The sequence below is a fragment of the Manacus candei genome, unplaced genomic scaffold (genome assembly GCF_025592945.1).
Source record: "Manacus candei isolate 608988 ecotype Guabito, Panama unplaced genomic scaffold, ASM2559294v1 h1tg000020l, whole genome shotgun sequence".
Classification (NCBI taxonomy): Eukaryota; Metazoa; Chordata; class Aves; order Passeriformes; family Pipridae; genus Manacus; species Manacus candei.
In genome coordinates this window covers 4,472,715-4,940,769 of record NW_026138068.1, presented here as the reverse complement: position 1 = coordinate 4,940,769, position 468,055 = coordinate 4,472,715, and the positions used below count along the sequence as shown (strand labels likewise).

The 468,055-nt window shown below is 43.7% G+C and overlaps 6 protein-coding genes, 3 long non-coding RNA genes and 5 other non-coding genes across 24 annotated transcripts; 10 read left to right on the top strand and 4 right to left on the bottom strand.

The window, feature by feature from the left end:
- Positions 1-76,091: 76,091 nt before the first annotated feature.
- Positions 76,092-400,038, bottom strand: TMEM132B (transmembrane protein 132B). 7 transcript variants are annotated; one of them, XM_051785676.1, is made up of 9 exons: positions 304,671-304,883; positions 240,906-241,785; positions 203,981-204,121; positions 143,335-143,521; positions 111,537-111,680; positions 88,571-88,776; positions 82,251-82,524; positions 80,771-80,962; positions 76,092-79,560 (listed from the first exon to the last, which is right to left on the bottom strand). In XM_051785676.1, exons 1-9 carry the CDS (start codon positions 304,753-304,755, stop codon positions 78,406-78,408), a joined length of 3,264 nt encoding a protein of 1,087 aa, XP_051641636.1. In that variant the 5' UTR covers positions 304,756-304,883; the 3' UTR covers positions 76,092-78,405. The 7 variants fall into 7 exon arrangements, with proteins under 7 accessions (XP_051641636.1, XP_051641638.1, XP_051641637.1 ...); XM_051785678.1 differs by lacking the exon at positions 304,671-304,883 and adding an exon at positions 299,617-299,690; XM_051785677.1 differs by lacking the exon at positions 304,671-304,883 and adding an exon at positions 299,610-299,682.
- LOC127470316 (uncharacterized) lies at positions 111,648-113,117 on the top strand. Its single transcript, XR_007904263.1, has 3 exons — positions 111,648-111,772; positions 111,912-111,996; positions 112,746-113,117. It is a non-coding gene; the product is annotated as an uncharacterized LOC127470316 (long non-coding RNA).
- Positions 321,686-361,765, bottom strand: AACS (acetoacetyl-CoA synthetase). The gene is made up of 18 exons (XM_051785684.1): positions 361,523-361,765; positions 358,311-358,414; positions 354,605-354,725; positions 351,514-351,627; positions 344,834-344,931; positions 341,028-341,142; positions 340,435-340,516; positions 339,607-339,754; positions 335,419-335,499; positions 334,180-334,304; positions 331,367-331,431; positions 331,066-331,188; positions 329,668-329,781; positions 329,037-329,162; positions 327,389-327,458; positions 326,650-326,708; positions 325,603-325,805; positions 321,686-322,990 (listed from the first exon to the last, which is right to left on the bottom strand). Exons 1-18 carry the CDS (start codon positions 361,638-361,640, stop codon positions 322,853-322,855), a joined length of 2,004 nt encoding a protein of 667 aa, XP_051641644.1. The 5' UTR covers positions 361,641-361,765; the 3' UTR covers positions 321,686-322,852.
- LOC127470315 (uncharacterized) lies at positions 361,833-362,663 on the top strand. The gene is made up of 2 exons (XR_007904262.1): positions 361,833-362,043; positions 362,149-362,663. It is a non-coding gene; the product is annotated as an uncharacterized LOC127470315 (long non-coding RNA).
- Positions 368,050-374,248, top strand: BRI3BP (BRI3 binding protein). Its single transcript, XM_051785692.1, has 3 exons — positions 368,050-368,259; positions 369,122-369,224; positions 369,791-374,248. The coding sequence occupies exons 1-3, from the start codon at positions 368,065-368,067 to the stop codon at positions 370,207-370,209; spliced, it is 717 nt and encodes a 238-aa protein (XP_051641652.1). The 5' UTR covers positions 368,050-368,064; the 3' UTR covers positions 370,210-374,248.
- DHX37 (DEAH-box helicase 37) lies at positions 374,393-390,822 on the top strand. Its single transcript, XM_051785675.1, has 27 exons — positions 374,393-374,637; positions 375,567-375,736; positions 376,670-376,782; positions 377,398-377,725; positions 378,434-378,582; positions 379,309-379,401; positions 379,523-379,619; positions 380,000-380,113; positions 380,490-380,591; positions 381,085-381,199; positions 381,585-381,680; positions 382,255-382,331; positions 383,005-383,143; positions 383,397-383,473; positions 384,048-384,280; positions 384,718-384,829; positions 385,419-385,525; positions 385,909-386,097; positions 386,222-386,346; positions 386,615-386,731; positions 386,851-387,023; positions 387,421-387,535; positions 387,975-388,112; positions 388,449-388,543; positions 388,986-389,059; positions 389,907-390,004; positions 390,442-390,822. The coding sequence occupies exons 1-27, from the start codon at positions 374,535-374,537 to the stop codon at positions 390,516-390,518; spliced, it is 3,426 nt and encodes a 1,141-aa protein (XP_051641635.1). The 5' UTR covers positions 374,393-374,534; the 3' UTR covers positions 390,519-390,822.
- On the bottom strand, positions 388,449-389,075 carry LOC127470317 (uncharacterized). Its single transcript, XR_007904264.1, has 2 exons — positions 388,964-389,075; positions 388,449-388,701 (listed from the first exon to the last, which is right to left on the bottom strand). It is a non-coding gene; the product is annotated as an uncharacterized LOC127470317 (long non-coding RNA).
- On the bottom strand, positions 391,778-391,849 carry TRNAA-UGC (transfer RNA alanine (anticodon UGC)). The gene has a single exon. It is a non-coding gene; the product is annotated as a tRNA-Ala (tRNA).
- Positions 392,085-392,156, top strand: TRNAD-GUC (transfer RNA aspartic acid (anticodon GUC)). Its single transcript has one exon. It is a non-coding gene; the product is annotated as a tRNA-Asp (tRNA).
- On the top strand, positions 392,498-392,570 carry TRNAF-GAA (transfer RNA phenylalanine (anticodon GAA)). Its single transcript has one exon. It is a non-coding gene; the product is annotated as a tRNA-Phe (tRNA).
- Positions 392,808-392,879, top strand: TRNAD-GUC (transfer RNA aspartic acid (anticodon GUC)). The gene has a single exon. It is a non-coding gene; the product is annotated as a tRNA-Asp (tRNA).
- TRNAA-UGC (transfer RNA alanine (anticodon UGC)) lies at positions 393,178-393,249 on the top strand. Its single transcript has one exon. It is a non-coding gene; the product is annotated as a tRNA-Ala (tRNA).
- On the top strand, positions 395,950-397,523 carry LOC127470312 (polyubiquitin-B). Of its 4 annotated transcripts, none has more exons than XM_051785691.1 (3): positions 395,950-396,097; positions 396,523-396,804; positions 397,261-397,523. In XM_051785691.1, exons 2-3 carry the CDS (start codon positions 396,529-396,531, stop codon positions 397,444-397,446), a joined length of 462 nt encoding a protein of 153 aa, XP_051641651.1. In that variant the 5' UTR covers positions 395,950-396,097; positions 396,523-396,528; the 3' UTR covers positions 397,447-397,523. The 4 variants fall into 4 exon arrangements, with proteins under 4 accessions (XP_051641651.1, XP_051641650.1, XP_051641648.1 ...); XM_051785690.1 differs by having other exon boundaries at positions 396,523-397,032; XM_051785688.1 differs by having other exon boundaries at positions 396,523-397,523.
- Positions 400,039-401,070: 1,032 nt separating the features above from the next.
- On the top strand, positions 401,071-422,245 carry SCARB1 (scavenger receptor class B member 1). 2 transcript variants are annotated; one of them, XM_051785685.1, is made up of 13 exons: positions 401,071-401,285; positions 405,446-405,603; positions 407,239-407,380; positions 407,835-408,038; positions 408,224-408,319; positions 408,928-409,040; positions 410,951-411,117; positions 411,729-411,847; positions 412,888-412,961; positions 413,847-413,898; positions 414,359-414,505; positions 416,827-416,952; positions 420,183-422,245. In XM_051785685.1, exons 1-12 carry the CDS (start codon positions 401,166-401,168, stop codon positions 416,950-416,952), a joined length of 1,518 nt encoding a protein of 505 aa, XP_051641645.1. In that variant the 5' UTR covers positions 401,071-401,165; the 3' UTR covers positions 420,183-422,245. The 2 variants fall into 2 exon arrangements, with proteins under 2 accessions (XP_051641645.1, XP_051641646.1); XM_051785686.1 differs by lacking the exon at positions 416,827-416,952.
- Positions 422,246-468,055: the final 45,810 nt, after the last annotated feature.

The following is a 468,055-nucleotide window of genomic DNA, read 5'->3' as shown; positions in this document are numbered from 1 at the left end:
ACCTTTAGTATCCCTTAAATGAAATGGTGTGCTCTGGTACACTGCAGATACAAAGACCATCATGCTGGTAGTAGAATGCAGTACGCTGGGAACCACAGGAGAGCAAATTTTAACTCCTGCCCTCTGCCTCACACACAGGCTGTCCTATTCTAGGCTTTGGACACAGTGAGGTAGAATCATTCTGGGTTCAAAAGCAGTCACTGCAATGTCTCCAAAACATGATCTCATGTCAGAAATAGTCAAGGAGTTAATTCTGTGCTGTAAAAATGTTATTTGGAAACTGCTGCTTTTAAATAATTGCCATCTTTGGATATATTGGGTATGTTTTACCAACCCAGAACTCACTTTTATACTTGAAACAAAGCTGAGAACAAAGGCTGCCTGTGTGAAACAGAACTGCTTTAAACACAGCTGCAGGTGCCTGCACAGTGTGCATGTCTGAAAGGAGAGCACTAAAGTCAGAGAAATAAAATGGCCACTGAACTATTATGTACAATGAAAATTCCTGGTTAAACATATTCCTGGCTAATCATTCCATTTCACAGTGCAGCCTGTGTGTCCCTGGGGAGAAAGTCACAGTTGGTTACGAGGACATTGGAATGAACTGCCTGAGAACTGTGGTGTGCATCCCACAGCCCTCTGCTGGAAGAAATTTGGAGCTCCCAAGTGTGGATCTGACAGAAACAAGCAGAAACTGATTGTTCTATTACTAAAAAAACATTTTCATCTTGAACAAAAATGTATACCCTTTTCATAAAGGAGAGCTGAAGACCTTTACATTTCCTTAGAGTTCAAAACTTCCTCAAGTACTTCAAGACCAAATGGAACAGGAAACTTCCAGCATGGTGGAAAGTAAGACATGAATTCTTATACACCATAGTTCTTTTTATTTGGCTCCCTTTTCCAACCCTTTTCTTTGGCAAAAGTTGGTCACTAATAAATATGTCCCTGTGGAAAAATAATTAACGAGAAAAATCTCAGCTAACCTACAGTATATAGCATACAGCATGCAAGTTATGGATGGGTAGGGGATTTTCCAGTGGCCAAGTTATTCCATGACTTTGGAAGTGCATGTAAGTGGACTTTATTCTTACCACTGCACTGCACTGAGGGCTTATGATACCACTTACTACATCTGGTCTGAGGGAGGTGACATGAGATCTGTTGTTTTGGGTTTCTATTCCCTGACCATTTCATTAGTGCCAAGTGGAGAAATAGCTCTGAATGGAAGGGAGGAAAACAGCAATAGGAGGATTGAAAACTGCCTTGGGCTGTAACCCAACCATTTGTCCTGCCCATATATCCTTACTGGAATACTCAGATAATGTGAAGGGAAAGAAAGTGCAATTGTGACAGAATTTCTTTCTTTAGGTGCCAAGTGTCCTTGAGGGTGAACCAGGTCTCTGTGGATGCAGAAAACTGAGCTATCTCTGAAATCCAAGAAGGAAAACATTCTCAGTGGAACCAGAGTTGGCATTTACTCTCCTGGTACGTTGCCAGAGCTTAGTAAGGCTGAAATTTGATGCAGGTTCCATTTCTGAATTAAAGAAAATTGCTTTCTAATAATTTGGTGAAAACCAATGCTGTAGTTTAGATGTGTTGACATTAAATAGCTTTTGATTTCTGATTTGTTCCATAGTGTTAAGATGGTGCTGGAGGCAATTAGCTGCAGTTGGAAGTAGGGGAATGATTGATTGTTCTGCTCCCTCTCAGCTGCTTTGTGAGTTTAACTTTTATCTACAGCTTAAAATCAAAGGGTTCTTTTCTTTTTTTTCAAATTGGTTTACAATCTGTTGACAAAAAGGCCTTCCATCTGAATAGATGGTATACTCTGCGTAGCTGGATTAAAAATGACAATTATATTTGAAGGAAGATAATATTTTCCTGATTATTTCTTTCGGGGGGAAAAAAAAAGCTTTATGTTGTAATTTCTGTTTTCACTTGATGACTTAAGAGCCTTTTTTCATTTAGAAATTTCTTCACTCCAGCTCTGCTAAACAGTAATAGATCAGTATTTGTTTGGTTTGGGTTTTAAGTCACTATAGGCTCTAAATTTGCAGCTGGAAGTCAATGAGGCTCTGTGCTGACTTAGGTTAGAATGAACAAACAGGGATAGATTCCTTTTGGATATATTTAAGCATATTTTCAAGAACAATCATACAGCCATTAAGTGAGTGAAGGGCAGTTTTTAGTACCAAACCCACACCCCTCCCATCATCTGAAAAGCATTATTCCCTGATCTTAATTAGGAAGTGAGAGGTGTTGAGGGACCTTGGTACCAGGCACTACAGTGTGACTGTTGCAGCTCTTGCTGACCTGCAGTGAAAACATTTCCTTCCTGTCAGCTCTTCCCTGGATTTCACAGTTCACCCAGAAAAGAAGGGACAGGATGCCAGAACTGTTTCCACGTTGCTGGTAGCACAGTTAGCTGTCTCTGGAGATGACCATCTGCCAGAAGCCTGGATCTCAGCACCTCTTTGGGGATAAGATTTTTATTATTTTTTTTTAAACAATCTCTGGATGAAAAATGCCCACAGTGTGCAGGGGCTGATCTTCACCACAGGCTCTGCCTGCAGCCAAAACCCAACAGGGATAAAAAGGGGAGCTTCAAAAGCAGCTAGATTTACAAACCTGTGAGCAGGAAATACTGTGGTAAACATTATTGTCCCAGGCTTATTTAGGGACCTTGAGGAGAGTGCAGACACACTCCATGTCTCTGTCGTGTCTCGTTCAGTGGTTACGGCTCCTGAGCAGAGAACAGAGAGTGCTAAGCTGCTCTGGGTAGGCAAGCAGGAGAGATGGATGGGATCAGAGCCTTGCTTCCCAGTCTGTGCTGCAGTCTGCTCAAGAAGCTGCATGCAGGAGGAGGGGTCAGCTTCTCTACAGAAAAAAACAGTGGAACAAGAGGTTCAACAAGGTGTTGCTGAATCTCTGATGTGCCTTTCAGGGCAGCAGTAAACTGCTCCTTCCTCAAGGTACATGTTAAAATTGCCATCTGCCCTACCTAGATCACACCTGGTAAGAGTAAGAGAAGTTTGAGTGGCAGCTGGGTTCTGGAGTTCATTGGCATTCACAGTGTCCAGCTATTAGTTCTTATGTTCCATCCTCAAGCTTAAGCTTATAAAAATGATACGCCCATAAATTATCCAGAGAAGAGGGCGAGACGTGCAGACAGGCAAGATGAAGAGGGAGGAGGATCAGAGATTTTAAGACCACGACAGAATTCTCTGTCTCGTTTTGTAGCCAGTGTGCATATTTATGATGCATAGATGGGAAAGGCCCACAGAGAAAATACAGCTCACAAATCATCTCTCTCAGCGTGCTACAGAGTTTGTTAAAGTTCACTCGTGTCTCCTATGCTTGTACTCCATTAATCATTCTTGCATCTGAAAACAGGGTAAACTTGTATCCCAAATCTGCATTGAGATCATGTCCATTCCCTCTCATAGCTGTAGCTCTTTCAAGTCTGCCTCAACCTTCCTTCTCACAGGAATGAATAGGAAGATCACAGCTTTTTTAATGGTATGTGTGTCATCTCCTATAGACAGTGACATACAAACCTCAGTCTCTGGGTGTAAAGGTTCTCCTTAGAGACCTGTTCTCTGTCTCCAAAACAATCTTACAGAGTGTTGAAGGGCAGAGAGTTCTTTTCTTTGATCTTAAAATCCTACAGTAAGAAACACTTGATCTGGGATTAGGTGATTGTAGTATTTTGTACATCTGCATTTTTACTTACTGTGCGAGTGGAATAAAAGTTGAAAGTGGATATTTTATAATACTTCTATAATTGAATTTTTTTTAAAGAAACCTTGACCTTCAAATAAGACTTTTCCCCTTCTGAATGTTCATACTGGAGAGCCACAAATAGCACATCTGATGCTGGATTTAATAAATCCTAATTTTATACTGATGTACATTTGCAGGCTTTTGTGATGCTATTCCTGACTATAAAACTACCAGTGAGATCAGACCCATACTCATGAAATTGACTCAAGTTTATGTAAAAATTAGAATAAAGCAGATATCCACTATGTGCTCTTGCAGTTGGGTGCTCCCAAAATCCCTCTGCACTCTGTTCTTATGCAGCACATGTGTTACAACTGAAAGGCAAAATAGCATGAATTAAAAATTAGTCATTTGTTTTTCTCCAACACCTTCTATCCACAAAAACTGAGATTTCTAAACACAATCTAATTAAACCAAATTCTATCCCTGACTCAAACAGATTATATGTGTGGATGTAGAAGTATTGTAGCTCTGCCCACCACTGTAATAAAGCTGTCTCTGAGCTCCACAATCTGTGTTAACCCCCTGAAAGGGGTTTTCTTGCATTAGCACAGGGATTTTTTTGGCATGTTTTATCAGTCCTCTATCAGGGCATTCACAATCAGTCCTGACCTTTCCAGTGGAACAGGTTTCTTGGGGTTACAGACAGTATTCCCTGCTGTTGGCACACAAAAGGATTAGGTTCTTCTCTATCTGGCAGTGGAATTAGTATCTTCAGTAATAAATATTTTGACTATAATATTTGGGTGCTCCAGGTTCAAGAGTCGCTGAGAACCAAATGGAGGCTTAGTCATCATGAAGATAATTAAAGAAAAATGGAGCATATTCATTTCTATACTAGCTGGGATTTTCCCTTTCTAAATGCTGTGTGATTCTCAACATGGTTTTCTTTCTTTTACTCTGTGTCCTTTTTCTTTCTGTCTTCTTCATTGTACTGGTATTTATAGTTATGAGAGATTATGGTCAAGTCTTTTCCCATTTAACAGCTAAATATGAAAGCCCTGAGAGAATAGAGATGGAACACGAGGATATAATGCCTCCTGATGGAGCTATAGCTATTGCTATAGCATAACATCTTTAAGACAGAAAGCAAATATCTCATAATCCAGTCAAATGTTTTTATTCCTTTAACACATACACATATCTGATGTGTGCTGGATTCCAACGTGAACAGGAAAACACCCTTGCTTTTAATATTCCTTCTTCATTCTGCTGTATTGATTTCATGGTAAGTTGCATAGCATTACCTGCAATTATTTGTCATTTTGCTCTTTAAAAAATCATCTAAAGTCATGGCCAAGGCTGCAAATGAGATGATCACTGGAGTGGAACAACAGTATCCAAGTTACACTGGCTTGTGCTTAAGGGAATTCAACTTGCATATTTACAGCATAGCCCTCAAAATTTCTGCCTGCTTTTGTAGGAGCTGGAAATGCTAAAGATTTTATATAAAGGGGAAAATCACAACTTAAGGGACTGCTTGAGAAATCAGAAACAATTCAGTAAAATTCATGTTAAGATTTGATCCCAGCACTGTGAAAATTTGAAAAAAAAAATGGGAGAAATGGTCCCAAAATTGTTTGTAAAAATATTTGGAGGAAGAGCAATAAGAGGGATGTGTGAGCTCATAACTCTAAATGGGGATAATTTTCTTCCAAAAAAAAAAGGTTTTAGCTTTAAGATAACAGTCTTATTTTGATTGAAAGGTACATCCAGACATCATCATAAATCCCACTGCTGAGCCAGCCATTAGCAAGGCCACTACTAATTTCAGTCTGTGCATCACTGATTCCAAAAGAAATTCCCTCTAATCCAAGTCCTTAACTTAGATTTCTTACTCACTTCTTAGGCAGAACTAGAGAGGTTCCCATAACCCAATTTCTGTTAGACAGTGCAGCACAAAATCTGAGTCTATGCAGCTAAATAACATATATTAACATTAGTTAATAAATCAGATTAGTCAGCCACAAACAACAAATATGCAATATAAATGAGAATATTGAAGAGTATACAGGTCAGAATGTAAAGTGCCACTTATCAGATACTAAAATGCATTTTTCAGTGTTTTCATGAGGCCACACAGGGTGATATGTGGGCAGAATCACACTGAACTCCACAGGACTGAAGGACTGAACCCCATCTGCAGAAGGGAGGACTGTGACCTCAGGTACTCATTCACTGGTAAATCATGACAAAAAGTATTTAATTTGAATTTGTGTTGATAATTTTTATTTAAATTATGCTAATCTTAGCAAATAGCTTTTTAATTTTTAGCAATCAGGTTTAATTAAAATGCAAACGAAAGGTTAGAGGCGCTGCCTTCAAGAGACATTCAAAAAAAAATATTAAAAGTGGAATTGATCACCTGTCATTGATCAAACAGCAGAATTTTGAGTGAAATGGGCCGACAAGAGCAGGCAGCAGCTCTCATCTCCCACACGTTCTACCATCTGCAAAAGTTCTATTGAACAAAGGGAAAAAAATACCTTACGTTCTAAAATATCTCTGATAACTGGAATTCCTGCTTTTTCATCCTGATGTGGGCTGTAATATTATGGGGTGGGTAAAGCCAAACTGAGGGAGAGGATCTGAGAGGTACTTCCAGCCAGGGAATGGTCATTGTTTAATGGGTGTAAAGATTTCTGTGCATCTGGACCCGGGGGTTACTTCTAGATGTCTTAAAGCTGATATCTGTAGCAGGCATTCATGCATCAAATTCAGAGAGGGACATGTTTTCCTTAATGCTTTCTTTAACTATTCCAATACTGATAACACATATTAGAGCTCAGAGGGAAATAACCATGTTCATCCTGCCAATTCTGCCACAAGCGTGTTTTAAATTGTAAAAGCTCTTGGCAACAATTCACTTTTTGCATACTTTTAAGGGATAAAATATCTAAACAGTAAAGAAATCTGAGTCATGAGCAGCAGCCATGGAGAATATCAATTGACATAAAGTAACAGTGGCTCGTAAATCCAACCCTTTCCCTCCCTTGCTCTTCCCTTACAATGAATTATGATTGGAAGTGACAGAAAGATGTCCAAATTTGTCAGCCCTAGTCCAGCGTCCTTCAGTTCATAAATATATCCTACTACAACCAGTCCCTCCAAGACAGCACATTAAAAGTATTTTTTAGGAAATAATTTAAAAGTACTTTATAAAGACTTTTTAAAAGTCAGCAGTGTTCGTTTTCCCTACGTGTCTCTGGCATTACATGAGGGATGAATTTGGCCCAGTAATTAAGTACCAAATGTTCTAGTGACCTGCAAACAGTTCAAGAACAAAGAAAAACTTGCTTGCTTGAGGCAATAGATGACCCACTGGAGGAAAAAAAATATTTGTCTGGTTCTTTGGGCAGCACTTTGGACCATGTCAGTCCCTTGTGGCTGGATTTAGAAAACCAGCTCCCAATGGAGAAGCCTATTCCTACACAGCACAGCAAAGCAAGGCCCCATTTAAGTGGTTTTATGAACTAGCAACATTGAGCTATTCTTTATATTATTTCCACTAACTTCTATATCTTTGAAATGACACTCACTGATTTTCTGCTGGTGCCAATCAACTGGAAACCCACCTTGTGGAAATGCTTTAGTGCCAAATGAGAGATCATAAAAGGCTGCAGGTACAGCTCCTCGGGCTCTGTGTCACAATTTCATTCCACAGGCATTAATACAGTTCCCTACATTAACAATCGATATTTTATTAGAGCAGTGAGATTCCCCTGCCTTTATACTTTTTTTTTTAATGGGTTTTTGCATTTAATGTGTGTATGAATCTGGCTGTCTAGAGACAGGTAGTGGTCGCTTGGGCGAAGGCAATCACTTCCTAATTTACTAATAACACATAAAGTTTAAGGGGAGAGGTTGGTAACCTCAGATGGAAGATTAAATGAGTGAGACTCCCAGAGATTCCTTTAGCTAGAGAAGTTGATTTATAGCATGCAGGAAAATCTTTCTTTTGGAAATGGAATGAGCAGGTGGCTACAATTTATATACATTAAACCTTGGACTTGTTACTTTGGCTTAATGTGGGGGGTTTTTTCCTTTCTTTTTAACAAAGCTACTGGTGCATAAATAATGTTTGGTTCTTTTTCTAAATGTTGGCTCTGTACAGTTGTTTTTAACCATTGAACCTTTTGGAATCAATTGTAGGATTAATCTAATTGCAGGTTCACTCTTTGCTCCTTATTCTGTGGAGCGTCGTGCAAAAGGAAAACTGTGGCCAGGGAGAGAAATCACAGCTTTGCATTCTTGTCTCGTGTCACTTTTCTCAGCCAGTCTCTGCTCTATCATTACAATCAAAATTCTTTATCCTGAAAATTGCGACATGAAATTTGAAAGCTTAAAATAGCACTTCTGTAAGGCAGAGATTAGATTATGCAAAGTGTTAATGCAGCATTAACTGAAGAGTCCCAATTAAATAATTATAAATAGTTACAAGTCTAGCCTTTTCATTTCCAGAGCGCAGTAGTTTAAAAGTTTTGCTCTTTCCTTCTTTTCCCCTGACAATGTTCCTGCCAGTTAAAAAGGACCGAGACCTCTGCAACATTTGCTTTTTCTTCTTTTTTTTTTTTTTTTTTTTTTAAAAATAGAAGACATAAAATTTAGGTTATAAAACTAACAAGTATTATTTTGAAAGAAAGTGATATCTCTGCCGGAGACATTCAGTGGTTTAGACTTATTTTCAGGGCTGGAAAAGGTGCCTGCTGACACTGTATGGTAAAAGTCTAAGTACAATGGAAATCCTGTGTAGTGAATAGACATGTACAAGGTCGAGACCAGAGTTCTGCAATTTAGGCACCCAAATAAAATATTTTCAAGACCATGCAATGATCTGGATTTTGAACACTTCTTTAAAACTCTCTGGACATTGCTATTGTGGTCATGAACATGCTTATGTACCTAAGTATGCAGGTGTAGGTGTATTCACTGCAGGCATCATTCATAAATCTAAGTTGCATCTCCATGCTCATGCTTCTTTAGGAATTATTGAGGAAATCACAGGAAACAGGACTTTTTTGACAGTCTTTGGAATGGGATCGGAGCAGGCAACCTCTGCATTTTTTCCTGTCCTTTGACTGTTGTTTTTCCATGGTCACATTTACCTCTGACTGTTTCTTTTCACCCTGTTCCTCACTCCACTCTACATCAACAGAGTATATGTCCTTTCATTCCAGAACATGTGGGGTTTTTTTTCTTTATCTTGTTTTATGTACTGAAAACACCGGGGTTTTTGACTCTTAGGGAGTGACTGTTGTTGCAGTTCATGGTTAAAATGTGTTTGGGGCAGATTCATAAGTTAAACCCAACTGCTCATATATGACCTTTTTCCAGCTTGTTTCCTTTTTTAATCTATGCAGTAAAATCAGAAAGAAACGGTGAGATTATTTTGTTGATTCATTATACTAATAACCTAATCACAAAAGAGTATTACATGTCAGGTACAGGAATCTACAGCATTTTCACAGACTAGAAAACTAGTTCAACTGAACAGATAATTCCTTTTTTAAATTCAATGCAAACCAAGTGAGCCTTGAAAGCCTGTTTTATCTTCCTTTGCTCATGGAATTTACCTTTAAGTAACAATGTTCTGAACAATTATAGCACAATCACTTAAAAATATCACCACTGATGGAAAAATATAACCCCCCTAATCTTCTAGTTCTCCCTACTGCTTTTTGGCTGCAGTAGCCTTCCTGTTGTCCCATGGGGAGGCAAAGGGTAGCAGTTGGATACTTTTGGAAATGCACAGCCCACCCTGGGATTCCCCACCTACTAAGGATGATGGTCGTGTCAAGACCATCTTCTGCAGAAGCATCAATACTTCAGAAATACCAGTTACAGTGCTTGGAACCCATTGCACCCTGCCCAGCCCTGCTCTGTGTGGGTAGGCAGGGTCTGCACGTCCACACACAACATGGTCAGTGGCCAATGTGTTTGTAAAGGTGCAGTGCCAGCTGCCACTGCTGGAGGATGAGGCTCCAGAGAGCTCTGGTCTTCAAGGGATGGTCAATTCTTCAACACTCTCATTTCTCCCTTCTCCTACAAGTGTCTTCATTCACCTTTGACGTGCAGTAGGAAAACCTGTTATATCCTTGCCTAATCTGTGGTGAAGTTAATGTTTCTCAGTGATATGCTCTCCCTACTCTGAAGGAAAAGCAATTTCCCCTCTACACCAGCCAGTTCTGTCTTGAATAGATACAATTAATTCTTTCACTAATCTCGCTAAGCGTTAGGCCAACACTCTCTGCACGAGATCACTTCCCAATTATTTGGCTGGTAACATCATCATCAGAACACCACCCTGCCTGGGGAGTGGGAGGCAATCAACCATTGCACAGCCATTTGAACCCCGACACCGGGTACATGCTCAGCTCCCTGAAGAGGGAAATGCAGTGACTCAGGTTGCTGAAATGGCAGCTTTTGCACAAGCAGGCCTTTTTATTTTTTTTCCAGTGGTGGCAGATACTGGCTCAACTGATAAACTTGTTACAACCCATTGCATTCCATCAGAAATTCTAGTCAGCTGTAATATCATATTTTCTTTTCTGCAGAGCCAGGAGAATAAAAAATAAACAACAGAATGGGCTGTAATCTGTTTCTTCCCCATAGACATCTAAAGTTATGCTTGAACACTTTTTGGGGCTGTAGCATGACAAGTTACCTCTGATTCATACCTTGTCATAGCATAAGGTAAGACACTAATTATTTACCTAAGCTGTTCCTTGTCTCATAATAATATACTTCACAATTTATTATACTTCTTCCTCTCTAAAATACCATCTTCCCAAGGCCAGCTTTTAAAGTGATGTATAAAGATGTGGTTAATCATGAGTCATTATCACAGCCTTAGTACAGCAGGGACAAAAGGGGAGCAATCTGATATCAAAGTGAAGATGGGACAAACCTGAAAACACAATTTGCATTTAGCATTAAGAAATAGGGATATAATTCCAGATTGGTAGATCAAAGCAGTGGGATAAAGAGCATTTGAACTCTATTAAGGCAATCATACAAGCTGCTGAAACAGTAGCTTGCTGGTGAGACATCTTGCTTAATTGCTGAAATGAAAACTATTTATAAAATGGCCCTATTCCTGGAGGCACAGGTAAAGGAGAACAGCTGTTCTGCATGAGAAAACCTCCCATATTTTGTGGTTTATATGGGTTTCACCTCAGAGATCCTAATGTATATCTTGGTGAAGGCATCTTGTCCCAAATAACGTAATTGGAGCACACAAAATTAAATTTTAGGACTCGCCTCCCAGTGTTCTAGGTCTGGTAACTTGGCACCTGGGGAGCCAGAGAATACCACTGAGGTATTTATTCACTTGATCTTGGTTGATATTTCAGTGAAGATGGATGAGTGAGTGTGCAACTGCAGTTGTTATTCCTGTGAAACTGTCACAGTTGAACAGTGTAGTTCACCTGTTGCCTTCCCTTCTACTGCCTCTGGAAGTGCCTTTGGGGAACACTACAGAGCACAGTTCAACTTTCCAGATAAAGGCATTTAAAATGGCAAAAAGGCCTCCCTCAAGTCTTTACAGTGGCAAAATTGATTAAGCAAATTAAAAGGAGGGAGTGGGAGAAAGGAGGAGACCTTGCTTTAAAAAGCAATGCTGTATTTACTAGTGAGCTAAAATTTGATTGTTATCAAAGTATTAAATTTGGTGCGTTTTTCGGGTTGAATTTGTTTTGTTGGCATTTCTTCCCAAATAGAAAATATTTCTCACGTCCTCTTATTAGGAATTGCCTCATTCTTTCCCAAAGCCACTATCCCCAGGGTGACCCCTTTCCCTCATTCTTAAAGATGGATCTCCAAAGGGAAAGCATCTCCTCCCTCAACACATCTCCCCTTGACAGGGAGCAGTTATGACAAGATAAGAAAGCTCAGACCTGTCACTTGTCCCTGCTGCAAACCAGTGAGTGCTCATCAACCAGTTAACCTACAGCTGGTGTTTATTTCTGATGACAGTGTTATCTAAGAGATAAGGCTCTGGATTCTCGTTCTGATTCTGGTAGCAAGCCCTGTGTGACATGGGCCTTATCACTTCCCTTCTCTGCCTGGTTTGGCTTTAACTCTTTTTGGCCACTGAGAAATAAACTGTGGTGGAATGAGGTGGGATTGAGGTCGTTTTGGCTTGTGGTTGTCACTATAACACTATGTGAAAATAAAGCCTAGAAGAAATAAGATGCAGAAAAAATAAGATACATGATCTTGTTAAATGCTGTAAAAGACTGTGAGGTTTATTATTAAACTAACCCAGTGTAACTTTGTACTTTTGGGGAATATTGTCTACAGACAGTGAAAATATTGGTATTTATTTCACCAAAACTTAGATGCTGCATCATCTTTCCCATTCCCCCCTTGGCAGTACAAGATAAATGGTCATAATGTTCTTTCTGTAGTGAAATTTTAAGATATGGCGAAATATGTGTGAGGGCTGTGAACTGACTGCCCTCTGAAATACTGTTTTTCTGGACGACCTTCTTCTTTTAAAAAAGAAAAAAAAAATCAATTCAGTTGTGTCTAAACATCTCAAGTTTGAAGATCAGCACTAGATTGTCATAATCTTTATTTAGTACACTGTTATTTGTTTAAAGCTGACGCTTCCTGACAGTATTAGGTTACATCTTAGGGAGATACTGTGGGTTGTGTTTGAAGCTGCATCTTGGATTTACTGCAGCTGCTGTAAATATCAGCTAAGGAACCTTCATAAATTATGCTAAAGGTATCTCTCAGTTATATAAGAATTATTCTGGAATGGAAATTATTATCTGCCATCAGATATTTGTAAACTACTATAAAGCTAGTGAATTTATGGCATTTAAAGTTATATATTCAAGAGTCATTCCAGTTTACAGTACATGAACACGTATATGTTGTATATACATATATGAACACATACATATATATATTTTTATATATATATATATTCTGTACAGCACACAGTCAGAATTGATCTTGCCATTAGTGTAGCTGTTACAGTTCTCCTGTATCCTGGCACAAATTGCAACTGTATAAGAAATTGGGAAGTTTTATAACTCAAATATTGTGCAGTTGGAGAAAGAGGCTTCCTAAATATATTATAAACATGCTTTACTCTGAGCACTGAGTGCACAGACCTCACAAGGCAGCAACAAGCTCAATATTGCAACAAGCAAGCACGGATGCTTTTGAACTCCAGAGAACTTCTGTGCTCGCTGGTGAAGCCCTGAGACAGAACCCATCACTGCAGGGAAATTACTTGTACAGCTTCCCTTTGATTTTGGGGTAGCCTAGCCTGAGTTGTGGAAGTACATTTTACAAGGTAAGACCAAAAAAAGGTAGACAACCTATTTAGCTTGAGCAGGAATTGTTAACCAGAGTCCAGGCTTGAGACCAGTGGTCAGTCATTCCCCGTGGATAATCCTTAGCTCCATCCCTGTGGGGCTGGAATGAGAGCTTTATTTCTGTGTGCCATCTCTTTAAAATTCATAGCACTCAGCTGCAGTCCTTTACAGCTGGGAGCTCAGGTACACAACACAAACTGTGCACTTCGTTGCTCCCTTGCACTGATTTTACTTTTCATCTTTCACTCTCCATGACTCATTTCTGATGAAGGGAAATGACAAGAAAGAAAGAGCCTCAGGTCAGCTTTTGTGTCTGAAGACACGACTGATCAGCTGGCAACAGACATCCCCAAAATAAAATCCCATGTGCTCTGTGCCAGAGAAACAAGACAGTTTTTTATGGCTGTCCTGAGGCTTGCAGTGGCAGGAGCTCTTCTGCACAAGTCTGGGAAAGATTCCTGATGCGATGAATTGTCCAGTTCTGGATGTTACATAAGACACTCAGCAAATACAGGCACCAGGTAACTAAACTTAATACATTTTGGGTCACCTGGGCATGTGTAGAGAAATTATTTACAAGGCCAAAGACACCTGGTAGTGTCTGACATTGTAGGGACTCCGTGACAGTCAAAGTCTCGGTGTAATGAATCCTGCCCAGCCCTTGATTATCACAAAGAGCAGAGTGAAAATGAGTAAGAGATTGGAGCAATAATAGACTCTCCAGTGACACAGTAATGATGGCAGCTTAAAGGCTACTGCTGACTGGATTGCCAGGAAAAGCAAATGTACCATAAATCATCTGGCTGCAGGTTTGGGCTCGGGTCATGGTGCTCAGCTCAGGCACTCACATCACTGTTTCACTGTTTGCTTTCACTCACAGGAAAGGTCTAGTGGAGCACTGATTGCATAAGGAATGCATAATCCTCTCTTTTAAATACTGTGTACCTTTGGGCCATTCCCTACCCTCAGTCTTTGTCCATCCTTTTCCACTGGCAGTGGAAAACTCTTCTGCCAAACTCTTCCACTTCCTCTCTACCATAAAAATTAAGGCCAAACCTCAGTACTTCCCCCCTCCCCTGCAGTGTGACAGAGCAGTGTGACAGCAGCATGGAGCTTTGAGTTACCAGCCCTTCATGCCACCAAACCATTTCACTTTACTCTAAGTAGAGCTCTGTGGAGATCCTGAACTGCCTGTGCTGCCTCTGCCAAGGCAAATCTCCACTAAGGGATAACTGAGATGTGTGGATTACCTCAGTGATGCATTTCATAGCTGCCCTTGCACTGAGGGGATCACAAATCCCAACCCAATATAGGGATAAGAGTTCAGTAATTAACTGCAGAGACATCAAATTAAAAGTTTAGAGTCATTATAAAGAACCAGCTGCCCATTTAGCACCTCCTCTACTGCAGCGTGGGGCTGCTCCAGTGAGGGCTGAACACACGGTGTGCAAACGTGCCTGGACGTGTAAGATCCTGCAGTGTAAAATGTCAAGAGGCACAGAGATAAATGGGAGGAAAGCATGACAGTCAATTATATTTATAAAGGCCCAAGGCCCAAGGCCATTACAGAATCTTTCTATTAACTTCAACACCAGCTTTGGACTAAGGCCAGGTATATTTGCAGTGGCAGTGAATCCATGATTATATCTGCCTGCAAAAGCAAGCTGTAGGAAAAGGGGAATTCTTGCAGTGCAGAATGTACTGAGCTATCACCTGCTTTTGGCAAAACCCTGTAATGTAGTTTTCCTACAATAAAAACAATAATAATTCTTCAGTCATAGCTTTATGATTAAACCACACTGAGGCAGTGCTTTTTTCCTTTTTTTAATTTGCATAATTCCCAGTCTGCAGTGCAGAGAAACCTTTCGAGATATTAACTAGATTATAAAAATGTCATGTCAGATTTGAGAACTGTCACTAACACGAGACTTTTAATTATGAATAAATTAAAAAAGAGAAACTGCTTTTCCTGTGGCAGTGCAATTTTACATTATGCACAAACACTAAAGCTTAGAAATGTTCAAAGACTGAAAAGTAAAAGGAAGATAAGAGAATGGATTATTCTGGAAAATAGGCGAAAGTAAAACTGATAAAACATTACTATTCAAATGATATCTTTACAGGAGTCATTACAACAGAATTAATGTTGTTGAAACACAGAAAGAAGCAAGGTTATAAACCATTCAAGCCCGTACACCAGAGATTTATTTCAGGAAATGAATCCTAGCACTTGTAGCAGCAGATTAGTAACCAGAGATCCAGCCAAGGGTGTGCAGGAGATGCACAGGATCTTACACCACACAGCTCTCACACAACTCAGCAGTGAGGAACATCTTTCTGTTTGGCAGCAACAGATACCCTGAGTGCTGTGAAGGATACTCTGATTTCACTGAGGTTACATACTTCAGTTCATTCCCAGGCTCTGTGCCTGGCTCTGTCCCTGAATGTTTATCTTCCTTTAAAGTTAACAGATGTCACCAGTTTTCCCAAATATTTATCTGCTGAGTGGGACCAGTGGCTGCCTTCAGCCTCCTTTCCCTCCAGAACGTACCCAGAGCCAAGGTCTGTGCAACATGGGCAAGAAAAGTTACATCTGCTCCTGCTGCAATGTGGATTGATTTATCCAGAAACAAAATGCACTGGAATACTCAACAGCCTCAGGGACGTGCTGTGGAAACACGAACTGTGTCAGGAAAATGTTTTGCGTGGTGGGGGAGCCAATAAACCCTTCAACAGAGGTAACCACACATCAGGTGGGATCTAGAGGCAGTTTAGCTCCATTGAGGTAACTTGGCAGCCCAGTGCCAGCACTGCCCGGGCACCACAACCTCTCCTGGGCACAACCTGTCACCTGCCTGACAGCCACCACATGGTCCTCCTGGCTCGGGCCATCACCAGCCTGGGGAAGGGCTGACTCATGTCCTGCTGCTCCTGAAGCATCTCCTGTGCTGCCACTCCCACTCCCACTCCAGTATGGGACATGCAAGGCTCTTTGGAAGCTGAACTCCATCATCCTGCTTCCCTGATAACCAGGGCACAACACTTGTGCATCGAAATCAGATGAAATCTGTATTCTTTGGGGAGGCAGAGAAGATTTGCTTTGTTGAAATATCCTAAAGATGATTAATTTAAAGCCCCCAGATAAATAAAATCATTACTGCCATCTCTTCTCCTGACAAAGATTTTTCAACATAGGAAACTAAGCATTAGCAACCCCACATATAGGTAGGAGCTGGAGTATCTGCTAAAGTGATATTTCATGTTTAAATGGACTTAAATTTACCAGATCTAATGGATAACAATATTTCAAAAAGAGACTTAATCTATTTCATTACATTTTATATTACTTTGTTTAATAAATCATCTTCCACTAGAAACCCAGCCTAAGATGAATTTAACAGACCTTATAAATGATGGGTCAATATCAGCTTTGTCATAAATTCATTTTTACTTTGCATACAGGCCTGGTGGGTACTTTTGTATTGCTTTATTTCAAATGATCCATAATTCATAATTAACTTTGACTTTAAAATGTGGAAATTTTTTGGGTTTGGTTTTGTTTTTTTTTGTCAAGCATGGGATTTTTCCCTTTAATTTTTCAGTGAAGAAAAATTAATACTACTTTAATTAGAGGTTTAGGTAATGCTAATTTCAATTTACTTTTCAAACCATAGCATGGTTTGAAATCCATCTAGCAGCAAGAAGAACAGGATTAATAATACACACTGGTAAAAACAATGCATGAAGGAACAAGTATAATGATTGCCAGTGGTTCAGGGAGCTGCAGGGGGAATTCAAGTTTCTTAATGCAGAAAAATATTTGTTTCAGCTGTCTTATTACTTGAATATTGGCTTTTTCAGATATTTACAGCTAACTTCAACATTTTTGTATTGGCAAGGAGATGAGCTTGAGGCACGAGGTTTGTTGTACAGATAAGACCATTAACTGGAAACATTCCATCTACGTGGGGGACCTGAGGGTGCCACTTTCCAAGAAAGCCAAAAAAGCAGAAGGCCTCTGAAAACACCCTGATTGTTGCAAAACATGGTCTCTTGAAACAATCCTGAAGGTTCAGTGTGAGCACAGAGGATGTCTCAAGGTTACAGTTGGGATGGGAACAACCTCCAACTTGGCTGTAAATGGGTGGTGGGTACAACATGGAAAGCAAGTCACCTAAACAGATGGAATATAGTCTTCAGCTGTGTGTTGTACAGGCGTGTGGAATGGAAAGAGAAACAGAATGTATAAGCAACACATAGAGACCTGTTTTAGCCTCAGAAAATGATTTAACATCTGCTGACTTGGACCTTCTTTTCCGGAGTTAATAATTTACAGCGTCCAGCCTAGAAGATGGGGCAGTGGATCCTGCTGCTTATGGAAACTCCCTCTGACATGAGTGTCACCCACAAGAGCTGCCCTAATGAACTTGAGTGTCACTTGGTGCCATTCTGAAATGCCAGATTGCAGCCCTGCCTTCAGCTGAAATCAAGCTCTCTCGGTCCATCCGTAGTTACACATTGTCAAGCCAAGCTACAAGCTCCATAGTTCTGAGTGGTGCAGAGAATTCCAAAGCAGTCTGTCTGATAAATTCCTTTAATTGTGCTAGGTGCAGACGAGTCTGTAGAAAATTGCTACATATGTCTCCACTAGCTCAGGGAAGATTAAATAAAGGGAGCAAACAGCAGTCCTGTGTAAAGAAGCTGTTTACCAAAAGACAAAGTCACATAAGTTGACAGAAATCTAAATGTCCACTTCTAGGCTTATCACAAAACTTGAGCAAAGGCTGAGTTCTCTGCTTATCAAGAATGTTCAGTTACTTCACAGAAAATTAATTACCACATTTGAGCTGCTATACAACAGAGAGCAGAATTTGGTCTAGGAAGCAAGGCAGGTCTCCCCACAAGTTAAAGAACATGATGGAGTAGTTGCTCCGTGGGAGACCCCACAGTCAAACTGGTGGTGTTTTTAATGAGTTCAAAACTGAAATAAAAACAATGAAAAGAAATCAAAGAAAAGCAGAAATGCAGCAGGTGTAAAAAGAAAGCCAAACTAGGAGCCATAATTGCCCTGCTCCATATTACTGCCTTGTTCTGTTTCACAGACAGTTTCTCATCTATCAGGTTGGGAACAAAAAAAATAAGAATGATCTCATTCCCATCCAGAGACAGGTACTTGCTGAGAAATATCAAATATGGAGTTCAGATCACCTGTGTTTCTGGTTCCCCTTACCTTCAATGATCAGCATTCCTTCTTCTAGCTTGTTCTGCTCTACTGTTCAACACCTACAAAGGTAGTTTTGAACCAACCCACCTGTGACTTGATTGCACATTGTCCCAGGCATGGAAAAGCCTTTCATGGGGAATGGTTCTAAGAGCTCTTTGATTATTTTATGAGGTGGCAGCCAGTAGCACCCATCAGCACAGAGATCCATGTTACATTCTCTCCCTTTTTTCTGGTCTCTTTTTCTTTTCAAAGCAAAATGTATCTGTTTTCCTCTCTGCGGCTACTCCACCTGAAATGGGAGTGTGGTGAGGTTTCCTTGCCTCGTTATCCTATTTGGCTTCGCTTATCAGATCACAGCCTGGAAAAGACTCTCCGTGGAGGTCTTTTGGAAGGGGTGATGGATGAATTGCAGAGGAAATAAGAAGGTAGCTTAGAGGGGATGGACCTCTTGTGTGCTCTCTTGGCTTGGGCATTGATGTGTTTTCTCACAGTTTTCCCCTACCTGATCACTAATGCTGTTTGGAAAGAGCTCTCTTTTCTTTCCCATAAATCATCTCTGGCACATCACTGCATTTTTCTTTTTTTTTCCTGTGTTCAAGGTCAGCCTAAACCCGTGACAGAAAAGCATGCACTGTGTCTTTCAATCCTAGTTCTGAAACTGTATGGAGGATATACAGCTTTATGTTACCCCAAAAATGCAGGACTTTAAAGCCCTGCTGCCAGGTATGAAAATGCCTTACCTTGGCCAAGGATCATTCCAGTCCTGTGATGATATGATGCTATATATTTCTAATGTAGTCAAACATAATGAAAAACAGTGTCTTTCTAATTAAACAAATAAATACAGAACCATTATAATGTAATAAATTATATTTATAAGTATTGTTTATATTATATTAAATATTAAATATTATCATTATATGTTATAAATAATATTTGTATAAATACAGAAGCTTTAGAAATAGTCAAAATGGGTGCCTACTTCACTTAGCAGGAAGTCAAGGATAGAGAAAGAAAGGTGCAACATCACTTGTTTGTAAGCCATATTTGTTTCCTGATCAAGTTGGTGACAGTGATGAATTTATTTCTCCTAGTAATTTCCAGGAATTTTGGAAGTAAGTAGGGACAGGACCCTACTAAAGACTGGTTAAATTAGCAAAAATATTTGGCTGTGCTGTTTTGTTTAAAGTCCTATGATTGAGTTAGAATTCACTGTTAGGCTAAGAATGATAGCCAGGTCTATGTCCATCAGGAGTTGCAGAGAAATTCCAGTTTAACTGGCCAAATTTTGGGTTAAGCTTCTATTGCCCACATGTTGCTGGCCTCTTGCAGCAAGATTTCTCATGGAGAGTCTTCTACACACATGGACAAGCCATTTCACTTGTTGATCTTCACAACCCTCCAAGCCAGCACAGGGTATATTCAGAAGCAGGCATTTCAAAATTCCCCAGGGAGATTCAGGGAATGTGCTTCTTCTTATTCCAACCTTTGAACAGAGCTTCAAAACTGAATTGCCAAACCCGTTTCAATTTCAGACAAATGTTTAGTTCAGTGTCTTGGACTAAACCTCTTGTTTTGAGGCCTTGTTTTGTATACCTGTCACATTTCAGACTCGCTTTGAGTGTCATATTTAAACAGGAGCCTCATGTAGGTTTGGGCTGGCTGCCATTCTCCAGGCAGAACTCACAAGGATTTGAGAGGGAGGCCCAGTAGGGAGACACCAGACGGAGGCTCTGTAGTTTTAATAAGTGACAGAAAAGGGGTTTTTTTTTAGCTTTTTGGAAAAGTCAGATATCATTCTACAGATAAAAAGTGAAAATGTTCTGCATGATAACATAAACAATTGATTTTGCCAACTTTTCTGCAGTTGTAATGGTGAGAAACACTTTATCGACAAGTGCCGTAATCTTCTTTTGAGAACTTTGCCTTTTAATAACTTCTGAGTCAGAAAAGTTGAGGGAAGGTAGGGAAGAGATGTGATAGGCAGACACAAGTGCTGACTCCATGCTAAGGCAATCCTAATGCAGTGAAGCTTTAGAGCCTTTCTCTTTCATTAATATAAATCAAAATCTACTGAATGAATTCATCTGTGCTTCTGGATTTGATTATTCCTTGGCTGAATGAGCAGAGAACAAGTGATTAAATTCATTGCTGATTTTTAGGTACACAGCTTTCCTTGTGTGTTGTCCTTCACTAGCCAAACTTACTCTGTGGTATTGGGCAAATCAAAAGGAATTGAAAACCAAAGAACTTAAAAATAGGAATAAGGGCTGACAAGTTGCTGGATGGAGCTGGCAGTTGCACCTATGCTATTGCTCACTTGGGGTTTTGCATCCCTTTCCTGCAACCATCTGAGTTTTTTTTACTATTTCAAGCTCCCTCCCTGGATTCCAGTGTCTTTAATGGAAGCAATAACGAGCCTTGAGATATTTGTATCATAACAGCCTGTTTTTTTCAAGTCTCTCAGATATCTTGAGAAAACAATCCTGGAAGGGAAAATGTGTTGTGTTCCTAAACTACAGGAATGGGTGCTTTGGACAAGGTGCTACCCTCAGCTGCCATCTGAAAAACTGGATATTAGTTCCTTTTCTCCTGTTTCTGGATGTTTAGATAGAAAACTCATGAGTGTCTTTTTCCTGGTGGACAGTGGGACTTAGATCTTGGTTAGAGCCTCAAAATGCTGTGACTGCATAAAGAAAACCCTATCTCACCATGGTTGTGTCAGTGGTGACCATCAGCTTGGCAAGGGACCCTCAACAGTGCTTTCAACTGGAGTCTGTTCAAACCTAAGGAATGAATTCCACCAGTGACTTTAATGGGATACAAATTACTTTAATGGGAGGCAAATTAGGCCAGCTTGAAACACATTTAGAATCCCAGTAACGAGGAACCACATAAGCCTTTTTCTGAGGTACCAAACTGGACTCTACTGGTTTTGTTTGCACAGACAAACACTGTGCCCAGAGGGGAATTTCGCTGTGCTCTGGTGTTGCAAATCCTTTATGGATACTGCATGATTATAGACAGCAGTGTGTGAAGAATACAGCCTGTGGTATTAGTGGATTAGGTTCTGTTGGAGCTGATGGGCATCATATTTGAGTAACACCTGTAGGACTTGGCTGCAGTGTTTGTACTGTTATTAATTTGCTGTTATGTACAGTAAGCAATTTTTCATCTTCAGGTTTTGTGACATCTTGCCATGTCAGCAGAGACAGGATTGATTCAGGAAAGGACATTTCAGTTATTTTCCCTCTGACTGTACAGCTCAGGAATCTGGCATTTCTGACATGAGTGAAGGATAACTAAAAATGAGAAAGTCTACAATTTTTTTATTCAGAATATGCTACAAACAGCAAACAGCAGGTAAATTGACATATATTAGATTTCACAGTTAATCATATTTCTGACCCTGTGCTCAGTTGTGAAGAAAAAACTGAGGATAAGGGTGACACATATATCAAATGAAATGCTGTATTGTCCATACTGGGATATGGACAAGTAATTAATAACTGCCCTCTACCTCCACTAAAAAGTTTGGAATATTGCTGTGTAGCTCTGTTTTTGGTCAAGGAGATTAATGGTCAAGTACTGAGGAGATGGGAGAGGAATGGTTTCATCGTGGTTCAATCCAGTGTCATAATAATTATATGGGCATTTAGGCATTGGCATTAAATTCACTAGAATCTAATTTTTTCCTCTGGTATTGAGAATGGAAGGCATTTTGACTAAAACCTTAAAGCAGAATTATCTGCTGTCGTGGTCCTGGGTATCAAAGTGAACAACAGTGCAAGTTTCATCTCTGATATATTAATGGGCTCCTTGATTTTCTATCTTCAATGTATGCCTTAACTATTATGGAGTGATATGATCTATTCAAAGATTGGCTTCAAATCTGGAACAACAACAGTGTTTTCTAATCAAGGAAACAATACCCAGGCACTGTAAGCACAGTAGTTCATATTGAGACTGGGGGCACAAAAGTATACAAAAAGCAAAACAGGACGTGGGCCATAAATGCATCTGAAGGCAGGTCATGTGAGGGGCATCTTTCCCAAATGTTAGGGCACATGATAAGAAAGTGGTAAGATACAGTCTGTATCCTGACTCTAATGTTGGGATAAGGCTGTATTCCAGGACTGTCTTGGCAGACAGAGGTTATCTGATCCTAACTGGATAATTTTTACCAGGGTGGAGCATGAATGGCTCAGCACCTGCACAGACACAGGGGTGAGTGTTTTCAGGAGAGAACTCAGGAAAGCCCAGTGTCAAAGGCTGCTCTGAAAACTCCAGCCTGAGTAGCATGAGCTCATAACCCATGTAACAGATGACTGTCTGGGAGCTGCAAAGAACAGGCTGATGTTTCAGAGGGGATTTCTTATCAGTGTTATCATCTCCCGACATTTGAGGAAACCGGATCCTTTGCTAAGCAGGTCATGTATTTAAGAGATGGTTTCCTCTGTATCCACAAAACATCTGGCTAAGCACATATGTCGCTCAGCCAGAGGCTAGAGGAGGGTTTACAATTCCAGTTGTGAGCACAAATATAGCTCTAAATAGCATCTGGACCATGAAACCAAATGTAAAATACTGAATTTCCGGCATTTAGGGGGAAGGCAGCTTGACTAATGCTCAATAATCACCAATTTCAAATGAAACTCATAAGGAAGAACAAGACAAGAGAGATTACAGAGTGATTTTGAATTTCAGAATAATTGTCATGATCACAAACTCTGGCAAGTGAATTCTGTCAGTGACTGAAATCGAAGCAGAATTAAGATTTGGTTATAAAATGTGAATTCCCATAGCTAGCTCCATCCTCTTCCCACATCAATGTAACTTTCTGTCCTCAAGCTAATCTTCCAAGTGAAGCACAGAGCAATGAAATAAAACTTGAGAAAAAGGCTTATTTCTTTTTTCCAAAATCACAAACCCTGGTTTTCATAAAAATGAGACAAAAGTGATAGCTTCAGGACAAAGGTAGTTGAGATCAAATGAAGCTGATTTGAGATGTGATTAAAATTAAAAAAAAAAAAGAGAAAGAGAAGTCATAATGAGAACATTTGCCTTCTTTCCCAGAAGAAGGGTCAGTGGATTAAATGGAAAATGTTTTCCTTTCAGATCTCTGTACATGGATGTAAGTATTACAGATGAGCAACAGCACCCATATATCATGGTGATGGCAGCATCTGGGTAGATAAATGTAAGAAAACTCCCTGTATGTGAAAGTTTGTCCCCTGAAGTATCAGAGGAAAAAACCTCCAATTAACTGCAAAGGAAGGGAGGGAAAAGATTTCACCTGAACCAATTTTTTAAGGACAAAAATATGAATAGTGCCATTAAAAGAAAGGTTCTCTACTGCTTATCCACAGCTTAAGCATCTTCTTACATAAAGAAGGACTTTTAAAAAAACCTTAACTGGAAATGTAAGATATCCTCAAGGAACTCACTAATGCTGAGATGCTTATGTTTAAGCATTAGTAATTTACTGAAATTGTTGGTACTAATCATCTGCTTTTGCCTAACATGTGCTGCAGTTCTGTGCACACTGGTGTCATAAATTGTGGTGCTGAGAGGCACAAGCACAGCAATTCCTCCCCAAGTTTAAGGAAGACCCTCCCCTGTGAGCCCATTATTACTTTGCTGTTGATGAATGTGAAGCTCAGTAGAAAATCTCATACTAGACAAAGTCAACTGGATAAACCTCTAGGGTCTTTCATTGCAGAGCTTTATACTTAAAATATTGTGTAATAAAGCTTAATTTAAACTAGGTGAGAGGCAGTGAAATATCAGAGATTTTACATGAGGTTAAACAACTTAGAACTCTTTGCTCTGAAGGACCATGAACAAGATTGCCTTTGAGCAGCTTTCCCTAAATTGTGGGTTATATTGTCTAGCTACAAGTTTCTCTGCTGAAAGTGAAGTAAATAAAATGTTTATTAACATACCAATGTGCCACTCTGGTATTTTCTCAGAACATTTGGGAAACCTGTAGAGGACTTTCTAAGATCTCATTATATTAAAGAAAAAGTGATTTTAGTTGCAAGATGTGAATTATATGGATGAGTGAGCATCAGTAAACAAGCTTAGTTTAAACTGGTACCTTGAAAAACCTATTTCTAAAAACAATTAGTGATTAATTACTCTTAGCACTTGGGAAGGTCATTAAACTGTGTTCCCTACATTAGCAAGTACAAAGAAAATTCTCAGCTTAAAGGCGGGGATGGAAATCTATGAAGTTTTTTCCAACCAAGGAGACAAACTGAGCAACACAAATTGTCAGCTGGAGTTCAGGAAACAAAGAGCATTCCTGCATTTGGTACATATAGCACAGAAGTTCAAAGGGGCCAGAAGGTACATAAAACAGCAAAGCTTTTCAAATCCTCCCACAGCTCTCAAGCATCACATTCATCTTAAAAATATTTCAGGATTCCAAATTGACCGAAAATTGAGGTCAATATTTTTGTGCCACTCTAGCAGTTCAAAGGCTCACCCATTTGCACTCTTTCCACATGCTGCTCTATGAAACCATTTCGTCACCATCTCGCCACTGTTAAGCCAGAGAGGAGAAAAATGAGGAGCCCAAGTGTAAGAAATAAGTACAATAAATCTGTTGTTGAAATTGTGTTTGAGGTAATCAATTTGTAAAATGACCTGGGGGGGGTTCCTAGGGAACCTCAGCATCTTGTATCTGCTGGGTTTGGATACTAATATACAGCTGACAGAATACAAAATAGAAGCAAAGAGCTAGTTAGACTTGTTTGTTTGTTTGTTTGTTTGTTTGAATCATGTTCAAATTGGGCTGTGCCCTGGGATCCACTGAATGAAGCAACGGTCTCTGGACACAAGATCTGCCAGATGCAGAGCCAACAAGTTCTCTAAGGTGGGCTGTGAATTAGCAATGTGGACTAAAATATTAAGATACTATCCGAGTAAAGAGGACAGGTGTTGTTAAAGCAGGGGTGGAGAACACGGCTTGAGTTCTGGACCCATTTGAGTTTTGTCTTCCCTCAGGCTCCACCTGTGACTTCGCTGTCAATATGAAGAGGTTCAGGAACTTCATTTCTCAAGGATCACACCAAGGCAATTATAGCTTTTAGCACTTTTTGTGTCTTTAGATTGACAGTATAAACCATGTCCCCAGTGAAAGTAGCTCATCATGTAATCTTCCATTAAGTGCTACCAAATAATTCAGGCTGCCCTGGGAGCACCCTCTCACCTTGGTGATGTAGAGGAAGGTAGAAAAATTGTACTTGAAGAACCCAGTGCTTTGGAGTCTTTGTACCAGATTGGTTTTCTTAAAAAATAAACAATACTGATATTCTCATTATAATCTTGATGTTCAATTTAAAAAAATGGTGGAAAACATCCTCTATTTTTTCTGCTTTGTGACAGGCAAATGCCACTGTCTGTAAAATCCAGAAGACTTCACATCTCATTTCAATGGAATTTGGTTCCAGTAATGACTGTGTTCAGTTTAAAAGTAATCAGCTATTTGAAAGAAATGTAGTTGAAGAGGAAAGGCAAAACCAGAAGATAAGGAGTTAGTTACAGGGCCAGATATCCCTGTAAAGTTATGTTTCCTTCTAGTCAAATAGATTATAATGTCAAAGGATTTTATTATCTGACCATACATCAGAGCAGTGTGTGCTAAAAAAGTTCTCATTACTTTAAATGTTTGACTTAAATTGGCAAAAAGAGAAGTGAGATTTTTTTTTCAAAGGTATGTAAACAACTTGATGTCTAATTCTGTTTGTACCTTTGACACCTGCTCTTAAAAGAGCCAAATTGGACAGTTTTTCCTTAGGTAAAACACCCACATAAATCAGTGCATGGGAGGCACAGGGACAGGGGAAGGAATGAAACTGAGATCCTTTGGGCTACAGAATATATGAATTCCTTTTAATGAGATTTTGATTACCAGCAGTAGTGCCTTGGAGCAAAAACTACAGCAATAATCTCTAATGTATTATTTTGCAGGAGAAATTTAAACATTATAATGTTAATCCAATGAATGTCCATTTAGGCTGGCTAATGATGAAACACTGTATATTACATAGCACTCACCAACTAATATGAGGAGAGATATCTTTTATGGGATTATATAAAAAGAAATCAGTTTCATCAAGAATGCAGTTACTCACTTGGAAACCTTCCCATTTACTGAGTCTCAAGAATCATGGGGGATCAAAAACTGATATAATGAGATCATTTCCCCCAAGTAAAAATGCAATATGTGATTAGCCATTATTGACTATTATACAAAATGAAAGGGAGTTCAATCCCACATCCTTATCTTCTCACATGGTGAAGTCTGGGTAGAAAGAGGCCTATAAACATAATGTTTTTGATTGGAGGATCCAAGTTCTTTCATTATGGAGGCATATTTTAAAGGGGAAATGGTGGCATTATGCATTACTGATAGCTTTTTTCTGAGAGGAATGCAAAAATTCCAAAAACAAACCACAAAATGGGTGAATTCACAAGAAGTTTATCAAACCATTTGCATAAGTTGGAGTATAAAAAAGCCTGAGCTGCTTTTCACTGCTTGCATTGCATTTTCTATTTGGCTCCACTTGAAAGCTGGTGATTTGGAATGTTCTGGTCTGAATGTGTTTGTGTGAGCTGAATCAAAACCAACACCACAGTCCTGGGCTGTGAGTTGTGTGATGAAAAATGGTGCAGAGACAGGAGGAGTGTTCACCTCAGGTACAGAACTCTCTGTGGTTTGTGCCTGACCTGAAGCTTCAAACTCAAATCCTCTTCTAAGAGATCCTGATACAAATCTCAAAGCTGTAAAATCAAAATATGCAAGGTTAGCAGCATCCTCAAATGTGGAAAGCCTCAGCACTCCTGAAGTCTAATTCCTTTATTTTGTTCGTTGTCTTCTTCCTGTTTCCCCACAGCAGCAGGATGAGGAGCAAGTGCTGTTTCATCCCACACATCCCAGCAGAGTATGAGACTGTTTGTCTCATACCTCTGCCATTCAGAAAAGTGGATCAATGATCCAAGGATCTGGACTGGGTCTTGCAAGGAAAGAACCTGCAGTAAGGAAGACAGGTTAGCTTCTCTTTTTTTACAACCCTCTCGAGCTGAATGAAGGGAATAGAGGAGAAAACTGCACATCTGCCACAAACCAGTGGAATGAATTGCCATCCAACGTGCCTGCAGCAATCCCCAAACAAAAGCTGGAACAGGCCAGGGGGTGTCTGGGAATCCTGGGTGTGTGTATGATAACCTGATCTCTCCTTTTTTGTGTGTATGGTTTCCCCTGACACAGGAAAAGGAATGGCTTCCCCATGGGGGCTAAAGCAGTTGCTCCACAGGCCAGTGATGCTTTTCTGATTTCTTCTAATAGGGTTTAACTGTTGGGAATGAGGGAAGATAACATGTGCCTGTCAGAATACTCAGTGGAATGCTGGTGAGCTCTTGGTGGAAGCCCAGCAGTGTAGAAACTGTTGGTGCTGCAGACCTGCTGTTTGAAGCTCACTGCTCTGCTTATTTAGTGGATCACTTAAGGCACTGCCGAGGCTCAGATACAGAGCCTGATCTTCATACAGAACTCTATCTGCATTCTACAGCCCCAAATCTACAGGAAACATATTCTGATACAGCTGAATGGAAATGAATATCACTTCTGTATTAAGATGCACTCAGAGATGTAGTAAAAAACACCCCTGTGCCTCTGGATTAAAAAAAAAAGGGGGGGGGAAACTTTTATTGTGTAGACAGTGGATGCAGAAGGAATGAGACGAGCACTGTGCCAAGCAGAAGATGCTGCAGGACATCAGAGGAGCCAGCACAGCCTGACTGTGTCACAGTCACCTTCACGCAGCTCTCCCAGACACACGGAGCCTCCATCAGGAAAACAAGGCTTCAGCTCTGCAGCAGAGCCAGGGGGACACCCTGGGCGTGGGCTGGGCCCCCTCAGACACCGGCGGGTTCGGTGCATGAGGAGAACACAGAGAATCTGCAAACTGAGGTTTACTGAGGGGCAGCACAACACACAGGAGCCTTTGTATGAAACAGAAATCCAGTGGGTCTCTGTTACCCCCCCAGGGCTGAACAGCAGGTGCAGCAGGAGGGGCCCAGTAGCTCCTGGGGGTGTCTGGGCTGTGGTGCCCTGAGCAGCTCATCGAGCAGGTTGCGTTACACAGAATCCCAGGATGTGCTGAGCTGGAAGGGACCCACAAGGTTCACTGAGTCCAACCCTCAGCCCTGCACAGGACCATCCCCAAGAGTCACCCCCTGTGCCTGAGAGTATCATCCAAATGCTCCCTGAGCTCTGGCAGCCTTGGTGCTGTGCCCACTGCCCTGGGGAGCCTGGTCAGTGCCCAACCACCCTCTGGGGGAAGAACCTTTTTCTAATATCTGACCTAAACCCTGCCCTGCCACAACTCCAGACCATTCCCTGGGGTCCTGTCCCTGGTCCCCATAGAGCAGGGATCAGTCTCTGCCCCTCATGAGGAAGTTGAAACTACAATGAAGTCTCCCCTCAATCTCCTTTTCTCCAGCTGAACACACCAAGTACCCTCAGTGTTCTCACACAGCTTCAAATCAAGGCCCTTCATGGAAATAGTGTGAAAAAATGCCAGGACAGTGTCCACTACATTTGTCAAGGTCCCTGCTTCCCCCTAACAGGTGAGTTTTGCTGTGGATGTTGGGTTTTGGTGGGATATCTTCATAGCTCATCCTCTGGATTTTGCTTTAATTCCATAGGGAGCATTTTACATCATGTTGTGAGCTTTCAGTCTATTTTCTGCTGTCCTTTTAACATCTGCAGTCGGTTTATGCTGGAGCACCCTTAAATGTTTGGGGTAACACCTGCCAAAAATCAAAGGAAAGCCAGGAATGAGGCAGGTGCAGAGATGGGGAGGGCTGCAGAAATTAGGGGTATAATGGAAGTCAGGTGGTTTCCTGCTAATGCTCAAGAGCCTGAGTGAGCCCACAGACTGGAAATGTCTGGACATGAGGTAGGGTGATAAATAATGTGTGGTTTGGGATTTTGGGCTCTGGGGGGTGAGAATCCTGAACTGGACTCCTCTCTTTGTGGTCCAGGCTTCTGTGAGCTCCAGAGGTGCCCCCGTTGGAAATTGTAGGTGGGATGGCACGTTTGCTGGCAGTGTCAGCTGATGTCTTCATGATATAATTAAATAGCAATTACTTTCCTTCCTTCCTTCCTTCCTCTTCTGTATTCCTACAGAGAGTTGTGAATAGAGCACGTTGAGATCTATTCTGGGTGAAACTGTGCAGTTGCGCTTCTTTTTTTAATTATTATTTTAGCAGACACTTTCTTTGCATAATTCCAAAATAAGCAACTTGACAGCATATATTTGAGGCTTCCAAAATTTGACGTTAGCTTTCCTGGGACAGAAAGAGTGTGTTAGTAGCGACTGAAATAGATATTTTTTGGATTTTTTTTTTTAAATATTCTGTATCCTTTTACAAAAATAACAGCTAATTCATTGGATATAAATAGACTACTGCCTTTGGAATTTTGCTCTAGCTGTAAAATTAGTTTATTTGGGTTAACTTCATGCCCAGTCGTGCTTGTCTTCAAAGTTCACGGATATTTTGTGTCGTTAGATGACGAAGTTAAGGTAATTTGTGATGCTCAGACTGATTTCCTCATCTCTTACTTTCTTCACACAAATATTTCCACAGATGCATTTGTGTGTGCATGACCTTACGTGTATAACTTCACTCTTACTGCATTTTATTCCTCTAAGTTTTTTGTATCGTTATTAGAAACAAGGAAACTTCAGATTTCGTACCTGTCACAGTGCTGAGACAAATAGTCCTCTGTGTTGGTTGTGGCTGAATCTCTGAAATAAAATATAAAGCCAGATTTTGTAATATATGAAGAGAAAAGAATCTTATTTAATATTGAGTCACTGAAAACAAATACAACTGTCTTATTTTTCCAAGGGTGAAATTCAAATGTTAGTCTTAACAGCTATTATCTCCCCTGGAGGCAAGGCAGTTTATGCCAGCTGTTGGTGTGTGGTGTCAAGGTTTACCTTTTCATGCAGAATTCCCTCATCTTTCATTTACATTATGCAGTTCTTTAACTGAATAACCCTTGTCTACAAAAAAAAAAAAAAAAAAAGGTACTTACATAGTTACCCTCAAGGAAAAAGTTGTTTTGAAATGTAATGCTTGACCAAGCTGTGGCTCAGCAGTCTTTTTGTTTCTCCTGTGCTGCAAAGTAACATCAGTTTGAAGTGCAAGGCATCAGCCCATAAAAATTTAGCCAGAATGGGCTCCATGTAAAATGTTTGAGACCAATTCACTCTTACTAGTTTGTCAAATATAGCATTTCTTTCTGCTGCATCCTGCTTACAGATTGTGGCACTGTTTCTATTTAGTACTTGATGTTTCCACTGTCCCTTGAAAGAGGTGTAAAATGAAAGAAAGCGACAAAAAGACATCTTCAGTGCCCTTTAAAACTGAGTAAAGCCACATTTTTGGAAAGGGTCATCTCCCACACCTAACTGAAGCAAAGACACATTTGTTTCGTGGTTACACAGCTGGAAGGTCTCACTGGGAGCAAAGGGGTGAAGAAAACTTGAGCCCTCGAAAATCTGGTTGTCATTTTATTCATCTCTAGCACACCTTTCCTAAGACTAAAAATTCCCAAAATCTAATGGCTTCTCTGGAGGGAAAAGGTTTTGTTTTTCTTTCCGTTCATTCATGAGAGTTAAATGAACTTTTATTTTCTAAACTGGATCTCACTGGAATTTGGGCACAAAGGAAGAAATACATTTCAGGTTCAGTCTCTGAAGGAAAAATGTCTGTGCCATGACTCAAATACATGATTCTGTCCCAGACAGGTTTAGTGAGTAGGAGAATAAATTTCTCTTTTTGGTTGTTTACATTCTTGTTTTATGTCTGGAAGGTTTTTTGTGGTGTTTGTCTGTCGCTGTATTCAAGCATTTTGTTCTCTGGTGGTTTTTTTTTTTCAGCTTAACATTATTTAAAAGAAACCTTACAAAGTGTTGGCTATAATTATATCTGTCATTAAATATCTTTGATTTTTCAGCCCTACTGAAATTACTGCCATTGTGTATCAGCAGAGTCTAAGTGCTTTAGTGCATCAGCTAATTTATTGACTGCACAGGTTAGTGGGAGCGTCAGTAGAACGACAAGCAGAATAATTCTCATAGCTCTCATTATACTTTCAATCAGAGTTAGCAGAAATAAATATAATGTAGATTGTTCAATCAGACAAGAGAAGTGTTAATCCAGCATTAGAATTTCTCATTCTCTAATAACAATCAAACAATGTAGGTACCATGGATACATCTTATTATAGCTGTGACAAATACATTTGTTTGCTCTGTTATAATTTACCAAATTGGCAGATGCTAGTGGAGGAAAAAAATTATAGGTTAGGCATACATGCTGTTTATGGCATTGTCCACAGAGATTCTACGTGAAGCAGAATGAAAATGGGATTTTTTTTTTTTTTAAGGGTGAAAATGGCTGATTTAAACTTTTCTCTAAAGCTGCATTGAGGAAATGTAAACTTCTTCTGAGTTGAGGCTTTGTTTTAAAAAATTTTATTTTGATGTTTTCTTGCTTAAAAAGAAAAATATAAAAAAAAGGAGTAAATGAAAGCTAGAGCCAAAATATTTTCAAAGAAAAATGTAAAAATTTCACTAGAAGATTTTTGGAAGAAGCGTTTTGGAGTTTTCAAAAATAACTTCAATGTGAAATTTGGCAGAACAGACTGTTCTTGAAATTTCACATCACTGTGATGATGTGAAATCAGCATGTTAACCTTCTGGACACATCTTATTAAAAATTATGACTGACCAGATGTGATTCTATGGGAATATGAAGAGATGTCTTGACAAAATCATGACATCCCTAGAGCTGGGAAAAAAAGGGAATTAGACATTGGGACCAAATTTATTTGCAATGGTGCAAATAAAATAAACTGTTCGTTGACTTCAGGACCAGAGGGGTGTGTTTGAGATGCACTGGCACAGATCAGAATTGCACCTACTCCTGTGTTGTCCACCCAGTCCCATTCCCCTCTGAGACTTCCATGCCTCTCTAACCCATCTAGACCAGATATTTAAAGTAACTCCATATCACTGCTTCCCTCTCACCCACAGCTGTGGTTTGGCACCAAAAAAGACGTATGGGAGATAAAACTTTCAGAGTACGTTCGTAGAAATGGTTTAAATCTCAAGAAAAACTCAGTACAGAATGTTCTTGACTGCAGGAGACAGAATCCAACTCGAGCATTGTCAGATTTCTGGAATTCAGAAAGAGGTATTGGATGCTGGAGGTAGTTCAGGGGGAAGAGTGAGCTGTGGGGACTCGTATAAAAGGGAACATTAAAGGAACAAAGTACATCGAGTTTGGCTGAGCAGTGGCTACAGAGAAACATAACAGCACACAAATGTTTGAAGGATCAAAGCACCAAAGAGGCAGTGGAATTTGGAATGCTAAAAAAGGGGTTTTTCCAGGAGTAATGGGTGGAGCTTCAAGCAGCACTTGAGGAAAATCTGGAGGGAGCCCTCAGCTCTGGAATACTGTGGTATGAGCAGCTCTGGAGTACCAGACAAGAGGCGGCACCAGAGGAACTTTCCACTTTTGTTTTCTGACAAGTTGAATTGTCTGGATGTCACTCATTGCTTAGTTTTGAAAAAAGTGGGGCTGGCACCTCAGTCAGCTTTTTTATTTTTTTTTTAATTTTATTTTAATTTAATTGTGGAGTCTGTACCACCATTAGTTCCAAAGAAAGCTATTTTGGTGGTAAAGAACCAAAAGCCTCTTACATAATCCTTTATCCTGTCATAGTTCAGAGCACCACTGAACCCCACAATAGAGGAGGAGCATTAGATATGCAAAAGAGCACCTGCATTAAAGGAGTTGCCTTGAAGATGGAGATGAAAGCAACAACCTGAAGTACCTTCTTAGAAAGGAGACCAGACCAGTAGCTTTTGAGCTGCAGGGATCTTTCCAAGCCTCAGGGAGTTGACCTTAAACCGAGATCAGCATAATTTGCACTTTTTCCAGTTTCTAAGGAGGGTTTAGTCCCCTTGACATGGTGCTTCTCTTTATTGAGTCATCCATTAGCCAGACACAGAACCAGAGAAAGCCCTGAATGTCCTGCTGGATGTGTTTTTGTTATCAAAACTGTTCATGTGATTTGTGTATGATGGTTTTGTGTGTGTATATGATGGACAGGCCATTCCTTTCAAGAATAGCTCTTTTTAGCAGGTCATTTTCACACACTGTATAAGATAAAAAGTTGCATTATTCAATGGTTGAATTAGTAACAATTTGGCAACTGAAGGAGAACAGCAGTTTATTGTCAAAATGCTTCTGTAACCACTAGCAACTCTGATTTGGTGTCAGGCTTAGCTGTTCCTTAAGCCTGAAATTACTTGCCCTTGGAGATGCTGAATAATAGCAGGTGTCTCTGAGAGTAAACCATGCCTGTCTATCTTGATATTGTGTTTCTTTTAAAGGTAGAGGCATTCTTTGACATGGTAAATAGTATGCACACAGAAAATGTGCAGCAGGAGAGACAATCTTAGATAAAAATATAAACAGTTTTTGCTTTGAACTTTCAGTCAGTTTTCCAAGATATTGACAGAACAATGGATTAATTAGTGAGGAAGGTTTTATTAAGTATATGCAAACTGCCTGAAGTCTCACAGGGAGTCTCATGTGAGAGAGATTAGTGAGAATAGGTGGAATGGGGATTTAAGACAAAAGGCAAATATCCAGTGACACACAGAAGAAAAGTGACTCTGCTGACAGGCGAATTGTGCAAAGTTAAATGTAAAAGGGTTGATTTCTTGCAAAGGAAGCCAGTAAAGTTTTGCCAATAAATTAAATGGTAGCAGAATTTTTTTGCCTTTATAATACAGGGCAATGCTTCTACCCAGAAGACAAACCATCAAATGTAATACCTGGGGGAAGCAGGACTTCGGAAAAATGGGAGTCTCCTCTGTGTGGAATGAAACCCTGATGGGAGAGTGCCTGGAAAAAACTTGGGCAGGTCAAGGAGTTTTGGCACTGCAGAGTTCTTGAGTTGCCTCTTTTACTTTTATATAGCAAAAAAAACTTGTAAGAAGCAATTGGGCAAGGAGACCAACTTAATGAACTTAATAAAAAATTCTTTGCCACCACAGATCACATAAGATCTCAGGTCTCAATAGTGTCTATTGCTATATCTGTTCTTTCTTAATAGAGGTCTCTCACCTCTTTAACTTCTACTGGGAAATACTTTTTTTATAAGAATTGGCTTTTCAAATCAGATCTTATGATGAAGATTTCTGCTTTTTTTTTTTTGAAATACCCAACTTCCTCGCTGAAAAGTTGAGAATATAATTTGTTAGATAAAAGCTAGATTTTTCTCATTGAAAATTGAATATTTGGCATCATTTGGTTTTGTCTTTTCATCCACAAATGAAAAGACTTTCATTGGAATATTTAGGGACAAAGCCAAAAGCATTTACAAGCTCTCATGGAAAATGGTATATGTTACTTGGCCAGAAGTCTTATAATGCAATTAAGATAACTTGTTCAGGGAGAGAATTATAAATGCTGATATCTTCATAGTTTTGTTGAATAGCTGTAATATTTTCCTGAGGTTAGTTGTTAAGTTTCAGTGAAATGTTTACCTTTTTTTTTTTTTTTAAATGAAGCTTTCCCAAAATAGGGAGAGATGTCTTAAATGTGTTATCTTTAAAATTCTATTTATAACATGCATAGAAGTATATTTATAGTCTTATAAATGCATCTGGAAATAAATATTGTACTGAAAATAGCCAGATTTTGATTTATTTGGGGTACCTAATAATGAAGCAGATGTATCCACACCCTGTTGTGAAAGTATCAGGAATTTATCATCTGCCCTTGCAAAGTAGAGACAAGGGCAAGTTGTGCTGGAGTAAAAATAGGTGTGGACCTTGAACCCATTTGCCCTGAGTTATGTAGGTCAGGACACAATCCAGAGGGAGAAACACCTTCCCTGGCAGGTTTGGTGTTTGTGTTGCTGCAGGAGTCGATCAGAAATTCCCACCGTGCCCGATCAATAACTGTGGCCATTGAAGCAAAAATAGAACAATTAGTAATACTGGTGAGCAACGTGGGAAGCTGAAAGGAGCGGGCTAGTGAGGAATGACACAGATAGATGCCAGCAGTAAAGAGTGGGAAAATAAAGTAGAACATCTGCCCAATTTACCTAATTGTGCAATAAAAGTAAAAGAAATCTTATTTCTCGAAGTAGTGCACCAAAAGTTCATGCACAAAGTGTTCAAAGCATGGCACAGTTTGAGAAAAGGAAAGGTGCTGCTGGAAACTTGGCTGGTGGGTGTTCTTTTGGTGAAGGTCATGACTGAGGGTTTGGATTGGTAGGCTGAACACTGAAACAAAGTCAGAGAGACTTGGTTTCTCTTCCCAGGTCTGCTTCTCTTTTTCCCAATGTGTGATGTTCTTTCACTTTTTGCCTTTTGTCTGCTTTGTGTAAATCTCAAGATCTTTAGGGGAGGGTTTGATTCAGGTGACTGTGACTTCAGTCTTGGCTGGGGCTGGCAAAGGTTCTTGTAATACAAACAGTATCTCGTAATTAAAAAATCCAAGATAATGATATGGTAAAACTTACCCTGAAAAATCTGTCCAAATATGAAAATAATATTGGACAAAAAAAAATAAAGATATGTGACAGATTTTTGAGAAGGAAATGAAAGGTCTTGCTAAAGTACTAAGGGAATGTCCTGTTTGACATTCTTTAACTCCATAATTGGCAGAAGTTTAGATATCTGTCTCATGAGATGATGTAAAAGTACTAGATATGGCCAACTGCAACATGTACCATGAAATTCATAAGAAAACATTAGATTACAAAATTTCCAACACAGACTTTTTTTTTTTTCCCCTTAGATGTCTCTTGCATGGGAACCCTAAAGGAGAAAAGTATTCTGGTTCAAATAAGAAGCAAGTTTTGAAATACCAACGTGTTCTGCAAGCTTAAAATTCTGGAGTGTGACTCAAGTCAGTGGTGATCCAGAACAGCAGGGGTAAGTACTGCATGTTCTGAGGCCAGAATATGTTGCATTCTTTACCATCTGAGCCATTAACAAAATATGAATTAAAAAAAGAAGTTTAAGTTATGCAAGAAAATGGGCTTTGGATTCCTATTAAAGATAAAATTAATTTCATATCCAAAACATTGGACAGTGGCCCCCTGGAGAACAATGAAGAGAGTGAAAATCCCAAAGACAACGGACGTTGAAAGCTGCATAATAGTCTTATCATTTCTGTACAGCCTTGGTTGAGACAGCTGTAATTAATTATAAGAAAATGACAAATGGTCAAGGCTATGCTGAAGGCAGTGGCCCTGGTACTTGACATTGTAATGTAACTGGGGAAAAGCTTGTCAAATCAAGGGTGTGTTAATTTATTAGGCAGCCGTTCGTGCCAAGTTGAATAAAAGGAAGAAAAAAAAGTAGAAGGTGAAAAGTTACTGCAAGTATTAAGTATTTGAGGGGGTTTTCATAATCTGCATACTTTAAGACTTCAGTAATTTTATTCATCTGACTTCTGCCCCAGGTGCTTGTTCACTTGTCACTCACACCTCACACAGTGGGCCACGGCTGCAAATCCATCCATCATTATTAGTTGGTTATATCCTGTAGTGTCAGTGGAGTAAAATCTTAGTTTGGCCAAATGTGGGTTCTACTTCAGCAAAATGCAAGTCTTTCACACTCTGCCTAGTTTAGTTCTTGTCAAAATATATGTTTCAGAATACTTCCTTCGGCTCCTCTGATTTTTCATACCTGTGATTTGCAAAACATGGGCAGAGTCCCGTGGTTGAACTGTTGGGTCAGCACTGGGGGAAGGTGGATTTCAGCCTGGGCTGGGTTCTTGACTTCTTGTGTGTGCTTATGTTCTCTTCTTCCTTTCTTGTTTCAACCATAATTCTTAAAAACAGAACTTTCTCTTAGCCCTTCAAGTCCCAACAAAGCTTTCAATGGGAGTAAACTTATGCCAAAGGTCAGTATTTGCATGTAAACTGAAGTGAGCTGTTGCTTGCAGCACACCCTGACGTGCCTTATAGGAGGGAGTTGGGGTTTTTTGTAGATACTAACAAACATGGCAAGAGCCAATGACTGCAGCCAAGTGAATAACATGTGACAAGCATTGTCCAAGAATCCTGGATCCCTCTCTCCTTCCAACATTGATATGCAGCCCTTAGAAAATGTCACTGTGTTGTCAGTCCTTAGAGAGCATCATGATACTGTCCAAATGGTTTTGTGTGGGAAATGGGCCTTTAAAGGCCAGGAAACATTCTAGTCATTCTCCCTGAATATCAACATATGGGCATTGAGCACAGATGCTGCTCTAATTACAAGACATTGGGAACTTTGTGTCAACAGTCTAAAACTCCAGTTGTACATAGGTATCATCTGTTATAAAACATAAAGATTCTTAAGAGACCTCTAATCTTCATTAATCTATCCATCTTCGGTGTTTCTTGAAATTAAAAAAAGAAATCCAGTAGGGATAGAACAGACCCTCTATACATGAGATAACATTTCAAATTGTCTTTATTTTTCTCTGAGTGTTGGCTATCTGGCTGTTTAAGTAGTGAACTCACACAGTAATGGTATTGCTTTTGCAGCTCTCCAGGTGGTTGTCACCAGCTCATCACTCCTGTTTTCACTACTCATTAAATTATACCAGGAAGAGGTGACTGATATCACTGTAATATAACCCCTCCTCAAAAGATTAGTAATTTTTTGCTTGATCAGTTGATTGCTGAGACTTATGTCATTTTGCAGCATGTATCTGATTAGAGACACCTTTGGCTGAATGTTAAGCATTTATCTACTGTGATGCAATTCCAAACAGTGCAGTAAATCTCTCTATATAGATGTCTAATGTATGGTTGGCATTAGAAAACAGTTTGAAGTGTTGAATTGCCAATTAATATATTAGTTTGCTCTGTAGGCCAGAGCTCCAGTGGTCTACTGATGTGCAATTTCTTTCCTCTGCCAGACTTTGTATTCAGTGGATTCATTCTGTTCCACTTAAACATGGCCTGATGTGACCCTTGTCCTCTGGACTGTGCTGGGGGGGTTTATATTCTATATATATGTGTGTGTGTGTGTGTGTGTGCTATGGGGCTTGTCTATTAAAGCTGTATGTGGACTGCTCTGGACAAACCTTCTGGCACTGGAATATACTGATGATGACATTCCAAAGACTGGTGCCACAAGACTGCAGTGGCAGATCCCCAGCTTGCCAGGAGTTGAGAGATGGGCTGGCTGCTGTGCCCCAGCTGATACTGGTCACCCTCTAAATACTGAGCAACACACAGTGCCCGATCTGTGATGAGAGCAGGCCATTCAGTCACGGGGACACAGTCAAAACAAGGGCATTCTGGACAGGGAGAACAACCCTGGTGGGGGGCAACAGCACTTCCACATCAGTAGTGCAATTAAAGTTGGCCCTGAAGCAACTGGCAAGCTGGGATGAGGCTTATTTTCTTAGTGCGAGTTTCTGACTGAAGATGATGAGTCTGTGTTTTTATTTTTTTGTTGCTGAAACTCAAGACATGAAAATGTGTCTGAAGTCTTTCATTTCCACCTATTGAAAATGTTTTAAAAAGGAAAGAAATAAGCAGATGGCTCTCATTAGCACAAGAGTGCTTTAATCTTTTGCACATTTTAAATTTTATTTTCCTTTCAGTGTTTGTAAGTAAATTGGTATAAAATTAAGACTTCACCAGAGCAATTGAATTTCACACATTTCAGCCCATGAAAGGAGAGGTGGACTCCATCCAAATTGCGACAACTGATGTAATCCTGGCATCACAATTATCTATTATGATCAACAAATGCATTCTAAGTGAATGAAATGCAGCGAGACTGGCCCTTACACATCTCACTCGAGCAAAACTCATTTGAAAGCCCTGTGTACAACTGGGTATCTTGCCTCTGCAATTCAACCAAATAATTTTTATTTTAAGCTGGAAAAATGCAGAACTCATCATTTTGAGGAACAAGTGCAAGAAATTGTGGCTAAAATATGCTGTTGGCATAAATTGCCAAAGTTGCAGGACATCAGTGGAGCTGAATCATTTTCTCCACAAAATAATCTCCCAGTAGCATCCCAGGGGAGTCACCTGACAAAGATGGTAAAATACCTGCATTCTTCTCACCACTCAGGACCTGAATGGTGTTAAACTGGTAGGACCCCAATGCTCCATCCTGAAGAAGCAGAGGTTGCTACAACCTCCAGCTCCAGAACTTTGTGTCTTCAGCTTGTTCTTCTGCAGTTCCTGCTTATTAAATTCTATTTCAAGCCAGGCTGCATGACCAGAGCTTGCTGCTGCCACAGCTTTTGACCCTACATCAGTGGAAGATGTTTAAGTCAAAATACAATTCTTGATTGAAGTAATGAGGGATGGGAACCACTTCTGAGGTATTAGAAGGTCATGACTTCTCTGGAAGTGTTAGGAGTTGTAATTCTTGTCAGAGTGATCAGTAAGGCTTGTCCAGAGGAGATTCCTCGTAGCACTGAGGCAACAGCCCAGAGTTCTGTTATGAGCAATGTATTCCATCACATTGTTTGTGAAAATGGTGCTACTGGTACAGAATTACAAATGCAAACAGAAGGTTTCTGATACCTACCCTGCAAATAGTATTGCATTCTCTAAGGCTTGTTTTGTATGATAGAAATCGAGGTCTGATCCTCTCCTATTTATTTTAGAAAAAAAAAAAAGATGAAAACTGGAGAACTGCTAGATTTGCAACATCCTCAAATAGAAGTTGAAGACTCTTGGGGAAAATAAGATTTTAATTCTGTCCCTTTTAAAGCAGAATTGTATATAAAGTGGCTTTTCTACTTCCTAGGAGCTTTCTTAGTTTCTGAAAAAAAAACCAGTTTATTTTTGATGCCACTGTACAGCATTCTGATTAAAAAAAAAAAGCTTAACATTTCAGTTATATTGAGGAATTTTGTTTTGAGCCTAACCTTTTCAAATAGTAGATGTTTTAATAGAAAATGGAATACATCTCATTCTGGAAAGTTATTTTTAAGTGGAAAAAAAAGAAAGAGCATTCTCACTTGACTAATATACAATTTTTCATGTTTTCCTATCCAATTGCATTGTTTTGGATGAGGGAAAGTGTTTCAAAAAATAGCGTGTCAAAATCTGAATAAGTTAAAAGGACTTGTTTCTTCCTTGCAAGCTTTGTTTTCCTTGATATTTAAACAGAAATGTTCTGTGTCTGAGTACTTTGAACGTACTTCTCTGGACAAACTCAGCTGCTTTCCATGGGGTGCTGGGGAGGCCAGAGAGAATTAGATTTTTTTATTTTATTTTTCGCTTTTCTGTATTTCCTAGAGCTGTCAAGGTTTCAATTCAGAATCACTCAGTCATAATTCACACCAGGAGAAATTATCTTGGCCTCCTTTTTGTTACTTTCAGCTTTTAAAGTCAGGTGTAAATGGCACTACTGCTGACATTGGTTTTCATGGAGGAGGTTCAAATGTCATCTTTGACCACATTCTGGGCCTGAAAGCTTTATAGATGTCAAGAGGTCTCTTTTAGACAATGCTGATGGCAGAATAAATTACCCTGCACCCATTGAGAGAAGTGTTTTTCTTTCCTGTTCTTAAGGCTCTGCAAAGGTGAAGAGTCCACACACTCTCCAGCCAATTTGTTATAGTGCTGAAATAACCTCACATTTGAAAGTTCTTCCAGTTCTCTACCCTGGAGCTTCTTTGCTACGTTTTTTTAGCCTTATTGCTTCTGTTTCATCTTTCATAGTGAACACACTGTTGCCCTGTTCTTAATAGCATTTCAACACTGCTTGCAGATTTATTTAACAGGCTCAGAAGAGCAAAGAGAGGAGGAGGAAGACAAATGAAGACTTTAAAAATATGAATTTCAATTGAAATAGTTGATTTTTCCTTTTATTTGAAAAATGTGGATTTTTTTTTAAATGGTCTTCCTTTCCTCTTTCTCTGCTCCTGTTAGCAAATAGAAAGGAAAGACTTTTATTTCCTTGGGGGTGTCTATAAGCTCATGAGTTCATAAAAAGGTAACTGATATGGTGACATCTCAACCTTTAAGTGTAACAATTTATGAAGACCTTCCCACAAAGGTCTGACAGTACCAGTGTATTTGTAGTAGATATTCATAAAGGGATTTCTTTGGTGGATTTTTAAAGGAACACAGTAAGCCATAGGTCCATATGAGTTTCAGACATGTATAACTGAGGGCAAAATGTGCCCCAAAATTTGATAATGTTGCCACAATATTTTCTACATGTTGTCCAGGTAAATTTCTTCTGTGAAGGGAATTTTGATCCTTGAACCTGTAGAATGCTGTATTTGAATATCAACCATCCTCTGAAGTACAAAACAGCTGCTGTCATTGCACTGGATAGAACTGTGTATTTTTATAAGACCATGTGAAACTTTTTCTTTTTTTAAATGAAATTGGAAAGGACTCTATAACCAGAACAATCCTTTTCAACCTATTTTAAGCAGAAGTAAAATTCTTCTTCATTATTAAGGATTTGGTGCCAGGATTTGGAATCTATATCTATATAAAACCAAGCTGTAACTGTTCTTTCTTCTAGCAGCTCATAGTCTTTATAGGGTGAGAAAGGGTAGGAATAGTAATGCTTATTTCTGAAAAACTTTTTAAAACTGATTTCATTTGTTTAGGTCTTTTTTTTCTAGCTGTCCTGCTTTAAAAAAAAAAAAAAAAAAGTGAATATAATTCATGACATTAGGCAACTTAAGTTGAAATTCGGCTTGTATTCAAGTTCAGTCCAACTGGCATTTAGGTTTTAGGTCTATTACAAAAATAGTATTTCAACCATTATTTGTTGCAAAACTGGGTCCCTGTGAATAGGGATGGAGGGATGGGAGCCCAACGGAGGAAATGAGTAATGTGTACCAGTGCCTCTCTAACAAAACACTAATCCCACCTCTTCTTCAAGAGTTGTGACTTTCAGAAATACACAGTTCAAATCATGTGTAGAGTTTGGCCCCTTTTTTTCCCAACCTAACAGCTAACCAGTGTATTGAAGTAATGTAATTCGATGGGTCCACCTTCCTGTTGTCTTCTTTCCCAGCTCACACATAACATCTGTTATGGTTTGTGCTGGAGGGTATGATTATCCTCTATAGATAGAAATGTTCTATTGCCTGAGTCAAAGGCATTTAGCTCGTCCAGAGAAGTTATTGTTTGGAGGCCAAAATGTCTCCAGTTCATATCCTAGTTCTTGTTTCCATTATTATATGTGCGTGATATTAATTTCTGTCTTCGAGGGGAAAAAGAAATATATCTGGTGCTATGAGAAGAGGGAAGAAAGGAGAGTGAATGTCTCTGGACATCTCCCCTGGCATAACTTTTCATCTTGGCAATAGCATATATTAAGGGGTTCAATTTAAATTCATAAATAACTTTAAAAAAGAATGTTGGAAGGTGTCCCAATTTTTATCTGAGGTAACTTAGTTTTCTTTTTATTCACTAGGACAGGTCTTATATTCTTGTGTTAAATAATAAAAAAATAAAAAATATCAAGGAATTAACTCACTCTGGTGAGGCCTCCTATATAGGTTTAATCCAAGTAGAAACACAGAACTTTGCTTCAGGAGTTAGCAAATAGAAGTTGGAAAACAGTTAAGCCAAACACCAAAACAGCTGCTATGATTTATATTTACTTAGAGAAATGCATTATAGTCATCATTGCCTTTTATCTCAGCCATACTGTAGAAAATTACCTTCCACGGCCACAATTTATAAAATACTCTTTGAATGTTTATCACTGATGCACAACCATAACAAGAGCAGCAAATGGCCAGATTCTCTTTAGCAGCTCTTCAAGATATTCAAGGAATCTATACTAGAGGCAGCCAACAATTGGCAGAGATGGGGAAAAAATTGTAATAAAGTTGTTGAAGTTACTTTGCACTAATAAAAACTCCATTACTTAAGAAACTCAAAACTTCCTGCAAAGGGTAACGCTTGTCAAGTAGGTGTGAACACTTAGAGAGAAGTGTGAGACAGAGGTCCAGTAATGTGCTCAGGATTGCCAGACTGATCAGCTGCAGATCCTCAGAAATCCAGTTCCCAGTTCTTTCCTCAAGCAGTGTTTTCTTGCCTTCTCCCAGTGTTACTGGAAAAAAGATCTTCCTTTTTTTCCAGTAATGTTTGCAGTTACAAGCTTACAAATTTGGCCTTAAAAGTTCCACCTCTGAAATACAAATCTAATTCCTTGGCATCCTTCATCCATACCCATATCCATTTAGCTGTGTTATTGTACAGCTGTCATCGAGCCAGAGTGACTGAAGTCTCATGGAACAGCCATCCAAAACTGAACACACACACAGAAAAAGATTGAGGGCAGAGAGCATTCGAGTGGCCACCCTCCCCTGCCTCTGTGGAAGGCAGCCAGTTAATTTATTTAAAATAAAAGTATTTCAGCCAGCTGGATAGTGGCACTTGGCTGCCCTTGCAGGGCCTCCTTGGCATTTACCGTAGCCAGGGGGCAACTTAAGCATTCAGAATGTGTGGAGGTAGCTGTCGATACCTAAGGCTGGACATGGAATGAAGATATGCAATACCTTGGCAACAAGTAGTTCAGCGTGGGAAACTAAAACCCCCAAACCTGACCCTTCTTGTTCAGCCAGTGTGTTTGTGCTGCTGCCGAAATTAAGGGCACAAGTGTCTGACCACTCCCCAGCTCTCAGCCTAGTGTGGGAATAGGTGCCTGATTATTCTCAGTTCTTTTGGAGGCACCTGCCAGTGCCTGTATGGATATACAGGCCATAGCAGGAAAAATGAGGAGATAGAAGTTGGCAACTGATTTCAACAAGGTGGGGGTTTTTTTGAATACCTCAACAGACAGATAAACTGGGTGGAAAATCATGGTATCTCTTTCATGTTGAGTACAAAAACCTGTGTCCCTAAGCTGAAACAACTAAGAAAACAAGGCATTACTTGTTTATATTTTCTCTGATACATCATTCCTGGCTTTGAGCTATCTCTGCCTTTCGGAGGCATTTTGGTGAGTGAGACTGGTGTGTTTTCCAAGGTGTGTTGGTGGAGTGGGGCTCCCTCCTCATTGCTTACCCTTTATGCTCCATGGCTGCAGTGATCAGCAGAGCAGAGTCCCAGGCTGCAGTGTACACAGGGGTCTGTTTTGCGTGTAGTTAAGTCCAGATCAAGAAAAGATGCCTGTTCTTTAATTACGGGATTCAGCACAAGAGCCCCTGGCTTTAAAAGTGCACCACAGCATTGGAATTATTTAAGCAAGTATTACCACAATTTCTCCTGTTCCTTATAAGAGATTGATGTATTCAAGGTCATGACTCATGCTGCATTGATTTCTTGCCAAGGGATTTAGATCTTAAGTGATGGATTGTGTTGTGAACTGATACATTTTTTAAAAATTAGTAAAACTTCACAGTGTACCTTTAATTGTTAATATTTACTGAGGAGTGAATGCATCACACTCTATGTTCTGTTACTGCTTCCTTCTGGAAAGAGCATTTGGAACACCAAAGCCCTGTTCAGTGGCCTGCCATACTGTTTGATAGCTCTTGTAAATGCTTTCAAAAATTATGAACATGATGAGCCAGGTCTTTAGATGATATAAATCATTCTCACCCCACTGGATTACACCAGCTGTCACTCTCCAAAGTGTTGTCCAAAAGAGCTTTTCACTGGCTGCCTGGCAGGGTTCAGTTCTGTCAGTCTGTGAGCTCTCACTGGCTCTGCATGGGAACTGCCCCACGTGGATGGAGCATTGAACCATCCATCCTCCAGTCTGGACAGAAAGCCAAACAGCCTCAGTGCTGCTGGACCCAACTGCAGACACAGCATCCATCATCACTTCCTTCCTGCTCCGCTGCAAGTTGGTTTATCATCTGAACCACAGCAAAGCAACTTGGCTAATACTTATTTGAACCTTTAGACCAGTTTTTTTCAGTTGTATTTCTCCCTTAGATTTGCTTTTCTATTATTCTTCTGAGTCTTTGACTGCAATGACAGGAACGCTTTCTGAATTTCCTTTTTCCTTTTTTTCTAATAGAAAATGGTAGAGGAAGTAAACAACATATATACAAATATAATATACCTACAAATACAGTATAAATTTGAGCCTATGCATAGATTTTTGACCCTAAGTCAGGAAGAGCACTTCATAATAGACCAAATAGGTCTTGGCTCTTAGAATTGGTAAGTAAATTGCTGTTTATAAATAGCTCCATGTCCCAGGCTTAAGAATGACATAAATCAGTAACTATATCATGAGATAGGTAGTAGTTTGCCTTGATTCCTGTGGTTAAACTTGTGTTGAGTATTTGCCATCAACAGCATTTATCTGTCTGTCCAGTGGAATTCTGTGCTGGCCATGACTGCACAGGACAAAGGTCTGTGTTCACAGTGCAGTGGCTGTGGGTACATGGAAGAAAAGGTGACCAAAAGCAGAGGTTTCCAACTGAGCTAAAGGACTCAAGCATGTTAATCCACTGAACTTTGGTTTTCTGTGTATTTGGAAATACCCTGCATAATTTCCCAATTTGTCAAACACTGTTTGTGTTTTCAGTGATTAACTCCTCATCACAAACATTTATTAGTTATCTCTCAGACCATCAAATGATAGGCACAGTCCTGAGAACAAGAACCACACTTGTGAATTTCTGGTTAGAGCATGATGAGAGGAGAGGAAGAAAGAGGTTTTACCCTCTGCCATGATCCCTAGATGCTGTCACCACCCAGAGCAGTATCTCATCATGAACCTTAAAACAGTCCATCCTAAGTCAGCATTGCAAGGTTAAAATACAATATCAGCAAAGAAAAGGAAATTCTATCTCCCTTCACCACTCCTCAAGGTTGCTTTCTCCACTCCAATACTAAACAGAAAAGAGAATGCTGGCTCAGGGGTCCTCTGCCTTTATTTTATGAGCCTGTATAGGAGGTTACAGAAGGACATCAGGCTCTCTGCACCATTTGACACTATGCCAGTGTGGTTTGCTTCACACAGCCAGGAGCTGGGTCCTTCCAGCTTGTACTGAAAGAAAAACTCCTGCAGTTTCTTCCAGTGACTGCGTTCTCACAGGGAAATAAAACAGGAGTGTGGCCCCTGAAAAGCAAAATCCCATTCTCCTCCTCACCTATTCGCTGTTTAGCATTCACCACCATGTGTTGCAGTGCTAAGACTCCAATAAGACTTCATCAGTCATGGTTTTGCAGTGCTGCTAAAAAAAGTACAGATTTCATTAAACAATGCTGTGCGATGAATGGATAGGGGGAAATTTAGTGAGATTAACTGGGCTGTATTTTAGATGCCAGTCATCTTTAAAGCAATGAGCAATGTCAAGATAGATGAAAAACGATGTACCAGAGAAGTGTCACCATTGGGAATGAGACAGTGACTCCCATGTAGAGAGAGGGATGTATATATTTGCTTTAATAATGTCTGAATGAGAATCTCAGATTTAATTTTTCATAAAATCATTTGGCAGATTTTGAAGGCTGATGTTATTTTTCAGAAGAGGCTCATATCTCTTCTTCTAGAGGTGAGCACAAAAGAAATCCTTCACCAGCCTGTTCCTGTTGATTGTAATATTATTCACATTCTCTTGTAATTATTTCAGGATCTGTTCCAAATATTTTTTAGCTGGATCCTGATGATAATGAACTTTCAAGGCCTGTTTTCCTACAGCTTGCAGTGTCATGCTAAACGGACTGCAACAAGAAAATGTTGCTGTGCCTGAGCTGTACTGGAGCCAGACCATAATTTGCAAATGTGTTTTTTGGGAGCTGCTGATATTTCTCACCACCTCCTTACAGAGTGAGCAGAACACTTCCCACTGCTGCAATCCGAGAGTGAGAACTTTTCAGGCTGATCTTCTTGACAGTGACCAGTAAAGCACAAACCAAGGCTTTAAAAAGGGCTGAGGAGTCTGGGGGAAAGCAGTTCCCTTTTGTTCTCTGACAGCCACTTGCAAAGGCACCTGGTATTTTGGAAGGACAGAATATCTGCCTTCTGACAGATAAGCTCCACCTTTGGTATCTCAATTTACCCTGAGAAAGTGTCTCCAAAGCCAGTAGTCGTGTAATCACTATATTACTGTATTATTTGGTACTTGCCTAGCCAAGTGTGTGTGTATGTATATATAATGTATCTTTTCTTCACACCAGTTTCACTCTGTTGGTCAAAATTAATGCAGAAATGGTGAAGAATAGAGTTAGGCAGTTGAAGGATTAGAGCATTGATAGAAGGTGATTAATAATAAAGTAAGATACTTTACCCCATATGGAGTCCAGGAGCCAAATTCTGAGCTACAACTCACCTGTTGAAGTCAGAGAAAGGTTAATGCAGACCACAGGTGCTTGGTGATGCTCCAGCCTCAGTTCCTGTGTGATCAGGACACACTGTGTGCAGGGGGGATGGACAGGCTGTTGGCTCACCATGTGTTTAATTGGCAGTCATTGTAGGAGCTTGGGTTTCTGCAACAATGGGTGGAATCCTAGAAACCATTTGGACAGGAGCATCTCAAATTGATTTGGAGGTCAGTATAATTGTCTGGAATGTCATAATTGTTTGTCCTTATGAAGTGCTTGAAATCTTGCACAATTTCCAGTAGTAGTTTCCAAAAAAAACTGAACCAGCCTCACACAAAAGATAACAACTTGATTTTGTGTGGTGGTGTTTGCAAAGTAATAAAAGGAGCAACATTCTTAGCAATACAATTAACATGGTTTTTTCTGCATAAGGACAGCATGTTTTTTTTCCTGTAATGACTTGGGTCCCTTGATGGCAAAGTTCTGGGAGGAAGGTTTATTCTTGTTCTTCAAGGGCAACAATATGCTATAGTGAAACCGTAGTGTAATTTTTTCTCCCCCTTATCAGACATTTTATTGTTCAAGAAAAAATGTTTCAGAAAAAAACGTAACACGGGATGAATGAACAATGTGCCTGCTGTTTGTGGAGATAAACACAAAACAGACAGAATGGAAATTAAAGACTCTCATCAGAAGTGTCATTTTTTACGACAGTGAAAATGTTTTCTTCAGCACCATAATAGAAACTCCTAATGTCAAATATTAAAACACTTCCTCAGAAATAAATTCCAATCACTTTCCTGCAGTTATATGTGATTTGATGACCCTTAGCATGTGGAACAAAAATGTTCTTTGCCAGCTGAGCTCATTATTGTCACTATTAGCATGTCTTACATTAGTTTTTCCTGTGGATGCTCAGTTCCTGTCACAAGGAGGTGGCCATCCTGGTGGCTGCAATGGAATGGTGCTTTGGGAGCCACCCTTCTGGATTTCAAACTCATACCAGGAATACAGGAGAAGCAAATTGACAGATCTTGTTTTCAGCACTGCTCTATTCTTAGAGAGGAGCTACATTAGGAGGATGAGTCGTTTTGTAAGAGTTTGCCAGCAAATGATAGATCCTCTTCTAGGTCACGAATTCTTGTCACCTTGTGTATTAATAGGATCTGCCAAGGTTTTATCCTAAGTTTCATTGCTTACAGTCAGTCACATGGGTAACAGAACCACGAAGAGTTGAGCATCTGTGACCCACATACTGAAGAAGAGAAGGGAAGAACAGCCGAATAAGGACAGAATGTTTGAGCCAGGAGCTTGATTGGTTTAGCAGAAATGTTTATGCAATGCTCTGAAAACCAATTGGAAAGGGCTGCGGTAGTAAAGCCTTGGAAGTAATGTGGGGATTATCTCAGATACCACGTGCCCCCCTCACACCAAACTGCACGTTTGTGTTGTGGGGAGATTTGGGCAGTGCCACGTTCCAACATTGTCTTCTCCCACTTCAACAAACAGAAATTTATATGAGCTCCCAGCAAACAGCTCTCAGCCTGGCCCTGTGTGTATGGTCACAGTCTAGTCCCACCATGATGCTCCCACATGTTGGTCCAAGTGTTTTGTGCTATTTCTGATAAACAAGAGGAAAGTTCATTTCTTGGTTGTGTTTTCTTGAATTGGGAAGGGTCAGAGGTTAGAAATGGTACAGAACAGTAATACAGCAGACCTAACCCTGAGGGACTTGCAATGCCAGGTCTCGGTGGGATTACCCAACTGTCAACATGCTGTATTTATTTCTAGGCAGAATATTTTGTACCCGCTGAAAGACAAAATTGGGAAAGACTTTACAGCAGGGACACACAGAAGGACAAATTCTGTGACCACAGTGCATGCCTGTGACTTTGAAATTTGAGGTTGTGGTTAAGTCATTTTGCAAATTTGATGGAACCACTATAGTTTGTCCAAGTCAAAGATTTATTCTGTTAGAATGTGAAATTTTCTCTTAGTGATAATGAAACTGCTGCTGTGGAAGGGGACAGATTCTCTGCTGTCCTCCGTTCCATTCTGTCCCTTCAAAACATGGAAGGAACTGAGATTGTCCTCTTCTCACCCCTTAGCATCACAAATATTTTTTCAGCCCTGAGGTGCTTCAGTGTCAGAGGTGGAGTTGCCCTGGTGCAATGAGCTTCCATTTGCTGATTCCACCAGACTGAATCCCATTTGAATCTCCTGCCTGCCCCTTCTCATCTGCAAGAACAAAGAGTCTTCCAGATTTATGGAGTGGTGTCTGGCATACACGGCCTGAAGCATTGTTCCATGGAATAAGGGAACCTCAGTTTGCCCACTGATGGCAGTATATAACAGTTAGCTTCTTAATTAAATGGTAAAGAAACAAATGAATAATTAGCATATAGATAATGTGAATTAGCCCTTATGTTATACATTAAATTCTACTGCAGTTATTGGACTGTAGTGCACTGTTGCACAGAACTAAGCTGAAATCCATGCCCTAATTATTTGCCATGATGTGCGTGTCTCAGCTTTTGTCCTAAATGAATGTAGGTAAAGATAAAAACGTATTACAAAAAGCTGGGATTCTAATGTAAGATAGGCCAGTGCTAATTACTGGCTAATCATTGTGTTAGAGTAATTACATTATGTGCTTTCAAAGCCTTGGTTAGTGCCAAGCTGAACAGTAGCATATAATTTGTCAGAAAGGAGTTAATTTTTCTTGTTATCATAACAAGATAGCTTTTTCCTTTTTTTCCCCCTCAATATTTTTCAGGAATGTGTGATTTTACCACAATTTTAAACACTGTTCCTCTCTTGTTAGTCCTAAGGAACTGTTAAACAAATGCTGTTGGTACCTAATTTAGGGCAGGTTCCATTCTCTGTTGCACTAATGGGAGAGTGCACTAACAGGTCCTGTGGCTGATCAACTAAGTGGATGTGATGATTATATAAGGCTCCATTTTCAACATGATTATTCAGTATTGTCCTCCCTACTGGAGCCAGACAGAGCTTTTCTCAAGCAGATACAATGGCAAGGAGTCTTTTTTTTTTATTTTTTTTTTTTTTTTGCATAGCCAACCTGGAAATCTCCCAGGCCTGATCCTGCCTACCTGCCAACCAGCAGCAGCCTTTTCTTTCTGGACCCAGAGCAGGGCTGTCCTGTGCTTATAATACACTCAACTTCCTTAAGTACCTGAAATAAATATAGCCATGCAAGCTGATAGTAGCGAAAGTCAACACAGTATTTTTAAATAACTATTTACCATCATAGCAATTATGGGAAGATGGATGGTTTGAATCTCCAGAGCAAGTGAATAGTTAGAAATAGCTATATTCTTTACTTAACTTCTCTTCTCATTATTCCACAGACATGTGGAATATATCATTAATTTTAAAGAGGGAAATAAAACCAAATTGAAGGACCTAGATTCAAAGGCAGTACCTAAGCATCACCATTTATGCTCTCTGTAATGGCTTGAAAATCTGTGTTGAGCTTCCTATGACAGAGCTGACAGAGTGCTTCCAATTAAATACAGATTTTTATTGGATCAAAATTAGAAACTTTTACTGGTTGAAGGTGACTGTGAAACTTGGTAGGGACAAATGGCTCTTGGATTCCTGAAAGTTACACTTTATCTACTTTTTATATATTTATACAGCCAATTCTTCCTGTCTGGCTCACCTAATATAAAAACTATTTTTTTCTTCATTTTAGATTTTATTCAAAAATAATGATTTAATTGAATTTATTTCCTGCAAAATCTTTCTATCTTTGACATACTAAATCCACTTCCTGACTTAGACCACTGTGATCCTGGAGGAATGGTTGCATTTTGGTACATTTTTTTATAGTTATAGCTATGTCTGAAAAGAAGTTCTTTTCTGAAGATTTTGGGGCAGGTTTTTTGCATGTTGCTCCTGATCTTTAATTGGAAATAATCTTCTGGCATTCCTTTATGAGAAGCTGGTCACTTATTTTAGCACTTGAAAAGATGAAGAGCTCTTTTGAGAAACCTGACCCCAGCTGTAAGCGCTGAACACATTTCAGAATCTGGTTTGTTGTTTTCCAGCCTGCAGATAGTGAGATAATTACCTGTCTCTGCTATTAATAGTGAGGGAGAACCACACTCCCATCTCTTGCCTGGGAATCCATTTCTGCATCTGCAGGAATAGTTCAAACAGGCATGGGCACAGCTCCCACCTGGTGCTTGACCACCCTGTCCATTCACTGTTGATGCCAGTGTCATCTTGCCCTTCTCCAGACAGGACCTGGCCTGGTTTGGAGTAGTCAAGGACCACTTCCACTGTGGACAAAGCTAGTTCATATTGTGAACCAAAAGAATTAGTTGTAGGAATAAAAGGTTGCACTTTTATTAGGGTGAGGGGAGGAGATGGAGGGGAAAAGACAGGATTTATATGAGCTAGTATCCAAACAGGCTGATGGATCAGCCAAGGAACTGGCAGGTGGTGATGCTCTTACTGTAGAACTCTGAAGCATTACTCAGTTTTATCTACTGGCAGTGATCAATTCTTTTGTATCTACCTCTTTCTGAGTGATTTATTTTTTGTGAGAGGAATATGCTCCTCTAACACTGCCCTGGGTGAAGAGGCTGCTACCTTTCCTGATTTATGGAGAGAACAAATCCAAACTGATGCCCCAAAGGTTGTCTTTAGAGGCCTCTTCCTCTGGGTGGATGCTACCAAGCAATTTGCCTCCATGTTTCAGGGTGACACAGGAAGCTTCAGAGGAATCTCACAGTAATGGGTCTCCCAAAGATGTCACTGGAGTTGGCTCCCGTGACAGGCAGAGTGTTAGAGCTATCTGTTTATATCTAATATTAATGCCTTCAGTTTTGAAGAGACGGGCTAGAATCTGGGCTGTCAGCAAAAATGTCCCCTTTCTTCATGTGATGAATCTAAAGAGCTGCCTAAACCTGACAGTGGAATCTCATTAATAGGGGAGAAAAAATACCCACATGTGAAGGCTTCACGCCAAACAATCCACAGTGGGAGATCTCCTCTCTCTTTTATGTTTGTGTTCTGAGAAAACGTCACAGGAGAGGCACACAAAGTTTCTATAGAGACATCAGAACCACCCTCTGTGTTATGGGAAGTGTGTGATAAACTCAGTAACTGAAGGTTTGATTTTTTTAAGAGCCAAACACTTCCTATTAAGTGTGGAGCCCCATTAACTGGCAGACATTCAGTGTTGACTCTTTCCAGCTCAGTCCTGCTGCTTTCAGAAACAGTAGCAAAATGTGAAGTGACTTTCTGTGAAAACAAAAGCAGGCCCTGAGTCACAGCTAGAACTAAAGCAGTGATTACTGGGTTGCAATGCTGACACACTGTAAATTCTCGGACAATCCTTTCCCACTCCGAGTTTCTATTTTCTGTCTTCCAGCATTTGCCTGCCTGGATTGCCAGGCTCTGCAGGGCAAGGGTTGGTTCTCATAATGTTTGCTGTGCTTTTCATAATAGAGTCTGAATCTCAGGTGGCTGCTATTAATCATGAATTATGTATTAATGGTAATGTTGTAGAGTCAACTCACAAGATCTTATCTGATAACTGACACAGATGAGACTTACAGGCTGTATTTTACAGGTGTGTAAACTGTGCTGGAAGTGGCAGAGCTGAGGGATTCTAGGGCAGAGTTGCCACAGGAGCAGTACAGAGGGAAGGCAGAAAAGGGGGCTTCATGTTTTATGAGGCCTGTTTCTGTGCCTGTCGTTTCTGTTTGCTCTGTGACTTGGAAGTGAGAGGGGAAATCGGTTAATCCACTGTGCAAAGTCATTTTAAATACGATTGAAGGAGTGGGAGGAGGCAACTCTTGAGGTTGTAACTTTGAAGAGTTCCTCCAGAGTCAGCCATTCTGGGTCTGACTATGGAGCTGTTGGCACGAGGAGGCGGAGGGCAGACCTGCTGCACAGAAATGGCTATAGCACATATGGGAAGCTATAGGAGGGAGACAAAATGCAGATTAGTGTCTGTAGTTTGACACAGATTCTGAAAGAGGGGAAGAGAGAGGACACACAACACAGTGAGAAAGAAAAAGAGAAACCTGCACGCTTTTGTAGATCTCCTGACATTTATGGGTAACTGCTTCAGAATTTTGATTTAGATTTGGGTATGACTTTCCTTTACCATGACATTAACAAAACTATGGTAAACAAGGAAATATATGAATGAGCAAAAAGGAAAAGAGCTGATCCAGCATCAAAGCAGAAATAAGGAAACCTGTAAATAACAATATTAACAGCTACATCAATAAAATGAGGCGACCTATTTCATTCTGACATAAGTCCATTGCAGTAGATTTACACCTGGGGTGAATGTGGCCCCAGACTGAGCCTCTAGCCCACAATATTTGCCCAGTGCATTTTCACTGGAAGGAAACTGGGCTGTAATGTCCTGGATGCAGGCATCCCACAGGCTGCTGAAGTGCAGGAGAATGGAACAAAGCAATATCTGTCAGTGAAAATATTTGGAAAACCACTGTCGGACCTGAGACTCTGCCTGTTCTTCTTGGTCAGTTAACAAAATATTGACAAAGCATCCATCAACACACTGAGGCCATTTAAAACCACGGCAACTCTTGCACTCTGCCTCATGCAATGGATTGGTTTGGGGAAACGATCATCACCATACAACTGCAAAAGATATCTCTGATAGCATGAGAATTTAGAACCAAACTTTTAAAGCTGAACTCAGGGAAATGCTATGCTTAAAAATTATTCCAGAATTGGGCCCTGAGTATGACCTGCTGCTTATTCAATAGCTTTTGGTTATATTTGCTTCTTGAATATATTAAGGTAATAATGATAGTGGGCTCATTCAGGAACAGTAGGCAGCCTGCAGCTTATGGCCATCTTTGCAATCAAGGTTTTAGTGTCCTGAACCTAATCCAGGCTCTGGCTGGTTGCTTGACGCTGCTGGCACAAAGCATAGAAGAGGACAAAACACAGTACTGATGTGATTGTGAAGGTGGCTCTTCAAAAATGCAGCTCAGTGCTAGCTGGAGGCAAATAAAATTGTAGGAATTAATAATAAAAACAGAGGAATTGTAGGAATTAATAATAAAAACTTGTGCTGCCCTATAATGTGTGGTGCCCTCATACCTGCCTGGAAGACTGTGGACAGTACTTCCCACCAAACCACACGTGGATAGTGCCAAAAATATGCAAGGCATAGAGATGCTCAAAGGCAGAGCTTGGCTTACAGAGAGGGAGAAACTAGACAGGGCAGAACTTACCATCTGAGCTGGAGTAGGTGAGATGTATAAAGTCATGAAGGAGATGGAGAAGGCACACAGAGAATAGTTATTCTTTACTTTATTGCTTTTTGTAACACAAGACACAGGTTCACAGTGACATTGTCAAACTGCTGGTTCAGAATATATGAGGATTTTTTTATTTTTTTTTTACAATCTGTAATTAAACTGCAGATCTTGGTACCATAGGATGGTCTAGAAGCCAAAAGTATAAATGGTGTCAAGAAAATTCATGAGAGATTAGAGATTGGCCAGGTAAAAGTGGCTTTTAAAGAAAATAGCCTGGTGGTGGTTTCCAACTGAGGAAGGCATCGAACCACTGACTGCCAGAGGAAGCTGAGAGAGCTTAAAAGGGATGGAATCACTTGTCTGATTTCCTACATATTTTGTCTGGGCATCTCTCTTATCCACTGTCACAGGAGGACACTGAGCTTTGAGCTGATGCCATATTTTTGTCCTTGGGCTGTTTGTGTAGATGTGGCTCTCGGGGACATGGGTTAGTGGTGGACTTTACAGTGCTGGGTTAATGTTGGACTCAGTGATCTTAAAGGTCTTCCCCAACATAAATGATTCTATGGTTTTCTCCCAAAATTTAAGGCTTTGGTCAGTAACTGATCAGCAGAGATTAAGATAAAATATCCTATTGATTTTTGGCAACCTTCATGTTCTGTTATGGAGATGGGGACAAGGCAGCAGTCCTCTGGTGAAGTAATGATGATGAAAATGAGCAAGACAGCATCCTCTGCAGTGCTGTGGTTGCTGTAACAAGCTGGTTAACACACTCCTGTTGTCTAGTGGGCTCTGGAAGAGAAGAGCCAGCTCCTCAGTTTTGGTCAGTGGTGATGCAGGACACGACCTGAACGCTTTTATTTCCCAAGAGAAGCAGAGTTGGCACAGGGCGTTGTGTGCAGGACCTGTGACAGCCAGCACTCAGCAGCCAGCGGGTGGCACTGTTGTTGCAAGGAAACTTAAAAAAAAAAAAAAAAAAAAGCGCCATTTAACACTTCGGAACTATTTGGATGGAAGTTTTCCATTGAAAACACCAGTTTTACTGAAATTGAAACGTTTCATGGCACATGTCACTTCTCCATGAATTTTTAATGGAGAAAAATGTAAATTACTCAGTTTGACTTTATAATTGCAATATAGCTTGTTTTCCCTTAGCGAATCAGTTTAATACTTTATATGGATACACAATTTCAATATAATTCTTAATTTTATAGTGGTTTTTTATCCTAGTGAGTTAAACTCTCAAAAATTAAATGGTCTTGCATTGGGGGGAAGACATTTTGATATTTTTTGAAAAACAATAATAACAACCTTAAAAAGCCTTTCAAATGTTGTCCCAAAGAAAAACATCATCTTTGACTCTCAATGTGAGATAAAAATATGTTTCTGAAAGGCTGAATTTCGTATGGGCTGAGTGATCTGTATTTTGATCTGCTCTGAGTGGGTCTCCTTGACAAAGGAATGAGCTTTGAGGTGCTGTTTCGTGGTGCCATGTGAGTGGCAGTGCTGCCCAGCAGAACATGTGCTATAGAGGGACATCTCCATCCTGCTGGGAACAGCTGTTCATCACTCTGGTGTCTCTGTAAGCTGTCCAGGGCAGGAAATGGTGCCAACATGAGGCTGCAATTTCAGGTAGTCATTGCTTTTTAAAAATATCCAGTTGCTGAGGTTCAGCTAGGAACAGCTCAATGTCTCTGTCACTGTCGAGTGATGGGTGTTTACAGAACAACTACAGGCAGTGCAGGAGCTGGGAGGCACAGGGAAAGAGCACTCGGTGAATTGGAGAGGGAACACCTTCCCTTTTCTGCCTTCCAAAATTAAAACCCCCACTAGTTATTCCTGTGTGGCTTGTCTTGTTTGTTGTGGCAAATGTGCAAAACATGGGCTTGCTCTTCATAGACAGGGTAAGTTATTTATAGTGACTTCTCATCCAGTCTTGCTGGAGGAAGCCCAAATTCTCCGTGCATTTGCCATATGCAAAACTTACTGCAGTTATTACAGACTTCTCAGATCCTGCCCACTTCATGTCAAGTTAACATTGCCACAGCTGCACTGTGCAGAGCAGCAGGATTTGGAGTGACATCCACAGGGGCCCTATGGAAATAGACCCGGTGACAGGGATGTTGGCTGGAGGATCTGGAGTCAGGATCCGTAAATATACTTGTTTTCTAATTGGAAGTGAGTAATGGCTCTGTAAGATATTAGGAGCAGCTTGTGTCCCTCTGGACTGCATGGCACAACCACTGCAGCTCCACACAAAGATTGCTTAAATGTATGCAGTCACCTCACTGAAATCAAGATGCCTAATTAGGTCAAGACGAATTCCACAGAGATATTCAAAGTAAGTATGTACATAAATGTTTTTTTAGATCAGGGCATACAGAAGGACCTCTAGATATCCCAGAGGAAACCACAATTCCTAGGTTCCCCCCAGGGATACGTAGCTGGGCTTTTGTTCTTGTAAGTGCTGCAGTGAACTCTTTGAGGAAGCTTAGCAATAAAGACAAGCACATCCTTTTTTGTTTTTGTTTGACACAGTTACTTTGGTGACTGTGTCAACAGTGGAGAAGGAACCAAATTGTGTTACTACCTCTGTCAGTTCTTAAACAGCACTGCAGAGTCCCCTCTCCTCCCTAAATGAGGAAGAGAAAGTCACTCTGTAATATTAATAACTGTGGGGCCCTTTAGCCTTTAATAATTAACACACTGCTAACTGTAGCTGAATGTTCTTTTTTCTGATTCCAATTACAGACCCATTTGGCCCAGGCTCAGCTGAGGGAAGTGGGTGAGCAGCAGTGCTATAATAGAGACCTAGAGCTAAGAGAAATTGTTCTCCTTTGGCCCACACAGTGGATTAAATAAAGCTTTGGGCTCAAAGAGTGGAGAAGCCAAAGCATCAGGTGTTACAGAAGAATAAAGTACTTCTGTACCTCAGCTATTCCAAGCCAGGGACTACTTTAATATCAGAGCCAATTCCTGGAGCCTGCTGACAAATACACTCACCTGGTCTAAGGTAAAATGAAATGTTCCTCTTCATAAGTGACAACTGTTCATATACTTGCCATTTTTCCCCCAGTATTCTGCTGAGTAGGAGTCTCTTGCTAGTATTTTCCATCTGAAATAGAGTCGCTAGTGCAGCTCTAACAAGAAGTTTAGCATTTAGAAAACCTGCTATGATCTTTGCAACGTGATTTACAAGTCTTGAATAAATGTTGTTAGTGTTTTGCTGCAACATCATGATGTTCTGGCAGCATTCCTGCTACCCTAGACACTTCTGCCAGCAGACAGGCCAATTTAGCAGTAACAGCTTAAATACTTCTCAAACTATAGCCCTACTTCAAAAGGTCTGTTATGCAACCAGAAGAAGAAGGGAAGGCAACTAGTAAATTCCAAGTCATGGTTACCTAGCAGCTAAAACTGAGTGATGCCATGAATTCTGTCTTCCTGCCCCTGGTTGTGCAATCCCACACCTTCCCTTGTGGGAGCAGCTGTCAAGTGAGAAGGTGCAAAGAGCTGATCCAGCTGAAAACTAACCTGACAAAAAAATAATCAGTTTTTGTTGGTATGGCTTCCCATCCACATTTAGATTAGCTCAAGCAATCATAGCATTATGCCCAGAATTAGTCAAAAGAGGTAGTGAAGGAGACTTGGAATTGTACTGGATTGTGTCACATAATGGATGCTTTTAGTAGTAACTCTGTCTTAGAGTTATGCTGTCAGTTTTCTCCAATACTTGGTGGAATGCTAATTCTCATTGTGTGGCATGGCCATTGCTATGCTCATTTTCAGCTACCTGACAGCAATTAGTGAAGATCTCGAGAGATTTTCTGATTTTCAGGGTATTTTCTCTCTGCTTAAATCTGAGAAGTTGTGAGGTGGAAACAGAGTAGGGAGATGGGAGTGAGAAATTCTTTTGCTCAGTTATAAACGTGGGTGACAGCAGCTGGGGATTAGAGAAAATTCCACAGGCAACCTAGGACAGCAGGAGAGGGAGGGAAGTTACAGCATGAGATGAGGTCACTCAGGGGCACTTGAACAGCCATGTATGCCTGAGTTAGATGTGCTGAGCCTTGAGGGCAGGGTTCAGAATGTGGGGTCCTCAAAATAAGAGTTTAATTTTCAACAGTTTGAAAGCAGGAAGCAGATTAAGAATGCAAGGCATGAACATGAAGTGGAAATGCATCCAAAACAACCCAAAATCCCCTCGCAGAATTCTAGTCCTGAACTTTCTCCTGAGTTAATGAGGGATTATAAATGGAATCTTTACCTGGATGCAGTGAGGAAGTGGAATTTATCTTCATTTGCAAGCGTGGAATTTTCAGTGAAAGGTTGAAATCATGCATTTTATCTATATTATTTAGATTTTAATTTTATTTTTATATATAGCTTTCTTTATGCCTTTTATTGCAGTGTTGGTTCCCCATAGGTGTTGCCATCCTGTCTTAATTTACTGTTCTCTGTAGTGTTTGTTCCAGGGTCAGGTTGTAAATCCCATGAGGCCTCTCTGCTCATGACCAGAGCTGGGTAATGAATTGTGTCTGCCAAGTGTCTGTGCCATGTCCTGGAAGATGTAGGCCAGGAGAGCTCCAGTCCTAGAGGAGAACAGGAAAAAAGCAAATGAACCACATTTCTCAAAGACATAATTGCAGTATTTCAGAATTAAAATATCCTGCATTTTGATGGTTCAGTGAGAGAACAGCATTTTCTGAAAGAAATGTTGCTTGAAACTGAAATTTCCATTGGAAATCCAGGCCTGAGGGACAAATTTCTGATGGATCTGTGCTTGGTCCTTCTCTGCATTTCTTAAAAGAGAACTTCAGTTCTTACCTGCTTCAGCCACCCACAGTGTGGCTCAATGGCTCAATCTCTAAATATAAATGAGAAGTACAGTTGCAGTCACAAGGAGTTTTATGTTATGGAAATACAAATACCATTGGAATGGATTAGAATTAAGACACTAAAAAGGGTTGAGTTTTGAGGATAATCTGATAATTCTAAGATGACATTTAAAAATTTTTAGCACTTGTACAGAAAGTTAAAAAAACCAGTTTTTCCAATGTTTTAAATTAAAAGAGTTCTAGCAAGCTCTATTTGACGTGAGCTTGCTAGAAAGGGAGTACTTATATTTATATGTAACATCAAAATAAAGACAGGATTGCTTCACACATTTTGGACGTTTTGGTAAAGATAATTTTTTGGTTTCTCCAAGCCTGTTCACCCATCTGTGGTCTCTTCAAATACCATCAATTGAAAATGTTACACTAACGGTGAGACAAAAAAACCCAACTTGTTTTAAGGAAAGAAAAAGCACATTGTTTGACAAAGTAATAAAGCAGAAGAAATCTGACTCTGAAAGAGGGTGCAACAGAGAACAAAACTAGAGATTAGAGATCAGTGGTTCCATCCATAGGGGTGTTTATGGTATGACACTACAGAGCCAGTCAGTGGAAGGCAAATGAATGATGATTTTGTGTGAAAGGCACTGAACAGGGTCCTGAATTCTGGGATCAGTTCTGTGTGGATGAAACTCCCATGTCAGGTGGGCTGCTCTCCACTTACAACCCAAGGATGACAATATTTTGGGGCAGGGGCTGATTTCTGAGTGTGTCTCAGTAGCACTTTGCACGGTCCCACTGCTACTCCCAGCACTTCCTGGGTCTTGTAGGTTTGCACTGGTGTGGAAGTTGTTCTGCTGTGCCAGAGATGATTTTGATATTTCAAAATTTATAGAAATTTATAGAAATTGGAAGTCAGTTTCAGAAGGAACCAAATACATCTGAATATTTTACATGCAGAAATTCCACCAGGAATCCCTGGTATCTCACATGAGTGTCTCTCCTGAGTGTGGGAAAGCAAAGTTCAAGTCCCTGCTTGTGTGTTCCAGTTCCTACAGCTCCAGCTCAGGGATAGTCAGGTGAGGTTTTGCTCTGTGTTTTGACCACAAATTCCATCCCACTCTTAGCCAGTCTTCATATAAAACTCATCAAATCCAGCCTTTTGTTGGAAAATACTCAACCAGATTCATTCTGGATACTACTGTGGTATTACCTGTAAACAATAATTATGAGAAAAGGATTTAAAAAATCTCTGCAGGTTCTGATTAGAATAAAGACCTAGATTACTTCCCTGGAACACTGGAAAACAGTGGTTAAATTCTTCTTTGTTATGTCTGTGTCATGGTCGGGCAGACCCTAGAAAAGCAGGGGATTAGCAGAAAATGCAAACCAGGGGGGAAATGTTGCTCTTTAGGAGAGATTTGAAATTATTATACTGGATTTACTCTCAGTGAGAGCAGAGCTGATCTTTAAGATCTATGTTACAAGATGGTCATGAGATGTTTTGCCTGCATTTTCATAGCTTTTCAAAGGCCACAAGAAGGTGCAAATGTCATCACCATGGAAAGTCAGGATACTCCTCAGGAAAAATGGCCAACACAGACATTTTTTAAGATAATCCATGAACAACTCCCATAACATGGTAGCTGCTTAGGAGGCGGAGATTTCATTTTTAATACTGATCTTTTCTCCCTGCAGAATCTTGCTCCCACCTTATCAATATTTTAGAAAAGAAAGAGAAACCTTGTGCAGCTGCGGAGGCAATTTGGAGGGATTAAAAATTCATCCTGTTTTGAGCAAGGCTTTCAGCAGGTGCTGGAATCACTTAATCACAGGTGGGTAACCTGCAGTGCCTCTCTTTCCCATGGCTAAAACTGGAGTGAAGGTCCTGGAAATTCTTTCATGCAGGGATCTTCTGTCAGGATCTACTTCCAATTCCAGTCAATAGCAGGTCACACACTTTACCTGGAACAGCAAAAACAGTCGAGTCTAGGATATAAAAGTGACAATTTTTCATGTAGTTTCTTTCACTTGGTGAGGGAATAGAGTCCAGCCCACTCTTAGCAGCTCAGTTACCATGGCAGGGTTACACCAGGCTTTGAATTTGGCTCAATAATTGAAAGGGCTAATTAACATTAGCTAAAACTCAGAACTTGGGCTCTGCAGAAAATTCAGGCAATTCCATGTTGATTTTCACTCAGAAGTGGAAAGAGCCATGTGGTTTAGAAATTTCTTTCCAAAATATTCCCCCTGACCAAGAATTTTACTGGAGTGGAGAAGGAGGAGAATAGGTAACCTCCAGCTGACACTCAGAAATCAACCCAAAACCTTAATTTCTAAAAGACTTTTAAGCATAGGTTTTCTTCCTGTAGCTAAAGGAAACCTGATTAAAGCATTTCCTTTCAGGCATTTTTCAGCGAAATTTCATCATGATTATAATGTTAAAGGGAACATTTTGCATAAACAAACCAGAATTTTTCAGGTGTAGAAACATTATCTGGGAATTGTGGAGGCTATTTCCTTTATTTACTTGGTCTATTTGACACTGAGACAGTTGGGTTACTAATCCATATCGATGAGTAAATATACACCATTGCTAAGGAGAGAGTACTTTAAGTTTCCTCTGCTCCCAAGAGAATAAGTTGCAGCTGGCAGTGATAGATTGTGCAGAGTAACCCCACACCATTTGTTTACAGATCTGCATGTGATTTCCACCCATTACAACTAATTGCTTTTATCAGCACCAGTAATTAGAGGCACCAAAGAATCATCAAATTTTCTGACTGGGGATGGTATAAGATGGTGTTGCACAGTGTGCTGGGACAGTTTAGAGGAGGGCAGATAGCAATTTGGGAAAAGAATATAGTGAAAGAGCTTGCTGGTACATAGAAAAGTGCTAATTGGAGCTTCCTGCTGCATTTGTGGAAAAATAGCCTGGACACCATTGCTTCTTGTCTTGGTCATTTTCTTTAGAACTCTCTGTGAACACACGCTGGGAGTCACAGGGATGCACCACTTTTGATCAACCCTTTGTGGTGAAAGTTTTCTCAAGTAGACAGTGGCACAGCAGAGAAGAATCACTGTCTGGTGCAAGTAGAACAGAGCAGTTGGAATGTCAGGAGAATCATGAAGAGGTCAAGAGTTCAGTTCATAAACAGCCCTTGAAGGCAGGTCTTCCACTGCAGACATGAGCGTTTTCATCATCAAAGTGTTCAAATCCTGTCCCATGGGTGTCTATCAGCCTTGATTTTGTCCTGTTATAGAATAAGAACATGTTGGAAAGCTGGAAAGCATGCTCCCAGTTCAGTTTGGGGCTCAGTGAGCCTATGGACAAAGCAATTCCCGCTTCTCATCCCTACCCTTCCCTTCCCCGAACCTGGTAGGACAAACACTCTCCTGGACACAGGGAGTACCAGTGCCAGGACTGCTTTATTCCACCTACCCAAACTGAAAATGGATCCAGACTGGTGAGAAATAGTCCAATGAAGGGGAAAAAAACCATATATTTTTTTCAGGCAGAGGATTTAAACTGCTGGGCAGGTTTCTGCAGCATTTCTTGTAGGTAATACTGGAAATCTGTTTCTGACTGAACTCTAAATAATTGCTGCCAGAATGGCATCGTGGTGCTGATGAATATTTCTCCAACAAAAGAAAAACAGCATGTTGATTCTTGAACCACAGAAAGCCATAGTTGTAATTTAAAATCTGGCTCGATGTTTAAAATACTAAATTCATTATCTTTCAGAGTCTTTATAAATATACATCTAAACTATCACTCTGAATACATTTGGAAGTGTAAAGAAACAGACATTCTTTTTTTCTGGCAAGGGATTAGACTATTGGTTGTTCCATTTTTAAGATATTCCCAAATTTAAATATCAAGTCCTGGGTGAAAAATGAAATTAAAAAATCCTACCTGCACAGAAAGTAGGGCACATTCTGTTTCAGAGGTATTCATTCCTGTTACATTTACCAAAAAAACTTATAATTATGAAATTGCAACACTTATTTGAGATGTCTTTTGCTTACACAATAGCAAATGTTCCTGCTCCTCCTCTCATGAGGACCATATAAAATACTTTTTTTTCATTAAAATAAAGAAGTGCTGGGGAAAAAAACCCATAGAATATAAAACTTCTCAGCTTCAGAGATGCCAAACAGTTATCAAGGACTGTGAGGGGATATTAATTTTCAGAAAAATTGAAGGAAGAGGGAAAAAAAATGAAGCTTTGACATTAACAAGATGATAACAGCCATTGGCTCTTGTTCTCTACCTTATAATCCAAAATTTTAGCAGTGAGATAATCAGGTTTTCACTGACTTGTATGGAAATGGATCTGACGTGGATCAGACTCTGCTCTTTGGCTTGGCTGTTATTATGTGCTGGAAGGGTTTTGACAAAAATAATAACCCCTGAGTGAGGTTTTCAGGAGCAGGGTCTGTGTGTCAGACAGGTAAATCACAGGTCCTCGAATTAGCTCTGCACTCAGGTGATGTCTGAATGTAAGCAGAGCTCTTGAAAATCCAGAACTTTGAAAGCTTGGGGGATTGAAGGGTCTATCTAGTGCTGATCTCAACAGGAAATATTTTGCCAGCAGGGAAAAAAGGAATCAGACCTTGCTCCTACTCCAGAAAGCATGTTGTGGTTTCATCCCTTAAAATAGTATTACAGGCATGGAAGATATTTTCAAAACTTGAGAGTTCATGAAATGATTTTCACATAATTTCTGCCAGTTGCCACTAGGAATCAAAAAGCAGTGGAGAGGAGACCTGCATATCTTCTTTCAGATTTTTTTCCTGATGTGATTTCTGACTACCAGAAACAACAATGTGTAGACAATCCAGTGGCTAAATGATAACAGTCAAAAAGTGTTATTTACCTCTTATTGTTTTACATAATTAAGACATTGGTGCATATTTGCATCTTAAATCAAAAATTCACATTTTTTAAAAGCTTCCTCAATGCAGCAGCACTTTTAGTAATGTTCAGTTAATCAATATTAAGTTGTAATCTCTCTATTCAGTGACTCTTAAGCAAGGAAAGTCAAGGAACTGTTGTTCCATGTGTTCTGGCAAGCAGCCTTCCCACATCAAACAGCTGGGAGGGTTATTCCATACCCTCCCACCTGCAGAGCATCCTTGTCTGTCTGTAGCCTTGGCTGGAGGTGTCAGCTCAGTCAGTCCTTGTGTCCATTCTGCTGCCCTGCCTTCCATTTTATTGCAAGGCCAAATTATTACTTAGAGAATACTCCTGTCCTCCAGAGCAGCAGTGTTTTAGGGTTTAGTTGGCCATCACCCTAAAGATCAACAGGGTTCAGCTTTCTGTAATGGCAGAGCTGCCTTCCATGTCCTGAATGTGTGTTATTTATCAAAAACATCAGCAATTTAAGGGCATGATGTCAAGACTACACAGTGAGCTCTAGTTATAAGAAACACGGTAAGAATGTGGCCAGGTACTCATGGCATGTGTCTGCAAACATCCATATGTGCTGGGCTGGGTGTTGGCATGAATTTCAGTCTCCTCTGTACTAACAAATGCTGCAGCATTTTAGGCACTGACCTACAAAGCAGCCTGTGTGGGTGGACCCCTTGGCAAAGCCCTTAGAATTCCGAGTCTTTGTTTGCCAGCACAGGAGGGAAACGTGCAGCTCCTGGAAAAATTACATTGATGCCCATTTGTAAGAAACCTCAGCCTCACTGCTATTGATCCTGGATTTTGTGATCCCTGCATTTGGGGCTCAGATTCATCCATCACTGACACTTAAACCTAAGAGACAATCTAGCTATATGCCAAGGCATATCTTAAGTGTTGTTTGTGTGTTCCTGGTACAGCCTGTGCATTTTTTGGCAAGCTGGAAGAAGAGAAAATACCATAACACTTCGCTTAAAAAGAAATTCTTTAAAAGTTCTGGTGCATATGATGCAGCTTATAGGAAAGAAATTGAGCTGAAATAGTACCACAGTGACATGCTTGATCACTACGGAGAGGAGATGTAATGACTTTGGACAGCAACTGTCAGGGTTAAGAAAGTTATTTGTTCCATTGGTTTATGGCACAGACTAGTAGTATTTTATTGTCAAACAGAATTAGTTTTATATCAAGAAGAGTGATTACTTGGGTTCACTGTGTTTGAGATTAAACTTGATGATTTCATGTCCATTATTGATTTAGGCTTTACATTCAGAGGAGTAGCGGTTTATATTTTACTTAAGGGGATTTGATCACAGTAGATGTAATCTTCAATGGTTTCTGCAAATAAATTAGTAAAGTTGCTATGCCTTTTACAGTAACTGAAGAAGAAAAGTGAAAGGGGGTTTTATCTCCACAAAAACAGTGCAAAAAGAAGATGGTAAAAAATGCTGCTTAGCTTTTCCAGGATGCAAGGGATGTGCTAACAGCTCAGTGTGGGGTTCAGGGAAGCAGGAACCACACAAAAGACACTGTCAATGGCACATTGCAGCTCCAGACTCAGGCGACGTGGATTTGGCAAAGGGATGCCGAAAATTCACTGTACATCATCTCCTCTGGTTTATCCTGAAATTACCCCAAAGGAGAGAGGGACATCCAAGGTGCTTTCCAACATTAGAACAGGGTCGATGAGAGATAAAATGTGGGTGGGCTCTGTAGGAGGCAAATGTGCCAAGTGTGTGATATGTGTCACTACAAATAACCCCTTCTGAGATGCCTTAAATCAGACAGTGGGTTGGAACATGCCATGAGGAACCAACCAAGCAGCACGGGCTGATCTGGGTCCTGCTCTGCTGCTCTTGGGAAATCTGTAGCCAAGAGAACACTGATGGTTTGTGGCCAGCCAGGGCTCTGCTGCCTTGGGCAGTGGTTCATGTGTACAGAAGGAGGAGAGAAAGCGTTTTGTGGAAGCCACTGTCAGAAGTAGGCCATGTCAACTTGAGAGCTCTGCATGCAGCATTCCCCAGGGGATGGATGGTGTGGGATGCTATTGATTGTACCTTCACCATGAGCAGTGGTGGAAGCAGAAACAAGTCCTGCCAGCTTTATTTAGAGCTGTCATATTCAGACCATCATGATTCCAAGTTCCTCTGGCTTCCAAAATACTGTGCTTTTTTAGAGCTGTCCTCAGACACAGATGTCTCAGTGAGTGATGAACTAGCATTGCACTCCAGAAAATGGTTGGGCTACTTGGCCAGCACTGAGCCATGAGGTCTTTACTGTCTTCCTCTTGCCACCCACTGTAGGCTGTACATTGCCTCTGTGACCCAAGCAGTTTACAAACACACTACAACAGGGACCATCATGCACATCTTTAAAGGCATTTAGACTTACCTGGCACTTGTATGCACAGGATTTTCACCTGAGTGCTTACATAGCCTTGACCTAGCCAGGACCACTGTGCAGCTAACCTAAAAAACCCCTTTGCCTGCAGGCAAGCCTGACCCAGTGTAGGATGCTCAGCACTGCATTTAGTCCCCAGCTCCCATGAGGTTTCCTGTCTCCATACATGTGTGTGCATTGCCTGTTACTACTAGATGGTAATTGAGGAAACAAATCTTGTATTGTGTTATGTTCCTTGCCCAGAATGCAGTGTACAAACACCCTCTGCAGCTAAGCACTTGTTGCACACTTAAACATTAAAAGCTACCAAGATGTATAGCAGCTGATGTTGGCCAAGGCTCATGTAATGATGTTTTCCCTTCTGTAGTTTGGGTTGCTTCTAGTTCTTTGTTCCCTGCAGAGCATTTTGTTCATTAGGGACACAACAAAGCACAGTTCTGCCCCTCTGCAATACCCTCAAGGGTCAGGTGTTTACTACCTCATTTATTTCTGGGCTTCAATTAGTGCCCTTTGTCTTCTGTCCTTTCACTGAGAGACAGAGAGTAACCTGGCTGCATTTTCTTTATTGCCTCCAATCTAATGCTTACAAACATTGTTAAGATTGCTCCTGAGAGACTGCGACTTCTCAAGGCTCAACAGGGGCAGCTCTCAGCTTTACTGAACGTGTCTGGTGCTGCAATCCCTTGATCACCTCAGTGGCCATTCACTGGACCTGTATGTCCTTGTCTGATAGTGGGGCATCCAGAAGTGACAACAGTTCTCCAGGTGTGGTCTCACTAGTGCTAAGTAGCTTTTCCAGGCTTTGGAAAGATGTCTCCATTTCAAAGGAGAAAGAAAAGAGAAGGAGGAAGCAGATGCGTGGTTTTGAAGCTAATTGGATGCATTTTTTGAGATGGGTGTTAAAAATAAAAGGCTGTTGCCCAAGGCATTATTTTTTTATATATTTTTTTTTTTTTTACTAATTTGGGAGTTTATCATTTTAGTTTCTCTGTTCAGTGAACTGGTTCATATTTAATGGATCACTAAGTTATGATTACAGTAGAAATGAAAGAGCATGTGTTTTCTAATTTAGGTGTATGGACAAGTGGCCTTTTTTGCTGGAAAGAGAACAAAGCTTTTATTGCTCAATATCAAAATAGTTGAAACAAATGCTTCTCAGTACAGGTGGCAAAGTATGTGACAGGTATCTGTCCCCGTGGCTCTGATAAGTTTTTTTTGCTGTAATGCTTAAGCAAAAAACCTACAAATGTGACCAAGTTGTGCCTTGTTGAGAAGGTCAAGGTCATAAATCATTTATGATGCTTTGGAGACTGTTACCCAGTGTCACCTGGGAACACAAGCCCTGTTACCTTTCAGGAAGATTTAGCCTTCTCCCCTATTTAAAGGATTTGTTAAAGGTATTTGGATACTGAAGGAGATGTCAAAATGTACAATGATGCCAAAGAATATTTGGAAATCTGAGCAGCTTTTTCCTGGTGTTTGATTCTCAGCCCAGACTGGAGCCAGTTGTTAATGATGCTGAGGGATGCAAGGCTCTGGTATCCTCTGTATTTCTCCCTAACTGTGCACTCTTCTTCCTCCTTCAACAGCAGGAAGGTCCATCACTGATGCCTTTCTCTGGGATGCTGCAGTGCAGGAAGGCAACTGCAACACTTTTTGTTTGCGAGGTTACTCCTTTCATGACTACAAAGCCAAACAATTCTCAACATAAAGACAAGCCAGGTATAGTATATAAAGCCATGTAAAAAAAACCAACTTAAAAAAGCATGAAACCAGGCAGAAATAGATTCAGTAAAAAGCATATAGTTATAAGTAACAAGAAGATCTGGCACACTTCTGACACATTTGATCCATTCCAAAAAAAAACCCCAAACTGTGAATCTATTCTTCTGTTTTCTTTTTTTACAGCATGCAGATAATTGAATGATGTGTCATTTACAGAGTATGATGCTGTTGTTCAGAAAATGCCAACTATTCCCACCTTCTGTACTGATGTGGCTACCTCAGTGTTTCTAACTTCTACTTTTGATTCCTAGGCAGGAAAAAAAATGCTTGTCTAGTGCTACATGTTGTTACCTTTCATGAAAGGAAAAAGAGGGTAGAAATAATTTTTTATTTTTTTAAATCCATGAAAATTGCCAGTCCTTTTACTGCAGATACAAGGCATTTAAATGTGAGTCATACCAGCCTTCTTGTCAACATGACCTGTCCTCTGGATTGAGTTTTTAATATGAGGGATGAAGTTTGCTAGAGGCTAATTCAGGTCCTAGGGAGAGGGAACTTCTGTTATAGAAGATTCCTCGTTATGGAAGTATCCTTGCTAAAACAACAGCCTGTGAACATAAGCAGCAGGTGATTAATTTTAAGAATGAATCCATATTAATGGCCAGTTTAAATGGCTCCAAGGGCTTGTATGAAGCAATTTCAAAATTTTCATATTAAAAAATGGCAGAAAATGAAGGCAGAAAGCAGCCCCATGGAGCTCTAGGTAAGGACACTCTGTCAGCTTCTGGCAAGTAAAAGGAACTAGCTGACTTACAAACCATATTGTACTGACAAAGGCATACTCCCATTTTTTGGATTGCTGGTACATACAGTGCTGACTCAGACCACTTGCATTTCCTTTTCAAATACTCTACATTCTCATGAGTTACAGTTACCAAGAGCATAACAAGGTAAGACACAGTAGAAAAAGGTAGCACAGTCAAATAACAGCTGAACATACAGCAAAAATCCTTGCTTTGATCCTTGTTTGCCTTCAGAAATACTAAGTCAAGTGTCCTTATTTAAATGAAGCTTAGTTTAAAGTGGAAGCAGCGCCTCAGGAATGCCTTGGTGGCTCCTGGGTGTATAATAAACTTGTTCAGAAAAGGGCTGGCTGATTTGTATGTTGTTACTGATGTGCCTCGCCAGCACACGAGGTTTCTGTGTTTATGATAAAGCTTTTTCCTCCTCCTGTGCTGCCACTGCCCAGTTCCTGCTGCACCTCTGGGCAGGTAAGTCCCCCTAAGGATGCCCAAATCTGTGCAGCTCCAGTCAGGGCCCAGGAGGCAAAGGAGCCACATGGCTCTGGGTGTGGTGGCAGCAGCATCTACCTATTAGAAAAGTAATCGGGAATCCCAGAATGGCTCATTACATCCCTACTGAGATCAGGGATCCTGCCAACTTCCCATTTTCAATATACTTTCTGCTGGAGGCATCAATGGAAGGAAGTGCAGCAAGATAAGAGGAACTCTTTTCAAATCAGGGAATGCCCTGAGAAACTTTGGCTTTCAGAAACCTTGTCTAGGGGAAAGCAGCTTCTGTGGGGCAGCAAATTAAATGGCTTTAGTTACGTGCTCAGCTGCTTCTGGCACAAACCCTAAAAGCCTGAAATCTCTTGCTAGTCTACATTTTGGTGATGTGGTGCTTTTAAACCATTTGCTAAGTAAGAATGATGCATTAGAGAGGGCTCAAAGCCAGAAAGGACTTGAGCAACCAACCCTCTTCTGCAAGGGCCAGATCCAACCGAGAGGCACCACACTGGATATGCCAGACAAAGGAGCTCATGTTATGCATTTATTTCCAGTAACCACATACCTAAAGACCTAAAACTGTGTACCTAAACTGAAAAGTGAATATACCTCCATACTTTTACATAATGGAGCAGTTTTAGAAAAGTAACTGCATTTACTGTATTGAACCACAGCATTGGCTAAAAACTGTTTTAGCACGTTGGTCTGACAGAGGTTTCATGGCACACACACCTGTGCTGTAAGTTTTCTTGACAGTTGCTGAATGATCTCATTGTGGTTGTGGACTCCAGCAGGATGTCAGTGTTCAGTGGCCATTGCTGTGAGCCAGTGTAGCAGTTCACAGGTTAGATTTTTTCTCTGAAGTCTGACAATTCTGCACTGCCCATTGACATTTTTGTGTCACACAGAGGTACCTTCAAGACGCTGCAATAACATCAGTTTGGGCCCTTAGGCAAAGACCAAGGAACAAAGAGGCAAAGACCAAGGAACAAAGAGGCACACCATTCAGGTATGTGTGTGTGCGTGCTGTGTTTTGTCTTCTGTGGCACCATCACTTGGGGCACTCAGTAGCATCAGGCTTTGTTCAAAAGGCAGATGATTTTGGGGTTTTAAATCCTACTGATTAAAAAAAAAAATCCTACAGATAATACTATGGCATAAAGAGTGTATTCTCTTTGCCTACCACCGATTTAAATTGGAGGATTAAAGATATCCATTCTTCATTTCCACTAAATCCTAAAATCCTTATTTGTTTTTTATATAATCAGATCCCATTGTTTTTTTTAATAGACTAACCCAAGATTATCAGAAAGAATGATAAAAGCCTTTATCTGCACTGGTTTATAAATCCTTATGTTGATACATATGTTTTTTGAAGCAAGTAACACTATGATACATTTTAAGAGTTTCAGAACAGGTCTCAAAACATCATCCACTTTGCTTTAATTTCTTATACCAGCTGCCTCTTTCAATAAGACAGATCAATTTTATTCCCTCAGTAACCAAAGTTTTGCAGAAATTGGCCACATGGATCACTGTAACAGAAAAAGAAAATAAAAGGAATACAAAGTTATGCTGTAAGGACAGTTTTGGGAGGGCTCAGAATTGCTACTTTTGCACACTGGCTCCATTTTCACTGCCTAGAATCTCTTCAGCCTCATGAATCCTACAGAATGCAATGTGCCACCAGTTACACAAGCTCTGAACACCATCACTGGCTGTTTGGTACCAGCTGGAGGTGCTGCTGATTGGAAGCTGCAGAGTCCAGTTTGCTGTAACACAAAGTCATGTCCAACCTCTCAGGCTGACTGTAATTGTCTGCCTCTGGTCCCGTCTCAGTCCAGTTCCTAACAAGACCAGTGGGAGTTTCAACTGAGACAGCCTTCAGGATTTGGCCTATTTAATTTGTGACAAATGCCACTATGCAGGCCTCTTGCCTGCCAAATTCTGAGGGCTCCCTTTTTTTGGAAGAAAAAACCCGGTTGTATTTATTGGTTGGTTTCTTTCCCAAATGAATGCAGGTAATTATTTCTGGTTTCACAGCACACACACACTGGCAGTTAAAATTTACCCCTGTGGCAGGTGTTTTGAACAGTTCAGTGTGTCTGTGTGTGTGTGAAATATAACCATGAAGACTATTTTTCTGTAAAATCCCGTAGTCTGCTACCTTTAGTTATACTGAGTAGAGCACTGCAGTGTGAATAGAGCCACTGGCATCTCTTTAGTAAGATGCTGCTAAGGGGAAGGATGACATAGTAATGGTCAAACAGGGGCCAACCAGCACAAACCCAAAAAATGTCATTTACAAAAAACATTTCTTATTTTACTCTAAGTGGTGACCAGCTGGAATTTGTGCCTGAAGCACGTTAAAGTTTAGGTTCTCTGAGGAACTTCCTAAATCACATTTTTCAATCCATTCGTCCAATTGACTTTATATAAAAACACATTTCAATGCACTGGAAATTGCAATAGTGATCAGTGAATCATTCAGGTGATGTTGAATTGCTCCCATTAGTACAAAGGCAGCCCCTACCTTTGCAGTGAGTTTCTACAGCCACATCTCAAAGGTGGTCCAGTTGAAAGCAGGAAAAGGATGATGGAGGTACCTCCTGAGTGCTGATCTCCAGTGCTGTACTGGCTGCAGGAGTCCCAATTACCCTGTCAGGTTTTGGGGGGGGGGGGGGGGGGGGGGGTCTGTGTTTCTGGCTCTGCCACCATCTCCAAGACCCTGAGCAAAAGCTAAAAACTGAGGCTCAAATTTCCTTTTTTGGCATTAGCAAGCTACTTTTCTGCTGCTCTTATGATGAGGTCAGTGGTCACTTAATAATTTTGAGTCTCTGATTCTAATGGGAACATGAGAGAATTCAGAAGACTGAATCAAATATCTTAGCTGTGGTGATTCACACTGGAGAGCTAAAGGGACAGAATTAGTTTGTTACCCTTTCCTGTAAATCCAAACGTGTTCTACTGTTCTTTGCAAGACACTGGTCGTTTAGTATCTTCATCTGCTTTTCACATTTGGTGCTGGGAAAGGATCACTCACCTCAGCAACAGGGCTGGAGCACTGTTTGTAGGGAACTTTGGGTCAAACCCTTGGACTGTGTAATCCAGTCATTTGTGTTGCTTTGAGCAAGGAGTCACAGGAGCAATCCATACACTGGTGATTCTGCTGGTTTACTGTTCACCTGGCAGGGCACATCACCCTCAACCCAACCAGCAGATCACCCTGACCAGTATAAGCAGAAAATGGTTTAGTCATTTAAAAAAAAAAAAAAAAACCAACACATAAACATGATGTTTATTTCTCCAGCAAAATCCATTTCTTTCAGTCTTTCATTTGCTTCTTTTCTGAAGACTGAAGTCTTTATTTCAGACATCTGCCTATGGAAAGTAAGTATTTTTTTTAAAGGGCACATTTAAAGATGAAAACTGAAGCTTGAACAACTTAAAGAGCATACAAATTACACAGATATAAAAGTTGTCTTTCATTGTCTTAACTTACTGTTTATTTTGTACAGAATTCATTATGTTATACATCTAAGACTTATTATATTGTATAAATATCTCGGGTGTGATGTATATACATATTCAGTGTTATAGATTCAGCAATTAATGTATGCATTTCACAATACACTATAGTGTATTTCAATGTAGTGCACATGATTTATACTTCATAAAAGAGCATATCCGCTATGAAAAATTGGTATTTCATTCATAGAGGTTTCTACCTTGAAATACAAGGTTTTTTTCCATTGTATAATGGACTCTTTGTACTGTGTCGTATGGCTGTAAGATCTTCTTGTACATTCCCCAGCATGAATTAAGAAACAGCAGCTCGAAACAATAATCTGTGTGTCCTACAGCAAGAGGAGAGCAGGGCAGGGGTTCCTAAGCTCTTACTTCAATGAGAAGGAAGGCGCAGACAAGCCCCAAGGAGCTGGGCTGGGTGTGATGGACAAATGAAAGGAAAAGTTCTGCACAAATGAGAACTGCCAGCTCTTGCTTCTCTGTTCCCTGCATGCCAGGGCTCAGCTGCCACGTGTCACTCAGCTCTGACTGCAGGAGTTGAGGGTCTGGCATCAGCTTTATTTTTAACGTTTGCAGACTCCTCAGATTCCATTAATTCATTGCTTCCAGGACTGTTCCTGGATGTCTCCTGGTATATATATTCATACTACACACTGTCTTTCCTTGAGAGCAGGCAAGGAAAGTCATTCACAGTCTTCTTCATACGTACCATAAGTAAGATAAGATGTTTGTTTGGTATTAAATTACAAGTATTGCTTTCCTAGGCACCTACTGAAGCATAATTCTAGTTTATCTGACAGTATAGTTTCTATTTTTTAGACAATTCTACTTTCCTCCATACATACTTAAATGCATACATTTTTGTGCCTTTTGATCATTTGGCTACCATTGCTTTGTTCTCTCAAAAGCAGAGACTCTTTTATCAATGTGTAAATGCTGTTCATTTAACAGCAAAGTGGAATATTAGATACTTCATGAATAAAATACTTTATTTAACAGTGTAATTGAAAAATATTTAGGTGAGTGGGAAAATTGTGGGGGTTTTAAAATAATTTTAAATTAAATTTGCTAAAAGTATGCCATCATTTTGAAATTAAAATTTGAGATATTTAATTTTAAAAAGAACTGATCGACTCAGAAATATTTTGCATCAAATATATTCATACAAATTCTTTTGCTTTTGATTTCTTGAGATGTAGCATAAGCACTCAAGCCAGGATAAATCCAAAATAACTCCACTTCATTGATGTTATACCAGTTTTACTGAGAATAGAATTCTCTCTTCCCACTTGTTTTCTTTTTTTTAGTATTGCCATTTTTCTGTGGAAGAACTTTCATGTAACAACGTGACAGAAAAAGAAAAAAGAAAAAGAAAAAAAGAAAAAGAAAAAAAGAAAAAGAAAAAGGAAAAGAAAAAGAAAAAGAAAAAGAAAAAGAAAAAGAAAAAGAAAAAGAAAAAGAAAAAGAAAAAGAAAAAGAAAAAGAAAAAGAAAAAGAAAAAAAGAGAAAAAGAAAAAGAAAAAGAAAAAGAAAAAGAAAAAGAAAAAGAAAAAGAAAAAGAAAGAGAAAAAGAAAAAGAAAAAGAAAAAGAAAAAGAAAAAGAAAAAGAAAGAGAAAAAGAAAAAGAAAAAGAAAAAGAAAGAGAAAAAGAAAAAGAAAAAGAAAAAGAAAAAGAAAAAGAAAAAGAAGAAGAAAAAGAAGAAGAAAAAGAAAAAAAAAGAGAAAAAGAAAAAGAAGAAGAAAAAGAAAAAGAAAAAGTAAAAGAAAGGTTTATGAACCTGCAGATTTTTTTTTTAAGATTTGGGGATGAGTCTTTTTCTGGACAGCTGTATCCAATTCCATTGTTTGACTGATCACCAGTAGTGGCTGTACTCCTTTCTGATGGGCTGTAATTGTCATTTAACTCTAGGTTAGTATGATACCTATGTCTGAAAAAGATTTGACTCCAAAAACGCCCTGAATTCAGCCACTGAGCCACCCAAGAACTTCACTGAAGAACTTCACAACCCTGCTGACAGATGCTGTACTGAACTAGGACTCCACCACTCCATGCCAACAGAACACAGACCCGTTACCTGTCACGCTGTGCCCACAGTGTGCATTAGGGACGTGCTCAGTCAGACACCGGGAGCACAAGGGTTTGGGAGCTTGTGGCAAGTAAATGCTGAAAAGGCCTGAGGTGTCCTTTGGTGGCTTCCAGCAACGCCCACACTGCCCATGGGTCTGGCCTTTGTCCTTCTGCCAGCGTGCAGCCTGAATGCAGAGCCACGTGCAGGCACCATGGACCACCAGGGATAAGACTCAGGTACAAGCCCAGGGACACCCCAGTGTGACAGTAGAGAAAACCCAGACTTAGGGACCCTCTGTCTTTCGAGCCATAGCTCTGGAAGGGAAATTTTCTGAACAAGTAAAGTTGTTGACTTTGGTTACCTGTGGCTGAGTCAGAGGAGCAGCCAAGGACACCTGTGAGTCCCTTGGCACTCAGTGAACTTCTGTGGCATCGAGCAGGGACCGAATCCAGCAGCTGCTGGTGCCCTCAGCAGAGCAGGGGCTGCAGAGCAGAAACAGGTCAGGCAGCCCTGTACACTGCTGGGAGATCACTGCTAAACTGAGGGATATGCAGTCAGGAAATAGCTGTGCTGTTTGCCCTCTGCAGCTACTATCAGCAAGCTGGTTCCTCTGATTTTCAGACTAAATTTAGTTGTGGTCAACTTCTACTATATTGTGCAAACAACAGTAAATGATTTTTTCAGTCCTGCCCCATGGTTGGGCCAAATACAAAATTAAAATGTTGGGAAGAGAAGTTAACTTCTGAAAGGGGATTTTTATGTTATTAGTCATAAGGATCATTGTAGGAATTCGTATTTTCTTACGAGGTCTGGAGGATTTAAAGGGAAGAGAACATTTGTTAAACAACCCAAGACTTCATTTGACGCATCCCTTATGAAACAGAAGCATATCTGTGCTCTATTATTTTCTTTCCTTAAAATTAGATTATAACAGATGCTATCCCCTCCCTATGCAGTTCAGTGCCAGCAAACATAAGTCTCTAATCACTTATATAAGCTTGGTGTCCTCACTCTCTAGTCTCAACGTTAAAATTCTTGTATTTTCCAGTAGTTACCTTAAACATGTTTCCAGTTTAAGATCCAAGTGCAGAGTTTCCCATGGTTAAGTTGTCTGGTTTGTTCTAATATCAAGACTGAATTATAAATTCAAATGCTGCTTTGATCTAGAGGTGGGAACTATAGTAGGGAAGGCAGTTGTAATTTGGATCTTGTGTTTATTGCACATGACTCGTCACAAGAACATGTGCTTTATTGTTTTTTTTAATTATTCTGTAGATTATTTTTTTTTCCTAACTGTAACTTCCAACATATTTCAGTCACCCTTTCAGTAAAAAAAAATACATATAATGCGTATGAAATGGCAGCTTTGAATCTCTGGCATGTTTCCCTTGTTAAAATTGCTAAGTCACTTGTGTGACCACAGTCCCAACGTGCCCAGTGTGTCTTTTCTTTCTTTCTTTCTTTCTTTCTTTGCTTTTAATGAAACATGGTGTAAAGTTTTATTCTTTAATGGCTTTATGGCCAGAGATGTTTTAGACAAGGTCTGGGGCATGAGCTGTCGAGCATGAACTTCTCTGTCCTGCTAATCTCTACCACCAGTGTATTAACTAGTACAGAATAACAGTGGATCCAAGCTTTACTTATTTCCTAGGAAGCTTCCTTCCTATTCCATGCATTTCAATACCACATTTGACTTTATCATTCAGGTAATAACGTGTATTGTCAACCAAGCTGCTGTTTCAGCAAAGCATTTCCCTTTGAAGTATGTGCTGTTTTGTTGCAGGTTACTTTTTCATATTAGCAATGACAAAAGTGAACCCAGGGCTACTCCTTGATTTTTATTTTCCAGGGTTTATTATTATATTTACAGTTCCCTGTAAGAAGATACAACCCTTTCCCAGTAAGAGTTCTAATACCTTTCTATATTTCAAATACTAACGACCCATATACCCATATGGAAAGGAGGAAGATAATCAGTGATGAAGGAGGTATCTCTAGGGGCTGATGCAGATGAATAGAAAACTCAAATCATTATAAATATTACTGTACTACACTTTGGTACAACAAAAAAGAAAACAAACCCCTTCAAAGAAAATATTTAATGTTCCCTAAGTCAAATGAAATTCATAAACAACAGAAGATGAAATTAACCACATGGGGGGGTTTATATCTGTAAAAAATAATAAGACTTCTTGGCTGCATTGCACATAGGCAATAAAATTAGATTCATTCCGATCCCTTTTTCTGTAAGCCTCGTTTCAGGCTGTAAGCAAGAAATGTCCACTGTGCTTTACAAAGGACGACGACTAGAAAAATCAATGCCAACAAATATCCCTTCCTTTTCCGATTTACCATTTATCATGAGAGATGACAAACAAATGAAGTCTCCTCTGAGTCTGAGCGTAGTTGTATTAGCGTTTTGCTAGTACCAGGCAGTATACAAAAACAGCCATCGTGTGGGACACCTCCAACACCTACAGGTAGCTGTTTTAGGGGCACATCCTGGTTTGTGGTGAAACAGGATTAACTCAGCCAGCCTCTTGTACCTGCTCACTGATATCAGGTTATCATCTCAGTAACTCCAAGGTTGGACTGTCTTGTTCCTATTGCTGACTGGTCTGACCGCTCCACCATCCATAAACAGAAGGCATAAAGGTGATTACAAACATAAGAAAGTAGTTTTACATATTGTCTTGCAGTCTTTCCATATAGTCCCTAAGTTCCTTGGAATCACCAAGATTCATATCTTGGCATACCCATTTAATATTATCATCACTGTCAAATAGAATTGAGTTGGTGTAGGGGCCTCCATCCTCGGGCAGTATTGTTGTATATGAAGTGAACTTTACTCTCTTCTGCTTTGGCCCAGAAGGATTTATAGGTTCACTTTTAACTTCTTTTTCACAAAGGTACTCAGAAGATCTGAGGATATGATTATGAAGAGTCTTCTGAGAACTCCCATTAAGGAGGAAGTTGCTTTCTTCAAACTGCATTCCTCTGTCAATCATGGTAGTGCACTCCTCCGACGGGAGTGAAATGTCCACCGTGTTTTCCAGCAGTTCAACCTCATTTCCGAGCCAGACCCAGTCATGGGAATGGGGGATGTTGCCTTGCTCACTCACAGCAAACCTTTTATGCCTGTACTTCCAAGCAAATGCCACACAGTTAATCAAAAAGACCAAGATTGCTAAGCAGAAAACACACAGCAGTGCGTACATGCCAATCTCCAAATCTGTTAATCCTCTTGAAGTCAATGAGAGATCACTGGGATTGTTTTCTCCTGGTATTTCTACTTGTGTAGGGAAACCTGTGAAGGCAGTTGGGTTATTTTGGAGCTGTCCATCCTCCAGGGACTCCTGATCAATGGGAGACATGAAAGTTGTGCTTTTGTTTGCATTGTCCTCATGACTGAACATGTCCTCGTGGTTTTTGGACCATTCTTGTGCTGTCCTATCTTGTTCTGCAGCTTTCTCTATAGAATTGCTTGCATGGCTTTTAAAATCCCTCTCCACATCATCAATGTCATTAGTGCCTCCTTTTTGGTCAGAATCTTTTTGACCAAACTTCACTTTGACATTTCCTTTCCCAACAGCCAAAATGCTCTTCCTCTTAGTCTTCTGGCAGGGCTCACTGATGACCATTTCAATTTTAATCAGAGGTCCTTGCCCGTCCCCTTCTGCCACCACGACAGGCCAGCTGGACTGAAGGTTTTGGTGTGAAGACACGACCATCTCATCCAGAGAAGTGATGGTGATGGAGAAGTCCTTGGAGTCATAGATATCCAACGGTGTCACTGACCCATCACTGAACAGAATCCAAGCACTGACTATGGCTTCCTGGGGGGGAAAAGGATGAGGAAAAAAATGTGAGAGAGAGAACATATCAGATGCTCAGTTGTCTAAGTCTGTTTGGCACTGCCAAAATAAACACAGAGTTTAACTTTGGGATTTTTTGTTATTTTTTTTTTTTTAAAAGAAAATGAAAATGTTTGCAGTGCTTCTCATTTTTTTGCAGATTTGTGCTCTCTAGGCCACATTTATCTCATCTTCAAGAACTACCAAAGAAACAGTCATCTAAATTTAATATAAGGTGATGATAAAGAAAATTGACAATTCTTTTTTTCAATCTGAAGTGAGAAGTCTCTTTTGAATGCCAGGACCTCATGATGCAAATAATCATATTTCCAATGTCCCGGTTAATTAATTTCATAAAGGACCTATAATGGGAAATGTCTCTAATGCTGCAGTTCCAGTGCCATGTGGAATACAACATGCAGAGCTGTTATGTGAGACCAGTGATCCCATCCAGCCCATCAAACAAATGAGGTACAATACTTTATACCTTTTGTCATGCTTTCAAATATACAAGATGTGTACTATGCAAAAGTGATTGTAGTCTTTTCTGGGAACAACAGAAACTCACAAAACCACAATTTTCAAGGATGTTTTGATCAAAACAATTTGTCTTCCTGCTACAAATTGCTAGTGCAAAAAATACAGTTACGCTTTTGCTACTGATGTAAAACCTCAGTTCTATAAAAAAAGACATGTGGAATTTATTCTGTGGCTTCATTGAAAGTTGTTTAATCCCTCACAAACTGATCAGATTTCAGCAATGCAGGTCATGAAAACTTCTGTACCTGGAGCCAAAGGTTCTTTGGGGTGAGCTGACTTTGTGAGACTATTAAGGACTGGGATTTTCTCCTCTGTTTGCACAACTAGACTGTATTTTTCCATAGAAAAACTGTCTTGAGTGACACATACATGCTTTCTGTGGCATTTGGCATTCCTGGACACGTCCATCACTTTTTCTGTGCTCTGCAGGTCTCCAAGACCTCCAAGAAGAGTTTAATGGTCATTCTGTACAGGTGTTTGCACCGCAGGAGTTGGTCAGGAAGATAAACAGCCTTTACTATGTGAAGTGACTGCTTTTCACAGCCATACATTGCAGGTGCTCTCTAAAATTTACAGCAAGTAACTTTTCCCTCGCTTCTGACAAAGCACAGTAAACACATTAATTAATTCTATATACTATTTTGGACCATACCTGTTTTGGAGTGTGAAGGATATCATAGGCAGAGGTGGTAGAAACGATTGCTCTCTTATTTCCTTTGCTGATTTGTAAGGAGACAGACAAGCCTGAAACTAGTTGTACTCCTAGATCTGTAATGGTTACCCGGTCATCTAAAACTATCACTGTCTTCTCTGCCAAGATGGAATCCGAAAGAGGGGACAGAACCTTCAAAGAGAAAGCAAACACCTTGCATGAAATAGCAACTAACTGTTGTAGAGTAACATTAGCCTCTAATCAGCACAACATTTCAGATTAATCTTGGGTTTGTCACATCCGTGTGTAAACTAGAACTGATGTTTCCCCCAAGACATTACAGTCATTTGCTGCTAAATTACTTTATCTAAAAAATAATTTAATAAAGCAACAAATCACTTCAAAATTGCAGCTTTGTCTCAACAATGGAGTATAGAATATATTAAATGGACTTGTTTTTCAAAAAAAAGTCATTTTTGTGTGGTCTGAAAAACTCCCTGTGAACGCAGTGCAGCACAGGGCAGAGTGTAAGACACTGATTAACACTGAAACTCAGCAGGGGGATAAATAAGTGTACAAAACCTGGCTGATAGGAACTTGGCCTGTTGCCTTTCTAGGGACAGAGAACCTGAATGAAATGAAAGTGAGATTTGCAAAAGAACTTTGAAAACCCCACTGGGTGTCTGCCTGCATTTTTCAATGCCAAAACACTCCTGCCAGTTCCTCTAAGACTTTCTTTCTAACATGCTCAGAAAGAGACAGATACCTTTATAGTGATGCCAGAATCAGCTGGTTCCAACCCAAAATACTTAAGGGCATAAGTTTCTTGACCTCTTTGTGACATTTGTTTTAGGCTGAAAGGAGCTGAGCCCTAAAAGTACCTGTTTCTTTGTGTTGACTGCAGAGAAAACAGTGGGAACAAAACATTACAGATGTTTGCTGTAACTAGGAGCCCAAATCTTGTATTCCTTTATTCTGATTAAGAAATGTGAGTGAAGTTAGAAAGAGAGACAGGTGGTAAACAGGAACACTCTGAAAGGTGTCTGAAGATTATTTTTGTGTCCACATTTTGTGATCTATTTTGCAAATATATAGGGACTAATTTTTCAAAGTATATAAAGATGCATGTAGATATTTGGCACAATTTCCTAACAGTTACATTTACATGGCCCCACTTAAGTTAAAAGAAACTAGCTGTGTGCATCATATAACCTGTTGCACTGGTCAGAAAATCTCACTGTGTTACCAGTCACACTAATAAAGATAAGTCTCTTCAAAAGCATCACTTAAAGGTATTTTATGGACAAACAGTCACAATGAAAACCCATTCAAACTTCCTTTTATGTTTAGCATGTCCATTTTTTTAAGCTTTTTTCTTTTATTTTTTTCTGAGATAATTGCTTTTCTAAGCTAAACAGCTCTTGTGTGTGAGCACCCAGAACTCTCAATACAGAAGCTGCAGATACACCTCAGGCTGTACCTGGACCGTGGTGATGCCTTGCTCACGACCAACCAGAACTCGACCATCTTGAAGTTTTGCAACCTTGGGCTCTTCCACCTTCATGAAATCAGCCACAAGGTCAGTGATGTCAAACTGCCACTCAGAGCCCAGCATGTAGGTCAGGTGGCCTCCAAACTCCGAGGACTCGGCTACAAACTGGGTAAGAACTTGCACCATGGCATGTTGGTACTGGAGGGTACAACCTTTGCCTTTTTTCTCATCGTCTTCTTCTTCCTCGCTGTCACGGGTGGGCCTGTAAATAGATCCACGGTCATTATCTGCATTGCCATGAGCTCCCTACAGCACTGCAGAGCTTCAGCTGCAGGGTGTTCTCAATTAGATTAATGTTATCCTCTGCTGCTGTGTGGGAAACAGGAAACCAGGTTTTGGATGTCGGTCACTAAATCTTGGTGAGGTGCTCGTAGAGCTTTTTTTGTACTGTTCAATTTAAAAGCTACTGTCACTTCTTCTAGTAAATTCTTTGTTTGAGTGGGACCTCCCAGCATACTTTTGAAAGTATGTCTGCTCATCTCTCCAAATCTATTGTAACAGCTCTAGGGTTCCCTTATGAGGCAATGCCACCCCACCTCTTCCCACGTCTGTCTTATAGGTTCATTAAGCCCTCTGCATTTGAGAAATATATTATAATTTTATCTTAAATCTCATACAGTTCATGCAAATGTCTGGTATGTTTAGCCATGTAATGATCACATGGGGCTTCCAAAAAACCAAACTGGGCACTTAGGTTCCCTCTCAGGACATTGGTTACTCAGGTAACACCGTGCCAGAGTGGTTGAGACCAGCACTCACCCCACAGAAACAACTGCACCATTAGACACACTTCTTTTAACATTTTCTATCTGTCCTCCTTGCAAAATATAACCTGTGACAGTACAACAGCTTTCCATAAAGCTCAGAGAAGGTGTCAGGGTGATTTGTACATGACAGCAGTGCTCTCACACCCCACAGAATTTTGTCTGCTTTAAGACCCAGTTTACCATCAATTTTTTATTATTTTTTTTTTTGCTATTGTTCATTCTTTGGACAAATACATGAATTCTCTCATCTCTTCCAGGTCAGGTATTAAGCAGTAGGTGGTCACACCTTTACTCATTATGCCCCCATGCTGCATATTCATTGCTTAGAAATAATTTTCTTTCCTCCTTTACCTACTGGGCCTGAAGCCTCTATAGCAAGGGTGGGAAATACAGGGTAAGTCTCTTATTTTTCAAAGTATTTTGGGAGGTAGTTTTGTGTTTATTGTGTTCCTTTATCTTCTTCTTTGAAATAACAGCTATGAAAAACTATTATAAAAGAGAATTGCTTGTGTTATAAATTGTTTTAAGACGAAGTTGGCAAACAGTAAACTGAAAATGTATCAAAGAAAAGCCCTTGTGCTCTTCAAAATGACAGAAAGTCCCAGTGTTACAGAATCTAATATGCTGGGAATACATTTTCAATGCATCACTTGTTAGCTGAGTATATAGATTCAGCCTCAAGTAAATGGTCTTTGGTTTTGTGTATGTAAAACAATAGTGTCCAGCAACAGGAATATCTCTCAGAATCCTTCTACTTTGTTTCTTGCTTTTTTGGCTTTTCTGGAGTGAACCAAGGTTGCCAGAATTATATTTAATTTACACTTCACACAGAGAAAGGCTTTGCCAGAGAGCTGAGTTAAACCAGCAGCCCTGTTACAAGGGTGCCTGGTAGCACTGATCTAATCACTGATCTGTCAACTCCACGTTATAGACACTGCCTGTGAGCACTTTAAGTATGTCTCTCTTAATTTACTCCACTCTCAAACCAGGCATCACATTCTCGGGCCAGATGTTAATTTTCTGTTTAAAAAAACCCTAAAGAAATCAGTTTTGCTGGTTTTGAATTTGAAATACTCATTAAAAAGAGTAATGTATTTAAAAAACATTTGGAACACCCCTAAATGAAAAAAAAAAATCTCTTTAGGATACAAAATGCAAACCACTAGAAGTTGATTTAGTGAAAGCTACAGAAATAAGCTGCACATAACTCCACTCACAGTTCAGGGAGAAATGCAATTTGGTGTTTTTACAGATCTTGAAAATACAGTCTACCTATTAACAAAAATCTCTGAGGCCTTATCTCCATAGGACATTAAAGTCAATTAACTAAAGGAGGGAATTTACAGCGTGCTCCAGCTTTGTGCAGATGCTGTTACTCACAAATGGAATGGTTTGGATCCAGTTTCACTTAATTCCCCTTAAAGTATGGCTTTTCTTCTGAGGGGCAGCACTCACACAGGGCTTTAACTAAAGCAGTTTATTTTTTCCTGCTTTTAACTCAGGCAAACTTTTATTGCTTTTGTCTTGAGTACCAGACAGGACCAAAGAAGAGCTGGTCACAGCCCAGTGACCTCTGTGCCTGATAGTGAAGCACATGTGAAGTCACACTGTGTGGTATCAGCCTCCCTGGGACCCTCCTGAAAACAATGTGCTATCCCAGTTGCAAATATGTACTGAAATTAAATTTCCAGCTTGTTCTGGGAGACTTCAGCCCTGCAATTCCTATTAATGCAAGTTGGAGCAGCTCATCCCATGTAAATATGTGTGCACAGAGCTAGTGCAGGAACTTCAAGACGAAGGTAATTATTTTGCAGATGCACGAGGAATCAAAATAAATGTTCTTGTTAGACTAGCAGAGTCTGCCTGGACCTCTTCTACACTCTAATATTTGACTTTAATTTAAATATACACCTATTGTTTGCTGAGGCTGTGGGTTTTTGCAGCCCACTGCAGTAGTTCTGTCAGCCCATGCTGGTTCAAGCACCATGCATTAGTCATGAGATGATCCGTGGAGCCAACTTTCATCTGTCAAGGGAGGCTCTTCATATCTGCAGTAGCACTCACCATAGATCAAGTTCTCCTCTTGATAATAATAAAGATTTGCCACATATTTGCAGACTGATCTGGTAAATTGTATTACAGCTCTTACATAGGGGAGACGAGGGTGTTTTTCTAGTTTCTGGCATTAAAACAGCCTGTTTTTTCCTTTCTGTTCCTCTAGCAAGTTCCTGCTATTACAGCAGTTTAGACCAGCTGAAAACCAACACAATTCAAACTGAACCGTGCATGGGGCATTTGTAAAATTTTTGTGAAGACCCTGTCTTATTCATTGCTTTGTGGAAATTACTCAAGGAGTTAGATAAGCAAACATGTCTTTAATCACAGGTATTTTACAATTACAAACATGACAAGGTTTATAGGGAGAAGCAATACATTTTATTGGATCAACAAACATGACTGGAAAGAACAGATGTGATTTGGGGCATATAAACACTGTCTCAGGTCTGAACCAGGAGCAGCTATATTCAGATGAAGAACAGCCATGCTGAGGCAGGAGTTTCACAAGCGTTTCTTTTGTCAACAGCACCAATAAAAACATTTAAAAGATTATTGTAAACCCAGTTCTATTTTGCCATCTGGCTCAGCCCCTCAGACAACTGAACCAGCACAGCCACACTCTGTGTGTGTGGGAACGAGGCCTCGGGGAGCCAGAGGACATAAAGGGAAGTTTGGAGGTTGCTGAAGTGTCTCTGCACAATCCCTAAAAAAAATGCTCCAAAATTTTACCTCTGTATGTTGATGAATGACTTTATAGCAATGTTTAGCTCTTGCTGAGAAGACAAGCAGTGGTGTGAGGACACCAACCCTGGCAAACAGGAGGAGAACAGAAGATAGTTCTGTCTGTGTGAGGTGAGGAACAAAGAAGCCACCCTGCTGTCCTTCCATGACCAGACCTGAGGACGGTGGTACAGTTTCAGTTGACCTGTGGGCTCTGTGTGACTGAACTTAAGTTTAAAATTGCCTAAGCCTGTTGGCAGGGACTTTTGAAAGAATCCATGGGTTTCCTTCAAGGATAGATATCAAAAACCTCATGCAAATTGCAAATACTGGCTCTTACATGAAAATGAAGTTTGGAGCAATGTGATGCTATGGCTTCCACCTGCTGGGAAATGCTTGGATTTGGGTTTTTTCCAAAGACAAAAGCACTCTGCTTGCTCTCTTTCAAACCTACTCAGGTATCACATAAGGCATCATCTTTACTCTGCAGCACTAACACTGTATTAGGCAGACCAGGCAGGCACTCTGAAGAATTCCAGGCTGCACCATTGCTCAGAATAAGTGAATGTGGTCTTCTGGCTCTGTCCTGGAATGAGGGTTCAGGAAAACAACCTGCAGCTCCTGCCTGCAGTCCAAATGTCTCGTGTGCTTCAGGCCACCACTTAAAAACTCATCAAAAAACTCCCCCATGTTTAGGATACTGGGAAACGTGGAGGAGGTGGTGGAATAAGCAGATTAAAAAATAAAGAGGAAAATAGTAATAATAAAAAAGAACCAACATGAAAAGCCACTAAATCTCAGGTAAAAAGCCATCTAAATCTAAAAATAAAGGAAATGTAAAAACCTTATGTACCAAGTAAATGTCAGACTGAGCACAACTAATGCTAGTCCTAGACTGACTATTGGTTTAGAATACCCTGCAAAGTTAAAGAAATCCACATGAATGGTCAATAAAACAAGAGATAATTAATTTCCAGTTGAAACCTTTCCCGTTCACACGGGTGTGGACTGCTGACATACAATGCCATCACCTATCAGCTGCAGTTCTGGGGAATGACATGGTGTCCATGCTTTCCCTCCATGGAAAATGCCTGCTGAAGATGTGCCAGCAGTTCAGATGCAACCCAAGCAGCAGCAAATGCTTTGCATCAAAACTTTGCAGAGCTTGCCAGGTTGCAAACAGAGCAGACTCTCAGACCATTATCTTTATTTCAGCTGGCCAAATAAATCAGAACCAGGGGGTAAGCTTCCAGCATGGTGTGTAATGGGTTTAACTTCAGAATGTCCACGACTCTCAGCCACAGCTGTATGTCTCACTCACTGAGCTTGCTGCTCAACGTTTACTGCTGTAATAAACACCAACAGCCTAATCCTGCAGCTGTTTACTCAGCAAAATCCCCACTGGTTTTAGCAGGACCTGTGCCTAAGGGAGTGGTGCAGCACCAGGCACAGCAGAAGCAGGTAAGCTCAGTGAAACTTAAAGCAGTTGGCAACCATTCATTCCTCACCTAGCACAGCTCTGCCTGCCACAAAGGGCAACGCTGCCTTTGTCACTGAAGCAAACACACCTATTTCTCTTGTGCCAGATCTTCATCACCTCTTCTGTCATAGCCAAAAAAAAATATCCACCTATCAAGAGGTCAGTCAGTCCCATTCTCTGGAGCTCATTATCGGAATATCCTGCAAATTGTGTCCTATTGCCCTTAGTTTTATGCCCACATAAAGTGTTGGGCAGTTCTGTTCCCCTGCTGTCTGTTTGGTCTCTTTAAGGCTCTTCAATAGCTGAGATGTTCTCCTGGGCAATCGAGTGCTTTAGCTAGAACTGCCACAGTGTTTAGCACTGCAGTTACTGCTGCCAGAAAGGCTTTTTCACTGTAATATAAATCTGAGCTGGTGTCACACCTTGTTCTTCAGTAATATTTTTCAACTTCGCCTGAAATCCAGCAATATAGCAGTGTTCCTGGAAGTTCTTAATCTTGCAAATTGTCCAAATGATGGTTATTCTAGAGTGGGTATTTTCAAGAGGGAATGATGGGCACAGAGCTCAAAATCCCTGCCCCCTTCTCCCTTCTTTTTCCTTATCCACTTTTTCCTGGTAGAATCCATTCATCAGAACGTGGTCCTCAATAGGAGAGTAAGTTGTTTTTTACTTAATTCAGATCTGGTAAATAATGCTTCAGCCAGGTCTGCTGTAGAGTGCATCTGCACAGAGACTGAATAACTACCCAAAGAATGGTTTGGGTTGGAAGAGCCTATTAGTGATCATCTTGTCCAACCCCTGTGACCTCACTCCCTCCTTGGCCCTGTTATTCATCACCATAGACAGAAACTTGAGTGCTGGCATTGCTGAGCATCAAACACACACACAAACACACACACACAAGTGATGTTTACATATCAATGGGAGAGTTCCAGGTCCTTTTCCCCAGCTTTGCACATCGGAGTGTGTGATACGATTCCCTGAGATTGTGTGGAATTGATTAATGCTCCAGGCAAAGCTACAGACTTTTAAACTATATAGATTAGGATAAAATGTAACCTACTGATATCATTGCTGGATGTTTTAATGAAAGCTAAAGGCAGACTGTAAAGCTAGTGGCAAACAGGAGATTTTAGATTCTGAGAAATACTCTAAAAATCGTTGTGTTCTAAAATCAGAGGCCCCGGGCACGTGTCTGGACTGAGTTAATACTGTAAGCATACCTTTTATTGGAGGTGACAGGTATCCTCCAGCCTTTGATCTGGCTAAGCTCTGTATCAGAGATCTCTATCTGCAGCGGGAGCCTTGGAACCCAGACCGTCACTTCTAATTGGGTGGTAAAATGCTGATAAGTGAAGTTAACAATAGTATCCACTTTGCTTTTCATTTCCTTGCCATTAACGAAGATGGAGTCACAGCTGTCAGAAACCTTAAAAAAAAAAAATAAAAAAAATTAGGAAATGAATAAAAGTTCCTGAGGAAGCACAAGGAATGATACATCAGTCCAAAGACAACTCTGAAAATGTAAGTCATGCATATTGCATTTTCAGTTTTCTAATTAGGAGCAAACAGTGATAAATGGACCCCAGGGAAAGAGTTCTGCTTTCCTCAAAGAATACTACTCAAACTACAAAAATAATTTAATGATGTTATATAACCTGTGTGAATCTTTTATACTAGGCAAATTAAACTCTTCATGAATCAAACTCCATGTGCATCAACGTTTATGTTTACAACTTGCTTAAAGAACCAGGAAAAAAATGGGGCCATATGTTAGTAAGAAAAAGACTGACTCAGAACCATAAACCAGAATCCTTTCCCTTTTCCTTGAGCACTGTAATGCTGAAAGACAAAGATCCCCGTATGGCTCATAAGCAGAAGTGCAGCAGAAGCATTAACTTTTAGAACTTCTCAGTAATTGTTTTAACAAAATGTATTCATAGTTGGTTTGTGTCTTTTTATGAAATCACTGCTAAAACAAGCATGTAGGCTCTATACCACAACTCATCTGCCCTCTTGGTTTCAGGGATCCCCTGGCACAAAATGAAGGTCCTGAGCACAGATCTTATACAAAGAACACGAGGTAGCAACACCTTTAACCTGCACCCTGGAAGGATGAGACTCCTTCTCCATGAGGTAGGATTTCCTAATATATTTATGAATGTGTGTATACTTTCAGATTATATACACATACAGACATTTAGATTCATGTACAACGTGCTCATATATATGTATATACATGCACATGTACTGGTATCTATATACAGGTTTACATTCTGCTGGGGGGAGAGAGAGAGAGGGGATGGTTTCTAATGGAGTCCATGTACTGTGGTTTTAATCTTTTAAACCCACAGCTCATGAGATGTAGCTGTGTTACTGAAATGGACTTTGTTCTCTTGTCAGGACTGTTCTGTGTCAGGCTGTACAATGCACTGGGACTCGGATCCGCAGGGATCCTGGCTAAGCCAGTGTTTAAATTCTGGTTTCCTGGAGTTACTGAGATAACTCATGTAGACTTCAGTGGGGAATATGCTGAAACACAGGTTGGCTTTCCTCTGCACACCTACCTCAAATCTTTTCAGATATTAGCAGGAATTGGGGGTTACTGAGCCAAGAAAAATCACAGAAGATCTCTAGCAGCCATTTTGTTTTGCTCAAAAAATATGCAGTACTCATACATAAAAGAAAAGAGCTGCACTTCCACATTTGCCATTTTCAAGTCAGCTTCTCAGATCCTACTCCATGTACTGAAACTACAACCAATTGCTTCCTTAAAAGGGGCTAAGTCAGGTGGTGAGGGAAGGGGCAAAGGAAACTAAGTCATTCTTCTGGAGAGAATACTCCTTCCATGTAAATGCTTAATGAGTACAAGAATATAAAAAAATAATAAATCTAGATAATCTGATATAGAGCTTAAAATGGACTCCAGGCTCAGGAGTACCACAAATGAGATGGAGCATATTCAGAATCTTTCTTCCCCCCTTGTAATGTGTCACAAGTGTCTCTGGAAAGTTTAAGCACATTAAGCAAGCCCATTAATTGAATGAGCAGTTGAGATTCTAAACCATAAAGCCTACATCTAGGGAGTTTGAGAGAATTAATACAAGACAGAAATAATTAAGAAAACTCAAAGAGGGAGGGATAAACATCAAGACCGGATCAGGGGAATAACTAATATCTGACAAGACAACAGCTAATATTTCAGATTCTCTTCTTGCTGCTTCAAATATTCTTGTCTTCTTTACAGCAGGCAAGAAAGGTGCTAAATTAGGGAACTGAAAGATGGGCATTAATTGTAGCTATAAAAATATAAGTCTAGGCTTACAAATTTCACAGATTATATGTCTAGACAGAGACATTTGGTCATTTATATACTGACCAAGAGGTAAGTACAAATCAGTATACATAACTATGCTATAGTTCACCCAGTGGTCTTGTGTAGCATTCAGAGCTCTTGATTCACTTAAGTGTATATTAAGTGTATATTCCAGAAAATAATCCAACCCAGGTTGGAAAACTTGAAGAGAGAGACATTATTGTGTCAGTTCTTTATCTGGAATTTGGGTTTACTCTATTAGGTACAAGCAAACCAGATAATTTAAAGGAAAATTAAGTTTGTACAAGTAAGGATGAAAACAACTGCAGCCAGCTGAATCCACCTGAATCCCATGATAAAGCAGGCTAGACTAAAGCTCAAAGAGGAAGCCTCTATTGCACTTACACATATTTAACTACTGCCATGTTTCATTCTCTAACCTTACAGCCACTGTTACCTGAACGTAAGTTTGGTTCAGCTGAAGGAAATGAGAACCTTGAGCGTGTATAGAAAATGTCCAGTACTCCTATTTCACTTGGGACCTGCTGCACACTGAGGAAAGAACACTGATTTCCTCCAGGTCTCACATGGGAGCTGTGATTTCATGCTAACAGCACTCAGATGCTCCAAAGCAAAGAGGGATTGAGAAACACACACTGAGCTTTGGGGACTCAGTGCCAGCTCTGGCCAATGTCCTATAACAAATGTTGCCCTTCACTTTCTCTCCTTTAAAGTCCCTTCCATACTTTTCTAGCCACACTCTGACTGCCAGAAGTGGCTCATGATGCTGCTGGAAGGGGAACTTGTATGACCTGCTGCTGGGGTTTGGGGAGAGCATCCCTGTTTACATCAGAAAATGCACAGGTTTGCCACGGGGCAAGTTCTGCCACAGCAGGGAAACATGGGCAGAGCTGCATTAGCAGGTGACTTAACACAGAGAATTCTTTTGAGCTGCTGCTTCTGAGGGAAGAAAAAGGAAAATGGCTGTTAAGTCTCTCCTGCAAACATTACACAGTGAGTAGAATCAGAATGCCACCCTCTCATCTAAAATGCACAGAACAAGCCTGTTTAAAACAGTCTGTCACCATCTATTGTCAACTGCCTGACAGAACCAGAAAGTGCTGTTTGAGACAGTCTGCAAGCAGGAGGGCAGGCTGGCCGTGATGTGCTCCAGTATGCAGGTCAAGGCAAAGAGAGCTGCAATTAACCTCTCTGGGCTTTGAAGCAGGTGGTTGGCTCCAATCCCCACGAGTAATTGTAAAAAGCACAATTTGCCCTGTACAGTCTGTCACAGCCTCCTCATTTTAGACTAATCCAGAACAAAAAGCTACCAGTCCAAAAGAGTAAGTGGGAAACTATTGGATGTTCAGGTCAGCAAAAGTTTATATATCCTTTGGGTCAACAGGTAAAACAGAGAACTGACAAGAAAACAACTAAATGCCTGCTTGTGGTTCATCTTTGCATGCAGGTTCAATTCCAAAGCTCATACCTCACCCTCAGCTTTGTAAGGAGGCCAAATGAAAGGGATGTAACAGAAGACAGTCACAGTCCTTGTGTACAAAACACAAACTCTAATTTATACTCAGGTCTGACATGGAATGACGAGAAGTTAGAAGCAAGATTGAAAGGAAACCCCCTTTGTCCAGGAAAGCACAGATTTGGAAAAACAGATAATATATGAGGTGCTGTGTGTTCAAGAGACCAGAAAACCATGAGGGTCTGAGCAGTAGGCTCGTGGAGGGGATTACCAATTACACAGATGCACAGAGCTCCACGTGGACAACATGAGACCATTTCAACAGCAGCTCAGCAGCAATTAACACCACAGAGTTAGTGATACCCTATTGTTTTATTGAAGAAGGCCCTGCTCATTTTCTCTGTAGATTTAACACTACTGATGAAGAGAAGCAGGAAATGGAGGGAGGAGGGAGATGACACTAGGTATAGCTTGTAATGATGTGAATGGATATTTGAAGTTTTAGAGTGTTTTTACCATTTAACCCCCATTGAAATGCAGTGAACTCGAGGGAAGGCCAGCATGGAAGACATTAACATTTTGGTTTAACAATGTAGACAATTGCTGTGGCTTAGAAAAGGTGCAATGATCCATGAATGTACAATGGGAGTTTAAAAACCTGCTGTACAGAATGAAGTGTGCACTATTCAAAAACTGTTGATCTATGCAAAATTATTAAGCAACACATGAGATCTGCCAGGATTTCAGTCCCAGGTGCAGAGCAGCTGCTCTCATTTGCCTTCCCACGTGCCGTGCAGGGGCGTTCCTGCTGGAGATGGCAGGTCTGGTGGATGCACAGGTTGAAAGGGGAGGACCAAAGGAGGTGGGTGTGCTTTCACACTCCAGCCCACTGCTTGGCCTGAGTTCAGGGTCAGTAGTAACTGCTGTGCACCCACAGTGGTGATGCAGCTGCTCACAAGGGCAGCCACTCTGGCATCTCATTCTTATTGATTATGGAGGGAGAATACTGGAAGCAACTGGGGGGCAGCTAATAGCAGTACATGGGGGCTGCCAAAATGTTCTCTGCTCCATCCTTTACCCATCAGCTGTGCTTTTAATTGCACTTTTTCTACAAAAAATGCAAGCTGAGGAATTCTGTCGGAATTAAAAGTTACTGTTTCTGTCAGTAACTTTTCTCCCCATTCATTTATCATTGCCATGTGCAGATTGAGAAAGAGAGATCATCTTCATTAGGTCAAATCCATGGCCATATGGATTCTAGTGTCTTTGGAAGATAAGAGAATGCCTTTGCTCACAGTACTTGGTTCAGTGGTTGTTCCACCAGGAATGCCACCTCCCCTGCACAAGAAGAAATGATGTGTGATACCAATAACTAAATTATAGTGGTGGCTGTGTGGCTGTTGGTCTTAGCACAGACATTTCTACAGCTGGTTGGGAAACCAGATGGTACTCTACTTTGATGTGTGGAAGACAAATGGGATGGAATTGGTAGGGGATAGAGCATGTCTTTTTAGGTTTGATCCAACCCTTATTGAAGTCAGTGAGAGACCTTCTACTGATTTACTGGCCTCAGACCAGGAGCTTTCAAGTATGTGAGGACTTAACTGTCTATTGTAATGCAATGACAGCCAACTGTGACACAAGCTTGGAACTGAGAATTTTAGGCAGTGTTTTTTAAGAGCTATGTCACATTTCAAGTTGTTTGGACAAACTGCAATTATCCCTTGATGGAGCAGAAGTTCCACTGCCAGGATGCAGAAGAGCAGGTGCACGTGAAACTTATTTCATGTGGTTCAAGCTCATTTCAATCAGCACAGTTTGTTTGGGGGGGAAGCTTCAGGAATACTTTGGGTTTTTTTGCATTCAACTACTACTTTTGTTGATAATGAGAAAATGTGGAGAGGAGCTCAGAGCAGGATCTCCTGCTTCCTTGTCCATTTGTGATCAAAATCGTGCCAGTCCCATTCTTGCTCCACGAGTTTGTTTCTTTTAAGCAACCTATTATGCAAGTCAGCATGGCTTCTGTTTGCCTTGTCACCAAGATACAGTGCCTCTCCTGGGCCAACATCCTTCCCAGACAGGCAAGCTTATCTCTAGACAGACATCTTCATACTCTGCGCTGAGATAAAGGATCTCTCGCCAGCACAAATTTTAAGCACATGCTTGTCTGAGGTGGCTTTTGCTTAAGTATTTGATCCTTACACTTCTGCAGATTAGGCACTACCAACACTTTTTAGTTTAAGTAAACATCCACACTCTTCATATTCATCAGCTGGTATCCCAGAAGGGCTTAAGAGTTGTTTATCTGGTGAAACCCCAGCATATGGTACCAGCTCTTTCTTGCACTGACTCTAATTGCAAACACTGAACCTGCTCTGTAAAAACTGTTAATTAGGTGAAAATAACACATATGTTTGAACTATAAGCTAAGGTGGTTTTTTTTCCCCAGCTCTGTTTTTCTCCCCACTGGAATTACTCACACAAATGGGGTTACAGGCTGACAGAATAATTCGTACGTTGGTGAGAAAAGTAAGAAGGGAAAATATTCAGGCAGATGTAACATCAGATGTAACGGTTTTTGTAAAATAATGGGCTTTAAAAGTAATTTGCTATGTACTAAGTAAACTTAGTGTTCATGATTCATGGCTCTAATCCCTGTGACTGAAATTTAAGATCTAAGGCGCCATGAAATTAAAGAAAAAGGAACAATTACATGCATATTCATTCAATTTCATGTATTCCGTATCCTTCAATTTTTTCCAATGAAATTTTAACAGGGGAAATAGAAGTTTCTAAAGACTGTGTACTTGAAAAACTCAGCAGACCAGTTGTAACTGCTGAAGCTATAGTTTTATATATATATATATATATAAACGCTCTTCTGCTCCTGGTGGTTTCTCAACCTTCCTGGAGAATGCAAATCAACTCCACATTTCCTCATCTCCACAAATATTTTATATTTGCTACGACACAGTGTGCAAGAAGCCCCAGGACACTAAGTGTGTACAGAACCCGTGTAGGACACTGGTAACTCAGCCCTTCCCAGCTGCACAGAAATGCTGTGGAGCAAAGAGGAGGATGCTCACAACGGGGCCAGTGCCCGTGAAGTCCTTGTGCTGCTCCTGGGCTACTCCCCAGAGGAAAGGAGCCCTGTGTGCTGCTTCTCCCCCTGAGGGACAGCTGCCCCCCTTCCCTGTGAATGCAATGTGAATATATGGCAACTACAACAGCACTGTAAAGCCCAGAAAAAGACTAGACAGACAAGCAATAAAGCCTGTGAGCTTAACAGTATTAAGAGTAATGTCTTAAGTCATGAATATTTGCCACACTAATCTAGCCTTTAATCTTGTCCCAATAATACAAGGATACACCATCCTTATCCTAAAAGATCAATAGAAAAACAGAAAAAAATCCAAAAAGAGCTCTTAAATGCACAGTAATACACTTTCATTTTTTAAAGAAAACTCTGGTCCTATGCCTAGACATCAACATTCATAAGTCTTCCCAGCTAGTTTTTAGTCTCTGAGCAACAAATAATTCATTAATTAGGAAAAAAAAGGGAAAAAAGGGACATTCAGACAGCCAACACAGCCAACAAAATCAGCCCTCAAACTGCATCCATTCAGCCAAGTGCTTCAATAAAATTATTTGGGGAAGATGTCAAGAGGTTTTACCTAAAAAATTACTTTCCTTCTCCGGTCTCACAAGACTGGACTATACTGGACTGTTTTATTGATCTAATATACAGTGGCACAGATGATCAGCATTAGGAGAGAGCTCCCTATTCAGTAAAGGGTCTGGGAGCTTCCCACTGGACTCTATAACCCACTGTCTCTGATGCTCTACACCTAGAGGTCTTCCTACTCTGAGCTGTGGTTTCTTGCCAGACCAGGGGAGGAGAAATCCAAGGTGAAAACAAGGGAAGCTTAAGGGTGAAGGGAACAACCTCTGTGGGACCAGAGGCAACCAAGCCACATGGTGCCCTGGGGCAAAGCCCCCCTTGTGTCACTCCCACAGGGACCACATCTGCACTGGTTCTGTGTCACAGGGGGGTTACAGTGAGCTCCAGAATGACAAGAATGAAAATCTGATCTGATCAGCTGCCTCTGTGTTCTCCACCTGGAGCAGTAGAGGAGGGAATTTTCCCTCTGATAAAGGAAGGAGTAGTGAGTGGAACATAACAAATCCTACAAGAACAGCCCCATTTGGGGACAATGCTCAGGGTGGCGCTCAGGGTGACCTCAGCTCTATTGCTGTCTTTTCTTTGACTTTTATTGTGTCAGTAAATCCAAACTCCAACAAGGGTGAAGGAAGCACATCCTGGCCTCTGAGGAGCAGAATATTTTAATAATTTCAAATAATTATTTATAATTACATATATTTATAATTATATATGTAATTATATGTACATAATTACAAATGCCTGGTGCAATTGTAACACAAATGTTTGGCTACTGCATTGCTAGCAGTGAATACGCTGCACTGAAGATGGAAATGTTTTCTCACTGACATGCATCGATGTGTTCTCCACCTAAAGGGTCAGCAGGAGTAAGAGGACACTGACATCTGTTAACCCCTCCCACCTTTATTTCCTCTTTCATTAACATGCTGGAGCTTTTGACCTTTAAGTGTCTTCCACCGTGGGCAAAGGACAGTGTTAAGGAAATGGCATTGCCAAGATTACATCTTTCCCTACACACTGCTATCCAAATTCATCAGTTCAGCTCCACGTGACACATGCCTGCCCCAAGTCATGGAACAGTGTTTATGCTTCTCTAGAGGTTCTCTGCTAGTCATCTCCATGTATTTTACAAAGAGAATTAACTGTCATAATCCTTCTTTCACCAAGGACACAGCCCATCAAAGCTCTCAAACAGAAGAGGAGCCCTGAGGACACAACGTGTGTGGCTCAGGAGGTTGTGTGTGGTGGTGCAGGTGGCCCTGCACTAGGAAGCATTGGGTTGGCATGTCCAAAGCTCCCAGACATCACAGCAGAAAGGTTCTGCTGGGGGCTGCAGACCCAAGGGCTACAAGGGTCTGCAAAACACGTAACAGACCACAGAGCTTTCCCTTTTGAGGAGAACTTTTTAGAACCTGCGAGTCACAGTGAGAACAAATGTCAAAGTGCCTACATTTTGGATGACACAAGATTTACCTTTTTTCACAGAGCTCTTCAGAAACCATGACCTATGAAAATCAATACTTTGCTATTGGCTTTCACTTAAAGGCAGAGATTGAATTACCAGAAAAATCAGTGCAGAGCTACCTGACTCCTTCACTGTGCATCATCTTTGCTTCAAAATCCATACAACACGGGTGGACTGGGCTTCTTTCTCACCAAATAAGAGCCTGTTAAAATCCAGCTACAAATGAGTTGTTCTTCCTATCCATCAGTCCTTCTCCCATCTACAGCCCCAGTGCATGGACTTGTATGAACTCTGTCTGAATGCCAAGATAGATCTGTAAAGTTCTTCCGTTTCCCCATCGAATCTGGACAAAAACAACCGTTCCAACTCATGCATGAAAGATAAGTGACAAACTGCAGAGTGCTGCCATAAGTCTTCTGTTGTAATTTGGGATTTTTCTCTTTTAGTTTGTTTTTTGACATCTTCCCTTCGGGCTGTGTAGATACAGAAAAACATGCCAGAGTGAGAGAACATAAAAACCTGGGAGCAGTGGAAAAAGGTTCCTATCTTCAGAGCTGTGGTTCACTTCATCACAAGAGAAGTATATGTAAAAGCTATGTACGAAATAAAAACGTATCCCTGGAATCAGGAAACATACGAATCTGGATCTTTTCCTAGAAGTTATGAGTTCTCTCTCCTAACCACAAAGCCTGCAGGTGCATTATGGCCTTAACAGGAAGTAATTCAACCAGCACTGTAACAAAGGATGAGCAAACCAGGACAGGTTGCTTGTCTGGATCATTACTCCTTTAATGATGCCACATCTGCCTAATCACCCAGATATCTTCCCTAAAAGCCTCTGGTAAGGGCCTCAGGAAATACAGATTTGTTTAAAGCTATGCCATTGGTACAGCATGGAAGGGGCCTGGCAGCTTCCCCAGAGCATATCCTGGTGTCTGTCTGCAGGAGAGAGATGCTGCTACTCCCCATTCAGAGGGTCAAATTATCATTTGATAATTTGTGACACACCACTTGAACGCTGGGCAAACAGCTCCTTAGGCAGTAAATTTGCTGGATTTAATACTGCTGTTACACACACAGAGCTAGTGAGTGCGTGGAGGTGTAGACAGTGGGAAAAAGAAAATACTTCCAGATTGTGTCTGAAAAGGAAATGGTGTCATTAAAAATGTCACTTCATTAAAAATCCCTGAAAAAAATAGGGATAGGAAAAGCCTATGTAAAAAATCACTAGAAGAAGAGCCAGGGAAAACAAAATGGAAATAAAGTAGCCAGGCAACCAGAATATGAAGTAGGTTGACAGCACCTGCATATGTACCTGATTGAGCTGTACATTAGTTAGCCTGGGTTTTGGTAAAAATGTATTACAATTTTACATGTACTGCAGGCCCAAGTCCATTAGCCCGAGATGAATTCTTCACCATGGCTGCATTCCAAAATACTTAAAGTTATCAGAGATTTTATATGAATTCTATATAATATGAACTATAATATATTTAGTCACATTGTCAGTCCCAAGCGAGCTTACTCAGAGGGACATGATCAGAGAACGACCGAGGTGCAATCTACGTGTGAAGTGTTCCATGCACAGATACAGAAAGCACTTTCCCATGAAGTCTTAGGTTCTTCTCTTACTTTCTTCTCCTAGCTTGCCATGGCTACGAAAACCAAGTTAATGTGAAGCACAGATTTCATTTTTTAATTGACGCATGATTTGTCTTTTGTACTGTTGTTCTCTGGAGACACTCCCTCCCTCATTCATACAAATCATACAGAAACAATGTAAACCAATGCTGTGACCATCACATTTCTGCCCAAACACACAGAACACAAGTCCTGTGCAACTCCAACTGCATCCCAGGCATCCCTGCCACAGGGTAGCAGGTGCTGCACTGTGGTTTCATACTCTCTGTGCAATCAGCACTGAAGGCTGAGTAGATTTTGCCTTTATTTTCTTTAAGAAAGTCATGTTTCTTCTCTTCTCCACTGATCTTGGAGTTTTCTTAATACTGGCTTCTTGGCTGACATCACAAGGATTTGTTTTTTTACGATGTTTGTGCTGCAGGTGCACTTTGGAGGCTGTGACAGGACAGCTGTCATCTCCTCCTCTGCAGCTCCATTTCCTAGTTCATCCTGAAATCTTCAAATAGTTTCTTGCCTTGATCTCCCAATTCTGTGGCAGAGGATGGTTTAGTGAACTTTTGTTTGGGATTTTAACCACACTTGCTGCCAATAACCATTGATTTTTTTCTGTCCATTCACCTTATTCTGTGATAGATTTCATATTCTTCCCTTTCGTGTGTTTCTTTCTGCTTCTCCTTTTCAGCTCTTCTTTCATTTTCATCCCTCTAAGCTCTTACAGCTTCTAGCTATATGTCTTCCCCTATCTGTTCTATTCTCCACACAGAAAGACTTTCAAAAGGGGTTTAAGAGAGGGGGATCCCCACATCCCCATGGAACACATTCCTGTGCATGCACCAATCTTTGACAAAGCCAAAAGAGTCTTTCCATCAAAATCACTTCGGTCAGTGTGGCAGGTACCAGGGAGCACCATATGTCCACTTTATTTTCTGTTTTGCTAAAGGATAACAAGAAAAAGGAGACAAGGGTTCTCACCACTGACAGAGTTCTTAACTGTAAATACCTCCAGACTTTCAAGGAGGGAAAAGCTCATGAGTTTTAAGGCAATAATTTCTGCCTGCCAATAATCTCATCTTTATAGCATGACATCCCCTCCCAGCAGGCGTCTCTGAAGTCAGTTTGTAGCTACCAAAGCTATCAGCTTCTGTTCACTGAAAGAACTCTATTAAGTCTCATGTTTTATGCAGGTCATAGATGCAGCCCTATTGATTTAACTTAAGAGAGCACCCTTCTTTGTGGTAGTGAGATGTTTGGTTTTTACCACTTTGCTGCCTCCCTTGTTGCTCAACACGACAGCCCCTGCAGCTGGTGAAGGTCACCAGTTCTCAGGGAACTCATGTTCAGTGCAGGGCATCTGCACTCATTGATTCAACATTAAGGGCCATTCTCATGCAGATGTGTTCTGTTCTGCCAATCCACAGTCCACTTCATCTCTAGCTATGCACTCAGCTTCAAGGGGATTATGCAGCAAATATTTTATTCAAACTAAAATAACCAAAAACTCACTCCTGGCTTCCTGTGCTGCTTAACAGGTTGCTGTCTAGAAAACACACCTGTACTTCGCTGTTGCACCTCGCCTGCTTGCCAGTGGCACTTCCAGAGACTTCAGAAGCCATGGAAAAGGTTTGGTACAAAGGGTTCACTTCTCGTGAGGTAAAAAGGCCACCCCAGTTATGACAGATTGCACTCATGAGCATCTCCTCTGCCTTCCTGGAGAGCAGCACACACACAGTGGCTGTAGCCACAGCCAAGGGTTTAGGAAAGATTGCACCAACATCCTGCACTGAGTTAGGGAATTGGGAAGGGATGAGCTGCTCCAGCCAGATTTCTGCTTTTCAGGATACCTTATGTTTTTTCCCTTAGTTCTATTCTTGCCTGTCAGTCTCATCCTAGCCTTCTTTATTTAGAATCACCTTCATTTTCAGGTACCTGAGGCTTTTCCCTGAGCTTGCTGAACTCCCTGTGACAGACAGAAAAATAATTCAAAAGACAGGCAGCAGCAGCCTCACTAAACAGCATCTTTTCTCACCCTGACCCACGGACTCAGACAAGGTCATCAATCTTCTCTAAGGAGTGATGCTCCTGTACAAAACCATCTGTGTATTCTTCAAATGGACCAAAGCTGGAGCCATCTTTTTACAAGAAATCGAAGTTGGCAGTAATATATTTTTCCTCAGCAAAATTAGTTACACAATATGAAAATATCAATAACAACATAAGGTGATTAAACGAGCCACATTGTCAAGTTTGTAGGAACAGAAGATCTTAGCAAATGGCTGTCTACTAGAATTTAGAAAACCACACTCACCAACAACATCATAAAAAACAAACAAGCTGTAACTTAAATAGTTCTAGTGGCATGGTATCCACAGCAAATGCTGGGAAACATCCATACACCATGGGCATTTGCTTTATTCAATAAACAGCACAAAAGAGAAGCCTCCCAGTATCTCAGCTCTCCTCTGTAACAGCGCTGGCTGGATCTTCCCCATCTCACCATGGTTAAGTGCAATTATTTAGGATCCAGCTGCACCCCTGTGGTTTCCTCCCACTGTTACCTCTCATAAAGAGACAAAAAGCCATCCCTGGTGCTCTGCAGGAGCAGGTTAACTGTGGGGGTGCTGCAGGATGGGTTGCAAGGAAGTATGGAGGAGACACAACTCTGGCAGTTTGCTCTAAGAATGCAGCCCCATATCTGCAGCTGCTGTTTCCCCTCTACCCTTTATTTGCTTCAGTGTTACTTTGCCCTCATTTTTTGTACTCAGCTCCCGAGTTCTTCACTCAGTAATTTGGAAAATGTTTGCTTGGCATTTATAGCACACAAAATGTGCTTAAAAACACAGCAATGAAGCATTTACTCCAAGGAAGGATTTTCTCATTTTCCACTGATAATCTCTCATGCTAAACTCACTGCAGGTTGGGGAAATCTAAAAGTCTCCAGCTCCTGTGTGGCAGGGACTATTTAAGTCTGCAGATTTCCAGTATGGGTGTATTGAAATCTTTTATTTGTGGGGTGGCAATAAAAGATGTGGAGAGAAAGATCTCCCCTGGCAACGTGTACTCTTGAAAGGCCCTTTCAAAGCAAACATTCCAGCAGTAAGAAATACTTCAGCATGTTACGTTCCCATCTTCCCCTTCCTTCCCTCACCGCCTCTCCAGCCTGTGCTCTTAGCATTGGAATAATAAATTTCTTTGTGCCCCATCTTACAAAAGTGTTTCACATCACCTTCATGCACTTGGCTGGGGAGGACCTCGCAATCACGCGTTATATTTTCACACAGAACTAGAAGTATTTTATGTTTCTTTGCAGCCAAGTGTTATCAGCTGGCCATATAACACTCAGTTTTGGGAAAAAAAAAACCTGAAATGATTGTATTCTGAAATACTGATTGCATCAAATGGCAACTAGATTGGAAGACAGTAATCATGCTGAGCTCAAGCGATTAAAAACTCACTTGGAAAATTGGTGCTTGCTGAGCCTTTATGGAAAGAAATGAATTAAGAAGGAAAACAATAAGGAAGGGCATACATTAATTTTGCTCTGCAGTGGATGATTTTGAATGTAAGAGATCTGAGGAAGAACCGTGTGTCTTAAGGATTTTCTCTTATGTTTTCAGAAGAAAAGCTGAGAGCCACTGGAGAGGGACTGCAAATTAAATCCAAACAGCAATCTCAGAAGCAGCAATTGGAAAAGAGCAAATAAATAAAGTATATAAATAGGAGATAGCATTTCCTGCTAGGAACTTATCTTTTCAGACAATGCCTCTCAAACAAAGGACTCCCCTTGCTGGCAGTCCTGCCGGGCAATCTCCATCTCCGCTCCCCGGGTGATGCCGTTCCCCTCCGCCCTGCTGGGCTGCACTGGATGTTTGCACAAGGAACTCAGTAAAGGATTACCTCCCACAATGTCTATATTGTAGCAAGCCCTGTGTAACTCTTGCTCAGCTGTGAGAGCTGCAGGGTGGGCCCTGTGTCCACACCACTCCTGTGCAGGGTTGAGTTCGCTGCCAGCACTCCACAAATAGTCAATGCACACAACTCAAATAAACGCCCAAATCTTTTTCAGTGAGGCATGCAACCATTTTACAGCCTCTTCCTGACCCTTGCAAGAGTTCATGCCTCTCTGCTCCTTATTCCTCTCCTTATTACAATACATCCTTTCCTCTGGCTCACAGATTTTGGATCCAGGCTCATGTTTGAGGGAGGTTTGATCCTCCAGCCCAGGGCAGGACTGTGTTGCTCAGCCTGCAGGACATCACCAGTGCTCCCGAGCAGGAACAGGCTGAAATTCCCCCCGAAGGAGCTGCAGGGTTCATTATCTGCTGATAGAATGCTGCTAAAATGTATTTTACATTGTTAGGAGGCCATACCGTGCAATGTTTCTGACACGAGTGTCTTCACTCTCACCCAGTAAATGGGGTAGAATTATTATGGGAGCAGGAACAGAACAGGAATGAGCATTCCAATGTCTGTCATGAGTATCACATAAGCTTTATACACAGGGACACATACACCTCTCTATAGCATAGTCTGTCTGACTTTGACACAATTCCAAATCCGCCCCACTGAGGAGTAGTAAAATTGGAGGTGATGGAATTAGTTTTCACTTCCTGTTGAACAAATGCAAACTTTAAAGTTTTAATCCCTGTTTGACACTTTTTATATTTTTAAATATGTACCTGGACCATGTTTCAATAGCCTGACTCTACTCACAAAAACAACTCCAGCAATTCAAGGAAGCCTTTGATGTGGGAGTGAATGTCATGGCACAGTGACATTAGTATAAATCAGACCTTAAGAACTGACAACACAAAACAAAATACTAAATCCAGTCATTTATTTAACCCTGAAATCACTGTTCCCACTGAAGTGCACCCTCTCACTAGAGTGCATAATGAATTGGAAGAAGAGAAAAACCACATCCCAGTGTGATTCTTCCATACTTCATGCAAATGGAAAAAGAAATCCATTTATAACTTCACTTTGTTCTTTCATCCTTATTTAATGAGCTGTCTGATTCAATAATCCAGCATTTAGCTACAATTCTTTAAGGCTGGATTTTCCCCATTACCCTCAAAATCCCAGATACACCCCAATCCTGAAGTACAAAGGTACAGATCTGCCAAACTACATGTCATTTCTCCTCTTGTTTCTGTTCCTGTGAAGAACACCAAACTAGTTTTTATTCTGATTTCCTATTCCATATAATGAGAATGCAAAAACATTAATAATTAAAAACATAGCAAGAAAAACCCTGCCTTCTCCCACAGAGGATAAAGAGAGCTGGTTACTGTCAACAGTAGGTGCTTCTGTCAAATAAATTAACTGTGCTTCAAAATGATGATGGCGTGTCAGCCTCACCGTCTCCATCTTCGACTCCAATTATATATCTCAAGGGAATGCATCTCAGAACACATTACTAAAACACAGGTGTGGATAAGTTAGACCACAAAAAACACACACTCAAGCTGCATTCAAAATCCAACCGTGTCCCACGGAGCGAGGGGAACACAAAGCTTTGGTTGCCACGTGTGCCCATCGCTGCCCAGCTGCCTCCAACAAAGTTCTCTGGAACTAAAGCCACCTGTGGCTTGAAATATTTAGTGCTGTATGTACATTTTAACATACATTTTTGGTGCCCAAACCACTATTGCTGGGTTAAAATGTGATGCTCTGCCATCCAGAATGCAGCATGTGCTGCCCACTCCACCTCTCTCAGCCACCAATATCAGAGACGAGGGTGGCAGGTAAAGACTTTTCTCTCATCCTGTAGCTGACAGTTAATGGCTGTTTTAACTTTCACATGGAGCAAATTTTGCCCTCTGTAACACCTCTGTCACTCCAGTGCCTGTCACACACTCTCATGACTTTAGCTGAGAGCACATTTTGCCCCCAGGAGTTTTGATGACAATGGGAACCTGAATTAATTTGCCCAGCCAGAATGATAGTTCAAGAGGTATAAAAGCCTCCGAATCCATGAAGTTCATGCAGCCACAATTAGAATATTTAAATGGCCAGCTGCATTAAAGTTTATAAAGCAGAGTTTATTTCCTACAAAATTTGGAGAAAAAGTCTCCAGAAGTTTGTCATTTTCTCTCAATAACAACTACTTATTGCTGCATTTGCTTTTGTTGAGCCTGGACTGAGTTGTTTACTCTGTGCATTTCTTAGTATAAAATATTCAGAGTTTATCCTGAGCAATACTGCGGTTCAGCTAATGATTGTTTCCCAGGACTGGGATCCATGCCCTTTGCATTTCTGCTCTCAGAGCAGCCAAATGCTAAGCCATAGAATTGTTTTCTTCCTCCGAAGTAGCAGCTGGTGCCTTGGAAGACACCATAAGCATCTCTGCCGAAATCTGTGTAATTGCACATGTCGGCGTGGTCTGTTCTTAGCGGATCCTTCTCCCAGACAAAACACTGTTTTCTCAAGTTGGCTTTGAAGACCGTATGTGTTTAAAAATAGCTTCAGGAAGGCACACACATATATTTTGCTATAAACTGTGTACGATGTGTACTGTATACAGAATATTAATTCTCCAATATGTGATTTTGTGAGACTGCCTCGTTGGCATCATTATTGCTACACACGGAGCTGGTTTGTGTGCAAATATGATTCTAGACCCAAAGTTTTAGCTTGGCACCATCCTAAAACAATATAGATTTCAACCTGTTGCTGAGTAACTAGAGTGCTTTTCAAGATAAATCTTTAATATGCAGTAAGTGGCTATGGTACTTTGTTCTGATCATACTTTGTCAAGCTAGAAAACTAATTAGCAGAATCTGGTGACCCGTATGTCAGAACCTCTGATACGTCAACAAAAAGCAAAATCCTTGATTCAACACTTGACATATTGTAGAGGGATCTGATGTACTCTCCTGCTCACCTCTTATGACTCATAAAGATGAACTTTGTAGGGGGACAGAGAGAGTGGGTTTTTTGGACAAAATAACTAGAAATTGTAAGAAACTCTAATTTATAAGTTTAATAGATTGCAAGCAGCTCAATGATAACTCATTATTGCTCTAACTTAGGCTTATCTGTCTACAGATACAAAAGACAAGATGTTAAGCCAAGAGAACTGTTTCTTGCCAATACATCCTACTGGGACAGAAGTATCCCTGTCATCACTACTGAGACAGAGACAGCAGCTTCTTGGAGGAGGTCTGGAGTAAGGCAGAGAGGTAAACCAGAACTTTTCAGTCCTAAGCAAGCTCCTTACCTCCTAAGTACTCCTTCCATTCAGAGGAATGCTTCCCTGCCACAAACCTCTTGCCTCTGCCAGGCATCAGGGGAGTCATTATTTCAAGGGCTTTGTAATGGACTGCAGAGCCTGTTACCTCCCAGCTCCCAAAGACAGATGGGGATGAAGCTGACAGTGACTTGTGGTTGTTAACTGCTGATTTCATGGAGCTGATGACACTGACTCACTGGCACTAATCAGGTGAGATTAAAAGGACAGCATGAACAGGGAGATGGACTCACCAAATTAAACACTTGCACTTCAAAAGCTTTCCATCTGCACAGCTGCTGCCACAGCCCAAACCTGTCCCCTGCTCTGGGGCAAGATGGAGAGGTGAAGCCTCCAGGGCTGTCAACCTTGAACCATTCACCAGCACTGAAGAAAAAAATCACTTAAAAAATAAGGTCTAGTTCAAAATGAATTGTGCAAGAAACCAAGTGGCACCAAAGTAAATCCATCATATAAAGGATTTGCACTGCTTCCAGAAAGAGTTTGGACTCCTGGTGGGAGCTCATTTCTGTGTGAGTGACCACAAAATAAAGCTCTTAGGTAATACAGTGATAGGTACTCAAAAATATGATAGATGGAGAACAAAGGTTAGCTCTACTTTATGTTTAAGTCCATTACATTCTTGATCACATACTTTAATGGCAAAGCAGCTGCAGAACTTGCAAATTACAAGCTCTAGCTTTGTTTTCAGAGCTGCTGCATAAATAGTTGTTTTTAACAACTCCAGGCAGGCATTTCTTTCCGTAAATTGTCCTAAGAGTGTGCTGTGAGTCTGCAGCAAGGAATTGTTCCCAAAAATCCAGTATCATCTGAACTGGAGAAGTGTATTATCCATCCATTTCCCTATTTGTGTTTTCCCCATGGTTCCTTGTAGCAGTTATTGTGCTGGGGTTGGAGATCACTGTGCCCAGGGCTGTTGAATGAGGTCCTCAGTGCTCATCTGCTTTTTGTCTGGAAGAGGGAAGAGCCCTCTGCAGATTCAATCTATTTCAGCTATTACCTTTCCTGCCTTTGTTGAACTGTTTTTACTGCACATTTAGATAAAGCCTGGCTGGCTATTGCCAGGAAAATTAGGTCTTCTCTTGTTTTACCATGAATTATAGAGTTCAAGATAAGGTTTGTGTTAGAAAAGTAGGGGGCAGGAATGGTCTGAATTTTACTTTCATTATAATTAGACAGGAAATTATGAAAAGGTGAAAAATAATTCACTAAAGAGCTTTCCTCTAGCAAGGTAACAAGTGCATTCTAGCACAGATGGAGTTCATGGGATATTATTGAACACTGTGGCTCTCAGTGTTTGGCTCTGCCTGGGCACAGTGAGCCTGTTTCTGTTGCACTCCATGTGTGGGCAGAAATGGGCAGGACGGGGCCCTGTGACTTCCCTTCTGTTCAACTGAGGGCCCTTTCTGCTACCAAAAAAAAATTAGGCTAAATTAGTCTGCAGTGTAACTCCATGGAAGCCGTATGAATGACTGCAGAGATTAATTGGAATGATCAGTCACTTTTTGAGTGACTTGCAAAGGACATGAAAATATGACTAATCTAAGAATGAATTAATTGGACAGCTGTCTCACTTTCATTTGAACACTACTGAGATAAACATTTGGACTAAAAAGTTGTCCTCATTAGAACTTCTCCACTTGATGTTGATGGTGATGTTTACCACTACCATGGAACTACACAGTTTTCAGAATTTTCCTTCATGTGAAATTACTACAGTTCAGGTTTTTAAAGGCACTTTTACAGGGAGGAAAAAGGAGTGCATCAATCTTGCTTGGAACTTCTAACTAAAGACTGTGCCAGAACCTCTCAGGTTATAATTCCTTCTGTAATAAACCTTTGGTAGTCGACTTCAGTCAAGTTTCCACCACTTCTTTCTTTTCCGCTTTGCAACCCAATTTATTTGTTCATGGTTTGCAGAAAAAGCAGAACACTGGGAGAGAAGTCTTTCCAGTGAGTTTGTGACAGAAGACCACTGAAGTTAATGAGATTCTTAGTGGGGATAAGGTTTTTGTCCATTCAGAGTCAACAGAAGCTTCAGAAGCAGTATAATGCAGGTTAAAGCTGGGAAAAGGATGTATTTCTCTGCCTTGTTAGTGGATAAGGAAGTGAGATTCCAAGGGGAATGAGTGATTTACCCATAGTCACACAGCAAATCAGCAAGAGATATGGAAATTAATGCTGAGAAGCATTTCAGTGCCTTAATCATAAAGCCAATCTTTTCCCTCAAATGCCAACACCATTAAATTTCAATAATGGAATAAGCACAAGAGTTTCATCGACTTACAGTGATGTTTCCATCAAAATATTTTAGAGAGAAGCTGGTTCCAGTGGATTGGTTGGTCAGCAGGGATCAGCAGTTGTAGGGACCAGGGACTGTAGATGAACTTAAGCAAATTCACCTGTGAGATTCCTTTCAGGATCACATCATGCTAAGGCTGGAAAATGCAAGGTCAAAAAGGAACTAGGTGTGTTTTATTATATTCATCACTAATTAGTGGGCCTTGAAAAAACTGGACTGAAATATTGTCTTGTTGGGAAGCCATTAAACTGTTAGGCTGAGGGAATATATGGCTTAGAATAGGAATGATTCACAACTCTTGCCTACAAATAAATCACTTGTACCTCACATATCTATTTGACCATCTCTGAGCAGTATCAATGTGGTACCAAGGTAGCTGCTAAGGAGAAGCACGTGTTGTATAAATTCCTAAGAGCCTGGGCCAAAGTCTGTTTTTATTTAAACCGGCTTCAATTCATTTTGTCTTAATTGAAAATAATGATGTTAGAGCAGTGATCAAAGAATTGTCTCATTAATTGTCTATTAAATCATTAGCTATTAAACAGGAATAAAAGGTTAAGAATGCAACACTCTATTCTGCCCAAAAGAATATGAATATCTCTCCAATTACAAAGAAACAATAAAAGCAGAATTAACAGTGGAAAGAAGCTTAAGATTAGGTAATTAGATCCAAAATGCCTGACAACTCTGATTAGAGGGTTTAGTAGTACAACCTATATAGAAAAGGCAGCACCAATTCAGAAGCAAAGTCAATATTGACTTTACCAAAGGGGCTTGTAAAGGGAATATGCATTTTTCTGAAAAAATATAGGCACATAAGCCCTGTACTAAATTTTAACTCAGCTAATTAATTGTTATGGATTCAATCTTGCAACCAATACATATATTTGCAGTTAAAAAATTATGCCTGAACAGCATTCAGTCTGAGAGCACCTCTCAGTTATTTGTGACTGAAGTTCATTAAAAGTATGCTGCAATTTTCAGAAAAATAACATTACTCCCATTTTATATCACCAGGATGAGGCAATATCTAGTCAATGAAGACCACAATCAGACCTCTTGTTTTTGTTCATTGAGTCAAAATATCAGAGAGACAGGTACCAGGTCTGGGAAAGGGTCCCAGAGCCATTCTCCACTGCCAGGGGTTTGATGCCCAAATAATTTCACAAAGCAGTCAAATAAAGACCTGATTTATACCACCTTAGTCGCTACCAAAAAAACCTGGCTAATTTATTGTGCAAATCTTATGAAACCCGTGCAGAATCTTGGCCTGTGTTTTGGTCTGCTCTATCCAGGAATGGGAAGACACTCACCAGCCTGAGGGTGCTTTGGAGCAGATCTAATTCCACCGAGATGGACAAAGTTTTGAAAAAGAGAAAAGGAAATATGGTCAAAGGGCAAGAGCTTTGCTGTATTGAAGTGCATAAATCCACAACTGCAACTGGAAATCTTGTCTCTGCTCACAGAGGTCATGTCAAGACTTATTTAGTTGCCAGCTGTAGTGGACCTGTTAAATTTGGGAACCAGAACAATTTTATGTCCAGCCTTGACAGGATACCCATAAGGACAACTGCTGATTGACCAAAATGGGCTTTAAAGAGGCAGAGCTCTGAAATGCAGCATCTCTCCACAATCTGCAGATATTAACTCTACTAATCAAAGAGGAATGGGAGTATTTTTCCTGACCTTTTCCTATCTGGTTCAGCCCAGAGAGGTATTCTCTAACTAGAGCAAGTCCTAGAAATACCACATACTCAATCAATAGAAACAAAAGTCTCCATACACCATCTTTTAGATCTGGATCTGTTTTTCTGAAGTGCAAAGAAAAGATAGTCCCAGTAATATCTTGATGATATATAACTTGTTGCTTGAGTTTATAATATGAACAAGTCACTGTTCATATTTATCAACTGATAAATAATAGCCACTAGTCAGATAATAGTTATGTGCCACCCAGCAAAAAAAAAAAAATAACAACATTTATCAAGACAGTTTGTTTATTTGACAACTAATTATGTTAGTCATAAAAAAAGATATTCATCCATGTTCCTCTGGTAAGGATCTTCAAAGAAATTTGGTTTCCAGAAAAAGAAAATGGGATTTTTTCTTTCCCTAGCTGATATAGAAGGAAAAATATAGAACCCATAAATAATACCAAAAAACCCCTCATCCCATAGAGAACTCACTGTAGTCAATTCTTAAGTTCATTTAAAACAAGAACATTCCCATACCACATAATAAAACAAGTTAACCTATTAAAGATATTCAAAAGTACCTCTTTTATGCCTAGAAATAATAATGAGCTAAAAGCTGAAAGCCATGCAATGGTGTCAGAAGTCAGGCAGTCAGTGTCATGATAAAGTCCATTAATGCTATTTTCATCTCAATGTCAGGGAGGCAGAACTAGTTGAAAATAACATTTACAAAACCCCAAAGAAACAAACAAACCACAACATTGTTTAAAAGCTCCCAGCTCTCCTTTTAAGAACTTTTGCAATGTGGTTGTTATTTGCTATTCTCTGTCATGCTTCTCCAGATTTTGGCACTGTTCAGTATCTTTAATTATAAGAAAGTCCTGACTGGAAACAGGTGATACAGCCAGAAGCATGGAGGAAATCACCCTGTATGCTGTTACAAAATACTACATTATTGCTGGGAAACAATGGATGCAGCAAATCCACGCAAGAACAAAGACCCCTTTGGAAAGAGTTGATCTTTCCTAAATGCAATATATCAGCTACACACTATTTCTCATCAGCACTGACTGGCCAGCAAAGAAAGACTAGGACTGCTCTTTTAGTATCCCTGGCCCTTTCTTGCACATGGAACAGACCAGGTCAAAGAACTCTGCATCAGTCTGTTGAAATGTGCTAACTCTGCATGACCTCTGGAGACCCTCCCCAGTGCACAGCAGGTACCACTGCCCACCACAGAAACAGCCATCCCTCTAAAACAACTGCTTGATGGAAAACCCCAAATGTGGGCCAGGTCCCAGTATGGTGGTGGTGGAGGAGAAAAGGGTGAGAACTCCATCCTCCACCTCAGATGGTGCCTTACCTTTATGACATCTTCATCAGCTGATCTGCACTCGATGGAGTCTGAAACGTCCACCACGGACCCGTCCTCCTGCACGGCAACGACCTTGACTGGAACTGACACCATTCTGCCCGTCAGAATGGCTGTGTTCAGGACCTCTGTGTCCTGCATGCACAGACAAAGGGAGGATGGGTGTTAGAGAAGCACAAAACCACGAAAATGAACCAACCCTGCCTCTGATGGGGACAGGCTCAGAGGTGGGACCCTCCCTTGCACACGCCCTTCGATCTCCCTGCAGTCGACAGTTTAGCAACTTTCTAAGCCAAAAGTTGCATGTGGACAGTCGAGTTTTGGTTTTGAGGAACATGGATTTCTTCTTTTTGAGCTCATTTACAGGTTTGGCTGCAGTGGCAATGAAATCTGTGATGCAATGAGGCACAAAGGCCTGTCTGCAGCTCGGGAGAACCACAGCACTACTCGGGTAGGATCTCCAGGATGTCAGTGACTCCTCCCACCCCTTTGCCCCAAATCATACCAGCAATTTGGGAGGTGATAATCAAGCATTACAATAACAGCATTTCTTCCTCACTGTTCCAGCTGACAGTGTTGTGAGTTGACGAATTTCCCTTTTCAAAACATAAAATACATGAGGAGAAAAACTCTACCTCCATACACAGGTTTTTTTTTTAATCTTTCCCCATCAAAATCCCACCTAGAGATGTTTTACCACATTTATCTCTAGTCCTGATGAATTCACAGTGCTGGCACTCTAATGGCTCCATTAACACAGCCTTCCTCTGTGTCTCAGTATGGCTGCAGTTTGATTAATTACTCCAAATGAGTTGCTTCAGAGGTCCCTGCCTTTGGTAAGCAGGTATGCAGACTGGAGGGGAGCAGCTTGTCTCTGCATAAGCAGTGCTTACTGCCAGCCCAAAACTTGACACACATGCTGGGCAAGGAATGATCTGGGATTTCACAGAGATTCATTCCGGCCGTCTCGAAAATCCTGCAATAGGAAATACTGCTTTGAATCAATCCACTTTTCATTTTTCAACTTCCATAAAACTAATTGCTTGCCAGTTGAGGGGGGGGGGGGGAAAAGTTGCTTCAAACTAATCTAACTTTAAATTCCATTATTAGAATTGGTGGAAGAAGAAATGGATTTTAGTGAAAAATTTGATGGCAGCTTGCACAGGGAGATATATTCACTATCATTTGCTCTGCTGCTAGATTGATGGAGAATAATGGGCATTGACCACAAGCTAAGGACAGCTGGAGAAGACCAATAAATACTTGCAACTAAGATGTATTATTAATCAATATTCAGAAACTTCTACAAAAAGCGCCCTGAATTAAATGAGTTGAAGTACTAATAACACTAGTGCCAGCTAACTAATAGAGTCTACCAGAGGTTTATGGGCAGCCATGTTCCAGAAAAGCATTGAAGCACACACTCGAGTCCATTTCTGATCAGAACAGCACTAAGAGGACGTGCTCAACTCGACACTTAGACTTCAATGTGATTTAAGAGTCATCCTGAAAAAAAGATGCTTTTCTGAATAATACCTCATGAAATAAATATACCCTCTTTGTTCTGTTCTCTGCCAGGCACAAACCAGATGTTTCACGCAGTAAATGACTGTCTAGTTTTTGTTTATGCTGAATGGGCTCATTTATAACCAGCTGCCATCCATGAGAGAGGGACACTGGGAAAGAGAGAAGTATGTGACAGAAGTGGAAGTGTGAAAGAAGGACTGTAAAACCTTTGCAAAGACAGATCTGAAAAGGGCTAAGAAGAAAATGCATTGCCAGGTGAAAGAAAACACTTAGATGCACCTCAGGTGGAAAAAGGTTGTATAAGACAGACAAAGAGAAACTGAGGGTAATTCATCCACAAGCATGTCAGAGAAGAGATAGTTACATTTCACCAAACCACCTGCAAATATTCCATATATCCTAGGCCATCAATCCAATATAAACACATACCAGATATTTGATGAAGACCTGGTGGTTCTGTGTGAAAAGGGTCCCAAGGACCAGTTTGCCACTGTGTTATTTCTAAGCCATTCTCCAACAACAGACAGTCTTCTTCAGGGCATCTGGGGAAACACTATTTTGGCCAAGGTCACAAACAATGAACACATGACTAATGCCACTTCCAAACACACTCTGTTAGCACAGCAACTCCTCCAGGTCAGGCAGGCAGCACTTGTATGCAATTACAGTCTGGTCCAAAGCCCTACCAAGTCACTGGACTTCAGTGGACTTGGAACCAGGTTCTCAGCAGGCCTGAACCAACTTCTCCTTTGGTTTTTGTGCTGTTTGCTCCGTCACCCACATGTTGACCAGTATGTGTGACAAAGGATAAAAAACCTCTGCCTCCTTTGAACCCTAAGTGCTGTTTAGGTACCAAAGCTGAAGTCTGACTTTGATGTGCTGAAGGATAATGCAAAGTTTATAAAGACATTTGCATTCCTTTCATAACTCCCTGTGAAGATGAGCCTGAGAGGAGTAAAAGCACAAGAACTGTCCTGAACCTTCTCTGTTTCCCAGTGTGTACAGGAACCCACCGTGCTAATTAGCTGGTGCTGCCTCGCAAAAACTGCACTTCACTGCAAGCAATTCCACTATAGAAATCAATATTTCAGATGCCTGATGCCTGGAGTGAGTGTTACACAAATATAATAGGCTGTAAAGACCTTTTAAAGAGCCAGCTATTTAGAGACTGAAAAAATATATTTCCTCTGAGGAAGAAATATGAACTAATTGACTGTCCATTAGATTTATAAACAGACTTTTTAGTGCATCTTCAACAAGTAACAGCATTTCATCTAAATTCTGTTGGGCTTGGTCTGTATTTCCATAGTAGGGTTTACTGCAGGAAAAAAAGTTACTGAACTTTAGATACCTGTACTGGTCATTACTAACAGCATCTCAAATGCAGGGAGGGATTTACACAGGGAGATTTACACAGGTATGTCCTCCCAAGTTGGCACAGCATAAGTGAAACATCAGGAACTACAACCAGGGACCGCCAGCACAAACCTCCAACTGTGGACACTTCAAGGTCCCAGGTGGAAAACTGGGAATCCTTCCCCATTTCTATTGTTGAAGGTTTCAGCTGCCAGATCTTGACCAAAACCTTCAACTCAGCAGGCTGGGTGGAAGCTACACACTCATATCACAGCTCTATCCATGAATAATAATAATGTGCGTGTTTATCTCCAGCTCTTTCTTGATACCTGAATGCATAAGCACCTCAGCAGAGCTCTTCTTAATTACAACTGTAACCTGCTAATAGCATTTCTTTGTTGTCTGAAGGAATCTACTTCTTATGCAGGCTAGGCTAAATTAAAATTTAATACAACATCAGGTCGCAACAGAACTAGGAAGCAAATGACAGCTGTTTAATTAAAACCTAAAGCTGATTAGATGGCACTACTGAGAGAAATACTCAAGAGGAAGAGCTGAAAACCACTGAAACTCTAGGCCAGGATAATGACTTTATTTAAATATGAATAAAGGGTGCACACAGCCATAGTAAATGTTTGACAACTGGTTGCTTAGGACAAATGGGGGGAAATGTGAACAGCAGATGTGTCAAAAGTCTTGATAGAGCTGTGACTGCAAACACTGCTGTTACCTGTGGATGTGACCAGAAGCAGGGATTACTGAGGAATGACTCCGATAGGTACAAACCAACTGAGGAACTCCAGGCACAAAGTTCCCAATTACACTTTAAACAACACCCTGGTGACCTAAATCCTCCTTAGACAGGTGACTCTAGAGCAGCTCACCCACCTCCCGTAAACCAACACGATGCAGCTTTTACCCCCTCCTTTGGCTGCAAAATAAAGGCACGGAGAAATAGATCACACATCTCACAAGAAAGCATCTCAAGAGCCAGCCCAAAGTTACCTAGACCCCAGCCCAAAGCCAGCAGTGCAGGATTCCTGCCCCTCTGGGAGCAGCCGGCATCCTTCCCACAAAGTCTGGCGAGGCACAGAGGTCCCCCACTGACCCAGTTTGCTGTGACATGTATCATCCTTGTGATTAATGCACGAGCTGGTCGTGTTTTTTTAGAGGTTAACAAAACCTGCTACAGTACAGTAAACCCAATAAACACTCAATTGTAAATCAGAAGGGAAACCTAAAGCCAGCCCTATTCCACTGACAAATGCTACAGCTAAATGCCTTTTGGCATTTAGCTGAAATGACTGTCTTTAGTGAAGAAGGCAGAGAGCTGGAACATTTGTCTGTAGAATTGCATTCCTTCATTATTATGTCTTTCCCTGGAGTGTACCTCACAAAAATACATTTGTAATATTAGAAGGAAACTTTAGGAAGCAGTTCTTCTGCCTGGAAACGGCATCTCTTAAAAAAAAATGTAAATTACAGGGCAGATTGTGGGCTGGGCTAGGGGAGGTTTTTTTATTTGATAAATTATTCACCACCTTTTTCTTCAGATCAAAGAGCAAGGCAATACAAATCCATTAAGCAAGCTTAATATATAAATTAGGTGCTTTGCTGAAATTATTGTAATCCAAAGCAATTCTGTACTTTCCCCACCTCATGGCTGAATATCATTTTAGGTTTTCCATACATATTAATGAAGCATGGTTGTGAGAAAGCTATCTATATTTCCCATTATAGCAGGTAAGATATACCATTTTGTCACCCAATGGTGAGAACAAACAACTGAGATTATGTGTGTATGAAACAATAGAAAACATAAACAATCTTGCAAAGAGTTGATGCTGTTCTTTGACCCTTTTTCCTTCTTCTTTTCCTTTTCTTCCTCTCTCCTAATAAAAGGCTACTTCCTTGCATCATCATTTCAGTGGAGCCACTTGTGGAATCAACTCTTACCAAGTTTTCAGGTCTCCCTGCCCTGACAAGCCAGAAGGTCGTTCCCACTCCCCTACAACATTTTTCTGTCTCTGGCTGCTTCCTCCTTTCAGCCTCTTGCCCAGCATATCACTGTTAGAAGGGATCAGTTATGACAGATGGCAAATCACAAATACTTCAGGCTATTGTGTCAAAGTTAAAGGTCATCCTTTATCTCCTTTGTTTACCTGCATAATAGCTTTATTGCATATGGGCATCCCAAAGGAAGAACAGGCAGGTGCATATATTCTGCAGGAGAAATTAATTAATGCAGATTGAACCATACACAGAGGTTCCCAATCACTGGTTCTTACCCAACAATGTAAGCAGCAACCATGAGCCTAATTGAATATTATTCTAGATGTGTATCGGCGTGTGCTGCAAAACCAATTTGCTGTAGCACAAAAAACCATGATCCAGAGGCTCCAAAGTGGAATCTTATTTCATAACTTGTCTTTTTGCCACAGATACACTGAAGGAAGCTCTTATCTTAACAGAGTATACCTGGCACACACAGTCAGCTGGAGTGGTAACTCTGTCTTGGAGTTCATGGAAACTAAAAGCTGAGATTTATTCCATTTTGTGGTTTTTTTATGAAGGAAATTCAGCTCATTTCGAGATTTATGTAGGATGAATAAGCAAAACCTGCTGCTGAAGGTGAAACCTGATTAGACTCACAGATACTGTCATATCTGTGACCTGAGGCAGTTTTATTTTATTTTTGATAACTCAGAACAGATCTGCCCCCATTAAGCAAAGGTTCAGAACACAGCCTGGTGCACTTGGCAGAAGTAATTGCAACCTGCCAGGCAGTCTCCACTGTCTCAGCTAAGTACCAGTGCATTCTGCATGAGCAAAAGACCTTTCCTGAGACTGGGCTCCTTCTATTTCCCTTCGGCACATTATATCCCAGTGGAGTTTATTCACCAAACCTGCTGCATTAGACATTGTGACACCATTGCTCTGAAGTGCATACCTGAGGTAGAAGGAGCTGGAGAGCGACTATTATGCATCTGATTTTAGTTGTCTGCACAGAGAACAGACACCAAGAGCTCTCGAGTCACGTTTCAGGACTTTTAGTACACCAAGAATTACAGGACCAAAAGTTTGGGGAACTCTGCCAGTGATTCAGGCTGGAGTTTACACTGTATTTAGAAATCTGTGCAGTGTCTCAGCATTCATCTGACAGACTTGAGCCAGTTCTTCTCAACAGTGAATGACTGATAACCATTATAAAACATATTTAAAACTCCACAGTTCATTTAAAGTATTGGTTTTTTCCATTTTTATTCCAGAAAAACCTAATCACATCCTGACTTAGTAAAACTGTGGGTCACCTCCAACTGAAATCAAACAATATCCCCCCATATGCAAGTGAATGCCAGAGCAGTGAGCCTCAGTTCAAACTGATGCACTAATGATTGTTTTCAAATGGCCATGAAATAATTAATATAAACACCCCTCAAAGGCATTTTTTTTCCCACAGAGGAATCTAGGGAGGCCATGCTTTGCCTAGTTTATGGAACATAATTATGAGATCCACTTGAGTACCAACAGTCATCAAAGATATCATTTCCTGGCTCTGTATATTTGCCCCACAGGTTTAATAATATTTAACAACACTGAGGACAACCACTTTGAAAAGTTTCTTTCAGGCACTTCTCTAATTCTTTTACTAGACATGGCAATTTTTTTCAGAGTGAGCTGGAGGGAAGGGAGGGTTCAGTTCCACAAGTGCAAGACTACAGACACCAAAACATAAGATTGCACATCACGTGAATTTACAGCCACAGTCTGTGTGCTCATCTTCTACCATGAGCACTACCTGGGCAGAAATCCATGTCCTTCTGTAATAACAGCTGTTTAATGCTATAGAAGGATGCACAAATTAATTACAGAGTGTCTACACCACTTCCCAACATGCTGCAGGAGCATCAACAAGAGGGGAGTGTGGGTTCGCTCTCTCCTTCAGACACAGTGACTTGCTTTGTTAAGCCATTCAGAGTGGCTATGGCTTAAGAGAACCTATTTGTAAGCAGAAAAAGATGCATGGAAAAGTGACCAAAACATGGTGCAAAGTCCTCTGAGATCCCCTGATAGAGGGCAGTTGCCTGGCATTCACTGTACAGGGGGTTCAGAAGAACTAGATTTTATATCTTCTCCCTCAGCACAGTTCAAACACTGGTGTAAGTCCTGGACAGAGCAAGATGCATATTAATTAAACCTCAGAAGGGCATTATGGAGTTTAAAGTGGAATAGAGATCTATGAGATGCTTACAGTCACTGTTCTGCAAAAGGAGGATTTAATTTTCTGAAGAACATGGATCTGACAGGGAAGACCCAGGTCTTACCCAAAGAATTACTTTTTTTTTTTTTTCTTTCTTGGAGACAGGCTGTCTTATCTGTCAGGACCAGACTGCTGCACTTACTTATTTTACCTATTTAAGTAATTTCACAGGCTTGCACTGGCCTGCTCTGGGATGTAAAGCACACACACATTGCTGCAGGACAGGCTTTTCAGGCAGCTGTGGGAGCAGAATGTTTCCTACCATGTGCTCTCCTCAGACAGGCTCTTGTCTCCCACACCAAAGTGCCTGCAGTGAGTGATTCATTCTCTGCCAGTTCATGTTTTAGGACAGGGCAAGTGACACTGGAAGATTTCTCTCTCTCTCCATTGCCTACTAAAGGGCTCAGATGTCTCTTCATACTTGATTTCTAGAATTGGGGGACAGAATCTCTATCCCCTCCTGCTTTCAGAATTCTAAACAATTAGTACCTATACACTACTGTTGGCTCCTTTACTCCTAGGAGGTAACTACTCCCAAAAATTTTTACACCCCTGCATGTTCCCCACAGTGACACAGACTGACAAAAACACCTGTGCCTTTTATCTACTCCACCTCATAAAATTGCCTACTGCTGTATTTGATGCAGGGAAAATAAAAAGGAGAACACATCTGTAACCAGCCCAGGCATCAGCCTTTACTACCCTTGCACACTCAGAGCTTTCAGAGATTTCTGGTGTCTTATTCACTGATTTTGGGAGCATCCATCAACTGTACATTGCTCATCCTTGCACTGCCACTCCACTGGAATGAAGTGCTGCCTTTCAAGTCTTAAACATTTAGTTTCTACTTAAACAAACACTAGAGAAGATGTCTCCTGTCTGTGTGTAGACCTGCCTGGGAAAAACTTTTTTGACTAGGAGAAAAAAAAGAAAAGTTTCTTGACAAAAATCAAAAAGTATAAAGAAGACACCTTTGAGAATATTTTCTTTTGAAAAAACTAAAATTAAAAACTGGGATGTTTTTCAAATCAGAACATTGATTTATCTGAAGTGAGTTTTTGAGAGTTTTCTGACTGATCTAAGAACTACTGGGGGTTTTTACTTCCTTCCTCTCCTTCTTGGCTTGAATTTTGTTCTTCATTTTAATTTGTCAGTCTGTTCACCTTGTGTGACGTGCTGCCTTGTTCTGACATGCCACTATGTCTGATTATTTCTCTTTCTGCTCAACTGTTATAAAGAACGACCTCTATTTTATTCAAGTTCAGAATGAAATCCCTTTTTTGTTTCCGTGATTGAATTTCTCAGTGAACTCTTGTGCAGTGTATTTATTTCCTGCAGACTAGGACAATATCATCTGTGTTTCAAAAGCTGAGCCACTGCTGTCAGAACATCAATATTTTTCCAGAGTCCATCAGCTTTTAGGAAACACAGTCTCTCAAACTAAAGAATGTTTTAAGAATCTGTGAGAAGGAAAAAAAAAAAAAAAAAAGACCGACTGGAGGTAGTAATTATAATAAAGACCATGTAGTTACACAAATGTAAAAGTCCTGTGAAATCAGCATCAAACTATTTAATTTTTCATCTGTTCCCCTCTCTTTCATCTGTTCTAAAAATTACATATTGAATGATTTATTTAAATTACTCCTTATAGCATCTAGCCTTTACACAATACTTCAAAACCAGTTCTGAGCTCTGCCAAAGACAACAGGACAGTAACCTTCATTATACAGCTAAAATAACCGAGGCAGCAGAAACCCCACCAGGCCAGTGACAGATCAACAAGCCAAATCCATCTTCCCCATGTCCACATGTTCTGTGGTTACACCCAAAACTTGCTGTCTTCAGGCTGTTGGTTTTGTACAGTTTAAATACTAATTTCCAAATCTTTCCTACTAAATGGCCTTTTTGCATAACAAGTAAATGCTGAGCCTGCAACTTCTCAAATGGTGATTTTATTGGCTTGTTCACTGAAATTCAGCTGTGCAGTAAAACAGGTATCAGTGGCTGCAAAGAAATATAGAGGGCTACAAACACAGCAACCAGGAACAGATAAAAGGAAAGGAAGAAATACAGTATTACTTGTCAGCCTTCTTAGGTGGAAAATGATAATGGCATATTAGCATATACTGTAATCCCAGCAACAGCCAACTGCACTCAAGAGAAAAATCACAGAATACCTCTTAACATCAAACTGTTGCAAACTGTTCCACTTGGAGAGGGCTCCCAGTGCCATCTCAGGGGTGGTTGGAAATGGGGCAAGACAATAGCAGGCAAGGGGGATGACATTAATGTTTCTCAGGAACGTAAAGTGACAGTGTTATTGGGTTTTGATAGAAGTATTCTGGAAACAGAAAAAGTGCTCCACTTATTATTCTATGAGCCAAAGTATATATCAAAATCACAGCACACTTCCTTGATAAAGAATTTTAACAGTGGTCCCTTGCTCTTACCCCTCTCCACCAAACTCAGCCCAGGAAGGGTCTCCAAGTTAGTTTTAAAATTTTTTGGTTTAAACTGTTTGTAAACTATATGAGGTAGTGGCTGATTTGGTTTTCCATCTCAACAAAAGACACTGAAGGCAAGGAGGAAAGTGAAAAAAGACTTCTGTCTTTACTTCCAAAGCATTGTCTTCATAATTAGCCTTTAGAAGTCATTAAGACATTATTCAAATTCAAACTTTACAATCTATTTCTTTAGAACCTGTTAAATTATGAGAAATGGGAAAAATACTGATTTTTCAGTATTTCAGCAACAGAGGGAAAAGAGAATTACCCAATTTGTGCTGAAGGACTGATCTACAAGATCTAACTGGAGGAAAACGTCCCCCATTTGCTGCCATTTTACCTAATGTGAGGCACAAAATTACACACCCTGACTCAGCTGCAAAGAGAAATCAGATCACCACAACTGGACTGTTCAAATGGAATGAATATTTGCTATTGAACTCCATGAAGGAAATTTATCTGCCTTAAAACTGGCTGTGTTAACCATTCATTCTTTACCTTTCCTCTAAAAATGGGTAGATTTTCAATTAATAATACACTTATTTCTTCTTTTGCAGTACCAGTTTCAAATTGTTTACTGCTGGAAGGTGGGAGGAAGGCCAGGTCTAGTGCCATATCCTTTCTTGTCCTGCAGCTGATGGGGCCCCCTCAGTGCCCAGTCATTGCTCCTGCTAAATGGACAGATGAATACAAGGGAAGATGCTTTTTACAGAAGAAAAGACACGGTTCTCTGGCATTTTGACACATCATTTTAGCAAGGAATTGACAAAGACAGGAAAAGCATTGCACTTAAAGGCCTTCCTAAACATGACACAAAATTCCAGCTCCAAAGTGCTTTCAGTTGAAAGCACTCCTGCACAATTACCACACAGAAAAGAGCAAGTTCTCCTCACCTTCCATTATATTTTTGGCTTTTTTCCTTCTTTTTTTACACCTTGAAGTATTCGGCCACATTCTCCCCTCCCAGCGACACTTCACCTCCTCGGTGCTGAAGTGGCACAGATGTGGGCCAGTACTTCCTACACTTTGTTTTCAAAGTGTTCCTCCAAAAAGGGAGGGTCTTACCTAAATCAAATTACAATCTCTTTTATTCAAAGACCACTAACACTTCACTCCTACTTGGTAAGAATATGAACAGCAACACAGCAAAGGCAGTTCAGCTCTGCATGTGCTGTGACCTGGCAGTCACAGACCTGGCAGCTGAGGACCCAGAAGTGGATTGTCTCCTCCCAGCACAGCCTCAACAAGCCCTTCCCAGGCTTTTGATGAACAACACTTTTGGAATAAAATCAAAGGTCTTGTCCCAACTGTAGCATGTTTATGTTTAAATCCACGACAGGAAGGTACAAATGCAAAACCCAGGTGAGCATGTTCACCTACAAAAGCTGAGCCTGGGTCTGGGATTAAGAAAATGCACATGAAGAAATTAGTGAGAACATGGTGAGCAAAGTATCTCATTTAAACTACAGCATTTTAAACTCTTTCTAGGCAACAGGAATGATCTGACAGTGCATAAACTGGATCTTGAAATAACAACTGTGTTTCTGTACATCTTTGTTCCTTTGCTATGATGCAAGAATTTTCCAAAAGCTCCAAAATTATTGCCAGAAGGCCACTCTAACAAAAAGCAAAAGAAAAAAAGGTGATCAAAAGCTTTCTCTTGTGTTACTGCAAGTTAGTTTTGAAGGACAGATGTTTGTTTTTTTCATGGCCAATATGATATAAAGTGGTCAACCAGGGCCCAGTTTCTGAAGCCACAAGACCACAGTAACTACATTAAATACACCTTTCTATATATTTTTCTTCTTTTTTTTTTGTTAAATGACACTGATGCTCAGCTCCCTGCCCACCAGTTACACTGTCAAATGTGGAGGTACCTGACATTTTAATGCTGATTTTCTTCCTCTTTGTTAATGAAGGCAATTGTGCGAGTTGTTGTTGATTTAGTTTGGGATTTTTCTCCCAGTAGTGTTGTAATTAACTCTGGTACACATATCCAATGCACCATGACAAGGGCTATGATGGAGAACAACCCGGAATGAAACTGCAACTTTACTTCTTCCTAACGACAGGTCGTGACAGGAGTGGGAGAGGAGATGATGCTTCCTGGCCAGGCCGTGTCAGGCTGTGTCACTGATGAGGTTGAGAAACAACAACAGCCTGAGACAGACTCAACCCCAGACGTGTCAAGCAGGAGCATCTCAGGAGGCAGCCAACCCTTCTCTGCAGCACCATTTATTGTTTTTTCTCCTTTCTTGGACAAGCATATCAAAAACAGAGTTTCAATCTAAAAAGCCTCATCCTAGCATGCACTGCTGTTCAGTCCAGAGGGGAATAAACCTGGAATCTGGGAAGATTCGTGCAGAGGAAAAGACTTCAGATTCCATTAACCATAGCTGTGTGTAGCTGCTGTAGTCTGTACCTCACCAACTTCTGGGATAACTCTTCCCTCTTATTCTGCATAGTCTCTTGGGATAAACAAAACCAGAAACCTTACATTTGACTGGAAAAAAACACTGACGTGAAAGGTGGACTGGGATATGATATATAAAGATTTTGCTATTTTTACATGTGCAGTGATATTTGGAAAGGTTGGAAATTATGGTTAGATTTTTATTTATTTCCAGTCAAATAGATTGCCAGAGGATTTTTTCTGACAGTGGCTGTCTGCAACTTGATGGCAGTGAATATGCAGAAAATGTGCAAGGTTCTGGGATTTCATTCATCAAACACTGCAAAGTTAATTCAGCTGAGGTGGAGAAGTAGCCTTTTCATGTGTGTGTGATTTTCAGAGCACAACACACCTGAGAACACACCTCTCTCCAGGGCAAAGTCTCACTGAAGATTATTTTTGAGTATTACAACAACCACACTGTGTTAATTGTGTGGCATCTTGTCCTTGCCTCTGCAGCACACACAAATTCCAGCTGCTGCAAGGGAAGCACAGGCCACCCTGCACCCCATCCTGAGCATTCCATGTCCAAAGGCACCAGAGCAAGACACTCAGGAAGCTGCACCCTGACAGCCCTCGGCCATTTACCAGAGACCAAAATGGTTGAGCTGCTTTGTACTCCAGGCTGCAGCCTCAGGAGTTTTGGTTGGGCCTCAGGAAACTGTAGCTGGCAGGTTACTCAGGGTGGAAACTCACAGATGACTTGGAACCACCAGCCAAAAAAAGAGTGTTCTTATTCAATTATTTCACAGAACTTCATACAGAAGTCCAGAGGTCTTGTGTCTCACAGACCAATCTTGCCAGTGATTCTACTCTGAAATTTTTGTTTAAAAAACTACCAGAATTTGGCTGCTGAGATCAGCATCTGTATTGACAACACGTTCATCCCTCCAAGACCCAGTGTCACTTTGCAGTTAGAGTTTCTTTTCACACAAGGTGTTCTGACAGGCATTTCACTGATGACTAAAACTTTACATTTAATATTTTGTTCATGTGCCCACAAGGGACGGTACAAACATTATTACAATTTGAAGAAAATACACCATGATTAATTGAGAAGATTAACCTCCAAAACACTTGGACAGCTGTTTCAGCATACTGTCTTTGAGGCCAATATGCTGAAACAGCTGTTCTTATACATAAGGTAAAATTGCCCACTTTGTTTTGCAGTGTGAACACTCTGGGCCTGTTTCATATCTTAGTGACTTTAATGTACACCTGGAGCATCGCCAAGGGTTTGTATAACTTGCACACATTTTTTTTTTGCCACCTTATTAGCAACTTCACCAATGTCAACTCATTTGTTATCAACAATATGTTCAGAACCAAAGTCAAGTGGCTTTCTGTCATCTTTACACAGCATCCACACACTCAGGCTGCATGCTGCTCTCTGTAGCAAGATCCTCACAGAAGGGATGAATGAATTTGATTATTTTTGTATGTGCTTTTACAGTAGCACAAGTGTTCCTTAAATGAAAAGCATGTCCTGGTTCATGGCACTTTCTCTCCTTGTTTCCAAGGCAACTCAATACACAGACACATGCAAACACACACGTGCATGCTATTAATATTCCTTTTGGATGTGAGAAACATCTTCATTTATCAATGAAACACTCCACAGCTTCTGTAGGAGTGAAAGCCTGAGACAAACTTCTCACAGAGTACTTCACAGCAGGAAAACATTCGAGAAATTATTCCCTTATATTGTACACTTTGACTACACATTTTGGAAACTTTTTGCATCAGGTTCTCTGTCTCCTCCAGCCACACAAACAAAGAACCCTAAGTCCACTTTGCAATGTCCTTGTGCTTTCCTTCCACAATGCACTGCCTTCAGCCAAGCTTCCAAAGAGAAGGAAATGACCTGGGAGCTTGGTTTGCACATGCATGTCTCTGTATTCCCTCCCAAGACTAAGAAGCTGATAAAAATGATGGCACTTTGTCTTCAGGAAAGGTCCTACAGCCTTGGCCAGCCTGGCAAGAGCTGATCTGCAGGAACTGCACGGCTGCACCTGATGCTTGGCATTGGACTACAGCTGAATCCATTCTGTCTTCTAAATGAAACTCATTTCAGAACAAGTAGGGTCTAGGCACAGAAATGATTTGTCATGCTCAGCGCTCCGTGCTAAATCACATTTATACCCTCTGATTCTCAATTGTAATCCTCTCTGGAATTCGCTTAATTGTTGGGCTTTTAAGAGGGGGGTGGTCAGGTACAGACACTGAGTGATGAGTGAAAACTGCAAAGTGTGTGTCTGACTAATCCTGCTGTTTATCTGAGAAGTGAGATGTGACAAAGAAGGGAGGCAGCTGGAAATTGCAAGAGATGTTTTGAAAGAAAGCACTTTGAACCATTGTCAGTTTATTGTTGTTTCCATCTATCTGATTTTTCCCTTTGCATACGAAAGGCCTGCTGATTGTCCTTACTGCCAGGGAGCTTGCACTTGTCATTCCCACACTGCTTTGTAGGTTTTCAGAGTACATCAGACTTTGGACCAGAGTTGGTTCTTGCCTGTCTAAATATCCTGTTAATGGCAACAGAATCTGGTCTATCCTTAGGGGTCAAATGTCATTTCCAAAATAAAACCTACTTGTCAAGTACACGTCAGGGGGATTTGCACTAATACTAAGTTACATGGCAATGCAAACTCAGGGCAAGGCAAACTCAGGCAAAGGGTCTTACCAGATCTCACTGTTACCAGGTATGGATTTGAAGGGACATAAATGTGATTTACCTACAAGCTTAACAGCAGGCAATTGTGGTGAAGTGGAACGCTGCTTATAAGGAATTCAGTTCAGTTTAGGGGTTGATTTAGAAGCAGCTGTCTGTGATTTATGGTATAGAGAATACAACAGAATGCCATTAACATCAGCAGAACACCTATGCATTTCACAGCAGCAACACCCAGGAACGTGGACCTCTTTTCCATATGTGAATACATCATCTTCCTCCTCCTTTGCATAACTATTTGGAGCTGCAGTTTGCACAGGCCTACTCTGAAAAAAGAATTGAGCTTACGTGGCAGATGCGAAGTTGCATTATGTCACCTCTTATTTATAAACAGAAAAAAAGTTTAAAACTTTAAAAAGAGGAAATTCTTCAATACATGCTATGGGCAATCCCTGACTTCAATGGGAACTCCACTATCCTGTACTGAGAAAAGAGTTTATGAATCTAATTCCCTTAATTCATGCACTCCCTAACTTTTCAACATTGCTACTATTAACTTGCACACCATGTAGCCTTAATGATTTTAGGTTACATTTATACTACATGCTTCTATTTATAAATGGTTTATAAGGGAGATTAATCAATATTTAATAGACATTTTAGGTGCAGATACGAGCAGCATATATTTGAGACAGTTATAGGCACATCAATAGCAGGGCCATAAACACAAATAAGCCCTTACTTCCAAATAACCCATCGGGTCAATAGGATTCTGTAACAATTTTAATATCAAGTTATCCAATTAGTAACAGTTTTATTAATAACTAAGTCCTTGTAAAGTATTTTAAATGTAATCCAGCTATACAAGGAAGCAATTCTGGGACCTATCCCATTGACAAGTATTAGGGAGAAATCCGTAGGCTAGGTTTCTAAATGCCACTCTCCTCCTGTAAGCTTGAGCTAATGCTGTAACATTTCCAATGCAAACACCATTACAGTGTTATTTTGGGATTTGGGCATTTTATCATACACCCTTAGGGTTAAATTCTGCTCTAAGACACATAAATTCAAGTCTCACAGGAGCCACTAGAGCTGCTTGCTGTGCATATCTGTGCGTGTAGGAGGGCACAACTTAGCCTTTTTATTTACAGAACCATTAATTAAATTACTGCAATTAAATATCAAATCAAAATGCATTAAGATAACATTAAGCACACAGGAAGTCAGAATCAGAGCTTGCATTAGGGTTAATGGAAGCTATACATGGTTAGTTTTTAATGCACCTGTCTATAAGCCATATCCCAAAGGACGTAGCTGACATACACAAAACCAACACTTCATGCAAATATTCTTTTACAATGTCCTAGTTTTTCCATCATTTCCAACTGTTTGTGTGGGTTTCCTGCTATTTGTCTCCCAAGGCAAGTTACCCGAAGTGAGATGGAAGAGCTTCATAAATGACAGATTCCGATCACCTCAGAGCAACTGAGCACCACAAAACTACCAACCTGCAATCAGTCCACAGGGCACACAAGCTTTGATAACACATCCATTTGAGGTTATGATCTTTCTGCTTTGTTTTCAACCTAATTCTTTTCTAATTGACTGTATTAGAGATTTCAGGGTGGGGGGAAGAAAACCTGTTTTTTTCACCGTCAAACCCACAAAAGTGTCCTTTGGTAGCACAGACCTGGGTGACTGCCAAGTGCTGACAGACCTGCAGGACCCTCAGCTGCCCAACACCTGTGGCCACGTACCTTCCTAGGACTGCTCTGAGGTCCTTCTTCAAGCACCAGCTTCACCCAGCAAACCCCAGCAATCACATCCCCCAGAGAGCTGGTGGCTGAGCAGAGCTGAGATCACTCACTGCAGTCTTGCATCACCTGGGAAACAAAGGGAATCCCCCCAAAGTCTTGATTTTTTTGCCATAGAAATAAAAGGGAAGGGCTGAGGTTTGTTCCCTGTGCTGTCAGGAATCTGAATCAGCTCACAGACACAAACCCTCCTTAAGGAGCCATTCAGACTTGTTAGTGGAAAATCATCACTGGAATAGAAAATGTTGTTACTGCATCAGACTCCTTGTAGATTCTTGCTGTATTCTGAATCTAATGGTTTTCTGGAGAATTTTACAGCAGAATTTAAAAAAAAAAATATTTGCTTATGCACTGATCAAATTAGCACAGAACTCTGTGTGCCTATATTTTCAACTGGAGAAAAAACATTGAGAAGATTCAATATTTATGTAATGTTTTATGGAAGTTCAACAGAAAAATCCAATATAATTTCCCAATTAAAATCACCTGCTAGTTGACTTACATCCATTACTATTATCTCAAGCCACTGTATACTGAACCTATTCACACAATAGTGTTATGTGAACATGCATAGGTTAAAAATTAGTAATTACTGTCTAGACAATTCACTGTTAGCTATAGTTGAGTGAATATAATGAATAATTTATTTGATTAATTTTGCATTCCTTTTCCTCTTTGTGAATTGATCATGACCATGGAAAACTTGAAAATGTGCTCATTTATCAGAATTATTTTCTGTGAATAATTCCTAGCCCGAGCATTTTTCCACCAAACAAACCATTCTTACTTGTGGACTGAAATTCATATTATAGGATATTAGCTATGGAGACCACTGGGATTTTCTTGAGCAGATCATGGAACTAGCAACAACGCTTACCAAAAAAAAAAAAAACAAAAACCAAACAGTTTGATGCTCATTTTGTTAAATAAGTTACATAATTAATAAAACTTATGCATCTTATAAGCAATAACTAATTCTAAATTATAAATATCAAATTTACAACTGAAAATAACTGATAAATATGAATCTTTATGAATGCTGTTATTGATCTGTGCACATGTTTCTGGGCCACTGTGCCCCATCCTCTTGTCAGCGTAACTGGACTGACTTAGATACACACAACTCACTGGAAACTCACTGAAAATACCTTTACTTCTCTGTAAGAGATCCTGGTTAATAGAGTTAAACAGCCAGGTCCATCTAAAAATCCCAGGAAATCACTGTCTGGAACTCCTGGTGTCTCAGTAACTTCCAGAAATCCAGCCAGGAGGCTCAAATTCTACAAATGACTCCCAGTACTTCACCATCATGGGACTATCACACTTCAGAGGGCTGGAGTTTTGCTTTTAATGTAAATTGCTGGTCCCTAGAAACCAGATAATATTACATTGCAAACATTTCTTCTGATCTCTATCGGCAGAGTTAGATTTGAGCTGGCAAACCTAGAGGCAAGAAACTAAACAACCATTCCAGCTCCCTATTCTGACACAGAATTTAATAGCACGCTTTTCCCTTTGAAATTTGCTCTTCATTGGTGAGCTTCAAAATGGAGCCTGAAACAATGAGGAGTTTTAACTCTGCAGCAGATCAAATACATTTTGATACCCATGCTCTATAAAGAAGAAATGACACACTAATGAGAGACAGAGATCAAATGCTCTGTTTGTTACTTAAATCTCCAGCAACATGAAGTACATCAGGGCTGTTAACCCATACTTGGCACACCAGGGTGCTGCAATGTCCAAAATGGCCCTGCATTTTCTTATTATCAAACTAAATTCTTGTGGCTCCTCCTCTTTCACAGGGCCAAGCCAACACCACAGGAATTCGCTTGCTCCTGACCACAAGGAAACAATGGGAGGAGAAAGGACGTGTGCAGGAATGGGGATGAATGAAGTGTGATTTTGGGATTATACTCTCTGCCCCTTTTCCTCCTGCTCTTTACAACAACCCTGCGGGGACACTGCACAAGCAGCAGCTGGCTGTGATCGGTGTATAGGTCAGGGCAAGGGACTTTCTCTGCAGGGATTGAGAAGAGCAGGTTTGGGCTCTCTCCCAAGCACCAGCCAGCATTGGTCCCACAACACTGAGGTTTTGGGCAGTGGCATTCCCAGAAGCTCTGAAAAGCAAGCTGGAATGATGAGAGCCATTGCCATTTCAATGCACATACCAAGCCAGAATGTGAAGGTTCCAAAGATTATTCAAAACTTGATTAGTGTCTCCCTGTTCTTGTTCACACACTTCTGCATGACGCCAACATTTCACCCCATGAAATTCACTGGACCCATTTCTTCCCCAGCCACAGCAGGGAATGGATTTATTCCCTCTGAAAAACCAGGAATTTGCAATGCCTGCTCCTCCCTGCCCTCACCAGTGCTGATGCCTCCCCCTGCCACCCCACGAGCTGCTCTCTTCTGCCTCAGACTGATCTTGAAGGAGCTCCCAAAAAAGTGCCAACCAGCACAAAATGCAGCTTGGCCTTCCAGCTCCACAGGAGGCAGACCTGGGAAGCTGCTAGTTCTCAAACTTCAGAATTGAGCACCGCAGAATATTACAGGGCTGTCCCAAAGCACCACGTTAGAGTATTTTGATTATATTAATAAAGCTGCAGCTTAGCATTTTCGGTAAAGCTGAAGCACCTTTGGAAGACATTTATTCCTACACAATAGCTGCTTATATGCTACATTACAACTTCTAAAGCTCTCTGATTGCTGCTCTGCTCCATCTTTATGATACCATTTCAATTTAATTAAAAAAATAGAAATTACATGTAAAATAATTCCTAAGCCTAACTGATATTGGGGCCACATAAATCAGAAGTAACTACATTAAGGTCAGTGACACCTTTAAACATGAGTTGTGTAAAACACAAATGCCTGTTTAAAAAGGAAAGCTTTCACTGCAGCATGTACGTAAGAAATACAGTATATACATACACAATACAAAATTAATTAATGCAGAAAGGACTCAGCTTGCTGTACATCTTATAAATACAGGCTGACTACTAAATACTCCTAATAAGACTTAGTCTCCAGCTAGCAGAACAGCTCAAAAACAAACATAATTTTGTTCATGTGTGCCCATTATATTCATGTGCTGATTTAATTAACAGTAATTTGAGTATCTCGGAGATTTCTTCTCTGTTTTACAAATGATGCCCTTTTGATGAGGGCTTTGGTTCAAATTACTGGCCAATCAGCTGTAGACCAAGACTAGAATGCTAAGTTAATTGGCAATAAAACCAGAATGAGCACGCTGGAAAAAATTACAGATGAGCCAAATTATTGGGTAATTGTTAAGGAACAAGAAGAGTCTCATTTTAGGTAGACAAAGTGAAAGCTTTGTAGCTCCCTCCAGCACAGTGTGTCCTTGGTCTGGGTCCTGCTAGTGGTCTGTACTGCTCACAGAATCACTTCAGGTAGGCTCAGCTTATCCCTCTGGCAGCCACTCTGTCAGGAGGTTCCCTGTGCCTGCAGGAGGTCCCACCACTCTTGATCGATCCTCTGTCAAGGGATCCCTCCATCAGCTTGCACTGAACTCCCATCAGGACATTTTCCATCAGAAGCAGCAAACCTAACGGAGCAGAGGTGTCCCAACAGCCCCCCAGGGGCTGCCCAGCCACACAGCTCAGGGGAAGAGCACCTCTAAGCATTTCCCTCTGCACATTTATTACTGGAACCACTCACTTCTAACAAGAATTTAGTGCCTGTGCATCCTTGGAGAGGGCTTTCTAAGAATAATAACCCTCCACATGGATCAAAGAGACCTGAGCTCACTCTGGCTGCAGGAATACCTGGATGTCCTTCTACCCTTGATATATGGTCAGCATGTTACCTCTTCCAAATACAATTTTATTTATAAACACCTGACCAGAGCTGCTCCAGGAATTCATCAATCAATTCTGAATTACAGTCTCTTTCCAAAAATGGGGCTGTGAGGTGCACAATTCAGGCATCATCAGCCTGATCTTCAGAGAGAACTATCTCCAGAGCACTGCACTTTTAACAAGAAGGCAGGGCAGGAAGAACATGGAAGTGACACTGCACACAGCCTCCGGTCAATGGGATTAATCACAGAGCAGCCTCAGCGTGGAGCAGGAGGAGGGGGCCATGGAGCCTGCCAGGAATGGCCACACAGCACAGGGAGGGGACACGCACTGCTGGAGAGCAAGAGGGGGCAGAGAAGTCCCCTTTATCTCTCCCCAGCAGTTGCTTGCCTGGGTGATCATAAATTAGTTCCAAAACTGCATCTTACAGCGGTGACAAAGAAGAAAAGCAATGCCACACTTAGGACACTCTGGGGCACGTTATCTAAAGGCAGATGCTGGTGTGGGATCAGTGCAGGCACTCCCACAACACAGGAAATCCTGCCCCCTTCCCAGTGCTGGGGAATTTTCTCAAGGAGAAATATGGGATATAAAAAGCCAGCCTGCTATGCTGGAAGGGCCTTCATTCCATGGGGTAATCTCTTGCATTCATCCAAACTGCAACCAACCAGCAATATGTGGTCAAATCACTGCAATTTGGTAAGTTTTGGAGTGACATCCAAGAGGAGGATTGGTGGAAAATGCTGCCTTTAGGACTTGATCTTGACTGGCTTGCAGCAGGATCTCTGAAGCACTTGGCACCAGCACTCCTGCATATTCATTAATATTTTGGACTATGGCTGTAACGAGTATCAGCAAGTGTATCTAATTTCATGAAAGAAAATTACTGGTTCACAGTGGAATAACACGGTGCTTTACTCAAGCAGGCATAAAGCATGAGTATGAAAACCCTCATATAATCTCCAGCTATTGTCATTCAATGTTTATCATCCAACACAGTTGAATACAATTCTTATCTTTGATGGATGTGGCACACAATAGCTGTTTTCTTGAGTGCATCATAAATATTAATAGTATTCACAGAGCTTCTTAAAATTTGTCATGTCACATTGCTTTCATGGAAACATTCAAAATGCCATTATTTTTGTCCCACCAATAGCAAATTTTCCTTTAGTTTCGTTCTTTCTTTTTCACTCTCAAAATTAAATGGTAGAGGATGTTTAACTGAGCAGAGGAAAAAGGGGATAATGGTTCACATTGAGCCATTCCAGAACCTACTTCACATGCCCAGAATTAGACTGAAAGAGAAAAAATGTGATATCCTTTGGAAAACACAGTCCAGTTAAAAATGAAACACTTCATGAAATTGTTTGGGATTTCATTTTTGGAAGAACACTGAGAAAGAATGCTGACATTATCAAAATGATCCTACTCTGCCATATTCAGAATGGGACATTTTCACTCAAAAAAAAAGCCACTTTTTTTTTTCTCAAATTAAATATTTGTACATTATTGTGTATATCCTGGTTGCATGAAAAGCAATGTGGGCAACAGGCCATGGGAGGTAATTCTGCCTCTCTGCTTTGCTTTTGTGAGATCCCACCTGGAACTGCATCCAGCTCTGGGGCCCCCAACATGGTCCTGCTGGAACGAGTCCAGAGGGAGGTCATGAAGATGCTCCAAGGGCTGGAGCCCCTTTGCTCTGGAGCCAGGTTGGGAGAGCTGGGGGGGGTTCACCTGGGGAGACCTTAGAGCCCCTTCCACTGCCTAAAGGGGCCCCAAGAGAGCTGGAGAGGGACTTCAGACAAGGGCCTGGAGTGACAGGACAAGGGGCAATGGCTTCAAACTGTCAGAGGGCAGGATTAGAAATTAGGAAGAAATTTTTCCCTGTGAGGGTGGGGAGGCCCTGGCACAGGTTGCCCAGAGAAGCTGTGGCTGCCCCATCCCTGGAAGTGTCCAAGGCCAGGTTGGAGGGGGCTTGGAGCAACCCGGGATAGTGGGAGGTGTCCCTGCCCATGGCAGGGGGATGGGACGAGATGATCTTTAAGGTCCCTTCCAACCCAAACCATTCCAGGATTCTACCATTTAATCAAGTTTAATCAAACACCTCAATTCTACAAGGAAACATGTTTTTCTGCTGTTAAACTGTTTTGATCACTCCAAAGTCCCTTTTCAGAATGTCTGTTCACAGTGTGTTGAAATCCCTGGGCTTTGTTCAGTCAGACAAAGCCCCTGTGGCCATTCCTCATGACATGAGCTCTCCACACATTTCTCTTCCAGCATGTTTCAGAGTCAGGAATCTTCCCCTGGATCAAACTTAATAAAATCTTCAGTGCTTTGTGTTTTGGCTAATGTGTTTCAAGAAATGCCTTAAAATTTCATCTTTCTCCATAAAATTCACCCTGTGGTTGTCAGAACAGCCTTACAAAACAAAACCATTTAATTGTCTACAACAATTAATTTGAAGATGGTAATAATTGCACAAGATAATATCTCTGCTACAAAGACATAAAACATTCAGTATGGGCATGGGAAATATAGTAATACAACAGAAGAATCTCTTTTTTCTTATTCTGTACTCTCTCCACAGTAGTTAATTTGCTCTGAGTTTAAAATCAATCCTTCCAGTGTGAGGTTTAAGGGAAGCTCAAGGCTTCCATCCTGCTGCCATTAATCAATGTTAAAATTCACACTGAAATCTGTGATTTGGGAGCCATAGATTCCAGTTTTATTTAAAAACAATGTTGATAATCCCTGCTATTTCTGGGATGAAGATCTACACCAGATTGAATTTATATTTAAATATTTTTTCTGTGAAATGGTGAATGACAAAATCACATTTGGGCAGGTCCCTTTGCATGAAAAGTAGAACAGAGAGGCACTGTGTAACCTAAAGGGAACTGGAAGGCCAAAGGTCAAAGTGATTTCAAGTAAGAAATATGCATTAAGTGCAATGGATAAACATGTAGGGGACAATTTTGCATATAAATGCATTTAACCAACTTCTAAACAATATGTAAATCATCTAGGTTTGCTAGAAATGACTGATCCTATTCTTGACATTCTTGACACTTCAGGATTAGGTGTTTCTGTTTGTTTTTTTTAACTGACTCCAGAGAAAGCAAAGAAAAAAGGCTGCTAAAGCTTGATATTTTCTACTTTACTTTAAGGGGAAGATAAGCTGCTTTCTAAGTCTGGGTCAGCTTCCACCTTGGAGTGAATGTGCTCTTTTAATTGCTATCTGAATATAAGCTGTATCTCCATTAGCAAAACACAACTTCTGTAGAAAAAATAGATTCTTTAAAGGTTTGGGGTTTTTTTTCTACTTTTAAACACTCCCTTTTTGATAGCTGAATACAACAATGTTCTATATAGGAACATGGACACTCAAATTCCCAGTGCTTCAGACACCTTTTAACTTGTGCTGAATTAAAATGAATGCACAGAAGAAATCTTTTCCCCAAAGAAGGGCACAAAGATCACCACAAATGAAAGCCACGGCAAAACCTGAATAATGGGATGGGATGGAATCTCAGCAGACTCACAGACAAGAGGCACAAACCACGAGAAGCAGTCCCAGGAAACAGGATTTCTAAACTTCAGAAGGACTGTTTGACCAGGAGGTGACACAGGCATCGCTGAGCCCAGAGAAGCTCTGCAGCCCATGGCTGGACAGGGCTGCACCTGGATCTGTCTGGAGATTGTGCCACAGCACGTGACAACATCCCCAGCACAGTCCAGGCACCCCAGCCCTGGCTCTGCTGTTCAGAGAAGACCAAACCAAACATTTTATAGAGAGGGTTTTTTATGTAGTCCATCGTTTTTGGAAAATCTTCCCACAAGTTTGATGTTTTTAATTTAACTTTTAGGCTAGGAAGCATGGAGCCCACACTGGGAATGATCTATCAGAACATGCCATGGATTCTCCATGAATAAGACACCGTGCCATTTCCTCTGCAAATAGGGATTTGGTGACATTAATCCTGGACTGCATTTACCCTCCTATCCATGGATACTTAGCAGCCAAAGCTAGCAGTACACTAAAAAAAAAGGAAAGAAAACAATAAAAACCCTCACCTTGTGTTCCTGCTTTTTCTAAAACAAATCTGTAAAGTGTGTCACTCAGAAATCCCCTTTCAGCCTGAGTTATAGCAATGGGCACCTTTAAGGACAATTTGTCCATGGGTTCTTGTCTGTACGTTTGCCAGCAGCAACCAGAGATTATTCAGCCTCCCATTTAAAAGAAACCTCATCAGAGTATATACAGCCATCTGTGTAAGTGATTCATGACATTAGTAAACCATTAGTCAACCAACAGCTTACGTTTTTTTGGGGGGAAGAAATAAGATTTCTGAAGACATAGATTAAATACTTGTAGGCTACACAGAAATGTTTCAGGCTGAGGGGCCCGGAGCCCTGGTGAAATATTGATTGTTGCATTTGAAAAACACTTTAGAATAATGACAGTCTGGGAATTACAATTCCATTACTACACAAGAAAGGATTTGCAGCACGTATATCTAAAAGACCAGTGCTGCCAGTCACAGACCAAGCCATCATTTTCCTAGATAAGAAGAGAATGCCAGATATTCGTCTATTATTAAACCTATTGTTCCATGAGCCGTCAGCCTCAGCTGGAGCCTTCTTATAAAAACCAGTTAAAATCCATCTCTTCAATGTCTTGTTCTTTACTTTGACTAAGTTCCTGGTTGCCTAGAAACTCTCTAAAAGACCTGGATTTTTCCTTTTTCTTTTTTTATCTTTTCATGTTTCCCCAACTGTTAGTTAGATAACAGATTAATCAAATCACGTTTATTTGTGACAGAAACCTGGATGACAGGCTCAAAGCTGGTGAAGTGTTTGTTTCCTGCACCCCAGGAGTGTCAGACTCCACTGCCTTTGCTACCAGAAACTTCCTACAACTATGGAAATTGCAGATTATGACTGCTTAGATCAAGACAGATAACTGAGAACTGCATCACCACTGGATAGAACAGCTTTATCTGTGCTATCAGTTTTTGCAATTTGCAGGACATACACTTCTACTTTTCAAGATTATTAAATTAATTATTATATATTGTTAATATTTAACAATATATATAGTTATATATGTAATATATAGTTATATATTTAATAGTTTTAGATAATATATATTATAGGTAATATATAATAATATGTTAATTATTATATATTATTAATTATTATATTAAGACAAATCAAATTGTCTAGTTTAGATCCAACTTTACAATGTTCTGATGGACCTGCTGGATGTCTAAAACACCCCTTCTGATGCATCAGTCTACAACCAGATTCACAACTCGCATCTTATTCCAGTGTCATAAACCTTATTTTAAAATAATCACCCGCAGTGTTTATATTCAGTAATTGTAACAGCAGAAGGCAGATTCTTTTCCTGATATTCAGTAGCACAACAAATAATGGAACCAAAAAGAGCTTCAGGTGTGCTTTCCTCACCTTGATCTGTTATTCTACTCCATTTGATGGAAATGGATCACCTTTCTACTTTGGGGGACATTAGTTCCACGTGTTAGTCCGTGCACCAGCTGTTGGAACAATCAATTATCAGAGACACTTATTGCCAACAAGAAAACAAGATAAGCCCTCCCAGGAGCAAAGCAGCTGACACCTCCTCCTGACAGTGCCTCGTGGAATGTTAAACTGAACAGCCAGGGCCAGATCCCCAAAGGTGCTCAGGGCCACGTTTGTAGCTCACAGGAGGAAGGTGCAGTAAATGCTCAGGGCAGAACCCTGCGTGGATCCCCAGACTGCTCAGCAGCTCATCAGACTCATTCGTTTTCGAGAGCTAAAACTTCTCAACAATTCTTTATCTTTAAAGGTTATGACAAAAACTTGGATATAACTAAGCATGCCTTCCAGCCTCCTCCAAAGAAACCTCCAGGAGTCAAATATTCCAACTTCTGAATAGGCTTCAAACTAAGGGAGTAATCCTCACATCCATGCATTTTTACCTGAATTAAATCGGCTTAAACAGCTATGCACAGCTTAGGTGATAAAACAGCATTTACATTCTTCAAAGCCACTCATCCCTGCTGTCATTAGTTCTTGGTGCTATAAATCCTACCTCTTTTCTAACCAAAATAGTTTTTAGGGATAATAAGCAATAGCACTGCACGATTTTTTAAGTGTTTTAAAATGTACCTTTAGGAGTATGAAAAGTGACTTACAAATCATTCAGAAACGGGTAAAACCAACTAAGATTGACTTAATTTCCATTTAATTTTCCATTCTCATCAAGCTTGGTTTATTCAGGTCTGATTAATTAATTTCCGTAAAGTGTTCTGAAAATATAAAAGATTACATAAATACTAAATAATAATAGAGTACTTAAGGAAAAACTCATTTGTTAATTTGCATGGAGTTTTAGCAATTAGCATTTATTTATTTCACCTATGTAAGCAGGCCCATCCAATCCCTTTCGGCTACCAGAAAATGCTCTAGCAATTACAGGACAACGCATCTTCACAGATTCTGTGTCACAGTTCACAGAAAATGAATTTAGAATGACTTGCAAAGCTGTACTTACAGAGGAATACGCACACAAAGATGGTTTTCATATATTTTCAAAACCACTATCCCTCCTAACACAGCTCCAGCTGCACAGCTTTTGGGATTAAAACAGCAGCGCTCTGAAGGATTTCAGAGGTTTTTACATTTTGAGCTTTGTGTTTTCTCAGCCTGTTGTCCAAAGAACTTAAAATTTCACTGACCACTTTTAAAGCAGTCTGAAAATAAAGAACCATACATTTCCCTATGTACTTATAGGTGGGTATCTTATGACACCTTGTCTCGATACATATATATATATACATATTTTTATACCTGTACAGCTATAGCAAAGGACAATTATGCATATATCCATCTTTCATGTTCAGAAGGCGTGAATTTCCCAGTCTAGGCTTATCTACAGAAAAAAAACCCTTCCAGGCTATTCTGGGAGATCAGCTATAAAACAAGGGCCCGGTAGGACAGGTACATAAGGCACAGAATCTCGTCTGATCATCTCAGCATAAGCCACACTGAACACCAGACAAAACAAACAATCTGTTTCCAAAATGGTGTAAAACGCACACAGCAACACCATCTGGGATCAGATCACACCTGAGGCTGGAAAGGCTGGAAACAGTGCCAGTGAGACAAGAAGTGCTTCCCACTCGGAATTGATTCCGGGCTGGTGCTCTGGTCACCTGCGAGGTGGCAGTGAGACCACACTTGGACTGAACAGAATCTGGGGTTTTTTGTAGGGGGCACGGGCTGAAAGGTACTCTCTCCCCTCTTATGTCCCTTCCCCTCTCAAAACATTCACCAAGCAAAACCAACGTGCTGTCCCACGTGGCTTTGGCTGCAGGCAGGTAGGGTCACTTCCTTCTCCACACTCCCCTCAGCAGCTGGGAATGAGGGAAATGACAGCACACCCTAACGAGAGCATTCCCCACTATCTTCCCCTAGAATAAGTGCTATAGGACTGGCATCTGATTTAGAAGCAGGGCCATAAGCACAACTCCACACAGCCAGCCTGCCCTTCCTGCAGCAGTGGGGGTAGCACAGCTGGCATCCAAACCAGCTCCCGAGAGGTTCAGGCTGAATGCAGTTGTGATTCTACCTTGATATTTTTTTCCTTTTCCAGGTCTCCCAGGGATGGTCTGCATTCCCATGGCATCCTCTCTGTGCACCTCCCCACTTGCAGAGTCTATACTGCTCATCCAGGAGTAGAGATAAGACTTTCAGAAAGCAAATCCTCAATTACTGGAGTGTGCTGTTTCCATCTGGGTGTAGTTTCCTAGGAAATCCCAACTGCCTGGCCCTGTGCAGTTGCTGAAACTGGATGTTTCAATTAGAGGGAGCTCAAGGATTTGAGAGAACTGTGAGATGATGCAGAAAGCAGGTTCTCTTTCAATATGAAATGTTGTTTTATTTTCTCTCATTAGTGCAAATGTTTTATTTATTTACATGTTCTGAATGCACTGAATTTGGCCGTAAAGATTTATTATGCTTGGCCAATGAGATTTATCATATAGAGGATCATTCAAATCAAAATGGACAGTTTGGGAGGAATTCCCAATATTCCCAGATTTTATTCTGGTCCTTCTCCAAAAAATATATAAAATGCTTCAAGAAACCCACAACATACAATTATCAAGAACAGTTGGGTTTGCTACACTGAGTACTTCCACTTTTCTCACATTCTAACAAGATTCCAGATACTTCCTAGTGTCCCTATCAAGGTTTAAAAATCTCTGTTCCTTTTTAGTCACAGCTTACAGGCACTGCAGTTTACCATCATGTTCTTTGACTGAGTTATGTGGGATAGCCCCATCTCAGGAGCAGGCTACGAGCAGGCACAGAGCACTGAAATCCTACCCTGGCCAGGATTTCACCTGTAGACTCTTCCCTGGCCCTGTCTCCTTCTGTCCTTCTTCCCTTTCCTTCAATCTCAAAACTCTGCTTGTTAATGCACTGCCAAACTGATATAACTAATATGCAATATCACTTCACTAAAGCAGGACTGTTGGCTAATACGGAGCAATTTTTTTGCCACAAAATGTGCAAAAATCGGTTTCATCTTCACTTAGAGAAAACAAAAAGCAAAAAAAGCAAAAAAAATGCTTTTCAAGCTTGGTACCAAATGTACATCTTAACAATACTAGTTTTGATGTTAAAAGCTTCTATGAACTCACTAAGGCAAAAAATCAGCCCTTTTCATCAGGTTATTATTCAAAGGTTAATATGCAGTCTCCAATATTTTTATCTACTAAGAAAAAGCAAGATAGAATGAGAAAAATATCCCCATCACTATCTCCAGAGTCACCACAATGCAAAGACACGATAAATTCTCTGAGTGCTCTTTCAAATTTCTCCTCTTTGTTTAAGAAAGTAGCATGAAAAACAAACATAAAGTCATGATCAACAGCAGCAAGAAACCAGTGATATTCCAAAGTACATGGAACAGGATGTCTTTTCATTAAAAAAAACCAAAGTTGCCTACAGAAAGACAAAATTAAACTTTGGTTTTCTTTAGCAGGATTTCACTAAAGCTAATTTTTCCACTAAGTTCTTACTGAATCCACATCTGTCTTCCTACTGGAATTTTTTCTTCCTCATGACACTGTGCTGCACTTCTTCATATAAGTGCTGGTGCCATTACCACTGAGATATCACAAGGGTTTGGTAATCCCATCAAAACATTCACTTCTGAAAAGCAGGCACTAAAGGTTTTGCTCAAACCCTAAACTCTCAAAGGAACTCCATGTTTTCATCCATAAATATTCAGTGTTTACAATGAAAGAGTGGATACACTGACAAGGAACAGCGAGTAATTTATGTTCAGTGCAATGGCAAAGGTATGGAAACACTCGTTCCTGAACCCCTCCGTGGTGCTATTTTGAGGGGTCAAGGTCCAGGAGGTGACCAAACTTTGCTTCACAGCACAAGTGCACTCAGAGGGAGCTGCCTTACCAATGAGCCAGGCAAATCTTCAAGAGGAACGAACATTAAAATACTTTTAGTTCAGTCTGGAAGTCTCAGGAATGTTCTTCTCTGAACAACAAAGGATGATGTGCAGAGTGATTGTTTTTTGCTCCTGATAGGGCAATGCAGTGCCAGAACCTGCAGTTCTGGCAACAGAACAGTTGATGACTTCTAAATGAAGCAGAGCTGCAAACTGGCAAACACAGGGAAAGAAATGCCAATAAAAGTCCCTGCCATTGCTGTGATCAATTCTCCAATGAGTCCTGGGCCAAGTCAGTCAGGGATGCTCACGTGCAACCACAAAGTGACAGCCTACATGAGAGACCCATTCAAGGATTAAGGTCATAAATTCACCAAAAAAACCCACTTTCTCCTTTACTCCACGGTTAGTTTACAATGACAAAATAACAGAGATTAGATCAACTCCTCTCTGAATTCAGGTTCAGCCCCAGATTTTGTCCAAGAACAATCTGAGACAGCTGAAGTGGCCAACAGCTGCCATAACTGCAAAGAGATGAAGTAAAACCCTGGCAAATCCCTGGCAGAGAGAGCAGCAGAGCTCTGATCCAACATTCACAGCGAGCTTCTGGGATGCATTTGCTTTTCTTTTATATCCCCGGTGCTCTGCATGGCACAAACTCCTTGCTATCCACCTGAAACCACAGTGCTAAGTGCAAGATGTTCCTGCACCACATTTTCTCATTAGTACATCTGATTCACTATTACTACTTGATTATATTCTATCCACACAATTAGAGTTTTGTTTCATCTCCTACATGCTTCAAAAAGAGAGGGAGCAGAAGAAAGTTCTCTATTGACTTTTCTGCACATAATTTCTCCTCTATCACCAGGTTGCCAGAAAGTGCAGCCTTTGGCAGTAGGAACTGAAAATTAAAATCATTTGGAGTCTTGTTTCCTTTACAAGCATCTTACCTTTCTTCTGGTCATGCCAGTGGTCATGCAGAGGAAAATGCCAATATTTGTTGTGTGTATGGTGTAATAGAAAGAAAATTAGCGCAGACCAACTCAGAAAGGAAGGGTAAATGTTCAGGAGAAAGTAAGCAAAAAAAACCAGAGTGTTTTTGAGGTAACTGGTATAACATCCTGACTCTCTGGCTGTTTCTCTAGTATTCTACTTAAATATCTCCACTGACATCCCTGTCCATGTGTAAAGTTCTAGTACTAAAAAGTCCACCAGGCCCAAACACAGGTCAAAGGTCCCTCTTAGAAAAGGTGCCTTTGATTTTATCAGGATATATTTGCATTTTTTAAATAAATCATCAGCCTCAAGCTTTCTGCACACGCACACCTTAAACCTGCCTGGAAAACATGTCCAACGGCTACATCTCCAGAAAGCATTTGATCCTTTCTATGTAACTCAAACCAGACCTTTCATTAAATTGACACTTTGCAGTTCACTAGACTATTTGGCTCTTTTGGGGAAAAGCACAGCAGAAAACAGTCCAGTTGTTTGGTTTAGCAATGAAGTTTCCCACACATGCATGCTAATTTATTTCATTGAAAATGTCCCAACTAATTACAACATTTACCCTCAGAGCTCAGGCATGGCAGTCACATTAATACACCAGAAGACAACGGCTCCAGAGGAGCCATTACCATGTACCAGGCCAATAATCCACAAACAGTAAAGGATTTTCACAAAAGACCCAAATGGTTTCCAAGGAGCCATTCTGGCATATCAGGTAAATAAAATATTATTGAAATGCGGTTTTTGCATTTAAATCACTTGCAGCAGGTGCATAGGAAGTGGCTCATAATAAAAAGGCTCACATTCCCTGGAATACTAACGAGGATCAACGGAAACGCTGAGCAAAAAAAAAAAAAAAAAGGAGGAGCAGCAGGTTCTTACCATGGCAAGAGGAACAATTCCCACAAACATTGTCCGGCTGACGAAGATCTCGGAGACCATCAGCTCGCTCACGGAGTCATCCCGGGGGTATTCCACCTGCCAGGTGATCTGCTGGGCCCCTGCCAGGCTGCTGGTGTTGTCAACCTCAAAGTCCATCTGCAGGATCTCGTAGGAGGACATGTTTGCTCTGGGGGAAAAAAAATAAAATAATTCCCCATAAAAAGATTCACCTTTATCTTTTACTCACCAAAGAGTTTACCATTAAATGCAACATAGGGGTTTGAAGACACTGAGAGAAACCTAAATAAAACTACACAATGGGCAACTTCTATACTTTCTAGATAGGGTGACACTGTATCTTTTAGTTTCCTGGAATTGAGGCATTTTTCCCATTAAATTCAGGCATTCATTCTTTATAATCACAATGAACTTATAGAATAAGCCACAAACCCTGGGAAAAGCATTGCACAGATGTTGCTAAATTATTTAATATACCATTATTATAATTTTGATGCTGCGCAACAAGAATGCTCGGCCATACCTCATATTGTGTCAGAAATGAGCTCTTGTGAGGGAGAAAAAGTCTTTCAAACCCAAACTTGTCTTTATCTCAGTGAAAAAAAATGCATTTGCGAAATTATCCATGACAATAAATGAGGCATACACTATCCTTATTTTCAATTCAGGACAACACTGTACTCGTCAGTGGTGCAGACTTGTAATTATATGGCAATCATTATATATTTCTCATCTGGAAATATAAGTTTAAAAGTAAAGAAATGGATGTAAATGCATGGCATTGAGAAATGAATTTAAAAATTACTTCTTCTTTTCTTAACAACACTTAGCACTCTCCTCAGGTCCAACACTATGTAAATATTAATAATTAATCCTCAGGTTAGAAAGAAAGATCTTATCTTCATGTTACAGAGAAGCAAACACCAAGATTTAACCAACAGCACTTGGCATATCCACAGCGGGGATCTGTTTAGAAGACAGATCTCTGCTCATCCAGCACTTTGCTTCCACAAAACTTAAGGTATTTTACAAATCAGCATACAAGCTCCAGCCCCAGTTTTCCAGACAGACACCTGCAGTGTGGAGACCCAATGGAGGTTACAATACATGGGGAGGGGATGAAAAGGCAGCAGCACAGACCCAGATGCTTCATCAGATTATTAGAGAGACAACTGATGTTCCCAATACTGATGAAGTTTTGGGGTATGTGCTCATAAATTGGTGAAAATGTGAATTTGCTCTATGTAAGGCCATTCTGTAACAACTTGAATGTGCTCTCACTGTGAGTAGGAGGATCTTGTTCCCCTCCCAGGGGTGTTCCCTGTGCCTGCAGGAATCCCTCAGTAATCACCCACCTCTGCACCTTCACCCTCCGTCCTGTCCCACGGTGTGCCCTTTCCCTAAAGCAGTGACTCCAAGAGCTGTGTGTCACAGAAAAGTTTTATCCTGCTGCTACAGAGAACAAAGACTTTAAACATCCTTTTCCTCTTCCCAACTGCACAGAGGCAGAATCTGGGTTTGCCATATGTTTTTGATGGCTCATTGTAAAGGAAAAAAAATCTGAACAGGAATTATTGATTTTCATGTTTTCTTTCTGACAACAAACAAAGCAAACATATGCTTCAATGCCTGGAGGATAAATATTTTCCATGCTGACAGAAGATAATATCCACCTCCAGGCAAAACTAAAAGCTATTAAGTCATCTTTTGGGTGGCCAATCAGACAATCAGCAATAACCTTTTAAGATAAATTTTATTACACAATAATAAGGATGTAATTAAGCCATTTCTGTTAAAAAACATAACCACTGTGGGCACCACATTGGAGTACTCAACTTCATAGTTTTTGGCATATCACTTTCAGCAGTTTGTTTTATCTAAATTACATAAAATTAATTCGCTCACAACACAGATATAAAATTCAGATATGAGCTTTACACTAACTATGGATCTAGATATTGGGCCTGCCAAGGTATGTTTAGGTCTGCAATTTAGCTTCAGTCTGTTCAAGTCAATAGTTGCCATTCACAAAAACACCCATGAATGATTTCAAACTCAGAACAAAAACACCAGTGGAGGATTTTGGTTTAGATACACCAATTAAATAATACACCCAGTTAGTCTGCAGTGATAAATGCATTCCACATGAATAAATTCCATTCCAGTCTCAAAGACTGGCACTTCTTTGAGTTCAGCCCATCATACCTTCAATTTACTGCTTTCCTGTTTTCCCTTTTACACATCCAAAAAGAAACCACAGTAGTGGTTTTATGTTTTTAAGACAGACTGGGTCTCAGATCTCCCTAAGAGGAGCATGTGTGGGTCTTGGCTATATAGCAGGCTGAATATATGACAGGGAGTAAAACAGCTCCAGTGCTTGTAAACATGCAGAGACCTTCACTGCAGCCTGAGCACGGCTGTAGAGCTGCACAAGACAGACCTTCCATTTAAAGGCAGACGTGGTTATCACTGCTGGGTTAGCAAGGAGTCTCTCTGCATCTACAAAAGAGCACCAACTCACATATACAAACCTTCCTCAGATCTAACTGTATTAACATATGAACTAAAGCAAAGCTCACTTCCCAGTCCTCATCCTGGTTCCAAAGAGAATCCTTATCATCACCTGGAAAAACAATGTGGCTTGTCAAACATTTTTCTGCTTTATGTCAGAAGCAAATGCTGTAGCATGACATTAATACCGACCAAAGAAGGACCCACTTCCAGTTTGAACTTCTGCTAAAAGAGATGGATTTGCTGTCCCTATCCATTTTTCACCTACAGAGTTTCTCCACTGAGTGTGCAGCCCTAGAAAACCAGCATTCAGCTTTCTGGACTCTTTTATTCACCAGCAGGTTTCCAGTTACCTTTTAAACAGCAGGTGAATTAATTTTCTCTGAAATTATGGTGTCCCTTTTGTCCTCTTTAGGACAGAGATTCAACCTTCAAGCAATGCCAAGTGTTGTAGTATCTGGGACACCAAGTGCCCCACGGACTAATCCACCCTCTATGTTCTAAGTTCCTTCCCAGGTTACAGCTATAGCAAAAACACATGATAAAACCTGAAAAGTGAATTTCTTTCATGCTCAGACCAGTGCCTGCCTACTGGCTGCTGCATCTCTTATCCCACAGAGGCTTCTTTCCTAGTAGAAAGATTGGTATTACATTCATAATTCTTGCAGTTTATTAACCATCCTCTATAATACCGTGTGGGAGACCACTGCCTTTTTCCACTGAAATTGATGGAGGTTGCTAACGTAAAACCAGAGATAAATTAAACCATAATCAAGACCTCAAAGGTTAGCATTTACTTATGCCAGCTCCATTAGCTGATGAATTCACATCCCAACACCTGTATCTAAATTTCTCTCCTGGCTATGCAGCATTACACTATAACCCTTTTTAAAAGCAGTTGTTCCACTCTGCCATGGCAAATCTTCAGCTTTTAGTCTGATCTGTCAATCTGCAACTGCCTGGTGAAGACAAAATGCTACCAGTGGGAAAATCCACAAGCAGAGAAGACAAGGACTGTAACTCATGCTGTTATCAGCCATTAAATCCCGTTAAACCAAACTTTATCCTATCAAGATTTTTCAACTATTTCTGGAGACCTATTTCATTTTTCTCTTAAATAAGTTTGTACTCTTGGGAAGAGTCTGATGGAATCTAAGGACTACAAATCACTTCTCCTTTCCACATCTTTCTTCTCTTTTTAGTTAAGTATTTCCATTGTCCAGTGAAGTTTTTTCCCGGTTCAGGATTTTGCCAAACCCTAGTTTAGAGGAGCAATAAAAAATAAAAAGTCAAAATTACTTTTATAAAAAAAGATTATTTCCTGCAAGCACAAGGAAAAGACCTTATAATTTTAGGCAGCTGGCATGCTTGCTAATAAGTCCATTTCTATGGAAATGAGTTCATAACTATTAATTTTGCCTGCTCCTGATCTATTCTTGATGAGCCTTTCAAATTTAGAAAAGCGCTTCATGATTCTCTCAATTTGGTAATTACTAACTCCCTTTGATGAATCCAGCCCAGTGTTTCAGACATGAGACATTCATTACACATTTTTCTCTCTGGTGAGAAAAGGAAAAAAAAAACCCCATGGGTCTTTTTGGATTTATTTCCTCTCACAAACTCCAGTAAGTAGGTCCTCTTCTTCAAATTGTGATTTATAATCCTATCTGCGTCCTCTCACAATGCTGCCTCTCTCAGGTGGTAGAAGAACCTCCAAAGCCTTGAGATTTCTGCACAATCTCCTGTTGTCTGCCCTCATACCCATCTGATGCATTCAAACCAGGTCTCCAACAGCCCAGTCGAGCTTTGTAACATCCCCAGTTCTCATTCCACACCCTGCAGTCGGTGGGCATGGTTGTGACCCCATCTGGAGGAGAGTTTTAGCACAGAATGGTAAATCCATGCCAAATAAAGCCAACCCTGGTTCCAACCTACACCAGAATAGAGAGTTATCAGGACAGGAACGTGTTGCTAAGCCCCAGAGCTTTCCAATGGACACATCCAGGTGGGCAGCTGGAAAACAGGAGAGGAACTTCTAACAAGGACAGGGGGAAATGGCTTTAAACTGAAAGAGGGTAGGTTAAGATTTGATATAAGGAAGAAAATCTTCCCTGTGAGGGTGGGGAGGCCCTGGCACAGGTTGCCCAGAGAAGCTGTGGCTGCTCCATCCCTGGAAGTGTTCAGGGCCAGGTTAGATGGGGCTTGGAGCAACCTGGGCTAGTGGAAGGTGTCCCTGCCCATGGCAGGGGGTGGGACTGGATGGTTTTTAAGATCCCTTCCAACCCAAACCATTCTATGATTCTACAGTTCATTACCTCATTAAGTATTTCTATTGAAATTCATAGGTTTTTTTTTTTTTCCCACAAAATAATAGATCACTGTGAAGATCCAACATAGCTCTGATGTGAGAGGTTTTAACAAGTACTACAAAATCACCTGACATCGAAATAATAATGAATTTAATTTTATTTTTGTCTAAACCAAACATGGAATTATTGAATTAAGTACTGGAATAATAGTCAGGGATGGATGTCATGACAGCATAACAGTCCAAATGGTCAGTATTTCACTTCAACAAACAAATGCCTATTATTCACTACTACGAAATATTTCCATTGCTAGCCAACCTGATGGGCCTGCCCTATGTATTTGAGAGAGAATGAAAGATGCCACAATGAAGGATGATAAAGCAGGACACTCTGCAGTGCCACAGGCACATGGAGGGGTTTTTGGCTCACACTGCCAGGTCATCAACAATTTAGGTGATAAAAGTCAGACACTTCTATTAGTGCACTTGGCTATTACAGGAAATCATGAGTTTCATTCATTCATAAAGTAATGTTTTCAATAAATGGCAATTTGTTTATGAGGCCCACAGCAGTGTAAACAAAACTCTAAAAAATGGAGCAGACATGAGGTAATTGAAAATAATCAAATGCGTGGTATCATGTTGCTTCAGAATCTTTTCAAGGTTAACAATGGCCAATTCTTTCTCTGACAAATTGTAACCAAATTCGATAAGAATTAAACTGTTACCAAATTCAATGAGAATTTAGTGACCTTACATTACCAAGGTACATTAGTTTATAAAATATTTCAGTAAAAAAGGTCTCACTCCTTCAGTCTCAAGAGGATTAATTTCATAAGTACAGTTTATTGAAAAGCAAACACTTACAGAAGGAGGTTTTTCAACAACTCATTGGAAAATGCTCAAGACCCTAATTTCCTGCTGAAGTCAAATGAAGCAACAGATGGCCAGGACCTCCAGGGGAAAAGATCCAGATTAAAGGTCCTGACCTTTTCCCCCTAAGGAAATTAAGATCCCAGCAACCTAAGATGAAGGAAATGAAAGCAAATGCCTACTAACAGGGCAGCATGCAGCTTCTGAATTATGAAGATTTGCATACTGACAGCCCTTCTGCCTTGCTGAGAGCTGCTTTCCTGCACAGGGCACTGGGTAACAGCAACTGGCAGCAGCTGACACCTTTAAAACCAGGGTATCTTTGAGCACCCACAACATCCTTACACCACCTTACTGAGGTGAAATGGTCTTACATACAAGGTCTGACTCGATAACGGATGTTCAGACCTAAGTCCTGTTCTCCCAGCACCACTTTCATTGGGCTGTAAGGACACAAAGATGTATTTGAGGTTGGAAGAGCCTGCTCACACTGTTCTCCCAGGGTGGTTTGCTGAGGAAGGGTCTCATCCTCAGGAGCACTGGAGCCCTGCAGAAATGAGAGCAGGTATCCCTGTTGAGTGCTGCAGTGTGGATGAACATCCCTAGAAGCCAGGGATGTCCTGAGTACTTCTGCAAGCTTTTGCATCCGTGTGCAAACGTTCAGATGACACAGTGCCACTGCCCCTTGCTGCACTGTCCCCAGAGGTTTTTGTTCTGCTGAGGGAAACCAGACAGCTGGGGCACAAGGCAGGCACAAACACTGGAAAAATGCCCTGCTCACTCCTCTTCCATGGCACAGCACAGAAGGGCAGGGTAGGAGCCACGGACAAAGATAGGATGGATGGCAGGTGGAAATTAAGTCTGCAAGGGTGGAAAAAGTTTGCTTGTTTTCCTCTCATTATGCATTTCAAAGTCACGATTTACCATTTACTCTGCTGTCTAATAGAGAACTTGCTCTGTTGTCCAGTTTACTTTACACCAAATACAGATTTTTTCCAAAACATTTCTTGGTGCCTGATCTTGTTTTTCTTTCACTGCTGTAAATTCGTGTTTTTCACAGATGCATGGGCAAAGAAAATGGCTACAGAGGATAAACCCAAGCTGCTCAATCCGTTAAGAATGTATGGATTGACACAGCACATTTTAATAATCCAGTAAAAGCCATAAAAACAAGAAGAAAATATTTTTGTTCAAAACACACCACCAAGACCAGATATTACTCATGTTATTTTGCTTAGCCAACATTTTCCTACAACTGAAAACAATAAATCCAGATAATGAGCAAACCTTTTAAGCTCTTCAGCTTCCTCCACTGCCAATTCACAACTGTGCTGCTCACTAACAACTTGCAATAACTTCCACTTTATTTGATTTTATCAACATCATCATGACAGCCCTGGAGACAACTGAGACAATTGCTTCAATTATTTTTATTTGCTTGCACCCTTGTGACAGTGTACAAAAATGCTTCTGGTAAAAGAGCCCTTAGATGCTATTTTAGTCAACCTTTAACAAAACAACTTTTAGGACCGAATCCAGTGTGTGTGTAATTGGTGAGTTCCATTGGTAACATCTATTGCTGGCACTGGGACTCCATTTGTACCTTTCTCATGACTCTCCCCTTTTGAAACTGCACGCAGTCTTTTGGGGTTTAAAAAAGCATTTTGATTGCACTGGAATGTTTTTCTGACTACTATTTAGAACTTCTTTATTGCTGTGCTGGGTATTTCTTAAAATAAAGCTTCTCTGCCAGGAGGAAGCATCTTGCTGGGGAACACAACAAACACATCCAGTAGGAAACTGGGGCCAGAGTTTAGCTGATGCTGGATGCAAATATAGAGGGAGTTATTGTTGTTTAAAAAATAAGAATGATTTTATGATGAAAGACATGCTGAAACCTATCCAGTTAATAAGTATCAACAGCCCAAATGGTGCTTATAATTTTTCTTTAACTATTCAGAAATTCTTACATATTTACATACCATAATCACACGGTCTATTTTCAACATTGCTGTGCAAGCAGCTGAAATATATTATAAAGCAGAGATGGATTTTTAAAGGACCAGTGACTGAAAATTCAAGATAATAAATTCGGTGGTACAAGAAGTTCTTTGCAGTGCAGGAACTCACATACAAAGACCCTCATTCCACAGACTCTCAAGAGACCTTTGAAAGAACAAGAGCACAACTCTGGGAGCCTGTGCTGCAGCTGAATAACCCAAGGCACAGGTAACTTCAGCCAATCTGGGTGTGAAGTCAATGCAGCAAACATTTCACTTGACCTCAGAGAAAACAGAGAGGATGGTCAGGGGCATCCAGAGGCTCGATGGTGGAGATAGGAAACATATTCTGAAATCTACTGCTGGAAATCCTTGGTGACTCACTGCAGTGGGACGGGACAGACTCTGGGCTGTCTATAACGTCACCACAGAACAGCCATATATAAGAGCTTCCTGCAGGTAATGAAGCAGAAGAAAAAGGCCACTCTTAATTCAGTTCCTCCACCATCCCCACACTGGGTTACTGGCCACCAGCTCAGCATAGCTGAAGGTGCTTCATTCAGAGTCTTTCTCTTCTCCTGCCAACCATTAAATGGAAGACATGCAACAGTTTAATTTATTTGTATGTCTTCCAAATGTATTGTGTCAGGAAGAGTGACTCTATGTGGCAGCTCCTGAACGTACAAAATTATGTAATTTTTGAATTTTATATTCACAAATAATGCATGCAGCTTCCTCATCTTCCTAGATAAGAGCTTGGGTAAGTGACCTAGAGGAACCCTAATGGCTCAAAACACATTTCCAATAACACGTTTCTTTGGCATTTTAAACACTTCATGATTTTTATATGCCTGACATCAGAATTACATGATCAGACCCTTCCGTGTACAAGTCCATGAGAAAAGAAAAGAAAAACACAACTAGACCTAGGAGAAAGTTCCTTGCAATCCAGTTGCTCTTTTGATCTCAGAATTACAATTGAGGATGACAGTTGGATCTCCCTGGGGAGAAAAATCAACCAGAGGGGATCTAGAAATGCAAATTCCCCATGCACTGAATTTATGAATGAAAGGAAAGGGTAGACAAGTTGCAGACTGTGACATGAATATACCTAATGTACTGGAGGATACATAAAACAGTGACAAATGGTGCTCTCCTCTTGAGGATTTGAAAAGCTAAGTCAACACTTTTTTAACTTAATCCTTTGCTTAATGGGTAGAGAGTGTAAATAAGTAAATAAAAGAACGCCAAGAAGACAGCAAAGACAATGGGACATTTAAAAACAGTCGGGTTTTTTTTATTTCTACAGCTTGCTAAGACTGCAGAGAACTCATAAGTCTGCTGTAGAATCTACTGTAATGCTACCTGCATGAAATAAAGATCAAAATAGAGACATGGTAAGAATTATTTCATTCCTCCTACCTTCTCTTCAGATGTAAACAAGATTAAGCATCTAATGAAGTAGACCTAGCTTTCTTTGAATCGAATGTACTCCGAGATGGAGAGATAATGTGCAGGCTGCCCTGTGGCTAATTCACACTTGTGCTAAGAAATAAATGGCCATGGCAACATCCTCAAAGCAGGGAGTGAGGTAGCCCATTAACATTAACACAAACGGGACCTCCTCTCTCCCCACTTCCCTGAGAGACACATGGTGTGCATAAAATTGTTTTATTTTAAAGGCTGATAATTATGTTTTAAAAAAGAGTTAAGCGTTTCCTCTCACTGGTGATACCCACTGAACAGACAGTAAAAACATGACAGTGAGACTGGCACAGACACATCAGTTTCTCAAGTTTTAATTAATAAACAAGATTAATTCATCCAGTTGAGCAAACACAGGGTGGATCAGGGTCTGCATTCAGTGTATGAACAGAAAGAGCCATCTGCAGTAATTCTATGTACCTCCATTCTTTGCTAGTTGAGATCAGCATGAAGTCCTGATCTTCATATCAAAACTAAAAGCAGGAGAGAAACAACCAGTTCTAATCCAAGTCACCCCATTAAAAGGCTGGTTTTGTTCCAAAAATGAATCCAAATATCCCTGGACACGCGAAGATAACTCCAAATAACCAAATACAGAGGGGTGGATTTAATATTTCTCTTTTTAAAAATCACCCCACAGTTACATTTTAATAGCATGAAAGTAAGGTCAACACAACAGACATCCTGTAACATCTCCAGGTCACCTTTCCAAAGGGCAATCAAGACTTTGTCACACTTGCAAGACAATGATTTCCCAACAGGTGATGAATTCCAAGGCAGTGACAGCTAAAGGGGGGCAGCTGGAATATTGCTCAGAGCCAAGGTCATACCACGAGTAAATGAGTGCAGGCACAAGTGAGTAACAGATGACATTAAGTCATTTAGGCTCTGAAAAGGAATAATTAGAAATGGAGAGGGGAGAAGTGGTGTTCCATCCCACCTGCCCCACTCCTTTGTTTAGATGATAAAAGACAAAACATGATACCAGAACTTCATTTCAATGAGTTTTCTCAGCAACAACCTGTGATGGAGTGGGGCTGAGCATCCAAGCTGAGCTGCTGACCAGTATAAGCCAGTCCAGATACACTGGGAAGGATCCCAAGGACATCTCACTGAGGATATTTTCATCAGTGAGTCTGAGCAATGTATGACCCAAACACAAGAGTAGCAAAAATACTGGTGTGATGGAGAGGATGTTATACTGACTCCCTTATTACCCACTATAGCAGTCACATAATTTGGGGATTGATTTGTTTTTTCATTTTCCTTGCTACAATTAAAAATATTACCTAAGCAAAAATACCAGCTGTCACAAAGAATGAAGAGACAGATAAAAGGATTTCAAGAAAAAGAAGGCAGGTTCCTGCAAGCACTGCAAATCATACTAAAATACATAAAATATCCCTAACATAATGGGTTAACATAAAGCAGAATTAAGAAAAATTATTCTCTTTCTATTCCTATTCCTCTCTTCCCTGAATCTCTCCAGGATTTCATAATCTCTTCCCTTCTCCCACCCCCCTCACAACTCCCTTCCTCCCCATACAAGAATATGCTCGGCCCTGGAAAATTGTTTAGCTGAAATCCTTAGATTTTGTCGAGTCCTGGCATTCTTTGGACAGCTGTATTTACACCCATTGCTGGTGGGTAGTCATGCTGGAAGCAATTAGCTTTCATGCTTTTTCAATATCGCCTTTCAAAAACTTTGAGATCCCTCATCACTATTGATTTAGATGTAGAAAAGCACAGGGAAAAAAAAAAAAAGAAAAAAAGAAAAAAAAAAAGTGTTCATCCATATGCTGAGCTCCTTTAGTCTAATTCAAATGCAGCAACTCCAGCTCCCCACCACCTAACAAATGCCACCACAGACACGCTCCCAGCCCATCAGGGAAAATGCTCAAAGACCTTGAAAACCATCACCACAACACTCAAAGCCAGCAGCTTCCAACACTGCTGGGTCCAGGAAGAATTCAGCAGCCAGCAGCCAACTCTCCTGGAGATGGACAGGTCACTTTTGAGCACGTCTGTGGAGTTTAACAACACTTTCAAGTGCGTCCTTTATATTTTTCTAAGAGAAAAATCTCTCACTGCTGCACTATTTAAAAGGGAAAAAAAAATGGGAAAGAAAAACATGGTATAAGACTGTAGCTAAATGTATACTGATTGCAGTAATTGCATCCATTCCTCTGTTGGAAAGTCTTGTATTGTATTTCTAATACACGCTGATAAGTGCATTCACAACATGATTAACTGCCTCCAGACAAGAATGGCTATTATGTTTAACAGACTGATTAGCAAGTGACATAGCTGCAAACTGTACTCCTAGTAAATTGGCTGCTTTTAAATTACAGCAACTTTTTTATGGTTCCATCTTTAAAATGCAATGGTTTGTTACACATATGCAACATAAATCCCTATCTGACAGTAAGTAATAGAGGATACTGAGCTTTTAACTTTTAATCTTCAGATCTCAATTAGAGCATTGCTCATTTTCTTTTTAATTACACCGAAGTCTGCACCATACACGGCACTCATCAGGCATCATCGTGTCTTCAGTGCTGGTCTCTCAAAACCTATCCTTAAACACAGGGACAGTGATTCCAGTCCACCTCCTTCAGAAGTTCTGCCTTATTTCAGCCACGATTTTTGCTGGTTCTGTAGCACTCATCTAACAATAAGTGTATTCTGCCCAGCATTTGATTAATTCCCTCTTCTTACCACTATAGGCACCTTTCCCATGGATTTTCAGAGGAAGACCCAGTGACCTCAGAGCAAGACAAAAGGAAATGCCAGTCTGTGCCCACAGAAGCCTCTCTCATGCCCTGGAATGGAATCAAAGATCTCAAATCTGACCTCAGTCCAGACTGGCCATGGCATAGGGCACATCCCTGCTATAGCCAGGACTGTTTCTACCTCAAGTGAATTGAGTTCCTCATTAATTCCCTGTATTTTATACCAGCAACGGGTAGGATTTAGGTACACAGTTCCTTGCAGTGCTTCTGGAAATCCTGCCATTGAATGCACAGTTCTGTTTTTTGGATTGCTCTTATTTTTATCGCTGTAATGTATGAGAGCACCAGGCTTGTTTTGGGCCCTCTGTGTATTTCATACAAACACAACTATAAAGACAGTCATGACCCCAGAGATCTTGCAGTCCACAAGACAGAGACAGAAACGAGATTTAACAATCTGGACCAATTCAAATTCATACAGAAGGTGCAAACCCTTTAAGTACAAATTTATCTAGAGACTTTCAAGCTCAATGACATCATGTACTTCAAACCAGTTTATTTATAACATAAAGCTTAGTATAACTTGTAAGGAGATAGAATAAATCAATTTGCTCTATCACAGAACTTCATCAGATACAATACAGATGGTTCTGCTACCATGGTTAAAAATAACCTATACATTTTTAAATCAGCTCAAGGCATTTATCAAACTAGGAAACTGGTGGAGGAGGATGTTGTCTAGCTTGTGTGCAGTAATGGGAATATCCACCCAGCAGTTTGGTGCTTTTATTAATCTTATCTCCTGTGTTTATAATTTTATTCTGGACAGTCAGCTGAACTGGGAGAATTCATATTCCAAAATCATTTATCTTTGCTAAATAGCAGGACAGAGCAACTTGAAGATGTTTATTGAATGTAGATTAGGAGGGAGAAAAAAAATAATCCAAAGGGCAACCTGAGTGTAGAACAGGACATAAAACACTTCAGTAACAAACCCACTGTAAAGCAAAGCTGGAGTCCTGGCTGAGCAGTCCAACACTTTGTGCTGGATGAAAAAGGATGATGGGAATTAAGAGACCCCAAGGGGTAAGCCCTATAGTAAATTAATTGTCAGAGAGATTGCACCACAGAAGTGGCTGTGCAGATCCTGGCATCCTCCTGCGTGGTCCTCAACCAGTCAGCTTGTGTTTCCCAGCTAATCTGCACCAGGCAGGGAGACAGAGTGCAAAATACCCCACAGCCCTGCAAATAATACTGTTTGAAGAAGGAAATTCATTTGTTTCTCAGCTTTCATTGCTCTTGTTCTCACATTCCACCCACAGAGGGAAAATTAGGTGTTGAGGTTCGCTTAGGATTTATTTACTAAAGGATTTACTGCAAGATATTTGAAGGAGCTCTGTTCAGCTCTTCCCACTGGAAGGAAAACCATAATGCCCCAGTGCCTCTGGAGAGAGGGAACATAAAGCCATCATGAAGGAACAGCTCAGGATGCATATGCCCAAAGAGGCAGGATCATTCTCTATGCTGGAAGGAAATTCCAGTTTCTGTGCAACCCCTGCAAAACGAGGAGGGAGAGTTCATACTGTGATCACTTTTTCACTCTTTTTTAAACCAGGTATAATAAGCTCCTGGGTCAGCCAGAGCTTTGACATCCACTGCCTATGATTTTTCTTCATAATGAGCTCCCTAAAGAAGACCAAAAGCCTTCGTAGCTCAAATAAAGCCAGATTTCATCATCATAAACCTCGAATATGTAACTTATTAAACAGGGAAAACTCCAAGCAAATAGATCAAACAGAAGAGAAACAGAAAGGCCTGTACACAGCTCTCCCCCTGGAGCACGGTGTCACTGCAGGCAGGTCCTCCACACTTGTTCCCAGCTAACCTAGAGACCTCCTGAGCTGCAGCAAACCCTGCCCCACACCTCATGGTCCCCAGGCAGATCCCTCCATGCCCCCCCAGCTGGCTGCCTGCTCCCTGTGCATCTCTGCACCAGCCACTGGTGACCAGCTCCAAGCCACGACCCCTCCACTGCCACATCCTTCTTTCCCTGGGAGGTTTCTTGCAGAGCACATTCAAGTCTCATGATCAGATCACTGTTCTGAGCCCCCTTTATTGGATCATAATGTTGGCCTCCCAGTTCAGCACCATTACACAACCTCTTGGTGTCAGAACACTGACCACAGTAAAGATCTACCAGTTACTTGACCAGGATATTCCTCCCTCAAGTAGATGCTCAATGCACAGGTCAGGACCACTCAAGAAGTTTAACTCTCTGAAGTCCATTGAGCTTTATATTTCCTTTCAGTGGGCAGAAGAAGAAGATCTGTTTGCATCTAAAATCTAATCCACTTCTTGAGTAGGACCATAAATTTAAAAAAAAAAATAAATCAAAACATAAAAAATTCTGGTTCAATGTCAAGTTTGAAAATTACTTCTGCCTTTACAAGATAAATTTAAGAAAAACAAGATGCCATTAGAATTCATTAGATACACATTTTAAACTTATTGCATATTAAAATATATATTACCTGTTCCCTACTACTGCAGTTTGTCGGCAGCTCCATGCTCACATTTTGTTTCCAAGAGGATTACAACAGCACATCTAATTATATGAATGCTTCTGAAGGTTATAATTGAGAATGAGATCAGCTGATAAACTGCTTTGATAGGGATTCAAACATGTACTAGAAGGCAGGAACATCCATCTGAGCAATCTGGTCCAGTGGAAGGTGTCCCTGCCCACTGTAGGGGGTTTTGAACTAGATCATCTTTAAAGTCCCAATCCAGGCTATTCCATGATTCTATGATCTAACGTGGCCCCAGAAACACACAGAAACTGCATAAACTGAACAGGGTGAAGGATCAACAGTAATCCAAATTTGTATCAGAACTTAGGGTAATCTTTATGAGTTCACTTTCTTCTTCTTCTTATTATTATTATTATTAGTGCAATTAATGTGGATAATAAGACATATAAACAATCACAGGGTTTTTACCTGCTTTGTGAAGCTGCTCACAGCACCTAAATCTTGTACCATGGGTCAAATTCAGCTTTTGACATAGATTTGGTCTGAAGAGCAGGAGGCATGTTTTTTTTTAAAGTAAGTCCATTTTCAAAAATTACTTCTGAAAGACAAAAAAACCTTGAGGGTATTTTCCTCTGTTCCTAAGCTGAATATTGAAACTGGGTTACAAGAGGAAAGCAACCCCTACCATGTTTCTCACAACACAGTATTAAACAGCACTCTGAGGTTTCCAAGTTATATTTGCTTTTAAATTGCTTTTAACACGGGAACATCAGGTTAATGAGCTTTACCCAGTTCGACTGGAGGCACTGACACCAACATTGCACGTGTGTAAGTCTGCTTCTTTTGAAGAATAAAGTAATTCCATGTTATTTATCTTGGGGTGAAACAATGACATCTTCAGCATAGGAGCGTGGAACAATCGAGGAAGTCTGGAATTCTGATAAACTGAAACTTCAGAGGAGAGTGGGAAGAATTGATGAAAAGAATGTGAGATTTCAAAAATCAAGGGAAAATTTTTTGAAGTGATGAATCAGAGGGAAAAGAGACTAGGCATCTATTTCTTTAAAAAATCTGTACTTTCCAGTATCCCTTTTTATTCAAACCTTTTGCCTTCAGAACCCCAACCCTTAAAAATACTTCTCACCAGGGCACCATATAAACAAAGCAGACTGAGGGAGGTAGGTGTAGATTATCAGCTTTAGCTGCAAGACTTGTACTTCTGCATATCATTTTCAGCAGAGGCAATGCAAAAAAAAGCAGAAAAACCTTTAAAATAAGGAAGCAGGTTCGAAGGCAATCTGTAGAGCATTTTACTAACACCTATTTCCATCAAGTTGACCTAATACTGGGGACTTTTACCACTTGTGAGTGAATGCAGGAGCTGCTACTTTAAATTAATTTAAAATAAAACAATTTTCAATACTAAAGATAAAACACAATTGTTCCAAGGAGACCTACAAAGCAGAACAAACAAGATAAAGGCTCCTTTCCCCTTACACAGTACTTGAAGTGACATTGGTTTTAAACTACCTTCAATACTGGTCTGCACAACTGTCTGCATTTGGCTCATGGGACTGAGAACACAAAGGTCTTTGTAGAACCAGACTGAGGCTGAAGTTTCATTTTCTTGGAGTTCCTTCTCCTCATTATCTTCCTTTGTCTCCCAGACTTTACCTCTCTATCACTTTCCCCTAAACAATTTCCTGTGGGTGGAAAGCAGCACCTTGTGAGCCACAACGTTGAATTTGGTGGCATTGCTCCAAAATGCCCTTTCAGTTCTCAGAGAAAAAATCCCCTCCACTCTCTCCTTTCAGAAGAAAAGAGGGGTCCATGTGCACACAAGTGCCACAGTCTGTATGGGACACAAGAGCTTCACCTCCAGGTCAGCCCCCCAGCATGAAGCAGAGACAGAGAGCCTAAATCCCTGGCCACAGCCCTGCCCAGGTCCTGCCTGGGCAGCTGGAAGCAAGGGTGGCATGGAAAGACAAAGCATCCACTTGGGCAAAGCACCATGTGCTCCTCTCTCTCTGCTTCAAGTCCTATTTACCAAGCACCCAAAGCCCAACTGCAAACCCGCTTCCAGAAATGAAAGAATCACAATAGGAAAAAGCTACAAGAAGATCAATCACACAAATGTCTAGTGAATAACCCAGCAGGCCACAACACTTCTTTGGAGATCTGCAAACAGCCAAGAGATGACAATGTTCTAATTAAAACAGCAAACTGCAAAATGTATCCAAAGGGCTTTCCTCCCCTCCCCATCCAGCCCCTGCACAGATACCAGACAATAAAGTAAACATCAAGTTGCACTGGGAGTTGTTTCCATAAACAAAATACAGATAATGAGGTATCCCTAAAAACTCTTCTCTTTTTTTTTTTTTCTTTTAATTTAAAATTGAGAGGACTACATGAATAAAAGGGAAGGTGTCTGAGGCAAAAGGGACAGATGGTTCTGCTTCCAGAGCGGTGCACAAAGCCGAGCCTTATTGCATGCCTTTTATTTTACCTACAGGTTTTTTTATTTACTCTTCTTTCTTCACTTACCTATTCATCTACACATCAGAGAACTAAAAATTCAAGTTCCCCTTCTTCCAATTCATATTCAAATGGAAACACATACAAGCACACAGCACAGCTTTCAGTGTAAAAGTTTGAAGGGTTTTGTTGCAGATTTTGGGGGCTCTCTTTTTTTTTTTAGCTAAGTATATAACAACCCAATTACAGTGGCTGAATCAGTACCTTTTAGATGAATACAAGGGAAACGAGAGGAACGTGGCAGTGGTGACACATCTTCCAGCCTGAAACCCCTGGAACATGTGGTATGTGCTATTATTTTATGCATAATGAGTAACTGGTACTGTGTTTATCTCATCAAGAAAGCCACTTTTCCCCTCACTTTTGCATTCCCTGGGTGCTTAATGAAGTGGTTTTGCTTTTGATGAAGGTAAATGCATAAATAATCTCTTCAGAACGATTCCCATGCTTTGTTCATGGTCTCTATGGATGCACTCACGTCCCTATCTGCCAAGAAAAACAACCAAGGCCACCTGCTCCAAAGGCCTGCAGGTACAGAGGTTTTCCACAAATCAGGGTAATATGGTAAGGCCTGATGCTACTCCCATTTTTGAAGATCTGCATAATGTTATTTCCTTTCTATTAAGTCCCTGTTCAGTTATACCCTCTGAAATCCCACTCACATGACAAAGCAGGTGGGATCCTGCTCCTGCTGGGCAGCAGCCACACACACTTTTGGTGGCCCTTGTGCTCCTCTCAGTGTCAGGGTCCCAGACCAGAGAGGAAAGGGATGGTTCTGCCCTATGGAGCACATCAGCCTCTCTGCAGAGACCCCTGGCCAGACCCCCAAACCTCTCTCACCCTCCAGCTGATGGACTCACCACAGCTCAGTCTCCCACAGTCTCTGAGGTGACCCAGAGAGCCAATGGGAAAGGTTTTTCCATCTAGAATTATTGACCCAGATGAGAAAACAGAAATCAAAAGGGCAGTGTCCTGCTGGGATCAAGCTTTTTAATGGTTTCCCTGAATGGATTTCAATTGGCACATTCCAGACCAGTCTGATAAAATGAAATACTCCAATTCAGAGCAAATTGACCTGAAATATTAATTGCATTAATATCTTCCTGCTCAACACTTGCAGAAAAGCTAAGATATCCTGTATTTCTTGTTAGTTCTACATAAATTCAGAATGAAGTGGATCATATCCCACAGAGCATACAAAAAAGTTTAGGGAGACAGAGTGTACTCAATCAAATCAGACACAGGAACTAATAGCAGTGTTTCTGTGAAGAATACTAGAGACCTACAGAGATGAGAACCAGTCAGGAGGGCCATCATTTTCTGATTTATGTGGAAGTTGTCCTTGATCCACCTGGATCATTGTTCCAGTTCTGAAGCAGCTGAGCAATTGCTACCAACTGAACCATCAGCACTATGATCAGTAGCATAATGACACTTTTTCTCTCACATATAACATATTTCCTCCCTGTAACTTTACTTCTGGTCTTTAACCTTGGGGGAAAAAAATCATATGCTTTATAATTAAAAAAAAAAAAAAGGAAAAAATAATTTAAAGCTAACAGTCATTGCAATCACCATAATAAATTTATGGGAAATACATTTAACTATTGCCATAGCAATCAGGAAACTGTTTTGTTATAATTAAAACGATAATTTCCTTTCACTAAGTTAACAAACTCATGAATTAAAAATTTAGGACAGCTTTGCCAGAGTAAATTTATCTGCCTGCATTACAAATAACGCATTTTCATGGCATTTTCTCTGGAACTCATCATGTTTTCTATATGTATCTTTATACCATGTCGTAGTATTCAAAGTCAGGTTGTATTCAAAGACAGAGTTCTGAGCAACCTGGTCTAGTGGAGGGTGTCCCTGTCCATGGCAGGGGATTTGGACTAAATGATGTCTTTAAGGTCCCTTTCAACCCAAACCATTCTGTGATTCTATACAGTAAAAAACCTCAAAGTATCTTACTTGCACACAAATCTACAGAACAATTTGTGAAAGTTATTTGGCAGATACTTTCAAATTACGAGTAACATGGTCAAACCCCAAACAGCCTGTGAACAAAACAAGCAGAAGTAAAACAAAGCTTTAGCCACAAATTGTACATCCAGTTCAAGAAATTAGGTTGAATAACTCACTGTTATGTCTTGGTTTGTCACCTCTTATACAGCACAGAGCAAAAATCTTTGCTGAAGAATTGATGTAACTTATTTAGAGTTTCATTCAGCAATGATTTTATGTGGTTTGCAGGTGTAGGTCACAGGTGAGATATAGACCATCATCCCTTTTGTTTGAAATATAGATCTATATAAACAGTCTTATAAAACAGATACAGTCTGGGAAACTGCCACTTCTTTTTGTTTGGTTTGTAATAGAAAAAGGAGACACATGCTTGTTACTCAGTTGAAATAAAAATCCTTCTGAAGTCTGTAAAGAGAAACAAACTGAAATAATGAGAAAACATGAGCTGTTAGGACATTTAGTATGTGATTATTTAAGTAGAAGACCCTTAATAAACTGCATAATCAAGCTCAGTTTACAAACCCAGTATTTAAAAACCTGCTCCATTTCTGGGGAAAAAAAAAAAACCAAAACAAAACACGAAACAGGCCTAGTGTTAGATCAGTAACATATTTTAGCATGGCTCTTTCTTTCCCACTGTAAAAATGTCTAATATTAAATGTACAGTATTAAATTGAAAGGAAAAGCAAACATTAGCCAGGGCAAAGAATCAGAAAAAAGCACCTAGAGAGATAACCTAAATAGGCACTAAATAACCATCTATGTGGAAAAATAAAAATAAAGTGGTACAAATATGCCACAATAAAGTCAAGAGGTCCAGGGAGCAGCAGAACTAATGAAACTGAGCTTCAGACTGGGAACTTACAGAGTCTAAGTGAGCCATTTCCTGGCTTTTCATAACAGTGCTCTCCTTGGTGGGTTCTCTGCTGTCCAACAGGCCCAGAGATGATGTTGTGGCTTTTCTGTCCGAGGGATTACTAATACAGACTCTCTTCTCTATCTAACACCTGTATTTCACGAAATGCACAGGAATTCAGTGTCTTTGAAAACTTTGTCAAATTTCGTTGAAAACAGGACACACACACATCTACACACACATCTCCACCTCATCTCTCTAGGAAAGCAGCCCAAGACCAAATCAACAGATTCAGATAACACCAAGGATGAAACATGATTTTCCAGCAGATTGTGTCTGCAAAAAAAGTTGGTGCCAAGATTGCACCAAAAATAGGAAATGTTTGACCGGGCAGGACTGTAAGAATCTCTTTCCTGACTCAAGCAGGACTATAAGGAGAACGTTTTACTGGGGATATCAGTGGTAAAAGCCAGACAATCTAGAAAAAGAATTTGACTACCGGAGTGACTTACTTGGGAAAAGAATTACAGAATGAAGAGCTAGTAGACAGAGGGGCAGGAAGACTGGCTCTGGCCCAGTCTCTGCCTGCTGAGGATGAGGCACATGGTCCCTGTGGGTTAGTGTTAAGCTTTGACTGCTGCAAGTGCAGTTTCACAGTAAATGGAAAGCCTGAAGCCCACGTCAGGACAGCTGCAGCCTGGCACCACCACGCTTTGTGGTTGCCAGTTTGAGATTTTCATGGACAACAGTGTTCAGCAACACCATCTATTTCTTCCTCCTCCTCTTCCTTCTCCTTCTTCTCTGTCCTTCGCTTCTACTTAACACAGTCTTAAGTGACTAAGATATCCTGGAAGCAAAGGGAGATTTGCAGTGGATGACACAACATCTGCTGATTGAACTCGCAGGGAAAAGAGCAGAGAATTGCACTGAGGCTGTGGAAGAGGGTGTAATGTAGAGGGTTAACGGGGAAAATGGATCAGCTTGAAGTGACAGCCATGGCAGCCACGTGAGCTGACAGATTGTTTTCCCAGGTGGCAGGTGGAAGAGCAAGGCCCCACAGAGGTGTGTCGGAAACAGGAATGATGTGATTGCAGTGTGCTGTAACCAAAAATAAAGGCAAGCCGACCCCTGCTCCTCTCCTCAGCAGCCTGCCATGCAGGGGATGGAGATGAGCAGCTGCTCTCAAGTGCATCATCTCTGCTTCACACACTGAGTGCTTTACAACAAGCCATCGTTTGGATGCTCTGCGTTTCCATGCCTGCAGCCTACACCTTCCCTTAACAATGTACTAGAAAGGTTTAAACTTTCCTTCTAGGAAAGGATGCACACACCATCTCTAGTTCTGCTTCAGAATTAGACAGGAGCTTTGCCTTAGGAAAATTCAAATCCTGTGTCAGCAGTTTATCAGATGGCTTTTAGCTAAGGGACATATTAAAGGACGAGACCTGAATCTGCAGCCAAATGTCCACATGCAGGCCAGGGACCTGCACACTATAAATAACCACTACTCAGCCAGGCAAGGAAGAGGAGGAAACATCCCACACAGAGCAAACTCTCACATTCGCTGAGCTGCTCCTTCCTTCTGGAGGCTCTGAAAACAAGAAACACTGTGGGTTCAGCAGGTCACATCCCTGCCCAGTCCCAGCTCATATCACCATCTCAAAATAAATTAAGAAACAGCTCGTGCTGTGCAGAGGAAAGAAGAGGGACTAACCCTTTTACCTCAGGCTTGTCTTCAACACCGGCTTTGTGCTGGTGCAACTGTTCTGGTTATGAGTTGAGTCAGATCACAGGCACATCTCTGCCCTGCCACGATCCCAAAGATCGCTGGAGGAGGATGTCTAAGGGGGGTGTCAGGTCAGGGAAAGCATGCACACACTCCTCAAGCCCTCGGCCAGCCAGCAGCAGCCAACAGTGCAGGGACTTTGGGGAAAAAAATGAAAAGAAGAAGAAGGAAAAAAAAAGGGAATTTTATTATTACTGAATGGATTTTTCTTTTGTGAAGATGCCCCTTCCCTTTCCAAACCCACATTAACTTTTCTGATCTACAACATCCTCTGGCAAGGCCTTCCCCAGTCCGTGCAGCTGGTGAAGTAGAACCTCCTTTCACTTTGGACCTGCCAGCTGCTGGTTTCCAGTGATGTCACCAATCCTTTCTTGGAAAAGACAGTAATTTCCCTATTCACCTGTCACAATGTTAAAATTTCTCCAGACCTGACTCATTCTCACTGAGATGAGTATCTTCATCCCAGTGGATATTTTCCCTTTTCTGCAGAAGAACACAGATGTTGCCTTCCTAGCTGCTAATTTTTATCTTTTCTCTTAATTGAAATTACCTTCTGCATCCTTAATTTTATAACTAAATATCCCATATGCTGATGGTAGTGCAGCTTACCTAAATTCAGTTGAGGAACTAGGTAAATTTCTTTAAATAATATTAGATATATACCATTAGAAAAAATATCCATTAAGGTAAATTGAAATTATGGTACTTGGAAATTAAATGTTTAAAAATTTTACTTTCTTTCAAATTTGGAAAGAACTCCAATGTCAGTCCTTTCTGTGGCTGCAAAAGACATAGTAACATGTTCTTTTATGACATGGGAGCATTTCAGTCAGTAACCTGACAATTTCAGCTAAATCAACAACTGCCACTGGACCTTGAGTAAGGATGGAGAACTAAATGGCTCTTGCATCTAAGGAAATGGAGTAGCTTTGGCTTTCTTCACCAAGAACCCTCTCTGTGTGGACCTGGGCCCACCAGCCACCCCTCCAAACAGGCAAATCTGAGCTGATCTCAGGGAGGGCCTGTGTCCTGCCACCAGTATCTCCTGCAGAAAAAGATTTTCTACCTGTTCGAAAACTAAAGTCTTTAATTTTTGCAACTGTGCAGATGCAATACCAGCACACACAGCAAGGCTAACACAATGCTGACTTGGCAACAAGCAATGTGTCTTGCAAACGGCTGGAGGATCCAAAAGGGAAGATGCCTGTTGCTAAAATAAGCTGATGTGGTTTAAAAGATACAGGTATCTCCAGTCTCATACTGCAAGAGTAAAAACCTGGAGGAACAATGACTGCCATGTGATGAAACCTGTAACCACACTGTGACTGAATAAGCCTTCAACCTAGTGAAGGAAAGGAATTCCAGTGCTCAGCACAATGTAATTTTGGAGAGAAGTGGATGTTCTGTTGTGATATAACATAAACGAACGTACATGAATGAAACCACTTTAACAGCTTCTTAACAATAATGTGTATTGAATGCTCAGAGAAATTCCTTCAGGCAGCTGTGATTAAATAAATGTAAAATGCTTTCATAATGAAAAGGACATGATCCTGTCTCAGGAAAGAAAAGGTTTGACTCCCTTTTAACTCCAGCTACAAAGCACCTATGTTGAGCACAGTGGCACACACGGGACAGGTCAAACTCAGCATCCAGCCCCAAAGAGGAGTCTGAGGAGCAACCCAGACCTCATCAATAACGAGATCAAAACACAGCCCCTTCAGGGAAGGAGAGACTACTGTCAAGCCAGCACAGCTCCTAAGGTAGACAGGACCTGCCGGGAAGAGGGCACAAGGACACGAGCTCTTAGAAAAAGGCCAAGTTCATTAAATCCCTGTGCTGGTCAGTCACTATTACAGTGTGTCTTTGGTGAAGGGTGATCATATCCTCCCTTCACCCCAGAGCCAGCGGCTGCCTGAGCTCAGCTGCAGCATCAGGTGCAGGGAGAGCCAAGGATGAATCATGCACTCCAATGCCTTAGCTGGGGAGGTCTGTGTGTTAATGAGTGGTTTAACAATCACTTATGCACAAACAATCTCCCAAATTTTCTCTGCAGGAAAAAAACCACAGCAAACTAGCCACAAGCTTTTAATTGACTCATTCCCTACATCCCATATCTGTCTGAAAGTCACACGGTGGCACAGCAAGTCAAGGCAACTGATCCCTGCCTTTGGGCCAGTAAAATACAAAGCAGCTGTTTTTCTGCCGGGATGCAAAACATTCCTCCCAGAACTCATGGAATCATAGAATGGTTTGGTTTAGAGGGTTAAAGGCCATCTAGTTCCTAACTCCCTGCCATGGGCAGGGACACCTTTCACTAGACCAGGTTGCTCCAAGCCCCATCCAACCTGGCTTTGAACACTGTCAGGGATGGGGCATCCCCAGTTTCTCTGGTCAGTCTGTTCCAGTGCCCCACTATTTTCAGAATAAAGAACTTCTTCCATATATCTAACCTAACTTTCCCTTTTTTCAGTTTGGACCCAATTAATATTAATATTCCTTATTTAAACCTTGTCACTGGTTTCACTGAAAGGTGCAATCCAAAGCAAATACAGGGGATGTGAGTCTGGGCAAAGCCAGGAAAATGTCTGCATGTGTTAAAATATTATCTACAAAACTACTGAGTTTTAAATAGATAATCTCAGGAGCTGCTGACAGTAATGAGATGTTCAATGGCTGAAATGCCTGTAACAAAGTAATGAGAACCATACTACCCAATTCAAGCATCTCTCAGGACGCCCTGTCTGTGAGAGAGGATCAGTCAGCATCCTCTGCAGCACAGGAGTGACTGTGACAGAGCCCTGTCAATCCCATAGGCAGAGCCAAGGCAGACGAGTAAAAACAAAACCTCATTACACAACTGCAAATTGGTAGCAGACCATGAGAAGTGGGGATACTCCAAGCAGTCCTCAGGGTACCAGAAGGGTGTCTAACACAGTGTAACTTGTGTTTTCTGCTACACATCACAGCACATAAATGATGCCACCAAGAGACAGCACCAAATTCAGATCTGGAGAACTAGTCCAGCCCCTCGATGCTTCAGTCAGCCTTTAGAGCACCTCCTCCTCTGAACATCAGCACTTCTTTGTTTTGAAGAACAACAAAACACCGTATTTTCTGCAAGGCTTTTGAAATGTTCAAGTTGTGATGACTGCAATTCAGCCCCTGCTGATACTTGTCAGTGGCAAGCTGTAATTTCTGTTTTCCTGGCAACCCTACACCTTTTCTCTTCCCATTTGCCTGCTTCGTCCCCTCCTTGCATTCTGCCTCACACCAAGTTCACAAAAGCCTAGCAGTAGGGATTATATTTTTGTTTCTACAGCACTTGCCATTTATAATTCCTCACCTCTCCAAGGGTTTGGAAGCACTACCTGCTGTAAATACCAATTCCAATGATACGTTTATTTTTTGTTACCACTGTAGTTCTTCTCCTTTTTGACTTTTTTTTCTGTTTTGTTTTTTTAATTTTTCTTTCCAACCTCTTAAATTTCATCTATTTTTTAGCTGTAGGATGTTTTCAAGAAAAAATCTGTGTACTCTTTTAGATTAAACCAGTCTTTTGCATTACAAACAGTAATTATTTTGTGTAATACACACACACATATATATATTTCTTGTCACCAAGTGCCTGACAGGATTTCTAATGCTGGGAGAAGTTTCTTGCCTAATAAATGGAACAAAGTTGCCACAGTTGATTTTATATAACTTATCTTTGTAAGTTAAATAAAATAATCCCATTTCACACCTAGAGCAAAGAAATTCAGCTGAAACATATTTAAATTAAATGCGAAGTGGAGCTTACTAGTTAGGAACCAGTAGAAGAAGATTTACTGAAAGCAGTAGTGGTCAGACAGCCCGAGTTGAAAGTTTTAATTGAGACTTAATATAATTGGAGATTCAGGAAATGGAGACCTGCAGATGATTTAGAAACAATTTTAACTGCAGAGCTCCAAGTTCTGACTGGCACATATCAGAACTTGTCAAGGACTGGTATCACTGCAGTCACTGTCAAACTCCTCCCTGGTAACATCAGCCTGCACACGGTTCACCTTCCCAATCCTCCAAGCAAAACTGATAATTTCAGCATTAAAAATGAGAATCCCCTGAACACCTCTTTGCTGGAGGGAAAGCAAAAACCTCTCCAGATTTTAGGATAGTCAATAAATTAACTTTTCTGTCTCCCTCAGGACAGAGAGAAGCAAACTGGCAGGTCAAAGGCACACGTCTAGCTTTCCCCAATCTCTGCCATCAGGGCTTGCTGAGCCCTAAAACAGGTGGGCAGAGAAATCGATGCCTAAATGTGCTCTGAGAATTGCACCAACTCCCTGCCCAGCCCCAAATGTTGGTGGGCTGCTCTAAATCAACATGATGGAGAGGGCTGGAATGCTACAGGTCTGAAAAAACAGGAGATGGAACAGGCTATACGTTTTTCCTCCCTAACTCTCACACTGTTTCAGCACTGCACAGGGCTGTCTCCCACTGCCTCTGCCTCTCACAGGATTATGGCCTGCACAAACACAAATAGCTTTAAATAGACACAATATTCCTATTTGATTGGAAAGCCCTTCTGCTACTTTCTGCTGAAAAAGAAATGATCTCAGGACTCCTTGCAATGCAACAGCAAAGGGCAAGTAGGGGCCAGAGCCCCAGCACAGCTCACAGCTGGCCCAAGCCAGTGCCACCAGGAGGGCCACAAGTAGCAATTCCCTGCCCTCTATAACGAAAACCAGAAGGCTGTCCCTGTAAGAAAGAATAAATTAGCAGCTAAGCCAAGGTAAAACCACCTTATGACAGCCCTCCCCTCCATGATTGCTCCTCCATCCTCACCACAGGACTAAACAGCTTTCTCTTGCATCTGGTTTCAAATGAAAACCACATTTGAGGTCTCCTCTTAACAAAGCACAGGGACAGATCTGTGCTCTTTAAAGATTCAACTCCACCAACCCTGAGTGCCAGGGAAATAAATATATGATATTTCAGAGGCACAGGACATAAATTCTGGCTTGGTTTAGAACCCTATGGGCAGTAAAGTGCTCTGCCCATTAAAACATAAATTATCATCCGAGTATAGCTGATGAGAGGCTGGGACTAATAGGAAGTGGTACTAAATAAGAATTACAGGAATGCTTTTTCCAGTCTGACTGTGAGAATTTACTCTCCTCCCTAGTGTGCCTCAAGATGGCAGATGAAAATTAAGGCTAGTTTGTATGGGACCTCAGAAGCAAATTGTTACCCTTCCAAATTCATCTTTATCAATAAAGTATCTTCTTAATCCCATCAACTGTGACTGTAGAACAGCTGTCATCCCCACACTTCCAAGTCTTTATGAAAAGAAGAAATTTAATCTCACAATCATCCTCTGAACCAGGTAGCAGCATCATTAATAGTAACAGGAGGTCTACCAGGAAATTGAGCCTGGCACTCATTATCAGAGTTGGGCTTTCAAAAAAAAATCACTCAATGTGGTGCCCATGAATTTCCTTTGAAAAAATCTAAACCTATAACACAATTGTGCTGAGTCCCCTTGGAAAACCTGGCCCTGTGGAGCATAAGGAAACCCCTGTGCTCTCTGAAAGATTCAGTCCCCAAGTTCCCACACAGACAACTCCTTCTCTACAGCTGGGAGGGTGGAGGTCCTTTTCCCCTCCAGAAAAAACCCAGGGTCAGGCAGCAGCAGCAGCTCTGCATCACCACATTTCATCACTCTAAAGCACAGTGGTTACATACACCTAGAAATCATCCTAGAACACAGCAAAGGCTGCCACCCCATCTTCTTGCTTTGTCTCTTCACAAAGTTGAGAACAGAAAATGAGGTCTCCTGCCTCCCAGGCAGCAGGTTCCTCTGAGAAGTTTTAATGTAAAGCAAGTTTTTACCGCTGTTTTTATAGTAAGGGCTATAACACTGACACATCCCAAACTTACAGCACAAATGTCATTGCACTAAGTGGAGGGGACTTCACCACAAACATTTGCTTGAGTTCCTGCCTTTACCTCACCGAGGACAGGGATTATTAAGTCAACTTGTGGGATTTTTCTCAATGTTTACGTCAATTTTCATGTATCAGCCTGGCAAGCACATCTTCAGTTCCTATCATACCAGCCCTTTATCTCAGAGAAGGCCTGTTACCCTCATTGTAAAGATGGAGAATTGAGGCAAAAAGCAATAATTTAGTTATGTACTCAGCATAGCACTCAAGTCCACAACAGATCTAGGAATTTAATCCAGATCACTTCAACTTTTCCCTATAATTTTAACCCAGACCAATTTTTAACTCCTCTTCTGGGAATTAGGAAAAAGCAAGCATAACACATTTAAAGTGCTTCATGAGATCAAAGCTGCCAGCTTATTTGTGTTCTACAGATAAATCAATACATTCAGATGAAGTTTCTGATTGCCACTAATAATTTCTTTGACTCCTGAATTTACCCTTTTCTCCAGATGCCCGTTTCCTGATCAATACTAACTCGCCTCTCTTCTTTATGGTGCATCTCTGCTGTTCTTTGCTCTCTCTCCCACAGCAGGGCAAATAGACAGTGCTGAGACCCAGTTCCTCGGGAACGGCTGTTCCCCAGCTCACATCTATGCAGAGCTGTGAGTGTCACAAAGAAGGATTGCTCACCACTTCCATTTCTGTGGCCTGCAACGCTCGGTTCCGGATCTGTGTCCCTGGGCATTACTGAGAAAACAGCATTCTTGACACAGATATCTATTTTTTAAATGAAGATTGAAAGCCAAAATAAACGGAATGTCAATGTTTAGGAATAGGCAATAGCTATGGGTTCACAGCACACACCAGCTGCTCTGATTGACTGGGGAGGAATCCTTTTAACTCCAGGTTTGGCCTCTTGCACTACTTGCACTACATAACTAAGTTACATAAACTCTGCAGGAGATCTATATAGAGCAGAAGAGCCACAAGCTAAAGCAGATTACAATGGCTTCTCGTTTTTTTTGCTACCAACACAGTGATGTCCTATTGTCCATTACAAATAAAGTGGAAAATCAGTCCTGCATTGAAACAGCAGGGCTCTGAAATGTACAGCACAATTGGACTCTGTTTCCATCCCATCTGAACTAAACAGGAGTGGAATTGTTACACAAGTCCCAAGGTGCCCACTGATGTGAGATGTGGTGTTTATTTATTGGAGAAGACACTTTCATACTCTGTGAAAAAGTTATTTGCTGGCCTTAAATCATCCATGCAGGAACAACCAACTAAAGGGAGCCTGCAAATATGTCAAGAAAGGATTTAGGACTGAATATGGCAAGACAGGACTGAATAAGCCCAAAGAACACGAGTGGAGATAGGTTTAAGAGTCAGGGGTGAAGAAAGCCACATATTTTAGGATTGAAGAGCACTCCTGCCTTCAGTGTTCCCATGGGCACTGCACAAAGTTGCTTTCCACTTTCAGGGCAGGCCTTGCACCAGCCAGAAGGATCACACAGGCCCTATTTGCCCACTGCACTGTGCAGATCCTGCCACCACACCAAAGAATAGGAACGGTACATGGCATTAAATTCCAAAGAGTACAAAGCCTGCCTAGCCCAGATATCATTTCCTTGTCATTAATTTGTCCTCAAAACATCATAAGCTTTTACTGTAAAGAATGCATTGGGAAATGAAAGAAATTCTGAAATTCAGAAATATCCAGTGATCACGCTCAGTGTGTACTCTACATGAGAGAGAAACTGTTGTGTCTGTTTGCTCCTGTGAAGTGGTAACCCATATGTTCCTCACATTAGGAAGATATTTAATGTATGCCCTTGGCAAATAACAGACTACAGAGCATCTGAAATTCTATTTCACCATCACCCAAAGATGAGACATATTTCTATTAAAATTAAAAAAAAAAAAAAAAGGGTTTCTTAAAAAAAAAAAAACCAACCAAATAAGAAGCAGCTATTTACAGCAAATTAAAAAGATATCTATCAAATCTCACTTATGGTAATATAAAACTATTTCTGAACTTTAATTATTATGACAAACTGGTCTCCTGTGGCTTGTTCATTTCACGCAGCTAAAAAAATTGTTAACAGTCTTCTAATTATACCAGTTTTCTGTGTTAAAAAAAACTGGCTCACATTTATTACTCTATCTAGAGAAGCTATGGATCATCTTGCTATTCACTTAATGCTTTTAATTTACATATCAGAAATACTAATAAGTGTGGTGTTATTAGATCATATTCCCTTTTTGCTTCCAACCCAAGAAAATGGTCCATTTTGTTTGGCTGCCACAATTAAATTAATTTATTTTCCTATGGCATGTTTTTTGATAAGGGCCTTTATCAGAAGCTTGACTGTATTAAGCTTAATGGGACATCTCTCATTAAAATAAAATGCAAAAAGAAAATATGTTTCATTAAAATCAAACAATGACTTCACCCCCACCCAACCTCATTTTGGCTTCATTAGCATATTTAATAGAGGGGATAATTGTGCCTTTCACTTGAATGAGAGCCACAATCTGAAGGTCTGGATTTGTTTAAAATGCAACAGATTATTTCAGTTTTCTGTGATAAGTGGTAGTGCTGTGCCCAGAGTTGGCCAAAGCAGAAATCTGACAAGAGAAGCCAGATTTGGCACGTTCTGGATGTGTTAGACATTCATTTTCTGTGGTGCTCAGCACAGTACCCAAGAATTTGCCCCTAACTTCCTAGAATATTTACAATATATCCCAATGATATGAATTAAAAGATATCCTTTAGTCCCCTGTAGCCACTCCTAGAAGACACAGCAGTGTCTGTTTGAAAAGGAACTGACTCACAACCTAGAAAATCAACCTCTAAACATGATGTCCTGGGAGACCTAGTTCCTGTTTCCAGCAGAAACAATGCCTGGTGATCTTTGGGATCATTACTGGTTAGGCCTCCAAAAGGAACAAAAAAACACAAATAACTTCTTAAAAGACCAAAAAAAAAAAAACAAAAAACAACTACCTTAGAAAAACTTCAACATTCAGAATAAGATGAGAGGCTTGTTTGAGAGGGAGGCCAAGGGTTTGACCTCCTGCCATTTCATCTGATTTCAACTCCTGCTGCCAACCTGTTTCATCCAGGTAGGACGCAGCATTCCCTAACATGCCTGGCTGTTCAAGGGCTCCGTGCCTTTGAAGCTCCCTTACCACTTCCAGTGAGCTGGGATCGGAGACCAACCCCAGGCTTCCAAGAGATACTGACACTCGACAAAGGAAAGAATAACACATCCTGATTCTGGCTCAGTGCTCGGTAGGAAAGGAAAAGGAGCTTAACAAAGATCTTGGGGCTGATTCTGAGCCAGACAGAGATCCTTTCACGCTGCCAAATGACTGGGAAAGGGTCTCAGGGTAGGTGAAATTTGTGCCTCTCACAGGTAAGCAGAATCTGCTTAAGAATCCTGTAGAACACCCTCCTGGTAGGGAACAGACAGGCTGGGGAAACACAACGTGCAGCAATCGATGTCGTGTACACTTCCCATCCATCGTCGCCTGAACGGATCCAGAGGGTGATTTTCTCCTAATAACACAATGTCAGTTAGGATCATTCCTTTGTTCTTTTGGCACCTACTCCATTTCTTTTGTTGTTCTGGCACCTGCTCCATTCCTCTTCTTAAAAAGTTTCTCAAGAATTTTCTGGGGTTGGAACTTTTTGTCTAACCAGCTATTTTTCTCTCTCCTATCCTCTTTAGACAGATTTCTGCTCACAGTTGAACAGACATTAGCTGCCGAAACAAAGCAGCAGCCCATATGCAAAGTTTGTTTATTTGCACTGTAGTGTCCTGTGCTTCAACTCAAAGCCAAAATGTCCATATGGCCGCTGGAAAAAAAAAGAAGTGGGAAGAAAAAGGAGACTAAAATATTGAGTTGTTTCTGCTGGAAGGAAAGGAGGATTGTCAATACAGAAAGTGGATTAACACCTCGGCAGTGTAAACATAAGTCTGTCATTCTGCTGTACAATAGAGGAACTGAACAGACAATTTCTCCTTGCTCCTTCTTCTGTCCTTCCCCTCTCTGGGCCCAACCTCCTACAATGAGAGACCTTTGAACCCTCCTGGGATCACAGAGTGCGTGTTGTAGATCTAAGCAGCCCACACACATCTAATAAAGGCAAAATGGCACCCCGAATTCATACACTATTTATATAAGGCAGGATTTTTCATCAGGTTGTTATCAAAGAGCACACTTCATAAACTGCTCATATATCACACACAGAGTTGCTAAATAAAGAGGGTTATCTTCAGCATCAAGAGTAGTTTTAGGGGAGAACTTGGGTTTTAAGCCAAACCAGAGCTAGGTTGAATTTTTAAGTCATACTCTTGAAATTCTAGCCCAAAATAATGAAAAAACCTTTCTGGCTGGGTTTTTCTCTGGGTATTTTTTTAGGGTTGTCCCAGAAATAGTACCTGTGCAGTCCTCTGAGAGTCCCAGCATCAGGAATACTTACAGCAGGACTGGAAATTGCTGTGTTGGTTCCAGCCCTGCGTTTGGGCAGGAGAATAGCAGCCGCAGCAACACAAATGATTGCACAGAGGAAGCAATCTGCCAGCCCCTGTGGAGAGTACCTAGAGCATATGTTCAGTGCAGCATGCAAACATCTTTGATTGTACCAGGCAGATCAACAATGCTCTGGCTACACGTCTCTAACAGTGGGAAGCAGGAGATTGTGGCACGAGGCTTCCCTAACTCTGCTGCTGCTGTCTGAGTTTATTATATTTATGAATTTTCTGGATCACCACTTCTGCAGCTCTGGACGTGCAGCGTGCTGGTCACAGGAACAGGAGATGCGTGGGGAATACAGCGGGGTCCTGGTGACAAACAGGATGGTTCCACTGCTGCTGCTGCAGTTTTCTTTAGGCTCGTCTGAAAGCTATTTGCATTTTCAGTCCTGCTGTTGCTTGTATTTGCTTCCGAGCCAGAGCAAGTTCAGATGTCCTTCCTGCCTGCATAAGGTTTCCTTGTACACAGCCCTTGGCATTTCTTCGGGCAAACCTGACAGAAATACCAGCACTCAATTTACTGTTGTGCCCTTGTTGTCTTACCTAGATGGCTCCTAAGCTCAGTTCTCTGAAGACGGACCCGTAAATGTCCCTAATACAGAGAGCTCTGCAAAGAATTGATTTTTTTTTAATGTGATTGAATCTGAGAAAGAAAGAAGTTGCAGTATTTCTTCAGATCAGACCAAGCGAAATTAAAAATTTTTTATCATTCTTGCAAGGTCAGAGCATACACCTTTTGAAAGCCACAGCAAGAATATTTTAAAAGAAAACAACTCCAAACAAGGATATTAAAGGTGAAAAAAAAGAAAAACAAAGCAAACCAAAACAAACAACAACTCATCTATTTTTCCAAGGTCTAGAAAAAACACAGATCAAATATTTCTCCTTATTTATAGCTTAAATGGTATAAACATATAACAAGTTTTGGTTGGCAGAATAATTCACTTTTTTCAGAAAATAAATAAATTTTTGTTCAGTTCCACAAATAACTACAGATAATTGAGAATGGATGAGACTGTTTTAGAACAAAGCAAACAAACCAAAAAAAGCAAGGAAATGAGACTAGAGAACTTCCTCCCTCTCTCTAGCTCCCACTCTACCAGAGCAGTTCCCAAGAGCCTGCCATGCTCTTTCCATGCCGAATTTCACAAGTAAAATAGCAAAAACATAAAGAAGCTATTTAGTGTCATTCGTTTGCATTTTGAAATGAAAATTAACTTCATAACCTTTAACAACCAATGGCTTCAGATAACTGAAACAGCAAGGGAAATTTTGATCTCCAAAATGTGATTCCCCAAACCACAATTGGGCCACGACCTGGGGACTTACAGCCACATTTCTGAGAATAAAGTGCCGGCTTCCCTTGTACCTTTAAGTATTAGTCTTACTTTTACCTCTGAGAGCAAAAATTAGCACTAAGCCAGTCTTTCATTTCCTTTTCCTCCTGAGAGGAAACACCAAAGCTTTTCCTGGTGTTCACAGCATTCCCCTTTTTCGCACTTCTTCCATTTATTTTCTGAATCTTGGCAAGACGCTACGCTAGTCTGTATAACCACAGGCAACAGTACTTCAACTGCTAGACATTAATACATCTGTTTTAGTCACTCATCCACCCCCAAAATTGACAGTCTGAAGAATAACAGCTTCTAATGCATGAAACTTAGCTAAGCCTGGACAGCTGTATCACTGAACAACCTAAATTTCCATGTCAATACAACCTTGCTCGACACAAAGCACTTCAAGTATTTTATCAGTTTGTCTGTGAAAAGCATCCCATCTCTTCAGAGGTATAAAGCAGGGAAAGGGAAGCATGTTTTGTCTAACTATGAATTTACTATGCATAGCTGAGATGCACAGCTTAGAACAGCATCCATAACTAAAATGAAATGAAGAGCCTGTCAGGTGTGAATTGCAGGCACTGACCATAATCTCTTCTCTCTTCCAAACACTCCTCCAGTCCAGCTCAGTATGACACCTATGAGAAATATATAAACTGTTCCTCTGAGAGCCACTGAAAAGCCTACAAAAAATAAACACAAAAATCTCCAAAAATAAGAACAAGGAATAGTTTTCCCGCATCACTCCCCAGGCCCTACATCTCCCAGGTAGTCAACTCGATCAAGAAATGCAGACATCCTTCACTGCCACATCCTGCCCAGCTGGTAACTGCTCTCAACACACACTGTCCATGCTCCATATTGTCATTGCTTCAAAGTTTGATGAGGGTATGAAAACGAGACAATGGGTCACAACTACACAAACTGAGAAACAGCACCAAGCATATGAACAGAAAAACAGATTCAAAGAATCACAGAATGGTTTGGGCTGGAAGGGACCTTAAGGATCATCTCATTCCAACCCCTCTGCCTTGGGGGCAGGGAACCTTCCACTAGAGAAGGTTCCTTCCTCTCATCACAGAGGAAACCATGGGATATGTAATTGATATTAAAAGCAACAGTATTTTAGACATATTTTTTACCTGTAGTTCAAATTTAATTTATTGTAGAGTTTATTTGAAGAACTGGTTGGCCGAAGATACCATTTACATCCAGAATTTAGAAAAATTTAGGCTTGGAACTGTGGGGAGAAAGATCATCTTAAAGCAGGTGGGACAGACCAGACAGAGAAAAGGCTAGAAAAGAGGAGAGTTTAGTAACAATGGAGGAAGGATCTATTTTCTGGGACTCTACACAGCTATGGCCAACACTATTCTTGTTCAGTTGAAGGAGCTGGGCCATTGACTTCAATAAAAATAAAATTTGGCCTTGAAGTTGTAATGAGCTATTTATTAATTAGTATGCCCTAAATGTTCAGGAAAAGCTATTATTTAATGTGCATTATTCGCTTCTCCAATCTTCTTTAAATGAAAGTTGATTGGATTGATGATAGGATTGAGAAATATAGAGTCTTGCCATCTTGAAGATGCCCAGTTACATCCTTTTTGCTTAAATTTCATCAAAAGCTAGCACAAAAGGGATGTCAATGACAAAAAGAGCAGAGCCAAATGCATCTGGCTTTCCTGAGTATAATTGTAGTATCAAGTGCCTTGTTGGGTTGTGTCTTTTAGAAACAAAAACAATCCATTGTGATACTTTGGAAAGGTTCCTTCTCATCTGCATGGAACTCATTTGAAAAGGATGATTTAAAACAAAAGAAACATTATCCAATATTAGAAGTAACCGATAGCAATGCTCATTAATGCAATGCACTGAAGGCTCAGTCTCTGCAATTGTATTGCATAGCTAAACTACTGTAATTAAACCATAGCTCCTCTGTGTTATTTAGCAAAGTAAATAATTACACCGTGCCCCTGAGCTTTATTGTGAATTTGTAGCATCAGGCAGAAACCCTTCCTGTCGTTCCTAAACCTCCATTTTATGGGACTGTACTCCCATAGTGCTGCCCTGTCACTGTTCTGAACATCAAAGGGACTGCACTGACACTTTACCCTGCTGTGTTCCACGTGGGGAATACCAGTCCCTGCACTGCCTTACACATGTGTGCATCCGTATCCAAGGCAGCCACCAAAACTTCAGACCTTCCAGGCAGGTCTTAAATCCTCTGAATGGGTTTATTTCACAGGGTGGGAAAGGCAGTGTTTCCCCTAGGCACCAAAAAGGGTCTGGATTCATGCACATACTACTGTTTGACTTTTTTTGTCCAGAAGCTTAAATTTTAGCACAGCAGGACTACAGTCACTTGCAGCATCACTCCTCCTTCAATAAGCACTCCTGTTATGGGCAGAGCCTCTACCCTAATCTCTCAGACTGCAGGATGGCAACAGCCAGTTGGAGAACATCCAGTTTCCTACAATCTGCTTATACCTGACCAGCTAATTTAACTAAAGATGGGGAAAAAAAGAGCAACTGGCAATAATATTTTTTAAAATTAATTAATTAATTAATTGTTCTACACCCCCTCTATCCCTGAAGATTTTAGGTCATGCTGAGGGGGCACATATCTGTTCTGGAAGCCCCAGAAGCAAAGCAGGGCTGGCAGGACTACACCTTCATCCCAGCCCAGTAGCTGTAACAGGACTGGGACTGCACAAAGTGGCAACTGGTCCATTTTTAATTGCTCAAACATCCAGCATCCTTATAGGGTTTGTAAGGCTGGGAAGGGGAATCAAAAGTACAGTGCCCCAATAATCTCAGTGTTCAAGTGAAAAAAAATTGTATTCGCTGACATCCCAAAAGATGAGACCACTAACTCCCACATATCAGTAGGAAAATTCATCCAGGTATCAACTTCAGTCCTTCCAGTCTGGGAATTGCAGCGGTCTGCTTCTAAGGACGAAGATGTGGTTTCTCTTGTTTTCATGCTCCTCCCAGTGGCAGAAAGGAAAGGTCTGTCTGCTGGCAACAAAGCACAGACTTTTTTATCCTTCTCATTGGCCATTCCCACAGCCCCTTTCAACCAAGAGCCAGGATGGACTCCTCGTGATGCTCTGCATGCCCAGGATGGAACAGGAAAAAGCTCTCTTACATGACCATGAATTAATATTCCCCTGCCTTGGAAAACCTATGACTATATGTTAAATACAGTAATAGTAAAGGTGATGAATAAAGGCACCAAAGATAGGGAAAACAGACCCAAGAAAGAAAGAAAGAAAATCTTTCCACAGGATATTAGTTTTCGCTGAGAGACTCCTCATATTTGCAAGTAGCCAAATCAGCACTTTGTATCTACTTGCCCAGGACAAGAGATTACATTTCACTCCCTCACAACAGAGATTCATAAGAAAAGCTCTTCGAAGCTGGAGGTTATGCATACATACAGACATATAACAAAGCCCTGCCTTTAAAACTCTGTATTCAGCCCAGTATGGTTTGGAAAGTGTGACACTGGGCCAGGCTCTCAGGCAGCAGTGAGATGTTTTGTTGATTAGCCCAACACGACAACCCAAATGAACACACGTCAACAGCATTCCCGCGGCTTCTGCTGACTCTGCCGAGCTGCATCCGCTGTGTTCCTGGCCTGTTGTCACTCTGCTTCCCAAGGACTTGCAGTGACAACCAGACTACCATGGAGTTTTCTACCCATTATTAAAGACAGGCTGCTTTTCAACACAGCTAAGAGTACATGATGAATGAAAGGACCACACTATCGTCCCTCTGTGCTGTCCTGTTGAAACTGAGATATATTATGTGCTCAAATATCTATATAAAAATACATATTATGTGTTCAAATATCTATATATCAAATATCTATATGTTACGCAGAGGAAGTGAGAGACCCAGCCCATACATACAGCACAGACCTTTCAGTCTTCATGGTAAATCAACCTCAATACATGCTGAGTGCTATAGAGAACACAGTAAAAGGCACTTTGCAGATCAGAGAAGGAAATGTCAATCAGAGTTTGTAAAGCATTTGGAGATCCTTCAAAATAAAAGACACTGAACTGTAAAATATTTCTGTGTAGATATTATGGAGTACCATCATTTCTCTTAGGAAACACATTTTGAAGCTGATACTCCAACATTAGTAAAGAGCTGAAGGATTTATTTTTTGCCCAGAGAAACTATTTTCACCTAAAAGTTCAAATCCTAAAGTAAACAGAAGTAGACTTCCTGCACAAGTAACACTGACAAGAGAAAGACATCATATAAAATCTATAGCTTTCTACAACTGCTATTAATCTTAGTGGATCCCTGCAGCTCTGCAGAGCTAATTAGCAACATATCCAAGATTTGGCATCACTGGTTAAATTTTGAGCTCAGAGTGATTCCTATACACCAAAATATTACCTCTCCAGGTAGTGTGTTGACTTTGAACATCTTTACTTAAGCTGACAAATGCTGTCACTGTCCAATCAATCCAAATTTTCCATGCACAAGCTTTTCCATCATTGCTGTCAGATCTCTGTATTCCTTAACAAAAGAGAAATAACAGAATATGGGATGGCAAAAGATCACATCTAAGCTATTATTTGTTTTACAGTAATAGGTTGTTAGAGTCTCTTTTTCAAGGTTGGCATTTACTTTAATGAATCACCTTTCTCCATAGTTGATTTTTAATGTACTGTGCCATGTTTCTCATGGAGCCTCACTCCCTTTTGCATTCCCTGTTGGCATTTAATTTACTGAAACAAAAGGATTGCCACTGTATCTTACAGTTAGATTGGGATGATTAAATGCCTACCACCATACTATTTTTAAGTAGCAGTTCATTTAACCTCAGTGAATTGTTACATGTACAATCCAACTTCATTGTGTGTTGTCATTTGATAAGTAAAATATTGTCACTTCTAACATAGATTAGGACACTCTAAATTGAGATTTCCTAATACATCAGAAAGTACAAAGTAGGACTGGAGGTGACCTAGGCCATTTACTAACTACCACAGGCTACCAGGCTGCACAATCCTATTTGCAAGTGCTGTTTTAGTAGTGGTTGTTTGACTGTTCCTCAGGCTGCAGTGAGTGTTCCAGAGCCTCATCACCAACAGGCACAACGGCTGTTGGAATGAAGTGGTTGCATCTCCGTTGCTAAAATATAACACAACTCCCCCCAAAACGGTTTTACAGTATAAAAGTGCTTGTGAATCCTAAACACTCTTGGAAAAGGTCGACATTTCAAACTGTAAGTTAGTTCCTTCACTTCGAGTTGCAGAAAGTGCACCTCTCACAAGGTAAATCTACAAATGCCAGCCCCAGGTACCTCTCACCTCAGGCAAAACCAGAGGCTATTAGAGAACCTGTGTGCATGCTGCTGGTACCACATAAAAAAAATAATTGGATTTTGTTCATAAACAGGTATCATGATGCTCCTGATAACTGCAAGTTTGCAGTTAAACATGGGCACAGGCTCTCCTCACAATTCCTTTCCACCTAGTCGTGGCCTGTATCAAAGCGTGATCCCAGATTTCTACCACCAAACGCTTGATCCAAAAAAGAACAAGAAATCAGAGGAAGGTTTCCCACTGTCTTGGTTGGAGGTTGGATTAGGACCTTCAGAAGCGGGACACACATCGAGTTTGGATAAACAAGGCACTTACTCTTAGCAATTCGTATCCATATATATTAGTCCCCAAAACCCACAACATTCCTTTTCCAGACCTCATGATGGACTATCTTTCCCTTTCTCTGGGTCTCCTATCCCTTGCCAACCTTTGTCTCTTTTAGGAGAAAAAGAAAAGGCTACAGAGTAGGCAAACCTGGTCATCTGGAGAGCTCTCCTTCCAGCCTGCAGGTGAACACCCTTTGGCACACATGGGAACACACACTCACCACTGCTCCCTGAGTCCCTGACAGCTCCCACATCACATTCCCACAAAGCATCCACTGCTCCAGACAAGTCTTAAGCTCTATTATTCAAACACTTAATGCATCCTTTGCCTTATTGGTCTTCATAAGTCAGATTATCTCATTAGTGCAGACATTTCACTTTTCCTGTCAGCTTCTGATTTCATTAAAGTTAGTGAAAGAAAGACAAGGAGTTATGTAAGGAAGGATTTGTCTTAAGAAGCTTTACAGACAGCAACCCCTCATCTTGATAATTTTTAACAGGTAGCTACTTTCTCCCTTTTTTTCCCCTCCTCCTCTCAGTTTCTCTTTTCATCAAAGTTCAATTAAGCAGGCTGACTGGATAGCAAAGTTTTTATAAGAGAAATCCCACTTCTCTTGCCTTTTTGGTTGATCTTTTCAAGCTCATCTTTAAACAGTGCTTTAAAATGTTGCTGCTATTATTAAAAAAAAAAAAAAAGGAAAAAAGGCCTTGATAGGTTGCAAATATGGTCCTTAGAGGTTCACTCCTTACCTCAGCCTCTTCAGAACTCAGCCCAACAATTCCTTTACAGCCAAGCTCTTCCCTAAGGAACTAAAATATACATGATATCTCTACTCTCTTCCCTTTTCTCCCCCTTTCTAATTTTCACCTAAGCCCTGTGGACAGAAGCTTCTTAGGCACCAGCAGGAGGAGGCAAGGCAGCAAAAGTTCACAAACCTTGCTACGTATAGGAAAGAACAGCATTCCCATGGTGATGTGCACAACAACAGCAATAGGCCAGGGCATAAAATTCTCACTTCTACAACAAAATTGAGTATTCTCTATCTCAGCCATAAAAAAAAGAAATCCTTAATATGAAGTTTGCTCCTGGAAGGCAGCAGAACATCTCCTTGCCTTTTACACCCTTCCTGTATTTGCCAAGTGCCCAAATCCATTACCTTGACAACACTGTGCATCACTGTAATAGCATGAGTCAGCCTCGTGGTTTTGGGGACCATAACAAAAGCAGACTCCCATCGATTGGCGTGGAGCTCCCTGTTCCAAACTATAATTTCAGAAGGATACTTGCTTTAAATCTTGTAGCTCTCTGCTTTGGGTCTTGACAAACTTGTACATATACCAAAACCCGTGGTTTGTTTTATGGTCTCATTTTAATGGGCTTGTCTGTATTCCAAGATCCAGCAAACAGAACAGATCAAAAACATTCCATAAGGGTTTTCACTCACAGCTTCTTCCTCATCCTTCACGTACCCAATCTTCATAGGCTGAGCCTACTGACTGCACCATCTCCCATTTCCAAGTGATGGTTGTGAAATTCTGTTCCGGACTAAAATCCAAGCATGCAGGAGTTTCCCTTAAAACCCTTTGGCATCTGTGGAACTGGACCAAAGGCTTAGACCAGTGAAGGAAGGAATTAAAGGAATAAACAAAAAAATCCCTGTACAACAGGGTTTCTATCAGAGGAACTACAGCTCCTCCCAGGTATCGATCCAAAGACAGGGTTGACTGCTGACTAGCACATCTTTGGCTGTCAAGCCAAGGAAGTAAACCAGTTACAATAATGACAAAAAATAACTGTCACCACGAGCACACAGCAGTTCATCTTCTTTTACAATATCCAGGAGAAAGGGGGCCAGATTCTTGTGTTCCAGCTTCCTTCCCTTGTCAGCATCCCCTTTTCAGCAGCTGTGCTGTATCTAGCTTAGATTATGGATGGACCTTGCTATGAACTTCTGGCTGAATACTCCTATACTGTCCCAAAGAAGCATGTAGAAAAGCTCAGGACATGCAGTGGTAATTGGATTTCTAATCAATAATGTGGGCTATGCATTGCCATGTAGTGTATCCAATGAGACATGGTTTGCTCCTTTTTGCCTTTCACAGGCTTGTGAATATCTCATATAGCACAAGGCTACAGTCCTGTAAGCCACTGACACTTAGAGCAAGTGCTAAAACAATAAGAGAGATGATTTCTATACTTGGTCTTAGTAGATATTAGGACATTATTAGAAAACAGGAGCACCACTGAGTATCAGTGCACTGTATGTGTTACATGAGAAAGATCTTACGTCACCCACTGAAGCTGTGATGTGCAACTGTAGTTTTGAGAGAAAGGACATGGACATAAACAGTTTCACAAAGCCATGTGGAAAGATGATGTCCACCCTGGTAACAAAGCAGGAGGTTAAATAAGACATGGGATGTGCTCCTGATAAGCCAAAATCCATTATAAAATCAGAAATCCTTGTAGGAAAGAGGCAGCTCACCTTGCCACTTCCATAGGGCTGCTGAGGTGCAGGGGGATGGATGGAGGCAGCAGGAGGGAGGGGAACACTGTAAGGGCAACGTGAGCCTGAAGCACTCCACAGGCAGCAGAGAGGACACCCACACTGCCCTTGCACAGAAAAGCCTCGATGGGGATGACTGGGATTGTGAAGGGGTGGAAGACCTTGGAGGGCTGCTCCTCAGGTGTCTCAGGAGATCCCAAGTATTTCAGAGCCCTGAGCCTCCCATCTGTTCCTGAGAATGGGATGAAGGATCTAATTAAGGGAGATTAACATGATAGGCTCGAGGCAGCAGAGTCTCTGCTGGAGAAAACTCAGTTACCTGCTGGAGCTCTCTGAACAAGTTAATGCAATAGTAGAGAATGGTGAAAGGGAACCTAATTTCCTACAAGTTTTCAATAACTTTCCATGTAATAGAGCAAGGGCCCTGTCCTGTCCTTAGGGGATACAATGCTGTAGTTCAGTGAAGAAATGAAAGAGGAAAAAGATAAATCAAAGTAAGACACAAATTGTCTTTCAGCCCAATATTCTGGGCTACTTGGTGGTACAAGTAAGGATGCACCAAAGAAAGTGCCTGTTCCTGGCAGGACTTCAGTGTCCCAGTCTGCTCAGCACATGTTCCATCTCCAAAGCACAAGGATACCAATGACCAGGCTGTGCTGGGCAAACCAACCACTGCCAGAGGGCACTGAGAGGTTCTTCAGTCAAGCTCCAAGGGTGACTAATGGTGCTGCAACTGAGGCTCACAAGGCAACACTGCAAGGAAATAAATAGCACTTTACTAAAGGGCGAAATGAATGAAATAAGTGATCAGAAAACATAACCACTAAGGGCCTAGTAGAATTTTCTGTCATACTGCTGCAAACTTCAACAAGATTTAGGTACAAATATTACTAAAAATCCCAAGGAAGTTTATCTGCATTTTTAGTGAGAAGGAGAGTGTTTATTTCACAGTGTTCTCTTGATTGCTTCTCTTTCTATGCCTATCAAAGACTTCAGGTTCAGTTAAAGCTTTGCTGGGGAACTGAAAACAACACTGGTGCATTAGTCTCCTTCATCTGAGGACATGGTCCAAGCCAGAGTCAAACACATGGGTGCTGTTGTCTGCTTGCCTGAGGAACATGTACCATTCCTCCCAATGCTCTGTGAGGGTTCAACTCTCTCTGATTACTGTGTTTCTAAGTCCCTTGTGAAAGAAGTAGTTGTCAATATTCCCATTTTATGATTAAAAACTGAGGCATAGAGAGCCTAAGCAACTTGGCCAGGGTCACAGAGGGAGCATCTGGCTTAGCAGAGAGCTGAAGACCAGCTCCCCAGCACCAGGCAAGCAGCCAAACTCCTGGAACAGCTTCTATGAGGAACAATTCCCATATGGAAACACGACACGAACACAAGGGCAGCCTAATTACAATTAAAAAGGAATCTTCCCAGACTCAAATAGGGTAGCAGTGCACAACGTGCATTTAACCCTGTGCAGTAGGACCCTGCGCTGAGCAGGCAGGGCCTTACCATCCAGAAGGGGTTTGGAAAGGAGCGCCCTACCCCGGCACAGTGGAGCCAATCCCGGAGCCTCCTCTCCCCCGCCCCACTCCTGCTGCCATTTTACTGCAAACACACTTGTTCACTGCAGTTAAATCCCCTCTGTGCTTTCCTTTGGAAGGGAGGATTTCAAAATTTGATTTGTTTTAGTCACTAAGTACTCTCTGCTATTCCCAGCAGATCCTTTAGCTGACAAGGTTTATACTTGTCGCCACTTTGTTGTGTTTTATGAATAGGGACCCAGGAAAGCCCAAGACACCATTTAACACAGCTCACATTAGTCTTTTACCCCGCGCCGCTCAGCGCCGGGTATCGCTCTCTCAGCCAGAGTGTTACACACCAAATGGTCCCTCTAGGCAATGTACTCAGTCAGGAAGGATATTAACTCACCCCAGCAGAGCGTGTGACCGAAATGCCGACAACCCCTGTAGTTTAAAGCATAACTGATAAAACATTTGTGCATGTCAGAGAGACGCTGATCTGGTTCACACCACAGTGGCCTTGAGTGAGATGCCCCAGGATGACACAGGGGAGCGTGGCAGTGCCCACCTCAGTGCCCTGCAGGAGCCCCTCTTCACAAACCTCCTCTGTGCTTCCTGGTCCTTCTTCCAAAATCCCTGAGGCAAGAGCCAGGAGCAACTGCTGTCCATGGGAGGCTTTAAGGAGCCTGTATGAGCAGGGTCTCTTGTTCTCTGAATTTTCAGCCTCTTCCCCTCAGTTGCACCCTGCCCTCCTCACCTTGCCCTGATGACGGTTAAAGCACGTGACAAGTAGCAAAAAGTTTACTAAACTCGATTACAACTGTTTTGTCCCCAGCTAAACACAGCTGGGCAGTCCTGAGTTGCCACCGGGGTCAAAAGGTGTTTCACCAGCGTAGAGATGGGGTGAAAAAGCCTGTGACAGCAGATCAGCTCACTGCATCGAGAAAGAGAACAGCCTACAAGGAAGGTGCTCCCCAGGAAAGCATAAAAAGTTCACACCAGAGCATGATTATCCATTGCAGGCAACTGGAGATGTCAAAGAACCGAAGAAACTGGAGCAAAGGAAACACAGAGCTGTGGATGCACAAAGATTTGAGCTGCTGTTCACCCAGCACGGTGTACACTAACTCATCTCCCACAGCAAACATGGAAGAAAAAAGCATGTATCAGGGGATTAGAAGACAGTGGTTATACCAATCTCTACCCTCGCGTTTCCATGTGAGAATATTTGCACGGGTGTAACGTTGCACCTCAGGGCCGACAGCAGAACCATCGGCCCAGTCCTCCCTGCCCAAAGTCCTTAAGAAAGTTTGCTGTCTTTGAAACCGTGTATTTTGGAAATTCTGTTACATCGTGCTCTCTGCTGAGCTTCTGTTCAAAGGGAAAGGCAGGGTGTCTGACAAACTTGCGTAGTTTTGACCTTGCAACCCTCTGAGTGTTATACCCAAGAATCCAGACAAAACCACTCCTGCTGTGGCCTTGCACTGAGAAAATGTAACTGGACGGCAGCACTGCAGCTTACTCGAGTTCCCACTGAAATTAGCAGGAGCTTTTTCACTCACCTCCTCAGGAACAAAACCTCTCTGAATAATTCCAGCCTCCCACCAGTCTGCCGCTCAAAAGTCTTTTAGGCTGGAATTCATCAAAGCGAGCCATAAAATTGAAGTGAATTTCATTTATGCTTAGGGTCAAGTGTACAGCCCCTTAGACCCCACGGAATCTTACTTTATTTTCAATAAAATTAATTTTCAAAGCATGTAATAAGGTGAAAGCCCTTTCCAAGTATCTGTGCTATGGAAACTGGTGATGTCTCATGTTCATTAGCATCTGTCACATTACGCTGTGAGACAGAGTTTACTATGAGTGACAGAATACAGCAAGTCAGTACATGCAGGTGTGTGTGACAAACAAAATCAGTGCAATCACGAGGCTCAGAAAATTGCTTTTAATGCTGTGTTTATATATATAATTCTGTTAAATTGCCTGGGCAGGATATAGAAGGATTTTACTTTATACGAGTGCCTGGAAATCCTAAAATTGCATGTATAAAGGTGGAACTTCACACAAATTTTAGGATGCAAGGACATAATGGAGAAGGTAAAGATGTGTCAAGTAGCAAAGCGAGGTTTCAAATACTGGTAATGAAATGACATTCAATTTTTTCCAGTCGGTGGTGGGAAAAGGTTTAATATACAATTAGGTAAAGAGTTGAGGAGATGACTGAACAGAGCCTTCCAGCCCATCCCTAGACAGTCTAGGACCTACAGCAAACATTTTAAAAACATCGCATTTGTAACTAAAAATAAAATGCCATTTCATTTGGTGGCTGTATAATAGTGATTTTATACAGTGCCATTAAAAGTAAAATTCAAACAGAAGGAACTGCTGAGTGCTGCTAAACTGCAGAATTTTTTAAGTTCTTTGAGGCAAGAACATGTCAATCTTTTATATGTCTGCAAAATGCCACAAACATCTACAGAACTCTATAAATCATAAAGGGAATGATACAAGCAAACAGGAATTATGGGATCTCTTATCTCTCTGGCAGATTTTGCCCTATGGATAAAGTAGCTTACAAAGCAATAATAGAATATTATCAGCAAAATAAAGTTTTAGTGGCTTTTTATTCTTAGCAGCATTTTCCTAGCACCATGTCAATAGAAGTGAAGCTTCATCTGGGACCAAAAAGTTCTGATTTGCATATGTTATCATGCAAAATGAGATTTTGTTCTACCCTTGCCTTCAGAAACACTGAGCCATGCATAAGATCAGATCACAAAATTAAAACAATTTATTGTACTGGAAGTCTCTTCTGTTAGTTTTGGCCTAGTTCCCAGTTCAAGTGATTAGTGAAACCACAGAAATACTAATTAGCAGGGCAGGGTCCTCAGTGTGCATGGGGTATTAACAGGTAGACTGACAGTGCTAATCTTAAAATTACTGTCTGCTCCATCATTAATTAATCACCAAGACAGGAAATCCAATGACCACTTTCAGAAGACAGATAACTTGTGCCTGGAAATGTGGAAGCTCCCCTTCACCAGGGTGTGCAGCCCAGCTGGTCCTGAGGCAGGGGCTCCAAGAGCAGCCATCCTCTGCATCCCCAACACACAAACACCACCTATCAGATCCTGCACATGCAGGAGCTCATCCTAAGGATTCCTGAAGCTCTTACATGTTCTTTCTTTGCTTTCCCATCTTTTGAGTCTCACGAAATTTTCAAGATTTTTCATCGGTCACAACAAGAAGAATCTTACTTTGACATTCAAATGCAAGTGCAATCCTTCTCCAAAGTCTGGGACTTAGAATGTAAATATTTGAAAAGAAATTATAAAAAATGTGACTTTTCAATATGCATCATCATCACTACTTAGTAAAACTCCTCTGCACATCAGAGCACCAGCATTGTCCCAGTATTTTATGGTAAATAGGTAGAACTAAAGCTGAAATCAACTCTGTTTATGTAATACAAAAAGAGCCCATGTATCACAGGGGTCATTCCTCTACAGCATTTTAAAAACCTACACAGAAGTTTAACTGGTTGTCCAGGTGCAGACCAGGGAATAAGTCGATCCTGACCAAGCCCAGAGCCTGGGCTTCTCCACAGCCTTCATTATACAAGGTACTACTTTGCACTCAGAGAGAAGGGTACATGAGTGTTCATCCAGAGACCCAATTAAAGCTCTCTTTAAAAGAAAATAAACAAAATAAAGTACAGTATGTGCAAATGAGTAAATGTAAGCTGCCCTGGCCTTTTGGGACACAATCTGTCCCCAGTGTTATCCACTATTCCAGCACCAGACATGTTATTTGCAAATATTAATGACTGAATAAAGCTTTGAACAGCAAAAAATCAGAGTTGATTAGCTATGAAAGGTAATGGGTCTGTCCTCACATCTCCAGATGAAGAGTTGTTTCCTGGCATTTGTCAAACATCAGCTGCTGGTACATAAATTCAGGGAGTTCACTCCTGATCTCTCAAAATGAAATGGCCACATAAACAGTAAGAAAGCCTTGTAGCCCGAGACCTTCAGAACGGAAACTTTCCACTTGCAAAAACCGCTCAGGAAATAATAATATAATTGGCAGCACTATAGAAAATTTCCAAAAAGCAATTAAAAGGCTCCTCCTGGACTGGGCCCTAACCCTGCCATATCCCAACTGCAACACACACTTCATATTCCAGAAGGCATCTCCCACATAATGGTTCAGCAACCTACACTGCTGCCAGGAATAGAAAAGTACATCAGACTTAAGCAATTAAGTTTTTCTGTGCTACATAACCCAGAGAGGAACCATACAAAGAAAACAGCAGAAAATGAACAGGATGAATTACAGGCATCAGCAGTAAAAGATAAAAGAATAGCTTCTTTCTTTCATTCAATAATATATTTGGAGGAATAAAGCTTGTGCTGACAATGAAAAATGTAACAAGTGGGACTACAAATAAACTTGCAGTTAGCATTCATTTTGTCAGAGTGAGTACAAAATTCAGCTTAAGATTCACATTTTGTAGAAAATTTCTACCTAGGTTAAAGGCTTATCCTACAATTTAGGGCAAATAGGAACCTTTAAATTTAATTTTATTTGGAATGGGAGGACAGATTGGGTTAAGGAAGGTCAGGCATGCCAAAAAACATTTTAGTTTTGTATTTAAGCACGAGTTACTAGTGGGGAAGAAAAAAAGAATAAAATATAAACTGGGGCTTTTGTGTTGTTACTGTGCTTTGTTAAAAAAAAAAAATCCTTACATATAGCATAAAAGGTACTAGAATCTAATCAACTGCTCACAGCAGGAATCCAGAAGTACCACTTACGGTGTGCAGCAGACTGACATATAATCATGGCTGAAACAGAATTACAGCTCACATAACCACATCACTTCTGTTGATCTCTGCTGGAGCTTCGGGGTGGAGGAAGAGGTGGAGGGAAAGAAGTCCAGCAGACATCCCCTCATCAAAAAAGTGAAACCAAAGGACCAACTGACACCAAACCAAAGGCTTTGCCAATTCACAGCATCACAAGAGGCAAACCCACAAATTGCCCCACTGCAGGTGATCAACTTCTTGTTCCATTCAACTGGTTCTATTCTATTCCTTCTCCCACCCATCCAGTTCTCCTGCTCTTCAGAGTATCTGTTGTTATTATATATGAAAGAAAAAAAAAGATCAGAGAATTTGTTCTGTAAAACACAGAGAAAGGAACCATACAGTGGTTTTCAACACTCATGCAAAGAATAAAGATACAAATGCCTGGGCATCTCCAAATCAACAGACATCTGCTCTTATTTTCAGCTTCTAAGAACATATTTGACACTTTTTTCCTTTGCACCACAGTTTTTTCAGAACATGCATATGCTCACCTGGCTCGGAGCAACAATATATGCAAAACATGAGCAACTGGAAAAGTTGAGCTAATTGTGGAGCAGCAAATAGCTTCTCAAAGGCAGCTCAATGCTTCAGACACACTCATTAGAAATGCTTTTGTGGGATGGAGCATATACTGAGACGAGGGTTCGAACTTCTCCTTCCCTGTCTCCATGTAATGAATGAGAAAAATAAATGTTCTGGGGTGTGTAGTGAGAAACAGAGCACTAAATCAGCCTAAATCAGATGCTGGGCTGGGACAGTCAGGTCCTATTTCATGCAAGCAAATAAGTGTCAAGTTTTCAATGTTACTGAACTCCAAACAAGTCTCAGTCTCATATCTTGATTACTGGACACACTGTAGAGGAGCAGAGCCTCCCATTTAAAGAAAAACCTAAATAAAGGCATACAAAACAGAGAGGACAGCTGCTATTTGGCTTTGTGAATGTCAGCTGAGGCTCTGTAATGAGCTCCCTGAAAACCTGTCCCTGAATCAAATACGAGTCTACTGAGACTTGAAGAGAGAGTCCTGCACATGCATTCAGTTCCTAAGGCACATTTCAGAGATGGAAAAAACTTCCTGGATCCCTGTGGTGTAGATTAATAAACAGTTCATAACAATAATAGGATGACAATTGGCAATCAAATAAAAATGTTCAGTATGAAAGAAGTAATTTTCTCCTGCAAGGTGTTGCTGTACAGCAAGTTGCAAGGTGTTGTCGACTGACTAAATAACAGTTTTCATTATTAAGGCGTTCACAGTCAGCAGGTTCCATATTCATCATTGCCAGTTTTGTTTTTTAAAAAAATTATCTACTTTTCCTTTATGGCAAGGTTTGGCAATGACAGATGAACCATCAGCTTATCTGCTGATTTTTAATGACAGCATTTTGCATTCATTATGCCCTACTTAAATCACTCTTTTAAAAGGAGGAATAACTTATTTCTTCCTCTTGTCACTAGAGAAATTAACTGGTACACTATTAAGAAGAAGTGCTTGTCTAACAAAAAGATACACCAGTCACAGATTTAGAAAATCAGCATGGACAAAAACTGTCCAAGAGAGAGTGAAAATAGGAATCCAAATACCTCACTGCCAAGGTCAATAATTCTGGGGTTAAATCTCTGCACTGAAAACTCCCAAGAGAAAAGACAAAATAATTCTTTTTGCTTTTGCAATGCTGATCAGTCCCTTGGCTGATGAGCTAAAACGTGTGAAGCCCGTGGGTGATGTAGGGTAGCACCTTCCTGGCTGTCAGGAGCAGGGATATTTCCTTGGGGGAGCCAAGCCTCTGTCTCATCCCAGCCTAACACAACAAGCAGACATCAGGAGGGTCTGTGTTTGCCCCATCCTCAGCTCAGGGCTGCTCACAATCCAGGCACAGGCTAAGAACCAAAAAATACAGCACCCAGACAACACATGCAGAAGAACAACTCCCAGAAACAAAGCTCTTAATGAGAGCTGTACGTGCCAAGCTTTTGAGCCCAGTGAGTCCAAAAACTCCAGCAGAATCAAACCAGTTCATTAATTATACCAACAACAAAAAAAAAAAAAAAAAAAAAGGCATTTTTGTGAGATCAAGCTATTGGCAGTTGGTTTTAAGGAAAGCTTTTTCGCTAAAGCTTTAGCAATTTGCCTTAATGACTGCAATATTTCACAGCAAACCCCTTAACAAGTGTCCTGGGAAAATCTGCATAGGCCAACTTGTACAGAAAGAACAAACACGTCCAGCTTCCAAGTGCCTGAGTGCAAGTTCCCAAAGACAGTATGTTCAAGTTTATAATAAAATGGTGTCCTGCGTTTTCAGCCAAGTGATGAGGGGACATAACTATTTTCCTGTTACAGACCTCGTGAGACAAGCTGGTAAACAGTCCTGATGCAAACTGTTCCCTCCAACAGTGAAGTTACAGTGGTCCAATGGGCTCTCCAGTATTTTGCCTCTTCCATGGAGCTTTCCCAATTACCAGTGCTTTCTGGAAGGCTTTTTTCTCTCTGGCCTTTCTGTACTGGCCTCTGGAATGGTATAACCTCTACAAGGTTATCCTTTGGACACCCTAAAGCACCAGGATCCTGCAAAAGTGCCCCAAGTCCCAGTTTAAAGATTCATCACACTAATGAATGTGCAAAGGCTCTTAGCTTAACTCCAACTTAATGTTCTTCTCAAATAAACAGTGAGGTTTTTTAAAAAAAAATAAATAAAATAAAAATCACATGCTGACACTGGTAGAAGCATCAGCAAATTTTTACTTCTTTTTTTACAAGAGTTTATAACTTTTTAAGTTAAGTATAAAAATATAAACATAAAAAGTTTACAACTTTTTAAGTTATAAACACAGGTGAGGCATATCAATGGCAAAATGAGTGAAAAATTCCAACTAAAGCAAAAAATAATTTATGCAAAGTTAATGCTGGGATGTTTTGTAATGTATTTGGCAGAGATTATTCAAATAAATCAAAGTAACAAACTTAATATTTGCCTGTCTAGCAACAGCACCTCCTAACAATAAAACGAGTTTAAATTTTGGCTAAACGCCTAATAAACGAGCTGTTAGCTTTTGTACTTTAATGCACTGGCTATTAAGTAAGCAAGTCAACACGTCATGAATGGAATTCAAATGTGTGCAGTAGGTTCTGCTACAAGTCAAGCTCAGAAACTGGTAAAAGAGGGAATTAAATATACCTCAAATTCCAGCTCCCCAATTTCACATTCATTCAATAATCTTTTCCAGTCCTATTATATCAAAGAACAATCCAATTATGGTACTTAAATCTCAGTGTACAGTTGCCAAAAATAAATTCCTTAGCAACACTTTCAACATACCCAGAGAGGTTTCTGCGCTACAGAAAATTCCAGTTTCTGGTTTCCACAGTATTTTCAGGTGTGACACACTAATGCCTGTCATTATATATAACACGGCTCACCATCAAGTCTTATATTTTCCACATATTGGTGTCTCTAATTGCAGACTCTGAGTACCTCCTTTATCATTATACCTGCCATCCACAGAAACAAGGTAGGTACTCAAAACCAAGTACGTACTTAAGTGGCACCCTACATAAAGGTGCTCTTCTGAGTCTAGACTTCAGTTTGCCAAACAAATAGGTTTCTAATCTGGGTCTATATAAAAATAAGTACAATATTTACAGAAGAATCAGGTAATGCTTTTGTAGCATAATAATTTTGATCATGTCTCCTCCCTCCCTCTGTGATCTCCAGAAGGCTCACTGAAGCTTTCCCAGCACTGAGGTGATGTGAGATGCCTAAAGGTGCTGCAAGATACCTAAACAGGTGCAGATCCTGCATTTATAAGATGAACTGCACTAAGAATTGTGTTTCCTGGATACTCAGACCAAAGAAAAGGCTCCTTTGAGTCATCGAGGGAAAAGAAAAAGGTGATTAAATTATAGAAACAAACCCCCAAAATCCAACACAGGATCACTTCTGTTCCTTCAGTCAGGACATCTGTTATGAGAGTGATGAGTTCAGCAGCCATGGTTACTTGGACTTTATCACTCAGACTTAGTTATCAATTAAGCAGGGCTGCAATGTGCACACACAGGTCTGTAAAGCTTTAGAAATCCTCCAGAGCTGTACAGACTTCTGTCATTGACCTCCTGAGGTAACTCATGTGCAACCATCCACATCAAAACACACAGCACAGGAAACAGCAGACAGGAAACCAGCAGAGACTTGGAGAAGCCCATTGACTTCTGAATATGTCATCATTCCCTTTGGCATCCAACGTGGAAAAAGCATGAAAGTTCCAACGGATGAAGAATTTTTTGAACAGTCATTCACTCGTCTGCATGCATTTGAAATTTGCTCCCAGTCTCCCTGCCACGTTCTTGCAGTCCTAATTATGCAGACTAACCTAGCCTGAAATTAAACTTTCCCAACTGTTACATCAATATTAAGATTCACATCTAGGAATGATAATACCCAAAACGAAGGTAATTAGGTCAAATTAAAAAACAAGACTCTTTTCAGAATTATTTGGCTCATCTTTCAAAAGACATGTCACTCAGAATAGGCTTTGGATCAGGTTCTATTGACCACACTTGTGAAGAGTTTATTTAAGCCACTTCTTTGCATGTTCATCACTGCACCACATTATCTACTAAAGCAAAGTCAGGTATTAAATAATACCTTCCATTTTCCTTATACCACCTGAACTGGCAATACAGAAAAAGGAGATCAAAACTTGAAACAGTTTAAATTCTAAACTAAAATATTGCCTGAATAACCACTTCTAGAAGTTAGAAACAGACTTCGGGAAGAAAGTCTTCAGCCACAAACACAGTTGGCAACTGCCTTATCTATCAGCAAGGTGATCAAGAAATCAGAATTTGCTTTTTTGAGGGAAAGATCAAAATTGTGAATGAACATCACCGGGGGTCAGACATGTATGTTACTCTTCTCACAATGAATTTATTTCTTATAGTTTTCTTTCCATTGCTACCAAAAAGGTAGAAGGTGGGATGCAACAAAGGACTTGCTACCTCTCAGCATGTCCTCAAGAATTTTTTCTCAAAGAATTTTTTCTTTCCCTCAGTTTGAGTCTTTAATTCCTCGGGCCCTTACTCACCAAGACATGCTGCACATAACTCAAGTTTGAACATTTTCATGGAATATCACACCTACTCTATACAAAGACAGTTTACCATCAGAGGCCATTCTACCCAGCAGGGTAGGTAGACACATTTTCTGAGGCATAATCAAACCTTCTAAGCAAGATGCAATTTTTATAAAATAAAAAATATTTTTCTAATTCACCGTAAGTCCATTAAGCAAATGCTGCCAGAAGGAATTTTCTGCACATTTCTCCGGATTGACATAAAGCTTTCTGTCTGTTTGGTAAGCTAAAATACCTTTCTCAAGCATTGATTTTCTAAGTAATACTCATGTCTCTGTATTGTATCATCTTCCTCCACTGAATTGAGTTCTTCCAACAAGATGTTCCTCATTCTCCAAATTTTCCAGACAACAGTATACCGACTTTGTTGGGGCTCCCTGCTGCACTGCACAACGGGTTTTTCCATCTACCAAAGATGAATTTGTTCAAAAAGGGACCCTTGTGCCATAACACAGGTACCACACCAGCAAGGATGGAACAAAAGGAGTGAACTGGGGCCAGAAAGCAATTATCTGGTCTACCAGTCAGTACTGCCTCTGACCCATCTCTACTGGAGTTTGTACTTGAGCAGCAGTGAACCCAACTAAGAAAGAGGCAGAAACAGCCATCCAAAAGAGCTGGCTGGCCAGGAGAGAATTAATGGGGTTTCCAGGCTATTAGCCTCCCAACAGGAGATGGACAGACAATTTCATTGTTCTTGGCCCTGACTAGAAAAAAAAAAAAAAAGAAAAAAAGACCCTCCAGAAATGATATTTGATCCTTGCACCACAGCTTTCTACAATAACTTGTCCCTTGTACCACTGCAATTTGTCTATTATTTTTACGTCCTCTGTAAGCTACTGTGAGGTGTCAGCGCTTTTATCTAAGAGGAACATTTCCAAGCAGGCCTGGGTTCTTTTATACAAAAAGGCATGGATGTAAAGAATAAAGGTTAGTTAAAATTCTTCTAACTCAAGTTTTCTTTGTGACTCAATAGAGTCACTTATGTTTGAAAATGTGTGTGGATGCTTCTCACTGGAACACCCTTTATACAAAGCAGAACAGACTCCATCATTCATAGTAGAGGTCACAGCTTGAAAACTGGTACATTAAAGATAAAATCCTCTTCATCAATGGCTCAAGAGAAAGTGCTGTCTTGAGAGCCGGCCAAAGGCCAGGGAATGAACTCCTGCAGGATCTTTAGGCCATAGGCACTCTACATTCAAAGCACATTTCTTTGCCCATGACACCTCCAACCTAAGGAAAGCAGTAAGTGCATAAGAATAGGAAGGAAACACCCAAAACCGCTGCACCACAGAATCTATGGCTTCTTCCTACACCCTAAGCACCTCTGGTTTTAATTCAAAACCTTTCTTTTCAAATTAGCTGCCTTCATAGAAATACAGTTTTAATAGTGGAAAGAGGCCCTAAGGAAGTCTGATCACTTCACCTACATCAGACTGGTCTGGTAGGGGATGACAGCATTGGCTTTCCTTTCCCATCTCCCCAGATTTTTTTCCCTCAGCTGTTCTCTATTCTTTCCTGTGTGCTTTACACATCTTCTTGTGTTTCTTTGCTCCCTCTGCTCCTCTTGCTCATTCACTTTGTAGTACTATGTGAACCTCATGGCATCCAGCCCACAGCCTTTGCATGGCCTAAAATAAGACAGAGCAAGGCTGTCTGTCTTTACCAGTTACTGCTCTTTTGTGTAAAGCAACACATGCAATTGATCTTCTGTCAGACAACTGCTGCTGCTGATGGCACTTTACACACTCAAGTGTCCTGGGGCCAGGCGAGTTCCTTTGGTTATAAACACATCAGTGAGTGTTTCAGTGCATGGCCTGATGCCTTCCCCAGTGTGGTTAACAGCACACTGCTGTGTGCTACAGCCACCCATCTTTATAGGCTTATTTATCTTACAGAAGCAACCAAACTCCTCATTCCAGCACCAGTGTGCCCTGTGCTGAACTGGCACTCTGGATACAACCACACCAGATCCTCCACAGGACCAAATCACTGCAGTAAATAACAGAATCACACAATCTGCTGAGGTGGAAGGGACCAAAAGGATCATCGAGTCCAACCCTCAGCCCTGCACAGGACCATCCCCAAGAGTCACCCCCTGTGCCTGAGAGGATCATCCAAATGCTCCCTGAGCTCTGATAGCCTCGGGGCTGTGCCCACTGCCCTGGGGAGCCTGGTCAGTGCCCAACCACCCTCTGGGGGAAGAACCTTTTTCCAATATCCAAACTAAACCTTCCCTGACAAACTTCAGGCCATTCCCTGGGGTCCTGTCACTGGTCCCCACAGAGCAGAGCTCAGTGCCTGCCCCTCCTCTTCCCCTCCCAAGGAAGTTGTAACTGCAGTGAGGTCTCTCCTGCTCATCAAACCCCCTGGACCACAGCAGGCTCTGCTTTGGAGACAGTGGGAATATGCACCACACTACCACTGCTTGATGGCATGTGAGCTTGGAGGCAACACAGGACTCAAGTGTGTCATTCTGGAGCGGAGTGGTGGGGAATTCAGTGCAGAAACACCTCCAAAAAGCTGTGAGAGAGAGCTCCAATCTGGCAGAGATAGTGCTGAGCACTGCCAAGAAGCCTCAGAGCACCCCAGGCTTCCAGGTGGAGTAAGTGCTTATTGCCCTCGGTAAAATGGGGAGTGGAATATGTAGGGCAAGCACAGAAAAAGAAGTGAATTATTTTAAAACCTACCTATAAATACATAAAATAACTGCTTTTTCTGTCTTAGGCATTACAATTACAGTTTCGTAAAATAATTTAAATAATTTGAACTCTGTAAACACCTCTTAAAATAGTAAAGAAATGGAATGATCATTATAGAATCCTAATTTTTCATTCAAGTTTAAAGATAGATGATGTAAAATGCCAGAGCTGAGCTGGTCTGTATCAATTAAAAAAATATATATATAAATTTTCAGGTGACAGAATAAATACTTCTGAGGGAACTTGAAAAAAAGCTTTCTGAAGATTTCACTCTCCTTACTTCTGCATTCTGAGTGCCCCTCATGCAAGTTTAATTTATGCAGTGATGAATATCCTGAGAGATGGAAGCTGTATTATAGACATGAAGATAAAATAATCCCTAGGTGAGAAGAACCAGTTTGGTCTCAATAACACTGTACTCAACACTGCAGGTAAAATCAATTTTATTAACTTTGCTAGTTAGCATAAATATAACCCTTCTGATTAAAATACTAGTTTGTCAGAGGATCAGACTCTCCTTACCTGATGATAATCCAATACAATTTAATGACAGTGTTCCTGAGTAAGGAAAATTATCTCTTTCTATGCTCTCTTTCAGAGCTGAGCTGCAACTCTCTGACCTAAGTTGTTGTGCTCTTGCCATCTCATCTGTCCTGAACCAAGGGCCAAGTCACATTAAGTTTTTTTTCTTCAGCTTTCCATCAAGGAGACACCAAACACCATGACCATGAAATACGTGGTATTGTGGGGCCTTTCAAATGAGACCACGGAAACTCAGCTCCTGCTCAGCAATGACCTGAAACAACCTAATCCGATAAAATGCTAAATCACTCTGGCAAAGCTCCAGAAATCCCATTCCTCAGGGTATCAGTGCTGAGTTATGGGGTATTGTAGCTTGCCAAGATGGACCAGGCTCTCAGGGTGTCTTTTCGAGCCCTCTTGCCCCAGTCCCACTGCAGGTTAATTTGTGGCATTTCCTGAGATGCTTCCAGAGAACTCTCAGGAGCAAAGGACACAAGAATTGCAAGGCTCTATCCATCTTTTGGCAAATACAGTGAGAAAAGCCTGCACGGTCTTTACAAAAGTAGGATCAATTTTCTGGAAACCACAAAGGATTCCTGTCTGGTAGACTCCCAAATTTTAGCCTTGTGGTTCAAAAGCATTTTTTGCAATAATTCAGTATATAGCCCTACAGCACAGGGTAAGACCCCAGCCCTTCACAAACTCAGCTGTTCTGCACTGAGGGCTGAAAACACCCTAATTGCTGCTTAGCCCACCAGCCCTGACTTCCTCACTCCTTACAAGATGCATTGAACTCAATGCAGAAATCCATAAAGATTCTTTCCTATGGAATGGAAGCGCTGCAGACATAATGCAGGACTGTTTGTGCTTGAAGCAGAAACTTTTTGCAACAAACCATGCTGCTGCTTCAACTAACCCCACCAAAATTCAGAGTTCTGCCCCAAGGAGAGAACATGAGGGAGAAGAGATGTAGATGGCAACAATCAATCTCCTCACTCAACAAGCTACCAAAAAAGTCCTTTGAGATGGCAGCAGTAAGGGCAAAACAAGTCTCCACACAAATCAGAATAGATGTGGGTATATTTGCGTGTGTGTATTTAAAATAAATCTCTTCTTCTTACACTCTTTGTTCAACTACATTATCAAAAAGAGGTTTTAAATACAAGCTTATGGGACTACTAAAGAGGTGAATTTATGAATGTATTCCTAACAAAACACACTCCGGAAAGCTTTAATCTATGAATTGTGACAACCTTGGACAAAATGGATTTTTAATAGAATATAATGTAAACTGCCTGAAACATTGTGATAAGGAATTTTTTTTTCAAGTAATGCACAGAATAGGCATGATGCACTCTGCATGAAAGGAGGAAAGGTCTTAATTTAAAGCATTTTAATGGACACTCAATTTGCGTAGGGAAATGTGAGAAATGGAGATGAAAAACTCAGGATAGCGATAACACTGCAGAGGGGAGAGGGAGAAAGATTAGAAAAGTAAGCAAATTTGAAAATGCTCCAGCTGATAACAGTGGCTAAAAGGAATGCAGACTGGATTAGGAACGTGTCACAGCCCAGAGCCACTGTTCTCCTGGCAGGCAGTGCCTGTTGGTGGCTCTTATCAGAGTTGCACACTGAGGAAGAAAGTACAACCCAAGTGCAAGGCAGGGGAGAACAGCCCTGTCGGGGGGCAGGGCAGTAGGGACAGTCAGGGATTTCACAAACCCAGCTGTGACTTGCTGGAGTTTCTCGGTTTCACCAGAGCTCCTGGAGCTGCCCCTCTTCACAGAGCCCAAGGGAGGCTCAAAGCCACCACAAACGTGGCCAACTCTTACTCAGAAAAAAGCTAAGCCAGGCTCAGTCCTGGCTTACCCACTGCTCAGCAGCACTGAAATGACTTCCAAGAGAGAAAAACCCATCTCCCCCGAGGTAGATACGATTCTGTTTACTAACAGCCTCTGCTCTGCAACCAAAGAGATTGATCCTGTGCTCTCATACATAAACTGCCTTTAATGAAGCTCCTTGAATTACTAAAAGGAGGAACAGATGAATCGGGTTTAGCGACAGTTTTGCCACGTTGACCTTAACAGAAGCAAGCTCAGGTCTCTGCTCATTTAAATGAGACAGCAGAATTTACACATAAACACTTAACATCCTTCAAAAGGAACAGGAGGGCCACCATTATGACCAAAAAGGCAAATTAAAGTAGAGATCAAAGTTAAATATTTACTCTAAGTACTACAATATTTGCAAATCTGGAAATGATCTTTCAGCAGTTTCTATTTGCATACTTTAATTAATCCAAAAATATTAAACTAATCTCACAAAGGAAAGGGTCAAAGTATTAATTAACTTGAGATTCATTGCTTTTGTGCAATTTAACAGTTCAACACAAAGCAAAACTCAGTTTTAATAAAAACTAAGTTACTGTGACAGGTATAATTTCATGGATTAGTGAAACCACATAGAAGGCAATAAGCTTCAGCATTCACACTATTTTTTTGTCCAACTTTAAAAATAGTTGTTTCATTTCGATTTCTGTAACGCCAAGTGATCTGAAGTTATCCTTTAACCTCAGCATTTCACTTTCAAATTGATGGCTCTCCACCTTGCTCCAAACAGAACAGAGGTCACAGCTGTTAGAGAAAAAATCCCCAGTGCAAAGTTCAGCAGAGATCAGACACTGCTCAGCCACCCCGATCATCCCCCAGAGCCAATTCCGGCTGAGCCTTCACTGCTGGAGCCTCTGTGTGTCACTGAGCAGCTCCAGGACAAGCACAAAGATCCCCTCCAGGCCACTGCCCCTTGGGCTGAGCTCTTACCCCACCAAAGGGACTCACTGGCTTCTTCAGCATCTTTTGGAGGAGTCGGGACTTCTTGCCAAAAGGCAGAGGATTTGGAGATAAAGTATACAGTGCCAAATCCAGCTGCCAGAGCTCTGCTTTATCAGTACAGTAGCCTAGGAATCCCCAGGAAAATAAGGATGGAAGGTGGTTAGAATTTCCTGCATCACAACCTCGGAATTACGACTGGCGAATGCACTTAGGAAACAGGAGGGGTCTTCCCCCACCAAACTTTTTCTTTTTTTTTTTTTTTTTTTAATTGAGAAGAAGTGCATGGAAGAGCTGATGAACCGAAAGCCTCGCCTGGAATTCATGCCAGAAGGCTCTGTAGCACTTCACCAGAGTGGGGAATCACCTCCCCTCACTTCACGGGTTTACAAGGCAAATGTCTGCGTCCCACTCAGTCGCCTCCACTCTGCACCGGCACTGGAGAGAAACAGGCACTTTTCCCTGCTATTCATCAGGCCTGTTTTACACATCCAAGAGGACTCTCACCTCAGCAGTGCCTACTGCACTGCCTGTTGCTAAAAAGTAAACTCACATTAAGTAGCTTTTCCCCCAACACTTTTAGGGTAGGTACCCAGGGCTGGGTGGGATTTGTTTCCTCCTCAAATACAGCTGCAGAAACTAAGCAGAGTAGAAACTCTCTTTGCTCTGCAAAACTCTGACAACAATCTTCCTAGATCTAAACAGTTGCTAGCAACCATTTTTCTCCCTCACAGGAATTTTCAGGAAAAAAGGATGGATGCAAAAGACTCCACAAATAAAAATTCTGACATGAAGTTTTGTGATTTCCTAATTATTATACAATTTCTAGCTAAATTTATGCACAGTGTACTTTAACTGCATGATAATGGAGAGAAATTGCTCGTTTTGTAAAATACATAATTCTGACTAACAATGTAAATTTCTCCTTACCTTTGATACAGCTTGTGGGAGCATTAACATAACAAAGTACACAGCATTCAGGAGAGTTCATAGACACTCAGGTGTTTTGCAGCAATAATGAATAAAACTGAATAGCTGTGACTTTCACAGATTTTCAAATAAAGAAGACAGCATTGCCCTATATTGCTTTCAATTGTTCTTCATATTTCTCCATTTGAGTTCATTTTTTCCTGTTGGCCCTTTGGCAGCAGGAATTCTGCTGCCCTGAAGGTTCATGAAAAGCAGATGTGAGCTAAGGATTTGTGGGCTGCCTCCAATTTAATTAGATAATCTACATCCGAAGCTCAGAAGTGAAACAAAAGGAAAAAGCTCTCATCAGGTCACATAGAGCTTTTCCAAGGAGGCTGAGGAGGAAAAAATACTGCTAATAAGGGCAATCCGGCTCATTAAAGAAGCTTTGGCGTGTCTCTCCCAGCACTTTAGCAAGGGTTACTGCAGGAAAGGCCGTGGTGTCTCACCTGTCCTCTGCCCCGGGGTCGTTGTGCACACAGGTGACGGTGGCCGTGCTCCTCGCGCTGTCCGTCTCCTCCTGGACCCCCCACTGGTCAGCATCGCTCACTCTGATGTCCGTGATCTTCACACCTGGGGCTGTCCTGATTCTGTTGGGGGACAACAGGGACTGCTTTAGTCACAGATCTCCTACAAACAAACCCGGAGAGGTAAACGAGGGAGCTGAAGGGAAATGCTCCCTCTCCCGTCAATAACAGGCTGATATGTTGCGACCACAAGTCACTCTGCTTTAAAAAGATAAACACAGGTCCAATCATTTTAAAGAGATGAAGTATGAGTTTCATTATGTGCAAAGCCAGTCAACTTCCAGCTCGAGCAATGTGGAGAGATTAAGAACAATTTCTACTTCAGTGGCACCAGCCTGATACAAATGAAGCAGATGTGACTAAGCATAACTTGATTTAATTTGCTGTGTCTGTCCTGCAATTTAAGATGGAGAATAAGAGGACTGTGATATAAAATACATCCTCCTGCCTGCAAACCTTTGGGAGCAAGGTGTCTTCTAATATTAGGGCGGTCTGCATGAAAAAATGTGTTTCACTGATCAAAAACCATATTGCTGGAAGGAATGGAAAGGAATAAATTATTCCAGATCTAGGACTGAGGGATGAAAATATTCATGCCATTGCATCAGGATCTATCAAACTGGGCATATCAAACTCTTGCTGCTACAAATAATCTGATGCTGACATGGAGAACCTTGATTTCCTGAGCATGGTGAGAGTCTGAAATCAGTTTGGTAGCTGGTAAATGTCACCGGTTTTTGACTTTAAAAAAAAAATTGCCAAAAAAATAAGAAGTCCATGCTCCAGCAGGGCTCAGCACTAGGAACAGATTGTCAAAGAATAGGAAACAAACTGCTTTTAATAGCAGGGACTTCATTTGTGCAGCTTGACTCCTGAAACAAGCCTGGGAGTTTGACAGGAGTGCTGCAAATATGCCTGGAGTACAATTAGGCAGAAAGCAACTGCTGCAGAGCCACGATTGCCACTACTGTGACTTAATTAATTAAAAGCAAAGCCAAGAGGGACCTCTTAGTTGTATGGTGGAATGAAACAGCTCTGCTGAGACCTGAAGCGTTACTTAACAGTGAATTGTGATGGATTTGCCCTGATGCCTCGTGGCCACTTGGTGCTCGTGTTACACTATGAAGAATTTCCTTTAAGTTCTAGCTGAGTTCATGGATTTGGATCAAAGTAACTTCAGGACTCAATGGGTGGTCTTTTCCCCTGAGAAGGAATTAATTCATCCTGCTTTTATGATACCCTTATTTCTGCCTGTAAGGCTTTACTGGCTTGATGGGTCAAATCCGTGCCTGGCATAACCAATCTGATGAAAAATATTCCCTGTAAAGACAGAATTTTACTTGATATTTTTCTAATTGTCTCCTTCATGTTTTTCCACAGGCACTCATATCTCCACACAACACACCTCAAAGCTGATGGGCCCCTTTCCTATCATCTCCTCTTCTTTTTTTTCAGAGGAACATTCATTTATGCTGTAGTAATTACAGCGGACCAAATAATTCCTGCAAGACACCTGCATGGCTTCATTTCAGACTGACTTGTAATTTACATGAGATAGAGAATTAGGCCCTCAGCAATGGATTCAATAATTCTTTTCATTAGACCTAGTCAACCATTCTTGAAAAAAAATCATTAGGGCCAAAATAGAAAAATAAAAAGAAGAAGAGGAAGAAAAAAAACCCACCAAACGCTTTTTAAAATTTTTCTTTCTCAGTCAAAATTATATTTTTTTTAACAAATTTACCTCCCTGTCCCCTCAAGTTCCCATGTTTTTTTCTTGACAACATGTCTGGCTTTCCACCCAGGTCAAATCCTGGTTAATTAAAGGTTAATTGAAGGGCAGGAGATGCTGGGGGGACACACACACCAGGACAGCTGGATCTCACCCATGATTTCAGGATTCATCAGCCTTTTTCCATCTGTCAGAAGCTTGTTATGTCCTCCTACACAGATATCTTCACTCTGCAGCATTTACTTACATCTATTCTGAACCAAATCTAGGGTTGGTGTATCTCAAGGAGGATGAAGAGCAACATGACACAGTTCCCTGCACACCTGAGCAGGGATAAGCATTCAAGACCCCTGTGCAGCTCCTTTCTCATGGAAGATGAAGCTGCTGCTCAGCTTTACCTCCATCAGTGGTCCTCACACATAGAGTGGGGGTAAGGATGCAAGAGCCTCAAATATCCACATCTATCCACATCTCCAGTTGTTCCAACCTCTTCCAGACACTGCACCCCAAAACAATGACTCTCAGCTCAACCCCTCAGCTGTGTCCACTTCCCTCAGCCAGGAGCTTTGCTGTTTGTTCTCCTGTGTCTCAATGCAGCTGTGAGATGATTTTTCCCTGCCTGGACATCAGATGAGGCTCTGCTGGTGCCTGTCCTCTTGACCCACCACTTTGCTTCACCTTCAGGGCTCTGTCCCTTAACAAGAGGCCTTCTGGTTTTTGGCCATGCTGGCTCTGGGCTGTGCCTACAGCTTTCACTTGCTGCATATCTCCTGCCTTGCTGGGTTAGCATCAAGTGAACATCAAACCCTCTGTTCTCCAGCTACATTTTCCAAAAACGACTCAGAATGCTGCATTTTAGGAAAAATTCCAGTCTAATCCCTTGCAATGCATCTGCTCTGGTGGGCTGAGACAAGATGTCATTTTGCATTTTTGGATATCAGTAGAGCCAGGGAGGTTGAAAGAAGGAAGAAACTACATTCAGTTTCTCACTTAGGAAAAGTCAAGAAATTCAAATTAAACCAGCCTACATATGGGAGGTTTGAGCCTACTGTTCCTCAGATAAGTGATTCATATCTTTAAATCTGCCCCCAAACTCCACAGGCATAGAAATCGTTGTAAGTTCTGGGGACTGAGGCTTTGCAAAAGAGTAAGAAATTCCTAGCAGAGCTAACATGACTTGGATAAAGGATGGTGAATGGCACGTGTGTGGGCACCACTCTGTGCCAGGCTTCAATTATAAGCTTGGGTGGATTATTTAGCTTTGTTATACCTCCCTTCCTCACACATAAAATACTGGGAAGTGCTGCTCTTCCAACTCAAAGGGAGCTGTAAGGACAAATGGAATTGCCTGAGAAAAATCTGATGTCCTTTAATTTGCCAGCTGACAAAAATTCTGCCGTCTCTGGGCTTGAAAACGTGGAATTGAAGTATTTCACAGAAGCATGACCCAAGAAGTAACTGTTACTACTAAGATGGCTTCATTCCTTCTTTTTATAAAGGATAATTGTGAAATGGGGAGGGGGGGGAAGGGAAAAAGGAACAAAAGATGACAGTCAATCGGAAATTTGGCAAAACTGACATTTCATTTCCATGAAACACTTGCTTTCTGAAAAGCAGAATTTTCAGACAGAAAACTGTCCTGTTAAAAAAACTTTAAGACATTACAACGTACATGGCATTTTGATAATGCAATTAGTAGAGATGTGAGACAGAGGATTACTGAGTGAGCTCAGCAGAAGTTACAGGGCCTATTTATTCATGATATCCCTTCTTCAGGGGTGAAGGAGGTCCCACAGAAATGTGACACCCTCCAGAACTGCCTTTCATGACACTTTCCCCATAAGATCTCAAGAGGAGGGAGCTGGAGGGGGAGAAGTGCCAAAGCTGCCCAGAGCAGGGAATCAATGAAACTGCTTCAGGAGGGAATGTAGCCCCTTCTCCAGCTCCAAAGATAGAACAGAGGGAGCTGCTTTCAGTGTAGACTGCAAAGTACATTTGGTAGCCCTGGCAGGACTTTTTCCCCTGAACAGTATGTCCTCCATTTACTGCAGAATATAAGGACAGAAACATGATAGACTGAATGCAGTGGGCAAGCAGAAGCATTCCCAGCCTGCCAACTTGGAACAGTCAGGAACTATTTTAAAATGCAATCCCAGCCTGAAATGTATGTGACCCCATGAATTCAGCCACTCCAAACCTCTCAGTTATTACAACAGAAGGAAAGGAGAAGGTACCAGCAATCACCAGAGCTGGAGAGCAACTTAAGGGCTGCAAGAGGGATTTAAGCACCAAGCACTTAGTGGAAGTGGTGCAGGGACTTCCATGGCCTGCCAGTCAATTAACTGCAAAATCTGAAAGGTAAATGCTTGCTTGCCACACACCCCTACCCCACTCCTGGCAGCAGTGACTGGGAAGTAAAATCTTGGCAAAAGGAACTTTAAAATAGAAACAGAAGGAAAAGATATTTAGGAAATAAAACAGGAATGTGCTCACAGCAGATGGGAAATGCTCAAAATTATGAGAAAAAAGACTTTTTCAGAGCTATTTTAGAAATCTTCTTACCCCCCATAGTCTATTATGGGGGAAAACATGATCTGAGCTAAATTCATTCTCAATGACGTACTAATAATAACAGCTATGATAAATTTCATTTGTAATTTCCAACCATTTCTGTAGTCAGCCCTTCAACTGCATTTTTAGCCCAATTAAAAATAAAATCATTATCCTTCCCCTACAGGAAATCCAAGCTGTAGGCCACTTTAGTCAACTTGCCCAAAAATTATACTGTCTCTGCAGAGCCAGAATGAGGGCCTATACATGTTGATTCCCAGGCTTGCACTTCAGCTAGACACCCCTACCCATCTTTAGGACCAAATCAGAGCAGAGCTGAGTAATTCCAAGCCCTCACAGAGCATTTTACATATTTGAAGAATTGCACAAACAGCAAGCAATTAGTTCTGAACGAGGACCCTGGGGAGTTTCTAGTTAAAATACATGTGGTTTAGGATACATTAAACCAAGCATTATAAATTAAAATAACCACTGAATTCAGGCATAGCATCTGGGGATTTCTGGGGTGTGGGTGCGATGGGCAGTGTTTCTGTATAGGAAATGGCCATGAAAGACCAGCCCATGTACCAATGTCATTTCTGCTGCTGTGGGACTGAAGTATGTGTGAAACAGGAATCCTGCACTACCCCACCTCTTATGGAAGTCAGATTTACAACAGCTCAGGGGATCAGGCCCTAAATCTTCACACCTAAGCAAGTGCTTATTTTCTAAAGTATTTTTCCAAGAGCTTTAGTTCTTTGGAGTATTTTTATATTTTAAAAGACCTGTCACATACTTATGTTCAAACTACTTCCCCATCAAATTCTCCTTAAAATAGCAGCACTAGGCCAGCTGTGTTTGCTTCTACAATTCCATATTAATGTCATTATAAGTAAAGCTATCTTTCCAAGTACGTAAAATACACATCAAGATACACAGAGACCCTGCAAAGATCCAAACCCTCTCCAAAAGGTAACAAGTGTAGAAGCACAAATGACACGTAAAACAAACAGCCTACAGCCCGGGGAGGCTGTAGAGGTGTAGGTAGAGGTGCAGGTAGATGGCAGGCAGACAGCAATTTGGAACAGAGGTCCACTGCAAAGCACCAGATAAAAGGAAATCCCAAATAAAAAGGTTTGACTAATGGTACCAGCAGGTAAAAACTTAATGTGGCCCTGATATAAAGCCAGTGGCAATAGGTATTACCTGGGAAATAATGTGGGAACTCAACAGTGGGACAAAAAGAAAGCATGTTTGCCCTTGAGAATAAAGATAACTCAGTACTTAAGAGACAGAGGCAGCAACTTCCAGAGTCAACTGATTTGACCTCCAAATTTCATCCATGCTAAAAACTACCCCAGTGACTGACCCTTCATTGCACAATCAATGCATAATTGGCCCAAATGTGTTTCCAAAACAAGCCAGGGGTGTACTGTGCTCTGCCTGCCTTGGCCCCCTTTCCCCCAGAACACCTCCCCACTGCAGGGTCAAAGCTTTCCCAGCCACCTTGCACCTCGTGGAAATGCCCTTTCTGTACCCCATCCCCTCAGCACTCTCTCACCTTTACACCACCCCGGGAGATTTGCCTCTCCCTCCCTCTGGCATACCTCACTTCCTCCCTGCAGCAGTTATTTTTACGCAACCTTTTGTAGCTGTCTTACTTAACCCTGCCAAACATTTGGGGATGCAGCTTCTGTGAAAGCAGTTATTACTGTCGTACATCAGAATATCTCAATCCAACACATGCTCAAGGAAAAAAAAAGTCAATGTCAAAGCACTGGGGAGGACAAAGCAGACAAATCAGGTTCAGTGACCAGCATGGTGCAAAGCAGGAGGGAAGCTGCTCAACAGATGTGGGGGCTGATATGAAAAAAGCCCAACAACTCAGAGAACAGAGAACCCTTCGAAATCATGGAGGGGATCAATGCTAAAGATTTAGAATGATACAATTACCACTCTTCTGCCCAAAAAGGTGAAGCGATCAACCTTTTTTATTTTTTTTTCTGCAGCCCATCAAATGTTTCAAAATATGTTAACCATCAAGCTCACTAGCATATTGGATTTTGAATAATGAAAAGAGTAAACAGGATTTTAATTTGGATTCTGACAGTAAAGCGCTTTCCATGTGATAAATTAACTATTAGGGAAGACAAATTAACACAACCTCCCCTTGAGTATGATGGCTCATGATTTTGAGGAAGCTTTTACAGAAGCATGATCAAAATAAGACAGGATGAAAAACAGGAGATGATGATGGGGGGAGTATTTTACCAAAAATTCTTCCTCCTTCTTTTCATCAAACTGTACATAAAACTTCTCCAAAAAAAGTGCAGTAGCTTCCCTCAAGAGATCCCCACTTCTCCTAAGATTGTATAAACATTTTAGGAGAGTTCCTCAGCTGTTCTAGATCACCAGATTGATGAATTTTAAAGCACTTGTTTAACACTGAAATGTGAAATTTCACATCTGTGAAGGAAATTCAGAAGAGATGCCCCCCTTTAAGAATTTTTTTTTTAAAGGGAAGGTGTCTCAGAAACATTTATAAGACATAAGACTATAAAATCAGCAAAAAGGATGTGGTCAACTTCAAAGCAGACAAACATCATGTTATATTTCCATATCCAATGGAAAATTCCCAAATTTTGTCATTTTTTTAAAGGAAAGAAGACATTTTAAGATTTCATCTTCACATTTCAGCAGAAACTCCATTTTTCAACCTGCTCTCTCTCTTTTGGGTAAGCAAATAGAGCTTAGAAAAACAGCAGAAAGACACACTTATTGGCTTGAAATTAAAGCTATTAATTTTTATCCTTATTTATTCCTGTCACAAACCAGACCTCTTTTATATGGGTTTCCAACACTGCTATGGAAACCTGAGAGGTTCTGAAGTCTTTATGTAATATGAAATGAAAATGCCATCTCCCACAGTGAGCACTGTTTTCTTTGAAATATGACAACAGTGGAATTTTGTCCCTCTGGGAGAAAAATAGTTGCCAGGCACTGGGGCAGGAGACATCAGGTCCAAATCTATTGACTAAAGACATGTTATTAACCATTTAACTGTCTGGACAACTTCAAAATGGGAATAAGGATGTTTACTCAACTTTGTATGGAAATTTGTCAAAAAAACCTTACTATTTCTATGGAGACATTGTGTATTTGTATCCTTAAAAATTGTACAAATACTGCATTTCAGTATATTTCTGTGATTTCTCAGTAGTACTTAAAACTGCAAGTCAAAGAGTTCTGTAGCAATTGGCATTTTCTTAATAAAGCTCAAAGTCAAAATTTATGGGATCCACCTGAAAACATTGTTGTGCCTTTGACATACAAACTACTTTAATTATAGTATAAGCAAATGTGGGTCTAGATTGTGATGAAAGCTCTTAAATTCCAGCAAACCCTTCACAGCAGGAAAAAAGGCCTGACAGCCCCAGAGACTCCTGCTACACCAGAATGGAAGAGGAGCAGGTCCTCTGTCCTTTGCCTGCCTGGAGGGCAGGAAACATTGCCCATAATCTGCAAATAAATACACAATTCTGAAAACTCATTCGACATTTTATACATTCAAAGTATCCAATAAACATGAACTAACCATTACTACTGTTGATCAGGAGGAGCCAGCAGGTCTTTTTCCAAGCCTAAATGATCCTTACAACTCATAACATCCAAACAACTCATAATGTCCCTTTCTCATTAGGATGCACAAGCAGCTCACACCTCTGCATCCCCTGAAAGAGCAGAGATATTTTCCTTTATTCCACTGCCTCCATTGAGTTAACTGAGTCTATGGTGTGTTGATGATTACTCAAAGAGCTCAGGAGTGTCTGCTGTCACGTGCCTCTAGACATCTCCAAGAGCTGAACCGTGTGCCCTCTTTTCTCCAGCACAACAATTTGTGGTTTAACTCCTCTGTAGAGAGGAGAAATAAAACACTGGAGTGGTTTTCTGTAACACGTGTCTACAGAACAAAAATCAAATCCCCCTCAGTCTCTTCAACCTTACTCTGAAAGATCTAAAACACTCAGACCATGTCCTTTGCCTTGAAACCAGTGTGATGCTCTGATAAATGAAACTCTTTCTCAAAGCCCAGAAGTACAGGAGAATATGCATTACCAAGCCTGAAGGTGTCCAAAGTATTTGAACTCGGAATTCTTGCAATCATGCAGAAACACAGCTTTGGAAACCATAATGAAAAAAATCAAAGTAAGCCAGAGGTTTCCTCCTGCAAAGACAAAGCTACTCACAGATTTCCTTTTATTGAAAGGTTCCTTTCAGGAATCAGCACAGCAAAAATGTCTGCAGCCTGAATAGGGTTCAGGCCTCCTGGGAGACAAAGAATTGTTATAAAGAAGTCATTTTTCTACCTCTACAAATAAAATGAAATAAAAAAAAAAAAAGCCCTGAAGGTCATGGTTTCTGGAAGCACCTAAACAACAACAAAGTAAAAACTTTCCACCTCTCTCCCTGTAAAAGCAGATAATGAGCTCCATGGCATTGTCTTGGTCAGCACTGAGTGAGGGTTTACACCTTTTAAAACATCACTGTGGCTGAATTTGCTCACCACTCTGGAGACTCATACATTTCCTCTAAGAAAAAAGTTTATTAAATATAATTTGCACTATTACAAATAATTATCTTTTACCAGACATAATATAAATAACTTGGAATCGGAACTTTCCTGGGTTGCTGCAGAGTATTACAGTCAACCCTGGAGCTTGTTGTATTTGTTGGACTGTTTGTGGTCTTTAAGGGACCTATGGTACATTTTTCCATGCTTGCTCAGCATTCTGCATAAAGAAGCAGCACAAAAGAGGTTGTTACCAGGACCTCCACCCAGGCTGTGGCAAGGAGACGCCGACCTGAGCACAAGGGACAGAGTTAGAGGGAAGAGTAAAAAAAAAACACCACAGCAATGAAAAATCTCCCAAAATTAAAAAGGCCACAAGAACTTTGCCTGAACTAGTAGTTGTTGTTTTTTATTGGATTATTTTATGGGGTTTTATGTTGTTTAATCGAAGAAAGAAAATGGATGCCATAAAATATGCAGAGCTAACTGGGGCTGCAGAGTACATTGCTGAATATTGCTAGTAATGCCATTTCCCCTTCACTGTCAAAAAATAAAAATATCATTCTTTATATCCCTGTCACATGGAACAGCAGTCCTCTCGTGCTTGCCAATCAATCATCCTGGAGTGCACCTTTACCTTGAGCAGAATGTGCTAGGACGGTGAATAAGGAAACCTCGGCAAATAATCTCCCTTTCCACAAGACAGAATTCAATTTCCAGCATAGCTCAGACCAGTACTTTTCTTGAAAAGGTGGCATCATATATTACAGCAAAAAAAGCATTTTTCTGCTGCTAGTGAAAACTTTAGTGAGCATTATGATTATGTGGTTTGTACTCCAGGCACCAATGACCACCAAGCAGGCTAATAATGTACGAATTCTGACGAAAACCAGCCCTCCAGCTGGGATAAAACACCAAAGACCTTTTTTTCCCTTTTTTTTCCCCTTCATTCTGATTTTTTTACTGTAAGATTCCTTTTCTAGCTGCAGACCACAATTTTCCAAGACTCTCTTCAAGAATCAGCTCTTCACTCTGGTGCTCAAGTAGCCTTAATCAGCCCTTTGGTCCCTGTGCCAACAGGCTTTTACCCTTGGCAGCCCAGTTTGGTTTCTTCAGGTGCTGCTTCTCAGGAGCTTTTTGAAGACCCTCTGCAAGTAGGTTGAACTTTGACCAATGACTCTTTGAATCCCCCTTTGGATCTCTGCAGATTTGGCAAAGATTTTGCAAGTCCCAAGCTTTGTCTCTCCTCCGAGGACAGCTGGGTCCATAATCTACTGCAGTAAAGTCCAGAGAAAGCCCCACAACTGGATGGTGCCAAAGCACTGTCTGCCTGGATTTGCCTCCAATATTTCTAACTATGAAGATGAGGAGACAATTTTTCCCCTCTGGATGCCCTGAAGCTCCAAGTCCAGGCTTTGGTTCTCCAGAACTGGCCAAAATATCATCCCGCAAGCTGATGCCTCACAGAAAGACCCCAGCAGCCCCAGAGCCTGAGATGGGCAAAGAAGTCAGGAGGATCCAGCCCTCCAAAGACTGTTGCTCACAGTGCTGCTGCAGCTTAGAAAGCTCATCCAGCCTTGCAAAGCTGTCAGGAAAATTTAGCAGCCACCCCACAAAAATTACTTGCCGTTTACCACAGTGATTGATGGTAATGCAAGAAACTAATGGCATTTTACTTGCCTGTCGAAAGGAATTACTCACCCTGGACCAGCAGGATTGGGGAAGGATTCTTTAATCCCTACAGCGACTTTTAAATTAAACTCTAGTGTTTGCAGGGCTGAAAACCAGTCACAGACAGCAGCCTGCTTCAGGATGGATTCCAACATGATGTAACACGTGGGCAGACAGGTCTGGCACAACAATAAACAGGGTGAAAGGCAGCTGCACACTGTGCTTCTGACTTCTTTTTAAAACATTTGCAGATTTCAGGAGAGCAAATCCATTTCCAGATCATTAATCCCTAACAAAGACCTACATCCTGGCACTGTGCATGTAACAAAAACCTGGGGGCATAACAGGACAAAAAGGCCATAATCAAAAACTGGAGGCATCTGACCTAAGTGGCAGAGGAAGGTGCTCCTGTTTTGTCTGTATGTGCAGAAGAGCACAGAGGTAGAGGGGGTCAGTTCACTTCCTAAATCAGTAGAGGTGATAGCATCATTCTCTCTGCAGCTTTCCCTTTCCTTCCTAACACCAGTACTTTATCCTTTATCACATTTCCTTTACCAGCTGGTCTGTTTGCCACCAGAACTCCTCTGTTCTGGTTTCACCTGCAGTCCCAGCATTCCCCCTGTAAGGACAGCAGATCCTCCACCGTGGCTCAGTCACAACATCCTTGCCAAATGAGCTGCTTCAGTAGTCTGGGGCCAAACAACATTCACTCAGGAGCATGTCAAGAGCAAAGAACTGAAAAAAGGTCCTTCACCAGGAGCTGATTCTTACAAGCAGCAGCACAACAGGCTCCAACACCCAGCACTGCCCCAGGGAACTTCAGTGAGACAAACAGCAAGGGACAGCTCCCAGCACTGTGAGGATACCAGTGAGCCACCCTCACAGCTTTGATTTTGGTTAGCCTGTTTCCTTGACCACTCCAAGATTCAAGCTCCTATACATCCTCAGAAACCAGATGAAAAATCATCTCTGCAAAAGGTCATGATCAAAAAAGGGGGAGGAGAAACAATTCATGTTTTATGAAGACTAGAGAGGTCTAAGTGCTGGCTACTAAGAAGTCTCTCAAACTTTCAGCATTTCAAAGCATACACTGTGTTTGCCATAACAAACACTCCAAAATCAGGCTTTCCCACTGGGAGGAGTTGGGGGGCACAGAATCAACTACCTATAAAACCAGCTAAAATCCATTACAGTGCATTCAAGGGTTTTCAGTGAAAAACACTCACAGTGAGACACTGCATCCAACTGAGCATTAAGCACTTCCCATTCCTGTTCCGCTTTTCCGACTGTAACTAGTCCCTAACACTGTTAGTCATGAATTCGTGATTAATGAGCCTTGTTTAGAGGACTGAATACTGAAATCGTTCTGATATAGAGGCTCAAACCACAGAAAGACGATCTAATTCAGCAAGGGAATCTGCTGTGCTTAGGGGGGATTCCAAACCTTCAGTAAAGGAAATCAGCTGTTAAGTCACATTAACGAGGGGCAGCACACTGTGCCCTCGGCTCCATGGTGCCATATGATGGTCTCACAGCTTGGCATCTGGGGTCAAAATCGTCTTTACACGTTAAGAACATTTAACATCTGCTGGGAAATCTGGGGCTGGTCAAGAAATGGTTGTGACTGGAGTGAGGATGATGCCAGTGTGGTTTTACACCAGAATTCTTAACTATGAGAAACACACACACATACACACCCACACACACCCCCTCTTGAGCTCATACAGCAAAGGACCAGTAACCCAGGGCTAAACTAATTATGACTAGTTATGCTTGAGCAGGAAAACAGCAGCCACTCCTATCTTGCTTCAAGGGGACAAGTAAAACAAGTGTCTTTGTGGTTCTTCTTCCCTGTGCCTGGAAGGAAAGAACTGTCTCTCTGGAGTCTTCCCCTCCCAGGGTGTCCAGAGGAGCAGATTTCCTCCACAGCTGGGGACATGGGGACAGGCAGGACAGCTCTGCTCTCCAGGCTTGACAGCAGGGCTGGAGAAAGCCCTGCATGCAGCCACATCAGCCCAGCCTTCTTGTTCACTCCAGCAGAAAAATGTATCTCTCGGGTCATGAAAAATCTGATAAAGCAGTGAAAACCAAAAAGACAGTATTTTCATGAAATAATATCACTCATCATGCGCCCATGAATACCTGGAAACAGCTGGAGGAGGGGGAGCTTAATCATACTTGAAATGGTTTATAAAATGCACGAAGATGGAATAAATGTTCCTTGTTCTGGTACAGCAGTCACATTCAGACATATTTCAAGAGCCTAATCCTGAAGACCAGGAGATTAATTTCTGGAGACAAGCCCTTTTCCCTCTGAGCTCCTCCCAAGCTCTTCAGAGAAAATGACCTGGTCTGATCTTAACACATCTTGAAAAAGACAGAAAGATTAATCATTTCCTTCCCTACTTCATCTTCATGGAACATCTGAGTAGTTTCTACAGCTGTGAAACCTTTATTTTCACGGTCCTTTTGACTGTACTGCTCAGATATTCAAAGACCCATTAAAACTAAGGGGAAGACCCATTCACTGAGACTTAGTATGGAAAGGAGGTGGGGGAGGGAGGCTTAAAGTTATCTGGTACTTAAATTAAAGAGAGAGTTGGAGAAGATTTATTCACAAATCAAACTCTCCACTTTCAAAGAGTCACCCATCCTGGTGGTGCTCTGAACACAGGAGATGCTGTTGGGACTAAAGGTTGAGAAATGCAGCCTGATCCAACAACTGGGTAACTCTGCTTACTCCTACAGAAGATCCAAGGGATAAAGAAGCACAAGCAAAGCAACCTGCCTGGTATTTTTATGGACACAATTTTGCACCTACAAATTGCAATTGTTTTCCAATTGCAACATTAACATCAAGTTAGAGCTCAGCTTTCAGATCAGTCTCCTGCAAAGGTGGTTTTTGTCGATGCCTGTGTGATTGTGGCTGTAATTATTTCCCCCAGCAATTACTGTCACTATATCTGACTTCATCCTAGAGTCAAGTATTGGGGCATTAAAGTGACAATATCTTCCATGCCAGTAATTGCTGATATAAAACCTTGTTATCAATTACTCACGTCAATAGCTTGTGGATATTAAACGCCAAGACAGTATGTTACTGGGCTGAGACTGCTTTCTAATTTGATAGTTAGGCTATAAATGATCTGATTTGCTGATGAAGAGCTCAAATTACAAAGGCACCATTCAGAAAATCACTATATATATGGATGAAGTCTTTTTAAGTGGAGTTGAGAAAGTGCTCTCTTCCTTCCTGGCAGTGTTGCCTTCCTCACTTGAATCTTCACTGTCAAGTTATCATCCTCAATTAACTTCAGGCTCAACTATTCTCAGGTATAACACTGTCTGCCAGCACAGCAGTGGGCTTAAAAAAGTGGACCTGCAAGCTATAGTCTAAAGCTCATTCATCAGAAATACCAATATTATCCCTCTTTTTTACCTTTCAGATTAGTGAAACCTCAGCAGTACCATTACATTCAAGTTTTTACTTAGTCCTGAGAACATTTTATCTTATTTTCACTTGGGGAAACCCTTTCTTTACGGAATATTCCTGCAGTTAAGATCTCTCTGCAGTTTTATGTGAAATTAAGTAGCTAATGTCATACACAAGGTACTGCAAAGACTAAATCATGATATTAAGGGAAGTCAGGGTTCAATTTCCCTGCATGAAGCAGGTGAGATTGGGAAAGGCTAGATTTGGAGAAGGTAATAAACAGTCACAGGTGAGCATAAAATATAAATGCAAAATGCACTTCCTCATATTTATTGCATTTTTTACATCTAAATCAGGCAGATTTCATTCCACAGATTGAGACTGATCTGAAGTAATTTAGTGGGAGGCTGGTAGTTGAAACACATAATCACATTTCTAGAACAATGTAATTACACTGAATTTAATGTGATTTCCTGCCACAGGTTTAAAAGTGCAGCCTCCTCCACATTCTTGATTTACGCTGAACATGACACTTGATGTAAGATTACTTTTACGTAGCCACGTAAAGCATTGCATAAGGGGAGAAATTATGCTGTGACTCCTTGAATTCCCCATGACCATCACACAAAGATGCCAGTCATGAAGTACCAGTAAACTCAAACCTTAAATGTCTAGGAAGGTGCTGTTTCAGCAGATGACCATTGATTTTAGATTTCATTTTCACTGAATGTCTCACGAGGAACAATTTTGTCGACCTTAAGAACTCGCGGATAAGTCAGTTCTGCTCTGTGGAGCAAAGAAATTTGATGGGAAATTCGTAGCAGAAGGGGTTTTAGGTTTTGGTGGGCTGCAGATGCTTCAAAGAGTCCTATGTTAAAGAGTTTTTATAAAGAGCAGGCTAACAAATGGACAGGGTAGGTCATACCCATTAAGAATTGCTAGAAAATACTTTGGGAAAAACTAATTGGAGTCTGAATGCAGACCAACAACTTGAATCAAAACAAATACAAGGACAAATGGCTGGAAATGTATCAAAGTTAGGAACAAAAGAGCACAGTCATTGATATTTATTTAACTCCTACATATTAGTTAAAAGCTGACGTAGAGAGAAAGCTTGCAAGCCAATGCATCGGGACAGCCCGTGCTGCCTGCCAAAGCACACTGCACAAACAGAAGGGTTACTCTTAAAAATAAATAACACCAAGCTTATAGTTGATCAGATGAAATCCTGCAAGCCCGCCTAGTATGAAACAAGTCAAGTAATCTCTCTTTGCAGAATAACTTCAAATAACAACCAAAGTTGTACAAATGGAGGCATATTTACAAGCAATTTGCAAGCAGAAAGAAAAATGAATAAACTGATCAAAAATGCTATTTACTGCTGGCAGTTCATTTGACTTTCTGCACAATGTTCCAACATTTATATTCCTTCATTGGAATAAATAACTATTGAAATATAACGAATAATGAAGCAGATGCTAAAAGACAATAAAAGTGCACAAGATTATATTTTTTTTTCCAAGACCAATATAAACTTGAATGAAATAAAAGTTGAAGAGTAGGTTTTAAAGCTGGGGACTTATATGAAAAGTAAACTAACAACAGATTCAAAGCAGAGTAATTACTGATGAATCACAACACTTCGGAAATGGCCTCGGAAGGCTCCAAAGGCACTACACAGTGCAGAGGGGGAGGGAGAACAAGGGAGACAAGAGCCCCTAAAAGGAGACAATGCTGCAACCCTCGCTCAGATAAACCACTGATGTGGCAAAATCAGCTACGTTTAGGTTGTAAAGCCAAATCCCGAGATTCTTCCTTCCAATGGAAGTTTTCTTTGGCTTGAACAAAAACATGGAAAAAATCTCAAGGTTTTCAGGCTTGAAACAAAGCAAGGAGAGACCTCAATGCCTCTGAGCAGCTTTCTGACACTCAGTGCAGAGCGATGTGTTGTGAAAGGCTCACACAGCCGGCGACGTGCGGTGGAGCGGCAGCAACGGATGCAGACGTGTCACAAAACCCAAGGAACAGGAAAGCTTTGTCTGGGAAATGATGGGGTGTGTTATTGATGGCTCAGCAGCCAGAAGACCTCAGTGCTTGGAGGGGATAATGGGTTTGTCATTTCTCAGCCTGGGAGGACTTGAAGAGAGGCAGCGTTTCAGCTCCGTGCCCACCCCGTGACCCCGGTGTGTGGTCCCACAGGTCCCACAGCAGGACAAGCAGTGCCAGCTCAGCCACAGCATCCCCCCCAGTACACCCAACCCACCACATGTCCAACCCACACCACATCTCAGCTCTTCTTCCTGAGCTGGACAAGCTTCCCAACAGCTTTCAGACCCTTAGCAGTGTTTCTTCAAAGAGCAAATACATTTGCCGAAATTAATTTTGGGCCGCAGCTTCTTAAGAGGTGCCCATTCCTCCATCAGACAGATTAGTGGCAGAGCCTGCTACAAGTTACAGTCTCATAACCAAAAATGTACTAAGCAGATTTTTCCCTTTGTTTACTGAAAAGCTACTTTCTTCAAGGTGACTCAAGACAAGAGGCAGTTTGCTTAAATAAGAGATTTGCTGGGTGCAAGAAGTCCCCCTTTTGATCCCTGATCACTTCCTACAGCTCAGGAAGAGAATTCTGCAAAGAGTACATGGGAATACAACAGGGGAGTTGTATTTAAATTATTCAATTCCAAACTAGAGCCAACCAGACAGAAACACTGGGATTCAAACTTGGTCAGAAATGGTTAGAAATGAGAAACAATTTGGCTACGGCAGGATTACCACTACATTAGCTGGGAGGTCAGTCCAACTACTCAGAATTTCCATTAAGCACCAAAAGGAATGCAAATCTCTGCTTACCCCATCACCACTACAACAGTTACATATTCAGATTTCTTTCTGGAATAAGTGCAAATTTGCTTTGATTCTATGACATTTCATCACTTAATACATTCATAGCATGTCAAGGGAAAACTTGACTGAATTCACAATGCTGTACTGATTGAGTTCCTAATAGGAACAGCTGTCAGAAGGACTTGTAAGGATAAATTTCAAAATTACATTTCCTAGTTGTCAGAGGACTTTCTGCACCAAAGAGCCTCTCTACCTATGTACAGGACTTTCTGGGACACAGATGGACAGCCCCTCTCTTCCCAGCTGCCATCAGCCCATGACACGGCAGCTGGCTGCAGCCACACCAGTGTCCTGCACTTGAGTCACACAGCTGTAGAGTCAGAAAAAGCTTTGCTATAGACTCATGAACAAGCTGTGGAAGAGGAACAAGAGACCACGTGAAGGGCAAAGCTCTCCTTCACCCCTTCCACACACCAAAAGATCCTCCGAGCACAAACTATCCAACCACAGACCTCAAAGGTGAACAGAGAACACAGGAAGCAGCATAGCTGGAAGTCAGCATCTACCTTACTGAAAATGGGGAAAGATGACACAGAAAACCAACTCAATTCAAGTTTGAGTACTTGGCCAGTGCCCCAGCCTCAGAGCTTCCTGCTGCTGCTCTCAATCTCTACCTACGAATGGAAAAAAATCTGGGAAGTTTTCCTCTGTTCTTGATCCCTCATCTGAAATTTTCACATTTGTTTAGAAAAGTCTTCAAAATTCGGTTTCCAAGTGAAACCAAGCATTTCCAAATTCCTCTTCCTCTCTGCAGAGACCTGTAAGGCCCTGAAATGACCCACCTTCAGCACTCATGATGTGGGTAAACAGGATCCCTGGCTGCCATCACCCTGTTTTAATTAGACAGTATGTGTGACAAAAAGCAATACTTAAAACCAACCAGTCTCAAATAAATATTTAAAGCTGTCCTGATTGTTGGATAAGCAGCTTTTGCAGAGCAATTGCAAACATCGCCATTGTTTTGCCATACGGTCGCCAGCAGCTGGAAGCTCCAAGATGCCCATTTCAATCAGAAATTTTCCATTTCAAATGCATTTGGCAGTTTGCTCGTGGTGAGAAGTGCTTCTCATCACGTGAGCTTTCAGAAGACTGAAAGGAGTGAAGCACGGGTGGCTTTTCTTAAAACATGGGTCAAAGCATAGCTTTCTGTAAACACTGCTTTTTATGAGTAAATAAGTAAGAGAAGGTGTTGTTCCATACTTCCTTCACTGCTATTAGGCAGCTGAGAGGCTACTGCTACACCAGACAAAGCCTTCGGTCAGTCCCACAGAATATTCCCAAACAAATGAAAAGAACGGTGGGAGGAATTGGCTTAAAAGTGCATTCATTGTACTTTCCTTTTCTTTAAATGTAATAATATGCAACAGCTCCTTGTGGTGCTGAGCAGACAATGCTGTTAACTCTTTTTTCATTCCAGCACTTCAACCACTTATAGTCACATTCTTCCATCTAATCACTACCTCGCTGTTGTTAAAATTCATCATGCACTAGGGGCCAAATCTTGAGGTCCCCACTCAAACCCTCCCTTAAATGAGCTCTTAGCAGGATTTCTGCATGATTAAGCATCACAGATTTTTCTTTTCCCTAATTGATATCTGAATAAAGAAGACAAGAATTGGCCTTGATCATTACCATAATGCTTTCATGTTTTCCACAATGCCACTCAAAAGCCTAAAAATATGGCACAGAAGTCCTATAGGGAATTAATGCAAAGTGTCTGTATTTGTACCAGGAACCAATTGCTGAACAAAAAAAAAAACCAGGATATTTGAAATAAACCTGGAGGATGCATTAGCAGAAGCACTTCTGAGCAACTTGCCCTTTAAAGCACTCATGGGACAAATTCATCTTGAGAGTCACTTCAAAGGGAATGGTCTGTAATCAAAATTAATCACAATTAATTTGGCCCCAGGTTTCTGCCACTGAGAGGCAGACTCCTGCAGTCAGCGCTGCGGGCAGCGGATGGCAGGGATCACATCCACAGCGTCCACCTCTGCTGATATTGCCAATTCTGCTATGCTGGTGCCATCATAAAATGCTGCAACAGGATTCAGGCCAAATTTGCTTATCGGCTCCGAACCATGAGGCCAGCCAGCAATATGTGCTGAATGGCGCTCTTTCTGAGGATGTCATCTTTCTATTTATATTACCTAATTCTTCTCCTCGAGCTCCCTGTGGCAAACCAACAGTTGAAATCACACAGTATGAGCTAATAGGGTTATGTAAGTGTCCATTTGCTGTACATATGCTCTCCCCCCTAAGGCGAGCAATCACCAGGACTCCATAGCAAGAGAGGTGCACCTCCCATTTTTGATGTCTAAGCACATCAGAGTTTTAGAGGTGCTTTGAACAGTGTCTCTGCCCTTGTTGGAGGAGGACACGTGGGCAGCTGAACAAGAAGCAGGCAGCAGAGAAGTGTCATGGGGGCAGAGGTGCATCTGGGCTGGACATCTACCCTTTGTCTGCCCAGAAAACACAGCTACACCAAAAGCAGAGGATGCCAGCTCCATATGTGGCCCCTCTCAAAGTATTGCTGAGTAGACACAACCTTCAACCTTTTTGCCCAGGCTTAATCCCCTGCTCTGCCTGCACAAAAACAAAACGTTTCCTTGAAATGGAAAGAGCCTGCTTCCCTGTCTCTTGATGTTGCTGCCTCTGCCATCTGTTTCAAAGTAAAATGGAACTGGATAGTTCTTTTGTTTTAAATACATTTGCCTTCCATAATTACACATAAAAGAAACCATATTAATTCCTGTAATCCATGAATTGTGCTACCCTTCACTCCAAGGTATGTAGAAAGATACAGGCCTTATAACATGATGGACTGTTGGCACCAAATCTCTTGCTCTCTGGAAGCACCCAGGGTTTAAAACCTCAAGAAAAATGTCTAGGAAATATAAATCCGTACAACATGAAGTTTAAAGTAGGTATTTTAATGATGTATATTCATGGGTTTTTGTTTGCCATGTTCTATCATGAAACTGCTCTCAAATTCAGAAAGACCTATTTCTAGGTACAGTTTGAACCTTTCTCCAGAACAGCACAAACACACAGTGCAGTAGAGGTGGGGTTTTGCTTCTTTACACATATGCCTCCTGTACATGCAAAGCTTATTTTACCCACTCGGTAAGTTTGCTGCTGCTCCCTCCCTGGCAGTTTGGAGGGCACACAGACAGCAGTGCTGCTTCCCAAACTGGCTGCTCCCTTTGGTTTTCTGGCCAAATCCATTAATCAGGCCTGACCCACGGAGGCTGCATGTGCATGCACTGTGAAATTCCCTGACAGGGCACTGCTTCCCACTGACATGACCCTTTGCCAAGCTCCCCGTGCCACGCCAGCCACACAGGGCACACAGCACAAGCTAATGGGGCCCTGCACGAGTCCATCTGCACACATATGCTCTGTGTGCCCTGAGGAGTAGGTCCCTGCTCCACCTGGAGCTGGAGGGAAGGGACAACTTCCCAGTGCCCCACAGCCCCATGTTCCATGCCTGAGTAGAACTCCTGGCCTGAGTAGAATTCCTGGCAAATGCCCTTGCACTGCAGTGTTGCACTTCTATCCATTCTCCTCCCCAGCAGATCGAGCAGCCTTCTCAGAGAATTTCTTTTCCCTGTTTGCTTCTTTCCAGAAGTCACATCAGGCGTGCATTACCTGGCCTGGAAACCACTGTTTTTATCCTCCAAGTGAAGAGCAATTAGTGGGTATGTATTTCTGAAAAGTCTTCAGCAAGAAAATTCAATGTTTCTATTCCAGGGAATATAATAATTACTTTCTTTTCAAACTTCCTATTGTTCAAGCTAGTAAAAGCTGATTTTACAAATGAAAGACAGTTTCTAGCCTAAACAGATCTCCCAGTGCTCAGCTACACTTGGCAGTGGTTTTGAACATTGTGTGTGACACCTCACTGATCACAGATGACAAAGTCTCCGTCACAGTCCATCGCCAACTCCAGCTCCCCCAGCAAGCAGAAGACTTGAGGTGTAACACTGTACTTCTCTTCCTTCTCCCACTGCAAGCAAAGCTAGTTCACCTCACTCAGATGTTTCTCAAGCAGCAGAATACCAGCTTCAACACTGCTACATCCTATTAATGTTGATATATGTGAGACCTTTTAAAAGGCCTGGGGAAGAGAGATTTGAATTTGTTGAGATAAATTTAGTCACCAGAAACTATAAAGATGAGAGAATCCAATAAACTGGCATTTATCTTTCTTCTTTGTTTGAATAGAGCTCACCAATATACAGCACTGTGGTTTTACCTGCAATCAAAATCTGTAAATTCAGTTCCTCCAGGTGTTCAGTCATGTGAGGACAAAACTGATTCACACTGTCCCTTCTCCCACCTTGAATGTGTATTTGGGGAGTTGAATCTTCCCAGAATATAGTATTATCACTCTGAAAACACTCCAAGTTTTTGAATGTAAATCCATGTGACATATACCCAAGATACATGAAATTCAGCAACAGCAACTGGAAATGTTGGATTCTTTTCTTTTTCTTCCTCCCTCCTGCCAGCAGATGGGCTTTACTGAACCCAAAGAAGATGATACGAGCCTCTGTCAGGCTCTAACACCACAAAAAAAAAAAAAAAGAATGAGCCATCACAGCAAGTGAGAAAAGTGTCATTTTCTCCACCTTTTCTTGGATGGTGAAACCGAAGCACAAGGAAAGCAAGCAAATCACTCACGGCCACACCAAGAATAGCACCAAAATCCCCAACCATAGGACACGCTACATACTTGTAGTAACAAAAAATATATCTGTCATTGCATGTCACACAAGCTCATTCAAACTAAAAATTTATCACTTGCTTCGGACTCCAGCCAGGTGACAGCAAATATATCATGGAGCTGTCAACAATCTGCTAATCTGAGTTGTGAAGTGTAGGAATACAAGAAGCTTAAAAATATACTGCTCCTTCAGAAACCATAAATTTTGCTGGCTCTTTCTCACATACCACTGGGTAATAGGTCTACTCCAGCTAGTTCACTCCCACCTCCTGCAGTTAAACAGTTTCATTTTGCAAGTCTATTTAGAGAATGACAATCAGGCATACGAGGCAGTAGAAATCACCCATGGGTATACTATAAAGAAACACACAGCCTCTCTGGCTCTTTGACTGAGAAGAATTACCAGTGACAGATTTATCTGCAAAGTTGGTACAGAAATCCCAGGCCAGACGCAACCAGATTTTCAGAAACAGGTGGAATAACATTCCTGCCCATCTGGAAACCTGGTCTGTTGTGCTCTCTGGAACAGAGAAGAAAGCAAAAAGAAGGAAGACCTTTCCTCCTCCATCTGAAACCAAACCATGAGTCTAAACTGCACCTTTTCAGAGAGAGTGCAAAGGATGGCACAGTCCCAAGAGTTAACACTCAAGCAGGGACTCCAGCCTCTCTCAGCACATATACTGGACAAAAATTCAAAAAAGGGTGGGGGAGTGAGCTCTGATTATAAACAAAGAAGTTTCAAAGGATACTTTCACACAAATAACAGTTTATTCATGGCATTTCACACTGGGCACATCTGTGGGAGACACAAATAAAAAGCAAACCTCCTTGTTGTCCAAGTCATGATGTTTTATGGGCAGCACGCTCAGTAAGGACTATTTTAGCCTGCTTAGCCTAAACACTATTGCCCCTCCAGCTGTGTGACCTGGCCTGGCTGTAGAAGGCAGTTTGACTCACCATTCTTCATGTGAGTTCAGTTCTTTAACTGAATTTCCCTTATGCCAAACAGCTTGGTGTACCTGCCATTCTTCATTTCCTTGCTCCGGCCACAAACTTCAATTTTCTCTCCACAGCACTTAAACAGCGCATAATTACAACTAATTATCGATCACTGAGGGATTACTAGTTGACAAATCCAATTTTCACACTGCTATCAAGCATGACTGACTGTGGCCTGGAGAGGATAAAAGGTACCTGCACCGTCATAGAAACCTGCAGATCTGTAAGCTGGGTGGGACCAGCGTTGTCACTGTCACCAGCATTGAACCCACCAGGCTGCAGTGGCACCTGAAGGCCAATGTGTTTAGGGACCTATTACACAAGACACTATAAATCTACACAAAGTGACAGTCCTCACCCTAAAGAGATTCTCAAGCCTAAAAAAAGCCCAGCCTTTTACATCTGTAAATGTATTCAATTTGGCTGCATTTGTACCACTTTTGCATCCCATTTCTGCAAATATTCTCACAAGCAAGCGAGTTGGCAGCGATGTTCAGAGGAACAGCTCGTTTCAGGGGAAAAATGCCACTCAATTTTCCTCAAAGCAAATTTTAGATTTGCATGCTTTGGTGCACCTGCTGATCTCGACAAATCGGATCAGTGAAGGAAAGGGGAGCGCTGTGCAACCCCGGTGCTCCAGGAATGCATCTCCCACCCAGCCCATTAATGGCATTTGTGAGCTGCAGCAGGCCAGTTACCCAGAAATGAGGAGTTTGCTGTCGCTTGCTCTGTGTGTGGTACAATCGAGGCACTGTGCAGAGAGAGCACTTAAGAAAAGAGAAATAAAAAAGAGAAATCTGAGAGAAAAATACACGGAGCTGCTCAAACATCACCAAGGGGAATAAAAAAAAGCAATGTTTTAATAAGAAGTCACATGATGAATTTTTTCCCCAGTTGTACTTCAATGGAGTTATTCACATAAATCAAGCAGACACAAATCCCAGTGTGAAAATATCTGTGCTCTTGTAGCCCAGTGGCAGCCCTTCCAGCATGACTTACAACAAAAGGCTGAAAAAGTCCACTCCTGTGGTACACAAATTGGTTTATTATTAGAGCTCATCCAGCACCATTATTTTCTGACAGTAAATGTGTTTTTAACAGAATTGAAATTGTCGTGAAGAACATTTTTCTTGCAAATGTTTAACTTTTCTTTGGGGAAAAACCACATTTTTGTTTCATGTCTGTTTAACATTAAGATACATTTCCCTTTCCATTCTGTTCCAAAGGAAGCACGACAAAATGTAGAAAATGCTGCACTAAATCTTCCTGGTTCCTAAAATAATAATAAAAAAAAAAATCAAGAATGAGTCTCACATAAAGAAAGATTGTAAGTGCCTTACTATGGACTTTATTCATTAAAAAAGACTCAACTCTATTCTGCTTCTTGTCTATGAAAGTGAAATATGATTTTATTAAATGAAGCCCTTAATACGTTTGCTAAGACTCTGTCAGGCTGAACATTAACTACATTTCCATTGTTTTTCAAGCCCAAAAAGAAAGTTGTTCTGCAAAGAGACAAGCTCACTTACAGCTTCTTAACCTTCAGACCAGCGGGGAAATTTGCTTTATGAAGTGCATTTGCAATATCCAGCACATACAAGGGGCACAGTGCATTCATAAAGAGAAAAAATGCACCAGCTTTCAGAAAGGGGTGGGGGGGAGGGGTAAAGAAAAACTCATAACCCCATGTTACATGCATTTCAATTTCGGGTGGCAAATTGCCTACGTGAGCCCACAGCCTGGGTACATCCCAGGGATGTGTGCAGGACACCTCAGAAGAGACCTGCTCTTCCTCAGTAAGAAATAATACCTGCAGAAGCCCTGCAGGCTGCCATGTCTCTGCCCTTTGCAGGGGGGTTGCACACTGGGGGGAACAAGTTGCTAAATGTCCCCCCAGAGAGGCATTTTTGAGGTGAGGTGATGCATTGGGTCCATTCCGAGGGATCACAGCCCGTCAGGCAGCTTCCCATTCCAGCCAGGGCACCAGAACTAGCACCAAGCCACATTCTTGCCCAAAATTATTCCCCTCCCGATCAGCTGTTGACTTTTGTCAGGGTTTTCTGCCTCAGACACAAGTCCACTCTGCCCTCTCCTGGCCTGAACACAGATCCGAGCCTGTGCATTGCCCTGCATTCCTGTGGGGATGCTGGGATGGAGGGGATACAGGTGAGCTGGGAAAAGTCGGGGCCTCTAAGGGACAGGTGGAGGGGCAGAGCCCCTGGGAAGGTGGACTGAGCATCACCACTTGGGGGGCAGCACAGGGGGCACCCACAGGGTGGCACCTCCCTGCCCACCAACTCACCAGCCTTGTGTAGGGTACCCTTTGGGCCATCCCAAATATGTCTGCCCTGATGACAGACTCAAAGGGCAAGGCAGGAGCATCCCATCAGCCCCCCAGTCCTCACTGAAAAATAACAGATTGGGGGTAGAAGGGGCATTGCCTTCCTCCTTTTGGAAAGCACCTACTCTTTGAGGTATATCACTGGAACGTGAGCAATAAAAATAGTGATTTGTAAAACGAAAGCAATGACAGACGTTTCTTGTACCAACACTGTGAGACATTACAGATAAAATAACGTTACAGAAATAGGAGAAGCATTAGAACTATTATCATCAACAACAGCACAGGGGACACAGTAGTTTAGTAAAGGAAGTGAAAAATAGCGGATGTGATTTAAGAGGCAGAGAAAATCTGACCTGGCAAGTTGTAATTACTGAAGCTGAAACCCAGCCAGGATCTTGGTTGACTGCCTCCAGGCTTATGAAATGCAACCCAGAATCTTCAAATGACCAAATAATTGGGACTTGGGTTTCATGTCGCCCAATGAGACACACCAGGATGGAAGCCCAGCGCTAACACAGAAAAGGATCAACCACAAGCACCAGCCTCCCTGGTACCTGTGACTGCAGATGCCCACAACCAAATACTGACCTGAACCAGATCTGCCCTGCAGTCATTTTTCTTCCCGTGGTGGTACAGCTGCAGGTTTCTTTCAACCATGCTCCAGCAGCCTGTAAGCATCTAATATCTAGTCAAAGGACATCATTCATCCATTTTATGGTTCCCAGAATGCAAAGATATCTACCCAATTTCCTACGAAACATTAATATTAAAGCATGGCTTTCTCAGCCCAAATCATGCAAGCTGAACAAAGTTCTCCTGACGTTTTATGACAAGGTGATTAATAACACCAAGAAGAAGAATGAAATGATACCAGATTATAAACTATTGTAAATCTTTCAGTCATCCCAGGAATAATGAATGTAGATTTCTTAGGAGAGCAGTACAGATTTAAACAGAATCATTTTAGTTTTCCTGTCAATCAAGAGGCTATTTATATAACAGCAGAAAGAGACAATGAACTCAATCTTAAAATAAGAGTGTAGCACATTCAAAGGAAGGGTTATTGACACTTCTTTAACACTTTTTCTTCTTAAAAAAAAAAAAAAAAAAGGATTCCAAAAACCACCCTATGCCAGAATTTCCAGAACAGTTACAGAAAATGTTGCATCTTAACCATAACTGCTGATCAGTGACCTTCCCTTCTCCAAGAAAGAGCCACAGTGACAAGAAGTTCCACGTTCAACTCACCCAAACGTAGTTGGACTTAAAAAGGCTGAGCTGACACAACCAACTTTTTTCAAACACTTAAGTAAATAATTTTAATAGTACGGTCAAAACTATACTGGCCTGAGCATTCAGTGGACCAAAATATCACAAACTTCCTTGATAGGGGTTTTAGGGTCAAGCAAAAAGTGAATGCAAACTCTTCACAAGTTCTTCTACAAATGCAGTAAAGTCTTCAACCTTCACCTTGAGAGAAAGGTTATGGCCTTGCTCTGCTTGTGGTTTGTGCTCTCTGACCCCCAGAGGCAGATTGTCCTAGACGTTACCTCAATGCAATAATTAATAAATAATAATACCGAATTTGAGCTCGTGGAACTCGTACAGGCTAAATGTTCCAAAGAAAAATGAATAATGCATGCAGAAGAGATTCATTTGGGGGGAAAAAAAAAATCTAACTTCAGTTCGAAATAAAGCCCTGGTTGCCTTGGCAAAGAGGATTTAATTGCTGTAATCACTACATCTCACATAAGGTCGCTGTTAGAGGGAGTCCACAGTACTGCTATTCATTCTGTATCTGCTCTATGGCAAATCAAGGACTACTGGTCCCAAGAGCATCAGGGAAATACTTCTGAAAGCGTTTAAATTATTTTTAAAGGGTTATTAGCTTTGGCAAGTGAGTCAAAAGTCATCTTAACTGAAGAGCATAGGTACTTATGCCACATTACGGAGATAACAGCAGGAAATGCAATAATTAAGAATGTACTAATAGTGTTACTGTGTGTCATTAAAAACAGTACTCAAAACATGACCATTCCCTATCCACCTGGGTCCTGTCCACCCACCCACTCAGGGTTACTACAGCCCCTAACAAATTTCCCAGAGAAATAGGAAGCCAGAACACTGGCCCCCACACGTGTCTTGCACACAACCAAATTCAAATAGTTTTACTGGCACAAATCCTAAGCAACTCTACGGAAGTCAATTAAATCACCCCTCTTTTCTGTGTAAGAGAGAGAAGACTCTGGCCAGGCAAATTAAATTAGAGATGGGCCAAAGCCAAACTCCCAGATCCAATACTCACAATGCATTTGGATCCTGATCCAGATTCTCACAGTCTGCTACCACTTCTCCCTCATCCTCTGCCACCTCCCAGGATGGGACTAACTTTTCAGACTGTCCCCAAGCATCACTTGGTGCATTTTATCACTATCTTCCACAAGGGATCTGCATCAAAGAGTTCATCCATGTGCTTCCTGTGGCCACTTGGCACATTTCTTGAGCAGACCCTCATTAACTTGAGCAGATGCTTAGAAAGCCCATGAACAAGGCATTGCCTATCCCACACTTCTGCTCTCTGCCTTTCCCACTTGCTGTCTTCTAGGACCAGGACAATTAGAGATGGGGATTTAGTGAAAATGCATTTGAGGACTCCTTCATTAATGCCACAAAAGCTTGGGCCACACAGCGAGAATAAAAGCAACTGAGAAAGTTCCCTTGGCAAGAAAATTTTCAAAAGGATGTTGTGGATATTTTGGTCTTAGTAAGCAATTTAAAGGAAAGCATGGCAGGAGCAGAGGGAGACCTGCTGGAGCCATGCCTGATGGCTCAGAGTGACAAAGGTGATAGATTTGCCCCGCAAACATGGGGTTGCTTGAATATGGCCCTCCCAGGAGCACCCTCCTCATTGGGATGCCCCTGGAAATACTGCTGCTCAGACCAATTCCTCCTCTGCTGGGAACACCCACAGCATCTCCGCAGGGATCCTAAGGAGAACATATTTTAGAGTCATTCTCCTGTTACTGAGCCGTGTGTAACTCCCAACACAGGATAAAACACTGCTGCACGCAGGGCACTGACACCCAGCGCTGCTTAGGGCAGGGGGCTTTTGGGTGGCAGACTGAGAGCTGGGGGGAGATGAGAGGTGAACCCCACCACTCAGGATCTGCTCCCTGGGCTCAGGAAAGCTCATGCAGAGAGCTGAATCAGGACTGGTCCCACCACACGGAGGCTTTTGGCAGCTCTGCCAGCACGAGGCATCCCCGTCCTGGCACTGCCTCACTCCCCGCTGCCCACGCAGCACCGGAGGGCTGGCAGCGAGCGGTGCAAGAAGTGAAATAGCTTTAGCTGTAAGCACCATTTGCTGTGCCTCAGGATGGCAGACTCATTTGTCACTGTTTTCTTCTCCTGCAGCTCTTTTGATTCATCTGGGATCCAATAACTTTGTTAATATGATTTCTTTTATACCCTGGCTGAGTGAAGAGTCCAAGGCAGACGTGGCAGCCATTGGAGGCATTAAATACCTCACACGCAGCACAGCTCCCTGCTCTGCCTTGTCCAAAACCATTCCTTACAGGTCCTTTATTGACAGAAATCACATGGGGAGCAGGAGGAGCACCCAAAACAAGAAGATATGTTGACAATTTTCTTGCAATATTCTGTCTCCTGCTCTTTCTGAAAGTCCTTCCTCCCCAAAGCTGTCAGCAAACCATCACACACTGGCCTTCTTCTATCAGACCATGCAAAAACTCGTGGGTAAACACAAGGACAAAAGCAACACTCTGTTGCATCAGCAGGAATATGAAGAAATTGAGATCAATGTGCTCGCTCAAAGCAATACTTCATCAGCTTCACGAGATAGTAAGCTGGTTTTTACTAGGATAAAATTACAGCAATGCATGGCCCCAAACATCTTGGGAAAAAAAGGGAATTTCAAAGTAGACACATTTTTCTACTTTTAATACTATTCATTACGCTGAATGTAATGAATAGAAGGAGAACTAACTGCATCAACGACCGAATCACTGTTGTGTCTGACTTGTTTAAACAAGACTGTGATTTACTGCACTGCCAGCTAATGAAGAGCTGTACAAGAACTGATCAATGCCATCATTGTCTGGCAGCACAAAGCAGGAACTACTCAGCATATTGTCCAAAACAAAGACTCCCCCCCAAGCTCCCTGCCAGGGACTTGCTTACGAGGCGACACAGTTTGCAAAGAGCCACAGCATGCCCCCAAACTTGAAATGATCACTCAAAATCAGGAACCTTTTCTGACCTGTGCTTCCAACCTCAGTACAAGGTAAAAAATAAAAGAAATGGATGAAGAAAGTATTCATCTTGCAGCTGTCTTCCTTAAATTGCCCTTTGTGATACTGTGCATTTAAGCAGTTTTGTCAGCTCAAGGCAGTTTCATGTTCATTAACAGAGGTAACTGAACTCAGAGCCAGGTGCTCACAGGCAAAAAACTCCTAATTCCATCTTCAGTACCTTACTCTTCCCTTTTCTTATCTGCACCAATGTTAACCACAGCAGGGATAAGACAGGATAGCCCCCAGCAAAAGAAAGTTCTGGAGAAGAGCAGAGGCTGAACCTTCGGCAGCCCCTTTGATGCAGCTCCTCATTCAGGAGGGATCACACCCAGCACACCTCCACATCGCACAGAGGGAGTCTGAAGAGATGCAACGAACCAAGGGTGCCCTTTTAGTGATGGTTTCCTCCAAAATCCCCATCCCAGGCTCGCTCAGCATCACAAGTATTTCAAGTCCCTGCTCTCGGTGCAGCCCTGCCACGTCTGCTGACAGTGCTCTGCAGATCCACGCCCGGCCCCAGAGCAAGCGCCGAGTTCTGCAGGAGCTGCCTGGAGTTAATTAGCAGGAGCTGTCATGTCAGTGCTTTTGGAGATGGGGATCAGCCTGGGAACAAGCTTGTAGAACCCGAACCATTTAAAAATGTAAAATCTCTTTCCATTACCGTCAACAAGGCTGAGTTTGTGTCAAGTCACACGGCGTATTGGCACCTTCCAGATCCATGAGAAGTGCTTTTCACATCATCTCTGTTTGCAGAGCACAGCAATGTCTGCTAACACGGCAAGAGGTTGTCAGGCCTCCTATTACAAACCTTATTTGTCACACACATGCAAAACAATCTGATGTGTCAAGATGCCACCAGTTGCACACAGCACCATGTACCCACTTGTAGTGCGAAGACAAGACACCTGCTCATGCCCCAACCAGGCCAAAATCAACACAGCTAACTCCTTTTTCCACTTCAGGGTTCTGAATATGAGATACAGAAAATTAATTTACATAACACTGCCACATCCTTAGTGCTCATAGATGCAGACGGGTAGATGAATGAGAAAGTTGAGGTACTGGGAGGACTTGAATAGAAGAAAAACTAAAGTTTCAAGGTAAACCAAACACCTTTTCCAATGAGAAGTGGATCCTTGTTTCATTCCAGCTGTACTAAGTGTTCCCCCACCATAAACATGAAACATTCCCAAACTATCAAAATTAAAAATAACTGATGCTTCACCTTCTCACTGAAAAACACTGGTGAAATGAAAACTAAATATTGTTAGTTAATCTAATTCTGTATTTTTCTCAACCCTCCTCTCCAACTCTTAAGAACATTTCCCCACTCCCATGAGAGAAGAGAATCCTAAGCCAAGGCTGTGGAGGACAAGGGAAGGAGTAAACAGCAGGGACCCTTGCCACACTCACCCAAACTGAGCACCACAGCCTCATCCTCCTTCACCCTATCACCACCTTTGTAACACCACAGGAACTCTGTTCCTGGACAAAGCATCATGTTCAGGAGCCCTTCTGCAGGGCAGCAGAAGTTGCCATCAGGAAACATCCCAATTAAAAAAAAAAAAAAAAAAAATCAGTGTTTTATCACCACGACACTGCAATCCCATCTGGAAGTGCTTCAAAGCCAATATCCAACAACTAGCAGGGCTTCTCACTGTCACGTGAGGCTGCTGCTCTGCCTGGTTTATTCCTGTGAAGAGTGATCATGGACAGCTGATTATTGTAGCAGATAGTTGACCTTTATCTAAAATTCCATTAAAAAGCTTTATTGACTGTAGTCTTTCAGGGTCTTTCAGGATTCACTGGGTCATTTAATCACTGTCGGAGATCCATTGGTTTTTAAGCTTTTAGGAGTGCTCAAGCTCCAGGAAGGAGCTGTTTTTTTGTAATTTTTAAATGGCTTTGAGACTGTATGAGGGGATGGTTTCTTTTCTGCTCCCTCTCCAGTGTGGCTAGGGCAGAGGAGGTTATCTTAAGGCACATGAAAAGGAGAGAAAATCTGCCAGCGTGGCACAACTACTGCCAGGGCAGGTTGGCTTGTGCACGTGCGTGCAGCAGAGCCATGCACTGCCAGCAGCTCCCAGGGAGGATGTCTTCTTCCCTTCAGCCAACAGACATTCAGGTCTAACTCCTTCATACAGCATCCTTGTGAAATGTGTGACTCCATACCATCATGCCAGGCTTTCGTCAGCTAAAGTCAATTTTTCTGGGCCACGCGCCTGCCTCGAACAGAAATAAGGAAAATAAAAGAATGGTTCAGCCCTTTCTGAAAGGGAATTTATAGAAATGGTTTACTCAAGCTAAAAAAAATTCTTGTGACAGCTCCCCCAGGCTTCGTAGGAGTGTCCTGAAAGGATGTTACTCCCTTTCCCATTCAGTGACAAAAAGAAAAGAAAACAGTGGGAGGAAGACAATGTATGCATCAAATGAAGCAGTAGATCTGGAAAAAAATAGTGTGAATTTGTCTTTGAGGAATACGTTATAATGCAGATATACTTGGGAACTGAACTAAGGCTGCACAGACCTCTTTGGCATTTCCTGACTTTGCAGTGCTTGGCATTTTTTTTTTAATATTGCATATCATTATTCCATACCTACATTTAGTTCAATACATATTGAGAGAAAAAAGAGAAATAACAAATTTCAACAGTCATCTTGGGTTTATTAAAATCTTTGGGTAAAACCCAAATATGCCCAAGTCACCAATAATGCTTTAATTCTGTGATTATTTCTAAATCTGAACCAGCATTTCTGATTTCAGAAGTAAATTTTTTTCCTTTCTCAACACTTTGACTTCTGCTGAATTTTCATCCTAAAATGACGATTCAGTTAATCATTTATTTCTCTTGCCAGTAATAATTCCCAGTAATAATCTCCAGTAACAGTGCTTCCCCATTCCTACCAGCTTGGTTTAGAAGCAAAGAAGGTCTCACGGAGCCTCCTCCTCACAGGCAGCCAGGCTGCATTCCCCACAGTCTGTATGCTCTCATTTTCTATGCATTTCCAGATCCAAAACCTTCTGTTTTCTTCCCCTTGTTTGCTCTTGGCAGCTATTGGCAGGAGACATTCTCTTAATGATCTTTTTCTGGCCTTCTAGACGACTGCTCAGACTTCTACAGATCTTTCATTATTAACGCAGAAGCCTCGTAAGTCAGTTTTAATGGCCTGTGCAATTTTTACTCCTTAGCAGGAGACATAACCCCCTCCATATGGATATATGTTTATTAATATAAATCCTTAATATCATTTTTCCCAATGAGAATAATCAGTAGAAGTCAACCGGCAGGCATTACACCTTGTACTGGTTCATCCCAAAAATCAAAAAGCAATCTTTGCCCTGCACTGTGTGGAGCCATGGCAGGGAGGAGCAGATAATCCTTCTCCCTGAGGTTGCCTAGGCACCGAGTGACAGCGAGGTTTCTTTGCAGGGCCCTGCAGACACAGGACCACATCCTGACCACAGCCGCTTTCATTTCCCTACCGGGGGATTCATTACCTGGTTTCAGCCCCTTACTGATATTCCTGGAATATCTCCAATCTCCACTTCTATTCTGATCCGGCAGAAAAGAAGGATGGGTCATTCGTGTTAGGGACGTGTAAGGAATGCCAACAAACCCACTTTTTGTCTGCGACTCGACTATTTGCTGTTAGTGCTCAGCCTTCATTACCAGCACATCCTCGCCGACGCTTTAAATGGGGAGACTTGGAAAACAGGACAAAAATCCGTGGTTTATTTCTAAAGACTGTCCTCATTTCTTCCCTATAACCAAAGGGCAATTGTCCATTTATTCCTTTAAACGTTTTTCTGCTGTACAAATTGACTCCCATTTTTCTTTTAAATGCACCCTTTGAGTCTCAAGATGGAGTTAAATAATAACAAACACCACAGAAGAAATAGAAGCCATTCCCAATGCTATTAGATGAGATTTCTGTTCTTCCAGTTGAGCAGGAATTGTTTTCTCCTGTCTCTTTTGTAACTCCTCCATGGGTATCAGGAGACTTCTTCCATTTAGCAATTAGCACAGAAATTGGTGTTACCCCTTCTGCAGTCATGACTTCCATCTTCCCTCATTTACTGCATTCCATCTAAGTTTGTCAGTGAGGAAGGTAACAGAGATACTCCAGAGCATCAAAGGACAAAAAGTGCCTGCATATTGTGACGCTGAAGCACGTTGTGAAACTGAAACATGTAGGAGTCCTGCTGGAATCTCAAAGCTGTCCTTCATTTTTTTTATTATTTTTGTTTTAACTAGGTAGCACATAAAAGAGTTTAATCATGGCAACATAGCCCATTTCACCTACCTTTACAGTTAAACTATGCTTAGTGACAACTCACCAAACATAATGGGCAAAATTTATCTTCACAGATGGTGAATTTTACAGTACAGATCAGACCAGCAAGGCCACAAAATAATCTCCAGCGTCATAAGAATTTCATTGCAGACATGTATAGATCATCTGTCAAAAAAGGGAGCAGCATGACTGTCAGGCACAGTAAAAGCACTAAATGCACACTTAGTCTCCAAATTCTGCCCCTTGACATATCTGGGTCCTTCACTTAACACCAAGCCATGCCAGCTGGGTTGCAGTATGAAGAGAAACAAATTCCCCAGACCAGAGCACCACCAAACCTCCACTCCACCTGAAATTCTAGTTATTGAATGAAAACAAACAGCCAAGAGCACAGCAAAACCAGTTTGGACTGATGGAAGCTACTGGAAGTGATAGCTGGAGCTTCACAAACAAGCTGCAGCATCACCCCATAAGTAACACTGGGAGGAAGGGTTGTCTAACAAGTGAGCATCTTTCAACACAGACCCCTGCTGAATCAAGGAACTGTTTCCAATTGCTTTTCGGTTTCCAAGCTTGGTTAAGAATCCCAAATTTTACCAAAACAATGAAGAATCAGGTCTCATATGAGAACTGAAGTCAGTTTTGCTAGAACAAAATCCAACATGAAATAAAATACTACACAACACAGCGTGAAATAGTAAAGAAGTGCATAAAATTGAGCATATCTGTTCCTTTGCATACTGTCAGAGCTCAAGGCTGGCATCAAACGCTGCGCTGAGAATGACTTGATTTTGATCTATCATCTCATATGAGCCAGACTGCAATTCACCCAGCTACACTTATAACAGATATGATTAAAAACAATCAGTTATATTAGGCAAAAATATATTTCCCAAGGCAAACATTCACTTCAATGTATTTTTCTCTGGCTATAACATGCAGAAATTCTACATATATAAAAACCTTCTGGGTTTTTATGGACATTAGCATTGAGCTGAAAACCAGGGAAAGCTGGTGAGGGAAAATGCATAAATTAGATGCAGGAACTATAATGCTTGTATTTCCCTCAGCATAATTCCCTGCCCACTGTGTAAACTTCAGCTGGATAATCTCCCCATGGGCCCCACGTATGTCATTTGAAACAATCATAGCAACAGTTGCTGGTGCTCCTTCCATCCTGAAGGACAGGTGAACCATCAGCAGAATTGCCTTTTTGCCTCTTACTTTCAGCATTCAACTGAAGGTTAAATAAAAATACTTGCAGTTTCTCTGATGAAAAGCACGATGCAAGCAGAGCCAAATCAAAGCCCAGACAGGCTGGACTACACAGAGTCGATGGTGACTTTTCCAAGGAAATATTTCTGGGTACGTAAAACATGCTGATTTATTGTAACAGAAACATTTCCTGGAGATTAACCGATTCCATACTTTCAAAGAAGGAAATCCCCATGGAAACCTGACTGCTTTCTCAGCAGCTCGGGAGCACCAAGATGCACGTTCTGTGTGTTGGGAGAACACCTGACAGCTGGAGTCATGCAAGCCACAGGGGGCTGTGGGAGAAGATGAGGGTCTTGGCAGTAGCCAGGCTTTGTGTCTCATCCTGGGGCTCCCCAGTTTGGAAGTTCTCCATTCCCTCATTTTCTGCTTCCCTGAAACCCCAGGTTAGGTACTGTGCTCAGAGCTTCCAGGACCTATTTTGCTTTTGGAAGACAACATTTCAAAACTGTCTCTGCAAGAAGTCTTTGATTATTTCCTGGCCAGCAGAAATATCAAAACTCTACCCTTGTGCCATTTAGTACAAGGCAAATGCTATTTTAGAAATTCCAATGGAAAGAAAACATCCTCATCTTAGGTTGTCTCTAATACCTTGGGAATTTTATCTGTGGTGTGGCAAAGGGAACAAAAAACTGAGAATTAAGAGCTGATGCTAAATCCTTGCAGAGCCTTAGGCAAATTCTATAATCTCTCTGCTATAGCACAGTCGATCAATACACAACTGCTGAAACCCAACTGCTCCATGAGGTTGGTCCATCTTCTGACAGGGGATGCTGGCCAAATCCACATTTAACGAAGAAAAACCAGTAAATCCAGGTAAAAGCAAGACTAAGTTGTGTTTAAACCTCACCCAAACCTTTTAAAGTCTGGTTAAACCCCACTATATTTCTCACACATTCCCCCCCACCATCAGTAGCACTGCACTATGAACCACTTGTCCCAATTCACGCAGCAATCTGTAAGTTTATTAATATTCATGTGCTATTTCACAGATGTTGAATGATGTGAAAGTGCTGCATAAGGTTTGCTGTCTGTTTTCTCAACATCTGTCCCCAAAGTGCACTTCTGTCATGTTCTGCTCCCATCATTCTCGGATCTGAAAGTCAGAAGCAAGGCACAAATCTGCTCTGAAATTTCCTTGCATGGGCTGCAACTCCTTCTTTCCCAAGTGTCTCACATTCTCACAGTAGATGACACTTCTCAATTACTTTTTGGCCCTCTTATTCCCCCAGTTTGACTCACATTTCTCTCCGAATTTGGTCTCTGTGAAGCTCTGAACCCACAGTCTGACAGCTAAGGACATAGCAAATATTCAGCACTAACCCTCAGGGTGGTTAGAAATGCCTGAATTTTCCTATTACAGGCAGATTCACAAGTAAAGGTCAACAGAAAGTCCCCAAAGTTAAAACAAAAATGGGCCACAAAACAAGCAGTCAAAAGCTTGAGGAAGCAGGGTAGGCTGGTCTGACAGGAAAATTGAAGACTACTTGCAAAGTTTGGCCCCAAATCCTGGCTCTGCCAAAGGATTCCTACACAAGCTGAGGCACATCTCATTTTCTCACCTCTCAGCTCCCCTCCATACAATGCAACAAAACAGTTCCTCACCACATATGACCTGTGCAAAATGTATCCAATGTACTTTGGAAAGATGGTAATAAAATCGATAAAAGCAGAGTAACTTTCACCAAAGAAATCAAAAACCCTCCTGCAAACTGTTCAGCAAAACAGGTTACAGCAGTTACCCTGGCTGACTTACAGAAGGATAATTCAAGAGGCAGAATTATTACTAGAAGCAAACAGAATTAAAATAAGAAATAATCAAGCAAACATTTATAGCTCATACTTTAAAATCAATGCCCATGTTCCAAAAAGTATCGTCCACACAGAGAATTTATAGTTTTCCCCTGCTGGAGAGGAAATGCCAAAGTTCTCTCAGGAAAACACTGAATATAACCAAAGAAATTACACCCAACAGTGATTTGCCTCTATTTGTAGACTGCTTAGCATTCAGCACTTTAAAAATTCTCTTACCTTAATACAAACTGGTCTGCTAGTGAGTCATCAGCCAGGCAAACATGAAAGGTCACAACGTCACCTTCTCTGACCGGGTTCAGTGGTAAGCGAATAACGATATTTTCATCAAGCCTTAGTGAAGACTGTTTTAATTGGTCTTGATTTGGGTAAACAACGATGCTACCAATCCTCTCCATAGCTGACAAAGCTTGATGTTCGTTATCTTCACCTGCATGGATATTGTTTTCCCACTTTTCATCCTCCGGAGAACATTCCCCATCCACTGTATAAATCTTATAGAAGAGCTCCACAGTAATCCCTTCCAGAGAGGCTGTTTCCTCTGAAACCATGGGTGGAGGGGAGCTGAACCAGCTAGGAGACAATTCCAGCTCTGCAACACATAATCCTAGAAGGCCTGCCAATCTGCAGCTGGCCACAACTTCTCTAGACTCCAGGAAAGCAAACATCTTCACACAAGGCAACATCTCCTCAGAACTGTAGTCATCCCAGTCCTTCCCCGCAATATAGAACAAGGTTTGTATTTTGGGTTTATTGGAATAGATTGAGCTGTTGATTATGTGAGATTTTAATTTCCAATTAAAAGTGAATTTATTTGTGAAACCAAAAGATGCAGAAGTCAGCATGAGGTCCAAGGGAACAGGCTGTTCAACAGAAAAGGGTCCATACGTGGCATTTAGGACAGGTGGCTGTTTGGCTTTGTATATAAAGAATGAATCCACCCTAGACTGCAAACTGGAGTTCCTCATGATATCCTGGTTGGCTTCTTTGAGGAAGAAGAAAACATCAGCATTGCAGATGTGGGAGTTCGCGGGGAGATACGTTGGCAGGTTTGAGAATCTCTGTACGCTGTCCATGATCCCTCCTCGGCTCTCCACCACTGCAGGCCAAAGATAAAAGGAAACAGAAAGACAGCTCAAATCTTTGCTTAGCATGCCCCTCAGTTTTTCTCAAAAGCAATGTATTACCAGAGATCAATACTGCTCACTACAATTACAAAACAATCCGACACAGGTACCACGGAATAACACCTTTAGTTCAAAGCTCATACGCTGAAAACATCCCATTGCATCAGCTGTACAGCTCCTCTTCCACCTTCCCCAGTCTGATATATACTTGAAAGCCATTAATCAAGTTTTGGATATAACAAGGAGGGGATTGATTGGCCAGATCCCAATCTAAGTTCCAAAACTTTTTACTTCTTCAGGTTTTTTTCTTTTATCATCAGATTAAACTTTCAGCTTTTTCTCACCCATGTTTCAATACGCCTTAAAAACTGACATTAAATATCAGTAGGCAGTAAAACAACATTTTAAGCAGTAAAACTGAACGTTTTCTTTAGCCTAATGTCACGAACACACCATGCAATGGGGGGTAGCAAATCTGCATCACTCCCAATTCATTCTGCCAGGTCAGCAGTTTGGAGGTCAGTGGAAAACTGATAAAAGCTTTGTGCTCTCAAAACCAAAACTTTTCACATTAAAATATATGGGGTTTCACAGGGGTCTCTTTGGGATGGATTTATAGCCAAGAGTGAACTTGAGAGAAGGAGAAATCCTTTACATACAGAAGGTTTGCAGACGCTTAGAAGGATTTTTTTGTTTAATTCCTGAGGAGAATGAAACACATTTGGAAACCACAAAAGTTTTCTCTGAAACACAATAGTCAATCCTCCAGCCAGCACTGAGCAATTTTTCCCAGGAAAGAAAAGATTCCAGAGGGAGGGAGGGATCAAATAGACGTCTTTGGTTCGGGCCAATCTCTAATTAATAGTGAGATATATTCAACCTGGGCTGCAATTCTACTAGAAACAGTGGGTCTTTCAAACTAACAATTCATATGCTCCAACAAAAAGCCGGTGAATCCAAGCTCCTGGGACTGCCACAGAGGAAATAAACAGAAACCCAATGAATTGAAATGAAGCAGTTCCATAATGCAGAGAGATAACAGAGGCACAATGACAGATCCTAAGGTCAAAACTCTCGTTGTCTCTCGCTGAAGCTTAGCTGTGATTCCACTGTTTGTCAGCACTGGGCAGAGCAGATACACAACGCGACAACCACACAAACAATTACACCTGTTCCAGCCAGATGACTCAGATACTCACAGCCACAATTTAGCAGAGATAAAAGCTCTAATATTTAAGCTCCTTTTTTCAGGTTGTGTATTTTTAAAGCCTACCCATTCATCAAAGACGGATTCTAGGGCAAATCCCATCCATTTGACTTTGCCCCACTCTTGTTCTCAGTTGAAATTCTGGTCATTTATTTTTCAATGGTTTGATATTATCTACACTTGTTTAAATGCTTCTCATTTCATCACCATACTTTTGCCTTTACTTTTGCTGTATATTTCCTTGTGCCCAGATTTGTCTTCAGCCATTGGAATATTCTTTGCAGGAGTGAGTAAATATGCAAAAATATACAAAAGTATCAAAAAAAAATTCTCAGCAGGAAACAATATCAAACAGCCTCCTCTCTCACTACTGCACATGGGGATCAGATCAGGGTTTCCTCTCAGCTCCACTGGCAAATGCAGATGCAGAGCAGCTGCCAAGCAGTCGTCCCACCTGGCTGTCCTCTGCCTTGCACTGATGCATAAACATCAGCCCATCTCTCCCAACACACCAGGCCAGCCCACACCTTCCTCTGCACAAGGCAAGGAACCCACAGCTATCTGCAACAGGGACAGAGGCAAAAAGCAGAGCCTGGTGACCACTGTTCAGCAGGGATCAGGAAATGCCCCACTACCACTTGCTGTGCTGCTCTGTGGGACCCCCAATGCTTTTACCTCAGCACTGAGTAACAAACAGACCTGGAAACACAGTGTGGGTCAAACCTCATCCTGCTCATAGCAGGAGAAAAGAGAAGATGCACACCAGTTCTAGAGCAGAAGTCTCCAGGTTTACAGAGCACCTTGACACAGTGTGGCTTGTTGTGCAATTGCACAATTCGGGTGCTGAAAGTGAACTTCAACCCTGGGAAAGCCGAGGTAGCGAGGGGAGGGAGGGTATTTTTTTTTTGCTAAGAAGTCAGATGCAGACAAGCCCCTTCCTGGATTAATTGTAAATAAATTGAACTAGATTTCGAAGTAACACTTTTGAGAAGTTGCATTTGCTGTAAAAATTGTGCAGCCGTACAGATGAGCAAAGGACACAGAGCAGCAAGAGCACACTCTGATTTCTGGGGGAAGAGCTAAAACCTGCCCTCTCTCAAGACATACCAGGTTGCAGAGGAGACAAATAATGACATAGTTCCTGCGCCTAAAGAGGAGCCAAAAACAAGACAAGGCTTAAATACATTTGTGTTTACATTATAGGACTCCCACACACACTTTATGCAGATATTTTATCTCTCTCAAGAAATGATTTACAGGAAGTTTAAAAGGTATGTTTTTCCCTTTCCTCCATTTCACTACAGTGGCAGCATTCAGTGCCTCTTCTCAGAACTGGTGTGAGGACTAGGATATCATCCTGCTGTAACTCAAGCAAAATGAGATACAAATTTTGTCCAAAAGCTTATATGGGAAGCCATAAACACCAGTAGACAGGGCTGGGCTTTGTCCTAGAACCAGCCTGCAACAAAATATGATATCTGAATTCAGCAGCATTTTATGACGCTGTAGGAACATCTAAAAAGAAATTCTTCATACCATGGCAGGCCAACACCCCACCTTTTTAATTCAGCACATCAGCACCACAGCATCAATCTCCTTAGAGCAACAATCAGAAACAGGACACATTTGCAGCTTTCTGGTGTGCAGCAATGCAATGAATCAATCACCTGCTCCTTCAATGAGAACTTCAGCAAGGTTTTCTGCAGGTGCTTTGCCCCTGTTAAGATATTCATTCAGATTAGCCAAATACCCAGACCCCTAGAGCAACAGGTCAGCTTTGAAAATCTCATCACTGCAATTTTATGCCAAAAATTCTTCTCTCCAGAGTTGGGCAGTATGCTTATAGCCCAGCTCATCCTGCTAAGTTTGAGAGTAGAGACAGAAAGAAAACACCCTTCTGATGTTTCTCAGGAGCAGAGAGAGAGGAAGACACCACACACAAAACCAAGCGTATGATGCTGGGCATAAGAGATGCCCTTTCCTGGTCCTTACCCTAACCAGCTCAGACCTCAACCAAGGCTTTTTTTCTGATGTCTTGATATTTTCTTTTTTTATTTAATCATGAAATTATCCATTGCTTTTGGTTTTAATCTCACTTGACCCTGGACTTCTGCCACAAAAAGCAGCACAGGACTAAGGCAGACACAAAGCCACAGCTGCAGGGCACACTGTGCAGTAAAAACCTGCCATTCACGTAACTCAAGATTTCACTGAAGCTACATTTCTTAGATTTCATACTTTTTAACAGGAAGCAAAACAAGTATCCTGCTAGAAGACAGTGGTGGCAGCGTCAGGTCAGCATTAAAAACAATATATATGTTAAGCTGTGGTAAGAAGAAAGTCTTCTAAAATCATCATTTTGTTATTAAAAAGGATAGTAGCTCCTGTTGGAGCACAAATCCAAATTTCACATTTAAATTCTCTCTCTACTTAGCAAACTACTTAACAGGAGCCAAGTCTTCCATAAGCCCTCAGTAATTCTGAAGCTGGAGGTGCAAGGAACAACAAGTGTTTAAAATTGCCAGTTTTTCAATATCCTTTTTCTCTGAAAACAAACAAGAAGCCAATCCTGCACCTGTGGAAAAACTGTGAAAATGTTAAAATTCATCTTTCCTGCAGCATCATCAGAATTGCAGAGCGAGATCATACAGACACTCCTCTTTGTAAAAGAGGAATAATTTCAAGTAATGTGGTGCCAGTAAGTACTATGATGTTATCCATGACTCATAGAGGCAATCAATGGTTTGTCTGTATAGGAGAAAAATCACCAGCCCTTCCCACCAGCCTTTACTGAAGACCATAAAGATCAAACTACACATGTACATTATTCCACTATAAAAATGGCTCTATTCATAATAATTATTTTGTTCTGGAATTGCAGGCATTAGCCTGGAATAAAAACACACTGTATCCCAGAATAGGGTGTCTACACAAGGAAAGCTATTCTGGAACTTATAAACCACAGGAGAATAATTAATTATGGGCCAGCTGTGTAGGTCACTTTCTCTCACACAGGCAACGGGTAAGACCTGATGCTGTGCAGTGGCCTCAGCCATGAGACGTTTTTCCAGGTGAAAAACCTGGCTACAGCTGGGGAAACTCTGACTCCTAATCCTGGCAGCAGGAAAATGAGGAGGATGATTACAGTGTGGAAGTCTACCACGAGTTTAGACATCATTTGAGCACTATGAGTAGGCTAAGTTTGGGTTGTGTGAGGATTTAAGGAGCCTAGATGAACACCCGCCTCGTGCTCTCCCTGACTCATTCAAAATTTAATGAAATAACCATGAAAGGAGGATGTCACTGTTTACTTCCCACATTCAGAGTCCATCCTGTGACTCATCTCCTCAGTTTTACATTCATGAGGAAAAGGAGGAGAAAAAGCCTCCATAGTGCCCTTGAGGGGTAAACTTACATCATCTAACTAAACTAAGAAAAATTCCATCACCTGCCATTCAAAACCAAGCCTTACTCCTTTAGTACTTGAGGCAGTTATCCCGTGAACCACACTGGCACAGAAAAAGAACCATAACAACAAAAAATGTTTTCAACTGTAACAGAATAATTTGAAGATATAAATGATACTGCAGGAAAGAGTTAAGAAGAGTTCCAAATACTTCTTTAACATTAAAGCCAGCCCAGAAGCTGTCAACATATAAAAAACTGTAGAGTGAGAAAAGATGATAGGATCCTTTCAAGCTTTTCTCATTCTCTCTTCTTCTTATCCCAATTTGATGTAAGGATATAACCTGATGTAGGACTTGCAACCAGTTTACAGTCTTTACATTCAATCTTGATTATACACTTGTGGAGACAGATTCAACTTTGCAAAACACTGCTGGTCCAGCAGCTTGTTTTGAAACACAAGAAAAAGGATGCAATAAAAAAAAAAAAAAAAAGAGAAGTCCACTTAATCCAAACATCTCAAACTAAAGAGTGGTTAATTAACTTCTGCAGGCTTGGGACAATGTCTCACATACTTATCTCCAAATGTCTGAGTCAAGCTGTTACTTAGGCTTCACTGCAGCTGCATGGTTTTGCCACCCTCCGTGGGAGTCGGCCCATCTCATTTCAGATGGGTATCAAAGCCCAGCCACCCTCCAACCTCCTCTTTCACCAGATCAGGGTCTCCCCAGAATTCATTCATCCTCTCCTAGACACTTACATCTGTAGGATGATAAGTCACCCTTGGGAGGAGCCTCCTTCTATCCAAAAACTCGACTGCTAAAGGTGGCCAGTGGAGACCTGCATGTGGCAGGTTTAGGTGACTGTGGCCAGAGCAGTCCTGCCCCATCAGATCTGTTGGCTCACTCTTCACTAAAGCTTCTCCTCCCACACCACATGCCTATGTTTGCCCATCACACTGCTTTCAAAAAGCTTTAAAGAAAGCAACATCTCTGGCCTCATAAATCTTTTGTCTACTAAAATGCATTTTTAAGTGCAAAATTAAACCATGCATATGAATGAAACCCCTGATCAGGCCACAAGTTCAGTAATAAATTGTATTTTTGTGTTCCAAGGCAAGTCAAGTGCTATGCCTGCTTACCATTGCCAGAAGATTAAGTTGGATGGGGAAGTTTCTGAGCTGGTGCTTACCACAGTTTTTAGCTTGCATGCATTTTGCAGAGTCACCCATACTGAAAGACATATGTGCAGCAAGGCCACCTACAGATAGTAATAAAACCGTACTGTCTGAAAGGCTGTCTATAAATCTTATTAAAGTAATCCCTTCCCTGAACCCAGATTATTACATTCACCTTTATGGTAGAATAAAAATTAATTTTCTCAGCTATACTAAGTGTATGATAAGAAGGCATCACTTGGGACTAAATAAAGATTATAATTAACTCCAACTGAATAAATCTAAATTTAGCTTGGACTAGCAATTTGTTTTCATACATTTTCCTCTACGACTGAGTGAATAGGTACAGCAGGATTAGCATCCCATGCCAGTTCCAGCACTGCTGTCACAGAAAGGACTGAGGCAGAGTGTAATCCAATACCCAAAAGGCCTGAAGATTAATTCAGGGTTCTCTATCAGCAAAAGTTTGGAAAACTGGAGTAAAACAAAAAGGCTCAAAATTGCCATTAGCCTGGCAAGGAAAGCATGAGAAGTGCTGGACTCCAGAGAGAATGCTCCTCACTGTGCTCCCTGAATCAGCGTTAGGCAGAGACAGGACCTCTGCCACGGGCTGCTGAGAGCATGTTTAGGGGAAGCACTGTCTGTGATTGCCTGATCTTACTCTTTCCTACAGAATATCTGCTTTTGGGTGCTATCAGAAACGGGCTGCTGGGCCAGGTGGATCTGTGCCCTGACCCGGTATGGTCATTCTTAATTTACTCTCCCTCGCTGGCAGCACGTCAGAGGTGATTCCTAAAGCAACTGCAAAACAGGATGCCACAACATTACACAAGGACATGCAAGCAAACAAGATGGGGTAAAGTAAATCCATCAAACAAATACACAAAGTTTACCCTCATTTTTTACTTAGTTGAAAATTAAAACCCTTATAGCAGCGCTGTAACCAGCAGATTAGAGATTTATCCTTTTTCAAGGAAACGAGGTTCTACTTATAAAAGGCTGAGGAACTGCGTGGCTAAGCCACTACCTCATTATTTGCTGTTCTCTGGGAAGATGATTGTTAACAACGTTATTACTGGGAAGGAGGAGTTCCAGCTTGTTTATCAAAACAGACCATATATTTATCCTAACCAGGGAACAGCATGCAACCCAAGCAGTAAAGCTACTGAGCCACCTCTTCTGAATTCCGTGAGAGCCCATGCAGACATCGGATTTGCCTGTATAGAAGATTTTATCAAGTACAAAGCTGCAGCTGAACCATTATCATTACAGTTGAATGGTTCTCCAAGTTGTATTTTTATTTCCAAAGACTGAAGTCACCTTAAAGGTGACACAGCCTGAAACAAACAAACAAAAAATTTTAGGATGAAATATAAGTATGTCTATAATGCACCACATCACTATAACAACTGAAATTCACCTCTCAAGAAGGTTCAACTTCCTGGACAAAACATCCTTCTGCTGCCCCAGTATTGCCATTTCTTTTTGAGAACAATTTCTGCTCAAATACGAAATTACTCAAAATTATGCTGTTCAAACCTGAGGAATGCAAATCCCCCTGAAACATTTACACTGGTTGTTACAGTAAAACTTGTCATAGCTTCTAATCCAAAGATCCAGCACCTAAATAGGTTACACTGTGGAAATTTTATTCCACCAGGGAGAAGAGAGATCCCTTTTCCTCCAAATGCTACCATCATGTCAAAGCCTGGAAGGATCTGAGATACAGGACATTAAACCTGTGGCATCTGTAAGTGTAGGAAGGCTATTTCAGGTAAGTTTTAGAGGCTTTTATTGCTCCCTCTGAACCCTGTACAGTGGTAAACATGATACACCTGATTTTATGGGCTGGAGTAATAGAAAAAACAGTCACAATAAAACAAATTTTAAAACTCTCTAAACATCCCTACAATAGCTTTTCTTGAAACACAGTGGGATGGTTTCACCAGCTGTGAGTAATGTGCCCATCCCCACACCCTGTAAAATCTTTATGTCATCACGGATTCTATTTACTCATCTCCTCCTCACTCTCACACGTGTGTTTCTGGCCAAAATCTTTGTTGTTAAATCCATTTATTCAAACGTGTCTGACAGGAAAAGCTAGAAGTTAGATAATATATATATATATATATATCCCTGTAGTACTACCTGAATGTCATCCAGAGGCACCCCATGGTCCCATCCATGGACTGTACAAACCACAGGATAATGGTGTTCCCAAGGCAGATGTCCACAGGCTCACAGGGCCAGGGAGTCCTTGCCCAAATCTCCTGGGTGTAAAATATTCTTTCCATTAAGGAGAAGAGGATCTTTTCAATGGATGAAGGACACAGAACAAAGACTGAGGGTGAATCTACAGAGGAAAAGCATGAGCACAGAGAGAGCACAGGGACACTGAACTTTCCCTCTCCAAGAGCCAAGCAGAAATAGGATGAGACACTCACAGGGTTTCTCCTTGGAGTCTCCAGCTCCTGCCTCCTCTGACAGAGGTAATATAGGTATTTGCAGAACTAAGGTTTTCCTGCCCAGATGAATTCCCAGAGTGCTAGAAGGGAGATTTCCTGCAGATCACACTGGGCACAGCCGAGGTCACCCTGGTGCAGACACTGACAAAGCCCAGGCTGCAGAGCAGGGAGGGTGCCCAAGAAGGGAAGTCCCCAATGAGTTTCTCATTTAATGTGGCTGTTGCAATTGCTCAGGTTGCTCTGCTGGGCTGATCACTGGCCTACCTTGCAATTTTAGTTTCAATCAGGGGTGTTGATAACATGGTTAAAAGTCACAGGCTGCTCTTGGCAAGTTTCTCTGCATCTCTTATACAACAGCAGCAGGGAAATTGTCCTGCCACTTACAATTAGAGGCATTAGTACAGTGGCTAAAGGTCACAAATTCATCAGCTGGAAGAACTAAATGAGAAAGCTACTATTGCAAGCTAAACTGAAGTATAAAAACACTTGATTAACCATGGAGAGTTTCTGTTCTGGTTACCTGGAGGGGAGAAACAGTTGCTAAAGCAATGTTCACACACACAGGTTTTGCACAACCTCTGCTTGGTGGGCAGAAACCCATGAACACAAACCATGAAAACCACAGCTCACCCCAAGGTGCCTCCCCCCAGCGTTAAGGTTTCCTAAATCCTTCTTCTGCCCTCCAGACACATCTTGGCTGGAGGTAGAGATGCCAAAATCAACCCCAAAAACCAAGGCAGCACCGACTCAGGAAGGCTGATTCACGCTCCCAGGCAGCACAACTTTGCTACAGGAGTAGTCAAGAGGCACAGCCAACCCAGGTGAAGCTAAGCAGGGGGACAGTCCCAGGGGCCCCAGCAGAGCTGCTGGACCTCTCGCCCAGCTCCCCATCACATGGCACTGGTCCTGGCATTGTTCCTTACCCCGGTGCAGAGTTGGTGTTTCCAGCTGTCAGCACTGCAAACCCCTGTGCATCCCTCCTGGAACCTGATAAATAAGGTTTGTCACAGCCACTGTAGATTCTCATTGCTAAAAAAGCAGTTAGGAGAGGGCTCCCTAAGCCGTTATCCAAAGCAAAAGTCATTTTCCCCTCAGTGATATTTCATAAACAACAGAAAATGAATACATGTATGGGAGTGTGTGGATATATTCTCCAAACAACAGGGAGGCTTTACAAGGCAAACACATTCACTAAAGGCACCAGGTGATTGCCAAAGTAAATCTTTTAAATATATGCTCTAAACCATTAGCCAACTCTGAAATATTTGTATTCAGTGTCAAAACACCTACAAGTCACACAAAGCCAAGAGACTGACAGGAGAAAGGCCAGGATTTATGTTAGCTGGGGTCTATCTGTCATGGAGATAGGAAAGCTGAGAGAGAGTCCTTTTATTAAAATCACTCTCCTGCTGCAGATATTGATCTAAGCAGCTAAGGTTGAACAGCAAAGTGCATTCCCATCTCTCACAAAGTTCCTCAGTGGCACAACAGTAAAGGACTGGGGTAAATGCCCTCACACCCCCAGCAAATGGCACCTCAAAAGCAGGCATGGAACAAGGGGCACTGGTATAAATGGCATCCTGTGACACCAGAGCACAGCTGCCTTCCAGAAAACAGAAAATCCCTCTATACTGCACTTCCCAAATTACCATTTTGCTCCCCAAATCACTAATGCAGGTTGCCATTACTCCCAGATTGAGTTCACCATTAAAACAATACAGAGAAACACAGTGCTGACTGCATTGCTTGCACTTCCATTTTAAGGAACAAATTTCATCCAAAAAAAATGAGGAGCCATTTCATCCTTCCCTAAATCTGCTTCAGCATTGTCCATTTTTACTCTAAGCAATAATTTCTGCCCCAGTGTGGGTTGATCCCTCCCTCAGCTCCTGGAGGACTGAGATCTTGGCTGTGTCTGTCTTTACAAACCCCAGCTTGTGACTGCAGTCAGTGGCCTCAAGTATTACACCTAAGCACAAAATGAAGCAAAGGAACCTGAAGTTCTACATACTGCAGACTTTCTACATTCCTGCATGCAGAGGTTATACAGGTAAATCATTTTATAGCACTTATGGTTCTCCCCATAGAAGCATCTGTCTTTGGAGATACTGAAAAATTCCTTGCCTGGGCCAAAAATTACAAGACGTTAAAATGCTGGCAGGAGATTCTCCAAAGGCTTTGCCAAAAAGCAGGATGGTCAATCCAAAGCCTTTCTCCAGAACAGTGGGCTTTCGCTGGATTGCCCATCCTGTTGTTTTGAAGCTCTTGGAGGAAACGAGCTCCAAACCGATGGGCCCGAACAGCCCCATGAAACCACAAAAGCAGCTTACAATAAACCCCCTGTAAAGTTATTAAGAACACAGATATGTCTTGAATGCAGAGAAAATCCTCTCTCTCACCAGCACACATCCATATCCCACTGTGACTGTAATCCCAGGAAGAGTATATGCCACGCATGGCCCTGCTGGGGACCACGATAAAGCAAAACGGGATGGGGAGGTGCACAAAGCAAAATCTGAGTCGGGCACCAGCCCCACAGCTCTGCCTGAGCACTGGGAGAAATTCACCTTTCACACCCCATTATTGCTGGATCTCTCACCTGGGCAGTGACTCTGACTACCCATGCTGATTTTGGGCACTGTTAGCAAGGTAGATAGTTAAAGAGTTAAATCTTGGCAGTGTGTAGGTCTGTGGAAACCAGTCAGCTTTCACTTAGGTCTCCCCTCAGAACTCTGGAGGTGCAGGCTGTTGCCTCCAGCAAGATTTGTGTCCCCATCCTGCAAACACGCACATACAGATATCATCTCAGGTGTGTGCAGTCTCACTAAGTCAGGGAGTTTTCCCACTGGGAAATTTAAGCACAAGCCACAAAGTTCCAAGACAGAGACCTGTGAGGTCATGTAGCCTTTTAGCTGCTTCAGAAAAAGCTCCATGGCTTTACAGATTCACCACTATTAGTTCAGAGATATTTGTGCCTTTTTTCTCTGAACCCAGTCTTCAATAGGCACTTTGCATTGCTCTCACCAGCAACCAATATTACATTACACTAACCAGACTCCCAGAACAATACGTGTTCTCTGGCTCCCACAGGAGCAACCACACAGGCCTTATTCTGCAGGTCAGACATCATTAAGTCATCAATTCATATCTGCCTCTCAAGGAACAGCACAGGAAAACACAAATCCTTCTTTTCTAATGACGGCTTCCTTTTTTTCCCCCACCCCAAAATACCCAGAACAAAAGTTTCTGTTTTCTCTCAGATTCCTCTACTTAACTCAACATTTTATTTTAGGAATGACAACAGCCTCAAGCAACTCCATTAATTTGTTACAGAGTGAGAGAGCTTTGCATTCCTAGGGTGACTGCTGACCTCCTCTCCAGCTCCCTTGCTTATTGAAACAGTCCTGCTCAAGCACATCCCGGTATCAGAACAAAGCATAATTTTTCCACACTTGAATGCATTATTTTACCTTATGAATACACATTTGACATATTTTACAAATTTACGGCGGGTGCTGTCAGAATGGACGAAATAACCATCCCTCGGTGCCGCTTTTCTCTTACTACAGCGATCAAAGGCCGCGGCTTGTCAGTCACACGTGGAGAACAGCTCCTCTTGGGGAGAGGAGAAGGAGCCTGCAGCCTCACCCAGGACTTCTTGGGTGTTTGTTTCTCTGAATTGCTAATTGTCAACAGGCAGAGTTTGATTTTCTAAGAACAATGAAAATTCCCAGTAGCTCTGGAGGAGGCAGTTCAAGGAGATCTTGTCAAAATATTTGTGTGTAAAGAAAGTGAAACCTTATTATGGCTTTCATGCTGTGAGGCACCAAATACAGTTACCTTGCTCACAGACAATTATTAACTTACAGGCAAAGACCAAAAACTCTTGAGCAAAAACCAAATTTGGATGAGGTCACGCTGTGTGGTTCACTTGTGTTAACGTATCAACACAGTAAAAGATAATGAGCATTAGCTGACAGCATTTTCAAACTCTCAAAGAGTCAAGAAGAGTAAATTAGATCACATTTGAGATTCCCTGAGAAGGCAAAAAGCTGCATCTAATTCTTTTCTCGATGACAGGGCAATTATAAAACTGAGAAAGAGTCACAGGGCATCACTCTCTCAGCCCAGTGTGTATGGGCACAGCACAGCATCTGGGAATGCTGAGGATGCAGCTCCACCAGTGTCAGCATCTGCCCATTCAAAGCTGCTGTCTTGGGCAGTGACAGGGAGCAGCACAAGAGCCATGTTTACCTTCTGCTTAGTGGCATCTCCTATAAACCTTTTCGCAGAAACATCACAAGTGCAGTTCAAGTTTGAGTCAATTCAAGTTCAAGTCATATCTTATTACATCCAGTACTGCTCACCTATCCACAGCCTAGAGAATAAAATTCTGCAGAAACTCAGCATCCAGGCCACTTCAGCACTCTGCTTCGTCTGGCATTTATATCTAGAGCCAAGCACATAATTCACACTGCATAATTTATCCATGGGATTTAGCCCATAGAACACCCAAAGCAGATAACAATTTCTTCATACTTTTTTTATTTTTTAGAAAATGCAGTCAATTTCTTCTCCTCTTCTTCTGAACTCTACAAAAAGAGTATGAATCTCTGGCTATACTCTTTCAGGGCTTGAGCTCTTGGCTAGCTGTGATCAGACAGATTAATTCACCTCTTGTTCAGTCTTCCGCCTTCATCTGTTCTTGTTTCCTGAGTGGAGGAAAATGTGTGCAAGCACTAAATCTCAAACATGCTATTCTAACATTTGGATTCCATTATCCGAGAGATAACATATAATCCCATAATGATACGTAATAAATTAACATTTAATCTCATATCAGAGAGTTCAAAGGGATCAGAGCCAGCTGGTGCTAAAATAAGCATTTGCTAGAGGCTGCAAGAGTGGGAGCTGAAGATGAGATGTGTGAGTAGGATCTGAACTGCTCTGACGCTTTGGCTTGGCAACACTGGTTGGCAAGGAAAGGATGGAATAAATCCTTGATATGAAGGGGACCATCTCTGAAACCAACCAACTTGTGCCCTTTCAGTGTGAGTGAAGTCCTTGCAGTCCTTTCAGCAGCAGGAGAGGAAGATTTCTCAGCTCAGAGCTAACAAGCAGGGAAGGTCATCGTCACACAGTGCTGCACAGGGGACTTAATCCAGTGCTTCATTCGTTCCTTATTTGTCAGGATACCTTGAGATCTGATGAGGCTGGGAACAAGCATCCAGCCTGAGCCTGAGCTCTCTCCAGCAGCAGAGAACCACAGTCAACCTCTTCTTTCCCCTGGCCCTACTTTATGCCCACGCAGGACTGATGAAGGATGTATAGTTTCAACACAGAGAGGCCAAAAATAATTTCTCATTTTGTTTCTCTTTCACATGCCTCCACACACAGGGCTAATACACCAACCACTGCACAATCTTCATTAATAACAACAGCTGTTAATAAAGTTTTATCCACAGATACCTCCTCAGTAAATGCACACAGTGAGTCTGGTGAGGGGGATTAGTTTCTCTCAAGGCAGGCACAATTAAACCCTCGGCGGAAGATGCAGCCTCCTGAGCCACGTGAGGCAGTGATAATGAGCAAGGGCTGCCGACCCAAAGAGCAGAGACAAATCCCTGACTTGCCAAAACTCCTCCAACTTCCACCAAGTTGAGATTTCACTGTTAGGGTAAGAGGATAAAGAATTGTCTTTGTCTTCTCAGATGCTCCGTGTGCCACCTCCGTTGTCCCAGCCGTGTCCTAAGCATGGTACATTTTTCTGGAAATCTGCAGACCTTAATCTTTGTTCACGGGCAATAGCAGCAAAAAAAACTACTGACATCAGTCAGATTCAGGTCTTTTCTCTGAATCCAAAGACACACTTCATTGCTCCATCTCAAACTGGAATACACTGTAAAAAGAATCCTCTTGGGTAGCCAAGAGAGGCAAGAATCCATCAGACAGAGACAGTGTTTTTTAAAAATCCTGTCAATTCTCTTTGTTAGTTTTTAGGGAAGACACATCAACTTTACTGTCAAATTAACTAGAAAGCAACAGCAGCTAAAAAAGAAAAATAGAAAAAACACTAGACAAGACAACCAATAAAAATATACAAGGAGCTGAATTTCACAACTTGACACTGACCACAGTTCTGTATCTGAAGAAAACTTAATAAATAAAAATAACAAAAAAAATTGAAGTGTTATGGAGTTATCTTTGCTCTAGCATTTAACACACATTTCTATTACCCTTTCTCGATTAGCCAAATGAAGATCAATGTATCTATAAAACTCAATGACATGTTAATGCAAACCTTAAAAAAGATAAAATGCCTTTTATCTCAGTCTTAGGGAAACCTAATAAAGAATTAACAGTCCATGAAGCCGTGGAATTTCACTCAAGGCTTTACTTTATGCCAGGACTTCCTACTCCATTATTTTTTAATGGACAGGTTTCCCCAGGCTTTGGGACATGTTGGTACAATTGTAGATTGTCATTGAAATTGGTCCTATATTTTCCTTCAGAGTTGGGTAGGGACCACATTGTAGTATGTGAACTAAAATATGGACAACACCCACAGGGGATCAGAAACACAAATCTGGATTAACTGTTAAATAAATATTCAAAAAAAAAATAGATAAAAAAATTGATTTTTATAATGATCTGACAAATAATGAATTTATGAGGTAAAACTTTCACCTGAAGGATGAGCACTCTGGATCAGAGCTCATTTGCAACACCAGCATTTCAAATATATATCAGAAGCAAATGCCAGGAATCTACTAACGCAACACTGGATGTTGAATCTTTAAAGAGAAGCAGACAAATATTAGTCTAGGATTTTGCTCAAGATTGGTTCTCAGAATTAACAAGCCTTCAGTGACTGACACAGGCCATGCCAGGAGGTTGGGATCCATAAAGCCAGATACCCTTCAAGCTCATTGGAAAATTGGTCCCATCCAAGTTCCCGGCTATATTTATTTCTACTGACAAATACAGCAGCCAGATCAGAAATTTCAAATGCCAGTACTTAAAAACCAAATTAAATCCAACACTTCTGCACACATTTAAAAGTTGTTTGTGTTCAAAAGGGCCTGAACACCTGCAGCTCCCACTGAGACTAAAGGAAATGCAGATGATTCCCACTTCTCCTAATTGAGTTGGGTTTGACTTGGATGCCAAGGAAGGGCCCACTCCTTTTAGGCACCCAAAGGTGAAGACCAAGCCCAGATGAGCAGGAAGTTTGTCGTGGGGGAACGTGTCAGGAGCAGGAGAGGCACAACGCAGAGCCTGAGCTCATATGCTCTTCAAGGCTGACAGGTTTGGCCTTGTGAATCAGCACAGGGAGAAAAGAGACAGCAGTAGACAGGAAAAACAGTTCCAGGGAAAAGCAGGAGGCAACTGTCCAGGAGAGTAAGACAGGAAAAGCAGTGAGCAAAGAGGAGGTGGCAGGAGCAGGAAAGAAGCTTGACTATACAAAGACTGACAACTCACTATTTCCATTAAAAAAATCCAAGCCATCAATCATGGGTCCCAAGAGCTAAAAGCCCGTTTGAAACCTTTCTGTCCTCCCTGGGATGAGGATGTCTTGCCCTTAACACACTGGAGTCAGACCTTCCCTGCTTTGAAGGTCCCATCAGCACAGCATTCTCCCCCAGAGGCTGCACAATTCATACCAGTTTACCCGGGGCCATCCTCGCCTCCCTTTCTACCTTTGCTTCTCCCTCTGCTTTGGTAGAACAGCTGCTTCTCCCAGGCACTCTGAGATTAATTATTCTTGATTCCTCTCCTGCACAGTGCCTTGATCTGGAAAATTTATTTAGATAACTTCTCAGGCAGCATATTTATCTGCTGGCCTCAACATCTGCCTGAGCATAAAAATCAACATCTGACTGATGACAAATGTCATACCAGTTGGGTGGAGACTGTCCTCTGCCAACCTCACCAGCCTTGTTCTGGTAGACTTGGATCTCATGGCAAGAAGCCTGACTGCATCACCTGCTTCCTACTTGAGGAACAAGCACAGGACTCATCCAGAGTGAGAAATGAGGCATGAGGACAACAAGAGGAGAGGGCACCCTGTCCCATCAGGACACAGGGACCATGCTGTGTTCAGTCCTCAGGCACAAGCACTGCCTGATTCAGGGTAAGGAGTTGGATGCCTCAGTTGCCCTGTTGTGAGGGTATGGGAACAAGGCTGACGAACCAAGCCACAGGCACTTCTACCTCTACATCCAAATGCTGGGTATGGAACAAGAGCCCCGGATGCATCCCTTACTGCAAATTCATTTGTTGGCAAAAGAGCTTATTTTGCCATCTTTACTCACCCATGATCTCACACACACGAAGTACCTTCGGATCACCATGGTGGGATGCTAAATTAATCAACAGGAAGCACAGCCTCCCAAAGGCAGCCTATTCCTGATCTATTCCTGGCTAATCTTCAAGGAATGCTCTGCCACTCTTATTCATACCGAAAATGTGTAAGCACTGCAAACACAAGAAAATACTGCTCTGTGCAGTGGGGTTCAGACCAGCATCCTTTGCTGCCTGATACGAAAAATTCTGTCACCAGACCCCACATGCCAAGAGTCCCTTCCGAGAGCCACTACTTTAAGAATTCTTATAAAAGTCTACTGCAAGCTTCAGAAAACCAAACAAAGAGAGGAGAAATAAAGACTTACTTAATAAAAAGCAAAAATCCTAGCCCTTACCTTTCAAACACACCCTTTGAACTCATCATCTCTACTGAATTTTAGATGAAACTTAGAGCCAGATATTTTTAGGCACCAGACTATAAACGAGCCTCCCTTTTGATATCACCCTCATAGCCTTCAGTTCAAGGCTGGGCAGACAGAAACATGAAGATGGAGGGTGAATTAGTTCAAGAGGGGGAACTTGTCAATCAAAGCTGCTAATGCAAGATCACAACAAAACTCAGGTTTAACCTCAGCAGTGACCACCCGTCATAGTGTGGCACTTTGACTGCTTGTCAGCAACCTGCTTTGAAGAGCAAGGATGCTGCACGAGTCTTCCTGGAACTCAGCAAGGAAAAATGCATCTGTGTGCTGGGCAGCCCTCAAGGCTTCCCAAAGTCTGCAACCAAAGGAATTCTCAACATGTTTCAAGTCAGTTATGGAGAAGAAAAACTGCAGTATAAAGGATTAACAGAGACAGAGGCTCCACAACGCTCTCCTGGCACATCATTTCTCAGAAAAATTAGAGCACTTTTTACATAATCACTGACTGTGGCACAAGGTTGCACATGGAAAGATCCTGTGTGTCCCCCTCACCCCAAGCTCCAAGGACACCAGGCTGTTGAACACACCTGGAAAGAACAGATGGGAATGCAAGGTCCACATGCCAGGGAGCTCCCCAGGGAGTGTCTAGAGAAACTGGGAGTATCTGCAGTGAAATGGAAGATAGCCCAGAAGAGGCAACATTCTTCCCCTTCTTCTTGGCTCATGTCTGAATTTATTGGGGTTTGTGTCTGCACACCAGGAGCAGTGTAGGTGTTTAGCTGGACCCCTGACATGGACTGCAAGTAGGTTTTGTCTCAACCAGCTTATCTGCACCAGCACAGACATAGAGCTCATCCTGTTTTCCATGTAACCCTCCTGCCTTAGAGGCCTGTTGTCTGGACATCATTACCTGCAGGATTTATCACGGATTATAATATTTTAAACAGAACATGTTTGCCATGGTTTTTTTCCCCAGAATATTAGTTTGCAGAAATGCAGTATATTTATTCATGCAGTTAATTGCATGATTGCAATAAAAACAAAAATGTCTGCTGTTTCTTTTAAGTGCAGGGGTAAAAAAAAAAGAAAAAAAGACAATTTTAACTAATCAACAGCCTTATCTTACTCTTTCCGCAGTGTTTAATCACAATGTTTCCAGCATATACACAGCTTGCAGCAAAGACCCAAACTAGTTAATTTTCCTAAAGTAAGAAGCGTTACGAAACCTGTAAAGCAAATAAACCAATCTTCACCTTCTAAATATAAAGATATCCCACAACAGCAGGAAATTAAGTCCCAGGAAGTTTGGGCTCCTGGCAGTACTGGGGTACAGCACAGGCATGGGGGAGCTCGGGCAATGGGAGCAGCAGAGGGGAAGGGGGAGGCAGGGAAGGTTGAATCCATGCAATTCCCAGGGCTGGGACGGTGCCTGTGCTGTCTCCAACAGCGCAGCCCACAACAGCTTCAAATCTTGTCATTTTATCAATGAGAACCAGAAATTTGCGAAGACCAGCCTTCAGTGCACTTCATTATGTTTTTAGCATAAACTGAAAATCAATTGTGTCTTGTTAAAAAAAAAATTCCACCACAACAAACTAATTAGTGAGCCTCATTAATTTTTTATGCACGTTACTAATGTGCACGAAACCAGCTGACCTTTCAGTGACTGGTGTTGCATACATTACACACTTCACGTTTTCTGAGATTTACAGGAGTTGCAACACGTTTTCCAAAAGCTCAGAGCCGGCTTCTCCCTCCTGCCAGGTAATTCCTGATCACGTCTGCCTAGTCCAGCATGGCCAAACAATCAGGGAAGCACAAAGACACCTCTAAGCTATTTCCACCTGGAGAACAGATGCAAGCAAAGCCTGGCCACACCTGAGGGTATAAGGAAACACAGGGATTCAGTGGTCACCGAGAAAACCATCCCTGCAGGGACTGAGGATGCACAGTCCCTGTCCTGTTCACCCTCAGGATGATGCCAACTTCCATCCTGCTCAAATACTCACAGCAGGGGACACTCGCTGGTGGTTTCATAACAAATAGCCCAAATGCCAGTCAGTCCATCCCAAAGGCAGCCTCAGCATGGCCCAAAGCATGGGATGTGCCATTGACAGATGCATTTGGCCATTAAGTCAGTAAAGCAGAAATAAAAGAATTTGGGAGTAAAATAAAACTTCTGCTTGAGTAAGGACTTCTGGATCAGGCATTAAATCTGCCTGGTATCTCTCTCCAGTGTTATCACACACCTATTTTCTCCTTGTAAAGCACAGTATTGATTTTTAAATGTTTTCATTCACACTTAGAAGCTTTCCAGGATTGGACTTTATTCTTCAATATTATCCACTGAACAGTGAAACACGGGATCACATTGCCTGGGAGCACGAGAAGGTATTAATCACTGGGAGTCCATAAGAACAGCCTATCTGCAAGGAATTTCACAGGTAAATGTGAGCTTTCCTTGGGACATGGGCATGGAGTAGATGACCCTTCATGTGCCCTCCCAGTCCTATTTCTCTACGAACAGTCAAGTGAACTCTGCATCTGAAACAAGCAAGAGAGTTAACCTGCCCTCTGAGACATCAGCAGCATCTCAGCAGTGGGGAAGATGACAGGTTATCCTACTTTATGTCATCCCTCTAAAATCTGGCTATATTGGAGCTTACCTGTAAGCCATACTCTGAATTTCTCAGATCTTACCAGTCACCACAACGTATTGTACAAAAAAAGCAGCAGCTTCTCACAACTGAACACACTTTACAACAGGATTTCCTGGGTCCAATATAGTCTCATCCTGATACTGGCCCGTATTCACCACGGGAATCAGTCATGTTTGGAGGGTTAATTTGTTAAAATACAGCAAAGTGGTAAGTATTGAGAAGCATTATCCGAGTGACAAGTGCTTATGCATATTTTATGAAGCATCTTCAGCCACAGTTCAATGTATCCAAGAATACTTCTGAAAAATGGCAGATTCTGGAGGGGATTTGGAGAGGAAATAACATATAGAATAGGAGGACAGATGTTGCTAATTTATGATGCAAAGGCCTTTACTGAAAAGTGCAAATTTTGCTTAAGATTCTCTACAAATGCTATTTTAATGCTGATTTCCTCCTCTTTAGAATTTCACAAACTCTTCTCTGTAAGAACTTCAGCTTGGCTCAGAAGTTTAGCTTGGATCAAAAGCAGCATCTGTAACCAGCAATTAAACTGGGGGTTCAGTATTTTGCCTGTTTTTAAAGCATATCCACCTTTTAACAAACCCACTTGGAAAAACACAGCTAAGCTGTATGTTGGAAATGTGAGAGTGCATGAGTGAATTCTGCCCTTCTGCCTTCACTCTTGTCAGGGTTATTGGGACTTTTTGACCTGGGACTAAAATCAGAACAGCAACAGAGCAGGAGTCAGTGAGATGGATGGTTGTTAACATCCAAAGAGGTCAGAAAACAGAAGCTAAATCATCTCCTGAAAAAAGCAAAGCAGGATATATTGGCCCAAGTGCTTCATCAGTCATTCCCAATGCCTCATGCGCCATCTCATGATCTTGCTTTTCCTGTCAATATTTAAGATGATTTTGAACATGAATCATCTGGTTCTCCTCTCCCCCCTTCTTCCTGCTCTACCCCAAAAGGTTTGAACTACAAACGAGGAAGACACTTGTTTCACGTCCCACATGCAAGAACCTGCACAGCTTTTCTGCTTACCAACCCCTCCACAGGGATATGTGGCTTCATGGCTCCTCTGCAGCCCTCCAAAGACAACACACTACAGAGCAGATTATTTTCTGCAAGGCTGCGAGGGGACTGTGAAATCCTCCTTGTATGTAAATATCAGTTAAAAATAAAAGAGGAGAACCATGTGCTGACTTCTCCTTCTGGCATTCATTTCAGACACTGCTGGATCATGCCAAAGTGCAAATGGATGGCAGACACCATCGTGTGCAGTCACTGCACTGAAAAACCTACATCAGTCCGAGGCTTTCACTCTATCACAGGGCAGTGTTTCCTCCTCAGTTAAGGCAGCATAGTTATTTCGCACAAGGTGACATTTAAAAACCAAAGACGTTCCAAAAACCCCCACAACTTTATGGTTACATAAGTCAGCAATCAAAAAATTCAAGAACTGGAGTTCCCTGTACAACCACTCTGGGGATAGGAGCAGCAGGGGTCAACTCCACAGCTGGGACAAGGCAAAAGCCTAAAATTTCATCCACCAACCCAGATCCATGATTTGGGGTGTCTCAAGCTCCTCTGTTTACTTCCACTACACAACAGCACGAGCTCAAATCGCAGCTGTTCTGCATTTCACTTCCCCCGTCTCTCCTGCAAATCAGGAATGCCAAGGTGGGACCCCAGAGAACAAGGAAAGGCAAGCAGAGATCACCGAGGCAGCGTGGGCTGCACCTATTTCCTTGGCACCACAGATAAAATCCGTGGTGAAGGATTCATAATCCATAATTCAGTGGCAGTCTCTACGCCCATGGATTGTTCCAGCCCAAACAATTAATGACCGTCAGAGATAAAAGCTGCTGACAGCCGGCTCCTGAGGCGGAGCGTGGGGGTAGCAGTGCTAATTATAAGCAGTGCTGATGTCTGGGCTTATCTGAAGCATAGAGGACTCTGCTCCTCCATTAGTGCTGCCTGAGATACACTGTCCATCACCAGGTCACACAGGCACAGCCACACGGCCACAACACCCCTGCGAAGGAGGGTCTGTGTACACCTACACCCCACCAGCACCACCTCAAACCTGTTGCTGCTGCCCTGATCCCAGCGCTGGTAGTGGTGTCCTCAGTGGCAGAGAGCTCTGGGGAGGGTCTCAACCCCACAGGCACTGCAGGCACCTGGCCAGATCCAGCACAGCCCCTCTGTAGCTCACGGCTCCTTTTGGAGGAGAGCAATTACCCTGCACAACGCTACCACCTCGCCCATCCCAAGCAGAATTTATTTACCTTTTTTGTTTGTTTGTTTTAATCTGATAAGTTGAAATTTCAGTACACTTGACTGCAAAAACACTGCATTACAGAGACATATAACAAATACCGACTGTTTATAGACTCGGTTATTTATTCCCAGCGTATCTTCCTGCCTTTTACTGGCCACGTCTTTTATCAGCAATAACCAAGTACCTTTCAAGTTGACAACCTGTTTGGTTTACGGCTGGAGAATGCATCCAAGTGTCTTCCAAGCTTGCTCTCGCTGCATAGAATTCAAATTGCTCAATGAATGTCATTTTTGCAAAGTTTAGTTCAGATATTATTCACATTTTGGTTTGGGTTTTTTTGTTTATCATTACTGTCTTAGGATGGGCTCCTCAAGGCCAAGCAAACTTTTCACACTCAACAGTGTCAGTGCCAGAACCAAATCTACTGGTCCACCTATTGCCCAAAATTATAGTGTCTGAAAAGAAAGAATAATCATAATCAAGGTCCAAGCAATTTCAAGATGCTAAGCCTTTTCTAGTTAGCATGAAAGGGAGCTAGGCTTCAGGGATTTAGGAAGAAAATCAGCTCATGAAGACTGATAAAAGAAAATAAAGTAGTTGCAGGCTGACTTTGGAGCAGCTTGCAGGGGCACCCAGACTGCTGGGACCTGCAAGGCACACACACAGCTACAGGATTTCAAGGCAACAGGAGAAAGCCCCCACTCAGACATGGACTCCAGCCCTGTCATGTCCATTGAAACAGAGAAGATGGTTTCACTTACACACACGGAGAAAACACCAAAGCACTGGAATGAAGCCGAGAGGCTCCTCAGGATGTGTGGTCACCTCCCATACCTGGTCCCCTCCCACACTCAGGTACCAGCTGGCAGGAGTCTGACCTCCTCCTCCTCCTTCCCTGTCAGTGCTCCACCTCCTCACCAAGGGCTTACTTCACATCACTCTTCCCATCATTTATTTCCTTTTGAAAGTGCTGATTCTCAAACAATAATCATGCTTTTGTGTTTTAATGTTTTGATTCTACTTAGCTCCCTGCTCTCCCCCAAGTCCCCCTCCAGGTTTACAGCAATGACACCTTCCCTTCAGATTCCCTCTCCAAGAGCCATCATTTCTCTCCCTAATTGAATTGTTGTCATGGAAATCATTCCTCCTCTCCATCTTACTGAAAGGCTTTAAAAAAAACCAGCCCCCTGCTCTACCACCTCTCCAGCAATCAGCCACACCACAGCTCCTCCCTGAGCACTCCACAGCCCTGACAGCAACGTGAAAGCCCCCCAGTGCCCTCCTCCCACTGCCCCACGTGGGCTGACTCGACCCAAATATCTGGGCACCAACACGAGGAATCATTTTTGGACACCACATAGGTGATTGCCAGGTTTGCCACACCACTTTCCTTCTCAGAGGTGCAACACCCTCAACAGCTCAGGAGCCATCAGCTATCAAAGGCAGAGTGCAGCCACAGCCACCTGTTCTCTGTCTACATGAATACAGAGAGAGAGAGAGAGAGATGTAAAGTGTTTGGGTATTTTGTATAAAAATGTTTTTGCTTACATAACAGTCAGTAATTCTGCAGTCAAGAAACTGTTTGTTTTTCCAGGCTGGGAAGTTAATTACTGAAAATCACCTTTGATGAACTTCCAAGACAAAGGCTGCTGGCTCCAGAAGCAGAGCAGGGCTGAGCTGGCTCCAAAGAGAGAGGAAGAAACAACTGTGCTCAAAATATAACCCATTACACTGCTACACTGGGCACCTGTACCCAGGTGCTGGGGGCTGCAGGGCCACCAAACCCAGGCCACCTTTGTCAACTTTATTTGACAAAGGCAAAACCAGAGGTCAATGTGAAGCCAAGGACAGCTTTCAGCTCTTCCTAATAGGCAGGGACTGCACAGAGAACCAGGATTAAAATACCCTAAATCCCAGCTAGGAAGACACAAGCAAGCATTCAGCCATGACTAATACCCCAAATATTCTCAAGATGGAAAACAAGAAATCTCTTCCATGATCATTCACTGACATAGTCCCATAAAGCTGCTAATTAGAATGGTGTTTACAGTCTATATTTCATGTCATTTGATGTTTTTACTCTGATTAGTTATTCTATCACCTGCAGAGAGCTAGTTAGCTGAATGCAAAGATGTCATTGGACTTAATCAAGTAAAGTAGCATTTCAGAGAGGGAATTCAGCTAGCTCCATCCTGTTCAGTGCTGCTACCCTGTTAATAACTTCTTCTAAAATTAAAGTTGAATGAAAGCTAAGAAGAGTCAAGTTAGGTCAGTGCTCAGAAGAGAGACATGTGCAAGAAAACGGGTGGCTGCAGAAAATCTGTGTATTACTGATCCTTTCTTCTGCATAAACAACCCAGCAGGACACCACAGCTTCTGGAGGAACTATAAAGCAAGGTTTAGTGGTCCTCTGTTCCCAGACTACACACTCTAGGAGAAGCAACACTCCTCCTAGAGTCTTCTCACACCAAGGCCTCTAGCCTACAGGAATTGCTTTCAGATTTCAAATATGATGGGAAGATGTTCCCTCTCTCCCAGACAGGTCATCAGTGGTCACACTGGGCCCCACATCCCACCAAACCCTCCTCAGGGCTGCTGGAGCAGTAGCATCACATCACGTGCCTCCCCTACAAACAGTCCTGCAGAGAGCTTTTTTATCATTCCATGCCATGCTGATTTTTGTGCTGCTGATACTCTACTGTAATCCCCAATCCTTTGCCTCAAGTGCTGCCCAGCCTGCTATTTGCTGAATGCTGCAATTCTTGCCCCAGGCAAGAATTCTTGACCCTTTCATCCCTTTTTTCCAAATCACCATTTCAATCTGTCCAGATTATTTTAAGAAAGCGCTCTGGTCTTTCTTCCCCAAGAATGTGCAGTCTCTCCCGACTTTACATCACCTGTCAGCTTAACAAACGTATTCTCCATTCCATTACCCAGATTGATAATGAAAATATTGAACTCAGATGGACAGGAGCCAGCCCTGCAGAGCCTCACAGATTTTTCTGGGAATTCAGGATAAACAGGTTGATCCATAAAGCCCTGACTCCTCTCTTCCCTCTGTTTTACACACTGGTACCATTTTTACTATTCTGTTTCTACCATCAAACTCCCACCTTGCTTGCACACCTGATGTTCTCACTGTGATGCTTCAGACAGATCTCTGGGGCAGCTGAAGCCCCCAAGATCCTGCTGAAAACACCTCAAATTGCAGCTGACAGAGAGGTGTCCCCTCCATCAGAGGCACACGTGGGGTCACCCACAGTGTCCCCAGAGAGCCTGGCCCCCCAGCACCTCTGGCCTTTCCCTGCCCAGCACTCAGGACCAGCACCCTGGTTGGTGGAAGACACAAATATGCTTTGGCTTTAGAACAAAAATTGTTGCTTTTTTCCCCCCCATTTAGCTTCCTAATCACAGCTAGCCAAGCTTGAAAATGCTATCGTGCATTATGCAATAATCCACAGAGAGCAGGGGGACTTTGCATAAACTGTGTGCTGTAATGAAAAGCATTTCCACACACCACCCCCGCCAAGGGGCAAAAAAAAAAACTCCCAACCCACACAAAACAAACAAAACCTCTGTTCTCTAAGAGAATTTCACCAGCTGTTTGTTCCGTTTCAGTCATACATCTACCGACAATACTTCTGACAAAAGCAGAGCAGAAAACAGCTCAATTTGCAAAAAGCTGGGCTGTGTTCACCTCTAAAAAATCCACTGATTTGCCCCAAATTCCACTAAAAAAACACTAGTAAAGGCTGCTTCTCCAACTGAGGGGATGGGGTTCCTTTTTGGAAGGGAAAAAAGCCATTATTTAGTCATTAGAATGGAAAAATATCTCTCTCTACAAGACACAGAGCATTGAAATATTCTAAAATTAATAAACTGGTCTACTTGGTGCATTTTAAAATTAGATTTCATTTTTCAGAGAACCTGTATGCAAAGTTGCAGCCTAATGCAAATTGAAACAGTAATAAACACTTCAAAAACATGTTTATAATAGAAATGCTAACAAATCCTTAACTATAATGATAATGGCTTGCTAGGCAGCTCTATAATGTAAAATTAATCCTTAACATGCCTTAATTTTTTTTCCACTGGGTCATTTAATAATGTGATAACTCATTTCTTTCCTCTGCCTTCATCTCTCACATTGCCATGGAGACAATTGTGAATCAGATATAAATAAAAATACTCTAACACTGTGGCACCACATGTTCTTTTGATCCATTGCCAACCTGATTTTAAAATTACAGGAATACACAGGAGCTCAATAATTAACAATTCATTTGCTAAGAAATCGTTTCTTTTTAGCCAGTTTCCTGGTGATTTGCTAAGTCAGGAATGCTCACAAACATGAGCAAAAAATTAAAAGTTCTGTATTTCCTTTCAAATACCCACCTTGCACTTCAGTCAGCAACTCAGAGGCAAACAATTATTGCAGACCAGAGTCCGAGAGCCACCCTGCATTTCCTTTTGTAGTCTCATCAGTCTCGGTGTGATTTCTAACAGGAATAAATTTCAAGGTAATTTTTAATTGTTTGAGCTCAGAATTTACTTACAAGGAAAAACAGAAGTATACAGTGAACAAGTTTATTGCTGGCCTCTTATTATCTGAAGTGTCAAGGCGAGGGCACGGATCCCTGCCTCTGTATTAGTTTGTTAAGTACATACAGCAGTAGAAAGATTAAGAATAATTATGCATTAATGATCTTGACACCCCTTAATTGCTACCCACTGATAGAGGCCATAATCCCTCATATTATCCACGTTCTCAGGAATTCTGATGCAAAACTCTCCCCCACGACAATACCGACGTGAATTTGCACAGGGGCAGGTCTGGTCCAGCACCTTTCCAGACCAGAGGATGTTAAACTGAATCCCTGCTGAGGAGCACATGATCTCGAGCACCTCCAGCACTCTCAACAATTAATCACTGCCATGTCTCTTCCATTAAAACATATAAGCTACAACCCCACAAATGCCTCTCTGCATCACAGGGAAACCTCACAAATACAAGGTCTTGTAAAAAAGCCCCCAGCTTCAGCAACTGTTCTGTCCAAAAGGATTCAAAGTGATTTAAGAGCTCAACTCTGACTCTCAAGAGCAAAACAGACACCAAAAGAGTTTAAATAATAGTGAGGACTCAGTGGCTCAGAGCTTGCCTTCCCAATATAATTCCCTCTGTAATGGCTAATTATAATTAGTGATATGGCAGGTACAGCTTGATACCAGCCCCATCCTTTTAGTGACTTACAATGATCTGCTTCTAGAGCAGGACAGAGGAAGAAAAGAAAGGAAAAAGTAAAAATAAAAAAGGAAAGAGAGGGAAAAAAGGTCACTCTTTCCCATGACAGCTGCTTAGAGCTGGTCCATGGGGACATAACACATGTCAACCAGCCCCACCAGCTGTCTGCAGATGGAGAGCTTCACCAGCAGCTGCTCCAGCTTCGGCTCTGCCCTCTCCTCCACTGCAGTAACTCACAGGTGGACACATCCATGGCCAGTGCTTTCAGAAATGGGACATCAGTGCACCTGAGGCATTTGCTCTTCCTCTGTCAGCACGTACAGGGCAATGGTATTCAAACCCTGCCTCAAATCCAAACCCTAAATAAATACAATAGATAATACTTGGATAAAACCTAGTAGGGAACCTGTGGCTGGCAACCAGCATGGAAATGTAAACACAGAGCAACGATTTTGTATAAGGTGAGTTCATTTTTCGTGCCTACCTGCCACTCGATCCTGGCATTTGATCAAGCAAAGTAACCTGGTATTTTAGTGAGGGACACAAATAACCCCGAAATGCAGGAAAACAGGGCAGGTGAGGAGGGACACACAGACCTCCTGCACATGGACACACTACTTTCAGATTCCCAGGAAATGCCAAACAGCCATGGGAGGTGTAGGAGAATGAAACTCAGCAGAGAAGGCAAAAAGCAGGGACAGAGGGGGCTCTTCTTCACTTTTTGCACAATTTGACCTAAATTACGTGTTCACTCTAAGCAGTCAGGAGAGGATTTGGGAGCAATAAGTTCCTGCAGGGCTTTAGCCTTCTGCATAACTCTGCTGCAGAAAAGCTGCACGACTTCCATATCTATTAATGGGCAGCTTTTTCCTACTGCCTATGTCCAATTTCTCCCTTTGATCTGGCCCAGTATCCTATAAACAAAGTCAAAATATAAACATCGATATCCATACCACAGAGTCAAGGCAGGAGGGAATTTTTAGTAGAGGGAGAGGGCTTAATGCAGAAAATAACTTTGACATTTTGTTGTACTCACTGAAAAACTCTTCAACACCTACAGCCTGGCTAAGACATTTGAAAATACAGATGAGTTTCCAATCGATGCACAGCCTATCCTTGGGAGGAAAGCAAGGCATAACAATGCCACATTATATATCCACTGTCCCAGTGGGACAAATCAATGATTCACGATTTTTCTAAATGCCAGGCTGCACCATGCCCTTCCTCCTCCTCACTGGTGCATACTTCTATAACAAAATGAACTGGTCTGGTGACCTGACCTCAGCTGTGGTGTTTGCTACAAAATCTCACAGTTAACCCCAGCTCCAACACCCTGAGAATGCTCCCACTGATGGGCAAGGCTGGCATTGCTTGGTCTGAAATCCCATCAGCTCCAACTGCTGAGCTTCAAAAAGAGAAAACTAACAGAGAGATGTACGAAGACCTCTGGGGAGACATGAGAAGGAAGAAGCCTCAGTCCTCAGAGATGGAGGTGCTGGAGTGAAAGCTAAGTCAGTAGGTAAGACAGATGTGCACAGAAGTCTTCCATCATCCAAACCACCTCTTCTCCCATTATTCCTTGTTCCTACAGTTTGCTTTGAAAAAGGTTGCATAGAATCAGAATCCAACTGGGGAGCTTCCAAGCATGGATGGCAAGAGGGAAGGAAGGGAGAGACCACGGGATATTCCTCCCCCCAGAGCCACTGTCTCACAGCAGGGAAGCTCAGGGACAGCTCAGGGATGGAACTAACACAGATCCCGAGGCAAACAGAGTACAGGGCTTACCTTACCAGGAAAGTTTCAACTGTGGAGCTGGCTTAACATGTTCCAACAGAACAACTTGGAGGGAGGGTTGGTGGCACCCCCCAGCCCTGCTGCCCACCCCAGCTATTGCCAGCACTGCCCGTGTGGTGCCTGCCTGGCATGGGAAGGCAGAAGCCTCGTGGTGGCCCAGCCAGCTGGGCTGCCCTGGGCCAGGCAGGGGGAGAGAAGGCAGCTGGAGCTGTCAGCTGCAGGAGTCCCCTCCGTCTGGCTTAGAGGCAGCCAGGCAGGACTTAGGATGGCAGCCTAATCTTGCAAACATTATCTCTGCTTTGTGACTGCAGAATTGAGACACGCACAGATGAAGCATCCGCTGAAATTTAGAGCCCAGCCACTGTGCAGGACTTAACACACATCTCCTGATCACAGCCTAATAACTTAAAACACAAGACTATCTCCTACTCTCCTCCATCTAAACACCTCAGTAACCATTAAACATTCAAAAGGGAGCAGCAAAGCCTACACGCCAATTAAACCGTGATTCAGTAAAACAACATCTTTGTGATGGATGTGCTGCGATATCCTGTGTGCTCCTTCTGCAGGGCTCTGCTTTTCATCGGCTGCTGTAGCATGGAGTTTATAACACACAAGTTCCCACCCCTGTTAAGATTTTGCTGCCTGTGTTCACTATCAAAGGCTCCTCATATTTATTAGCAGTTTGGTAACAAAGCGAAGCACTTGTGAAACTGGCCCCAAGCTCTGCTCGCTGAACTGTGAATTAACTGTAAATATAATTAGAGCTCTACCTCACACTCGGGACTGGGAGGAACAGGAGGTCTGCCCCAGAGCTGTAACTACAGCAGTACACAAGTCCAGGGTTGACAAAAATAGCAACCCCAGCTAAAAGAGTAGAATTAATTATATGAACTGTTAAAACAAGCCACACAGAGTGGTTGTTCCTCTACTTCATAATTAAGAGGAAATTCCTTCCTGCACTGTTTGAGGAACGAGCGACAATTGGAGCAGCCACAGTCCCCTCCCACTGCACTGCTGATTTCCAGGAGTTCTGATTCCATGAAGCACTGCTCAGTCACAGAGAAAAATTAAACCAAAATTTTCTAAGACAGACCTGCAAACTGATTTTCAAAGGTACCCTTCTGCACCCTTTTAGAATAGTCCAGCTTTCTGGTAAGATGAAGAACACAGCCATCGTGAGCACCCCCAGGCAGCTCCTCCCCAACGAGGAGAATGGTGCTCTCACATAAGACAAGCAATAAAAGATGAGCAGGGCTGTAATGGAAGGACAAAGAGAGCTGTGACAGCTGAAAACCCAAGATATTTTTAGGAAATTATGTACTGTTCACCCTGTTGGACTGGGGGAGCCTCAGCAGGCAGAAAGGAAGGTGATAATGGGTCAGCAAGGACCAGAGGGAGCAGAACCAGCTCAATTTGAGTGCAAGATCAGATTAAGTGATCTCAAAAGGGGATCTGTCAGGGAAACTGCAGCAACAGCTACAAGTTACAGTTTGGAAGACTTAGTCTGATGGTCAGGAAGGTATTCCCTCAGAGACAGCACAGGAACAGGTGCCAGGGAGAAGATGAACCCCCATTCCAGGGGAAGGGGCTTTGGGGCTCATCTCACATGAGCAAAACCACTGCTCATGTAGGCAACTGTCCTCCAAGCAGGAGGCTGGAAACCTCCAGAAGATCCTTCCCACCAACATTTCCACAGTGTCACCTGTGTGAGATCAAATGAGGTGCATTTGGTAGGGCACTGCACCCATCCACACATTTCTGCCCTAAATCCTCAACCGCAGAGGAAGGCAACACGCCATAAATCAAACAAAAAGCCTCGTAACACAATGTCTCCTTGTGTTGCCTTCTTCCATAAACAAGCAAGATTTATGCATTCCTGGGACTGTTAACAAGAGCCATTTGTCTTTATTTCTGCATGTAACTAATGGAGACACCAGCAACATTGATGAGCCTCGTGGGATTAATTAATGAAGCCATTTTCAAGGGGGTGTCTGTGGGCTTGGTTTCTCTGGTGCTAAAGGAAACGTCAAGCGTTTTTCAAAGCATGGGATAAAATTTCATTTAAGAGACCAATGGCCCATGTGAGTGCAATTGCAACCCGGCCTAGCAAAAAATTACCAGTGTCCAGAAGGTTGACGACTTTCTCAAGTTTTCTTTAATTACTGCATTTCACAGTTATTAAAGCAGCACAGAGAATCAAATCCAACAAGGTTATAAAAGGAGGAAAAAAAAAAAAGCCAGAGGGTCCATGTGGCTCCACATGGTGATGGCCAGAACCGAGGTGGTTCTTTTAATTACCCATTTCGAACCAGTCTGGAGGAACGTGGAATTCAGGACTCTCCTCTTTCCCAGGACAATCACACAAATCAGAATTAAAAAAATAAATAAATAAAAGGTAAAAAACCTCACAGTCCCACAATAAATCAAAGGGTCATCAGGGCTTAGCATCATGTTTTCTATAGGTTCATCTTCCTATTCAGTGAGGGGTGGAAGGACAGGACTGACCGGAAACACTGGAGACAGTTTAAACTTTGTAAATATGAGCTTTCACCAAGACGACACAAGCAGAAATGAGTCATTAACTTAATTCATTTTATGAAAAAGTTGAATAAAGGTTAATAGAAAATTAGTCATCTTTCCTTATTTTTTTTTCCTACCCATCCTATATAATTTAATTAAAAACGTGCTCTTGAGTTCCAGAGGATGATTAAAAATAACCTCTTAAAATAACCCCTTTTCTATTAAACTCCTTAGGTTTGTATAAGAATTCCTATAGAACCTTATTAAATTTCTGTTTACCTCTGCTACATTTAATTTCTATTCTACACATCTTTTCCTTAAGTCCAAAGGGATTTCATGATGGTGGTGGCTTATTAAATAAATATTATTTCCCATGGTTGGCAGTCCAAACTTAAGATCAGTGCAGGAGAACATCCACGGTGTAAAAAACTCTTTAAAAAGCAACACTATTAGCTTTGCTTTTCTGAATGGAACACAGGAAGACAGTTGAAAAGAACTTTTCTAGTTATCACTACTGTAACTTAGCAGAACAAGACAGGAATAAGGTTGGAATGGTTGTTGTTGGTTAGTTTTTTTACTTCTTGGTATTTTAATTTCACAGTGGCGCATGCAAGAACACAACCCATAGCAACTCAACCTCTCTGCAGGCTTGCTGAAAGCCAAGAATGTTTTTTCCCAGTTTTCTTATGTTGCTGTGGAGCTACAGTACAGAGCTCTGTAGCATTTATTAAAACAAGGCCAGATTGCTTTACAACAGGTAGGATATATTCAACAAAACCAAAAAAGTCCAGAGCTTGCAGGCATATGAAACCTATTCAAAACAGCAGAACAGCTCCATCATCCTTACTCAAGCAGATGCCTCTTTCTGTCAGTCTCCTCGAAAATTTGATCCAGCTAAATTCGTTCAGCTGTTTCTGTGTTTGCTTCATCCACACTGAATTTGCAACTAAATCTACACAAGTCAGAAGCCCAGAAAGGCTTGTCCGAGTTGCACAGACCTACTTCAATTTTTAAGCAGCGAAACGACCAGCAAACCTCACACCCAGAACCCACCTTGCTGCACGACCAGTGATGCAACACCGAGGAACCAGCTCTGGGGTGGTCCAATATTTTAAGCTTGGCTTCACCCAACCAGGTTTGCTGAAGGCCTGCAGGCTGTAATGGGACTTGGGTGCTTAGATGTCTTATTGGACTTTATTATGGGAATGCATCAGCACTTCCAAGGGAAGATGGGAGGTGAATAGTCACCTGTAAATGCCGAAGCATGTGTGGTCATGGGGAAGGGAGGCAGACCTGGCACATGGCACATGTCCTCACCACCAAGGCCTCCAAAAGAGCCCTCCAGGAGCAGTGCCAAGGTCTTTCCTGGCCCACAGCCACCTGCCTCCACAGCACAGGACTGATGCACAGGCAGAATATGCCATTTTGAAACTAACTGCACAAGAAAATCTTCTTTGATATCATGCAGCCAATCCTAAGGGGAACAATTATAGGAGATAAAAAGAACAGACAGGGAAAAAAAAAAAGATTTATGCAGTTTCTACATTTCATTAGGAAAGCCTGTGGATTTGGCAGTCACCTTGAGCAGCATTAAGGAGGGAAAGGAGGAGCCAGTAAACATTCAGGAGCTGTAACATTGCAGCTCTGCCCTCAGGTAACTGTGCTGCCATTAAAGGCCAAATCTAATAAGAGCTCATTCTGCCTTGCAAGCCAGAAAAGCCTTCAATAATCAATTAAACTGAGATAAGGTTGCATCTGATTCCATGTAGACAGACCACTCAAGCCTGAGCCCCTCATCAGTTTTCCAAGATCAATATGGATCAATGCATCATGGTCAGGCACATATCAATAATCCCTAAAGGTTGTGATCGAACACCAGTTCTCCGAGCACAGAACAGGAGCCCCCCCTTATTTTTCTTTGCAAAGCTGAGACTAAACTGTTTTGTTCCCGAAGAATGACGTGAAAGGAGGACTAAAGAGGAACCTTTCTGTTTAGAAGGAACACCGTATTACATGAAAGGGGGCTGTGTTCTTTAAGACCCAGAACGAAAATCCCAGCTATGATCCATATGCAAAGGACCTTCCAGCAGCTGTCTAACTGCCATGGACTCAGTTCCCTCACAGTTTTATTGCCACTGAACCTTGCCTGGCTTTCCACCTCAACATCAGATTTTCTTTTCTGAACAGAACAGAATAATTCCTAATTTGAATTCCACTGCACAACAGAAACAGCCTGTAATATCTTAAAAAGAAGCCAGTTCCCTCTAGCAGAATAGAAGATATATTTGGCTTCAGGACTGTATAGAGCAGAACATAAAATTAAAATAACAGACATCATAGAGTTTGATAGCATCGTCCAATCTCAAAGATCTCAAAATACATTACTAACTGCAACAGCCATTGCTCTGTTAGACAACTACACATCTCCAAAGTGAATCATATATTCAAGAGAGGAGTTTAAAAGTCTTCATCTGAATGGAAAGTACTTTGTTGATCCACAAAATGCTGCCAGCTCTGGGAGGGAGCATAGCAGCACTAGACAAAGGTTATAACATTCACCATAGGTGTGCCTGTTACTCCAGCTCAGTTTAGACAGCAAGAGTAAATTAGCATTTACTCTCTCACCAGCAGAGAAAGATCATCCTATAAATGTATTTTCATCAGCTTTATGTAATTCAGAATCTTCACTTCCTTTGCTCTTCCCAGTACTTAATGCCTAAAGAACAGATTCTGTGGTTAAAAATTGGTATTGCTATAAAGCAATGTAATAATAATATCCTTTTTCAAGCCAACTCCCACAGGCTCTTCACTAGATGGTTTAATCGAAAATGATAGTTAACAGTTGCCTCAGTGTTTTCATTAGTGGCTACTTTTTCCTTTTTTTTTTAAGTTTTAGCTTTTACAGAGATAAAAGAAAGCAAGCACAATCTGTTCTAAAAAGTTTCTGAAGTTCCCACTTCAGTATTGTTGATTCAAAGCAGTCCAATAGACTTTTTTAAGTCTTATTTCTTTTTTTATTATGTGCCTTTTAAGAATAAGCTTGGTTTATCCTTTATCCTCTTTCTGCAGACACAGGAGAGTCAGATCTATACTCAATATCCAACTTCCACAAAGAGAAACTCATTCTAACTTTTTTTTTTATTTTTAATGCAAAACCTAGAATTCAATTTTTAGGTCGCTCAAATACCTCCCGATGCTGATAAACAGGAACATAATCCAAGCAAAATAAGTGTCTCAAATCCTCACAGCTAAATTCCAATTTCTGTGCAAATTTCAAGTGTTGCCCTCCGGTTCCAAAAGTTACACCTTGCACAAGCAGATAGTAAAGGCAGTGACCTGATTTGTTCTGCCAAGTATATAACGTGTCACAAAATATTGCAGAGGAAAGCTCAGAATTAGCCATTCCAGCACCTCCATAATCAATGGAAAATAACACTGGACTCCCCCGAGCCACCAAGCAGGTCTCCAAACTCTGACATTTTCATTATGAGAGCTTGTTTTCCAAGTCATTAATTTGTCAGCATTTCTACGATATTTCATAACTCCAGAAGAGCAGCAAACTAAAGCATCTTGAAATCAAATGCCCAAAGACTTCCCATCCACTGCAACTCACAGAAAACAGCTGGTTTTCACTTAAATATCCACCCTAGCACAGTCATGCCCTTGAGCTCAGAAAAAAAGCCAGAAGCTGGGAACACTTTGCTTTTCCCTCTCAGCTACGATGGGAGTAGACTTCAATAGGGGAAAATATCAGGCTGAAAAACTCTGGTTAAAGTCAGGCATTGAGCATTTGAGCATTCACGAAGCCATTGCAGGGATCCTCTGGCAGCAAAGTAAAGAAAAGCAGCATCCTGCAGGACTGAGCTTGACTCCTAAAGAGTTAGACAAGCTTTTGAAGATCTAGTCCTTATGCACTCATTCCAAGAGATGCCAGCAGCTAAACTTTGCCACATCTGAGTGCAGAGAAAGAAGACATCCCTGGGCAGAGCCTGTCAGATTTATTATTTTCTCTGCTTCCCATAAAACTTTGCACCGCAAACCCCAATTTTTTATACAGAATTTTTTTAAAGGAAGCTAACTCTCAAAGCTCCCAAAAGAGCCATTAATCCCTAACCAATCCCAGAAGGCAATCTGCTCAATGCATTTTTCCTTGACTCAAACTCCTGCTCACTGTCACGGGAATAAGTTGGGCAACATGAGAAATATACAGGTGGCAGAAGAGAGACATGTACAACCAGAGGAATCCAAGTCAGGGTGGAGGCACAATGTGGAAAATCCTGCCTGTGGAAAAAGCACCAACTTCATTACTTAACCCTGTCCATGGATTTTTGCTTTTGTTATGCCCTTTGCCATTTACATGCTCTAAGTACTTTCTGTTCAGTTTAGGAGAGCACCATAAATAGAACTGGAACCTTCAAAACCATCATTGTGACACCAAACTGACCCGGTGTGGAACAGGCCTGACATGACCGCCTAAGATAGCTCTGAACTGCCTGGCTGACAGGGCAATTCCCTCTGCTAAGAGAGGGGCATTATCTCCATGGGAAGAACAATTGATGTGGGTCAGCATTTGAAACCCTTCAGCTTCATTTTAGACCCCACCAAGATAAATCCAGCTGAGCAAGCCCCCACCCCATCCCTCCATCCAGGGCCTGGCACCACGCATTGATCCAAGGAGAAAACGCTTACTCACTTTTTGCTGGAACAAAGTATTAAAACCATCAGAGCTGGCAATTGAGAGTATCTTTCAAAAGAGTGACCAAAAGCAGGACAAAACTTGAGATTTCCGAGTCATCCATTTCATACACATCCTGCAAGGTAAAGACTTGAGCACATACCACCTTAGAGATATTTTTTTCTTGATATAGAGGATAAAGCAAGAAAAACACAATTGCCACATGTCACAACAGCTGCTAGTTGTCAGCTAAAATAAAAAGGAAAATGCCAATTCTGCTCCTAAAACCAGGACCACAAGTGTTGCACTCTAAAGCAGGACACAGCCCTCAAAGGTAATCCCTGGGGGTGTTACAGAAACACCACCCTTGTGACAGCATCAGGAAAGTCAGCAAATTATTTCTGAGGACTTTATGGCCTCAAGAATACCAGAAGGAAAAAGAAAAAAAAAGAAATACACCTCATTTCACCTGCATGTACTCTACGTGCTCCAATATACCATACATTTGTCATATTACTGTGTGCATGTTATTATCTAGGGATACATCAGAAACTGCTACCAAGGTAACAAGGATAGTAATAAACAGCAACCAGGGGAAAAACACCACCAGGAAGACAATGCATTACCTCAGGTTATGTTTTCGCTCCCCCTCTTACAGCCTCTTTGGTTATTAACATATCAAATATTGGATTTGTATAATTTGACATCTTTTGCATTTTTTGAGAATTAAGATCAGAGTTTTTAATAGCTCTGCTGAAGGAAAAAAAAAAATCTCATTAAGGACTGAAGACAAAGTGCTCTGAGATTTCTCACACAAGGGACTCTCCAGAGGAGACATATTTGTGTGAGTCAACAGCATATGTCACTCTCAGAAAATAACGCATTTGAATGAGACCTTTTCTCTGCTAGTTTTACTTAATGAACAAACAGAACAAATCTTCAGCACTTCTCTTCAAAAGTGTGCATGGCAAGGCATAAGTTAAACTGGTTTTCGGACTTCACCGTGGCAGGCAAAAGAATTTTCTGATTCTGGTGCAGATCTTGGGAGAATTTGCAGCATAGGGCAATTTTATCATCTTTTTATGATAAGATGACAATTCAGGAGCCTAGCAAATCCTTAGAAAGAAGTCTCTAGTGGATGGATGCAAACAGAAATGAGCCCAGGCACCTCTGCTGCTGTTTTGCCAATCACATTTATATACCTGGCCCAGATCAGCAAAGGGAAAATTGAGCTCTTTCAGGGGCCCAGATGGACTCTCAGTCTCAGATCTTGACAGTTTTCATTTCTTAACTGTTTTTCAAATGAATGTGGATGTTTAGAGAAGAATTTCCATTTTCATTCAGTGTATGAGAATGGCCTTTCTGGATACAGCTGTCTCACAAAAGAAGTCACTGCTTGATCATGCTTCCAGTTCATCAAAAAAAAAAGCTGAGGACTGTAAAGACTTGCCAGGGGAGCACTTGGGAAGGACTGCTGCTTCCCCAGCCTCTCTTACCTGCATGCATTGAGTCAGGTCCCCCAGCTTTCATGGTAGCTGTTGTATTATTATTATTATTACTACTACTACTACTACTATTATTACTGTTCCCAAAACAACACCAGACGTGATACAATAGGAGGGGGTGACGTGGGCTCTGCTTTGCTGAACACGAACATAATTACACATGTTCCAGTTGCACCACAGTGCCTTTCTGTCTGGAAGTGATTCACGGGTCCAAAGGAGCTCAAATAGAATTTAAATTCCCAGGGGAGGGTTTACAGACAAAAAAAGGAAAAAATATAAAAGTCTCAAAATGGGTACATTTGATCTAAATGTCTTGGAGAGAGAGATATTGAAACTCCACAGAACTATATTTAGGCTCACTTTTCAAAGGATAAATGCACTTCAAATCTCTTCATTAGCTCCATTCTTCAGCAATGGTTTATTCTGCTGAAAGCAAACTCTCTGTACTTCAGAGACAAGTGTAGTGGCCCCTCTTCCCACAGTGGTTACAGGGCACTGGGAGATTGAGGGTCCCTTCCCATCTCAGACATGTCCCCACAGAGACATGGCTGGGAAAGAGGATACTTACTGATTCAAGGGCTGTCAGCACATTTGGGGTGGAGAACCTCATCTAGCTGAAGTCTGGAAAACCCCATCCAGATCAACCCATGCCAGTGCCCATACCTCCCCCCCTCCACCCAGCAGGACCAGGGATCCCACTCCCCTGCCTGCAGACACCCGGGTGAAGGCAGGACAAATTACCTCTGAGGCAGCCCACTCCTCTGCAGCAATTAAACAGAGAACCAAAACACCCTTTTTAGGATGACTAATTGTTAGACAAGACACATGCCACATGTGGCCCGCTCCTCCTCAGCATCACCAGCCCAAACTCAACATGCAGGGGGGAGAAAAAGCATTCATTGCTCTCTTTTGGTTACCTCTGAAAAGCCACACAGCAGTGACCCAGGGATGGATCTTCCTGCAGAGCCTAGCCAAGCTGCCTCTGGAGTCCTGTCCCCACAGCAAAACTGCTGAGCATCCACCTGGAGCCTGGTGGCCCCTGGGGACAGGGTGTACAGGATCACTGCTGACACAGCAGCTCCAGCCCCGCTCCAAATGCAGGTCAGCTCCTCTCTGCCTCCCTCGCTGCTCACACAACACAAACATGAATGCAGCACCCACCGGGTTGGATCTGGACCATGAAGAGCCCTGAATGACCAGACCCCGTGGTGCCACGGGTCACAACACCCCAAGGCCACGTGAAGCAACTGCCTCCCAGCTGCAAAGTGCCACACAAGAGCCCCCACACTACAGAAGTTTTTAACCAAATTTCAGCCCAGAAAGTCGGTCAGCTGCAAAGAGGGCATCCAGTTTGAACAGGTCAGGCACGACCTGGAGGGACAAACACGGCAGACTCTCCTCAAACCACTGCAATAATGCATTTTACAGAGAGAAATCCCCATGCTCTAAGTCAGCTCAGATTTAAGAAGCCACATACTTCAAATGTCTCTGAAGGATACTAAAATGAAAACTCGGTCACACTGCACTGTGACTACTGTGAAGCACTATTAAAGAGAAGCTAACATTTGTTTTCAATTACCCAGCGTATATTTGAAAGATTAAAATCATCCCCAAAGTATTAAATAAATGTGTGTGTTTACTGTGCGCTTGTGCATGGAAAATGAAAGTTGTCTGACAACCATTTCCAAATACCAATATTTTACCGATATCATTATATTGACATACAATGAGTGTCCCTGGGCTTCAAACCATCTTAAAAAGTAAAATTAGAAAGCAGAGGTATGCTAAACACTCCTCTTCGAGATGTAGAATAAATGCAAATGATAAAGCTAGGATTTTATTCTCGTATCTCCATTTTGTTCATAGCAGATCATGTTGCCATTTTAGTCAAACTCTCCCAAAAAAACCGACACAGAGAGCAGGAAAGTTTGTGGCAAATGCAGAATGACATCCATAAATTTACGACCTAACTAGACTGACATTCGATGCAATGCAAAGTGTTTGCCAATCAATAGCCACGAGCATCATTTCCCCGCAAACAACATTCCTGTGCCACAGCCTCCCACCAGCAACAGGCAGTGCCGTTTCCTGCTTAACTTCGCCATCACTGCAATCTCCCCTAATCAATGATATCGACGGGTCTGCAAGATCAAAATCCAGCAAGCACAGCGCCGGGGCAGGGGACACTGGGAATGGGTGTGTGGCAGGGACGGCGCGGGGTGCGCGGCGCTCCGGCAGGGTTGCTTAGCAATGTAACCCGTGCCTGCCCATCCTGCCGCTGCTCCTACACACAGGGAGGAGAGAGATTTCAACAGCAACCCAAATAACCGGCGAGGAGAAGCAGGAGGAACAACCGCATGCAAAATAAGTGCTCTGCCTTTTCTGTGTGATTTAAGAAAATTTAACTCCCAGCTCTCCGTAGCATCACAGGAAGCAGGGTGCTGCTGGTTGATCTAGGCAATGTCTTGCTTCCCCTGCTGGCATCCCAGTGACTTCAGTGCAAAGCTTACTGTGCCCAGAAAGAAATCCAAAAAGAAAGCTGCCCTGGGAATTGGAGAGCTTGGGCACAGTCACGACAATGGTTTTGCCCCTCCTTCTGTTGCAAAGTATCACCACAGTGTAAACTTTTCCCAACTACTAAACCATTTTGCTGGGATCTCCAGTCAGGATGGATTAATGACACCAGAGATTGATTTGAGTCACTGACAGCTGTGACAAATGAAAACCACTGTATTTAAAGGCTGCAATGCCATAGCTGGACATGGCAGGCAGGGCTCTGGAGCAGTGCTCTGGGATGTGCAGATGGGACAGAGGGGCCCGTGATGCCTGAAGCCTTATCCAGCAGATGCTGCTTATACTTAGATAAAATGAGCTATATAATCTGCCTCACACAGGAGAGATACTGCACACCTGAGCAACAGCAAGGGAACAGGGGGTTTAATTTTTTGGTTACTCTACACATTAAGTCCTTCAATTAAAGACTTAATTCAGATTTGTTAGACATAGATTAGGTGCTAAATTCCTTCTGATAATTGCTGAAAGTGACCTGCAATGTGCACAACATAATCCTGCAGTTTCTATATTGCTCCTGAATAGCCCCCAAAAAGGCCGTGGGGGCAAAAAAAAAGGGCTTCTCAGGCCCCTTTTGAGCACCTGTGCAAACAGCAGGTTTCTGGTGGGCAACTTGTCCGCTTTGCTCAGTATCAGCACCTTCACTGCCCAGGACACAGAGATCCCCAGTGGGGACCAAGCAAACGGTCAGCAATGGCAGGGTGGATGCAGCATCCCTGTGGAGCACACACAAGAGATGTCTCTGAGTCAATCACTGAAAATCCCTCTGCACCAAACCCTGTCAGAGCATTTAGATCATCAACTAATAACTGTCAATCTCCATTTGTTTGCAATGCTGCAAAGACTTCCATAATTCTCTTAGAGATATAAAAGAGGCGCTCTGATTTTGCTTTAGATGAAAGCATGTGATAATGTTAGCTGCTGGTAAACCTCGGAGACAGTATTTATACAGCATCAGAAACATTTGCAAAGATGGAAAAGAAACGCCTCTGGGCTGCAAGTCCTTAAAATCTACAACCCATACCCTGAAAACTTTGATGCCTCTGCCTAAGCACGCTGCAGGATCTCTGCCTGTCGGTATCATGATCACCCCAACAAGGCCACACTGTGCAAAAGAAACTATGAAGATCTGACAGTGTATTATTCTTTTTCCCAAGGCCTTTTATTTTTTAAATGTAGAGGAGGATATAGTAGACCCAGAAACTACTGTCTCCCCCTTGTACACAAAAGAGGCACAGCACAAATTGCACAATAAAATACCTTGAAGCCCTTTCCTAAGCAGAAGGCAAGGCAGCATTGATAATTTATTGCAGAGGATCATGTTCTTCCAGGTACCAGGAGGGAAACACTGTCACTGCATTTCAAGCATCAAAACCTCCAGGAAAAAAATGTCAGGCTTGTGCCTATGTGGTCACTTTGTGTAGCTGCTGGAGGTAGATAGGGAGAGGTGGTGCTGCTATATTAACAAGGTATCTCACTCCAGGTGCTAAGAGATCTCCCATCCCTGGGGGCCCAAGAAAGCCTGTCCTGGAGAGAGGGCAGGGACTCACACTGGTTTGCTGGGTGGCTGCACGACCTTGCAAAGGAAGCAATAACACCAGTGGTTTCTCCTGGTGCATTTTTATGTACCTCAATGACCTGAGCAGAACCTGCCAGTTCACGTAAAGCCAAGTGAGTGCTTCTTAAATCCCACCTGAATGTGGGCACATTAACAATGGAGATAAGAAGAGGAAAGAGAAAATGCTAGAGGGGAAAACCAATGCCCAGAGCAGGGGGAGATATTCAACCCAGATTGCTTAACTGGCAAGAGAGGCCAGACAAGTAGCCACGTTTATCAAGGTTTCATGCCTTTAGCTATACAAGGTGTATATAATCCAAAATATTCACCACTGTTTTCATTGCCTGTACCCAAGGGCAGGAACATAAAATGAGGTTGAGTCAAGCAGGATGACCAGCTCAGCCCCACACCTCCTGCTCCAGTCGGATGCTGCAGGATGATTCCCAGGCAGGGGTGTGCAGTGCTGTACAGGATGCAGGAGCTAAAGGCTCACCTCTGTTCCTGGCAGGGTCCAAAGTTACTGCACATCCCTGCCAGTTCCTTCTACCCATGGAACAAGGATAACTGTTCTTAGCATCTTTTTCCTGCAGCTTGCAGAGTGCTTTTTAAAAAGAAGCAGGTGTGGAGAACTGCTGGTGGAAAGTATCATTAAAAAAAAAAAAAGCCACCCTCTAGGTAAAAATCTAAAGTACAGCAAACTTACTAAAACAGGATGCAGCTTTTCAGCTACACCATCCCTGTAGCTTCTTTTGTCCCCTGAAGTTAAATTGAGGCAATTTTCATGAATACGTTAAATTGGCATGAAAAACTAAGAACGAAGAACAGTTTGTTTCTGCTTTGGAAATCCCTCTCTCCTGGTCTATTTAGATTTCTTGCCAGTATCCAGCATCTCCTCCACTTTCAATTTACCTTCAGTGTTATCACACATTCATTCTGTGATTCCTCACCGAAAGGAAGAAAACATCAGCAGTAATTCAGCCTTCGTTCTGAGGTCACTTAAAGGAGATTTCAGCTGCCTGACATGGTGCAGCTGAGGACTCCAGATTATTCACCTGTTGGTCCTGCAGGTGCTGTTTCTATGAAACTAAATAAGTGCCCGCCCAATGGAAGTTTTTCCAAGAAGGAGCTCGAGTGACCATGGACGGAACGGTAGAGAGAGCACAAAGTAAAATTACATCATCATAAGGGGTGGGGGGAAAAAAAAGGAGAATCTGGAACCACCTCTTTTTAATGCAAGGCAGAAATCTACTGTGCTGAAAATACTGACTGGCTGCTTTCCCAGGTAAAACGCCACTGCTGAAGAAGAGTCAATTACTGCCTCAAGGAACCCCCCTGTCGAGGCAAAAGAGGTATTTCAGACAATGTGTTGAACCCTCTCCATGATTAGAAAAAGAAAAGAGAAGGCTGCTTGTGTGTCAAGCCAACACCTAGGAAATACAGGAAGATGGGGGCCCCTTTTTTACCAGAGGCTGGCAAAGGGGGGGACCATCACATCCCCTGCTCTGGGCTGCTCCACCTCCACTTCAGAGCAAAGCAACCTGGACCAGCCCAACACGCTCAGTGCTTGGCACAGGGATGATGCAAAATACTTCAGAGGAACCTGCAGGGACTCCCCTCAACTTGCTATCTCCAAGAAACTTGCCTTTTTTGTTCTCATCTCCCTCCCTGGCAGGGACTGGACCCTCCTGGAAAGCCCTGTCCACAGCGGGCAGCCCCGAGGGGGGGGGCCATTTGAAGCCACAAAAGTGTCTCTGTGGGATCAGAGACTTCCTTTGCTCTCAGGGAGGCAGATGGGCTGTTGCCATTAACTAACCCCATGTCAGGTCTTCTCCAAGGGTTTGGTGAACCTATCCAGGCACTCAGTGACCAAAACCCTGGTGTCAGGGGCGAGGAAGAGGAGTGTTATTGCCCTTGCAATCACATCAGATAGAGCTGTGAGCCCATAAGGGTCCCTGGTGAGAATTTTATCTTCCATCACCTAACAAACACTCAGTTTTAGTTTAAAGAGAGGAGAAAAGCCTATTTTATCTGAGAGAGAGAGAAAAAAATATCTATATATACACACATGTATCTCTCTATAGTGTATGTGTATATATAGAATATACATATACATGCACACATTTCACAGCTTTCAAAGAGGATGACAGCATGTTTTCATATAGTGTATCTGAAGAAAAGGTCTTGTATCAGGGCTATAGCAGAGAAAACTTCATCTTGAAACTCAGGAATGAAGGGGGAAAAAAATAAAAGAGAGAGAGAATGCTTTCCTTCTTATCATGTCTGAGGAACTTAACTATAGTGATGGAAAGATATAAAACCTCAGACAGCAAAGCACTGCTCTGGAGACCACGATATGCATAAAACCTCCTGCGAGCCCTTGTTAAATGTTCCTACCCTCCAGCCCTTACCTCCAGGGTGCAATTTTCAGGAGACAGAAAGATTTAATGTGCTTTGGTTGAAATAACCCCCTGGATTCTCGTTGCAGAGACTGTCATGACAGTGTGTTCCTCTGGTTTATTATATTAATAAGCAGAGTCATTCAGAACTCAACATGATGTGGCTCTCTGACTTGCACATGACTGTGTCCCCAAGCTGCAGCAACACAGAGGCCTCTCCCCCAACCCCTGTTTGCAAAAAAAAAAAAAAAAAAAGCTTTGTTATTTTGAGGCAAAATAACCACAGCTGCTTACAAACAAGGACACACGTGCAGGAGGCTGCCACAAGCACGCAGAGGCAGGGGCTGAATTCATCCCCAGTCACTCCCAGTTTCCACCCTGCTCCCTGCCAGGCTCCCTGGGATGCCAGTGATGCCCCCCCAGTCCCAAGCCCTTCATCCCACTTCCACCTCCATCTCATCCCTGTGCACCCAAGAAGCATGTTAAATGTCTTCTCCACTGACTAAAGCCAAATAAGAGTAGAAAACATAAGGCTGTTAAAATGGCAAAAAAAGTCTAATTCATGAACAAAGACCTCCTTCCTCTCCCTGGTTTAAAAACAGCACTACTGCCTTTATTTCCCAGCTGAGAGAAGCACCTTATGTTTATGCACACTGGGCAGCACCACTTGCATGGCTCTGAAGATGCCCCATGAGCAGCACTGTTATTATCATCACTTTTCTGGGGTATTTGGTTCAAGCACAAGCAGAAAGGAGATTGCATGACTGCTGCTGTTATCCCCATGTACTCCAATGCATGAGGAACCCAGCTGATTTTTCTGCTCCCCTTCCCATAAAGGCTTTTTATTTTTCCCTTACGATGCAGCCTCAGGAATATGTTGTGTGGAAGAGGTTTTATACCATGTAAATGATGGATATTGTTCATGTACTGATTATGTCAAACCCAGCTGTTCACCTTTGCTAGGACTGCAATTACTTTAATAGCCACTGAAAAACTAAACTGGGGAGAAAAATAACAGAAACTTTCCAGTATGGCTTTCTAAACTAGAGCACTGCCAAGAGTGACCTGACCTCAGACAAGTCACATGTAGCCACTTATTTTAAAAATTAACTGAGCTTGTCCATGCACGGAAAACTGAGCACTCTGTAGGGCTCTGGGCACAAATGGGTCCCAAAAGGTTCAAAATTCAGCCCAGTCACATCTTCTTCATTTATCACCACCTGCTTAAGCTGCTACAGCACCCGGATCTTCCCAGCAGCCAAACAACCTTCTAACACTGACATCAAACACGCAGAAATAAGGTCAAACAGCCCACAAGACAAGCACATTGACCCTCACCTCTCCTCTTTACAACAGGTTCGCTCTCCTCCATAGAAAAATGTCAGCATGAAACAAATTTCTTCAAAGGTCTCCTTTTTGCAGCTGGAGCAACCATTCCCCATTCCTCCACGTAGTTCCCCTGTTCCTCCTCCTCTCCCTGGATCACAGACAGATGCCAAGCCATGGAAGTTATTCTTTTACAGCATCTGGTTCCTTGGCAGACTCCTCAGGCAATTATGTTCATAGTTTTAAAGCTGTCTCCAGCTCTGCTTCATGAGTTTGCTGCTTTTGGCTTGTAGCAGTCTCTTCTCATCTTCCCTGTCCATCACACTGGCTCAATGTTGCTTTTAAAATATGGGAATCAGAGCACTTGCATCTCCCTCTAATTAGGAGCACAAATAAACAATACCCCACGTTGTTCTTTAAACACAAGCACTTATTTTACTTTCACAGCCATTTTCAGGAGGCCCTGGGCACCCTCTTGGTCTTGGAAGCACCATATACTTGGAGTCATGTGAAATGACTGACACAGCTTGGACAATTAAACCTCCACACAAACAAAGCAGGGGTTTTAATTCTTTTTTTTTAGAGAGGTTCGCATTTCTACTTGGATGCCCCCTCTCACCAGCAGTGCTCAGTAACACTTTTTTTTTTTTCCTGCAGACAAAAAGGCAGAAAAACATCCACACAGAACCAGGGAAATCCCTACCTGGAAGGCTTCTGGATGAATGGGCTCTCTCACAAAGAAGGATATAGTCCAGCCTTAAAAAAAAGTAGCAGGGGGGTGTGGGTGTGGTGGGAATCTGTGATCCCCAAAGGTCCTCCCAACACCATAGGAAGGATTTTGCATTTACTACCAGTGAAAGGTTGCAGACAAACGGTGAGAGACAACATAGGTCATCTCCCTCATCATCAGCCCAAAGCAACCACCTCCTGGGATAAAAGGATAAGCTGATGCTTGATCCGGCTTTTCTGATTAAAGCTGCCAACAACTAACAGAGATCCACACACCTGTTCAAGGACCTGCAGCTCATTTTGGATGAGCCGAGGCAAGGCCACCACAGGGTGACAACCTCTGGGCACCACTGGCTGGCACGGGGCACCAGATTGGGCTTTACAAAAAAAAACAAAAACAAGAACAAAACAAACAAAAAAAGAAATCCCAAACCACGCTGTCTCAAGGGCACAGAGTCACCACCCTGAGGTCTCACAACTTAATAACAGCAGAATAAATTTGGTGGAACTTCAGCTGTTAAAGAGGCAATTCAACCAACTTCACACATTATCCTCAGGGGATGCTTCATGGAAGCAGCACCTTCGCCTTGTCTCACCAACAGAAACAAGCTGCAAACCATTCCAGAAGCACACTCACTGTGGCAGCTCCTGACCTCCCAAAATTCTCTCTTTAGAGAAGTAACAGCCTGGCCTATTCCTCACTGCTTCCTACCATCGCTGGCTCAATGCCCAGAGCACAATTAATTGGCCTGGCTTGTGAGAGTGTACATCCAACTGAATGGTGTTTCTCTGCCTCAGGAAAAACCACGAGCCCACGCCCAAATCCAGCCCAGGACCCACCAGGAATGGCTCATGCATCTCCAAACCTGGAGAATGTATGGCCACAGCCTAGAGCCATGATGGGAAAACCCACTATGTGACTCTTTTCCTTTACCTTTTTAGCACAGACACAGCTTAAACCTTCTCTGTCTCTGGGCAAATGCAGAGTCCTCACCATGAGGAACAGAGGGACATTCACTGACTGATGGACAGACAGACATGAGGGGTGCAGCCATGGCAATGGCACCCAGTTATAGCAGGTCTGTTCATCTAATGGGGCCAGTGGCTTGAGATGCTTGTGCTGGGCAGGTCAGAGGAGGAGGGATGCTCTCCTCCCCTGGGCAGGAGGGAAGCTGGATGCTCTATCAGTCCTCATCCCCAGCATCCAAAGGTCCCATCTGGAGCACGGAGCAAACAGACCGAAAATGGTGCTCCCTCAGCACAACGGGTGCAGCAGCACTGGGCTTCCTCATCACATTTGCACTAACCTCCTGCCCCCCCTCTCTGCTGCAGAGGTGCCCAGAGCCCAGCTGAGAGAGCAATCCTGGGTAGGCAGGGATGCAGGGCATATTTATTCTTTTTGAAGTAATAAGCCCATAAAGAAAAAAAAAATACAACAGATTTAAGCATTTAAATGCATTTCCATAACTGTTTGCAATGATTCTCAGGCAGCAGCCTTCATTAAACTGGAGCTGAGGCTGAGAGCACCAATTAGCAGGATTTTAAAAAAATAAAAAAAGAGTAATGAAACTGCTGCAGATATCCCCAAATAAGGAGTACAGGCCCAGCCTAATATTTTATGCCTGGCTTTGCTGGAAACGATGGTGGGTTAATGCTCCAAGAAGGTGGAGTGCACAGTCCCCCTGAGCAGCCCCAAGGCTGTTTGCACAGCACCATTTGGCTGCTGGGGGAGGAAAGATGTAAAATATGGCAGGTCATCCCTACATCCTCTGCCATAAAAGCAAGGAAACAAAGGAAAAAGAAAAATCCTGGCAAAGCACCAGTGGACACCTCCCTCTGTTCATCAGCCCCCAGGCAGCTGGAGGAGGAACCAGCAGCCCTGAACTGCCCAGCAGGTCTCAGCAGTCGCTCACACCCACTCTAGAAGATGCTTGAGCTACTTTAAAATCACATAGAAAATTAAAATTACTCTTTTTTTTCCAGTCATTTGATATTCTGGCAAATGCTTTAGCTTTATGCTGTGCAGGACAGTTCTACCAGTGGACCATGGCAACGTGGCCCTGCTGCATCCCTGCTACTCAGCTCCCATCACGGGAACTGCTTTCCAAAGCAGTAAAATTACTTATCCAGTTTTCCAACCTACAAAAGCCTCCATATCAACTTTGTCCAGTTTAGCCTCAGACTGGCAGCAAAAGACACTCAATTGTGCAAAACACAAACCAACAGAGAAGATCAAATCATCTATTTAAAGGGTGAATGTTATGGATTTTTATTTTTTCTGTAAGAGCCATGAGCAATTATTTTGGAGCACAAAGATCTTAACCATTCATTTATCCTGAGAATAAAAGTGGGAGAAGGGGAAATGATTGCTTTTTCATTATTTGTCGCACTGCCAGTACTGAATCAAAGTCAGAGGACTGCCAGAAGATCTCCTTTGATCCAAATAACTATCATTCTCATAAACATTTCTACAGGGAGAAAACCCAAAACCCCAGTCCAATCTTTCCACCATGATTCTAAAGATAAATATATGAACAACAAAAGAAATCTTCTTCTTCTACACATAAGACTTTGCCATTCAAGCCAGGCACAAAAGCTTTTTAAAAGAGATGCTGTCGGGGGGGGATCCAGAACTGGACTAGAAAAAGCCAAGCTTGAAGATTCACATCATCAGCCCAACACTGTAACATCACTCAGAGTGAGTTTGAGAGATCAAAAAAAATTATATATATATATATATATATAAAAAAGATTTTACATCAGGAACCAATTTACTTTTGCTGCTCCACAGAGCAATCATGCCTCAGGACCCGCAGCTGAATGGCTGGAGCTCACATAACTGGAACAGCAAAGAAAGCAGTGGAGAACTTTAATGGCTTATGAAATTCAATTGAAATTGATGGTTGGGAAAGTGAAACATTTAACACCCCACCAATTTAACATCAGTGCACGTGTGTGCATGTACACAAAGACATGGACAGGGACCACAAAAGGTGGGAGCTCGTTTTCCACTCACTTACATGTCCGTGACCCCCACAGTGCTCCAGGGAAGGAGATGGCACCCTCATAGACTAACTTAAACAATATATAAATATTTTAACACCCCCAGACCCTTTTCCACCAGAACCTTTAATATAAAATCCATCTTTTGTGAAAATGGCAATACATTATTACGACCTGCCCCGTTCACCTCTCTGAAATATTAGAAGCCACATTCTGCATTTCATCTTCAGCTAGAGCAGGAACTCAAAAACCCTCCCTGCTATTTGAGAAGACTTTGAATAAAGTGTTTGCAGCTGATGTACTTTTCCAGCACAGATCTCTTCTGTTATGAAGCCTGTCTCTGATGAACAGTAGAAAAATATTGTTGACAGGGGTGTACTTTTCCATCAACTCAAAAATATCATTTTGCAGAATATTTTCACAGCTCAGCAGAAGGTGGAAAGAAAGACAATATTATGACTAGATAAGAAAGAAAGAAGACATTTGTTATAATTAGCTTATAGTAGTTTTCTTGTTGGTTTTGGCTTGCTGGAACAAGGTTCTTTACTAGTCAGAACCCCAATCTGACTTACAAAGCCTTCAGGCCAAACTCATGACAATCAAAGATTAACCTGGGTAAAAACAATTAGAACTTGGCCAACTTTAGACACCAGGCAACAACAAGAACCACCAGTAACCTTGACATCATGACCTCTAGTGCTCCAGGTGCCTGGTCAGAGGGGTGCTTTGGGGTGAGATGAGATGCAAGAAAGGAATGGCCACGTCCTGGCAAGTGGCACACTATCATTTATTGGGCAACTCGAGGCACAGCGACACTGCTGACTCACAGAAGGGCTGAAACACCAGGAACCACTGCACTGGAGCATCCATCATGCCACTGCCATCGTGCCCTGGGAGCAGGCAGAGACATGTTCATGTGGGCACTTCCCACAATCACACCACAACTGAGCTCGCTCTGGTGCGCTGAACCACTTGATTCATGGGGAGGCTTTGATGTGCAAATTAATCATTATAACTTTTAACTGAGCTAATATAAACGTCATATGTTGTTAATTACACAATGCAGGGAGGAAAAAAAATCGCGAATGAATTTAACCGCTTAATCTAATCGGGATGTCAAATTCTGTTTTAATTACAAATTGTTGTGTAGCAGCAAAGCATCTGCTGAAATTCAGCGACTCTGGTCCCACAGCAAAGTCCCACTGTGTCTCACTCGTGTGCTCAGCATCCAGCTCTGCTCACTGCAGCCCCGACCACCCCCAAACACCAGGCCAAGCCTGTGGCACTGAGCTTGCAATGCTCAAACCCCACCGTTTGTAACCCCTCTTTTAATCTGAATGAATATTTCCATACGCGGGGGCAGAAACCTCTACGATCTTCCCCCAACTCAGTGCTTGTCAATTTACATAAGCAAGAATCAAGTGGTGCCTTTGGAGCCTGTTTCCTCTCGGTCCTTTCAGTTAAGGGGAAAGGAAAAATAAAATGAGATTACAAAGAAAAACCAAAACCAACCAACCAAACAAACCCCCCCCCCCAAAAAAAAAAAGAAAAAAACAAACAAACAAAAAAAACCACTCCCAAAATTTTGTAGTGCCTAGAGCAAGTTCTTACAACCAAATTAAAATCCCTGAATGTTGTGGCTTTTAACTGAGACACCAATACAGCCAAGCAGCCACAGCAGGGCAATGCACCTGCCTAATGCATCAGCTTGATAATGTGTTACCATGAGGTACGTCATGATGAAGTTGCTCTCTGTCCGACTGTCCCTGCAGAAAAACATCCACCTGCCAATAACTCTGCTGGTAATTACCCAGAGAGTTTCAGGGAAGACAGAAGTCCTCTGAAATGTACAGCAGAAACATAGTATCTAAAAAAAGACAACCTATTGTCTCCTTATATTATTTTTTAACTTGATACAGCTCCCACTTGCCAAAAAGAGGGGGGATAAAACCAACACAGCCTCTGAGCACTATAATGTGCTTCAGATTTTGCCACAATGTTACCCACATTAAAGCAAAAACCTGCAGTATTTTTGGTTGGGTTTTTTTTTGAACACCAGGGGGCTGATTACTGTGAAATGATCTTAGGCTTCTCCCACTAAGTGGACAGATGGATTGCTACTTTTGCAACTTCTTTTTGCAGCGTTGAATTCAGTTGCTGGCGGGAGGCTCCGTTCCAGCACTCTCCAGCATCATTTCTCTCCTTGCACTTGTCATCTCGCTTCCCAGCCTGAGGCTGGGGTATGGAAGGGGCTCTCTGCATGGCACAGGAATGTGCACACACCCTCTGAGCAAAGGCTGGACCCCACCATGTCGGTACCACACGAGCCCTGCGCCTCTCTCGTGCCCACCACCCTGGGGGAGAGAGAATAGCAGAGGCACACCAGAGCCCCACACCTGGATTTTCATGCCAAGGGAGGAGCTGGTGGTGATGATATGGAGAGAAATGCCACCAGCACAAGCCACACCAAAAATGAGGTCTCTCCAGCATTCCAGCAACCAATCTGGAATTTAAAAGCTTCTGCGAGGTGAGAAAGAAACAAAAAGCACTGCTAGGCAAAAGTCATCTCCTTAACTATTCTTTAAAGGAGAAATTTTACAAAGTGAAAACTGAAACGCTGCCAAACTTCATCCCTTCTTCCCTGACAAACACATCGAGCCCATTCAGAGTGGCTCACGAACAGTTGTGAACAATTTGGGTCCCTGGACAGCAGTCACTGCACTTGCAACCCATCATTCTCACAGGCAAAAACACAGCTGGTCGGGAGAAGAACTCAAAAGAAATGTCTCAGCATGCAGGGAAGAGAACTGCTCATTCAGAAAGTGCTTTTTAGTAATCAGTCCTCTGAGGGGACAGTGCCTGACATGCCCACTGTTGGGCATCATCCTACTGCAGCCCAGGGACTGCAGCCCCTTTAAGACAAGGACAAGGGACAGAAGGAGGAAACACTCAGTTTGATCCGAGGAAGTGAAAAACCTCAGGAAAAGCAAACTGCCAGCCCCAGGAATGACTAAGCACAGAGCCAGGCAAGGCAGGCACAGAGCTGGCTAAAGCAGCCACACAGCTCCCGTTCCCAGATCCGTGCCAGCTCTGAAGATGTGCTGTGTGGAAAAGCCATTTCTGAGGGGGGAAAAAAAAAACAAACCTAAACCTAAAAACAAGGACCCAGTTCTTTAGCAAGCCTGTGAACTGCCTGTGAGTGTCTATAAGCATCCTCATCCGTCTGTAACTCCTGCTGATGCACAGATAGCAATATATGGGTCAATAATCGTTTATCTAAAGATATGTGTCAGCCCATCTCTCCTCCGCTCTCTGACAAACCTTTTACAACAACAACTTACTTTAACCCTGAATTATCTGCCTCTGCTCATCTTCAGGGAGAATCAGCACGGCAGAGAAAGAAGCAGGCAATTCCCTGTGATCTGAAAGCTCACTTTCTAAATCAAATCAATTTTTCTAACGTAATTTGCCTCATCTAAATCACTGACCCATGCATTTTCTCACAATCCTTTGACAAGCGCTGCACCAATTGAAGCAAAGCTAAAACACTTCAACCAGACCAATTCATAGAAGTCTTTAGAGGAATTCTTTCATCGCTTTAATTAATTCTTTAAGTACCACAGTGGGATGCTCTGAATTCAAACCCAGTCCAAGGAGTAATGATTATACTAATGGGAGAAGCTTCGCAGTAAATAAATGCAAGTGCCCTGCTGAAAGACATCATTTTCAATAGGAGACTGCCATTCAGGGAAGATAACTGTGTTTTGGAGATAATAACTCAGATGATGAAGTCCCACAGACTGAAGCCTGAAACAGCAATTCCCAGACTCTCCACACCTAACAGGGAAGCATTTTGATGGATACACATTAGAGCTGGAGCTGCTCCTGCTCTCAGCCCTTTGCTGGCCACTGTCCCACCATGATCATCACCTCAGACACAAGTCCGTGTAGCAGCTGAAACTGCAGCAATACAGGATTGATTCAGCCTGTCCAGCTGCAAACCCTCTCCCCTCCCCACCCAGCCTTCAGCTGGGGCTGAGCATCAGCCACGAGAGCTGGAATTTATCAGTGGCTCTTTTAACACAATAGACCACAGGCACAGGGGAGGGATGAGGGGTTTGCAGCTGTGACAAAAGGAAACTGCTCCTCTTGGATGGGCTCAGTGCTGGAAACCACACGTGGGGCGTTTGCCCAGGGGACATGGGGAGTCAGGCTGCTGACACACACTTGGACTTGTCTTTATTGGCACCGCTGGCACAGGAAGGCAAGGTGGGACTGTCACACTGCAGGTGAGCTGTGAGGAAAGAGGGCCTAGGGCAGTTTGGGAAAACATCTAAAAGTTTGCTGGTTGGTGCTGGAACCAAAGCAATGACTTCTCTTTGACCTTCCCTTTTTTTTTTTAATTGGCTAAATGCAATAAAGCCTTCTAATGCATTCAATGTGTTAGGCTACAATATGCTTTCAAGAGAAAGGGGAGAAGACATTTTAACTCTGGATGAGCAGGATGCTTTGATAAGACATAGCTGAAGCTGTATCCAGGAGCTGATACTTGTCAAAGCTCTGCATCCCCCAGGGCTTACAGTAGACACCAGCAATCTCATTATGACACTGTTATAAGTGAAATAAGGTGCAGAAGATGGATATTTGGGTTGTAAAGGGATATGTCTGAAGAACAGCTCCTCAGTGCAGTCCCTGAAAAGATGTCCCCAGTCCCCATGAGCTGCCCAGCTCTGTCATGCCAGGGAGGTGAGGGCTGGGCACCATCACCTGGGCTCTGCTTTGTAGAGTTGTCTTTGATTTAGCAATAGAGAACATAAACTCCATCTCTCCATTTCTGCTTATGACTTCCCATAACAGTTTTAACAGGCTGGTGCAAATCAAACACAGCAGAAGAACCAACTGTTAATTCAGCCCTTCCCTAGCATAACCCAGGGCACTCAGCCTCACAATGCCAACTCTGGGGCAGCCAAGAGAGCCCTGACACTCATCCACAGGCCTCAGTACAACTCAGGACGGGCCTTGGAGATGCCAAGCAGCTCAGACACCAAAACAAGCCAGGGCTGAGACATGGAGGAAGAGATGGTGCCAAAGCAGGGTTCAGCACACCAGGGCCAACCAACTGGCCACACCACCTCAGTAGGCTCCCATCAAAGGGAGCCTCGCTCCTCAAAGAGCAGCAGCATAAAAAGTCAGCTGTCATCAAAAAATAACCTCAGAGCTCAGCTTCACCCAACACCTCTGTTCTCCCTCCTGCTGCCCCAGGGCCCCTCATGGCAATGATGGAGAGGACAGAGCATGTCTTTGATGGTGCCCACCCTCTTCTCTAAAGCCCTTTGAGATCTACAGGTGAAAGAACGATGAATTATTCATATTTGAAAAGGAAAAAAAATGGCTCAACTCTAATAAAATTCATGCTAGCTTGTGTTTTTCTCTTCCTTGTTTCTCGTCTTTAATGGAGTTGAGCCTTTTTTGCACCAATACTCATGCTAATAACTTTCAGTGGACTACTCCTAAGTGAAAGACAGGAAATGAATAACTGAGCTGCATTAAAAGAAAGGAAAAAAAAAAAAGGAAACCTTTGTATATTAATTCTCATAGTTGTCAGAGATGAGGATTTAATCATGTTAGTAACTAAGCTACTCCATTATTTCCAAACACCTTGGAGCAGAATGTCTTAGTGGGAGATGAATGAGATAGTGGGACTGTAACTGCTTTCCAAGTGTTTTCAGAGCATAATCTATGGCTCATCACCACGTGCATTTCAAGTCCTTGCCCTTTCTTCTCCAAATAACCTCCAGCTGTAAATGTATTTACACGCCAGGTATTTACATGCCAAGCCCAGCTCCTTCTTTAGAGTATTTACCACTCTCTGCTTAACCATTTGTCCCTGTTTAATAGATTTGCCTGGCTGTGGTTTTGGATGGGTGATAGGGTTGGAAAGTTGGGGATTCAGGTCATCCAATAAACGACGGGAGGAAGCAGAGAAGAAAGTAGGCGGATACAGGAGAGGTCTAATGGGCTGTGAAGAGCTCTGCCAAAGGAAGCAGCAGAAGTCCTGCTGCATCCCTGAAAACCAGCCACGCTCAGGAACAGACTGTACCCAACAGCCATCAGAGATGGGAAAGGCAGCTCATTCGCCAACTTTTCCAGCTCTAATTCCCATGATTTGAGGATGGCTGAGGCACACTGACAGAGCTCTGCTGCTTCCAGAGAGCTTACCTTCCTCTCTGGGCACCTCTGCTGCAACCTTTTCAAAGCCTGATTCACGGTGCAGGCATGTGCTGTATCCTTTTTGCTCTCAATGAATGATAGTTAGACTTTGTGTTATTGGTCCCCTCCACCCCCAGCTCTCTTAAGTGCCTTTCAAAACCACCAGTGACATTCCAGACTGCTGTAGCCCCATGGAATCAGGGACAGAAGCACCGTGGGTGGGCTGTTGTCTCTCACCAGACCAGGTGCTCACACTGGCCAGGGATTTGCCCCATGCAGACATCCAGACCAACTCCTTCCAAAGCTCATCTCTGATTTGCTACTTTTTCAATCAAAAACCCAAGTACCAAAAACCAGCCAGCAGCTACTGACTATTTGCAGAGTTTCTAATTACTGCTCGTTGCATAGAAACCTGCTCCATCTGCTCAAGGGTTCCCTTTTAGGGTGCACGGCCTCTGTCTTTTTTCTGTGTGAGTTTCATCCTTTTTTTTTTTGAGCTGCAGCATAAATGTTTTCTTTCCAGAGCTGCAGCATCCATTAAACAGCCCTCCTTCCCCGTTGTGGCAAAGGTCTTGCTGCTAAGCAAAAGCTGTGGCTAATTGACAACAACTCCTAAACTGAGATATAAAGTAGCTGCGTCTGTCACTCATGCAAACAGCTGGCTCTGGCAGCTCAGCTGCTAAGTAATGGAAAATGGTTCAGTTTTCTGACTCGGTGAAGATCCTTTATGAAAGAAATGAACATCTCTGGTGCTACAGAGCCATGCCCTGATCATTTCTGCATCTTAAAAATCTAACATTGCCCATAAAATTCCTAAGTAACATAAACCCTGTTCCTTCTACTACTCTCCCAATCAGAAAAATTGGATTTAAATCACCTGCTGGCAGGTTTATTACAGGGCCCACAAGCAGATAAGGTCCTGTGCACCAGCCCTCTGCACTTAACAGGAAATAAATCTCTGCTATGCCATCTGTTTTTGAAATGTTTCCATACAAGCAAAACAAAACAAAAAAAAAAAACCCCAAAGATAACTTCACCTCTCATTTAACCTTCTAAAGGATTTTATTTCTGGGGCAATGAGGATGACATTTTCCCCTTCTCTAGCAGAAATGTTTTTCTTCCCCAGGCTGATTCACCAAATTCTCCCAGCACTGTGTATTTAGGGCACCTGTTACCCCCGTGTGGATAATTGGCTTGGGATAGAGACAGTTGCTTGGCCAGAGGCACCACTTCCCACACCATCCAGTGGGCTGGTCACAGTGGAAACACCATCTCTGAAGCCTCCTGAACCCCTTGGCCTGGCCAGAATAAGGATTTTCGTCCCTGCTTTTCCATTTAGCCCCAGTCTGAATTGCATCAGTAGGATTTTTCCATCATTTCTTCCCATCCGGGGCAGCTCTGTGGCACTGTCACTGATGTCAAGCCAGAACTGCCTAAAAGGGGTAGTTTCACACCACCCCTTTCCTCACAACCAGCTCTGGCTCCTGCAGAGCCTTTCACTGGATGGCAGCACCATTCCCTGGGGCAGAAGGGCACACAACCACAGAGCCCTGAGAACCCTCTCCCAAAGATTTACCACCTTTATCACCAAAAGCCCATCCTCCTGCCACCACAGGTCTCCTCCTCCACTGCAGGGGAGCGATGGGGCAGAGCAGCTCCTGAGGGCCAGCTGGTGCAGGCACGGTGAGATGAGCAGAGCTGGTTTACATGCAGATTCCAATTAGTTTACTCAGCAGACGGCAGCCCCGTGGAAACCCCTCTGTTCCTGGCTATCCCTCACCCCTCAGGGCACCCCTTTGCTTCGCCCCTGACCACCACCACCAAAAAAATCAGAATAAAGGGAGTTAAAAATCAAATGCTGCACTTCATTTTCACTCCTTTGCCTGAAGTTGCAAGAGACAAGACAGGATGTAATCGTCACTTCCAAAATCATCTCCTGTGACAGGCAAATTGATCAACTGGGGAGGCTGAGCTGCTTTTGAACTTGAACAAACTCACTTCCATGAAAGATGGAATGTTTACATTGCCTCTCAATAGTGTTACTCTCCAGATTTAAGCCATAAGAGTGGTTACTTTAGCCTGCTGAGAGGTGCATAGCTCTTGCCATTTCATCACCAAAATTTGGGAAGAAAGAGTGGTTTTGGTGGGGGGGGGGAACAAAAAAGGGAAAAAAAGAGAAAAGGAAAAAAGAAAGTGTGCTTGAATCTGGAGCACATCATAAATTCATGAAGCTTTCTATGTGCTGTCAGAAACAAACACATTTATGTAAACAAAGAAAAGCTCAAAGTGTGCTGCAAGAGAATTTCTGGATAGTGTGGAAGAAACATTAGTATTTACACTGCACCTGAGACTCAAGTCCATCGTGCAGGCTACTGCACAAACAGTGAAGTCCTTCCACACTGAATTTACCCACTACACACACTCCAAGCAGCCCTTGCTTTACATCCCATTGCAGCACTCTAAGTCACAGAGGGGAATGGGAACACCCAGGGAAAGGCAGGCACTGGGCAATCCCCATCCCCTCCCGTAAGTTATCCCCAGGGACCTCTTTCCTTGTAACTTCTGCCTGCCCATCCTCACGTGGGAACAGCTTCCCCTGAAATGCCAGCTGGGAAACTCCCAGCAGCACGAAATCGAAGCATCTTCCATGACATCTAGAGCACCACATGGTAACTCACACTCCCAGCCTCCGTGGCACGTCAGTGCGAGAGGATCTGACAGCCGTAGTCGGGGAAAGCACCACGTGCCAGCACATCAGCTGAGCCACTGACAGGGGTAAGAGCTAATGCTGTGCCAACAAACCAAGTCACCGCTTGTCATTAACAAACATTAGTTATATTTAGGCGGGGAGGGAAGGGGGAACCCAGTTCTGTGAATTAAATTTGTTGAGCTGACAGTATTTACTTCGGTGGGATGGCTTCTCATTCGCTGGGAGGTTTATTAAGGCCAGAAGACCTTAGTTTCACTTGCTTCATGCAGGATGTAAGAGACTGTCACCTCCCCTTTGTTCCCCGGTCACACCTCTGAGAGAGAGCACAGGTTTGCAGCCACCTGCACGAGCGAGAGACATGGCTTGGTGAAGCCACCTCTCCATCACAGCAAAACTCCTGCTTCACACCAGCATCAGCCACCGAGGTCAGGACAAGCAGCACTTGAGTTGCCATAACCCAGTGCTCTGAATAACAACACCCTTTGCTTCCACCACGCTTCAGCAGAGGGACCCTGCTGGGACACAGCCAGCACAGATCTCCTGAGCAGCCTGGCTGCCAAGCACATTTCTGAGGAGATACAGAGAAGGGCAGGAGGATCTCCATTCAGTGTGGGGTCAGCACAGTCCCATCAATGGGAAATGGCAAAACCCTACATACCCTAAGGCCCCAGGTAACTCAGATCCCTCTGCCATGGTCCTGGTGCACAGACTCTTCTCCCCAGGTGCTTTGAAACAAGGGAGTCCTTGCCCAGAGACTGTGCACACCAAACATCTGCCTGGGCTCAAAGAGCAACCAAATCCGTGATTGCAAACCCATCACAGCAGTTAAATAAATGGAGCCATCTCTGGCTCAGGAATGCATCCTTGATCCAAAAATCCTTCTCGAGGCACAAACCCTGTCCCAGCCTCAGCCAGCCTGTGCTCTGACCTTGTACAGCTGCTCCTGGGCTCGTACCTTCCTCGCCATGCTAAGCTGCTTTAAGTATGGAGATAATGGGGCTGGGAATGCCTATCATTCCCAGCAATAAAATACACCAAATTAATTGCGCTTCATTGATTTTTTTTTTTAATGTAACTATTATGACATTCAAACCTCAGGAGACTCCATTGATCAGCCAGAGTCAAGTGTCAGTGAATGGAGTTCTGTGACCAAGCCTCACAAATCCAAGAAAATAGTCAAAACCCAAAACCAGTCAGTGATGTGGACTTCCCCATTTCAAATACGAAAAAGAGGCTGCAGCATGGGTGACAGGAGATGTTGAAGTGAAAAATGCTGTGCAGGGCAAGTCACACAGTTGCCTCCTGCATTCCCAGAGAGCCCAATGCTGATCACAGCAACAATGCATAAATCCAGAGTAGTTTCACTGACTTCAGAGGAGCTGCTCTAGATTTACACTGATGGGAAGTAAAATCAGAGTATCTGAAATATATTGCTCTAATGGATGCTGGAGCAAAAGAGGCAGTATATTTCAGACTTCTTCCCCTACCCCAGTATCCCCCAAATCACATCATTTTGAACAGCCACTGCATGGAATGTTGAGATCTGTACTAATCTGAGGAAAATAACCCACATTTCAACAGTTCTGCAAATCTATTGTACCGTAGATAACACAGGTCTTTCATTTCTCTTCCTAAAGAGACTCTGAATAAAAAGTGCCTCCATATTATGTAGAGTGATACAGGGACACATAATAAAATAAGCATAATGTCTCTCCACCCACACCTCCCCGGAGCCAGAGTCTAAAAGCAATTCGCAGGTCCTTCCTCACGCTCAGATGACAGCAGCCCAGGCGCGTCCTACAGGGGCTGAAGGAGCCTGTTCAATAAGCTCTGCACGCCCCATTCCCGCGTTCCCACACCTGCTCCGGGGTGCAAGGCAGGGGAGCGAGCCCGGGGAGAACAGCAGCAGGCACGAAAACAAAATATTCAGGTAACTCATCCAATGCCACTCACAGGATACCTATTCACGTAACCTCGGAGACAGCTCCGCCGCCGCCAGCGAGGAAGGCGGCCAAAACCCTGCCTAGATGCCAGCAACAAACGGGGGCCTGCTGCCAGCGAGAGACATCCTCGAGCTCAGCGTGAGCGGCCTTCGGCTGCCAAGCACACACGCACACCCTCTGCTCGCAGCCGTGCGCGCCAGCAGCCGGGCCGCCAGAGACCCGGGGCAGGAGAGTGATCTCTTAATTGGACCTTCACAAAGCTATTTAGGGGACCTGCCTGACAGGCGAACAAATGCCACCCGCTTTGAAGCGGCTGGAGAAACCCAGCCTGGTGCATCTCCGGTCCCCGAAACGCAGCCTGCCCAGAGCCGGCCCCGGCGAGGGGGGGAAGGAAGGCAGCAAAGGCAAATAAATAGAGAAAAATGGCAAGAGCCCAACGCGACCGTCTGTGTGAGCCAGGAGCTTTGCAGGGATGGCAGCACCGCGGCATGACTCATGCAGGTGTCTCTCCCGTCTGCAACAACCCAAACCAAGATGCGGTTCGTTAACCCCTGTAATCCAGAGGAGAAAGCGGAGCCGGATCGCAGCGAGCCGCAGGAGGACCAGCACAGCCCCGGAGGGAGGCGTTCCCGGGCTCTGCCACCGCTCGCCTCTTTCGGAAGAGGTTTCCCCACATCCCAAACCCCCTCTCCACACACAGACGTTGCTGCGGTCCACGCCAGGGGTGGGACAGGGCAGGGGCAGAGCTCCGCTACGAAAGCAGAGGGATGCTGCAGCCGAGAGAGGCGCAGGCGGGGAGCGGATTCGTTATTCACAGCTTGAGCTGAGAGCGCACTGCGAGTTCCTAAAGCGCACATTGTGCAGGGAGGATTCAGAGCGGCGGAGAGGGATGGGTACGTCGGTAGGTTTGCAGCCACAAACTGTTTCAAAGTGGGTTTCCATATGTTTAAGCACTCGGAGCGCTGGAAGAATTACACCCACAGCCCAATCTCACCATGGTAGCTACCCACACAGGAGGAGAGAATATCAGGGTAAAGATTATCATTAATGTGGCTAAGCAATAAATAAAAAAAAAAAAAAGAAAGAAAGAAAGAAAACTTGTTCCTTCGCTGCTCCTAACTCTCTCCTCAAATAAAAGGAGAGGTGCATGAGTACAGGGCATCACACTGGCAACAGAAAGCCATCATTCCGCAGGGCACTGCTCATGCCCTGTGTCCTGTGCTCGGTGCCGCACTCCCCACAACCTGCACCCCACTTTCCATGCCCTGCCCCCCAAAGTCTTGCACCCCACACTCGGCACCCCAGTTGCCATGTTGTGCTCAACAGGGTTTCCAAGTGCCCCCGTGGCTGTGCGCTCCCCAGCAGAGGAGGGAGCTGGAGGGCAGGGGCAAGCAGCACTTTTTACGGTGAGCAGAGCAAGGACCCCCTTCTGTCCATCATCTCTGATGGACATCATCAAGGCTGATGTTTCCTTCCTAGCAAATTATTCCTACTGCCCCTGTAGAGACCTTTCCTAAAACACCTCAATGCATTCCTTGTGCCCTACCCTCAATGCATTCCTTGTGCCCTCCCCAGGAACTACAGCTGCTGCTATTACTCCTCCCGTGGATCACTCCCTTTTCACCTAAAATCCTTGCATTTAGGCACACTCTTAAAACCCCCGTGAAGTTTCCCCAGTAGTCCAGGCTCCACGCTACGGCCGAACGTGTGCACCGTCCCGAGCAGCAGTAAAAACAAACGAATCCCCGAGCAACTTCAGCACCGATGCACCTTAATTAATTAGCTTTTAACAACCCCTATTTATTAGGAACAACATCTGCCAGGGAGCTCACGGGAGCAAGCAGGGAAGAACGTCCCCAGAGAAAAGTCCTGCTAAAGACTTTCCCAGGGGCACACCGGGTCTGGCTCTGCCAGCCTGGGGGTGAGCGCCCTTCCCCGGCAAACACCCATCAGGGGGACCCGAAAGGCTGCTCCCGAGTACAGCTGGGGGGGAAATAAAAAAAGAAAAAGAAAAGAACAGAGGGAGAGCAGCTCCCAGCCGCGCTCCCTGCCTCGCAGCTGGCTGCGATAAGGGAATCCCACCTGAGCCCGCCGAAGGGCCTGACCCCTCTCCCCGCCAGCCCACGGAAACCCGCTCCCCTCGGAATAAAGCGGAAGAAAGGCGGCACGAGTATTTTGTTACCGAAGGGATTTAACTCCGGCACATCCTTCCCCCCACCAGCGCCCGTGGATAGTCAGAAAGGACGAGGAGCATTAGGGAGGAGCGGGGGTCGGCCGCGCTGTGGAAAACCCCAAACCCCGCGACCCTTCTCCGTCCCTCAAGCGCTGTGGCAAGCCCAAACTTTTCCTTCCCCCCCGCCTCGAGTCGGCAGCGACCCGCTGGCAGCCGCTGAAGCCGCGGGGCAGCCCCCGCGCAGGAGGCCGGGAACCCGCGACACGCGTGGGGAGGGGCGGGGGGACACACGGGGAGGCAGCGGGGGGGCTGCGGCGGCGGAGCCGGATGGGGAAAACTTTGCGCGCCCCAGAGATGGGGCTCGGAGCGCGTCCCACCCGCAGCGCTGCAGAGGGAGCCCGCGGAGGGAGGGATGGGGAAAACAGTCATAAATAAAAATGGGGGAGGAGGGGGGGAATAAAAGAAATAAGAAGAGTTTAAAAATAAACAAAAAATAAACATGGGGGGTAAAAAAGAACAAACCACAAACATAACCACGGTGCCGGGGTCGCGGCGGCGGGACCAGGGGTTACCTCGGCACAGGAGCAGCAGCGGCGCCAGGAGCAGCGCGGGGCCCCGGGAGAGCATCCTCTTTGTTCCATGCCCAGAAGTAGTCATGGTGCTGATTTATTTGGAGAGGGGCGGCTGAGCGGGGCGGGGGGGGCCGGGGGTGTCGCGGCGGAGCCCGTAACCACTCCCCCCGCTCCCGCCCGCTCCTGCTCCGTCCGGCGGCGGGGCCGGCGCCCGCCGAGCGTGGGGAGGGGGTGTCCCCTCTCCCCGCCGGCCCCGCGCTCACGGCCGCCCCCGCCGCATCCCCGCCCCGGGGGGGCACCGGCGCCGCCCCCGCCCGCGGCAGCAGCAGCGGCAGCAGCAGCGGCGGCTCCCCCGGGGCAGCGGGCGCGGTGCCGGGGGCTGCGGAGGCGGCGCGGGCGGGCGGGGGCGGCGCCGGTGCCGCCGGGCTCACCTGAGCAGGGTCAGGGCGGGATGAGGGGACAGCCCCGCAGGTGCCCCGCAGCGCCCCTCGGGAGCAGCGAGAAGCGGAGCCCCGTATAGCCCTTTTCTCGCCACCCCCACTCCCTCCGCCCGATGCCGGCGGCCCGCGGGAGTTTCTCCCGGGGTGGGCTGGGAGCGCCCCGGGGCCGGTCCCGCAGCCCGGGGCGGCGGCGGGGGAAGTGCGGGGTCGGGGTCGGGTTTGGGGTCGGGGTCGGGTTTGGGGTCGGGGTCGGGGTTGGGGTTGGGGGGGGTTCGCTCGGCGGCCGCGGGCGTCGGGAAGAGCGCGGGCCCCCCCTGGCGGCCGCCGCCGTCACTGCGCGGGGCCGCTGCGGGCGCGGTGCGGGAACGGGCGCGGGGGGAGCGCGGGGGGAGCGCGGGGCATCCCAGGGGGGTGCGAAGGGTATCCTGGGGGTGTGAGAGCATCTCAGGGGGTGTGGGAGTGTCCCGAGGGGTGTGAGAGCATCTCAGGGGGTGTGGGAGTGTCCCGAGGGGTGTGCAAAGGGCACCTCGAGGAATGTGAGGGTATCCCAGGAGCTGTGCAAAGGGAGTCCCAAGGAGTGTGCAAAGGGTATCCCAGGGGATGTGAAGGTGTCCCAAGGGGTGTGAGAGCATCCCAAAGTGTGTACAAATGGCATCCAAGGGGTGTGCAAAGGGAATCCTGAGGACTCTGCAAAAGGCATCCCGGAGGATGTGAGGTTGTCCCAAGGGGTGTGCAAAAAGCATCCCAAGGGGCGTGGGGGTGTGCAAAGGGCCCCCTGGGGCTGTGCAAAGGGTGTTCCAAGGGCTGTGCAAAAGAAGCCCCAAGGGGTGTGAGGGCACCCCGGGGGATGTGCGAAGGGTGTCCCAAGGAGTGTGCAGTGGGAGTGAGGAGGGTGCCCAGGGCAGTGCTGGCAGCACCAGCAGCACGCCCAGGGGAGCCTCTCACACACCCCTTCCCAGCGGGATCACCCTGGGTGGCACTTTGCCAATAGAGACAAGCGCTGCCCGTGTTCCCTTCCCTGGAATGTAAACACATCCCAGTGTTGGAACCAGAAATCCACTCAAAATCCACTCATCCCTAATTGCTGGGAGTTGTTACTGTGATTGCAGTAAAACCAGCGAGGTAGAGAAACAAAAAGAGAGGGAAAACTAAACCCATCCCCTGGGCTCTCCAGCAGTTCTGCAAACACGTCTCCAAGTTTGATTTTTTTCTCTCCCTGCATAAACAAACGCTTCTGTAGTACTTGCTGTAATCTTGTTTGCTCCATAACCACTCCTAGGAATGTCATAAAAAATTTAACTCTAATATTTTACCACTCCACACAAACACGAACGTGAATAAATGCTTATCTCCCATGTAGGGAAATGTACATCAGCATGAAAGCACACAGGAATCAACCTCAGGCTGGAAGAACTGGACCCACACAGGCGGAGAAAAAACAAAATCCAAGAGGACCCAAAGATTTGGTTTCCTCTGAGAAGGTAAAACTAATAAACAAGTATATAAAATGCCTAAAAAGCAGTAATGAGAAGCGTTTTGCTGTCTGCTCTTGGTACCTGATCTAATAAAATACCACCAGAATATTTAGTTGCTAGTGGAAATCTGGTGACCCAAAATAAGGGAATTAGCTGCTTTAGACATCCCATTTCTTTCCTGGGGAGTGTGGGGGGATGTTGGGTTTGCCATGGGCAGCCAGCTGAAGGTCCATGGGCCGCCTCTGACCGGGATGGGTCACTGTGGGTCTTGTACCACTATGAAAGAAATGTGCAAAGGGGTGTGCAAGGGGCATCCAAGGGCTGGGCATCCAAGGGCTGTGCACCCAGAGCATCCCAAAGGTGTCCATGAGCTCTGCCCTGTGGCTCAGCTGCATTCTCTGGGGGCAGCAGCTCAGGGGGTTTACAGGGGCACAGTGTGATAGGAGACAATCCCTTGTGCAGCTCAAACCCAGCACTGACCCCCTGGTGGGGCACCCTGGACCAGCACCTTGTCCTGTCCCCCTCATCAGCCCAAATCCTGCACACACCTCGCCTTTGTGGAAGCTTTGGGAAGCATTTAGACTTTATTCTGTCATTGCTGCACATTTTTAAGTAGGATTTTATATCCAACATGTGAAAGAAAATCCAAAGTGAGAAATTTTGCAGACTGCCAAAGTGCTGACAGGGAAGTGATCCCACTTTCAGAGATCCAGGTGCATTGGCTGAGAGGTGCTCATCCCCAGTCCCATTCTTCCCATACAGGACTAGTCTGGTTAACATCTTCCCAAACTTGTGCTTAAGATGGATAGTAAGGTTGCAGTGATCCATTATGTGCCTCTCAGCCTAATAAAGCAATAAACTCTTCTCCCTCCTCTGCAAAATGCTTTAATGCTTTTACTGCCTTTTAATGAAAGGTAATATTCCGGTAAAAATGAAGGGGAAACAAGTATTAGGTGGTGCCTACAGACTCTAAGATAGTTGCTGTGGTATAACCCTCTCTCCTTCCAACAGCTCTCTTTGTGTTGCAAGAAACAAACCATAACAAAACCAAATATACACAGTAATAAACACTTCTGGGGCTTTGGGGCTGAACACTAGGGACTGTGTACAAATTAACAGGTGAAACACAAGTTGTCACAGGGAAAGAGCATCAGAATTAGGGATTTTCCAGCTCAGAAAATGCCTTGCAGGGTGAGCCCACGGTTGAGAAGCTGCTCCATGACAGGTGTTCTGGGGAGTGGGGGGAGCAAACCCGTTGGAGAGCCAGCTGATCACAAACTACAAGGGCAGCCAGGATTAATTTCCCTCACTGAGGTTAAAAGAGGAGGCGTGAAAAAACAGAAGGGGATTATTGGGAGATGCAAAAAGCATGAGGAAGAATTGCAGGTTAATCAACAAAATAATAAACAGCTACAGCTGATGAAGCACAGCTTCCTCATCAAAGCAAACAGGACAATAAGTGCTCCTCGACTGAGTTTGCACAATTCATTGGAGCTTCTGGTTTCCATATCACTGCTGAGCCATTTCCAAGCTCCTTAGCTGGTTTACAGCCTGCCTTGTCTCTCCCTGTCTTCTTCTGGTGCGAGAGCATCAAAAGGGACGTGAGGAGATGCCACCGAGACAGCCGAGCCGCCCGCGGTGCCATAATCTGTGTCTCCCATATGTGATCCTCAAAATAATTCTTTTCCCAAAGGAGATTTTCTTTTAAGTTATTCCGGTGGGATGTTGCTGCACTTTCTTTGTGCCGGCGTGACTTTGCACACAGAGGCAACCTGTGTTATGAGAGACTTGAAAGACTTCTGCAGCATTATGGAAAGCTGTTGGGTTTTAGATCACTCAAATGTCAGGAGATAGAAGGTTTCAAGAATGCTCCTAGAGAAACAGTAAGGATGGGAATTTTAAAGATGTCTTTAGGCATTAGGAGGCAAAAACCCAGCTGGGAGTTAAGGGGAGGTAAGGATGGAGGCCAGGTCCTGAGCTGGATTTCCTGGAGGGAATAAGGAGCCTGAGTAACCCCAAGGCTCTGTACAGCACACAGGACAGCAGAAATGTTATTGCTTGGGCTAAATTTGACTCTGCATCTGAGCAGAGAAATCATGGCAATCCCCACTTTACAGATGGGGCAGCACATCAGCACCACTTTTTAGGGCTGTCCTTGCCCCATGAGCTGCCCTTGCCCCTCTGTAGGAACTACACTACAGCTTGTGGTGTGGCACCCTCGATGCACAAAGTGGGGTCCTCTGGGGATCTGTCCCTCTCTGGTCCCTGGCATCATCCACAGAGGGAGAAACCAAAGGGACCCATCGAGGAGGAGCCGCTGTTCCCCTGGCAGCGAGGGGCCGGCGTGAATCACCGAGGTAAGTGATTCACTCAGCATCAGGCAGGAAACCTGTGAGCAAGGCAGGAACTGAATCAGAGTGGTTTGGCTTTTTCTTTTTTTTTTTTTTTTTTCTGCTTTTAATCATCTTCTCACTCATTATCCTTAAAGCCTCTTCCCAGAGGAGCAGAGGGCTATGCTCGCCAGAAGGGAGCGGGTTAATCGCTCCCAGGAGGAAAAGTGCAGAGCAGCTAGAATTGTGGTGCCCCGCTGCAGCCAAGCACCTGCAGAGACTAAAAGGTGATGAATTGCCATAATTTCTGCTCCCTCCTTTACCTGTGTTTAATTAAATTGGTTTAAGATAGGCCTGAGCAGGAGACTGACTGATTTCTGCCAGTGTAATTTCAAACACCTGTATGCAGTAGGTGGGGGATGCTTTGGCAGAACCCATGTCCTTGGGCCAGCTGGAAATGCTCAGTGTCTGCCAACTACTCACAGCTGTGAGCATCCAGCCGAGCCCCCTGCCCGGGGCAGTGACCCCTGACACCACCATGAGCCACCTGCAAAGGAGAGGGGGCTTGGGCACCTGGTCCACAGCCCACCCTCAATGTCTCCTCTCTTCCTCTGGTTGGGAAGCACCAGAGAGGGAGAAGGCAGGAGCAGATCCAGAGAAATGGCTTATATATTTGTAGCAAGGAATGGGGTTTGCTCCTGTGGCTCTGTGAGCTCAGAAGCTGGGAGGGAGTGCAGGAGGGCTTCCAGCGTGGCTGAACCTGTGCCAGGGACCAGGAGGGTGCTGAGGAGGATGGGACTGTGGATGACCACATGGCCCAGGTAATGGGAAGAACAAAAGGGCTGGGGGAAGTGTGTTCATCCTCCCTCAGACTCCAGTTAGAGAAGCTCAAAGATCAGAGAATTAACGCCCCTCCCAATTAGGTCAGACTCACACAGTCACTGGGGCTCACTGGAGCCTGGGAGCTGCTCAGCCCTGAGGAAAAACAGAACAAAATCCCTAGAAAATGAACAGAAGGAGAACGTGTGCTGCGTGCCTGTGCTGTGCTTCTCCCAGGAGCCTGGGGCTCTCTCAGGCTCTCGAAGCTGCAGGGGGTTCAGTGCTGCCCTTGGCCAGGCTGCACCCACCCATCTCACACTCCATCCTTCCCAAAGTGCTGCAAACCATCCCCCAGCGCTGTACCCCGAGACCCTGCTGTGCAGGACCCTGCTGCTGCTGCTGCTGAGGGATTTTGCCCAGTTACTGTGGCTGGGCTGGGACTGGCTCAGCGGGAAGGTGGCAGGCATCCCACAGCCCTCAATTCCAGCACTCTCTCCACAAACGGATCAAGTCTGGTTTTGGATGCTACAAGCACAGGAGCAAGAGTCTGAGCAAGCTCATGTGCCACAGCAGGGTGGGAAGGAGGAAAATTGGGTGCAATGAATTCATCTCAGATGACACCAGATGCTCCATCCCTGATGTCTGCCCACTAGGAAGGTGTTTGTCAAGGCACAGACACCAGTCCCTGGAAAAGCAGCCCTGGGGTTTGGATGCAGAGGTCAGAGGAAAGGTCAGGTTGGGAAAAACGTTTGATCCAGTTCCCTTTTCCATCAGAAGTTTCACCACTGACCTCAGGAGAAGCTGGACTGGGACCCACCACTGTAGTCCAGACCCTGAGAGACACAGATTACCAGTGGGACAGACAGATTACCAGGGGGCAAGTGTGCCAGTTTTTTAAGAAGTGTTGCATATGCTGGCCTGGCACACGGGTACTGGCCATGGCTCCATCGTGGGACATGCAGTCAGCAGCACAGCACGTGCTGCAGAACTCTGCAACTCACTTCTCCAGCCAGCACACGTTTCTAAACGTGTGATCTACTTCTCACAAGCCAATTTAATATCTTTAGGAAAACAACAGGAGCCCAAGGCCTCTCAGAAATTGATATCATAAAGCATTCTTTGATTATTCTTTATTTTTCCTAATATCCAGTCGTAAAAAGTATTCTTTAAGGAAATAATTGCGTACGAAGAAAATCAGTCACATGCCATGTAGATGCTGTTATTTGCATAATTACGAGGAACCCGAGTTACTCTCTCAGCTTTGTCAAAATAAAGAGAAACGATCTCATACCATGTTTTGGCTACATCATTTTCTGATGCCTTTGAATGAATAAAATACCCAGTACCTCTGGTGAACCTGGGGCCTGTGGCTGCTCCATCATATGTCCTTCATTTACCACTTGGAACCATGGCCACGTTGCAAAGACAAGCCCTGATTCTGCTCTTTCTGAGAAACCTTCTGCTCTTTCTCCCAGCAGCTGCCAAAGTGCAGATTGCAGGGATGTCTCAGCTCTCCTGCTCAGAGCTGTGCTGCCTGGAACATTACAGAGAGGAGCTTTTAATTAATATTTTTGGGTCTGTCCACACCCACAAAGGCCACGTGGACCTGAATGGAGATGCTGGTACCATGCAGTCCTCCTCTGGCCTCAGCCTGGGCACCCACACCTGCTTCCAGTTCTCCCTGCAAAGCAAAGGAGTGATGCTCAAAAACAGAAATATTGCACCCACTGCAGGGCACAGAGCAAATGCTGTGGGGATGGGAGGGACACAGCAGTGCCTGGAGGAGCTGCTCTGGAGAAGGGTAAGGAAAGATCAGCCCCCCAACACCTCATGCCATTGGGACCAGCAGATGCTCCTGCCCCTGCACTCCTCCATCAGTCAGGACCTGGTTTTCCATAGAAAACAAAACCAACACAAAAAAATCGAGCATTTTCCATGAAGGCCACAGCCGGGAAACTTCTCAGGTAGCTCCATCACCGCAGAGTTGCTAAAAACAGGAGTCACACAAAGCCATGTGCCGGCTCATTAAAACAGTCTTTGTGCTCCAGAAATGCATATAAAAGACACACGCAGGCCCTGTCATTCTTACAGATTTCTTCTCTTATGTTCGCTCATTCTCAGCTAAACTAAGAAATGCCTGAAGCCGTCAAAGGGGTTGTTTCAAAGGCAGCCCGGAGACAGAAAGGGAGCGAGCCGGCGCCTGGAAAGCCTCGCTAATCAAGGCAGAGGGATCTGCCTGGTTTCCTCCCTCCCCGAGCGCAGCTCGTGCTTCGGCTTTGAAGACCTGTCATCTGTGACGCCGCTTTGCCTCAACATTTATACTGAGAAAATTTTTGCCTGGAATATATGTGGCTTTTTTTTTTTCTTTTTTTTTAAGCATTCCGCCCACCCTTCGCCTCTCAGCAGAGCTCTGGGATCTCGAAGCAGGAGCATTTCAGAGCCTTAAATAAAACGCAGGGGAGGTGGCCCCGGTGCCAGGACCATCCCCACCCCAGGCCATCAGCTGTGTAAACAAGGGGACTTTTTCACAGCATGAGTGCCAACCAGGCTGTGTCGAACACCGGGATCCTTAGAAATTCAGGTCTCTCTAATGAACAGGAGAGACTTTTGCCCCCAGGAGCACTACAAAAATTAATGGATATTATGACTGTAACTACTTGAATCAAATGCAAAGCCACGTGTCACACAGCCCTTTCGCGATTTCAGCAGCTTATTACAAGCCTGTTTACATCTGCCCCTGCCTGATTTAAACCCAGCAGGAATAAAACTAATATAAAGTGAGAAAAGTGAATTAAGAGTAGAGATGTTCTTAACAGGACTTATTCAAGTGCAGCCCTCTCCTGGCACTGGACAGACGGGTCCTGCTGGCGCTTGTTGGGTCACAGCCCACAAGTACCGGGGGAGGGGCACACGGACACATCCCAGCTTCTGGAATTGGTCCCTTGTGCCTAGTGTTCATGCAGGCAGGGGACATCCCATGGCATAGCGGATGCTCCTGCATCCCTCCGCTCATTAAAGCCCTCAGGCTTTCCCGGTGCAGCACAGGGTCGGGTCGGGGCACGGAGGCTGGAGCGAAAAACGCCGTGAGGATGCTCTGGAAGGGAGCGCGCGTTTGTGCAGCAGCCCCAGATGCAGCCGCTACCTCCGGGTGCGTTCATTAAGCCAAACAATGCCTTTGGATGGTGTTTGAAGAGCTGATGGAGCTGTCTGTGGCGTGAAAGGCAGAGGTGTGAATTTTCTCCCGTTCTGCGCCGTCGGCGTCTTTAATCTGAGCCCGCTCAGCGAGCGGAGCGCTGACACCGCCGCGTCCCAGCTGGCAGCGCGGATAATTAGAGATAGAGCCAAGAGACAGCGCCGCATCAAAGGGGATTTGCGGAGCAAAGAGCGGCTGTCGGTGCGCTGAGGTGGGGGATTTGTCTTTCCACGAGGACGAGTCCCTCCTCTCCCCCTTCTTGCATGGAACAAAGTCCCTGCCTGAAATTTTAAGAGGTTGCACTAATAGAGCGCCAAACTCATCTGTCTGTCAGGGATGGGCTTGGTAGACAACATTTTCCAGAGAAGAGGTATGGATTCGGACTGGCACACGGCTTCATCAGCCCTTGCTCTTGCCATCAGAGCAGTGTTTTATGAATTACTTAGAGGTAGTTGTATTCTCTGTGCTGGTTTAAATATTTTGTCGTGTTTTTGTCGGTCAGCTGCAGGACAAGATCCCAGAGAAATCCGAGTCCAGGGCTGAATCCTCTAAATGCCACCACTTAAGTTTGCTAAGGAGCCACCACTATGTTGCTCATCCCTGCAATTTAGATGTCATGTGCCTAACATGCTGGAGGAATTATTCATACTAAATAATCGCTCCTGCCCAAATTATCTTCCAAGAGAAGTTGCTGTAAATCCACTGGACCATACAAGCCAGGAGCTGCTGCTAAGTAGCTACTTAACAGGAGCAGATCTGAGCACTGCATGGCAAAAGGGAAGTCTGGAAAAAAAAAAAAAAAAAAAAGAAAGCTCAGGGTTATCCAAAGCTCACAGCAAAACCAACTGCTGTGCAGGGCTGAACGTGGCCAAAACCACCCTACCAGAGTGGCTCAAACCAAGTTCCTGGGCTGCCCAAAGCCTCCCAAGACCCTTCACCAAAAGGGGCAGCTCAGCTCACACTGGGCTTTTCCCCTCTTTAGGCAGCACAGTTTCACCTTTCAGCTTCCACCAGGGCACAGCACTGTTGTCATTGTCCCTTGGAGCACCAGCCAGGTGCGATCTAGATGATCTTTCAAGGTCCCTTCTGCCACAAACCACTATAACATGGAATTCTCTGGGATCTGAGGAGACAAACAGACATTAGGTCAGAGCTGACCTCCCTCCTGGCAGCTCAAGTGACTCATTTTATTCAGCAGGACAAGGGCTCAAAGAGGTACCAGCGGCCCCATTCAGCTGCTGACCATGTCTGGGTAAGCCAGGGCGACTCAGGTACCTGGGCTGCACCTTGCTGAGCTACCAAGAGCAGAACAATTGATTTTCTTTTTCTGCTCTAATAAATTAGTGGGAAGTTTCCACTCCTTAGATCAGGAGATGCTCTGAATATTTGTTATTTTTCACCAACTGGGGGAAAAAAAAAAAGTGCTATAAACGAACATATTTGGTGACCCATTTTGAGTGGCTCATTACGATTAGATCAAGCTAATTGCCAGTCTTGTATTTCATCTGGCAACTTGTTAAGCTAATTGAACAAAATAAAACTAATGAACAATTATAATGAAGTTTATAATTAGACCAATGGAAAAAAACTCAATGTGAGAATATTTGAGGCATAATGAATGTGCTGAAGGTTTGGGAGAGGGGCAATGGGAGGTGGCAGTAAATCATGCCACTCCCTGCCACCTCCCTGCTTCTTCCCAGGAGCTGATGTTCTTGGGAATAGGTAATAAGCCAAATTATGTCAACCTGGCATTTTCTTTATTATTAATTACATTAATGCCTTTAATGCACATACATGGCATTTACAGTGATCCTAAATTCAGGAATTAGCCTGTTAGTGAGGCAGCTCAGAGTGGCCATTATATTATATTCCCGACTTCATCATTATGATACAAATCAAGGTCTCCATTATAATCCTAAAAGTGAAAAACAAGCATGTGGGGGAGACAGAGGATTTCATAAACCCCAACAAGCTGATCTGTCCTGTCAATACTCAAACCTGGTTCAGGAGCCAGAAAGGCAGAGGTGAGGAAGAGCAGAAAGAGCAATGCTCTGCACCTGATTAGTGCCATTTTTAAAAAACAGTTATTTTTGTCTCATCCAGTTCCTACACAGATTTGAATAAACCTATTCCAGCTCCCTTTCACCCCCTGCTGCTGAAGCACAGAAAATTAAATACCATGAGAAGACACAGAGTGACCTTTCAGAGTTTCAATTTACAAGGTCAAGCAGGTACCCACTGAAACCTAATAGAATTCTCACATCAGACTCCACACTGCTTAAAAACTTCTTTTGCTCCTGTTTGTACATGAAAGTAATTATTTCATCTAGAACTCAGTGGGAACTGAGGTTTTGCATCAGGGAATAAAGACAGAAATTTAAACTAGGGAGGAAATGCATTCAACCTTTTTTCTTGTATGTCTGGAGGTTTCCAGAGCTCCTTGAAGTCTGAAAGCAAGTTCTGGTTTTCAGCAGGAGCCCGTGGTGCCAAATGTCCTATGCACAGGGCAGGGATGAAGTACACGTGGTCTGGGTAGAGCAGAGGGTGGGAGAGGAGGAGAATCATCACTGGAGATATCAAACAGCTTAGCATTGATCACATTTGCTGCCTGTAACCACTGTAATCCCAGTGAGGGTAACTTTTTACTTCCCATTCACAGAGCTGCTTTACCTCTCAAAGATTAACTGATTCAGGGGGAAAAAAAAAAATTTTATGAGCTATCAAAATCTATTCCCCCTCCCCCCATTTTAATTTGAGCTGCATTAGGAGAAAAATCTCTGCTTTTGCAGTCATGTCTCAATATTTTTATGCCACCAGAAGCAGCTGTCCTCTTCTCAGTCTAATTACAGGTTTCACATGGGGAGTGATCATATCCCAGTATCAGTGGGGGTTTGTAGCTGTCTTTGATGCTCTCCACATTCCCTCACCTTTCCACCAGCCTTGGTTTGGTGTTTTTTCTGCAGGTGTCTTTTCATGTCATCTGGAACTGCTGGCACAGCCACTCTGCGGGGTCAGGGCTGCCTTTGGCTTCTGCTGCTCAGGGCAGGGTCTGATCCTTCTTCAGCATGGGCAGGAGAGAGTTTTGGCAAGGAGGATGCAGAGTGTCATGGCCAGCCATCTCTCCTGCAGAGATGCAGAGTTCATTGCTGCTGCATCACCTGTGAACTTCCATCTCTCCCTTACATGGCACCCGGGGGCCTGGGAGGGGGCCCAGCACTGCACTGACACGTGGCAAGAGAGTGTCTCTGAGCAAGGGTTACCAGAGCAGGTCAGGCAGAGGAAGGGCAAAGACACCATCAGCTCCCATGTACAGGCACAGCACAGAGATGGAGTGACCAGCAGAGTAACCCAGAGAAGGGATGAGCTGAGCTCTCCCCATGACACCAGGAGTATCCTCCCTCATCCCAGGCAGAACAGCAGTGCTTTGCCTCTGAATCCCAACAGCACATGTAACCCCTGGGGTTAAAGACACAGATTATTTGCATTGCACCAACCCTGACAATACCTGTATGTTTTGTCCATTACACGAAGTCAAAGAGAAATCCCTCTGAGGCAGATCATCCAAAGAACAGCAATTAGGCCTTCTCCTTCCCCACTCCAACAGCCCCAGTAATCCCAGTCACACCAGCAGGGTTCAGTAATGCCTTTCCTGAGGACAGAGGCTGACAGGCTGAGCTCTCCCCCTGCTTCATCACTTGGTAACCTCCACAAGGGCCCCCAATGTGCTAAGAGCTCATACATGCATGCAGGGGTTTATATGAGCTTTTGCTTGTTGGGGTATTTCCTTCCTAATTTGCCTCCCTCTCATACATGCACACACCCTCTAATAGTGAAAAGGTTAAGGAAATGGGAACAAACCCTTAAGTGAAGCGTGAAATAGGCTCCATGATTCCAGATAGCCAGGGCCATTTAAAGCCTTGCTTGGCATTTGCATTATAAGAACAAATCCTGTACAAGAATCTCTCTTCATGCTTTCTACTCCTGCATTAATTCATGAAGTGTCATGTATCTAGCATATTTTATTATACATGAGAACTAGGCAAATTAAAATTCTCAGTTGAGTATCACATTTGTACACTCAAGGCCACCTCCTTCAGCCCTTCAGTCACACTGGTTTAAACTCAGCTCACCTTTTAAACCGAGTCAGTTAAACTAGCATAAATTCTCATGATTTCCTTCAATTCACTTATTATGCAATTTATTTCCATTTAGACTTAACCTCTTCATAGCTAATAAAAGCTGAAGAGAAATATAGCTCATTCAAAGGGAAATAAATGTGCTGTCGGATAAGTTAATTGTAATTGAGTTTTCAGGGTGTAGCCCCCCCCCAGTTGCTGAACTGCCATAGTCTGTGCCTGCCCCAGGCCCATCACTAGTTACCCACAGGACCAGCTGTGCCAGGTAAGTTCCATCAGTTTAAAATCCACTGCAAGAGAAGGAAACTCAACTTCACATCTCAGCAAGCTCCTAAAACCCACCTTTTCCTGGGCAATGGAAGATGTTGCAGACACAGGCAGAGACCATAAGAGGTAACAGCATCACAAACAGATGGGACTCTCCTCCTCTGGCTGCTCTAGAAAGAACCCAACATAAACTGATTTTTAGAAAGGGAAAAAGCCCATCATGCTAAGCTGGGGCTTAACTAAAATTAGGCTGGCAACCCTAGAGCTCTTGTCTGCATTGGACAGAAATGTATGGGTTAAATGAGACCACGTTTTGAAAACAGCTTCCAAAACATTTTCCAGAGTACCAAAGCCAAAGTGAACAGGCAGCTCCTGGGAATGGGCATTGGGCTACAGGTTCCCAAACAGCACAGCATCCAAGGGCTGCAGAGTGAGGAGCACTGCTGTGACCTCCTCCTCCAGCCTCCCCTTCTTCTACCCTAGACACACACATCCCACTTACCCACTTGCACACCTTCACAGAGGTACTGATTCCAGCTCTCACCACTCAGCTTAGAACTTGCTTCTATAAACAGCCCTCTCATTCCTGAGGTGGGGATTGAGCCATTTTCCAGAATGGGTGGCACTTATGGACATGGTTTAGTGATGGACTTGACTGTGCTGGGTTAATGGTTGGACTCAATCTTAGAGGTCTTTTCTAACCTAAATGATTCCTTAATTCCACCCCAGGGCTCTGGGGAACAATATTGCCAAGCCATGTTTCTAATGGCACAGAGCCATACAGTGAGAAATACCCTCCCAATCCTTGTCAAAACACAGGCTGTGAATCAATAGACTGGAAATGTTAGAAACAACCTCTTTGTAAAACTAAAACAGAATGGGGAGGTGAAAGTAGGTGATCTTTAAGGTTCCTTCCAACACAAACCATTCAATGATTCCATGATTATCCCCAGCAGCAGGACTGTTACCCTATAGCAGCCAAAACTTAACTTCCTTTAAATCACTACAGAAGAGGGAACAAAACTGAAAAGGGTATTTTTTTTTTTTGAGCAGACTCATTATTGATGCAAACCTCTACATGCGTACTTTAAAATGCTATTGTAAACTAATTATTGATCTTGGAGATTATGTCTTTTTCCAAGGGACATTATCCTTTCAGCTGGAATCTCAGGCTGAATGCTGATAAGCCTCTTAAACTTTGCAAAACCACTTGTCAAAAGCAGTAAGACAAGAATTCATTACTGTCTTCTAATTAAGAAGTACAAGGTCCAATTAAGCTCTCACTGGTGTTCTACACAACCCAGTTAAACAATGGCATGCCAAGGTTTTTCCCACCCCACCAACACTGGTTCATCACTAGAGTTCATCTCTGACTGGTGGTTTGGAAGAATTTCTCTGGCCATCAGAGGCAGTGGTGAGGAATCATGTGGACAGCTGCAGCCTGCTGCAGTAATACTTTGGGACATCTTATTGTTCTGCAACTGGAATTGTTCCGAGACACTCTTTGACTCACTAACAGCATCTCAGAGACAGCTTCCCTCTCCTCTGCTTAACAGAGTCATCCCTGCTTTGCACACAGATCATGTAGAGCTAAAATGTTCAAATTGATGTTGATTATCTCATTATCGGAATCTAAAAAGGCTCCTAATTCCCAGCAAGGAAAATGTGTGTGCTCTCATCAGCTCTGAGGCTGCTATGCTGGACCATGGCCATGCTTCACAGCACTTCCTACCCCGATTTTATTTCTGGAAGAACACAGGTTAGGACACGTGCCTTCCTCTTTCTTCAAAAGATCTAGAAGAAAATTAAGTTGCGTCTTGTTGCTGTCTAAGACCTGGTTATTTATGAGCTAAAAATATCCTCCTCACAAAGGGCTAAAGATGCACTAAGTAATTTCAGATTTATCCTCAGCTCTGTAGGACAAGATCCAGCCAGTAGACTGACACCTCAGGAAAGCACTAACGAGCTCAAACATTTCAGTGGAAGACTTGCTCAGTGCAGAGCTCCAAAAGTCCCCTGTAGGAAGACCAAAGCCTGCCTGTGTACTGAAATACCTCTGAACAGGGTCTCAAAGGCAGGCCAGAGCATTCCCTCATAGACATTGGTTTTCCCATTACCTATAGACACCAGTTTACCCCCAGACCAAAAGCCTGCAAGTTCTGTCTCAAGAACAGACTCGGACTCTGGTACTCCTTCCTAATGCATTTTAAATCTAATTTTAACGCCCATTTACCTGTGTGACTGACTGCTCTGCCTCATAAATGAAATCCTTTTAAATATGTATGCACTAAACTGAAAGACAATAATGGCCCCGGGGAAGTTGCATTCCATCAGGCAATTACCTGTGTTTTTAAAACCACTGAATAAGTAATTCACACAACCGATTTCCCTTGCACATAACAATAAACAATTTTATCAGCTATGCCCTGCTTGGGCTGCTGTCTACCAGCTCATTTTATTTCGTTGAGAACCACCACTAACCAGGGAAATTAATTGAAATCATAAGGTAGTGGGAGGGGGAAGTACCTGCTCTAACAGGAGCTGACAAAAGCACATTTCTAAGAGGGGAGTGATAAAACCACATCTCTCAAGGGCAAATGGGCTGATTCCATCCCATAATTCAAGAGTCACTCTCAAATTTGCTGAGGACCGAGCAAGAAAAGCACCTAGCCTGGAGTTCCTCTGCTCTAATTGCTTTGCTGTTCAACATTTAAGTCAGAGCTTAATGCCATTTCCAGAGCCAGATCTATTTGCATGCCACACATCCCACTAAAAACTGCACATGGAGCTTTCCAGGCAAAACACTGTGAACTTCAAACTATAAATAGGCAACAAAAAAAAAAAAAAAGAGGGCTACACACTCAAGGTACAACTAATTACATCCTGAAAGCCCTAAGGCATCAAGTCTTCCTGGATAAAACTCCTGAGGCACCTCAGTGATCCATCAACTTGGCCACACACTGCAGGGTTTGCCCAGTTTATGCCTTGGGAACACAGCAGAGCCTGGTGCTCACAGGAATTTTTGCTGCTCACACCATGGTACCAAAGCTCAGTGCCATGCCAGACCCTGCAGCAAAGCTTTTGGGTGCCACCAGTCTGCAAAGACATCCTTAAAACCAAATTGGACTGCAGTTCCCCTCTGCCTGAGTCCCAGAAAACACCCACTTGGGTGGGAAACAGAAAGTGATGCTCTCTCCTCTTCCTTTGCAAATCATGATGACTTTATCTCCCTGCTTTTGTGCCAGGGATATTTTGGCCTACCCCCAGGTGGAGGGAGTACAGCCATCCTCATGGCTCTATGGCAGCATCCAAAGACATGGGTCACTTACACTGTGGGTAAGCAAAGGCAAATACAAGTTGGATGTTTGGAGGACAGGATTTGGAACAGGAGGAGCTGCACTGTGGAATTGTGGACAGTGTTCCCAGCTCTGCCACAGCCCTCCTTTCAAGTACCCACTTACCTTTCCTCTTCTCTAGATTTTCTCATCTCTGGGCTTCCAGGAGCTGTCAACATCCAGCATTTCTGAAACTCAGACCCTTGACTAGGTGAGGCACAGCAGAGTTTGCAGGACCCATCAGGGCTTTATGGCCATATAAAGTCACTTCCAGTACACAGAGATCTGCTTCTGTATTGCTCTATTTTTGTTTTTAACTAATGTCACATGTTGCAAAGCTTTTCCCAGACATTTGCAAGAGATCAAATTATATCCATTAATGACACTTTCTCCAGTGTTTCCAGCAGGATAAAGGATTTAAAAAGCAGCCTCCAGGCATTGTATATGTTCTTAAAGTATCTGTGCTTCAAAACTATCTTTAATTAATTAAATATCCCAAAATGACTTATTAATAAGGATCTGTGGGCTTTGTAAACTCCACACATTTTGCATGAATTAAAGAACAATATAATGAAGTTTTAATGAATACAAAGTCACAGTTAATGCAAAATTTATATGTAGCAAGCCAGAGGGGGAAGGAATTTAAAAGTACCTTTAATCATAGGTTATTGGCAGCTGGGTAGCTCATTTTTTTTTTTTTTACACTTTTCTACTGAGTGATTGGTACTTGTATTACCACATTTATCATGCTAACATGGGCTGACTTGGTACAGTATAAGAAGTACCAGCATATTTAAAGCCACGTTTGCTAATGAGGGATTTCTAAAACCCCCAGTGAGTGTGGGGGGTGTCCACAGTGTCTTGGGCTCTGTACAAGAAAATAGGATAAAACAGACAGAGAAAGTTTTGTAGTAAGTCAGACTTCAATTAAAACCATTAAAACTGGTAACAAATTGAGCTAAAAATGACACCCACTCTAAAGAAAAATAAAAATAAGACAGTAACAGTTGAAACAGAATATATAATTATATATATAAAGAATCAATTCATTTTAATTAACTCTTTATCAACGCTGAATGCATTCAACACAGTTGTAAGTACAATAATATTTCACCCACAAAATTTAAATAGTGCAGGAGACACTGGATGCCAGAGGGTCGTACAACTACTGCAACTGTATTTATGAAAAACAAAACACTTTAGTGCTTCCATTTTACTGTTTTAGTATGCTCATTACAGTATTTTTCCCTTTATAAACTGGAAGGAAACAGAGCTAGAAAACACTTGTCTTTCACTTTCAATGTGACATTTTGTAAAAAAAGTTACAAAACCCATCAGCTTTTAATAAACAAACACACTGAAATTCCTCAGTTAGCTTAATATGGGATCTCTGCCCTAGAGCCAACAAAGGACTTCAAACAAGGAAGCAAAACACCTTCTTCAGCTGCAGATATGTTAATCCAGAGAAATGACTGCAAAATCCATGGAAATAACCTGGAGTTACCCCAGCAACAAGGAGACAACTGCTCCCTCACCTTCTGAGCCCCCAGAAGTGTACCAACCAAAAGTTTAAAACAATAGGAAGGCTACATCACAAAATGAAGCAGCAATTACCTTCAAGGGTACCGTGAGATATTTCAAGACTGAAATAACTCTGAGTCAAGTCAAATGGGTTTTGTGCATTATGATTTGGCTTTATAAAAACATTTAAATGCACACTACATACAGAACCACTTGCATGTTTCAGGGTTCAAGGAGTTAAAATCACTGTATGTTCCTTACAGGTGACTGAAACACATGGGATTGAAAAACATTGCTAAAAATCCAGTTTAAAAAAAGAAAGCAAATATTTTATGAAAGAAGTATTCTATCTGCAACCGCAACTATTAGTGCTCCCATTTGATGGGCTGATGTAAATCTAACTAGAAAAGATGCACACATATATATAAAAATCAAAACAGGCAGGTTTCTCCTTCCAGGCTGGGAAAAACCCCACCAAAATATATGGCATATTTAACCAATAAAAGGGAGCTAAGCTTTACCCAAGCCTTTCATAATGCACTTCATGAAATATTTTTTCTTTTAAAAGAACCACTGGTATTAAATAGAGCTTTTTCTTTACATACAGTATTGGTATATACAAAACAAACACAAAACAAAGATGCAAAAAAACCCAAATAAGTGACTTTAATAGTCTTGAAGCTCAGGAATATTTTTGTACAGGTCCAAAGCCTCTGGGTTTGAGAAAGCTCCCCGCTGCTCAACTTCTTTCCCTGCAATTATTTGCTTCACAGCAACTTCCACTTTTTTCCCATTTATTGTATACTGAAAAACAAAACCAGTAAAGATAAAATTACATTTTTTTTGATGTAGCAGCTTTATGGAAATATTCATGAAACCCCCCACCAATCCCAGAACTCTATCAAAATTTAAGCACAATGCCTTCTCTTCTGTTACATTTGAAGTACTTTCTTCTGAAAAATCACTTGAAGAGTAGGTGGAATTCAAAGAGTTTATATGTCATTTTAGTTTATTACTCCTGTTGGTAGTACTGTGAGAACACGATCAAGCTCCAATATAAAACAACAAACCCAGATCAGAATCATGGTATAAACACCAAAAATATTTAATGTTTGTGTTCTGACACATCCAATTTTCAAACAATTTTTAGTTCTGTATGGGTGGGATAAAAAAAACAAAGCCCAGCTGCACTGGGATTTGGGAGAAAGAAACCATGATTTTTTTTATCCTAAATGGACAGTTTTTCTAAAAGGGCAAAGTGAAACTCTGAGCTTAATTGGTCTTCTATAGTTAAATGTTTCAAAACAAACCATAACAAACAAAATGAAGTGTAACAAACATGTTTCACCTCCACTTATGTATCACACAAATTCTATTACATTGTGTTACTCTAAGTAAGGACACTGCAGAAAAACAAAACCCTAGTTGTTATCCTTTTGGGATCAGAGCAATAATTTCTACCTAGTGAAGTATGAGAAAGAACAACTACTCCAATGTGAACAGGAACTGCCAAGGGCCTTTTTGGACAAACTCTGCTTTTACAGGCACCAAGGCTTTATCAGCCCTTTCCTTGTGCTGATACCACAGACATTTTGGGGCATCAACTTGGAAAAACTGACTTTTAAGTATCTCCTTAATTTTGTCTGTCTGCTCTAGGAACAGGATCCCCACCTGCTTCACTAATGAATCTGCTGATCAAAGAACTCAGGTTGTTCCTGGCCTCCAAAACCACTGAAAACTCAACTCCAGGCACCACTATTTTTCATTAGAGATCATTCAGAGCCAAGTTAAATAATCCTCAACTCAATGCACTCTTGCAATATTGATCCTGATGCTAAACCAAACTTGTCCTTCTTAGATCTACTGAAGTCATGTGTAATCTAACCCCCCTGAGCCACGGTGATTAGCCACTCTTCTTCCTTCTCCTCAATGATTAGCAAACTAATTTTCACAAGTGCCCAGAAACCAGAAAATCTCACTGTCCTGCAGGGGAATTCTGCCCTTTAGAAAACAAAGATCAGACTGTTCAAAGCAAATTTGTTTACTTGAATCAGAAAATCTCGTTGATGATGACCAGAATGCTTACTCAGGACAACACAAGATAGATTTGCACTACATTTTTTTTTAACACCTGGATATCCCATTAAAGCCATTCTTTGTATTACTAAATCACCTCACCACAGCTGTACTATTTCTACCAGAAATCAGTGTCAGAATTAGATTGTATTTGCAGATGAGGATGCAAACATTTCTAAAAGTAGGAGAAAATAGGAGGTTTCCCTTCCAAGCAAACTTTAGAAGATGGGGGACAGCTTTGATCACTTTACCACTGGTATATTTATCTGAAAGGTAATTAAAATTCACTCAATTCTCAATTCAGTCAATGTGTGAACTAATTAATGATCTGAGGAGGCTTTCCTGAGGGGCAGCCCATCACAAACACCTCACTAGAATCAACTTTGTGCTGTACATTCAGGTGATTTACACAGTTCACAAGTTCAACACTTCATGCAGAAGCTGAGTTACAGCACAGAAAACCTAAACTTCAGGGGATTTTTTTTTTTAACACTCTTTTGAGCCAAGTACTATTTGTCAACAGTGGCCTGAAGCAGAAATAACTCAACAGATCAGAACCAGATCACTATGTGGACCACAGAGGTTGGTAGTGTTGAACCCTAAAGCACTTTCACAGGGAAACCTACACTGGCAGCTAAAGAGTATCAAGAGTATCAAATGGAGAACTCAAGTTTATGTGCAAATGGACTTGGGAAACCTACACTCTCCACCCCCATTCTGCTGCTCAGAGCTGTTGAGGAGACTGTAGCATTAGAGAAGATTATAAAAACAGACATTCTAACTAAAGAGTTCACACAACGAGCACTGTGGCAGAACAGCTTCAGAAGACTGAGCATGCAGAACCCTGAGCTACACAAACTTCTCCTCCCACACAAACACAACAATTTAATTTTAATTACTATTACAGTTAAGAGTGATAGAGCTACATTTAAGCAGCTAAACAGATGTAAAAGTGAAATCATTTACAAAATGATTTTCTGAATTTGCTGGGTGCTCTCAGCTTTCCTAAGAATGTCACTTGTAACAGGAAAACAGAAACAAAATAAGTTTGTGGATATCAAGAAAAGCTATTAAGTTACCTTCTTAATATTTTCCCTTAAAAGGTTAAGGATATATTCCTGAGAAAATGTAACACATTTAAAAAACAAAAACCATGCTTAGCTGAAAAGGAGATGAAAAGATGTTGCTAGGCAACATAGACAAACTATTTATAAAGCTCGAATACACTTTTGAGATGCTAAAATTTCCATGTATGTGGGTTTGAAGAGCAGTGACAACTGCTCCTTAATTACTATTCAAGGTGACAAAGAAAAAAGTAGGCAGCATTTTTCATGACATACCGGAATGCCTTTGGTTTCCAGGATGAGGCTGGGAACATGCCTGGCGGAGAGCGCGATCCGGATCGCGTCCTGAATCCTCTTCACCAGGCTCTTGCTGAACGTGTGGTTTGATGCCATCTTCAGGAAGAGTATCACCCTCTCGTCCCCATCTTTGTTGTACTGAGGGACACAGAGGCTATCAGAAACCTCCTCAAAGGCTTCCACTGAAAATAAAGGGGAAGTCCTTACTAGTATTTGTATTTATGTACCATTCGTGATGCACATTTTTTGTGGTTGTATCAAAAAAAAAAAAAGTCACCTCCCCTAGAGCTGCAAAGGCAAACAAGCAACCCACCTAGATTATCCTACACTCAGCTTCCCCTCTGGGTGCTCTGAAATTTTAACTCCTGTCCAGGTGAAAATCCAGGTTTAAGGATACATTTAGGTCCATAACAAAAAAAAAAAATTGCTATAGCTTTTGGGACAGATGATAAGCTTTTACACTAAGCCATTTTCTTTGGCTTTCCTCACAGTTCCCACTGATGCATAGACAGGAGAATAATGTGCCTGATGACAGAAGAACAAAGAGGCAACAGGTGCTTAAGTCTCAGATTAGCACCTTTGCAGGGACAGTTTCACCACCTGCCACAACATCTTTGAAGCACAAAGCACAAGCTCAAGAACTGCTGCTTAATTACCAGGTAAGGTACAATAAAAACAATGTCAAGAGCTTGTCTTGGGGAGGAAAAAAAGCCTGACAAGTTAAGTGTTCTCTTATAAACCTGCATGATACTATTAGTCTGTAAAGCCTTACTATATGCTCCTTAGGATGTTGCTTTTGTATAATCTCAACTAGTCATCTCCCACCCTATACATACTTCAGGAAAGCAACCAGCTTCAAGTTCACAAAACCAAATTTTGCTAATGCTAATATACTCTGTATTGTCTTTCATCTGAAAGACAGCAAGTCTTTCATTACTTAATCCTTTCAAGCACTTTATAATGCTTGGATTTCAGATTTAAGGCAACAATGGCATAGCTGAAAGAGGTGGAAAGTTGATTTCATACCTATGTTATAGATTTCAGAACTTCCAAATCTTACTCCATTTGGATTTAATGTACCATCACTGAAAAGTCAGACAAACAAAACAAAGAAGCATTAAAATGTGATTACAGTTTCATGAAGAGAAAAAATTGATGCAATTAACCGAGTCTCCCTACATTTCAGGCAGTGAAAGTGCAGCCACATCAGAAACAGAGTTGTAAGAGGACTTGACTCAAAAAGGCATTCTGCTCATTAAAAGGAAGCTGTACCAAGAACCTCAACAGTATTCATTCACTCAACTTTGTTTCAAACAGCAGCTTTGAAATGCAAGCAGAAAATTCAGCCCCAATTGTGATCCTGAATGTCTAATGATCACTAAAACAGGCACAGCTTAATACCTGACCTTCTATAATTAAGTTTTGCTGTAAAACAAGTCGATGTTAAAAGCAAGACCAGAGGACAATCTTCCAATTCACCACCTTGAATGTGCTGCACTCTCAGTTGAAATTAAGTGATCATTATAAACCATGGAAAGCAGAAAGTCCAATACTGTCTTGTGTTCACATATAAAAAAAGTGGTGTAGAACTTTGAAATTTAGTCCCTTCCCTCTAATCCAGCTGCTCTGGTTAATTTAAGGTCTGAAATCCACAATACTGGATTAAATAAAATATAAAGCTAACAGGTGTGATACAGAATCATGGACATCATACTCCAAAGGGAAGATTGCAAATTTTAGCACTTGTTTACTCAAAACACTTTACCTGCGGCCCAGCATGACAATTCCTCCAGTCTTGGGATTAATTTTGCAGTAATCACCATGGGCCCAGACACCTATTAGGGAATGGCAGAGGTTAAGCAGCTGATTTCTTACTCATCCAGTCACAGTAGACATTTGTGTAACTCAACTCACATTAACTTAATAAAATACATACTTAAGTATAATTTATCTGATATGCTTTGAGAACTACCCACAGCAAGTGTAGCAGTATTTAACTACACAAACAATTCATACTGCATTTACTACAAAGAGCTAGCACACCCAGGAGCAGCTCACACGTTAGGATCAAACTCCACATTATCTTCTGATTCTTTGTTTGCATAACTATACAGCATCCTTTTACAAAGCAGATGAATAGCTCCTCTGAACACCACATTTTGAGCAAACTGGAAGAATCCTCCACAAAGGTAACAATATTCCCACCAGTCTTTCTTGATCCACTTCTTTTGGAATGTAAAATTCTGTGCAAGAAGTTTTCTGGGCTTGCATAATAGGTCTCAACAATTCCCTAGGGAGCTTATGTGCTTAATGTTCTTGATCTGTGTTAATGTAAAATTTGATTTGACTTTTCGGAGCTAGAATGACTTCTGTATTATTTTTAAAATTGATACTGCTACACACCCTGCCAAAACCAGAAGAACAAGCCAATTCTACTCAAGCTTTTCTAGAGAAAAATTCCAACCTCACATGCATGTGCAAGTAAGACCATCTTCTAACTTAAATGTTACAACCTTAAGTCCATTTACAAAGAAAGACAGAACCTCTGGACCACAGTGATTTCAGTCTAACAACTGTCACACACATTTTTTCTATTTACTGCTGTCAGGCTTACATGCAGACTGCAACTTCCACATTCCCTCAATTTTCCTATAAGATTACCTCCTGCTAAACATCTGACTTCTCCTGTGAATCCACTCTGTATTGCTGCTATTTTTAAAAAAGCTTCCATCTCCAAAAAACAGCAGCTGGAGATCCTGCTCCAATAAAATCCCTGCCCAGGAGGCAGCAGGGATTTCAGCATCACTGTGCCACATCAGGAAAAGCCCTGGATGAGCAGAGTCCTCCACAATCATTAGGAAGAAAGCCCTGGCCCACAGTGCCTCTTCCTTTGCTCTGTAGGAGACTATGAATGCAGAATATGCATGTTTGAGGCAGCATATACTTAAACTTCATGCTAATGAGGTAGCAGGTCAGCACTTATCCCTTGGGATTCACTCCTCCAGCTAGGCAGGAGCAGTCTGGCAGAGGTGCAGTAGGACTCATTAATAGCTGATTGCTACCTGACCTATTCAGCACTTCCATTTCACACTCATGCCAAGCAGTCTGTGTCTGCACTGCAGTCTGGGAGGCTGTGACAGTCAGATCTGCCTAATGAAAGCAGCAAAATGGGATTAGAGCCTTGCAGAGGTTCTTACTAGTTTGATTTGGATCCATATTCAAAACAAAGCACTAGAAAAGAGAGAGAGATGATATGAAACACGCTGTGGGGTTCTCACCCTGGGAATCAAAATTCAAAGCTGCACGTGCCTGTCACTGGGCAATAGCAAATAAACCTGTGCCTTGCTAGGAACAGCAACACAGTCTGGATCCTTGGCCAGTCTGAGCAATATCCAAAGCCCTTCATGACATACCTGGGAATTTTGAGAAATAAGCCTTCCTGTATTTGCTTCCATTCTCATCGTTCCAGAAGTGTGTGGGCTGACAGGGAATAGGCTTGGTACAAACCAGCTCTCCACTTTCACCCCAAACTGGTTTTCCTGTTTACAAAGAAAGAAGCGTTTTCTGCATTTCCCTTCCGTAAATAAGAGGGTACCAAAGCAAAAAGCACCTACAGTTTTCACTTATTATTACAGCCAGATGTTGGTGTAAGTATGAGACATGCTGTGACTGTTGGTCTTGGTTTCAACTGGTGTTCAGTTATTAAGATCATCCCTATCTTAACCTCAGTAACTTCAGGAGAGTTACACCACAGGGTGGAAGCCAGCCTGGCATGCCCAGCAACACAGCTAGGGAACACACACCAAAAGCTGGAATTTGGCCTTGATGTGCTTTAGCAGAGTAATAGAAAAGGAAGGACTATTATCTTCACTGGAGTCCCTTAAAATCCAGATCAGATGGATCCATATGCAGCTTTTGTGGAACACATTTCTAAAGCGGAATCACACGTTAACAGCTGACTGTTGACCCATCTGATGAATGAAAATTAAGGTCATGTAACTACTTTGTTTTATAAGCATGCATAGTGTTTTGGATAATAGTTACCTTCATCGTTCCACGCTTCTACAGCCATTCCAAGATTTCTGGCCTGAATTTCTCCTTTGTAAACTGGAACTGTAACATTCTGACCCATGAAACATGAAATGATATCTGTTCCACCTATAATAAAAAGAAGTCCATTTAGAGTATACAGTACTTTGAACTCTAGAACAGTAAACTGCCACCTTTGCCAAATGCTTCTGATCCACATTAAGCACCATAAACCAAACAGTATTATCCACGATAATGTTGTGACTTTTATTAAAAGACTTCCTTCCTTGCTTTATATGTCTTTATGTATGTATGTCTTTCATGCAGAACTACCCCTTCAGGCATAACTTTTCTCCTTTTAACATTTTCTTTAATCTCATTTAAGGAAATTTCCACTTATAGAAGAATGAGAAAATAAACAGGCCCTAGTTTACAAACTTAAGATATTCAGAGAATTACCTAGAAATGTTTTCTTGTTTGTTTTGATTAAAGTAACCAGTCAAGCTATTCTACTCAACATTTACTTGGCTTTTATATCTTATTAGCATAGCAGGAGGGGAGCCATGCCTATAGGATGAACAGTTATCTTAAGAAAAATAGATACTGTCAAAGTGCTTACTTAACTGGAATATTTATAGTCTTTCTAGGACTTCAAAGAAGAAGAATTAAGACACAAATCAATCATGCTAGCTTTACTCAAAAATAGGCTTCTGCATTAGAGTCTATTAATGTCTGTAGTAGCAAGTTCTAGATTCAGCACTACTCTTATTGAGCTCAGAGTCTGAGAACTTCAGCAGAATGGTTATACTTGAAAAAAAAAAAATCAAACTAAACTGAGTTAAAAAGCCCTTTGAAAGAGTCAGTCCTTGTTACAAAGCAAAAGGAAGAGTGCTGTGGTGGATCTTATGTGACTACAAGTTGCCTCAGCACTCCTCACAACAAACTGCACTGCATGGGGGCTTGATATTTCTCTAATTATATAATTTACAAAAAATCTGTCTGCAGTGCCAATTACTTGGCACAAAAGAACTGAAATGGGAATTCTCCAAGAGATATTTTCTGCTAAAGTCAGCTATTTGCAGAACAGTATGTTCTGCAGGTTAATAGACTCTTTTCTTGATCTCAACCCTGCCACCCCTAAGGACAGCCAGTCAAAATAAATGATCATACTTAAAAAGAGCTAAGATCCAAAACATCCACCAAAAACCTTCTGGAGTGTATGAGTTTCATTATGGCACAGTGAATTATGCAGAAAAATCTCTGCACTAAAAAGACAGTTCATTTCAGTTTAACTATAAGCATTCCCAAATGATCCAAGGCTTAAGCTTCCCAAACATACAGCACAAATAAGCAAGAAGGAAATGCACAGGCAATCAAGAGAATTACTGAGATGCTGCAGTATAAAAGCATCACCTGAAATGGATCCCAGGAGGACACTGCTTTTTATGTGTTTGTAGACATACTCGTAGCTTTGAGATTTGAGTGGCGATCCTGTAGACAAGATAGTGTGGAGTGTTTGGAGATTGTGTGTTTCACCTTAGAAAGGAGAAAAATCAACACAGGTTAAGGCATAATTTTTACAAGGGTTTCAAACTCTTTGTCACTACAACACAGCATAATTGCATAAAGGACTGTGACAAGACACAGGCCCAAAACCAGGAGAGGAAAGGTAGGAGGGAAGACAGGAGGGATTCACCAGCTTTTTGAAGCTTACATGGTTTTAAATTTTTCTCTTCTAGCACAGCCAGCCATTTTGCACCCGTTCCAAGGATGGTGATCCTAGAGGGAAAAAAAAGTTTAAATGTTTTGCATATTTAAATATGCTAAGATTCCAAAGACCTGCAATTCCCACTGCTGTAAGCAGAGGCTGTTAGACACTCTGTATGTGGATTAGTCAAACAATGCAGTCTCTTAAAGCTTTCTAAGTGGAAGGCACATCCTTTTGAACTATCAAAATTAGTCAGATCACGTGTCACTTCTGCAGCTTTGAAACTTTTCATTCTATCTTTAAATATTAAGCAAAGCTTTCCACCTCATGAAAACATCATTCGCTTTCACTTACAGGAATTTGTAAGTGCAGAACACTCCAAAGACAACAGAAAATGTTATAATGTTTACTTCATTAATGGGTCATAATTGCCACAGAGCTGTGTAATGCAAAGCTGTTGCCTTGGTACACTCTTACACAGAAAAACTCTGCCATTTCAGGGCACAGTTGGATAAAAAATACTTTACTCTGAGACAGCACTCAGTGATTTTCCAGAGACTGGATTTTTCAGTCTCCACTGGTGAAAGCCTGAACTGCAGGTGCCTAAACAAACAGGAAATTTGGCCCAACTGAACAACTCAATCCTGCCCTTGCAAAGTCTATTTAGAGCTCTGCAATACAATGGAATTAAAACTTGAAACAAAGGCTGTGACTCTTCCCTACTCTATTGATAGAAGTGCTAGTTTAATGTTTCTGCTAACATTCAGGAAATCCTCTTCCCTGCCTTCTGCTAATTCATTTTATATTACAGCAATAAACTCACTCAGGAATAAACTCACTCAAGAAAATGCAGAGATAGATGAGGATAAGGGCTATAGTCTCAGTGCACAGAATATGGGCAATACTGACACCAGCAGAGCTTAAAAATAAGATCCTGCTATCTTGGCTTTTACTCCAAAGGCAAGATAGAAGGTAGAACACTTCCAGGCAAGGAGATATTTCAACACTATCAAAAGGAGATGCTTTGCCTTTGCCATTCAGGTGGATGACTCTCAGCTCTCAGGTTACTTGCACAAACACATCAGTGGCATAGAGCAATTTACCAGGCACATGGGAACAGCACAACAGAATCACAGAATGCTTTGGCTTGGAAGGGACCTTAAAGGTCACCTAGCTCCAACCCCTCTGCCATGGGCAGGGAACCTTCCACCACAAGAGCCCACAGGACACTGCTCCTCAGTTCCCATGTACCTCAACCATGTGAACTATTTTTATGCTTATGTAATCTCTTTCCTTCCATGTCTCCAGTCAGTGCTTATTTTACATTAGAATACAAAATACTTCCCTATTTATTTTTAATGTTTGACACTTCCTCTATAGCACAGTAGAGCCAAGTCTCCTATTATTCCCTTCCAAATGCTACATAACTGCATTTAGTCACCATCCACTAATTCACTTCAACAGATCATTTAATGGATGTCCACTTGAGTAGTTCTTGCCATGCAGTAGGAGATTGCATATTCTTACAGTATCATCAGGGTATCTGAAGGCAAGTGTGGTGCATCTCCAAAGAAGTAAGGTAGTCTTCACATGTTGAAGCCTTTTTTTAACATATTTAACATATGAGTGAGCTGGGAACAGACTGCATGATGAAGTACCACCCAGATGGCCACCGCTTTTAGCGCCAGATTACAAAAGTGAGACATGCAGACACATTTATCTTCACTCAGATTTGGCATGTAGAAAAGAAACAATGCTTAAAAATAAGCTGTGTTATTTCTCGATTCTGATTTTTTGCCTGTTGTTCTACCAGGGTTTTTTTAGGGGGTGGGGCATGGCTCAAGTTTGTGGGTTTGTTTTGTGCTGTTTCTCTACTGGAAGCATTTTGACTAGGCATTAACTTTCAGTTATAACAGCCAGAGACAAAATGCCAGTCTTTAAATATTACATGTCACGAGAGACAGTGAGGTTTAAATTATTAATTATCAAGAGTTGGAAAGTGAATCTTTTCCACTTTTCCACTCATCCACTTTCTACCACCAAATTAATTTTCATTATCAATTAAAAATGACACTTATTTTACCAGTAATAACATTCAAATCTACTGCTTACATCCAGTTGGTAAAATAGGAAAGTTACCAAAAAAAAAAAACCAAAATAAAAAAACCAAAGTTCAACCAGCGTACAAAGTTAAATGCCACCACAGTGTTTTACAGTGCTTTATGTGATACCTGCTATTTCTCTAGGCTTCAAGAAAGGGCACTCTGAACATTTGCAGGCAGAAAAAACCAGTATAAAACAATTACAGAATAGCTTGTCAGCAAGAATTAAGCATTATAGATTAAAAAGCAAAGTATGGAAATACAAGCAACCCTGCTGAGTCTTTCCAGTCAATTTATGTCTTTAAGTCAAAGTTCTATGTTGAGTCTTACATTGAGCTGCTTGAAAAAAGGATTCTTATTTACTAGGTTCTGAGTGCACTGAGAAATTACTCGTCAGATTGCTCCCAATTACTGCCTTTTGAAAAGGCTGCTCTTGAAAACTGACTATTGAACCAGAACTCTTTGTTTGCCTGGAATTCTAATACTTGACTCAAATTTGAAACAGTTAGCTCTTTGTCTCTCCTGCTCTCTCAAAAAGTGCTTTTAGCACAAAATTTTAAAAGTACTTCCAATCAAGGCTAAGTCAAAAGCCAAACCATGTCATGCTGTGTACAAGTTCCTGACCAAGGGAACAACACCTTCAGTGAGGTTGCTTGGATGCGGTCATTGTGACAGAAGCAAATGCCATTATCCTTCTGTTTAATCTTGTTTACATACCCTAGTCTGTCAGTCAAGTCCCAGAGCACATTTGGTGAAGGAATTAGAGGAGATCCATCATACAGGACCACTGAAGCTCCTGTAGCAAGTGCAGACACTAGCCAATTCCACATCATCCAGCCAGTCTGGAAAAGAGAGGATACCTACATCAGTTTATCTTCATCAGTTCCCTGTCTGCTGTTCTGGCAGCTCTAGCACAGGATCAGGAGGGCTGTCTGCTGTCACATGCTGGTAGAGGAGCTACAGGCAACTATAAAAAGATGGACAGGTGTGAATGTTGGCAGAAGCTGGAGCAAGGCATGGTCCCTGCCCTTATGCCAGAGATACCACCCTGCCCTCTGCTTCCCTTGCCTGAAGTTTTCCTGCTGTAAGAAACTGTTAAATACCTGAGTTCACGCCCATCTCCACTTATTATGTCTAACCACATTATTTAAGAATCCACAAATAAGGCTGAAGCACTGCTTATCCTCTCACCTGTCCCAAGACTGAGCAGCTACACGTTCCTGATGGATGCTCATCTAACTTATCCTTACAAATATCTAATGAGATGGGAATTCCATGCCTCCCTACACACATAGTTTTAAGGCACAAGTCAAGAGACAAGACAACTTTGAGACAAGGCAATTACAATGATCCCTCCATGGAGATATTGCAAACTGACTAGTTGTGTTAAAGCTCAGAAAGGAACTCATGAGGAAAGACATGAGCCTTCTCAAACAGCTGCAGTAGTGGGAATCTTTGGAATCATTTTTCTTTATCACAGCATCGGAAAAAGCACCCCCACCCCATATCTGAACTCTTACATAGATCAGGTTTACTCCCTTGCCTTTACAAAATTTAGAGCTGGGCAGTTCCTTTCCTCCCCATCAAAACAGACACATAATAGAAATTCTCATCTTCTGTATGATGTAGCCCTGCATGATGGAGGAAACGGGAATCTGATTTGTAGGTGATATTGATGAGGCAGTTTGATCAATAAACCTAAGAGACTGTAAAAATCAATTCATTTTCCTCACCAGTTAGGTCAGAAACATTTAACATGGGTTTGACCTTTCATCAGAAAGGTTGCATTTTATTATTTTACCTGAATTTTTTTAAACTCAGTTACATAGGACAATCCCTTGCAGAACAAACATTTAAAATACTTTAAAATGTACTTGTAGATTTGTATGAAAAGTTCTCATCTTTATAAGAAAGATTTATTATAGTGATTTTAGAAGTGCCTTAAGCCCCACTTGCCGTTGTGTAGTACATAATCACATCACTGCTGGTCATGTTGCCATGAAGAATGTGTTCCTTCAGGTGCTGTATTAGTGTGCCCTGCAAAGACAGTGAAAGAAAAATACAAGATCATGTAAGTGAAAAGCAAAACTCTGACAGCACATTAAGACTTAAAAATTACTAATGTAGTCAATACTTTGCAGGATGTACTGCAGGATTAAAGCAAGTATTTCCTTTAACTACAACTGAAGTAAATCCCAGGGTCTATTTACTGCAGCAGCAATTGCATTCCTCATTCTCACATAACTTTTCAGCCTCTCTCATTAGACGTCAGCAATTCTCATGGCACATCACTGTTAACCCATGGAATAAATAACTTCCCTGACTTTCAACTCTGCACAGCCATCAGAGTTGCAGAGTACTCCATGCAGACCATCATTTTAAACAGCAGGCTTTTACCAGTCAGATTTTCCAAGATAAGCCCTTTGACAGAGTTTCATTTTCAGCATGTTTGGGCAACTGGGAGGAATGAAGGACTGAGAGCTGCCATAAACTGCAGCAGCTGCTATACATTAGCACTACGTATCCGAATTATCTTATCTATTAACATCTAGGAGACATAACACCTAACACTAGAGATCTCTTGTAAGCACTGAAGTGACTAGCAATGTGAAATGTCTCACTGCTCACATCATCAGTATTAATAATGTACTTGAATATATTACTTTTCTTTTGTTGGAAATGCTGCTAAAGTACCTTCCTGATCATCGTTAAAACATAACTTGTTAGGATAAATAAATTTACAGACTACTTCATTAAGACACTTCACCTCAGTGACAAATTAACGTGGCTGATGTTAAAATAAAAAATGGTTCTTGCATTTATGCAAGGAGTTACAGTGAAACTATTAACAGCCTCATAAGCATGAAACAAGATTTACACTGAAAGAAAAAAGATTACAGATAAACATTTGAAATGAAAAAGGAGAGTCATAAAACTGGCAAACGCTTTGGGAGAAAAGGCAGAAAACATTAAATAAAAATAAAGGAGTAAATCTTATTTTTGCTTCACAGCTCAAAGGAATCAGGTCTGAACTCACCTGCTGCTGTTTGAACACCCTCAGCTGTCACAACACTGCCACCTAGCTATAGCTACCATCTTCTACTGCTGAAAATTACCAAAACCTTTAGGACTTAGAAACACTGTGTCTAACTGGATTGTTAAGGTTGCCAGAAGAATTGCAGGTGTTAACATAATTACTGCATTTACAAAAAGAAATCACACTGCCCCTGCAGGAGATTCTGAAAGAGCCACAAGAAATAGCAAAATTAAAAGTCAAATTCAATTAAAATAAGTATTGGTTCTCTTTTTCCTTCATTCAGTTTTTGCTACTTCACAGTTTTGGGATCAAAAGGGGATTTTAAAACAATGACTTCAGGTAGAGGCTATGAACTATTCCCCTGCAAAACCTGTTAAGACTCAGCCTGGAAACAAAGGTACTGTGGGAGAAGGCAGAGCTGTTCCAAAGAGCTTATGGCCCAAGATGCTCTCTCAAGTTTATTTATAGGGCTTGTTTATTTATAGGACTTTTACAACCCTCAAAATAAATCCCAAGCATGTAGCATTTCATGACACAGATCTGGCAGCTGATAAAACTTACTGGTCTACTTGTCTTCAGTGGGCTCAACATAAGGCAGGTGAAGTGCTGAGCATCTGCAGCGTCAAAAGCCAGCAGGCACTGCTGCTCCTGGGCCACAGTGTGGCTCAGGAGGGACCAGTGCTAAGCAGTTACACAGCTGAGAGCCTGCCATGAGTAACTACTCATGGCTGCTCAGCCTGGTCTCAAACCAGCAGTGTTCTCTACATGCTGTTCAGAAAGAGTCCGAGCATGAAAAATCCTCAGAGTGACTTGCCTGCAGCTGCACAAGGAGTCTGCAGCAGGGCAGATGTCTTGCAAGTCTTTAAGATGGAAAGAAATGATGTGGATTTTATCAGAAAGTTATCTCCTTAGATAGCTGGGAATATGGAATAACTGAGAAAGGGCCTGTAGGAACGAGGCAAGAAGCAGAACCAATGTTTTTAGGACTAAAGAACAACAATTACTCACTAATGTATTTTATGTATTAAAAAGAACCCTTCAAATGTCTTTCTGTAGCACACCTAACTGTTCAATACCATACACACCAGAAAAAGCCTACTCTCTCCGAGGCACCACTTTTTAAAACATCTCCCATGACCTGGCTGCATTTTCTTTATTTATAATGTGTCATTTCACTGTGTATCAAGAAAACAGAATATGTGCAGGGAAAATAGACCAGAAACATACTGCAGAATTAGATAAACTGAGTTGTGAATTTAAAGTAAGCTGCCTATTGGCATCTAAAAATCACTACAGTAACAACACAGTATCAAAGCATGCTATAAATAAGCAATACTTGAAATGTCTTCATTGAAATGTCATCTCTTCTTGCTGTTTTAATTACCAAAACCAAACTTGAGTTAATGTAAGGCTGGAAAATGAAACAAAGATGGTGGACTAATTTTGCTTTTGTTGAAATCAATAAGAATCCTACTATTAATTCCAGTGGAAACAAGATTATGCCAAGAACAAACAGAGGAACCCAACCAAGTGTGTAGAAGGCATCTAAGAATTTATTTGCATGGACTCTTTGCAGGCCCTATTCACACTGACACATACAAAGCATGCAACTCCTGCAGCCTCTGATGAAACAACTTGCTTTTAGGCAATTTCTAGAACTTAAGGGGAAAAGAAAGTTACCCTGCAACACAGAACTAGAGCTGCTCAATAGGAACAGAATCATTACAAACCTATTCATCCATCCATTACCTCCTCTCCTCCCCAGCAAGGATGAGTAATCTGTACCTAAACTCTAGGGTAGCTCTGTACAAACTGAAAAGATGGAGACCAGAGCAATGATTCAGCTAAGCAACAACACAGGTAACATGGGAAAAGAAAGAACTTTGTTGCAGAGTCCTGCTGTCTGATCTACATCTGTTTTCATCTCTACTGTTTATCACCCATCACTGAACAAAACACCCGTCCTGTTTTTACTAATCCACCCCTGCAAGTACTTAACCAGTCTAAAGCCAGCACAGCTTCAAAACAGCTGTCAAACCACAAAATATACCTTCTTCACAAACACTGGATGTGTCCCAATGGGACCATTTTGTGTATCACATGCTGCCTGGCATGAACTCCTATTGATAATATATAAAGCAGAGTGTTTACAGGCAGCAGGGGATTTGTCTGCGGGCAAATCCTCCAGTCCTTGCCATCAAAGAGAGGCAAGAACATACACACCATGGGCACAGCATCAAAGGATCCTGCCCTCAGGCCACCCAGCCTTGCAGGATGCTCATCCTGACTTTCAGAGCAAACAGCAGAAATGATGGACTCTGGCTAAAAGTTGTGCAGTTCCATTTACACATGTTGGTACAATTGCACTGTTCAACACATCCTGCCTGCCTTGAGGGGGAAAAAGCCCTGCCTTTGAAGGATTACACTAATGGAAGAGTTAAAGCTTCAACACTATGTCTGACTGCTGGAGTCACTTCCTCTACTTTAAGAGCTTGAGAACATCAATAGTAAACAGAAATAACGTGAGCACAGGCCATTTTGGCACTAATATCATATACACCTTTAGCCATAACAAGACATGGCCTAAAGCAAAGATTCCATACAAAGCAAAACCTACACTCAAGGGGATGGTAACCTTCTGGCTTTCTTCCTTAAAAAAAAAGGATTGATGAGAATAACATACTCTGAACTAATAAACACAGAATACAGTTTAAAGCAAAAAATAATCTAGATTATAAAAACTGCAAGCTCCCTATGGGCCTTAGCTTGGCAGAGTCCAAAAATCAGTTCCAAACACCCAATTCAAGTTTTTTGGCCTTTTCTCTACAAGTATCAGTCAGGCCAGTTCTAGTGATGCTTTTGTGACTGATACTTCCTGCCAGAAATCTGAAAGGTCTCCACACTGATCTCTAAACCAATATATTTTATAGCAATCCATATTTGCTTTCAAACAGCCACTTATAAATAAAAAGGTTCACTGCAAGTTACTGAAACACTGTCAGCAATCAATTCTTCCTTAAAGTACACCATGGTATGATGCTGTTAAAGGGAAGATGTAATCCAGGGAGTTAAGTACAGGCAATGCAGCTCCAGGAGGGAAGACATACCCCTGCTGAATGCACCATGCATTTTGGTGCCCCTGTTGTGCCTGATGAATACATGATGAAGAGAGGATGACTGAAAGGCAGCTGCTCAAACTCCAGCTGGGGAGCCTGGTCTCCTTTCCCAGTAGCCAGGAAGTCTTCTAAAAAGACACTGAACAAGAGGGGGAAAAAAAAAGGAACATTGCAGAAACTTCTGAAAGCATTACCCCAGCCCATACATACGATTACCTCTGTATTCAACAGCTCATTTACAATAAGCCATATACCCAAACTATGTATATAATTTCTATTTCTAGTCTACTCTTTGAATTGCTAATTATTTTGTTTCCTTTTCTGTTTTAAAATAAGCCATTAGTATAATCTTTAGACTGAACACAACAAAAATCAAACCTATAAACCTGCCCCTGTGACCAGCTACCAGTCTTAACAGTTCAAAGCAGACAGGAACAAACTGAGTCTAACCCTGGGACTCAATCATTTCCAAAAAGTGTTTAAACATACATAATCCAAATCAGTAAGTAAGCAAAAGAAACTTTAAAAGTGTCATTTAGATTATTAATTATTCAGCTCAGGAAGTTTTGTTCTCCCTGCTATGTCCTACTGAATTGTGCCTTCATTTGAGAGCCAGTAATACCAACGATGGTTTTGTAGGAGCAAAACATCTGCAGCAACCTACACTACACTTCTTTTTCTAGTATGAAGATGGACCACATTAAATCTGACTAAATCCCATTTTTTCCAAGTTCAAGAGGTCAGTCAGGCAGTTTCCATAGCTATCAATATCCATCTCATGCCTCGTTTGGACACTCACAGCTCACAAGCTCCCATTACCTGTTTGGAATCTTGGAAATATCTATGGTTTCTCTTGACGAGACATACGGAATCACTACCACTTTTTTTAGATCTGGAAGCCCTGAAAGAAAGAGGAAAACAATTATTTACTACACTCAGTTACATACCCAGAGGTCTTTTCTGCCTGATTGAATCATACAGTGTAACGCACGAACTAACAGAAATAATTCTGATGCACTGAAACCCCAAAAGATTAAACTGTTACCCAAGATATAATTTCCTCAATATTGCCAGCCTTTTATGTGTAAATCTGCAAGCTCTAGTGCTTTAATACCTCTTTCATTTGTCTTCAGCGGCACTTTGCTTGAGCTTAAAAACCACTATCATCAGCTCCTGTTCCTCTGCTTCTACTGCTGACTAATATCTAGTGATCTATTTAAGTTAAACGAGCAGAAAACTGTTAAAATTACAGAAAGGACCACTCAGTTTTTACTCAAATCTGTTCTGAAAAATCTAAGTGACCACAGTGATACGGTAAAGAAGGAAGGACAGCAACAAGCAGTGTCAGTGCAGGCTTTGAGTGCTCAGAGAACTACAGTATAACTAAGACTAGGTAAGATGCAGTGAAATACCTTTTACCACTCTCAGCAGCTTTTCCAAGTGATTGTGCTCTTTGCCATTGTATATTACAGCTTCAACAGAGAATATAAGTTTAGGTTGAATTTGGGAAAATCTATCCAGCACACCCTAGGGACAAAGAGAAAAATAAGTTAAAAAAAGCCCTGAAATTAATTGCTAGGAAATCTCAGTGGATGCTAAATGCAAATTTCAATTCAAGCAAGGAGTAAGGACAGGAATTAACAGGAGAGTTGTTAAAAGAGTGCCTGCTTTCATTCATACAAGATCTCCAAAGTACAACAGGTTTGTAACAATCCCCAAATATATCAACCAGTAATACAGATAAAATCCCCACAGACCACAGAACATTGTTCACTGAAGGGTCAAGCTCACAAAGCTGTCTAAGCAGCTAAAAAAGTCATCTTGAGAGTCAGCTATAAACTCATCTAAAGAGGACAACGATGTGAGCAGGAGTTGGGCCCCTCATTTCCACAAAGGCCCACAGGACTCCTGGCTGCACCTGCAGGCAGGTGCTCTGCGTGCCCTTGGGGTGCCTTTGACAGGGCACCAGTGTTGGGGCTCTGAAGGGGGGAAACAAACAGCCCAGTCTTGTGGGAGATGTATTTATCATAGAGTGAGGTAGCACTTCACCTAAACTGGCAGCTTTGTTTTGCTACAATTAACAAAGGAAACTATACCACTCTTTTTTATCAAAATAATCTGCATATTGAACAAACACCTACGCTACCAGCAAAAACTACCACAGCTCCTTTAGAATCTCTGAGGCAGGGCACATTCAAATGCTAATTTTTCAGGTGTCTCCTCCAGCTTACATTCTTTTCAGGAATTTATCACAGTTGTCATCCTATTGGAGATTAAAACCTTTCTGACACTTTTCTCATGTACACTGCATGTACACAGCCTACCAGAAATAAATCGGTTTGTATTCAACAGCAAGAAGCAAATCCTTTTATTAAAAGCACTCAGCACATAGTGATGTTCAAACCTCTCTAGCTACATTACTTGAAGCATTAAGAACTATAAGATTACTCAATATTGTAAAATTGTCAGCTAACTGTTCAAGAACAATCTCCTAAATCATGCTGCAAGAGTCAGACTTGAGTTATGTGCTTACTCCTCCCAGCATTCTTTATTCTTCTGTTTTCTATTTTGTCTTCTACTTCACAGCCAAAGTGAGAAACAAATTACCAAACTAGAAGATGAATGCAAAAACATCACAATCAAGTAATCTCTGTTAAACTTCTTTTCAAGCTGGACTCCTCAGGGTTGAAAGAAAGCCTCCTGAAAAGGCACAGCAGTCCTGTCCTAACAGCTTCCCATGGACTTTCTTTCTCTTCAGGAAAGCTCACTGAACACCACAGGTAAGGTAGAAGGATATGACTAAATATAAATATTTAACTGTCCCTGCTGAGTATATCACTTAACAGCTTTCTCTCATATCAAAGATGCATTTCATTTTCCTTGTTCACATCGTAAGAAAACACAGTGACAATGCACTGACACTCAAATACATCAATTGGTTTAAAATAAAAATCACCAGAATCTGTTTCAGTGACAGAAGTGGTTTTCAAGAGGCCCCTAACTTACAAAACTCAGAAATGTAGATTTAATTAATACATTACAGTCACTTTCCTGCTTTCTTAGGTATTTTATCATACCTACTTCTTTGTACCTTTTTCCAGGAACAGACAAAGCAGCCACACACACGTGCTGGGTGTATTTATGTATCTGTGTGTACTCATCCTGAGCACAGAGCCCATATACCCCATTTCCACACTGCCTGGTGTTTAAAAATGAAGACCAATGAGAACTAAGGGTACTCTAACAGAAGAATCAGATCTGAAGAGGAGTGAATCAGAAACAGAGATGACTCCAATACTCAGGGTCTTACCAAATCTGCTAACACACTCCATTGGATTCATTAGCACTGGCAGGATCAAATCCCACAGGGCAGCCTGGCATGATACAAAGGCAATACAAACAGATGGAACATGTAATTGCTACACTGAAACTTTAATCCAACCAGATGGCTCAGCAAGGAATCACTTTCACAAAAAGCTCAGGTACAGCAGATATGGCTTGTTCAATTCAATGAGCCTCAAATCCAGTACTAAAAATTCTGCAGGACCCCACAAATGGAGCTGCACTGACAGTGCCAGGGCTCACCAAAGGTTTCTCACCTAGTTCTAAATGCAGAGCTCCTTTATAAACTCTTATATCCAACAATTTCTCACACACAGGCCTCAGAGCACCACTTTCCTATTAATATATGGAAATGGATTACCAGAGACTAGAGAAATGAAGCAAGAGCTGCCAAGAGTGGCATTCTGTGTGGGAGGGAGCTCACTGGTTCTCTGACAGCAGACTTCCTGAATGCTTGAAACCTTTGGATGTATGGCATTCAGAGACTGCAGTGTGTAGGCAGCTCTGAAAAGTGACATTTCTAAGCTTCAAACATATATACACAATTGGACTTGAAATGTTGAAAATGCTACACTATTTCCCAAAACACAACCAAAAAAAAAAATCTTCATTTACATTAACAGAATTAATGCAACTGCACAGAAGGAAGAATATGTTTTCTTCAGGGTGGAAGCCAATATGTCTGAGGATCTCTGCTGATCTCCCTCAAGATTTTAGGGTTTGAATTCATGCCAACACATGCTGCCAAAGGAGAATAAATGATATTGATGGCACTGCTGCTCCAAGGCTAAGTTTCATTAAAAAACTATCACAAAAACTTAAAGCTGGGCACTGAAAATAACAGCAAATCAACATGGACAGAAAACATACCAGTCCTCTGTAATGCAAGCAAAATGAACAATCTCCCCCCCAGATGAGAGATCAAATCACATTGCAGAGAAGATATTCCATACTGTCATTTTCTGAGCAAGCAGAAAATATTTGTAGAACAGATTGATCGTTACATGCTGTAATGATTTTTTAATAGTTTTTCTCCAAAACATGGAATGCTGTCGCCCTCTAGTGCTAATCCAGGGAGCACATTCCATACATTTAACCAGACACTGGGGTTAAACACTGAAATTGAGGGTGCTACCTAAAAGCCTTGGTGTTCTGTGCCCTGCAATGCACAAACAGCACATTCTCCAAATGCTGTCATGTCAACTTTTAGATAGAAGAAAGGTTCAACACTCTACTGTGGAAGTAATTTGTATCTGTTGATGGGTGGTAAAGACTTCCCAACGCAAGCAGAATATATTCCCAAAGCTTCCAGGGCATATCTCTTTGGATGCCATGATAATGCTGTGTGTGAAATACAGCAAAAATTTATTTCTTCACTTAAGTAAACAAGGTTAGTGATATTAGCCTGAAATTCTCCACCTTGTTGGCAAACAAAGCCTTCTGGAAGAGACCAACTGGGATGGTGCTGAGTTTACCCACACAAGAGGAAAAGGATGGGACTGCTTAGGCAAAGAACCTGGAACATGACTAAGCAGCCCAGAATGAAGGACCAAACTTCAGACAACTCAGTTGAACTGCTGCTTATTAGCATATTTAATATAATAAAAACTAACCAAGACTGGGGAGTCCATCTGAAAATATTCTAACATGAGTAGCTAAAGTTACTCAAACCTCTAAGCTGAAAATCATTACTGACAACTGAAAGGACATGTTTGAGTTTGTGGGAGCCAGAAATAAAATCCGGAGTACTTGGCTGTGCCAGGAGGTGGCAGCAAGACTAAAGTGAACAGAATCGATCTGCCACTTGTATTTATCACCCTCACAGTTGTCTGAAACAGAGCAAGAGCTTTTCTGCACATGCAATGAGGCCACTCACGTTAATGCCAAAGTCTGGTGATGTGGAGCTCCAGATTGCACCGATGCTCGCAGCAGCCAGCATTGCTTCCACAGCATGGATGCTGTTTGGTAAGTAACCTAGGGCAGGGATGGGATGGTTAGAGATGGAACACAAAAACATCACATCTTACAGTAAATACAATATATACAGTAGGTAGATATTAAAAATTCAAAATACTACACTGAAGCATGATTTAAAGTTCCCCAAACAACCATAATGTCCTACTTTGAAGTCAAATCAATTACACAAGGTACTAGAAATAAACCCATTTATAAAAATATTTGTATCAGGTTTTCTATCTAGAAGGTTACCCCCAATTTACAAGTGTTTCTGCTTAATTAATGAGCCTTCCAGGATAAGAGAGCAGCACATTGAAAAGAATAGTTGGGAGAGAAAAAGTTTGTGGATTGATTAGGCTACATAAGAATACAGCATATGCAAGGGAATAGAACAGGTCTGCAAGAACAGCCACTGGAGAAGAAATGAGTATCTGGAAGGAAAGGTTATAAATAGTTCAACAGCAGAGATTCAGCTTTACAAAGCTAAATTTTGTCTGGCAGACACTGCCAGAATCATAAACACAAAACAAGCAAAACCAGTCTCAGCTGATAAGGGAATAATAGTGGGAGAAGCCCTGGAACATTCCTACATTATTGTGGCTCTTCAGGTTTCTCTCATTAGCTTGCAGCAAGATTTCAAGTTTTAAATTCAATTTATTAAGACATACAGAATAAATTAATGTCAAAAGAGTTAAGAGTTTTGGTAAGCTCAACTTGAACAACTCTCCAGAAGGTGCTGGGTGGCTGAGACTGACTCTGCACTGATCAGAATCCAACCCAAAGGAAAACATGCAACTGGAATTCACAAACTACACTGAGGTAGATCAAAGATCTGCAGTTTCAGATCATCCTCCCTAAGCAACCAAAAAAAGGCACAGAATGGACCTAATTGCAGTACTCCAAGACCTAACTAGAATTCAGCATTTGAAAGCAAACTTAAATGGCAGTAAGTGGCAATAAAAATGCTTTCCACCTGCTTAACATCTGTAGTGAACACTGACAGACCTTGGACTGCACATTTACCAGTACAAGGCACCTCTCAAAGAAAGATATTTATGTAGTTCCTGTCCTGAAAAGTACATCCAATCAAGATCTTAACAGCAATTTCTGTTACATCAACTTTATCAAGCAAGAGGATGCTGAGCTTGATTTTTGCCAACTTGTCCACAACACTTGAAAAAAGAAAAATAAATCCATCCTTTTCCAACTTTGTAAAAAGTAAACTTCAAGTCAAAAAAATCAGTGAAATCACCTTCTTAAACCAGCATGGCCACTTCAGTTACTCTAAGCAGCTTTGATTTTGGGAGTAGGAACTTTGAAAACAGCATTACGACTTAAGCACAGCAATTTCTGGAAAACACACAACTGTGAATAAAAGCCTCCTACCATGCTAAGATATAAATTACTCCCTAGAATTGCCTATAGCTTGTGGTGTTTTGTTCAGTTTAGTTCTTAAGCACAAAGTGCAGCAAAATCTCATGCCCATAAAGGCATTATTTATTTTGTTGTTTTTCCCTTGGGGTCAAAGTTTATGAACAGGGTACAGTATCCCAAAATCTTAGAGATTTTTTCTTTTAAGACAAACCTTCCTCCCTAAGTGATAATTTGAAATATATGAACCTGAACAGATTAAAATGTCATTTTGTGTGTCAAAAGCAGTTCTTTAATTGATGCCAAATATTTCCACTGAGCATTTCTTGGATGGGATGATCAGGGGGCCAGAGTGCAACAAAAACTGAAAGATCTCTTTCCCCGCTTTGGAGCAGTTGGTACCTTGCCATAGCTCACAAGCTTCAGTTCTATTATAAGCAATCCTCCTTTTCACCACTCCCACACAAAAGCCCTCAAGGCAAGAATACAAGTCTTTGCTGATTATTGTGAGCCAGACAATTAAATCATTAGTTTCATTTGTCAGTTGCCTTTGAGGTGGTGGTTGAGTTTTGGAGGATACCAGCCAAAACTGCCCAAAGGTATGAAACATGTACAGCAACTTACTCTGCATTTCTGTATCTACCCAATCTCTGCAGGCAGCCAGGCTGCCTGAGCACTGAGATTTCACATCTGTCCCAACACCAGGTACTATGAATAAAGATGTTTCTATTCTGACCAGAGATCCTCCAAACACAGCAATGTAAGAGCTCCTGTTACTTTTCTCTCAGCAGCTCCCAACCCTCAATGACACAAACTACTTCTCCAGCCAGTCTTCCGGATTAAAACAGGATTCTGAGAAATAAGAAAGACTATTATAAAAATTGATTTCTCCCTCTCTCGCATCTGAGTTCAGCAGGCAAACCACAGCAACTGCCATGTGTAAAGCTCCCTGCATTTGACTGCACCCCTTGAGATACCAACTTACTCCTCAAAGCACTCAGTGGGCTGACAGGTCCCAAGGGTCTAAAATGGGAGAAATAGGAATCTTGCTGATAAAGAGGATGAAAAAGGCAACTTCTTTAGCTGGATTTTAACATTGGGCAGGAGTCACAGAGCAGTGACCTACGTATAGAAGCTCTGTACTACAGAAGAATAATGGTACTGTTAGTTTAGATATTCATCATATGTTTGTTCAGGTATTTAACTAGAGCCTCCATGTTCCTTGATACAATATTTCAGGTAAGAAAACTAGAATTTATCAACATGGGTAAAGGCTGCAAAAGGTATTTATTTCTGTAGCTTAAATTACCCCTCACAGAAGGTGAAAACTAACTTCTGTTACTAGAAAGAGAAGGATCTTCATACTTTGGGTGAACTGGAAAGCAATTGAATAGAGGGCTCAAAACACACGAGAAATATCAGAGTATGACATACCAAGGGCCCTAGCAGCACTCCTCCTGACTTATAAGGATGTATACAATCTCCATAAGGACAAAGAAACAAAAACTTTACTTGACATAAAACCTCTAGGCAGGACAAGTGGTAATTTAAAAACACTGTCTGGATTTTCTTTTAAGAGGTACTAACAGCCTGATCTGCTCAAGACAGCATTTTCTATCAGTTGCTATTTGCTTAATCTAACACACACTGAGATTACACTTACATGTGTTCACTTACACTGCAGTACTTCACCAACAGAACAGGTAAAAACTGAAGTTTAAAATTTTATATGATCATACTGAAAACTATGCCACAGGTCTTATTTCTCAGAGTGCTGAGAACACATTCCATGCAAGTATCTAATGCCTTCATAAGGTAGCAGAAATGTATATACAGAAGCACAGGTATCCAAACATTTGCAGTCACCTGCACGAAAGAGAAATTGAACTGAAACCCTGCATCAGAGACTTTGAGCATTGAAATAATGCATCAGGAGGAAGGAAATGGAGAGCTACAACTAAAACATCTCAGTGGCTTATACTACTGAACTACACCAGCTCTCAAACAGAAGAGAATTCAAAGACCAGACTTCCAGTTTCCCTTTTCAATGTTAACATAGCATTTCATACTCCTGTAGGACTTTAAAGTTGGACATCCTACCTAACATTACTGTGGCCTGAGACTATTAGAAACATGCTAATCTCCTTACAAAGCTAGCTTTAAAACCCACGTAAGCAACTAGGGCTAATACAGTTACTATAGATAAAATACCAGCTCTAAACAATATTATTCATTCATGTTTTGTTGAGGATGTTTTCGTGTGAACACACGGGGAAGATTAGATTGTTTTTAACTGCTGACTTGTAACAGAGCAAAGCTGGCTACAGGGATACAATAGAAGCAACATATCCAGAGATGAGAAACACACTCCCAGGTTTATTTTATTCCTATCTCAGTCACTGTTACTTGCCAAACAGATGGCCAGGGGGAGACCAGGAGTACCTCACGTGTGGATCTGTGCAGCTTGCACCTATGTCTCTTCCAACTGCTCAAGCATCACTGACAGTACTACAAGACATCTTCAGAGGAAGAAATACTTCACCACACACCTGCTTCAATTATGTTTACTATTAAGTGCCATCTCCTTAGTGATGGAAAGGGAGGACTAGGATGAAAACAAGCTGAAAGAGTGCTGACACCACTGCCTGTCCACCCACATTCACCCACCTCCAACTTTAACACACTATTACAGTCATGATGCAACCACAACTGGTATTGAACAAACTAGGGGATATGTTAAGTGTAATGAAAAGTTAAAGTAGTCTTGTCTTAGAGGCAGTAGAGCATGGGGATGGAGTCCACAGGAAAACAACATTAAGAAGCTCTCATGTGTGATTCTAACAGCTCAAGATGTTAAGAGAAAGTGTTAAAGGGCATCAGAACCTGACAGGCTTGCTTAGTGTTAGGCAGCCGGAATAAAATTAATAGAATATCTCCCTTCTATTTAAAAGCTGATTTTTCAGAAGCAGTAGAAGCATGCCCTGTGTTACTGCTATAAGCCACATGAAGAATCACCCTTCCCTCTGCCATCTGCTATAAATTTCGGAACAAATTAAGTCCCAGTGGATTTTGGCAAGCTTCAGAGCCTGACCTTTGATACTACAAAAGGACATAGGACTCAAACTTTCCCACCCAATACTTGAAGCCTCTTCCCCAACTCATTTTGGGAAGCCTCAGTCTCTGACTGCCATGTTACAGTTCAGCTCTTCCAAGGACTGCTGGTATCCTCTGGCATAGGAGAGAAACACAGGAAAGAAGTTGAAACCCAATGCAAAGAAATATATATATCTAAATAATGGGATTACTGTCAAAAATCCCATTGGATTTCTTTCACAGGGAAGCTCTCCCTAGATGTGGGCTCCTGCCCAAGGCAAAGCAGGGAGTCAGGAGCACGGGACTAGGGGCACCAGGGGAAGGGAAAGAACAGGAACTGCGCAACAGCTCAACTGATACGGATTCCTCTGACTGAGGATTACAAGGAAAAGAGTCTCCCCAGTCAGGGTAAGAGGGCAGAGTGGAAAAATGCACAATGCAAAAAACTGCCCAGAAGAAAACACACACACAAAGACTCCAAATGTAAAAAGCTCTACCTGAGCCCGAAACCACACTGTGATTTTAAGGAAAAGAGGCTGCCTAGATTCATTAACCTCTTTTGTTACCAAAAGTACAGGGCTTTGTAAGGACTCCAAGCCTACAATGCCAGACTTCTTCCACAAACCAACTGCAGCTGTTCATAAAGATATGCTTAAGCTATTGAAATGATCAAGGGGCCCCACTCCACACAGATCCCTGGTCCCTGCAGCAGCCAGGCAGACGTGCTAAACAAGAGTCATTAACTAAAAGGAACTGTTACTAAAGTCATAATAATAGCATAATTAGCAGCACAGACTAGTTATGTTTTCAAGAGCATGTTTTCTCCAGCTACAGAGTACATACTCTGTTGCTTCTCAACAAGTGGTCAAATAAGAACATGGTAAGTGTTAAGATGGAAATTAGAGCATCTTAGTCTTCACTCAGACAAGCCTTAACTTCACTGGGTGGTTCATACCCAATTAAGGATTTATCTCTAATTCTGTGTTAAAAACCAAGCCACCAGCTGTGATAATTATGTGCTCAGTTACCAGTTCCAGAGAATACTTATACCATATGTGTGAAATGAGCTCTGAGTTTATTTTACATTTTCAGGTCATACTTATGGCTTTAAAAACACACCCTTCTGATTTTCAAGATACAGGTTCAAGTTTGTAACACGCAGAAAACAAACCAACAGTTTCATCACTTGGGGTTTGCATCACATAAGAATTTACACATACTTGGGATAATGGCCAAGTATTGCTCAAAAACATGTGATTCCAGTAGTACGATGGATACATGCACCAGAACTTCCAGGTAGGAGTCAAGGAGCTTCAAAGATATTGCAGTTCTGACTGGTACTATGCTGAGAAAACTAAAGAATTACAGAGCACATGAAGTAGAGATGAAGCAGCTCAGCTGGAAGATCAGAACCAGCAATTCAGAAATAAGTGAACTGAGACCAGCCTGAGTAACCCCTTTCCATGCCTGGACTGTACAAGCCATTCACAAGACAAGAAACTGTTTATAGAGAAAAATCTACATCACAGTCTTATGACTGCAGAGTATCTGGTGAGATACTGAAAGGATCACAGGGCTCTAACCACTGATCTTCACACTGGTATGACTTGAAGGCTTACTGCCCACCAGCTGTTCACCTCTCCAGAGGAGATTCCTCCCAAAGGCCCTGGTGGGAGAAGGCAGTATAAGTCCACTCCTCAAGACCTGCAGTTCACAGAGCTTGATTACCCAGGGCTGTAGGGTCAGGAATTGCCAGCTGGCACCAGAACAACCAACCTGAGACCATGATTTCCCAGACCACTCCTGTCTAAATATGCCAGACCTCGTGAGTTAAGGCTCAGAGAGATGCAAAGTCTCTCACTTCTGCTTCCACAGAGTGTTTATGAAGCAGACCTTAGTGAAGCTTTGAATGAGGTATTTTCCTTCCCCCTCCAGTGCTAGAGAACCTGCAGGCTAATCCAGGTTCCTTCCCTCTAGAAGTATATTTCTTACAAATGTAAATACAGCAGCATAAGGGCCTTTTCTTTAGAAAGTTTCTGTGAAATAGTATTTCATATTCAGGTTTCTATAACTCAGCTAGTCACTTGCATATTTAAAACAATTCCACCTCCTGTCCTTTAAAAAAAAACTACTCACCAACAACTCTGTCTCCTGCTTTTACTCCCATCTTCCTCATGGCTGCAGCATACAAAGCTACAGCTTGTCTCAGTTCTTCAAAAGTAACTTTCAAGATTTCTTCTTTGCCTTCCCCTGAGGAAAGAAAATTAAAACAATCAGTCAGAAATTAGGTATTGTAACATAAGCAGAGTCTAGTACAAGCAATTAGTTCTGGAAGAATACAAAGCAATTTTATAAGAGTTTCCACTAATATTTCTGCTTTTTGCTTGTTAAGTTCCTCTTCTGCTTTTCTTTTTAATAGGAATCAAGTATTAATCAGTGGTATTCATTCAAAAGGCACAAGGACATTTCTAAAAACAGATACATCTGCAAAACCCACAAAATATTCACTGGAGAAACCTGTGTGCTCAAAGGGCATTCATGGTAAATAGACTGCACTCACCAAGGCTAATGTCTAGCACAGAAATAACATCATTTTTCCCTTTTTGCTCAGTTCTCTCATTAGCTCTAGGAAGCAGAATCCAGCTGCCAAGTTTAGGTTATATTACAGTAAGTCACTAACTAGAAAATCATGCACATACAGGCCAGACTTTCAATATGTTTTTAAACACCTGCCTTTGCCAACATAGCACAAAGCAAACAAGCTAACCTGGGCTCAATTCATCTCTGAAAGGATCTGCAGGGTGTTTTCACTTTTGTACTGAATGTCAGATGTTACATAAACTGTTAATAAATCACTTGCAAAACAAAAAGAACAAATCTAAATGTTATGAAAGGGAATATTTGTCATCTTAAAGGTCCCTTCCTGTACTTCCTCAATGTGACTCCTGCAAACCACTTGGCCTGTCCTGTTTCCAGTATCCAGGACTTCTTAGGGAAATACATATGCCAAGGGTGTCACAAGAAAGGTGAGCTGCATAACCTGCTACTTGGTCCTTGCAGAACAGCTGCCATCAGTCTGATTGCCTTAAGCAGGGAACAGTATTTTTTAATCTTTTGCCTTCTTAGAATTTCATAACATTAAATTTGGACTTACAGAGCAAGGGAGCAGGTCATGATGCAAAACAACAGAAGTCCACATAACATGTAGTTCATAAACTGAGCAGGGACTGCCAACAGAGTTTGTGTTCCCACAGAACAACAGGAAACGGGACTCTGATCTTGCTTCATGATTAAGGCCCCAGGAGAAGGGAATCACAAAAAGGACTCACTGCAGGAACCAGCGACAAGTGAAATTGTTTAGGAAAGTTACAGTTGCATTCCTGTGCTCTAGAACACCCCCACTGCTCCCACAGACTCATCCCTAGGGAACACAAACCAGGTTCCCAAACCACCACTCTGACCTAGCAGCATGGGGTTAACAAAAAATACTCTGACTTAAGAGGTCTTAAGAAGATTAAACACAGCAGAAGGTCATGAAAGAAATGCAGGTGGAAGTCTGTTCACCACAGATGAGCCAATGTGTTCACTCCAGTACTGATTCAATAATCAACTAGAAAATAATTTTGCTCTTTTTGGTGTCATCACCTGTGATTACGTGAGACAAAGTAGTGAATCTCCAGTACAACCCATGACTTCCTGTAGGTCTTGCTTCTTGTTAGGGACAATGTAACCACATGTCAAATGCAGTAACTCACTAAACTGATAATAATTCCTTCAGTAATTCAAAGTGACAATATTTAACTCCACTTTTTCTCAAGTTGAACATTTAGCTTTTAACATTAACAAATGAATCACATCAATTCTACATACATTTAGAGTTAGTTTACTAATCAATGTTTGGCTTTCAGGTGCTCCACAAGATGTACTTAACTACATTGATTTTTTTTTTTCCTCCATTAAATAATACATAAGAAGCTTTTATAATGATCTCCAACTCCGAAAGCAATGAGTCCACCACTTTGAAGCCACCTTCCTTTTACAAGCCTCATTTCTATCATACTTCACCAAATCAATTCTTATTACACCAAAACTGGGTCACAGACTTCCCCATTCCCTCTGAACTGGTAGCTGATTTTATATAAATATATATCTATAAAAGATCAGAAAGGTTTCTTTCAATACATCTAAGCAGTAAAATGCAACTGTTAAGTATTTCTTCAGCAGTAAATTTACAGCAGTAAACCTACTTAAATTCTTATGTGATGCATTGTTTTTAAACAGCTATCAGAAGAGCAACATACAAGTAAAACTGATTCCTACATATCTGAAATCATAAACTGAGACTTTCAACATCTACATAATCAAACGTGCTCTAGGAATACAGATAGTTATGGAAAATCCTTGGCAGATGAAATGAAGTTTTCTTAGAATCTATTCAACTGCATTAAGGTAGTTGAGGTCCTGCTATGTTTAGCAGCACTCAGTATTTGAGGTATTATTTCACATTTGTCATAAACACTTGCCTTCAGGAAGTATTTTGGCACTGTTGCTGACATTGTCTCTCCCACCCTCTTCCTATGCTTTTTATTTTAGGAATATGAAGGACTACATGGGGTGTAGGTATGAATTAACTCTGCTTTTGACAATACAGAAAGGACAGTTATGTGCACGGGGGACTTGCAATTTCACTTGTCTGGAAAACTAAACTCAGTCTTAATTTTTTGGTTACACTGAAGATTAAAGTGTAGTAAAATCTGTGCATAGCCATAAGGACGGTAATGTTGAGATACAGAGAAGGGATTTTTATTGTCTGCTGACTTTGGTAACTTTAAAAACCGGATTCTAATCTGTTAGATGAGATTATCTTCTGTGCAGGTGTGTGAGTGCTTCCTTAGGGAGCTGTATTCTGAGCTTCCCCTTTGCTGGACCTAATCCTTATCATAAGACTGACCAAGCAGTGATGCTTCTTAGTAGCTTAACAATGAACAATGGAGTCTTGCAGCTCCTTAGCAGAGGACACGATGCACAACTATTGTGTAGCTGTTAAAAGCACATTGCTGGGTTTTTTTGCAGAGTTGTGTCACAGATTGTGCAGAGTAACTGATCATACTACCCTCTTTTCTCCTCACCCAAACCAGTTTATTTCAAGGTTTCAATCATCAGAGCTGTTTCACAAGGCCTAGTCCTGTGAACTGTAAATAAATATAAGCCAGTGATTTTTACTTACTTGCTGCATACAGTGCAATCTTGTCATTGTCCTTGTGCTTCAGGAGATTCTCTGCATAGTTCAGACGGCTGCCCTTAAACCATTCCGGGACATCTGCAATACTTTTGGATGTATCAACCACCTGGAAAGAATACATAATACATTCCTGGAAAACTCTAAGATAAGTTTCTTTTTCAGAGAAATCAGCTAATTAATTCCAAGCTCTTTTTAGACTGCATTAGGCAAGAATAATTTCTCCCAGCTTAGAGATGGCAGACAGACACTGAATCCTGGAAAGATTAATTATTTGTCAACTGTCACAAGCAAATATGTCATTACAACTAAACTTAAAGAAGTTCCTTGCTGACAGTTCTACCTTTGGACCAGCCTTTAATACACAAGCAAAGCAAACCACTGTGACAACATCCAGACCACAAGGCACAGGCAAACCACAGTGACCACTGGGGTTTACCCTCTGGGAACACCCCAAACAGGGGCTGAGCTGCAGTATATGGAAACTCTCTCACAAGACTTACTCCCCAGCCTCCCTCTTAGGAAGGTGTGAGCACCCACCCTTCCCCAGCATGAGTCACAGGGTAGAGAGACCAACACCAGGAACTCCAACAATGGTAATTCAAAATAATGAACTGTATAGTCAAATGTACCCAATTCTCCATGCTTTAGAATGAAGATGGTCCAACATAATAAACCAATATTAAGTAACTCCCCATCTAGGACTAGGACATACAAAGAACTGAAAAATGCAATGAAAAGCCATCAAAAATACATTGAGCTGAAATAACTTCCCCATCTTGAACTTATAAAGCCTCAAAGTACTAATATACCCCTTGATCAGTCACAGTTAAGACTATACTTTTAAAAACAGTGATAAGTATAAAGAGCCCCTAAGCATTAGCCCCAAAGGTCTAAACTCCTTCCAAAATGCACCACTGCTCAGCAGCACATGTATTTTGAAATCTTTAAATAGAAACTTTATTTTATAGTTGTGTTTTTGAAAGCTTCAGTTTATACCCTCAGGTTCTCTCGTGGACTGCACATACATTATAAAAACAGCATTCCTTCAAATCAATTGAAAGGCTCTTCTGAAAGCCAGGCAGAGCTCAAAATACCTCCCATTCCAGAAAACCTAATGGTTTTATGCTTTGAGATGGGCAGTGTATGTATTGCTGGAGGCAATCCTAAAATTAATTTATAAGCCAAGGTAAAGCTCATGTGCAAGTGCTCCACTGCATTACTTTATTTCAAATGTATTTTCTAAGAGTGGGAACTCATGTAGATTTCTTCGCTCCTAACAAATAAAAATTGAGTTCTAACATTTACACTTTATCAACTCAGGCTGCAGAAATATTTTTTATATACTAACATATATTACTGCATCAATTAGAAGCTGCTCTTAGATCTGACTCATTTATGACTTCCTTAGCTTGAAGAAAAGTGAGCAGAATGTTTTCAACATTTTCCAGGACGAGATCCAACATAACTACTTTTTCCTGAAGTGGAAAAAAAAAAATCCTTTAAAAAGCATCAAAGAGTTCCAAGCACAAGGTGCTGAAATCATATAATACTTGATGCTCCAGTATTTTCTCCCCAGGTAACACTTATGACTCCTAGTTAATACCCTGTCTTTGGTAGTGGTACTTTGTGATATGAACAACCTGATCTCTGGCTTAGAGGCCCCTCCACAGAACCAACAAACAGCTGTCAGGTGCTTCTCATAGCAAAAAGAAATAGACTCTACATTCCTTATTCAAAATCAGCTACTCGTAACCTGACAAGCCAATGCCAAAGCTGCCATGTCAGGGTAGCTTTGCACACTGCAAGTACCCATGTTCTTTTCACAGGTGACATGGATATCAATTGCTACAGTGCAACAACAACATGTCTACATCAAATATTTAAACTTAGTAAAGGTTTTAAGTAAAACACTGGCTGCTCACACTATATGTACACAACGTAAAATGTAAACATTTTATTGTTTTTCTTTGAATTACCTGTGCAAGTATAAACTGTTCCACTGGCTGGGAACAAAGGAGTTAGCTCTGGTTCATGAAAAATCTTATTTACCTCAAAGCATAATGCTTACTTCCAATAGACAGTCAGGATCAAGCTGTAAGGTACCTTAAATCAAGCTTCTCAGCTCTTTAGCTACCACAAACCAGCTCAATTACTGTGACCTTCCTTTCCTCCTGACACACAACAGAAATGGACCAATGGCAAGGACTAACAGCAAGTCAGCAAAGCTGGAGTCAAGCCTTGAAGCTGACACTGACGGAAAGGCAAACAGCAACATCCATAACAAGTGACTCAGTATCTTCTGCAGTCCTTGTCCATCAGCTGACCCTCCCTCTCCTCTCTCAAGACCTGACATCACAGCAAGACCACTACAACACAGGCCTGCAGCTCACAAGAAATCTAGTTAAAGCCTTTCTAAACATCCCCATCTTCTTGCTACTCATCCCCAGGAAACATCCATTTTTAGGGCACCATCTCCTGCTCCAGTTTCCCTCCAGTGCATCAGCCACTGTTGGCATCTGGAGGGACTGGCTTCCAGGAGTACCAGTCCTGTAAGGCAAGAGAGCAAGTGTTACTGTCCAGTTTGCTCTGAACTGCTTGCTCAAGACAATTTGAATTCATGTGGAAATTTAGGATAGGCTTGCTAGGAGCACAGAATATGTAGAGAAAATAGACAGTACCCAAATTCAACCTGGCAAGATTTTGAGTTACCATCTATAGAAAATGTAAAGATTAAGTGTTTACAGTCTTCAGACTACACACTTCAAAGCAGGCTAGTTCTTACATTCTTGATGAATTCACTCTTCTAAAGGATGAGTCATATTAAGACACCTGAAAAAGCAGTTTCATGGCAGGAAGAACCACTTGATCCATCACATCACTACAGAAATTCATAAAACAGAAGGAGAACTCAAAAGAAACTTACCAGTCCCTTCTGCAGGACTGCCAGTACTCTGAGGGTTCTTGGAACAGATGGCCTCCAGGGATTAAGAAACAAGTCTAGTCCTCCCCACTAAGTCTCAGGAAGGTTCCACTGCATCAATCTTTTGAAGCAATCAATCCATCATCTTCCTCAGATGGAAAACTACAGGGTGATGTTGATATCCTACACTAAGACTATAAAAGGGTTTCAGCTTTGCCCTCCATTTGCAAGAGCTTCAGAGTCACCTTTATCCCACAGCAACTCTGTGGCACACTCTAGTATTGCACCGTGACAGCGTTCAACCACTACCATTCCCTCAGAAATATTTCAAGCCTGATTGCAGAGCTTCCAAAACCAGTTCTACAAAGCCAGAGAGTAACAGGTGTGCTTATCAGGTAAGCTGACTCAGGGAAGTCAAACATGAACTTGACAGCACGCCAGCGTTTACAAAACCAAGGTGATATTCTACCAGCACGATGCTAAAGCAGAAGACAGGTATTGACAGACTCCTCACAAGAAGCCAGGAATGATAATGTGTGCAAAAGTACATGAACACAAGGACACTACAGCAGAAACGCTTAGGACAATGAAACTTGAGGATTTCACAGCAGCAGAACACCACCATCCACCACACAAGGAAGCTCAGGACTATACATCTAAGAGATTCCTCCTATCACTTGCAAGAGTTCAAAGAAGAGGTCAAAAGATGGAGTGTGAAACCACTTTATTTCCTGTTTGTTTTGCACTTACTGTAAGATAAACACAACTTACCTCATCATACAGGCGAGAGCATACGATGTTACTGTACTTCCAGAATTCTGCCCAGAAGTCTGAGTAGGATTCCACTGACCACTGGTATAAGTCATCATAGTTGGCTGGAAGTAATAGATAAGTGTCAGCACTACGCAGATAATTACAGGAATTCAGACAAACTACAATTAGGGATGTCCTGGATAAAGAAAATTTGTGGCTAAAACAAGCAGGAAGATAAATCTGACCACACAGAGTAGATGACTTCAGCTCAAGGCAAGTGACTATAGCAGAGTTTACTTGAACCTGAACACATGGCATCCCTTCACCTGACTGTTACAAGCTATCTGCCACCAGAGACAGAAACCTTTCCTAGTAACTCTGTTTCCTCCTACATCAGTGCAGCTGAAGATCAAACGGCCACAGTCCCGTCTGCTGACACTTTCATTCCCTTATCATATCAACATGATACGTTCACACAGCAAAAGATAAACAAGGCTTCCTGAGAAGGGACACTTGCTATATGGTTCTAGTCAGGGGCCAAAGACCTCTGAGAGCTCAGTGACACGGGGATTATGTGACACTCATTGTCCAACTGTGGTATCAACAGGACTGTTAGAGGAAGCATGCCTAACTTTCAGTAAATATGGGGTCTGACAGACTGCAGCTTACCTTTTCATGCTGAGAAAGCATGAATGAAGTGAAACAAGATGTTTACTACCTAGATACTAAAGCGTAACCCAGCAATAAACTCCTCATTTCCATGTTTAAAGTCTTACATGATTGTGAGACCGATGAAGTAACCTGAGGAATGCATAGGAAAACCCCACAACTCAAACTAAATACCAGAATTCAGTGTGTAAAACAGTTCTAAGTATGAATAACTGAAGCTGATGTCACACCACCAGCCTGAAAGTGACATTCCCTCATCATGTCCATGCTGTCTGAAGCTGTGCCAACAACCAATTAAATATGAATATCTGCCATCAGTGAGAATAAGTTCCTGCTCTGCCAACTGTGTGCCCTATTTGATGCTTTCAGCTAAACCACTCAGAAGCATTTTCACCAATTAGCTTTGCTTTGTCATCCTGTTATCCAGCCAATTGCTTCAGAAGCCAGCTTGCATCCTCCTCCTACAAAGAGGACACCTTCCAGCTTTGTAAGAGAAAAACATTGAGAACTACCTCTGCACTGTTACACATGGCCACTACAGCACTTTCCTCACCCAGTCTGTCCCTTGAACATTTTATTCCACCTCAACCCTTTCCATCAGTGTGAGATTATTCCATAGGTGTTACTGACAGAGATAAAGGCAAAGACTTCTCCATAAATCATGTTTTGCCTACATATTGCCTCAACCCCAGACTCCTACATACCCTTTTTACACTCCACCCAAGTTACTAATCTGCACATCACACATCAGCTATGTGGAGATAAAACTTCACCCAAGAAGAGCTTAAGTTGCCATCTCCCCCTTCAAAACCCAACTGCACCACATGCTCCAAATACTTTGATAAATGCAAAAAGGTTCAAGTCACTACTAATTTGGTTTCTCACAGTATGAACAGTTTGTTCTGTTTTGTCTATACAGTTTGTTCCAAATAAGCATCAGCACACAAGTCCTTCAGGGCACAGGCCTGTTACTCAGCAGTTAAACATTGCATCTTATTACTACACTTTCAGGGCCAGGCAGAGCCATGCTGCTTAAAGGGCTATACTGCCCTTAGCTCTCCTCAGAGAGTCCACATCTTAAGGTTATATAAAGCATCCATTCTTCACCGTTGAATAGCACTCAGGCCAGTGAACACCAATGCAAACCTAATGGAGGCTAACAAAGGTTTCTACATATGCAGAGCAATCCACTTTCCAATGGGGAAAGCCACTTCAAAGTGGGATGAAAAGAGTTCTAGTTGTTTCAGCCATAAACACAGGCAGCCCATCTGAAACTGCATTCACTCTTGATCATATGAGTACCAGTTACATCACATTTCACTCAGGAGTTGGCTGAAACCCTGTAGTAACTTGCTTCCTATCCAGCAGGAGAGTTAGACACTATACATTTGCCTTCCCAGGGGAAATCACCAGCAGTCAAAATAATGACCTGGCTTACCTTCATAGCAATCAATCAAGGTGAGGAATTGTTTTCTGGACATGAACTGCAGGAATCACTGCTACCACTCCAGAATGTCTCTGCTCATACCACTGACATCTACACTGGACTGAAACTTTCAGGTCACTTACCAAAACTATTCCCTTCATCCCCCATCAGACAAGTGATCACAGGAAAGCTACACAAGCAACCTGGCCCTCAAACACTTAGGAAGAGCAGACACCATAAAACAAGCTAGTCAGAACTGGAGGGTTTGACCCACACATGCACTGAAGTTCACTTCATCCATGATGTGGCTGAGCTCACACAGCCAGAACCACTGATACCCTGGAGACATGACCTACAGTCAGCAAGCATTGAAAAACTAATGTTCTGGGTTGAAAACATCCCTGGAAGTCCAACCCCTGCTCAAAGCACAGCTCATCCCAAAGACAACACGTTGTTTCCAAGTCAAAGAACCACACACTCCTATTTACAGCCATACAGGTATTCCTGAACAAGCACAAAGCAGAGCTCACAGTTCACAAACTCTGGCAGATACATAGCAAAAAACCCTTATCTTCCACCACTGAACAAGCTTAGGCATCAGCTTTCACCTCCCAGCATACCTGAATAGTACAAAAACATACTCTCCCTAATCAAAGATGCACATGGCCTTAATTTAAATCTCACACACTTATGTCGTTAAAGCATCATACCAAGGCTTACACTAACCTCCCAGCCATGGTGGCAGTGATTCCGCCTTCCCACATCCCTTTAAAACACCAAGTCACCCCAGTGCTGCTCCTGGCCCCAGCAGCTCCCTGCACACCGGGAGCCGCCGCAGGTAGCGATGCCGGCGCTGCCTGGGCTGACATCCAGGCGCAGCCCCAGGCGCAGATAAGGCTGTTTGCCTTTCCCACCAGCACGTACCTTCTCACTCAGCGGATGCTGCCCCGGAGGCCTCCGGCTGAGGCTCCAGCAGAGCATCCCGCCTGGACCACTGTGACCCTCCTGCGCCGGGGGGTGCCCGCGCACCCAAGGGATGCGAGACCTAAGGGGCAGGAGGATGGCCCCCAGCCCCACAGTGAGGCCAGCCCGGAGAAGGCAGAGCAGCGCCCGCCCGCCCCCGCCCTGCGCTCACCCAGGCGGATCCCGTAGCTGCTGGCCACGGCGGCGCGGAACCGGTCCATGTGGGTGTTGCGCTTGGTGTCCGGCTCCCACATCACCTGCGACTCCATGATCTCGGGCTCACGCGACATGGTGGCGGCAGAGGAGCGAGACAAGCACCGTCCGTCCCACGGGGCTCCGGTAACGGCGGTACCGCCCGAGAGACCCGCACACCCGCCTCGCCTCGGCGCTGACTGCGGCCCCTCCTCCGCGCGCACCCTTTAAGGCGCCGCCGATCGCATCACTCCGTAACCTTCCGCCGCGGGGAAAAAAGTGCGGGGCGTCGCGCCCCGCCCCGCCCGCCCAGGGGCGGCGGGGACGGGAGGGAGCGGGGGCAGCTGGGGCCGGGAGGGGCGGCGGGGCCGGGCCGGTGCCCGCCCGGGCAGTGCGAGGTCACCCGCTCCACCGGCCCCGGGAGCGCGGGCACGGAATGAATGGGGGAGCGGCCGCGCCGGACACTCGGGAGCCGGCGCTCGGTCCCTGTCACCTCTAAAGGTCACCAGACGCCGTGAGGGCCCCGGGAGGAACCATCGCTTCGCGCTTCTCACCGGCTCTCTGAGAAATCACCGCCGCTCTATTAATTTTCTTTTTTTCCCCCAGGGACGCCTGAAGAAGTCGCAACAAGTGTCTTTGACCTAAAAATGAGGCAAGAAACGCGTCTCTCCATGGCCTCACCATCCCAGCCGTGCTTGTGTAATGCTCCCTGCCTACACAGCTTGCACCTTGGATTAAAAGCTACTATTGCTACTCTGCTTTCTGAGTGTGAGCTCTGCTAGTGGCTGTCACGGTGATTTCAGCCAGGAATTGGCATTAATGAAGCACTTAACTATGTGAAATACACTACTGGATTCAGTGATCTTGAAGATCTTTTCCAATCTAAACGATTCCACGGGGTATCCGTGCTGCTTATGTAATTTATTTTCAAGGTTATGATTTCGCTTCTAATGCATAGAAGACTCAAAAGATGGGAGTTTGATGGTAAATTATATACAGGCATATTGTATATGAAAGTAAAATACATGTAGTAGATCGTATACTTGCTCTAAATGTCATTTAGATTTTTGTGCTACCAGAATGCAAGTACTTTATTAAATGTGGAGACCATGAAAACGTGATTTAAACAATCCACAGTTTATTTGCCTAGAGACAGATGTTACATATGGCATATTTTTAAATAACTCTCCCCAGAGCTATAGGCCTTGAGAAGGCTGGGTTGGAATGGGGACACGTTATCTGCCTGTTGTGCCTCCCTTGCCTTGGCAGCACTCAGAGGTCAATGGAAGTGTGAAATCCACAGCCAGACACCTGCCAAGAGATAAGGGAAAAGGCAGGACAGGAGCGGGCTTGGGATCCACAGCCTGTGGTGGGAAAACTGGCTGGAGAACCCATCTCTCTGTGACTTTTATTTTTAACCCTTTGTGTTTGTGAAGGTGTATATGACACTGACAGAGTGTTAACCTGTGTGGGTACAACACTGGTGCAGGACATGCAGGGCAGCAGCCAGGAGGGTTTTGCCTCCTGCCCCACCACAAACGTCAGACCTCATGCAGCCCCTCCACACCATTTACCCCCAGCTGACAAACAGCCTGCCCTGCTCTGGGGGTGGAGGTGAGCTTTGGGACAGGTTTTGGACAGGACTGGAAGCAAAAGCTGTGATTCCTCATTTTTACCAAGGCACCCCCACCACTCTTTCCCCAAGGGGGTCACAGCCCAGGAGGGTGGACATGAGGCCACCCACTGACCCCTGTGCTTGGCACTGGTGAGGCCACACCTCAAATGCTGTGTCCAGTTCTGGGCCCCTCAGTTCAGGAAGGACATTGAGGTGCTGGAGCAGGTCCAGAGAAGGGAACAGAGCTGGTGAAAGGTCTGGAGCACAAGTCCTATGACGAGCAGCTGGGGGGGCTCAGCCTGGAGAAGGAGGCTCAGGGGGGACCTTCTCACTCTCTACAACTCCCCGAAAAGAGGTTGTAACCAGGTCAGGGTTGGTCTCTTCTCCCAGGCAATAAGTGACAGAATGAGAGGACATAGTCTCAAGCTGCACCAGGGGAGGTTTAGCTTGGACATTAGGAATAATTGCCTCACAGAATGAGTGATTAGACATTGGAACCACCAAGGAGGTCGTGGAGTCACCATCCCTGGAGATGTTAAAGGAAATACTAGATATGGCACTCAGTGCCGCGGTCTGGTTGAAATGGTCGTGTTGAGTAACAGATTGGACTTGATGTTCTCAGGGGTCTTTTCCGACCTAATCGATGCACTGACTCCGTGATCCGCCGCCGCCCCTCAGGGCCGGGCAGCCCCTCCCCGCGGACGGATCCCGCACGGCGCACGGCGGACGTGACGTCGGCGCGTCTGATTGGCTGCGGCGTGCCTGGCCCCACATCAGCCCAGAGCGCGCTCTCCTCGCGGGGGAAGAGCCGACGCCACGGAGAACCAATCGGAGCACAGCTTTCTCAAACCCCTCTCTCTGGTGGCCAATGAGCGGCCGGATCGGGGGAGGTGTGCCCAATGGGAGCAGGGCTCTCATGCCGCACGGAGGGAGGGGTGGGGGTCCCGCCGTGGGTCCCCTCAGCGCCGAGGCGATGCCGAAATTGCCCGTTTTAAGATAAAATGCACAGAATCGCAGAACCAGTTAGGTTAGGAAAGGCCTCTGAAATCATCGATTCCAACCCGACACCACTCTGTCAACCAGACCACGGCACTAAGTGCCACATCCAGGCTTTCCTAGAAAACCTCCAGGGTCGGTGACTCCACCACCTCCCTGGGCAGCCCGTTCCAAAGGCACCCTTTTTGTAATAATACCTCGTCCATGATCTCTGCAACCTCTATGTGGTATCAGATACAAGTAACTAGAATCAAAATCTAAGGCATTTTCAGAAAAAGAAAAAGAAATAAAAAAGAAAGGAAAGGGAAAATAAAAAGGAAAAGAAAAAAAGGAAAAGAAAAGGGAAACGGGAAAATAAAAGGAAAAAGGAAAGGAAAAAAATAAGAAAAGAAACAGTGACACATTGCAAGAAAAGCCTCACAGGGAGGACATGAAAAGGCTTAAAATGACAAGAGGTCATAAAGCAATCAGCTATGGCAGGTTGAGACTGTGAGTAGTAAAGACAGGGAAAAAAAGAGATTAAGAACTGATCCACAGTAACACCAGTTGGCTTTCTTTAAGGCTATGCCATTTTTTCAGCATTACAATGATTTAAAAAGAGAGAGCCCTATGATCTGCTAAAACTTAGACATCTAGGAAACAGACCCCCGTTTCTTCTAAATACAGTTCAAATTGTTGTTAAATCCCTCTATTTGAGTAGGACATCTTACACAGTTTCTAGTGCAGATGAGGAAACAGAGAAGCACACTCATTCTTCTTCTGTGCAGTGAAGCCCTCATCAGAGGATCTTTCTGGAAACCTCACAGTTGTCCTCACTAAGAGGTTCAGTGTGGCTGAGATCAATATTTCATACCATGACGCAATGTATTCTTTGAGCAGACGCTATTTCATTTATTTAAACAAGAAGGGTGAAATACCACATAATTTCATAAGAGCTGTGGATTTGGGGAGTTGAACGTACCTGAAATAGGCTCACTGAGACAGATCAGGAAATCAATTAAACACCAGGAAGACTCCCAAAATATCCTGATGTCGTGTGAAGGACAGCCTTGAGTGCAGGCTTCCAAAGGCAACCAACCCTACCACAGGCCTCAGAAACTCTGTAAAGAGCAGATGGAAAGAAACAACAGGCACTTGCAGAAGCGATTTTGAAGGGATCTCACGATGGAAACTCAGGTAGAGAAACATTCCCAAATTCTCCCATATAAGACCCAATGGACCAGAAACAGCACAAAGGGACTCAGAGAAGGCCATGCCAGTTGGAAGCAAATTGAAGAATTATAACTGGCACAGAAAACAACACTCATGACAGTTAATTACCTCTGGTTTTTTGTACTGTGGGGCTCTTTAGATGCAAGAAATGCCCCAGAGGCTGACATTTACTGTGTGTTCAGAGTATAAGCATGACACTGAGGGCAGATAACCAGAAACCTCATAAGAACCTCAGAAATGCCTGTCATCAGTTGCCAACCCATTTTGGGAGAGCATGAGATAGACTTCCGAATATACACAGGGATTAACAAATCAGCAAATTCAGGGTCATCTTAAAAAAGAATGAAAGCACCATTTATAAATCTAAAAATCTATACCCTACTGAAATCAAGTAAGATCCTAAGTACCTTCCTGGATCTGGGCCCAACCCTTCCAGGGCCAAATAGAAATAAATGCTGAAACGTCTAGGCCATTCTGCTAAATGTGAGAATAAGTGTTTTGGCCAGACTAAAACTGGGAAAAAGGCCATAGCAGAGATGTCTCTATTCTAGATGTCTACTCAACTACTCGGCTACCAGGCTTGGGCCAAGCCATGAGCTTTAAACATTGAGAACATGGGGTATAAATTTGGAAAGAGATACTTCAAATTATTCCAGAGACTGGAAGAGCTACAAGCTGCATCCCTGACTCTGCGAGAACTCCCCAGGAAGGGGCCAGTAAAAGCAGAGATCTGCCCTGTAATTTTCAGAGCAGACACCCTGAGTGGTGCACAGGCATGAGCATGGGCCGCCTACACCTTCCCAAGCTCACCGAGAAGCTCTGGGGAGGACATCAGGATCCCTCATGCCTCGAAGTCACTGTTGGGCAATTTAGCAAATATTTGCTGCCCCAGTTCACGTCACCAGTCGGTGCAGAATCTACGCTACAGACCTGCGGATCTATTTTTATATCGCAATCATTGTGTTCCTGTCAATCAGTGATGAATCAGAATGTGCTCTGAAGGCAATGAAGTGCTCTTTTATCTCCTGGGGATTCTTACTTCACTCTGCCAACATCCTGCTTAGGCTTCACTACACAGAAGGACCTGATAACATTGTCTAATTTACACTTCCCAGCTGTTTCTTTATTGGCCTGGTTAGTAAGGAAAAATCAACACAAAACCTGTCAGAAGGGGGAGTCACACCATGAAACGTGCTGAATTTTGGTGTTTCATCTGAGTTTCTCGAGGGTGAAGGGCATGAGCATCCTTCAGAATCCCTCAAAGTGAAGTTGATAGAGTACCGGAAAGAGAGATGTCATTTTTTTAGACATGAGAGTTCTGTATTCCCCTTCTCATTTGGGGATTGCGTTTCAGAATCGCCTCAGAGGAGATTTCATACCCATGCAGGAAAGGCATCTCTCTGTATTCTGTAAAGACTGTGACAAGTCTCCAGAGCCCCAACAGCTGAGTAATTTAAAAGCTCCATGGGAGAGGATCGAGGAGCCAAGAAAGTTGATCACAAGACAGCAATGGGCCCTGTGGCAAAGAAGCCTGACAGCATCCAGGGCTCTGTCAGTAAGAGCAATGACCCTAAATTGAGACACTGTAAGCCTTGATTTACAGTAGGGAAAAAAAATTGCCATGTGGATTATTACATGTGAAATTTCACCTGGAACTGGATAAATACTGTGACAGATGGGATGGTGGAAGAGGTTAAATCTGGGAACTGGTAATGGGCCGGGAGAAGTTAAATCCCAGGGCAGGCTGGACAAGCAAGAGACTTGAATAGACCTTTTGGGGTGGGGGGGCTGCACAGGGAGATTTCAACCTGAATTATTATAAGTGAAAAATAGTGTTATTCCTGATTTTGAGATAAAATACAATGGGCCCCTCAGCTCAGGAAGGACATTGAGGTCCTGGAGCAGGTCCAGAGGAGAGCAACAAGGCTGGTGAAGGGACTCAAGCACAAATCCTGTGAGGAGAGGCTGAGGGAGCTGGGGCTGTTCAGCCTGGAGAAGAGGAGGCTCAGGGGAGACCTCCTCACTCTCTACAACTCCCTGAAAGGAGGTTGCAGCCAGGTGGGGTTTGGTCTCTTTTCCCAGGCAACCATCAGCAAGACAAGAGGGCATGGTCTTAAGCTGTTCCAGGGGAGGTTTAGGTTAGATATTAGAAAGAATTTCTTAACAGAGAGGGTAATCAGACATTGGAATGGGCTACCCAGGGAAGTAGTGGATTCTCTGTCCCTGGAGGTTTTTAAGATGAGGCTGGATGTGGCACTTAGTGCCATGGTCTGGGAACCACAGTGGGGTTGGATCAAGGGTTGGACTTGATGATGTCGGAGGTCCCTTCCAACCCAGCTGATTCTATGATTCTATGATTCTGTGATTCTATGATTCTATGATTCTCTGCAGCAGCTCATTATCTTCCTCGTACAGAGGAGCCCAAGCGCTGGGCACAGCCCTCCAGACGTGCCTCAGCAGGGCCGAGCAGAGGGGTAGGATCACCTCCACGCGCTGGCCACGCTCCCCCCGGTTCCCTCAGCGATCCTTCCCACCCCGAGCGATCCTTTCGCGATTTCCATCAGTCCCCGCGCGGGCGGCCCCGCCCGCCTCACCCGCCGTCCCTCACCCGCCGTCCCTCACCCGCCGTCCCTCTCGCTGCCGTTGCTCCGCGGGTCCGGCGGGCGGCGCTGCGGCGGCGGCGGCGCAGCGGGGCGGCCATGGCGGCGGCGCGGCGGGCGCTGCTCTCGCTGCTGCTGCTGCTGCTGCTGCTCTGGGGCTCGGCGGGACCCGGCGCCGAGGCCGCTCGGGGCCGCGGCGGCGACCGCCAGAACAGCCTCCGCCGCGCCGCCAGCGGCCTCTACCAGGGCGTCAGCGGCCTCTTCGGCGAGGACAACGTGCGGGCCCTGCAGAAGGTGAGGCGCCGGGCGCTGCGCTTTCCCCCCCCGCCCCGCACACCTCCCGCGCTTCCTTCGCTTCCTCGCTGCGCTCCCCGGGGTGACCCGGCGGCTCTCGGGGCACAGCCGCGCTCCCGCATCGCCCCTCGGCGCGGTGGGACCCGCCGCGGCCTCGTCGTTGTGCGGGTGAGGCGGCGGAACGGCTGGAACGGCGCTTCGCCGAGGGAAACGGCAGCCGAGGCTTGCGGCAGCCTGGGAAAAATTGTCAGGGAAATCTCTAAATCAAGGTTGTTTTAGGTGGGGGAGACGGCCAGGGCAGCCCGCTGTCGGTGGGGAGCCCTTCAGCTGAAATCCGGTCTCTCTGCATCAGCAGAGCATCCTGCGCTTGTAGGGCCGTAGGAACTTGCAGGAAATCAGGCGTGCAGGACCTGATTCTCTGTTCCTCCTTCCCTCAGGCAGTAGGAAGAAGTAATAAATACTGTTAAATTGACCTACGAGTACACTTGAGACGTTTGTGCGTGGTGCTGGGGACATCTCGCAGTTCCTCGATAAAACTAATTCCCTGGTTTGATTTACCAATTGCTAGTGATTGTGTTATCTCTAAACTTCAGAACAATAGTAAAGCCCATAAAGTGCAGTTTTAAGTGCTGCCAACATATACATTTACATGCCCAAATACCTACACTAAGGATAATTGTAATATGCAAATTTAAGATTCACAGAGTTAAAAAAAACTACAAAATTACTTTTTTTCCCTTGGGGACTACAAAATAACCTGCAATTCTTGCTTAATGGATTATAATTCTACTTGTGACTAGTAAGTCTCAAAGTATGTTTCTAGGAATTGAGTATTTTTTTAATTTTCAATTTTATTTCTCAGTTTTTCTCAAGGTTGACAGAGAGGTTTGTGAATGGGGTGGATGTATTAATGGACACATTCTGGAGAATATGGACTGATTTGTTAGATGTTCTTGGAATTGATGGTAAGTGTGATGCCTGTTTACCCTTGAACTGTCTCAGCTTGTGTCAGTGTTTACAAGCAAATGGGAAAATCATTTTATCATGCTGCATTAAACATCCATCAGCAGTGTCTCTATCTGCTTATGTGGCTTTGATTTTGCTATGAGTACCTTTGAACAAGAAGACTGAACTCAACCATTCCATTCCTCTATATGTATCTGTAGGATGTCTGTAAAATGACTTACAAGTCACGGTTGATTTCTTGGTATCATCATTAGATGGATTCATGCAGCCAGGAATGGTGCAGGGAAATCAAGGAGGACTAGAGGAAGGAAAGACACAGTTGAGAGCCATTAGAATATAACTTTTACAAAGCAGGATCTGTAGCCCCAGTATGAACTTGTCAGCCAGTAATTTGAAGAAGGTCCATCCAGAAACGGATAAACCAGTTTTACTCCTCACTTTAGAAAACACAGCCATGACCCCGCTGCTGTGGGGGACTGACCTTTTGGAGCTGTGCTCGTGTTTCTCCCTGTACCACTGCAGCCTGCCCTCATTAACATTCTGTACATTTTCCTTTGTTTTTCAGCCTCCAACCTGACTCATTATTTCAGCCCAGCAGCAATTGCCAACAACCCGACCCGTGCCCTCCTGCTGATCGGTGCCATTTTACTTGCCTATTGGTTTCTATCTCTCTTCCTTGGATTCTTCTTCTATCTCCTGCACATGCTGTTTGGTCGGTTTTTCTGGATTGCGAGGGTTGCCCTGTTCACCCTGTCGTGCGTGTACATCCTCCAGAAGTACGAGGGCGACCCGGAACACGCCGTCCTGCCGCTCTGCTTCGTCGTCGCCGTTTACTTCATGACGGGGCCGGTTGGATTTTACTGGAGAAGAAACAACAACAGCAGCCTGGAGGAGAAGATGGACCACCTGGAGAGTCAGATCAGACTGCTGAGCATCCGCCTTTCCAGGGTGATTGAGAACCTGGACAGGGGCAGCGAGCAATGAACCAGCCCCTGCAGACCACTGTACACCAGCTCCAGAAAATTCCTAAGCACTGTCTCATTCAAAGTTACAAAGCAACAAAAACGTCACATGGTAAAAAGTGTGCAAAGTTATAACTTTTCATCATGTGTGAGACTAATTTATCTAGATTATACACTCAGCCATTAAACTTGTAGGAGAAAGAAAAACATTTACAAAATTCAGCTGTATATTCAGAGTTTTATCCAGTACTAGAATTTTCTCAGTAGATAAACGCTTACTTTTACAAGCACTTAAAAACATCTTTTGTAAAGTTTTTATAAAAGCAAATTGAGTAGTCTTTCAAATATTGAAATTGAGCTAAACATATGCAAATTTGACACTTTAAAAGTTAAAAAAAAAAAAAACCAACAAAAAACTCGAGCTACCAAGCACTTCCATTGAGAAGTATCTGCTGTGGGTCCACATTTTTATTTTTTTCAAAGTTGTGAATGTTTTTGTGTTTTTGTTGGCTTATTTCATTGCCTTGAAGTTGCCTTTCATAGAGTATCAGATGAGGAATTTTCTGGTATCCAGGCCAAAAAATTCACACCATAGCTTTTAATAGGAGGTGGGGAATGAGGGAGAAGGAAGATTTGAAGTCCTTAAATGCCAGTCCAATGGGAGGAATTGAGAAACACACGTGGCATTTTTTCATTGCATTTCATCTCAAGACCTTTAATTTGCTGTCTGAAAGGAAATCTGGTTTAATGAATTGGCACAGAGGGAAAAGACGTAGCGTGACAAATTGTAATTCATATTTGATCTGCACAGTGAAGCATTTTCCAAGCATAAATGCATAGACTAAAACATGATTTTTAATCTCAGGACCCACGTACTTTCTCAGAAAAGGCAGCAGTTAAAACACGTGCAAATGTATTGTTGCTTAAAGCTTTCTCAGGACCAATAAGCGGCAATAAATTATCTTCAGGAAGATCTGGATTTTTTTCTAAAATTGTAATAGTTTTATAGGAGCTTTTTGCTTGAAGTCTGTGTCCTCATTAGGTTTTGGGGAAAGTGAGTCACCTTATGAGGAGGGTGTAGGAAACGGTTCTGTTTCAAAGCGGTGGAGCTTTGAAGCAATTTTATTTTGCAGGATTTCTATATTTGTAACTTAGAACTGACTGACTTGGTAGAGTATCACTGGCTTTGTGAACGGTTTGCTGAAATGCAGTGAAACAAAGGTAACCTCAGGGAAGGAAGTCAGGAACGTGGTTTGACCTGGGAACAACAGCATTCAGTGATAGAGATGTGGGGAGGGAGGGGAAGCACTGACCCGTAGTGATGAGCACTGATACCATGAGAGGTGGAAGGGACCACAGCTGAAGCACTGTGTTCCATAGGGTCTAAACATAAAATTACATTAAAAAAACGCAACAAAAAATTGGTCTGTGATAGGGCCTGGCTACAAAGCAAGGGAACAAGTATGAGGAGGTTCTCCTCTCCATGCCTGTGAGTGCCAGTAGGACAGGCCAGGGCAGCTGAGCACGGCTTGGCCTTTGTCCTCTTGTTCCGTTGGGCAGAACTTTTGCTGGATGTGATGCTTAACTGAATGTAACTGTTGGGCAAATTTATTTTTCTCTTTATGCTGAAGTTTAATGTTCTTCTTAGAATGTGTGTTACTTGCCTAACCTCTTTGGGTCTGTATGTGACATTTACATGAGGGGTTATTTTTAAAATCCATGTTAATGGCCTTTACTCCGAACGGTGATCACTTGAGTTCAACACAGTTGAAGTTCATATGCACTTGGCACGGTTGGAATCCATTTTAGTTTTTTATGTCACCTGTAAATCCCCCTGCACACCATTTATTGAGAAATACAACATTTAGAGTTGTAAAATAACTGGTTTTCGCAACTTAAGATAAGGACTATGGCAACAAGTAAAGCTGAAAATATAAAATACAATGTATTCCTTTTTCCAGCTCATTTTCCATAGTATTACAAGAGTCTTCCCTGTAAACTCAGTTTTGCCTACTGTTGTGCACAGAAGACTAGGCTAAAACACCAACCTGGAAATTAGGAATTGACTAGCACAGCTTGTCAGGTCTTGATGTGTTTTGTTAAATTTAAGGCCTGAGGACCAAAGTCTGCAAACCTCGCTCGTGTCAGCGGCTCCATCGCCTTCTTAGGACTATGTGCATGAGTCAGTTTGCATAGATTGTATTTTATGTAATCCATATTTAACGTTGAAGTTAAAAATACTGAATCATTTATATATTAAGAGTTGTCTATTATAAAGATTTCTTTAAAAATACTATATAAAAGTTAATTTGGATTATAGTTTCTCCCTGTCTTGCTCTAATCATTTATCTTAGTTTTGTAAAATCAGCCCTCCTATATTAATATTCTTGATTTTGATCACCCTGCTGCTTGAAAAAAAGTATTTTTATATTTACTTGCATCCCATGTATAGCAAAATGTTATGTCAAAAGTGGTATATATAAAATTGGGTATTTTTAATCAGTATTTTTCCCAGCACTCAGTTTTCACATTAGTCAAATTCAGAAGTAATGATTTTTTAAAGCACAATCTAATCTTCAATATATATATATATATATATACTTTAAAAATGCTCTGTATTTTTAAACATGCACTGTAGTGAAAGCGCTTTTGGGACATGAATGTGGTATTGTATTTAATCTCTTTCAACTTTTGTAAATAACCTTTTACAAGTATTTTCCATACCGGGCCATCTAGTTTATCCATGGAGGTTTTTGCTGTTTTTTAGAACCCGTGCCAGTGGTTGCACTGCTTTTGTATTGCCATTGGTAGGAGCGTCCCAGAGACAGGCAGGTCTTGCCTTGTCACCCACGGACAAACCAAGACTGGGAGTTGATGGATTCGCTTGGGCTGGGGGCAGAGATGGGACTGGAACAAACCTCGCAGCTCCCTCCTTTCACTGGGATCCAGCAAAACAGAGAGAGGGGAGCGATGTCTGTGCACTCCTGCCACAGCCATGGCCCTCCTGACCTGCTGCTGAGGGGGCACAGGTGACCTGGGACCAGCTGGGTGTGGGGATATCCCATCTGGCTGCTCCTCCGGAATGGATCCTGCTCACGGACCTTCCCCTGCAGAGAACATCACCCCGTGTAACCGGCTGAGGAGGGGCTCCAGGCTGTCCAGGATGGGAGATCCCGTTGGGTCTGGAGTGTTTAAACCTGCGTGCTTTAGGACCTAATATTTGAAACTCCTGTAGTGTTTTTCCACGCGCTCCCATCTTTGCAGAGCTGACGTCTGCAGCAGCACCTCCGGCTGTAGATAACCGATGTGTTGTATGGAATGTGGCGCTTTCACAGTGGTTTTGGGTGTCAGAGTGCTGTGTACAAACCTGGTGTAGTTCAGTGCTGTATTTATAGCCCGTCCTTCACATTGTGATTTGCTTTTCCAAGACTCGTTGCATCGTCAGTGTGGAAAATAGACCAGTATCAACCTTAGCTTCGGTGGTGTAGAGGTGTTTTAAGTGTGATTTGCCTCATGTACTGATTCGTATTTGGCAGCTAATGGCATAAGTGACCATGAGTTCTCTTTGTCTGGGTTGGAAAATAAAAGGTTTTATTGTATCCGCATGTATTTTAAACTTTTTGGATAATTCCATCGACCTGTGATGACAGCACATGTAAAAACCGACCTTTTCCTTTTGATGAGAAGTTATATTTGCTGTGGTAGCACTCATTGTTAGCACTGATGGTAGTGATTTCACACCGTTTTGTACATCAGCTTTCACAGTGTTTAAGTTTGTACAACTGTTCATGTGAAAACGATTTGGTCTGAAGAGATGCTCTGTGTTCACTTCTGACATACAATCCTAGAGATATACGAGATTCTGCTGATAATACTGTTAAGTAGCTACAAATGTACCAGACTCATTTTTTACCGAGCTTTAACATGCCTTTATTTATTTATTATCGGACCAGCCAAACCCGTGTACTCCGTAGTTCAGTATTTGTTAGAACAAAAATCTCACAAATCAACTTAATGGTATTGTGTGGCAAAGCTTCGAATAAATGTTTACTGAGACTTTCCACTGAGCAGCGAGTCCCTGGTGAGGCTGCGCGGGGTGGGAGATCCCGGGATGGGATGGGGTGGGATGGGGTGGGTTTGGGGGGTCCCGGCGCGGTTTTGGGGCCCTTGAGCGCCGGGGGGGCGGGGCCTCTCCGCGGGGCAGCCCCGCGCCTGCGCGCGCCCGGCCCCGCCGCTTCTCGCGAGACCCCCGCGCCCCCCGGAAGTGGCGGCCGCAGGAGCCGCACGTGGGTCGGCGCTGGGTCCGGTCGTGTGTCGTGACCAGTCGTGCGTCGCCTATCCGCCGCCATGGGCCGTGCCCGCCGCCGGCACAACTGGAAGGCCCGACTGCCGCAGGGCGCCGCGCCGCCGCCGCCCGCCGAGCCGCTGGAGCTGCCGCTGGAGCTGGGAGGTGCGGCGGGACCCGGCCCGGCTCCTCCCGGGCGTTGTATTCGTTGCTGAGAACTCGGGCTGAAGGGGCCGCAGAGTTGCTAAGATTGGAGTTACTGTCGTGCCTTTGCTGTATTTTTATTATGCTTTTGTTGGAAGCATTAATGTTATTTTAAAGGACCTCCCTGGAACGCGCTGCCCAGGGAGATGTTGGAGTCGCCATCCCCGGAGGTGGTTTAGGAAAGACTGGATGTGGCATTTGGTGCCATGGTCCAGCTGACAGGGTGATGTTCGGCCACAGGTCGGACTCGATGATCCCAGACGTCTTTTCCAGCCTCAGTGATTCTGTGACTTGCAGGCTTTGCATTAACAGCTCTGCTGGAGCATTACTGCGTTCAGGGAATTCAGGAGTTGGACTCGATGATCCTTGCGGGGTCCCTTCCAACTCGGGACAACCAGTGGTTCCATTATTTATTAAAGCAATTATTTAAAGTGTTTTTATGTTTAACATTTGCATTCTCAAATGTTTTCTTTAAAAAAACCCCACGTTTATTATACTATTTTTATTTTTCAGAATTTAGTAATGCAGATTTTTAGCATTAAAATTCACTGGTGCCTGGGCAAGGCAGGAGACTGCAGGGTCACCCCAAGGCACACTGTGCCATGTGCTGCCCCCTGATCCTGGGGATTTGAGTAAAAAGACAAAAATTGCAGTGTTGTTACATAAGTCATGGAAAATTTCCCTTAGGGCTATAGTAAGCTCAGGGTTATTTAATCTACAGTTTTGTGGTCTTCTGCCTCTGCTGATGTTGCAGGATTTTTTTTGGCTGGACATGAGGGTTGTGTTTGTTTGAAACTCCAAAATCTGTCCTGGTGTGTGATAAGGCTGTTAAGCAGTGTGCTGAAAATAGTCCACCTGGCGCTGGTGAATAATCAAAGACTTGATTTCAGATGGAGCAACACTGAAGGGAATTGATGAAAGCAATGCCCTGGTCCTGCCAGCAAAAAAAGCAAAGAAGAAAAAATCTGCCTGTGTTGTGCAAAAGCAGAAGAAACCCCTGAGCAAGAAACAGAAGAAAAACCTGCAGAAAGTCTTGGAGCAGAAGGAGAAGAAAAAAGAGGTATGTTGTTGCTTTGCTGGCAACTCCAGGCTCGTCGCTTCTCTTAAAGTGATAATTTAATATTGGTGTGTGGAAAATGAGATGATGATGAGCAGAACTCACAGACATGCAGGTGCTGAAGTTTATGTTACAACAGCACCAGCCACCCCTTTGCTGGGCATTGTGTTGAAGATGCACCACTCATGGGCTCGTGAGTGCAGCTCCAGTGGTGAAGAGCATTGCCCTCCCTCCCAGTGAGTCAGGTGCTGCAGGAACACACCATTTCTGGCTCAGGTTCCCATTCCTGACCGAGTAGACAAGTGTTGGGAAGTAGAGAAGTGGCTGGCAGAGTCAATGACATGATTACATTTTAAAAGCGTTCCATGAAGTGGGTTGTGTGAGCAGCTTTGTCCTGCTGCAGAATGAAAAGTTTGATGCACCCCTAATTCTGCTTCTGCTGGTGCTCCTGAAGTACTTATTTCTAGCTTTCTGTATGGAAATAGAGCATTCTTTCTTTACAAAACCTTTCCAGGCAAAATTCCTGTTCTTTTTAGTGTCTGAATAATGCTTTGACAAAGGAACTCTGGTTCTGGAGGTACTTTAAAACTGTGGCTGCCTGACCCCCTGCTAGTCCCACATGGGAGAGTTGAAGGGAGGCTCCCATTGCTCCAGCCCTCATTCCAGCACGTTAGTTCAAATCCATTTTCTCCCCTGTGTTCGAAGGGTGCAGCTGAGCTGCTCACTGCAGTCCCCATTTCTATTTTTACTCTGGTGTAGAGCTGAAATCTTCATCGGGGAGGTCTGACCATGCAGCAGCAGGAAGGTCTTTACAACTTCACAGCAGGATTTGCCAGAGCACAGAGCACGCCCTGTAGTGCTCAAGTGCAACTCTTGAAATGAAATTATTTCCTGGTGACAGTAAGCACTGATTTTTTTTTGTTTTTCCTCAAAAAGCGAGCTGAGTGGCTGAGCAAGCTGAATGAGGTCCAGGCTTCTGAGGCAGAAATGAAACTCCTGTACACGACTTCCAAACTGGGTATTGGGGAGCGCATGTATCAGGCTAAAAGGTAAGGGGTTTTTTTGGGGAAGGACCATTGTGGTTGAACAGCAACATTTTGAGCTGCTTTTCCTTGATTTATTTTTTTTTTCTTCTTGCTGCAAACATGGAATGGATGGAGTGAAATAATTTTCTGGGTTTTATCTGATAATGTTTTTCCTGGATAATATTTTCTTGTTTGAAAGGATGTTAGTTAAAAGAACTTGGTCTTTCCTTTCATAGGGGACAAGGTGGGTGAGAGTTACATCTGCAGAGTCCTACAAATTGTGCTAAACTACAAAATTGGTGGATAAACATTTAACTTAAGCATTTACTTAAGCATTTTTTTCTTGTATTGGAAAACATCTGCTAATGTGGTCCATAGTTGCTAGATTTATCAAGAGCTGTATTTTGGCAGAAGTTGAAATAATGAGACTTCAAAGGTGCCATCTGAAGAAATGAATAAATACCAGGATAGAACCTGCTTAGATACAAATACAGCAGTCAGGTCAGCTGAGGCTTTACCTGGCAGAGTTGTGGAAACCTCCAGGAATGGAGATCCTGGTTCGTGTGGAAATCATGTCTGACTTGAGATGCTGGAGAATATTGACCAAAACCTAGTTCACATGTTCATGTTTTGTTCTAGGGTAGTACAGGAGCCAAGGACTGATGTACCTGAAAAGATCAGGAGCATCAGCGGTGCCAACAAGAGAAGGCACAGCTCAGGTTCAGAATTGGAGCCTGAGGAAGAGCCCAGTAGCTCTGAGGAGGAGGAGGAAGAGCAGAAACAAGAAACTGAGAAGCGCTCAGCCAGTGCTGTGAGTTCTGCTGAAAAGCCAGAGGAAGGAGCAAGGAAGGCAGTAGTTGAACAGCCTCCAACTGGTCCCAGTGCTCCAGCTTCCCAGAGAGCCTCCAACAAACCATCCTGCAAGCCTGCAGTGTTCATCCCAGTGGACAGGTCTCCTGAGATTCAGGTGAGGCTCTGTGAACAGTACAGTGCTCGCCAAAGGTATTGGGAATGGTGGTATTTTCCATTGGATTGGGCCCCTGCAGACACTGTAGCATTGTCTTGCATCTCTTGCTAATCTGGCCCAGCAGCAGAGTGCCCTTGTTCAGGCAAGTTGTTCAGGTACAGATCTGAGCTTTAAGCCTGTCTGGTCTAGCAGTAGGAAGACTCAGTTTGTTTTAGGATATAAGAGTTTGTCTCTGGTATTATATATAAAATCTATTAGCAGTCCTTTATTGTCCTTCACTGGAAAATCTTGTGAAGTCTCTTTTAGCTCTCCATTGTGCTGTATCTTGTGCTGGATGGTTTTATCCCATTTGTTGTAGGCAGGGCGTCCTGTAGAAATGGGAAAAGCTCTGCATGTGTCTGAACAGTTGGGACGGTTGTGAAATGAGTTTTCCCTTGAAGTGCCATGTTAAGAAACTCAAATGACTCTGAAGTTTCACAAATTAAAAGTGCAAGGCTTGCCAGCTGCTTTTTGGGAAGCTGTTTTGATGACTGATTCTCAGACATGCTGGTGTTATATTAGCTGGTTTAGAGCTTTTCGAGCCACAAGGTTTGCAGAATTCTTTTTTGTGGGCTTATGGTCTGAGGGAGGTAACAGTTTTCAATCCTGAGGAAAACAAAAAAGCATTGAGACACAATGCAACTAAAATATGTGTTTTATATTGTTTAGGAAGCAAGACTAAAACTTCCAATCCTTGCTGAAGAGCAAGTCATCATGGAAGCCATTAATGAGAATCCCATTGTGATCATATGCGGAGAGACGGGAAGCGGTAAAACCACACAAGTGCCTCAGTTTCTCTATGAAGCTGGTTATGCCAGGTAGGAATCTGCTTTTATATCCAGCAGATGGAATTAGGAAAACTCAAGCAGAGCTCAGTCACTTCTGGTATGGCTGAACTGAATCTGGTCTTCCCTGTGCAGTGGTAATGGCCATATTGAGTGGGCTTTTAGGAAATCCGGTGGGAATAAGACTGACCTGCAGAAGTCTCTCTGCACAAGTAATCTTTTCAAACCTCTAAGGTAGAAATTCTCTTGAAAGCCCCTGGCCTGTTTCCTGCAGAAGGGATTTATCCTCTAGTTTCAGAGGTTTGGTTTTACCTCTGCAAGGAAATGTGTGTGTTTCTTAAGAATAGCTTTGAAAATAGCTGTGGTTCATCTGGCACTCAGTAACATTTATGAGCTCAGGCACCTCATAAGGTGCTTCCTGTGAGCTGCATCAGCTTCTGTGCTGCTGCCCCAGCCTGAGTTCTTCTGAAATGGACCCCAATGCCAGAGGGATGCCCAAGGGGACTGGAGTTCAGTGAACTGGAATTGCAGGGGGAAAATTCCTGTGCTAATGCATCTTCAGATCAGTACACATGTAATGCATTTGGGAAACGCAAAACTTCCTTTCTGTCTTTTCCTTCTAACTGTATCTAAATGATACCGTGTGAGTGATGCTGCTTAATCTAGAGCCACTGTGCAGAAATCCTGTTGTCATCTTTCTAGGTTCTTTTCCTAGTTTAATAAAAACAACCCGTCCTTTCCTTTCCTTCGCCCCGTTAGTTCCAACGGGACCATCGGGATCACGGAGCCTCGGCGCGTGGCTGCAGTGTCCATGTCCCAGCGAGTCGCTAAGGAAATGAACCTGTCACACAGGTGAGCAGAAAAACAGCTGAGACCTCGCTGAAAGGTGACACTGGGGTGTTCTGGGTATGTCACGGACTTTCTGTTTCTCCCTGTGCTTTTTCCTGTGGGTGCCCTGGGTGTTTCCTCGCAGAGTGGTTTCATATCAAATCCGATACGAGGGGAACGTTACAGATGAAACACAGATCAAGTTCATGACAGATGGTGTGCTGCTGAAAGAGATTCAGAAGGTAAGTTGCTGTCCTCAGTGTTATAAAAAGGGAATTGTTTTGTGTAGCTGGAAGAGAGGCCAGTTGCTTTGCATGGATGTGCCACCAAACTTTCAAAGCAAAATCCATTTCAGCACCAGAGGTGTATTTCATCTCAACCCTTGATATTCCTGCCCAAGTCCCTAAACATTAGATTATCTTGCTGTGTAAAGTGAGAGTGAGGAAGAAACTCTTGAGAACTAGGCTGTTTCATGTACAGTGAACACATGAAACTGTGCTCAGATGTGTGAGAGATGCAGCTGTGAGGATGGGGAGTCAGTGTTTGTGCAGCCGTAGGGTGTTCTGACTGAAAGATGTCCTTGGTTGAGGCTTCCTGTGGTGAAATTGATTTCTCTTCCCAGGACTTTCTTCTTTCCAAGTACAAAGTCATTATCATTGACGAAGCCCACGAGAGGAGTATGTACACAGATATCTTGATAGGCCTCTTGTCTCGCATCGTGCCCCTTCGTCAGAAGGTGAGAGGAGCAGTGTTCCTGTATTAGACACAGGTGTGGGGAGGGGGATGTTAGCCATGAGGAGGCTCTGTGTGAGGAAGGACTCTCTGTGGTGTGGGAGTTCATGGAAATCTGTCAGAAACGATGAAATAACACATAATGTGCTTGTCTTTCTGTATGATCGAAGAAGCACAGAGCCTACAAAAAGGGGGAAAATAGTACATATCAGTACCAACAGATGACTTTTCAGGCAACATCCAGTTTGAGACTTAGATAATTGAATACCAGCAGCCTGGTAGAGAGCAAGATGCTTATTGTTGAACTGGCATAAGCTGCCAACAGCAGAGCTTGGGAGGAGATATCTGGGGCACAGAGTGACAGATTTGTGTCCCTGCAGAAAGGGCTGCCCCTGAAGCTGATCATCATGTCGGCCACCCTTCGTGTGGAGGATTTCACTGACAACAACAGGCTGTTTTCTGTTAAACCTCCCGTCATTCAGGTATTGTATTTCTCCCTGAGATCTGCCTCAGATGTACTGGCTCAAGTACAGCCTTTATAAAACCAGTTACAAAATAGGGGCACTCTTTATCTTTCCAGTTGGTGCTGAAATCTTTCAGATACCAATTTAAAAATAGTTATTTTGTTTAGGCTATTGTTTCTTTTGGGATTGGGTGTTTTTCTTTCCACTTTTATCAGAAAACCGCCCTGGCAGAATCTTATTATCTTAAAAACCTGTAAGTTCAGGAGAACTAGAAAGCCTCAATCTGAGTTGATGGTCTAAAAGGGAGAAAAGCTTTGGTTTCCTGTTTGGTTTTATGGTGTTCAGGGCAGACAGCACTGATAATTTCTGTGGGCCTGGTGTTCTGTAGCTACCAAACCCAAGAGCTGAACAGAAATAGAGCATGAGCTTTCCTAGTTGTCCCATGAACACTGCAGTGATTGTACTGGAGCTATGACAGCAACCAAACCCTTTCTTTGTGTTTCCTCTCCAGGTAGATGCAAGGCAGTTCCCTGTAACTGTTCATTTTAATAAGAAAACCCCCCTGGATGATTACAGTGGAGAGTGCTTCAGAAAGGTCTGTAAAATCCATCGAATGTTGCCCTCAGGTAAGGTCACTGCTGAGAACCTCTCAAATTCTTTGTACTTCACATGTCTATAATTTTTTGGGTTGTTTTTTTGAGGGGGGAAAGGGGAGGTATTTGGGGTATTTTGTTTTGTTTTGGGGTGAGGTTTTTTGTAAGCTGAACGTGGGACTTCAATGAAGTCCTGGGTGGTTTTATTTACTTTACTTTTTCTTGTGAAAGCAACCCTTCAACTAAATCATAGTTATATTACCTTCTTGAGAGAGTGGTAGGAGACAGATGTGGTCAAACACCCTGTCCCTTCTTGTTATTTCACAGTATATTTGACCCGTCTTTTATCAAAAACAAGATCTGAAGCTTTCCAAGATGAAATGCCTGTGCTGAGGTTTAGTGTTTTCTTCTCTTGCAGGTGGGATTTTGGTATTTTTAACAGGCCAGGCAGAAGTTCACTCTCTCTGTAGAAGGCTAAGGAAAGCCTTCCCATACCAAAAAAACAACACTGCAGGTAATGCTATAGAAACTGTTAAAATTTGAATTTATCCCACTGACAAGTGAGTTTGCTTTGCACCTAAAAAGATAAGCTTTTATTTTAAAAACACAAAAAACAAGGATTGGGGAAATGGTTCATTGTGGATGATTTTCATGACTGATTGTTAAATTTATGCTGGTTTGAGCCTGGGAAAAGGTTTCTGTGTATTGATCTCTTCCATTGCATTTCTTCACTTACTCTGTTGGGAATTAAAGTGGAAATGCTGCTGCTTGTTGCTGACTGTTATTTTCAGATACTGGAATTTCCAAAAAAATTCTTACACAGCTGAGCTAGTTGCCTCCTAAACCTCCAGACATACAATTGCTGTGTGTGCTGCTGCTGATCCTCTGTATAGTTCCCAAATGGAATTATAACCTTAAAATTGTGTGTTATCCCTGTCCCCTCTGCCTTCAGTGTGACTATTTGCTTCTTTCACACTGTGACACTTCGCAATCCCAGAAAGGTGGGAGTGGGACCAGACTCCTCCCACTACCTTTTCCAAGAGAGAAGCATGCTCAGCTAACAGTTGTTCCACTGTCTCTTTTTGTAGGGGGAGAGGATGACAAAGAAGACTCAGTGGAAGAAATGAGAAAATTTAAGAAATCGAGGAAGCGGAGGAAAGTTATGGTAATGTGTGATGGGTAGAATTCCTCCAAGAGACAGGGAGGAGCAGGTCCCTCCCTGCAAACAGTAGCCTACATGTCTCCTCAGGAGTTCCAGCAGTACTGCCCACACTGCTGATGCTGCATCAGGAGCAGCAGAGAACTAACACTGTGGATATTATGGGCAGGAGATGGATTCAGGTTGAGTACTGACCACTAAAACTTTAATGGAGGGAGTTCCAGACCTGCTGGCTCCAGGGCTGCTCCTTATCTCACTGTTTGTTACCCAAAATTGGGACTGATGCATCTCTTAGCAAGGATAGTGTTTGGCTTCTGCCCCCATCCTGAATGCACTTTGTTAGTGGGAGATCTTGGTGCTATAGATATACTGTCCACTGACATTGTATCCTGGTAGCTGAAGGGGCTTGAATAAAGAAATTTTACCCTTTCCCACCGTCTTCTAAGTGAAGAGGCTTGGCTTGGCACAAAATACTGTTTAAAATGCTTGGGTTTCCCCCTGTGACTGTCACAGTTACCAAATGCTGAATCTTAAAATAACAATGAAATCTTGCAATCCTTCTGTCACCTTCAGGTCAGCAGATGTTTGAAGTAAGTGCTCAGCTTTGCTTTCAAAACAATGCAAAGTGCTGTTTGTCCCCCCTCCTCATGCTCTGTGTTGTCTTTCTTGTCTTTCTCAGACGCTCCCCAAAATTGATCTGAACAATTACTCTGTGGTACCAGTGGATGAAGGAGATGAAGACAGAGATGCTGACACTGATGATGATGCTGCAGGGTCTGATATTGACCTGGATTTAGGAGATGGAGACTCAGAAGAAGGTCTGTCCCATATGAAAGAAAAACCCCTTATCTCCTGTTACCTGTGAAATGGGTGACATTAGTTGGTTGTCCTTTGCTGAACTGATGTGACACCACAGCAGACCTGTGAAAAAAGCTGTTAAGGTTTTCCAGTTTCAGCTTTATACCTATTACTTTCCTGGTTTTGATGAAGTGGTGTTTGTGGAGATGATGTTGGGACTAAGCCTGGGAGTTGACATACCGTGTACTGAAATGTGGGTTTGTTTCTTCACAGATGAGAAATCTGATTCATCCCTCCCCCTGTATGTGCTCCCACTCTATTCCTTGCTGGCACCAGAGAAACAGGCAAAGGTAAAGGATTTATTGCCACAGTGAGTAAATGATCCTTATAGATATGTGTGATTGTTGTCTAAAGCCACAAGTGAGTTGAAATTCTTATCTTGGACTATCTGTCAATGAGCAGACTTGAGTGGCCCAATGGGCAGGTTGGGATGGGATTGGGGCAGGCCTTGCTTGGGCTGGGGTCTCCCTAATATGCCAGTTCAGTAGGTTGGGAGTGATGGTAAGTGACAATCCTGCAGCATGTCAGAATCAGCCCTGTTCCCAGGCACGTTGGGATCCTGCTGCCAAGTGGCAGTTTGTACGGATCCTTGTGTTCCTTCTTGGCTTCGGCAGTGACAACAGCGTGTCTGAACACAACATGGTGTGTGCCCTGCCTGGAGCCTCTGTGGGTGTTTCTGAAGATTCACAGAGCTGGACAGAGAGCTCTAGAGCTGGAGACAAAGAGTTAAGTCTCGGCTCTGACTCTTGGATTTCCCCTGCAGTGCCATATGCACCGTCATCCCTCTGCAGCCCATCCAAGCCGACTGCCCGTCCCTTTTCCGCTGCTGGCGCTGCACCTCACAGGCCCATCTGTCTCTTGTAGGTATTCAGGGCTCCTCCTCCTGGCACCAGACTGTGTGTTGTGGCCACCAACGTGGCTGAAACATCACTTACCATCCCGGGCATCAAATACGTGGTGGACTGTGGGAAGGTCAAGAAACGTTTCTACGACAAAATCACCGGGGTGTCGTCGTTCAGAGTCACTTGGATATCCCAGGCCTCGGCAAACCAGCGGGCGGGCCGGGCCGGCCGCACGGAGCCAGGGCACTGCTACAGGTCAGCTGCCTGCTGGGGAGAAACAAAAAGCCTTTTGGAGGGTCAGTGGGAATTTGCCAGCTTCCCCCGCCCTGCTGCCCCTTTTGAAGGGATCTGTTGCTGCTTGGAATGTTTTGGTTTGCCTGCCCTTGGTTCAAAAGGGGAGGTAAAGCCAAGCGTGAACTGGTGATGTCAGTTTGACAGTTTGGCTTCTCAAGGGCCTTTCTCTTGCTGAGAACCCTTATTTCCATGGCCAGATTAGATTTAACCATGGCTGGATGGATTTAACTCCAAGCCGAGCTAACTTGTGAATAAGGCATATGCATCATAAATAATGACATAGTTATGTAAATAATACACACAAGTGGCCTTTTTTAAAATCCCTTGCCAGTTTTTCATGCGTATCTTTTGAGTTAAGATTTCTTTTAAGACTCTAAGCAGCACTTCTGTTCCACTAGGTTATACTCTTCTGCAGTCTTCATGGACTTTGAGAAATTTTCTGCTCCAGAAATAACAAAGCGACCGGTAGAAGACTTGATTCTGCAAATGAAGGCATTAAATATAGAAAAGGTGAGGTGGAAGTGGCTTTGTACTACAGCACTCATTAAAGTGGTTGCCCCTAGGAGTCAGAAACAAAGAGAAATGTCTTCTGTCATCATTGCTTGAGTCTGTGCCTTGTGTTAGAAATTAGGATCCTGAGACTTGATTTTGGTTCTGCAAATTGCAGAAGCTGCTCTGAATTCCAACAGGCCTTAACAAACACGTTTGTTCAGGTAGTAAGTGATTTCTTATGTTCTTAGAGGTATAAAAACCCCCTGTCCAAACAGGAGTTTGTGTTTTGGAGATACTGGAGCCCTTTCAGAAAGCACAATACATAAATTTAGACCTTAGAGCAGCCTGCCCTAGGCGGTGCCTGCAATCAGTGGCAGCGAAGGGTGACTCTGGTATTCCTGTTTCCTAATGTTCTTGTTCTAAGCATTTCCTCCCATTATGTGTCCTTTCCTCTCGCTCCTGGCAAATATCCTAAATGTTTTACTTTGGCACATGTAACCAGAGGGGAGAATTTCACTCCCTTCCAAAGCTTCTTACTGCATTCAGACTTTTTTCAGTGGGCTGTATCAGTGATGTGCTGATGGGCTTTTTCTCATGATGTCTGTAGGTAGTCAACTTCCCATTCCCAACACCACCTCCCACGGAAACACTTGCAGCAGCTGAGGAGTTGCTGATAGCCCTGGGTGCCTTGAAGGAACCCCCTGTGATGGGAAGGTAATGTCTGTGGTCCCCCATGAATTTCTTCCTCTGTCAAGCCTGTGGGCACTGCTGTCCTCCCACTTCCTTTCCATCTCAGCCCTCGCATCCGAGGGTGGGCTTTGGTACAGAAACTGCCATCATTTCAATCTCTGAATCACCTTTGTTTGTTTTACTGGCCCCAGTTATGTTTGGGCAGGGAAAGACTGTGCTGGGAGTGTGCCATGCAGGGCAGGTGGGAGCTGCATGAGGAAAAGGAGCCTTTCCCGCAGCCTTTCCAACCAGCACATAACAAAACCTGAGGAAAACACATCAATTTAATTGGGCTGCCAAAACCAGGAACACAGACTTGTTCTAATCAGACGTTACTTCATTACATGAGTTTCCTCTTCCTTCCCCAGGCTGAAGCAGCAGCTGGCAGCAAAGCTGAGCTGCCCCATTAGTCCCCTGGGCAGAATAATGGCCACTTTTCCTGTAGCCCCCCGCTATGCCAAGATGCTGGCATTGAGCAGGCAGCACGACTGCCTGCCCTACACCATCACCATCGTGTCTGCCATGACCGTCCGGGAGCTGTTCGAAGAGTTTGACAGGTCAGTGGGTGAGCCCGACACCCTCCTTACAGGAGGCATCACCCTCACAGCTCATGCCTCTCATGTTGGGGCCCCTCTGCACTTACACACAACACTCACTGATGCTGTTCTGTGTTTCTTTCAGGCCAGCAGTAAGTGAGGAAGAGACAGCCCAGCTGAAGGGGAAGAGAGCGAGGTTTTTACAGATGCAAAAGATCTGGGCTGGGCAGGGGCCGATGCAGAAGCTGGGGGACCTCATGGTGATGTTAGGTACCGATTTCCCTTCACCATTAACTTCATTCTGTTCTCCTCCATCACCCTGAGCCCTCAGCTTTGTACAACCAAAGGCATCCTCGTGCTGTAGGGCCAAGTTGAGTGGTGCAGTTTCTAGGCTGTTCCTCTGGGCAGCCCGCCAGTGCTGCTCCCAGGTGGAACAGCAAAATGCATTTGTTAACTGTGTCAGAGCTGTCCCACCGTTGGTTTAGTTAGGAAAACTGATCAGCTAAGCCATTTTCTCCACCTGTCTGTTCACTCCCAGGGGCAGTGGGGGCCTGTGAGTTTGCTGGGTGCACCCGCAAATTCTGTGAAGAGAACGGGCTCCGATACAAAGCCATGCTGGAAATCAGGCGCTTGAGAGGGCAGCTGACAACAGCAGGTAAGTGGGTTTTGAGAGCAATTGCTGCGTTTATTCTCTTTTGGGGGGGGTGACACATCAACTGGGCTGATTTTTTTTTTTTTCCTATTGACTCTTATCTCACCTCTTTCTCCCCGCAGTGAACTCTGTCTGCACAGATGCTGGGCTCTATGTAGATCCAAAGATGAAGCCCCCAACAGAAGCTCAAGCAACGTACTTGAGGCAGATCGTGCTGGCAGGGCTGGGGGATCATGTTGCCCGAAGGATTCAGGCAGAAGAGCTTCTGGATGACAAGTGGAAAAATGCATACAAGGTAAACAGCTGGATTGGGCTGAATTCCTCCTCCTCAGCATAGCAGAAAGACACTCCTGTGCAAAACTTCTGGCTGAGTGCAGCACTGGGACTGCCTATGTTGACTTTCCTGTAAGTTCTCTCCTTAGAATTTAAGTTTGCAGTGTTGCAATTTCCCAGTCCTCACATAGTAATTGTTTTAAAAGAGCTAAGAAAAGGTTCATTAGTCCATCTTGCAAAGTTCTTGATGTCTCCAGAGAAGGTGAAGCAGAAAATGATGGGGCTATTAAAAACCTCAATCGCTTAGGGAAACCATATAAATGTACATCTGAGACTGAAACCAAACTTAGATGCAACCAAGAAATTAGATTGCCAGCAACTCATCTTACTCTGCTTCAATCTTTTGTGCTTCCTTACAGACTGCTCTCCTGGAGGACCCAGTGTTCATCCATCCAAGCTCAGTTCTGTTCAAAGAACTTCCAGAGTTTGTGGTGTATCAAGAAATTGTCGAGACTACAAAGCTGTACATGAAAGGTGAGACCGCTGTGGGCCAGCTTGTGCTGAAGGTCTGGTGAGGAACTCAAAAATTCCTTGGCAGAGTGTTTCTGTAGTGACTGCTGTAGTGACTAAATGCTCTCCTTATAGAGTGGTTGTGACTCCTAGGATTTGGATCCTTATGCTTTCTAGATCTGGATCAGGGGATAAATTGGCCTGGTTTTCTTTTCTTTGTATAGTAGAATTGGCTGGAGCAAAGCTCAGCTTCTGAAATAGCTGCTGTGCACCAGCTGACAGGGCTGGTCTCTGCTGGTCTCTGAACAGCTTTTTTACAACATAAAAAAGTTGACTTGAAAAATGAGACAAAGTGAATCCTTGGAGATGAGATCATGACATGAGATTGTGTACTTGTGGGGCCGCTGGTCAGTGGTGGCCCTTGGCAGCAAACCTGCATTCAGTGTGTGTTTTCCCTCCTAAGGTGTGTCTGCAGTTGAACCTGAGTGGATTCCTGCCTTGTTGCCACCATACTGCCACTTTGGGAAGCCTCTGGAAAACCCTCCTCCCTGGTACTGCCCCCAGAGAGGCCGAGTTCGGTGTCACAGACCGAGTGTCTTTTGTAAGTGTCTGAAAGTGTCTCTCAGTAGTTTTGTCCGAGAGCTGCCCTGTTGTCACTGTAATGCTGGTTTAACAGGGCTGTCAGCACACCAGGAAGGCCAAGCTCAGCTTGGGCTGTTCAGAGAGCTTAACAGTGTGGTTTGAACAGCTCCATGGGGTTCATAGCATTTAAATGTTGGCATCTTCCTATTGAAATGGGCATTTTATGGAGCCCGCTGCTCCCCCTGTGAAGGCTGGGTGGTGGCAGTGTCCTTCCCACTTCTCTTAGCACCTCCATGGAAATGTGCCCTTCTCTTCAAGCATTTAGAAGAAGACCTGGTGTGATCTTTGTTTCCAGATCGTGTTAGCTGGCAGCTCCCTGCCGTGGAAGTTGATTATCCAGAAGGTATTGATTGCTACAAATACTTTGCCAGGTTCCTGCTTGAAGGAAAGGTGAGTGTGTTCCAGGTGCATCACTTCCTTGATGTTATCAAAAAGTTTTTAGCCCCATTTCTGGAGGAGAATTTTTTTTGTGTGTGTGTGCGCCATTGCTTATAACTTGCTGGTGGATGGAGGAGTTTGCTGTGGTTGGTGTGTTGGGGAAGATACCTCTAAAGTTAAAAAAAAAACACATGAAAATCAGTATTTGAATGAAAGAAACCCCCAAACTGAAGTATCATTTTTGCAAAGGAAAAGAAGTTTTAGCTCATGTCTTTGTCCATTGTGAGGCACAAGAGTTGTCTTAACAAGCCAGTCAGGAAAAGACTGGTATGGAGATATGGATAGGAAAGAGATGGTAAAAGAGAATATGAGATGGAAATTTATAGTAGTGCTAGGTGATGGATGGTTGTCTCCACAGAACAATTAATTTACCTTGTTCTTAAAAATCTTCCAGGTCATTAAAAAGCTGGGTTCTTACAGCCAGTGCCTGCTGTCCAGTCCCCTCATAATGCTGAAGACATGGTCCAAGTAAGTTGTTAAAAACAAACTTCAGGTTGTTGTCTCCACCAAACACTTCTCACTTCTTTTTTAAATTAAAAAAATTCAATGCTGGGAAGGGTGTTGCAGATAGTGATCTTGGCTGTAACTGCAGGGCGAGGAAAATTAGTTTTCCTACCAAGAAAAATTGTGTCTCAGGAGAGCTGGGTGACTGTGAGGGCAGTGTGGGAGGACACGCAGCCTTCTGGGCACTGAGCTCTGCTCTGCTGCTCACAGGTACTGCTAACACCTCCAAGGAATGGCCAGATGTGCACTGCTGCTTTCCTTGCTTTTCTTTGCAGTTGGCCAATTATTCTGCCTTTCTTTTCAAAAACATGTTTCCAACAGACTGTGGGTTTGATTACATTTAGAGACCTGTGACCCTCCAAAAGGCTGTCAGCTGTCACTCCCTTTCTCTCCCCTCATCCTCCTCTCACTTGCCAAAATAAACTTTCTCTGAGTCTTCTATGACTTCTCATGGAGTTGATGGATGGAAGGGCTTTGGAAGACTTGTTAAAAGGGACTGGTGTTATCTGAGGGTCCTACAGTGACCACGTGTTTCCCTGTTTTAGTCAATCCAGAGCTCAGCATGGGACCTTTTTGCTTTACCTTGTGCTCTGCAGCTGCATAGCAGACATAAGAGCAACCTGCTGCTACTTCTAACCACAAAAAGTTGTGGCTGGAAAGAAATCTACTTAGAGTGAACTTTCTCTCTATGTAGAGGTTGTGTGTTTATACATCTATATTTAGCCTTTTAAAAATATGGAGTGTGAATTCAGAAAGCCAACCTAAACTGTGCTAATGAACATTGTTTTATTGCACCATTTTATTGATTCAGACTTCAGCCCAGAACAGAATCCCTCCTGCAGGCTCTGGTTGCAGAAAATTGCGATAATCATAATGCTTTACTGGCTGCATGGAAGAAAAATCCTAAATGTAAGTGTTCTGCTTGCTTAATTATCAGTCATATCAGTGGAGTACCTCGAGCACTGTTGAATTATAATTTAAAAAGTGGACAATGTCACTTGATAAGCTCCAGATATTTTCTTACGAGAAACAGTAATGCCCTGTGTTTGATTCTTGCAAAGAAAATTTTTTTCCAGGTAAAATGGCTTTTGTTCAGTATTTGTACCAGATTATAAGAGGTCTTTATAGAAGCAGCAGCAAAGTGATGCAGTGATGACTTTCACAATCATTCTCCCCCACTGGATGCTGTTACATCTGCATGCAAGTGTCCAAGCTCCAGCACCATCCCAGTGGTGAAAGGCTGGTTCTTGCTCCTGTGGGGTGGTCCCACAGGACCTTGTTTTTCCAGCCAAACCACCCCAGTCCCTGACTCCCAGAGCTGTCTGACCACTCTGCTCCCATTCCAGATTTGCTCTCAGCCTACCGTCAGTGGATCCCTGAAGCCATGCACGATGACCTCGCCCAGAACTGGCCACCAGTATGACTGTTCTTGATGGACTTCTTGTCTCCAAGGTGTTTCGAGAGCTTCCAAGGGTTTCCCTGGAAATCTGACACAGATGGACTCACCAACTGTAGCGATACCTTTTTGTAAGAGAGCCAGGTGTTAGTCTCTTTTTCTGGGAAGTCCTCCATGTTCCCAGAAGTCCTACCAGCTGTTTGGCTGGTACTTTGTAATATTAATGTTTGGATAATTTTATCCATTGTATTTTATGGATTTTTTTTTTTTTTAATCAGAAGTTTCTCTTTGGACTATATTAGTCATATGAACTGTAATAAATATGTAAAGTTCTTGGTTTGAATGGGAGAAATTATTTCTTTGTGGGATGCTGCAGTGAGCAGAATTTCGGAGCTGTGTAGGCACTTCCTCACATGTGTCAGCAGATCCAAACACAGACAGAACCCTTGGGCCTGGTGGTGGGTTGACCCTGACCCAGACACAAACACTGGTGTGTGTCAGCACTGTCAGTCAGCCCTCCAGAACTGCAGCAAGGGGGCTGCTATGGAGAAATCCACTCCAGCCCAGCCAAACCAGTGCAGTCCTAATCGTTCTTTTCCTGCATCTTGAGGAGTTTGCCATTTCTCCAGGATATCCACTAATCTTGCTTCCAAAAAATTTTGTTCAAATCTCTCCTCATTCCTGGCATAGTGCTGCAGGCACTCAGATCTCCTGGGGCTTTTGCCACATGGTTGACCAGGGCTGTTTTGTCCTGGTGCTCGAGAGCCACCTGCTTTTCACAGGCTGGAGCACTTTGGGGAATGCAGCCAGTTTTGGGAAGCAGGGCAGACTTTGACCACTTGCTCATTTCACAACAAGAAATTTTGGTCCAACTGGAGAAGAGGTTGGATGCATGTCCATTGTTCCCACTGCTCCCACTCACCCACTGTTCCCACACACTTCAGAGGTGAGGCCGGGACACAAGTAAGCATTAAAAATATCTAAAGCTGATGAAACAGCAACTTTTGTTCTCGAGCAAGAAGGAATCCAGCCCCTTACACTGTGTTTGTAAGTCAAACAGTGCAGCTCTGCAGTGTTTTGTGATAACTCCAGGCAGGAGGGTGCTGGGGGTCTTGCCTTTCTCTAACAAGAATTGCAGCAGAAGTCTGCAAACTGCCCTGTTTGTGGGAGGAAAGGAAAAAAAGAAACGCCATTATGGAACTTATTTGGAAATCGTGGCTCCTAATTTAGAAAATGGGGCAAGAGAAAGCAAAAAACCCACAGGCTTCACGAGGCGGGACAAAAAGTGGAGATGCCGGGGATTGAACCCGGGGCCTCATACATGCAAAGCATGCGCTCTACCACTGAGCTACATCCCCTGGATGGAAACCTTTCCTGTACAGCCAATAAACAGACACTGCCGCCCGCACGCCGGGCCCGGCGGCCACACCGCGCCCGCCCCGCGCTCCTCCCGCGTTCGTCTCGCCCCCCTCGCTCCTCACAGCCCCGCGCGGGGCCCCGGGAGCCGCAGCACCCGCGGGAGCGGCGGCGGCTCCGCCCGGGGCGGGACTGCACTGTTATAATGCAAACCGAAAAACTATTGTCGTGCGTCCGTCCTCGTTAGTATAGTGGTGAGTATCCCCGCCTGTCACGCGGGAGACCGGGGTTCGATTCCCCGACGGGGAGGTTCTCTATGTTTTGTTCCCGGACGCCGTTTTTTGCGGGCGGCCCCGCGCAGGGTTCTGACGTGAGTGGAACCCCGGGCCCCGTCACCCCCTGCGAGAGGGGCGGGGTGGAACCGGGAGTGCTGCGTTTTGTGCCAGGGCAGGGCGTGCCAGGAGGGGTGCCTGAGGACCGCGGAGTGGACATCAGTACCGGGGGTGTGCGACCCCCGGGCACGCCAGGAACGGGGCGCTGGTGCCGCGGGGGTGGGACCCGCGCGGGAGGTCGGGCACGGCCGGGCCTCGGCATCGGGGGGGGGGAACTGGGCGGGGTCGTATCTGCGGCCAGCGAGGGCGCTGTCGCCCGCCGAAATAGCTCAGTTGGGAGAGCGTTAGACTGAAGATCTAAAGGTCCCTGGTTCGATCCCGGGTTTCGGCAGAAGCTTTTTCGTTCCCCGTGCGGGTGACGGCCCCTGCTTTTGCCGCCGGGCGGAGCGGGGCCGGAGCTGCGGTCCCTGCGTCGGGCGAGGGGCGGCTCTCCCGGAGTCACCGCAGGCGCTCAGGTGGGTGAAGATTTTGTGGCGGGAACCACTTCCCGGAGGACGGCAGCAGTGGAGCAGGTCCCGGGTCGTCACCTCGGGCATGACCGGGCACGCAGAAGGATAGTGATAAGCCGTCCTCGTTAGTATAGTGGTGAGTATCCCCGCCTGTCACGCGGGAGACCGGGGTTCGATTCCCCGACGGGGAGGTTGCGAGCACTTTTTTCCTTAAAATTCATTTTTCTTCTTCCCGCACGAATTTTTCCAATTTCCGAAGGACGGGGAAAAAAAAAAAAAAAACAACCAGTTTTGTGTGTGCGAACCAGCGCGTTCCCATGTTTCTAAGGGTTGCATGAAGGCCACAGAGGGGTCCGTACACTGCAGCGCCCACAGCCCTCCCCCGGCCCGGCGGGGACCCGGAGCCCGCATCGCTCTTCCCCGCACCGGGGACAAGGAAGCGCGGACAGGACGGAATTGGGCGGCGGGCAGAAGGAGCGCCGCGGGCAGGGGGATGTAGCTCAGCGGTAGAGCGCATGCTTTGCATGTATGAGGTCCCGGGTTCAATCCCCGGCATCTCCATGGGGTTACTGCTCTTTTGGTTTTGGTTTTTTCCCCCTTCCTCCCCATGATGTCTTTTATCCAGTTAAAGTCGCCATTTCTCGTTAAACAAGCAGCAAACCGCGCCATGACCCTGCTCCTCAAACGGGTCCTTGGTGGCATAAGATAGCTTTTTTTGTTGTTACTTGTTTCTCCTCAAGGCCTGTGCAAACACACACGGCTCTTGTGTTCTGCTGGAGTTCCGTCGCCACGCCAAGGCCCTACAGCAGCCCAAAAGGAGGGACAAAGCTCCAAACCCCAAAACGCAGGAGACACTGGCCAGCCCCACCTGACACCTCCTTATCCCACAGCCTGGCAGAGCTGGGGACGTGCAGACCTGCAGCCACACAGAGCTCACGGTCTCTGCTTCACATTCCCAGAGCCAAGGGGGAGGGACAAACACCAGGACACCCCAGGTGACTGCAGTCACTGGCTGTGACAATGCAGGAGCTTCTCCCCTTCTCTGACCTGTCTTTGCAGTGCCCACTCCCCTCCACTGTCCTGCTCAGCCCCTCGGCAGCGTGGGCAGCTTCGCCCAGAGCAGCTTGGAAAGAGCTCTTGGGGAAACAACCTCTCTGCTTTGATCTCCTCAGGCTGGCTGGGCTCATCAGGAAACCCATTGGAGCCGGGAGGGCTGAGTTGTGGCAAAGTTGAGAGTTTTGGCCCAGAGAGACCAAAGCCCATGTAGAGCCCGAAACAGCTTTTATCTACGCAGTTCAGTGGCAGCTGTTTCATCTCACTGCTCAGTTACCAGTAGTGAATCCAACAGCAGTGGGAGATGATTGGTGACAAATACAAAGTGACATTTCCTGCCACAGTGGCTGAAAAGCTCCTTGTGCTATTTATTTACTCATCTTACTTCCAGTTGTTATTTTGAGCCAGTATTTGGCTACAGCATTGCTAAGTGTGAATATCCCTGTTGTAAATCACTCCCTGGATCTCCCTGGGCAGCTGCACTTCTGGAATATGCCCTGCATGTAAATATAAGAAATAGTTTGTTCTAACAGGCACAAAGTAACTTTTTGGCACAGGAAGTTGGTATTTGTCAGTAAAGCAGGTCATGGTTTGTTAAGATCAACATATTCATCAAGCCTGCACTGAAATCCTAACGATGGGTACTCAGAGAGGCAGGGTAGGATAAACAAGGGAGGGCTTTGTTCACAGAAATCCTCTCCCAGCTCAGGAAACACTGTCCTCCTGCAAACCACACAGATGTGTTTAAGGACTATTGGATGAGGGCCGAACATCTGCCTTGCCAATCTCAACCTTTAAATGTGTGCTCCTCCTGTGTTTGATTCAGATATCAGGTATAAACTCACTCAGGATGCTCAGTGCTTGGCTGATTACCCTAATTAGGTGAAGAACAGCACTGTGTCATCTTATTTCTTCCTGTTACAAAACTCCATCTTGTCAGGAAATACCTTTCCATGTGCATTTTTTACCATTTTCAGACCAGTCCTGAGTGCTCCCTCTGTAACTAAAAGAACAAGCTTAACATTAATATTCAGCTGAGGAAAGACCTAAACCTGGAAGGCTTTTCCAATCTTTGATGTTTATTCAACTCCCAGTGCACACAGTGTCAGCCACTGAGCACCGAGAAGAAACCAAAAGACCTCTGTGGATTTTTTTTTCCCGTCTAAATGACCCGAGTGTTTGAGATTATTATCACTGCTGCTGTGGTGAGTGTTGGTACAAACATGAGGCAGCAGAGGCCGAGGAGCTCCCCAGAGCGTTCCCCTCCTGTAACAGCTCCATGTGTCAGCCAGACACAGGCTGCTTCCCTCAAACCAATCACAAAGCTGTTGCTGGGCCTCTGCTCTGTTCCTGCTGGTGAGCAGTCCTGGGTGTTATCTGTGTCCCTTCCATTTTCCTTGGGTGCTGGCAAACGAAGGATTTTGTAGGCGGATTGGACCGAATGGCGTCTCCTGAATCTTGCAGACAAAGCCCCGTTTTGTTCTCAGCCATGGCCTGGAATTGCTGTGCAGTTTGACTGGGATGGTACAGGAGCCAACTGAGTGCAGCAGAGATCTGCCAGAATGTGCTCTGCAAGAACAGAATAAGAAATAGGCATTATTCTGATTTGTTTATGATTGATTTTACCCCAGTGGCAAGGCCTTAGTCCTGAATTACGAACTCCACGATAGCTCAGATGCACAGTCTGCTTTATGTGTGTGTATATAAACACTCATTGTATCTCAGGCAGACCATCTGCAGGACTTGGAACTCTGTATCTGTCAGGGCCTTTTTTGTCCCTCATGTCACCTCTCCACTCCAGGCAGGAGCCTCCTGTAGCCCCCTTTTCCTGAGGTGGTCCAGCCTCGGCAGGTGTCCCAGCACCATCTCCTCCCTGTACCCTCTCCCACGGCCATGGTGGCACTGAGGGTCTGGCACGACCTGCCCGTCCCAGCGGGGTTGTGTCCTCATGTCTAAAGCCCTGAATAAAACGTGAGGCTCTGAGATAAATCTTTAAACACGGGCATGTCTCCGAGGTGGGCTTGCTGAGGCGCCATGGCCGCAGTCCCGTTCCGGCGGCGGCTCCACGCCGGGTTTTCCGGGCGCTGCTCGCGCCCCGCCCGCCTCCCCGCGCGCGCTTGACGCAGCGCACCCACGCGCGGGGCACAGATCTCTCCGCGCTGCCCCATCCCGCCCCAGCGCACGCAGGAGAGTGGCGGCGCGCGGGGCCGAGAAAATAGTGCGCGGCGGAGTGATCCGGACGTGGGGGCGGGGCGCGCGAGACCATATAAGGGGCGGGAGGGGGATGTGTGGCGCAGTTGGAGTCGGGTGAGTCTGTGAGGTAATTGTGCTGTCGGCTTGGCCTGCCAGCCCCGCGGTGAGTGCTCGGCGGGGGGAACCGCTTGGCGTGGCGGCAACAGGGCTTAGATGCATGCTAGGTGTCCGGGCGGGACACACAGAGTGTATTGCGCGCTGAGAAAGAAAGGGCGATGGCTGGGGTCAATGGCGGGCTGTGAGGGCCGGGGCGTTGCCCTCCTCTTAACGGCAGCACCGCGAGCCGGGGGCGGAGAAGGGAAGGGCGGGAGGGGCGAGGGCGAGCGTGCACCAGCGAAATGGCGGCGGCGCAGGCGCAGCCGCCCCTCAAGATGGTGGCGGGCGCGCGCCGCGGGCGGGAAAGGGAAGGGGCGGAGACCACGCCCACATCCCGGAAAGGGTGGGGCCGTCGCTGTGACGTCACCGCCGGGGAGCGCGGCCCCGGGGAGCGGGAGCGTTACTAAAGCACAACGGGTTTGTCTCTTCCAGGGAAAAATGCAGATCTTCGTCAAAACCCTGACTGGAAAGACCATCACCCTTGAGGTCGAGCCCAGTGACACCATTGAGAATGTCAAGGCAAAGATCCAGGACAAGGAAGGCATTCCCCCAGATCAGCAGAGGCTGATCTTCGCTGGGAAGCAGCTGGAAGATGGTCGTACCCTGTCTGACTACAACATCCAGAAGGAGTCCACTCTGCACTTAGTGCTGCGCCTCAGAGGTGGGATGCAGATCTTTGTCAAGACCCTGACTGGCAAGACCATCACCCTGGAAGTTGAGCCCAGTGACACCATTGAGAATGTCAAGGCCAAGATCCAAGACAAGGAAGGCATTCCACCCGACCAACAGAGGCTGATCTTTGCTGGGAAGCAGCTGGAAGATGGTCGTACCCTGTCCGACTATAACATCCAGAAAGAATCTACCCTGCACCTTGTCCTGCGTCTGAGAGGTGGGATGCAGATCTTTGTCAAGACCCTGACTGGCAAGACCATCACCCTTGAGGTTGAGCCCAGTGACACCATTGAAAATGTCAAAGCCAAGATCCAGGACAAGGAAGGCATTCCCCCAGATCAGCAGAGGCTGATCTTTGCTGGGAAGCAGCTGGAAGATGGTCGCACATTGTCCGACTACAACATCCAGAAGGAGTCCACCCTGCACCTTGTCCTGCGCCTGAGGGGAGGGATGCAGATCTTTGTCAAGACCCTGACTGGCAAGACCATCACCCTTGAGGTCGAGCCCAGTGACACCATTGAAAATGTCAAGGCCAAGATCCAGGACAAGGAGGGCATTCCTCCCGACCAGCAGAGGCTGATCTTTGCTGGGAAGCAGCTGGAAGATGGTCGTACCCTGTCTGACTACAACATCCAGAAGGAGTCCACCCTGCACCTTGTCCTGCGCCTGAGGGGTGGTAACTGAACCAACAGGTTGTTGCATCCAAATAAAAAGTTTCTCTGCACTTGTTCATTCCAATAAAGCTGTTGCATCCACAAAAATTTATGTCTCAGGTTACGTGAACAACTGTTTGTGCCGTTTCCCAACTCCAGCTCTTTAATAAACAATAATTACGTAGTTTCTGCAGACAAAGGAACTGTAAAACTGCCTTAGGCAAGGCTCCCACTTGTCTGGCAAGCGTAGCTAATCCCTCAGCCTTGGTTTTCCTGGGTTGTATAAGTGTTCCCTACCAGCTGCAGCTCGGTGCCCACCTGCAGATGTTGCGCAGCTGTGGGCGTTGTGTAAGGGTGGACATGTAATGGGAAACTGCAGTTGTTGCTGAGCTGGGAGGATTTGAAACCCAGCTCTCGGTTTCCCAGCAACCGCCAGGTTCTGCCCTTGTTTTGAGATTTATGGAGCAAGCAGAAGGGTGATCCTGAAGCTCCAACACAGGGTGGGACTGAGACGTCACTGCTGGTCCTGCAGCCCTTGGGCTTGAGACGTCACTGCTGGTCCTGCAGCCCTTGGGCTTGGGAAGTGGTGTGGCAGCCTGAGTACATTAAGCAAACTAATTAAACTAATTTCACAGACACTGGAAATCTGGAATGAACTTCATTCCAGCGGTGCCCCAGCTGGAAATACTGTGCTAAAATACCACAGCAGTGTCCGTGTGCTGTAAAGCCCTGGCTGAAGGGAAGTTTCCACTGAAGGGTTTGTGGTGGAGGTTGCATTTAGGAGCTGACTAGTTGTTAACCACAGCTGTGCTGGCCATGGGATGTGGGAAGGGGAGAGGCTGAGGGAAACAAGTGCCCTTTTTTAAGGAGTGGTTGCCTTTGGAAGGGGATGGTGGTGGGAGCTGAGTAGTGACCTGAGCTGATCACTGACTTCAGGGAGACCCAAAGGGATCTTAACACCGATAGTGGGATTGAACTCAAGTAACACCAAGTGTTATTTTAAGAAGCAGTGGGAGATGCTTTTAGGGCTGTGTGGCCTGTAAGGAGCGAGTTTGGATCACAGAGATCTGTGCTGATCTGGCGGAAGCTCCTGAACACTGCCGAGCTAATCCCACGTGGGTGACGGCTGGTGCTGTGCCATCGCTAAGTTACTGTCGCGTTCCTGCAGGGGTGTCACCAGGCTCTGCCCACGCCTGTCCTGGTTCCAGTAACTGATCACCAAACAACTGCAACCACCGGTTTGCCATCCTGTGGGATTTCTGGTCTCTTGGGGCATCCAAATTCACGCAGCAGTTACAAACTGAGCAGCCCTTCAGCAGGGCTCTGGCTCCTTAAACACAGGGGTCTGGTTGGCTAAAGGGTGAGCGTTGCTGGAATGCAGGGAGCTGCTCTTACGGAACAAGGAAGAAGTGCAGCTTGGTGTGTTTTCATAATGCCTTTCTCTACATGCTTGGTAAGATTAGCTTTGGGAGTCTGGTGATTCAAAAAAAAAAAGCTGGAGAAAATAACTTCAAGTGGTTCTGATTTGAAGGCAGCCTGACTGCTGGGGGGGGAGAGCACTGTCACAAAAAGCCTACACAAATGACTGCAGAGATGTGTTTTAAGAAACTCATTTTAAAAGTCTCAGTGAAAAAAACTCTACAATGCTATGTTTAAAAACAACAATGCTGTACAAACCCCTGACAGCAACCCTGGAGTGTGCTGCAGCCAGGCAGAACAGGAAGCCTGGAGAGGAAACCCAAGCAGTGTTCTCATGAGCTGAGTCAGCCATTGCCTCTCGCAAAGGGAACGCCATGGAGCTGTGTCAGGGGGGTTAGGTTGGATATTAGGGAAAGTTTCTTCCCCTGGAGGGTGGTTGGGCACTTAACAGGCTCCCCAGGGCAGTGGTCACGGCCCCAAGGCTGCCACAGTTTAAGAAACGTTTGGACAATGCTCTCAGGCACATGGTGGGATTTTGGGACTGTCCTGTGCAGGGCCAGGAGCTGGACTCGATGATCCTTGTGGGTCCCTTCCAGCTCAGGACATTCCATGGTTCCCTGACCTCTGCAGGTCGCTTTGCTTGGTTTGAGGAATTTCAAGGTTCACAGTGGTAGTGCCGACGCTTCAGAGGTGGCACTCCTGATCAGAGAGCACATCTGGGGTGGGATTAACCACAGAACAGCTAAATTTGATGAGAACAGCAAAGTACCTAATAAACCTTAAGGACGTCTTTTGTTCTAACCATGGTGTGCCCAAAAACATTCTCTGGGAACATGCTGTTCTGAGACCTTCTCACGATCACATTGTTCCGCAGCACCTCAGGGCATCTCCTGGATTTTAGTGGGCTTTATTGGGATTTGAAGAAAAATTCCTTTCACAGAATTTCTTTGTAGCAAAATGTTTTAAAGTAAAAGAAAACACAGCTGGTCTGAAAGCGTTGCTGCTGGGGAGAAGGGGGACAGCCCGCTGCTGCCTCACCTGCAGAGACCGACAAGGATCGACCAGAGACATCCGTTAATTAATCTGGCAATTAATCAGAGGCAACTACCAGAGTGAAAAGGGGTCTAGGAGGAAAAAAACAAAAAAAGACACAATTGAGGGTAAAGATACAAATGCAGGTGTTCCACCAAGGTGAAGACCATGGCAAGAGTCAAGTGCTGTGCTGTGCTGGCCTCTGCCTGGTGGGAGCTGTGGGTTGTATGGAGGACAGCGTGTGGGAGCTGGGTGCACTCCAGTTTCCAGTCCCTTTAGCTCAGGGACAATGGGCTTGTTTTCAAACAGGCTGTCACAAACTGGACTCTGTTTTTTAGTCTCTACTGGCTTCTAGACACTTCTAGGGATGAGTTTCATCGAGGCTTTTATTCAGGGACATTTCAGACATACAAGATAGACAAAAAACCCAATTCCTTGGGCAAACATGGTGGGTTAAGAGGTGATGGATATTTTCTCTTTAGGGAGAGCCTGGGGTTGAGCCTTGGGTTCTGCTTGATTGCTGGGCTGTCTGTGTGCCATGCCCCCCTTCCCAAGACACCCAATACCAGCTGTGACAACAGGCTTGCAGCTCCCCAACCTGCCAGCACAGCAGTCATGGAGGGACCCATGGGAGTAGTCTGGGCCACTACTATATATATATACACTCATACTATACATATATATATACTCATGAACACATACATACATGTTTACGTTTTTTTTATCTATTTACAAGAGCATGTAGTGACAGGACAAGGGGGAACAGCTTCAAACTGAAAGAGAGCAGGCTTACACCAGATATTAGGAAAAAATCTTTACTGTGAGCGTGGTGAGGCACTGGAACAGGCTGCTCAGAGAAGCTGTGGATGCCCCATCCCTGGAAGCGTTCAAGGCCAGGCTGCATGAATCTCTGAGCTGATCTAGTGGAAGGTGTCCCTACCCATGGCAGGGGGGGATGATCTTCAAGGTCCCTTCCAGCCCAAACCACTGTATGATTGAACGATATTTTATCTACGTACATATTGCATATCTCTGTCTATTTTACCTGTTTTCCTATTTTTCCGTGCTCACACACGTGCTCACGATCACACCATCCCCGGGTTCTGCTCCCGTGGGGAGAGAGGGGGCGTGGCCTGGCGCGACTGACACCGCCCCTTCCCGCTGGGCCCCGCCCCCTCCCCGCCGGCCCCGCCCCCTCCACCGGGCCGGGCCGGGCCGGGCCGCTGGGCCATAAAGGGGCCGCGGCGGCGGGACCCGCTCCTGGCTCGGCTCCGCTTCCGCTCCCGCCTCCCCCTCGCCATGGCCCCCAGCCGGCGCAAGCTCTCGGTGGGACTGGGGCTGGCCGGGGCGGCCTGCGCCCTCGTGGGGGGCTGCCTGATGATCGTGGGGCCTCTCATCATCAGGGAGCAGGTCATCAAGGTCAGCAGGGCCGGGGGGCTCGGGAGGGGCGCGGCGGGATGCGGGGGTGCGGAGCGGGCTGTGCGTGTGGGAGCCGGTGCGTGGCCAGGGCATCGGTGTGGGGCTGGTCCGCGTCCGGTGGGAGGTGCGGGATGCAGGGTCGGTGGCGGTGCGGAGCGGGGTGTGCTGGAACTGGTGCGTGGTGCGGGGGCTCGGTGTCGGTGCGGGATGATGCAGGGTCGGTGGCGGTGACGGTGCGGAGCAGGGGGTGTGTTGGAGACGGTGCGGGATGCGGGTGTGATGCTTTCACAAGTGGAAACAGGATAAATGATGTGCAGTAGCACTCGGAAGGAGCCTTGGGCAGCTTCGGTGTCGGTGCGGAGCGGGGTGTACCGGTGCGGGATGCAGGGTCGGCGCTGGTGCGGAGCGGGGTGTGTTGGAGCCGGTGCGGTGCTGGCTGGTGTGTGGGCACGTTTCCTTTATGCAGTGCGGTCCCGAGAGCGTGAGGCAGCCGAGCCCTGGAGGTGACAGTGTCGCAGCTGCAATCCCGAGCAGCCTCAGGATCTTACTCTAAGTAAATCCGTGCTTGGGATATTCCACCCCTGGGGTATTTCACTCCTGACGACGGCAAACGTATCCGGAATGAGCAGGTTCCCACCCTTGATTTACGAGGGCTCTTTGCATCCCTGGAATTGGCTGGGCACCCAGTGCTGGGCTGAGATCGCCCTGGGCACCAGCCCTTCCTCCCATCCCTCCTGTCTCTACCTGCAGCACCAGTTGTTCCTTTCATAAGTAGATGGGCAGACTGTCAGTCTCAGTGTACTCTGGTGTGATGCTTTTACGAGTGGAAACAGGATAAATGACGTACAGTAGCACTTGGAAGGAGCCTTGGGCAGCTTCTGAGCAGCCTCTTGAGTCCTCTCCCCTAGACTGAAAACCTAAAGAGTTGCTTCTCAGAAGACCTGTCTTATCCCCAGGAGAGGTCCTGGGGCTGAAGAGGGTTTGTCCCCCACAGTGTGGGTCTGTGGATGGAGTTGTTGGTCTGTTCAGTAACTGCTGCACTTCTTGTGAACCAACACTCCTGTCCCTGCTGCCAGGACCCCAGTTATCCTGCTGTAATGTGGAGCTTATTTAGCCAAACTGTTTTCTCGCTGTTCCAAAGCAGATGTGCTCCTTGCCTGGGCCTTTCTCCAAGCTTCCACCTACCCAGGTCAGCCCCTGAAAATGGGCTTCTGATGAAAGAGGTGAACAAACAGCCAATGGCTGTCATTGCATGTGATGCAAAGTCTCTGCCGAAAATGACCTACTTAAACATATCCCCTGCAAGTGCTGCTGTCTGGGCAGAGCCAGGCAGTCCTGTGGATTAAACAGTAGAAAAATCTTTGTTCAGTTTCATGGACATCAGGAGCTGGTACCTGCAAATAAAAGGCTGGATGGCCCCTGCAGAACAGAAATTACTTTTTTCTTTTTCTTTTTTTTTTTTCCCCAAAAACCTTTCTGCCCTCTTTTTAGCTAATCCTGATTCTTTCAACCTAATTAGCTAAATCCTAATAATTTGCAATGAGAACAGAAGATGAGGAAAAGACCAACTCTTGTTTCTCCTCCCTTCATCTCAAGCACTGGTCTCCACATCTTCAAAATGACCCAAAATGGCCCTGAGCTCTTACTTTTTCCATTTCACATTAAGCCTCATAACTGAGTGATGATGGGTGGTGAGAAGTATCCAGGGGCTCACTGAAACTCTTGGGTTGGTCTTCAGAGTAGTCTGGGTGAGGGAAGCTTAAAAGGCTGGTCTTGGGCAGGTGAAGGTTTGTTTGCCCATGCTGGCTTCCTGAGCTCTGTCAGGATGGTGATTCCTGATGGAAAAGCGCTTGGTTACAAAGAGGTGGTAGTTTCAAGGATATCTTTGGGTAAAATCTGTAGGAGAAGACACAGTAGAAAGAGGGAACTTGGAGCCTATCTCCTACCCCAACTGCAGAAACAATCTAAATTGGGCTGCCTGTGGTGTTGGCCATGCAAACCCTGGGGATATTGCTTCTCTGGAAGCATCTGGAATGCCACAGACTTGCCTACAAGGTATGAGCCTGAACACAGTGAGGCTTCATCAGCTCATCCCTCTGCCACCCGTTGCTGCTGCACCTGGGAGCTCTGGTGCTGTCCTGGCTGAAGGCTGGGAGTGGGCTGACAGCCCTGTCCTCGCTGTTCTAGCAAGGTGAGGAGGAGGGTGGTGAGAGGAGGTGCAGGGTGAGGTCTGACCGACGCCCAATGTGATTGCTCCTCTCAGTCTGCAGGGGAAACCTTGACTCTCGGTTTTGCTGATCAGGGTGGCTGAAGCCTCCCTCCTGGAGAAGCAGGATTTGGGCGTTGCGGTGGAGCTGCTGCTCTTCTGGTCCTGTCTGGAGCCAATGGGCAGTAACCAGTTCCCTTCAGTTCCTCAGGAACAAGGATCATCCTGGTTAGAAGGGATCAAACATCCCAGTGACACTTTATAACCCATCTAAGTTGACAAATACTCCATTTTATCTAAGTTGACAAGTACTCTATTTTTATTTCAGGCATATGACCATGTTTGTTTTGACCTACAAGTAGCTTAATTCCAAGGCTACCCTGTCAGTGGATATTACTTAGCAGCACCTATGGAGCACCTTGAGCTCCTGTGCCCAGATGGGAGGGGGCTGGGACAGGCAGCCTTGAGCTGGGATGCTCAAAGGTCCTGGATGCTGACTGGGTGCATATTACATAAATAAATGCATATGCAACAGGTGATTCAGGGAGTGCAAGACAGAACAAACAAGTAAAGGAAACCAGATGCTCCTGATCATACTTGACTGGACACTTGGGAATCAGGATTGTAAAGCAGAGTAAATAAAAAATTGTCCTATCACTGCTTCTTTGCCCTGAAATCCTTCAGGCTAGCAGGATGGAGGCCCTTGTCCAGCAGCATGTGGGCATGGAAGTGGAGGTGGGAAGGGTTTGCTGGGTTAGGTGGATTACACTGCACCGTGGAGGTGTCTGCTTAGGGGTAGGGCTTGGATGAGGGGCTTGCAGAGCCCTGCTGCTTGTGGGTAGCCCAGCCTTGTCATGAAATGACTAAAGAAAGATGGTGTGTTGTGGGGAGGCCTCTGGCAGCCTTCTGTCTCAATCCCCTGTGCCAACAAATACGCACCCTGATCAAGTTGCTCCAGAGCAGGAGAGCTGTTGAGGGGTTGCTGAGCTGCACTGTGATAAAGCTGCACTGTGATAAGCCCACATGCCTTCAGCAGTTAGTGGATCAACCCCACTTCCATAAGCTGACTGCCTTACCTAACCAGGGCAAGGATTTGTGCCTGCAGAAGAAAAGATTATGGTGGAACACACCCAAAGTACATGTTCAAGAAGGAACAGGCTGTTACCCCTAATGCAGCCCCCCCGAAGGCAAGGAGGGAGTGGAGGCAGGTGTATGCAGATGCCAGCTCCTGAGCTGAGGAGGGCTTAAGTTGTCTTTGAGCTCCTGCAGTCATTTCACAGCAAACAGGACAATGATGTGCAAACACAATTGTGTGTTGTCTTTGACCTGCTTCATGATCAACTCTGAGTCAATGCAGGATGGCAGCTGAGAGGAATCAGAGGTGTCCTGTGCTGTTAGAACACAGCTCGGTTGCCATCCCAATTCTCCATCTTCTGGGAATCTAATGGACTCTTCCTGCTGGTATCCAAACAGTTGTGAGGATAGCTGTCACTTCTCCCAGCCGTTGCCTCCTGACTGTGTGGAGCTGCCAAACCTACAAGCGAAGGCCTTTGGGGCAAGGTTGTTCTGCCAAGCAAATGAAAGATGCAGAGGTGTGAATAATTCAGTGCTGGTTTATCTAGTGCAGAGTGAGTCTCCAGCACATCAAAAGAACTCTCAAATCCTGTGGGTAGGATCTGTAAAATGGAGCCTGAATAAATAAGCCAACAGGCATCCTGTAGCATAAACTTGATGTTTCTGCATATGTAAAAGTTCTCAGTTCAGATTAATTCAGTTTCAGTCTGCCCACCTTGATCCTCCAGAGAGCCTCTGCAGGATCTGTTGCCTTCAACTGGGCTTTACATGGAGCTGAGGGTGGATATGCTCATCTGCAGCCACAGAGCCCAAAAGTTGTCTCTCCTTGCTCCTTTCTTCACTTCTTTTTTTCTCTTTTTTTTTTTTCCTCCCCTTACAGAACGTCAGGATCGACCCCAGCAGCATCTCCTTCAACATGTGGAAAGTCGTTCCTGTTCCTTTCTACTTGTCTGTGCACTTCTTCGAAGTGCTGAACCCCAAGCAAGTCCTCCAGGGAGCGAAGCCGGTGCTGACCCAGCGTGGACCCTACGTGTACAGGTCAGGGACCACTTGTGGTCCAGGTCAGCTGCTGGCTGACTCCTCTGGCAGGAGGGCATGGCGCTGCATACTTGGTGTGAGTCCAGGTTTTTTTAAAACCCTGCCAGAGGGTTTTAAAGTGACTCAAATGTACTCTAATTGCTCTGATCTTGCTAAAGCCACCAGTAGGACCCCTGGCCACTGGGGTGATAAAACTGATCTCTTCTTCACTATGTTGTAGAGCTCAGTCCTGTGCTGGGGCCTGCTGGACAGCCAGACCTGGGCTGATAAGGTCCAAACATAGGCATGAGGGGTGTTGGTGTAGTGGTGAGTGACCCTCATCTTCAGAGTGTACTCATTTCATCTTCACTGTGCATTTAAGAGTCCAGCTCTGGAGCTGGAGTCACCTCAATATCAAACTTCATGGGTTCTTATCTAATATGAGACCCAGAATCTGCTTAACATGAGTGTTCTGGTCATGAGAACCAGTACAGACCACTAAAACTTGGTCAGACCTATTTGCCGTGGCTGAAGTCCCAGATGCTTCTCTGCACCTGAAACATGAAGTGATGGTTGATGCTGAGTTGAGAGTGTGAATTTACCCATCAGTAGTCATATTTGACACGTTAGTGCCTACTCTAATGTGGCAAGGTTAAGTCAGCAGGCTAAGCAAGCTCATGTGGAAAGATTACTGATTAATCCAAAGCTGAGCAGTGCTGGGGGGAAACCTGGCAGTATGTATATGCCCTTGTTTCATCTGGGCTTGCCAGGTCATACCATGTGGGTTCTGTATGTTGTGATCCAATCAGTCACTTGGCTTGGGGAAAAGGCTTCACTTATTGTAAATCAGAATAAACAAAGGGGCAAAGCTTATTAGTGTCCTTGTGTTCCCACTGAGCAAGATTAGTGCCCTTCCCTAATGTGGGCTGTAAAATAGAGGCTCCACAGTAAAGGACTTTGTTTTTGCTGGTGGGTTGAGCTTCAGTTCCTTCAGGAGCTGTGACAGGCTCATGGCGTTGGGGACAACCTCATGCTATGGCAGGGCATAGCAGCCTCCATGAGATTGGACTGCCCCTGTGGTGTGGGGTAAAGTCCAAGAGCACTGGGCAGCGTGCAGGAGTTGGATGGCCTGCAGCCCTGAGGAGCAGGAGGAGGGCCACAATGCTGTGCTGCCCTGAACCTGGAAGCTGTCAGGGAGCTTGGGAGCAAATCAGTGTGGGCTTACTGGTGGTCCTGTGGCATCTTGGCTGGTAGTCTCCTGTTTGCAGGTTGGTTTTAGTGTGTAGTTTGGCATGGCTCTGCATATCTGGGTACCTCTTTGATGGGGCTGGGCTTTTTGACGGCTGTAAGCAAAGTGACAGAGGAGATTTACACTTTTGTCTCAAACTTTTTGTGCGCTGGGTCTTGAGTTGGGAAAGAACACCTTGTGTCTGCAAGAATCCAGTCTCTCAGGGATGCCTTGCACCTGGACTTCCATCCCTCCTGCTAGACCCTAACTCTGATTGGGGTGGAGGCTGATACCTCCTCCCTGTGGTTTCTCCCTGGGGTTTGGTCTCCTCCACAAGCCCAGGCCGGTGCAGCCCATCCTTGCTCCAAAGGGGCTGTGGGGGCTCTGCCTGGGGGAAGGTTCCCATGACTTCTTTCATCTCTTTGCAGGGAGTACAGGTACAAAACAAACATCACGTTCCATGACAATGACACTGTTTCCTTCCTGGAGTACCGTAACCTTTTCTTCCAGCCAGACATGTCCAATGGCACTGAAGAAGACTATGTCGTCGTGCCAAATATTTTGATGATGGTAAGTGCTTGCTCCCTGGATGGGTTCCAACTTCTGAGCTTGCGGGGAGGGTGGTGAAGCCTAATGCTAAATCAAAGCTTACTTTCTTGTAGGGCTTAAGGCTCATCAAGCAACGAGGTGTAAAACTAATAAAACGCAATTTTCTTTCTGATTGTTAGTTGTGTTGCGCTTACTCTTCCAAAACCAGTGTGTGCATGTTCCAAAACCAGAGAGGCTGGCAAAGCAGCTGGGCTTGAGTATGAAACCTCCCCTGAGCATCCTGTGGGGAAATGAAGCCTGTGAACCCTCAACCGCTTTCTTCCCAAACTGGGAATAAATGAAGAACCTCAGTCTGTCCAATGGATTTCTCTGGGGCTATAGATGGGAGCAGCAGAAGGATCTTGCTGAGCACCAAAGATTATGCTTGTCTGGTAAAGATGAGGCTCTCATTGCAGAGGTTTCTTTTCTTTTCCAGGGAGCAGCTGTAATGATGGAAAAACTGCCAAATTTTGTGAAGCTTTTACTGAGTGGAGCCCTGGCTGGCATGAAACAGGAGGCGTTCATGAACCGGACGGTGGGGGAGATCATGTGGGGCTACGAAGACCCTCTTATAGACACAATAAATACACTTGTTCCTGGTCTGATTCCTTTCGAGGGGAAGTTTGGCTTGTTTATAGAGGTGAGTAAAGTGTTGGTTGGGAATGCTAAAATCACAGCAGTAGTGGTCTTGGGGGTAGCTCAGGCACTTAACTAAGTTGAAGTTATTTAGCTGGCAGTATGTGAAGCACCCCTAGAGCTGGTGAAGCACACAGAGTTGTAGTCCTGCTGTGTGTAGTGGATTAAAAAGTCTTCTTCTCTCTGCAGTTTAACAACTCCAATTCAGGATTGTTCACAGTGAACACGGGCATGAAGAACATCAGTCAAGTTCACATGGTGGATTCATGGAATGGGCTAAAGAAGGTAAGTACCAGGTGGCAAACCTTTAATACAGGGGCAATGCCTGAGATAAACTAAGATAAACTGAAAGTTCTAGGAGCTCTTGTCTCTGGGTCATAGGTTTGAAGACAAGTTTCTAAACTGCTGCAACTTCTGTTCTAGGAAGTTGCCAGGAGGCAGCCCTGTGGCAAGGGGCTTGTAAGGAAGCATTAAATTCAGCTTCTCATGGGTGTCACTTGGACTCCCTTGAAATGCTGTTGGAGCTGGTTGCCTCTAATGGTTGAAGTCTCAGGCCCCTGTGGCCTGTGTTTAAGGTACTTAAATACCCTTGTTAAAGGGATGCTTTATTCTTCCCTCCTGGAATATCACTCCTAACTACAATCAACTGAATCTACACATCAAACACAATGGGTGGTGGATCTTTTCTCCATTAACTGGGCAGATGTTTGACTGATGGAATCACTGAGGTTGGAAAAGACCTTTAAGATGGGAAGGATCTTTGATGTTCTTTGGTGTTGTGCTCTCTGTGTGCTGTGGAGGCAGTGCAGGGTGGTGGATGTCCCATGCAGGGGTGGAAGCCAACTCCAGCAAACTCACCCTTCTGAGCTCTTCTCTCTCCACCTGTCCCACAGGTGAACTACTGGCGGAGCAGCGAGTGCAACATGATCAATGGGACGTCGGGGGAGATGTGGCCACCGTTCATGCCCCCGACCTCGCTGGAGTTCTACAGCCCTGATGCCTGCAGGTGAGGCCTCAGCTGCCAGCCCGTCCCTGTGCAGGTGTCAGGACACGCTGCACTCATCCTGTGCACACAGAGTACCTGTGCAGTGACGCAGAGGCCTCAGGACTCGTCTCTGTAGTTAAAGTTCAGCTGCGGTTCGGGGTTGCAGTATCTGAGCTTAGCAAACAGCGCAGTTGTCTGATTATCAGCATCTTGTGGTGTCCATAAATACCTCCCAGATCACCGGAGGAGTCCAACTTGCCCGCGTTGAATCAGTAGAAAATAACCAGTCTAGATAAGATGTGGGCAGCGAGAGGGAGAAGTGGGGGTTGTCAGGAGGAAATGCAGCTGTAACTGTTTGCAGAACTTTTTTAGCTGACTAAACCCTTGTAGAAATTATGTCAGAGGGGAACTTGTGCCACTATTTCACGTCTCTCTTAGTTTTTGGGTTTTTTTCTTTTTTTTTTTTTCCTACCTAGGTGATGCACTGCTTGCCTGTCCTGTATAAGACACCCTGACCTTAGCTGATCACACAGGGACTAAAGTACCCTGCAGAGCCACCCCGTGTGTGTATACCTGAGGCTGGAAGGAGGGCAAGCAGGCACAAAAACCCTGTGCTCAGCTTGGGGAAGCTAAGGTTAACTCTGGCTCTGTAGATAGTGCTGCAAAACAAGCAGCATGTTGAATAGGGAACAATGACCTCTTCAGTGAACAAACAAAGGCAGCTGAGCCAAGCAATAGTACAGGAATTCCTCTGCACAAGGGACATCAGCAAACACTAAAGTGACCTGGAGCTAGGAACTTACAGGGAAGTTTACCTGTAACCAAAGTTTAAATAAACATACCTGTTTCTGTAAAAATACAGAAATCTGTAGAAAACAAAGCATGCTGCCAGTGAAGTGGAGGACACCAAACTTGGTTTCCTGTTAGCATAGGAGGGTCCTGCCAGGCAGAACTGTGGGGGAAGTGGCTCAGCCTCTTCACTGGGCAGTGCTGTGTCTTCTCCCCAAACTTCTGCCTCAGCCTCTGTGTTCATCCAGAGTCACAAACCTCGGCTGATAGACTAAAAGTGTATCTACCTTGCTGCAGGACAGGCAGGGCTCATCTCCTGTGCAGCTGATTGATGCTGAGGTGCAACTACCTGGTTATCCCTGCAGGGTAGGCAAGGTTTTACCCTGGTGATGTGCTACAGCAGCTTCTGCCTCCCTGCTGGAAGGTGAGCAGAGCCAAGAGGCATGAGTGTAAGTACTCGACATGCCCTGAATCCTTAGTCCTGGTGTCAGAAGGCATCTGTAGGCATGAGCATCCCCTTGGCAGGCCCAGGCTGTCATGGGTCCCTTCTGTGACCCCTTACCCATTCTGTGATCCCTGCAAGCCTCAATCAAGTGTGAAGGGAGCAAACTTTTATCCTGGAAACTTGCATCGATCCTGGCCAGCTGGTAGCAATACTGCAGTGTAACATCAATAGCCTATTGTAGCAAGAAAAAAAATCTTGCTGTGTCATGTGGTAAAATTTTCCACTCCCCTGACAATGGCTGGAGTTGGGCTTCAAAAGAGATTTATGCAGTGTCCATCCCCTGTAATGGAGCACCTCAGAGCCAAGGCTTGCACAAAGTGGGTATTATCTCTTGGAGAGCTGCCCTGGGGATTACTATGTGCCTTTTAAACAAATCTCACCTGGATACAGCAAACAGATTTATAAGCCTGTGGTTTCTCTCCGTAGCTAAGTCCTGACCAGCCCTTTACCTGTGCTTAAAACATGGAAAGCAAAAAGCTTAAATATTCATTCCCCATCCCAAGCACTGCTCTGAGGGTTTATCTGGATCTCAAAGTCTAAGTTACATTGCAACTGCATCTTATCCAGCCAAGATAAGAACCCAATTCTGGGCTGGGATCATGCTGGCTAATTCCAATCCTTCTCCACCGAAACCCAGATCCCTGACACTGGTGTACGAGCAGTCTGGAAAGTTCAAGGGTGTTCCCACCTATCGCTTCGTGGCGCCGAAAACCCTCTTTGCCAATGGCACAGACTATCCACCCAACGAGGGCTTCTGCCCCTGCATGCAGTCTGGCATCCAGAACGTCAGCACCTGTAGGCTCAGTAAGTCCTTTTCTCCTGTCTGTCCCTGCCGTACTGGTATTAAATTTGAGACAATACAAGCTTGGCTGTCTGGAAAACCAGCTCTGGTGTCTGCCAGAGTGCTGAAAGGTGCTGCTGGGCTCTGCACGCACTCCACAGGCACCTCAGCAAGGAGGGAAGGAAGGCAAACCCTTGTGCCCAAAGTTCCTTTGGTCCCTGGCCCTAGGACAGCGTGGCGCTTGTGGGAATGCCCAAGGATACAGTGGGAGCTGGGGAGGGAGCAGGCAGAGGAGTGAGGAAGAGTCAGCTCATGTAACTGCCAAATTAAATATTGGCTTTGAATACTAAGTGTGGGTCACCCAGGAGCGAGAATCCAAACTTAGTGTCCTGACCTGCATCTGGGAACAGCGAGTTACCACAGCATTGATCAGTGCATGGTAGGAGAGGGTGGCTGGTTTTAATCCTCTCAGGGCAGTGGCATAACCTGTGGGGAGGGAAGGGAAGGAGCCTTCTGGTTGGGAGGAAAAAGGCATAAAAGCCTGTTCAGAACAGGTAATGCAAAGGCTTAGAAACCTCAACAAAGCGTTCCAGGTGGGTGTGGAGGATCTTAAGATGCCTTTGATCTCATCTAGATGCACCAATGTTCATTTCCCACCCTCACTTCTACAACGCCGACCCTTCCCTGGTGAACGCCGTCGTGGGCCTGAACCCCAGCAAGGACCAGCATGCACTTTTCCTGGATGTGCACCCCGTAAGTGAACCCATTGGGGTCCTCCCATCTCCCCACGGGCCAGCCCAGGCAGGGGAAGGGAGCCTGCCATCAGCTGAGTGGTGGCCACACTCTGCTCTCATGGCATTGATTTGAGCAGGTTCCATAGTGCAAAGACTGGTGAGGACATGTGCAGATAAAATTGTCAGAGCCATAAACTAACTAATTAGCCTGGCTTCTGGGGAATTACAGGACTAATTATAAGCGTAATTGTTTCGATAAGCGCAATCAAGTTCTTTCTACTGACTCAGGTCTATAACACCAGGAGGTGTATCTGGCAGCAGCCCAGCTATGCCCCAAATCTGCAAACACGTATTGCCATGAGAAACTGGCTGCCAAAGGCTGCAGATCATGCTGTGGCTCAAGCTGGCACCACCAATTTTTGGTCTAGCTTCTTCCAGTCTCTCAACCTGCCCATCGAAATGGCTGCTTTTGCCCTGGTCTGCTGCTGTGTCACACTCCCCACACATCCACAGCGTAAGGGTGAAGTCACCATTCCAGGGGGCATGAGTTGGGGCATCCTGAGGTGCTGTTGTCCCAGCTGCTGATGGGGAGGGGACTTTGGGATTTTCCACCCACAGCCTCTGTTGTGTATGGTCAGTTTTTCCAAACGTTCAGTGATGTTTGCTCAAGCTAAAAGCCAATTTCCCTCTTGAGGCAGGTAAACTGTGTGTCTTATCTGCACACTGGGTTCTGACTGCTTTTCTTATCGCAGTTATGAAAATCTAATTAAGTTTATTACAGTATCAAACATCTACTGATAAAAGTAAAGTTAAATATGTTCTTATCTAGCTGCAGTCTGCTGAGTAAAACAGGGACAGTCCAACAAAAATTCTTTGCTTGTAAAAATGTGTTGCAAAACTGCAGAGTCATGAGATACCACTGCCTTAATTGGTGCCAACAAGACCCGGCTTTGAAGTGTGATGTTTTCATGGTCTTGGGGTATTGCTGGACAGGATCTGTTGGTTACTACAAAGTCACTTAGAGGTTATTGATTAACTGGTTGGTGTCTTCCTGTGCAGATGACGGGCATCCCCATGAATTGCTCTATCAAGCTCCAGCTGAACCTGTACATAAAGCAGGTGTCTGGTATAATGTAAGTAGTCACCTTCTAGAAGGGTCCATCTCCCTTCCCTGAGCAGGGAGTGCTGCAGAGTTTACTCTCTCCAAAGATGAAGCAGCTTTACCATGACCAGTTGTCCTGACTGGCCAGAGCCAGCTGGCTCCTGCTGAAATGTCAGCCATTCCAGTGACCACCAGCTGCCATCCTTTAGCAGTGCAGGTGTGGCTGCCTGTTTGCTCAGCTCTGACAGTATTCCTGTTCCTGACCAGACAGCTCATAGATGGACTGCTCCTCCTGATGAAGCAGGAGCTGTTCACTTGTGCTGTGTTGCCTCTCAGGTGTTACCTCCAACGTGGAGAGGCCAAACATTCTGCCTGCAGGGTTAACAGTGAAATCTGTGTCCAGAAAGACACTTCCAGCTCTATGAAAGCAAACAGGAGGTTTCTGTAACCAAGTTGTGTGGTGCCAGATGTTCAATATCCACAAGGGTGGGAGTGTGCTCTTGCTGCTTTGGCTGAGGTGCACATACCTGCAGACAGTCCCCATGCTGCCAACTTGGCTGCACCACCCCATTCTACCACCCAGGTAACTGAGACATGAACTGTAGCATTCTGCTTCACTGAGTTTCATGTCCCTGGAGCCCAGGTTTGGGATGGCACTTAGTGCTGTCTTCAGGCAGTTCATCCCAAATCAAAGCATAAGCTCTGCTCTTGCATGAGAAGCCCAGCTTGGACCTGGTCCCCCACGGTGGGAGCAGCTCATTGAAGCAGCAGGGATTGCCACCTCCTTACACTGGTTTCCTGGCCACTGTCAGTCTATCAGACCCATCCCCTTAGGAAGAATTATGGCACTAATTGTGGCTTGATCAACCATAAATCTAAGTGTGTGTTTCTGTTTTTAATTCTCTTCCCCCCCCAGTCAAACAGGGAAGATTGAGCCAGTGGTCCTACCGCTGCTGTGGTTTGCAGAGGTGAGCTGCCTTCCTCGACCTGATTCTGTAGAGATTCTTCTGCTTCCCCATCACCCAGTGCTGGAGAAACTCCACTTTGGATAAAGCTTAAAGCCAGCCAGACTAATTAAGCACCAACAGAAGGCTTTTCAATACTTGGCTATGTCATTAATCCCTCTGAGCTGAACAAACCCTGCACTATACTTGGTAAATCTCTGGCTCTGCCCTAGATGTGGGGTTAAATAGGGCCTTGGACAGAGCTGCCAGCATCCCTGTACTAATGTGGGCCAGGGAGTGTAGCCCCCATCTGTGTGCATGTCCAGCTGACTCCAGCTATTTAGTAAAAGCTTCTAGCCTGACTGAATCTTGCATAAATTCCCTAATTTAGGCTGGGAGGGTGTGGGAGAGGAATTGTTCAGCTGGTGTGTGTCAGCCCTGGATGGGAGGGAAATGCCACTGACAACTCTGCTTTTTTGAGCAGAGCGGATCCATCGACGGCTCAGTCCTAAACCAGTTTTACACCAACCTGGTGCTGTTCCCGTCACTGCTGGAATACCTGCAGTATATCGTCCTTGGACTGAGTGTCCCACTCATTATCTCAGCAGCTGTGCTCATGGTAACGAATAAGGTAAGAATCTGCAGATGTCTAGTAGGACATGCTGTTAGTCAAATCAGACTTAATCAGATGATGTAGATTGGGCTGACAATCTAACATTCCTGAGGAAACATTGGCTGATGCCACCAACAATCTCCTAATGGTGCCAGGTGCCAGCAGATAGCAGCAGGACTTCCTCAGCCACCCGGAAATTGGGCTGCAAATAGATAGCATAAAGCATTTGTGGCTTTCTTGGGGCGCAGTGGTGATGAAAGCGGCTTCATGAAGGAGGAGGTATTTCTCAGCTCAGCCAACTGATGAAGAAACAAGCCTAGTTTATCAACCCAGCCTCTGTAGAAGGCAGCAGCAGGTCTGTGCCACTGCACAAATCTGCATCTCTGCAGGGTCCCAACAGTTTTCCATTTAGAGCAGAGGCTTCTCCAGAGGATGGAGCTACTTGAGCACAGCTTGTTCACAGATGAAATGCAGTTGCTGTGTTCTTGCAGAGGAGATGCAGCCACTGTGGCTGCTTCTCAGCCCAGCTCAGATACCGTTTTCCACTGAAATCCACTTGGTTGCTGGGCAAAGTGCTCCAAGTAGCTCTGGAAGTGAAACCCACAGAGCCTTTGTGTATCTGGGCTTACAGAGAAGTGCAGACCTTTGAAGCCTGCCAGGATCTGGCAGCTGGGCAGCAGTTGGCCTGTGATGGGGCAGGCAGTGGGGGTGAGGCTGAGGAGCTGTCAGGACAGAATATAAAAGAGCTAAAACACTCAGTGGAGATCTGTGGCTCCGGCTTCATGACAGTGATCTGATAACACTAAGCTCTCTACAAGCTTTAGCTCTTGAAGTAGAGATCTAGCTCCCTGCCCTAACCTATATCAAAGCAAGCTGGTTTAGTTTTGCACTACAATCAGATGGCTTAGGCTGGCTCTAAAGCTGCAGAGGTGGAGAGCTACTTGTGGGGATAAAAGGCAATGCTTGGGATAAGAGCAGACTAAGAAGAGGCCTGTGTGAGGGGCTTCCTTTGCTCAGCCTCCTGTTACTGCTCTAACTGAAACACTAATGCAAACCCACCTTAAATACCCCTGGAGTTCTCAGAGTATCACGTAATTGGATTTTAACCAAGCCTACAATTGCTTAAGTGACTTAAACACATGATCCCAAATCCCCTTGTTCCTCCACACAACTTCCCTGCAGGGTGGGAGCATTGCTAGGGCCCAGCATGGAGCCCAGTGCTCATTGCCAAACCCTTGTTGTGCTCCCAGGATGGCCCTGGGATGAACGGCTCCACTTCAGCACATGTGAGTGGTCAGTGGCAGACAGACACTCTGCCGCATTTCAGCGGGTCTGAGAAAGGGCTGGGCAGCTGTTTCTAACACCTTACGTAGCCCTGAGCTGGCATTTCCTCACCCTGCTTTGTGGAAGTCTTAATTCCTGGTATCAAAGAGGTTTAACCATGCCAGAAAGGGTCAGGGAGAAAAGCTGGATTTTTAAACTCATTCAAGCCGACTGAATATCTGCTTGTGCAATGTCACAAATCCAGGTGTTAGCCAGCTGTGTTTCTGTGCTCAGCCAAAACTGTCATGAAGTGTTAGAACTGTGTCAACTGCAGAAAGTGCCTGACTACCTGGAAAGTGATTAAAGACCTCCAATAACCTTTTAAATTCCAAGAAAGCTGTACAACAACACAAATGTCTCCACCTAATTGAGTAGATAAGAGCTTGTAAACTGGAAGACAGCGATTTGCAGCCAAGGGGTGTTCCTCATTTGATTGAAGTGTTGCTGATCTGGCGCTGATTGCTTAATCGTGCACAGTTCTGCCTCTTGAAGTCACAGGCTGTGTCAGAGGGGACCCTGAGCGGGGACATTGTCCGCACCTTCACGTGTCTGCCAGCGTGAAGGTCTCCCTGAACCCAGCTCCTCCCTGGAGTGTCTTGTGTGCCTCTGGCTTCTGGAGGGAGCAGTGTGCTCTGAACCCAGTGCAGATGAGGTACTGTGAAACACTTAAATCTTAGTCTAGTTTATAGTGGAGCCAGTTTGAAATGCATCTGTTGGACACAAAGCTCTAAAAATGCATAACTCTGTACAGGTGTAAAACACACCCGGACGTTGTATCCCTCCTTTGCCATTGTGGCCTAGAGCCTGTGTGGTGACACATTTAAAAGGCAAACAGACCATTTTAAAACTGGCTTGACACCAAAATCTTAAATAGGACTTAGTTTAATCTAAATTTTGAAATCTTCATTAATAACTAGATTCTAGTTCAACAGTGATTTTCAAATCTCCTCTGAAAATTGGAACCCTCATGAAATTTGTGTCCAAGTGCACCATAAACAAGACTGATTGTCTTCTAGGAAAAATGCTTTCTATTTTGGAGTAGCAATAAAAAGAACTCAGACAGTAATAAGGCCAACCAGGCCACCTCTGCCATAAAGCCGCCTCCGGTTAAGGGGATGGTGTTGCAGGAAGCCAGACTGTAGGTGGGTACCCAGTCAAGGTAACACGCTTTTCTCTCATCCTGATTTGATTAAACTTTGCTTAAAACCAATCAAATTAAACGTTTACTGTCCACATCTACCAGACATGCCCTCCTGGCAAGCTTTGATGGAACAACGTTGTCTCATGGCTTTATTCAGGGCAATTTAGATGTCTTAATACTCACACTTAACCACGTTGCAAGCACATACTCTTATTGTTTCTCCTGGTGTACCTGATCCGTGGCCCTAATACCAGCAGGGATCAGGGGGAAAAGTAAGGTTGGTGTTTCCACCACTCTTTTCTTGCCTATTTCCCCCCACTTCCCAGTGTCTGAGATCCAGAGGTAAGTTTTTGAATGGGGTAAAAACTCGTAGGGGTAACAGAGATAGTCAACTGGTGGGTGTCACCCTTCCCCTGCATGCAGGGAGCCTCAACAGAGAGGCTTTCAAGAGGGAATTTGTCATGTATAAAATATCTGGGTTTGTATTACAGGATCACAAAACCACTGAATCGTTGAGGTTGGAAGGGACCTCTGGAGGTCATCTAGTTCAGCATCTCGACCAAGCAGGGTCACCTAAAGCTGGTTGCTCAGGACCATGTCCAGATGTCTCTTAATATCTTCAGGGATGGAGAGTCCTCAGGGCAACCTGTTCCCATTGTTACAGCTTCACAGAAAAAGAAAAGGAAAAAAGTATTTCTTAATGTTCACATAGGGAATATCTTGTGTTTACATGCCACTTGGCTCTTGTCCTGTTCCTGGACATGACCAAGAAGAGCCTGGCTCTGTATTTGCACACTCCCTTCAGATCCTTGTATACAGTGGTAAAATCCCCCTGAACCTTCTATTCTTGAGGCTGAACAGTCCCAGTTCTCTTGGCCTTTGCTCACATAAGAGACAGTCCAGTCTTATAATCACTTCAGTGGTCGTTTGCTGGACTCCTCCCAGCAGCTCCATCTCTCTTAGCCCGGGAATCCCAGAATTGAACACAGTAGTCCATCTATGGCCTCCCCAGTGATGAGCAGAGGGGAAGGATCACGTCCATGACCTGCTGGCAACACTCCCAATGCAGCCCAGGATACAGTTGGCTGCCTTTGCTACACAGGCACACTGCTCATTCATGTTCAGCTTGATGTCCCCTGAGACTCTCGGGTCCTTTTCTGCCAAACTGCTTCAGAGCTGGGTGACCCTTGTTGTGTACTGGTGCATGGGGTTGTTCTTGCCCAAGTGTTGAACCTCATGAGGGTCCTTCCAGTCCGTTTCTCAGCCTACTGAGATCCCTTTTGGTGTATAAGCCACTCTCCCAGTTTTTGTAGATTGTTAATAAAGATGTTACACAGGACTGGACCCAGTATTGACCCCTGGTGTACACTGATGGTTACTGTCCTCCAACTAGACCTCATAACCCTCTGGGCCTGGCTGTCAGCCAGTTTTCAGTCTACCTCACTGCTCATCCAGCCCATACTTCATCAGCTTCCCTATAAGGTTTTTATGGGAGACAGTGTCAAAAGCCTGAAGTCCAGGTAGATGATATCCATTGCTCTCCCCTCATCTACCAAACCAGTCATTTCATCCCAGACATCTATCAAGTTGGTCAAGCACAATTACCCCTTGGTGAATCCATGTTGACTACTCCTGATGACTTTCTTTGTCCTTCATATGCCTGGATATGGTTCCTAGGATTAGCTGCTCCATCACCTTCCCAAGGATTGAAGGGAGGCTGACTGGCCTGTAGCTCCTGAGGTCTTCCTTCTTGATTTTCTTCAAGACAGAAGAGACATTTGCTTCCCTTCAGTCTTTGGGCCCCTTTCCCCATTGCCAGGATAATGGGGAGTGGCCTTGTTGTGATGTTAGCCTGCTAATCCCATCAGGATCCATGGATTTGTGTATGTGTAGGTTACTTAAGTATTCTCTGACCTCATCCTCTTCCACCAAGGGTGTGTCTTCCTTGCTCCAGACTTTCCTCTGGTTTCTGGGGTCCCCTGCCTCATTCAGGAACAGGCCTGCATGTTCCTTACTCTTTCTTTTGTCACCTGGGTACTTATAAAAGCCTTTCTTGTCTCTGACATCCTTGGCTGGATTCAATTCCAGTTGGGCTTTGGCTTTCCTATCTTCATCCCTGCATGCTGGGAGAGTGCCCCTATATTCCTGCCAGGTTACCTGTCCCTGCTTCCACCTTCCATATGCTTCCTTTCTGCATTTGTGTTTGGCCAGGAGCTCTTGGTTCATCCGTGTAGGCCTGCTGGTATTTTTTCCTGGCTTTGGGTGCTCGTTGGGTTCTTGAGCTTGGAGGAGGTGGTCCTTGAACATTAACCACCTTTTTTGCCCAGACTGTATACCCCCCCACCTGAGGTCTGTAGTCACTTTTAGAATCATAGACTCAGTAAAGGTTGAAAAGACCTCCAAGATCATCAAGTCCAATCTTCAGTCAAATAACACCATGCCCAAATAGTTTCCAGGTGGTCCTGGTGGTATCAGTGGTGAAGCAGCAGTGGGCAGTAGTCAAAGGGTTAGATAAGCCTCACAGTCCCTCCACAACACCCCAATCCCCAGTGAGCAGCAAATTTCTCTAGATGATGAGTCAGGTGGGCAGGTGGTGTCTCTGTCCCCAACAGTAGCGAGTGACCCAATTCTGTCAATTCCTGCTTCCCCCTGGGGTTCTTGTATGATTTATGGTCAGGGACCCACGTGATCTGCTTGAAGGTGTTTCTGACTCCTCCTCAGCTTTGAGGGTGGTGAACCTGTTCTGTAGGTGTAAGCCTTTAGGTGAGGAGGAACCTTCCTCTTGGTGTCAGGAAGCACCAGCTCCCACCCTTCGCCTTCTCCATAGGCTGCACCTACCATTATACTGGGAATGAGTGCTGTCCATGTGTACTGCAGGTGGTGTCTGGGGGTCTTCAAGCCATTCTGTCCCTGAGAAGATCTCTCCATCATCCTCCCACAGCACACTGACTTTGTCCCGTATCTCCTCCACACAGCTCTTCAGGCTGGGGGCTTGGTGGGGTGTGTTAGCGATGTCGGTGGGCAGGAATGGAAATTACTTTGTTTTGCTGGGGGAGGAGGTACAAACCCCTTCAATTTAAGAAGCCTTCAGAAAAGGGTCGTGTGCCACGGGAAAATTCCAGAGGCCTGGGGTGGGCGTGGCCCACGTGGGGGTGCGGTGGCACGCGCTGCCAGGTGTGAGTGCGGTGCCACCGGCGCGTGCACCCCGTAACCTCTGTCCCTCCCCTGCAGGGAACCGCCGCCGAGAAGAGCCCACGTCCCCCCACCAGGCAGAGCAAACCACCCCCCTCCTCCGAGACCACGCCGCTCCTACACGACGCTGACGCGCTGAGCCAGGATGACGCCGAATCCTGAGCCACCAGCCCCGCCACGCTTCCCACTGGGACACACCCGTGCTGGAGGCGAGGCCTGCTTTGGATCCCCAGAGGTCTCTGGAAGCCGAAGTTGTCCTGGACAGCTCAGTGGAGACCCTGCACAACCACAGCAAAGCCACGGGACAGTATTGCTGCACAGCACTCCCGTGCCAGGAGACCTCATCCAGACTCTCAACACAACGTCCAAGAACCCTTGACCCCAAGGGCCAACCTTTGCCACAGCCCCTCTCTCTGGTGGGCCAGCAGGAATGAAGGTGGTTGCTGACTGATCTGAGAAGTTATTTGCAATTTAGAACTGCCTTTTGCTAGGGATAAAAGGCACTTTAATGGGAGCCTTTAAAACAAATGAGGTTTGTGTAGGTAGCAGGGATGGGATTTAGTGATCTTTTTAAAAGCTACCGTTACTCTCACTGAATGGGGCAGTTGTGCTGGAGCCAGTTATGGTTTTATTGCCACTTGATGTAACTGGACTACACTGCAAATCAATTCTGGGTGCTGTCACCTCAGTGATGTCTCTTCTGAGGGTACCTGGAGCCTGCCCAGGGTTGCTCCAGGCTTTGCATGTTTTGGAGAGTACAGTGGTGACTTTTAAAGCCCCAGTTCTGTGCCATGACCTTGCACTCCAGTCATTCCAGCTCACAGCCCTGTTACTTTGCCTCTCCTTTCTGTCAGTGACTGCGTGAGATGAGCCTTGGCAAAACCTCTGTGGTACATCTGAGCTGTCACTCAGCTCTTGGCAGTTGTCCCTGCTGCCTGCTCAGCCATCCAGGGTCAGCTTTTCTGGCTGTGGCTGTCAGCGTTGGGAAGCTGTTGGTTGCTCCAGCCACTCTGCCTGACCATGGGAAGGGGGAAGCTTAACCCTGTCCTTGAGTGTTAATGAATATATCTGTGCTTTTGAGAGCAAGGAATATGTGCAATCATGAAAGTAACAATGGCCTTAGTACAGTTTGATTAAACTATTGCAGATTTCTGAAACGGTGTCTTGGGGGACCTGGGCCTGGATATTACCTTGGGGTGGGTGGGCTGGGATCACACTTCAGTGGAAAAGAAGCCCAAAGCACAGGGATATTTTTGTCTAACTACCAATCAGTAGTTGTCTACCACACTTGCCTTCTTCACTTCCAATCAGGAGCCAGGGTAGCCCTTAGGAAAACTAAAGGGGCCAATGTTGAAGCATCTGGCAAGGACAAAACAGAGCTGGGTCTTCCTTGGACCAGAGGAATTGTTGCACTGTGTGTGGCATGAATACTGTTGGGGTCTGGAAAGTGTTGTCCAGGACAACCCTGTGACCTTCTTGTGGGGTAAGCAATACTTTTCTCTTTAGACCTCTGTCCATCTTACTGGGCAGGAAGAGCACAGGAGCTAAAACCAACATCACAATTCCTGTGCCAGTGCATTCCTTACTGGCCATGTTCCCAGTCCTGCAGTGGGTTTGGGCTGCCTTACTGTGGAAACAGCTGTGATACAGCCTGGGTCATGACAGGGAAGGGTGGCAGCTCCCCAGAACTTGGTCCATGGGCTGAACTCACCTTGATACCTGAAGTGTGTCTCACAGGTACAACAGGACTAGCCAAGTCCCTTCTTGTGGCCACTACTGCTGGGTTATCTCTGTGGCACGAGTCCTCACTGAGGGTGATGCTTAAAGTACAGCTGTAAACTCTCTCTGGCCTTAAATCCAAACGTACTCAGCTGCAAACAGCAGCTCACACCTACAGCCTTGGCCAGCGGCGACGGACACAGGAGTGGGGCAGAGGCTCTCTGGGACACCAGCCCATCAGCTCAGACCTATGAGACCCAAAGCTGAGGGCAGAGCAGCGATAACCACCCCGTGAGCTCCCTGCGAGAGGCTTTAATGACATACCGGTGCTAATTGCTGTTGGACAAGTGAACGCAAATAAAAACACGGGAATACCGCTCCTAGCACGAGCTTTGGTGGTCGGTTTGTTCGGGTTTTGTTTGTTTGTTTGTTTGTTTGTTTGTTTTTGTGGCTTTGCGGCAAAGCGCTCCCCGAGAGCTCGTCCTTTCACCGCACTCGTGGGGTGCGCGGGGGGCTCGGCGGGGCCGGGCGCTGCAGCGCTGCCGAGCGGCCGCCCGAGGGCGCTGTGGGGCCGCGGTCGGTGCGGGCCCGGGGTGGTCCCGGGGGGGGCAGCGGGACCCGGGAACGGCGGGGCCGGGCCGGGATGGGGGACACGGGCGGGGATCCTCGGCAGTGATCCCCTGCCCCGGCGGGGCCACGCTGCGACCTGTCTCTCCATCGCCTCGCAGCGCTCCCCTTGTTTCCCCCCCCCGCGCTCCGTTCACCTTGTTGGCTGCCTGTGAGGTTTCCAATTCGTTTTGAAATGCTTCTCACAACCCAAAGTCCTTTCCTGGCCCTGATTCACTCTCCCTTGCCAATTCCCTTTGTACGTCGTGTTCAGGGCTGTCACAGGCCAAACACCTCTGGTGCAACACCCTCCCTCCCCTGCACTAAGCCAGGTTGAAGTCATTTACCTTCTCCTGAGAATTTTAATTGGCCTCCACAGGCTCAGTAATCATAACAACAATCTTGTTTTACTGTGTGTCTTGGGAGCCTCATTTTACCCACCCTGGAACAGCCACGGGAGTTGAATGGATCATCTCCATGCACGAGGTGCTTCATCATCAAGGAGGAACTGTCAGGTGTCTTCTTTCCCCCCACTGTGTGATGAAGCCTTCACCAGCTCCTCTGTAAGACAGACCAGGAATAACACAACCCTTCCCCTTTACACTGGGGGTAGGGTGCTTTTATAAACACAATATAAATGCAAGCACAGGAGCTTTTCCCATTTCCTATCTCTATCCCACCTTCTCTGAAGCATCCCCAGCTGAGCTACCCTCTGGGGCTGCAGGGCTGCAGAGAGGGTTCAGATGCTCCTGCAGCAGGAGCAGCCTCTGTGTTATCCTCTTCACCTGTGTCCCACTGCTCCCAGGTGCCCATCATTAGTTGTGCTGGGTTAAAAATCCCAGCAGGCAAAGGGAGCTCTTGTTTGAGACTCAGCAAGTCTTTGCTGTGTAAGTGTTCTGCTCCTCCTCACCACATCCAGGTCTGTTCCTGAGCTGTGGCTCTGGTCTCCCTTGTGTACAGGACTCTGATAGCAGTGACCAAACCGTTCAGCAACACCAGGGGGTGAGTAAGGTTGCTGCTTTGGTGGTCATGGGCAGGTGGGTCTCCTGGGGCAGAGCTGTGGCTTTTATTGCTTAAAAAAACCCCCAACAAACCCCACAAGAAGCAGACAAGCAGAGCAATGTGTAGCTGATGCTGTTGCAGTTATAGAGGTGGCTTTGTGGTGTTTGATAGGAAATGCTTTTCTCTATGGCAGCTATAGGGCACTGAGCTTTATGTGCATGCAGATATCTGCAGTGTGGGACTGCAGGACCCAATATCCATGCGAGGTGTGCCTGGAGGAGACAAAGTGCCTTGCAACACCTGGTTCCTCTTGCATTTGGCTACAATGAACCTCTCTGTCTGGGAGGAAATATCTGGAGGGAGGACAAGCAGCTCATGTGGTTTTGGAGGAGAGCCTGGACGGCCTGTCTGTGCCTGGGCACTGCAGTGTTTGCCTGTGCGGGTTGGGTTTAATTCTCTCTTGTGCAGGGATCTCTGCTGTGTCGTGTTGTGGTGCAGGACTCAGGTCCTGGATTGGGTGCGTGTAGCTTAAATCAGCAACCCTCCTGTGTGTGAGCTGCGAGTTCAGCCTGGACCCTGCTCTTTAGGCTGTGTGTGGGGATCTGCACTGGTTTAAGCCCTCTCTCAGTCTGACACTGAGCTGATGGTGTTTTTCTACTCGGCACTGCAGTGCTGGCGCGAGCAGTGCCCGGCAGCCCTGGCCCTGAGCTGCCCTCTGTGCTTGGCCAGCCCCGCTCTGTGCAGCCGTCTGCTGCCTTGGCTGCTGCCCAGCCCACTGCTACCCCACCCGAGGGGTGCCCCACGCCGCAGAGATCGCTGCCCACGTCCTTTCCCTCGCAGCACAGCCTGAGGGGCAGCACTGGGCCACCCTGGCATTGCCCCCAGCGTGAGCCCTGCCGTGGGTACACCCTCCACACGTGTAACTGAGACCCACGCCGGGTGTGTTATCGTGGCAGAAAGCAAATACAGGCTGCTTGGGCTTTGGCAGCGAAGCCTCTGCTCCCAAGTGTGTGTTGGATGTTGGTGTTAAACTTTATGGTGTTTAATGCCTCATTGGAAGCGTGTGACTAAATGTCCTTCTACCTCCTGCTCATGAGGACACAGGAGTTTAATTTTATCGCCTCACTAGTCACCAGAGTCAGGGCTGGACCATTTCTGGGAATAAGCCTGTGTGCATGAGCTCCTCTGCCCAGGGCTGCCAGAAATTCTCCTGCCCTTCAAAAAGGGAAAGAAAAAGAAATGTACTTCTTGCTTTGAGCAGTTCCTTTCACTGAGGTGCTGCTGTGTCCTGGCAGTGAGAGCCAGAGCCCCAGCCCATTGCACAGAGCATCCCTTTGGGATGCTCCATTCTTGCTGCTGTGGTCATGGGGCTTCTCAAGTCACCCTATCACTTTCTCATGGCAGTTCACGTGCCAAATCTTGGCTCTGTTGGGGTAAACCAGACCATAGCCCTATATTAAGTCCCTGTTTTCCTTTCCCATTGCCGTGTGCATCCATGTGGGGTGCTGCCCAATGGGGAGTTCCCACTGCAATCTGAGTCTGTGGGGTTCAGAGTGGTGACGTGAAGCCAGCCTGGAGCCAGTGTTCCCTGTGCTTGGTGGTTCCCTGGGAGTGCTAGTTTTCTGGAGCAGGAGAAACAATTCCTAAAAAGGAGCAGTCAGATGGAAAATTGATACCAAATGGTGCTATCAGTCCCTTGAGGAACAAGGTTTGATCTCTCAACCCATGGTTCCTGAGGGTTAGGACATAGGCACACAATGCTATTTTAAAGGGATTTCTTTTTAAAAGAATTTATTATTTTCCCCCTTTCATAAGTTCATGATTTTCCCAGACACAAACCGGCTTCAGATTTGAAGCTGAACGCACGAGATGCTGCTTTGGATGCATGTGGTGTCTGCAGGATGAGGAGGGTCTGAGATGAGCCCTTCTCTGGTCCTGCAGGGCCAGGGACCATCCTCAGCATCAGGGGTTTTGCCAGCTCTATGTGGTTGCTGTCCTCAGGCAGAGACAATCCTCATCAAGCAACAGCCATCCCAGGTGATCCTTCCCATCTTGACTGTCTGCCCCTGTGACTGTGGATGTTCCTGCTGAGCACTGTTCCTGGGGGTATCCAGCTGCATTTCTGGGCTTAATAACCCTGTTTGTAGCTATGCTACTCTGTTAAAAACCCCACCTCCCTACATGACCCAGCTGCTTTCTGTCTTTTCCATCTGAACTAGTTTTTGGCCCAGTTCCTGTAGGAAATTGCCTTCTGAGTAACTCGTGCTGTGGGACAGGAGGCTTCACCTTGTGCCTGCAAATCGTGGGACCATGGGTTAGTATCCCACTGCTCATAGGGCTGAGCATGAGGCACTGCAAGGGCCTGGAAGCCATTGAGGGGAGGGAGCTGAACTTTGCAACTGAGCTTCCAGGGAAGGAATTTCCAGTGACTGTAGATCCCATCCCCAAAGACAGCATTTCAAGGAATTACCCTCTCCCCCTCGCTGCAGACTTCCTCTGCTTTTCCAAGTAAGTGTCTGGCTCAGGGCCATGTACATAGTAACCAGAGCAGAGCAGATCCATGGGAACATCCGGGGCTGGAGGTCGATGTTGTCCAGGTTCACAGCCCATGGCTCTTTTCTGCACCAATTGTCCCCAGTTCTGACACTGAGCCTCTCTCAGTTATCTCCCTTGTGAGCACTGTGTTTCCAGAGCTCTGGATGCCAGGAGGAGCAGCGAAAGCACCTTCAGTGCCAATAAAAATAAATGGTGACTGGGATTTTTTTGAGCGTTATTTTAGCAAACAGCAGTTCCTGGTGTTGGTAACTCAGTCTCCTCCCTCACAGGACTCTGGCAGGGCTGCTCTGGTCCAGGGGTATAGGGGAGATTCCCTGTGAGATCGGTCTCACCTGCACCCCTGGTGACCAAGCAGCTTGTCTGACCCCACGGGGAGGCAGAGACCAAGGGGCAGTCCCTGCCTGCCTGCAGAGAGCTGCCGGGCAACCCATGTTTGCACTTATCCCCTCTCCAGATGTTCTGTGCACAGCATTAATTTCCATACCCTGATGGGGATAGTTTGAGGGCTCTGGCCAGGCTCTGGAGGAGGTGACCCTTTCCCCAGCAGCCACAGGGCTGAAGGCAGGGATCACATCACCCCTTCTGTGTCTAAATAGCACTCAGTGTCCTGGCGGGTGCATCCCCAGAGACATACCTTGTGGATTTTCTTCGGCTCATAAATTTTCCCTGCCCTCCTTAGTGCCCCTAGCAAATAAATTATCTGAAGCTACATTTCCCCGTTTCAAAGCCTTGTGAAAGAAACCAGAAGGTTTAGCAGTCCTGGCTGGCTGGAGTGGTTCACATACCATCCACCCATTTGCATTTGATCTACTTTATCCTGTGTTAAGTAATCCTTGAAAGCCCAGTGGGCTGCAGGCCCTCTGCGTGCCTGTAAATCACTGGGGCATGTCACAGGCTGCAAATGAGCGTGTGCCACCCCTTCATCTGATCCAAAACATCCCTCTGTCCCAGAAAAACCATCCTTGTTACGTTAGAACAGCAGCTTAGTGAGCTGGGATCACCAGAGGTGGTAGGGTGGGAGTGTGCCCAGCCCTCCAGCTGTGTTTCCATGTGGGACTGGAGCAGAGAGCTCTCCTCGAGGAGCAGTTCCCTAGGGATGCAGTTTGGGGATGGGTTTGGTGTCCTCCAGGTGTCTGCTTTGGTCTGGGTGTCCCCCAGTACCTCCCTCAGTCACCCATTAACCAGGGCTGCCCCGTGGCATCTTCTGCACCTCCTGCCCTACTCAGTTTGCTTTCCATCCCTGTAACTTCCTGTGGCAGAGAAGGAGACCTTCATCCCTTCTGGCCCCTGCTGGGCAATAGGGTTTCAAGTCATGGAACATGTGATTCCACAAGTCCCAAGTGCAGCCATAGTTTGGCTCTCTCCCTTGAAATAAATCAAAGATTATTCTCCTCTTCCCCACTGCCTCCCTGCAAAGGTCACTATTGCTCAGCTGTGGCCTGACTTTAATTACAAATTAAGAGCAGCCAGAGCAGTCACTAGGTGCCATTAATTGGCTTTTCAGGAAAGGTTTCACAGGGAAGTTGAACACGCCAGCAATCAATCCGCTTGGTTCCTTGTGTGTGGTAGCTCAGCCTGATGTGAGCCCTGTGCCAGGTCCCAAATTCAGGGCACTGGGTGTCATTTGCCCCAAAACTGCAGCCAGCCTTGAGGCTCCAAGATATTTTTCCCTTGCTAATTGAAGCCTCGAGGGCTCAGTGCTCCCCTGCCTGCAGTGGGATGAATTTTAGCCGCTGAGAACAAGTTCCAGGGGAGGATGCTGAAATAAAACAGATGGGATGATTCTGGAGGTCAGAGTGAGGAGAGGATGCACTGCCAGGCATCATGTGATGAAAACATACTTACTGCTCCAGCAGCTGTCAAAGCCCAGACAGATGAGGCAAGGTGCCCAAGGAGTGTGCAGGGATCTCATTTACCTGGTAATTAATGGAAATCGTGAAACAAATCAACACATGCTCCCTGTGGAGAGCTTCACGCTCCAGTTTCAAACTGCTGATGGAGAACTGGTCACGGCTGGAGTATGGGAGTGGTGAGTGCTGCTGTGGAGCCGAGACAGGACTTGGTCCCCACCACTCTGTCACTGATGGAGCCCCTGGTTATTTGAAGGATGTCCTTACCTGCCAGCCTGTGTGGCTGCAGGAGGCCAGACCCTGCCTGCGTGGTTAGGGCACTGCTAATTGCTCTGCCCCCAAGCACATGGGGGACCTGCAGTACTGTCTGTCACAGGCGAAGATGCCTTGGCTTATGGCTGCAGGGTAGGAATGAAGATGTTATGATGAGCCCCGTCATCTCCCTCTGATCCCGCTCGGCTGAACAAGGCACAGCTGATTTTCCCGGTCCAGCCCTCCCGCCACGCTGTGCGGGCACCTCCGCCCCGTGTGCCAGCCCTGCAGGGCTGGAGGAGTTGATGAGAGCCTGAGCTGGCATCCAGACCTGCCCTTGTGCTTTCTGGTGTAGAGAAAACTCATCCCACTACAAAATGTTGTGCCATTTTTTCTTGCAAGTTAATTAAGTTGGCTCAGTTTAAGTATTAAAAATGCTGTTTGCTGGTATTTTCCTCCCTCCAGAGCAGCGATGTGCTGCTCTGCAGGGCCCTCAGACAGGAGCAGGGGTGCTTGCTCTGGTTCAGGGATTCAAGGACGAGAGAGCGTTTTGGTTCCCTGTCTTATTGTTTATTCAGCGTGTTGCAAAGCAGTTTGGCAAAACAAAATCTTCCAAACAATTAATGCCAGTCAGACTTGCTGACAGCCCAGCCCCGGCTGCTCATGGGCTGAGCTGTGCATAGCAGTGTCTGGGCTCTCCCTGCTCCGGGGAGCTTCTGAGAGGGTAATTAACCCCAAAATAGCACAGGTGAACCTGTAACTTGCCTCCTCAGTCTCCTGCCAGAAGTTAGCAACTGGCATAATTCCTGAAGCATAAGGTTTACGATCCCTTCCAAAAACTTAATCTGAATGTTAACTGACGTACAGTAAATGCCAAATCTCTTTTGAATCTTGCTAAAAATCTCGGTTTGAAATATGCAAATGACCTTTCTGTCTTTCTAAAAAGCTCCCTGCTTCTGGAAATTAAAAAAAAAAAACAAACCACCAAGCAAATCTCTTCCTACTGGATAAAAACATATAGTCCTGAGGTTGTGTGAAGGGGCACAACTCACCTGGCTGCAACAGAGGTGGATCAGGGAAGGGTCCCCTTTGCAGGCTGAACTGGAGCAGATCATTGAACTGCTGTAATAAACCTCTCCCAGATACCCTGACAGGAGAAACTGTAAAAACTCTGTCTGAGGAATTGGTGGGCTCTTGCTCTCTTTGATATCCCTCACATTATAATTAAGAGATAATGTCAATAGAATAAAACATTGTCTCAGGATAATGGTCTCCCGCCGCTACAGGAGTGTCAAGGCAAAGTCAAATCATTTATCAAAAATGAACGTTGAGGCAAGTCTGGGACGTTTGTTTTCACAGCAAGAGGCATTAATCCTGGAACAACAATATTCCAGTGCTTTTATTTCTCCTGCGCCCGGTGATTGATGCCAATGCATCATCGTGCCTGAGAGCCGCGGGGCGGCTGAGCGATGGGCTCTCCTTCCAGCTCTATTGACCAGGTGGATTTTGACTCGTGGAAATACATAACAGTAAATCGAAGGGTGCTGGTTCGTGCGAGTGTGCGTCAGTAAGCGTGATTTTTTTTTTTTACTTCTAAAGGTGAGCAGTGCTGTGTGTGGGCTGGCTCTGGTTGGCCAGGGTGCCTTTTAGGACTGTGTTTGCCTTGTTGCTGCAGTGTGGGAGGGTTACTTGCTCACTGACCATCCAGGGCTAATCTCAGAACCTGTTCCCAGCCCAACCTCACGTTGCTTCAGAGGTTTTTTAAGGTCCCCTCTGAACACTGGGGCTGGCTGTGCCCCTCTGGCCAGGCTTGTGCAGGGCTGAGCAGCTTGCTGGCTTCATGCATTTTTTAAAATACTGCTGAGTGTAAATACCCACAGCACAGCCATGGCAAATATCCATGGATCCCAGGTCCTTCAGCAGAGGCCAGGGCAACCTCAACTCCATCCCTGGCACTACAAAAGGCTGGGAAGACTGCTGCTGTCAAACACAGCACCCGCTACAATTGCTGTTGCCTCCAGGCTGGGGAGAGGAGCAGCCTCTGCTGTCCATCCTCAGTTTGCACTGGGAGCAGTTGTGAGGTCAACACTTGAAATTAAAGATGTGTAAGTGGCAATTAGACTTGAAACAAAGTCCCAGGAGGGTGTACCCAAGCTCTTCCAGAATTTATTTTTTTTTTCCCCTCATGGATTTGTTAATGGAGAGAATTACACACCCAGCAAGCATTTGGGCTGCAGAGGAACACAAGTGCTTTGTATGTCTCCAAACACCAAACCTGTTTTTCTGAGGCTGGTACCTTCTGCACAGGAGCTGCCTGTTGGCAGAAGCACATTCTGTGATCCCCCAACCCTGAGGGGGGACGGTCCCCTCTACCAATGTGCTCTCCACAATTCCGTGCCTTTTGCAGGAGAGGCAGAGTCGTTAGGCTGGAGCAAAACTCACTGTGTTTCACACGCAGGGTGGTCCTGGAAAAACTAATTGGAGCTGACTTTGACTTATTATGCATTCTTAAACTTACTCTAAATTTAAAAATTATATACCCTTGACTCATTACACACTCTTAAATCATGGACTCACTGACTAGTCTGAGGGACCTGAATGGTTTGAAGCCCCGTGGTGGCTGGCAGTGTCCAAGCAGGGATTTGCTTGAATAACTTTGCTGTTAATACTCTGTTGCAGCACATTGCATCGAGGTGCCATCAGCAGCTTGGGCACAGGACAATACTGGGATGCACTTTTGGGTGCAGACTCTGCCTTTTGATGCTCTGGGTGGTCCCGGTCTCCCTGCAGAGTGGGGGAGCTGCTCCCTTCCCAATACAACTCCCAGATGTGTGTATGACCACCCCAGCTGAGTTGGGCAGGGTGAGTGCATCCTGCTGGGTGTGTGGTGGGGGCAGCTCAGCCAGGGCAGGGACACATTTGGGACAGTGTTTTTCTTTTTTCTCTTTCCTGCTGTCTGTAGGAAAGGGCAGGGGCCATAGATAACACTCTGAAAAGATTTCAGAGGAGGCCTTGGCTTTCTGCTGTGGAATGGCTTGGAGAATGGCAAGGTTGTGCTGTCCAGCAGCCTGCAACGGGACAGCCCCAGGCTTAGGAAAAAAAAAATAAAAAAATTGGAATCCTAGATTGATACCTTTACAAGAGGACAGTGGAGACAGAATTGGTTCTCCAGCTGGGATTGAGGACACACAATCAGGAGCTTATAACTAAATTACACTTCTGTGTTGCATCAGGCAGGTTAACTAAAAGAGGGGAGGGAAGGAACTGTGCATCTTCTGGGCTTGTGTTAAACTCTGAGGCAAGAGAGATCCAACTTGTTTGAAAAGGAACAATTTTCACTGCCATCTACTCACCCACAGAGAGTGGGCACTCAGACCAAGCTCAAATGTAAGATGGGCACTGGAGAACAAACCCAGAGGAAAGCCTTGCCCTGTAGCTGCTCACCCATCCTGAGGCATAACGAGCTCCTGCATGCACTGGCAGCACAGCCATATGGTGATTTAGCCAGGAAATGATTCATGCCAAGTGAGGGATGCTCAAGGGCAGCCTTGAGACCCCAGAGCACCTTGTGCTGGGCGTTGGAGAAATGCAATCGCCTGTCAGGGTCGGTACGTGCAGTCCCGCTCCTGCGCCGAGGGCTCTGCCTGCTGCAAACACCAATAAAGATGTCAAGTCAATGCGTGTGGGAAGATAAATCACAGCATTATTTTCCTGCCCAGAGCATCAAGGTGTCTTCTGATGCAGTGTAAGGGGGAGTAGAGGAGAGGCAGGCGATGATTTCAGATCTGTGCTGGGAGGGAGGGTTCCGATGTGCCACCCACGCCAGGCACAGCTGCTTGCAGCCCCTTCCCACCAGCACCCACTGCCATGGTTGTACATGGCCACTGACCTGATTCACATGGGTGTTTGGGATGTGACCACCAGCTCACTTCCGAGGGCCTGCTCACCCTGGTGGGCTGCCCATCACTGTGGTCTCAGGGTGGACATGAACAGGAGTTCTCACCCAAAGGACTCTGTGTCCCCTCACCTTTGCTGTGTGCAGTGGCAGGGCAGGACTATAAGATATTGCTGTGGCCTGGTAGTGGTCAAAGGGGAAAAAAATAGGTGGAAAACTTAAAATGATGAAGTGTTTTGAGGCAGACCTTTGCTGTCAGTGTGAAGCAGCGAGCCCTGATTTAAGCAGCCCCTTCAGTAACTGACCTACACGGAACAAATCCATTTACAGTGTCTTGTTTCTCCTCACTGTTTAACTACCAGAGTTCAGAGACGATTCCTTAAATGTTAATGGTGCAGGAATTTGGAAACTTTCCCAGAGTTGCTAGGGGAGCCGTGCAGGAATATGTCTGCTGTGCTTGTGCAGTTCAATTTCCTGCTGAACATCAGGCGGGCTGTTCTCGCCTACTGCTTTGTAATTAAAGTGCTGAAAGACCATCACTCTCTGAGGTTGATGGTGCTCAGATTCGCCCCCGGGTGAGGGCCGGCTCCCTGCCTGGCTGCAAGGAGGACAGGTGGTAAAATATCTATAGACACAATCTCAGCCTGCTCTCATCCTGCTCCTGCTATCCCACGGCTTGGATAGGGACTGGGGACCAGTCTCTGTATGCCAGTCCGACTGTTTGATGGACCCCACAGTTCAGATCTGCATCTCTGCTGCGCCCCTTGTGCTACCATCCATGGGCACCACTGCTCAGGGGGACAGGCTGAGGGTTTGCCCCCATCCCTCAAACAGCTCATCCACAGGGCTCAGCATCAGGAATGTGGCAGGTGACGGTCTCCCACCATGGCTGTGTGTGACTGACCACTAGAGTAAGTTTGGGCCGTACCCAAGGGTATCAGAACTTCTCAGACCCTTTTCCAGAGGAATGTAGCTGACTGTGTGTGTGCAAAAATACAGGGTTTCATCAAAGCTGAGCTCAGGGTAATGACCCTGGACATGTGTCAGCCTGAAAGGCCATTGCTTTGCCTCTTCCTGCAATGAGGTGATTGTGAATGTAAGTGCGTTGAACCCCTGGGGCTGGAGGGCAAAGGGTAAAGTCCCACACTGGACATGAAAAGCTTCTTCATCAAACCCCTGTGCTTGCAGCAAAGGGGTGTCTGTGCCTGGGGCTGCTGAGGGATGCCCTACAAGGGTCACCAGTACCTCTTGTCTGGGGTACCATGGGGATGGGTCCTGGTCTGGAAGCAGGGAGAGCCACCTGACAGCACCAGGGGGAACGTGCTTGCCATGGATGTTGCTGGTGAAAACAAGGGCTTTAAAAGGAGCCACAAGTGGTGAGCTGGCCTGTCCTCCTCCAGCTCTTTTGTCTCTAAACTTGGATCTGACTCTTTCCACCATCTCATTAGGAACAAGTGCTTGGCCCGAGTTACATGGCAAATTTTGACATTTTAAAAATTGATGCCTTTTTCTGCTCGTAACTTAAGCTGTCTAGTTTATCAGAGACATATGGAAAGTTTATTACATTCTTATTACAGATCCAGCCAAGTGAGCTGACTAATGAATGTGATTTTATTTTTTTTTTCAGTTAGGACTTGGCATGAGAGGCCTCCTCCGAAAGGGATAGCTTTGGGTTGAGAAATAAATCACCAGAAGTTTTTTCCCCTCTGTCCTAAGAGTTCAGCTTGGCAAAAGCTGCAGCATGTCTGATTTGGGAGTGGAAAGTGAGGCACAGGAGGAAATCAGAGGTTTGCAGGAGATTTACTGAGTTGCCCTGTGATGACCCCAGCGACATCCAGCAGTGTGGCACCCTTGGTGCTCCTGCTCCCTGTGTCATGGGCAGGGAGCAGGGACAGGCTGCCAGGACAAATTGCACAAGTTCATGGGAAACCAACATTTTGTTGCTTAGAACAACTTGGGATTTATTAATAATCAGGGGTACAACTGTCCTGGGGCTGGGTGGCTGTCGGGTGGACTGGAACACTGTGCAAACCTGTGTGTGGTTTTTGGCAGCAAAGGGAAGTGTTAAACTCTTTGGAGGCTGCTTTGGGTGAGCTCAGCTGGGTGCCAGGTATGAGAGAGTGGAAACACAGCCTCACACTGGCTGTCCTCCAAATCCTGCTGCCAGGGACACTCCCAGGCTTTGCAGTGGACACAGAGCTCCTGTACCCACCACCCCAAGCAGCACCTCTCCCTGACCTGGGTGCCTGCCTGTGTACAGCTCTGCGTCGTGTTTTTAGGTTGAAAATGGTGTGTTTCTGTTCTGTTGCTGTGTTTGGACTTGTGAGGCTGTGCTCAGAGAGGATGGTCCTTTCCTCCTGTGCATCCTCTGTCCCTTTCAATCCCGGGTGCCAGCCCTCACATCTTCATAGCTGATGCTGCAGTTTCCCACTTTTCAGCACAAACTTTTTCTTGCACTCAGAAGATGCTCCATCCCTTCCAGTGATGCCTGGGTGATCTGAGGGCAGATCTCCCTGGGTTTTGCCAGCTCTGGACACAAATTTTAGTTTTTCCCTTGTAGGAACCACTTGCTTCTGCTTCAGGTTCATTTGATTCATTAATTCAGTTGGTTAGAACTTATATTATTGTTGGTTTTCCACTACTCAAAGTATCCTCCTGTGCCTTCCCCCTGCTGTTCTGCAGCTTGTAGTGCCCGCTGGGACGATGACAGCAGTGCTGCAGAATGCAGGGTTTGGCTGGGTTGTTGTAGTTTTACTGCCTTGCCTTGCATAATGCAGAGATCTCCAGCCCAGCTCCCATGCTCGTCCTGGTCACAGCTCGCGTTTTGTGGCTTGCCTCATCTGGTGGTGGTGGCCTTTTCCACTCCCCATGTGTCCCCTTCACTTCTCTCTGCTGCACTTCTACCATCTATAGACAAAATCTCTTCCTCTGACTCACTGCTGGGTGCTTTCCTCCCTTCAGTCTGCTGATTTTGGCACAATGCCCTCTTGCTGTGAGCGTTGTAGGGGGTAGCACACACAGGACACTTCTCTGGGAGAAAGTTTTCTTTGCAGCACACCAGGAATCCAGACTTTGCTAGTTTTTTTCCTGTTTACTTCTCCTACATCTACATCCTGCTTTTGTGCTACGTGAGAGGAGTGTTTCCCTGCAGAGCCTGGTAAATCATCTCTCCTCAAGGCTCTGCTTCTTACCTGGTCTCTTTGCAGACCATGCTCAGGGCTTTGAACACATTTGTAGGTCTTGGCAGAGCCCTACAAGGCTGCTCAGTGAGGCAGGGATGGAAGTTACATCTTGTTATCTCTGCAGCCCTTTCTCCCTATGGCTCCACACCCGGAGTGCTGGCTGAGCCCGGGGTTACTCTGCTCTGTTCCTCTCCCCTGCTCCTCTTCTACAGTGGCTTAGTGCATCCTTAAACTTGGATCCTCACAACACCAGCCATCTGGTGTGTTTTAGCCATACAAAGAGCTATTGTTTGCTCTGGATTCTGGCGAGGTAGCTCTGCTTCTGGAGCACTCTGCAGCTTTGCCAAGGGTCCTTCTGCTCTGCTGGCAAGTGCAGGTGTCTTTGGAGCAGCCTTTGTCCCTGAGAGGCACGGCTCAGATTTTCTTTTCTTGTTTTTCCTTGTCTAATCACAGTCCTGAAGTTTCCCACAGTGAGCCTACACTGAGAAGTGCCCCTATTCTTTGGCAAGGAGCAGACCTGGGGGTGATCCTTGGCTGTCTTTCCGTGGGAGCAATGTTCTGAGCTTTAGGCTGGAAGTCTTAATGTCTTTTCTATCATTAAATCTCTTAATGTCCTTTAGCATAAAATCCTCAAAGTCATGGTCTCAGTCAAAATGCATTGCCTAAAGCCTGTTCCCTTGGGAAGCACCGTAGAGAGGAAAGCAGTGGGTTAAAAGCAGAGCCCTGCTGCCAGCTGGGGACACTGGTGCATGACAAATGTGGCTTTTGCATTTCCCTCTGCAAATGAGCCCATAGTCAGCCTAATTTCGGAGAGAGCCGCCTCTGAACCCGAGTGACTCAGAGGAATTTATTCTGCGCCCCGGCGGTGTCTGGCGGGGCTGCGGCAGCCTCGCAGGTTTAATTTGTAAATGCTGACACATGGCATTTCCTCACCGTCTCGTTGGGAAGGGCGGCGTGTCTGCCGGCACTTCCAATTTGTCACTGTCAGGACTGGCCCCATCTCCTGCTCGTCTCTGAAATGCCTTCTGATCGGTGCCGGGGAAGTTATTGGCACATAATTTATCATTTAATATTACCAGAAGGGTTTCTTCTACAAACACCCCTGAAATGATTATCCACATAATGTTTGGTAGCTCTTCCCTTCACCTGCAAGGATCTCTCTCCGTGTCTGTTTGCTGCTCTGCTGTAGTGCTGGGGAGAAAAACTGCCCTTGATGCAACGTCTCCTGCACTGAAAAGTCTTGATTAACACCCAGCTGAGGCTGCCCAAATGAGGCACCTTCCCACACTCCTGCCCTTGCAAAAGGTTTTGCATTAGGGACATTTTCAGGATTGCACCGTTGGCATCTCTTGTCAGGCAGTCTGGGGAAATGCTTCCCCAAACCCTATCCATCTCTATGGAAAAAAGGGGTCAATAAAGACCACTGAGGTGCCTGGACACCTCTCGATGATGCAAAGGGTCTGGTTCTGGGGTGCTGTGCACCCAGGAATAGAGATCTCCTGCGTTCTTATTACAGTGGTGACAGCTTGCTCTTGAAGATGAGTGCTGAGATGTTGCGTGGCACTTGTGGGAAGAAAACCTGTCCACAGAGAGGGGGCAGAAGGCACCTGGCTGCTGTCCTGGTTCAGAGTCCTGTGGTGAAGGGGAAAGGGCTGATCCTGATGGTCTCCAGCTCCTGCTGGCGTTCATCAGGATGCGGATGCTGCAGGAGCACCCCGTGGGCTGTGGTACGAGACAGGAGGAGGCGGCTGACTTGCACGCAGCTTTTCCCAGCTCACAGCCAAAGGTGGGATGTGGCAGCTGCTTTTGGGGCTAAAACACAGTATTTCTCAAAAGGGGCATTGCAGAAATTATGCTCTGCATATGTGTAATACCACATCCCTTGGGGGATTAGTTCATGTTGTCCTGGCACAGCCCCTCCACTCACACTTGTCTTGGCCGCTGCTTTCTCCGTCTCCTCCCGGTGTCCTCAGCTGCAGCCAGGCAGTCAGTCCGAACCCTAGGTGGTGTCCTGACTAGCACAGGGCAGCTTTCCTTGGAAGCTGGCTCATGGTTTTATAGTTCTGCTTTATGAGAGACATGAAAGTGATTTTTGTTGTTGCTGCTTTATGAGCCAGACTTCAAAGGATGCAATTATGCAGACTGGGCGAAGACCTGCTGGTATCTCATGGAAATCTGTGGAAAACCACTTCCCTTCAGAGCCCGTCCCACAGTTAGGCTTTACTCCTGTTATTTTCACTGAAATTGCTGATTTCTGAGAAAGATTGCAGTCAGACAAGGTCTTTGGTGTCTGTGGTCATTGTTCCTTGGCCTGGATGTCCTCATCCCCCGTGACATGGCAGGAGCAGCCATGAAAGTCACTGTGGTGTTGCCAGTGTTGGATGATGGCTTCAGGGTCAGAGAGCATGAACTTATGGGAGGCAAAAGAGCCATTGCTGGGGAATCATCTCACAAAAGTGCAAAATGGCTGGAAAAGTGATGTTTTACCCATGTTTAGTTGTGGCTTAGCTCTCCGTCCTGCTCCATGTTCTCTCTTCAGCTGGCTTTGGGCTCTGTGATGAGGTCCCTGGGATAGGGGCTGTTCCTCTGGGACACTGCACACATGCCCTGGTCCCAGCTCGGGGAAGATGCAGGGCAGGTACCTCCTAACCAAGCATCCTGGGAGTGGTCAGACACCTCCTCCAGTAGACATCCATACCAGACTGGTCCTTCACACCTCCTTCGACTATTTGGAAGACAGTGTTGTATCTGCATCACCAGGGAAAGGTGCCAGCTCCCCTTCCTGCCCTCTGCAGCTGAACACAGCAGGGGACCCAGCCTGAAACACAGGTGATGCTCTTGGTGGGTCCCATTAGGAAGTGTGCAGGATCAGTGAGAGTCACAGCTCAGATTCCAGCTTTTCCTGTGGTCCCTGAGCTTCCTAATGAAGATACTCCCTCAAAAATCCCCACCAGCTTCCCAATTCCCTAAAGCAAACTGTGGGCACAGGGCAGCTTCTGGAAAGGCAACAGGTCTCTCCCTCCTGGCTTCAGTCTTCATTCATCCTTCCCAAGTCTGTAGGCATGGGGATCTGAGCCCTTTATCAGCTCCTGTACACCGGGAAATTTTGTAAGTGTCTGAGAAGACCCTGAGGCTATATAAAAGTTCAGATCGTGATTCATTTCCTTCCTATTCAGGGATAGGCTAATTTGAGAGTACGCGCTGAACATTAATTACCTTCCTTGCCATGGTTTCCTTGTCAGGCATCCTTTCCCAGATGACTTTCTGCTCACTGAGGTCCAAGGCCATAAAAGCTCCCCTATTAGGAAAGGAAATATTTTACATCAGGTTTATACTGTATGCCTGAGGTCATCAGAAGTACAGATCGAGTGGCAGAAATACACACTGTGCTCTCCTTCCTGCGTGAAAAATGAATCAATAACTCATCGATTTAAATTAAAATGTCTGCCTTGCAAAATGCCTCCGAGTGCTAATATTTGTAGCCCCCGTGTTTTGCAGTGGCAATTGGAAATCTGCTGCCCCTGTAACACGTGCAGGGATCCATCTCTGCTAACAGCATGTGATTGCTGACGCCCAGAAAAAACCTGCTTTCCCTTCCCCTGGAAGGATCCAACAAGGTGAACTTTTGGAAATTGCTTCTCCTGGCACATGAATTATGTATCGAACAGGTGGCAGTCAATATATCTGACTTCTTCACGAGGTAATTAAGAATAAATGTGGGAATTCAGGCAGAACTGTTGCCCTGTGTGGAAGGTGAGCATGACTGTATGGAGCCAGCTCTGGGATGGGGAAGGGGATGCTGCAGGGGTGCAGGGGGTTGTATGGCTCAGGGGAACTCTGTTGGTCCCATTGCCTCTCGCTGTGTCCTGCTGGTGCCTGGGCACTGCACTGGACCAAGCTGCTGTTTGCATTCCCACCTCCCTCCTGACAGTGGGAATAATGCACATTTTCCATAATTCATTGTGCTATTTGCTGCTCCAGTGTACCTGTGTGTGCTGCCAGCCCTGGATACTGAAATGAGCCTGGATCCAGCTCTCTGATCCTGGATGGGGTTATTATCCCTGAGCTGCTGGGCTTGGAGTGGCAAGGAGGATGGGCCCTTTAACTAGTGCTGTCTCAGTTATCTTGGGATAGCATTGACTTCCATTAAACAAAATCCAAGCATTTCTCTCTGCTCAAATTTCTGCTTGTGAGATAATTAAAAAGTAGCTGTATTAGCGAACACATCCATGGTCATTAGCAAACAGTTAAGTAACTAATTTTAAAGATTTATGGTGTTGGTAGCAGGTAAATTATAGTCTTCAGAGAGTTTTCTTGCAAATGAGCTGAAAATAAGGTTTGTTCTAGCCTCGGGGAAACATAAAGGAAATGCATTTAATGACCACAAATTGTATGTGCTGATAGTCTCAATAAGATATTTAATGCCTACTTGCAATTTTAGCAGTTGGAAAAGTACAACAGCCTTAACAGCATGTGTGGGTTGCATGTCCTCTCCACCCCTCAACTGGTAGATCCTGGATCTGCCATCTCCAAGCAGTTCACAGGGCCCTGGGGGAAGGATTTCCTCCTCTTACCTGGGAAAAGCTGTGATGTATTTAAAACTAAATGTGGGACTTTTGTTTTCCAGCTTTGGTTATAAAAACCTGCTAGTCTCCAACCGTGACAGGGATTACGGTCTTGGTTTTGCAGTTAGAATAATGTTTAGGTTGGCAAGGGGAGCCCTGAGTGTGCTTGCAGAGGAAAGACACTTGCTGCACTTGCTAGAAACTGCTTTGAGCCGCTCTGGTCTTTATTTCTCCTCTGGGCAACCCTCACTGCCCACCCTGACAGGTCACCACAGTGCTTCCCACCATGGTTGAGGCTCGGGGCTGTGTTGCACACTTGGATGAGACATGTTGGATGGACAGAATGTGTAGGACAGCATCTCCTCCAGACCTCCTCCCTCCTGGTGTTGTGGCAGGGGATGCTGAGAGCTGCCTGGAGCTGTCAGGCTGGTTGCAACTCACATACGGGCTATTAAATCCCCAATTCTGATTTTTTTTCTCCAAAAACCCATGCGTGAGTAGGAGTACTGAGGCTAATAATGAGCAGCTCTGGGTCCAGAGAAGCCATAGATGGTCCTAAATGATTGAAGAAGGCAATTTCCCTAACGGAGCCGTGGGCCCCTGGCAGTGATTAGTGCCTGAGCAGAAATGCATCACTTAGCTCCTATTATTTAAACATAAGATACTTGAGCAAGCACACAGAATGTTGTTTGCTGTAAATTCTTTCCCTCATTGGAAGGAGCTGTTATTTACACATGCAAGTGCTGGCAGTGTGTGGGAGCTTCCTTGCCTGCTCCTGGACCCACTCAGAATATAAATGACCACGTTTCTCCTTGTTAGCAACGACTCCATCCGAGGGCTATCTTCCCTGAATGTTAACTGTTAATTATAGGGTACATTTGTATCATTAAGGTTTATCTTCAGTCCTTTCCTTCCCCCTGTTAAATTGCTAATGCATCTTGCTCAGCTTAATTCCCTCTGCTTCCCCTCCTGGTCTGTGAAGGCGGTGGCAGCTGCGAGGGGGGGATGCCCATGGCTGGTGAGAGGGGGACTGGGCTGTGCTGGGATCATGGAATCATCAAATGGTTTGGGCTGGACCCTAAAGATCATCGAGTTCCAACCCCCTGCCATGGAGAGGGATGCCACCCACTAGACCAGGATGCTGAAAGACCCATCCAACCTGTCCGTGAACACTTCCAGGGATCTTGGAGGATGACCCAGTGTAGCCAAATGCCTGATGGGATGTGGCACTGATGTTTTTGGCTCATTGCCTGCCAAAAACACTATGGTGAAGGGATGAAAAGTGGAGATGCTGTGGTGCCCTGGATGAGGAAAAACATTCTGTGTGGCCTGGGCGAGGGGCTTTGGTGGGAGCCCCACTGCTGCTAGGGGGCTGGGAAAGCTCTTGCTTTCCCTTCCCTTAATGAAGAGGTGTTTCATAGGCCTGGGAATGTGCCTGACTCTGGCAGATTATTAAATAACCAGCTGGTTCACTGGGGAGGATGCCTCCAGGGATGCAGAGCTTGGCTGCGAGCGGGAAGGGCTCCTCTCTCCCCCCAGCTGCAATTAAGCTCCTGTCAGCCTGAAGCCACCAGGGTGTTGGGGGGAGATGGACGGCATTCCCGGCAGTCCCTCAGCACCTCGGCTGCTGGTTAAACGATTTGTATTTCAACTACCCATTAATTGGCATAAGCCCTGGCAAGGGCTGCTTCCTGTCCTCCCGGGACAGGGTGGCCTGCGGGAGACTGCCATGGAGCCTCATCCTTGTGCTGAATCCTCCTTTTCCGTGGGAATCAGAGAGCTTTTTGTGCCTTTATTTTGGGACGCCTGATTCCTGATGTATCATGAGGGGGCTGTGTTTCTGCAGAGATCTGAGGGTTAATGTGCTCCCCAATTCCAGCGTAGGTTTGTGGTGTCAGGGGCTGGCCCCAAGCATGCCCTTGCAGCAGGGCAGGTCCCAAAGCTGTGGGAAGCCAGGCATTCATCATCTGGCTCTATATTTCTGTGGTGTCTGTTTATCTTGAATTGCAAACAAGTTTTTTTCTGGGTGTAGAGAACATGTCTGTCCTATGTGTCTCCTTTTCCTTTTCTTTTCATGACTGCTCAAAGTGGATTTCTGCCATGCCTGAAAGCCTGTTCACTTAAAAACATTAAAGGGAGCAAATTATTTAAGAGCTGGGAGCATGGGTGGGTGAGGCGGCAGAAGGCCAGATCTGTGTGTTTTGGCCATTAGGCTGCATATCATGCTTAATATAGCAGGTGATATCTTCAGCCTCCCCACAAATTCAGGGCAGGAGCCAAGAAAAGAGAAACTGTTTCTTGTCAAGAATGACTTAATTTTACTAGATGCTGCCTTTAAATGGATTCCTTTAAATACGTGGCCTGAGCTCTGTGGGTGTTTGCTGGGGGAATTACTTCCATTGCAGGAGGTGTGTCCATGAGAAATGGTAGTCCCCAGGCAGATGCTGCTTCTCTTTTCTCACGTACCTGGCCAGGTGAGAGGAGCTCTGGGACACCCCATACGCTCTTCAGTGGCTCCTCCATGGGCTGCAAGTGCCATCTTGCTGTTCCCTTGCCCCCAGGGTGTGGTCACAGGACCAAGCTTTGGAGAAGGTCTTTTGGTCATTGAAGGTTTAAAAAAATAAACCACACCCTCCAAACCCTGCTTGCTTGGGTATCCCCTTAACCCTCCTGGGCTTTGAGTCTGGCTTGAGCCAGAGGGGCACTGACTTGTTGGGTCTCAATAAGTCAAAGTCAAATGTCCTTGAATTTTGGATATTTACAGGTTTTGCAGCAAGTTTCAGATGTGTTTGTGAGAGTGGAGAGCCCACTGGCTGCCCTTGCTGGAAGGGAGCTGTGCCTGCTCTTGGTGTGGGTACGGGGGATATGAAGCATCGTTGGGATTACAGGGCCACAGTGCGGCCTCGCAGCCGCCTCGTGAGGCAGAATGTTAAGCCTTGCATATCTTCAGGTCCTGTTTACATTTTTGCTACTAAAGGGATCATAAAAACCTCACCACAAAAATGTTTATATGTGTTAATAAATGGAGACAGGCTCGTTATGTGGCGGCTCTTCCAAGCACGGGAACAGCCTGACCGGGGAGCACTGCCTGGCCATCCGTGTGTGCAGACCTGCCAGATCCCTGATGACCCCTTAGAGGATAACTCTTACACCACAGAAAGCCTGTTCCTACAGCTTGTAAATCCTTTAAATGTTTTGGCACTGGAGTTTGCTGAGCGCTTCGCATACCGTCATTTCTGCAAGTTTTCTCCACCCATAATTCCACACACGATTGCACCTGGGTGCCGAGGTTGTTTAAAATATTCCTGCTTGGCACGTGTGTGTGTTACAGCCTGAGAGATGGGAATGTTCCAGAGATGGTGGAGATGCAGCAGAAGGCACGTGAAGCAGCGAAAGGAAACCTAATGTGTCAACTTCCAGACTTTCCATCCGGAGCCATACTTGGGGCTTTTCCAGCTCTCACTAATGTTTCCTTAACCATCCCCAAGGCCTGGATTCAGCCCCTGCCCTCCTCCTTCATCCTCAGCTGATGTCTTCATTAGGGGAAAGCACGAAGTCAGAGGTATCCTCTTAAATCCAGTGTGCTGGCTCTTTTTACCACTGTTTTTTTCCCTGCATTTGGAAAAGGCAGAGGGGGAGGCTGGAGGGTTCCTGCTTCAGTTTCTCTTACCGCACCTTTGCTGGATCTGTGCCTAAAAAAAAATGTAAGTTCTTTTCCCCATCATAATCTTTTGCCTTATTCAGAGCAAGCTTTTAACCCTGGGGCTGTACCTTGTGGTCCCTGGGATGCCCCAGTGTCTGTTGAGGGTTATTTAAACCCCTGTCTGGTGCAGGATGCCAAGGCAGTGATTTTTCTTAGGAATTCAGAGCAAAAACTCCCCCAAAGAGCCAATTAGCCCCTATTTACCCCACACTGCTCAAAGCCAGGCTGGGACCACTTAAAACCAGCCCTGATCACTTTAACATGCTCCATGGGCTTTGGCATGGCTACAGAGTCTGTCCTGGAGCAGCACCAGCCAGATCCAGGCTGATGCACATCATTCCTGCTCCAGTCCTGCCCACTGCCTTCTGCAGCCATGTCATGGAACTCCTGGCACTCGCTGAGTTCCGTGGTTACAATTTTTGGCCAGCGTGCCCAGGACTCAGAGGGCTTTCCCTGAGGCAGGAGCTCCTGCCTGGCTGTTCCTCCCTTGCTTCGCGTCACCAGTCCTTTACTTGCAGCCTCTAAATAGGTTTATTTTCAGCATTAATAGATTTTTGTATTGTTTGTTGTTGTTGCTCTCAGGAAATCATGAAATTTGGTGATTGGAGCAGCTGGATGAGGAGCTGGAGGAAGTAGGAGTCAAAAACGATTAAAAGGTGGTGGTGGGAGCAGCTCCAGCGCGGATGCACGGATAAGGCAAAGCCCCTGAGAGACAGACAGGAATTTCCTCTGTGCAGCCGAGAGCAGGAGCTGGCCCCTCTGCTTTTTAAATCATTTTATTGTGGAAATGACCTAAAAATTCACAATCCCACAAGGTACACTGTGGGGAGAGGAAGAGAGGGAGGCTGCTGGCGCCGGTGCCAAGAGGCCACCGAGAGGGGCAGGCCTCCCTCAGGAGGACACAAGCCAGGATGAAGGGGGATAAGGAGCAGCAGGGGCTCCCAGCCAGGGTGACCCTGTGTGGGGCAGGATCTGGGCAGAGACTGCTCTGCACAGCACTTCTGAGTGAGCATCTCCCAGGCATTTTCAGGTTGCTTTTCTCCCTCTCCCCAGAATCTGTGCCTTCCTTTGCCATCATCAATCACTTTGGCTGGGGCTGGGAACTTTTATCTTCATTTTTACCCTTGAAGAAGATGTCATTGCTGCAGCATTAGCACAGGAACATTGCCTTCTGCTTGCCAGCACTTGCCATTCCCGCAGAGCCTCCTCAGCAGCCAGCGCTGCTGCAAGAGGTTCTTTATTTTGCTTAATGTCCTGGGATTTTCTGAGGCTGAGTTGGGAATGCAGGCGCTGCTCTGAGGCACGGGCAATCATGTTCACCAAACCAAGGTTGTGTTTGGTGTGGTTCATTTGGCAGCTCTGAGGTCTGGTCATCTCTTCTTAGTACTTAAAAGGGGTTTATAAAAAGGGAGAATGACTTTTTACATGGGTGGATAATGGGGAATGGTTTTAAACTAAAAGAGGGAAGATTTATATCAGATGTTAGGAAGAAATTCCTTAGTCAGAGGGTGGTGATGCACTAGCAGCAGTTTCCTATCCCTGGAAATGTTCAAGGGCAGGTTGGACATGGCCTGGTATAGTGGAAGTTATCCCTGACCATGGCAGGGGGGTGGAACAAGATGGACTTAAAGGTCCCTTCCAACCCAAACCATTCTACGACTCTGTGATATCCACCTCTGATGAAACCCAAACCTCATGTGAGTTGCTATTTGGTTACTCTTTCATGCCCCAGCTTTGTGTTACTGCTTAACCCCCATCTAAGAGAATTAACCAGCTTCTCCTCCAAATAATGCCCCTAAATTCAGCTTTATCTCCCATCCATGTGCTGCTCCATGGGCACTGTGGGACTCACTGCCCAGGCTCGGGGCTGGGTAAACCCATAGGCAGCTTTTGAGCCTCTCCACAAGACATCCCACCCCACCAGCATCACCTCTGGTTTTCAATCATCTTAATTCTTTAGCAGAGGCGTTCCTGTACATTAGCTTAACGCGTCGCTGGTGTAATATCCGTGATGCTGATTAAATTAAAGAAAGGCTTCCACTAAAACTGGGATTTGATTACGTGTGTTAATCCCCTTTTTTTCCTCCCCAGAGGGGATGTGACAGGGAGCATGGTGGGTGCTCTCCTGCTGTGCAAGGCTTTTCCCAACATGAGGTGGAATCAGCTGGGGAATTAAGGTGACAAGAAAAGATGCTGCACAGTTTGGTTAGTCAAGAAAAAGGAACGCTTTCTTCCCAGACAGGAAAATCCCACTTCATACTTGTCTCTAGTCTTCAATTTAACAAGATTTTGCTCATTTATCTTTTAAAAAAAAAAGATCCTGTGGGAAATATTTGTTGTACTGGCTCCCCCCCAGTGCTGAGAGCACAGATGGAACAAAATGGTAGCAAGGTTTAGTTGTGGGTATAGTTTTTTTCTTGTTTGTTTCCAGGAAAGCTTGGGCATGTGCAGGGCAGCACTGGTCCAGGATGCTGATGTTAGAGCATGACATGAGCTCCTGTCCTGCAGCCATGGGGCTGTCCTGGTGTCAGGCTGGATTTGGGCTACATTGAGCAGAGGGGAAAAAAACAAAACCAAAAGCCTGCCTTGATCCTCCCCCTCAAGGGAAATTTCCATCCATGCCCCACTCCTGGGAAGCAGCACTAAAGGTTTTTCAAGCACTTTGAGAGCTCCTGTTAAAAGGTGCTATCAAAATGAAAAATGTGATTTTCTCAGAGTGGCCCCACCTGTGACTCATCCATCTCCATTAGGGCAGAGACTCAGAGTGAGTTATGGGAAGTCCTTGTTAACCTCAGGGGATTTTTTTTTTCCCTAATTTTGGGGGTGTTTTTGCTCGCTGGGCAGATCTAGCAGAGGATTCTCATGGAAAAAAAACCAGTTTAATGCTAATATGGTGCAGCATTTATTAAAAGGAAATATTTTGCACTTCAAAAAATCTATCAAAGGCATGAATTTGGAAACAAGAAAAATCCCTTTATCTGACCAGAAAATCTTGTCAATGCATTATCTCTCTGTGATGGGGAGCCAAATGTAAAACTGGGCTCTCACCAGGATGGTTGTTTCCATCCCCAGTCAGGGAATGAGATAAGTAGCTTTAAAAAAAACACCCAATCTAATAAAAAGTCAACATTTAGTTTGGCCTCAAAAACGGAAATCTCTCTTGTGTGAGACCACTTGTTCCCCGAGACGCTGCTGACCTCGGGAGTGTTATTTTTAGCCAATCTCATTTTTAGGCTTCTTCCCACCAGAGTGGGATGAGGCCATAAAGCAGGATCTGTCCCCAGGGCATTTCTGGACTGCTGAGGAGCTTTGGTGCTGCTCAAACCCATCCAGACCCATTGTTACAGACAGGCAGAGAAACAGGTGCTGTGCTGGTCACATTGGTCAGTCGGGAGGGACAGTGCATGGGACAGCATCTCTTTGGGACTTTCTGCTCTGGCCTTAAAGTTATTCAGTTGGTGGCTTCAGAGTGTTTAATCTTTGAAGTTTGTGTGGAAGGGTATTAAATTAAAACAGAGTTTTGCCAAATCAGTGTACTTTCCTGAAAGCTCGAAGTGAGTTCTTGCTTTTTTTCTGCCTATTAGAAAGAAATATTATTATTTTCTTCAGAGGAGGGGAAAAATTATCTGTAAGTTTCTGGTTTTAATCTGAAACTTGAAGATACACTGTTTCCCCTTACTGCTGATTGTGGTGAAAAGAGAGGGAGAGGGAAGAGTCACATCCCTGCACTGCTGGCGTGGATTACCCTGGGACAGACTCACACCATTTTCCACATTGACAGGATGGAAATCCTGGTCTAGAAACTCTCCTTGTGTCCCCCTGAAGCCCTGGCACGTCATAAGACCCTATATTTAACTTCAGAGTCTGCTTAGGCTAAATAAGAGCCCTTTTATAGGGAATGAGAAAAGTTAAACATATTGTTGGGTTTACAAGTAGTCATTAAATATTTGCTGCTGGGCTGCGATGGGTTCCCACTCTGTCTCTAGCTCGCTGTCAAGTCTGTTTAAAAGGATATAAATAAGCCTGGAGGGGCTCTGGGGCCACAGTGGCCCAGACCTGCTGGGGACAAGCCCCTGGCTTTGAATTTTTGGAGGGATTTTGTCTCCCCTGGTTTCTGTTTCTCCCCTGCCATACAGAACCACCTGATAAAGCAATAACTCAGCTTTATTGATTATGTCAAAGGCAGTAATTCAAGAAAGCTATTTAAATTCACAAGAGGAAGCTATCGCAATTATAAGTGTCTGCAGCAGATTATTAATCATTTTTGTTATGGCTATCAAGCCACGAGACAGACATTTTCTGTAAGGCTTACGTGAGCGCCGGCTTTTCAGTAATGACTTGGGTTTTGCTCTCTTATTGGTTTGTAGTGCAGAATAAAAAATAAGCAAACTGCTTTTTATCTAAATCAAAGTGCATAAAGCTTTATAGCATATTGCTGTAGGAGCATATGAACTTCCAGTAGTTTAAGTTCATGCTCTGCTTAATCCACCCAAATACCAGTGCTGTTTTGTACTCCCCTTCCCTTTATTTCTCCAGCGTTATTCCCAACAATAACACTGTGATTTAGGGCAAAGCAAGTTGACTGTCCCTGGAATTGTTCAAAAAATATGTAGATGTGTGCTTAGGCACAGGGTTTAGTGGTGGACTCAGTGAGCTCAGAGGTTTTTTCCAATCTTAATTATCCTGTGATTTCTTGCAGCATTTGCCTGCACGTGAGCATTAGTGAAAGGCTGCATCCAGATCCCTCACAAGTCTGGTGCTTAAGGAGGAGGCAGGTCACTCCCCATGGTCTCACCATGCCATGGCCATATCATGGGTTTTCCCATTGGTGGGTTTTCAGGTCTGACTCTGTATGTCCAGCACTTCATGCCACCCAAATCCCTGCATCATTATCTTCTGCATCTGCTTTATTGATGTCTCACCCCCTGCCCAGTCTCCCATGACATTCTGCAGGTCACAGTGATGGGGAAACTAGCCACGAGCTATTCCTTCATATCAACAAATCAGAGGAAATTTAGGCAAGGGGAATAAAAACCAATGAAGGGATGGAGAACATGACTGATGGGGGATGATTAATAAGGGATTGAGAACTTGCGTGGGAAGGGGGAATGTTGTGTCACCAGAAAGCTGTGAGGTTTTGCTGGATGGGGCTTGGGCACTGGGGAAGGGAAGGGGCAGAGCTGGGTCTTGTGCCTCCATGGTGCTTTGGGTGCAGATAATCCTGGTCCATGTGATGCCCTGCTCCCTCCAGTTGAAGGTGGTTTGTACCCCTTCCTTCCCATCTCCTTGCTCAGGGTCTCATGCAGATGGATGTTTTTGGGGCTGGTTATTGCCATTCAGCTCTCCCGTGAATATCTGGCTCTTCCAGCCAGGGAAAATGGGTTTTTACACCACTCCTTTAAATTACCTTTGGTTACCAGTGAGCCCCCAGAGCTGATAACACCAGCAGGTTGAAGCTGGGCAGCCTTGGCTGAGGGCCAGTCCTCATTTATACTGTGGACAGGTTTGGGGTTTTTTTTCCAGAAAGGCAGTTAAGCAGAACATTTCTCTATAAAAAGCTGCAAAAGAGATCAGAGCAGCTCTGCCTCTCCTCTTCCATCTCCTCTGCTTAGTGACCTAGAACTAAATGTTTTATTATTAGAAGAAAAAAAAAAGTAATATATATATTCAAGGCAGGTCTTTGATAGAGGGTTTTGGGAAGGCAGCTCTCTAGAGCAGGATGAGGTGATGCTTGTATGGGTCACTTGCTGAAAAGGATAAGGGGGCATGGAGCATCCTCTCCAGTGGATGAAGAGCTGTGAGGTCCCTGTAAGCGTGGAGTCAGCTCCCCACTTTCATCTGCTGAGCTGGGGCTTGGAAGCAGCAGCCTTGGTTTGGGAGGCAAGGGACTTGGTGGGACTCAGAAGCCCTGCAGAGCAGGGCCCTCCCTGGGACCAGCTCTGAATCTCTTGAAAGGGATCAGCCCTGGTCCCCTGTGGATGTCTGAGCAGAGCCCAAGGTGTGGTCATTTGTCCCTTGTAAAATCAGAACAGTGGGGTGGGAGTCACAGGACAGCTGGGGGATGCTGTCCTGATGGACAGCTGAGCCTTGTCCTGGGTGGCCTGAGCTGGGGGACGTAGTGTCCTTCAAAATGCAGCAACACACCATCTTGGCACAATTCCTTTTCCCTTCCCTCAAAGTTGTGCTGGTTTTGATTAAATACCTCATCAAACGTTTATTTTGCCTGAAAGGAAGCTTTTGTTCTTGTTCTGGGGCCTTTCGGTTATAAAAACTTTGGCCAAAATCACTTAATTAAAAATGTACTTTTCCTGCTCTGCTCGTCAGGGAGTCGTTTCGAGGCGCATCAGTGCCGAGGTGCAGAATGGGGTGTCCACAGGGTAGCAAAGCCTGGATGTGCCAGCTGGGAGGGAGACAGGGCTTTGGGCAGCAATAGCTCCTCTGGACCCCCAAGTTGTCTCCAGAAGTGTGAACTGTCATAGGATTGTTGGATATCTCAAGTTGGAAGGGACCTGTAAGGATCACCGAGTCCAACTCAGTGGTGAGCAAGGATTTTTCCTTTTGGTTCTACTTTATACTCAGAGGAAAAGTAGTGATTCATAAAGCACTCACACCAGCTCAGGTCACCAGTGGATGTGTGACCACGAGTGGGCAGAAAACAGGTTTAATTTTAATTAAAGTTCTTTTCCTGGGTGCTCTGCCATTACTCATGGCACCTCCACAGGTAGGTAGGGCTTTGTGTCTCTCTTCTCCGTCAATATCAGATACTCCATGGATGATGAGCAGGCCCATCCCTGGGCTCTGCCTCTGAGCAGTCAAGTACCTTCAGGTAGCTAAAAATGGCAACATAGAGGCGAGATGTTCCTCGCCTTGCTGAGCACAGGGGCTTTATTTTTGCTCCATCATATCAGCTGTAAACAGCTATTAGAGATTCTCCTGCAGGAGTCCACGTATGAAACGCTTTGGGTTCTGTCCCAATTATAAAGCAGCAGAACAGAAAGAATTAATGCTGCAACAGCAAATGCTGGGGAAAGAGGTTTTTCAGGGGGAATTGCCCTGAAAATGTACTTTGATGGTCGCCTTGTAGTTCTGGGTGCAGAGCCTGCAGCCCCTGTGAGATGAGGAACATTTTCCTGTTCCAGATAGCAACATCCATGTTTTATGTCCCTGGTGTATACATGGCAGGGCAGGTGCAGTTGGAGTGCTGGGTCCTCCCTCAGCTGGGCATTGTGGCTCTTAACTGAAGAACAACAAGCAATTAAAAAATAGTCTCTTCAGGCAGCTCCTGGATGTTGAATATGGTCTTGTAAAGAGCAAATAGATCCAGGAGAGTGCCCAGTTGGTGATGGGTAATAGTGGGGTTTCCTCTTGTTGCTGGTCTGGTCCAGGGCACAGGGAGAGGAGTGCAAGGCCATGCTTTGGCCACTGCTCCTTAACATCCCAGTACAATACCCTCTTGATAGAGCACCTTCATGGAAGAGTTGGTGCTGGCACATGCCAACAGGTTTTGCTATGGTGAATTTGCTGGCATTTCCATCTTTCCTATCCTAATTTTCAAGGAAAAGTTTTTTTGGTTCAAACTCTTGGCAAGCACTGTGCCATGGAGAAACAGAGCCCAGCTGGAGGTTCTCAAGAGGCCTTGCCTAACTAGGTTTCACCCAGGTGCAAAGGGGTGCAGGGTGTTATTTACTGAGCTGTTGGCTCTGGGCTGCACTGGGGATGGAGAGAGGACCAACAGCCAAAACTGCTGTTCATTTGGGATGCACTTGGTTTTCTTTCCTAAAATGTAAATATATCTTAAATTAATGGACTTGCATTGTGGTCTGTGTTTTGGTTGCTTGGTTCATCTTTGTCCTTTTGCACCTTTTAGTGCAGAGAGGGATGGGTTGCCCAGGTGGGAGGGAAACCAGGCTGAAAAAGCGTTGTAATTTCCCCTTTCCTTTCTGTAATCATCATCAAACTAATAGCCAGAGCCTCTGCTTTGCAAGCAAACATCTCAGAACTGATGGATGCTGCCATTTTACTCTGCATCACTCGGGTCGTATTTTTATTTGCACTGTACAACCTCTCCCTTCCATTAGCACCGACGTTTTCAGGTCTCATTTTCCCATAAATTTTGCTGTGCCGGCTCCCAAAGGCAGCGGCGCTTTCGGCTTCTCATCACGGCTGCTGTCGGCATGTCTCGGACGAGCAGTCACCCTGCTGGGACGTGCAGATGGATGGATGGCACTGCCAGCCCTGGCACTGAGGGTGAGACAGGAATGGCCAAGGTGAGAGTTGTCAGAGGGTAGGAGGAGGATCTGGAAGTCAGGCAGGGGAGGCTCTGAATGGACTGGGCACCAACTGCGTTTTTATTTCTTGTGTTTCATGTGAGACAAGGACTAAGCGTTGTGTGAGGGCTCTGCTGCGCCGGTTCTTGAGATGTTAAAAAAAAAAAATACAAAAATTTACTGCAAACAACCCCCGAACAGTCTGTTCGAGCTGGAAATCTCACCGCTCGCTTGATGTGACCTTTTTGGCTGCAGGGAAGGGAAGGCGGGTTTGTGTTTCTCATAAATAGCATCTCGTAGGACAGCAGGAGGTGTGGAGGGAGAGCATCCCCCAGAGCAGCCTGAGGGCAACCCCGCTCTGCACAGTCCTGCCATGGATTCTCACTAGGCAGTGCTCCTCCTGCCCGGCAGTGCCAGCACACCCATTGCAGCACCTTGTCTTCCTTGAGCGTGAAATTTGGCAAGTGGCGGCTGTTCAGGGGGGTCAGTGTGTCACCTGAGGGGTGTCTGCTGTCAGAGAGCTTCAGCCAGAAAGGCTGGAGGGAAAAGTACGTATTTGTGGGGATGCAACAGCATCCTTTGGTGGTGAGAGACTTTCTGGTGAATGTGGAGGGGCAAACTGGGGCAACAGACCCCACTGGGCAACAATCTCCAACAGGGACTTGTTGTTGGGAACTGAGAGTCACCCAGAAAAGATCATCTAGATTCCAGACCTGGTGTGTCTTCCCTGTTCCTTTCCTTTCGACCTCTGAGAAACAATGGGAAAGGCATAAAAAGAGCGGATGACTCTTTAATCTGAGAATGGTTACAAATGTCTTGTGTTTTGCAGGATTTTATGAAAAAACCCACATTCCTTCCCTGCCCTCTTTGGCTCTCAGCTTGTTCTTTATGTCTGCTCTCCCCATAAACCCAGCCTGCGTACTGCAGCCTATCTTGAAGCCTGTGGGAAGCAGATTCTCTGGTCTGTGGGAGAGCTGGTTGGATCAGCACAGGGACCAAAACCGTGGGGATTTTACCCCAAGATGAATGGCTGGGCTCCATGGCCCAATTTGGTACTTGTACTGCTCTCCTCGAGCTCCAGCAGCATCGTGGGGATGAGGAGGGAGCAGGGCAGACCGTCCCAGGCACAGTCAAATGGCCAAAGAGGTTTCAAGGGAGATGTGTATCCAGAAAACCCCTTGGGCTGGCAGCGAGGGTTTGCCCTTCGCTGGCAGAAAGGCACCGGTGACGGCTCCAACCACCCCACGGCACGTCCCCAGGGCTGTCCCTGGGGTCTGTGTGCCTGCCGGTGCCTGCATCCGCAGCGGCACAAGGCGCTTTCCCTTTGGCAAAGCGACAGGGTAATTAATTTCAGGGCCATTGTGCTGCAGTGGCAGGGGCTGATTTATAGCCCAGGGAACAGCTTCTGGTTCAAAGTGCACATCCGTTGTGTTAATGCTCCATGATCTTTACCCCCGTGAGGAAATGGCAGAGAATGAGGAGATTATTGCCACCAGACTGGGCTCCCGGTATTACCATGATAAAGCCGGCGCAGATGAGGGGTGGGCTGTGCATACAGAGCAGTTTCCCTTCCCCATCCTGAGCCCGGTGGCTTCCCAAGGATGGAGCTGATGAGGGACTGTTGGTCACACACTCCTTGCACCCAGCTGCTGCTTGGGACCCTTTTGCTGCTTCTTCCCCTCCTCCCTCCGTCCTTTTCTGTCTATTAATTGTGCTGCTAAAAGGCCTTGTAGGAAAGGAGTGTGATGGGACAGGCCAGGGAAGGAAAGCCTGGTGTGGCTGCCTGACTCCTATGGGACCAGGGCTTTCCAAAGTCATCCTTTTCCCAAAGCAAAGGCTTGGAGGGGCAGGTGGATGGCAAGTGGGTGTACGGGGTACTGCCCATCCCTGGGCATCTCCTTCCAGCCCCCCTTCTACCAGGAGCCACCCCAGCTCTCAGCTTCTCAGTTCATCAGCTTTTGGAAGCTGTTTTCTCACGTGCGGTCTGTGAGCCGGGCAAGTCATTCCCCTGGCAGAAAAAACATCTCTTTTTACTGGATTGATTTTCTGCTTCTTTCTGGCAGTGTTTTCAGCCCCGAGAGCTGGTCAGGCAGGCAGGAAATGCTGGCATCCTGTGAGCTTCTCTCTGTCTGTACTGGGTCCATCTTGCCTTCCCTGACACCAAGGAACCGACTGATTCCAGGCCCACCAAAGCTTTTGAGAGTTTGGCTTTTCCCCCCTGCTGAGGGTGTTTTGGCTTTTTGCAAAGGAAAGGCTGCATTTCTGCTCAGCGTCATGTTCAAAATAAGCCCAGCTGTGACTGAGGGTTGCCAAAAGGACTCGGGGCAGGTTGTGGGATTGCTGCAAGGAGCTGAGTTTCACCTTTTTGAGCATCTGGGTACCTGAGATAAAACAAACCCTGTGTGGGAAACATGCCCTGGGCACCCCAACACTCCTAGGCTTAAAGTGGTACCTTGGCAGGGAGAAATGCTGCATCAGCTCTCAGGGGGCAAGGACATGGACCTATTGCAGGAATCTGGGCAAAGGAAGACATCAGGTCTGTAGGCAAGATGGTTGTTTCAACCCCTGCCTGGGATTTCCTTTGGGGAAGATCTGTGGCTGCGCTGGGATGATTCGGGGTGATTTCATCCTTATCCGGCCGTTCCTCAGAAAACAGCTTCTTGTTGTGCCTGATCTGGGGTCTCCCTGATTCACAACAGCAGCAGTGAGGGATCCCTGGAAGCTCCTGAGCACTTTCACTGGGTGCAGCCATCCCTTCCAGGGACAGTATCCAAACCTCAGTGAGCGGTGGGCTCGGATCCCTGGGTCACTTCAGCAGGGTCTGGATCATACCCAAAATATTCAGTGCCTGGAACAGGAGGGCTCTGCATGCTGCTGGTGTGGGATTTCTAGGTGTTATTCTAATACTAATAATTAATACAGTGATGTGTATAATCCCATGCACAAAGAGTTGAAGCGTTCCCTAAAGCTTCTTTGCATCATAAAACTCCTAATCAAATACAGAAGAGATCCCTGCCCTCTCCATGGCTTTAATCCTACTTCTCTTCCAGAACTAAACAGCTTTAAATTCCTCAGTCCCAAGTGTATTGAGCCGCAGAGGCAAAAACTTTGCCATTTTTAAATCCTCCCCTAGTGCCAGACCAAAATCTCTGCAAACACAGACTCTGTAATCCTCGCTAATTTATCAAAGGTGCTCCTGAATGCTAATTTTCCCGTGCTGCGCTCCTGGATCAGAATTACAATTGATTGACTATAAAATGATAATTATACACTGGGAGCTTTGCATTGTGTAAACACCTTAAATTGATTCTCCTGCCCTGCCAATTGGGAAATTCTTTCCATCACATGCTGGCTCTATCTGAGATCGAAATGATTCTGCCTTTTACAAACTTTCCTACCATGTATGGATTTTCTTGCTTAAAGCAGGCAGCGAGTGCTTTCTCCACTGTGCTGGGCTGGTGCCAGAGCAGCAGAGACTCTCCCTGGAAACAACTAGTGGAAATGGAGGTTCTCCAAGAGGTGTGGGTGCAAAATAAGGTCCCTGTGAGGATTCATGGCAGTGCCTTGGGTTGTTCTTCAGGCATTGGGAGGGAGCTGCTGGAGGTGTTGTGGTTGGAGTGAGACTCTACTGTGCTGTCCCATCCACAGAATAGGCATCTGGAGAGGCTCCTGTTACTTCAGAGATGATCACCAACAGGGATAGGATAGGACAGGACAGGACAGTTCAGTTGGAAGGGACCTACAACAGTCATCTAGTCCATATGCAGTATTACACATCCCTTTGGAGGCCATGGCTCATCCAGGGATGCTCTCCCCAGGAATTCCCTGGTTTTCCTCCGGTCTCCTGTTTCCTGCAGATGCAGGTCCTACCCCATATTGAAATAGTGATTTCTGCTGCAGGAAGAGGCTCTGAACTTTAGACATTTTAGGAAAGGCTTGTTTTACATCAATATTCTGGCTATAAAAAGAATCCCACGACCATAGTGGTGAAGGGGAAAAGCCACCCTTCAATTTCTTGACACATCTGTATTTTCAGTCTCCTGCAATCTGTTTTTTGGACTCTGGTGTTAGTTCCCATTTCCCATATTTCAGGGAGGGCTCGTTCTGTGAAAGGCATCAAGAGGCATCCCCAGACAGCCAAACCATCTGGAAAACTCAGAAACCTGGACAAAGCTGTCTTGAAAACAAACTTCTCTTCCCATCTTCCTGAGTGCTGTTGTTGGCCCTGCCAAGGGGAACAGGAATGATACTACTGAGATGCTCCACAGCTCCTCCATCCCAGCTGGGGGAGAGGAGTTCTCCTTCCTCTAATAGGATGTTAATATAACACTCAGAGGACCGCACAGCTAAATCAATCTTACAGCAACATAATTTACTTAAATGAACGTGTTCAACAGTCTTTTAATGTCTGTTTAGTGGGTGCACGCGCAGCAGGATGATGTTGTGGGATGAGGGGACCCGGGATGGCACTGGGGCAGCAGAGTCAGGACCGGTGCAGAGTTAATGCACCAAATCCCTGGTGTGACCCTGCTGCCAGGCAAATAAAAGCAAGGGCAGACTCCCTTCTCCTCCTCACTCTCTCCTGTTTGCTCAGACCTTGCAGGCCCATGGCCATCTGTCTCTGTCAGCAGTGGGAGCAGGGGGCACAGGGGATGAGCCTTGTTGATGTTTCAAAGCCCCTCGTGTGCTCAGTGGACAGAGCATCCTACCCATGGGGCCAGAGGGGAGGACACCACCACATCCCACTGCCACCAGGATGAGCAGTGGCTGTGGTCTAGAAACAGAGGACCAGAGGGAGAGAAAATTAAAAAAGGAAGGTAGAGAGGTAATTAAGTCTGGTTTATCCACAGTCCCCAGGGGCTTGCACGCCCCGTGAGGCTGCACTGTGATCTGCCCTGCAGGCAGCACGTGGAGTTCCACGGAGGTTTGCTCAGCCTGAGGGTGCAGTGAAGGACCTCGGGATTTCTCCAAGACGAATTGGTGTTTTTTGTTTAAAGCTGCTGCATATGTCCTGAGGTGGTTTCTGTGGTTTCTTTCAGTAGGTAACCACTGGGCATACTCAGACATAAAGCCAACCTTACAGGGCATGGGAGGCTGCTGGGGCAGGCAGGGGTGTCCCGAGGAGCATCAGCACAGTGCTGGAATGGCAGCTTCTGGGAATGTTCAAGCTGGCTTTCTCTTAAGAGCAACCCCTTACACTTCTGAATTTTTGAAAATCTCTTCTTCAGTTGTATCCTTAAGTATTTGTTGGATGTCTTCCTTTTTTTTTTTTTTTTTTTTTTAAACTTCTTCATCCAAATTCTTCGCTCTGTTATTCCCCCAAGGATCATGTTTGCATTTGGCAGGGAGGGAGCTGACTTGGTTAAACATAGACCTTGGTGAAGTCAAGCCAGAGGGATTGCAGAGTTCTCTGTACTTCTCTCTGCAGCTCAAAGTTGTCTTCCTTTCTATCTTACCACGTAAGAGACTCGGTACACACAAATCTGGTATCCTGCTGGTTGGCAATGGCTCTGTTCCTGGCATTTTCCTTGCAGGAGGCAGGCAAGGGCTGGAGGGCTGCACTTGGGCATTTACTGCCTTGCTGAGTGTGCAAACAGCCGTGCCCCACACGCCTGCTCGGCTGTAGGGTCTGGGAGGGGCAGATTGCTCCTATTTAGTGATTTCGTTAGCTGGAGGAAGAATATTCCTTCTTAGCAAGGATGTGTTTGTCCACATCACTTTGGAGCCCCAAATCCATCTCTGTCCCATCCTCTGCTTTCCTTGGGACTGCTGCAAAAGCTCTTTTGGCAGCACTGGGGAGGGCAGGGGAGAAAGAGCCCTCTATTCTTTGGAAGCGCTGAGAGGAGTAGCGTGGGCAGCCTGGAGATTAGTGGAGGAATGTGAACAATTTGGGATGAGCCGGCAGAACCACGGTGCTGCCTGGCACGGCCAGGGCTCCTTTCTACAGCTGGGATCCTCAGGGCCCTGTGCAGGCACAGCTTGGAGCCGGGCACAGGGTACTGAGGGGCTCATCCCCTCCCTCCTTCTCCGGGACTGCAGGGCTGTCCTGGGGTTTGGGTGTGTGTGAGACTCAAAAAAAAAAAAAAATCCCATAAAATCCCTTGACCCCATTACAGAGCTGAGATAACTAGGGGAGCTGTGCTTTTTCTTCATTAAGTGCATGGCCAGACACTTTTGCAGCATCTCCCTTTCTCTTCCCTCCCTCCCCACTAGGGTGACATTGAGCCCCTCTAATCACACTGTACCCGGGCAATAATCCAAATCCATGTCACCAAGTAAATTGACTTTAATCCCACGATCACAGCTCCTGCCTTCCCTTCAGTGGGCAAGCGTGGCTGGAGCAGCAGCTCCCTGCAGGGCTGTTTCTCTTTGGCTGGCTTTTTGTTGGGGTCCCCAAGCCCAGCACCTGGGCTCCTGTGCACCTCAGGGATGAGACCTGAGTGCCCCAGTGCTGCATCAAGGGACTTGTTCCATCCCTAAGCTGTGTTTAAATTCAACTTCATTAACCAAAGGCATGAATGAAGGAACAGGTTTCCCAGAGAAGCTGTGGCTGCCCCATACCTGGAAGTGTTGAAGGCCAGGTTGGGTGGGGCTTGGACCAACCTGGTCTAGTGGAAGGTGTCCCTGCCTGTGGCAAGGGAGTTGGAACTGGATGATCTTTAAGGACCTTTCCAACCCGAACTATTATGGGATTCCCTGATTGAATGATTGCCTGAGTGGCTGGGTTGCATTAACCTGTGCCTAATGCACACAGAGCTGCTCTGTGTCCATTTCAAAACAGAAGAGCCATCCCAGCAGCACCGTGGTGTGCCAGGGTGTCTGCTCTGAGGCCGCGTGGAGTCTGTGTCCCCCAGCACCCCCTCTCAGCCCCATGTTAAGCAAAGGCACCAGGTCTGATGGCCTTTGGGGCACTGCCCTTGGCTGGGGAACAGGATCACGTTCTATCTTGGTATTTTCTCTGGGAGTCAACATGTTCTCAGCAAAGCATTATCGCCGTAGTCAAAATAAACTGATTTACGTACACGGTCCTTTTATTGTTACAGGGAGTTTCAATATGTGGCTGGTCTGGTTTTCCTTTCACCTCCTTCAAATGACTCATCTTTACACGCATCTGGTGTCCTTATTGCAGACTAATGATTCATAGGGACAGTAAGGCAGGGAGAGCGGAGGGAGAGGAGCAGGACTGGTGCCTCCATGGGGAGGCTCGTGGGTGAGTCACGGCAAACGGCCAGGCAGGATGCGGCACGCTGGGCGCTCCGGCTTCCCAGGGAAAATCCGGTGACGTGAAGGCAGCGGGAGGCTTAGCCTGTCCCGGGAGCGTGGGCATCACCCAGGGCCTGGGGAGCTCCAGCTCCAACATTCTCTCCTTCCTGAACTGGTTATTTAACAGTGTGACAGCTGGAAACACATCTTGTGTGATAGCAATGGGCATTTTAATCACCTTTTAGGAAAGATCTTGATTTCCAATCCCTACGTGTAATCAGCTGCTTAATTCCACTGGGGGTGTTGTCAGTGTGAGATGCCTGTTGCTCCTGTGGCTGTTGGAGCTTCTCTGTTTCTCCAGGGTTTGGGCACCCCTGGGACTTTCAGGGAGCAATTTTGGTGGCCTGGACATGCCATTGCTGCCCAGGTCCCTCTGCAGCTCTGTGCCATCAGTGGGCAGGTGCTGTTTGGTCTGATGTGGGTGTTGAGAGGGTTTGCAGGGGCTGCTCAGGGGATCGTTCACCACCTGAGCTCAGCAGCAAGTTAAGCACAAAAATAGATCTTTCTGTTCATTTATCCTGACCAAAACATCAGAGAAAAGCAACAGAGTGCAGGTGACGGTGTCCAGCAGCACAGAGGCTGAGGTGCAGTGCTGAGGAGGTGGGTGCATGGCATGGTCAGCCCCAAATCAAGGACACCCAACACTCCAAGAAGGGAGAGCCTATAGAGTGGATTTGAAACACTTTGGTGCAATGAGGTGTTTCTGAACCTGTTGTATAATTTCCCCCAAAGTGCCCCATTCCCAACCCTGGAGTGAGAGAACTGGGAGGGGTCCATCTGTTCCCACACCTCAGGGAGGAGGGACAGACCCCCACAGGAGTGGGAAGAACAACTGCAGACACAAGGCTCCAGCTATCTGTCGCAAACTGACTTCCATGAGCAGATAACTCACACATTGCAGGAGTCAAACATGAGGAGCCAAGCGAAACGATGTCGTAAGCCTTTTGGGCCCAGGGTGGTTGCGGTGGGGATGAATTTGGCCCAGAGATTTTTGTTCAGCTGCATTGAGTTACCGGCCATCTGGCTCCATGCGTTGTAATCCGCAGCTTCTCCAAGCCCATATGGGAAGCAATGTTTTTTTTCGCTGTGTATGTTATATTTCCCAGAACGTATGGCCCATACATTTAAAATATTTGAGCACTGCCTCCTGCACTAGCAGATAATCTGGAGCTGTGACACCAGAGATTTCCTTGGGGGGGAATTTATTTCCCAGTTTTTTAGGTGGCTTTAAAACATGATCCTGTGAAATGCGGAGCGGGGAAGGGAGCACTTGGCTTCGTGCCCTGTGCCTGAGCCGGGCAGCAGAGGGGCCAGCAGTGTGGGCACTGCCTACTCCCGCTCCCTAATGCCAATGTTCTAATAATAATTATATCCTTTTTTTATCCTTTGTCCACTTGCAATGATCTGCAACCTGAATCCCTGCCCGTTTGCAACTCGCCTGTCCCTGGGTTAAACAGGGAGGTGCAGCACCAGGCCTGGGAAAGTGTGACTGAGCCCAGGGTCAGCCTAGCCTGGAGAGGAGGTTTGGGGGGACCCTGGGCTAAGGGGGCTCCTTCTCCATTCAACAAACAAAGCACAGTTTTGCTGCACTCTGTGGTCCTGTATCCATGTGTGCTGGAACCAAAACAACCCCTGCCAGGGATGGGCGCTGCCGGGGCTCGGTGCCTGCAGGAGGGTTGGGGTGTTTTATTTGTCCGTTTTGCAGTGGATGTGGCAGAACTCTATGAGCGTCATTGTCTGGAAGGCAATAGCTCCAGACAGGGCTCTGATAAAGACAAAGCATTTAAAAATATGTTCATGGCATAGTTTTATACCCAAAATACATGGCAGTGCACTATGCAGCTTAATTGTAAGTGAATGATATCATATTACTTTTAATATATGGACGGCTTAGCTTATGAAATGTATAACTCATCCGGTGTATGGAAAACCAATACATCTTCCATATGGGCAACAAATCAGAGATGATTATCCCTGGGGAAAAAAAATGGCCACGCTGTATTGAGTATTTTGACTTGGAGTAGACACAAGTTTTCATTCCTGCTTCATGACTAAATTTCCTAAGCTGAACAGTCAAATAAAATGATCTCACTCCCTCTCTGTGCCATGGCACAGCTTTGCTGGGAGCTGTTTGCTAGAGCTGGAGCAGGCTGGGTTCCAGCTGGGGGAGAGAGAGGGAGTGTTGCCAACAGCCCCCAGGTTGTGTTTGGTCAAGGGCAAAGGGTTATTGGTGACTCAGTGCTGGGTTTGTGGCTCCAGCACATTGGACCATGCTGGTGCCTGCCAGGGTGAGGCAGCTCCAAGAGCCACACGTTGGTGCCTGGGATGAGGAGAGGGTGAGAGGTGAGGGCCAAACTCTCACAAAACAGCCAAGCCCTTGGCTAAGGATGCTTTTCCCAGAAGAGTGGGAGATGCTGAAGGGTGCAGGCTGTGCCCTGTTAACCACCTCCAGTACCAGCATCTGAGGGCCACAGCCCCTCGGACATGGTCCCTCCGCCTGGTACCGGCTTGTAAATATGTCAAGCTCAGGAGATGATCTTGTTATGGGAAGATTATGCTAATGAAATGTTTCCTGAGATCAAACTCATTTTGTGTTCAAAAGCATTAAAATAAATGGCTTCTAATTGAATCTTATAAACGGTCCCCTCCTGATAATGAGCCGCTATTAATTATAATTGAAGGAAGGCAGAACGTAAACACAGCGGCAGCAAGGGGGGAGGTGATGGCACGCCGGGGGCAGCTCCATGCTGCCCATCTGTGAGGGGTCCTGACCTTCTCCTCCATCCCTCCCACATCACCGGTACTGTGGTCCCTGGGGTGATGCACAGGGTCTTGGCCAGGGTCATCTTCAGCTGCCTGGGGACACCCCAGGGGACCTTCTTTGGGTCTTTGAAGAAGAGGGAAAGCAAATGTGTGCACTGAGCTATATGCACCACCCTGCAGCCTTTAAAATCCCAGTCCTTTATTACAACTATTATTGTTATCATCCTTTTTTTCTTTCCAAAGGCCCAGGTCCTTGCCAGGCACAGCGTGTGCTGTCCAGCCAGGGTGACCTCATCTGCTTCGAAGCAGAAAATGGGTATCTGAGCTCAACCAAAGAAAATTTACAGGAATTCATCTGTCAACAGGGACGTTTCCATTTAATAAGTGCTCAGTTTGAGATCACATTAGCCCTTCAATTATTTATACGCTGAAATTGTACAACTTCTCCGTTCAAGTCTAAAAAAAGAAGCAAATGTCTTTTGCTTTCCCTCCACCTGAGCCCATCAGCTGAAACTCAGTGGGAACATGGCAGGCATCCCTGAGGGGTGCTGGTGGTGACAGCCTCATGACAGCAGGGGTTTGGGTGCTGTGAATATGGGCTGAGCAGAAAAACCCGCCAAGGACGCTCAGCCCTCAGCTGCTTTTTGAAACGGGTGCCTGTGGCCGAGGTGCTCTGAGGGGATATATAAAGAGGCACTGGGACACCCTTGGCACATCTCTCCTTGCTTTTCCCCACTTTGTTGTCTCTATTTAAAGCACTGCTCCCTCTGGCATGCCTCTTCCCACATGGTTGTCCAGCACGGAGATGGTAGGTGGGTGGCATGATCCAGCCTGAGATTTGCTCTGCCTGCCAGGCTAATGCCCCTGCACATCACTCCAGAGTCACTAATGGCCTTTGCTTTTATGTCTCATCTGCTTGAAGGGATTAAAAGGGAATAATTAAATAGCCAGCAATAGAGTCATCGATAAAATAGCCCTGGTAATGATGGAAAAAAGTACCACCGGGAGAAGACAAAGCTGTGTTGGGTTGTGCACAGCGAGGGAGGGCTCCACAGCTGCTGTGTGTTGGCAGAAGTCATTAAGCCAGGGCAGGCTGTGCCCAAGGAGCTGCGTGTCCCCCGGGCACGCCTGGTGTCCGTGCATTTACTGCTGTGAAATCAATGAGAGCAACTCAGATTTCCCAGCCAGAGAGAGCCAGCTATTAGACAGCACTAATGCTATATTTAAAAATGTGCTCATCTGGTGCAGTCAAGGGGAGAGGGAGGAAAATTCTCTAGGAAGGGGGATTGCTATATTCCCTGCCTTGGTGTGCCTGTTGCTGGCAGCACCATGTCCCCAGGGTCCTGATGGAGGGGGATGGGGGTGTCTCGCAGGCTGTGCGTGGTCCAAACCTCCCTGATTTCAGCAGCAAGGGCTACAGAGAGTAAATCCCCTGCTTCCACAGAGGGGAGGGTGTTAATTCAGCACAGAGAATGCTTACCTGGTTATAATGTGGGGTGAGGAGGGCCTGATGGAGGACTCAGGGGAGCATGGAGTGGTGGATGCGATTTCAGAGGTCAGCTTGATGTTGCAGTTGTATTATTGTTTCCAATATCCAGAGGAGCCGCTTTGGGCTGCCCAATTGCTTGATGGTTTTGTGGCTTTTTGTGGGGATTAGGAGCTGGGAAAGAGAGGGCCTGGGGCAGTGACACAGGGGCATGTGCCATTCCAAAGCTTCTTTGTGCAAAGATCTCGTGATTAGAAGTAAAAATCCCCTTGGGTTGAGTTTTGCTCTGTCCCAGCACTGATTCAAACCCACCGTGAACTTTTGCTTGAGGTGTGTGCATAAAATAAAATAAGGTCTGTGAACCCAAGGGTTCTTTCTGGGTACTTTCCCACCTGACACAACAGCCAGTGTTTATTTCCCCAGCAGCAAGAGGATGAGGCGCTGTCATCTTTGTCCTCCAGTCTGGGGTGAAACCCGGGCTTCGGGGCACAAAGATGGGGGAAGCCACAGAATCGACTCACACCTTTGTCTCTGGTGTTTGTAGGGATTTTCCCACTGTTTTACAGCTGGGAAAGCCAGCACTAACGTGCTAATTAGATTTAACACCCTAGCTAGGAACGTGGCAAATTAGCCCAAACATCACAGTGGGGGTGGGTTTCTGCATCCCTCCCAGAGTGAGCCAGGAGCACAGCATGGATCACTGGCACAGCTTGCCACCAGGAAAATCTCAAGGTGTTGTGGTGCATGTTAAGCCTATTGCTCCACTTTTGACACCTCCTAATGCAAATCCCTCTGTCAGGATGAAACTCTCCATCCTGAATCCCTTTCCATTTCTCTTGGTGAATGAATGTGCATGTGTAGCAAGATGGGGTGAGGAGGGCAGGAGGTAGTGCTGCTCATGTGGATCCCCATCACAAATGTGCCGTGGGGATAATCAACCACTGAGGTTCTTACCCAGCTCTTGAAGCTGCCCCATCTCCTGGGTGGAAAGCACGGAGACCCCTCTCCAGCAGCACCCACACCCTGGCAGCACAAACAGGAGACATGGGAGGTTTTTTTAAGCAGCACATAAAATCCCGTCGTGCACTGAATCAGCTGCTCATTTCAACAAGATGTGGCAGGGATGGTAATTGTATGTTGAGTGCTCTCCGGTTGATTAAGAACATATTTATTGAAGTTTATCTACTGTAATATGTATAAGTCTCTTATTAGATAATTGCTAAACCTCAAACACCTGTTTAACAGATCATATATATACCCCATTACATAGTTGTTAAACCACATTGGTTTTAATTCATCAAATGCGAATGTGAAATCCATTCTAAATTAAATTCATTTTGAGGCACTTTAAAGGAGACATTCACTCCCTTCCTCTTTGCAAAGGGGATATGAGCACCGTATTTCCCAACAGCAAAGATGTTTCAGGACAGCTCTGCCCTCCAAGTGTCCTTTTATTTGGGGCAACCAACTCGATGGAGATGTGCTAAAAAAGCACCCAAGTGTTCTCATAAAAAAGCAGATTTTAAAAATTCGATGGTAAACCCAGGGATGCCGCAGAATGATCTTGTCTGCTGATGTCTGGGGGAAGGAAGGGGAGAGGTGGTGGGGCTGCGAGCAGGCTGTGCGAGGACGAGGGTCACTAAACCAGACCCTAAATTGAAGTGGTTTGCTTGGCTCTACTGCTTTTGGCTCCAAATCAGCAAATTCCTGTTTCAGCCTCGAAGCACCACTGATTCACAGCAGTGCCAGGCAGCCCAGTTGCCAGAGCCCCCCGTCCATCCCACCGGGAGGATTAGCCCTGAGCTTTAATTTAGTGGGTTTAGAGCCCTTCAGTCCCCTGTCTGGCCCTGCTGTCCTCGAAGCTGGGCAGGGCAGTGCTCGCCCGCCGTGCCCCGTGCAGACAGGGTGAATCCCTCTCCCCCAGCCCCACGGTGCCTCATGCAGTGAGAGGTCTTTCCTCGTGCAGAAATGATCCTTTGTTTTCCTCTCTCTTTATTTAATCGTCCCATGGGAGAATCGCTGAGTGCCCTTCATTTTGTGATGCAGAACTGGTGTTGACACGCTGCTTTATTAGATGAGTAAGGGTAAGGCCCTTGGAGACTCTATTTAAATAAGGGAGAAATCTCGCTGCTGGGATAAGAATGAACAAATACACACTGGGCTCTGGTAACCCATTTATTTCTATCCCAGTCCTGTGAAAAAATTTTGCCAGCATGGTTATTTGTGCACCTCTGCAGCAAACTGGGCTGACAAGTTGCAAAATCTCCATCCCTCTGTGGACACATCACTGCAGGGACACTTCCCTCCATCCCTCTGTAGACACATCAGTGCAGGGCACATCCCTGTACAGAGGGAGGTACGTGGTCTCCATCTTTGGGGGATTTTATAGCAAGACCTTGAGTGATGTTTATTATCAACATAAGGCTGCAGCTTCATGACCTGAGCGGGTGGTACTTCATCTGCTTTTCCCTTTTTTGGGTCAGGCAGTTCATCATGTCCTTCCCAAGGGCAGGGACAGGTGAGTTGGCTCAGGGGCTTGGGCATAGCAGGGTGTGGGTGCAGAAAGGGACTGTGAGTTTGGGAGACCCCAACCCAATGTCACAGTTGCTGAATTTCTGATTGGCTTCTGTACAAAACCAGTTTCTGCCCTCAATTCTTCCTCCCCTGCAAGGTCCATGGGCAGTGAGAGGGCAGACTGGTACCCAGCTCTGCTGCAGCCCCTGCTCATAGTCATCCAAGACGCTTTATCAAGGGTTTTGGCTCCAAAGCCAACATAAATCACACTGTTGGCAGGCTCTGCCTTTCTGTCTCTGCTGTTATTTTCTGTTCATGATAAAACAATGTGGAAAGGAAGCACACAGGCCAAGGGGAGGGGGAGCAGAAACAAGATCCCTTATCTAATGCATGCCTGAGCTGCTCAAATGTTTCTGTATCAGCAATTATTTTGCCTGGCTTTGGGTTTTCACAAAGCTCTTGAGTCTTGCAAATGCGGTCGGAGATCATGCTGGCAAAGCACAGACCCAAATTCTTCCCTTCTCTCTGAAACTCTCAGTAACCTTTAGATGAGACCCGTGAAACATCTCACGTGCACCAACACCACTGAGGAAATGAGCAGGAAGAGTGAATTTGCTGGGGTTTGGGGAGGAACCCAGCATCTCCAGCTCTGCCCCAGAGCCCCCAGCGTTGGCTGTCCCAGCCTCCACTGGTTGGAGTCATAAAAAACTGGGCAGGATCAGACTCCTTGAGGTTCCTGAATGCTGGGAGTGGAGTATATTCCATGAAAACTACTGGAAATACACTATATGTTAAGGCATTGCACTCTGTGGAGGCTTGCACAGTGAATAAGCTGTGATGGGATGGTGTCTGTACACAACCATGGCTGATGGCCCAGTTGGTTAGAGCATGAGCTTATAATCTTCTTGCTAAGTAGAAAGAAAAGGGGAAAAAACCACTTTACTATTAATAGGAGAGGAATAGTTTCTCTTAATCTGTGTCTAAAACCACCTTTAAAGTTGTACATATCTCCTACATTCCAGCTAAAGCAATATCAGTGCTCAGAAAAGCAATATCCCCAAGCTCTGCTCTAGCTCTCATGTTGATTTTGATATTTTTAATATCGCATCCAGACAACAGAGCCTGTCAACCACCATGCGAAGCGTTCATTTAACTAAGCCAATTTAAAATGTGTAGCAATTATGAAGAGATGGGCTCAGATGAGTCAATTTGTCTCAAGTGTTTTCTAGCTGAACTTAATAATATTGGAGATGTGAGAGAAATTGGAAAAAAATTCACCCTCTGTGTTCAATTCTTTTGAGAAGTCGAAATACCTAATTCACTCTGGCAAATGATAAATGTTCCTCCCCTCTTCTAATTACATCTTGCCTTAGTCACAGCGGTGTCTAGTAAATCTCCTTTTGAGACTATACACATCACATACCGTCCTTGGCTAAAAAAAAAAAATAGAAAAAAGAGAAGAAAGGAAAAGTTCTTGATTGGATTTTTTTTTTTTCTTTTAAAGAGCAATTCATTGTGCTCACAGGATCTGGAATTGACTTTTCATGTTGCTAACCCCCTTCGTTGGCACTACTCTTTCATGTGTCACATCCTAAAAAAACACTGAAGTTTGACTGAAAAAAAAAAAAAAAGAGGTGTGGTGGCATATGGAAGCTGTTGGGTGGGTGTCCCTGTAGGGAACTTTATAAGCATGGATGGGAGGGAAAGCACGTGCACACAGATTGATTTTGGTGTTGATGGTGGTTTAATTGCTGGGAAAAATAAGCATTTCCACACCTAGAAGATGCATTTTGCTCATGAGCAGTGCCTGTGGTTCATTGTAGGTGCAGTTATTCTCCTTATTTGAAATAGTTGCTGGTTCAAGACACATTAAATTTTAACAGAATTTCCCCCATTAACAGGAAATTCAAATTATTCAAAATAAATACTCCAGCGTAAGAGCCATTTTTTGCTCACTAGTTGCCAGGAGGGAACCATTCCAACTCCTTCAGCAGCACAGGAGCAAAGGCAAAACATTCCCCCTGAAATCCTGATGTCCCAGCCCTACCCATGGGCAGCCCCAGCACTCGCACATCTGCCCACAAAAAAAAAATCTCCCATTTGCGTTGATTTAAAATTGCTTTGGGCTAAAATGCCCTTTATCGGTGTCATTTATCTTCCTAATCTCTTGGTTGCCCGGAGATAGTCTCCATTATACTGTGGTTGCAAAATTTTCCAGCTAACACACTGCTTTTAAAAACATTTGAGTGGCTTTGTTGCCCTGAGTGGGTGGGAGGTGGGTTTCTACAA

Excerpts from the sequence above, each read along its gene's own strand:
- TMEM132B (XM_051785676.1), bottom strand. The coding sequence starts at position 304,755 with ATGACTACTTCTGGGCATGGAACAAAGAGGATGCTCTCCCGGGGCCCC. Across the intron at positions 204,122-240,905 it reads GCAGACCAGTTTGTATTAAG|AATCAGGACAGCCCCAGGTG; the intron begins GTAAGAGAATTT and ends GTCCCCCAACAG. Across the intron at positions 80,963-82,250 it reads AAGGCATCACCACGGTCCAG|GTTCTGTCCCCTCTTTCGGA; the intron begins GTACAGCCTGAG and ends TTCTCTTTGAAG.
- AACS (XM_051785684.1), bottom strand. The coding sequence starts at position 361,640 with ATGTCGCGTGAGCCCGAGATCATGGAGTCGCAGGTGATGTGGGAGCCG. Across the intron at positions 351,628-354,604 it reads GATTGCACTGTATGCAGCAA|GGGAAGGCAAAGAAGAAATC; the intron begins GTAAGTAAAAAT and ends TTCTTTCCTCAG. Across the intron at positions 334,305-335,418 it reads TGATTATGTACTACACAACG|ACTGGCTGGATGATGTGGAA; the intron begins GCAAGTGGGGCT and ends TCTCTTTTCCAG.
- BRI3BP (XM_051785692.1), top strand. The coding sequence starts at position 368,065 with ATGGCGGCGGCGCGGCGGGCGCTGCTCTCGCTGCTGCTGCTGCTGCTG. Across the intron at positions 368,260-369,121 it reads ACGTGCGGGCCCTGCAGAAG|TTTTTCTCAAGGTTGACAGA; the intron begins GTGAGGCGCCGG and ends TTTATTTCTCAG. Across the intron at positions 369,225-369,790 it reads AGATGTTCTTGGAATTGATG|CCTCCAACCTGACTCATTAT; the intron begins GTAAGTGTGATG and ends TTTGTTTTTCAG.
- DHX37 (XM_051785675.1), top strand. The coding sequence starts at position 374,535 with ATGGGCCGTGCCCGCCGCCGGCACAACTGGAAGGCCCGACTGCCGCAG. Across the intron at positions 375,737-376,669 it reads AGAAGGAGAAGAAAAAAGAG|CGAGCTGAGTGGCTGAGCAA; the intron begins GTATGTTGTTGC and ends TTCCTCAAAAAG. Across the intron at positions 377,726-378,433 it reads ACAGGTCTCCTGAGATTCAG|GAAGCAAGACTAAAACTTCC; the intron begins GTGAGGCTCTGT and ends TATATTGTTTAG.
- LOC127470312 (XM_051785688.1), top strand. The coding sequence starts at position 396,529 with ATGCAGATCTTCGTCAAAACCCTGACTGGAAAGACCATCACCCTTGAG.
- SCARB1 (XM_051785685.1), top strand. The coding sequence starts at position 401,166 with ATGGCCCCCAGCCGGCGCAAGCTCTCGGTGGGACTGGGGCTGGCCGGG. Across the intron at positions 409,041-410,950 it reads TACAGCCCTGATGCCTGCAG|ATCCCTGACACTGGTGTACG; the intron begins GTGAGGCCTCAG and ends ACCGAAACCCAG. Across the intron at positions 412,962-413,846 it reads AAGCAGGTGTCTGGTATAAT|TCAAACAGGGAAGATTGAGC; the intron begins GTAAGTAGTCAC and ends TTCCCCCCCCAG.